The sequence below is a fragment of the Barbatula barbatula genome (genome assembly GCF_947034865.1).
Source record: "Barbatula barbatula genome assembly, chromosome: 14".
Classification (NCBI taxonomy): domain Eukaryota; kingdom Metazoa; phylum Chordata; class Actinopteri; order Cypriniformes; family Nemacheilidae; genus Barbatula; species Barbatula barbatula.
In genome coordinates this window covers 16,807,241-17,383,956 of record NC_136777.1, presented here as the reverse complement: position 1 = coordinate 17,383,956, position 576,716 = coordinate 16,807,241, and the positions used below count along the sequence as shown (strand labels likewise).

The 576,716-nt window shown below is 38.7% G+C and overlaps 7 protein-coding genes across 14 annotated transcripts; 4 read left to right on the top strand and 3 right to left on the bottom strand.

The window, feature by feature from the left end:
* Positions 1-9,486: 9,486 nt before the first annotated feature.
* Positions 9,487-11,002, top strand: LOC306903988 (glutathione S-transferase 3-like). Its single transcript, XM_079473573.1, has 6 exons — positions 9,487-9,681; positions 9,817-9,868; positions 10,074-10,206; positions 10,330-10,471; positions 10,535-10,660; positions 10,750-11,002. The coding sequence occupies exons 1-6, from the start codon at positions 9,595-9,597 to the stop codon at positions 10,879-10,881; spliced, it is 672 nt and encodes a 223-aa protein (XP_079329699.1). The 5' UTR covers positions 9,487-9,594; the 3' UTR covers positions 10,882-11,002.
* A 2-nt stretch (positions 11,003-11,004) lies between these two features.
* Positions 11,005-25,399, bottom strand: LOC306903987 (1-acyl-sn-glycerol-3-phosphate acyltransferase epsilon-like). 3 transcript variants are annotated; one of them, XM_079473572.1, is made up of 11 exons: positions 24,604-25,399; positions 21,859-21,931; positions 21,633-21,748; positions 21,281-21,370; positions 20,390-20,480; positions 18,973-19,134; positions 17,027-17,150; positions 12,407-12,498; positions 11,936-12,037; positions 11,761-11,848; positions 11,005-11,291 (listed from the first exon to the last, which is right to left on the bottom strand). In XM_079473572.1, exons 1-11 carry the CDS (start codon positions 24,820-24,822, stop codon positions 11,258-11,260), a joined length of 1,191 nt encoding a protein of 396 aa, XP_079329698.1. In that variant the 5' UTR covers positions 24,823-25,399; the 3' UTR covers positions 11,005-11,257. The 3 variants fall into 3 exon arrangements, with proteins under 3 accessions (XP_079329698.1, XP_079329697.1, XP_079329696.1); XM_079473570.1 differs by lacking the exons at positions 11,005-11,291; positions 11,761-11,848; positions 11,936-12,037; positions 12,407-12,498 and adding an exon at positions 13,329-16,633; XM_079473571.1 differs by lacking the exons at positions 17,027-17,150; positions 18,973-19,134; positions 20,390-20,480; ... (2 more) ...; positions 21,859-21,931; positions 24,604-25,399 and adding an exon at positions 12,605-12,715.
* A 2,062-nt stretch (positions 25,400-27,461) lies between these two features.
* mcph1 (microcephalin 1) lies at positions 27,462-65,495 on the bottom strand. Of its 4 annotated transcripts, none has more exons than XM_079473377.1 (15): positions 65,316-65,495; positions 64,794-64,855; positions 64,197-64,288; positions 63,982-64,100; positions 61,864-61,951; positions 61,639-61,750; positions 61,412-61,543; positions 57,819-57,911; positions 56,559-57,710; positions 54,956-55,056; positions 50,430-50,467; positions 49,561-49,723; positions 49,410-49,487; positions 29,266-29,503; positions 27,462-27,817 (listed from the first exon to the last, which is right to left on the bottom strand). In XM_079473377.1, the coding sequence occupies exons 2-15, from the start codon at positions 64,828-64,830 to the stop codon at positions 27,765-27,767; spliced, it is 2,496 nt and encodes an 831-aa protein (XP_079329503.1). In that variant the 5' UTR covers positions 64,831-64,855; positions 65,316-65,495; the 3' UTR covers positions 27,462-27,764. The 4 variants fall into 4 exon arrangements, with proteins under 4 accessions (XP_079329503.1, XP_079329504.1, XP_079329505.1 ...); XM_079473378.1 differs by having other exon boundaries at positions 64,794-64,849; positions 65,316-65,459; XM_079473379.1 differs by having other exon boundaries at positions 27,463-27,817; positions 56,586-57,710; positions 65,316-65,482.
* angpt2a (angiopoietin 2a) lies at positions 35,347-48,748 on the top strand. Its single transcript, XM_079473382.1, has 9 exons — positions 35,347-35,721; positions 39,916-40,071; positions 41,972-42,093; positions 42,296-42,522; positions 44,622-44,761; positions 45,280-45,381; positions 45,465-45,631; positions 46,371-46,501; positions 47,761-48,748. Exons 1-9 carry the CDS (start codon positions 35,437-35,439, stop codon positions 47,919-47,921), a joined length of 1,491 nt encoding a protein of 496 aa, XP_079329508.1. The 5' UTR covers positions 35,347-35,436; the 3' UTR covers positions 47,922-48,748.
* Positions 65,496-93,963: 28,468 nt separating the features above from the next.
* LOC306903531 (CUB and sushi domain-containing protein 1) lies at positions 93,964-456,408 on the top strand (the record flags this gene model as incomplete). Its single annotated transcript, XM_079472788.1, has 71 exons — positions 93,964-94,024; positions 206,887-207,103; positions 252,377-252,489; positions 316,006-316,200; positions 318,121-318,328; positions 328,262-328,374; positions 329,751-329,828; positions 335,838-335,919; positions 336,302-336,426; positions 340,989-341,110; positions 345,892-345,995; positions 346,207-346,319; positions 350,888-351,070; positions 352,458-352,784; positions 355,624-355,818; positions 355,899-356,037; positions 356,228-356,415; positions 358,185-358,373; positions 362,087-362,203; positions 362,499-362,714; positions 362,841-363,029; positions 366,684-366,853; positions 368,893-369,049; positions 370,392-370,583; positions 373,093-373,219; positions 374,836-375,038; positions 375,893-376,084; positions 378,123-378,261; positions 378,659-378,846; positions 383,526-383,720; positions 394,994-395,110; positions 396,704-396,817; positions 398,911-399,006; positions 401,381-401,584; positions 403,081-403,205; positions 403,484-403,580; positions 408,105-408,209; positions 411,543-411,661; positions 411,749-411,818; positions 411,916-412,032; positions 412,956-413,165; positions 413,681-413,869; positions 415,543-415,720; positions 416,992-417,137; positions 417,601-417,681; positions 417,776-417,889; positions 420,401-420,589; positions 420,758-420,904; positions 424,207-424,395; positions 429,129-429,314; positions 431,570-431,764; positions 432,763-432,936; positions 433,840-434,013; positions 434,952-435,125; positions 437,047-437,235; positions 437,613-437,786; positions 438,520-438,702; positions 441,536-441,712; positions 443,429-443,608; positions 446,017-446,190; positions 447,868-448,041; positions 448,177-448,250; positions 448,338-448,449; positions 450,493-450,672; positions 451,392-451,454; positions 452,384-452,545; positions 453,276-453,388; positions 453,564-453,651; positions 454,078-454,210; positions 454,460-454,516; positions 456,249-456,408. 71 exons carry the CDS (start codon positions 93,964-93,966, stop codon positions 456,406-456,408), a joined length of 10,740 nt encoding a protein of 3,579 aa, XP_079328914.1.
* Positions 456,409-534,606: 78,198 nt separating this feature from the next.
* Positions 534,607-568,057, bottom strand: myom2b (myomesin 2b). The gene is made up of 36 exons (XM_079473881.1): positions 567,966-568,057; positions 566,928-567,033; positions 565,670-565,721; positions 565,224-565,378; positions 564,930-565,016; positions 563,252-563,340; positions 562,534-562,584; positions 562,276-562,440; positions 561,202-561,363; positions 560,866-561,007; positions 560,100-560,299; positions 559,962-560,015; positions 557,750-557,877; positions 554,410-554,593; positions 553,980-554,154; positions 553,555-553,676; positions 552,203-552,390; positions 551,957-552,083; positions 551,063-551,241; positions 550,829-550,943; positions 547,698-547,860; positions 547,419-547,525; positions 546,380-546,424; positions 545,118-545,254; positions 544,767-544,911; positions 544,591-544,653; positions 543,757-543,824; positions 543,564-543,677; positions 541,606-541,693; positions 541,479-541,517; positions 540,488-540,593; positions 539,468-539,631; positions 537,903-537,939; positions 537,792-537,814; positions 537,642-537,697; positions 534,607-535,554 (listed from the first exon to the last, which is right to left on the bottom strand). The coding sequence occupies exons 2-36, from the start codon at positions 567,011-567,013 to the stop codon at positions 535,129-535,131; spliced, it is 4,242 nt and encodes a 1,413-aa protein (XP_079330007.1). The 5' UTR covers positions 567,014-567,033; positions 567,966-568,057; the 3' UTR covers positions 534,607-535,128.
* A 1,714-nt stretch (positions 568,058-569,771) lies between these two features.
* On the top strand, positions 569,772-576,076 carry rnaset2 (ribonuclease T2). Of its 3 annotated transcripts, none has more exons than XR_013787559.1 (11): positions 569,809-569,999; positions 570,114-570,192; positions 570,699-570,753; positions 570,844-570,893; positions 571,919-571,976; positions 572,098-572,162; positions 572,250-572,363; positions 573,201-573,246; positions 573,612-573,686; positions 574,049-574,870; positions 575,018-575,733. XR_013787559.1 is itself a non-coding variant. In XM_079472809.1 (10 exons), exons 2-10 carry the CDS (start codon positions 570,122-570,124, stop codon positions 574,250-574,252), a joined length of 738 nt encoding a protein of 245 aa, XP_079328935.1. In that variant the 5' UTR covers positions 569,772-569,999; positions 570,114-570,121; the 3' UTR covers positions 574,253-576,076. The 3 variants fall into 3 exon arrangements, 1 of the variants encoding a protein (XP_079328935.1); XR_013787560.1 differs by having other exon boundaries at positions 574,049-574,767; positions 575,003-575,385; XM_079472809.1 differs by having other exon boundaries at positions 569,772-569,999; positions 574,049-576,076.
* Positions 576,077-576,716: the final 640 nt, after the last annotated feature.

Here is a 576,716-nt window from a genome sequence, read left to right as displayed (position 1 = left end):
ACCCTATACCACAGTGCCGGACAAAACCCCCCGGTGTGTGAGGCCGTCGCCGGTGTGGCCGAAGACACATTGCAGCAATCTACAAACACCTGGCTGGATAAATTCTGCGAAGAGCTGGGTTATCACAACCTTACATTCATCACTACAAGGGGTCAAGCCCTCACGGATGCCTTCGTATGCGCTGGCGTTGATGGTGTGGACGGTTGTATCGGAGAGGTCGGATTTAAAATAATTAAAGCCATCGTAGCCGTTCTGATGTCGCACATCGTTAACCTGAAACTCAAGGAACTATGTCAGGGTTGTGAGGTCGACCATCCGAGCCAGATGCGACATTCGTGTCTATTTGAACCATCACCCTATTTCTTCGAAGGCTACTTTAAAGAATTATCAAACAAATTGTTCAACCCACAGTTTAAACACAGTATCGTACAGGCTTTGACCACCTACGGGCTGAGACTTCACCCCCAGAGAATTCAGGGGGCCGTGGAAGCCATTCTATGTGAACTTCGGAGTGAACCATTTATCGTGGGTAAACTTAATGAAATTGCAGAGACTCTTGTGGATAAACATTGTGAGAAGGTAGTCAACGACGCGGTTGCTTGTTGGAAAGGGGTTACCGATAATCTCATTGTCTAGCTGATGCGGAGTGATGGGGAACACATGCATTGTGGGTTTTTTCAAAAATGTTTTTAAGATGTATTACAAACGTGAATTAACTAATCTTTTGTATTGTGTGATATATAACAATGTTGATATGTGTGATGTATTACGTGTAGATAACTTAAAGAATGATATGATTGTTGTGCGAAATTGTTCGGACTCTTGGGTTAACATGACACAGGCTTGTGTCAATGGTGATGATTCAGCAGCAGCTTTCATCAGAAAAGTATTAAAATCATTATGTGAAAACACTATTATATTTGATATTGAACATATCATAACGATGTTTACATACACAGTTGATGTTTGTATAAATCTGATATCCATAAAAAAAGATAGTAATGATGTTTCTGAAATTGTTGAAATTGTGAGCGACTACATGCTTGATAAAGATATTTTCACATGTGTTCGTTTCCTTGGCTATCTAGACAGCCTATGAAATGTGTTGTTTTTACTTTTTATAGTTGTTGTAATTTCTTAAATAAAAACCATTGTTTTAAAAAAGGTATACTTTATACGTCTGTGTCTGTTGAAACGACAACATGTCAGATCTCATGAAAAAGGTTTATTACACACCGTCTAACCCGGGGTCTTTAGGTGGTAAAAGCCGTTTAAAACGGGGTGTTTTAAATGACTCAGGCGTTCGACTAACTGACAAACAAATTTCAGAGTGGCTCGCTGCAGAGGATGCCTATACATTACATAAAACGGCACCCCTAAAATACAAGAGAAACAGGGTATTTGTTTATGGTATGAATAAACAGTTTCAGGCAGATTTGGTTGATATGTCAGGATACACCGCCAACGATGCATTGCATGGTAATACGACATAAAAGCCGTCGCTACCCATGGCTGTTTTCTAAATGAATGTCGTAGACTACTATGCATTCTCCTTTTTAAATCGAATGTACGTCGACCACTTCTTTTTCGGGGACCCAGCTATTAAATTTAGACGGCCATCCATACCATTTTACCAAGACAATGGTCTTCTTACCCTGATTTTTCTTGTCCAAGATTTTTTCTACTTTAAACGTATTGTTTTTGCTCACCGATATTTTTTGTAACTCTGGCTCGTAAAAACTACCATCAATAATATCTCCGTCATAATCACAAAGTTTGTAAACTGGTGGGTCTCTTTGTACACACTTGTTCACCGTGAAATATTCTTCTGTATAATTTTTCTCGTAACCCTTGGCAAATGGACCCCTCACTTTGGATATTCTTACAATATCTCCGATTTTGTATTTAAACAGTGGTTTAACACATCGAGCATTCCTAGGTCCGTAAAGATTTTGAAACACTGTGTCTTCGTTGTTTTCGTTAACATCGACGGGTCTCATTTGAATACTTCGATGAAAACTGGTGTTATAACCCAGCGTGATATCTTGTAACACATCTACGTATCGACGTGTGTTAGCGGCTGTTAAGTACCGCCACATTCTGCTTTTCAGAGTTCTATTAAAACGTTCAACAACGCTAGCTTTTAAATCCGATGCTGTAGCAAAATGTTGAATATTATACTTTTTAGAAACAGATTGAAACTGTTTGTTAAAGAACTCACCCCCGGCATCTGTCTGTAATTTTTGGGGGATGCGTTTATCAGCAAGTATAGAAACAAAAGCTTTTGAGACTTCAGATCCGGACTTATTCTTCAAGACCCGAGTCCATGCGTATTTACTAAATACATCTATACACGTTAAGAGAAATTTGATACCGTCGTTTTCCTCGGAGTATGCTGACATATCAACCAAATCTGCCTGAAACTGTTTATTCATACCATAAACAAATACCCTGTTTCTCTTGTATTTTAGGGGTGCCGTTTTATGTAATGTATAGGCATCCTCTGCAGCGAGCCACTCTGAAATTTGTTTGTCAGTTAGTCGAACGCCTGAGTCATTTAAAACACCCCGTTTTAAACGGCTTTTACCACCTAAAGACCCCGGGTTAGACGGTGTGTAATAAACCTTTTTCATGAGATCTGACATGTTGTCGTTTCAACAGACACAGACGTATAAAGTATACCTTTTTTAAAACAATGGTTTTTATTTAAGAAATTACAACAACTATAAAAAGTAAAAACAACACATTTCATAGGCTGTCTAGATAGCCAAGGAAACGAACACATGTGAAAATATCTTTATCAAGCATGTAGTCGCTCACAATTTCAACAATTTCAGAAACATCATTACTATCTTTTTTTATGGATATCAGATTTATACAAACATCAACTGTGTATGTAAACATCGTTATGATATGTTCAATATCAAATATAATAGTGTTTTCACATAATGATTTTAATACTTTTCTGATGAAAGCTGCTGCTGAATCATCACCATTGACACAAGCCTGTGTCATGTTAACCCAAGAGTCCGAACAATTTCGCACAACAATCATATCATTCTTTAAGTTATCTACACGTAATACATCACACATATCAACATTGTTATATATCACACAATACAAAAGATTAGTTAATTCACGTTTGTAATACATCTTAAAAACATTTTTGAAAAAACCCACAATGCATGTGTTCCCCATCACTCCGCATCAGCTAGACAATGAGATTATCGGTAACCCCTTTCCAACAAGCAACCGCGTCGTTGACTACCTTCTCACAATGTTTATCCACAAGAGTCTCTGCAATTTCATTAAGTTTACCCACGATAAATGGTTCACTCCGAAGTTCACATAGAATGGCTTCCACGGCCCCCTGAATTCTCTGGGGGTGAAGTCTCAGCCCGTAGGTGGTCAAAGCCTGTACGATACTGTGTTTAAACTGTGGGTTGAACAATTTGTTTGATAATTCTTTAAAGTAGCCTTCGAAGAAATAGGGTGATGGTTCAAATAGACACGAATGTCGCATCTGGCTCGGATGGTCGACCTCACAACCCTGACATAGTTCCTTGAGTTTCAGGTTAACGATGTGCGACATCAGAACGGCTACGATGGCTTTAATTATTTTAAATCCGACCTCTCCGATACAACCGTCCACACCATCAACGCCAGCGCATACGAAGGCATCCGTGAGGGCTTGACCCCTTGTAGTGATGAATGTAAGGTTGTGATAACCCAGCTCTTCGCAGAATTTATCCAGCCAGGTGTTTGTAGATTGCTGCAATGTGTCTTCGGCCACACCGGCGACGGCCTCACACACCGGGGGGTTTTGTCCGGCACTGTGGTATAGGGTTGCTTCCTCCTGGGACATAGTTGAATGTTGGATGTTGTGGTGAGGGTTTTGTCTGAACGGTGTGTTTTTAAAGGTTATAGTAGGGGGGCGGTGTCATTTGGAACATCCGTTTCCGAACCAAACAAGTTCGCTCTCACAGAGTTGTAACGGTCCCGCAACTTGCACCATTTAAACATGTTGTTAATATCCGCGAAAATGTCATCAAGCACACACACATCTCTCCATTGAAACATAAACCGCAGATCGTAATGCACCCCTTTACTTGGAGAAGCATTTCTTCGGCCCGTCGTCTCAGAATCAAAGCCACTTGATATATACAGGGCATCTTCAGGGTTCTCGCCACAGCCGTCGGCGAACATCCGACAACATATACCGGGTATTACACTCCACCATTGACCGACGAACCTAGGATCCTGACGATAATTGTTTAGATCGGTCCAAACGTAGTTGTAAAACAATGCCCAGTCTTGCGCTGGCAGAAACAGACAGGGGTCAAGTATGGACCTCTCCACCCCCAAATCGGTGCTGTACAATGATACACAGCGTCTCGTCTTGTCGAACTCGTAACACCCAACGCGATTACCAGCGAGTGAAAAATCGCGTATTACAAGCTCTTCATCGTCATGTATAAAACGGGTTATGTGCATACGTTCTAAACGCCGCGGAGCCCTTGTCAAATCTTCCGATTCCATCCAGGCATCAGTAGGCGATCCGGTCGCAACATTTTTAGGCGTTTCGGTACTTTTTAGAGCCATTGTATCGCTTGTAAGACAACGTAAGTATCTGCTTTAAATTTACGAAAACACTCCATTATTTAAACCCTTTATTACGACACACCCTTCAGGTTTTTCACAAGGTAGTGTGAAAAACACCGTTATTGATGGTAAGTGGTTTTTAGGTAGACGAGGCGGCTATAAAGCTGTCGTTTTTAGATTGACAGGCAATAAAATCATCCTATTTTAGATTGACAGGCAATAAACTAGCCTGTTTTAGATTGACAGGCCGTAAAACTAGTTTGGATGACTTGTGGGGGGCCACGTCTTATCTCATGTTACAAAGTTAAACCTAAGACAAGCGAACATGTTACAAGGGTTTAGCTTATCAATTGCTTCTATCCAGGCCTCTATGTATGCCTCTATCTCTCTAAATTTACTCAAAACTATTTTCAATGACATATAGGGATATGTCTTATCTCATGTTACAAATTTAAACTATTACAAGGTTTAGCCTATGTATGCTACTATTTGAAATGACACGGGGACATGTCTTATCTCATTACAAAATTTAAACTATTACAAATGTTAGTCTATCAATGCCACTATTTAAAATGACACGGGGGCCGTGTCTTATCTCATGTTACAAAAATTTAAACTATTACAAATGTTAGTCTATGTATGCCTCTATGTTTGCCACTATGTATGCCTCTAACTCTCTCTAAATTTACTAATACACATTTCACAGCAGGTGTCCTGATAGAAAAAACAGCCAGGTTTGAAAAGGTGAGGGGGGTTTTGCGGGCTAACCCTGTAGGAAAAGGGGGGGGCCATAGGAACCCCTACACCATCATAAAACATCAGATGTCAGTAAGATTGACAGGCCGTAAAAGAAACATTTGAGTGACAGCTGTCAGTATGACAGGCCTTTGACAGGAGGGTCATAAATCAATCAAAACATTTTTGACACATAGTATATGATTATACTACTTGTAGAGTTTTGTGTGGTTGTAACTGGTTGAATTTAGTCTGAATAGGCTGTGTGAGTTCGAAAAGAAGCTAAATATCAATGGCATGTGTAGAATTAGTAATTCCAGTTGAAGTTTTTTAATTCTTACAAAACTAAAATATTTGGTAGTACTAGAAAATATAATGCAATATACAAAATAATGCAAAATCTCACAGTGTATTTCACTGTATATAATAGGTGCCTTTGTGTTTTTATTTCAAATTGTCATGTTCACTAGAAATGTTTTAATTCATTCACTTAATAAGTGAAGCTTCAAAAATGTATTTGTTTAATGTATTAGATTTTTTGCCATAAATTGCTTGCTAACAATGACATATAGGCTAATTGTTGTTTTCTTTCCGTGAGTGCATGGGGTGGCTTTTTGTATGCCTCAGCGGCTGCATGCATTCATGCGATCGACGGAGAAACGTGGTTATTGCTGGGGGGGTGGGCGTGCCCCTTGTCCCAGTGCATGCCGTGGACAAAACATTTCTCTTGTTTTGGGCATTTATTTTCAAGCTAGGCTGGGTGCTGTCGTTTTCTCTTTTTGTAACGTTCATCGACTGCGATTACTCTCAGATATGGATTCATGCATGTTCAAATAAAGATTGACATGTTCTCTGGTGTTTTTTGGTGTTGACTCTTGTCTTGTCACTGTTATTGTTCAAGAATAACAAATCAAAAGAACAATGAGCAGGCGATATGTGTTTATGGGTGTTTTCCGTGTGATCTAAAAGACCATTTACGAGAGAACAAGGACAAAATGACAACGTCATTTTAAACGTATTGCTCATAAAAGGCTTTTTCCATTTTATTCATAAGCACATGCAACAATCCCTTACATGTTGTAGGCGTTACCAAAATGCATGTTCTCTCTGGATGCACAATCACATGAAATTAGAAAGTTGAATAAAGAATCAAAATTAAAGCAATTTTTTTAAGCACAGCAGCCAATCGCAAAGAAAGGGGCCACACACCGCGCGCGCGCGCACGCAAATACCATATAATAGGAAAAAAACGACACATTTGTTTGATCAATATTAATCGCATAATATTGATGCTTTTATTTCCATAGATGACCTGTCAGACTTACCTGTGGGGACAAATATCCTTCCACACAAGATTCAAAGGACTCTTGGGTCTGTTAATCGACAATTGCTCTTTGAATGTTCTTTGAGTGTTGCTTTAAAACATGGTTTCATATCATTGTCTTGTTTAAATTCAGTGCGACTGCTGTAATGGGCGATTTCACTGAGAATGTGTGAACAGACCCAATGTAAAGTATGTTTGTGTTTGTCCTGGATGCCAAGGTCCTTGGAATAGGATTTCTAGGTACCATTTGACCAGTAATTAATCATCTACGTCCAGGGCTGGACTGGGATAAAAAAAGGGCCCTGGCATTTTTGCTCAGACCGGCCCACCACAATCGGTCGGACACAACCAACCGGTACACCATCCTTGCGGTCCCTGTAGATATGCATATCTACTTTTCCATTCCCCAAAACCCCTACAAAGCTGAGAACTAAGTGCCATGGACCAGTGTACTCACTCTCTCTTGACTGACTCCGTGGTGACCAAAGGTGGCAGTGGAGTAGGGCCTACACAAAGTTAGGGCAGCCTGAGAGAGAGAGAGAGAGAGAGAGAGAGAGAGACGAGAATGATAACTGAATGAGAAAAATGATCCCCAAACAAGTATCTTTAATATATAACAATGTAGAGAGATGGTTGCACATATTTTATACTTACTTAGTGGAAATGGCTCCATGGTGCTCTGAACATCAAAGACAATGAACTACAAACGCGAGGGCATCCTGAGATAGAGAGAGAGAGAGAGAGAGAGAGAGAGAGAGAGAGAGAGGGGGAATAACAAGTCACATTTCAGTCTACAATATTATGAATATTTTTATAATAATATCAATAATCTTAACTCGCCTTACAATAACAGCAGTTTCCTCAGTAGCTTGCACTTCTCTGCAACTCTGTCAATTACAATGTGCTCCATGTTAACATTAGAATAATCAGCCGAAGTTGCAATTGAATAAGTTAACTCTGCTAACCTAGCTACAAAAACAATGCAAAATAGCTTATGCTGTGTTATTTGACTTTAGCTGACTGAGTGGCTAGTGCAGTAGGTGACAATCTGACAGACATTATAATAGCGACAACGATTATGTTGTCTTACTATAATATTCATTAATTTAGGTAAATCATCATCTTCGTCGTGGCCCAACCAGGCCCACACACTGTGATGTCACCGTCGGGAGCAGAAGGTGGCAGTAATGCACCAAAAAGCTGTTTACCGTAAAACACGAAGAAGTCACCGGCCGGTCCCTGTATGGTGGTGGGGTCACTTACTGGACCAGGATCGGTGATCCTTAGCTGTTGTGTTTCCGATATGAGCTTGTTCTTCAGAAATGTTTGGTAATATGTAACGTTAGCTTGTGTGGACGCTACCGCACTACTTGATCAACAAAAGAGCTTCGCTACGGAAAAGCTATTTGATTCAGAAAACAGCGACGTTACCACCACGCTACTGAAAAATGTAGTTAAGCTAGTAGCGTCACTGCTTGTAGCGTCACTGCTTGTAGCGACGCTACTGCCCAACACTGCTTACCGTTTCAAGTACACCCTCCTACTCACTCTGTCTCTCCTTGACTTCACTATCAGACACCTACTCCTCTGCCTGGGTGCCGCCATGGCTAGTCACCTCTCCTCCATGTGCTATGTTCACCTGTTTTTGCAAAATTTCATCAGGTAAGCTACTATAGGCTTGGAAACTGAAGCTACAGCACTTAACATGTCGGTTATTTTTGCACATGTTGAGGCATCAACCTCTAAAATTTGTATTTGTTTGGCCCGCAACTTCTCCGCACCCCCCTTGCCCTTGCGCTTTTGTTTCTCCATCCTAAATCCACAGATTTCTGGCTCTGACCCACTGACTGCATTTGACACAGGAAACCGAGGGGGAGGGGTGGAGCCCTAACCCTAAGAGATGATTGGGCCAGCCCAGTGTCAGTATGGATAATGAACCAATGGGCCGCTGTCCCTGCTTTATGGGGCGGTCGTTGGCAAATAAAAAAAAAAAATTATATTAACCGGCCCCCAAGTGCGTCGGCCCACCGGGCATTTGCCCGGTATGCCAGATTACCAGTCCAGCCCTGCCTACGTCCAAATGAAGTACATCTCTTTAGCCAGAATTTACAGAATGTTTCCTGTGTCTTTAATCGTAAAAGATTCAATTCAGATAACAGTAATAATTACGTGCTGTTAGAAATGCATAAACTGCAGTTCACATCTCTCTGTCTGCCCTTGCTCCGTACCTCAGGATGTTCATATAATCTCCAGTTCCAGTCTCAGAGAATCAGTGGAGAGATTATGCCAATCCCTGTGACTGACAGATGCACTCGTTCTTGCTGTGCTGTGAATGTACTTCATATCTAAATTATTTCCTCGATTTTTGTCATGCAAAGCTGCTTTAAAACTTTAAAATAAAATAAAATGGATCTTTGTGAGATGGGATAAGTTGACTGTGTGTGTGTGTGTGTGTAAGTACCAGAAGTAAAGTCTTTTCAGGGCAATAGTTTAAAATGTCCATTTTGTCGTTTGTTCTCTCCTAAATTGTATTTTAGCTCAAATGGAAAACACCTACAAACACCCATCGCCTGCTCATTGTTCTTTTTTTAATGGTTGTAGTCTCTAGCCTAAAAAACTTACAAGAGAACATTTAAACAAATCTTAATTTGAACATGCATGGGACCACGTATGAGAGTAATTGCAGTCAATGAAAGATATGAAAAGAAAAAACCACGAGAAAGCTTTTTTACAAATCTACATGCAAAACTAGGGAAGAGCGCACAACACACTCCATTCAAGTCGCTTGTGCGCAATTCAAAAGGCCACGCCCACCGCGTAACCCTATGAATATTCACATTCACCCCGCCCACCGCGGAAACTGTACATTACGCGACACCGACCCACTTACGTGATATCTGTTTAGTCACTCAAAGTTTCTTTTCTGTGTGAAAATGTCTGGAAAGATCGTGTTGCATTACTTCGATGGAAGAGGGAAGATGGAGTCAGTCCGGTGGCTTTTGGCTGCAGCTGGAGTTGAGGTTTGTTGCGTGAACGTTATGCACATGTTTGCAATTACATCACACACCACAGATGTGCGTGCATGTAAGCAAATGTTTCTGGATATTCTTACCTCTTGACTTATTGAACATGACAAGATTTGTGTTTGTTTACAGTTTGAGGAAGTGTTTTTAACCAAAAGGGAGCAGTTTGAAAAGTTGATCAATGGTACGTCTGCGTTACTTCTTTCATTCCGTCTAGTAAACACAATTCAGCCATTCACCGTGTGTTGTCATGAGAAATGTTGTGGGCAATTCTTAGGTCTAGAACAGCACGTGCACATATATGCTGCAAACACACTTGTACAATATGCATTTGAGTCATTTGGGTGCCAAGAGAATCATACATGGATTTCTTTGTTTTGTTGATCTAGATGGAGCCCTGATGTTTAACCAGGTGCCTTTGGTTGAGATAGACGGAATGCAGCTTGTGCAGACAAAGGCCATCTTGAACTACATTGCTGGAAAATACAACCTCTACGGAAAGGATCTCAAAGAGCGGGCTCTGTAAATATCAATGATTCGTGAGACACTTGTTCAGCAGATTCTACTGTTGCCAGCAAGCTTCTTTGCTTCTGGCCACACCTGAGCACGCAGTATATCATTGAACACATGTGGGTTGTCTTGCAGGATTGACATGTATGTGGAAGGAATCGGTGACTTAATGGATCTGATTATAGTTTTGGCGTTCTTACCACCTGACAACAAGCAGAAACAGCTGACAAACATAGAGAGCAAGGCGAAAGAACGCTTGCTTCCGGTGTTTGAGAAGGTACTGAAAGTGCAATTTTACACTCAGTTTAATATTTTTGCAATAACGTAGCTGTTTTGGTAGGCTCTTGAACACGATCAGTTCCTTGTGGGAAACCAGTTGAGCCGTGCTGACGTTCTTCTCCTTGAGATCACACTGATGTTGCAAGAATTATTCCCTGCAATACTTTCAACGTTTCCCAAACTCCAGGTGCTGAGACACATTACACCAGATTTATTCTCCATGCTCCAAAATAATGTGTCTTTGGTCAAATTTAAATGACAAATCTTTAACTTCAGGAATTCCAGGGCAGAATAAAGGCCATACCAGCCATCAGCAAGTTCCTCCAGCCCGGCAGTGCAAGAAAATCCCCACCTGGTGAGGCTTATGTGACAACTGTCAAGGAAGTGTTGAGCCATTTATTTAAATAGGAATCCCATTTAAAAATGACAAATTATGGATCAAACAGAAATTGAATCGTGGATTCTGTTAATCATGAATACATTTCTTAAATAGGTTTCATTTTACAATAAATATGTACAATAACTCTTATACATGGTTGTCTTTTGGAGTTTTTATTTGATAAAATGACATTGAGTTACTTAAACATTTATAAGCGTTTAGTCAAATGTTAACACGTTAATGTTAACTAAAGCACTAACAATGACATGCATTTGGAATGAACAAGTTACAAGATTATGTACACAGAGAAGTTAATGTGGAATGCACACACCGCATAAACATTGCAAACTGTTTAGTTGGTTTACATTGTCAAAATAGTCCCAATGTGGTCCGTCCATGTAACTCCTAGTAGATCAAAAGTCGCAAAACCATCAGGAGGCTGAAATAAGAACACAATCACACATTGACTTTACACACACACACATATATATATATATATATATATATAAAAGCATCAGCAAGTCAAACATCAGCATAAATTCAGTGTTTTTATTTTTCCTATTCAAAATGTTCAACTCAATTTTATTTATACTTTATAAGTGATTAAAAGAACTTTAAAGTCAATACGATACTTAATGGGTAGCCAGTGAAGGGTTGATAACATTGAGGTGATGTGATCGTATTTTCTGGTCCTGGTTAGAACTCTGGCAGCTGCGTTCTGAACTAACTGTAGTTTGTTTATTGATGATGCAGGACAAACACCAAGTAGTGCATTACAAAATATTGCCCTGCAATGCCTTTTCTTGTCACCTGCTACTTTAATCTTTGAATAGTTTGCGTCATGCTTCAGCAACATCTGATATTACCATGACGGAGCCTTAAAAACTTACGGATATAAACAGATTTACCTTAACCCTGCCATAATGCCCGCAGGCATCAATTTTCCAGAATTCCTGAATCTCATTCCCATCACAACAGCCAGTGAACCAGAAGCAACTACAGTTAAAACGTATACAGTAGTTAAACAAATTGAAAATGAATGAGAAAATAAAAAGTAGATCATCTTGGTGATTGTGTACTCACATAAAGAAGGCCAGTAATCATGGGGGTCAAAAGATATTCTATATGCGCCATATGCAGACACGCTTCCAAAGAACAGTCCAGCAATTAATGACATTACACTTCCTGTAAAAATGAGTGGAATGGAAAACAGAAGAAGAAATATGAAACAGCTCCTCGAGACAGTACAGTGTTGTTGGTAGTGCCGCACACTGGCGCCATCTGCTGTCTAGGTCACGGAAGTTCTGTTTGACACTGTGGCATTCGCATGACATCTCAAAGAAAATCTAAGTTTGACCAAACATGTGTACCTCTTTGATGAAAACAAACCATGCTTTTGCTTCATTAACCATAGTTGAACTCAACATCTAAAACTAGTTTTAATATAATAGTGTTTAACGTTCAGGGAAAACTAGTTGCATAAATGTTAATAGTCGATTAAAGCACCATCGTCAACATTATCTCCAAAATGGCACAAAACAACAACGCGTATACCTTTTCTTTTATATCCCATAAATCCTCCCAGCGCAATAGCCGCAGCGTAAGCGAAGCCCAGCCAATCTACTGCCATCGTGAGCTGGAATAGACTGAACATTGACGTGCGCACAGTGTTATATTTGACAGAATAACACACAGATACATTTTACATTCAACATAAACAACTCTGTAACACACAGTCAATAACAACATTACCACAAGCGCGGGTGAACTGAGGGTATTTCAACAAACGCTGGAATTCAGCAGCGACTTGAATATGAAATGTCGGTTTATCTGTATTGACCAGCAAATATCTAACTGAAGTTCATAACTAGGAACTTACGTCACGATGACGCCAAATCCGGAAGAGAGTTGATTATTATTACGTTTTGGAGCACATTTGCACAATAAAAGTCGTGGAAAAAAATCGTTTTTAAAGGAAGTTCAGTCTGGTGTGTTTCGGCGTATATGGGTGTGTATGCAGTACGTAAAATAACTAGCATATTTTATATTCATATTAGATATGTATTTCTTTAACATAAAATAATCGTTGCCGGTATTTTGTTTGTACAGCTCAATTGGATTAATAATGAAAAAGATAACACGGATAAACACAATAAAATACATTAATTATATAAAAAAATATCAATTTAAGGATTAATCCATAGGTCATATAGCCTAGCACGTTTAAAACACTCCTGTTCATTAAATGCTAATAGAATAAAATGTAAAAAAACATTTGACATGCACAAAACAGTGAGACTCCACATCCGAGTAAACAAAAAAGAATTGAACCTCTTTTTCATAAAGACACCAAAATGAACAATGTAGGCTGATAGTCAAAGGCAGACATTAGATTTTCAATCTTCATGTGCAAACAATCTTGACCTATTGACCCACAATCCATTACATTCATAGGTAAAATGACATTAGTCAGAATGAAAAAAACAACAACTTTATTTTGAACGTCTCCAAGTACAGACAATGGGATGTAGTGTTTCTAGATAAATCTGTGATGAGAGGTATTGCTGGGCTGACATTAATATGGCGATTTAAACAATACTGCATTACAAGTCTTTAAAGGATAGGCATCAATGCAGCACCAGTAGGGTTGTTGCAGCATCACGAGGATTGTGTTTGAATAACAAAGTAAAAAAATACACAAGATCAAAGCCTACAAGGATAAGTTGAGCCTCGTGAATCGGGAAACACAGAGGCGTAGATTTGAGTTTTGTGACACTCATATTACAAAATATCAAAAGTCTTTGTTTCAAACACTAGTCTGGTATGGTAGATAACTGGCAACAATAATAACATTCTTCGAATATTAACATTACATCGATCCACACTGGAGTAAAAGACCGTCTCCATTCGGCCCAAAAGATGCTTTGGTGAGAAATGAATGTGCTGCAGCAATTTTATCAAATATAAATGATGTGAAACAAAAGCCACATTGTCATTCTTAAATGAAGGATAAACAACAATTAGAACTGAAAATGAAGATTTGTTTTAATTGTGTGAACCGTGGAAACACTAAAACATACTTCCATCATTGCCCATGACTTTTGAAAAGACGACAAAAAATCTCCAACGTTTCTAAGCTGTCTGAAACACAATACACATGACAATACATATACAAACGGAGCTGATATTAACCCACAAGAGAAAAAAAATCATTTACAACAGGACACACTGCTTATGGTAAATGTAGATTAAGTTTAGGAGGTAGAATTAATTATGTAAAAACACCACATTGGTTACATTTAGATTATGGAAAGAGCATAAAACAAATAGTGGCGGTGTTCCCGGACAGGGTTTAAGGCTAGTCCCAGACTAACTTAAATGTTTGAGGTGTCTTCATTGAAAACAACTTGCACGAACACATCTTGTAATATATCAGTGCGGTTGTTTTGTCTTAAGATGCCCACCAGTCATATGTGTTTTGTAAATAGCATAATTTCACAAAGGCCTAGTCCTGGTTTAAAATAATCCCCGTCCGGAAAACGGCCCCACAGAGTTATTATGAAACAAATAGCCCTCTGCTGAAAACATAAGTGAATCAATTGAATCAAAACTTACAGCCTATTGACATGCAGGCAGGTGTAATCTATATTGTGCAATCTGTATTTAAACTCGATGGAAGTATAAGAAGTGCCTTCTACGTTGCTAACATTTGGGGCTGGGGGTAAAATGTGTGTTTAGTTTCCTACATCCCCGAAAGTTGTATTTGTTAGATAAAGAAGGACTTGATTCCATTAAAGGTTTTAAGTTTGAATGACTTTGGGGTTAAAAACTCGGACATTATTTCATCTCAATCCCATTAACTCATTTTAATTTTCGAGTGTTCCATTCTTGTTCCTAACCCTAACCCTCCCATCAGAATATATTTCAAACCACACAGTATAATCCATGGGCAAGCACAATCTTTTGTAAGCCAACAAATCATTTTAATGTGGGAACTCGTATTTTCAGAAGAGATAAATTACCCACAGATGCAATTACATAGATGGAGTGAAGCTCCAAGTGCCTTCCATTAAACGCTTCAGCAGAACTTTATGATATTTACTTGTCTATTATCATCAAAGCGTAAGATTTCATTCATTTGTACAACATAAAAGGCATAAACAAGGTGGTGTCTATACTTGTGGGATTTGTTTTTGGATATTAAAGTCTACACCAAAATAGCACGATATGACAGATTTCCCAGACTTTTCTTCCTGTTATTACGTGGGCTTTTAATAAAGATATTCCAATAGAATGCAAATATTCAAAATCTATTTATTGTATTTAAATGATTACATTTGTATATTAAAATGAATTTAACTGATCTATTTGATAGTGGGTGTTGCAATTTTCTTTGGAACCCAAAATAAAATGTACCCTACTTTTCTCCATAAAACAAAAATATATAATGACCATTAGATTTCAAGGTCAATAAAAAGACTACAATACATTATAGTAATTCTCTTCTATCCGAGACATTTTAAATTATTTCATTGCGGCTAAATCTTATCGTCCTTCCAACTACAGCAGTGGTCAAACCATTTCAGAATTTGAATGCAAAGTAATATGTGACAGAGAGAAAGATCATCCGTAGACAAACTTGGGCCTGTTTCTTACATCCTATTACTTTAGAAGACTGTGAATATGTATTATTTATGTTCCATTTTGGAGCTTGACAGTCATGGACACCTTAGTTAAATGAAAAAAAACTAAAAGATTCTCCACAATCTCTGTTTTGGTGTCATACGAACGAAAAATAATACAGGTTTATGGCGACAGGAGGCAGAGAAATTTGTGAAAGATTTTTTCCTCTACCTGAAGTTTGGCAACAATCTGAAATATTGAGCAATAGTGCAAACACTGACAATATAAAGCCCATATCTGATGGACCTTTCAGGTCTTGGCATCAAATCAAATCAAAATTATAATCGACGTGAAACTCCATTTGTAACCAACAGAAATCACCACCATTACACATAAAAATAAAACATGCTCTCAAGCACATGAACTAACAGAGATCCGAGCCTGTATACACATTGATAAAAATCACCAGTCATCAAAAATCTTAATTGAAAGTTGAACATTTAAAAAAAAAACTTTTCAAACAGAAATGACCAAAAAATTTGAAATCAAAAGCTAAATCTTCATATAATGATATCTCTGCGCTCTGTTTTTGTAACCGGTGCATTCCTGATAGACAAACATCACACAGTGTTTACACCACAAACAAGCACTGCAATGACCAACAAATCCATCCTCCCTGCGAGCATATGAGGTCACTGATAAAAGCATGCGTTTGTTTCAGCTTATTCTTAGCTTGCAGCGTAGACACTGTGTTTTAAAGTTTACCATCAGTCAACTGGGAGAGTATTACAAGACGGACAATAAATGAGCCTCTTGTTACGCTATGAGCCAAAAGCTCAAAACTATGAAACCTAAATCTTATCCAAAGAAGCAACCTCACATCTCTGAATGCTGGTTTAGCCGTGAGGATGTTTTTTCTTATGGCTTGCTGGTTATGGCCTTACGCTGACCCAAGCCCATCCCAGCAGAGTCCCATAGATCCAGGTGTTGAGATAGAGTTTTCTCCCTGACTCAGTTAAAAGCATGGGTAAAGTCAGACCACCCAAAATCAGGAGTGAAGGCAACGTCTTACAGAGACTGAGTGGTGACCTCCGACCTTCTCCAGGGAACCTGGACCTTATTTCTGGGTCTTCGGAATCGTAGAAAGTGGTCAGAAGCCTAAAGAGGAAGAGTAGGGCAAAGTGACCAGTGACAAAATTGAAAGCAACCTACATCCATTTTTGGCTTTCAAAATAAACTATTTTTGCTATAGCGTGACATTACTAGTCTTTACATCACAGTTCATTGTATGTGCAGCTCGGAGAACTGAGATTCTAAACAGTTTTTTTACCCAAGAGCACGAAATGTGAAACGATTAATAACTGAATAAAGCAATTCCATGACTTTGCACCATATCATCTCCAACGTTACATTTTACATGTATTTTTGGGCTTGTCGTGCCTTTATTTCATTGGACAATAACATATGGATTGGTGAGGACAAAGAGAGGCTATCAGCTGCACTTTTTAAACAAATGAACGTTGAAGCGTGTAGCAGGTGATGGATACTCACTGATCCTTGATTTCAAATCTTTCGTGCAGCCACCTGCGGAAGAACAAGGGTTCAGGAGGAATTTCCCTCATGTCCAAACGCTTGAAGTAGATGTGCACCCTGCGGCATTCCTTACACAGGAACTCTACCAAAACACACACAACTTCAGAAGAGGCAGTGCACACAATCAACAAAAACAAACAACCGGCACAGTAAATAATGAGATCCAAAATACGTCATCATGAGATCCTGAACCATTCCATTTGGTTGTTTTTCACCGTTTTAGTCTAGACGTTCTCGGTATCTCGGTAAGAAAATATCTGTCTGAACAAAGTATTATTTAAAGCAATATTTATTGACAGTGTGGGATATAGCGGTCAAAATATCGGCGAAAAAAAGGCAATGACTAATCCGCGGCACTGACCGCCTTTCAGACTCCAGATGATGGAAAATAAAACCTGTCATGGAAACATGACATTCTTAAAAGGATAACTTGCTCATATAATTTCATACCTGTATAAATAACTTTTTTTTCGGATAAACACAGAGAAAGATATTTGTTAAAATGTTAGTAATTTTCCCTTCTGGGACATCAGTGACGACCATAGTAGGAAAAATTGTATGGTAGTCAAAGGTGCCCCAGAATAAGGGTGCGTGGCAGATCCGGCAAGTCAGTGGGGCGGGGAGAAGTTACGACGTCTCATAGTGCAGTTACGTACATTTTTGAAGGAATTCATTCGGCAACATCGTTTCCATCTTCCATTATTTGCATTAACCCTTTTAAACCTCAAGCGAGCGTTAGCGTTTCCATCACTCGTTTCTGATGCGAAACTTAAAAATGCGAGTGATGGAAACCTGGCTAGTTGTCGTAATGATGATGTTGTGAATATTTGTGCACGTAAAGAAATAAAACGCAGCCTTCAACATCTGTGTAGAATTCAGAAGCTCAACGATAAATTTAACACAGGCAAATTATGCATTTATTCATCCGTCACCGTATTTTAGTAGTTCGTCTATTCGCAACATTTACTCAACAACACAAATATCTCTCTCTGAAGTGTCCATCACAACAAGTTACCTTCAATATATAATGCAAAACATGCGACCCGAATAAATATACGCAGAATATTTGACTATTAAGAGATTAACAGATGAAAGGAAAAAACGGTGACAATATGCTGTTTGGTTTTTGGTTCAGTTTCCACAGTTCTCCACAAATAAGTTAAAGGAAAGGAGATGACTGTGCGCATCCTGTAAGTTTTCTTTATTTTGTAAAAGCACAATGTTCAGTTTTTAGTGCAAGTGTAAAAGTAGCACTAAAAGTAGCTCTTTCGGTTGTATTTTTATTGCATGACATCTAGGATCAAATGTTAATAGCTCTCTTATTTGTAAGTCGCTTTGGAGAAGCATCTGCTAAATAATTGTGAATGCAATTTTTGTTCTTAATAAGCTGATTTCCCTGAATAAGTCTTTGAGAAAGCTCTGTTTTCGTGTTAGTATTTAAAGGATTATGTTTAAGAGCATATTCATGTTCACTGTGGTATTAAAACTGGAATCAAACGCTGGTGTTTACCGGTTAAATTTGCTGCAACTGTTATGGGTTACTGAAATACTGGTCTCGTGACAGACCCACTGCTGTGCTGTCTCTGAAGACATGCAAGTTTTTGATTTTCAAGGATGTAGACATAATATCATAACAGTTACCTAAATGTCGCTACTGTTTATTCCTGTGAAAAACAGGATGTTTTCTGCATGACAACACTTGCGGATTTAATGTTTTTGGGAACAATAACCAATGGAAAATATCGTGTCGCACGAGTGGCTTGTTTACAGGAAGTGTCAGGAAATTCACATATCTGTATTATAGCAGGCCTCAATCAGCGTGTGCCCGCATTCTTTCCTGTGCCATATTCAGTTGACCACACATAGATCTGTGGCTGCAAATCAAACGTGTGACACGAGTGCACCTGGCATCGAAGGAGCTGGACGCCTCTGGCCATCTGCTGTGAGAGTTCCCTCATACGCAACAGTGATGTCATACACGGCATCCAGATGATCCCTCATAGCATCTATGGCAACGTGTGATGCTTTCATTCTTGGAGTCAAAACGTGCTTTAGCACAGCCAGTCCTGTAAAGAAAATGACAAAACACTATAAATGACTGGCTTCTTAACAACGTTTCAGACATTGTGCACACTTACTGTTGCGTTTTTAAATGAATGTCATAAAAATACCAGTATATGTTTAGCTTATTTCATTAACAAGTCATGCTCAATTTACGACCCATGTGACCTTGTGCCAAATGTGTTGCCAAAGGCGCCATTTTCTCATCTGCACACCGACATGAATGAGATTTAAATGCCTTGCTTGGCTTTAAAAGACTTGACATACAGTACAAAATTGTATGATGTTCACTTGAGAGAAACTAAAATCTAAACAAATCCGAACATCAATAGATGTCATCATGTGTTAACAACTTCAAATATCATTGGCTCTCGTGCATTTAAGGACTACTTGTCATATATTAATATCGCTCGAGGAGGAGTGTGTTAGTGCTCTTTATCAGCATGGGTGTGATATGGCCATAGGCACGAGGCAGAGAATGCGTTATTTCCATTGCACTGCAGCAGTTTCCATTGTTTTTTAATGTAAACATGCGCTTGTTTACAGTAGCAAGTTCTTACTCTCTCTGTTTATATGGTGGGTCTTGTCTTGAATGTGGTGCTTGGATCTGTGCATTTACACTTTAATTTTGATTACTAAACTATAAAATATGAATCGTTTTGATCTCACAAATGTTTCATTTCTGCGTTTTTAACCCTCTGGAGTCATTTGGATTATTTTAATGATGGATGTATATGTGCTTTAGAATGCACCATTTTAAGCAGCACATACGAAACGTGACGGCATTTAATAAAAAAAAAGTATTTGTTTGTATTCAAGGAGATTGTTTATATATCTGGGTTGGCATGATGTTTCGTGTTTGGATGAACAATGGATGGTTTCAGTGGCAACAACGTAAACAAACGTCACTTGGCAAAAGCTTAACTTCCGGTAGACCTCTGCAAAGAATCAATAACTGTTAAAAAGTTTTAAATGAATACAATTTAGATACAATAAAATATGAAAATCAATTCATACGAATATAAATCAAACACAAAAATTATAACCCAACGCAGGGCGGAAGTGCGCCCAATGAAACAACTGCAAATTGTCATCACATTGAAATAATATAATTCTTCAAAAACCTTCCGTTGTTTCCAATAGAAATGATCAATTAAAGAATAACTAAAAGCAAATAATTTGAGACTAACTGAAGACAGACAGGATTGTTATAATGGAGTTACTACTCCTTTAATGTGACCGCAGGAAGACCAGAAATACCTTCTTTAGCTGCAAAAGTTTGACTGTCATCGATTACTTTCTTGAACTCGGGGTTGTAGCGGGTTCCCTCTGGGAAGATGACAAGATACATCTGTGAAGAAAACAAATAGGGTAACAGAGTCGTAAAAGTGAAGCACTTACTGAAGTTAGTGAATTATGGGGGAATCACAGTCGTGGGACAGGGCAAATGTAGGTGGGCATTCTTCAGCTCTGCCGGTTTGTGAAAATTCAAAACTTGGGAATGTCACACGGGGCCCCTGTTGCTTATGATGAAAGAGGAAGTGCTTGGCTCGAACCCACAGTATGACAGCAACATTGTATAAAACAGCTGCATAGCTCAAAGAGTGTCATGGGAAAAAGTATTTTAGTCTTGAAAAGAAAAACATACAGACAGGAAGCATAAGCAGAGGAACTCCCGTACTTAATACTACTACATTTACAAAATATGAAACGAATACACCAAAACGTGGGCCAATCGAAAATCAAAATGAATCCTGTTTACGTTCTCAATGCATGCTACTGATTTTACTGTGCACAATCCACTTCTGCGTGTTATTCCTAAAAGTTTCTCTGTATAATCAAAATGTAATATTTGAACTTGTATGCGTTTGACAGACATTTTAAAAGCATCACATCATGTTTCTCATTCATTCGGACATGGAAATATGAAAAGCAACCCTGCAGCTTCTTCTACAGGTCCGCCGGCACTAAACCCCGCATTTCCGAATCCACTAAATCTCATCAAATACCCTGTTGCACATGGAATACGGAAGCAAAACAGATTGTGAATATAATTTTACATTCACTTTACACCTGAAATGTCTACCTTCACGAGCCAGGACAAAGACAGAGCCCTCATTCAGCGAGTGCTATGGGTGACTGTATACTCACAGGTGTGCCCACTTTAGCCTGAGAGGATAATTTCTTCTTCATGGCATTCTCGTCAAATCTGGCACTCCTCTTGACATACACTCCTCCATGCTGTGAAAGACATGCAATAAAGTCCTGTAACGGCTCAATTCAACCACAGACAAAACACAAAAGGCACTATGACGAGACAAATGTGTCGAAGAACAACATGGTGCCAGTGATACCAATGGAGTCGAATCACAGAGAATGCAGACGGACGAAATGCATTCCTACATTCAATGTGTCGGTTTGAAAAGTGCCCGTCAGAAATGATCACACATCACAAATATTCTGATACCACTGTATCGTGTGTTGACATGAACATGTACATTACCTGTGAGAAATACCACCCGTACAGCGGAAGCCACTTTAGACCATGTTTCAGGACGTATCTTACATGTCCGAGTGCATTTTGACGAATGGCTAACACATCAGCTATGATCCAGTCAGCTGCAATAGAGAACACAGCAATGGCGTCAGGTGTGTTGCCACATTCATGTACTACTCATTCTACTATTTCTGCGGTACTTTGAAGAATACAATGGTGCTGCACTACTTACATGTGGACTGATGGTTGGACAGGTAAACAACATTCTCCTTTTTCTTTGGTATGTCGTCGCCATAAACTATAATCTGGACAGAGATTTACGTACATCTTTGAAATCATCGAAGAACATCAGCGTAGTCTGAATCAGTTTAATGAAGTAGCTCGGGTTCAATCAAATTCTGAGTTTGTGGCCTGAACATATGTCTGGAGTTCACTGGCGCACTGGGGGTTTCTGGGAAGCATTAAAATGGCAGATAGGGCTTACCAAGACCATATGCCCGCAACATTAATAGCGAGGCATAGCAACGACACCGGAGGGGCTATCATCTCTCTAACCGTAAAAGCTGTTTAAAAGCATTAAGTCGTGACTCTAAACGCTTCATGACATAAAATCGTGTCTGAGCTACAGTGTGATGAATGCTTCCCACTATCGCTATGGGTTACAATATCAACATGCTCATATCACACTGAACCCCTGGAATTAAAAGAAAAAATAGGACGTTATTTTGCACACATTTGCAGGACAGTAACTTTTGGGCTCAGTGACGTCTGACAATTTGACAATTGAGTCGTTCATTCTCACAGCCTTCAAAAAACTATTTAAAACCAACCTCTTCTGTGAATACGTGACAGACAAATGAAAAAAATAAAATGTACACTAACCCTCTCTCTTCTCTCAACAGGTAGTGGTCTGGCTTTTGTTTATACTAGTAACTTTGTATTAACACCTATTGTACTGTTGCTCTTTTATGACATGTCGCTTATTGCTCCCCGAACTCTTTGTAAGTCGCTTTGGATAAAATCCTCTGCTAAATGACTAAATGTCATTCATTTATTGTTTCGCGAAAGAATGACAAAGGAACAAAAGTGTCTGTGTTGCGTCTGACAGAGATGTCTGTACTACGTTTATGAATCGAGCAACTGTTAAGGTTTCTTGGATGTGGCTGATTTCACAATCTACAAACTCAACTCTATTTCTTATTCGCGACCAGGATGTAAGCCTTATCAGTTCCATTTATGAATAATGCATTGATTTTGATAACGGCATATCTCTGTAAAATTGTATCACTAGACTGAGATACGGTTGGTGACGTTCTCAAACTCACCTTGCTTGTTGACTTTTACAACTGACTCTGATGAACTTGATTTACAGGCTGGTCTAGATCTTTTACAGCAGATGAACATAAAAGCATTTTATATTTTCCCCCACAGAGGACATTTAACATTTCATCTTAAATGAAGGCCCTGAACTCTGTTTTTAGGACAATAATAAAGGAATTGACTCCAAATGTGGAACATAGTTTTAGCTTTGACTGATGGTTCAATAACAGGTAAATGATCAGGGCTTTTCTCCAGACTAGATATCAGCTGAGGCATGAGAAAACCAAAGTAACATCAGCAGTAAAACAACAGCATCTGCAGTAACAGGCTCTCTGAGATCAATAAGAAACAGTTACCAATTTGTTATTACTTTAAGTTAATATGCTGTTTCTTGCATTCTGACTTCTTTACAATGCTACACGTGCTGGCTTCTCATGCTTAACATGGTCAACTTGTTAGATAACTAGTTGGACGTATGACATTGTATTTCTGTGCTTGATACACTCCCCCAGCACTCCAACTTGTTTCGGAAAGTCTGTTACGAAACTGGGATCCTATTCCTTTTTTGGGCACGTCTCCTGGAAAAGGACGCCCACGCAGTGCGAAAGAAAGAGCCAGCCCACGTGTCAACCAATGAGCGATAGGAAGTCCCGCTTTTCAAGATTGGCTGCGCTGTGGGTCTGCAGCTCTCTACTCTTGCGATAGTGAGAGAAGTTGAGGTGTGTTTTTTTCTTCACAGCATTTCAGTGATGGATGTTATATCAACGCTGGATTTGGAGACGGTTTGAAAATAACAGATGGAGCGGCCCCATCGCTAAAAGATGAGCCGGACATTTAGTGAAACTAAGTCAGAAGTCTGTCCTTTGTTGGCAAACGGCGTGTACGTGCATTAATGCCACGAAGTGTTGTGTGCTCGTGCTGTAGCCCGCCTCCAGCAGCTCGTCTTTTTCTAGAAATATTTGTATAGCTGTATCTCTCTTTTATGTGATCAAACTAAACACTCTTCGAAGATACGACGTATGCAATACAACTGTATGAGAACTCGAGATCAATATGAGATTGTCAGAAACAGCGTGTTACCCGATCTTTACCCGAGTGCTGTTGCATCTAATCGGCGGATCACAACCTTTTCGACTTCAAAGCCTCCCATTGCCCACAACAATATTTAAAACCTTTTAAACACAGACTTCTTTAAACGTGGATTTACTGCATTCACGCTCAGGAGTTCAAATATTATTGTAACCAAGTTCCTGTTCTAAAAAACGCATGTCCTGCCTCAATATGGTTTAATATCATCAGATATAAAATTGCGCATGTCATAACATCAGCATGTCTTGTTATAGATTGTTAGTTGAAGGGGGAGTTGTTTCTTTAATAGGACAATTCTCTAAGCATTTTACCCAACTGACTTCCGTTGCATTGACACAAAAAGCATTTCATAAACAAGTTTTGAATGACATGAGGATGAATAACCGATCACCTCTATTTTGTGTGAACTATCGCTTTAATGTAAATATTTTAGAAAAGCATCAAGTTATTATTATAAGAACAGACTCGGGGTAGTGAATGACAATGAATGTGTTGCATCATTTTGACACAATACATGATTAAATAAGTAATGAAAGTATTAAAGTGATGACAAGCAGTACACACTAACCTCCACGCCCGTGTAATTCTCAAAGAAGAACAGGACCATGCTCTGATAGAACGAATAGGCCCGATCATCCACAGTGTGATAGAGTCTGGAGGGCAGGAGGACAGACAGCAGCCTCCAGGCGCTCCAGGGCAGCAGGTAAGCCGGAGCGGTGCCCAGCATCACGGCCGCCGGGAGCCAGTAACGCAACGAGTACGTGTGCACGACCAGAGACAGCAGCATTTTCACCACAAACACGAGGAATCCCTGCAAACCTGAAACTCGAACAGCGTATCTAACATGCACCGATGCCCAGTTTAATCCGATCTCAGCAGCGGTGTCGATCGGGAAGGCAATAGTCGATGCAAAATGTCACGCAGAACTTCCGGAAATTTCGCGCGGGTATGACCATGACACCCCTGTCAATGAACTCTCTTAAGTGTCATCAGCATCATCATCATCAATCAGGTCTTTCACGCGAATATATGTGTAAACATAAAAAGGCGCATTTACAGAGACAAATAATTTGCACACTTCACATTCGGTTGCGGTATAATGAGAAGACACCCGGAGAAGTCACGTTACAGTGCATGTCAGTGAATGTTTCGCTTGCAGGGTCTTCTGAGGAACAGTCCCGCTGTACCAAACTCAAGCGGATCTAAACACACAGCTCTGTTTACCGCTGCCGTAACGCCCGATCAACATATGAACGATCGCGTTATCTCACGCACGGGCTCGGCGGCCACACTTCTTACTCCCAAAGTCACACACGCCTTTCAGAGCCTCCATGTTGCAGCGGCGTCATCAGCCACGTGTGATTGTTCTGCACAGAGATTGGCTAAGGCGTAAGTTCCGGGTATGTGACGGTTGCTACGGCGACGCCTTCCTGCAGCTGTAGCACGTGCGAGCTGGTACCTTCGATCAGTGCACGGTCCGTATTCACGAATCCTTCTACGACTGCGTAGCTAGTTGCGCATGACTTAAATGAGTCAAAACGGCGAAAGAAAGAAAACAGAGAGCTAACATCGATTTGTTTCCTTCATAGAACGTCCGGTCATGTAACCTAACGCTGTTAGCAAAGACTTCTGTGGTATCCTGATATTTAAGTTATACTTTTGCCTTCCACTCCACACCACAAGAGGTGCAGTTGTTCTGCAGGTGTGTGTGCACCGGTGACAAAGAAGTGTTACGTTGCTGCTGTATGTTCTGTAAAGTAAAGAGAATAAAAACACAGTACCCTTATAGTGTGTGATTCAGTCCTTATATAGCTGAAGTTACTACAACTTCTTTTTTAGTTTTTTGGCCATTGCTTTTGGTCTATGAAATATATAACTCCTCAAAATTAAGCATCTTTCCTCATAAATGTATATGGTTCATTTTAGATTTCTTTATGTGTCTTGAATATTATCGCATTTTTATGAATATTATCGCATTATATGAACATTTTTCGTAAAGCATGGCCTAAATGGGATATGTAATAATCGCACAAAAATGCAAAAAATACTTTTTGGGGGATTTATCCACTAAAGGCATAGTTCACCCAAAAATGAAGATTTTGTTAATATTACAAAATAAAAACTAGTAAATGTGACCCTGGACAACAAAACCAGTCTTATGGGTCAATTTTTCTAAATTGAGATTTTTACATCAACTGAAAGCTGAATAGTTAAGCTTTTTATTGATATATGGGTTGTTAAGATGGGACAATATCTGGTGGAGATACAAGAGAGTAAAACTCCGGAAGTAAAGGGTGCAAAGAAATCTCAATATTGAGAAAATCGCCTATGAAGTTGTTAATCCGAGGCCCTGTAGCTGGCCGTCCACTCACAAAAATAAAGTTTTTATATATTTTGGGTTGAAAATTTACAAAATATCTTTATGGAACATGATCTTTACTTAATATCTTAATGATTTTTGGCATAAAAGAAAAATCTATAATTTTGCCCCACACAATGTATTTTTGGCTTTTACTAAAAATGTTCCTGTGCTACTTAAGACAGGTTTTGTGATCCAGGGTCACATATATGGTAGTAAATGGGGGATGAGATCTGTTTGGTTAGTGACATTCTTCCAAATATCTTGTGATAAGCAGAACAAAGACATTTATGCAGGTCTGGAACAATCTAAGAATGAGTCAATTATTTTATGGTTTCATGATAGTGATAGTTTCATGAACCCATAGAGCGTAACAAATAAAAATTTTTAGTTTCACGTTTTCTTTTTCAAGTAAGTTTAATAAAACAATGTATATTTTAAAGTTAATATTTATGCATTTTTATATATTGGACTATTTCCCTGTGACATAAATGTTACGGATTCGTTGAAATGACCTACAAATTTGGTTCAGGGTTAGCCTAGAAAGTCCACAGGATTTTCAGTACGGAGTACTGAAGATTGAGCTACTGTATATGGTCTGTTTATGTCATCCACCTCCGCTTTACAGTGCATTTCCGTGCATAAAATTCAGCGCTATAGGAATTATAATAAACAGCAGTTTTTGACTATGCACATAAATAATAACCGAGAAATGAATATTCTTATAACAGTCCTGGCAACGTACAGCCATAAAGCACTACTGCTCCTGTATTGCTATTATTAAATATATAAATTTGTATGCATATTATAATGCACATTCATGGTGAGGAAAAGCATTCAAATATTTGTTATATTTGTTATAATGCATCAATGTTTAATGTCATAAAAAGTAATATGTGGAAGTCTTTTATAAATCACTACAACTACTTTTAAGTTCGGTATGTTCACAAATCAGACATCGCTGAAGTGAAATGAAATGTTGCTCATGGGAAGCCTGTTGTGCATCAACAGACAGATAGCTTCAGTTAGGTTCCCTATTTTTATCGTCAATGATGTTTACATAGTTTTGTAATCATAATAAATCTTTATTCAGATCATCCCTCTCTTTGCAATGTATAATCCATTAACTTTGCATTATAACATTTATTTGAAGCATGTTTCACAGTTAATAGACAGTTTTATTTAACTACATGTTACACAAAATAAGTACTTAAAATAAATCTTTTAAAAATAAGACGAAAATGACATACAAAACCTGCACTTTAAAGTGTCACACACATAAACATTACAAAAATAGTAGCTACTCGTGAAAAAAACCCATCTACAGTTCTAAACTACAAGGATTTCACATTGAACATCATCATCGATCTTCATTCCAACACATAGTTTTTATATGGGAGTAGTGTGAGATGGGTGACACAGTCTGAAAAAGGAAAAAGGCTTATTTAAAACCGAGCAAATTAAAATGACTTAAATTAGAATATAATTTTCTGTTTAGTTATATATTTTTTCGTTTGTGAATGTGAAATGTATGTATGTGCACAATGATGTGCTGTATATACAGAACCTATACAGAACAGTAAACAATACACTAGTGTTCTGTATCAATATAAGGCCTGCTGCATTTGTGCATTTGTGGCAGTGACGGCTGGTCAATAGGGGCACTTGGTAACAATGAAAATTATAAAAAGTGCATTATAAATAATGCTGACTTGACTTGATGTGGCTTTATTAAGTGCAAACATTATCCAGAAACAGTTTTACATGTCCATTTACAACCCTAGGACTTGTCCCTAGAATGAAAAGGTCAGTTATTACCTAAGGTTTGAAAAACTGTCACTTTTCCCCCATCACGTTACTCTCGCTGCGGGCTGCAAATCGCATTGTAAACAAATATTAACAAGGGTAGAGGGGCATATAAACTTGCACTATACAGATTAGACGTGCCTGACTTTATAACTGTCCAGCTCGTGTTGTTAAACGATGATGCTAAGCTTGCGCAGACAGGCCTGACTTTATAACTGTATAAAGATGCGTGTCTGTGCAGCTTGCGTTGTATAAAGAAGTGCGCATGAGATTATAACTGAGAAGCTCGCACTGTAAAGACGACACACACCTGACTTCATCACTTTTAAGAGCACGGCCCCTTGAAGATCTGCCACTAAGCAGGTCTAACACGCTTCCTATTTTCACTAGCCTTTGCATTCATTTAAAGTTCATTCAGACTTTATTTAACTCATTAACTCGCTTTCTTGCATAATCTTGTATGTTTTTGTTCATTCAAGCATGAGAGACAACTTAATACTGGTGCACTGTCTGACAGATTCTGATGCAGCCTTTAGCCCATGTGTACAGCACACGGACCGCTGTCGTGTTGAGCCGTGTTCCACAGACAGAAGCTGTCAATCTATACTGGACGTGTCAATACAATTTGAAATCGCGCCAAAATAGTTCAAAGTATATAAAAGTATGGACTGGCATCTTATTACTGTTAATAAACACCATTACATGCTTTGAGAGTAAAGCCTTTTTTTAGCCAAGCAGTCAAGTCAACTTTATTTATATACGCTTTTTAAAATTTTCATTGTTAGAAAGGAGCTGTACATAAAACATATCGACTGTAAGCAAAACATTTAAAGTAAAAACAAAAAAGGTGAAAACACATAGGAAAGACACACCCACATACAAAACATGGACTCACAACTCCACACACACGGACGGGCACACGGTCAGAGACACAGACACAGATGCGTGATCATACGTTTACATCCCCAGCCACATGGTTTGTTGCGCCCCCTCCAAAAAATTGTGCAGCAGCCGCCACTGGTTTGTGGTACATTGTGAATAATCCTCATCAGTATGTCATCTTACCTAAAACCCACTGTTCAGATAGACTTCGGTTCCCTTCTGGTTTCTTGCCCTTGTACTCTCCAATGCAGATTCCTGCCTGTCGCACGCTCCGGCACACATCTCCTCCACACAGCTGAATGAGCTCTGTTAGACTGCTGCAGGGAGGCTGCGAGTGCGGCGAAACAAACATGGAAGGCTGATCCTGGAACAGATCCTGCTGATGCTCCCCAGCTGACAGATGCTGCTGTAGCCGGCATATCTGCCATAGAAGAGAGAAATGTTTAGTACACCCGATGGTCTGTTTTTCAAGAGCGAGTAAAGAGAATAACTAGACGAAGTGGGTTTGAAAGAGAATACAGTGTAATGACAAGTCGAAATATCAAACATTTAGTAAAAGTAAGCTAAAAATACTGCTTTTTGAGAACACTTCCCCAGCAGGCCTGACCAGGGGTCTTATTTATTAAACCCTTAAAGTGTTCATTTCACTTAAAGTGTTCCCTTGATAAATCCCAATCAGGGGAAGACCGTGCGTACATGTTTTTGCCGCAATCTCCTCCCCGATATAACCGTATATGGAGCTTATGCCTAGTTAGGTCATCTGCATATCATTTTCGTATGCATATTTCCATTCATGTGGCGGTACGAGACACATGAGCCAATGGACCGCTCCACCACCAGACTGCGCAGTGTTCACAATGATATCAAAGTGTGCAACGTTGATCATTGTTTTCGCTATTCATATGCATATATGAATATGTTTTAAAACACAAGTTCTGCAATTTCATTTAAGAGGACCTCGCACTCCTTTCTGTCATTGTGTAATTTGTGTAAATGATGACAATGTTCAATGTAAAAAAGACATTTGATATGACTACAAAAGCATTTTTGTCACATGCAGTTGTACATCTCTATTAAAAAGCGTCAGGAATGAGTTAAGCGCCCAAATGTTTTGCAGCGATCAGGAGGAGGCGGTACACCCTCCGCACATGAGTGATGGGAATGTCATTGTGTTGGGCATATGTGCATGACAAAGGTCTTGTGACGTTCACAGTTTGCAGTTGATCGGGGTAATACATCAAAGATTAGACATAATGGCATCTTCTGCGCCTCGTTTGAGCTCCCAGGGCTCCAATCTGAGCGGCCTATTCTCTCCGTCCAAGTGCTCTCAATGGTGCACACTAACAGATAGACTGCTGGCATGGCACACATTCACATCACTGGGGACTCTGGAGCGTGCTCCATGACTGCCATGGGTCAGCGACGAAGCTGAATGGGACAATCTGCTCTGTTTTACAAATATGCCTGAGTGTGTTAAGCAGCTGAATAAAATAGGAATACGCTGAAACAATGTCAGGGAATAGTTTTAAAGTGCTGGACCGTTTCAGACTTACGTTTTTACGCTTCATTAACAGAGGTGAAGGTAAAAAGTTCACAACTCAAGGAACAACATGACTGATCTGCTTCTTACAGAACTTATGCAGCCAATTCTTTATATACAGTTTGTTCAGCTACAAAAAGACGCCATCCATTTTTTACCATTTAAACGTATGACCCATATATCTATATCAAAAAGTGATGTCACAGTAGTGGTGCAACGGATCACAAAACTCACGGTTATTGTTGTATTGTGGATTTTGGGTCACGGATCGGATCAGCTAATGTAAATGCTCATCATAGTTTTATTATTATAATATGAGCAGTTTAGATAGTTTATAAAAAAGTTGTGAAAATACCCTCATTATTTAACAGATTATTAAACCGTTATTATTTATCTTCAAGGCTATGTTATACAGTATGCATGCATTATGCTAGATTCACATGGTACGTGGTAGAATTGCCGCCCGGCAGCCGCCTTTATGCCGGAAGTTCCAGGATTCTGGATGCACCAGCACCTCTTGCGCACCGCCTCCACTCCTACAACGAAGCGGCCCGTGTTTTGATGCTTACCGCATGTTTCCCTTTAAAAATGAACTGGACAGAAGGGACCGGCGCGTGCCGTGTGAATCCACCATTAGGCCTATTTTAAAATGTCAATATTTATAAAAAATAAATATGATATAAACGTGCAATACGGCTGACAGCTGAATCCCCAGAGATCAGATTATAAAGTGTTATGATGGCGATCATGGAGTAAGCATTGCCTTATTTTCTCTCATCTTCTCGAATGTGTTACTCAGTTATGAATCAAAATTGCTGAAGTGGTGCACGTTTAAGTTTTTTGTGGATCGCTTATGGCGCATTGGATTGCGTCCATGACTTTCACTTTACAGCTAGACTTTACGCAGCGGGTTAAGATGCGATGATGCGCTTTCATATTGTACTCCAGATACTGGCGAGAAAGAGAGTTTATTCATCTATGATGAATAAACTTTCAGTTAATCCGCTGGTCACATGCATTCCGAACCGTACACGGATCACGGATAAACCGCGATCCGTTTCATCATTATTCCAGAGGTACTGCTGTAAGTGAATACACTTAATAACGGGGTCAAATATAAATTGTGCCTGTATTAAACACCATTTATTTATCATTTTTAATGGCTAAATTGGGGACATAAAATGTTTAATGGCAATATATAACAATTATTATTTAATGTTAGAATAATCTACCGTTATGTCTGCAGACATAAAACTTAATTAATATTCTCGTCCCAGTAACACTGAGTTACACACACTTTCCATAGTACGGTTTTAACAAAAAATGTTTTACACAAAGCAAGTAGGTCTCTAGCTTAATGAAAATCCTCTCACTAGAATAAAAGAGACGGAGCATTAGCACGCTGTAAACTCTGTTCAAGAAAAAGAAGGACATTGTGTAATTTCCTTCCTCCAGCAACTTCCTTCTGACATTAAATGATCAACACAAACAGAAGTCCTCCCACGCATGCAATGAGGAAAGGTGATTCAGCCCCTGCACCTGAGTGACGGCGGGACTTTTCTCTGCATCCTCTGTACTGACTGCGGCCGTGAAATAGATTTTTACATGACACGGTGTGTCGAATGGAGCAGAGGGCACTATATTGCGATTGGAGGCAGAAAACAATGAAATTTAATTAAATAATTTAGTGATAACACAAGGGCCGGGACAAACGTGGAAATGTTTCTGGGGACAGATAAAAGCCTCTAACTTGTGCTTTTCCTTTCCTTTATTACATCAGTGATGAACAGAGTAGATTTAAATATCTTATCTATGCATCATATCAAATATACAAGCCTTTCGACACTTTGATGTTGAATCTTGAATAGTTTAAATTTCCTTTTTTTAACTGGCATGGCACGGCACCAGCAGCACCCAACGTCATAAGTTCAATTCAAAGGCAAAAATGCTGTATTCATTATTATATTTATATATCAAAATAAGGTCTATCGTCCTGTAATAAACACAAACAAGGTATGATATACTGCCATAAATGTTATATGTTATGCTTTGCTTGCCAACTATTTGTCAAAACACAAAAATGTCATGTTTGTTCCGGTGCATTTCCACTGAAAACTGTGACGCACTCTAGAGCGAATGCAAGCTTTGATGGTCATCATAAAGCAATGTTCTCTCAGGTGTCAATGGAAGTGACGACAAGGACGCATGATATCCAAGCAGACGAGACACCCGAGGGGTTAACAGACAAAACATCCTCTGAGCGGATTTATTTCCTCACACAACACCTGCCTTCCTCTTCCTTCATGTCAGCTTTTCAGCCCGATATACTGCTTTATCATCTAAAGTGAGAAATTGCTGTAATTCATTTTCAAATTTATAAAATAGTGTTTTCTTGTAAGCTGCTTGTATTTACGTGACTATCCTCTATTTTGTAAACTTTAAACTAAATTGTTGTGATGTGAAATACGATCGATCTATTATTCTTTAAGACCTGTTTTTCATTCTAAATTGTAACAGAAATGTAATAATTTGACTTTTAACGCATTTAAACGTATTCCTGTAGCTCGACTGATAAAGCATTGCATTAACAGCGCAAAGGTCACGGGTTTGAACCACAGTTCCCAGAGAACTCACAAACTGATAAACTGTAAAGCTTGAGTAGCTTTGAATGCTGAAAGTCACTTTGGATGAAAGCATCTGGGCAATTCCAGCATTAGGGATGTGACATTTAAACGCCCAGAGAATGTATTTGTTGCCAATATACTGAACCATTTGTTGAAGTTTGACTAAACCCTTGTCGATGAGTTTAAACATCAGAAAAACATCCGTCTATGCACAAGTTTTCCATTCAAAAAAGGGAAATAAACACGCGTTATGGATGTGAGAAAAAAAGGAGACGAAAAACTTAAAATGCCCAAACCTGAAGGGACGCCTCTTCACAGAACATAAAATAGCTATGAATTTAATACCCTTTTATGAAGAATATGTACAGTTATGGATGTGACAATCCTGAAAAAGGCATTTAACTCCCAATGAAAAATCATACACTAAACATTTTACAAGCGCTTTGAATACTTGTAAATGGGTATTTTTACCACCAAATGTTGATATCTGTGCTGTCAGTATACTTTTTGGTTCATGGTGAGGTTTACATTTTCACAGAGTTGCCCATCTGGGAAATGGAAGAATGTAAACATATAAACATGAACATCTACACAACTAAAGGTGTGATAATTCAATAATGATAATAATAATAATAATAATAATAATAGAAAAACATGTCAAACGCTTTAATGCAACTGCAAACATCTGATACTATGTGAAAACGCAATCAACTGCGGCTCCGTTCCAAGAAACGGCGATGTGCCGGCAAGAAACGCATGACCATATCAGCCGATGAAGGAGGAATTTATCAGACGATATGAGAACTGAGAATGAATATTTTTAGCTGTTCCATTAACAGGGATCAGGAATCATTCTGAAATGACTATTACAAATGTCCTCTGACCAAGAGCCAGATACTTTTATAAACAAGCTGCCTTTTAGATTTTCTTCCCAAACATATTCCAGGAATGAGGTTAATATGACATTTTTCATGAGAAAATGATTTACAACGTCAGTACATCAATTGTTATTCAAAGGATTTGACTTAAAACATCTACGAATTTAGAATTTCTTAATATTTCTGGACCTGGAGAACAAAACCAGTCTTATTGTCAATCTTACAGCTGAATAAACACGATTTCCATCGATATATGGTTTGTTAGGATAGGACAACGTTTGACAGAGATGCAACTATTTCAAACTCAGGAATCTTAGGGTGCAAAAAAAATACGGAGAAAATTACATTTGAAGTTGTCCTTTGCATAGCATATTACTCACAAAAATAAAGTTTATATATTTATGGTAGGAATTAAAAAAAATATCTTCATGGAACATCAAAGAAAAACGATAATTTTGACCCATACAACACAACGTTGGCTTTTGCCACAAGTATTCCCGTGATACTTAACAAATATGACCCTGGATCACAAAACCAGTCTTATGTAAACTTGAGCTGGTATGAACTCCGTCAAACTGAAGACGGATGTTTAATGTTGATCGCTTTATAAAGAATCCAAGATGGCAAATATGTTACAATTGCATTTGTTCTAGAATCTAAAAGGCGTTTCTTTTTCTTATATAACCCCAAACACTTGCTTGCGTTCAGTTTAAAGATAAAAGTGGGGAATGAATGGTCCCCGACAAACAGTCAGGGATATCTGTGCTTTGAAGAAAAGACTATGCAAGGGGAAAACATCTGGAGTTGTAGTCATATGGTGTGACATGGACATTGCTGAAGCTGCGTTACTTGAAGTATACAGCTGCATCCTGAACTGCCCATCAGAGCCTTTAAGAAAAACACAAACACAGCCATTGTCGGCCGTCCTCTCCCGCCGACCTGACCCACTGTCATGTCTTTCTTTAGATCACATGCAGTCCAGAGGGGAAGTGTTAAATGAGAGCTCCCGAGCTGCCGTCTGGCTCGAGAGCTCTTCGCGCTGCTGGATTGAGAAGCCAGGGGTCATAGGAGGAGCCTGAATATCGGTCCCGCACGGAGGAGCCCATTAGACGGACGAGGGGCGAGTACGAGCGAGTGTCACTCTACCAGCGCCTCAGTGACACAGTCTCCTCCTACTCCTCTTCATGGCATATAAATGAAGCTCACACATAATGCCAGAGCACAATCCTGGACCAGGAGAATAGAGTCATCTCTCTTCATCTACAGCTCCAAGAAGGGGAAACTTTACTTCCACTGCTTGAACGGACACTTGATGAAAATGACCGGGATACTATTTAAGTTTTTTGCGTTAGGTTATTGCCTTCGTTTTGGAGAAGGATTAACGGCTAATTCAGAATCGACGGGGAAGAAACAGCACCAGATCCAGAATGGTCCTTGTATATACACCTTTCTGCTGCCGGAGCTGCAGAACTGTGGAGGACCTTCAAGCTCGCTCAACCAAGTTCAGCGTGATGACCTGGTGGACTACGACAGCTCGGTCCAAAGACTGGAACAACTGGAGAACATCATGGAGAACAACACGCAATGGCTCCAGAAGGTACTTTCTTCTTGTACATCAATGCTAAGAAACACGAGTAGATTTTGCTTTCAAATGCAGATCAGATGTGAAATGTAAAGATTGTGTTTAGCTGCAGACTCGGGTTCAATTTTTAGAGTTGTTCATTGGGTTGTGTCGGAAACATTTTTTACAACCTAAGGGATAGTCAACCCCCCAATAAACGTATGTTCTCATTTTCTCACCTTCGAGTCCAAATCTGTACAAATGTCTTTGTTCTGATGAACGCAGAGAAAGATATTTGGAAGATCTTTACCCGACCTGAGATGACCCGAATCACTTTTTACCCGAACCAGACCCGATAACGATTTTATTTTAAAGCCCCGACCCGAGACCGACCCGATAACGTTAGACCCGAGTCCGACCCATCGTATATATTTTTTAAACCCGACTAGACCTGGATGTAAACCGACGTTTATTAATGAAATTGATATGGCAATGAACACGTTGATCTTCTTGTTTTGCTCTGGCAAATTGCGCAAACTGAGGCTAAATGGGTTGTGAATCAAATCTAAATAAGTGACGACATGGCAACCACTCGCGCGAACATTCTGTCTCAACAATGTGTTCCAAACCGCGTAGCACTGAAATGTGCGCGTCTTTTAATATCTACTTCTGGTCGCCTGGTGGAAGTATGTTTTTCCTGAATACGATGGTAACTACATCGAGTGCAAACCCCTGCAGCGTTGGAAACTTCGGGATTTCAATTCTAAGGTGATTTCAAATCACCGCGACTTTCGGAAGATTTGCGTGGCTTTCAACCGATCGGCTGAGGGTTGGAGGAGAGTTGGTAACTACACACGCACACACACAAGCAACGCGCTGTTATTGTATAGGATGGTTCGGGTCTTCCTCGAGTCAATTAAGCAAAACAATTTTTTACTTTATATTACCCGAGACCCAAAGACACTAATAATATACCCGACCCGTGTCCGAAGCTCCCGTGAATCTTTTAGACCCGAACCCGCTCGGGTCTCGGGCCGGACCTCGGGTTTTCGGATCTAAGTGGACCCGTGAAGACCTCTACTATAAACTACTATGGGAGTCAATGGGTGGCGAGATCTGTTTGGTTATATGTATTCTTCCAAATATCTTTCTCTGTGTTCATCAGAACAAATAAATTTATACAGATTTGGAACAACTCGAAGGTGAGTAACTGATGAGTTTTTTTAACAACCCGTCCTAACTCATGACAGCCGTTCTATTGACAAAATACATTAGCTTCTCTGTATTTGTTTATAGTAGAATGGATTTTTCATTACTGCGTGTCCCCCAATTCTTCTCTGTATTTTTACTTCCCTAGCTGACTTTTACATAACAAACCAGTGTGAATGTTTTGTTCGTTGGTAAAACACACTACTACAACAACATGCTGTTCATGTTACAGTAGCAAACAGCCGCCGCGAATACCGTACACATGTTGATGATGGAAACGTAATGAGGTTCAAAGCCAAACATTACTAAAACAGCACGTTGCTTTTGCATTGTTAAGGCAGAGAGCGCCATGACTTCAGCATGAGTTTCTCACAATGAAACAATGTCACAAGTTCACTCGAGCAGCTTAAAATCAGGAAACATCACGGAGCGCCTTGGTTTGAAGGAATAAACGTCATTCCTTTCAATGGCATCAGCGGAGCAGAGAAGACGAAGGGGCAGTCAAACATATCTCATTATATAAACGGACCAAGAGCTGGATTACATTAACCAGAAAGAAACCGCACTTAAACCCAACCAGACTGACCAGACTGGGATGAAAGTTGGGTGTCTAAGGTTCACGTCAAGTTCAGACTAAAACTGACATGAAACATTTACTGTACTCAAGCAACTAGAGATGGAGGATATAATGCTAAATAAACAGTAATGACTCTTGAATATGTTGATTCTACTGATACTAATGTGGAGTTTTACACATTTTGTGTAAATGAGTGAATCACAAGTGTCACAGAGTAAAGTTAACAGATGGGCAGGAATGGTGTTGCCAGTGTTGTCTGAATTGGGCTTCTTCTGAGGGTTAAAGGTAGAATTTTGTTAATGAACTGTCAGTCTTATGCTAATATATTTATGAAAATAATGTTTTGATATTTTGGGTAGGGTCAGTGGGCTAATTTCTGGCTAGTCTTGATTGCCAATGGGCTGGTTTAATTGCGAATATCTGGCAACCTTGAGCAGAATGAACTGTTTAGTTCCACATACTGTAATGGTATCTGTCCTCATAATTCACTGTTCTAATGGCACTGATGAAAGATCGATATTCTCAAGCACTGCCGTATTTCATTCAGATTAGTTACAAAAACATTGACTTTTATATCTTCATGGGTGCAAAATTATCAATATTTTGACAACTGGAATTGGGGTCTTCCCCAACAGCTGTGAACCCGAAGACCTTAAAGTGACAGTTCACTCAAAAATTAACACTATGTTACACTATAGGCATATTTGATTCATAAGTGGCCTTAACACTTAACACAATTTATTTTGTGCTGGTTAAACAATCTGTCAGAGTATGTGTCAGCGGTTTCGTGTAGATCCACACAAACAAGTTGGATTTTTTGGTTCAGGAGTAAGCAACTGATTAGATCACGAAGCATCAATGGAACGTCCTGCTCGCAGTTCCTTCGACAAATCATGACACCCTTCACGTGAACCCGTGCTCCACAAAACACTCACGATGAGAGGAAGACAAACAAAATCGACCTGATTACACAAACTAAAAATATTTGTACAACAGTGTCGTGACTGTAAATTGCTCTTCCGGACAAACAGCGAAAGACTCTCTTACTCTTGCCATTTTTTTCCTTTCAGCATTCTAGAAATATTTTCATCGAGGATGCAACTTGTCACTCATCATTTCCATCCTGTTTGTTTGAGTGTTCGCTCAGGAACTCAATAGAGGAAACCAACGTACGGATTGGAGGCTCAGACAGTGCTATATGCAGCAATTGGCCTATTCTTATAAATGTATTAAAATATAAATTGTTTAAAATGTTGAGATCCAAAGGATTAGCCATTATAAGAACAAGTTAGCTAAAAATCACGTAACGTCTTGACAGTGCCAGACGTTTATCATTTCAAGCAGCATATTTCAAGGGAAATGACCACCTGCATGTACACTGAAGTTTATGTTAAGAAGCTTAACAAACAAACTGTCTGCTCGACATCTGCTAAAAGAGGAAGAACTGCCTGCCAAGCACACATATTTCTTCAAAGTGGGGATTATTATTATGACAACTGACAGATAAGATATGATTTGCCTTTTGACCCACTCGAAAAGGGGGCATGATAACTGACTATTGAGATGCCAGAAACAATTACTCCATTATAAAGAGATCTGAACTCAGTGCTGGTAAATTAAAGCACAGTGGACCGGAACAAATCTGTCAGGATACTCAATACAAAACTCTCAAATTGAAATTCTAACCACTCACCCATTTAAAGGGTCAGTTCGTAAAAAAAGATCCATTAATTGTGTCATCATTTATTCATTCAAGTGTTGTTCCAAAACTATGGGTTACTTTTGGGGAATGTATGACACGGGCCATAATATAAGATCTTACTTCCTGATAATCTTCTTCACCACCACAGCTTTAAAATCTCAAAGGTAGTATTCACATGCGACATATTTTCAAACACGCAAGATGTCAAGATTGATGCAAGCGAAGCTTAAGAGTTGCATATGCACCGTAGCAAAGAGTAGGGATGCACCGATAACATTTTTAAATATTTTTTTTTTCTGGTATTGCCGATACCTGCAAACCTGATTAACTTTCAATGCAAATTTCACCAAAAATTTCAGTCCGTTGTGTCACACGAGATATCGGTCTTTGGTATCGGTGCATTTTTAAGAATACAAGTAATGTCACAGTGGGTTGGGATGATCTGTTGCCACTAGAGTTTAAAGTTAAAACATGAAAGAGGAAAGGTTGCTTCCAAACAAAAAGACTGTTCATGTCAATAACATGACAAACTGAAAGACGCTTCTCATTTCAAAGGTGCAGGCTGCGTTTCTATATTCTTACCTAACAATAGTATTAGACAGGAACAAACTCCATCTGCAAAACGTACATTCAGCAGCTAAATACAATACCAGAACACATCTACAGTATATTCATATAAAAAACACAGACAGATGTGGTATCATCAGCATCTACTTAATCACATGTCTGATGTCTTTCACAGCTGGAGAACTACATCCAGGACAACCTTAAGCAAGACATGGCCCAACTCCAACACGACGCCGTACAAAACCACACAGTGACCATGATCAGGATCGGGACGAGTCTACTGAGTCAGACTGCTGAGCAGACGCGAAAAATCACTACTGTTGAAGCACAGGTGAGCACTTTAGTTAAGTGTGTACTTCAGAGAACACTAACTCTGTGATTAAGCAAGTAAGATGTCTTGCAGTCTACTTAGGCAACTGCATCTTAATGGTATCTCAAAAGTGACAGATTTAGACTGCTCACTGCAATACACAAATGCATTATGAGATTTCATTCTCTGTGAAGGTCCAACCTGACCAAATTTACGAGAAAGCAATTTCGTATGAATTCGTAGGACGTGAATTGAACAAACACATTTGAAAATAAGACAAAAAGAAGCTCCACCCCAACATCATTGGAACAAACGCAGAACGTATGAATGACATTATATAAACTCATACAAAGGCTACATTTGTCCCATAATTTGGCGTTAGGAGGCATAATTCTGCTTTCCAATGTTCGTAACAGTTTTCGTGTCCGGAGCATGCCGATAGTACTTGAAACTGTTGCCCACTGAGATTTGGAACAGATGGATTTACCCTCCTTGGTTTATCCTTTGTTCTCAAGCCATGTCTGTCCAATGCTATCAAGTTCAAATGACCCACAACAAAGCCATTTTGCCTGAGTTCAGTTTCTTAAACCGTTTCTCCAGAGGTGACATCCTAACCCAAAATACAATAAGCATGTGTATGTCAATACCCTACTCAACATGCTTTGCCCTGAGTTGAATATGATTGTTCCGTTTCTTTCCGGGGGCAAAAGCAAACTTTTCCCCACTTCAACTCACATTTGCAGTCAACAATGAAATGAACAGTCTAAGCTTTCAATAAAGAAGTCTTTAAACACAGTAATCAAAATCCATTCAAAGATGTGAAACTGCAGTGAGTGACCCTTTAAAGTCCCAGTGAAATTAAAAACGACAATTCCCCAATGTCATGAAATATTGCAGCATTTACTCTAAATAGATTATCAATGTGGGTCATTCTCTTTTTAAAATTTGTGTGCCCTCATACATTTTAGTTAAAATCTGAAAATGCACTGTTAGACGGCTTGGGCGGAGCATCCGTTAACTCCTCCCCTTCAACTGTCAGTGTGCTTGAAAATATGAAAGTTACGACACTCACATAGACTTCCATAGGAAGAATGGCATGCGGCAGTAACTTTGAATAATTCAAAGACTGATCTCATATTTATTTCTCACAAGATAAAATGCTGCTATAAATGTAGTCATCGAAGTAATCAGTGTACACGATGTGCTAATACTTAGCTAAATGTATGCAATTACAGTTGCTGTTGTCTGTCCCGCTAGAATCCTTTTACATATGTTGACAGCATGGCTTTGATTGGAACTACCGATGGCTCCATGAACCATGTGACCACACTGTGGCGAGATCGAGTGTCGTAACTCTCATATTCAACGGCTCTGGCCAGTTCCATTTCAAAATCGCCACGCCCACTGTTTCCTTCATTTAAAGTTCCATTTCACTCAGAAAAGCGTCAAAATATGGAAGTGAAAACAATAGGAACTTCTGGTTCACAGGGACTTTAACATCCAAATCACAAAAATCGCAAAAATCTTTACTCTATAATAAAAAATAAATGGTTCATATAGCATTGGACTAGAAGGTTCTTTCAGGCATTAAAAATGGGTCTCTCTCATCTCGTTTGTTCTTGCATGTACCATGGCTAAACACCACGAAACACTCTGGGGACTTTTGTGTGAACATTCTTTTAAAGAATGCCTCACGTACTGAAACGCATACAATTGGAAGATGAGAGAACCTTCATTCAGCAAAAGTGAAACAGAAAAACACAAATTAAGATTTCATAGATGTTATTATATGAGCAGTCATCAGTTTCAACCTTGCCAAATAGTTCACGTAATGACACATCTTTTCAAGGCTGTTGCAATTAAAGCCGAGTCTTATCTGAAAGCTTTCTGTGGGAAACACAAAGTCTTTTTTCATCTTCAGGTTATTAATCAAACAACTCGACTTGAACGTCAGCTACTTGAGAACTCCATTTCAACCAGCAAACTGGAAAAAGAAATTCTGCTGCAGATAAATGAAATCAACAAACTGCATGATAAGAACAGGTAATAAATACAACAGTTCATAGTTAACCCGGCAAAAGTCAATAAACACCACTCCATTCGTTAGCTTTGCACTTCACACAATACAGTAGATGTGTGAGTATTGCATCTAAACATAAGCTTGTATTAACCAACAATCTTTACCATGTAGGGGTGTAATCCCCCTTCAATGTTTTAAATGCTACTTCTCTGGGTTTTCCCTCAGCTTCCTGGAGAAGCGAGTGGAGGAAATGGAAGGGAAGAGAAACACAGAGCAGGACAACTTAAAGGAGGAGAAAGAGCAGCTGAAAAAGCTGGTGGAGAAGCAGACCACCATTATAAAAGAGATGGAGCAGCAGCTGCTCCGCGCCTCCTCTGATAACTCTGCCATGAAACAGCAGCAGCAGGAGTTGACCAATACCGTCAACAATCTAATCCACACCATCTCTCCGGGTAAGCCGCCGACCGCCAGTGTCAGTATTCCACTTATCACATGTGAGATCGGGACAAAACAGACTTCCAAAACAATATCATGCCAGCTCACCGCCAGCTGTTCAAATGTTTGTGAAGAGGTTTGACAAAAATCAGTCTGCTGCATAGATAGAGACCGAGAGAAAGATAATTATCATTAAAGTACAGAAAACACTACATGTTGTTTTTGTCATTGATCCACATGAACGACAGAGCCCGGGGACTATTAAAAACAAAATGGTTGTTATCTGGGAATAACGAACCTGCAGATGTCCCGACTGGCTAATCAGAATCAAGCATTCGACAGAGTCGTGTTATGCACCTTTTTCTTGACGTCTCCATAGAGGGCACCATTACCGCGAGTAACTTCCCGTTTGATACTCCGCACTTCCGTTTTGTATTTGTTACCATGTTAGAGGACATTTCTGTTAATGGTTAGAAATTAAGTTTCTCAATGAATTTTTGCGGTAGAAGGCCGTCACAACAGCCACAGAAACCTTATGAACGAGTGTTACCACGTGACACAACAAGAGCGTAAAGTAAATGACATTTAAAGACGGCTCGGTCTTCGCTCTGACTACTGCATTCTGCACTCTCAAAAACATCACAACGTATTGTTTACTTCGTTATTTACATTATTGTTATTGCATAGTATATCGCTACACATGAAGCATACATCCAGGGCTACGTGACATAGTAATATTAAACTAAATAATGTATAAATTGTTATAGTTACGCAGTGTTCAAACAAAAATTCACATTGGATGACACACAAAATACTTAAGTAGCGTTTATTTCCTATGTAATGCATGTTTTTAAGTGTATGTTTGGCCAAGTCAGCATTGTAGCTATATAAATAAAGGCACGTTCAACAACACACCAGCTCTATCGCTACATGATACACCAGAACCAGTCTCACTGAAGCATCCAGATGTCTCAAATACTAGGTTATTTTATAAAAGATCCAACGCGATGTCATCAGGTTTATTTATATATGGTGTGGGTATCAAAACCTTCCCGTTAGATTGGACGAATTCTTGCCATAACCATCAACAGTTCACATTTCTAAAGTCCAGTGTTCTTAACAGGGGAGTCACAATGTTAATGCTGCGTAAAGTGTTGTTATTATCGTAAAGTTCTTGGCCGTCTACATACATAAGACGATATATAAAATGTGCCTGCTGGCAGGAGTTTAATGTCATCATCCCAGTAGATGTCGCTGTCAAACTTCTCGTGGTGAGAAACAAAGTTGCTTTTTACTTTCTAGGTTAAAAACTCATGCCGTGCAGCCCCTGTGAAATAATTTAGAAACTGCTCTTTGACATTATGCTGTTTAAAATGACATTTTTATGTCCGTTTAAAAGTTTTGAAGCTAACTTTGTAATTTACATTTAGTCATTTAGCAGATGCTTTTATCCAAAGCGACTTACAAAGAGTTCGGGGAGCAAGAAGCAAACTGTTTTTTTTCATTTCGCTTAGTAATGCCTTACTGATGGGATCAAGCGGCAAAACGGAAGTCTTAAGCATTAGCCCTAAGCGCATACGCAAAGGCATAATGGGTAATTTCTCGCATTGGGAAAATGGTGGATAAATAAGCAATAAGCTACAAGAGGCGATCTTGTGAATACAGTCATCGTTAAAGGACAACGCAAAGTGTCAGCACCCTCTTTAGCTGTGACTATATTCACAATATAACACAGCTGCTCGTAGCTTACTGCTTTCATGAATGTGAAAACAAAATGTGACATTTTTAAGATCTTTAAAATTACATGAGGGTGAGCAAATAAGGACACAATTTTCATTTTGAAGGTGAACCATTCCTTTCATTTTGGTAAGGGACCGATGCTACAAAAATAACCATCAGCCACATTGTGACTCTAACAGTATTTCAATAAAGCCATCAGTTTATTTTGGTGCTTGATTCTGATTGGTTGTGCCGTGTTAAGCCCTTGCAAAATCCCGAAAGCATACAGCTGGCCGCATTACAAGCATCACTGCGCCACTGTATATTTCTGCCCCTGTGTTGCTTGGCAACACCTTTGCAATAATATTTGCATTAATATCATTACGTTTTCTTAAAGACAAATTTCTAGGTGGCAGTTCAGCGATGATGCAGGATAACCCAGATCAGTACAATGACTGTGCTGCAGTTTTCAAGTCCGGGAACAAAGACAGTGGGGTCTACTCGCTGACCATACCTGATACAAAACAACAATTTAAGGTAAGAACTCCATTCAAGATCATCAACCAGTTTCTATTGAATCACCGGATATGCTATTCTTTCATTCGTTAAATCTGAAACCGATGAATTTTTCATTATATCATTATTTTATGTGTGTTTGACACCTCATTCCAATACCTTCATCCAAACCTAAGTAGCTAAAGACCGAGTGCTACCACAATAACAAGTCAAAAACATTTACTTTTTTCTAGCATAACAGTCCCGTAGGTTTTAAAGCTGTCCTTGCAAACCAACCAGCAAGCAAACTCTCTTTTGCTGTATTCGTGAACATGCCGGCCGACCGACAGCAATCTCCTAAGATACCTTTCACTAGCAGTAACTGAAGTCTGGCAATTCACCATCCTTTCACACTTCGCAGCGTTTTGAGAAAGTGGCCAAAAAGCTTATTTGTTTATGTTAAACCTCGAAAGAAAGGCATGACATGAGATTCAGTTTATACAGAAGAGTCTTGAACGACCAAAACAGAAGTTGCCAGTAATTTACCGTCTGTGTTTCAGGCCTACTGTGACATGGAAACAGATGGAGGTGGATGGACCGTCATACAGAAGCGCTTCAATGGCCTGGTCGATTTTCATCAAACGTGGCAGAACTACACGGCGGTAAGGATTCAGCAACACTCGCATCCTAATTTTATCCCAAGATCAGGATGAAATTTGACGCATGGATCATGTGTCCACCTCAGGGCTTTGGTGACGTCTCCGGTGAACATTGGCTGGGAAATCAATTCATCTCCAAGCTGACACAAGCAAAGCAGCATGTGCTGAGGATAGAGCTGATGGATTGGGAGGGAAACGCAGCTTTTTCCAAATACGAGCAGTTTTCACTTGATGGAGAGAAGCAGAACTACAGGTGAAGAACGATAGTGTACTTCAAACACACCATCATGGAACGTTTCATGTACTTTTGTAATTATCCACAAATACTAATGATCACACATCCCAGCAATATACTGTAGAGCAATGCTGCGATACGAAATGCCCCCACACCTAAACACAATGGGTTTCATATTGTACACACAGACTCTCAGCATGATCTCTTGTTTGAAATGAAACCGCAGGAAGCTGTGTATACTGTTGATGTGGTGAACACCCATATCAACACTGCCGCTGGTTTGACTCATGTTGTCATGAAATCCCCGGAGACCTGGCACACAATTGTCAAAGCTCCAAATGAAATATTTGGTCATCTGGAAATAGTTACTGCCTGAGTAACGCAAAAACATGATACAGCGCAGTCCGGCGTCCCTGGGACAACTTTTGCCATTTGATCGCTAAACAAGCACAACACAGCTAACTGCCGTTTTTATAGTAAAATCAAGATGGCTTTGTTCCAAAGCCAAGTAGCTGTGGACGTCCTACATGGGCATCTAGGGGGCGATTCAATTGTTTTCGATCTGCTACTACATTAATTGATGCTGTGATCAACTGTCTCCATTGTCACTGAGCTTGTCTATATTCCTAGGTTGGTTGGTTCTTGTCACATGACCTGCGCGTGCGGGATTCCGAAGTGTAAATAATTGGAAAATTGATGGCCTCTTTTATACCTCATAAAATTCAGTTGCCTTGCTCATAACTCTGCAATTTCACAGGATACACATCAACGGTTACAGCGGAACAGCCGGGAGAACCAGTAGCATGGGCCAGCCAGGCAGTGACTTCAGCACAAAGGATGTAGATAATGACAAGTGTGTTTGCAAATGCTCACAGATGCTCTCAGGAGGTAAGAGCAGGTTGCTTTTTTATTCCTCTGGCTTCATAAATCATAAATCTCATTGTAGTGATTTCTCAGAGTTTCCTCAATTGAACTTTGGTACTTGGCACTTGCCCCAGAAATCTGTATAGGAGGCGCCTTGCATTTTTGTAGTTGGGTCATGGCTTACAAGCAGAATTAGTCAGGAGTTAATCAGTGATCAGCTCATTTGGGAATTTGGCCTTGACATTAATGGCCTGGGAACTGAAGACTCGCTCTCGCTTACACTGCAGTTTCTTTCCGTGGCGGGGTTGACCATGGTTTAAATACTAAATACTCAATTCTTAGCAGATTTATACAGTCCGAAACAAAACTACAACTGAATTCACGAGGCGTTTTACAGGCTTACTCTATTTACAAAATGTTACAGGTGAAGCACCGATAATCTCACAACATTAAATATATATAATCTTTTATTTATATACGTTTATAACATTATATACAACAGACACACACATATATATGTTAGTGCTGTCAATCGATTAAAAAATTATCTGATTAATCACGATAAATCACACATAACATTTTTAAATATACATTCTCATGATTTCACATTTAATTTCCAAATTAATGTACAAACAACAGATTACTTTAACAGCATTATTTTATGAATGAGAGCCAACATTCCGATATTAGTACTATAATTTATGTCTCCATTAAATTGATGATTTTCTCTTTATTTGAACATTAATTATAGCCATTCAACAGTAAAATCGAGAGCTCTCATGTCTAACATGTAGGAAATATACACGAAATGTTATGAAGTTCTCAAACACGTTACAGTTTTTAATGCTAAATTCTAAATTAAATACAGAATCAAAGCTACAAAACACATTGAATTCTTCTTTACTTTTGTTCTTTGATTAACATTGATGACAAGAGTCACAGCAGCAGATTTAAGTATACGGTCCCTTTAAGAGCTGCCGCTCAACACAGATCTGGCCAGATCTGCAGCTTAATGCCGCGTACAAGTGGTATATCTATACTGAACGTGTTAAATTGCATTTAAATAGTTTAAAGTCCTTCACGCTTTAAGAGCGTTATTATGTAATGTTACGCTAGACAAAAGATAACAAAATTATCACATGTGTTAACACTGGCAACCCTTATATATCATTATATTTATATATAGATGTATTTTTTATATTTATATATTATAACTACAATTTCTAATGTACGCAGGTGCTTCAAACATAATAAGTTCATTTATGTAAATGTTTATATTTTAGGTTGGTGGTTTGACGCATGTGGACCTTCCAATCTCAATGGCGTTTACTACCAGCAGGGGCAGAACACAAATCGTTTCAATGGCATCAAATGGTACTACTGGAAAGGTTCTGCATATTCACTAAAGGCCACGACTATGAAGATAAGACCAGCAGACTTCTAAACCGCACGATCCCGTGCACGATCTTTACCGAGGTCACAGTTTTCCTATCCAATAGGAACATGTACTTCTTATAGACTTCTGTTTAGAAGACAAAGCACTTATGAAAGCAGCTTTGTTTAGGTGTTACGCCGTTAATGTATTCAATACAACAACATAACGTGACCTTGGATGGAGCATCACCAAAGTAAAAGGAAACATGAACTCTTCTTGTGAGCCACAGGTGTTGTAATTGGGACACACACCTGCAGATTGACCTACCTTGATGCTTCACAAGATTTCTGACATCTTGTAGATGTCGAGACAACCAGAATTAGTATTTTCTATTTTTAGGGTGTTTATTTTTATGTAATGAATATATTGTAAATACTAGATGATTTGCAAATTTAGGTTTTATATAAATGTCAATGTGACTATGGTACAAGTGTAAATTAAACAAATAATGCCTGATCGATTGTTAAAGCTGTCGTTTAAGCATGGTTTAATGCTTTGGGCCTTTTAAACCACACAGATCTTTTAAAGTGGGCTACATGTTGATGCACAATTACAGTCATTTAATGAAAGATACGAGCACGGTTTTTCAAATTCAACCAAAATACTGTCCATGTCGGTATTTCTATGATATAGTGTGTCCTAAAGTACACTTGAAATGAGAAGTAAATATATTGCAAGTTTAGACTTCATGTGTCCTGATACTATCTGTACATTCTGTTTTCAACCTGTTCGAAAATATATCTGTACAGCGACTGGTAGAAACTACCATTACTAAACTATTTTGACATAGAGAATAACTTATTTGCTATAGATACAATAAAACGTATGTTTATGTCAAGAAATCGTGTCAATTTATTTCGTCCTTTTCATAGTTGTGCGTTGTATACGAGGAGTTTGCTAGCCATGATGTACTTTTTGGTTTTATTGTTTTCATCATATCTGACATAAAACAGGTCTTCAAAGTGCTTTTTTTTTTTGCAGTGTTTTAAGCTTCTTCTGCGTGAGAACAGACTCATTTACTGTTTCCCACAGTTTGACTGTCTGTCGGTGTTTGTGATCAAGTGTGCACTAATCTCACTAAGTTTGGGGATAAAAGAGGAATGAAAATATGTTTTCATATCAACAAAAACTCTTTTCATTGTCCGTGTTAATAAAAAAAAATGTTTGTGATGGAAAAGGCCACTTATTTAGGACATCATGGATATATTTTCATGACAGTTAAGCATTTAGCTGAATTAGTAATAGTATTTGGTCTGTATATTAAACCTGGAACTGTTTATTTGCCATTAGTGTCCTTTCTCAAATTTTCATTCAAACCAGAATTAAATAAAACGGTTTTATACTAAATAAAAACAGCTAGCACAGCCTAAAGTTTCTCAATTAACACATTAATAGCGTTGTGGCAATAAGAATTCATTCAAATTCTTTGTAGTTTCTTTACCAAAACAAAAATACATCGGACAGGTTCAGTGAGATGACAGACATGGATGTACTCACAGGTGCAGCGGGGAAATGATCAGAAAGTTCATACGGTTCCTCAGGAACCCACTGCCTGTGCTCCAAACACCAGAGGACCTGCTCAAACCAGGAAAATAAATATAAAACAACTGAAAAACTAATACGCATAAATCCAGTATGTCATACACACCCATTCAAAGGAGAGGATCCAGCATCCTCTTGCGATGCCCAATAAGATGTTAAGGGTTCGACGGGGACTGCCGGCCACGACGTGAGTGGTGCTTTCACACACATCATCCACCACTGTAAAACCACCCAGACTTCTGATCAACTGGAAGACAACCTCCTGCTTTCTAGAAAATGCGCAATAACAACAGGCTTTACTCGTTATTTTGCTTTCATGTTACATTTGGTGGCTGTCTTTCCAAAACCTTGGATGTCCAAAGGCACAGTTTTTCAGGAAACTGAAACATGAAGGGTGTCTAATAAAACGATTATGGGGAAAAATTAAAATCATATGGAGATACAAGGTTTCAGAAAGCCAGCAGTGATTTATAACGTACTGGTGAAATATGACATGCATAACTTAAACCCAATGCTTTCATAAAAGAGATGAAAATGTTTCACAATATACAGTACTACAGGGGCATTATGACCGTAAATAATGTATGGAATTGAGAACTGGTAGAAATCAGGGCGACACTTCAGTATGGGGGGCAATTCTCACTATTAACAAGCCTATTTTGGGCATATTGGTTGTTTATTAGTATTTATAAAGCACATATTCTGCATGACCATAATCTACATCCCTAATCCGACCCAATACCTAAACCTAACAACTCCCTTAATAACTATTAATAAGCAACAAATTTAGAGTTTATTGGGGGAAAGTCGTAGTTAATGGTTTGTTAATAGCAAGAATTGCCCCCTATACTGAAGTGTGACCCAAATCGGTGGTCTCTCTTTTAGAGAGTGTGTAATTAGAATGACATTCTTTAGTTTGTAGATGACTATTGTATTTTTTTATGCATTTTTGAGAAGACAACTACATATACTTACTCAGTGGGCATGCTTGTCATTACCAAGGATCTATTTTTCTAAAAGACAAGAAAAAAAAAACATAGAAAAGTTAAATACTTTCTTCACTTCTCTATCACGCCGTTTGATTTCATTCACCTAAACATCTACCGTCTCAGTCACATGCACTTCTGCGCTCTTGTTTTGATGAACGGCAGTAAACACATGCCGGATATCTGCATATTTAGCGAACGGAGAGGAAACCAAAGCCCAAGGTCGTGAGGGCGGGAAGCGCTTGAGAGTCATTTAAGCAGAGAACAGTGTGGCACTACTTCATCCGTTCTCTGTACCCTGGCCCCGGCACAACAGCTCCGTACAAACACATGAACGACCTTCCTCTCTGTTCCCCTGCAGGAAACTGAGGTTTACATCCATCAGTGAACAGGGCAACCAAAACAGCTTCATCCATAACATGTTTACAAAGATGCTTTCTGACACCATGACACATACGCACGGCCAGGTGCATACATATGACTTCCGACTTGCCCTAAGAGAAGAAAAGTGGAAAAAACATGAAATTCTGTAACAGCATAAACAATATGCGCCATTTGCCTTTGAAGTTGAAATAAAAACATCTGTCAAATTTTACACGCTTCTGATTTAGCTGAATTGTTTTTGAGGCGTGTGCACAATACATCTAAGCTGTGCAAACAGTGGCACATTGAATGTTAAAACACGACCACGGTTCACATTTTAAAGGGTCAATGGTGTTGGATGTAAAAGCATTCAATGAGTATAAGGTTAAAGCCCCCTTCACTCATCAAAGGGGTCTGTGCGTTGCTGAAATGTTGGTATATTGTTCGCATTCAACATTACATGTGACCACACCTAACTTACGGTCCATTATGTTCAACATCTTTCATCATTAGCAACATAGGCCTCATGGTTTCCCCTTGACTGAATCCGAAAGAAATCTTTTAAGCAGAAGAAGCAAGAAGAAGAGGCTGGGAAAAGATGTGACGCTAAAAGACAAACTGAGATCTGATTCGATAAGCTTGGGTTACTTTGGTTAATGCCTGCTGAAGTTCGACCCGCGTGCACGACGCAGGCCGTGTAAAGGTGCGTGAACCCAACACAAAGAACTGGTGTGAACTTCAATGAGCGCTTGTTTCCAATAAGGCCGGCACAAATGAAGGAAATTCTTCAGGGTATGACACACCAAACTTGGTGGCCGGTTCGTGCACTCTGATATGAGGCCTCTATTCACAGAGAGGAGGGTCAACCTCTGTTTCGGCCTTTCCCAAAAGAACTATTAAAAGCTTTATAGATTTGATAGATTGCAGGCTTGTGTCGCGGGCCACATGACATCATCAAACCAAATAGGTTAACAAGCTTTTGTTTTGCCACGGCGTTGGAGGCATATATGGGTTTTGCAGCTTTAGTTAATGCCTGTTAATTTGAGGCCTGTGTGCTTATTGTCTATCCTAAAACTATTTGTATAAGCTTACAGTTGTGAGCGGACTTCATTAAATTTGTATATATATATATATATATATATATATATATATATATATAAAACAAAAAAAGTTGCAGACTGCAGCTTTAAATTTGGCCTCTTAAAAAAAGAAAGAAAAAAAACCTGTAGTGGCTCATATCACATTTGCATGCACGTCCAATACATTGATCTCTATACTGAGAATTGTTACATGGCAAGGTTAAATATAATGTCGATCCCCAACACCACCTGCAACTGACTAGCAATGTCATGTAGAAAGAAAGGGAATCCTTTGCTTAAGCTTTAATGTAAACCAAAGACTATTGGCAAAGGAAAAGGGGACCCTTTGATACGTGCCACTCTAACTTCCTGTTTCAAAAGGAAATACATCAACACAGGAAAGAAAACAGCACTGGTCAAGCATGGGCTCTGTAAGGCAAACATTCAAGAAATAAAGCGGAAGACAATAACAGCGTCATAGAGCCTCTAGATCAGTTACATTATTTCAATATTTAAAGGAAATGTGATGTATTCTTCATGCAACCGCGTTCGCTCCATATTTGCATAATCTCATAAATGCACATCTTATCAAAAACTGTGTTGCAGACTATACCGGTCTTAACAATAACCATGATATTAATAAGTATCATTATTGATATCATGTAAATACTACACATACGATAATATCGTATATAATGCTGTGTATTGTTCAACACAGGTTTTGCACCTGTTTAACATTTTTCCTTCACATCCACAATGGTTAAAAACTCTCTGTCTCAGCTTACTCGTATTGAGAGTGAGTAAAAAAAATGAACGATAAAAAAGCCTGAGACCTGAGAATTCAAATAAATTGAACAAGGCACAAAAAAAAGCATGGACTTGTTGAGGTGCAGGACCCCAATTTTGCATAAAGGTGGAGCAAATGTGCAAAAACCGTTACTCTTATAAAAAATCCAGCCATTTTCATGCCTGTGATAGGCCCGATTCACATTCGCGTCTTTACCGTGCGCGTATTCGTTATTTTAATAATTATTCTTATGTAGACGTGTGCGCAAATAGGGGGCGACGCGGTCATGATGTGCATGCAGTGAGCACATTCGTCTAGTCGCGTTGGCGCTGCATTGAGATTGAAATAGATAACTTTTCAGAGTGCCGAAAACGAAATGTGATTCTGGCCTTAGACCTCTCCTTAACTTCAAACCTGACATTAAGATCGCTTGTGAGGTCATCCACCCGCTTCTATCATCTAGAATATACCTATAGATACAGTCAACTTGAGTCCTGAAGCAAGGGCTCATGGATGATGACAAACATCCATCTTTGAATTCTTCACCACAATGGATTAAACCCTGCTAAACTTGCGATGAACTGACACGGCTGACATCACACGGATATGATATCAAACCAAGATAACGTCTGGAGATGAAAGCCGCTTGCTCCTCTCTGCGGCAACACAGAGTTTAGTTCAGGCTGAGGGAACGTGAAAGAGCTCTCGGCCAGGTGTGTGTCACAGTCACACCGAGAACACACAGGAAGCCAGAAGAGAAACAAAAAGTCGAACTTATAACAGCAGCTTCAGAGCCAATTACTATGCTCCATTACTGGGCCATGCCATGCTGCTCCATGGAGACAGATAACTGAAAGCTCAAGTGCTGGAAAAAGACTTTCATTCTCACTCTGTATGAAAGACCGGTTGTTGAAGCAATAGTTCACCAAAAATTGAAATGATCTCACTTTACTCACCACCATGTGTATACAACTTCCTTCTTCAGATAAACAAAGATGATACCCATCACTTGTATAGAACCCAACATTTTAAAGCTCCAAGAAGCACATCCAACCATTATAAATGCGTTCAAATGACTGAAGTTGTTTTTGTTCTTAAAGGGGTAGTTCACCCAAAAATAAAAATTACGTCATGAATTACTCACTCTCTAGTTGTTCCAAACATAATATCTTCAGTTGTGTTCAACCAAACAAAAAATATATATAAAGTAATTTTTCCTACTATGGTAGTCAATGGGGTCCAAGCACTGTTTGGTTATAAGCCTTCTTCAAATATCTTTCTCGGTTTTCACCGGAACAAAGACAATTGTAAAGATTTGGAACAACTCGAAGGTGAGTAAATGATGAATGAAGAATTTGTATTTTTGGGTGAACTATCCCTTTAATTCATGCTAATTTGAAACCTATAATTCGGTTGTTAAGTGGCGTGGTGACGTCAGGCTTAACAAGCGGATAGCACTAAATTCACAAACGATGTTGACACATTGATCACTTTATATGTCATTATTTCTCGCGTGTCATAACTTGTTATTCAATTTGCTTCATACGTAATTATTAGGGATGCACAGATACAGTTTTTTAAAGACAGAGTACCGATATTTTTTGGCCCATTATGAAAAAATAACAAACTTTCGAAGAAAACGTCACAACAAATTTCAGTAAGTTCTGTCACATGAGGTATCGGTGCATTTTTACGACTACGAGTACATGAGCTTAGTTTTTGGCCCGATGCCGATATAGTTTCGGTGCTTCCATTATAATCATATATTTTGTCAAAAGACACGTGAGAAAACATTATATTCAATGTTATCAACGAGCCGCCATTATTGGATTTAATATATTCTATATTGCTAAGGTAAAAAAATGGAATGGTTTTCTTTTTACCTAAAGAAAGTTTGTCATCCACATCTGGGATGTAAATGATGAGAGAATTTTAAATTTACATATAAAAACCAAATCATAAATGTTTGATTGTATTGAATTTTTGGTGGTGTAGTGATCAGCTGGTAGGTAGCGACCCTACAATGTGTTGCAGGTCTTATTTCATAGAAAATAAAACCTACTAAATGCAAAATCCCAATGTAAGGAGCCATACAAACAAATCGCCCAACCGGGGAATTTTGTAGTATTTTGACCGCTAAATGCTAACCTATCAAGTAAAACTACAAATTTCTTTAAAAAGTTCCTCATTGTTAAAGCTCTTCACTAAACTTTTTCTTCAAGAGTAAAGAAAATAGGCCTTTAGTACTTCAAAAGCAAAAACAACAACAATCTGTAACCACTTTACCTTAACATATCTGTCCTTTTTCATAGTTGCACGTTTGCTGCACATCTCAGAAGTTTTCGCGTTGAGTCCATCGGTTGTGCTCTTGTTTTCTTTGCCTACGACTGAAAGCATGCAAAACAACAAAAGATAGTTGAGAGCAGAGCAGCAGGTGTGCTGTGACATAGATAAGAAGGAGGGTTTCTTTAATTCACAGAATATTTACTTCTTTTAAGTTAAAATAAACTGCAGTATGAACATTTCATCTTATCACAGCTCAACAGAGATGCAGGTTTCACATTATCTCTAAAAAGCAGCAAACTCTTTTCAAGTTTTAAGAATATGTCGCCAAGCTATTCAATGTAATAATAATGTCTGGAATGTTAACATTTCATCTGATGTCACGCTTTCACATTTGATCTATTCTGTGCAAATGTGAGCCTTTAGAAAAACAGCTAGCTACATTGCCTCACCAAATTTGGACAAAAATGGTCCATTTATCTACTCGTGTCATAGAAAACCTGTATGTGACCCTGTGGACCACAAAGGAAGATATTTTGAGAAATGTGTTTTGTGTTCATACAATGAGAGTCAATGAAGGTCAATGTTGTTATCAACCTTCGTTAAAACATCTCTTTTGTGTTCTGCAGAAAGAAAATCATACAGGTTTGGAAAAACACGAGGCTGAAATGATGATACAATTAAAAATTTTAGCTGAACTTTCCCTTTAAGACAATTTTTTTTGTCAAAGGCCAAAAAAAGTCAAAGCAAGTTGCATTGGGAAACTTAACCTCCAGATTGAATTGCGTTTCTGAGCTATTTTGCAATGACTTAAGCAACTAGTGATTTTTAGTGGATATATGAAGTCAGTTCCCCTCAACATCACACAGCCGCACTAGTTATAATATTATCTAGAGACATATTTTACAAACACCAGACTATTGATAGACAACCACAAACTAAAATGTACACTGCCCATCTGAAAAAAGTCACACACTAATATTTCATTGGACCGCCTTTAGCTTTGATTATTTTCAATAAGCTTCTGTAATGTCACAACATTTATTCCTGTCCATTTTTCTGCAAGATCTTTTCCAGCACATCCCAAAGATTCTCAATGGGGTTAAAGGAATTGTTCACTTTTTCCATCCTACATTTTCATGATAATTGAATATGTTGAAAGTGAACAATTCCTTTAAGGTCTGGACTCTGTGGTGTCTCATGCTCCCTGAACCACTCTTTCACAATTTGTGCCCGATGAATCCTGGCATTGTCATCTTGGAATATGCCCGTGCCATCTGGTCATTCGGTATATTCAGGTTGTCAGCTGACCTCATTCTGTGGCCACAAAACGTTGCCGAACCTTCAACTCCAATCCAATGGGAGGCTCTTGCCTATTTGCTTTGTTAAATCCAGGTGGTGACTTTTTTTGGACGGCAGTGCATTTCTTTTGTGAAATGTATTGCTTGTGCTATCGATTTAATATTTAATGATATTATCTAATGCAACTCCATTCATGACATACTAGCCCACTACATATCTTGCACACCGTTTAGTTATTTAAAGGGAAGATAAAGTGTTGACATTTTAAAATACTTTATTCAATCATATAATAAAATTGACATACTTTTCAAAGTCATTCTCTTTTCAATACCATGATTGGGAGGAGGTTCAGGACTCTTCTGAAGCTTCACATTAACCGCTGTGGATGATGTCAGAGATGTAGCCGTCCATCCCTTTCTTTCATTGACAGGACAAGGTTTATCCGAACACTCATCATTCTTCTCTTCAGAGGAAATTACACAGCTCCTCAGTTTCTTTGCAGATGGCTGGAGTTTGATTTCTTCAGATCTGGGCCTTTCCCGCACCTCAGACCTCACGGACAAACGCTCAGGCCTCGATACGGGATTCTCAGGGAGTGTTTCCTCACTCTTCTTCACAGTGTCTGAAGAGTTCAACAGGATTTCTCTCACATCGATATTTCCATGTTTACGCTTTGTACCAGCTGATTTTGCAGAGGATTTTCTGCCTTTCTTCTTGTTGGGATCCTCCAGGTCAAAAGTGGGCAGGTGAACATTTTCTGAGGTCGAACCAAATAAAGAGACCCTCCGTTTGAGGCTGTTGTTGGCTGGAGAGAAGAAATCTTCAAACGCCTCCTCGTCATTAACATCCGGACTACTACAAAGATTACTAACAGAGTCAGCAGAACGCGAAGCAGCGGAGGTTCGTCGCCGACTTGATATTTTAGGAACAGGCTTGGGAGTACTGGGCTGACTTTTCTGAAAGATGTCCTCATTTTCTGTAAGACTCTGGGCTGCTGAGGAGGACTTTCTGGTGCGGTTTTGTTTTGAGCTGGTCTGTACATCATTGGAATCCTGTACAGTTTTCCTATTTCTTTTTTTCTGAAACCGTTCTAAAAAGGAAGGTGTAGGTCTTTCAGGACTGCTGTATAACTTGGTTTCAGGTTGATGTTTAATGTGTGACAAGTTTTCAGAACTGGCTTTCTGAATGAAGCTCTCTAAAGTAGACTGCTTCTGTTTTTCAATATTGTTCACCAAAGACTTTCTTGATCTTGAAGATACTGCAGAGACTCCAGGATTTCTGTCCATGTTGGACATATCACAAACAGCTGCCTTGTTGGGCTCAGGAGGTGTCTGGTTAATTTGTGTGCTAGTTAGTTTTGTCGTTGACTTCTTATTGTCTTTCTGGTTAGTTCTGTCATCTTTAACCTTTGAGGAGCGCTGGCGAGACGTTGAAAAACAATCCAAAGGCTCTTCCTCTGCAAAACAATGTGTGGGGCTTCAATATTTTCAGTTTGAAGCAACATAAATGTTTAGTTTGATTTAATTTATCAAAAAGTAAACCAAGATTTCTGTTATTTCCTGACCTAGCTGTTGCAAGAAAGAGAGTGATGGTGAGGAACCGAGAGAAGGTCTTAAAGACGCATCAGATCCTGACCCGCTGTCCTGCATCTGTGAGGCTGAAGCACAACAACAACAAACTTTTTCGTACAGCAACAAAGCCCAAAGGAAAGCCCATTTACATGTAGGTTAACATAAAATAGTTGGCCGCACCAACTAAAACAAATATGTTTCGCTGACAGTTAGCAGTGTCTGTGCTTAGCAACAATACAGCTCACCCACGGTTCAATATGTACCTCAGTTTTTTAGCGCGTTTTTTGAATTGTTTTTTCTCCCGCGCTCAGCCGTGATGTTCAACCGGGCGCCCAGAGTTGAAACAAGCTTAACTTGGGGCAAAACGCTACTCCTGCAGTGGCCGTTTTCAGCTACGTAAGTGTGCATCGGCGGACAGAGCCCCTTAAGTGTTTTTTTCATTATTCTATGATTATGTGACAGGAACAATAAGAAGTTCAGAAGAATTGACTTATTCTATTATCTTTTAGCAAATTTCAACTTGAACAAATTCATGGTATTGAAAAAATGTAAAGATTTACACTGGCAGCTCACAGCAGTTCTTGGATTACTGTTCATCATGCCAGTAAAATAAGCTTCTTGAAGAGGTTTTGCGAATAACCTATTTAAAATAACATTAAAAATAACAATGCAAACTTGCGATTGCTGTAATGGATGTAAACAGACAAACGTGCGTGAATTTAACACTGCAAACATTAGAGGTCAACGGCCAAGGTCAAAGATATATTAACAAGGTGGGCCACTGTTTGACAATGAATCAAATGTAACACTAAATAGCTGCCCGGAGGCGTCTGAAAAGCTGACGGATGGCATGACATTCATTAAACAGACTTTGGCATGGTGCTGTAGATGCTCTCCCTACATGTGCTGGGTGAGAGCAACGCGAAAATAAAAATACATTATTGATGTGCCAAACTGTGAAAATATTACTTTGGTACAACAGGCATTTGTTAAAACTGTACTTTTTTCTTATGCCGTCTTATATACTGTTTTTGTAATGGAAAATTATTTACATTTCATTGTACAGCAAAACAATATGCATGCACTGGGACATACGAACAGTTTTTGTGGCCATTAGCTGTGACACACATCAAATACAGCTCTTCTTTCCATTTGTTCATTATTTCGTAAGTGATGTTTATTGTATACCTACATTTGTTAATTTAGTGACGCATCAGTTATTTAATTTTATAAATGCAGTGTCACTTAACTCCGCATAATCGCAGTGAGTTGTGGGTAATATTAACCATTAAGAGTGTGCATCGTTCTTCACTTAGAATTTATACCGGTAGTAGACCGGGAATCATTGGAATAATATTTTGAACATACTACGACTTGGGACATACTAATTCTACTTTTGAATAGTGTGAATTGCAATATATATCGCATAGCCCTAGGTCATACCGAACGTTCAATATTATATTAAGAATTGTGGCATCCTTTAACAGTTGAAAATTGCGACTGCATATGCCTGATAGTTATAAGAACACACTATTATAATAAAAAACGTCTTTTCTGCCTTATAAAAGCAAACTGTTGAACCGTTCCATAACCACAGGTTTAGTACGTACTTATTCGCGGGAAAGTTCCCTATGCACGTTTAAAGCCTTTAATGGAATATCCGTGTTCAAAGTGTACAAATGTTTTAGATTTTAAGCTCATTTACAAAGATTACCATGAGCGATTATTTTACGCTACTTGTGCGTCAAACCATTTACAGATCACATTGATCACGTAGCAGTGGGCAGTTTGCACCAACTACTTCAACATGCCAATGAAGACCATAGCGGAGCGTAGTCTTCTAAGCCGGTGTGGACCTATTGTCGATTCGAGGCTCGCCCGGAGCAGGTGTAAATCCTGTGACTAACCACTAGACCAGAAATGAATGATACAAAGTGACAATAGAAGGCCTACAGACGGTCTCTCAGCCAATGTGACATAATATCACTATTTGTATAATTATAAATGAACGCGGACCAGAGAAAGTAAACTGTACTATGCGAAAATGTAACAAATTATTATTGAGGAGCCCTTGTGAAGACGTGAAGGAAAAAAGATGCAGTTTATAGACAATTTCATCATGATTAAATGTGATACAGAACACTGTATTGACCTGCATTTAAATGATTATCTCTTTTAAAGCGCAGGCTTCAGATAACTGGAAAGTCTACCCTGACAACATTCATTTCTAAAATCGCAGAAAAAAAACATATTTCCGATCATTTAATAAACCTAATATAATTAAAATAATTATAGCATACACATAGTTTCCTAAGCTTAAACTGCGCTATAACTCTCCTTTTTAATGCTGCTTCATGTGAATTGCGAGAGCGCGGCCTCAATTGAGCCTTGCAAGTCATTCAAGAACTGAATTATTTTGGCAAGTAGCAGTTTTAAAATGTATTCCAATAAGATGTTTAACTTGTAGAATTTCAGCTACAAAACAAATAGACCGTTGTTGATATTTTGGCTGATGATGCGAAAAATATTCACAAAGAAACCAGCTTTTCGGAGTTTCTGAACGGATGTTAAGCATGAGGCGTCAAAATGAAGAAAGAAACAATGTTTCTTTGATGTTTATGTAACCCGCGGTTCCGGTGTCTATACAAAGATCTCATCACGTCCTGTTTAATGCATATATTTCCCAACATGCTTTCATTTGGTAAACTTTCATTTTCAATGTTTTGATGTGTTTTGACAGACCATGCTTTCAGGACAATACAATTCGGGAACGGGGCTTGTCTCCGAACATGCTGCGGCTGCCACATTTAAAATAACTTTAAAAAGCCGGACATTATGAAAAAGCCTAATGCAGAGATATTTCTTGTGCACGTGGTGCAACATAACTCCAATGCACGTGAACGTAGCTAGCAATAGGAATGTGTGAATTTTGACCAATATGAATACGTTTTAAACTTAATCCTGGCTTAACATCAGAGAAACGCAGCTGCAGTGGTAGTTATTCCACATGGGGATACATGCTGATAATCCGGTTTTAAAGCAAATAAAGCTAAATCATGATAGAGTTGGGTTTTGCCCGTTTCTATGAATGACGCGCAGTACACACGAGCACGAGTTTTGCACAGGCACTCTGCTCTCGCTCGCTGTATTTCTCAATTTGCACAAAACACACGGTGAACACAAACATTAAAGCCATGCATGCAACCCAGCAATGAAAACATGCATTCAAAACCATGATTGAATGAATAGAGCAAACTTTTAATGTAAACCCTTGTTAAATGAAATGATGTATTTATGACTAGTATTAAACACAATTATTAGTGCCTGTGGATTTAAGTTCTTGTAACTGTGATACAGTGGACAGCATTTGTCCTTTACACCTAAATGTCTTAACTCTTGCCCGTGTGCTGACTGAGGCAATGAGTGAAGATCTTTGAATAGACTGCCACGCAGCGGTAAACAAGAGTAAACACACATTAAAAGAAGTAGCGCCGCGGAGACGATGACGGCAGACGGCTCATTCTGGTTGAGTACCTACTGTTCGTCTTTACTCTGCAAAAACAAGTGGAACATTATGAGAAAATACCTGTGGGTGAGAGACGTTCCCGTTGAGCTTTCATTTCTCTCAGACGTTGTGCCATGCTGTCAGATCGCTTTAAAGAGGGACTGTATACTATTCCACTCTCCTCATCAATAATGAATGGCGATGTATCAGAAACTGTATTCAGAATAAACAACAACAATCCCAAATGGATTAAATAATCTCAGAAACTGCTGAACGAAGCAGTTGAAACAAACGTGTGCTGCGCTCACCCACAGGGGATGAGGAGATCAGGCCCTCCATCATCTTATCCAGCTTCTTTTTCATCCGCCGATCATTCTCCGGGGTCCTTACTGGAATATCTCTGGGCTGCATGCAACGGTGCTGCAACAAACAAAACAACAAGGTTTCTTGTAAAATTGAAGCTGTTATTTGGTCACCAGCTAAATTAAAGCATTCACCTATTTATGCATTCGAAAGTGTTATACAACTCTTACTGTTCTTTTGTTCAAGAGATGATGTTTGGACTCTTCATTCACAGCAGGGAAAAGATCTTCATCGACATGTTCACCACTCTCTTTGCAACTGCAAATACATCGAGAGAAGAATAAATCATGTGCTTGTGCAGAGCCAGAAACATCTAAAGGCCATCCGAAGAAATGCAACAATGAAACAAACATCAAAGACAGGATCGGTGAACTCAAAAACCCACCAAAACTTTATTTTTATTAATGTCGGTTTTAAGGCTTTGACAATATAACTATTAATGACAAATAATTTAATAAATGAAGAAAATACTTAAGACATGTTGTAAATAACCAATATTATTTACTGTAGAGTGAAATTAACAGAGAAGCCTTGAGCGCTAAAACTAGACATGATGTTCTTGCTTTGTAGAGTCTGGAAACAAAACAAATCAACAAAAGAATACAAAGCAAATACAACTCGAATGATGGAGAAATGTCATTTGATTGTAACAATGAGTGCAGATCAAGGACAGTGGTTGTAAAATGCAGCAGATACGGCAGATCACCGTTGGTTTCTAAGGATTCACAATTGCGGCGATCTGAAAAAACTGCGATGACATTCCAATTATTGTGATGAGACGATTCTTTAATAATTGTGACAGCCCTATTTCTAGAATGATCGAATCGCTATGAGTCCTAATATTTTCTATAAAACGAATAATCTATTATAATAATTTCATTTCTTTTTTGTGTAGTTGGTGGATTTGTGTCTCCAAAAACCTACAAGGCATTTAAACTATTCATGGCCAGATCAAGTGTAAATATCCCCTAAAATGTATAAGGTTTTGTTTAAAACAAAACTGTTATTGCAAATATCCTGCGATTGGTCTGAAAAAATGTATATTTGAATCAAACACACAAAAAATCCATATCAGCCGAGCTCTTCTTTGCTCAGTTTGTAGCGCATTTCATTAACATTGCAAACGTAAAAATGACTTCTGGCTAATATACACTACAAGACTTTCAGATTTTCAGTCTGTGCCAGTCTGCAGATTTGATCTGTTAGTGTGTTTCTAGGGCCATATGAAATCCGTTTTATTTTTTCCAATTTTCCGTTTGAATTTCTCCTACACAGGACTGTATATTCACAAGTTGCTGTTTATATGGGTCTATACTACATCTAATGGTTATACCTAGTATTACATTTTCTATTTATTTCACGCAGCAGCAACAATCTGCCAAAAATGTATGGAATTTTAAATACCAGAAGGGAAAATATAAAAAATATTGTATATAGTTTTAGATGATTACTTTTGTTATTATACTTATTATGATCCCCAATTATTACTGACTTGCCTATAACAATGTTTAAATGCTGCGATCTCAAATGTCAGTCGTTTCATCAACCACAACACACATTTTCTTCCCACTGATCTTGTTCAGTACGGCTTCCATGTTTGTGTTGCTCAAAGACGCGAGGTAAGTGGGTTTGACTAAGGATGCTTTCATTTTGAGGCAACGATCCGCCTTGCATGTAGTACTTTATGAGAAAACCTTTTTCAGTTTTTTGGAAGACTTCACAGTCTCAGATGGTCTCTTCGACATGATCATCTCAACTTTGAAGAAATGTTTATAAATATGGCGTAATTCTGTGCCTTACTAACGTAACGTCATCACACAAACACGGCGCCTCATACAAACAGGGAATATGCATCTGTCATTTTATTTGTCAGTTAATGAAACCATGGCAAAGAACAGGTATTTGTAAATGGTTATAATGGGTTTTGAAAATGATTCAATCCAAAATTTTGACAATTTCCGAGACAATCCGTGTTATACATTTAATTCTGTTTTTATGTCTGGATTCCGCTATTGCATCCGTGTTTTCTGCATCGCGGAAATCATAGGGCCCTATGTTTCTATCTGAAACGTCTGCAAGTGTATGATGTCTACAGTAGTTGAAAAATCTGTTCATATTTTACAAGTCTTGTTGTGTATTCCAGCCATTATTTTCAACATTTCACAAATGGAAAAAATTCTACAAATCAATCTATAATTCGATATAACATTTCCTGGTTTACCTCAACGATGACCTTTATGGATATTAATAAAATACGTTAGTCACGACTCGCGTGACACTCATTTTACCTTGCCACCCAATGAACGGACACAATCCTCACTCCCATTTTCTGAGCTTTCTTCCACGTGGATGGGCGGCCTTGTTTAAAGACGACATGGGTCACTTGTTTTTTGAGCGTCTTGGATACCTGTAATTTCCAAATATATTGTCTTGTCCTTTGTTTCTCTTACATATTCAAATATTACAAAATGGACACGATAGTCCAAATGAAAAACATACTGACCTCAGCACCCATGTCCAGGAGTTGCTGAATGAACGGATCAGAATAATCCTCTGTCCTGCTCGCAGACCACACGTCAACAAATGCCACCACATCTTCAAACAAACACACACACACATGATCCGTAACAATATCCCAAAATATGAAACTTTTTACAACTTAAAATATTACAAATTTAGAAGAAAGTGTTAAAACACTTCACATGTCCAGTAATGAAGAACTGGATTGTGGCATATTAAACAGATTTCTTGAAGTGGTTATGAACTGTAAATCATTTCATTGAATTATAAATAGACAATTATGTGTAATAGTGAAAAAGAAGCTGATTATTCAGCCTTTTAAACCCTCAGATACTACTTTTTTTTTGTAACTGACATGCAATAAAGCTATATATATATATATACATATATATTATTTATTGTAAACATATTTATATTTATGACATTACTGATCTTCAGTTGCCCTCAGATACTACTTTTTTTATAAATGACATGCAATAAAGCTATATATATATATATATATATATATATATATATATATATATATATATATATATATACTCTACTGTCAGAGATGTCACTTCTCATACACCCATCATACCTTTGAGGACTGCAGAAGATATCGTTCTTCCGGTCATGATGGCCTTTAAAGGTCTTCTATCCCTTCACAAAAGAAACAGAGTTTCAACACAATCTACCTAAAACTAGCAAGGGTTACAGACAGCACACAAAGTAGTAACAATGCACATTTGACTTAAGAACAAACAATTACTCCAGTCATTATTATTATTATTATATGATATGTCCTCTGCGCAGGTCTGGGCGATCAACACACGTAACGTCATAACTGTAACACAACCCATCTCGTTCATAAGTTTCATTCAAAACTGCTGATCTGAACAGCAATGGTCGTGCTGCAAACCATGACAAAACCACGATGCCATTTATAACAATAAAAGCACGAACACAGCGATCCGAATATTGAAGTGCATCGGTTCATATAACGTCTTTTCAAATCACCATGCGATTCTGAGGTTATGCTATATATAATGATGTCATGTGAACGCAACTGATCCTATAGAAAGCACATCTCATTTAAAGTGACACGCTGTCAACTGCTCACCTTGATCTATGAAAAGCACATCGCAGTCTGATCGACGACACATCTGATAACTGATTTAAAGTGTTTTTATTTCATTATTCACTTCACAAACGGGGATTTCGCGCTAATAGTTCCTTTCGCAATGCATGGTGGGAATTCTGTGACGTTGCACCCGCCGATTGGTGTGTTCCTTTTGGCCACACCTCTAGTGCTTTATTTTGGCATATTTTAATCTTTTTAACGATTTAATCTGCTTGAATCTGTTGAAGACAGTATTCTTAATGTTCATAAGTGTTTTGATTTTGTTTAAATCTCAATTCTTGTGCACGCTATATTGTTTTATTTATTTTATTAAATACGACGACCATCGCAAACTTACTCAAATGAAAGGAATAGTTGGCTAATGATGATAATAAAATCATAAAAATAAAATACAAAAACATACAAACATTCTACGTGTTCTTACGTGAATTGTCAAATGTAACTATAGGTTAACAAACATGTGTTACGCTTGCATATCATGAATGTGATGTGATGTGTACAAAATACACGTCCAAGTAAATGACTTTTAAAATAAATCTGAGTCGTAAGCAAACAATTAACAAGCAATAATACTTGCTACGTCAAAGGAGTTTTGCTTTATTTTGGCATCACAAAGAACCTATATTAACCTACACGACGTGGCGCATATCGACCAGTAGAGGTCACTGTAATCCCATTAAAGTACAAAGGCTTTTACGCAGAAAACATATATGCATAGCCTACCCTAGAGTATAGATAATAGATAGAGAAGAAGCATGATAACATTAATGTCAGTTGTCTATTGATGATAAAAGCCTGGCAACTTAATGAAACAAATGCATGGCAACTGCATCAAACTATAAGGTATGTAAACATTATTAAGTTAATAAAAAAGTGCCAACCAATTTCAATCCTATTATCTTGTGCATTGAAACGCTTTAATGGGCAGGGGGAGAATGAAAGTGTCAGGTCCAGTAGAAAGCTCTTTGATTTGCCAGGCCTTTGATACTAGTGTGATACTGGAGCTCTCACAGCTGCCAGCTGCTTTCCCGTCCGTGTTGGCATGCATTGGCATCTACCTGTAATCCAATTAATTCTGCCGAGAGGTGGGGTTTAGCTACCGGAGAGCGCAGTAGTACACAGCTGCTCAGAGGCAGAGGAAAGCGACGGTACTTAGGTGAATGGCAAAGGGTCTTGCAGAAGCTGAGAAGTGGGAGCACCGCTACAGTTGGCACCGAGTGGTTAGGAACAGAAGAAGAAGAAAGGCTGCATGCGTGATTGAACGGTGAACAAAGCAAGTCGTGAAAGCTCTCGCCATCTGCCCAAAGCTCTTCTGCACAGCTGTGTTCTTCTTTATCTGTAGCATATCCAGTTTGCCTCTGCTTACAGAGTGTAATAACAGACTAGCATCTCAAAATGTCCTGGCACGTTCTTTTCAACGATTAAGTCCACTCTCAACAGATGATGCGTTGCAGTTCGATGCAATATAAGGAAGATTTGAATGCATAGACCCCTTAACAAATCAATATACAATTGGATTAAAGACTCTCATTCACAGTGTTTACAGTGTTTCCTAAAACAATCTAAAAGTGTACCATTTTTTATTTATGCTTTCCCTGCAAATCAAACCAAGTGCCACGATCTAAAAGACAGAGCTACTGTTTTACAAACTCGTTATGGCTAAAACATGGCATTAACATTTATTCAGGACATTTAAAAACACTACACAGCAACCATGATAAAAATGGATAGAATCCAGTTTTTTACCTTCACTCTGTGTTTTTGCATGTTTTGGTCCAATTCGTGTCCAGCTACTGTCGAATTTAAATTGGAACAAAGCTAGACATAAAGTCATCCAACAGCAATGCGAAAGACCGAGAGAATTCAAAGACACATGAAAACTGTGTAAACTAGTAACTATAGTTTTTTGATTGCATACTTTTTAACTTTTATTTAAAATATTGACTTGTACTTTTGCTTGAGTAACAATCTCTTTAGTGACTTGCACTTTTGCTTGAGTAACAATCTCTTTAGTGACTTGTACTTTTGCTTGAGTAACAATCTCTTTAGTGACTTGTACTTTTGCTTGAGTAACAATCTCTTAAGTGACTTGTACTTTTGCTTGAGTAACAATCTCTTTAGTGACTTGCACTTTTGCTTGAGTAACAATCTCTTTAGTGACTTGTACTTTTGCTTGAGTAAAAATCTCTTTAATGACTTGTACTTTTGCTTGAGTAACAATCTCTTTAGTGACTTGTACTTTTGCTTGAGTAACAATCTCTTTAGTGACTTGTACTTTTGCTTGAGTAACAATCTCTTTAGTGACTTGTACTTTTACTTGAGTAACAATCTCTTTAGTGACTTGTACTTTTGCTTGAGTAACAATCTCTTTAGTGACTTGCACTTTTGCTTGAGTAACAATCTCTTTAGTGACTTGCACTTTTGCTTGAGTAACAATCTCTTTAGTGACTTGTACTTTTGCTTGAGTAACAATCTCTTTAGTGACTTGCACTTTTGCTTGAGTAACAATCTCTTTAGTGACTTGCACTTTTGCTTGAGTAACAATCTCTTTAGTGACTTGTACTTTTGCTTGAGTAAAAATCTCTTTAATGACTTGTACATTTGCTTGAGTAACAATCTCTTTAGTGACTTGTACTTTTGCTTGAGTAACAATCTCTTTAGTGACTTGTACTTTTGCTTGAGTAACAATCTCTTTAGTGACTTGTACTTTTGCTTGAGTAACAATCTCTTTAGTGACTTGCACTTTTACTTGAGTAACAATCTCTTTAGTGACTTGCACTTTTACTTGAGTAACAATCTCTTTAGTGACTTGCACTTTTACTTGAGTAACAATCTCTTTAGTGACTTGCACTTTTACTTGAGTAACAATCTCTTTAGTTACTTGTACTTTTACTTGAGTAAAGATTTGAATACTCTACCACCTTACTTTATTAAGATATACACAAAGTTTCACCTGGTGGATAAAGGGGGGAAAAGAAAAACTTGGGGTTGCACTCTTTTGCTTTGTGCAGTCAGTTTTCTTGCGATCAAGCGGCGCATTTCTGTCAGAACTTGTTTTTGTTAAAAAGTTTAGAAAAGGATAATACATAGCTAACATGTTAAACCGTGTACTCATGGGACACAGGCAGAGTGCAGAAGAGATTTAAACCCCAAGCAATTCACGGATGATCTCTTTTTCACACTCTGTCCGAAGGCTCGGTGCAGATGTCCAGAATGCTTTACTGAATATGCATGCCGATTAATTATTGATATGCTGGACCACTGACTGTCCAAGCCATCTGAATTAATGAGAGAGGAAGAAAAGGACACGTTCCTCCACACACTGCATTCTACATCCTTATATGTCAAGGTACATCTGCTCACCAAACCCAGCGGAGGCTGCTGCTATGATCACAGTATATTTTGTTTAATTTTTCTGATCCATCTAATCATTAAACAAATCTCCATTAACATTTTCCCCCAAAATCATTATATTGAGAGTCAGCACAAAGTATCTCCTGTCCTGTGTACTGTACATGTTTTTAGGTACAGTCGAAGTATATACCAAGATATGTGAAAATTGTATTCATTCAGTGCTACCATGGCATATGTCTAAGTACTGGAGAAAGGGAATAGTGCCATTTTTTAACATACTTTTTTGTCTGAAATATAGAATCAGTATGAAAATAATGGAATTTCTTTTGCAATAAATCAAGTTAAAATGGGATCAAATCTTTGCTGATCAATTTGGCTAAATAAATGTCGAATAGACAGTGAACATTTATTCTGCAAGATTTCTTATACCAAATGATTTGAGCTGTACCGTCCACATTCACATTGTAGATTTATGTAAATTTTTCTATAAAGAATTTGAGAAGGCCAATGGTTGATACGCAAATCCAACCTAACTGAGAACTTTAAGGGATAGTTCACCCAAAAATGAAAATCTGTCATCATTTACTCGCTCTCGGGTTGTTCCAAACCTGTACAAATGTCTTTGTTCTGCAAAACACAAAGGAAGATATTTGAAAGAATGTCAGTTACCGAGCAGATCTCATCATCTCATTTTCCCTACTATGGCAGTAAATGCGGGACGGGGTGAGATCTGTTTGACATTCTGCCAAATATCTTCCATTGTGTTTAGCAGAACAAAGACATTTATACAGGTTTGGAACAACCTGAGAGTGAGTAAATGATGACAGAATTTTCTTTTGTCACATGTCTTAGGGAGCAAATGTCTTGGCCTCAATTTAAAGTATTATGTCATGTTAAAAAGAAAAATCTTACTAAAATTAATGAACTATTGAAGTTCATCGGTATTCACCTCCTAATTTGACACACATTTCCTCGGAGGTAACCCACTTCATGTAATTACTGGAAAAGTGTCCATTAAGGCCTAATTGAGACTGTGAATGCCTGTGTGTCTGGTAACATCAATGCTTCGTGCATAAATAATGAAACACAAAATCATTAACACCAGGGAACAGTCCAAACAGATGTTAGAAGGTCTTGAAAAACACCAGGCAGGTCAAGGATGTGAGAACAACAAGAAACACATTAAATATTTTACAAATTGTAGCTTTATAGTGATGAATAACAATTTTGTCATTCAAAATGTGGGACGATTTAAAACAATGCCACAAATGGTCATGTGACTTTTTCGTATGCCACATGACTAACGGTGTTAAATCCGAAGTGATCATCCCTATGCCCTACTCCCTTCGAAGAGGAGTAAAGCTCTTGACGTGTAAAAACTCTTTTAAAGTGTCAGTTTAAAGTTCACTTGGCAAAAGGAGCAACAAAAACAAAATAGTTTTCTCGTTATTAGCAGTGATGTTTTATATGGCGATATAGCAGTTTACCAAAACATACCTTTATCATAAAGCCTGATAAAAACACCTCATGCGACACATATGGGAGTTTTAGCGATTTTCTGTTATTTCACGAGATGGGAGATTCACATTTTGATGGGTAATGGAAATGCAGTTACCTTAGTTTGACCCACGCAGTAACAAGCAGAAGTCTAAAAATCCACTTCGAAGTCCATTCCTGTGGTGGTCCTTATAAGCAGAATAGGCATCCACGTGGATTAAACTTTATGTCATTAAATCAAATGTCTGGCTATGTGATGAGACCCAAAACTGACCATTTGGATCTCATTGCTTGTGCACAAATACAGCATTTGGCAGACAAATGCTGACAGCACTATCCTTGAAGTGAACCTTGGTGGGTGTAGCATTGTGCTTTGGGGATGTTAATCTGTGGCAGGAATTTGAAAAAGTTCAAATGGATGCTATAAACAGAGAAAATACGGGAGGAAAGAGTTGGGCAGAAGAAAATTGCTCTGCTTATTGAACACCATTGAACGCACTTGTCAAAGCTCATTTTTAAGTATACTGCTTTCTCTTAAAGTGACAGTTCACCTAAAAATAAAAATGATGTCATTTACTCACCTTCTTGGCATTTCAAACCTGTATGACTTTATTTCTTCTGCACAACACAAAAGAATATATTTTGAAGAATGTTGGACACAAAACCAATGCAAGTGAACGGCTGCCATTGCTGTTCGGTCAACAACATCTTTGAAAATATCTTCTTTTGTGTTCTGCAGAAGAAAGAAACTCATACAGGTTTGACATCACCGGTGTTGGGTGTAACTAGTTATTAAGTTATTAGTTACTGTAATTGAATTACTTTCCCTTTGAAAAAGTAAAGTAAGGGATTACTCTAGTAATAGTTTCCTGTCATTTAATTACTGTTACTTCTGATGTAATTAAACTAAATACAGCGTGTGCAATAGTGAAATTGACATCACAATTCAAAGTCTAACTTTAAAATCCACGCTTTAATATATGATTCTCAAATTTGTAATACTTTGGTCAGTTGTTAATAATACTACTTGTGTAGTTTATTATTTATTTGAATTAATTAAAAGAGCCGTTTCTTGTCCATCCTTGAATCACAACTAATAAAGGTTGACATAGGATATAGAAAGTAGTAAGCGACTAGTAATTCATTTATATTGAATATGTCGCCCAACACTGGACATGACAAAAGGGAGAGTAAATGATGACAGAATTTTGGGGTGAACTATCCCTTTAAGACTTCTTTACCATTGTGACAAAGTAAACCAGTACATTCAGAGCAGGTACCAATGTAGCTAACATGGCAAAAATATTCAAGGCATTGAGCTTAACATCAGAATGAAACTCGAGCAGACACTCAACGGTAGATGAGCTCGGAAATCATGACCCCGTTTCATCGCAGCTCCTCTGTTATACCAACAATTAGGCCATTGAATGGGATCGATACAATTACAAATAAGTTTACTTGAAAACATGCGAATATAGTTTAAAAATGACTTATCAAGTAGTTGACCAAGAGTATACTTCAAAATGTACTTTCATCCAACATGTTTTGAGTATTGAATCCAACTTGTTCTGGTTGCAGCACAAACAATAACGCAGCTGTAAACTTTTATAAACTAAATGTGGGCCAATTTAGTCTCGAGTAGTAATATAGTAAGATAATATCACTACTAATATACTAAAAATGATGTATTATAATGTATTATTTTCATCCGCACATTGTGTAATATCCAGTTACTTTGGCACCGTGTCTGTGACCTTCAGAAAAGTGCAGAGTTAATGAGCAAAAGTATGTGTGCCGGTCATGTACCCATGGACTGCCATCCACTCATTAAATCATTTTCCATTACCAGTCCCAAATGTAACTAAAGCTGGCTTGTAAACAACACTGCAAGCCATCATCCACAGGGACTCCTAACGCCACAACATAAGTGGTATAAACGCCTCCTTTTTTTTACTGGAAATAAATTCTCACAATCTGTAATTCTCTTTATGAATGGTTTAATGTGATTGTTTGGTGTTCTGTGGTCATACAAATGATTGATAGACCTGTTATACATTATCCGGTTAGTCTCTGCCTTCCCGCAGGGGTGAGAAATTTCAAACTATAAAACAACTAGTCTAGACTGTTCAATTCATAAAAATGTGACTTAAGATAAAGTCCGCTCGAGAAGACTTTCAAAGTCAATTTCTGTCAACAAGCAGCTGTAGATTTCCTAATGAATATAGTTCTCAGTCTGTCAAGCATATCTGTTCGTGTTTGTCCTGAAGCGGTCAGTTTTTCGTCAGTGGACGTGATGTTTTTTTTATTGAATGCCGAGGACACGACCCATCCCGCCTGCTCTATCAGAGATCCATTAGAAACCTTCTCTCCCCACAGACAAATCACATCGTGAGAACTTATTAGTTAATAGCCTTAAGTACGAGGCCCTCCCTCTTTTCAAGGTTACTGGTGAATAAAAGCAAGGCAATTAAGTATAACCCAATTTCCTCCCCTCTCTTCTCAGTTTGAGAGCAGTATAATCACTTTCGGCCCAGCACATTTTAGATAACATAATGCAATTACTTCTCCTGCTTATTTTAAAACATTCCTCGGGGCTTCCGGCGTCTTCGCCGTCCACTGCGGAAACCACGGCGCTGAGGCGGGAGCTCCAAGATTCAGCCCCCCTGACGAATCTCACCCCCTTTATAGCCAAAGAGGCGGCTGATCCGAATGCCCGAATGGAAACGGTTGTCTTTCTACAAGGGAAATGAAATATTTATATATGATTATTTTAGCATAATCATTTATGTGAAATAAGTTAACCGAGCACACAAAGACAATGAAATATTGTAGGATTATCCGTGACGACGCACTAAAGCAAATCAATCTCATCCATATAAACTGCTTTGTGGAACAACACCAGATCTGATAAAGCCATTTAGAGTTTGGTGAGGTGATCACGTCTTTTTGTTGTTGTTTGTTTTGTCCATTCATCTCTTTTGTGGGCATCTTTTTTAAACAGACAGCATATTCCACCGACGTCTTGACATGTCATACTGCGGTGTGGTGCATTGGCTTACCAACCTTTTATTTCCCGCGAGGCCACGTCGGATGCATCTGCACTGACCCGCTGGGGGTGAATGTGCCCAGATCAATACAGAAACACCATTATTACCAGTTTCAATGCAGGGAAATGCTTCTGAATGCGTCTCACTCTGCCTGCGGTCATTCTGCGAACTCAGATAAAGGTGGAGCAGGAGTCTATTGATTGTCTCCTTTCTACAATAACAATGTTTTTATTTTTTATTTGTTTATTTGTAACGGTGAGACACTTTATTTGCGCATGCACTCTAGCAAAGCAACTACCTGAAAAACTGCTCCAAGTTTACAATTGTGATCTGTTCACTCCCAATCTATGTGGCCAATAGGGAAACAGATTGCTTTAAATGTGAGCCAATCTTTTGTCTAATATCCTCTATTTAAGCATCTGGACTTGATCCTTGATGCTGTTGTGGAATATACATTGCGTGAAGAAAATAAATATTAGTTTATACAAAAGTGTAACCAATAAGAATGTCAGTTTAAGATTTTTGGAAATGGTAGGAATGATTATTATTATTGATTCATTTTTTCTTTTATTTTTTGCATCTTTTCATTCACAGTTCTACATAATTTCATTGTATGTTTTGAAAGTTGCATAATTATTTGTTTTGTCATTTTTTATCATTTCTACCAATTGCTGTATTTTCTTAAACTTTAAGAATAAAAATGAAATAAGAATTCAATTTCATGTCCATCTTGGCCAAGGGTCAAGGTGTGATATGTTTGGCAAAGGAACCCTGGTCATACCATAACTACACAATTTTGTGGCCAAACAAAGCTTTCACACAAATTTCAAATGATTGTATTTATTTGTTTATAATGTGAAGTGCATTATTAGGATGAGAGACCAATTGTGGAGTGAGTTTGTGCACTTCACTGCATGACTATAGGAGAGGATTCTTTTATTTACGCACAATTTGAAAAGCCTGTTAAAAACAAAACGCTGTTTCTGTTAATGACACTCACCCTATATCTGGCAGATGGGTAACGGCAGAACAAATAAAAACACATAAAAACCTTGTTAGCTTAAGAACAACCCAAGGGATACAATTAGGAGACAGGAAGATGTGTCTTTAAACAACAACATAAATGGGAAAGTTGTAGAAAGGTTGCATGGCGGGTAAACTTTCCAGCATTAAGAAAACATTGAATCAAACAACATTCCCATAAGTCTCTGGGGGTTGTTGAGAGAGTTGGATATTGACTTTGATGAAACTGCTGAAAATTAAAGTGGCTGTTTGTCCAGATCAAAATAATGATGAGGCTCGATTATGAACATGAATATGAAATGTATGATTATGTCTTCACCAGGGGCGTACAAACGCCTCTCAACCCAATTCATGCTTAGACGTCCAACCATTTCACTTCAGCATGAACAAAAAGTTCATAGTATAAAAGCTTAAATAATAACACACCCTGATGAAGGTGTCATGATTCTGCCTAATCTTGTCTTGGTTTTCTGGTCTAGGGGCAGAATCATGACAGAAGGCTTATGAGCTGCAACATGTTGCTGTGCAGTTATTTGTTGTTTTTAAATGCATTGTGATAAAATAAAAGCTTTATATATTTTTTTCTATAAACTGAACTATACCATATGTTGTTTTATGGTTAAATAATATGTTTGATAATTTGTTCTGTGCATTTTACGGTGATTTTAAATGAAAAAAATGTACACTTAAAAAACGCAGTACATTTTAAAGCTGTGAAATACATGAAATGTAACGTTTAAATTGTGTAAGTGAAGAAAAAGTTTATTATTATTATTATTATTATTAAAAAAAGATATTATGTGTAGATTCAAACTATAATAAGTTAACTAAATACTTATTTTTCCATTAAATAAACGTCATAAGTAAATTTTAGAAAAATGAGTTGTTGGATTTTTAGTCCTACTCAAAAAAAACTGTTTAAGATTTTGTATTTTTTGTCTATTATTAGTACTGATATAATCGTTTTTTGTGATAATTACTAAGCCACGTGAATTATTTTTAAGAGTGTAATATGTTGGTATTCTTGTCTTTTATGATACCTAACTCCCAGTCAGCTATATGATTTTAAGCATTATCAAGATAAAGCGACTGTGTCAGTCCTTACTCTCTTCAGTGTGCTTGAAGACACTTAACTGGCAAATGTGTAATGTGTAACAAAATAAACAAAAACACATCAAAACTTGAATATGACCCAAGAGACCAAATTGAGGAGAGATGTTTTTTTTACTTAAACTGGAATGTTTTAAGGGTGCATGGCTTGTAGTGGGTTTACGTTATCATGCTCATAGTTTCACATTGACGTGTTTTATTTTGGGATGTTTGGAGATCAGTTTGGGCCATTACAGATCAAGAGTCTGATGATAATGGCAATCAGTCAATGTTAATAAAATAGCATGTTTGTTTGTCCAGACGAAATCAGTTTAACCTGGTTTGATAATAAACTAAGATAGCCAAGGTCTTATGAAAGCTAAGATTTGTTTTCCAGAGGATAAGATACGAAAGCCCTACAGGCTGATTGAGTTATTTTGACTAAACAGCAGTGAATAATAATACACCTGACATTGAGATTCAAAGCCTTTATAGCATATTGATAAAGCTGTAAATACATCCAATGAATGCATTTGTGTGAACATTTATACATTAAGGAATTCAGTGGGAGGACATGTTTTCACATGAAAGAAAACCTCTTGTACCAAACATCGTGTCTTTGGTTGAAAAGCCTGTTAAAAAAAATGCTGTTTCTGTTAATGACACTCATCCTATATCTGGCAGATGGGTAACGGCAGAACAAATTTGCGTGAACTTTTGAGGAATTCAGTGGGAGCACATCTGAAAACCTCTTGTACCAAACATTGTGTCTTGTTGTAAGACACATTATCCCGTCCTGAATTTGTGGTGAATATTATTTTTCATATCTGAATGAAAGTCATAAGCTCGTCATTCAGGGTTCCACAAAAAATATGTTTTGTGTTCCCTTGCAAATGTGTTACACTCTCTCACAATGCAAAACTAAAAAACGAAACATCTGAACATATAAGGGTAGTACACCACTCACATTATTTGCTGAACACATCTTCCTGCCCGTTGCCTCGCTAACAACAGTGCCAATAAGTCAAAAATAGGAGTGCAACACAAAGGGTGACTGACCTTTCCGCACGACTTGTATCAAACTGAAACGGATTTTGTGTCATGAAAATAGCACAGTTGGCTTTAAGTTGACAGGAATGGTTTACAGGTTGGAAAATTCATACGTGAGACAGAAGGTGTAAATTCAACTCATTGGTGTTGAACGTCTTGCTTTAGAAGTACCAAATAATTGTTTTTCCGCTGAATATCTTTGACATTTCACTGTAAAATAAAACAGCAGTACAAGTAATATAAACAGTGAAAAAATAAGTGACATAAACAAGTCTTTGGTAAAGGTAAAATAACCAATAGGTAAATAGCAAACGAAGAAATCGTCCATACTGCACTGCATTGAATGACTTTGTGAGCCATTTAAAGATAAAGTTGAATTAGATCAGATAAAAGAGATTTGAATACAATTTGAAGCTTGCACAATTGATTTTCTAGTTTCATTTCGAACCTGACTATCGTGCTGTATTAAACAAACCTGTCATACAAAAAGAGTTACAGTGTGTCGGTCTTGACATCTCCTGAATGATAATTTACTATAATATCGCTCCGTTAACTTAATTTTGAACGATGAACAAACACGAAGCAAAACAAAAGCTGAAGAACCTGAAAAAGCACAGTGCATATATGAAATATAATAAGGTTAGATTCCTCACGCACACAGGCAAAGTCATTCATATTGATTGTGAAACGAGGCTCGGGAGAGATTAAAAAAATATTTTATTATGAGTCTCCCCCAAAGCTGTGAGCTAAATTAAAAACTGTTTGCAGAGGCTTCAGGCCCAATCCTCCAAAAATTAGGGATTGTGTAACCAAGATTGCATTATTTCTGAAGACACTCACAGCCGAGATTGAAGTGTTATGGGGTGTAAGATTGAATAGGCAGCTCATTTTCATTTCTGCAGATTTATTAGATAGGAATACTGAACATCTTTTTTACCTCCTTACTCTCTTCATATGCTGTGATGTCTTATTAGACTGGCGTTTGATCAAAGCAGCATTACCTTTTACCCAGATGTGTTGAAGTTAACCCAAGTCAAATGCTGTTTCTGTGAGACTTCTGCGGCAACATTACAATATTTTGTAAGTTAGTTATTTTTCTACCAACTAACCTTGCAACCCATTTTAAAAAAATAGATGCGGATTGGCTGAAGATGCCACAAGAACACGCCCACTAGTGGCCATCCTGAACCGTGACGTCAAAGACACCAGACGTAAAATACTGTAAAACAGGACTTGCCCATCACTTTGTAAAGTCAAATGTTCGCTGTGCTTGTATCGTTTAGTCGGAAAGCTCTCTCGGTACTGCTCGCACATTGATTTTCAAACAGCTTTCATGTGCAAGTCATTATTATATTCAAGTGGCATAGGCAGAAGTTTCCTCTGGGAGAGACTGGCCAATTAGTTGTGTCAGTATAAATAAATCGTGTCGCACAATGAATATTGCATTTAAAATGCAAATGAACATGCGTCTGATGCATATTAAGCAAACATTATAATAATAGACTGTGCGTACTGCGAATCAGAACACTTGAAGGTTAGCGTTATAAAAGCACAGCCCCAAGAGTTCAATCGATACCTTTTTGTACTTTAACGAACAGAATTGGTTTAGAAACAGTCATTTGTAAAGTGGCGTGCTTTTATTCCAACGTAAGATACCTCAGCTGCGCTTGTTTTTCTTTGCCATCTAAAGAATGTGGGAAACATGACATTGTGCATGTTGCGTGAAATCACGCTGCGTAGCAGAAGTTGGAGTGATTGGATCGTGTTAGATCACGCTCTCTGTTTGCTATTCTCATTTCACCCGTCTCTCCTTTTGTAATTGCATGGATGTTTTCTAGCAGCGGTTTTGTCAAAGATGCTGATGAAAATCTAAATCTATAAATAGTTAAGCACCTGAGAGGGATTGAGAGCGGGCTGGATCTTCTCCTAGCAGTGTGGGCCACATTTAAGTACAATATATTCAACGATAATGACTTGAGGAAAGCTGTCAGTCCCTCTATATTGATGAAGCCTTGGCTCAGAGCAGAAGTGCTTTCCAGACGCCTCGTTTTATTTTTTAATAGTCTGACGGAAAAGTGGAATGTGTTTTTTACATGAGGAGACGGATTTAGGAGATATTTATTTCAATAGCTTTCTCAGTTGTTAAATACCGCATTGACGTTGTGTTGTATTGTTCACATTAACTGTGTTTAATGGAACATCTCTATCAACCAATCATGAATCACACTTACTTCAAAGGTCAACCAAACAATTGGTTGAAAAGAAGTGTGGAACAACAAATAACGTCAAAATTATACTCAAAGTTTGCTTTATTTTGGCAGTGCTAATGGGATTAGAATGTTGTTGCAAACCAACATGGACGCAAATATGTCATACCTGGCAACGTCATGTATTTGTATCCTCTCTGCTGTAGATTACAGTAAAAAATTTAAAATCATCAGTTGCCGTACTGTGAAAGTCTTGCATCAGGTAACTGCCACCTGCCAGCGACAGACAGAGATGAATGTGCAGTTTGTTAAACTGCACCTGGACTCAGTTTCAGGGGTCAGTTCATTGGAAAATATATTTTTCATTTGGCCAATATTTGATTTCAAGTTTCTTTCTCACTTCAGTATTTCATCAGTTCATTTTATTTCATTCACTGAAGCTCTGTTAAATTGACCAGCTCTTCAGTAATTGATAAATATTAACGAGCTGAATTTGATGTAGTTTCAATGACACCTAAACCTTCAAAGTTAGTACTAAATGTAAAAAAACCAAAAAGGTTACATCATTAGCTTATTTAGCATGTGTTCAAAGTCATGTGTTTTACCACATAATTTTAGTTTTTAAAATATATTAAATTGATGGCTAATTTTATCTTTTAAACGATTGTAAAGCTCTTCGATATTTGTAATAGATGTTGCTAAAACTCAAAGTTCTTTTTTAACTCTACACTGTAAACGTTTTTGCTGAAGTTAGTTGCCAGTAACTTACTGTAGATTTATATTTATCTCTTTTAATGGCAACAGTTCATTCAAAGGTAAAGTAAGACAAAACTTTAACATGTCTTAATCTTTACAGATAGAAAAGGATACAATAACAGCCTCATGCAAAGCATTCTGGGAACCAGAAATCCACATAAACCTTTTCTGTTTTGTTCTCATTTTGGTTCCCAGAATGCTTTGCATGAGGCTTTTGTTATAGTTTTTTCTGTAAGGAAATCACAGTTCCCTTAGAACTCTAGTTTTCTTCAAATAATCAGACCAAATTCATAAATGGGTTGGATGTTGTGAGAGAATGCACTCCGCAGAGCTCTGGGAGTAAGAGACACCAACACAGAGGTGTTTATGCGTCAAGCTCACTCAAAGCCTCTGACTATTGCCTTTAAAAATAAAAGGCCAATGAGAGTTGGCAAGTGGAACTTGCATGCCAATCCCCACCCCAGGTATCCAGGTATAATCGGGTTCACAAATTCAGATTTGTGCTGAATAGCTGAGATAAAGACTTAATGGTTCATTTCAGCGCTGTGACTGGCAGGGCATAACTGCAAGATCAGTCTTAGCGCCCTAAACCTTCATCATTTTATGAATCTTTTCTGCCCCCCACAGCTGTAGTTAAGGCAGTCTATAATAATCTCATATTTACATTGTATGGATCTCACAGATCACAGTAAGTATTTATCCTCTCTCACATCGCAGCCGTGTTATATTATCATGCCAGAGAAGAACTGGCCCTCCCTTGTGAGTCTGGTCTCTCCCAAATATTTCTCCACATTTACACACAGGTGAAGTTTGGTCCTTTGGCACTGATGCCTCACAATTATTTTGCCTCACAATTGTTTTTGTGATGACTAATTTGGGGCAACAATGGTGCCCCCTCCCTGCAGTGCCCCTATGCACTGCATATACTGCATCCCCCTAAAATACTTTTTTACATAAGGGTTAAGATTCGATTTACATTATTTCGCTCACAGCTGATCCAATTTGGCTTATAGCCTAGAACAAAAGCTGTTTTATTTATTTATTACCATCCTTGAACATATACACCGTCACTTATGTGTGATATTATTGCATTCAACATAGTGTGAATATTATATAAATTTCCTATTTCCACAAGAACATGCAAGATGAGAGCATACACAGTTAGAATAACTCCCAAGTGCATGTAAAATGCGGATAGTAAGTGTACACAATTTTATTTCACCATTTGCTTTCACAGCTGGCGACCTTTATGGGAAAAGCAGAGGCTTTATAAGAATCTTTGTCATTTCATTTTGATTTTTTAAAGGTGAAGCGTGTAATTTCGGTACCTGCAGAAGTAGCAGTAGCAGTTTTATGTGCATCACGCGTCAGACGGTCAAGGCAATAAACTCTGGTTGTGTCTGTGCCATGATGAGCTTTTCCTGTGTTCGGGTTCATATCTCATAATATGCTGCGTATTTATCTGGAGGGATTTGTAATTACTTTATTTATAAAGCAACCATCACACACTAATAGCTGAGGTACCAGGTTTGAGTGAATGAGCCAATTAGAAATAAAGGCATGAATCCGATCGATCTCCTAATAAGATCGAAAAAAAGCCAATGCTTTAGCTGTTTTTTTCCTGACGAAACACATACACCCCACATACACTCTTAAAACAGGATTTTATTGTGTTACTGACACTACAGAATCTTCACATATTTTGAAATATAGTTTTACTTGACAAAAATGAATTTTCAAGTCCCAGTGAAATAAAAAATGACAATGCCTATATTTTTAAGAAATATTGCAGTGTTTATTGTAAATAATTTATTAATGTGGCTCATTCTCTTTTTAGAATTTGTGTGCCCTCATCATTCTTAGTTAAAATCTGAAAATGCACTTCCGTCCTGTTCTGACTATTCATCTGAAATGACGTATGTTAGACGATTTGGTATTTTTTTACAGTGTCTCTTCCAAAGAACCTCATTCAGTTTAGTTATACAAACTACATGAATTTTATTGCTCCATACTCAAAATGTATGTAAAATAAGTAAATCGCACAAAAGTATCATTATTAGAGGAACGCAAGTCATTAATGCAAAAAATGACCTATTGTTAGTGCATTACATTGTGAATTGAGATTGAGTTGTAACTCTTGAAAGAGCATGTTTCTCTGCATCATCATCGGCTTTGTCTATTGTCAAAGGTACAGTTTCCACTATTAATTAACTTAACGCTTTGCTTTAATAATGAATAATAATGAGTTTGTGAATTCTCTCTTCAGGGGAGAGAAGTCCCCTGTTCCCCTGTAACTTATTCATCAGTTTGTAATTGATTAATACTTAATTGAAATAAATCTTTAGACTCTCGAAGCATCCGAGGAATTCTGATCAACCACATTTTAATGCAGAGGATGGACGCGTGACATCTGTTTGAAGCTCCTCGTTCGGTCTATCTGACTGCAGCTGCGCTCCGATCGATAGGTGTGAGAGATTCCAAACCAATAACGCAATCATTAACCTCTGGCGGATGACAAAACAGATCAGGCTCCCCGCTTGGCCTGGCTAAAACCAGCTCAATGTGACTGACAGACTGTGTAAAATACTCACTCAATGGTTGTGTGGAATGAGAAAAGGGCCTCTGTCAGTGCAGTCAAAACGGGATCAGAAGGGGGAATCGATAATGAGAAACCAGAGAATCTCAAAGGAACAAACTATTAGCTGAGGGGATGAAGGGGCCTCAGTTGAGTTGCTTGAATTGAAATTGATTCGCCGACAGCAACAGATTCCACAGGTTGCTGTAATTAGAGCTCGCTTGCTCCAAGGTAAATTGATGTGCAGATTGTGGCCCATCTTCACATGCGCTTTGTTTCGAATAGACCACTATCTGCCTGCGGCGAGCAGAGAACCAAAAATATGTTTTAATTTGAGTTTTAATGACAAGTGTCTAAGGTGATCTGCAAGACTTTTCTATATAAGACTTTCAAGTCAAGTATGAAGGGAAATATTTTTTGGAGGCAACGTTGAAGACAAAGATTAATGTAGACGTAGATGTGATGTCCCTGTTGGAAATGATAGCGTGTCACGTTCTATCTGAAAACATCACAAAGCCGTCTGATGGAAGAAGTAAGCTGTTGTGTTTGTATTGGTTAGAATGCAGAACGATCAACAAAAGGCTAAATGCGAGGTTCACGCCATACATTCTTTTATTGCTTCTAACTTTTAACATATTCGTGAATGTACACCGGTCTGTTACTCAGCGGACATTTCCACGCATCTAAACATGATGCGGAAAAAAGCGAAACGTGATTGGTTGCTTAACCTGTCTCGACCTCTTGGGCGGGTGTTGCTCAATGAAAGCTGCTAAAGTTCCCAGACTTTCAGCGAGACAAACATATATGTGGAGCTCCTCCTGAGGCCCATGTGACTGTGGTTGAACCTGGATGGGTTTACTGTAAAACATTTGTTGATATTGTTGATATTGATATAAGTTATTTAAAAACATTTGTTGATATTGTTGATATTGATATAAGTTATTTAAAAAATAACTCACCTGGTTGCCTTGTTAAATCAACTTATTATACGAGAAATTCTTTGAGTTAACTAATATTTTTCTCAAAATTTGAAGGCAGCCAATAACAAACAATACTTTTTTACAGCATGTTCTCGGATGGATATCACGAGGATGAAGCGACAGTTGGGTGTCTGCTTTGCTAAAGAGATGACACAGTCCTTTAGCTTGTGATCATATGATTCATTTTTTTCTAGCCAATTGGCCTTCTGGTATACACAGTACTAGATAATCATCAAATAACAAAACAATAAAAGATTGATCAACCAAAAATGTTGATACTGTTCTAGTGCACCTTGGTAGACATTACCGTTTAAGCATTTCATGAAATGGTTTAATTCGTGGTAGTTTTTATACATTTTGTGGTGTATTGAAAAAAGAAACAATTGCACTATTAAAGACCGTTTCAGTAATATACATCTAATATAAAAAAATCACACACACACACAATGGTTTTCACAGTTCATAACACCAATGTAAATCATGTTTATATATAAAGTATATATACTGTATATATGTAATGTATTTTTGAATCTGTCTTATGTTTCTGCTGCCTGTATTAAAACGTATGTACTGTTAAGCTGTTTCACAGCAATACAAAATAGTGAAAAATGCTACAAAAATACATTTGAATTCTTCACTCAGAAACTTTAAAACTGTTTTAAACTTTTAGACAAAATTGTCAAGCCAACATCAGAGTTTCCCTTTTGAATTGAAGTGTGTTTTTTCTTTCAGATTACCCCGCAGCTCCATCATAAACAAGTGTGAGCTGAGACTAAAAAGGCCACAGTGAGATTTTAATGTGAAATGTTTCTTCCTGCAAGGTGGCCTTCTATTCACTGTCACACATTCATTTACTTTCCCAAGTTATATACATCCCCGTTCAATGTAAAAAACCTAAGCCATTATTTGCTATTACACCACCTTGTGCTTTATGAACACCGTAAAGTTTACCAACCGGAGAAATGTGACACTGAAACATTTATAACAGCCCAACCTGAAGTTTATTATAAAACACAATTTCTATAATGGCTGGTTTTGGCCTAAGGGCTTAATAACCTTAACAACATTTCTCTCCATGTCCACTACACTCCAAGAATACCAGTTGAAATGCATTAGTTACACTGTGAATACTGAATTTAAGAAGAATTCGTAGAAACTTCGGTATGTTTCTACGGTAATATTTCCGCTCTAGCTTCAGTTTACTCTCAAAATTCAATATTGCAGCACTGCAAAAGTCTTTGGCTCATTTATGATAAATAGCTTGTGCTGTTCTTCATTTGTAAGTCGCATTGGATAAACGCATCTGTTAAATGATTAAATGTAAATGTAGTGACTCCCATATGCCCTTCAACTGCAGAGAAAACTCTTTGCATTCCAGCAGTGCTGATTCAGAAGTCACAGACTGCATCTTTTCTTTTTGATTCATCTGCTGAGGAGTTTTGTCTGTTTCTGTTTACTCTTGTATCCAAATGTAAGTTCTGGAGTTTACTCATCTTTTCTGTCAGTCGTGTTGTAGCAGATGTCTACGTACTTCATCGTGATGCAGAATTATGTGAACCAGTGAATCCAGGACTACAGTTTGCAATGTCTCCATTGTTGTTTAAAGATTTGTCATGTGTACCTTGTATGATGACCGGTCACCCAACTTGCATTACTCCCAGATAATAACCAAGAAGGGTTCATTTGGTTTCTTACTTTTGACAAAGAGTACATGGTTGTTCTTTACATTGTACAGACTCTAACACTATAGGTAGGGATGTAACAATTCACTGTGAGCCGGCTGATATCAATTATAATATGTGACGATTCAAGCCGGTTGAGAAGTTATTTGAATAGCAATACAAGTTTTGAACAGCAGGGGCCTTGGGACTTTGAACTTGGGAAACCTTGATATGATGATATTTTCTTAAATGTAAAAAAATCCAAGAAAAGACTTTTGAATTATTCTTTTTTTATTTTATTTGGAATTGCAGTGTAGTTTTTTTATTTGACATACAAGTAATTTGATTTTGCAAAGAAATGTGCAGCGTTAGTGTGTTGGGCTTGTGATCAGAAGGTTGCCGGTTCTAATCTCAGTGCCAGCAGGTCATGACTGAAGGGCCCTTGAGCAAGGCACCTTACCCCTGATCGCTCTGCAGTAATGTGCCACTGTAAAAACTACTTGTAAGTCGCTTTGGATAAAAGCGTCTGCCAAATGAATAAATGTAAATGTTATTTGCTAGAGCACCTACCTGACTATTAGTTATTTCATGACATTTTGGGTTAACCAACACTGTAGCATTCGCTTGTTCAGACCACAAACACTGGTTTTGGGTTCCATCTTTTGAATGGTCAAGACTGTGAGAAAAACAATATTTTGCACAATACGTAATGCAGAGATTTTATTTTGATGATATTACCATATGAGAACAACTAAAACGAGAAACATTTTCTTACCTAGAAAATAAATGACAAATGTTATACCCAGAGGATTTCTCTTATTTATGTAAATGATAAGTGAACAAACTTCAACTGGGACAGTCTTAACTAATAGTCTTGCAACCTCGAGCAATATTCCACTTCTACTTCTATCTATAGTGTGCACAGAGCCGTCGTAAGGGCTGTGTGCCAGACCAGAACAAATAATTTGAGTGGTTTGTTTTTGCTTCTCACAAAGCAAAATAAAATTTCTGATGTGTCTTTCTCTATCTATTATTTCATAACACATTAAAAAAATGATAACATTGTATTAATCAATTTCGATATGTCCTTATGTACGTGCTGCGTGCTCGCTCCATGGCGTGCTCGTTCTATGTACGTGGCTGCTCACGCTGAGGAAAAGTTTAAAACGTTGAGCTCAGCACGAGAGCGTCATCGATCGTGTCGAGTTGGGAAGAAAAATGGGGAAAGAAAGAAGAATTTCAGAGAAAACGCAGAGGATAATTCGATAAATTCGTGAAAGCTGGCGTTAGTCACCACGAAGATGCTACGATCAACACTTCAACCGCTGCAACCGTCGAGTCGCGAGTGAGTAAAAGTGTTCGCTGAAAACATTAGCAGCGCCACCTCTCCCACCACGCGAATCACGCACTGTGCGTAGGGCACCAAGTGCTGAGGGGGCACCAAAAATAGCCTGATGAAAAAAAAAATTTAATCTAATATTATTTCATTAGGCTATAGAAAAATAATTAGGCAGGCATTTTTTAGCCATGTATATGTAAAAAAAAACGGCCGAACAATCCCATATCAACCCATCCACACCACCACCCGCCCATGTATGGTCCGCACGGCAGTGCCGGTTGATCGCGCGTGCGCCTGACGCAGTTTGACAGACGGTAGCCTAGGCAACTTATTTGGAAATGGACAGCCGGACAGCCGGAGTCAGGATCAGAGAAAAAAGAAGAAACTGCGAGATGATGCCTGTGCATCACTTGCAGGTAAGTCCATGTTTAATCAGATTCAATTCGGGAAATGCGCATGATGTGCTGCTACTGATCGTAATGCGATTTCTTTCTTTAAACTTCCACGTTACAATGTTTGTTTTCTAAAAAGTTTAGAAAAGTAAAATAAAAGTCAACAAATGTCATTTTTTAAATATCAAATGTGTATCTGAATAATATGAACAAAGCCTAAATATCGAATTGTTCAGTGAGTTGTAAGGAACTGAATCCCACTTCCACATTTCAAAAGCTGATGTGAGCCACGGTTACCGTGTAAATCCGTGATGTGTCCATTTCAGTGTACAGTTCATTTGAATGATTGAATGATTAAGTTTCCATTTTTAATAATGCTGTTAAACTGTCTGAACAAGAGACATGATGGCATTACTGATCAATATCTGCGCGTGCTTATCTCGCCCCATCTGTGTACATCAAATGGATGTGTACAGTAAAGGTTTACCCTCTTTAATCTAATTCTGTTAATTTGTTGCAAACCTTTTACTGAAACATCCACAGCATTAACAACACAGTTCATGGATGATCTGTCCATCAGATGCATGTGCAAATTGCGATTTTTGGAATAGCGACAATCTCACAATCTTTCTTTTTGAAAATCTATACAAAAGTCTTTTATTTCCTATATGCATATGTTAGAATATTTTATCATATTTCTATTGTCATTGTGTTGAATGTCTGTAGATTCAGACAAAAGGAAATTCCTTGTGTGTGCAAGCAATAATGCTCTTATGATTCTTCTGAATAATGCACTATGAGAAACTGACTAATTTGATATCACCCCTAATGTTTTTTTAACACTGTTGCTTGTTATGAATGCACAAGATCATCTGTAGCAGCACCTCTCATTGAACCTGCGCTGAACTCATCTATCATTCATCACATGTAATCTGCTGTAATGATGACCACATGATACTATACTGTCACACCAACACGTTTACTGTCATCCATTTTAAACATGTTGTTGCTCTGTAAGAAGTGTTTTGTTTGTGCCAGTTTTCTGCAATCTTGACTCCTGCCTTCTTTATCCATGACTCACTTGCTCTCTACTGGGGATTTACTTTGAATATGGTTTATTTGCCCATGAACGGCAGCATCTTTAAGACTTGGCACTGTGGCGGGAGATCTCTCTACATGTGAGACTAGATTTAACTTTGGAAACTCAACTTTTGTTCAGGCGATGCATGTTGAACACATATAATTATGTAAATGCTTAGCCGACTTTTTTAATGGATGGCATGACCAAGATAAGGAGAAATGTTGTGTACATCTGAAATCATTTACATCAGAATACGTTTATCTAAAGTAATTTAAGGAAAACAGGAACGTGATTGGGTGGCATGAGGGTGAGCAAATGAGAACATTTTGGGGTGAACTATCCCTTTAAGAATAAACTTTCTCTTAGTTTGTGGAAATGACTGAGGAAAAAGAGACATCCGAGAGTTTTTCTCATTAACTTCACATTTACCTGTTTAATCCAGATTTTCGCAAATCAAATTTTCAAAGTTCAATCCAGTTTGTCTTGATTTTGCCTCTTGGACACACCAGATGTCAATCTGAAACCTATAACCCTGAAATATGTTATCCATAATTGTTTAAAAATGAAGCATTGGCTAACTTCATAGCTGTTAGAAGTTTAGTCGTTTATAGGCTGTTGACTGATGAGTTCATGTTTGAGTTTGTCCGTCTTCAGCAATGGTTATAATGCAAATGTTTCACTTCAGGTCAAAAACTGTCATGGTGACTGATGTGTGTCTTCACAATGATGAATGACTATAGCTCCGGCCGTTTACATTTTACCTCAAAATGGAGAAATTGATTTCATTCGCTATTTTCATGCGAAGTCAAAATGTGTAAGAATTTGGAACGCAAACTGATTGGAATGTTAATTGGTCTGGAGGAGGATTTTTTGTTTTTTAACCAATATATTTACAATATTTTCTGTATTTATTGCTTGTGAAATGTAATGCATTATTTATTATAAACGTAACTTGCTGATTGCCACCAATTCGTGCAAGAATGAGTAAAAGTCTAATAAAACGTTGGGGGTTAAAACTTGGGGTCATTAAAAAAAGAATAGAACGTTGAAAGCTTAAATGAATGACAGGATTATGGAAATCTGACTGTTCTAACCTTTACACAGCTGACTTCATGTTCCTAAAGGAAGTTTTTCAGGTATATACAATTTTGTTCTTCCCGTAGTTAAATCTATTTCTGCTCGTGGCTTATTTTAATTGAATGTGCCTCCAAGTGAGGTCTCACGAAAGGTTTAGTACAAACAACCTGTCATCCAGACAAAGAAGGGGCAGAAAAATTGAAAGAATGAGCAAGAGGGAAAGACAAAAAAAGTGAAAGTGTCAGTCTGTGTGTGCTTGTGTGGGAGAATAATAATGTTTGGCAGCTCCTGGAAACAAACGACAGTTTCTGAAAAGTGTAAAGCACAAAAGTGTGACTGAATGTTAAGTGGTGTAACCATTAATTAAACAGTAAACGGTCCACATTTACATTGTGGATCCGTGGTTGTTTTTTCGTAGAAAAAGCTGTTTTAACAACATCTGCATGCTAGTTATAAAAGCCTGGCTGACATATTAAAAACGTTAGATTCTTTTCAGAAAACTTAAATATGACAAAGATTAAACTGTATGTGAAATTGTATAAATCATTTAAAAAATACAATTATTGTAGTTTTAGAAGATACTTTGTGGCCTGATAAGGTTTTAATTAGAAATTTTCGTCAAACTTATGTTTTTCACGTATTCTTATTCTGAAAAAATAAGTTTTTCCCTTATGTTATGTTGTGGGACTTTTTGTGAAAACAAAAAGGTTTTATCCACACAGTGAAATGGGACTGCAAAAACTTTGAAGCTCCGTATGTCAAAACTGCTCAGAATGCAGATAGAATCTTATAATTCCGAGCCGATGATTTGTGGCCTCAAGAGTATCACAATTATCACAAATATACATTTTGACTCAGAAATTGAATTCACTTTTGTTTATCGTAGAATTCAAGCTAGAGATTCAAGTAACTGTTTGTGTTATTTGCTTATTTTTTATATTCACAAATGTGTGTCACATCATAGAATCATTTACAAGTCTTACTAATATTCATGGATAAATGTTAAAATCCAAATATTGTAGGTTGTGAAAAGTCTCAGTGGTTTGGTTCTTTTCTGTTCTGCAAAAGAAAGTCATACAGGTTTGGAACGACACGAGAGAGAAAAAATTATGAAAGGATTTTTGGCTGAACTATCTCTTAATAGTATTTTGATTTTGAAAGTTATCTTTGAATATAAAATTGAGTCAAATTTAAATAGTAGTTTAAAATCTTGTTTTACCATCACAGAGTAAGTCTCCATACCATAAAATGATGAAAAGTCCCTTTGAAAATGCAAAAAGCAGCGTGCAAAAATATACTTCACCACGCATTAGAAAACAAATCACAATAGTCTTTGACTGTGCACAAGGAGCAGAAATGTCAATGGTGACATCTCACTCTTGAAAGCAATCGAAATTCCAGCTAGCGTAGGCAACTGAATTTCAATAGGATATTTTATATGGTAACGGCTGAATGAATATTCTGCTGTACTATTTTACTTGTCCCAGCATCTGCTGAGCAGAGGTTTCTTCACTTGAGTGCATTTCATCTTCTTTTCTATGAGATTATTTTTTGAATAGGCAAAAGACACTGTGTTGAGTGCCGCAGCCACAAACACTTTTTTTTCTTATCAGTTCATTAGCATTTAAGGCCCAAAGTCAAATGCTGGTAAGCTGCAGAGCAACAGCACACAGACATTACCCCATGACGCCGTTTTGCAGATAGGGAAATATTTCCGCTGCAACACAGATGTATGCAAAAGCTAGATCATGTAGTTATGACGGACAACTTGAATTATTAAAAGCTAGGCAATTAAACAAATACAATCCCTTCTATGTTTTCTTTCTTATATATAATAAGAAAACAACATTTAACCCTTGACATGGTTGCTGGGCATCGAGTGACATCATTCAATCCATTACAGATGGTATATTTAACGTCATGAGCACAGTACTAATGTCTGCTTACTCTGCAAGATGGCATACATTCAGTATTTCTACGATACATTTGGGATAATCCTGGGAACCTAATTAGGCCAAATTAAATCAAAACTGCCATAAGCAATAATTACATTCAAGCTGTTTGCTGATGCTGCTTATCAATGTGCAAAGCATCAGCATCAGCGATTAGCCAGTCTTATATCATAATGAAAATTATAATATACATTTGGTGTTATTTTACAATTTCTACATCAGTGGATCTCAACTGGTTTCACTTTAGGGCCCAGATTTTACACTGGACATCGCAAGGGAGCTCAATACTTAAAGGAACCATGAAATCTAAAATGACAGTTCTTATTGTTTTTAATGAAATATTGCAGTGTTTATTACAATTATTTTATACATTTACCCTCATTATAATCTTTCATTAAAAACATTAACTTCTCCTCCAAACAACATCTATTCTTTTCATGCCGTTTGTCTTGCCCTTTGTCTGGGACTATACCAAAGCTAATAGATATTAAAAAGATGCACGTGACGATTCTCTGGGGCGGGGTTTTTGCAATCCGCTTTCCAGACTGTGCGCATGTGCAGTATCTGAAGCGACCATGAAAATTTTGATTTTTAGCACAATTTAAGTTTAGCCAACCAAAGTTATGGTATAGTCCATATCAGGTTTAATCTTTGAACGGAAATATATATTTAATCTTGATTTTTGCCAGTGATTTGAGAAATATCTGAATTCCACCATTCAAGTAGATAGGAGTGTTGACTTGCTATGATGTAAATAGTTGGCAAGAGCCGTTGCAAATATGGCCGCCGAGCTATACTGACAGTCCAATGCCCAGGCTTCCAATAACTAAGTAGATTTCTGAAGAATGAAATGAAACCCTGCTCCCAAATTGTTCCTTAATCTAGAAGCCATTTTACCCAATAGTCAGTCAATAAATACTGATGAGTATCTGGGGCGGGGCTCTATCTGTGCTCATGAGCAGCTCCTGATGCACCATTGGAAAACTTGTTTTTCAGCACAATTTAAGCTTAGGAAACAAAAGTTATGGTACGGTTAATGTCAGGTTTAATTAGTAAGTCGGAAATATGTTTTTAGATGTTTGTAGTACTAGTCTGGCAACAATATGTAGAACAATTAACATGGTGTGTGCTAAAATGAAAATGTATTAAATTAATAGATTATGATGACTCTATATGATCTAAATTGCGTTTGCCATTGTTTGTGTCCTGCTCACCTTAACCCATATCTGCAGCCCATCAGTTGAAAACCACCTAATTATTCCTACTAACACTCGTATATATTGAACATTGACAGCAAAAACCAACATTGAAACTAAACAACAGGCCAACAAACAAACACTTACAAATCAACTCGAAACACCACAAAGCGTCTCACAAACTCTACAAAATGCTGGGTTGTTTTCAACCCTGTGTTTGGCCAAATTGGGATAAATTACTGTTGGGTTAAATTAACCTAACATGTTTATATTTTACCCATCAGTGGGTTAAACAACCCGCAAAACGGAATTCATCCCTTTTTCTAAATATAATTTGAAATAAGTAATAGGGATTATTAAGCATTACTGCTCCTGAACAAACCATCAGCAGAGGTGTTTTATCCACTCAGAATCCTTAGCCTCTGGAAAGAAAAAAAGGAAAGATCTGGAACAGGTGGCGCTTAATGTGTCCTTCACAGAAGGCACAGGGGAGTGAACATTATTATTTTCCATTGCTAGAGTCAAGGGCAGCTCTGTTTCAGCACCACATCCTGGACAGCGCCGCTGATCTCAGAGCAGTGCAGACTGACATTCAACTGTAGCACCCAAACCCGACAAATGCTTTCATTTACTCCTACAATGATGAAGCAACCATCAAAAACAACAGTTTGAATGTTGACGTTGTTACAAGCCTAGAAGCAGTCCGATGACGATGGAAATAATGATTTCGGGTTTGACTCATTTAAAACAAAGCTATGAGTTATCACAGTGATCAAATGTGTGGCATAAACATCGCTTTGTATAAAGCTCAGATTTCCTTTTTTCTTTAAAACTCACACCAGATGCTATTCGTAAAGTTCTCAAATCAGGCTAGATGGATTGTAAAGTAAATGTCTGTATGGGGCATACATAAAAGAACTAAGTGTAATTCCGATTAAACTTTTTACAAACATTTTAAGCCAGCTATACATCCTTATACATTTATGCATTTAATTACAACCCTGCAACATAGACTTTTTTCCCTAGATGTCTCCCAATTGAAGCATTGTTGCATTACCACAGTGTTGAGGCTCAGTAGATGGCAGCATAGGCACATTTTATATCGGCCCAGTGTGCGCTTCGATCTCGTGCAAGTGGTGGAAAAGCCATCAGACCGACGCGTTTGGCAGCTATTAATAGTTGCGTCCGCGATTGTGAGAGATTTTGTCCATTTTTGAGGTGGCCCGCACTCCTGCCTCTTGTTCTCTGTGTGTAAGTGGTGCGTAATGATGCCTTGGATGCGTGGGGTGCAAGAACACCGACGAGCTGCTGCGTTTTATATTTAGCTAAATATTCACGTCGTGAGGTTGCGTAAACAGTTGTCATCAAAGCAGATTCGTAAACATGCGCTGGAGCACCTCGCAAACTGGCACGTTCAATCTTACTTTTAAACTGTTGCTCCTTATTGCATTGTTCACCATGATGATGTTACAGATGGCAATTCAGTGGTGTATGTAGCCTTTTAGCTAAATGAGTGAAAGTTTCCTTTATTTGAGTCACCAAAGAATATTAAAGGAAGAGGTACAGGACCAAACCAATGAAGGATTTTATTACAGGACTCCAGCAAAGCAAAATAAACTTTAGGCTACATTACAGTATAGTGCTTACCAATATTACAATTAAAGCAAAGGACATAAAGGGTTTTAATGTTTGGATATTTTAAAACTCAGGGATTTGTTTAACTATCCAAGAAGGTCGCACAAAGTTTTAAAATGATTCCCTAAAATACTGCCGTACACCCCTATTATCCAATTTAGAAGCATAATTACTGTATATGCCAAATATGTGATACATTGAAATCCTAAGAGGAGAATTCCCTGTTCCTTCAGGACTGGCTCGGTATCATGACCGAAATTCCGATGGGAATCCTGTACACCTTGCAATGTTTCTTCACCTCCTATTTAATCTCACGTCCAACTCGAAAGCGACTGTATGACTTTTGCTCGTGGTCAATTGACGATCTGCAAGTGGAGCCATACGCGTCAGCAGACGACTGCTGCAGACTATAGATCTCCATCCATAGTCCCCTGTATCATACATGATGGTTGAGTCCAGCGCCTTCCTCTAGATGCGTACTGCCTCCTCGCTCCACTCTGTCTCCAACCGTTTGGACCGAGGGAATCACTTTGGGTCCCAGCACCACCGTCTCTAGTCTCTGCAGTGGCCCTTCTCGGTGATATGAGAGCTTATATAGACGAATCCGTGTGCCATAGGCGTCAGATCTTCTTGCCAAAACTGGATCTCTATGCATTACTGTGATCGTTGAGAATAAAACGCAAGAAAGCGCGGCGCTGCGCGGAATTACAGCGGACATGATGGGGAGATTCAAGCACATCTTGCTGCTTTTCGCAGCTTTACTTGCCGCAGCTCACGGTAAGTTGCAAGTCTGTTTTATAAGCTGGATGGCTTGGCTCGTATTAGTACCCTTTCGGAATATGACTTTTTGGCTGCGCACGCAGAAGTCATTCAGATGTTGAATGTGGGTCGCCTGTGCGTTTTCACACGATGAAGTCGTCTCCGAAACTTGCTTATGGCACCTGAAAGTGACTGCAGAAGTCCGCCGTACCTGATCTAGTCGAAAATATTTGTTTGGCTTTTTATTGCATTTACGGAAAAGCTTAATGCACGTCGTGAAATGTAGACCCCGTTTAGAAACCTCCATAACTTCAATCTGAGTATTTGACCGATGAGACGCATTCCTGTCAATACGACAAGATTATTCCTGGAGTGTGTTGCATTTTAATCGTTTGAAATGGCGTAATTTGGTTTTGCTTTTTGTAGCTATTCGTCACAGTGTCGTTAAGGTTTCTGTCGGGCGAGGGAGAGCACGCATTTCATTATTTGTCCAAGGAATAAATACATATAATATTTACACCTAAGCAAAAACACCGATTTTATATCGCATAGACGACTGGCATAAACTTTTATGGATCACACGTTGGTCTTGTGTAAGGAAATGCCATGTAGCTTTTCATGGTTACTTCAGACCCGTCCAAGGGCTTTGTTGATTATAATCTTACCTGAGTGTAAGTTAACTCACAAACGATGACTGTCAGTTTGCTTGGTCTGTTTTTAGAAACTCCACATTATTCTGTATTGTTGGCACCAGTCACAGGTTTGTATGTATCTACACCATTCTGTTACAGTACTTGTATATCTTGACAATGATGCAGGAGCTCTCAAAGTATTTGACCTTTGACACAATTCAAAATGTGTGAAATTTTATTCAATGGCAGACATTAATTCCTCGACTTTATAACGGTCATAGACTGATATTTATGATACGCATGGGTTTATATGTGTACAATTCGTTTAATGGATCTGCATATTTAAAGTCACTGAAATGAAGAAAACCTTTAGGACTATTTACGATAGTTTATTGTAGTAATATACCTAGATAATGTGTCGTCCTTATGAAGCGTACACATTTTCTCACATCAATTTCTTTATTTGGGGTTGCCTGATATTTGTGAGGCTACATAATGTTGTTTTTGGAAATGTCTGTGGTTAAACTAAACCCTGAAGTTTGTGTATGGGGCAAATACAATTTGTAATTGGATAAATAATGAAAGCAGGCAACAGGCCTACTCAAATTTCAGCACCGATCTTAGCGGAAAGGGTACTGTTGCTATGGTTACCCCTCAAGCTTAAGCATGAGGTTGGCCGGTCCTTTTATGAAAAGTCGAAAACACTTTGACAAACTTACAATTTAACTTTCCGTGTTTTGCTGAACGTAGAAAGTAAATAACACGGTGTTTGTACACATCTCTCTCCACACATACTTAAAAGGATACAGATCCTCGCGGAGACTACGCAGGCAACTAAATGTTATACGGTCTTACGGTTTCCTCACCATTACCTCACCATTACCTCAGCGCTAATGTACTCGTTGTGAATGAACACCTTTTCGCCGACCGTCTGCTCTCCCAGTCTGTCTGTGAACTTCATTTCAAAGGCTACTTTCTGTATTCCCATTATGCTCGTCGCTTTAGAGGACACGCTTTTCAAAAGAATTAGTGATGCTGCAGGCACTCACACGGCTTCCCAAGCCTGTGAAAGAATCATTAGTTTTGTCACAGCTGTGCCATCAGAGTTAATGACAATGACTGCTGCTATTCCTTGTTCAAAGGCATGTGGGGAGTTTCAGGGACAGGCATTAATTCATCTAGTTTTATCAGCCACCGTGCACAAAATAGAAGTAAGCAAACAAAGTTCATTTGCTGCTCAAAAATACAGCGGTTGAGGCAAGGATGGAGTTGGGCCACGTTGCGCTGGTAGGGATGTTGTGTGAGAAAACCTAAAATTAAATGGTGTGAATTTACGTGAATTTTTTACAATTCTTGATTGTTTGATTCCTCGATATTTGCAAATGGAAGACAATATATAAGATGATCGCTTGTTAGATAACAAATGTATCAGGTTAACTAGTCCTGGACTAAAATACATTTTAGAACTGTCTAAACAAAAACAACTTGCACTGACAAATCTTAAAAAAGACATCCGTGCTGTTGTTTTTTTTAGTGATGTTTTTTGTAAGGTATGTTTGTAAAAAGGCCTAGTTATCTGGTTTATTCCAATCCCTGTCTGGGAAACCACCCCACGGTAGTTGGAGATGGTGATCTATAAAGTTATTAAGAAAGTCAATTTAGAGTTGAAGCAACATTTGGTTTAAAATGAAGTTTGTTTTAATGATTTGAAATTAAGTAGTCATGCACAATAAAACCGGGAACATGGTCATTTTCAGGTTGATGTAGTTGTAACTTATTTGATATAGTGAACAAGTTTGCAGAAAATATTTAAATTCCTATCGACCGTTTGAACATCAAAACAGTCTGAATGAATAATCAATGGCTACCATAATGATCAGGAATAGCTGCCATATAACTAAACGAAGTGCAAAACAGCGAGATTCATCATTTCAGATGAATCTCGTAAACTTGACTTCAGTATTGATGAGAGTGGAGTGCAGCTGGGCAGGAAATGTGAATTTGCTGTCATTTGAGAACATACTCATTCTTAAATGACAGAGATATGAATGTAATTACACATTCTACAGCTTTGAGATGTCTATTTGACCATCCAGGACAGATACAGTGACAACCAGATGACATGTGATGACTTGTCAGACTGAGGACAAGCTGAAACTAGCTCACATGCAAATGTGACATTATTCCAGGTCTTGAGACAACGGCAATTGAAATGCGGCCACGAAGCTGTAATAAAACAGACCCTTGAGTTGATAAATATGTATTGGAATGGTCTTTTACATGGGCGTTTGTGCATCTGTTTCGTTTCTCATTAGGTATTTGTAAATGCAAAATGGCATTGTTTTGCTCAGAGGTTTCATAGCTCTCGGCTCAGTTGTGTTTCATTTAACTATCAACTTGGTCTTGCTTAAAAGAATGAAAAACAAATGAGACGATTGTTCAAATGAATAGATTGTAGAGGTAATATAGTCTTTGATTGCAAACTTCACCAATCTGAGCTCAGTTTGAGACATTGTTGACATCTCTTCTGAAACTCTAATGAGACATTTGTTTTTCTCAGGAGAAACATAGGAGACGTAGGAGACAAACGTTTCCATTTGCTCTCCAATGGATCTCACTGGAGAAAGACTCAAATCGCGAAATATTAAAGAGATCCGTGATTTCCCTTTTCATAATTATTTTAAAACCTTTGCTCATCATTAGTCATCAGAATTGTAAATTGAAGGGGCATTAAGAACGGAGTCAGCTCATAGCAAAGAAGGGCTTCAAAGCCAGAGGGATTTTTAATGCCATCTGAAAAAGAATATAGTTTCAGATGCAGAGAAAGCCATTGTAATGAAAAGATTACAATACAAGACGACAAACATTTACATTATAATGCAAGCAAGGTGCATTAAGAAGAAGCTTTGATAATGATGCACAGGCAGAACGCGGTAGCATCGCTGATAAATGAAACCTGTCTAAAAACAAATGGCGTCTAGAGTAACACATCAGGTTCGGGTAGGTAAAAAGGGGGTCTGTCAAATCATTAAAATGCAACTAATGTCTACACGCGGCACATCTTTTAAATGGTGTTGATTAGGCAGACAGATGCAAAGTCTGGAGCCAAGAAACATCCATAATTCAGCGGACAGCTGGCTGCATGTGACAGCACAACATTTTATTTTAAGTTTCTGACAGCTCTTCCTCAACTTCACAATCCTAGCGTGCACATTTGACTTCGTCCCCAAATGCAGTGCGCTGTAACCCGTTGAAGCTGTTTTGGTTCCAGACGTGATGACCCATTTCGATACGCAAGTGCAGATCTTTCTCATACATGTATAACCGATTAAAGCATTTGCATTTCAAAGGAGGCAGAGTCAGCAGAAGGGAGATACTTTTCTATTACTTTGATTTTAAGGTCTTGGAGCTCAACAACAGGAAGGAGATTGAACAAATGCCTTGCGATTCAGAAAATACTCCTTTTAATTAGACCACAGGTTGGCAGTTTTTCAAGATTTAAAATGGCCATTTTTAACCAACAGTTGTGGTTTTGGCACTGTTGGTGGCATTTAGCTGATATTATTTTCGAGGCTATAGGCAAAGAAGACCATTTGCTGCACTTTAAGGAATACAAATGACAAACAATGTGAACCTCGCTACTTCAGTGGGGATTCTAGATTGAGATTTTTCTAAATTCCTGTCAAATCGATTTCTAAATCTTATATCACATAAGTACTTGAAGTCGCATTGTTGTGGTAAAGCAATGCACGTTATATAATCTGAAGGAATAAGTAAAGTAATGCATTTCTTATAAATGAGTTAATTTACAGTTGTGATTTGTGTTCATGTTTGAATTCAAATGAATGCAGAGACTGTAGCTAAACAGACTTTAGAGACGGCAAGACAGAGCTTCAGATTTCTACGAAGGAAATGTAAGCATAATAAAAGTAGTATGACACATTATTTTCCTTAAAGCAATGCAACTAGTTACTTCGAATATTAATGACATTTAAAATTAAAGCTGCAAGCAGCATTTAGCGGGTTCGAGCACTTTTAAGGCATCTAAAGCACCTTTGCCTTCATCAAGTAGGCCGAGGACTCTCATCCTAAAACACCCAAGTGGACGATACTCCCAACGCCTGAAAAATTATAGATACGGTCAGCAACGGTTCATAGACACTACGCATGATTACACACATATGCACATATAGTACACTTGAGGGGAATCATCTTTTCAGGTTCAGTTGGTCACATCCATTTAAGAAATGACCCTGAAGTTGCTGCCATGTGACTGCTGAGTAGCTATTTTGGTTTACATGCAATTAAACTGGTGTACATAATAAAGGTGTGTGTTATGTTTAGCAAAACAGCATCTTACAACCAGCCAGACATGTTCTATATTTCTAGACGTGTAAATATGGAGCAACGTTTAATGTATAGTGCTTTATACAGTCAGGTCCATAAATATTGGGACATCGACACAATTCTAATCTTTTTGACTCTATACAGCACCACAATGGATTTGAAATGAAACGACCAAGATGTGCTTTAACTGCAGACTTCTAGCTTTAATTTGAGGGTATTTACATCCAATTTAGGTGAACGGTGTAGGAATTACAACAGTTTGTATATGTGCCTCCCACTTTTTAAGGGACCAAAAGTAATGGGACAGATTAACAATCATAAATCAAACTTTCACTTTTTAATACTTGGTTGCAAATCCTTTGCAGTCAATTACAGCCTGAAGTCTGGAACGCATAGACATCACCAGACACTGGGTTTCATCCCTGGTGATGCTCTGCCAGGCCTCTACTGCAACTGTCTTCAGTTCCTGCTTGTTCTTGGGGCATTTTCCCTTCAGTCTTGTCTGAAGTGAAATGCATGCTCAATCGGATTCAGGTCAGGTGATTGACTTGGCCATTGCAAAACATTCCACTTATTTCCCTTAAAACCTCTTTGGTTGCTTTCGCAGGATGCTTCGGGTCATTGTCCATCTGCACTGTGAAGCGCCGTCCAATGAGTTCTGAAGCATTTGGGTGAATATGAGCAGATGATATTGCCCAAAAAACTTCTGAATTCATCCTGCTGCTTTTGTCAGCAGTCACATCATCAATAAATACCAGAGAACCAGTTCCATTGGCAGCCATACATGCCCACGCCATGACACTACCACCACAATGCTTCACTGATGAGTCGGTATGCTTTGGATCATGAGCAGTTCCTTTCCTTCTCCCTACTCTTCTCTTCCCATCACTCTGGCACAAGTTGATCTTGGTCTCATCGGTCCATAGGATGTTGTTCCAGACCTGTGAAGGCTTTTTTAGATGTTGTTTGGCAAACTCTAATCTGGCCTTCCTGTTTTTGAGGCTCATCAATGGTTTACATCTTGTGGTGAAGCCTTCTCTTGATTGTTGACTTTGACACACATACACCAACCTCCTGGAGAGTGTTCTTGATCTGGCCAACTGTTATGAAGGGTGTTTTCTTCACCAGGGAAATAATTATTCGGTCATCCACCACAGTTGTTTTCTATGGTCTTCCGGGTCTTTTGATGTTGCTGAGCTCACCGGTGAGTTCTTTCTTTTTAAGGATGTTCCAAACCGTTGATTTGGCCACACCTAAAGTTTTTGCTATCTCTCTGATGGTTTGTTTTGTTTTTTCAGCCTAATGATAGCTTGCTTCACTGATAGTGACAGCTCTTTGGATGTCATATTGAGAGTTGACAGCAACAGTTTCCAAATGCAAATAGCACACTTGAAATGAACTCTGAATCTTTTATCTGCTCCTTGTAAATGGGAGAATGAGGGAATAACACACACCTGGCCATGGAACAGCTGAGCAGCCAATTGTCCCATTACTTTTGGTCCCTTAAAAGGTGGGAGGCACATATACAAACTGTTGTAATTCCTACACCGTTCACCTGATTTGGATGTAAATACCCTCAAATTAAAGCTAAAAGTCTGCAGTTAAAGCACATCTTGGTCGTTTAATTTCAAATCCATTGTGGTGGTGTATAGAGTCAAAAAGATTGGAATTGTGTCGATGTCCCAATATTTATGGACCTGACTGTATGTCTAACACCTTGTTCCTGTGAGACAGGAAATGTATCCCTTGTCCGATCACCATCATATTTAGCACGCTTGTTTAGTGTAATAAGATGTATGATTGTACTCAATGGCAAGTCAATTGGATTATTTAAGGAGTAGCGAGATTTCAGGTACACCGTTCACTTGAATATAATAAAGGACCCTGTAATGGTCACGCAAATGAAAAAGTTAAACATGTTTTATATAGTTATTGATCTAGAGAGTCCAGAGAATTGTACTGTGGTGGAAATTTTGAAGTCGCTTGAAAAACCTTGGACAAGTTCGCAAAAGCAGCTTCTTAACATCATCACAGATAACTCACTAACTGTTTGATCAACATCAATGGTTCAAGAGCCAAATTTGTTTGGAATTATGAGATCTTTCATATGATATCGATAGTTTGTGTAAATGTCAAATGTCACGTGATACACAATTGTTAAGGCAACCAAAGATGTGTCAATTTTGCCATTATACTGTTATAGCGCCACCTACTGTCCAAACGCAGCGGTATTTTGTAAGTCATCCTGGAGTGATGGTCTACACATTTGTTCCAAGCCCCATGATGATATCTCTAATAGTGCTCGAGTTGTGGGCATTTTAATGTAATAGGCTCCGCCTATTTAAAATGTTTACGCCCCTAAGCAACCGTGAAAGGAAATTTCAATTTTTTTTTGATAATTATTTACATTCACACTCCAGAGATGTTATCTGCATTGGTTTGGATCCGATCGGTCGAAAAACCTAGGACTAGTTCGCGAAAGTAGGTTTTTGACATCGTCAACGATAACTCACAAACCGTTCAATCGACAGAAGCGTGTCCAGAGGCAAAGTTGTTCAGAATGAGAAGAGCTATCATATGATACCAATAGTTTGAGTATATGTCAACTGTCACGTGATATACAATAGTTTATGCATTTCAAAAACGTTACTTCGCCCCCCGGTGGCCGAATGAGTTCATATATCTTACAGACCTTCAGGACCACGAGTCGAACAAGCCCAGCGAGTGTCGTTTCGATCGAGTTCCGTTAACCCGGTCTAATGAGTGCTCAAACTTCATTGGCCGATGACCGCCATGTTTTTTTAGATACGGCACTGTCCTTTTATACAGTCATGGTTCATGACACAACGACACACCATACCAAATAATAAGTCGATCGGGCAAACGGTTGCGTAGTTATAGCCCTTTTCGAGTTCATGTATATTATAGCGCCACCTAGTGGCCAAACGCCAACTCCTTTTTACTGTGACCCCGGACTGAGAGTCTACACATAGGGTACAAGCCACGTGAAGATTGCTCAAACGGTTCACGAGTTATGGCCATTCTAGTAAAATATGCCACTTCCGGTTCAGACGTTTTGGCTCCCCCTAGCAACGGTGAATCGAAATTTCAATTAATTATTCACATTCACTCTCCACAGAATTCGCCAGCGTTGGTTTGGTTCCGATCGGGCAAAAATCCAGGGACTAGTTCATTTTTTTTTGGGCATAAAATGCAAATTAGCGGAATCATTTGCATACCGGAAATGAAATCGGAGATATACGTTTCTTAAGTTTTGAGTCAATGATTACAGGGATATAAAACACTTGGGTGTGCGACAAGCGATTTAGGAATTTTGAGCGTAAACGCGTTTAACATCACTGTAGCGCCCCCTATGGACCGACATGGCTGGCTCCGTGTATCTGAGTAGCGAGCAAGACTACTACCATCTGACCGAGTCTTTGTCGGACTTACGGTTTGGGCTGCACGATCAGTTTTACGGCGGATACGGCGGAAAAATAATAATAAAACCTACAAATACAATAGGTTTCTAGCCCTACGGGCTCGAACCCTAATAAACATTCTGTGATAATGCTAACTGAAGGTTTTGTGTGTTTGAAAAATCCACAACCGTCTACATTACATTAACGTATTTGGCAGACGCTTTTATTCACACTGAGCTACAGGAAAGGCTAAAATCACAATCTTTTTAAAAAAAATTTCTCTAAAGTAAACACAACAAACACATATTCAGACAAGGGTCAACCTCACGCGTAGCAGACCTTTATCTGTGGCTAAAGGTCTGGTGCTGTGTGCAATGTAAACCGGCCAAGATCCGCCGTCTTAAACATGAAGACCTGTCTGACTGACATGTTAACACATCAGTCATTCCTTGAGTTTTTTGTGCATTCAAAAAACCTGCTATGTACTGTAGTCGACCCCTTTCTGCCATCTCGCAGTGCTCCATGCTACTCTAATTTCTATCATCCCTTGTTTTTTGCCTGGTCCCAGAGGAGGTGGCGTTTTAACCCCAGCCTTGTTATGGTATCAGAGTCACATATCTTTTGAAAGAATGCAGGATTCTGCTCTGAAGACAGTTGACATAATGACTCCAAGATCAATGTCACTGTATTCAATGTGGGAGAGAAAGGCTGGTGCTATTTCATGTTGATTTAGAGCTTTCCTGAGACTGTCTGTTTGTTGTCAGTGAAGAGAGGGCGGCAGAAATATTGCACGCCGTAGCAACTTGCAAGTAGGATTTGGTAGGTGGAAACAACTCCTTCTTGCAGCGTGTATCCAGTGAATCAGCAGAGCCGGTTTAGACATGTTGCTATGGTTATTCTCGTGATGGATGAGAAGCACTAACTTACAGCGGGAGAAAGGCCATTAAGTTAGAGCTGAAGCAGGCAGACCGGCTTTCATTTCACTCTCTAGAATAATGGGTGCAAATATCACCATATGCTCCACAACCAGACAGACTGGGGTGGATTCGGTGAACAGTTGCAGGTTTTAAACCCAAAACCCATGGCTTATTCGCAAACAACCCAAGACACAACTTAAGCAGTCGCAAGACCTTGCACTAGTATAGCACCGAGTAAGTGATTTTCATTCAAACACGCTTTCTACAGGATTCAGATAAGGCTTATTGCAAAATGACAAATGGCTCTGCCTTGTGCAAGAATAGCAGCATTTTTCTTCACATTTAGCAGTGATCAAGGCAGCAGTAATCTATTGTGTGTGTATTGCGTTTATGGAAGTGAGATCCTGTAAACATTCTCTAAATCAGGGGTTCCCAAAGTAGGGAGCCCCCAGGGATCGCAAGGCCACGAGGGTGGGGTCGCAAGATGATTTCCAGAAATATATTTTTATTAGGAATAGCGTATTTAATCAATAAGTATAACAAAATATAAAAATATTAGTGTAGTTAAAAATAAACACATGCAATAAAAAGCCACCAGCCTTTGGAATGTCCTCGCCCTCAATTGTGACCCCTGAGGTGATTACATCACATTAGCAAGCGCATTAGGTTAGATGCAGAAAGTCAATGTTTGTATGAGTCCCTGGCACTATTATTTTGGGGTCGCGGGCTGAAAAGTTTGGGAACCCCAAATGACAACAAAATAGATTAGTGCATAGATGAGAAACAATGTAAAATCTTATTGGTTCATGCATGTCTCGTGACCAGAATTTTTCAAAAAAGCTCAAAATATTCATCATTTTCTCTCACAAATAAATCGTTTTTCTAAAGAAGATACGACCAACAGTTGTCATGTGAATTATTTTAAAGGCAGGGTGTCCGATTTCTCTTAGCCATTGCTGATGTTCAAATCAACAAAACAAACACGCCCCTACCGCCATCTTCCACTTTCATCAGCGCTCTGCTCGAATAATGTCCATCCTGTGCACCTCACTGCAGATTGGTTAAAATGTTGTTTTGGTACTTTGTTTTCGTAATTCGGAAATCGGCCATCCTGCCTGTAATGATGAAGTTTCGTGTTTTTTTTATAATTAATATTATTTATTTATAAACTTTTCTCAACATTGTATACATTAGATATATTAAGTTAAAGCTTTTCCCACATGATAACTCCCTACCGCCGAAAAAATTTAACACACAGAAGCAAGTGAAATTACAAAGTAACACTACCAATAACAAGTGCAGACAATTATGAAAAAAGAAAATGAATATGCTTTTTTGGACTCCGATTTCAGTGTTGTACATGGTGAAACCAGAGATTCTCCTTTGTTTGACATAGAGCCATTGAGAGAGAGACTTCTGCCAACGGCAGTCCAAAACGCTGGAGCGTCATGTGAATCATGGAGCCTTCAGATAGTCCCAGGAAGTTATGTCTTCTCTTTAAATGCTTTATTTCTTTCATTTTTTTATTCATTAAATGTCTTTAAATGGGTTAGAAGTTTACCTCAGTTGGTCTGTAAAGTCGCAGCTCCATGCGTTACTAGTAACTTCGGGGATCTATTAAGAGCCTCCATGAACCGTCATTGCTGTGAAAAAACTGTTCCCTTGGAGATATCTCAATGGCTCTGGTTTGACGTCAGATTCCAGTCTTCTGATTGGCTGACACAGCTTTATTGTTAGGGTTATATCGCCACCTATTGGTTTGGCATGCTCATGATAGCGCTTCATAGCATGTCTTTGTGTGGACATGATTTATTTTTAAACGAAGAGGGAAAAACGATCTATTCAAAAATATCTTTGTGTACGTGTGGACTAAACCTGAGAATCGTTTACAGTTTCTTGTTTTCATGCATGACTGTATATACAATACAGTGCTTTCGTATTCATACTGTACATTACTGCTAAAATCCACTGCCATTAATGGTCTTTTTACATATTAAGTGGTAATGGGGATGATTCCCAAAATAATTGACTGAGTTGAAATAACACAGACAGAACAGGGACAATATTTTGTGTTATATAAATAAATATTGTGTTACATAACTCAAAATAGAGAATACGGATTCACTGATCCTTTCCCGGGAGATAATTCATTTCACTAATAGGCAGTGTGCACAGTTACATATTTGGCAAAATAGCAAGTCTGAGTCCATGAACAAAATAAAGTCTCTTTAGAAACGTCTTCGAATCAAACCACACTCTGCATTTCAATAGACTAGAGCTCTGCTAACTGTCGATTAGGACAGAAAATAGTGTTTACCTGTCCCTCAGCAATGATAAACGTAATGCACTTACAAAAGAAGCAAGGCAGGCAAGCAGAATCAATGTTTTGCAAAAAGCACATTTCAGTTTTACACTCCACCCATTATAAATGATATTTATAAGAAATTTATCCAGAAGTCACAGTGACGATTTTGACAATCGGCAGTAGGCCACAGATTCTTCCCAGCATGAATCAGGCAGAACCCAATGAGACATCATCGAAATCTTACCTCAGTTCATATGAATTACACCTTTGGTCTGACACAAGCTCATGTGAAGGTTTTGACATTTTATGAATGGGATTTTCAGTGAAAAAGAATTCTGAGCTGTAACTTAAAATCAATGGCTATAAATGTTGACGTTAGCTCTTCTGATTTGCATTTGTGCATAGTATCATTTATAGAAAATGTTAAAAGTGACCTCATAACAAATATACAATGCAATAGATTCTACTCCTAAAATGTCATGCGCAAATATATTTTTTATGTCTGACCTGACCCCGTGCTCTGTCCATGTATTTCAAACAGATCTGTTGTTATGCTATTTATAGCTGCCATTTAAAGGAAACATTTTCAAGGAGCAGTTCACCCTGAAATGTCAATTCTGCCATCATCTGTTATTCACTCGTGTTATTCCAGACATGTCCTATTTTCTTCCTTCTGTGCAACAGGAATGGCAGAATGTTTGCGCTGCTCTTTTCCATAGGATATGGAAATGAATCCAAAAAGGACAAAAAGCATACACAGTATCAAGATGTATTATTAAATATCAAAGCATGTTAAAATCCTCTAAAGCCTGAAAAGTAACCAACAAAAAATAACCACATCTAAAAACATTTTATTTTGGCGTGTACAATTTCTTTAAAGTTACAATGTGGTTTTTTTGCGGCCACTAGTGGTGAGTTTGAGAATTTCAACCAATCTCTCAGTCCCCAGCTCAACCCTTCCTTTCGAAGCATGACGGTGGCCAGTGTTGTATAAAGAGGACACGTAAAAGAAGGACACATATTTGTGGTTTTATTGCTGTGTTTTTATGGTTGTTATTGTCTCTATCTGTTTTATATACTGTACAGCACTTTGGTCAATGTTGTATTAAAGTGCTATATAAATCAAATAAACAATTTTTTTTGTTAAAAATAAACTAAATCGATTATTAAGCAAGTACATAAAAACACAGATAACCAACGGTATAAGCTTATAATATAGAGTGGTGGGATTTTCCAGGGGAAAATGTCAGTTTAATGTACTTCTACTCGTATAGTTATGTAAAGTAACCTGCAATTGTATGTTTTAAACATAGAGGGCGATATAAAAGCAAAGTTAGAGACTGCAGCTTTAAACATATAAACTGTGTGAGGACCTCAAAGCATTAAATTCTCAACACAGACAGCATAGTAATGCAGACCTGGGCTTATGTTATAGAGAGATGTTGATGAATTATACGTAAACAGCGCAGGACTGAAAGGGGAGGGAAATAAAACAAAGGCTTGTCAAACGGTTTGGATGTGTTGAAAGGGGGATATGAAGGTGTAATTATCTCATAAGGCATCACAGAGGCATTTTAATTTGGTGTGTGTTGCATTTATCCCTCACGATGAGAGCGACGACTGCTATTTTGACTTCCCTTTATCTCTCAGGCTGTCTGTGGTGTTTCTCTCTCTCTTTCCCACAAAGTTTTAACATAGAACCATTCAAAGTCTATTTAACAAGAAAAATCTGTCATGAATTCCTGACTCTATAGTTATTTTTAAATCTGTATACATTTATTTGTTTGGTTGAACACGGAGAAATATATTTGGACGAATGCTTGTATCCGAACAGTTCTTGTACCCATTCACTTCCATAAGGAAAAATAACAACGGTCGTCAAAAGTGTCCCAGAACTGTTTGCTGTCCTACATTCTTCAAAATATCTTTCTCTGTATTAATCGGAACATCGAAATCTATACAGATTTGGAAGGTGTGTAAATGATGACAGAATGTTTAGTTCGGGGTGAACTATCCCTTTAAGTCAGCTTGACTTCACACTGCACTGCGCAGACAAATCTGCTTTCTGAATTGTCCTCGCTGTGTTCAATGTCATACACCGATCGGTCTGTGTAGAGCCGCAGAAAGTAAAATGCACCTATTTTATACCTAGCCAATGGAGCTGAACAGTCCCTGCCCACTTTTTACCGCTCTTATTTTCAGAAGTATCTTGCCTTTTTAAGCTTTTACAGTAGTTGGGCAATTATTTCTTAAATTTGACATGTCTTTACATAAATTAACAATGAATTGCTGTCTTGTTGAAGCTATCTGCTGGACTAGTGGGTAAACTATATTTTCTGAGTCTATATATAAACAACGCTTGTCTTTATTTAGGTTCAAATGAAGCATTGCACATGATGGCCGCAAAATATTCAGATATAAAAGATGTTTTTTAATGTGTAGAGACTAATGTTTTACATTTCCACGTTTCCAGTGCTTCGTGGCTGTGTGTAGGTTCATCTACGTGTAAGTTTTTAGATGTTAAATGTGCACATTGAGTTCTATTTGTATGTTTATCAAAATAATTCTCTTCAGGATTATGGATAGTTTAGTTTCTGTCCTCAAATTGTTAAAAATCTGTTTCTTAGTCAGTGAAAATGAAAAGGAATGCGATTTTAACTTCCGAGAGTCTGAGTGTTGTCAGGTGGTCAATCTCCTCCTCCTCCTTATAATGTCTCTGTTAGATCTTTGTGTACTGAGAAGCTTCGCTTTCAATAGAGCAGCTTGAGGAAATTTGACTTATTTATACTGCGGAAACATTTTTTTTGTACAGCGTAGAACAGTTTTAACCATCTAGTCAAAGTGAAACAGATGCATTGCACAACCTGTACTGATGCATTGACAGTAATTGGCGATGTACATCTGCAGGCAGAGAAACTGAAAACTAGGATATTCTTACGTAACACTGGAAATAAATGCCAGCAAACTGATCAAAAGGCCAAAGGACGGCCTTAAAAGGAGCTCGCAGCGGCAAGGAAATCTGACATTTACCATTTCAAGGTGGATTGAGTAGACAATTGCTTAGCTCGAACGCAACGCATCATACGTGCACACCAAATAGGCTCTGAAGTGCGGCACAGCGGTGACTGCGCATGTTGAGCTTAAGTCCTTACAGCCCACAGTAATGCCAAGCATCATTTCATTTTATTGCGATTTATGTCACGTGGAACTACAAATAAAAGCATCACATCGTGCCTTTTTTTTAAAGAGTTGGTCTTTACATTACATATTTGGGCCATTTAAATGTTGATAAAGCTGTTCAGTGTTAAAGCCACTGAACGGGACAAAGACAAATACCGGCCTGATGTACCTGCTTTGGTTTTTAGTATGATGGAAGACGTGCAAGTTCATTTTCAGTATTAGTGGATTGAAGTCATGTGCTATAACATTTATAAGCAACTTTACTATTTAAGACTCTGGACTTGATAGAGAAGGAGACACCCGAGCCACATATAAGGGTGGGCAACCACTCTGAGCACCTTAGCAACCGCATAGCAACAACTTCAGTTTCTCTCAGCCATTATCTGTTATATCAGGTGAGTGATCAAACTCTATTGTTGGATCTCCCAAGAGTGTTGGAAAATATTCGGCACGCTTTGCACCGTGTGAAACTTGTGATTCTCAGAAGACGTTATTTAATGCTTAAGAGAGCTGACAGGGTGTCTTGTAAGCACTTATATCATTTTTCTTTGCCTTGATTCACTAGAGTAACAATTGTTATTTGTTTTAGTAAAGATGTAATGGAGCGGAATCAGTACATGTCAGACATTGGCAGATTTTGAAGACCACCTGATGTGATGAATCTACGTCTGGGATCTATGAAACGCAGTTTAGCACGTCTCTCAAGAGTATTCCCGTCAATGCTTTATAGATATATTATCTCTGACTCTAAACCTTTTTATTCATTTATATATATATATATATATATATATATATATATATATACACACAGTATGTATTCACTTCTATTTTATTGTACATATACAGTACAAAAGGGCTTTGACGATTTTTAGGCTTGCCGATTGGCCAATAAACCAATGATGATTTAAATAATTTTTTTAGAAAACCGTTTGAGGGCATTAGGCCAGATATTATTCTAAATTCTGTGGCAACAGAAGTTGTAAGTGGAAGTATATAATGCTGTTAGTTTGATAAAATGCTGTTAGTTTGATAAATCAATTGAAATGGCCAGTTTCTCTGAATCCCTTTTCATGTATGAAAATATTTGAATAAAATCAAATTAGGTTTCCATAGTAATAATATAATTAAAATCAGTTTAAACTTCTTTATCAAACATTAAATAGGAAATCTCCTTTGCAAATATGACTATTGGGCATTTCCAGTGTCATGGATGTGACATTTTGTCAAAAAAAATGCATTTATTACTAACATATTGAACCATATGTTACATACATAGTCCAGAGTTTTCTATTTAAAAAGAGATAAAAAATTATATTATATATATATATATATATATATATATATATAAAGTGATATAAAAGGACACACATTTTGGAGAGATAACCTATTTTGTAGGATTTAAGTGAATTAAAATGGGCAAACCAGAAGCTATAATACCCAGAAAAATGGCGAAGGCTTTTCAAAGACCTAAATGACGAAGGCTCTTCAAAAACCTAAATAGTTTGATCTTCATGTGCCCATTAATGAGGAATATGGATCGTTATAAACGATGTCACCATTATGATGACAATTCACTTCGCTAACTATGAAAAAATGTGCTTTATAAACACATCAATGCTTTAAATACTATATGAGAGACTTAACATGGATATTTAAACCACCAAATATTGACCTCTCAATATGGTTAAAACTTGATTTTGTATCTTGAGGTTGACATTTGGATGAAATTGCCCTATTCAACACAATCCCATGGCAGTCCATAACTATTTTATGAGGTAGCTAATTTAAATGAATTAAGTGTGATCTGCCTTCGCCCCCGTGATGGTTAGGCTAAGGTATGGGGCTTCTGTATTGCTTTTCTAATAATCATATGTCTTTTGTACAATCACTTTGTACCGATTCATATGAATTACCCACCTCATAAAATAGTTGCGAATTCCCTTGAGATCAGACTGGGCTGAAATGATGATTCCTCTATAGTCAGGAAAGGGGAGGGAGAAACTGTTTCACGGCATTTCAGAGCAATATGCATACACATTGAGTTATATTGTGAATATTATTGTAAAACTGAGATATCTTCACCATATCCGCCAGCTGTATCAGGTGCTCGTGTAACGGACCACTTTAGCGCTCACACCAGTGCTGTAGTTTCACGTGAATTAGTAGTCAACACAGCTGATATGTGCCTTTCAACGTGCCACACAGCAGCCGATGCCTGGAGTCAGAGAGCAGCGATGAGAGGACACTAAATGGATTGTGGGTAAGGGAAGACTGAACTTCAGAAGCATTGATTGAGTGTTTTTAAAGAGCAGAGAGCGAGCAGAGTCACTTCCTCACTCACTCATGTCAGGTGTTGTTGGTTGCTGGAAACGTGCAGTGTTACGGCACATCCCGCATACATCCGCTGTTCACTCCAAGATTCCGCTATTTTTGGAGATGATCGAGCTTTTCCAGTTTTTTTCTCTGCAAATTGTCGATTTGCTCGCTGCCATTGCCTTAAACCGAATTCATTAACCTCATTGCAAAGTAATTTTGGATACCTGGGGATTGTTTGCTTAGTGATTGTCTAAATCCAGAGCAAGTAATTATGTTCGGGTCAGCACTATACATTTTCTGAGAAAATATCCTTCAACATGGCTGGGAAAATCACCAGAAGTTAAAAATAATCTTCTGCTTTTTACGTTTCACTGCAGGTTTGTTATTTAAAATGGAGTGTAACGTAATTGATATGTTCCATGTAATTGTGTTTTTTGTTAAATTTCTCCCCACACAGTGCTATGATAAACCAGAATTTTGGGTTGTCGCAACATAATTGAGGGGTGTCACAACCGGTATTGAAAATAAATGTGATATTAATACAGTGGTTATTGGCTTTGTATTAACGCTTCACAAATGATAATCGGATAAACAACTCAGCACCAGTTGACTGGTCGACAGTCGTAAAATGTTTTGGTCGCTTTGCACCTGCATTTTGCCTTAAGATTTCTCAAAGTGTATTTTATTTGATCATTTTTATGCCCGGTTTCACAGGCTAGGCTGTGTCTTCCCCCACAAATGAAATCTCTCGGTCATCTTCCTGTGTGTTCAGCAAAACAAAGAAATGTATACGGGTTTGTCTGAGGGTGAGAAAATGGTGACAGCATTTTCATTTTAGGGTGAAGCATCACTTCGTTTAGGCTAGTCCCAGACCAAAATATTTTCTTAACTGAAAATAACTTGACCTAAGATATCTATTTCAGAATCATTGTTGTTTCGCAAGACATTTTTATAAGAGGGACTTTAATGTCATAATTTAACTAAAGTATAGTACTAGCTTTAGCTAAGGCTTGTCTCTGAAATTGAGCATTAGATATTTAAATAGTCACGATAATACAATTTCATTTAATCTTGTGATACTGTGACCTTATATTTTGATTGGCTGTGCCCAGTGGCGTAGCCAGGGGAGGGGCCATGGGGGCACTGGCCCCTCTTGAAAACTGATTGGCCCCCGATTGTGCCCCCACCCTTCTACTTGTCTGTCACTCACAAATTCAAATTATAATCGTTCAGTTTGTAGTAATTAATGATTGCGTCGCGATGCTTCTCAACTAGGACCAAGAATAGGAAGCTGCTGTTTTCCAACATCAACAACAAAAAAACACACGGTAAGTTGATCTATTTTATATTGCTTATGTTTTTTCGATTAGCGAGTTGTTGCAGTGCAAGAAGGGTTTGGTACTATTAACGTTGGCAGCTACCATCTTTCGGTGTTAGGACAGACCAGGTTCGATGACGATGTTATCTCCTAGAGCAGACTAAGATAATGCTAATCGTTATATTTACTATGCACCTGACCTGATGCTGAATGTAAAATGGGAGTTACTTATTTTTTGGCCACAACGCAAGTTATATTTTGCAAGCGAGGTGACGAAATAAATCGTGTGATCTATGATGTTTATCTAACGCTACACACTTTAAGGTGAGACACGGCAGGCAAAAACATAGTTTTCTATTATTTTTTACTTGTCAATTGTGAGATTTGGGGCTAACGTTATTTGTCTTCAATATGTCGTCTTTCAGACTTGTGGTGAGACAAAAGTTGGCGTTCTAAATCCTCTCTCTCTCTCTCTCTCTCTCTCTCTCTCTCTACAAATATGGTAATTTCCTTTTCATCAGCAACCAATCGTGTAAGTAAAATTGGGCATTTAACTCTAAAAGCGAATCTCATAGCTGATGCCAATTTCCGACAACGTGATTCGTTCAAACGCATCACGTGACATGCTCTGACATTTCCACAGTGTTTTTGACTGTTTTTCTGTTCAGTTTAAGGCCATAAATGCCGAGTTATACGTTTTAAAGTGTTTTAGTTGGTTTGTATTGTTGTTGTTGTTGTGGTATGGTATAATCAGGGCTGCACATTTGCTTAAATCACATAAGTCCCTATATTTATTTATTGGTACTTTGGTATATTGGTCATTTCAGGATCATACAGAAAAAGTGCACTCCTGAGTGTTATTTTATTAATGCATAAAGTTATGTGGTTAGAATCCTTGTATTTTACTAATATATCTTTGTGTTATAGCTGTCTCTAGGGATGAAACAGATGAGAGTGAAAGTGATGTGGAAGAGCTGGATACTTCCCCACCTTCAGAAGCTGAATTGTACTTTTTTTTAAATTAACCAGATACATAAACCTATTATAAGCCACATTTTACTACTTATGAACTAAGTTGTTGTTTATTTGTTTGGTCAGTATTAACAGTTGTTTGGCTAAAATTAATTGTATCTAATTTCTATAACTTGATGTTTACTTTTCTTGCCATACAATATATTGTAGTTTTCTTGAATTTTGTGTCAAAGTAAATAAAATTAGTCTCAAATTTAGTGTGTACTGTGTTTTCACAGAAGTTTATTTATTACTGTTTTTCTTTCACTTTTGTAATGTGAAAAGTTAACACAAATTGTTTTGTTTTGATTTAGAGCCGTGAATAAATGCTATTAAAATATAATAGGGTATCACTGTTTATTACTGAATTTAAAGGTTCCTAAACTCTTAAAATGATTTTGATATACAGTTCACACAACACAAGATTGGCCCCTCTGTATTAATTGTGGCCCCTCTTGTGCCCCCCTGTTGAAAAAATCCTAGAATCGCCCCTGGCTGTGCCATTGTACAACTTTTTTTACTTTCAGTGCAGACAGACACATTACTAAAATTGACTGAATTACTACCTACTGAAACTAGGGAAAATCCATCGGTACATCCCTAACTGAAACTATTCAGTTTATTAAGACACGGTGTAGCACATTGTCATGATATGACATGTAATTTTGTCTGATGTAAATAAGCCCAAACTAATACTCAATCCTCTTTACACAGTTCACCAGCTAAAGAAACATTGACATTTTACCTTTAAGTATAACAAAGGTTTCAGCCTTCCAAGGCCAAACCCTTCAATGAAATGTAAAGTCTGATAGTCTTCCAAGGATCTTAATGTTTTTTTTTGTTTGATCTTGACTTATATTGTTATCAGTCGACCCATGTGCCGTGTGCGTTTTGAGTTATATAGTTACCATGGCAACGGAAGCAGAGCCTGTGTCAGCATTGAGCATCAGAATGGATGAACATTTAAGGAGTTTTCAATTTTTTTGCTTTTGCTAAACTAGTCTGTTGGATAATTTAAGGCAAGAAATGGCCAACCTGATGGAAATTACGAGTCCTGTTAAATCCCTGTGTATTATGAGTTCTTGCAATACCAGACAAAGAAAACACTAGGGTTTTAAGACATTGGGATCAGGATCAGGACAATACCTTTGATTCCTTTCTGAAATGAAAGACTTAAGTCAGGTTATCTGTGTGTGAATGGACTGGGATGTATGGATCACATAGAAATTAACTTGTAGGTCCGTTCTATACAACATAGTTTCCCATTCAAAGCTGGTCTGATCTCTGATGGCAAGTGTGCCGCTTTGGTAAAGAGCGAGCAAATAACATGCAAATGACATAAAGAAAATGTTAGCCTGCAGTCTAATGTCTACCTTATAATTCATCTGGCATTGTGAAACATGACGTGCGGCTCCTTGAGGAGATCAAACCAGCATTATATATAGGCACTATAGAGTTTTCAACGGCCAGTACTCACATCGTCAGGGTTTCTCATGGTAGGGGAGTGTATGCGGCTCTGTTTGTGCTGGGTCACGCTGATCGCAATGTCAAATGAACAGCGAGCAGTCTTTAAAGCGTTAGCCTTTAGTTTTTGTATTAGGCGGTGCAGCACTTTGTTGGCGTGTCAGGAGCCCGGGCCATGTGCTCACCACATTCTAATGAGCTGTCAGGGAGAAATTGATGGTTTTAACACCGGCAATTTCTAAATTAAATTCACTGCAGCATGTAAATCGTCACAGCACATAACATAAAGCCTTTGCAGCTTGATAACAAATGGCCACACTGAGATTCGGCCCAAAAGGTCGATTCAGTCGCTATTTACAACACTGCTGTAACAATAGATTCCTATTGGATGTGAGAAGCTTTGTTTGCTGTTTTAACTTTTGACAACTGTATTTCTCAAACATGTAATCAATGACCAAGATGCACAGAAAATAGACCATAGGCACAGATGCAGATATTGCAAATAGACTTGCTTAGCTTCTGAAAGTCTTGCGTGTACGATCACAACTTGGCAGATGCCTTTCCTATGTAATTCGACTTGCGTCGCAATAGCTTTAACAAAGAAAACCGTCTTCAATCCAGAAGACGCTCTGAAGTGAATAATAGGCACTCTAGTGTCTGTGCTAGTCTAGCAGCTATAGTTTTTAAAGATGTGCCAATAGCTGAATGAGATCAGAATGAAATTGGGAAAGCCGGGTATGATTCATTTGCGGTAGAGCGGCGGGTCGGCATGTGTTGCGATGGATGCACCGTAGTGTAATGTTCTGTTAATCTTCTTGAAATAACTAATCCCATTACTGCTCTTCCGTCTCATATCTCGGGGTTGTGAAGTGGTAGTGGGGGGTCAACAACCGTCGCACATGTGCACAAGTGGATGACTTCCAACTGCACGGATGAGGGCCGAGTCACACTTCATTGCCCAGAGCGGATCTCAGCCATTTTAATACAGCTGACCCCCGAATGAGGTGCAGCGTGGGGAATTGAAAGGCATGAATGACACGCAGCTGACACGCCGGCGAAATCCTCCTGGCTGCACCATCTCACGGACCATCAAAATGAGGCAATATTCCCGAACGAAAGCTGATTAAAGGCTACATTATCAAAATTGAGGGTATAAGTCTAGGAGGAAGGACACGTTTTTGAACAAAAGTGGCGGAGGGGCGGACGGATTCCAGCAAAGCCCCCTGGGAAGCGAGAGCGACAGTCGTGAATGATGCGGGAAGTAAGCGATGGCCATCGCTCTCCTGGTGGCGACATCGTGTTGCTTTGCATCGTCCCTTAGGGGCGTCACCGCCTAATAAGTATCTAACTGAGGATATTTATCATTCCAAATAGCGGCATTTAGGACGAGGCAGAAATGCATGCTTCAATTAACTTGCTTCCATAGGGATAAAAAATGGTGCCCAAAACAATCAAAAGCCTGTTCAAGTAAGCATGAAGAGGAGGAGAATGCATCACCCCATTTTCAAATTGTGTTATCGTCAACAGCCTGGGAAATGGGCGGCATTTATTAATACAGTGACAAATAGAATCAAACTGGTAAAAGCCAAGGAGCTTTATCTAACTCTCTGAGACATTTTAACTGCTGTAGGATCAGAGATGAGCGTGCATTCAGCTGGCTTTCTGTTTCTCTCATGTTGCAGATGAACAATCAAATAGCAAGCCGCCTTTTCCAGCAACACATTTCAGAGATTCAGTAGCATATATCACATAGATTCACCAGATGACATTTATACCAACTGTATGGTCAGTGGATAATAGCCATCGTCTCTGTCAGTTTATATGTGTTGCAGAGATGCGGTAGTGTTTAATATGTTTAGATTTAGCTGTTTGGAGATTTATGAAAATAAGTAAAAAGCATACAAATGTCAAAGAATTATAAACATTTTCAGATAATTTTAGAGATGTGCACTGTAAAAAACTTATTATACAGAATTTTACGGTTTTGTTTTACAGAATGTTCACATATTTTTATATTATATATGTATATTCGATTTGGTGATAGTTCGTAATTTTAGCTATTTTATCAACCATCGGCCACATTAGCTTCCTAAATTCCAGCATTTGTATCATTTACATTTACATTTAGTCATTTAGCAGACGCTTTTATCCAAAGCGACTTACAGATGAGGAAACATTGGAAGCAATTATACCAACATAGGCCACACAATACATAAGTGCATCAAACTAGTCCATTAAAGCCTAGCACAGTATACAAAGCTAAGAATAGTGAGGTTAGTACGTGTTTTTAATTTTTTTAAATTTTTTTATAAAGAAGGAAAGGGAAGAGAATTAGGAAAAATCAATCAGCGACGCGTTGACGGATATCAGCCAATGACAGACTCGTATCGATCGACCAATCATGGCAAAGGTTTTTTCCTTGTCTTTTATCTTGTTAAATGTGTAATCTTTTGTAATGTGTACATATGCAGAGCCTCTTTAAATGACATAAAAAGGTTTATCTTTGTTGTTTTACTCCGTAGGGTCATAAATCATAAACGATCACCAGCATATTGTGGTGCTCTCTATTCAAAACACAGTCTTCTTTGTAAAGTGTTATTTTGTGACAAAATGAAAACTGCGACTGAGATAAATGAACGTGACCTAGAATGCCGACTCAATTAAACCCTTCAGTAAAAAGACTTCATCTGGTTTGCCAGCTGATTAAAGTGTTAGTGAATCTTGTGTAATCCATGCATATTTTCTACATGTCTGCAATGTGAATATTGAGATAGGGTGGCATTGCAGCAAAATGCATGAAAGTAAACCCGACGCAGTGCATGTTTATATATTTATGGTACAGTTGGCTTTGATGAAGTAGTGTGGATTTAGGCTGCTACAGTGATGAGAAACACAGTTCAGAGAGTAAAAAGGCCACGGGTAACCTTGCATAAAATGAACAACGCAACACAAAAATGGATTTCGTGCCCGTTTTTGTGAGAGATTAAATTGGCAAAGAAAAGCAACATAAAGCAAACACTGGTGAGTCTTACGAAAACATGTCCACCATGACATTATTAATAGTTGTCTATTATTTAATAATAATAATAATAAAATGAAGGCATTTTTAAAGAAATATCTTAGTACTATACTATTTTACCACAAAGGGTTTTTATCGATACTCACATTTGGATCTGTTTGTATACTACATGTATGATGTGGATGTTCTATATCCTGTATGGCATGTTCACAAATAAAACACTGTGCAGATGTCATCAATACCACTAAATACACTGCATCATGTGACAGGCCACAGATTCATTACTCAAAGCTTTTATTTAGACATGTCGCGACTGACAACAAAGCTGCTCATGAAATTCTATTTATTTTTAGTACATACGTCTCGCATTCTTTTTTCTGCATTGTTTGGTTTCATTGAGACATTTTTGCTGTAACTTTAAGACTTTATAGGATTTGATAGGGAAAAGCTCCCTCACTATGATAGATGAGGCCCTTTTAGGCTTTTAGAAAAAATGTCTCTCACCTCTTCTGGCCTTTCTACCACATTTTTTCTTATTCCACCTGCGGCTGCTGCCCGGGTTTTATTGCGACTTCATAATTGCTTGGCTTGGTCTCGGATAGTGAAGAATCTTCTCAGCATTGATTTCACCTTTTATATCAGAATGAGAACTGTCACAAGATTCGCACCAGCCGCTATAAATGTAACCTGTGAAAAGTGGCTCTCGCATCTCCCGTCGCATTGGAGAGATTTGCAGACGTGATACTAAAATAGGCTTATCTCTTTTTAAGTTGACGCCGTTGAAATATAGAATGTGAAAATTGGCTGTAGTTTAAAATCTGTAGTTTGTGTTTTTTATTGACATGGTTGTTGGCTGAGGAGATGTAGATCTTTTGTAGGATATACAGTGTATTTTAATTGAATAAAAAATAAAAGATAATTCAAATGCTGAAGAGGACACAAGAGCTTTACATTGAAATTGCAACACAAAGACAAAAAACACAAAAGAAAGGGTGGCTAAATCACTAGATAGAAAACATACAACCTATAGCCAAAAAGTATACCAGCTAATGCTACACCCGGACTTTAGCGGAATGCAAGAAAGTAGTCCACCAGATGCTAGTTTTTTATGCATGTCAATGGGTTTTGTTAGCTGTTATAGGTTCTCCAGTTGTATGTATTACAGACCCTTTCATCTCCCCATAATAAGCGTATATATGCACATATGTGACCCTGGACAACAAAACCAGTGTTATGGTCAATTTTTCGAAATTGAGATTTTTACATCAACTGAAAGCTGAATAGTTAAGCTTTTTATTGATATATGGGTTGTTAAGATGGGACAATATCTGGTGGAGATACAAGAGAGTAAAACTCCGGAAGTAAAGGGTGCAAAGAAATCTCAATATTGAGAAAATCGCCTTTGAAATTGTTAATCCGAGGCCCTGTAGCTGGCCATCCACTCACAAAAATAAAGTTTTTATATATTTTGGGTTGAAAATTTACAAAATATCTTTATGGAACATGATCTTTACTTAAAATCCTAATGATCTTTGGCATAAAAGAAAAATCTATAATTTTGACCCACACAATGTATTTTTGGCTTTAACTAAAATTCTTCCTTTGCTACTTAAGACTGGTTTTGTGATCCAGGGTCACATATAGAGAACAACATAACCACATACTGTATAAGCTAAAAGTCAATATTTCAAATTAAGAGTCCTTGCAATTGCATACATTTCTGGATGTGACATGGCACATGATGAAGCGTTTAATTAATAAATTTTTACCATGACCAGAGATACTCTAACCACAAAACCTCTACGATATTTCTCAAAATATCTTATTTTGTGTTCCTCAGAAGCATATCAAAATTTATGACGGAGTTTGTATTTTTTAACATCTACAATTTGTTTTCGAAAACGCTTCATCCTCGACAGTCAAGGCATCTGTGCCTGGTTGGATCCAATTTTGTAGAAATTCCTGTGCTGCCCGGTTTCTGGTTGATTATATAGCAGTCAGGCCATATCTCAACATTGACCGTCCTGCCTCAACATCCACAGCTGAAAACAGTGCCGGGCTTATCCTGGCACAGCTCCACGCACCGACACCTCACGCCGTAAGTCTCCATTAATTGGTCGGTCCAATGCCTTTCCTCTCCGCTTCGTCCTTGTTTGTGCAGTCTGTTTTTGGGTGGGAGTCCAGTGTTACTCTCCTGGTGTAAAAGAAAGCCTCCACCGAGCTTCTTCTGACAGATGTTTTCCAATAACGCTTGAAGGGATCGCTTGCCACAGGAAGAAAGCGTATGCGCTCTGGGCAACCCTGTCGAACAGCGTAATCTTACTTTGGAGTGCTCGGCATCTTTTTCCCCTGAGTCTCTAATCTGGGCTTTTTAGTGGCTTAGCACAGAAGGGCCTTTAATCAAAACCAGATGCTGCTACATATTTATGCTACGAAACAACAGAAAGTTTCGCACCAAACTGTCTTTTGACAGTGGTGTGGCATTGAGGTACCACAGGAGTCGTTATTGTGGCATTATCAAGCCACCTGTCATGAGATAGCGTACAGGTTTCCTGTCATTTTGACACTTAACATTGATCCAGAAGTCCTCCGTTTTTTCTCACCAAACATGTCGAGAATGTGTTTTACCAATAATTTACATACGGAAAATATGACACTGTTTTTTATAGTGTATATAATATATATATATATATATATATATATATATGTATTTGTTGTAGCAACATCATGGCGTAATCCTAAGAAGATACATACTGTATGTGTACACTTTGCATATAAAAAATAGGAATTAGTTTCTATTTGAAATGTATGGCCAAAAGAAATAAATCTAATAATCATAGTATTTACAGTTACTTAATTTTCAAGTCACCAGCAACTCTTGGTAAATACATATAAATATTTAATGTATCCCAATTTTGTGTCACTTATAGATCAAAGCAGCTGGTCTGGTCCGGGTTAAAACATTAAGAGAGGTGTCTACAAGAGACCGTTTTCAACTGAAACTGCAAAAACATTTATGCATTTTGGTTGTCCATTTTCACGGAAACGGGATTTTAGGGGACTGAAAACGCAAACTTATGGGTTTCAAAGGGGCGTTAACACCCAATTCCGATTGTTTGCTCTTAAGTAACACAGATCGGATGTGTTCTATGACAGTGTAAACAGAAAAAAAACTAGTACATTTGGATATTTCGAGATCGGTTTCAGGCCTCATTCATATGTAAATTGTAATTACTCAAAATCTAAATCCTCAGCTTTTAAAACTGAGAAATCTAAAACACTAAAACACTAATGACGCTTAAAAATTTGCTTTTATTTATTTTCATTTCACATATTATTATTTATTTTTTTATTGAGCATAAACGGGCTGAAAGTAGCTAATCCCTCTGTCATTAAAGGCGAAAATAAGCCTACCTTTTGTTCTTATTGTTGGTGGTGGTTCTGCATTTACCAATAAATAACTAAAAAATATTCAACTAAACATTTAATAAACAACACATTCTACACAATAATAACCCAACAACAGAGACATATTTGGCTCTTAATATAGAAGAAAAGTATATTATAATAATATAAAACCAAACCACAAAATTGAGCCACCTAAAATCACCGCAATGAAATTCCTTCTTGTTCACGAAATATGTACATAACATTTAATAATATAGTATATTTAACAATTAAAGTACCCTAACGTCACATGACAAACCTCGGCACACATTTTCCAAGATTTCTATATGAAAAGGGCCAGTGCTTGAAATGGAAAAAAAGATTCTGGTACGCTCTTCTTCACATTGACTAATGCAACTATTACCAAATTATGTTTGGACATACAACATATTTAGTTACTACAGGGAAACATTTGCCAAACAACTGATTTAATAATGTTAAATACAAAATTGAACCCCCAAAAATTATTTCAGTCATTTAATTTCTGGTGATAATAGTTCTGCAATCTATTTAAAAAATGAGTGACGTGGCAAATGACGTTTCTTCTGTTTACCGGTCAGTTCTACTATCTCCGGTTGTTCCGCTGTGTACAGTGTAAATGCAGATATCGGATACAGGTCACTTGTAAAATAAGGTGTAAACGGGTCGTCAAAAAAAGCTGATATAGTCACAAAAACAGAATTGGGCCTCAAGAACTGCAGTGTGAACGGGGCCAAAGTGGAGATGCAGAATAAGGTGATAGAGCATAGTAAAAACCGGTGACACCCGAAGAACGGCGCTGCATTGAGTTTCATACAAGTGACATTAAAAGAAAGAGAATTTGATAAGAGCTTCAAGCCAGCACGAAGGGTTAAGAGAGGGGGACGAATGTCAGGCACGAATCATGATGTTTCTGAAATTGTTTTATCTTATAACTGAAGTCTGTTTTCACTGTGAGTCAAGATCAAGGGTCAATATTGACAAACATGTTCAGAGTTAAACTGGTCTTTGAAGAAAAGAAGCTTCTGGCTCCTATGTAGTGTAAAAAAGTACATTCTTCATCTAGTGCTGATCTTAAAAAAATGTGAATTTGCATTGCATTGTTTCATCGATTTAAATTCATGTGTTATTTGGTCATCAAGTTTCACTATACCGCCTAGTCCTATATACCAACATACATTTTAAAATATAATGATGCAAATAAGGAATAAAACGTGGCAACTGCTTCAGCAGCACATAGTGATTCTACCTTTAATTTTCGTCTCTAAACAGTCATAGCGTGGACAGATCTGTTTGAATGCTGAACGTGGACAGTGTGTGTGCTTCGCCTGTTGGTCCGTGTCTGAATCACTGGTGACTCATTCTAACACCCCACGCAATGCTGGATCACTCCACTCAACATGGCAGGTGGCTCACCCCCAGCGGTGATGTCAGACCTGCATATCAAAGGCTCTGGTAACCGTACCGGTGGAGCACCTGGGAGGGGGGCAAGGTCTGTATCACCTTGAGAATTAGCAAAAGCGTCCCGTCCTCGACAGGTACGGCCCATGCGGCACAGGAAATTCTGCCAAGTTCAACAGGGTCGAGCGGGTTTGCTGGTGAAGTTTATGCTTGAAGCCTTTAACGTATTTTCTTTCTCGAAGCTTAGACAACAGAATAGAGCATAACACCATTTCTCCGTGATGTTTTTCCTTGCTCACAAGCACAAAATCCATAACAATGCCCTGGAGGCAGAAGAAACGCACTTAAACAGCAATAGTAGCCTTGTCATGAAGGCAACATGTTGGAGTGATGCTGCCAAAAAAAGTTAACGCGGCAGAGCGGAGCAGATGGTCGGAACGCGATGAGTCACTATGACAATGGAGGCAATGAACCAATGATGATGCCCTTAGGAGACTAAAAAGACAAGCAGATCTGGAGCTCTGATTTATGTATTCTATTACACTTCAAATTGAGGATTCTAGCGGCGGCAGATATCACGTAGGTGGTAACGCCACGACTTACTTTTCCTCCGGAATATCAGAGTTTATGTAAATGCAGAATACGCAGTGTTCTCTTTGAGGGATATTATGAATTTTGTTTTTACACCTAGAGAGGTGTCGTGAATGCTAATGTACACCCATCTCGAGCGCTAGGCTGTGAGTGTGTTCTGGTCAGACGGCGTGATTCAGTTTGTTTTGCGCGCCCCAATTCTTTGCCCATGAACAATGTTAAAAGTGCAGTGCGTTCTGCATGACTACTGTCAAAATGATGACTGTTTTCAAACACGTTTCAGACACTTCCACTCATCTGCTATTGGTCAGGTTGTTCCTCCCAATCTCCTGCCATTGGTGTAGCCGATATTGACGTGTCTCTGTTATCAAACCGATAGCAATTCATTCTGGTACCAGTGAAATTACTCATTTTAGTAAGTAGTGAAATGTTTTAACTGGTTAGCATGAGCTAACATTCACCATGATCCAGGTATCCTGCTGTGTATTCTGCCAAAATCAATTTGTTATTTAGCATTTTTTGCAGACAACAAATGACATTTTTGTAATGCTCTAACTACTTACATTTTACCAGATGTTTCACCACACCCATGTCACATCACTGTCAAGTTTATTTTTATGACGCTTCTTAAAATTTTGCATTATTTTGGAACAGCTGTGCAAAAACAATGAATAAAGATATAGTGATAATAATATAGAATAATAACACAAATCTAGATATATACAGTAGATCAAGAAAGCCTAGGGTCACTATTAAAGGCCATATTAAAGACAATATAATTGTTTTCTACTTTCTACAGCCTTAACTCCACCATTCACATGTTGTCCTCTAAACTTCCATGTCTTGAACAGTTGCAGGAGAAGCATGTGCCAGCTAATAGCTTTCTCCCGATAGTGTAGACCTCCTCGCATTTCACCTTTTAAAGGCCATGTTGAAAACTCTAATGGTGAGAGAGGCAAAATGTCATTACTCGGAGGCCTCTCTTACAGATCTCAGGAGACTTGGTTATTAGTTCTGGTTCAGTTCACCTTTCAAACTTTGTTTTTAGATATTTGCCCAAAATGCCCCAGGACGGATAAAAAGTAGACTGTAACTGTTGATTCTAATAAGAGCATACTATAACAAAATAATTTTTTAGAGACACCCAGAGTTGTGGACCCGAGTCCCATGACTTGGACTTGACTCCAGTCACACATTTTATGGCTTGTGACTCGACTCGACAAAATCAAAGAAGACTTGCGACTTGGACACCAGTGACTCAACTTAGACTTGAACACTATGACTCGGCAAGTCTTTAAATATTTTTAAACCAAACATTCATACATCGAAGTTGTGATCACGGTCTGCTGTTCTCCGGAGTATTTTATTCATCATTTTTACGCGTTTTTATTCATTTCAAATATGTTTAAATATGAATATCAGAAAATCCACATTTATGCGCATGCGTGGTAGTCCTTCATAAGCATGAGGTGATCAGCTGTTTCATGAATGAAGGAATGTCAGAGAGCCGGAAAGAGCCTTTGTGTTATGTCATGATCACAATAACATGTCTCTCTCTATCCACACAAAACAAGAGGTTCTGTCATGATTCTGCCACTAAATCAAGAAAAGCAAGACATAAACAAGCAAAACATGGAAAACAAAATCAGTAGCATGCAAAAATACATAACATGAGGATTGGGTGACATAGTAAGAAAAATAAACATGGGGGGGTGGGTTAAACACTAGAGTTCATAGGGGGAGGTCCAAACGGGTTAGGGATAGGTGGGGGTGTCACAGTCCGGACTTGACCGGGGCAGGCTTGGCTGCCGGCAGAACTGGATAGGGTGTCGACTGGGTGCCGCAACTGATGTATTTATTGCATCAAAGACAACAACTGATGTATTTATTGCATCAAAGAGTGCAGAACAGTACTCTACTCTCAGCCAGTCTTGTCTCATTGTTCCAAGGTTACCAGGACGTAGTCCATGCCCAGACCTGACAAAAGCTGAGATGATTACAACAATTACATTGTGTCTGAGAAGCAGTAAAACTTTCAACGGAATTCCCAAAAGTTTTCAGGAAATCTTATTGCTCATTGCTAAAGAGTAGAGGAAAGGACAAAGAAAGGGGGCAATAGAGTTCTTCTTCATCATTTTCGACTAAGTAAAAGAATAATGCATTAAAGGTGGCATGAGGCTATTCTTAGCAGCTGTTGGCGCTAACTGTGCAGATATGTAACAGACATCTAACTTCTTTTCTCATCGCAGCATGTGGGTGTACCTACATTACTGCTGCAGAGGATGAGCTCAGAATAAAGAATCTGGAGATTTATGTTTCAGGTTCCGATAAAGGAGTGAATCTCACATCCGTCTCTCTCCTGTTATACGCGCTAGAACCTGCTTGTTATAGTTTTTCCCTACAGCCAACCGAGATCCTGAGGTGTTGATTTACAGGAAGGTAAATCTGATAATTGCTGTCAATTACCTGTCTGCCTCATATTTCACTTCATGATCGAAAGAAACAGGAAATTATATTTGGCGTGAATGTAACAAAGCCTTTTTAGGACCATTATTTCATGGCAAGTACACCCCATCATTACCACATTTTATTGATTTATTCAAGTATTTATACCATGTTGGTGGAATTTGTATCATTGAGTGAACTAACGCGGTTCATATCCCTGACCCTAAATGCGAGCCACATGAATAGAGATGCTCGCATTAGCAAAACAGCACTTATTCATCCTGTTTGTGAATTTTCCACTCATATTTAGCTCTCATATTTGTGGAGCATGAGGTGGCTCATTCTTCTGTAGCTTTGTAACTGCTGACAGCCTCTCTTTCATCTTGCGCTGTGGCTTATTTAGCCATTTACTTTGTCTATTGCTATTTGTCTCTTGTCCTTTGCGACAAAAATACATTTGGTTAATGTGCTATGAAAATGAACTCCAAGAGCAGGAACCTGCAGTTCGATCCATTACAGCTTTATGAAGATGTGCTGTTTCATAAGGCACCACATCACATTACCGGCCATTTAAAGGATGGAACGTGGCGTCGCTTCAAATGATTTTTTTTATTGTATGACTTCACGTAGTGGGATATCATCCCTGCTAAATAATTACTTTGATTTGGTATTCCCGAAAGAGTTTGAATCAGCTCACGGCAGTCCGCTTTTACCTCGCAGGCATCTGTTTCATTTTGAGAGGATATCATCATTGACTCTCCCAAGCCCTGTTGCTTGGACATGTGATGACATGGAATAAATGCGCACGCGGAGGCCTCCGAGACCTTTTCCAACTCCGTGGAGTGCACCAGTCAATTTCAACGCCACGAAGCCTTGATATTAGGGCAACAGGGTTTCTTCTGGTCTTCTGACCTTGACTGTAGGTATAACCGCCTCTTGAAGAATTCAACATGTCTGATATAATTTGTCAGCTGCTCTCTTGTGTTTTGAGCTAGAAAGTGCTGCATGCAAATTCAAAGATGTACGCTTAGTGCTAAAATCTAGGGCTGTCAACTTTAGTCGTTTAGTCGACTAATCGGTCGATGCCGTCTTGGTCGACTGACATTCTCATTGGTCGACCAGTTGCCTATTTTTTTTAGCCTATGTTTCATCCCCAACTTTAAATACTTTAATTTCGGCTATTTAAAAAAAATCACTTAATTTTCAAAGAATTGTATTATTATTATAGTTGTATGTATTATTGATGTCTTTTCGTTGTTGTTTTATAAATGTTCTATGACGATTGTTTAATAAATGTTCAATCAAAATGCAAAACATCGCGTCTTTTTTTTTTTTTTTTTTAGTCGACTGATCGCTGCGCAGGACAGGACTTTGGTCGACTAAGCATTTCTTTGGTTGACTACAGCCCTACTAAAATCAACAAGATCTGGTCCCTGCAACTATTGTATAGGTGGATTCCCTACCACATAGGCCTTCTGTACGGCTCAGAAAGAAATTATGTTTTTACTTGTTTCATGATATTTCTAAAATATCACAATTTGCTCACTCGTTCACTCATTCACTGTTCCCTATATAGCAAATGCAAAATTGTCCACTATATGGGGAAGAAGTGAGTGCGTGAACGATTTCAGACACTGGCGTAATATAACCTGTGTCAGACAATACTGTCGTGGACATCCGTCATAACGCTTATATTACACCTGTGTGGCTTTATGGATAAATTTTTACCTTATTTGTAACGTTTTTTATCAGTTTTTAATAAAGAGAACAAATCAGTTTTTTGTCAAAACTGTTATTTGTAATTAAATTTTATTTAATTACATTTATTACATTTATTTAAAATAAAGCACCACCCTAAAGCATTCATTTAATCTGTTTAATCTAAAAAAGTAGAAAATAAGTGTCAACAAGAACAAAGTATAAACGTATTAAACGTGCATTCGTGGCATCAACAGTCACTCTCCACCAGCTGATTCTAATCTGACAGTTGATTTGCGGTGTATCGTGGGAAATAGTGAGTGAACGAGTGGACACCGTATGTACACTCAAAATCAGAATGCATTGTGGGTAAAAAGTAGTGAATGAATGTAGGGAATGAGTTGTTTACTCAGAATTCGGACAACACTACAAAATGGCGGACACCCGAAATAGTGCACTATATAGGAGATGGGGTGAATAGACTTCTTCTGTGTCCCGTATTAGGAGCTTCTGCGTGAGGGCGCCCTCTGGTTTTCGGATGTTTTGCGGCATTTAACCGTAATTCATTGAGGAAACTGAGCAGAATTGCAAAATATATCGCCCAGCCCTAATGGACATTAAAGCGACAGTAATTCTGACAACATTTACTCATTCTCTTAGCATTTCAAACTTTAAAAGTGAATGGGTACCGCTGCAGTTCGGTTACCAACTTTCTTCAAAATATCTGATAAATAATGACAGAATGATCATTTTTGGAGGAACTATCACTTTTAAGTACATCATTTACGCACTCTCTAGTCATTTCAACCTGAATGGCTTTCTTTCTTCTGCAGAACACAAAATAATATATTTTTAAGAATGTTGGTAACCAAACAGCGCCGGCAACCGTTCACTTCTGTTGTGGACACAAAACCAATGTATGTCAATGGGTGCCAAGTCTTACAGATTGTGTAATGACACACGAGATTAGAAGTTTAATTTTTGGGTGAACTATCCCAAGAGTCAAAGAAATTTGAAGCTATCAATGCGTTGCCATATTGAAATTTTGCATTCTTATGTAAGCATCCCTGTAGAACAGTGGTAAGAGCGTTGCGTTAACAACGCAAGGTCGTGGGTTGGTTCCCAGGGAATTGCAGATACCTATGTAAAATATATAGGATAATGCAATGTAAGTCGCTTTGGATAAAAGCGTCATCCAAATGCCTAAATGTAAATGTTATGAGCTTCAATTTAGCTTAATACAGAACGCTCAATTGTTTTCTTTCTCTTGATTTTTTAGGACCATGTTTTTTTACTTTTCCTTCAAGTAGTGGTGTAGCAAGATTACAGATAACCAGACATACTGTAAACTGAACAATAAACTAAACTGTACTGTACTGTCACAGTGAAAACCAGCTGTGCATCTGAGGAAAACGAATGACGAACAGTGACAGCGAGTGTGCTTTAACTCATGCGATGAAGAGACAGAATTATTTACGCGGGTAAATAATTTACATGGTGACATTTCCACAGCTGTGCTGTGCTTGTCCAATTGTTGTTACCAACCTTGTTAATATGCAAATGCAGAACATTAACCCAGGGTTTACATGTGTACTGTACCACATAAAATCTCAACGTAAAATCATCCGGGCTAAATTACACAGCTCGGCTCAAGTATGAACAGTTTAAAACCTGGAACAAGATAATACAGGATTACAGGTTAAAAATGACCTGTTTTATACAAATATAATATTTGTGAGCCTGTGGTTAGAAACACTGTTCCTCTTGTCTGTCTTTCCCATGATTCTCTGCATGGGCGGCTGCTGTGACTTTCACAAAGGTTGTGTGGCATTCAAATGGGAGTGTAATGGTAAATGATGTCCTAGTCTTTTCGCAGTGTCTCTCTGTCGCCTGCTTGTTCTCTTGCAAGCTTACATCTTGATGAGTGTCGGAGTTGGATGAGTCACTTTTATCTTAAAGCTAACTGACAATAAAATATCAGGCTTGCCCATGGAGAGCGTTTCCCAGGCAGCGGGAGTGCTTAACCCCGTATAACGCCTCTTCAAGCAATCTGTCCCAACACTTTAATCAACCCATGGGGATGAGAAATACTGACATCTGCACATCGCCTGTAGGCTGGCAGGTATCACAAGCTCTGATCATGAAATTGGATTTCATACTGTAGTTCTGTGAACTTCTCGAAGACACAAAACAGCTTAATGCAAAACTAGCTATTTCTATACTCCACCAGACTGTTTCACCAGTAAACAAATTTGTGTCTGATGTTTCTGTATTTAAAAACATGTCTGCAAATTCAATGCCAACAGACAAAATTACTGACAGCAGTCCTGTTCCAAACCCAGGGAGTTACTCCTAAACACCACTTAAAATTAGCTATGGTTTAACTGTAGTAAGTTTTTTGAATTATTTGTCGTAAAACCATAGCAACCATAAATGTAAATTGTTTTATTATAGTAAACCATAGTTTAACTATGATATTTGTAATACAAATTATATTTAATCTGCCCCCTCAAAAAAACATGGTTGCTGTTACCACAATATTTTACGGGTCTTCTGAATATGACCATTGGAACCCATTTACTATCATAGTTGGAAAAGTTGAAATGGTAGTCAAAGGTGTCACAGTACTGTTTGCTTTCCGAAATCCTCTCATTTTGGGTTGAACAGAACAAATAAAATTATACAATAATTTCACTATGCTAGTCAACGATGTTCCAGAAATGACAGTTGCTAACATTTTCATAACACATCTTGCTAAAATATCTTTCTTTGTGATCAACCAAACAAAGAAATGTATACAGGATTGGAACAACTCAAAGGTGAGTAAATGAAGACAGAATCTTTGGCAAAGTCATGCTTAGGAAAGTCGTGCCACTCGGAGGCCATCTTTGCAACATTCCTCCAGGCTGTTAGGGCAGACATGAATGCAGATATAAATCCCAATTAAACGACATATTTAAAAACAACATTTAAAATGAAGTAAACTGGATCATAACGTTTGTTTCCTATGATCAAATTGCACTTAAAAACATGATTTTTGATGTTGCTTTAGTTACCATGCATACGCAATGCTTCACTAGGGGCGGCCATATTGAGCGTTGCGTTCCTCCCCATTCATTTCAATGGCAGTGACGCATCTTGTTAATGTTAATATCTTTGTATTTGGGTGGACTATCCCTTTAAGATTATTAATTATTAGACTATTTTTGAGAGACAGGTGTGATATCTCAGAACGCCTATTTCAGTAATATCTGTCAGGTAATAATCTGAGTGCCATCCCATTAAACATCACTTACAGCACTACCTTTGGGTGAAAAGATCTCTTTTGAGTCCTACCGGCGTTTGGCAGCAGCATTTCAAATTCGAGAGATAAATTGTGTTATTTGACATCTGCTGGGTTCAAATAGTCTTACACAACATGTTACGTTATTGCTTTTGAGTCCCTATTTTTTTCGTAAATGCTGTCAGGCTGAAACTTTTAATGATAGTTTTGTTTAGTAGTGGTGACAGCTCTAAATGCTGCTATGATATTTATGATGGCCAGGAGTGTGTTACTGTGAATGACTTTTTAAATGTCTTGAACATTTTGTTAATCATAGTTTGTACTCTTGTGTGGAGTCCGTCATAGTGGTTATGCGTAGGTAGGCCTCTGAGAAGTTTTTATGAACAACTGAATCAAGATTATATTTCTATTGATCAAAATTTGGGATTTTCTTAATTGATTTAAATTCACTGAATATTGTGCATTAGACTGTAGCGTTACAATATCAAAATGCTGAAGCCGTCTCGGCTGACGTGTCTTCATACCAGACTGTCCCGCTCTCCCGGCCTCAGCTGTCAAGGACAGGGTGAGCACGCGGCACCGAAGGGTTTGTCCCAGATCTGTACAGAGTGTGAACTTGATTGAGCGCCCAGTGTCTCGGCTTGTTTTTCTAAACTTCTATTCATGTGCCATCTGTTATATGAATTAAAGAAACCCTAAAAGCAATGCCACAATGCTTTAAGACTAGCCACAATTAGATCACTGTTTGTTCTGTGAAACATGGCCTATAAAGAAAATAATGAATACTCCATCACATTGATACAGGAGCTCTACACACAATCGGCTGGTCAAGACCAAGAAACATGACATGAGGCATTCAAATAACCGTTTGTAATATAGAATCTATTATAGGTCTGGACGAAAACAATAAATAACATGGAAAGGATCGTTTAGACACATTGATTATTCATTAGAATAGGAATGGAGTAAGGATTGGCCACACCCACAGGATGAGTGACAGGTAAAGAAATGACTGGATTTGAGTTTATGACATAAGTAATTAATTCTGACTTGTTTTGATTGTTTATCACTTTAATCTGTATGATTTTATTTAGCTAAACTGTCAAAACATTTACACAGCCGTTGCTAATTATTTATATAAAACATTTTCATTAAATTAAATTAGCAACACAGTGTCCCCAACATTGTATTTTAATAACTTTATAAAAATAAATAATGTCATTCAACTTTCAAATTTAATATATAATATGTGTCACATAATATGCATTATTGAAAATAAAGTGTTTTTTTTTTCACAATGGTGTAGAATATAAAATGTAAGTGTGCATATACTGTAAATTAATTCGTTAATTATACCTTTGGTCACACTTTAGAATAGGGACCAATTTTCACTATTAACTAACTATTCACTATGACTTTTGCCTCGATAAACCACTGCTTATATTGTAGTTTTTAGGTTTAGGCATTGGGATTAAGGATTAAGGGATGTAGAATAAGGCAATGCAGAATAATGCATTCATTTGTGCTTTATACATACGCATACTAACATACAACCAATATGCATGTTAATAAGCAGGTAGTTAATGATGAATTTGAGTACTTTAAAGGGAACTCAGGGTATAGAGAGATGTAGTATGGCTTAATACGTTGTAATAGCCTTACACTACTAGCTTTTGTGTTGTGTTAAAATTGTGTTAGAAACGCATCAAATATAAAAATGTATTTAAAAACAAACAATACTCAAGTAATACTCAGTTTAACCTAAGGAGGCCGCCATGTTCTTTTTCGATGACGTAAAAGGCAGCCAAACTGAACACAGATACACTAATCGGTTCTAATAATACTAAATATATCACTAATATAAGGCACTGTAGGATAAAAAATATATTTAAATAATGCTGAAATAATAAAGGTAATAAAGACGCTATTTGGTGTATTTTCATACATTGTAATATTGTTGGTCAGAAACAATGCAGTCATACATATTATAACCAAAATCTTTGAGAATATAATATAAATACACAATGTTTTTAGCCATTATCAGATGTATTTTATCCCGATTTTGACTTTTTAATGTTGATTTATGAACATCAGTAGCCTAACATTATTGTCTTCTCTCTCTCGGTTAATATTCACGTGTGCTCTAATACAGAGGTTCCTAAACTTTTCAGCCAGGGACTCGAGACCCCCACTACCCTCGGAGGTGGGTAAAGTATACAAATATTGACTTTCTGCATCTAACCTAATGCGCTTGCTAATGTGATGTAATCACCTCAGGGGTCACAATCGAGGGGGAGGACATTCTAAAGGCTGGTGGCTTTTTATTTACATGTGTTTATTTTTAACTTAACTCATATTTTTATATTTTGTTACACTTATTGATTAAAAAACGCTATTCCTAATTAAGAAAAAGATTACGGGAAATCATCTTGCGACCCCACCCTCGTGGCCTTTGCGATCCCCCCTGGGGGTCCCGCCCCTACTTTGGGAACCCCTGCTCTAATACACAACAAATAATCAAACTGCAAGCATCTTATGATTATGTTTATCAGTATATTCTCATGATGTATAAAGTATATGATTATGGTGGATGATGATGTCTTGAATAGTTTTAACTGTCTTGATTTGAGCTATGATTTAATGCACGCTTACCTTGAACCTGTTCTTCTTCTATGCTAGGCAGGCTGGCTTATGTCAATAGGACATACCGCCACCTGCTGTCTCTGTGTTTATATATTTTATCTTTTGTTTGACGTCTCATATTTTACTGTTTCATATGGAAAACGTGTGCGTTTGCGAAAGAGAACAGATTTAGTTTGCAACCATTTGACATCACAGATTTCGACACAAAAATAGACTGCATCAGAATTTTTTTTAATTCACATTTATGAAGTCAATGCCAATGTCAATATATCAAGCCATACATCGCTCTATACCCAAGGTTCCTTTTAATATGAAGTGTAACCATACATTTCAACAGGTGGTTTAAAATCATAGTGTTTCCTCATAAAGGAGCAGTTAACTGAATCGTTTCATTCTATTTGGATCCTCTTTGTTCAAAGAATGGAATTGCATTTGACAGACTTTTTCACTCACAATCAAACACTCTTCTGGGTTCTCCATGCACCTCAGAAAAGTGCTGTTCAGATTCAAACTGAGCTGAAAATTGACTGAAAATGGATGTGTGTGGTTTAGAAACACCAACTTTTCAAAAGATTGTTTGTAATTTGGGCTCCTGTAGATTAGATTTCTGTTATTATAAAGTAAGTGTATCAGGACAAACCCAGGATTTAATGCAAATGAGGATTCATGAAACCCAGTTATCAACAATAAATCATGTCTGTTGTCTGTGCAGCTGGTGTCGCTAGAATTGCATTTTAACTAAAGCATCAAACCAAACTACACAAAGGTCATAAATTCAACGAAGCACAACCATGACAAATAGTGACTTTTGATTATCTGAAGGATCCCAAGTGCAGATTGGTTCTTTGCAGATGTTAAAGGGACATTGCACCCAAAAATTTCTCATCCTCAGATTGTTCCGAACCTGTATACATTTCTTTGAGAAAGATATGAGGAAGAATGTCAGTAAGCAAATAGATATCACCCCATTGACTGCCATAGTAGGGAAAAAAAATACTATGTGAGCGAACTGTTGGGTAACTGACATTCTTCCAAATATCTTCCTCTGTGTTTAACACAACAAAGACATTTATACAGGTTTGGAACAAACTGAGGGTGAGTAAATGATGAAAGAGTCATTTTAAAGGTGAACTGTCCCTTTAAAATCATAAATTGACAAAATGTCTTATTATTATTTGACCTACACTGCTTGTCTCAAACCAGATATCTTTGTTAAATATAATTTCTTTAACAGTGGAATATCTGATGAAAAATGCTTAATCGCACCTCTGTTGGGTATTTTCACCTGCATACATTATATTTTATGAACTTGTGAATGTTTGAGGTTGCGTATTCAACCGGACACTGGATAAAGTTGAGAGTGATTTTATTACGGTATTCAGTGAAACAATCCAAAAGTCATTGCACACAGTAGAGTCTGATTTCTGAAGAACACAAATGCGGGTTATGTGTTGATCATGATCATGATCATCTGTGCGATAGGTTTGAATAGTCTCTGTGTTTTTACACACCAGCTGTGTTTGAGCTCCTTGTGATGCAAGCTTGATTGTTGCTTGATGATGTGACCAAGCCAACCTTAGTGTCAATAATCAAGAGAGTGCTTTGCATTTCAAGTGCCATGGCGGTTTTGATAAGGCAATGCCACCAAAAGTTTCCAAGTTTGATTACTTGAATATCAGTTGATGAAATATTTCTGTCATATAGCCTTGATTTTCTGGCAATTATGCGGTCGCCAGAACTCGCTGTGCCCCTGAAATGAGAAATACATTCAAATGTAAAGTAGGAGAGGTAATGTTTGTACTTTATGCAAAAGTACAGTACAGTGCAAAAGTACAATCATATTTCCAAATTATTTCAAGTTCTTAGACAAAATAAGATAATCGAAATATAACTTTGTTAACTGAGATAGTATGTCCTCTATTTCTTGACTTTGTCCTCACAAGAAAACCTTGAAAAATGTCACATTTGACACAAAAAGGCATTTTTCATAAGACAAACCTCATTTGCGGTTGTGTTTCATAACACTCAATCACATGACACGTGAGAACCGGCTGCGTTTGCTGCGAATGATGTCAACCCCGGTGCGGCACGTCTGTTTTAATTAAACACGAGCACAAATGAGATGAGAGAGCTGCGTAATTCTCTAATGTTCCGTAAAGCTCTGACATTTAACCTTAAATCTCATTTTGTATTTCACAGATGATCAATCTGGTTAGGAATGACACGCGGGTTAATAATCATGACAACGTTTTCATCTTTGGTTGAACTGGACCTTTGAGGAGACATCATTGTGATGGGCTCTGTTTTGTAAATAATTGATAATTGTTGTTGTCAATATTTGAAAAATCTATTTTGAAAATGATCTTCAGTCAAGAACCCTTTAAATGAATGAATCCGAAACAGAGACTTATATATTTATGCATCATGACTGAACAGGCCTCCCGCTAGACAAATAACAGAACAATTATAATTGAGACTTTTTTATTTACATCCCAGATGATGATGAAATGTAGACTTCAGAGACTATTGCTCTCCTGCTTCCCGCAACGTTCATATCAGAATAAGACCCCAGTCATCCCATGTGTCTCATTTAGCTTCAGTCCAAAACCAACAGTGTGAAAAATAAGTTTTTTGCAATATCAAATTATGTAAACTATCCACGTGGATTGCAATAGCAATCCATTTTTTATTTATCTTAAGATGTCTTTGATACATCTGAGACAAAGATTCGTAAAACACATATGTGGATTTGAATTCACTAACCCGTGCCATCAAAAACATGTTTGAGTGATAAGACCAATGCATCAAGATTAGCGAGCCGACAATTACATAGACCTTATATAGTAAGTACTCAATTGAATGCTCTCATGGTTTTGTTGAAGTCAACAAGAAGGCAAATTGTTTTATAATGGATTATTTTTTGGAGGCCGTACAGCACTGTGGATTAGTGTCCGGTGTATTTTGCTTTTAAAATGAGCCTGTCTGGCCAGCAGGTGATATTGTGGCCAAGTTACTTATCGGAAAATCAAAATGGAAGGATCCGTCCTCTCTACCAGTTTCCTCTGAGGTGAGCCTCCAACAACTAATCGATTAAAACTCGGTACTCGGAAAAAAACGATTTGTTTTGTGTCAAGTAGACTTCCTATATCACTTTAGTAAAGCAAGTCAGTGAGCTATACTACTTCAGTACATCATATTTATAGTTTCTGTTGACTAAATCAAAACGCGGAGGTGCTGGAAGTTGGTGAAATATTTTGTGTTTGTAATTGAAACGTAATACAAGTAATGTTGTTTTTTAAGAGCAGCAACTATAATGGAATTCTAACGTAAGAGTTTCTTATAGTAACTGGCTCCAATTGACAAAACTGGGAAGAACGTAACTGGGGCGAAAGATAGCAAATCGAAATAAAATGTCCAAATGAGGTTGTATAAATTTATATGAATCATGCCACCTTGTAAATTAGTGCATTACGCTTTATCTTGCATGTCTGAGATGAACTTCTTAAACGCTGCCTTAAACACTACTAGACATATGGTCATGGGATATCTGACTAGACATATATGGTATATTTGAAAGTTTAGAACAACAGCTTTCTTACCAGCCTCATCAATTTTGCAATTATGTTACATAAAAGACCACAATAAGGTCTGAATTCATCTGCCCAGATCCCACCCCCATTCAATTTCATATTTATTTTACACAAAACATAGATGAGTCATATGTCAAATGAAATCTCGCAGTCTGAAGAATATCACTGTATATTTCACGAATCTAACACTTTAGAGCAACAATCGAATTATTGTCAAATTGGTTTTCTGTAAAAATCAATCGACTCCAATGTATGTGGGTGGGGAACTCTTTTATATTGAGGTATGCTTCAATCTGTAAAAAACGGCTTAAACACTGAGAAACTGTGATAGAGCCTCCACACCTTTCCTCTAATTTCTCTGGTCTTCTGTGAAAACAGTCACAGAGAATTTTTTTTAAAATCTATAATTCTGTGGTCTTTTATATTGGTCAGACGGTCTCTTTCTGTCTAAGTGGGCGGTTCTTGGCCAGAATAAACTGCAGTATGGACCAGACTTCATGTCTACAGGCTATAGTGTGCGGCTATTTCCAGCCCTGGGGTAACTCGCTTCAAACACAACTCTGTACAGCTTTCATCCGTCTTTGCAACAGAACCAGCTGCTTTCCTTCCCACGCCAAATCCAATCCAAAATAATACATATTTTGGCTTGTTCTTGAGAATTTTCACTGGAGATTGAAGTTAGTGATTATATCGTTTGTCCCATTGGCAGCTGAAGTGCTTGTGTGTTTTGCTAGACATTCTGGCCGCGGTCTTGCCTTGGCTGTACTGACAGGCCTTTACGAAACCTGCAATAAAGAGTTGAGTATCTCTAATGATATTTGATGGTCAGATGCAGGTTCTCTTTCTTTGCCACTATCGATTTGTCATTCTTGTTGTAAAAGCAATAATGTCCTTTGCTAGGAAGGTGTAGGCTGAGCACTTTCATGACATATTTAAAATGGCTGATGTCAAAAATGCATCTTCTCACACATTTATTATTGACTCCAAAACTATTAAAGGTCAGTGGAAGTTCTTGAGCATGTTGAATTGCGTAGCTCGGATTTGATGCATCAATCAAGGTCATAAAGGGATGAAAGTGCTTTTTATATTACGTTGTCCCAAAAGAATATAGATTACTTAAAGCATAACATGTATAATTGTTATGTAGGAGGAGTTTATGTAAACAATTAAAAAGCCATTTGAAATGGACTGCACCAATGTCAATTTAGCAGCAGAATAGCCATGAGTTAAGAATGACATCATGGTGTCATGATTCTGCTGCATCATGTCATGTTTCTCTCAGTATAGTTGCAGGATCATGACAGAACCTCATGTTTAATGTGGAGAGAGGCAATTATTGTTATGTCTTACATACACTCTCTCTGGTCTCGTCTTTGTTCCCATCCTCTCATTACCCTTGTTATTGATTAATGCCCTTCACCTGTTCCCCTCTTGATTTGGTCCCTTATTTAATTCCCTTGTGTCTTCTGTCTTGTGCTGGTTCATTGTGGTTTGTGTGGTGAGTTCACGTGTCTTGTTAGTCTAGTCTAGTCTAGTCTAGTCTAGTCTAGTCTAGTCTAGTCTAGTCTAGTCTAGTCTAGTCTAGTCTAGTCTAGTCTAGTCTAGTCTAGTCTAGTCTAGTCTAGTCTAGTCTAGTCTAGTCTTGATGTTCATCTTTAAAGTTTATTTTAGTCTTGTTTAAGTGTATTTAGTATTAGTCCTGTCATGTTATTGTATCCCTGTTTTGTTCTGTTACCCCCACGTGGGTCTTAGTTTTATTATTGATTAAATATATGTTAACCCCTTACCCGCTGTCTGCACCTGGGTCCTCGAGAATCATGACACATGGTTTCTGTTTATTGTTAAATAATAGTCTTCTGAATACTTACCGCACACTAAACACATGCACAAAGAAAATAGTTCTTCTAAATGATAGTTTGCTTGTATGGAAATTCATTGCTTCTTAATTTATTTCTGTGTTTTCACATCTGATTTTTATCACTGTTACTTGACCTTTCCAGTCATTTTGGATTCACTAAATCTATCTTTATAAATAATTTTGTCTTAGATTTCTTTTTGTATCTGACTGATGTTTGACCAAATTGTTGCAAACCAAATTGTTTCACTAGTAAATTGACTCTCAGTATGGCTTGGTTAAATTGTACAAACAAAAACATTTCAAGCTAATTCTAATTTATGCAGAACCATACATAACAGGAAAATAGATATGTGCAAGATAAATTTACCGTTGAAAATAAGTCAAGTTTTGATGGTTAAAGCTGCTAACGTAATGTTTTGGACTAGGATATCAGTTTTGGACATTATGTACTTGCTCAATAATTTTGTTTGTGTTTAACTATAACAACAACAAATTTGAGATTGCACCTTTTACAAAATAATTTTGTACTCTAAAAGGTCCTTTAGAGCAGCGTCTTTGTTTTTTTGGATTTTAAAGGGGGGATTTGCCGGAAATACATGTTTGTCTTTGGTGTGTTATAAGTTGCCCATGCATGTCTTAGACATGTTAAATTGCAAAAATGTAAGTGTCGGAACAAAATATGTATTTTAGCATTCTCAGCACGATTTGACAGCCTTCTCCACAGAGAGAGATGACTCGCTGGTTCACTTCTCTCAGCCTGACCAGCGTCCCTTGGCCGCTGCCGCTATTGATATGGTCTTGTACCCACCTCTTTCGGTTGTTTTCGGGTACCCACCAAGGCTGTGGAGGAGCTGGGCGTTGAGCGGACTTCTCTGGAAGAACCTGTTTGTGGCCGCCTGGATGAATGGTTCCTGCCGGGGTGTTGTCAGGCCCCCCGTCGGTGGACTTCACCTTTCTTCCCGGAAGTTCATGATGAACTCACCAGGTCATGGCGTGCCCCCTACTCAGCCCTTCTATGAACCTCTTCTTTCTCCGCACTCACCTCAGTTCAGGTAGAACTGGACGAGTCCGGTACCGACCTTGCGCCCTTTAGAGAGCTGCGGAGCGCAATGGATCTTGCACTATGTGCTGCCACGGCAGGCGATAGGCAGATCTATGACCCGTCTCGTGGTGCTCAGCACCATCTGTGGCTGTGGTACAGAGATCAAGGAGGGTGTCAATGTTCGGCAGTGGAGGGGTTCACAGAACACTTTACCGCAGCTCAGAAATCTTTGCAGGCAGAGAAGCATTTGCTGCTCAAGAGACCCGGATCCAGACCTGTGGCAGCTCGCCCTAAGCCAGCTCAGACTCAGCAGCCGGTAAAAGCCCCCGCTGCTTAGAAGGCTACTGGAGCTGAGACACGTCAACGCAGGGAGATGCTTTCCCCAACCTCAACGACAGGGACCCTGGCCTAGGATCACGCTGGACCCTGTGTCTCAGTCTCCTTCCTGAGACCAAGGTGAATAAGAGGAAGGGACCAGGTCTCGCTATGGCTGGCCCACCTTCAAATAAGGCTCTTGTGCGCCCAGTCACCACTTTCAGTTCCGGCTGCCGGCAAAAATGTTTTTGTACCATGTTGGGAATGCTGGGTCTTTTCTAACGCCCACACAACCTACCGCTATTATAGCGAAAAATTCTATAAAACACAAAGATCGCCAGGGAAAGAGCAATCCCCCAAAAGGTGGCATACCTCCTCTTTGACGAAGTGCATGGACGCGGCTCTATCCACTCTCAAGGCAGACAGGAATCTGCCATCGCAATAGGTTCGCTGCCATTGGTTTACTTTTCACAAACCAATGGCACAGCTTCAAAAAACAGCTTTAGTCATCGGAAAAAAAAGGAGTTTTCTCCATAGTGTCCTGATACGCAGTGCTCGTTCCCGTATCTCAGGAAACCGAGGTTACGTTAGTAACCGAGTACATTTGTACTTTTATAGTCAATTACACTTAACACCTGATTTTCTGGATCAGATCCAAGCTCGATTTGATAAGGAAGGATCGATGCCATTTTATCATATCATGTCATGTTCCGAATACGGTAAGCAGCGTTACATTTCTGTGCAGTTTTCGACCAATCACTACGCACTAGTGAACTGGCAAATCATAGCCTTTCAGAGAGATGAGCTTTGTAAAATATTAGCGCGTTTCAGAGAGGCGGAGCAAAGAGGAGTTACAAACATGCTCGGTATGTGGAAAATACAGCGTTTTAAACCTTAAATCGTGTATACACATTGTATTACATCTAAAGCCAACAACAATATTCGTTTTAGCCGTGTCAAATGACTCCTTTAAGAAGTTTCATGACTTTTCCAGGCCTGGAAAAAAACTTTATTTAAAGCAGTGATCTCTCTCTCTTGCTTCAGCTGGTTAACGGGTGCGCCTGCTCCTTCTCACACTCTCCCTGGTTGACTCGTGGGGCGTGCTCTTTTTTTCTCGCTCTGGGGGGGTTGATGCATAGGCGTCTTTTCCGGGAAGATTGTCCAATAAGGAACTAAGAAAAGTTGTTACGTAATGGATTTTCATGTTTGCAAAAACCTATACAAATGCTGGGGGAGCGTATCGAGCACAGAAATACTATGTCATATGTCCAGCTTATCAAGCATGAGAAGACAACATCGTGAAGAAGTCCGAATGATTGAAACACTGTGGCACCTTTAAATTCCCTGATATTTCCATGTTTTCTAACACATTTTTGAGGACAATGCTGGAGTTGAGTGTAGTTACAATCTGCAGTCCCACGCTGAGAACATCTTGGCAAAAGCAGAACCAGCTGAACATAATTCATGGAAAATGTATGTGCACAAAGAAAGTAATAACTGAACAATCATGATGTGAATCTGATGTGTCCTCACAGTGAGAGCTGAGAGGACAAATATGCAATTCCATACAACTGCCAATCTGTAAACAACGATGTTTTTCAATGAAAGTATAATCATATTAGAATATGAGAAAATAATTCAATCTCCACATGAATCCACTTGAGCTTGTATGCTAACATGTGACAGCAAGTTTTGTTAGGTTTTATCCACTTGCTGTTGTTGTCAAATGCATGAAAGGCTTTTCTCTTTGTAAAAGTACAAGATTTTATATTAGAAAAATATAGTCAAGTAAGAGTAAAAGTATCTATTTTTTTAATTTTACTTTAAAAGTTTATATATTTTCCAAAATGTTATTCAAGTAAATGTAACAAAGTAAATGTAGCGCGTTACTACCCAACCCTGTTAGTGGTTCATCTGTAATGGCGTGCATTGGTGAAGCCTGTCGCTCTCTGAAAGCGTGATGTCTTTGGTGGGAGTTGAGTGATGAGGTTGTTATAAATGAGATCAGATACTGAATTGACTACATCAATTAGACAGACAGGCAGGATATGAAAGGTGTGATTAATCTTTACCTTATGCATTCATTTTTAAGTGACATCTCTTCTAAAGAGGAAGATATTGTAGGTCAGTCACCAAATCGATTCCAGGATGATCTTATTTGCATTCATAGGTGTTGGTGAATGTTGTGGTAAGTTTGCATATACACCGAAAAATAAAATTGTAACATATTGACTATAATTCAGACATCTGTGAGACGTATCGAATATGAAGAAAATCGCATTTGCGAGTCAACATAAGGGTCGTTGAGTAGTTTATCATTTCCAAGTTGTTCCAAAGGAGATACTCTCAGCCGTCCATAGCATCGCTGTCGGGGGGGGAAATCTGTCTCCGTAGTTAATGCTTTTTATTTTCTTGCAAATATTAAAGCACTGAAAAGTGTTAAAACAAACTTTTCAACTTTAAAAATGCCATTCATTTCATCATGCCCAAATACAAATAAGATTGCAACAGCAGTTTATGATACATTAGCAGCTTACGAAATGTTCTCGTTCATTATATTTACTTCTGCGCAGTCAATGTGACTATATCAATGTCTGTGCAATTTCACCATTTTCTCATATAACACCTACAATTCCAGCCTGGTATGAATGGAGCTCATTTCATAAACTGCAGGGTATTGATTATTGCTTTCATTCAGGCGCTTGATGAATTTGCAGCCTGGATGGACATTGGCATACACGCATACAGAAACACGAACGCTCCGAGGTCTCGCTTGACTAACCAGTACTTATCCGCATGAATGTGTAGTGTTAGCATGCAGGCGTCTTGTCTCTGATGATGTTTTAGCGCTTGTAATTAACGCATTGGCCTCATGCTGCTAGATGCACGCTGGTTTTGAGGGTATCAGTCACTAAAATAAGAAATAATTTAATTTGCCTGCGTCTCTCGGGTAGATTACAATCCCACTGAGGATGTATTGCTGTAAGAGTAACAACTGTAGAAGAATGTTTTCACCGGCACTTTAATGTCCCAGGGGATGATTCTTATTAAAACTGCTCCATGAAAGTCACATTATTACTGTCTTGAAAACTTACCAAGCTTTTATCGTTTATTCTAGCTGCTTTTTAAATTCCTTTCAGGTATGCTTTTTATTATTATAATTTTTTCATATTATACTTTACGTGTACTTATGAGGGAGATAACATTGTCAGCGAGAAGAATGAAAGCGAGATATATCATATGTAAGGGTTGGATATTTTGTTGTTTGTCATTTCTGAAAAAGCAGTAATTTGTGATTTGAAACGGTTCTACTTAAAAGGACAGCTGTAACAAATAAAGATTCTTGGAGGAATCTATCCTACAAGAGATGTATGAATTTGTACATTTAAGTACAATATGCTTTGCCTCAGTGATGCACTGCAAAAAAATGAAGTTCCTGCGAAGCATTTTAGTTTTTTATTTAAAAATATCTAAAGAAAGAAAGTGACTTGCGTAAAGCATAAAGCGTAGGTAACATGCTATTTCATGCATTCTGACTTCCTTGCGCTGTTAAACGTACTGGCTTCTCAAGCTTAACATGGTCAACTTGTCTAAAAGCGAGCTGAACGGATGACGTTGTATTTCTGTGCTCGATTCACTTCGCCAGGGTTCGTACAGGTTTGGGAAAGTTTTTTTCGAACGTGGATACCCGTTTCGTAACAAGGGTTCTTAGTCCCTTATTGGAGATTTCTCGTGAGAGAGCACGCCCATCAATGCTGCTTTACTCGGCTGGAGGAAGTTTAGGTTTTTGTTTGCCCACTGCATAATAAGCATCTATATGACATTTTGTCCTGTTTTATAAAAGAAAACATAAGAAGTAAGTATGTTTAAAACAAGCAAAACAATCTGCCCATGGGGTAAGAAAAATGATCTTGACTTGGGTACTTTAGAAAAAGGTATAACTTAATTCAAGATAGCCTTGTCAAGTAAATGTATCTTGATTTAAGAATTCTTAATAGACATTTTTACATAAAACAAGACAAAAACGCTAATTCATTTTTCCAACGATGTTAGGTTTAGGGGCGGGGCTTCATTGTTCATATATTTTTGAACGGTACGATTCACACTGTATGATTGAATACAGAAACAAACCACATCATTAAACGGTTGCAAACTGTGGTGAGATCGAGCTGATATTCTGTGCACTTATTTCACTTTATTGCAGACAGACTTTCCATCCGCCAACAATGGTTTGTATTCTAGTTTTTTCTAATAAAGTCTACCGGACTCCTTAGGGAATGCTGCACAAAAACAAGGGAATGTGACACAATGGCAGATCTGCACGTCTCGGTCTTATTAAAGTTATTCCATTAGCTCACGGATTAAGCTGGGAGAGAAATCCTTCAAAAGTATAAGAGGAGGCATGTCCCTGGGAAATATAACGGAAATCCTGGTATTGTGTGGAGTTTGTATATTTCTCGCAGAAATTATTGCTGCAGAAATTGCTGCATGATGATAATGACTCACGCTGGCTGGATGTATCGCTTCACTCACTTTATTGTTCATGGGTTGAGAAATCTCACAGTGCTGAAGTTTCAATCTCGTGTGTCTCCCACTGCCTTTTGAAAAAGAATATGTACTAGACCATTGCAAAGTTGAATTGGCATTAATCGCAAGTGTTCTTACAAAACTGTAAGCATCAACATGTTTAAATCAATATTTGAGGTTACGCTCGGTCAATGTTAATAAAAATGTGTTTTATTTGAGATGTAAATCACCCTGTCGTGGTGGGACTTTTGTTTTGGGCGGATGGACACCTGGTTAGACGTGACCGATATAAGTCATGTGGGTGGAGCTTGTTCCATGTGGACTGTCCTTTTCTGGTATTTCTTCACGTGTCATGGATAAATAATGGAACATAACATCACACATTGAAGTTGAGAGATATTACATCACACACATACGGTTAGTGCTCAACTATTTTTTCAACCAATTACTAGTTCAAGTTCACACAGGTGTACTTTGTTACACTAACCATGGACAAAATCCACTAACGTTTGGCAACCAAAACGCATCGATTTCGGAAGTGTATCTGCTGTTTTATCGCTTCGGACCAAACAAACTAGTTTTAGCTTGGAAGCGTGCTTTATTTCGCCGTATCAAACAATGACATTAAAAGTTTTTAAAAATACCTTTAGTGTTGCAGCATATGCCGTATTGTCTTTGGTGTATTATGTAGTGAGATCAGATTGTGGTTAATTGTTGTAAAGGTCTTGGCAGATACATATGTGTCTGTGTCATGTTCTGAGAAAGCGGAGAGCAGCAGTCAGGCCTCAATATATAAGATGCTGATTATTTTCCAGAGAGCGTGTCCGACCGGTCCGCCTGCTGACATGGACTGTGAAAGCAGCCCGCCAGACACGGGAAGTTTTGTCCTTGAACCGCAATCTCGGCATCTCGTGCAGCTGCCATTGGGCCTGTAATTAATGGATCACAGAATTAGCCGTGTTGAGGTTTTTAACCCATTTTAGAGACAGACAGAGAGAGAGAGAGAGAGAGAGAGAGAGAGAGAGGTTCTCTAAATCACTGACATGCACCACAGGGCCCGGGAGCCTGAGGGCTCTGTAGGATCGAGAGGCAGCCCTTCTAAATATTGCTTTAATAATGCACAGTGTTCAATATCCCACCTACTGTAGGGATTTTTGCTCTAATTTAAACACAGCAGCCCGGCTGTCAAAGTGTGTCCGCCACTCTGCAAGAGATGCTGTGGTGGGAAACCTTTTTCTCAAAAGGTTCGGTTGTGTGAATGGTGAACAGAGGAGCCGTGGTGAGCCGTAGTCTGTCATTCAGAAAACCACGTCATAACACAGACTTTACATTGAAAAAGGCTAGATCCTTGAAAACTGTGACATGAAATGATGACGGTTGTATTTATTTTAACCTCTCGTACGTAATTCAGCATGGCATCGAAATTGACCCTGTTTGCCTTCTTTATATGCATTTTCGGTCCTGTTGGAAACAACTCATTGGTGCGTGTTGTTCTGAAGGAAAAAAACAGGTTTCGTAATATTTCATGAAAATCTAATTACGCCCACCACAACTAATCAATAAAATTGACAAAAAGAAAAAAGATAATGAAATTACTCGACAAAAAACGTAATAAATGGGGTTTTGCTCTGTGCACAAAGAACATTCGTCTTTGTTGGCTGTTGTTTAAATCAAAATACTTTATTAAGCATTGACATGCAAGTCAAGTTAGTTTTTATGGATTATAATTCATTTAAATCCTTTCATTTATGCAAACACTGGCATATTTGTATAAAGTTATGTTTGTTGTGTCTGCTTGTTGTGACCTTATTTAAACTATTTAACTATTTAAACAACGCATGTGTAACACTCCTTTTATAGATTTCAGCTTATGTACGTATACGTATATTATACAATTCAATATAAAGTACTTGCGTATATAAAATCAAATACATTTCATCATTTTTTCACCCTCATGTCAAGTCAAGTTAACGTTTCTTATATAGCGCTTTTTACAATTTACAGAGCAGCTGGACTATAAGCAAACACATGGACTATAAGCAAAACATATAAAGTTATACAGGTGAAAACACAGAAGACAGACACACACACCGATTCACACATGTCATTTCTAATGTCATTCCAAACCTGTAGCTTTACTACAAAACACAATATTTTGAAGAACGTTGGTAACCAAACAACACTGAACCCCATTGACTTCCACTGTATAAACACAAAACCACATCATCTTTTGTGTTTCAAAAGTCATAGACGGGTTTTGCACAACATGAGGGTGAATAGATGATTAACATTTTTGTGTAAATGATCAAATCTTCACGTCTCTAAGTTTTCCTGTTTTTTATTGACGCCGCCACCAACCACTTGGTTCAAAGGCAAAATGATGGATAAAATAAAGTCCTGCGACAGATCACAGAAATAGAACGCGCTACTTTTGTTCGACATGTCATTAAGTTATCTATATTCTTTATGAATCTATATGCCTCAGTTAATGTTATCCACGTTAATGTGAGTGTACACATGACACCCTACAGATGTTTTAATTGTAAGAACATTACCCAGTTAGGCTAAATGCTACATCTTATTCAATCTAACAGCCTCTCTGTATAAGCGTTCCACATGGATAGTCTCTCTTGGCACATTTACTTAAAAAAGATGCCAGATGGCTGGAAGACCATTAGTTTCTGCAAAAATATGTGCGTTCACCTTATAAAACAACTGATAATTGACTGAAAAACAGCTCCTTTGGGAGTAATAGGCACTTGTACTCGGGCTGTGAAACTCTGTTAATTGCGAACCCTTGATTTAAATTCTTTACCTTAAGCGATGCGAGCACACTTTTAATCTCCTGTTGAACATACATAAATCAGTAGTTTTATGTTATGCGTAACACAGTTGGAATTTCGTTCATGTCAACAAAGTTATGGCGGTTTGCGCATGTCTTCATCATGATATCAAAACATTTCCTCATCGTGGTCCAAAAGCGTAATTCAGAATAGTAGTGTGGAAGAAAATGATTGGGTGTCCGAATGCGGGTGCCACATAGAGGTTTAAGCTTAAAGGAAAATGTCGGAGAAGATTTCTCTTTTGGCTTAATGCATGCTCAGTTAATGGAAGCCCATCCTTTGGAGATGAAATTAATACTAATTATGCTAATGAGTCTCTGGTGAAGAAATCATCACAGGAAATAAGGGGGTTGTGACAAATATCTCACTTGCCCAGATCATCCAGTTTCTGCAGTGCGCCAAATCAATCGCACATCCAATAAGCAAACGTTTCATCGGAGTGAATCATCATCATATGATGTGTCCTGTCATCAGGCCATTGAGACGGAGCTTTCAAATTCTCATTCTTGTGCTGAGTGTAAATGCGAAGCCACACACGCTCAAGTGCTCAACATATTGCTTCTTTATTTAACCTTCTTAGTTTAACATTGACTAAATACTGTAGCTAAGCAAACTGCAGTCAAGCTTTTTAACATTTTTCAACCGCAGCAGATTCTTTTTTGCGAAAGGCTGTTTATCATTATTTTGTTACAAAGTTCTACATCATGCGCACGCCAACGTACATTAAAACGTAATATTTCTTCACAATGATGCCATAGAATAGGGCTAGTCAACTGGTGGCCCTCCGATCATCTTTACCTGGCCCGCCTTAACATTTCAAGATTTAAGAACAGTGTGAAGGTCAAGAACGCGGCTACATTCAATAAAAAAGTAATTCCCGTGGCTCATAACGATAAATCGACGTCTTATGAAGCATTTTGATTGGTCTGTCCTAGAAACTCAATGTTATTTACAACGTTCAATGTTATTTGTATTAGTGCATTCATTATGTATGATTTAAACGGCTATATTTATGAAAACAGCTGTTTATCCCCCTCCAGAACTTTCCCTTGAAAGGATCTGCCCTTCTAAGTGCGCGGGGCACATGAATGCGATTGGAATTCAACCGAAGATGCAATAATAGCATTTAGTTTCTTGCACAGACCAATTGAAACAAGAAACAAAATGCAATAAATAACAGAAGAAATGAGGATATGGTCAAAACTATTTATACTTTTGGGATTTGGACTTCAAAGAAAAATAGTTGAAGACCCCTGCCATAGAAGAGCCACTTTTGGTTCCACAAAGAACCGTTCAAAGGTTCTTATTACCTTTTCATAATCTAAAAAAAGGTTCTTCTATGGCATCGTGACAACGGGACAACAGTTTTACAAATAGTACATTTTATTTGGAGATTAATCGGAGGTAATCATTAGATTAGATTTGTTATTAAGCCATATAAATCTCGAGTAGGAATCGAAGCCTGAGCTTGTTCTTGCTCTGCGAAGAAAGCTCAACAATATTACCCCTACAGCCAGTTTTTCTAATAAGATCTCATAAGATCTCGCTATGAGTTCAAAAAGGTCACACATGCTTTGAGAGTTTCATAGTTTGATGTACTTTGTTATTTGATAATATTTTCTGTGCTATAATGGCTCCGAAATGAACAAACCTAAACATCCTGTGGGAACTCAAGACTCGATTATCAATATTAATTCAATATATGCTAGATTTGTACATTTGTGTTGTATCTGGCAATGTCTTGTGCATAATGACTGATAACCAGAAATAAGAAAATGTAAACTAGGTGATACATCAGGTCTGAACATGTTAAAAGATTGATCCAAAACTACTACTAGCTAGATAAGTGTTTATTATCGCACTTCAGTGATCTGTTCGATATCTGACATGACTATTGATGTGATCTTATCAATTGTGCAGTTCAGATTGAAAAAGCATGCCCGCATTAAATATGCTGCTTTATTTCCAGCGTGTGTTTATATCTGGGTTTGTTTAAAATAGCTAAACTGAAGATACTGGAGATTTATTTCATGCTGTTGTCATGGGGACGTGTTTATTTGAACCTTTCAGAAATATATCAGGTTTACTAAATAAGATCCAAACTCAGCTCTTATTCATAGGTGCGTCTTTGACAGTCTTTGGCATGATACCTTTAAACATTTAAATATCATCAATTTTTCACGTTTCGCCTCGATTCCTTATTATGATCTGCATAAACTTTCAAAAGGAAAAATGAAATGCATCAATTATTCACATTTTGAGTGTAGTTTCAATAAAATGAAGGGTCTGACGGTGCATGTTAAAATATCTTGGCTTGTTGAGGTTAAAAGTCGAGATAAAGACATGCGGCAAGCAAGTGCTCATTCACAAACGGCTTCAAGTCAGTTGGCTCAAATTACCTTAATTGATCTAAATCAACATAACAATGTATTGATCTATATTGATCTAAATCAACATATTTTGGCCATATTGCACGTGATAATATACAAGCAACTATGATTCAGCAAAGATAAGCTGTTTAACTGTAGACGGGATATTGTTGAACGTATTGAACATAATTCAGACATAAATCATTTTGCTATGACTATTTACAGCATTCATTAAGCTTTGTTGAAGTTCAGTGATACGCATACAATTGTTTATTTTCATGTTAGTACATTGTGCATTAACTAGTGTTGTTAAAATTTTAGGACGATCAAACGATTAATCGCATCCAGAATAAATGTTTGTGTTTACATAATACATGTCTGTGTACTGTACGCATATTCATTTTGTATTTATGCTTTTAATAAGACTAATTACAAATAGACACACCAGTCCACAAAAATGTATCCTGATGAAATGAGCTGTATTTATAATGCCGATAAACACATTGGTCACATCCGATTCTATATTTATGTGCCAAGTTGTGACATTGCTTGGCAACCACAAACAGCCTGTTAATGTAATAACCTATATACTTGGCACATTAACAGTTTTTTCTGATAATTAAAAAATGTATATGTTTATGGGCATTTTTCCATTTTACTGCTATAACCGTAATAGAAAGAGAGAAAGGGACATCAGGATGGGATAGAATCCCAGGTTGGATTTGGACTAGGGCGGGTTATCGATTCTGATGTTCCATTTGATTCCGATTCGCAGGCTTTCGAGTCGAGTCAACGATTACAGATTGAATACAAATCCTATAGATATTTCTCAAAAAGATCAGTAAACGGATTACAATGGTGAATCAAAAAATGAAATGAAGAACCACAAACCTGTATATTAAACTTTAAGCACACTTGGGTACATTGAAACAGAAAAGTCGAATACCTTCATCAAACAGCATCAGGTTATTTTACATTTAAGATACGGTATAACAACTAAATGTGACGAAATTAGCTGTAAAGAGAGGCTGCTATCATATGAACCACCACGATATGCTCCCTGTTGTAACAGCCACCCGACAAGTGACATCTAGTGGAAAGTAGTAGCTGTTACTAGGCTTTTGAGAATCGACATTGAATCGACCACATTTAAAAAACAAATCGATTTTCCTAATTTAGACACATAACTACATCAAATCAATATATTGAAGTGCCCACACTGACCACAAGGCTATTGCTGCGACATTAATCCAATAGTTATTAATAACACATGAAAATGTTTATTGGACATGGATGTGTTTCATCATAGTGCTGTTGTCATCAAATGAGCCACTCGCGTATACTGTATGTGTGTACAGTGATTTTACCGTGAAAGACAAAACCAGTATTGACTTTTTTCAACTGTGGAACATATTTTGGGAAGTGTCTCTGTAGTTTTGTGCCCATACAATGGAAGTCAATGGGAGCCAATGATGTTTGGTTAACAACACATGTAAAAATAACTTTGTATGTGAATAAATAACTATACGTTTTCAGCACATTCATATCCGTCACACAGTAAAGCAAATATCCCAACAGCTGAGGGTTTCTAGTATTCTGGTAATTTTGGTACTGCTTTCCTCCGTGCTGTCAGTACAGAGGTCCACGTCTGGTTCTCCCCGAAGCATGAGATGCATCCTTCTGCCGATCTCTTCTCTGGACGAGCACTTCGCTCAGCAGCTCTGTCAGCTTGCCGCAATTCACCCACCATCTAAGACAACAGATATTACAGGGTAGCGGAGTGGAGGAGTGAAGACTGGCCACCGTCCACAGCTCCATCTGTCCACTCCTGAACATCTCCGAGCCGAGTGTCTCTTTCACGGACCGAAACGTTTAGCTGGAGTTCATTACCAGCCGACCCTGTCCTGTGCGTCTGAAATGGCTTCGAGCGTAATATTCCAGAAGAAATCACTTCTCGCTATAAACAACTGATGATTGTGTTCTCATTGCTTTACCTTTTTCCAGGAAATGGACTTTCACAGTGCAACTAGAAAATGAAAAAGGTTTCAGGGGTTTTTCCCACCTTCGAAGGACATTTTTTAAATCACCTCCTCTGACCTTGGAGTCTACGGTGCGAGCACATTGTTCATGTTGTTTCGCTCCCCACTGGCGAACTTTGAATCACTTCACATCCCTCCATCGTCTTTAATGTGGAAATCGTTTTAGGGTTTTTTTCTTCAAAAGAAGTGCACTTTATGACACCAGTGTTAACTGCTTGTACTTGTACAGCAGTTTTGCCTTTTCCATTTAAATAAAAACTATGACTAGCTATGAATGTGGTTATAAAGTGGACTCACGTGTCCTTAACGGTGCGGAATCATTAACCTGCAACTCTGAAATGAAGTGTCTTTTAAAAAGCATTATGCATCCAATTTCACACAAACCGTGAAAGGCAGATATGACTCAACGGAAAGGCAGGCCAGTGTACATAAGCTGCTTTTCTGTTATGGTATTAAGGCAGTGCAGGGAAATTTTCGTTCGAATCAACCTGGAAACAATGTCAAACTAGAGGTTGATTTATTGTTGAGGATCAAGTGAATTAAATACTGTTCAAATGTAACAAAATTTTTACATTAATCTCGTCTAATAGCTTCACTGCAAAAACAGCTTACTGTAAAATTATACAAATCTTGCAGATACAGCAAAAGACTATAATAAATTTGACGTAATTTCGAAAGGCAGTATTTCCTTTATAGGAATAAAATATATGAAATCTCATATGGACACCATCAGCGCATCACAGGGCAAACTTTAAGAGTAAATATTTTTAAGTTCCTACTTTTACGTACATGCCAGATGTATAAACACTTTCATTTTCTAATAACAGGCAGTTATTATTACCGTACTGTTTGACTGACTCTCAAATGGTTTGTTTGGAGATTCATCTGTATAATCCACTCCTTTCTGTCATCCTACTCTGATCTGATTGGTCAGATGGTCTAGTCTGCTGTGATTGGTCTACTGTGATTGAGAGTCGACACCGTTTTCCAAAACAATTTGTTATTCGTTCACTTTCGGCTTTACAACTTGGCAGACTGCTTACATTGACACACAGCATGTCAGGAACGCGGAAAGAGAACCCAAGTGCAGGCAGCGAAACAGGGTTTAAACAGGATTTTAATAAATAATAAACAGGAACAAAACAAAAACCCACGAGGAGGTAAACAGGGAACACAATAAACTGAAGACTAACACTTGACAAGAACTACAACTACAAAAACACCTAGACTAACAAAACAAAACACTCACACTGACTTGACTAGACTAGACTATCAATGACAAAGACTCCAAGATATGGCATGGCAAAAAGCATGAAACATGTACAACGAACGAGCACAAGACAATAGACAAGAGGGTATTATATAGGGAGACTAACAAAGGGGATAACGATAGGCAGGTGTGGGTAATGCGACACAGGAGGAGAGCAATACTAGAAACGAGAGGGGCAGGGCCAAATGACGAGACAGGAGAGAACGCATATTATGTCCTGATTGACCATAATATGATCCTCTCCACATAAAACACGTGGGTCTGTCATGATTCTGCCCCTAGACCAGAAAATCAAGACAAGAGCAGGCAGAATCATGACAGGACCCCCCCTTTAATGAACGCCCCCTGGCGTTCACCAAAGGAGCAGACTAACGAGACAAGACTGACTGGGAAACGGACAACATCCAACAAAACATGGTAAAAAATAACAAGGGCAGACAGGCAAGAATAATCAATGGGTTGGGGTGACATAATAAAAATAACAAACAGGGGAGGGGGGGTGGGGGAACACAAGAGTTCATGGGGGGAACACAAGAGTCCGGGGGGGTAAATCCGTAGGGATTGGCACAAGGGGGAACAGTCTTTGTCCCTGGCGCTCGGAAGCGCGGAGTACCAGGGTACACCCTGGGGGGCGGCGCTCGAGAGCGCGGAGGCCAAGAGGTTCTGGGAGGGGCCGGCTGAGGAACAGGACTTGACGCCGGCTGGAAGGCCGGCTGAGGAACAGGACTTGACGCCGGCTGGAAGGCCGGCTGAGGAACAGGACTTGACGCCGGCTGGAAGGCCGGCAGGGCAGGACTTGACGCCGGCTGGAAGGCCGGCAGGGCAGGACTTGACGCCGGCTGGAAGGCCGGCAGGGCAGGACTTGACTCTGGACTGGGTGCAGGTGGGACCACCGGACTTGGGACCACCGGACTTGGGACCACCGGGACCACCGGACTTGACGGGACCACCGGGACCACCGGACTTGACGGGACCACCGGGACCACCGGACTTGACGGGACCACCGGGACCACCGGACTTGACGGGACCACCGGGACCACCGGACTTGACGGGACCACCGGGACCACCGGACTTGACGGGACCACCGGGACCACCGGACTTGACGGGACCACCGGGACCACCGGACTTGACGGGACCACCGGGACCACCGGACTTGACGGGACCACCGGACTTGACGGGACCACCGGGACCACCGGACTCCGAGCCGCCCTCCGTTGCCTCTTCTTCTGCCGAGCCACCCGCCTGGTGGTCGGCTGCAGGAACGAAGTGAATGGGATGGGCGGCTCGGGATTGGAGGCCTCGGACGAGGTCCCCCAGGATTCCCGTCTCCCCCGCTTGCCAGTGAGACTGGGCGGTTGTGGAGAGGCTGCAGAGGCTGGAGAGTGGTGCGTGGCAATGCCCACAACACCCATCTGCAGAGGACCACTCTCGGGTATCGCTACCAGCGGAGATGAGCAAAATGGGTTCGATGAGGTCGCGGACTCCGAACGCTCTGCGGCAGTTACCCACACGGCGTCGAAATCCAACGGCCTCATCGCCCTCATCTCGGAGCGAGAGAGTGGCTCTCTGAGACCGGCGTTGAAAAGCACCGCCAGCTCCCTCTCTCCGAACGCACCTTGTTCCGCGATGTCCAGGAACCTCCCCACATACTCATCCACAGTCTCATTCCCCTGGCGAAGACTGCAGAGGCGACGGGCCAAGCTGGACCGGTCAGTGTCCATGCTGCCGCTGGGTTCTGTAGTGGCTCGTTCGTTCTGTCAGGAACGCGGAAAGAGAACCCAAGTGCAGGCAGCGAAACAGGGTTTAAACAGGATTTTAATAAATAATAAACAGGAACAAAACAAAAACCCACGAGGAGGTAAACAGGGAACACAATAAACTGAAGACTAACACTTGACAAGAACTACAACTACAAAAACACCTAGACTAACAAAACAAAACACTCACACTGACTTGACTAGACTAGACTATCAATGACAAAGACTCCAAGATATGGCATGGCAAAAAGCATGAAACATGTACAACGAACGAGCACAAGACAATAGACAAGAGGGTATTATATAGGGAGACTAACAAAGGGGATAACGATAGGCAGGTGTGGGTAATGCGACACAGGAGGAGAGCAATACTAGAAACGAGAGGGGCAGGGCCAAATGACGAGACAGGAGAGAACGCATATTATGTCCTGATTGACCATAATATGATCCTCTCCACATAAAACACGTGGGTCTGTCATGATTCTGCCCCTAGACCAGAAAATCAAGACAAGAGCAGGCAGAATCATGACACAGCATGAATTTTTTTTTTTTTAAAGGACATTGTTTTAAATGCGTCTGTTATACATTAACCCAAGAGACAGTCTGACATTTCTTATTGGACAAACGCATATGCACTGCTAAATCATTTTAATATGATATTTATATATTTTATTGATAATTAGCTTTAACGTGTTGACAAAAACGAGGTTTCCGTTGCTTAATCGTTTTTTTTAGTTTACTACAATGAATACTATCAAAATGTTTCAGTTGCCTCAGAAATAAACTGCCACTGAAATTATAATAATAGAAAAAATAAAAATAAAAAAATGATTGTATAAAACAACATAAACAAAATCTACATATAAGTAATAATATTTCAAAAGCCAAAAATGTTATTACAAAAAAAAAACGAAAACTCTAAAAATAAAAGCTAATTTTAAATATTAAGTAGACTTAATAAAAACAAAACTATAATAACTCTGTCACATAGACACACATAGTGATAACATAGATTCAATAAGTAAGACCCTTTTGGATTACTCTGTCAGGCTAAAACCTGCATGTTAAACGTGATGTTATACACGTACAGTAGTTAGTGTTTAGCACACTGGAAAACACCACTGTCAGACGTCGATTGTCTTCTCAAATATCATGTGCGAGAAGGATACATCAGCGGGCTGTATTTTCAGGATTATTTCTGGAGGTCTTATCGCCGCTTGACAAATCGATGATACATATAGACGGAGCGGTTGACAGGTGCACTGAATAATACCAGCCAGCCGCAGAAATTGTGATGTAATTGCCTGTCTCGACAGACAAGCCGAAAGCCTGCTATTGAGGACCGCCAATAGACTGGAGACCGCAAGTGAGTCACGCAATGATAGCGCTCCCAAAATTTGCTTGCTGACATCAATAGGGTACATGCACACGGGACGATGACGTACTGAGATTTCAGCAGAAGGTCGCCATCGCTCTGTGTGCATATACCCCATTGGATTTCAAAAGCTCGAGACGTGCATCTCCAGTCGAAATGCCGTAAGAATGAACTTAAAACGTTTGCCACATGACGGGAAGGCAAACAGCGGCCTTCACTTCGATGTGTTTACATGTAGCAACTGAGCATTAAAACCAAACATGCGTTACATAGTGCTGGATGCCAGCATGAAAAGACGTCTTTTACCAAAGATCGTTTTGTCCTTGAGAGATAAAAACAGGCTGTTTTGCACATTCACAGGCGGCTTGTAAATAAGTGTACTAAATAAGTGACAAGGGTACTAAAACGCCTTTTGCCATGTCAGCTGTGTATTGATCCCACATAAAGCCAAGCGTTAGAGCAGCTCTTTGACTTTAGTAAGGGTCTTTTACTCAAGGGCCCGTCCTTACACAGGATTACAAACATGCAGACATGCAAACGTCTGAAGTATTGGCAATACAGAATGTGCTGAGTGGAGCACCTTTCAGATCTGTTGGTTGTGAAAGACCACGTTGAATGGTCTGTTGCTTCCTTTAATGGAACATTTACATTTAATGTATAAAATACAAACACAACACAAAAGGATCTAAACTAAAGGAAAACAGATGTAATAAAGGAATGTACATTGGGGTATTTATGGCGAGGTATTGTCAATACCCCTCCATAAAAGGGATAACTTCAACGGACCCCTAAAGTCCAGTGTTGTTTTGGATTGTGCTCCGTGGTTCACTTAAAGCCAGATATCAGCCCTCAGGTGATGGGTGAAGTCAGGAGATTCTGGGCTTTGGACCTATTTTGATGATAACCCACATTTTAAAGAGTCCAATATACCAAGAAGATAGGATTGTAACTCAACGGGCAAAGGCAGGCATGCCAGGGATGACCTACTTCCAAATTGGACTAACAATACTGGCATCTGTACAGCGGCGATCCGGGATGAATATTTCAGTGCGGATAAATCCATCGAATTATTAGAAATCCAGCATATGCGGCCATTCCAGCATTAAACAGCGATAACTTTTTATCTTTATGGGGAAAATTTACGGAACTTGGCAAGTCTAAACCTAATTGCATTTCTTGTAATTTGGGGATGGATGGGATGTATGGTTGCCTAGCAACGGACAGTAAAATATGCTGCCCGTTAGAGCCACTGTAGAAACATGAAACGCATTTAGCACCCACTTCCGTAATACTATATATTTTAAAGTGAGACCGGATGTTTAACCAAATGAAATGTAGGGCAGAATTTGAGTTAATCAATAAGTGATTGTCTTGACCGTAAAAAGGGTGAGATTCATATCGATTATTCGATTTTTTTGGTCAACCAAGGAAAAAGATTATTACATAAGTAATTACATGTTATTACATGTTGATGACAGATTATGAGGACAAATAATTTTTAATTGGAATAATGTGCACTGTTGAATTGTTCAAAACGAGGCCGAGAACGTCCATTAAGAAAATGAATGTGAATTCAACAAATTTACCTCAAAGACCTTCAATTACTGTACAGCCACAATCTTTTCACTATTTGATATATTGGGCGAACATCAAAAAACATATTTCATCTTTAGAAATGGCTATAATAAGTTAGCAGATGTTCTTTATTTAATATTTCAGGGATGACCTATTGGCTAGAGAGTCAGACTCATGAGCAGATGGGCGCCGGTTCGAATCTTAGTGCCGGCGGGTAATCGACTGAGAACCTTGCGCTCGGGCACCTTAGTGCTGCCCACTGCTTTAAGTGCAGTGCGTGTGTTGACTACTCACTGGATGGTTTAAACGGAGAGCAGTGGTGTAGTCATATGCAGGAATGCGCGGTATGCCCACTTGAAAAGATCATGGATTTCCGTATACCCACTTAAAAATGACCAATTGGTCCAACCGGGAGCTGTGAAACAAAAGGAGATCTTGAAAGGCAAGCATTTAAACTACACTATTTCCGTGATTTCGTAAGCCTGCCCCTGAAGCTACTGCCGCTTCGGGGTGGTACAGAAAAATGAGTCCGACGAGGCTCATGCTACGCTGTACGCGGGGTTCCCCACCGTCACGATAGCATTTCTCTGCTCGCTCGAGTATTATACTTTCTGCTCACTTTTAAAACCACTGGGTATTCTTTTATAAAATGAGCATATCTGTTATCATTAACATAACTGTAAAGGGGATTGTTGGCATATTTAATTGTTTCTAACCAGCCAACTACACAAACGTTAGTTATCAATAAATGAAGGAGAAAGGGAGAGATAACTTTAACTACAATGTTGTTTTAGATGATAAGAGATGAGAACTCCTGCACAACTTTTCATCGTTGATTATTATAGTTTACATTCAATATCAATAATAGGCGCAATTTGCACTCATAAGTGTTAGCCAGCGTGTGAAAACAAGGCTAATCTGGTTACTAGTTGAGCATCAGCGTTTGACGTTAACCATTTATAACAACATGAGTTTTTAAAGTGGCCTTAGTCAGTCAAAATCAAACTAAATTAAAATCTAAAGACTATACTTTCACAGGGTATTCTTTACACTATCTTGGTTGCCCTGCTGAAAAAATAATAGAAGGCTAAGGCTAAATTAAACTCTTGACTGGCGTTGACTATTGAAATCTTGCTTGCAATAAATCTTTTTGTTTACATAGAGAGACATACTCTGAGTGTGGTGGTGCTCATGGGTCGTCGATCTGAGACAGGCGAGTAGGCTGAGGGGGATCAGAGTATACTCACTACCAAAAACTAGACTACACCACTGATGCAGAGGGCATATTTTGGGTATGGGTCACCATATCTGACAAATAGGTCACTTTCACTTCACCTTCTGATGTAGATGTAATGATAAAAGAAAGCCGTCTGTCACTTTGGTAAAACTTGGCTTGAGTTATGGTTCAGTTGAAGGCATAAAATTTACACACAATGAAAGTTTAGCAGGGCTTGACTTCCATAGACACAATAAAGATTTGTCATAGCAGTGGTAAAGTGTTGCAATTTATCAAGTTTTTACAGATAGATATAAATATAGCAATCCCTCTGAGAACAATGGTTCAGCCGTGAACTGACAGATGTCAGCAGGATCTAAAATTGACTTATGCCACATCTGCCACAGGCAGAATTAAGATAACTTAGAATATTTATAGGCGATAAATATTTCTTGCAGCTGTTTTTGTCATTTGTTAACATTTTTATAATTCAGTATAATAATACAACTTTTCTTCTCATATATTAGTGAGAACATGTTGTCATTCAAAGTGTAACACAGAATCAAGATATCTCGCTAATAACGGCAAGTGTTACAAAACTGTAAAAATTTTGTTTCGGTGTCTTTTTGCAATGCACTACGAGTTCCAGAAAAAAAGCATCCCTAGCAAAAATAGATAATCCGGTTTTTCATTGATGATAATTTGGATGGACAATAAAAAACATGATCTTGGAACATTAAATTAGTGATAGTCTATCGATTTTACAGTTTGATTTAAGATATGATGCTCCTCTCCTTTGGCCGAAGCCAAATTTGACTTACATCCGGCACTTGTTGAGTTGAAATATGACATAAAAAAGTCAAGCTCTGATGTAAAAGGTCTACTGATAAATTCTTCTACTGTATAGTGAGATAACAAAGCAAACCTGGATTGATTTTTCAATTAAAAACACAGAAGTCACCATTACATTTTATCCAGTTCTGTACAGTAGCCATTAATTCCTGCCTGTGGCTTTATTTCTAATCTAAACCCTGACCCCCTCTCTCTTAGTGTCCCACTTTAAAAAAAAAAGTGAAGAAATGATATGAATCAAGTGTGGAGGTCCCGAGCGAAACGCTAGTCATACCTCCAGATGTAAAAGGCAAATGTTATAACCCCGCACTCCAATTTGGCAGACATTACATCAAAATTAATGGAGCTGTCAAGGCTATGTATAGCGCCGGAGCCATGATTTGGATTTAATCCGGGGGCCTGGTCTCATTAGCCTCTCTCTCTTCTTTGTTCTAGCAAAATACAGGGGGACCGGCTACTGCGGGTCACTTTTAATAGTTTTAGGGAAGTGACACGGCCATCCTCAGACGTCTTCCTCAACCTTCATGCCTGGATTGATAATCAAAGACGTGTGTTCCTTCTCACCTCACCTTTGTCTGGAGGATTAGAGCCAATAGGGGAGCCGCCAATAATTGCTACGTGTGATAATGGGGCGAGTGTACGCCGCTGTGGCGTAGTCATTTCCGTCACAGCAAACAATCATGCTCTCTGACAGCTTACAGGCCACGGTATCATTATTAGGGGCTCAAGGTTTTATTTATATTCCTTGCTTGCTGTTCCTGGCCATTTTAAAAGATGCAATCATGGTGTCTGTTTTGGCTGATGGACCGTAATTACTTGTCAAATTTCTAAAGCCTCGGAAACACAATGGCATTTATAACCGCTCATTTCCCCAATGCTGCAATTTTTTTGGGCAACATACCATGGATCAGATAGTGGGTGTGTGTCAGTTTGGCCTCATGTCGACACGAAATCCAAATCAACCCCATTATCTTCCAAATGCTCTGGTCTTGTATGCTTTGTCTTTGTCTCATCAATGTCTCAAACTGATCTCTCAAGATTTCTCCGGTCTGGAATCCGAAGTCAATATTATTGAAGATCTCAATACGAAGTCAAACATTTCTAATCCCCAAATGATGAGTAAAATGCCACCCTATATTGGTTCTTGTTGACCAAGTCGAGTGGGCGTTTACCCCTAATACTTGTAACGCCGTATAGTCAGTATATTTAAATGTACTTTGAGTTTGGTCCCATGGTAAATGCACATGAGACTCAATTCTGTTTCCATTTAGAGTGTTGACGTATTGCTTTTGATTTCATCATGAAGGCCTCCAGTATTGATTGTCCTCCATATGTTTTTCCACCTGGTTGGTAACTGTGCCAAGCTCAACACCAGAACGGAAGTTTTTCAGAAGTCTGTTTTCGGTTTCATTAATATAACAGTTACTCACTCCATCAGGTTAGACAGCTAACCTCTATATCGAACCTTCAAACTTGAATTTTAGAGGAAGTAGAAATGCCCAGCATGTTCTGTGGAGGAAAAGACGTGTGTTTGATTGCGGACTGTAGGGCATCGTGAAAAGCCTTTCTTGAGAGTACTGTTAATGCAGATTGTAAGTACTTATTATTGAAAAGTGTATGGGAGCATATACAGCATTTACCATGCCTTTCAAAATAACAATGTGTTGCAGATGTAACCTGGTGGGCAGCACACGAGCCCTGACAAGTGCGCGGGCGACCTGAGAACGAATCCTGTGTCACTTATTTATTTCATTGTTAGTTATCCATTGTCTGCTCAATCAGATACAAAACCTGAAATAAAGATTATTATTATCTCTCAATATGTTACAGTACTATAGTTGCTTAAGTAAACGATTTGCTTCCTCAATGTTATAAACCGCAGAGTTATCATAGTCTAGATTTATTCATATTTTAAATTAGCATCTATGTTTACATTTTTAGTAAAATTTTAAATGTTTTGTTATATGCTTGAAAAACATTATTTTCTTTTTTTTGCTATATAAGATTCTTTTATTTGAGCTTTATTAAATTTATTTGTTTTGTATTATAATTTTAGTGGCTAAAACTTTTTTTTGTTAATTTTCAATCCGATTTTTCAAAGATTTTATTGGATATCAGGAAACATCAGTTTTAATCTTAGTAAACCAAAATAGAGCTTGTAAAATGTAGGGACTTCACATTTTTCTTTACAACAAGTGGACATTCTCAGATTTATTACATATGACATGAATCTGCATGATATTTCTGGTGAAAGCACTGACTAGGTAAAAAGGTCTATGTCATAGTTACATCTGCTTAGGATTAAAATATTAATTCATTCATATAACATTCATTTAACAAACAACTTTCTCCCCGTGTCCCTGCCACCAACTGTAGGTTGAAAGTGTTTCCTATTTGCATAGTAAGTGAGTTTGCGAGTGTATTAGCGCTGAACACGCAGTCTGTGTGAAGTGGAATCAGTGGAACGGTCTTGTGGACGCTCCCTTACGTCCACGCGGCTGTGGGGGGATATTACAGGCGTGAGCTGAACATAGGACATTACTGGAGACTGCTTCAGTGTGGGCAGCTTGCTCGTGTCTGTATTACTCCGGTCCCCTGGAAGAAATGAAATTAGTTTCCATGGTGACAATCTTCTTGGCAATAGAATTGCGTTGCGTAGAGGACCCTGCTGCTATGTGCACTTCTGCGTGGCATCTCACCGGAGCTGGCCGGTATTACTGATACTAATAAATCAACTTCCTGTCGGGATGACCCGGTGACCTCAAAAACGTGCCCAAATAATGAGGTCACAAAGGCGTCAGAAGGGAAAGAGTTTGAAATGCAGTGCTGCATCATGCTCTGCCTTGATAATGCGTCATCTGGAGTCGTTTTTTGGCTGTCTGAGCTGGGTTTGGTACTCTTGCTGAAAGATGTTATTTTTGACTGGATATTTTTGTATGCGCTCTAAAAAGATGTGTGGCTAAACAACTAGATTCTAAATGTTTAATGCGAATATATTACCGTAACATTGTTTTCACAAAATGCAAGGAAGCATTGATAAAATACTCAACCATATTTTTCATGGACTCTGGGGTATTTGGACTACGACTCAAACATGTGGATTTCTTAATAATCTAATGTAGTCTGAGCCACACACATCCCATACTAACCAATAGATGTCCGCTAGACATAACTTATGCTAAAACAATTTTTACCAATTAGAAATGCAATAATAAACATTGGCAAAAGCACATGACAAACAATCAAAACGCAATGTGTGTTGTATAATCCAGTCGAATGAAAGCCCGGTGTGAGAGAAAATTACATGGATGACAAAAATGGCACTTTAAGGGAAAACGTCATTGGTTCTTGTGTATCAAGTGTCATTGACATCAAATGGTTATTTTTTATTTTAAGTTGGCATTATTTTTATAGCTACATAAATAAGCACAAGCAACTTATTTACATTTCAAATTTGATGTATTTTGGACTTGACTCTCAAGTCTGGTCTCAAGTACAACATGCAAAGAAGAATGACCTTTTCTTTTTTATGCACCAGTATACCAAGATTGTAACAAAAGGCAACTTCGATTATTTTATTATTATTTATATATATATATATATATATATAATTAAATTATAACAACAAAACTGTCAAACATTTTTCTAATCGATCAAACTTATGGCGGAATGGTCTTGAAACTCTTCTAATGACAAGGCCTTTGGGAAACTAGAAGGCCACACAAAATGTACGTCACATCACAATATTGACATTATTGTTTAATTGACAAAACTGCCTAATCACCAGCAACTGCATTATGAATATAGGGTCATCTGAATATTTGACTTATTTTTATTACTACACGGCTCGTTGGAATGCTTGATTCTGATTGGCCATTCGCGACATTTGCAGTTTCTTTATTCTCAGATAACAACCTCTCAAAACTAATAACACACGGTAACCCGGATGCAGCCAATCATTTTGACAGGTTTTATTTGACAAATTAAATATGTCTGATTATAACATATATGACATTATATTTACAAATGACTAAACCAAATTGCCTGTTCGTGACATTTGAACGTCGTTTCCTAAGCGAAAGCAAAGGCTTTTCCTCACGGAAGGTCTGCATTCGGGAAAAATTAGTTAATAAAATATTTCAAATTCACTTTTCGTGTCTTGTTATTTCTCCCATGTGGCAAGTAGCCGTGTAATAAGCGGGATAATGTACAAGCAGCCGGCTGTTATCGCAAAATAAGCCCCTTCAGTGTAACACAAGACCCTCTGCTTCACGTCAGGTCCTGATCACACTCTCCGGGCTTATTTCTGCAATAACATCCGGCTGCCTGTACATTATCCCTTACTTGTCATGGACTGAACATTTCATCAGTAAATCTAAACCTGCTTCAATTTTACATGACTGAGTCAACCAGCAGCAACACAAGGCATCTTTAAAGGTCAGCGCAAGTATAAATAGCTTCTTAAAGGTGAAGTGTACAATTTCTGTCCCATTAGTGGCACCAGTCAGAATTGCAAGAATAATGTCTCTCTTCAGACCGATTTTCTAAATCTCAACAATATAAAATGATCACTGTATTGAGATTCTCAAGCTTTTTGATTAAATTCTAAACATATAAATAGTTTTCTTGTGACTGTCTTTGCTTACAGTATTAATATAAAAAAAGCCAACATGAATAATGCTAATATTTGTCATATTTCATAAATTTCCTCTAATTTTTTGTGAGCCCGCGGTCCACTGACTTTATCAAGCACCGTATCATTTCTTTGTTCTTGTTCATATAAGACGGCATCAATAAATGAATTTTGTCTCATTATTAAAGTGTGCATCAGATGTGCTATCATTCCATTTATCAGTTTCTTAACGCTTTCAAAAGATTTTCCCTCATGAAATGACCTGCATCGCTTTTAATACTCTGCGAATAGTAGTTTTTGGTTCCTGTGTTCATCACAGATCTTTACACCGACACCCATGATCTGATCGGTTAAGGCGCATCAGTCAACGGCAGGTAGTGAAACGTGAGGTGCGAGGAGATTGAGCCGGCTGCCGTTTAGGGCTCGGCCTCTCGTTGACACCTCTTCTTTTCTTTGCTGACACCACTTTTCATTTGTCACGGCCGTGCTTCAGCCGCCACCAACCCACCGATGTTTGTGCGTAGATGCTCGCTGAGTGTTATAATGAGAACCGATGGCCACGGTTTTAAAGGATGGGAGGGGACCGTTGCCGGCACCATCCCCGGCGGAGCCCCAGAAGATCGTCACTGTTGAGTTTCCTCCCGAGAGCATGTGCAATGAATGCGAATCTTTCCTTGAATTAACTCCAGGATTATAATTAACACAGCTGAAGAATCACCTGTGGCAGGACACCAGGGCCACGTGGATCTGGATATAAAATTTTGCATCTGTGTGCATGCCATTTGGGGCGATGCGTTTGGCATTATTTACATGTTACTAGCATTATTTTACTTAAATTGTTTTTATGTCCTCTGTAGAGGACATCAGGCCAAGATGTATTTCATTCACAAATCTATTTTTAGGTTGTGAGCTAGTTCTTCTGTAGAGATCATGTTCAGAAATCCTGCATGCTGTTTGCCTGCACATTCTTGTGAGGCATAATAGGCAGCATTATATATACTGTGTGCATCAATAATTCCAGAATGCATTTTTTAAATATGTTATTTGTTTCATACTATTGTCATTAAAGGGTGTCATTAATGTTCTCATTTACAAGATTTTGGTCTTTTTCATATTACTGTTTTCTATCCAATTTCATAAACGGCTAATAGTGACATTAAGGAAAGTATAAGATCCAATAGCTGGAGGGACACGCTGTCACCAAGCGTCCATATTTTCATTTCAAGTACGTAATTGATACTTGATAAACCTGTATGTTCAGCACAAACATCAGTTCACGCACTGCATTTATAACTTAGACAGGACACTAATACCACAGCAACCTGACCATGTTTGATGGTTTATCAGATGCTTGTTCAGGGAAGATTGTAGAGGAATACAGTAAGTCATTGTCACACTGATTTGTGGGCTGTGCGTGTGAGTGATGAGTATCACGATTAGGACAGAAGAGTCTGTGCAATAATCCAACAGAGTACCATTAATAAAATATATCATGAAATTGCATTGCTGCAAATAACCCCGATTATAGTTTTTTGTGCCAAATTGTAAAATGCGAATTGTGCAGTGTAGCTGTAAGATTTCTGTATTACATTTGTATTACATGACCTCTGTCAGGCATTTACCCATAGTTATCCTGGTCGCGCAGCTGTAATAACTGGAATTCTTCACATGTATTCTTTCAGAAGATACTTTGATTCAGAATGCGTTATCTGTATGTGAAGGTCAGATATACCCAGCACATTTTGAAAATCTCGTGCCGTATGTGCTTTTTTTGCAAGTTTTTGCCTTCCCAGCGAAAAGAACCGCCTCTCTGTCTGTTCAGTGTGAGCGCCCATCAGGCAGAAGCAGCACATTCAGTTCAGAGCACACTGACATGTGAATGAGATTTGCAGTTTAAAGTTTTGCATACTTTTTGTTGTCTGCCAACAGAAACACAAAACTAAGTCATTAAGAACCTATTAATTGTGCATTTGTGTGTATTGTTTTAATATAATACTGTGTACGACAGCTCAGAGAGTAGAGATATGAAGCAGACCTGAAGCATTAAGCTTGTCAGATTCTAAAGTAAGTGATGCATCGCTGATTTGCAAATTAGCCACGACGTCATCTGGCGACATTTAGCAACTTTTCTGGCAGGCTATAGCTACTTTCCGTTGAAAATAGTTGGCAATACGCTACAAATTTTCTAATCATTTAGTTATAAAATAAGTAATAAAAACAAATTATGTCCAATAGCACAGATAAATGTAATTAAGCAAACATACAAATTATCAATGCATTTTAGGTGTTTAAGGTTGGTCTAATAATAGTAGTTATCAGGTACAGAAATTCAAAAATGTACATACTTTATAGTCTTCACTGTACTAAATATAATATTGATTTAACCTTACTAAAGTTATAATATAATCACTGAAGAGCAGTTTGTGTTTTTTGGCTCTCGTCTTTGTTGTTGAATAAAAAAATTGAGACGTTTATTATCCTGCTGCCCCTTTAAGAGATGCACGGATTGAATATAAATGTAACACATGTGTTTTGTTTCCGCATAAGTTTTGTTCCCGTTAGACATAATTGATTACTTTTTACAAGGATACTTGGTAATATTGGCGTTTTGTCAAAATAATAAGATGTTGAACAGAACTCAATTCAGTATGATGCGGCAAAACACGAACATATGACTCAGTTTCACCGCGCCATCTAAGGATTTCAAAGGATCTCCAAATCCAGCGCTATATCCACAGTTTATATAACATCCATCACAGAAATGCAGTGAACAAACAAACACACCTCAACTCCTCTAACTATCTCAAGAGTAAAGAGCTGCTGGTGCAGGCCAACATCGCAGCCAATCTTGTTGGTAAACGGGTCTTCCTATGGCTTGTCGGTTGATGCGTGGGCGTGCTTTTCAAGGAGAATTGCCCAATAGGGGACTAAGAGAAGATGTTACGAATCAGATTTTCATGTTTGAAAAATACTTTCTGAAACCTGTACGAATGCTAGGGGAGTGTATCGAGTACAGAAATATGACTGTCATGGTTCTCGAGTGGTGAGACACGGAGAGAGGACCCAGGTGCAGACAGCGGGTAAGGGGTTAATATATTTTAATAATAAAACATAGACCCACGTAGGGATAACAGAACAAAACAGGGATACAATAACATGACAGGACTAAAACTAACTACGCTTAAACAAGACTTAAATAAACTTTTGACATGAACTACAAATAACTAAACTAGAGTACAAGACACGTGAACTCACCACACAAACCACAATGAACCAGCACAAGACAGAAGACGCAAGGGCATTAAATAAGGGAGCAAATCAAGAGGGGAACAGGTGTAGGGCATGAGTCAATAATGAGGGTAATGGTGGGAACAAAGACCAGACCGGAGAGAGAGTATGGAAGGCCATAAGAACAATAATTGCCTCTCTCCACATTAAACATGAGGTTCTGTCATGATCCTGCCACTATACTAAGAGAAACATGACATGATGCAGCAGAATCGTGACAATTACGTTATGAGAAGACAGCACGAGCATCAGATGGTTCTTTAAAGAACCTTTGATTGAATGCTGCTTTGTGGAACCAAAAACAGTTCTTCTATGGCATCAATGTGAAGAACCTTTTCACGCACCTTTATTTGTAAGAGTGTACATGTAATTGTAAAGTGTGTAGGTTTACACACTATCTTCTATGGCATCAATGTGAAGAACCTTTTCACGCACCTTTATTTGTAATAGTGTACATGTAATTGTAAAATGTGTAGGTTTACACACTATTCATTTTAGTTCACAGCATTTATTAAAAGAAAGAAACTATGAAAATTAAAACTGACCGCCAGAATATTTAAACCTGTCAAGAAACGAAACAACCCAATATTTCTGCATTGAACGATAATAATTATAGAAGATGTTAATTGGTTTTCTATCAGAAAATACAGTAATAAAAACCAAAGAAGGAATAAAATTGATCCTCTGTTCCGAACAATGATGTGATATGAGCTCCAGGACAAATAATGCCAGCCGCTATAAAACATTGCTTGAAAAATAAATAATCAGAGAGAACACAGAGAATCAATGAAAGTGAAGTCATTACCAACTTTTCGAAATTCAGTGAAGAGGAAACACGTTGAGTTAAATAATATCTTATACTCATTCCAGTGTTTTCAACATACTTGTCGGTCTAGACTGTGATGATAACCTGTTTCATTGGCAGACAGGATCTGAATAATAGCTGAATGAATTCAGCAATCGTCATGTATTGTCTGCAGCTGGCGTTCAGCCAAGTGTCAATGAGTTCAAAACTCAGATCAATGTGTCTGACTTTCATTAATGAAGTGTCGCTTTAGCCTTAAAGGCGCATGTCGCTCATGGGACTGACGATCAACGCTTGGAAAAGATTTAGTGCTTCATTCATGGTCTTCGGGCAAAATAATATGTATTTTTACCACGAGAAGGTGATGCTGAACGAATACTTGATGTTCTTCCGCTCACAGCATGTATCTAAATATAACAGAGGGTTACTCATCAAATAGGAAAACATTACATATCCAATCTAAGGCATGCACACTGACGCTAGACACCAAAGATATTGCGTGAACGCTCTTGAAAATAATTGAATGGTGTATATGACCTTACTTGTTACCCTGGGAAAATCTCATGAGTATTCTTTCTGCTCACAGTATATTGAATAAGTGCAAACACGACCCATTTGTCTCTGCAAATAGAAAGCCAATAGTAGAATTTCAACATGATACCTTTATTTAAAGTCAACATGAAATGCGGTTTACGACCCAATTCTGTAAAATGGTGTATTTCGGTGTTCTTCTATGGGAGTCAGACATGTTCACAAGTCCCAGAGGATGGAGTCTAAAGCTAATCTGAAGTCTTTAGGGTCAAGTCTAAATCAAAGTATGTAATCCAAAATCTTTTTAGGTGACTTCTCTGGCTGTAAAGTTTCATTTTTTAACCTAGCCTATTTATTCTGTCTAACCTACTAAATCACATTGGGATTTACTTTCATTTTTAAATCTGCTAAATGTATTTATAAATGTAATGGCCTAAACAATAAAGGAGCTATTCACTTTACATGTGCATTTTATCTCAGGTTTGGATATTATGTTATTGTGTCAATTTTTTTGTCTCCAGTGTCCAATAGTGCGCAGAAACCAAACAGTAGTTATATTGAAGCCTATTGACTTATTAATTATTGTTCATGTTAGTCACACAGTTATTCATTTTATTCATTTTAGTTCATTGTCTATAAACTATGATGTTAAAGGCAGAATAGGTGATCATGTACAGAATAATTTTTTGTCATGCTGGTTGGAAATCTCTTTACATCCTGTTAGCAATTAATAAGTAAAGGGGTCCAATTATATTTTCATAATTATATATTGTCTAAGAAAGGTGTAGGACCAAATTAACGTTCGCACAATCATTAAATCCGGGCCGAACGCAATGATAAGTCGTGTTGAAAACACTGCATAGTTGTGATATATGACAGCGCTGAGCTCATCCGTCTCTGGCTAAGCGCAAACCAACGCGCAATAGCACAATTTGAATCTGGCAGTCACTGAACATTCTAAATCTCATATCTGGGACCGTATTCTCAGGGGCACGGAAATAATATCCCATATATGGGACCAAACCGGATACCGCTCAAAAGGTTAAAAATTTCTGTAGCGAGGTAGGTGAGGCGAGAGCCGGGATTCGAGGCCGGTGCGTGAATGATAACGAGCGTCAGCTGTACGCGCACCGTACTATTGGGTTTCGGCACCAGTGTAACAAAGTTCCATGAAGGGAAGGAAGGAGGCGGGAACCGGCGAACATTTAACATCTTTAATCAAATCAAATAAACAAGGACGTAAAAGAACAAAACACAAACACAATTTCCGGGTCCGGTCCTCTGTCACTGACGCGGTCTGGTCGCTCGTCCACTTATGCTTCACAATCTCCTCCGTGATACCAGACAGGTGCGCGTACAGCTGACGCTCGTTATCATTCACGCACCGGCCTCGAATCCCGGCCCTCGCCTCGCCTACCTCACTACAATTTCATTTGTAACCATGAATACAAAATTCCGGAAGATTTTATCTCACGTTTCCATATAAGGCATAAAAAGGAACATTTCCTTCCGTTTGGCGCGCCCCACCTGTCACGTCTCTATTCCCCCACAGTTTGAGAAACGCTGGGTTATTCGATTTTGATGGGTTTTAATTCCTTTGGTTCCTTGTGTAGTTTGTTACCCAGCGTCTAACACTGTTCTGTAAGGTGTTTTCACTGATCAATGAGACATGACTTTATTGTAATTGATCCAAGAGCTTCTGGTTTGTGTGTGACGCGTTCATGTGTTTTGGAGGAGGCGTGGCTTTGGACAGCGATTGGCATGGAGGATGGATTCCTGATTTCAGTACTTGCAGGCCAAAGTTACCATATTACCAAATCCTCCATTCTGGCTTTAACAGGAACACCTTTTGATTTTCAAAGTGTATAGTCTTAGTGCTGAAAATAACACACATTATAATGAATGTGTTTAAGTATGGTGTAAATACAACCTCAGTGTACTGTACATAAAAACATTTTTTCTGACACTCAAGGTTGTTTATACTTTTGGTGATAGAATGGAATTGGTTTAAATTAGTGTACTTTGCCAGACTAGCAGATGAATCTAATACAGATTAAGTTTACGACCAGGACAACATTTATTCAGTGTTTAGTTCCATGATCTTATAGCTTTTCAAGCATAAATGTGTGTTATGGCCCGTTATTTCTCCATCATGAGGATGAGCTCAGATTCGAGCATCTGCAACACGATGTGCGCAATGAACTGGAGCCAGACCAAGAGCTTCCTGACTTTGCTGCAGAGTTTTAAGGGTGGAATTGGCATCACGGTTCATTGTGTACATAATGAGCCTCCTTCGGTGGTGTCAACCGCTGTTAACAGCACATAGATCCTCAGTGCCAGAACGCTGGACGCTGCTGAGGTCCATGCTTGATCGATTTGGGTCTGTATGGATGGGTGTGTGTGGGGGGGTCTGTCTGTATTTGCAAACACCTTCGGAAAAACCCTTTCCATGTTTGATTGTCTCATTTGGAAACAATGCAGGTCAATGTGTGCCATACGTCGTCCAATCAAGTGAGAGAATTGACTGGCAATGCAAGAAAAGATGGTGAGGATTAGCTGATTTTTATTCATTGGTGCGTTTCAAAACTATGTGAAAATCTTTCACACAGTATATATTAATAGATTCCTTTTGCAGACATTGTTAGACATACAGAATGGAGTAGCGGGGTTGAGGAAATACAAATCGTATTTAGCAATAACATTTCAGGACAGATATACAGAGCACAGAGGTTGATAGCAATAGTACAGTATATGTTTCTCTGAAGGCCAACACCATATCATGGAAATCCGTAAGTATTTATGTATTGCATGAATTCATACGAATCTCATTTTCTCGTTTTAGTCGTACACAACAATAATAACATTATGTACAGATTTAAGAGAAAAAGATGCGACGATTCAGTTTTTCAGCCTCAAACATTTACATTTTTGACAAAATATTGAATAGCACCTTCTTCGAGATATAACAGTATAATATATACTGTATAATAAAACTCTGAGGGGATATATCGAATCTGGAAAGTACCTTCAGAACCAAGGTCACTGAAAAAATGGTTGGTCACTTTTGTGCTCTGTCGCGTAGCCTCGTATGAAATATTTGCAGCTGTGGGCCATCCTGCGACGCTATAGCGGTTCTCTGAGAGCAGGTTCTGCTTCCTTAAGTGATGGCCTCTTGTAGCAGTCATACAGATATGGTTTGAGTTCAAGCATCAGAGGCATGACATCAGTCACAGTGTTCCATTTGCTGTATCTGTCAGAGCTTATCTCATCATCTGATGAGCTGCCTCAGGGACATTCTCAAGAAACTCAAGTGATGCTGGAAAAGCAGTCTGTGTCACATATCAGTCTTATGACTGAACACGCAATGCAATATGGATCTGTGTGTAAAGGTCGTCGCACTGCTGTTGGATGGATCGTCTGGATGCTGAATATACATTAGATACTTTGTGATAATGCAGACTTTTAATTGGAATTTAATGTTGGAAACAGACAAACAAGTTGTTGTTTTGCAACTATTAGTACAGAGACATTTGGTTTGTTATACCAGAAGGAAAGAAATAATGACAGAATTTTCATTTTTGGGTCATTTTGATGTTCATTTATTTAAGTGCACAGTAACAATAACAGCTTATTTAATTATAAGAGTCGGGGAGAAGGCAGAAAGCGCATTAAATACATAAATTGCTCTAAAAGAGTTGAACCCTGTAATGATGTAATGTAATATTTCGCATAACAAATGTCATATAAGGCAGTTATAGTAGGCTATGTAGCTATAGTTTTAAATGCTTTGGTAAACATTTGACCACAATCCCATTATGTCCCGCTGGAGTTCTCCATTTGCTTTCCCTTCACCCATCAAAGCCATGGGTCTCTTAAGTGTCCCCAGTCAACATGAGTCAAGCAAATCCCCAGTTCAAAGGGAAAACGACAAGCGCAAATGCACGACTGTTGCCACTCATGCATGACAGCAGGAATTTCTGGGATTTCTGCAGTGAATGGATACACACCATGAGTCTATTCACTATCACAGTAGGGCAGCCAGTCCTGAATCAATCCGGAGATTGTTCAAACTGAAAATATCCTGCCGCATACAGTTCTTTAAAGGTAGAGTCTACACAGAAAATCTAATTCTGTTCGCTTTTTCTCACCCTCCTAATGCTGTGAGGAACAGATTGAAATCTAAACCTTTATCCCTGTTACATCCTCACCTGAAACTCCTGCTTGTAAATCTCATTCTCCATCCCGTATACTAGAACTGGCAGTTTGTGTTATGACCCAAGCGATGATGCAAGTGTGAACCAACCGTGTTTGTGCAAACTTTAGAGTTTAAAGGGATAGTTCACCCAAAAATGAAAACCCTGTCTTGAACTACTCATCCCCAAGTAGTTCCAAAGCTGTAAAATGTCTTAGTTCTGATGAAGACGAAGAAATGTATGAGGCACCATTAACTGCTATATAGAAAATAAATATGGTACTACACAAGAGAAGACATTTAGAAATTTAGGAAAACAAACAGTTCTGGGGCACCTTTGACTACCATTTTTTAAATACCCCAGAAATCTCAGTTGCTAACATTCTTTTAAATATCTTACCTTGTATTCAACAGAACAGGAACTACTTGACCTACTACTTTTTGGGTGAACTATCCCTTCAAATACGAAGAAGATTTTTCTTAAAACCTTAAAAATAAAACAAATATTTTTAAATATTTAATATTAAAATTGAATACAAGATTTGATCAGTTGAAGCAGTCGTATAGGCTATTTCAGTTCGTATTGAATTTTGACAGCTATGGTTGTCCACAGAAATCAAGCGTATAGCGTTAGTTCTGGCAGCTTTGGCAGTCAAGATTGCATCACCTGATCCTCCTCTACCTATAGAAACATGACGTTTCCGTTTTAAAATTAATTCGGCTAATAGCAGCCATGAGGGTTCTTAATATTAAGAATTAATGACATCTGCTTGTTCTGTTCTGTTTAGCCTAAGGTGGTTGACGCTGCGCTCCCTGCTCTTATTCATGATGGCTGCATGGAGTTTTGCCCAGAACAGAACCATACCGCCGATCTCAACTGTATGCTTATTCTCAATCATTTTTGACGGTAGTGAACCTGACAGAAATATAAAATACATTGGCATTTGGGTTTCAAGCAAATTAATAACATCATTTAAATATTCAATGAATGTGTGATGTTTGGCTATGTGCAACCATTTTCAATGTTTATTAAAACTTGTATGTCTATAAAAGATATATTGTTACTGAGTTGCTTGTAATCAGAAGACCGTAAACTTGTATTTTTACATACATTTTATGCATATTTTGATCCAAATAATGCCGTGGGTCCATTAGACCTGCGTATATTGACAGAGTAACACAAACATGAATTCCATACAATAGTTCTTTATTGGTGGATGAACTGTTGTATTTTTAGATGCCATACTGAGATGAAGATTTCTTTGTAGACGGTTCAATTCAATTTCATTTATATAGAGCTTTTCACAATGTGTATTGTTCCAGCTTTACAGGAGAAAATAATAAAAACTGAAAAAGGCAAAACAAAAGGCAAAACACAGCACAGTACATGGTGTTTATAGGACAAGCAAGATCATTCTAGTAAATAATATCTAATAGACGCAGTCTCCCGGTGGTTTATTTAGCATATTTTGTATTAAGTGAATGCTTGTTTGATCTGAATTTCTCTTGTAAAAATGTTTTTTCTTCATGAATGCTGATACGTTTGCCGATGGGTGCAGTGGTCTATAGATCAACAATGTCAAGTAAACTTCACGAATACTAAATGTGCATTGTAGCTAGAATGACAAGCAGGAGTTTAATATGAGGGAGAGTGGTGCACCCCCACAAAGCATCCGGTTTCGGTTGCCAAGCAGGAAGCTCTTAATGCTTGAATGATAGGGTAATAAATTTATGCTTTTGGATGCCTTCCAAAGGTATACTTCCTCTTGTGAAAAGAGACGAAATGAGTCATGCATCAAACTGCTTAAATGTCAGATGTCCAGAGTCAAAGGTAGCTGTACGGAGAGTCCCGGTCTTTCAATTCAGAGAAAGTAAATCACGTCTGAACAAACAAAGCATAAGGAAGGAGTAATTGACAGAGATTGTGTCGTTGCTCGGCAGGGCTAAGCTGACACACTGCTGTAGGCCTGGTATTGCTTTCATGACCCCTTTGAAATCCATAAGGTCAATGAGAAATTAACATTTTGAAGGAAGATACGTTTTATTATGTATTACACGGAGTAATGAATTATGAACAATGATTCCAGGAACACATTATGAATTGCATAATATATGAATTATTCATTACATGTTTACGTTTAAATCTAGCAAGTGAAACTGTCATGATTCTGCCTACTCTTGTCTTGATTTTCTGGTCTAGGGGCAGAGTCATGACAGACCCATGTGTTTTATGTGGAGAGAAACATATTATTGTCAATCTGGACTTAATATGCGTTCTCTCCAGTCTCGTCATTTGGCCCTGCCCCTCTCGTTCCTAGTATAGCTTTCCTAGCTTGTTTGATTTTTGGATGCTACAGTGGAATCCTTGTGAAGGGCACTTGAAAACATTGCTGAAAAGGGCAGAAGAATCATGATCATGAAGTTCATGTGCATCTCGCTGCTTTTTTATTTCACTACCCTCTAACATGACTTAGCATAGCCGGTTTGTCTGGAGCGGGTTTTTCTATATGTTGCAGTAATGGCTCTTTAACGGGTGGAAGATGTGAGGAGATTTCATGCCCTGTCATTATACCTGGGATAAAGAGTGGGATTTCCATCTCGGAATAAGGCACTGATGGACGTGTGGATCACAGCCAAATTAACGGCGTGTGCAGAAGTTGCCAAAGGCTTAGGATGACAAATGCAAAGGTACTGATGAACATTATCCGCCAGTTCATCAAAGCAGTGATAGATCGCCCTGTATGCTCTGCATGTTACGCTGTCAAACACCCACTTCCAGAGCTCATAGTGGAAATGATGAAATACTGGCTTCGAGTGGATAGAAAGAAAGCATTTTAGAGCATCATATGCACACTCTTGACAATGAAGAACATTTTGATGATTATATTGCCTTTCGAATTTCTTATTTGCAAAATTCTGCGGCGACCTTACATCCAGCTAACCATAATATGTGATTGTTACGCAACATCAATGTAAACTGACGACCAAACCGTCTTTAGAATGTAACCATGACATTGTGCCTGTAGGAGGGAGGACATTGTTACAATGTCCCAGATACTTACTGAGAAACATCATGAAGTTCGTTACAATCAGGTTGTCTGAATAACAGAAGTAATAGTAGGATGTAGGGAGGTAGGGCGGGACGAGAGCCGGGTCTCGTATCACGGAGCAGATTGGGGAGCATAAGAGGATGAGCGACCGGACCGTCAGTGAGAGAGGACCGTGCCCGGATATTTGTTATGGTTTGTGTCTGTCAAGTGTGTGTGTTATGGCTTTGTTTATTTACGTTTGATTTTTATTAATTAAAAGTAAATTTATGTCTTCTTCCCTTTTATTGAACCTTGTTACATAGGCATTTATGAAGCAAAATTATGTTTTTTTACTGTGCATTCCAATAAATATCAATCAAACTGCAGTTGGTTGGTTTTGATTTAAGTAATCATAACTTCAAAAATACGTCTAACTGACACAATAAATCATTAAAAACATAACATAATACAAAAACATGATATCATGCACCCAGCTTACTACCGAAGATGTCTGCTAAAGATCTGGAAAACATCTGCTGGGTAAAAACATCTACTGAACATCTTAGAAAGAGCAGTTTTAAATTCATTCTGAATCATAAACATCTTAGACGTCTATATGAAATCTGACAGCAGACGTCTCCTAGGTGTATTGCAGATAAGCAAACTATGTTACGTAGATATCTTGCAGATGTAAATGTAGATGTCAAATAGACGCCAGATTTAGTGTGCTATCAGGGCAACTGGACCGTTCTTGGTGATCCTGCAATGTTAGGACACAGTATAAGTGACTTTATGAATGAATTGGTCATTTAATGGTAACGAAATGACATGCCTGGGATTTGCCAGTTACAGCAACTGGTAAGTCATGAAAATGCCAAGAAAGTGTGTTAGCTGGGATAGCTTTACAGAAGGCAATGGCAGAACCCATTCAGTGAAGCATTGGAGGATGAGGAAAATAGTCAATAGGATTCAATAATAATCACTTTATTACTAAAAAGCATTGCAAATCAATTGTATTGAAAAATATGTTGCCTGGTAGCCCTATTTGTTTTGTGGCTAGAAGATTGTGCAGTTAGCTTAGCCACATGCTAACACGAAACTCCACAGGCAGTCTAAACACAAAGGTGAACAGTTGCTACCGTAGTAAAACACTGTAGTTTGATAATTGTAACTTCCTGTATTATCTTCAGCTACTTTCTCCCATAAATTGAAAATCTTCAATTGTCACTTTAATTTTCTTGTGATGAGAGAAGAAATTAGTTTTACTCTTATCAGTTCCGACAAGAAAGGACACAGCAGTGGCATATTGAAAAGTACAAGTGCATGTGTCAATGCAGCAGAGATTTTGGCTCGGAAATAGAAATCTTAGGTCTTACGTCACGGCACGTGAATAGCAACCAATTTTGAGTAAAATGTTGGATGGCAGCTGTCTGTGTAGGCAATAGGCAGAGGCAGCTCATAAAGCTTTAAAACAGAGCAACAGTAAAGCTGCAGTAAAGGCTCGTTCCTCTGTCAGCCAATTGAATCGCGCTTTTTTACATGACATTTTCCAGCTGACTCACGCTTGGATAGAATCAAAATGGTCCCAGATAAATGCGCTGTGTTTAAGCTGAAGATGAGAGAACTCCTGCCTCCGCCTTTGTTTTCCCAGCGGCTTCGTTTAGTGTCAAATATCTGAGACCTGTACGATGTTAATGGTCTCCTGCTGCGCGGCGTCCTCGATTTGCTGTTCAATGTTCACCCTGTCGGTCGCTCGCTGTGACACACAGCATTTCACCCAAATCATCAAAAAAAGAAGAAACGGAGTCTTCCACCTCAGCCTGCCACAGACAAGTCAATGCAACTGAATCTGACTCACTCTGGTACACTAGAGCGTCTGTGTGCAATCTGCCCAGAGCTCAACAAACAATATTGTTTCATCATCAAAGACCTCTTTGGAATGTCAAAGGGTTTATGCCCATTTTTACCTTGAGAGTCTTAAAATTGCCATTTGATCTTTTTACTTCTCTTCTTCTTGTTTGTGAGTAGTGCCGGTGTAATAAGGCAAGCAGCCATTGTACTTGAAAATAAAGAGCTTTTGGAGTGTACAGAGCTTGTTATTCTGCCTTAGCATTTTGTATGTTGATGCTAAAAATGGAAACAAAGTGGGAATTTAAGAAAGGAATGGGCATCCCCAGGTAGGGGAGGAGGGCATAGAAAGACTAAGGAACACAGCTGCTGATCATTTACTTATTAACAAGAGATAATACTGGTATGCTTCATATGTATGCTTTGCTGAAAAGATGTATTTGTAATCTAGGTATAAACTGGAAGAGTGTGTCTGGCCCTCGAATAGTACCAGGAAGGCTATTCCAGAGTTTAGGTGCTACATATGAGAGAGCTCTACCCCCTTTGGTGGATTTAGTATTTTTTGGTACTATTAGAAGTCCGGAGTTTTGTGATCATAGAGAGCGTGATGGGTTGGAGTGTGTTAGAAGTTCTGTTAGATAAGCGGGAGCTAACCCATTTAATGCTTTATAAGTGATTAGAATGTCTATACGGTACTTAATGGGTAGCCAGTGAAGGGTTGATAACATTGGGGTTATGTGTTCAAATTTTCTAGACCTTGTAAGAACTCTAGCAGCTGCATTCTCAACTTACTGTAATTTGTTTAATGATGATGCAGGACAACCACTAAGTAGCGCATTACAGTAATCAAGTCTTGAAGTCATAATGCATGAACTAGTTTTTCTGCATCACAAATACACAGAATGTTCTGCAGTTTGGCAATGTTTGAGATGTGATTTTGATAGGAAAAGATAGGTGTCCAAGTTAATGCCAAGGTCTTTACGATATTTGCTGAGGTAACAGTGCATCCTTCTATTTGCAAATTGTAATCTTCAATATTCTGCTCTGAAATACAGGTATTTGGTCTGATAAGTAATATATCTGTGTAATCTGAATTTAGCATAAGCAAATGACTAGTCATTCAATCTTTTTTTGTCCTGAACGGACCGGTTTTGTTAATTTCGAGGTTCGTCCAGTTTAGATGATATTCATAACTGAGTATTGAACTAACTACAGTTAGTTCAGAATGCAGCTGCCTGAGTTCTTACCAGGTCCAGAAAATACGATCACATAACCCCAACGTTATCAACCCTTCACTGGCTGCCCATTTAGTATCGTATTGACTTTAAAGTTCTTTTAATCACTTTACGGTTTAACTCCACCTATATAACAGAGCTTCTATCACACTACAACCCATCACGCTCTCTAAGATCTCAAAACTCAGCACTTTTGATAATACCTAGAATAACTTAATCCACCAAAGGGGGTCGAGCTTTCTCATAAGTAGCACCTAAACTCTGGAATTGCCTTCCCGACGCTATTCGAGGATCAGACACACTCGCCCAATTTAAATCTAGATTAAAGACGCATCTTTTCATTCACTTAATGCAAATATGCTAAATAAACGACCGGGAGACTGCTGACATTAGATATTATTGACTAGAATATACCTCTTTTGTGTTTTTCGGATTTTCTTATTTTGCCCTGTAAAGCTGCTTTGGATGCACATTGTGAAAAGTGCTATATAAATAAAATTGAATTGAATTGAGTATCATAATTCCATTAATTCCAGGTTTTCTAATAATATTTCCTAGGTGAAGCATGTATACAGTATAGAGAATAGCAAGGGTCCCAAAACCGATCCTTGAGGTAAACCATAATTTACTCTATATACGGATAGATGACCTAGACATTTTGACTTGTCAATTGTTCGTTGGTTCTCCCGCCTCCTTTTTTATTTTATTTATTGTATTTTTTCCCTTTTCTTTTATTATTGTCATCAATTTAAATATGTAAAAGAGATCAGAAAACTTTCAATTTGTAACATTTGTGCATTTTGTTATCACGGGTCATCTTAAACAAACATAAAACAGTTGTATAATTAAACCCATTGATTCAATTCAGCATCTTAGAGGTTAATCATATCAGTAGTCGTGGGGACACACAGCACATACAGATAGATGTTTCTTTAGAATGACCCATACATCTAAGTTCGCTCAGTGTGCTTACCTAGAAGCTCAAGGAAATTGTAGAACAATTTATCTTTCCTCTTTTATAATCATTCAATATTTTACAATAATTTTCTACATAGTATATAGTATTACAATAATTAATGTATATAGTACTACTACAGTAAGAGTGTTCTAGCAAGACACTAGTCCTGAACCTGACTCTAACCCATATACACTAAAGTACGGTCCATGCTGTTACCTTATTACTTATTGCTATACAAGATTCAGCATATTTCACTCTAAATCATTTTATTTTGACAATTTAAGCAAGAGGAAATGTGAAATATTACTGGAAACTATCACATTCACTGTCTTCTGTTTTTTAGTATGACATTTCTGATGAGGTGACCTGTGCAGTATCTGAGGTCGCAGGATCAGAATAGTGTTTGTAGATTCATTGAATCCTGCTCGGATTGATTTACTTTCCACTGGCTTCTGCAGACAGCGCCAGTAGGCTTATTTAACGCTGTGTCACGTCAGATTTTGATCCAAGTAAGGGAGACACAGGAAATTATGGATCGTTGTGAGTATTTCACGGAAAATAGAAAAATCCTCATGTCAAATCCGCATCAGATTCGTTTTGATTGCATTCGATATTGCAACAGAATGCTGTACGTGTAATATATTTTGCTTTGTGTATACTCGGGCTTGCAAACTCCGTCATGGAAAACATCAGTACGTATATCAGACATCATTATATTCCGCCACATGATGATTAACAGCACTTACATATAAAAGATTGCTTTATTAGTAGACCATCATTAGTGGTTATCTGATGAAGAGACTGTGCTCGAAACATCACGCTTCATGCTAAAGTCTTTTAGATAATACATTTTTTTTAAGCTTTGGCGTGCCAACTTTATATACAATTATTAGTGGACCATCATCATCATCATGAGCTGCTTTGACAGTGAAAATGTATTTAAATATAAAGAGAATGCATTTCATACGTATCAATTCACACACAAGATATTTGTGAATAAAAGCACTTTAAAAAAAATTGTTTCTGATGAAGGTGTCTTCCATCAACCGAAGGCACAGTGGTACACTGTCATTGCAGACAGCTGTGTTGATTATAATTTATGTACCAGCTGCTTTTACAAAACTTACTTTAACTTAGCTGACATCATGATGACTTTGTGGGAGGGGTAATAGCTACTGTAAACATGATTCTATCAGTGGCGGAGCTAGGAGTTTTATATATGGGGTGGATACTTCAGGGGGTCCGTAGACCATGACAGAAAATGTGTGTGTAGCCCTGACCTGGCATCAAACTATAAATAAATAAATTAGAGGTAGATAAGTGATAATTTACTTCCCAGAGTTTTTCACAAATGTATACAAAGCAATTGCACAACGTAATGAGATTAATGACATTGTAATTAATGTAATGTATAAAGATGATAAATGATGAAAATTTTTACATTTGAATTCCATGATGTTGTCATCTTGATTATAACATTAGAGTACATGAAAAGTTTTACACGCTACAAAACAAACTGAGAAACGTTTATGAATTAATTTATTGCTGTTTTGATTCTCCAAGGAACACAAAAATCAGTTATTCAAACGGGAAATAAACAGTACAGAAAACAAACACAACATTCAATCACTAAAACACTCAATGGCTTCAGGTTATTTAGTAAAGAGTCTGACTAATCTACATAATGAATCTCTTTACTTACATTGTATCCGTACGCGGTTGTTAATGATAAACTTTGTGTAAGCATTGTGCACTTCAGCACAGCTTTTCACTCATCACACCTCTGATTGGCCAGTATATTCATACGATGTACTTCATTCATTCATTCATTCATTCATTGTCACCTAATCTTATTTAGATTGCGACTCTATTATTTAGTTTTTTATAATGCAGGATGCGTTTATCCCCTTTTATCTTGAATTTGGAGAGCAGTTTTGTACTCCTGCTTAGAATGATAAAAGTAATAGGCGATCTCTCTCAAGACTGTTTATGTTTCTCTAAGGTTAGAAAGCGCTGAGAAAATTTTACATTTAAGCAAAAGAAACGTGTAACGTTAGAAAGTAGGTAGATAACATTATAATGCTATGGTTCAACAAAAAACGTACCTGGCTGAGTCTGACTTGAAATGGTTAGCAAGCGTGTATGTTTGAATGTTCCATTTGTGTCAGTCTTGAAAAAGACATCTCAGATTTCGCTCTGTACAATCCATCACAAAACAATTTTTTTTCCCTTTCTAAACGGAGTAAAGATAGCGATGAACGATGCTCACTTGATTACAGTGACTCACTTGACTTTCGTGTGCAGTGACGTCACATGCGCCACCGCCGAACGTCAAAATAAAAGCTTTGTTCATCAAGAGGTGAAATCAGATGTCAATCAACATAAGTAGCGAATCAAATTTTGGGGTTGCCTTGGACCCCCCTCTGGCTCCGTCACTGGATTCTACCTTTTTTTGTGTGGCTAGCTGTGACCACTACATCACAAACATAAATATTAGACAAAAAATTCTGTTATTCCTGAGTTAGTTTAGAGATTTTTCTTCTGATTGGATATGTATATCAATAACATCAACCATTTTTTATTTATTTATGTACAAACTTCAAATATCAAAATCCACGCAGTCCGCTAATGATACAAGCCTTCTCGCACCAGAGTTCTGCTTTTCTTTATAATTGGTCTAAGTCGATACGTCTGTCTTATTTAGCATCCCTTCCCATGTGCCACTCTTAATATCATCTTTATATTTGGATATGAGTGTTTAATGATACACGGTCTGATCTTGAAATTGAGTTTCCTTGCTGGCCGGAATCCATCAGCGTTAAGCTGTGTACTACATGCATTGTTTTGAAATATAGGCCAAGCTACATTACACAACAGAATGCTAAAATAGCTGCAGTCTCGCTGCTGCTGTCCTTGGTGGAAAAGATTTTTTCTATTCTTTTTCAGCGGATTTTGTGAGTAACCTTGTGTATTGTTTATCTTTTTGCCCCCGTCTCAGATTTTTCTTTAGACGAATGTCTCGTGTGAGAGATCTCTGAAGAGGTCTCAACAATGTATCATTGTGATCTCAAAGCAAACATTTATTTAGAGACCAGTTTATTTGAGTTGCTATCTGTATTATTTGTATAGCCTGCTTATTTTGTCCTCAGAAGAATATATAATATGTCAGTTTACTTAGACAGAAAGAGCTGTATGACTTTCATGACATTTACATTTATGCATTTTTAATTTTATCCAAAGCGACTTACATTGCATTGTACTATACATTTTGTTTCTGACTATGTGTAATCCCTGGGATCGAACCCATGGCCTTGGCGTTGCTTGCGCCATGCTCTAAGTGTACAGAACATGGCGAACTAGTAGAAAGTACAGAGAATCCAGTGTAAAGGTGCGGATTTGGTCAGTGGGCGTCATATTAGGCTTACAACTTGCCATCCCCTTTCATTACACATGAAACGCTGTACATATTGAATATGGCCAATATAAAATAACCCTTGGCCAATTTTTGACTCCTAAGTATATAATATAAGCAGTTTAAGGGCAGAAGGTGAACAGTGCATGTGTCCCATGAGTGCTCACTTATCCCATTCAAATCAAAGAGTACATCTGAACTGTGCTGCCTAATGCTTGGATAACTGACACACAACTGCAATTTAAGTGCATTAATTCATGCAGCTCTGAAGCATTCTTGACATCTATTGCTTTTTTAGAGGAATTGATATAGTATTTCAACTCGAAAATATCTGTTCGACCTCCAACTGATAGATTGCATTCTTCAGTCATCATGAGGACATTATCTGCTGTTATTATCAATGAGACAATGTTAGGTTTTCGTAAATATAAAACTATAACATGTACGATATTCTTTAAATAAATGATAACAACTGGGGCTGGCAGTTATGTGGAGCGATAAAACTTGTATCTAATTTGAATATGAAAGCATGTGTACTCTTTTGATGTGTCTGTGAGTGACGGCAGTCACGATCGGGAAACTCCCACATATTCATAGTCATATGAGATATTTACTGCTTTCTATGGTCCATTAGTTAGTATAGCTGCCGGCACATGATATTATTCCTCCTAGTCATTTTCGTGATTGAGAAAATATAGCACATAACATTACACATGTGTATTTTACGAATCTGGATAATGCGTTCTCCAACCCCCGATAAATGCGGGACGACTGAGCCATTCGTTGACACACAGTAACAGTGACACCCACAAAAATAATAATTGGAGAAATCACTCAATATAGATATATATACAATATATGCTGGAGAACAGCGAGTCGCACCTTAAAAAGATGAACATTTTGTGTGAGCATTAGTCGAATCAACAACTCAAAGAAGCTCAATTTAAGACATTGGTGCGGTTAGTTCATTATTTAATTCAAATGTTTTGATACTCGCAGATTTAGGAAGTTGCTTTTCTTATTCAAGTTATCGGTATACTTTTATATCTATTTGATACTAAAAATAAAATAGAAAATTGTCGACAAGATGGCTGCCAAGTGAACAACATGGCTTAAAGAGATGAAAAGAAAATGCATGTACCCACCAGTTGTTTTGTACATTTCTTCGTTTTTTTACGCATCAAAAATGGGAATGTGAAAATCTTGAGGCATCGCTGACTGCCATAATGATAGTTTTATTTACTATGATTGTCAATGGTGCCCCAGAACAGTTGGGTTGCAGACATGTTTCCAAATATCATTCTGTGTGTTTAGCGAAACAATTACATCTTTACAAGTTTGGAACGAGTAAATGATGACAGAATTTTATAATGCCAGAAGTGAGGCGTCTTCTGTTTTGACATGTGACCAAGCCCCACAAAATGCACACTTTGGAATAAAAGTTATAAAAAAATTCACACCTGTATTACGGTTGGCAGTTACAAAGTGAGGCGCGTCATTATAGAATATGGGCTGCGCAAACATGCGTCAGTATACGGAGTTAAACCAATATACCACAAATGACATCTGTACTCTCAATTTTATAGCGTTATTAATGGTTTTGGATGTTATTATGTAAAAAAAAGAATCAATTCTGTTAACAAAAGCTGACAGCACAATATTTGAATCATTATAATGATGCATGTTGTAAACATCATGTACATTTGTGCCAGAACATAAGAGTTGTGATAAGACAGCGTGGGTGGTGGTTGGGGTCGTGGCATTTGCAGGTTTTGTTTGGTGCTTCCATTACACACCTCACTTTGTAACTTTTCTCATCACTATACATTGTGCAATGAAATATACTCCAGAGGTGTCTGATGAAAGTTACGATTACGAAATGCGTCTCCGTCTTCCGGGAGACGAACCCAGGGGCCCTTGAGTTTCAGTAGAGGGTTGACTATAGTAAGTGCGCCTGTGATAAATTCCGGCTTTTTCATTTTGAGCCTTTTCAAACTTTTCCAAGTGTCAAGGCAACATTATTTTCCTGAGACATGAGCCGTACTGTGTTTGTATGGATGGCAGACAGTGGTACGGCATTAAAAAAGGGGTAGACGTCTTGAGAGATTATACCCCAAGAACACAACAGAGAAGTGTAAATCTGGGGCACGACATCTCATCTGGGCTATGCTCAAGGACGCTATTCGTCATTACGATTCTTACGGAAGCCTGAGGATAGAAAAATGGTTATAAACATGACATTAAACTGAAATAAAGACTGAAGGCCCTTAAATGATGCTTTAGACTGGGCTATACACATAAATATCAGTCTTGCTTCATTTCATCATAGCCGGTCTAATGACACAGGCTGGGGAACACATCAAACAACAACGGAAAAATGACTCTGGAGTTCAGATAGAACTTTAGAAGGAGAGCGGCTTAATCTGCACACACGCCGAGAGAACACGGAGCAAAATAATGGCTTTGTGCACTTAGCGTGTACTTGATTAGGGAATATTAGGCAAAGGGCTGAGACAGCGGGACGACAGTCAGGTCTTATATTTGTTTTGTGAATTTTCTGCTTGTGAGTTTTGCTAAAGGGAGGTTTGAAAGCTGATGTGACACTTGACACTCCTGTAGTGTTGTCCAGAGTCAGGCTGCCTCAGGCACTCGGGTACCATAGGATGGCTCAGCTAGTACGAGGAGAAGCACATGAAAAGGTTTTTCTTTAGAGATTTGTGTAATATCGCTGATATGTTTTTTGCAGTGGCTGCACGTGGATTTTTAAAACCCAAAATATGACACGCTCTTACCTCAAATACATATTTTTATAGTCAATGTTATTACATTAAACAATCTTTCTGAAAAGCACACCATAGGAAGGTTGAGAAGGACCGGAAAGGGTGCTGAGCTTTAGTCCGGGCAAAGCTACTTAAAAAGAGCTGAATAGAGAATATAGTTTTTTAGGTCACAACATAATTCCCAAACTTCAGTTTGTGTTATTTCATAGTATGATGACTTTACTTATACTCTCAATAAATGACAAAGAATGAGTAAATGTGTCATATCAGAATTTCAGCAAGTCACTGTTTCTCCTCATTTTAAAACCAAATGAAATATAATCCTACAAACCGAGTTTCCTTTTTGTGCGAAGACTTTACAGATGGTCTTATGAAGACTGTTAAGTCCTCATGTCCTCTTGCTGTGTTTAAAGCTCTTTTATGTGTGTGATGAATGAAGCTCATCTGTATTGTCCTGACTCATTATGTCTTTTATTCCTATGTGAATTGGAAGTATCGAGCGACGCTGTCTTAAATGTCAGGTCCATAACGAAAATCAAAAAATACAAGCACAAATTTCTTATAGATTTAGATCAATGGCCAAGATCAAATCATATATGATCTAATTTGACGCCGAACGCTGAATATCAATGATACATATTTATGTTTCAAAAGTCAAGCTTTGTACAGAAATGTTTGCCAGATACATCCATCCATACATCAATATAAGGTCCCCGTGTCATTGAACATTCATCAATCAGTCAATAAGAAGCTGATCGATTCAGGACCTGACACAGTCTTCTATACACTAGCGTTGGGAGCACTCGAGGTGTGCATGCGGACCGATCCCACATCCTAAACGTGGAAATCTCTGGAGTTTAGCTTTGGCATAGGGTATTTCATAAGGCTTATATTATGCAGATGAAGGCACTTCACAGGCACTTAGTAGATACTCTTTACAAAAACATAACTTTTTTTGTACTAGGCAGAATTCTGTCTTTGCTGCCAATATTCCATTTTTATTGACATGGTGTGTTCCAAGTGGCTTATCTACAAGACATGATCGGATATCACGCCATCTGTTATTCCATTAGCCAAGCATGTTTAAACCACATACGGATTTCATTATTGTCGAACGTACACATTCAAAGGGTTGGTCATTGAAAGCCAGGTCCATTTTTAAAAGCGTAGCGAAAACGACTGGTCTTGATGACATTTGCTCATTTGAAGTGGTTCATGGATGTAGTGTTTTTGCCCTCGAAAGTGGTCTTGTTTCTCAATTCATATGTCAATGTATATTAAAACTCTTCGTTCTTTTGAAATACATGTGGTAAACACACAGCAAAACCAGTGTAGCCCACTCCTTAATACAAAAACAAACGTTGGTCAATTCAAACCAATAGCTTTGTCTTTTCATGTACCTTAGACTAATCAGACAGACTATTTACTACCAAGTAGTTAAAAATACACGCTCTAAAGCACATTTTTGTTCTACTAAATGAATTGTATTCAATGAGGTCAATGATATCATTTAGCATGACTGAATCCACCTGAATACATGATGTTAAATCAATGAAAGTCATTTTGAAGAGTAAACAACAGCCACTTTTGACCGTCTACAGAATGTGTTATTCATTTATTTAGGCTGATTTCCAACAATCATGAAGTATTCTTGAGAAGGGTTAGTCACTCCTGGATACGTCTCTGTTAATTGTTCTCGGAAATGTGCTTATTTATATGACGCCACGGGTCTATCACTCCCACAGAGATAGATCCAGATTACACACCGGTGATTTATCTTGGGAAGAGTGAAGTGGATATATAAAGCAGGTGTTTGGAGGAACTATTCCACACATGCAGCTCAGGGCACATCACAGTAAACCCGGTGCTATGAATCACCAGCACAGAATAATCACACGCACATCTTTTACTTTTGAATGTAAAAGTAGAATAAAAGCTACGCATGATAACAACAGGATTAGCCGATTTGCTCAAAAATCTATAATATCACTGTTATTTCATAACGCTTCCTTGAAAGACTTTTTCAAACAAAATCAGTTTTCCGGTTTAGTTATGTGACGTTTGACATATACCCTATAATGCAAGTCTTGCGGTGAAATGTACATAACATTTGGTAAAGGTGCTATTAGGAATCTTCACTCTTAACAATAAAGATGCAATAGAAGAACCCTTTTTGTCAAAATGGTTACATAAAGAATATCAGGTTCAAAAGAAGTTTCGTTTCTGAAGGTTCTTCAGGATATAAAAAGAAAGAGATGGTTCTTCAAAGAACCTTTGGCTGAATGGTTCTTTGTTGAACTGAAAATGGTTCTTCTATGCCATCGCCGTGAACAACCTTTTAACCACCTTTATTTTTAAGAGTGTTGACAGTTTATATATTACTTTTATCCATTTATTTTACAAAATGTTGTATTTTGATTTGATTCAGTTGTTAGAATGTGTACCCTGCCCCTTAAAATGGAGGGGGAAAACATTCTGGTGTTATGCTGTTTATAAGCAGTAGTTAACAGTGTACAATAACAGTATTATTAAACCACAGATTTTCACTTAAGTAATTTGAATGAACGATGAAATTTTATGAATAAATGAAAAGAAGAAATATTATTTAAGATGTTACAGTGCGATGTACGATATTGAAACTATAGGACATGTAGGACAAACATTTCACATGAAATAAAAAGGTTTTGCTTGATGTAGGAATAACTAAAAACTAGTTTCCTCAAACAATTCACATTTAGAAGATATAAACGCTTCTCATTAGATTTCATGCTGTGAGGTCAAATAAATGCTATTGGCTGTTTTAAAAATGGGTGGAGCCACTTATGTCTTTAAAAGAAAGGTGCTTAAAAGGTTGATCACCGTGATGCCATCAAAGAACCATTCAGCCAAAGGAAGAACCATCTCATTCTTACTTTTTATAATCTGAAGAACCTTTTTCACATTTTGTAAAACAGAAGGCTTCTTTATGGAACCAAAAAACTTAGAACACAGAATTCTGTTTTATTTCTAAATGCTTTTAATAACACAAGCAAAAATTTGCACGTTCTCGCCGCATATATTTTGACAGATGGATCTGTGTTTATCATGTTACATTTTCAGTACAGGGTGTTGTTTTGAATAGGCTCTTGAATATGGAAGAAAGGCAACAACTATTCCAGTTTCTTTTGGCCTGCCTGTGAAATGACTACAGTGTTTGATATTGATCGAGTCAGATGTGCGGTTTCCCCCGTATATTTTCTGCGCGCACATACACTGTTGTGAACGCTGAGTGTTATTCAAATGAGATGGATACAATCAGAAAAGCTGAAGGCGTATTGAAATGATTTCTCTTGTATGTGTCTTAGTGTATTTTTCAGCTGTGGAACATTCCCCACAGAAATCATTCTTACCTTTCACACGGTTTCTGGACTTAATATCATGCAATATGAATTGTATGAGTTATTCTGTTTTGAGTCCGGTATAGTTTATTCTATTCTTGTCTTGATGATCTATTTAGCCCTCGTTCTGTTACGAGCGATGCGGCATCACAAGACACATAATATTGTAGATCTACAACCGTCATATTGCGAGACATGTGTTTGCTTGGCCATTTTGGGGCAGATCGATGGATAAATATTGTCACTGTCCTTCCAAAACCTTGAATGTCCAAAGGTTTTTCAGGAAATAAAAAGAACATTTGTTTACATAATGTAAAAATGTTTTTGTACTGATGCCAGATGTATCTTTCATTTATTATAAGTAATTTCTTGTGGTTTCATAAATAAAAACATAGAGACCTATTTAATTTGTGCTTAAGTGTTCAAATGACATCTCAATTGCTATGTGACAAGCTAATAAATATACAGCGAAACAAAATCATATGATGTGGTGATAAAGAAAGAACATTCAGTCATGCACGTATTCACGCATACTTCACAAATGCTAAGGCCATTGTGCCACACCCAGCAGTGACATTAACACTTGACATTAAAACACTTGACAGGGCCCTTTTGTTCGAGCCCTACTCCCTCTGGCCCTCACTGAATCATTCCATCCATCCCCCTGTGAGCCCAGTTTCAATCTCTCATTCACTTGGAATTTATTTCAGACCAAAAGTCCAATCAGACTCAGTTGGCCTCTTGTTCTGGCTGTGGTTCTGACCAGCACTGCAACTCTCTCTTATCTCGCCATGTGTTTGCCTCATAACACCTGCTACAGCAGAAGTAACCGACATCGGTACACCTGCTGCTGCTCTTCCTTCATTGATCAGCACACGGCCTGCCAGTCATCCGCTTCATAGCTGGATTGCAACCTTGGACGAACATGATGGAAATGACTTTCTCTTACAAATTGTGATCATTTCTTCATCCCTTTTTTATCTGTGTTTGAGGCAGGATTCCCACAGTCATGGAATTCCTGGAAATGTCAAGTAATTGGAAAAGTGGTGCTTTATGTGCCTGCGAAAGTCTCGGAATTTAAAGCAACACTTTGTAGTTTTTTCAACATTAAAATAATGTCTCCAAACTGATTTCAGAGGTAGAACAACTCCTAACTGGACGAACTCTGCTCACGCTGCTACCTGAGCAGCCTCACATCGGCTACAAGCGCAGTTTGTAAGTTCTGTGTTCGGGTCGGTACACACAGCCCCGCCCATGCCCTGCCTGCAGAAGAGCGCCACATGGTTTCCAAACAACGTTTCTGCATTCGTCGGCTTAATCAGTTTAGTCAGCAAATTCATGTGTATTGCGCTACCCACGGAGAACCTTATACAGCAACATTATTAAAGACACAGATAAAAGATGATTGCGCTAATCTACCACATGGTGGAGCCTTGAGCAAAAGTTCAATAGTGTGCCCTTAAAGATGTTAAAAATTGCTTTTTTGGAATACTCGACACAGATGTCTCTGAAATAGGTGTGGCGAGAAATCACACATGCCTCTGTGACAGCACTACACCCTGTAAACAAATCAGTCGGAATTGAACCGTTTTTGATTCTTACCTAGTAATAACAAATGTAAGTCATAAAAATATAGTATTTTTTGGTCACAGTTTGCACAAATGTGTTTCTAGCCGACAGGCATTTGAATGATGTGCGATTACTTAACCTAATCCAACTGCTGAATTCAAGATGTTGGAAATCCCATCTATCAAGTCAGCTGGTAGCCCAACATGCGTTTTGTCAAGTGTTGATATTCCCATTATAAAACCTTCTCGGTCCCCAGGAGACAACACAATCGGTTACGTTTCGACGCCACAAAGCTTGTGTTTACATGCTAATAGCAGGTGGGAGCAGTGAATTATGTGCGCTGAAATTCGCCAACCCTGCGCCTGCTCGCTGGCTGTCGTCCATAAATCCTAAAAACACAAAGGCATACTGTCATTTTCTGCGAGATGGAATTGGAGCCGTGAGAGGAAATTACGGGGAAATAATGCCATCCATCTCTCTGTTGGCCGAGGAGCCCTCAGCTCTTTTGTTTACGTCATTCATGCATTATTTAGTAATGCCTTAAACATTAGCACTGCGCTGTCATGAGAACTACAGCCGAAGGAAACGTGCCTGCAAACCTCCGCTTCAGTTTTGATCATTAATTAATCTGATCAATGTTAGGGTGCCGATCATGGACTAAGACTCGCACGTTTCTTTCCTTTTGAACTTGGCAGAGATGTTGTGTAAACAGTTTCTGCAAGGATGAATGCACTGTTGTAGTACGAGACAGAGCTTTGTCAATAAAAAAACTGATGCGTCTTGAAAGGGAGACGTGTGAATGTTGACGCGCCATCTGTAATTCTGGTTCGTGCGCAGTGACGTTTTTGTTCCTTGTATATTGGCCGGAAACATCAAGCGCTGCATTATTTCAGGGCAGAATTATAGCCAACTGCTTCGGCTGATGTAACCATGGTAACGGAGGATTAAAGCGGTTCGCGCCTCAACTTTCTTCATGTGTGGCTGCAGCTATGTTTTAATGCAGCGCCGCAATCTGTCACTGTCAAATCCTCTCCTACGACTCCTCTGTCATTCAGCTTTGCTAAAATATTTCAGAAGTATATACTGTGTGGGGGTCTTGTGAAGTGAGTTAGATTATGAGTGGCAAAGCAGAGTGCTGGTTTATCCAGATGTATCCAGAGTTTTTGATACACTGTGAGGTTGATGTCCTTGTTTATCAGTCCAAAGATTCATAGATGACAGCTTTTCTTTCAATTTTAAACATGCATCCCGTTAAAGTTGCATTTGATATTTGCAAAAACCAATACTTAAACTTTAGAAGCACAGCATTTGTCCAGAAGTATGATTGCCATCGAAGACAAACAGTATTAAAAAGAAAAAAAACTCCAATACCTGCTCCAATACGTTGTGGGTTTTATCCAAACGTATCTATTCGTAACTATTTGATTTGAGTTTTCGTTAAATGCACAAATTTACATTTTGTAAAGGTATTGGCCTATTGAAAAAATGGTGAGTAAGGGACAATGGTTTGCACCTTTAAACCAAACACACATTTTATTTGCAGCGACGTCCTTTCATGACATGCATCATGGCACTCTTTTTAAATCCAGCTACAGGTCGCTTAACTTTCTGACTGCACAAGCGAACTATGGGGTTGTGTTCTGGAGAAGGACAGACTCTTCAAGAGATTTGATCAAGCCTCCCTTATCTTAACCTCTTAAGTGGTGCAGCCCTTTTTGAGCCTACACATTAAGAGCGCACTGTTGGCACTAAAATGGCTGTAACTCATGAATACGGATGGTCTCGATGGATAGAAGAGAATTAGCAGATTATTGCTGGATTTTATAAAAAATACGAATCTGACCCACAATGTCATAAGTCCCAAGGGTCACCAAGTGTGGTATCGAGTTTGGTCTTGATACACCAAATTTTGATGTGTCTGTTAGTTTTTTAGCTGATCTACCACGAAAATCCACTAGGGGGACCTCATAGGCTTCCATTGGTTTAAACACAAAATCTGAAATTTGATCACATGCTTTTTCACATTCTTTTCCAATTAACAGACACAATAAAAAAACAAGCTCAGGAACACGGAAACAAAACACGACATTTGTATGAAACTATATTTTTGATGCACACGTTACGAATTGATTTATGAATCACTGAAATGTGTTTCCTAGAGTCGTAGACCTTTCTAATGATATAATGATAAATAAAGATAAGAATTCACATGCTAAGAATTGAAGTAAAAAAAAAGCGTTCCGTAGGCAGTACTTACTTTTGAAACGCAGTCTTTTCAGTTACACTTCCTACATACGGTATTTGAAAATAAAGATAAATTGAAGATAAACGCTGATGAAATATGTATTCTAGAGTCTCAGAAATCTCCAATGATATATAGGTTGTCATGATTAGATCAGCATTCTCACAAAAATATGGAAACAAATGTGGGTGTCCCGTATACGGGACTGTGACCTTCGAATGGGCATAAAAAGATGTAAGCATGCGCTCCAAAAAAAGATACTTTTACTCTTCATACATAAATGATTCTATTAAACACTGAATTGGGTTTTCCGGAGTCTTGAGGCCATTGCACATTGAGTCCGAAATTAGCGTCTGAAATTTTGGACGTTAAAAAATAAATACGACCTCACGTTTTGTCAATCACATTTACACACTGTCTCCGATATTTAAGTCCGTCATAAAAATTCGGAATGGGTTTGACTGTGCGTTTTTCGCAACCGTAAGCATTTTGAGAGGCATTTTGACAATTCAGAGACACCGTACAAACGAGCGTCAAATAAAAAAAAACGCATACGAAAATTTCGGACTGTATGTGCAAAGACCTTTTGACCTTTGCAACAATATAAGGATTGTCACAATAAGATTAGAATTCACATGCCAAATCCCGTATACGGGATGGCGACAGTTAATAGAAGCTTTGACTGTTTTTCTGTGAATAACCTTTTTATCACCATTATTTTTTTAAATGTATGTTGAATTGTCTCAATTAGCCAATTTGATTGTACTAAAAGACTTAACGCAGCTAAAATGTTTCACAGTGTAGAAATAGCAACAACACCATGGTGTTTTTCTGAGAATGTACAAGAGAGGCAGGAAGCATATGAGACGAGGTGAGAGAGAGGTAGCGTGACAATTACCTGTGACACGTTTGCTGAGGTTAGCCCAAGATAGTAATATTAACAAGTTGCGTCACTGCCATTGAAATGAACGCGGTTGAAACAGTATTCCCTTTCACTACTTGTTTGAATTACGTAATAACTGCCCGGAGGCGCATTGCAAAGATGGCCGCCGAGTGGCACATCTTCCCTAAACAGAGTTTGGATTAACCCCGTTTTTTTATTTGAGGACATCAACAAACTGTTGTCTTGCAGTTATAATGCAGTTCTCATAAAACGTTGTCTCTAAATAAATGAGCAGCTTGTATTTTCTCACATTTCTTGATGTCTGTGTGTGAAGTTTTGGTTGTAAATCCAAAGGGACAAATAGACAAACAGAGCCGATCCTCCCTATAAACAGACTACTTGCGCAGGTTGCGTAGGGCCTCTGGACCACCAGGGGGCCCCCTTGTGTACCGAATAGAAAAACACTATAATGTAAACAAGACGCTATTTTTATAACTTGGCAACTTGCGGATTAATACTTGATATTAATACTTCATTTATTTAATTACTTTGACAAAATAGGTCTCGGACATTGTGTAGTGCGCGGCAGGTGATGACATGCGCCGCGCGTGATGTAATGATGCATGTTTACATATGGCCATGGCTATAAAAGAGCTATTCTTCGGTAGCGGGAAAAAACAGCAACAACGCGAAGCAAAAGAACAAGAAGTCATGTGTTTTTGTACTTTTCAAAGTCTTATTTAGTTTTTTTTGTAATTATGAAAGGACAGATTTATCCACTGGCATAAAGTTAGTTTGACGTTGGCATTCGATAGTCTGAATTTAGGGGCCATCTCCAAAGTTACATAGGTTTAATATATAGGATTAATATACACGATTCTAACTTCTGTAGCGGGAATGACTTAGTCACAAAACGAGCTGTACAGTGTTCATGTGGGTGTCAGCTATAATGCAATCCACTGTAGGTTTGCACATGATAATATGTCATTTTTGTGTCATCACATTTAGAGAATTATTGATGTGTCTTTGTGTGCTTAGCTTTCTTGACTAAACTATAATTATCATGTTTTGTTTATGTCGATCCCTCATTTGGTTAGTAAAAAACACATCGCATTTGCATGTTAACTGTTAACAGATAGATGGTTCGGAACCACGTGTTACTTTAGGTAAAGAATTATTTACATATTCGATTACATTTGTTATGTTTATCTAATTTTAACTAAGACAAGGGCCCCCACAAAGGTATGCATAGGGCCCCAGACATCTATGATTGCCTCTGATAACACATTAGAAACACACGTTTAGTCATCCGGAGTTGCAGTCTGGCTTCGGCAGTAAACAGCTGCGGCGAAGGCTTGATTCAAACTCGAGTTCAGAAGTGCGGAAACAACGTCTCTTATGTGTGAATGAAGAACATGTGATTATGCCGTAGCTAGCAGTAAATGTAATATTTTTTTACTGTACTCTCTGGAGTGCTAAATCAATGACAGGGAGCCTTGCAAGGTTAGAAGAAAGATGTTTTGTAATAAGATTGTGGTCAAAGTATTTGCATGTTTATGAGGAAAAGTAATTAACATCTGTCAAAAGCACACACCAGTCCGTCTAAAAGCAAGCGGCGGCGTGTAACTCCTGCATATCATTCAGAACGGAAACATCGATTCATTCGATTTCTGCGGGTCACAAAAAGCTTTAATCAAGGTCACGATTTTAAAAGCACCCGAAGGCAAAGACTAAAACTATACAGATTCTGAACCCCCCACTTATTAATAAGGTACATCTGTTTTTCACATGCACTAAAGAAAGATGGGCCTGATGTCAAGGGAATTCAGAAGTATCGTACGGGCTGGCTAATATATATGAATCCATTTTAAATTAATTGAGCAAATAGCGTACGATTGTTATAAAAACCGTGTACATTGCCAGACTATGTCATACTATTTAGCAATGCTGATGTGTTAGTTTAGCAGCTAACTCAGTTTCTGGATTCAGAAAATTTTATCATGAACGTGTGGATTATCTTTATTTTGAACCGTATCGGTCTGTTAAGCGGACGGTAATTTTAAATGAAACCTATTTCATATATAGAGAAGGTCATCAATGACCATCTATCTGGGAAATCTGGTAATAAGAAGTAGTTACGGTTTGCAAACACTCAAAACTATTACAAAGTCATTGTTTTGCCGCTATATTTGGATTATTTTGCCATTCCTACATGTGAAGTACAATCGTAGGGCAAAGTGCATGTCCGCCACCTTCTATTAAATCGTGGTTGATGCAATCCTGTGAATTTCGAGGACATTAAATCATGCCGGCCCTTCCACCTTCTTCATTCTACTGGGCTCTGACACAATGAGCAATAATAGACGAGTGAATTTAACAACAACATGCCGTTGACCAACACAATATGGGGCGTGTAGGGAATATATTCAATGATGTAAGATTCAACACACGGAATTGTGCCAGAGGACTGGAGACAAAGGTGAAAAACAATGGGATTTACAGCACGTCATAGATGTACTAGTTATACTCTACATTCTGGTAAGACTGACATTGTTGCCAGGTATGGATGTTATGCATAAACAGCCTTAATATGTAACTATATTTCGTGGTAAAATTGTTTATGTTGTTGTTTAATGATGGTTAGGGGCTTTTATGAGGCTGTGACATCATCATCTGTGACTAGACTCACTACTAGACTAAAGTGTGCGTGTTGATAAACAAGATTTCCATTGGTGTGTGGTTTGTTAGGATAGGACAATATTTGGCCAAGACAATTATTTTAAACTCTGCAATCTGAGGGTGCAAAAAAATCCATGTGATTGAGAAAACTCCTTTAAAGTTGTTCATCAGAGGCGATGTAGCAAAGCTGCTGAGTATTAAGTCAAGTTTATCCTTAGATACATGAGTGGTCCCCAGTTTATATATTGGCCTGTATACATTCGCCCAATTGAGCCATATGTCAAGCTTAATTTTTTTTTGATTTTATAAATCTCAGACTTGATCAATTCAAGTTAGCCAAGTTAGTGTGCTATGTAAACATATGGTACAGTAAGAGAGCATGTAAAAACCCCCTTAAAGGCCTATTTTATAACTCATGTTGGTGACACACATCAGCCATATTGAAATACACTATAACCATGGCCAGCTGGAAGCCAATAATCCTTCAATAGTTTCTAGGTTCCCATCTAAAGGAACCACTTCAGTAAATGAACTCAGCAGGTATGGCTCTGTTTACTATAGATTTCGGTTATATGAGCACTGAAGCAAGGAGCCCTTCAGCACTGCACTTCTATAACGTATTAAAAGACAAACAATATTTATTCATGGCCGTTTTTCACATTACGCCCTGCACCACGGGAACCTCAGATGCAGAAACCTAAATGATACGGATATGATCAATGTGGGCCAAATGCAGAGGGAAAATTTGCTGTGAAAGTGACTAAATGAACACGCGTCCCAGATCTCTTAAAGCTTCTGGGCTCATTCCTGGCGTAACAAAACCTTATTTTTCATAGTTTTATTTCTCGCCGTTGAATGTTTTTATTAGCTAATAGCAATACTCTCTATACCATCATGCTCTTTGCAGATATTTTAAATGAAACTCAAACATTAAGATGTAGATTTCAGGATTGTGTGTTTTCTGGAAAACAAACCATTGACTTTCACGCTCTTTATTCATCTTGGGATGTTCTACAGGTCAGTTAACAACATGAAGAAAAGCAAGTCTGTTGTCATGGTTATGAGTGGTTTTGCAAAGTAATTTTGTCGTTTAAAAAGTTTATGAAAGTTGCCTCTGTGAAGTGCATTAAAATCTTTTATCCACAAGTGGATTATCCCGCTTATACCATGTGGTCATTTGCCAAGTTAAAGCTTTTATTGATGTTTACAGTGTCATTTTTGATCAGACATGTTAAAATGAAAAAGTTATTTCTGTCAGTTAATTTCCAATGTTGATCAAACTGACTGGAACAACCCGTGGCTTAAAGGGTTTTAATGCACACCTTTCAGCCAATCAGAACAGACCTTGGTGTAAATATTTTGATTCGACAAAGTATTTGAAAGAAATTCAGCTTAGTTTTGTTTGTTTTTTTCCACTTGTGGGAATTATAAACGCTTGACTTCCTTATCGATTTGATGTCAGCATTGGCACATGTTTTACCATTGACAATTTATTGATATAAAGATTAAAACCTTTACTTAATCAAAACATCTCAAATACATTCTCTACTGTAGAATGCTTTAACAAGGCTTTGACACGAGGTGGAATGACCATTTGCGTTAATTGGCCAACCAGTCACAGTTTGCCTCCGATGCTAAAAAAATGTTGGCATAATGGTCTGTTACTGGTCCTTTATTAGTCAGTTCAGCGTGAAATTGTACGATATATTTTAATAGTCTATAACCATTAGCCGCCGCCTCTGTGCTTTGAATGTTTAACGCTGGAGATATTTGACGGTACCAGACGGTTTGTAATGGGTCCAATGATGACACCATTCCTATTAAAATGTTTTTAATGTCACCTAGTTTTTCACGTATTTTTAAATTGGATCTTTGAAGACAAAGAAGACTGCACCGGCATTAATTGTCTGTCACTGAAGAATAACATAAAACTTTTTAATCGCTTCTGTGAATGAGAATAATATCTCTCCACAGGGCTGTGAGCCCCCTTACAGACACACATTAGCTTAAAAGGCTTTTGAGGCTGTCAATGGGAGTTCTCTGTAATTGAAACAGGGAATTTTTGATGCCACGGATATGTTGATTAACTACTGAGTCATTCCAACAGTCACCAAATCCCCATGTGGAACAATTCACGCAATTACGATATAAACAACAAGCCACATTTCCATAACATATTTGTGGGTTTGGTTGAATGAATGGGCACGCAAGAAGATGCGAACGGCGCGTGTCATTTAGTCCTGTTTAGTGTCTGCGAAGCTTACGGGAGATAACAATCAAGACGTTTAATGCTTAAATTGAATATTAAATTGAATAAATACGATTAGAATTGTACCTCGTGGGGAAAGCAGGGATGCATTCTGCCCCAGTGGTTGTAATTTTAGCATGAATGAAGCCATGCATGTCCTTCTGATCACAAATACGGTGATGCTAGTAATTAGTCCATATTACCATATTCACCATAATTGTTATTTACTGCCCCACGCCTCAGACATCTAAACAACCGCCTTTTCTTAATAATAGGGATTTCATGTTTAAAGAGGTGCTCCGTGACGTTTTTGGGGGCTTTTCAGTGTTGCCAAGCAACTTTACAGAAGATGCAATATACATAAACACAAATACAAATCAGTTCAGAAATTCAGAACTGTCCTTGCGTGGGCTTTCGTCATCTTTCCATGGTTGTTTTCCAGGCAGTTGGTTTCTATCTGATATCTATGAGAAGCTGGATGGACTGGGGTTGACATATTGACTTGTTAACAGATGAGAGAAAAAAAAGGAGTCACAAATATTTTTGTAATTGAGAAAGTACATAAAACATCTGTGTTAAAAAGTCCTCATGTTGCCTTTCCCCAATTAACAATAGCAAGCTTATAATGGTCATGATTTATGAGTTTAACTCTCGAGTTCCGGGTACATTTTCAATGGAAATGTCAGTTTGATGTCATTTGACTTCCATGTATACAGTTGAAAATTACTTGGTGAGTTTCAAACAGAAAGCCAGAAAATATACATCAAATCAAAACATTTAAATGTCACATTTTAATAGCAAAATAATATTTGTATCAAATAGGGTCACCTGTCTCTGTATGATGTCAACTACGTGAGGTTTACTTAAGTTAAAAACTAAACACTGTCAGATTAAAGATATATATAACTTCACTGATATGGTTGCTTTGAGAGCACATTAAACTGAAAGTCATTTGTAATTTCACAAAAAAGTCGTTGAAGATCACAGGCTAATATATATTGCCATCATGACTCCTTTAGCGAGCCTGAAATGATGCGATTATGTATTCAGGAGCATACGTTTCAATACGTGAGCCCTGCGCGGCGGATACAGAAGAAGAGTGTGGGAATTTATTGACTGCTGACCTCAACTTGTCCACTATGGTGATAACGCCTACAAATCAATAGCGAGTACTATCGGTAAGACAATTAAGTCTGCTTTTCTAGTTGTGCATTACAAGGTGGTCCAGGGCAAGGGCAGAGCTTTGCTTTGTCATAGCTGGCCTTTTTATGAAACTGTCTAATGCCTTAAAGACAAGAAAACAATAATGCAGTGCAGTGATGAAGAATCACTACATCATTTCTCTACAGGGCACCCGCGGTCAGCTTTATTTCGGATTTATTTGGAACTGACATTTTGTGGAGTTGTTTAAAACAAGGATAATAACGTTCTGCACAGTTGGCTTTAGCCCCGTCAGCAGCAAAACACGTGTCAATCACAGCCAAATAAAAACTTGACTGAGTTTGTCGTGAAGATTGAATTGACAGCTGGCCCAAAGTCAAGCCATGCGTAACGAAACTTAATCATTACTTGATCTCTTATAGTTTAGAGAAAGCTGAGGGTTCTAGGAACGAAGCCTATAAGATCTAGTAGTAGTAGTTTAGTTAGTAATGTGCCAAATTAAAATACAGAAAGGAGTTTATTATGCATCTCCCAGGTGGAATAGGTATGAATGAACGCACTCTGAAAAGTGAACAGACGTAAAGGCGATTCACATTTAGTCTTAAACCGCAATGTTTTCTCTTGTCACATGACACGGGGGGCGAACGCGGCACTCCGTAAAGTTCAAATATTTCCATCTTGATACGGCGCCAGCGTGCCTAGACAAATGTGCTCGCCGCATCGTATGCGCGTCGCGACCACTCTCTATTTGCGTGCGACTGCCGCGTGTTTACAATTACAATAAATGAACTTGCGCGCGCAAAAGACAGGAATGTGAATCGCCCCATCGTCAGTAGTGTTTTATTATGAAATAATTTGATTAAATGTTTTAAATAAATGTGATGGTAAATAAATGTGACAAACAGTTGTTTTCTTTTCTTTATAATAAACTATTCCAATAAATGTGACAAACAAGTTGAAACTGTCCGCGACAGTGCTGTCAGACGCAGGATATATTACTTCAGTGTCCGAATTGGTTCACTCATTTTCATTCACTTCTTCTCCACATAGTGGACTATTTAGCATTCGCTAATACTGAAAGAGTAAACGAATGAATTGAGATGTTGATGGCCAAAATCATCAATGCTTGCAGGGGATTGTAAAACAGGCAGAACTAAATAACTAAACAAACTTTGGTCTTTATGAATCTGGTGGCTTTTGTTTCATTTACAGAATCACAAACATGATCTCGATGCAAATCGTGACATTATTCTGTGATCTATTATCAAGGTTGTCAAATGATACAAACGTGATATGAATAACATGAGCTAGGAAATCTTTTTTAGTCAAAGCTTTCTGTTTACGCTTTTTTATTTGGTTGGGTTGATAACTGTTCATTTAACCTTAAGAACAGACTCTACTCGGAGCAGCTAATGTCCTGTATCTAAGGTTAAAACGAAGTGCTTTTTCCTACCGCCGGCACATGCATACTAATGAACAGTTAGAGGAAGGATTTCATCCGACCCTGGGAGCATGACAAGTTTGGAAATTGAATTTAAATATATTCCAAGCCTCACCTAAACCCGGACCCGAGAGGAAAAACACTTTTCGGCTTCAATAGCACGCACAAATGCTTGCCCCGCTACAAAACCGGCCAGATATAGACGCTGAGGCTTTCTCTTTATTGTAATTCACACACGCTGTCTGAACAAGAGTGAAAATGACATAACTTACAGATGGCTGGGATAGATCATACTCATCTTTAGCCATATTTTGTATGTTCAATGAATGTCAACAATTCAAAGTGATGCCACATCCCATCTGTGTACTGTCAACTTTTTCCACACTGAAATCTGCTGGTATAGAAACACCTGTTTTATTCCATGCTGCTGTTTGCGAAGCCTCATTCCGAGACCCGGTTCGGCTGCTCCGCCGCTTTTCGTGCTGTTTAATCGTAGCTAATGTTGTCATCCACGCGACATCTGGTGATTTTGCTGATGTGTCGTCTTTGATGGAGTCTGATGTGCGCACACAGCCTCTCCCGAACGCTATTATTACTTGCCCCATCAACTTTTCGCAGCCATCGCTGACTGCTAATGAGTGACTTTTGTTTTAAAGAAACCGTTCACCAAAACATAAAAAAGGTTCACAATGAATTCTCTGCCTCACGTCGTTCCATATGCTGTTGTTTTTCTAGGAAACACAAAAAATTTAACTTTTAAGAAACTTCACACAGTTCTTTTCCATTGCCAACAGTTTTCTGTAGAACTTCTGCATTATTTTTCAAACTCTTCTGAAGATGTCCAGTAGCTTTGTGCGAGGAACAGGTCAAACTTTACCTTCTATAAATTCACAAAAATGCTTCCGTCTATCAAACATCAACTGCGTTTGGATCGGTGTGTCGGAATCCTGTGCCAAGTTTGACGCAAAAGAATATTAGAATAAACAATAAAAGATTGTTTGAAATTGTTGAAATTTGAATAAAGTGCAGTCTAAAGCTTTAGAAGATTAGAGCGGTGATTCTCAACAGGAGGGTCGTGGCACACAAGGGGCCCCAGCTGACTTCCAAGGGGGGCTCAAGATGACTATTAATAAAAAATAAGCATTGAAATACATAAAAAAAGAACAAAAAACAACATGTTCCCCATTATTTGTAATGAATAGAATTTTTCGCAATTCATGTCAATGTCTAAAATGATATACCGGTTTCATTGTACATCTGTGGGAGGGGTGCGTTAAGCATTATTGAATACAATTTCCAGCCTTGGAGTCAAAAGCTTGAGAACCCTTGATTAAGGGAATAGTCTTTCAAAAAAGCAGTTTGAATTTTCCGAATTATTCTTCTTCTGTATCCCACATAAAAACAACAGCACACATGTGTTAAAGACATTTAAGACCTTTGGATTTTCTTAAAATCGTCTTCATCAAATCATCTTTTTCCAATTATAACTGCATGCAGGGCCATGGATGATGAATGGGTCTGTAATACAAAGACAGATGAAAAAGCAAGGATATATTGAGCCTTGAACGGAAGACCATGTAGATATCAGTTTCTGACTTTGCGTTTGTAGATTTATCGAGAGCTCGCCGGCCGAATGGGGTGCTAATAAATTAGCCAGCCTGATTTCTTTTCTAATGCCACTTCCCTTAGAAACCAGCTTATTTGTTCTCAGCCCGTCAACGCCATTTGCTCTCTCCGAGGTCTACGGAAGCGTGCGTTTTACCATCCGTAATCGGCTATGCATGACTTGAGACTGACACAAAGCACTGCTGAGGAATCAAAACAAGAGTAAATTGAAATCAATGGCAACATCTATATGCAGATGCACTCGTAGGCCTTATTTAACGTTTGCTAATGGTGCCTGGCTGAGGGTGGAACGATTTCGCCTTATTTCGCTTTCAGTAGAAAAACAAGCGAGGTTGAAAGGACAATCATATAATCTCTCCCCATTGAGGTTTATACACCTCTTTAATGAAGCCAGCAGATGCAGGTTCGACGTGGCGCGTTTTGATAAACCTTGCCGTGCTTTTTTCAGATTGTAAGGATGTGTGTTGAATCGGGATTTAAAAAATATATCAGTCTTTACGAAAGCATGACAAGCATGTAGGTTTGATCGTCACTATACGAGTGACGTTGCACAGAAGACCTTCATGTCGATTTATGCTTTACATCTGTCAGATCACTAAGGTGATTTTATCCATATTTGCAGGTTTTTATATGTAAAATCCACGTACTGCTTTTGTACACTTGAATGCTACATACAGTATGAACATCTGTCCAAATGTGCTCGTATGTGGTGAAACACTAAGCATGCGATTAAATATCCTACACAAAAAAGGGTGCATGATATGACAGATTAATGGTATTTTGAAAACAAAACTGATTTATTTCCAAAACATATACAATTTGAATTTTTTAAAGACAGAGCGAGTGTGAGTCCCGATAGAATGTTTCTGGTGCTCGCTGATACCGATGTCTGTACCTTTTCACGACAACATTTATTACAAACAACTCCAACTTAAACACACTATGAAAAATAAACAATTTCATGTGCTTTTCACAAACTTTGACAACAAATTTCTGTCAGTTTTGTTGGTTATGTCACATAAGGTATCGGTCTTTGGCATGGGTGCAAGTGTGAGTACGAGTATATGAGCTTCGTATCGGGCCTGATACACATACTTGTATCGGTGCATCCCTAATATTTGATGTACATGCTGCATCATCGCATTTGCAAAATTCAAGGTTTAATAAAGCCTTCTGTATGTAAATGAATACAAAAATAATTTTAACATATAGCACTGCAAAAATTGTCTGTGGTACCGTTTCTAAGGTATGAGCTGTGTTTACAGAAATAATGAATTACTAAATAATTAAATCATGTAATTCAATGTGTGATGTCTAATATTGTAATGTCTATAATATTGTAATTTCAAGGCTTTATTTTTACCCGATACACACATTCTATATGTTGGTTCAAAATGAAATGTATTGTGTCCAGTTGCAAAGAAGATTTTTGTATACGCAGACATTTTTAAATTACACATTGTAATACAAAACCGTAACACCGTGAAACCGTGCCATTTATTTATTAAGGTTATTATACCGCCAAAATCTCATACCGGCCCATGCCAATGACCAATGCATTCAGTATTTGAATTCCACACATTTCACAAGGGTGGAAAGAAACATTTGTACTTCAGCTTGAAACTTCAAAACACATCCTTGTATGAAAAAGTAATGTAACGTATAATGATAAAGCTTTGAATCTGTTGTCCCCACACACAGGCTGTTAAATGATGAATTACCTCATTAAAAAGAGAATGGATTTGGGCTGTTTTATTCCAGGCTACATCAGGAATGACAGCATAACGCTCACTAGCTATAACAGCTTTGCATCATGTATTCTATACTCCGTCCCGTCCTATAATCTTGTCGCGTATAATATTGACGGCCCTGGGGTCGACGGCGAAGCCCCGTTCCCTACACGTTTCACTTCTGTAATGACAGATTTCTCGGTGGAACAAGACATTCACTGAACACAACTGTTGGATGGGAATTGTTTTTATCCATCTAACGTCGACCGGATGGTGTGCGGTGGGAGTTACGTATCAGATGGAAGCAGGAGGTTGGAGGGGAAGAGTTGAAAATAAGGAGTGATTCATGACATGGGCTGAAAAAGAAAGTCGTTTCGGCGAAGCAGCGAGTAATTACATTTCGATGAAAGATTACAAAGAGAAACCTTTTCTTTTTCTTTGGAATAATGTGCACGGATGAATCGTGCGGTGTGAGGCCGGGAACATGTATTAAGAACGTCAAGAAGGTCGATATAGAAATCCTGTCCACTTTGAACAAGGTGTACGACTCTGTTGTTCCGCAGTGTAGTTTCATAAAGAACAAAGCAGGCTTATTTGTGACACAATGTAATGATCAGAAGTACGTTTCTTCCAATGGCATGACAAAGCACGCTTTCAGCAGCCATGGCATCTGTTGAAAAAAAAAACAGTATGGCGATTTTATTGTTTCTGAGAATGCATTGCGCATCTGTGATTGAGTCGAGGACTCCGAAAGGCCGCTTGAGTGTATTGATCTACAACATTACATTTCAATGCAACTTCCACTTTCAAGTTTGCAATTATTCAGGTTCACATCCATCAGCCTATTGTAAAGTTGATTACACAAGCATATGGCATCATTGTGCCGTCAAAAGCTTTCTTGAAACGTCTCAAGCAGTTCCAATATGATATCAGAAAACTCTTTGCTTATTTGGCAAACGCTTTTCAACAAAGCGCCTTCAATTGCATTCAGGGTATTTTATCAGTTCACACTGTCCCCAGGAATCGAACCCACGGTGTTACCATGACTGGCACCATGCCCTACTGCATAAATCCTATAGTTGGCACATTGGACAAATTGTAAATGTGTTATATATCCACATATGGTTTGTGTCATATATTAATAACTTGTCATTTTTGTGTCTCCAGGTCAAACTTGTGGCGGCCTGGTGCAGGGCATCAATGGTACTTTAGAGAGTCCTGGCTTTCCACACGGCTACCCAAACTACGCCAACTGTACCTGGATCATAGTGACAGGAGAGCGGAACAGAATACAGTTGTCGTTTCACACCTTCGCTCTGGAGGAGGACTTTGACATTGTCTCCATCTATGATGGACAACCGCAGCCGGGTAACCTGAAGATGAGGTGAGCTCTGTGTTACAGCGCTATTCAGTGTCCTTGCTTTGGTCCCACACACACGGTTGTGTACGTTTTTTAATGCTTTTCCTTGTAAAGGATGGTTATTGGATGGATGGATGGTTATTGTAAAAAGGTTGCGTTCCGTTTCTTCCCAGTGGAAGCCTCGTCTCGGAAGCAACATGAATATCCCTATACGGGAAAGTGTTATTATCATTTCCTCTCAATGCACTTTATTGAAATATAAATTAGCCCACGCCGTCTTATACAAAAAGGTTGGGAGCTAGCGCCTGCCAACAAAGTTTGCACAAGAATAGACCGCCGTTAAAGTCCTGAAATGTGACGGTGTAACGCGAGCAGGGATGCGATCCTTGCTGTGGCCAAAGGTTTATTTATGGTGCTTAAAGAAAGGATGTATTGTGCAGCATTTTGGAGCTGGAAGTGTCTAATGGGTTAACAGATGGTTAAGAGAGACAAAACTCAAAGACCTGGTGAAAATAAACTATCTGAAGTCGCAGAGGTACAATGCTTTTAAGTGTCAGATGAATAATGCAAAGATTCGCTTAAATACACGACTGAGACCACTTTCAGTGCAATGACTTAGCAGATGGGCTCCGGGATAAGAAAAAGTTACCCGTCCCGACCAAATTAGGGACGAAATGATGCTCTGCGTTTGAGGAAGATGTTCGATTTGCAGATGGACTCATTAACATATGCCACCTATGTAGACACATATTTATCAAAGCAACCTTTGGGAACATACGGTATGTGCACATTCTCAAAGGTTGCTTTATGTTTAGTAAAAACTGCTTTGTGCAGGTAGCAAAAAAGATTTTTCCTTTCTGGTCTTAAAGGGATTGCTTTGGGCTTCTTGTTTTCCCTGTAAAAGTAAACGTGTATTTGTCTTTTTCTGGTTGATCTGGTCATTTATGGTGAATTGACTTGTTGCAATGGAAGATTTTGTATATCTTGTGGCTTAGAAGGCATCTAATTCAGTTGATGCTGGAAGACGTTTTTACGTTTTTCATTCTTCGCTGTTCATTGTTTTTTCATCGGTGCCTAAAAGCAACAGTGAAGACATTTCATGTTTTTTTGTAAAATGATAAAACAATTATTAAATATGACAGATTATAGTATACTGGGCTGATCGTGGTAGATGTATGTATTTTTCTGAAATATAATTTTTGTGAAAACAAGGGGTTTGCTATCATCATATCACATTGACTGTACGACAAATATGCCATTTAATATTACATGATGCGACTACAATTTGGTTATCTTTATCCCGTGTTTGAACACATTGTGTGACCTGTCATTTCCAATGTTGTTCTAGTCTTGGCACTATTCAAATATCATTTCCTGTCACAGTAGGAGCAGGAGATGTATTAAGATGGCTCGGAGTTGCTATGCAATAACTGTATTTACAATAAAAACAAAGAGATTTTATTTCCACAGCACGCGTGACACTCCTCCGAGGCGTTGTGTAGTAATACATCAACATCCTAAGGGAGAATACGTACACGTATACTGGTGTCAGTGTTACCCAAAGACAAATAGTTGAGAATTTTCTCTGCGTTTCAGTGGGAGGAATCAATTGAGTTCAGTGCCAACTGTTCGTAGTTCCACTTTAATGCGTTTGCTTACAAATGTTATATAAGATGGATATTAGTAATAAATATCATGTCCTTTCTAACATGATTCACATTTACGTGCATTTTCCGTCTTTATTTTTATCAGGCGATGCTGGAGTGCTTTGTGCAGGACTTTATAAGGCTGGAGGCAGCGCAACTTTGGAAATTCAATGAAAAACGTAGTAGGAAATAAATCTTTTACACAAAAAACAACACTCACTGGTCTTTATTTACTATTTTAGCTTCTTTAATCTTTTATTTAGGTTTTTAATTGTCTGTAATCAGGTTGGCTCGGCTCACAGTGTGGAGCAGAATATTGATCGAAAATACTGTTTTGGAAATGTTAAGTTCAGAGAACAGCCACCAAGCTGTTTCTCAACAAAATAAGAGACTGTCTACCCGATTTATATGCCTTCCATCTCATTAATTTATCTATTCACAAAAGTTTAATGAAATTTCTCTTGCCAAGTCGTGAGAAAGCTACCGTAGGGTATCGCTCCTCGATTCCCTCACAAGGATGCTTCAGCAGGACCATTACTGCCATGATGTAAGGCTTTATAAGGCAAATATCATCAAATTTCATCAAGCAATTAAGTCATCCGCTCGTTGTCTTTATCATCTTTCTTAAGAACGTTATTACATAATCCCCCTCCTTCCTGCCATTTTGGAATTCTATAAAAAGGGGATATATCAAGTTCATATGATCTGTAATCTGTGATGGGTGTCCTCATAAATTAATTACTTGTGAATTTAAATTCTCAGAGGGCTCTTTTAATGAGATAGATATGGTGATCGGTACAACTACTTTGCACAAAAGACAAAAAGTGTAAGAAAGTATAACACAGTTAAAAATAGATCTTTTTGGGAAATTCAGACTACCATTATAAAAAAGAGAGTACGGTAATGAACTATAATGTAAAACATTTCAGTACGCTGTCCTCTCACATACAGTAGCACGTGTGATCATATGTCCACATGTCCATTTTTGTTATTGTTCAAATTTGATGTACAGTAGTCGTCATCGTTCTATTCAAAAACCCATTACAATCTTACAGACCATTGTCTTTACAGTTAGTATACTGCTAATACATATAATCTATATATAACTCTTCGCAAACCTACAGACAATTATGTTCACAGTTATATTATCACCAAGGTACATCTTAAAAGTACGATACTATTCCGTTTGTTTATATATTATCCCCTTTTGTTTCCTACTGTCTTTACTATTATGTATTTTCTATAAACTGTTTAACATGTACACAATGTTACATTTTTAATAGTGCCACAAAAATCCATTTGAACTGAATCAATGTTTATATTTTTACATAACATGGACCAAAAGTATTGGGACATCTTCTTCCGACGAACCGTTTTGACTACTGTGAGCCCAAATCTTAATGCTACACCATATTCTAGAGAACTATGTGTAACAGTTTGGGGAAGATCCTTTTCTATTCACTTGACTGGTCTTCACAAAACACTCATCACCCAAACCCATCATTGACTCGGGTCATCAGTGAAATGACAGGGTTCAGTCATTTCTGAACAAAAAAGACCCTCCAAAACGATTTGAACAGAGATGGAAACAAGATGCTTTCATACTGTATGGTGTCTGTTTAGCATTAATATTTGTTTTGATGGGAATTTCTGGAATAGATAAACAGGTTTATTAAAAGGGGCCAATACACTTGTCATTGGGGATGGGCTCAAGTGTCACGCCAATGTCTGAATGACTTTATGTCTTTGGCTTTAACAGGTTTCCTGAGATTGACCCAGTAACACCAGCTTGCATGAAATAGTTTAAAACAGAAGCTTAAATGTTTCACTGTGACAAGCAATAAGGTTCAACTGATTTTGAGCTAACACAAAATTGTTTGGCAGGTATAATACGATCGGAATATGAAGATAAACACATTTTGTTTGATGGCGTATTGTTGATGGCGTGCATGGCGTGATGGATTGAACAGCAAATGTTCAGTTTGATGGCTGTATAATGATGTATTACGCTGAAGGTGATACTTTAATGGCGTATTCAGAGACGAATCAAGAACAGAGGCACGTCTCACTAAATTCATTTACCTTTAATGAAGACAGTCGAAGAGTACTTCCTCCGGCTGTGTAACATTACGTATCCGATCTGATGCAGCCGATGCTCGCTGCTAACGCTAATTAAGCGAGAGACATTACCCGCAGGCACGTGTGCCGCTCGGAAGAGTCAAACCCTGGCTCTCCGCTGCGCATCTCATGGGCCATGATGGAGCGGTGTCTTATGGGCTTTAGAGGCTGACACAAAGCATGCAGCGACCGCCGTGTCAAACTCGGACCGAGACACGTAAGTGCCGTCTGTTAGCTCCACAGTCGACCGCTCTCCGCCCGTGGATTCCAAACGGATGTGGGGAATGTCAATCAGCGAGCAGGCTGGTTGTGTCTCCCCGCCACAAGGTGTCAGTGACACCTCAATCCAGCTCTTTTCATCCAAATGACATGCGAGCGTCTGACATGCATAAGAAGGTACCCTACATTCAGAGCAGGGGGGGAAATAGGGCATGCAGAGATAAGCAGTCACTCGAACAAATCCAGCACACCGGATAGAGATTCAAGCTAGCTGAACTAAGAAAGCATTTAGTAAAACCGAGAAGTGGGGAGGTTCCTCTGCGCTGCCAGTCTCATTGTTATACTTTGATAATTCCATAAGCTTCTTTATGCATGCGCAGAACAGATATCAAAAGTTTGTGGCTTTTCGTGTCACCACTTTCGCACGTCTCAAAGTTACTTGAGGTAAACAAAAGACGGGAGAGAAAAGTGTGTGAGTGAGAGGGAAGAACAAAGAGTCATCAAGCGCAAAAGGAGGCCAATGAGCGAAGTTGACATCGGGTTAGTAATCGAGAAGCCTTTTGCTTTTTTCAGACAGTTCTGGAACAACATGATGTTGGTGACGTTGGCTTCCGTTAAAGCTGCAATCCGTAACTTCTGCCTCTGTAGCCTACATATCTCTGTTTGAAACAAAGTTGCAGTTTCTTCACGGGGATTGAAGTCAAATGACGTCAAACTGACATTTCACGCAAAATCTCTGTTGTAAGTTAAGCCCCAGCCTTTTTGACTCCGAGGCCCCCAATGTATTTAAGAATATTCAAAGGGACCCCTCCGACTAAACAAAACCCATTATATCTACCCATTAAGTATTTTAGAGCTTAACATTTACTGGAAAAATATTTATTCATTATAAAATGGCCAATTAATAAGAAGTATCGTTCAATCATAATTTAAAATGATTAGTTATTCCGAGACCCCCCTGGAAGTCAGCCAGGTCCCCCCTGTTGAGAACCACCGAGCTTACCGATGTGAATTACGCTATGCTTAGTAACTCATTTTTGACACTGATCCCATATCAAATCTAAAAAAGTTGAAAAAAGCTTGAATCAGGTTGCTGCCGGACCCCCCATAAACATGCAATCTGTTTACTGATATCTTAAATCATCACAAAACTTTCTGAGTCAATCAGTGGTGCCATCTGGAAAATCTTTGGTCAATGACAAGAATCTCAAAACTCTTTACCAATGATCATCTCGAGTGACAGCAGACAGAGGAAAAAGTCACTTTAAAGAGCCGTCCCTGAAGAACAGTCCCAGAACTGTCAAAGCAGCCAAGCAATTGGACCTTGGATGCCCAATCATTAAATTAGATTCTTTTCCCTCATTGACATCCAATGAACCGTCAGTCCCGTGCTCAAATAGTTAATCCGCAGACGCGCTGCATGAATACTGCATCAGGATCACACACGTTGGGCTGGCCGGGAGCGGTCCAGAGAGAGCGCTGCGCCCACAGCAGAAGAATGCATCACCTCTCTCTGACTGATAGCACACATCACCGGCACTGCTTTATGCACATCAAACACCTGCCACGGTGCATATGCTCTCCTCTGAGGAAACAGTCGCTCGCAGGCTTTGCAAAATACATACACAAGCACCGGCAGTAGAGATGAGTGATTAGACAGGTAAAAAGAGGAGTTACAACTCTGAAAGGAAGTTTGAAATATGCCTGGATCCGCGTGTGATGCATGGTGTTGCGAGAGCAGCGTATGCGCCTTTGAATTTGACTAACAATGCTTGCTTTGACAGACTGAGGCCGAGCCAAAATAAGTCATGGAAAATGTGATGCGAGTTATTTTTCGGATGTACAGATACTTCCTTCTTTCCTAATTTATTGTATTACTACAACAAAAAAACCAAGACACTCATGTCCCCTGTTTCAAGAAGATGACATGGTCAAGGTGAGAGCGCTATTTGTTTGATGCACAGAATAGAATAGAATTATTAATTCTTATTATAATTCTTCATTTTAAATTCGTAATATAAATCATTCTTATTATACATTTAATGGCGCATTAAATATTGGTCCCTTACTGTAGCCAAAGACTTTTCTTTAGTTGTATAATTCTGCAGTCATTTAATAAACTCATTAATTTTCATTTAATGTCTTTGACAACGGCACACAAGAGTGCAATGAGTTGCAAAATGTGGGTAATGAAACTCTGTATATAGATTTTTGTACATTTCTTTGAATGTTCATAACAAATAATCTGTCCCCATTAGTCACATTTGGGTTTCTATAAACGATGTTGTCTTCGTAGCCGTAGTGGCCCCGGGTTATTGCGATCAAGTTCTTCTTTTACATAAGATTACGTCTGAATTCTGATGTTTACCTGTGTTACCAAGATATTTTGGTAACCGATGTACACAAAACCAATGCAAGTGTATGAGGGCCGGTTAACAACATTCTTCAAAATATCTTGTTTTGTGCTCCGCAGAAGACAGAAAGTCATACGGAGAAAATGATGTCAGAATTTTTGTTTTTGGGTGACCTATCAATTGGAATATAATGTTTATGTGCAAAGGTTTTATTTAAGCAATGTGATTTGGAAGCCAGTGTTAGATGCCACAGAAATAACACTTGAGTTGATTTAACCGCAGACGTGTTTTAATAGCGTAGACTTTTCTAAATTCAGCTCTTTTTATTTCATGCATTCCGAACAGGATAACCTATAATTAGATGCTTTTCAGTTGTTTGTGCGAAACGCACTTTATAATTTTATTCTGCACAGAGAGGGCTTTCTATAAATGTCGGTGTTTGGTAAAGGGCATAATACTCTGTCTCTGGTTAAAGAACACGTTGTAATTGTTGTAATGCTACTTTTGCAAAAGTGATTTCACATTTTAAGCTGAATGTATCTATAATTCAACTCGTGCTTTACGGTTCCATTTCTTTTTCTCTCGTTGTTTACGCGTATGGTTTTATGAATCTAAAGCTGTTCCGAACCCTAGTGAGAGGACTTGTTTCCTACAGTCTACATAGGAAGCTTTCTGGCAGGAGTGGATCATAATTTGGAACGCTCTGCATTGGCAGGAACTCAGTATTTGTGTCACACAAAGTGCACGGGGATGATTTGGTGAGCATACACAGCACGATATTTAATAGAATTACCGTCCAATCTGTTTCGGATGCCTACTGGACGCCTTCCCCGGAAGGAAGACCTAGGACACGCTGGTGGGACTATGTCTCCCGACTGGCCTGGGAACGCCTCGGTGTCCCCCCGGAAGAGCTAGAGGAAGTGTCTAGGGTGAGGGATGTCTGGGCATCTCTGCTTAGACTGCTGCCCCCGCGACCCGGCCCCGGATAAGCGGAAGAAAAAGGATGGATGGACCGTCCAATTACAAACGTATCCATCGGCAGCCATCTTGGATCATTTTCTTCAGCATACACGTCATTGCGCCTTAAAATTCGGCCAAATGTTGAACCTTCCGGAGAAGCCCTCGTGCCAGGAGCTCTGCTATGCTCAAATGCCGCCTGTAGATGGAGCTCTCTTGTCTTCAGAACAGAGTTTACTGAGTATTAGCATGTTTGACATGGACTCGGTCACACGCCACATTGCGTCAACACATGACAGTGGTTGTTCTGTTGAAGCCAAAGGCAAAGCGAGTAGTCAATTAGCAGAGTAACGGAATCAGAGGTTCATTCATCTACTGAATTTGGAAGACAGATTTCCACGAGAAATTACTAATGGAAGCTGTTCGCTGTTGTGTTTATCGATGGATTCGCGTTCTGCCGCACTGTGAGCGATGTAACTTGAAAAGTATTTCATAGTGATTCAGGTTGATTAATTATGACAGCTGACTGACCTTATCTTTGTGCAGCGCTGCATTGCTCTGACAAGTGTGTAGTGTGCAGGGCAGCAAGCATACGGTGAGTGTGCATTCGTTATTTTTCAAAGAGCGCAGTCACGTCTGTGAATTTCACCAGTAGGACATCGCACATGTGGAACCTTCATCAACAACCTGCTGTCCGTGTGGATTTGGTGTGCAAATATTCAGGACATTCACATCAGGATTTTCACTAAAATGATCTGACACTGAAACGAGTGCATGTATTAAGGCCATACGGTCGCTGCCGAATGTTGATATGACACACATTTAGATTTATTACAGTTGTTTTACGGATGAGCATGGATATGTACTGCAGACGGTACAGTTTCCCTGCATATGTGGGTGAATTTCACAAAAGAACGTGGGTCGTATTTCTGAGGTAAATGAAGCCTGTTTTTAAGACCGTGAGTTGATGTATGGGAAATAAACACATATTTGTTTATTACCATTTATAAAATATTACGTGTTTCAAAGCCCTTGTGTTATTTGATGTTTTATTAGAATTTTATTTAACCGTAAAATGAAAAAATAAAAAGCACATATTTCAAATATTTATATATTTATGTTTATATTTATGTGGTTTACGAGGGCCCATATACTGTATATATGAAGAGTTTGGTTCCATAATGAGATAACTCCTTTTTTCTATTGTGCATATCAATCAAACTGCAGATGGTTTGTTTTGATTTGAGCCATATTATAAAACGTCAGTCCTGGTGCTTGATTCTGATTGGCTGAGTGGATTTCCAAGCCGTTATGAAATACCCCAATTTATAACAGCTGCACCACATAGCCTACATGTCATTTTATATACTTTATTTTATGAAACCTTGCTATTAAAACAATAAGCCCCGCAACGCAGTGGGTTACAGTGCATTTTATAACAGCTACGGGGTTTTAACTTTAGCTGTTATAAAATGCACTGTAACCCACTGCTTCTTGGGGTTTATTGCTTTAATAACTCAAAAAAAATCTCTAAACCCAACCATCACAGAAAACTTTTATTAAATAAAAATATTTACATTTCTAGTGGTTTTGGTATACAATGACACAGTAGGTGTCGCGTCTCCATAAACCATATTTACTTTGTATTCACATCTTTATACACAAACCATTAAGAGACCACTTCATGTTTTCATTTCAAAACAACAGGCTCAGGAATATTATAAAGTCATCCAACAGCAAATGTGAAAGACTGACAACATGACAGGACACATGAAAATCGTCAACACATATATATTTCTTTAACTTTTCCTAAATACACTTTCAAATATTACTGTTGCATTGCTTAAAAGTGAATACGAATGTTTTTCTTCACAGTATTTGAAAAAAAATCTGTTATTTTGATCTGTTTCTTTTTCTGCAAATAATTGAAAACAAAACAATATTCTTATTTAAAAATGGTGAGAGATATTGTTAGTAAGTTGGGTAACTCTGGCGCGGTTCGATTTGAAATAACCAAACAGGAAGTGAAAACAAGACACGTCCAGAAAATCAAGTGATTTGGTAATATCACGTAATGCATGAATGTTTGGCACCGTTGTGACTGCTTTAAACACTTCATGAGGTCTTTGTGAGTTACCGGTTTGCTAAAAACACCCTCATATGGGCAGGCATACACTGAGCATAGTGTAACCCAGCATACAGCATTGTTTTGGTTGTCCTGTAAGTTCGGTTTTAAAATATAAATCATAAAAGCTGTCCAATGACATTGCAAATTAACACGTAAACTGTAAGTTTTGAGATCTTTAGGTTTGTTGGTAAAATGCGAAAACTAGGGAATATGGAGGGAAATGTACTAAATGCAAAAAATCTTAATCGTTCCCCAAATATGCTTCATTGTTTTATGCAAACTGTAGTATATTTTCTGTTTGGAGTTTAATCTGACCCTGACATGTTTTTGTAAGATTCAATCATTTTTACTCGCCTTTCGCTTGGGAAATTGGTGAAAATCAAGGGAAGGAAAATAAAACAATAAGCGACTCTTGTGTGCATTAAGGCTGCGAAAACACACGGCCTCGAGTGGCATATTGCATATAAAAAACACCAGGAGTCTCATTCTGAAAGAATAGTAAACATTTGAAAAAAACGCAACAATTTTATTAATATTAATTCCATGCACCAAGTGATAATGTAGAGTAATCTTTTTTTCTGCTTGCTTACTTGTTTATGATGGCCAAACAATGTAAGCGTTCGCCTCATTTAATATGGAATAAATCAATATTTCACATCTTTGAACACGGCTTATCCAATAAGAATTTAGAATCAAACCTATCCAAGATTTTCAATACCTGTGTGCTATTTCAGTAAATTTACTGTAAATACTAGCAACTCCAGGCCCAGGAATGACTAGTTCAGAGATAGAAATTGAATTTTTGTGGCTGTCCGTTCAAGAAAGTGCAAGTACTATTAAAACATAAAGCTTAATTTCTGCCATCTCTAATGCAGAAAAGGACATTTCAGAGTGTGACATCCTCCAAAGTGATTTATTATTATGGAGACCCTGACCAGACATGCAGTTCCACACACACACCACCAGAGGCACTACGTCTGATCTGTGTTTTCAAAGGAGAGTAAACTGTTTACATAACGTCTCTACTCGGCAAATAATCTCTCTCTAACACACACACACACACACACACACACACACAGCGACATCAATACAAGGATAGCCGAGCAACACTGTGCTGTTGTGATTTAATGAGGGTTATGTTTGTGCAGTCTTTGGGAACAGAATACGCCCCAGTGTGTACATTAGATTTCAGGTGGTTGTTTCCAGAGATAGTTGACCCAATAATTTGTCACCACCATGGTGATGTCACCACGCAGTCTTTCTTCTCAGCTCCCTTCAAAAGCTTGACGGTGGTGAATTCAGCTCCGGGCTGGAGGCGAGCCAAATTGCTCGAGTCTCCCAACGCTGACTTTGCGGGTGCATGAATAAATGATTTTTCCAACACCGGGTAAAACCCTTGTAAGCTGTTGCCACTGTTTTAATTGCCTCTGCCACGCTATGCATACAGACAGTTGGAGTCAGGAAAAAACTGCACATGAGAAAATAAACTTGTTACCTAGTGGAGCGTTTTCCTGTGGCACCAACCATTTCGCTCGGCAGCTCCAGCCATGTGTTTTGGACAGATTTGTAGAAAATCTTAATTATTGCAGGTCATGTTGCTTTCTTCTTGTTTTTCATCACAGGGTGACGTGTTTCATGGAGCCTGTTTGATTTTATACATGCAGTGCCCAAAGAATACGTCACCTTAAAGGAACAGTTCACCCAAAAAAAATAAACTCATCCCAAATGTATACAACCTCCTTTCTTTAGCTGTACACAAAGTTTTGAAATGAAACCCAAAATGAAACCAAAACTTCATTCAAATATGATGACACATCAATAACTAGACTATAAATCTCATTGGTATTTGCTTGTCTTTTGACTTGTTTTCATATGATATCATAAGGGTCATAAGATTTCTCATAAGCTTTGAAGTTATCAACGTGATGCCAAATTTAAAAGGGTGCTTGGATGTACATGTTTTGATTTCAGATGTGCAATTCTGCTCTTACATTAATATCATTTTAATCTAGAAGACTTTTAGTAAGTCATTTTAAGTGAGGATTTGTTAGAATATTTTGGTTCATATATACAGTATGTATATGAAGTAATGGATAGTTTTATTTGAAGAAAACACACATTTTAATGTACTGTAAATAGCAATATCGATCTATTACGTTTGAAATGTTCAAAAAAATAATCAATACAAATATAAATAATTAAATCAATTCCACAACCCTACATAGTGTCACGGTTTCCCTCTGTCTCTCCCTGTGTTTCCTCATGGACTTCATTACCCACGCCCTCCATGCTCCCGCACCTGTTTCGTGTCTGTAATCCCCACACAAGCCCGTCATCACCTCATCACCCATGGACTATACTCCATCTTTTCCCTTGTTCATTGTTTGGTATTGTTTGTGTTAACGTGGATCTGATAAAAGATAGCCTTTGGATTATATTCCGTTGGCGTGTGCTTCTCTACACACGCTACACGTGATACACAGATACCATCCTTATAAAAATATAATAACATGGTAATTTTAAAAGTGAATGTTCATATACAGCCGCGGGAAAAAATGTAAAGACAATTTCCTTTTTTTTAAATGTACTATTAAAGGTATGTGTTCAGGTAAAATGATAGTTTTTGTTCCATTCTGTGAACTACTAACAATATTTCTCCTAATTAAAATAAAATATTGTTTCTATTTGCGTTTATTTGCAGAAAATGAAAACTGGAGAAACAGGTGAAAATAACAGAAAAGCTGCTCTTTATTTTTTCAGTTCATTTTCACTTCCCTCCCGCGGCTGTATTTAAATAAGAAAAAATATTTTAAATTTGATATTAAAAGTGGTAATTTGCAAAAACAGATCTTACCAAATGTATTGTGTTTGTTAGCGGTATATATTTGTGTTATTATCGAAACAGCTCAACTAGAATTTGAATGATATTACTTGGAATGCACAATAAAATACATGGTTTTTTAAAAAAATGTTCAGTTTTTTACTAATTATTTATTATTATTCAGGCTATTTATATTTGCTAAATTAGTAACAATAAAAATCTGTACATATGTTATGACTGAAACATTTAATTCACATAAAATGGCATTTTTTCAGAATTTTGTGAACTTCAAGCAATGACCCAAGCTGTGTTTAAAATCATGAGATTGCCAATGAAATCTTTGCAAGTGTACGGTGCAGTATATAGAATATCTGATATCATCTCCCGGCCCTTTAAACAATCTCAAGGTGACACCGGCGAGAAAGCATAGCCTCCTACATCATCGCTTCTCTGCTCGGCATTGTGGATAATAATTACTGAGAACTCAGATAAGCATTATAGTTATCTTAAAGAAGATAGCTCCCCAAAATCTCTAGTAATATCTCTAAAAGCCTTATCTCTTAAAGAGATAGTAAGTTTTAGTCCATACATCACAACACTCACTGAACTGCAAGACAGCTGTGGTCGCTCACTTCCATTCTCTGTTTTATGTAAATAAAACGTCTGATCACTCGGCTGTTTTAATAGAGGCGTATAGCGGGAACACTATTTCTCTGGTTCTCCCGCTGTTTCCGAGCTGGATGGACTTGATTTCCAACCAGTTCTTATCACTGTATCTCACATTAAACGTACACGGGCCATTCATTGATCTAACTTTTCTCTGATCTTTTCAAGCAACCGAATAAAGATGTTTACCGCCTTCTCTTTTTTGGCTTTGCTTCAAAGAAGCATTGCAAGCTCCCCGGAGGCTCAGAGACCAGTGGATGAGTTTGTTCGTGGGATCAGATATTTTTTGGTGGCTGTACAGGTGACTCGAGTAAACGGGAGATAGCTGATATTTTCACACCTCTCTGAGGGCTTTACAACCGCTACTGCAAAAGGTCAATTTGCTTATGTTTTTGAAGCTGTCGCACATATGTTCTCGAAACGTTATGTCATTGTGATGGTTTTTAAAGCCATGAATCACTTCTCCAAAGTTCCCCGTCCAGTCAGCCCCCTAAGATTGTGTGTAATCATAGTTATTACCAAGCAAAGAGGATTTTCAGGATAGACAGCAAACAGAAGGTGGTAACACTTTACAATATGGTTGTATTGGGTATGAACTAACAATGAACAATTTAGTTTTTAAGCATGTATTGATATTTGTCAATACAATCATTTGTGTTACTACACGGCTCGTGGAAAGCTTGATTCTGATTGGCCAGTCGCAACATTTGCAGGTTCGTTATTCTCATATAACCTCTCAAAACTAATAACATTTTTATTAGTTAACGCTAAAATTAACATGAACTAATATTAAGAAACGCTGTTGAATTGTTCAAGTTAGCTAATGTATTAAATAAATCATTGCTTTGGAATGAGAATGTCAAAATTCAGTTATTCACATCTACTTCTTCTTGAGACATTTTTTGGTAACACTTCAGTATGAGGGCCATTCTCACTATAAACTAGTTGTTATTAGCATGACTATTTTTGGCATATCGGCCCTAATCCCACCCAATACCTAAACCTAAAAACCACCTAACTAACTATTAATAAGCAACAAATTATTTGTGACCATATTTGCACAATTGGAAGTCCACAAACTTTTAACCAACACAACCTTGTTGTAAAGTGTTAACAAAAAGCAGTTTGTTCCTTTTATCCAATGGGCCACTTATTAGTCTGAATCTTCGGCAGTTCAGGGGAGGGAGGTGTGACCTAATCTCACATCACTCGGTTAGAAATTGAATCACAGAATCACAAAAAACTGTATGGGAATTCCCAGTACAAATGGCTTATGTACAGTAAACTTCTATAAATTTCTATAAAAGGTTCTTTGTGGTGAAAAAAAAAGTAAGTGAGATGGTTCTTTAAAGAACCTTTTACTGAATGGTTCTTCGTGGAACCAAAAAACGGTTCTTCTATGGCAACCTTTTAGAAATCCATAGTGTATATTATATAACTGTACATGTTATATTATTTGTGCCTGTTTTACAAAGCTATGGTAAATAATCTACTTTAATAAAGCTGCGTAAAGTTTGCGTAACATTTGTATACTGTTTGCCACTCCATATCTGTTTAATATGTGGTCCAGTGGACTTGTGCAGCAGCACTTCCGGCGACCCGAGTTCGAGTCCTGGCTCATGGTCCTTTCCCGGCTTCCGATTCCCTCTGTCTCATCCCATAATTTCCTATCTCACTCTCCACTGTCCTATCTATATAAAAGATAAAAGAAAATGAAGGAAAAACTAAGTAGCAGGTTACTTTACATACTCATCAATATGTGGGTTTAACTGATCTGATTTTTTTATTTGTAACCAAAAACTGTAGGAATATACACTCACCTAAAGGATTATTAGGAACACCATACTAATACTGTGTTTGACCCCCTTTCGCCTTCAGAACTTTCCTTAATCCTGCGTGGCATTGATTCAACAAGGTGCTGAAATCATTCTTTAGAAATGTTGGCCCATATTGATAGGACAGCATCTTGCAGTTGATGGAGATTTGTGGGATGCACATCCAGTGCACGAAGCTCCCGTTCCACCACATCCCAAAGATTCTCTATTGGGTTGAAATCTGGGGCCTCGTTTATAAAACTCTGCATAGGATTTATGTCAGAAGTGGCGTATGGATGAAACATAGGACGTGCGTACGCACAGAAATATTCGGATTTATAAAACCGTGCGCACGCGCATCCTACGCAGTTTTCCCTTAATAAATCACTATCAATTCTAAATGTAGCGCATCTCTTGCAGCTTCATGTCACGCCCATAGTTGCCCATAAATAGTCCGTGAAACGCCCACAAGTTAATATTCATCGATTGCGAAATCATGGCAAACACAGAAAGGAAATAAAAAAACGTAACTTCAAAGTCGAGGCAAAAAAAGCGTCTAGCGCTCCATCGCCAGAGTGTGTCTGCCACGGGTGGGGGAAAGGGGACACCGGAGCTGATGAAGAAATTTTTACTTTGAAAACAACTTTCCCCAGTGGACAATTAATACATCTATCCATCCATCCATCCATCCATCTATACTGTATATATATCCCTAATTATCTATCTATCTGTCTATCTAATGGCATCTATACCTGCTCTGCCAGACGGACACATTGACGAGAATATCAGTTTTGTACATTATTTCGTTCTGTTTACCATATTATTTATGTGGATGAATTGCATAACATGCCAAGATTCTTGCAGAACATATTTCACTTTTCTTTTTCCAAATATGTGTTAATTTGCATTTCTGTTGTAATTTTCGTTTGATTTTGTTTGTTTTACACTGCAGATTGATCAAACGGGTGTTCGTGTAGGCTGTTAATTGTAAGACTTGCTTTGTGAAGTCTTCATGTTATTTATGAGAGGCCATATTGCTATTTCTTTTACACAGCGGTCTACAGTTTCACACACTTTCACGTGTTTCTTCCATCTGCCAACGGTGTCGCCATTTCTCATTTCACCCATTTTTGTGCGTACGCCTCGGTCAGAGCTTGCTTGAAGGAATGCACATTTTCCCATCAAGTTTGCTTTTTATAAATAACAATTATTGCGTAGAGAGCGGTGTACGCCTTCTTTTCTGCGTACGCGACGTTTATAAATGAGGCCCCTGGTGACTGTGGGGCCATTTTAGTACAGTGAACTCATTGTCATGTTCAAGAAACCAATTGGAAATGATTTGAGCTTTGTGACATGGTGCATTATCCTGCTGGAAGTAGCCATCAGAGGATGGGTACATGGTGGTCATAAAGGGATGGACATGGTCAGAAACAATGCTCAGGTAGGCCATGGCATTTAAACGATGCCCAATTGGCACTAAGGGGCCTAAAATGTGCCAAGAAAACATCCCCCACACCATTACACCACCACCAGCCTGCACAGTGGTCACAAGGCATGATGGATCCATGTTCTCATTCTGTTTACGCCAAATTCTGACTCTACCATCAGAATGTCTCAACAGAAATCAAGACTCATCAGACCAGGCAACATTTTTCCAGTCTTCAACTGTCTAATTTTACTGAGCTCGTGCAAATCGTTCCCACTTTTTCCTATTTGTAGTGGAGATGAGTGGTACCCGGTGGGGTCTTCTGCTGTTGTAGCCCATCTGCCTCAAGGTTGTCCGTGTTGTGGCTTCACAAATGCTTTTCTGCATACTTCGGTTGTAACCAGTGGATATTTCAGTCAAAGTTGCTCTTCTATCAGCTTGAATTAGTCGGCCCATTCTCCTCTGACCTCTAGCATCAACAAGGCATTTTCGCCCACAGGACTGCCGCATACTGGATGTTTTTCCCTTTTCACACCATTCTTTGTAAACCCTAGAAATGGTTGTGCGTGAAAATCCCAGTAACTGAGCAGATTGTGAAATACTCAGACTGGCCCGTCTGGCACCAACAACCATGCCACGCTCAAAATTGCTTAAATCACCTTTCTTTCCCATTCTGACATTCAGTTTGGAGTTCAGGAGATTGTCTTGACCAGGACCACACCCCTAAATGCATTGAAGCAACTGCCATGTAATTGGTTGATTAGATAATTGCATTAATGAGAAATTGAACAGGTGTTCATAATAATCCTTTAGGTGAGTGTATATACAGCATATATATATATATATATATATATAATGACAACTGATCTAGCAAAAGAAAAATACTGTTTTTAAATAGCTATTATATGCGCACCTGTAACTGCACATACTTTGTGTATATATTTACCAAAATAATTATTTATAATAACAAATTTTGTATTTGCAGATATCTTGCTCTGAACTGGATCAGAAAGGATTCAAAACGTCACAGACAGAGCAATTGTATCCATGGTAGAAAACAAACAGAAATCACCTCTTCAACGCTCATGTCACAAGCTTACCCCAGTCCCACTGTGCCTCGCCATATCTTATTTATAACATTCGAGTCTCCCCTTTTGTTCGCCTCCGAACGCAAGCCACCACCACGGCTGTGATAAAATGCCCCCGCTGTTGTGCAGGTAACAATCCAGGCCCGGCGCTGAGCTCGGCTTTCATTGGCCCAATATCTACACCAGCGTTTGTGGGAGTGCAGCCATCAGCTGCCATTGACTGGCATGCAGGGTTTCTGTTGCGTTTTGCTCGTTTCTAGAATTATTATAATGCACGGATAGGAATGCCTGCATCCCGGGAGAGAATAATTGCTCTGGGGGCTGCGATAAAGCGCAGAGAGTGGATGAACCCGTTTCTGTATGTGATAAAGAATGTCATAGAAGAGGCCTTGAGGATTGTTATGAAGGCAGAATGATTGCATTATGAATGTGAATGTTTAAAAAAAGGCGGTGATGCTTATGTTTGAATGTACAGGGGAGAGAGTGAGATGGATTGTGCCATTTCTTGACAGAAGATTTGCATTAAAAAGCGCTTACTACTCTTAAAAATGATTCTTGAGACCGGGCTTATGAAATTCAATACAAAATAAGCGAAAAATTGCTTTCCTCAAACGTGCCAACGATAATTCATTTAAGTATCTGTTATCATATTTGTACTAATCGTACTGTGATGACACTTACTGTGTATGTTGGTTACTAACAACAATTCACCATAGATTAAATATTTTATATATTTTTTTGTGATAAGGTGTTCATGTTTCGATTAAAAAAAAGAGGCTGTTGAGTTTGAGTTCCTGGGTCTATGAAGTCCCTCCGTTGATTGGTCAATCTGACCCAGTCTGTCTTTTGTGATTGGTCACCCACTTAGATCATGTGATGTAGATGTCCCCCCATATTATCATATCCGTGTTTGAGGGGGAAGGGTTAATTTTGGGTTTTGTGATGTCACTAACCCGGGAAGACGTTTGTTGTAGTCCCAATGAGACGTTTGTTGTAGTCCATAAAAAGCTATTTCTGTTAAAAAGAATATATGGTTTTGCTGTAAACTTAGAGCGTTTTGACAGCTCAGGCAGCAGCATTACACACTAAAGTTTAAAAAAAGTCCCACCATAACACTTCTTTAAAGTCCCCTTGAAATCCAAAGGTTTTAACTTTTTAACCTTACAAAGTTGTGAATTACAGCTTTACAGAAAGTAAATTCATCTTGATTTATGAAGTTACATAATGAGATTATTTTAATTTAGCCTGTCTGACTTTATGATGAGTCACCAAGTGAATTATAAAATGCCTTTGTATTATATCTGTACTAATCTTGCTGTGATAATGCTCATTTTAACAACACAAGTTTAATAACCTATTCGAAATTGTTGATAATAAAAAAAGAACATTATGATTGAGATTGAGGCAAGCAGAACAAGCTGGCACTCAAACACGTGTCCATATGCGCAATATGTCGAGATCCCAAGGTTACGACAGTCTATGGCCTGCACCTACTAACCCACCTTTATGTGATGCCCCCCCTCCCAGCGTGTTGTCAGCGGTAACTAGGCTGTTGCCAGGCAGTTACTAAGGTTTCATATAGTTGCTAGGCAACTGGCAAAAAAAGTTAAACATAGCAATATTTGGTTGATATAACATTAAAACCTGTAAAATGAAAAGTCCATGTAAAGCCTTGGAGAACATCATCCAAGAGGATCTGATTGTCTTATGCCGTTTGAAGAAACACAATGCTCAGCTCATCAGCATTTTCCTCATGCGACGAAGAATAGATTCCAGAGGGGATGATTTTAAAGATAACTGGGAAACCTGGAGAATAAGATGAGAGAGATAAAGGAGCAGGCGGGCATCGATGGGGCTGGCTGCAGTCAGACTTGCTTTAAGAGAGAAATGAAACCAACGTTCAGTGTTGTGTAAAAACCCCTGAGCCAGGTGGAGTAAAAATAATTAGACCAGCAGGTGTGGGCACAATGAAGATGAGGCAGAAAGTGTTGACAAACCAATGACGCTGATCCGCATCACACTGATCCTTGCATGTCCACCAAGAGCACACACGGATACGTTCTTCAAACTAGACAAGTCTGAAAAACTTTAAAGCCTTGTCTTAAAGATAATAACATGCTGGAGCTAAGTCTGAAGATTGCTTGTGTGTTGATATGAGGTTGGTAAGGCATAGATATAAGTAACTAGATGCCTCAGTCGAGTGCTCCAGATACGTAGACGTGACCGACATCTTGGAACAATCCACTGATGTCACTCACAGTTTGCTAGAGTGCCCGAACACTGTGCAGCCATTGCTGTAAAAAACACAGGGATTCAAATTCCCGAAAACGGTAGACCCTTTCGTTGTTGTCATCTGTTTGTGTAGCAAATAGAACAACAGTAATTACGATATCATACAAATACACGCGTATAACTAAAGTTCAAATGCTTGGTCTTTGGTGTTACTGGACTGGCTTGGCAGGGTTGCCAGATCTGTGAAACAAAATCATTCACCAGAAGCCTAACTTCCCTAATCCAAATAAAAAAAGTAACATTTAAAATAAAGCATTTTTAAGATTGACAGCTAAATAACAAATTCCTTCCACTCCGAACTTGTGAAAAAAAACAACTCTCAACAACAGTTCCACGGGAAAACCGCAGACTTGGCAACACAGACTGACTCGCACCGTTCCAATATGGCGAACGACCCATGTACTGTATAATGGGCCATAGAAACAGCTGCTAATGCGGCATCTAGTTATATATATATCTATGGTAAGGTGTTCTAAGATGTTGCTAGGCAAATAGCAGACAAATAGCCAGAATGGCCATTCATATTACTAATGTTATCGTTTGGAATTTGTTTAGTTTAGTTTGCATTTGCTTCTTTCTCCCCACCAGCTGAAATATAAAACAATATTAAAAACATAAATTCAAGTAATTTGCACACCATACAGCTTTCCATTTGTACTTCCGTGCATGACAAAGCAGCGCCCGGAAATGTTAAATGTTTTTCCAGCATTTACATTTATATTAATTGTTGTCTGAGCTGTTGTTTTATTTGGAATCTGTGCCTGCAGAACTCGGAAAAAGAGCTTCGCAGAATTGAAATGCACATCATTTACATAGCTGTACACATCATCTTCCCCTTGTGAGTTTGTTTATTGAATATTTTGACTAATTTGATAATGCTTCCAAAGGCCAATAAGAGCGTTGCGCTGTAATCTCCTCCAATGAAAACACAAAAAGTGAAAAACATCCACAGGTTCTGTCTGGACCTGGCAACATTTCATGTGCAATGACGTTCCTCTGGGTGCGCGTTCCTGATTTTGTCCTCTCAAGTTAAGTGAAGCAGATGGATGGAGTAGTGCACAAGATATCTTTAGTTTGATGTGTACTGCATAAGTAGACTATTCATTAAAGTGTCATTGAATTACCCGCTTTACGTAGAAAGATGTTGTCCATTTACCTCATTGCAGTCGCATTCTTATTTTCTTGCATTGCGCCTGTTTTCTGACAGCTACCATTCAGAATTGTTCACCGTAGCTGTATCTCCAGTGACTCAGATTAGAATTGATCGGGGAAAAGCAAGCAGGACAGGGAATGAATCAAGTATGAAAAATGACCTCCTTGCCAGAGAAGTGCAGAATTTATGGATTCATACGCTGGTCTCTTGGGATATGTGTTCATTCAATTTGTATTTATTGCACCGACGGTAACAAATCTTTAGACATAAGCTTTTCGACCCAAAATGCACATGTTAAAGACTGTAGCAACAATCCTATGAGAATTAAACCTTAAACTGCAAAAGAGGGATTCAGAAAACAAATTCACAGCTTTTCTTTCTTTCAGGTTGAATTTTGAATGTAAACGTGTTCAGTGGTCTTAAAATTTTCGAGTTGCCATGACATTAAAAGTCTGAGAAGATATTTCAAGTTGTGTGAACTTGATGAAGTTATGTAAAATGTCACTTTCCTTTATATAAATGCTTTTAAATAGTATCAGTACAATACGTTCTTTATCTCATGTTTAGTTTTTTAACATTGAGAGCAAAGTACTTACTGTCTTTGAAACTCGTATGAAAATGAATCCCTTGAGCACTCAGGAAATATCTTAAGATGTCACATTCGGCTCTGTTTTTTAGTTCGTATTTTGCAAGTGATAAACTGCATAAAGGTGCGATATTTGCCTTCTTGTAAGTTTGTGTAAGTCTATTAACTTTGTCTTTTTTAAGATGTAGTTAAGGATTTCAGATTCTCCCAATTTTTCTTATGCTGTATTTCCTTCAGTAAAATCTCAAAGTTTGGGTCAGAAAATCCGGATAAAATTATTTTAGGCAATTTCAAACACCCTAAAATGAGATAAGACTGCATAGCAGATTCTTGTTATATAATGAATACAAGATAAAAGAGAAGTATTGAAATCCTAGTTGCATCATAGATGTTTCCACGTCTAGAGCTAGCAGAAAGGAAACGTATTCTCTGAAGAACTCGAATCTGCGTTCAACAAGTCACATTATAAATGTTTATTTCCCTCGTGGAAATGTGATCAGTGGCCATTAAACTAGAGCTGCGATGTAAGAATGTGTCTCTCTGCCTGAAGAAATCTGGCTAATCGCTTTCCTCTAATGTTGTTCAGTCTTAGATTTGTGAGTTTAAGACTGTGCCAAAACCTTAAGTGATATCACATGCTAAACAAGGCAAAATAGTAATTAAGCATTCAACTGGAGGAAACACTCGGGTCTAGTTATCCAGGCTTACTCTTACCCTAAAGAAGCTGTTTTAGAAGCAGAGAAATTTAATCCAGCACTTGACTTCATCCGCGTCTGCGAGACCCTCCATACATTCATCAAATATTCCACTCGTGGGGCGGGCGGCATGACCAAAATACTGTATCAGTACAGAATGAGTATTTTATGCATAAGCCGATAATGTGTCATGTAAACACTGTAGGTTATAATCGTCTTAAAGCCGGCATTAAATAAAGAGGACGATTCTAAGTGTTTTACACAGTGTTGCAGTATTTATTATAAACGATTAATCCGTGCAAATGATAACTGATTGCGAACTGGCATTCAAATCTGCCTCCATTTTGTTGGCAACGCCCATCTTCCAATGGTCCAATCAGTTCTCAATGGACGGAATCAAGTAAATAATACGGCCTTTACTTCCGTTTCATACCGACTCAGCACAGGTCGGTTGTTGCTCATTACATAGAAATGCCTCAAGCGGTTTTATCTCAGTGTTTGTGCAGGCATGCGTGACACCTAATAGTTGACGTCTCAAACTGAAGTAAAAGTTAAATAGCTCCTAATGTTCACCATCGAATCATGCGGTTGATGTAGAAATGGCAACATGTACAGAACCCACGCGGTATTAAATAGACAGCTCGCACCATGGGTTCAAGGAAAGTCGTTTACAAATGTGTCCGCTGCAGCTCGGTATACGCAACAATTGAAGATATTAGAAGAAGTGTATTTTGCATTGTATAAGCATTGTATAAGTAACAGACCTAGGCTTTTTATTAAGAGATATATATGATTTTTACTGGTTATGTACCATGTACTGGTATGTTCTCCAGCTCCAGTTCTCTGTTAGCAGTTTGTTAACTCATAGGACTAAACCATGCTGAGGATGCGATTACGCTTTACATAAGGGATTTGGACCGGACTTATGTATGTGGCCCGTCATGTGTCATTCATTTCTCCATTCAGGTGGCACTCAAATTACCGTTATCCAGCGCGGCATCACAATCGCATCGGCCTGAAATCATCCAAGCGAGAGCCTGTCAAAATGATGATATTCTTCCAACACCTGCTCTGTCAGAATTTACATTTCTCGAGTATCCATCTTGAAATTACATGCCAGTCAAAGCTAAGGTATTTCGTGGAAATTGAAGTTACCTCGAGTGTTTTGTCGGTGAGAGGGAAACATGATTAATACGTCAAATCGGGTTTTTATCACATCTAAAACTCTCCATGTCCACGGACTAATGTATACCGGACACTAATGTTGCATTTATCGCTCAACTACAGTAAGATTAAACAGTTTTGAAAGGCGGCTTTATTGCACGCATGTGTATGTTTGGCTCACGCTCTGAGAAGACAGCGCCTTCAAGATCTCTGACAAAATCAAATTGATTTGATGGAGTTTGAATTGCTCAATCTGAAATCGTGCCAATGTTGGTATAACATGGCATTTCAATGCAGCCCAGACTATCGGATAGCGTGTTCCTCTGCGGACAGAAAGTAGGACGGCTCTATTGATACCCTGTGAATTGTTTCAGATCAGCCTGAAAAAAGGTGCCATAGAAACGTGGCGCACAATGAAGCCATCACAGTCAATCTCAGATTGATTTTAGCATTGCAACTGTCAAGATATTTCTAATGAATGACACTCATAAAAACATTCAGAAACGTCTTAAAAGCATAATTAGGCTTTACAATAAATATATTTATTTCCTAGCTAAATACGAACTGGAGTGGATCGTTTGAAATAGAAATATAATAAGAATAGAGCTTATACGTGAAGACAGCAATGTTCCCACATCACAACGCAACATCATGTGCTGCAGATTTCTTAAGACCCAGCTCAGTGGATGTTCAGTCTATTCACATGTGTATTGATCTTTCTTCAGCATTGAACTGAAGCTGTGAGAAATTTGGTGTGGAAACACACAGCACTGATGAATTCAGTAGATAATGACCTCATCCTAGAACAAACAGTGCGGAGATTACAAGTTCATACAGCAGCCCACAGAGGCCCTGCGTTATTACCTTCTCTCCTGTTTTGTGATCTTTACAAAAATGATCTTGCACGTTAACAATAATGGCACACAGATAACGGAATACATTACGGCTCACTGGAATACTTGATTCTGATTGGTTAGTTGCAACATACTAAGGTTTATATCCCCCGATAACAAATGTTAACACACCGCTTATCCAGCCAATAGCCCTGCAAACGTGTAATAAAAAATTAATAAACTAGACATTGTGGGGAAATAACTAAAGAATGAATAAATAAGCAACTGAATGGAGGCATGAGTGAGTGAATGACTGAATAATAACAGTGATATTTCAATCGAATGTCGTCCTCGCCATGTTCACATTTCACTTGTTTTATGTAGCTGCCAGCATCTGTTTTACATTACAATCCTATGGAGTAAACCGAGCGCTTTTTTAAACACGTTCATCGGCAGCTTTTTCTGCAGCTCAGGGCGTCTTTTGAAGTTCAAAAGCTCGTAAAGAGACCTGTCGTCTCCATAACAACATGTGAGGAAGGTGATTGGATGTCTAGCCTGAAATGCGTATTGTAGTTTTTAAATATGTGATTGGTTATTGCAAAGACACTCTCCGTTTATCATTCATTTTTTCATGTCAAATAAGAAGTCAAATGTGCACATAGTCTTACTGATGTTAACCTACACCACAGGCGTTGCTGGTATTGTTGACAAAAATATTTGTTTTTTTGGACCTGTACATTTCAGTAAACGTTATTTTATATCCATTATTTATATTCATTTATAGAATTATTTTGCACAAAAATGCCTTTGCTAATAAAACCGGTGGAGACATACTTGTTCGATTTCACACTATAATGGAACCAAACTGGGATGAACAATGTCCTAAAGTGCACCGGTGGGAAAAAAGTGCACCAGTGACCGTGCACTGGGACCAGAAATTGACATTAAATATACTAAACTCGCATTTATTACCGTGGATTCAAGCTGAAAGTCGCTTGTAGCACAGTTGTTGCTTTAGGAGGATCCTTTGACTTTGTTGCTGTGGAAGTCGCTTGATGACAACCCCTGGGATTCCTTCACAGGAAGCGTCTGACCTTTAAGATACCGCTAGTGTTAATAATAGCCATTCTAATTTAAACAAAATGGTGAACAACACAGTCGATGGGGCAACATAAAGGGCGGCGTGAAACCAATGGGTTATACTTGCAGGAGCTAAAGACTTCAGGACTTCAGCTCGGAGGGTAGCTACCCTCCCGCTGCTTAAATTGTGTGCCTTGTGTGTACGTTTCTTTTTTGTGCGAGATCAGTAAACTTCAGAAGGGCAACATCATTTTCAATGTGCGGTCTCTCAAATGTATTACCTGAGACTTAGATTTCCTGTCATGTAGAACATTAATGCGTCTTTGTAGAACAGAGAACAGTAAGCCGTCATTATAATTATCTAATTATATTATTATAAGTGATTTTGGGTCATGGGTCTACTTTTGTCTTTTGAAACACTCCATTAAGGGGAAATTTTGTGGGAAAAAAGTTTTTTGGGCATTTCTTTTTTCTAGAAAATGGTCCAAAAATTTTGGTGCACCGGTGATCGACGTTTTCGTCTGATAAAATGAGACAGAGAAATGAAAACACAAACAATTGAGAGAATTGTTAAAATACAGTAACATGGAGCTGTTAATTCTGTCAGTTGTATGGATTATTTGAACATTTCATTTATTTGGATTTGGGTAAATTTGGTTATTGCAAACCCAACACAAAATGGCAAACATACCTAAACAATGTGGCTGATTTTAGCTCATGCGGATTAATTAGGGATGCCCGATAAATTATCGGCCATATCGGTATCGGCCGATAATAAAATTGATGCCGATATATTATAACTGCTGTCTGAATGCTGTCTTGTCTTGAGACCTGTTAGACATGTGACTATAAAGATTTTTTTTTCCTTATAGTCACATGCGGTCAATGATTTCAAATAAAAGCAGTTGTCCACTTTTTGCCTTAGGTATCAGTCTTACTGTGTGTTCACACCAAGCGCGACTTACGCGAATAAAACGTGCTATTTTCGCGAGTAGTTGGACGCTTGAACATTTGGATTTTACTCGCTTCATTCGCGCGTGAAATTCGCGTCATGGGAGGGGCTTCTGCCAGGCGGCTCCCGTCTAATTGCGAAATGGCAGACATGGATTTTGTTGAGAGGGTAGCTGCGCATTATGTGCTATGGAAGGCTGAAGATAGACATATAGACTCGTATGGCACCGTGTCTGGGTCCTTCGGAGGCGCAGTCCTTCATTGTTGTTTCAGATTTCAGCCTCCGCTCGCTATGTCATAAGCACGTCATTACTAGAGCAGGCTCCTGCTCTAGTAATGACGTGCTTATGACATAGGTTAACTTGAATTTTCGCCAAAGCTTAGATTTATTTTAACGCGCAATTCGCGTCATTCGCGCCGCCTCATTGGCGTAAATCACGCCGCAAGCGCGTCTAACGCGTCTTTGCATTGACTTAACATGTAAGTCACTCGCGCTTAACGCTTCATTCGCGCTTGGTGTGAACACACAGTTAGGGAATTTTATATTCATATTTAGATACTGTATATCGGCCACATATCGGTTATCGGCTTCCAAATGAAAAATGATTATTGGTTATTGTTATCAGCCATAAATGTACATATTGGTGCATCCCTAGTATTAATTCATACGATATCAACCGTACATTTTAGTACGACTTGCTTTCAGTGATGTTTGGTTTGGGGCGGAGTTAGGGGTGGGGCTTCAGTAATGCTTTTTTCTAGTATTCATTGATGAAGTGAGCAAGTTTCCTGGCTGTTTTTTCAGGAGAAATATCTGAGGAGACTTAAGCACAAGTTTCCTTCTGTTGTACATTTAATCTCACTGATGTCTCTAATTGAGATTGAAAACTTGCAACAGCACATACCCAACTCTGGATTTACGGCTAAAAGTCCACTGGCTGTTTCATTTTCTTTGATATTCCTTGTCCTAACTTTTAAGCAGAAATACTGTATGACTGAAAATTGCAACTTGTCAGGCCTTATGATGCAGTGTTTAATGATTGAATGATTCTAAGTGCAAATGAGCCCAAAACTCTCAACTTACGCAACATGTCATCAAACGTACAGATGCCGTAATGGTTCTCAAACTCGCTTAAGCTAACATTGTAACTTCCCGTCCATTAAACATGGAGGCAATGATCACTTACATAACCCTCATGTCTTCAAATTACTTATATCTGCTAAGATTTTAATTTCCTGAAAATTGGGATAGAGGTGGATGATATTAGGACGGATAATCATCCTACTAAAATCGTACGCCCTTGATAGCACTTATCTCCTCTAATGACAGGAAATAGCAATATGGAAGAGTAAAACTCATCTCAGGCAATAATCTTGCTTATCGTAGTGAAATTTAGTGAAAAATGGTTTCATCGCACAAACACAGCCTGCACGGAAAAAGGTCAGCGGATGTTGAAATACAAGTCTTTCTCTCTTTTTGCGTTTGCTTTTTTCGCCAAGTGTTATTTTCAACTCAGGGATGCAAGAAAGCATGGCATAATTGTTTTGGGCAATAAAGCTCCCTCACTGAAGGTGTGATTTCATGGTAAAAGAGCTGCGAGTGTTAGCATAGGAAAGTGAGATATTACCTTGCTGTCAGCCATGCTACTGCATTCACAGCCCAAATTACAGTGTCTGGTCTCACTGTTGACATGTCGCAAACGCTGAAAGCTTTCGCTGTGACACCCTGAAGTAGTTTGCTTTTAGACAAGGTAATTCTCAAGAGAACCGCCAAAGGCTTATTGGCTGCAAAAATATGCGCAATTTGTTTCGCGAACAGCTAACCTGCTGCAGCCTATTGGTTAAAGATCTGGGTGATAACCGTAACGGTGCAGGTTTAAAGAGCTCGGCACCTTTTAAGACACTTATGCCAAATATTTACTTTCATTCTTTAAATTAACATACATTTACTAGAACTACTGTAAACACAAATGTTAAAAGTAATTAAATAGATAAAGTAGTGTAAAAAAATTGCTAACTTGAATATTTTGAGTTGATTTTGAATTATTTCTTACTTTTGAGTTCATTTAACTTAATTTAAACAATAAATCCAACACGACGCGAATGGTTTTCAGTTCCCAGAATGCTTTGCGTAAGACTGCATTAGGAAATTAAGTTTTATTTATCGCATTTTTAGAAAGGATGCTGCCTTGTTAATGATGAATGTTCATTTATCTTGGATATTTAGAGGAGTTTGTTGGGTTTTGACTTTTGGGGTCACCATCGTTCAGTAGAGTGGTGCTTATGCTTAGGTTGTGGAGGTGCTGTAGTAGTCGAGTTTGTTGCATCACTCTCTGGACAAGATCAAGCTCAAAGCAGGCCCAGACCGAGACCGGCACTCCTTAAATGAATCAGAATCAGCAAGAGATTAATTGCCAAGTGTGCTTGTACACTTGTCTTAATGACAGAAGCTTCCACTGCACATACAGGTGAAAAGACACAGGTAACAGTTCATGAGGTAGATGTCCGGCTGTTTTGGTGCTCCGTGCCGACCAGACGGCAGCAGTTCAAAGAGAGAGGGTGCGGGCCGTGAGGGGTCCAGAGTGGACTCACATTGGGGAGGGTTGTGCCAGTGATTCGCTCAGCAGTACGGACTATCCGTTGTAGTCTTTGGAGATCAGTTTTTGCAGCCGAGCCGAACCAGACAGTTATGCAAGTGCAGAGGACGGATTCAATAGACAGCTGAGTAGAGCTGTAAGAGCAGCTCCCGGGGCAAGTTGAACATCCTCAGCTGGCGAAGGAAGCCTTTTTGACAATAGAGTCAATGTTCCACTTCAGGTCCTGTGAGATGGTGGTGCCCAGGAACCTGATGGTGAGTGGTGGGAGTCCACTATCATCTCCACTGTTTTTAAGCCCAAAATAGAACACAAACTCTTTTCTTGATTGTAGAATTGAAGTCTCTTATTATCTCATGGTTTATTGAAAGATCGTACAAAATCAATATCACATTCTGATCAGATCACGTCAGAGGTTATAAATAAAGTAAATTTTTTGGATATTGTGGGCCTTCGTGTTAATGTTGGACGGATTTGTAAACGGATTGCATGTAGGACAATCCCCTATTCATCCCTTACCGGCACAAGCATAACAAAAGAAATCAATTAGAAATAAGTCAGTGATTGCTTTTAAGGCCAGAAGTTTTACATCCGATCACATTAATGATGTTAACACACAAATCAGACAACGCTCCAGCAATTTACTGTAATTTCAACCACAGACTGGCTAAACAATCTGTACATTCAGGTCATTTTACAGTTCACAGCTTTCCACAGCTAACACGTAGGTAAACGCACTCCAAAACGTCCAACAAGCTATTGTTTGTTGTTGGTATTTGATCGTGTTAGTCTATTAACCAGTTAGCACTTTGTAATGATTCAATATTATGACAACTATCGGCCGCATTACAAAGCATCTATTCAGCCAAAGTGGCATTGCACTTGTTAACCACAGATTGAAGCCCATCAGGGTGTACCACTTTAATACACTGAATCAATAATATTCTGGATCACATGCTATTCCCTGTTTGATAAGGGGTTTGCTGTTATTTCATATCGATTGAATGAAACGCAGTCATGGGTTCTTTTACTTAGTTCTGTTTTTGTTAGAACGTGAATCTGCAGCGCTGCTGCGTATATACAATCCCTGTGACCATCCAAGCATCGTACAGCTACAATTGCCTGGAGTCTTTTCATCTAATTCCTTAATTCATCAACTTGTCACTTTCATTATTTTCAGATTTTGTTGAAGTTGCCATAATCAATTTTGAAAAATAAGGTGCATGGTGCAGGAACGAATAAGGCGAGTTCGGTGCTTAGGTCCGACTGCTAATCTTTACAGCTTCATCTTCATTTTACCCTCCATCTCTTCTGTACAAACACGTGTCAGTTCATCTGCATTATACGGTGTGTTCCTGTGGAAATCTGCACGGCTTTGTTGTGTTTATTTCGTTTCCTAGACATTTAGTATGAAACCAGTGCACACTGAGCTGGGTAGTACTTTATATCCCACAATGCAATGCGCATATGCTAATTAACACTTCTTTTTCTGTTCCTGTTGTGCTACTGCGTAAAAATAATCCAGCATTTTCCTGAAAACGATTTTGAAATCATGCGAGCTGATGTCCTAGACAAGAAAAATGATTCATTCAAAAAAAGGGTTATTTGAAGCCATCATTGAATCAAAAATGACCCAACGGTTGGGTTAAATGAATCCAATATGATTATATGTGACACGGCAATGGGTCGAAACAACCCAGCATTTTTTAGAGTGTAGAATTGACTGATTGCTTACTAACTTAATTCTTTCTTTATTCATGTTTTCGACATCATTTCATTTATTATTTCAGTGTAGCATCACTAAACAAAAGTCCACTTACGGTGCATTGTGGGTAATATCAGCCATTTGAGTGGTCACGTATATCTGCACTAGGAATTTTCACCTGAAACAACTGACCATCTGTGTATTTAAGGATACTCATTTGGAAATAATACAAGTTGGGACATACTAATTATAATTTGCTATGGTATGTAGACAGATAACACACAGTCTGAGGCGCAGGGACTGTCTGTATGTAAATCAGAACGCATAATTCAATTTCAAACAGTATTACATTTGTCTCATGACCTCACGTTGCACGCTTATTCATTCCAATGAAAATATGTTTTACCTTTTGATTAAAAAAATAATTATTATTATTGATATACCGAATCCAGGTAAAACTTGCTGAAATTCTGATTTATTTCCCTATTTAAATTATAATATACAATTAATAATAGTACATTTTAATAGTGTTCGAATTATTATTGGAAGACCATTATAAAAATGTTGTTCATGTCACAGCAAGTGTTCTTGGTGTCAATCAAAATACGGAAAATGTGCATAATATGCACAATATATAGTTCAACAAATAAATGAAGAAATAAGTAATTAAAATAATAGTATTTATAGTAGGCTATGTAGTAACTAGCATTCTTTTTATGCATGGCTAGCCTCTGAACTCCTAACAATGACCAAATCAGCTATTTTAATTGGAAAATGACGATCATCTGCCAAAGTTTACGGGATCGTTGGATGGCTCTGACGTCACAAATTGTGAACAAAAACATTAAGCTTGTGAAATGTCAACTATGGTTGAATATTCAGCTTGCATTTCTAGTTTGGTCAAAGATTTTCTTCGTGTGTTTAAAAAAATCTAAGTATAAAATCGTTGCTCTCATTTTTATCCACTACCGGTGAATATAGAGGAAGAAAAATGAAAATGAAAGAAAATTGCACATGAAATATACATGTGATCTCTGAAGGGAACAATGAATAGATCGGAAAATACACCAATAATATGTCATGAAATCACAAAAGACCATACAGTAGAAATGCAACTACTGCTTATAGCTTTCTATTATATAAGTGGCTGTCATAGAGCCCTATAGGGGATGGTGGAAAGGTATTACATTGTGGTCTTAGAAGAGTCATTGAGCTTAAAAATCCCCTGGACATCATGCTATTTTTGGGCTATTCTGTCTCCAAAATAAATTGTGTTTGGACAGATAACAATATCTGAGAGGAGGAAAACATGTCATCCTTCAACAGCAAATACAGCTTTGGATAAAAGCGTCTGCCAAATGAATAAATGTAAATCAAAATCCCAAACAGCGTATTAACCTTGAATTAGTTGTCAAGTCTGACATATGAAGGAAACCTGTGATTTGTGTACAGGAAAGTCTTCAGAATGAATGCATGTATATATTATTTAATTTATTTTTAAGCTTATGTGAATATGTTCATAAAAAAGATTGAGCTTTCTTAAGCAGTCTGGTACTAATAACATAAAAACACATCAGGCTTCATCACATAGACAGTAGAAATAAAACTTAAGATGGCAAATATTTTCGAAGTTTTACTTTTTTTTTATCTGACTTGAATTAATAATAGCTTTGTCATTGCTTGAAACATATAGTGATACCAAAACTCAATAAGAGTCCCAGTACTTAACAAAAACAATTGTAGAACTATCCCTCTTTAGTTAACAAAGAAATATACAAGAGACATTCAAAAACGATGTAATTCTTCACAAACGGGATGTTGGGTAAAGCCCAAGCAGACTGTGTGACATCAACAGACGTTTCTATTGTGACAGAACACACATCCAAGAATGATTGACAGAGTGGACAAGAAATCATTGGCTTGTTTTTCAAAGCAATCATGAGTCGAATTTTGTTAATCCAATAATAAATCATAGAATAAATGATATATTATAGAGAAGATATATTTCATCATGAAACCTTTATTTGGAATATCAGATAACCCGTGGGTGTATTGTGATGCATTCATAACTGCATCTGAAAAATGCAACACAAAGGTCTAACATCATTCAAGTCCTGAAGAAACTCATAAATGCCATAATGAGCGAATCACTGAAGGGAATCCGGCCCTTCTGACATCCTCCTTTTGAAATTGAAATGATCCCACAGGCCTTTGTGCTAATGTTGTGCCAATCTCTCTTGCTTTTCAGGGCTATTTTCAAATGCTAAAATATTTCTGTTGGTCCAATCGCAGCGTTAACCCTAAATACAAAATATTTATACACAAGCTACAAGCACACGCTTGTATGACATCATCCATGCTACTGCCGGACCAGTCATGACACTGCCAGATATCAGTCCGCTATTCATCCCGAAGACAACAAATCGCCCATCTCTCAGCATGACACGTGATCTAAAAATCCCTTTAAAATCCCTGACTTTTGCAAAATCCTCTTTCAGTTGTACAGCGTTCACCGGCCATACCTGCTTTGCTCTCAGTACCGTCAATACAAAGCTGTCTTTCTTCAGATCTTCCGGAATCCAAACTGCTGCAAAAACGTGTGTGTGTTCCGTATGCGGTGGGTCTGTTTTGTGCGCTTAACGCCTCCCCAGATTTTGCCTTCAGGATGTTGCTTCACTCCCCCACATAATCCGTTTGGTTTGATGCAGCCGAGGTCTCAGGTTAGACTCGAGGGGGTGGAAGAATACACATACCCTCATTTCTGTTGTCCACACGCGTATGTCGGAAAAAAATCTCACAGGCTAGATTGTCACTTGTGCCTTTGTGTGCTTGATGGACACAAAGATGTGAAGCCCTGTATGACCAGTCCATGTTTGTAACATCTCAACTCCGAGGTCACGCACAGACTTCAGGATCCCATCTACAGTGGTGTTGAATTAAATGATATTGTAGATTAGCGTGACACAAAAGCAAACCTCACTGTTGTTAGTCACTTCACAAATCAGACTAAGTGGGCGACTTTGGCCGGAATAAGCTTCAAAGTAAACCAGACTTGGATACTTGAGAGTAAATGCTGGCTTTGTAAAAGCGTTTATTGGATTTGTTTGTATACACGGTTGCTTTAGTTTTGGCTTGTCAACATTGTTGTTCATCTAAACACTGGGAGGGAAGGTGACTTGCGTCGGCGTTATGATGCTATCGTACTGTGAAGTATTTCGTGGCATGTTTTCCGATAGAAAGTAAATACGTTAGAATGGCGAAAAAAGATGTAATTGAAACATCCAGCCTTTTCTGTTTGAAGACCCGAAGACTCCCAGAGGTGCTATAAAGAGTGCATTGCTGAAAGGAATGCTGGGTAAATTCCCACAGCTAGTATGATGAACAATGTGTGTTGATCTTGCGTTCGCTTGTTTGCTGACCCCACTCACTAGAGGCACCTTCAGTCTTGTTGTTTTGAAGTTGTATACCTAACAGTGTTCAGCTTGCGAATATTTGATAAAAGTCTCTGGAGCGCCTGTGATGGATGCATTCCACAGTCAAACAGTAGCACGCTTTGTAAGTTAGCGTCGACCTGGTGTTCTTGCGGTTTTTCACCTCTTGCTTTGGAGACCTTTCGCGTGTGCCGGATGAGAGAATGGTGTCCTCTGTAATGACCACCCTGTTCTCTTCTCACTATTGAAGGTCAGATTTCTTTCAGCGGGGCAGTGACTCCAAACATGCATCCAATAAACAGAGAACAAGACCGAGCAAATGATGCACGGTTCTTCACCTGCTTGTGCTATAGGTGAACCTCAACCGAATCTGGTCATAACCTATCAAACCTATTGAAGCATCAGTGAAAACCTGCAGCGGAAACGAAAAGATGTGATGAATGTAACTTAACTTTGGGTAACGTTTATTAGTTGCTGAATATGAAGAATGCTCGAATTTGCTAAGCAGTTTTATGTAAGTACTGATTTGTGTTTATTTATTTTAATAAGCCAAATGAGATTTTTATCAGGTAGATTGATAAAATAAGATTAAAGTGATGAATATCTGGTAAACTCATTTTGTGCTTTTCAAGAGTTTCGAGGGGAGCTTGACCCTTCACTTTGAGCACATCATCAAAAGGAAAAAAACGACAACACATTCAAAGAGCTTTTAAAACGACTTATGTAATTTAAGTTTCTCTTGAAAATAAATATTATGATTGATTAAACCTGAACGAATGTATTAAATCAATGAATTCTGAAAGGCAGAAGACTGCAGCAGGCAGTCACAAAATGCACGCTCGCTAGTACACTTCGTTTGCATTTTATTTTATCGCTATTTCAAAATTCACAACCTTATAAATGACATATTTAAATATCCAGGCTTCTGTGTGGAATTTACGTGGTTGAAAAGTTTACTGGAAGTGTTTAATAATTATGAAAAATACATTTATGTGTACAGCATGGTTTATGTGTCTCGTAATTAAACATAATTGAATGATTACTTATACCTGTTTTCACAACTTGCTTTATGGGGGTAAATGTTCGTCCAATGGACTGCCTGCACACATTGCATCGAATATACAGTACTTATTCTCATGTCACTGTCTGTATAAAACCTCCTTGAAAGTACTCAAGGGGGCGAGACAGTTACCTTCAAATGTGTAGGTAAAATGAACTAAAAAGCTTTACACAAAAAGCTTTCTACAAACGTTTATCTAGATGCACAAAGTGTTTAGTTCAGAAAAATATGGTGTAACATTCCTCACATTAAAACATCAAAAGAGTAAACTAGGAATAAAGACTTGACAGGTGTAGTTTTATCAAGAGACTGAGATATGGATCCGTGCTGTTTCACAAATATGTCCAAGAAAAGATTTTAGAGAGAGATTTTAAATCATTCTATCATCATAAAAGCAAAACATACAATCCTAGAACGCTGGGTCGCTTAAACTCTTGTTTGGGTCAAATGTGGACACTTGATCCCAAGGGTTGGGTTTGTCCATATTTGACCCAACCATGGTTTGGCGAGAATAATAATAATATCGAAATTGTGGAATTCTCAATTCATGTGACATGGATTGAGTGATGAATGTTTATTTAAGGCCTTCCTCAAGTTAAAGGAAAGCAGAATGCAGTTTCTTCATGGGCCGGGCATCAGGTGGATAGAACAAAAGTGCTCGGAAGAAAAGATCTCCGTCAAGAACTCATTTCTACAGCGAGAAGCCCAGAGACTTGCAGCTCCATGATTGATTCACTTGCCCCACGAGTCAAGGAGGGCAGGGCTAGCCGAGCCATGTGATGGATATACCAATATATTGTGACTACACCAGTGGTGGTCACCAGTAGTGTGCTCACCCTTTTACGGGATGACGAATGTTACACCTGCCGGCCAATTCATGATTCACTCTGTATGGACTATTTTGGGAGGGTTCAAAGCTAGGGAATGAGTCTCAATCCTGGAAAAAAATGGCCGTTGCTTCGAAAATGGGTGAAAAGGACCCTAAAGCGTATGACACATCTAATTTGGAGGTTAAGCAAAAAAGGAAAAATTCGGGTATACATGTAAATAGGACACGACAACATGACTATGGGAATGCACGTGGACTCGTTTCTTTGTTTGTTAACTGTGTGTACACTAGCTTAAAGTTGACATGCTGTGATTAACTGTAAGTAGAAATATGGATTTTACATTTCCCTTTCATCTGTAAAAGACAGACTTCAATGTCAGAACTGCAGTTCTAGCTGTCATGTGCTTACTGTTGTAATGTAACAAAAGTTATTTTTGACTATAGACTGTCAAATAGTGAAGGACCATTTTTTCTTTAAAAAGGATCAAAACCAGATACCAAAAGCATAGAATTAAAACGTAATGACTTTAAAAAAAGCTCTTGGAGGATTCTTGAGTCGACCCGCCGCTGTAAAAAGCGTTGCTTCTTTGTCAGTCTTTTCTTATCGCTGCTATTGAGAAAGAGAGCTGGCAAACTGAATGTATTTTAGAGTTTGGAATGACGATGAAAGTGGCTCTCATGGCATGTCGCCTCATAAAACAGTGTATGGAAACCATGCTGCGACTTCCAAAAGATTGGGGTTTACGCTCATCATTTTTATTTTAGAGAAATGGACCAGAGAAAATCCTGAACGGCGCTCGCAGAATTTCAGAAGCAAATCCTCACTCGTCCAAAGCAAGCAGTCAAATTTCAGTGACCTCGCCAGCTACATTTCTGATTGACTGCCTGTTCAAAGGCAAAGCTTTGTCCTTCACAATCCTGGCGCTACGATTGTATCCCTGTGAAATCTTCCCCATCACTCTCGACGTTCATAATAACACTCTCTTTGAAGATTAGAGCCGATAATCTTTCAAATGGTGTTCAGAGCAATTATACTCGCTTTTCCTATTTCAAAAGAGCAGAACAAAATAACACAGAGGGTCATTTCAAGGTGACATAATTATTGTACCACTTTCGTATGTAGATCATATCATTTTAGAAAAAAGTTTCTTACAATAATTTGGGTTGAACTTGGGCGTTTTGAAATGTTCACAGGGAAGTCACAGTCAGTGCGGCCCAAGTCTTATGTGAATTACTGAAAAGATTAACTGTAAAGTTTAAACATTTACTGTAAAAAAACCAAGTTAACAAAACAAGTTGTGTACTTTGACCTAAACTTTTTTTTACTTATTTTGCTGCCTTCAATTATTCAGATTTTTTAAAAATATTTAAAACAGAAAGTCATTTCAACTTTCCGTTTTAAACCGTGAATAGTTATGATTTGCTGTAATAAATACTTATACGTACTTATTCTGATGAGTTAAAATAATGTACAATAATTTTCTGATGTGACTTTTGACAATTGATCGCATCATTACTGTATTATTTAATACATAAGCTTACATATTTCATATTTAAAATCAAAAGTCGTCATAGTCAGAATGGTGAAAAACAATATTGTTTATTTTTAGATTGCGATGACTTTACTGATGTTAAAGGGATAGTTCCTCCAAAAATGAAAATTCTGTCGTCATTTACTCACCATCATCATTTATAGACATTTATAACAACCTGAGGGTGAGTAAATGATGACAGAACTTTCATTTTTGGGTGAACTATCCCTTAAACAAATAGATCCTTTCTAAAATACTCAACATTTTAAAAGCAATGTATGATAATATTAATACGAACATGTTTGTTTACACTCTTAAAAATGCCAATGAAGAACCTTTTGGTTTCATAAAGAACCTTTAAGTTCCGATCCGTTTCACAAAGAAACTTTTTAAGCACCTTTATTTTTAAGAGTGTCATTTTTGTCACAACTTCATTTTGCACATTGCAGTTATTTAACACCGTTACAGCGCTCGATCTCCTCTTGACGTTTAAGTGCCTCTTGAAGTGATATATTCTCATTTACACTATAAAAAAAGTCCTGGCGAGTTGGTTCGAGGCTTCGAGTTTGAACTAAATTGTACTTCTCTTTGCTCTTCGTGCACAAGGTTTTTTCGAATCCCAGTCTGTTGTGGTTGTGAGGGTGCTGTAGTGAGTTTTCAAGGCTTTTCAAATGTTACCATGAGCACCGCTCAAAATCAAAGAGAACCTTTGCTTGGTTTTGTTTGTTTTTGTTGAGGAAGGCCTGTAGCAAGCATCTCCAGTGTTTCGATCAATGGCCTATTGAAAGCCAGCTGCTTAATAGCCATCATAAAAATACAAAACAAACTAAAAATACCTCAGACAGGAGGTCGCTCGCACACGGTCGATCCTTAAGTCATGTTTGAAATGAAGCCAACTTACTTGTTCTTCCTGAGCTAATGCACTCCGGTGTGACACTTCCAGGACCATATCTGCTCAGAGCGTGATTGATGGACCGTGATCGCTTCTGATATGTGCTCTAATAAAAACCCAGTCACGCGCTCCTCTTCAGCTTACAACACCACCGTGACCTTCTCGTGTTTGAAAAATCTGGATGAAATGCTGCATTTCCCCAGCAGACGTCTTTCCGCGGTGATAATATCATCTCTTTGGATGGACCTTCTTGACCTGTGAAATATTCTTTGTTAAGTCATGCCTGGGTAATCGTATTGCACTGGCAGAGACGTGGCAAGGCCATTAGCTGCCCGTTGTACATGCCAACACGCTCTCTGTGAGCTAGAGGCTTTAGAAGCCAAATCTTTGTTTTTGTCCGGGATTAATGTCGATACGTGAGAAAAATAAACAAACACACTGTTCAATATCTGACGTTCGAATATTTACCTTTATTTAGTTTGTGAGCTAATACAACCATCATATATTTCATACACCTGTCTTTGTTCATGTTTGAAAAGTGACGCATTATTATCCGCTTAAATGTACAGTGAGGAATACTTTGTCACACGATGCCATGCAACTAAACCATCAGCATCTTTTTATTCAGAAGCAGCCGGATGGAATAAATGTTTTTTGCGAGCAGTGTATCATCTTAAGTACTGGTATGTGACTAATGAATCCACCGACATGTCAGACAGCAGGAAACGAAAAGAGCAAAGCTTTAAAAGCTTCAGTTTTTTACACTTTCGAAAAGTCAACCTAACTTAAATAGTAGTTGAGTGTGCACAGTAAAATGGTTATTGAAAAGAGAAAGTTTAGTTTAAATAAAACATCTTCTTCAGGTCGTGAAAGTTTCTCTTAGAAAAGCTTGTTTTTTGGAAGGTGTAGTTTTTAGGCTTGTATTGTGCTACAGTACAAGAAAAGTTGATCTTGTTTTAAACAAAGAAAAAAGGAAGATGCTTGTCATCTTTTCTAAGCAGCCATCACCGTTTTATCTTTCCTGGCATACGCTTCAAACCCAAAATAGCTTTGCTGGGCGGAGAAAGATGGAGTAAGAAACCAAAACGAACTTGTTACAAAAGTCTCCCAGAAGTTTGCAGCTTTGACAATTGAATGTGAAACATATTGACCTTGCATCTTTTGAAAAACAGACTAGTCCCTACATCTCTCTTCACAGTCCTGTTTCTCACAGATGTTTATTTGCTTTCCCAGTCACCTCGGAATCGATCTGACGAGGTTTTCACGTTTTATGGATTGAACATCTCTACCAGCGTTACTGGGCTTAGTTTGGGTAAAATAAATGGAAGGATTTATGCAACGGGGCAATTCCAGTGTTATGGATGTGACATAAAAATGCTTGAGAATCTATTTGTAACAAATATAGTCTGTGTTTGTATATATAACTGTTAATGTTTTACTAAAGCCTTGTTGATAGATGTAATGAATCGGACGCTGAGGCAGACTCCATGTGCAGAGGTTTATTGTAATCCCACGAGAACAAACTAGAATCAACAGGCAGCTGCACAATCTTGAAACAGGCAGTGGTAAAAACTCCAATGTGATCATGACAAAGACAGAGTAAGGTTCAGTAGCATAGCTCAACAAACAATACGTCGCAAAATCCTGCTAGCCTGGCCATGCTTAAATGTTTAACAAACAGGAAGTAATCAATGAAGCAGATGGCGTGGCACAAAGTCAGAACTCGGGAGAGGGCTCCTTCTGCTGGCGTGACGTTACAATAGAGTCTAAACATCAGGGACATGTCAGCCTATGAACACGTTTTCTGTTTTAAAAAAGGGAAATGAACATGCGCTATGGATGTGAAAACAAACATTTTTTTGTGAGACATCAAGCTTAGTAGGATTTCTATGATCATGTCAATTGCTTAAACATTTAGTCCCTACTTTCACTAACACTTTCACACACTTTTTTCATCCTCTAGTAAAACAGTTATTGAACAAAAATCAGTTATTGAAGACGCACATAAAAACACAAGTGTTCTTTCCGCTATTCATAATTTTAAGCTGTCAACATACCATACGGTTTATTGAAATGCCTCAAAACAACAGGACCCATTCAACAAATTGTGTATTTAATAAAATTATGATACAATACAATAATAATAGAAATTGATATTAAAATAGATGCAATCAAATATAAGTAGTTATATTATTAGACACTAGCCAAATAGACCGGAAGTTACTGCAGTCCTGGTGTCTGCGCCCGATGAAACCGTCTATACACTGAACTGTCTGATAAGATTTTACCGGAAATGTCACAGAGGTGACTAGACTTTCTTATTGTCTGTCATTTTGACGGACAGGCTTGTAAAAAATCTGTCATAATCTATTATTACCCGTCGTGGTAGTTAGCATGTTCATGACCTCATCACGCTGTACTTGCGTTTACTCTCGGAACTGAATACATCTGAATGCCCAATAAAGTCGTTGTTGTTATATTCATTTATATATTTAACGTTTCCGTTCTCAGACGTAAAACGATTACGGACAAATGTTTATGTTCATATGTCCAGCCAGTAAAATGACAGGTGCTTGTAAATGCTATTTCATATGAATGTGCTGCTTCTGCCGCTCGCTGAACAGAGAAGATGCTGAGACCGACATTTTTCATATCCCTAAAAGATCAAGTTTATCCAAAAAGTTTTTCTGAAGGAAAAAACACCACACAGTGACGCGGTGACAGATGCATCTGATGGAGTCCGAGTGTGCGGATGCTTTAAGGTGGAACAGAAAAAATAGGTCCAGTGGAGTTTGTGGAGCCAGTCGACTCTTTCGGGTGATAATGTCAGCAGCAATATTTTTACAAAACGGTATTAATATACGATAAATAATATGACATTAAAGGTTATATGTACACATTTGTTTATATTGAACACACATATATAATGAACAAAGCTTACAGCGCAATCATAAGTAACTCATTCTGAAGTCTCGAGAGAATTTGTGAGATTTCCTGTGTTCACAGTCAGGACTCTGCTGTCTTCGTCACATCACGCGCACCACACATTATAGGAGCAAATGAATAAATCTAGGATTTTTGTCCTCATGTTTTAAAAAATGTTTTGCTGAGGCCCCGGCATAAGGAAGCTAATAATGTGAAACACACGTCCCTTGGCGGTCGTGTTCGGGGCAGGGGTAGACGCCTAGGATTAAGCTCTAATGAAGGGAAATGACAAAACGGGGAGCTGCAAATTGCCCTTTTTGTAATCCATCATAATGACGGACGGCCTTCAGATTTTTCCATCACTGGTAAAAACAACCGTCAATGATGGAGAATTTTCGGTTAACATGACCCTCTGAATGTCAGGTTGACATAATTTGACTTTAACCCATTTAAACGTAAGAAGACGCTAAGTAACCTGCAGCTTTGTTTCAAAAAGGCAATAGAGAGGCAGAAGTTATACATGGTTGCTTTTAAAACCAACGTTGGACATTGCAGCTTATTAGTACAGCATGCATTATTATACAGTAATATACTGAAAATGTTATGCATACAGTATACATGCATATAAATACATAGCTTTTAAATATAACATAGCTAAATAAAATTTAATAGAAAAATATATATAGATAAATTAAAACTATATTCAATTTTATTCTATATTGAGTGAAGTGTGAAAAACATGCCTTGATACAAGTATTTATTTTACTTCTTTGACTGAAATGATGATTCCTGTGTAAAAACGTAAATCTTTGAGAAAACACAGTAATATAAGGCTATGCGAACATAAAACGAAGACATACAGTAATAGCTCATCCTCGAGCCAACTGAGCATCATCCTGTTTAGTTATGAGAGTAAATAAATAACAGCGGCTCACAGATAAGTACCACGGCCAGTAAACATGCCTATGACAGTCATATGATTTTGTTAGCGTGCAACTCAATTTATCTTCTCTGGCAACGACTGCTGCAGAATAAAGGATTTAGTGTAAGAATGAAAGATTCATACGCCACCACACGTCCCAGTGAGAACATTCGCAGAATGACGTGTAGAACAAACAGAAATGTGGGCATCAATAGTCATAAGAGTGGTTAGAAATAAACGATTGTTCAAATGCAGGACATAGAGTAACATAAAGCTGTGACTTTAGAATGTGTGCTAAACCGATGGTTCACTCGAAAATGAAAAGTCATCATTTATTCACCCGCGTGTCATTCAAAACCTGTATATGACAAAAGAAGCCATTTTAAGAAATGTCTCGGTGGTTTTGTTCATTTTTATTATGTTTATTACCAGGAATGTTTGTGTTCGTAATCTGGATATCTGGATAAAGTAAAACATTCCCATATGAAGGAAACGTTGAGGATTGGTCATACCTACAGTTCAAAATTTGAATCCTTATGAATTTAGTCTTGTTGCCATGTCTTGTTGGTCAGAGGTGTTCTGTTACTTGTCCGGCCAAACAGACTTACAGTCCGTGCTTGAAGGATGATAAAACAGATTTTACAAATCTTAGATTTAAATGAAAGGAGAAACATGAAGTTTAGAAAGCAAAGCATCACAGAGACTTGGGGATGGGTTCTTTTGACTTGCTATGCTGTTGCTGACTGAACCAGCCTGCCGGCACCCTCAAAGAGTTCGGCTATAGAAACTATAGAGATGTTTTTCAGTTTTCAGTTTCTTTAACTTCAATGACATTTTTTGGAACGTAACACGTAAACAAATCTTGTTAAATCAAATCTTTTATTTTTTACTTTCAACACTAGTTTTTTCACAAATTGTGACTCACCGTATGAGAGGGGTTCATCCATAGTTCAACCAAAGATGAAAATTCTGTCGTCATTTACTCACCATCAGGTTGTTTCAAACCTGTATACATGTCTTTGTTCCAATGAGCACGCAGAGAAAGAGATTTGGAAGAACGTTTGCAATTTTCAGTTCTGGGACATCATCCACTACCATAGTAGGAAATAAATATTGTATTTTTTTGGTTCTGTTGAACACATAATGAGATATTTTGAAAAATGTAGGAAAACAAAGAGTTCTCATCATTTCATTCTTCCTACTGTGGAAGTCAATGATGTCCCGGAGCTGAAAATGACCAACATTCTTCCAAATATCTTGATTTATAAAGGTATGAAATAACATGAGCATGAGTAAAGGATGACATCATTTTCAAGTGATTATTCAATCAAATGTTTACTTCATAAATAATAAGATAAGTATTCAAATAAATAAATGTAATTTATAAGCTATAGTGGTGTTGAAATTAAGTTACGTTGACATATCGCTGTATTCATAATTATCAGACAGCACAATAATGGGACATGTTCCTAAAGGACCATTCATAACAATCTAAACTTTTCTTAAACTTCATTTAGACTGACAGGGACCCAGACATGAAACAACAGCGCTACCCATTGACCATTGACATTGGTTTTGTGTTTCCGTTACGGTTGTGTGTGGTTGCGTCCCCGTTTGTTTACCAGTTTTCTTCAAAATATCTTCTTTTGTGCTCTGCAGAAGAAAGACAGAAAGTCATGCAGGTTTGAGACGACAAGAAGGCTTGTCCCTTCAAAGTTTTTAAGCAGACACATGTGGACCTTAACACACACTATACACCAAGATAATGGCAGTGACCAAAAAACAAAACATTTATTATAACTTTATACCATGAAAATAAACAGTATGTTAAACAATAGAAGTTTAACGCTGTATTTCACATCATTTATTCTTGTTGTGATGCATGCTGACAACTCTTTTTTCATAAGTCATCACAAGTTTCACGAAACCCAGCTAGAGGGGCTCAATGCAGGGCAGATATTTGAGCACAAATCTTAGTTGTCTTGTTTGTGAAATAACATTTCCTTTTGGGCAATGCAAGTCTTGATAATGTTGGAAAGAATTACTTCATTTCATTCTTGCTTTGGGTTGAGGACTGAGGTAAAAGGAATCGTCTTTAGTGAACTTCTTGCAGGTGTCCTGAGGTCAGACAGCCACTGCTACTTAGCTGAAATATCTGAGGACCAGGACCAATGGATTTCTCTGGGCTTTTTTCAAAGAGCATGTCCTGTTCTTCACTTGAAAGCCACAGAGGTTGGACTTTGTAATAGGGACCTCTGTTTCATCCGCAGCTTGTTGGACTTTCATTCACGAGGCTGATGTCAAAAGGTTGAGGCTGTACTGTGAGCCATTGGCTGAATGCACTTTCTGAGAATGGCTGAGGCTAGTTGGCCCTGTTCATTAAAGAAACACACGGAATACTTGGAAAGTAGAGATACAATGATAGATACATTTCTTCGATCTCGATCTGTCCGTCGAGGGGAGATTGATCATTAGGTTGGTGTTGCTGGCCTAAATGTAACAAGAAAAATGGAATGATGAGAAGACCTTCTGTGTGACAAAAGAATGTTTTTTCTATGAAGAGAACAGCTCTCGGTATTATGTGAAATAAAGGACATGAAATAATAATGTACATTGATTATAATCTTCTGGATGAAATATTCAGCTGCTTTTTGTATGTCTAGTGGAAGGAGAGATAAATGAGATCTCACTAACATCTTATTTGTGTCTTCGCAATCAAAATAAGTTTACTGATAAAGGTTAGTTTGAGAAACGTCTGAAACAAAATCGACAACCAAACTAAAAGATAAGACCACAGCGATGTCTGCTAAGTTATAAAAGCACAAACTCTGTGATGGGATCTACGTTTTGTTTTTCATGAGTAATATGTTGTTTCAGGTTGATCACGTGGACATTTGTAACGGTTTTACAAGATGGCTAATTTGTATGAAGTGGGTCGTATACAAATGTATGATTATTATAAAGTAATAATTAAGCCCCTCCCCTACTGTAACTGCACACCCCAAAACTGACACTCGTCACAAATGTTACGGTTATTTTACATGAAACTATTTACACAAAAACATGGAGTACATTTTAAAGCCATGAAAATGAGTAACTCGATAATACATCAAAAATATGAAGTATATATAAAAAATATAGTTTGTTAAATAAATACGATTTAATAAACTTAGATAATATATGTGTTGGATTTTTTATATCCCATTGGAAAACTGAAAAGATTATCTTCACTTAATATACCTGTTTATTTTTGTAATATTTATTATGAAGTCGCGTTTATAATATTTTCGCGCGAAAAAGTTTTGTTCTTAAAAGTATACGAGGTTGTATGAATTCATAGAAATTAGCCAAATTGTTAGAAAATCGTTGCATTGGTTTTGTAAACTACTGTCTGATGACACTGTATTTCATTTCAGGTTGTCTGGCTTCATGTTGCCATCACCCATCGTAAGTTCTGGGTCCATATTGGCACTGTGGTTTACTACAGACTTCGCTGTTAGTGCCCAAGGATTTAAAGCAATCTATGAAGGTAAGAAACATTGTTTTTTTTCATATATGAGCTTGTAATGATTATCTGGGTAAACGTGGCTACAGGGAGTAATGTGACCTTTTATTTTGTCACAAACAAACTACCAAACCACAGCACGTTCCTAAACGCATTTGGTCACTGTGCACTGTTTTAGCTCATATACACCATATATGGTTAATATCATATCTTTGAGATACAAGGCTTTAAATCTGCTAAGAAAAATTTAATACACTCTTGTGATACAGTAAGTGTTTACATACTGTACATTATTAGTATATTATACAGTATTTCTATTATTAATGCATTATATGGGGGCTTCTAGCATGACATTTATTCATAACATACATGAATTTGACTGCCTCATTAATATTCAATAAACTAAATATGTTGAATTAGAAAAGAATACTCCTTAAGAGGCGCTTGTAGCCCTGTTGTACCCCCATTGTACTTGTTAAAGATTAAAGCCGAACCATAGAACCCGCTTGTCTTTTCAAGTATCAGTGGATTTGCACATTATGCCTGTCGGTGGACTGGCTTGTTACCACCCTTGGAATTTCTGCCCCAGGTGTATTTGCTTAGTTCCGGTTTAGACATCTGCATGAGTGGCGACAGGACGGCACATGAATCACGATGATTTGTTCTGGCAGGTTGGACTGAAGTCTAAATCTAGTGTTGCATTTAAATGCTCTAATAGGCAAAGTTCTCTCTCTCTCTGTCTCTGGTTTGGTAAAATACTGTCTCATTTCCTACAGTGTTTGGTCTTGTTTGCCAGTCTTCTGTAGATTGAGTGTAAGGCTCAGGGAAACTGGATTTACACACCCTGCAAAGTCATCAATGAGTTTTTTAGATTAGCTTTGGGATTAAAATAGGCACGCAATAGGACTCAAATAGATTTCATTATATTCTGTCTTTGTTACCTTGAGCCGTTTGTTTTGTTTTAACAGGAATGCGAGGGTGTTTTACAGTTTTTTCATGTTACCTGCTGGAAGTAAATTATCGAATCATTTCTTGTTTTTTAGCAGAAGTTCACACATTTCTCTAAAAGCTGGTGTTTTTAGCTCCAAAATATAGATCATTTTCCAATCCGGAGCGTTCTTCAGAAATAGTAACTTTACCCTTTTTTAATATACGGCCTTAACAAGTGCACACAGGATGGTGTCTGGAAAAAAGCTCTGAAATCGTGTTCAGGTTCAGTATGACATCATTAATAGCAAATACGATTGGATCTCGCATATCTTATAAGCAATCATGATGCGCACATTTAGGCTCTTTTCCCCAAATAATACTACCCTATGGCTTCGGAGGAATTGTAACCTAGTGCACATGTGGACTTTAATTTTGTAATACTTTTTGGATATTGTAAGCCCTCAGGTGAAAACGTGCACTACAATATACCCAAATGTACTTAAAGTGCTCTGTTATTTTTCACCCAAAAATAAAAACTCTGTCATCATTTACTCGCCCTGTTGTCATTTCCAACCTGTATGACTTTCTTTTGTTCCGCAGAACACAAAAGATATTTTGAAGATTGTTGTTAACTGGTCCCATGTGAGGTTTGAAATGACAAGAAGGTGATACAATGATGACAGAATTTCCATTTTTGGGCAAACTATCACTGTATCATACAAAAAAAGTTCAACTTGAGAAAATCTATGTGTACTGTTTTGAGACACCAAGAAAAACTATATTCTTTTCATTTTAAATACAAAATTCATGTATGGCAATGGAGCACTTTAAGTACATTATGGAAGTGTATCTGGGCCATCATCTTATGGATAAATACTTTTATTCTTCAAAAATGCTCATTTTCTGTGGCTGACTTAAAAGTTTTGTGTAAACTATTCCAGTAACATCTAAATCGTGACCTTCGAAGCAAAGTTGAAAGACAGTACTGCCCTAATGGATAAAGTTCTTCAATAATGGATAAAAATAACTGTTCAATATCTCATGGTGACCAGTGTAAGGTCGTTCATGGCGAGCAACCCCAAAACCGCAGTGCTTTCAGACAGTGACAAACCCAAATGGATTTTTCATGAACTTTAAATATCACTGGAGTTTCGATCCCCACCCCTTCGTTGGACTATCGTATATCTCTCACAATTTACCAAAACTTATGACTTGTGAGACCTGAAGCCCATGAATTATGCTCAGGGTTGTCACTATTCTTGTCGACGTATGGGTACGGGGGCGTATTTTCATTCTTTATTTCTCTTTTTACCTCTTCCTCAACGTGAACTACGGCAGTCATAACTCAAGCGGCGGTCTCCTGAAGTCTTGTTAGGCAGGCGATAACTACGGGCGGCTCTGGAAGGCTGCGTGAACAGCGTCTTTTGTAATGCCATAATCCATTTGTTGATGTCATCGCTGGGCCTGAAACACAGTCTATTTTTATGACCATATGGCCGTCACAGAGACACTGCTGTGGAATGCAGATGTGTTGACAATGTGCGATTTGTATCTGCTGCACGACAGATACGTTTGTCCCGGTGTGAAAGCATTATTTCCCGCTCGGCTCTTTGTTTCGGACGCAGATACGTGCCACGAAGTCCTGCCGTTCCTTTTAGCCTACTGATGTGCTACTGGTTACGTGAAACCCGTTGCTGTTGATTCAGACTGTTCACAGAGATCTTTGCTCTGTGGTTTTGCTTTAGTTTCCACCAGTGTCATTCATAATTGCAATGTATGAAAGTAGGGGATAGACTTTCGTTCGCTTGGCTTGGTTTTATGTGTATTAGCTGAAGTTCAGTGAAGTCATCACTGTGTATAATTTTCAGTGAATGTGTGACCTTTTTCAGTTATGCATTGCCACTGCGCCTCTCACCCCATTACAGCCCAATCCATCAGGTTAATGGTATTTTGTATAGGCGTTTCCTCTGGTGGCCAAATGGGCACGATTTAATCTAACGGAATCAAGCTTTTTTCCCTCTTTTATTTGGTTCTGTAGCCACTATGCTTGGAAGTTTAAACTTCAGATGTCGGCTGTGAATTAGTAGTGTAAAACGTGCCAAGAATGCACATAGAGTTCTTTAAACAAATACACAAACACACAAAGCTTAATATCATTTCATCATATCATTAGATATCTATCATATAATATATTATTAGACACTAGCCAAACCCAGACCAGAAGTTAACTGCAGTCCCAACGCATACATCCTATGAATCCTACTTTCAGATTGATTGTTTTTTTTACACGTCTACTGTTTAGACTGTTTTAGACTGTGCATTTACAGGTCTATAGCAATTTTTGAAATAAAAATATGTAAATAAATTACGAAACAAAATGTAATGGAAAAATGTAAATGTAAATTGTAAATGTGCATGACATAAACTGGATTTACACTGTATTTAGTTTTCTGGTTCAAACACTTTGAATCTATTTGGCTGGTTGATTAATGTTAAGCAAATGTGGTAATGTTTAATCGTATTATTATTTATTGATTTATTTTTTTATTGCACGTCCAAGGGTTGTCTCATTGTTTTTTCCTCAGCTCTGCAACAGTTGGTTCACTCCACGAGCCAATGAATTACAAATTCTCCGGAATGAATGGTGGCTTGCGGGTCCTGGACTTCTTGTGTGCATTTAAATGTTCAAGTTTGCAGCAGTATTTCATCTCTGTCTGTGTGCAGATCGTGACATCCGTATATATTCCGCAGTTTTCCCAGCAGCCTTTAGAGTGCGGCTTATGGGCCATTACACCCAACTAATTGTAATCTATTTGCCTGCAGTGTTGAGCGCCACAGCAGTTTGCTGAATGAATGTACAACCTCTCAGCAATTTTCACTTTTATTGCTGCCAGAAGTACTGGATGGCGATATTTGCTCATTTGATCAACAGTGCCACGCCGCAGTTAGCGTTAGCGCAAAAGCTGTTCGGTCACTGTTGCGATTTTATGTGGCACCATTAAATGTGGCACAAAAACCTGGATAACTGCACATGAGTCATATCATATTTTGGGATTTTATACATTTCTTAGCTTCTTACGTTTGCTATACGTTGTTAGTGTAAGATAAGCTCAGAGAAACGGGTTATTGGTTGGAGATTTGAGGGACTTGAGTTTCATTTATCCACTTAGTCTCAGATGATAAATAATTTAGATCGTCAATAATATTGATGGAAGACTTGACAAACCTGAGCTCAGTTTGCGACATTGAGATCTCTTCCAAAACTCTAATGGAGCCATGTGTGATTTTGACTCATTTTCTCAGATGAGATATTACAGAGATCTCATCTGTGATTCTTCTGTCTTATTGGAGGTCTCTAAAACATTGTCATTACTACACAATTTCAGTATATTTTAGGACAATTTTGTACCTTGTGGCGTGTCATTCACACAAATGATAATATTAAGAGTTTTGCCAGAGATATTGAATAGTACAGTCCTTCCAAACCTGTTGCTACCCCGTCCAATCCATCATCTTCAAAGACGTTCATTTGACTTGCATCAAATGATGTAAAAATCACAGCAAAGTGTTCATTTTGAAATCACAAAGCTGCACTAGAGCTTCTTTGCCGAGTCTTCATTAATCTGTGTTAACATTTCTTTACATTACATTAGGTTCCTGGGGGATCCGCTTTATCTGCTCAGAGACAGCTCTGTAACATCTTAATCACCGGAAAATAAAGCCGACATTGTTTGCTTTGGATGCTACGGCGGTCGAGTAATCTTGTCTTATATTTAGTCCTCTAAAATGAAGTATCTCATCAGACTTTTATTGAAAAGATTCAAATAAATGACACCTCCTACCTCTGATAAATGGGGCCGATACGGGAAGGCTCCGGTACGGGACCGCTATGGAAGATATGAATCAATTAATTTCCCTACTTGCAGCTGAATCCAGAGATAGTAGCCGGTCTGTCAGACGTGATGAGCCGTCTGACCAACATTTAATCCAGCCTGCAGAAGTAGAGTTTAATTTAAAGACAGGACAAGTGGATGGATTGGATTACAGTGAGGGTCTACCCTCGCTTATCAGAGCAGTGGTCTGTACTGTCTGGACACGGAATCGCTCGTCTCGAGCATCCGCCGTGATCAGGAAGCCAACCGTGAAGAGATGATGCTAAAACAGGTTTATAGCGACTTATTCGTTTGATGCTCATTTCATTTGCCTCGTACAAGTCCAGTTCCCAGGATTTACTTGCTACTACATGCTGCAGTGCTTCTTGACATGCTTATTTATAAAATGACGGTGGAGTAGAGATTTAAAAAGTAGCTTTGTACCAAGTCGATGCTTAAATAAAAAAATATCTTAATAAGAACAGATCTTTTTTACAGTGTTATAGTTTGAAGTACAAAGTCAAAGGATTGATGATACCTGAGTGCTGGCTGCCTTTGAACACTCACATGATCTTTGAAGAGCTCCTGCACGTTGCTCAATAAAAGCAGTTGTTCATGGCTTTAGTAAATATAAACAGACAGAAAGACATTTATTGTCGAAATATTTTGATCTGTTCATTATTGCCATTGTATATACTGTGTCATTAATATTAATATAAGTAATGTGTTTTTTTTTACGAAAAGTTTTGAAGAAAAGCCTGGAAACTACTTGGAAAAACTTGAATAGGCTAATCAAGGGATTGTATTTAGATTTTTAAATGTTATTTTAATAATGTGATGTATATCCAAATGAATCAAAAAATGACATGATAAAATAGAGGGTGTGGCTTTATTTCCACTGCAAACAAAGAACGCTTTTCCACCATCGCATTCCACAGAGCACGTCTTTTTAAATGAAATGAAAAATAAATATATAATTCAAAAATAAATAAAACAAAGGGAACAAAACTCAAAGCTAAACTCAACAAATATCAACTACAATATTAATAGATAATAAAAATGTAATATACTAAAGTAAAGTAAAGTAAACTAAACCAAACTAAATAACATGACACATAAAAAATGAAATGAAATACAGCATTAAAATAAAACAAAACATAAAATATGGAAATTTTAATCAAATAGAAAATGTGATGAATTATTTATTATAAACGCTGCAGTATTTCATAAAATATAAGAATTGTCAGTTTAGATGTTACGGCCCATTTAAATCCAGCTTCAATTATACGTGTAGTTTTTCACAGATCGGTCTGGGTTACACTTATTGGATAAAATTTGGTTAGTAAAAAAAGGTTGAATTTCAGTGATGCGAATATACTGTACGCTTTTCTGTCATAAATGTTTTTCAATATTAGAAGCGTCACGAACTGCGTACGAGACAATATTTGTTTTGCAGTAAATCCAGCAGAAGTGAAATGCTCAGCAGTCTTTGCTTTCGCTGGACCTGTTGCCTTTGTTTCACCCCTGACATTTCCACCGGGGATTAAGCGACGCAGCAGATTTTGATATGAAGGAATTCCTCTGGTATTCAGATAGAATGTGTTCACCACATGGCAGCACAAGAAAGATGTGTTTGCCTTTACGCATGGGATGTCTAGAGGCACTTTTCAGAATTGTGCTTGATTTGCTTCATTTATAATTGCACTGAGTTTGAACTGCAAGTGTGCATGTTGGAAGGACATTTTCAGACATCTGTGCCCCATTTTTCAAACGTTTTTTTTTTCATTTCCCATGAGAGGAGATTTGAATTCATTTATAATTGTAGCATGGAGTGTCATCACTGTTAAATAATATCCACAAACATAACTATTATTTTGCCAGTGAAAAATGACACATTGCAGGCGTGTTTCGTTTTCAATCACAAAAAGCTGTTGTATTCCCATAATGCACTCTGCATTAGGAAGTCACCAAAACTATTAAAATGAATGGGAACAGTGATGGACCCCACACCGCTGTCACCATTAATACATCACTTTCATGTATGAAATATTGATTCGCTCTTTTTTTGGCCAGAAACATCTCAGATGACTTGTCATCTTAGACAAGTTCCAATCCAGCTGAATTTATGACAGTGTAGTTAATATTCAAAAATATGGATTGTCTTAGGTCAATATGACCAAGGTCAAGAACGTCTGTCTTTTCTACAATCCATTCAAATCTAATCTCCTTCACTGAAATGCACTTTTCCTCCAAGTCTGTGCACTAAAATGTCCACCTTTCCCCAGGGCACTCAGCTATGTTCCTCAAACAGGTTTCCAATGTTTGAAATATTGCACTTAGTGACAAAAAATATCGCCTTCATCCAAGCAAAAATCCCAGAGGCATGAGTGGAATTTCACCTCAGTTTCTCCTGTTCATTGTATTCGTGATGCTTGGAGCTGCATTTCTAGATTCAGTGAGTTTTGTGCACTTTTGTGTTTTATTTACAATGTTTTTATTCGACGTAATTTTTCCCATTTCTAAGTGACCAGGATGAACTATCGGCACACAGACATCTGTGCAACATTCAAACAACCAGATACTCTTAGACGCATTGATACTCATACCGATCACAACAATAATGGGCTGAAGTAGTTTTAACTATTGTTAATTAAACTTTATTGATAGCGATGGAATATTAGTATATATTAAAATCAACATTTGCGTTGTCCATCATTTTGGAGAGTTTTATACATTGAGCTTGTACAATCTGACCTCACAGAAAAAACGCTTTATGAAGTGAAGACTTTGAATGAACTCATCCAATGTCAAGGTTATCATGTCGGCAGAATTTGTAACGGATCTTTACAGAAAGTGCTAGTGTTATTTGAAAATGTATCAACAGCTTCTATAGACATCTGTCATATATTGACACCTATTCACTTATGATGGCAGTTTGTGGTGCAAGCACAAAATAAAAGTCCCATAGACTTCCATCACATTTCACAGATTTCCGGCTAATTTGTATTGACTCTCTAGTCTACAATTTGTATTCGCTGTTTAACCCAAATAATTCAATTAACACAATATGGGAATAATATTTTGCATTAGTGTGTCTCTGCTTACGAATATGTCAGGCAGGATGACTTTGCTTGACCTCTCTTTCAAACTATATTTCCATATGCAAATTTCCATTCATATGCTTTGAAAAATTAAATCCGCGCACATGCATTTCGCAACGGATTTTAAATGCGCGCATTTTGAAAGTCCAGTTCGCATGTGAAATCCGTTGCGTGATGCTTATGATAGAAAGATATTCGGAGAGATAGATTTTTATTGATCATTCGGGGTAAGTTCAGTGATATTGCTAGCATTACATTTTGGGGTTGGAAAAGAAGATTCTTCACAGCACAGAGAAGTGAAGCATCTTCTGATGTTATTCTGAATCATGTTATAGAGGTATGAAATCTGATGGCTCGGAGCGCTTGATAGAGTAGCCAACAAAAAAAAAATCAGAGAGTAACGTGTTCCTTCTCACGATGCGGTAATGGCATCGTGAGATATTGTCTCTTGCCGCGTAAAGTAGTTTGTTTTTTTCTCTTCTTTGCTTTAGGCGGCTTTCAGGTTGTTGATCTCTGTAATTCGTTTTGAAAATCACCAGGTCTATGAGACTTCAGCTTCACAGATGGTTGGATTAGCTATTTCATTCGGATCTCCAACAGGCATAACTGCTTTTGTTAACGCAGAGAGAGGGCGGGGGAAAAAAGGCCTTTAGCTAGATATTATTTTTAGGAAGATTATTTCGCAGACGGTCACACAGCATATCATCGCTGTTACTTATCCTGAATGCATCCCTAGGTTTTGATATGACTTTAAAGATGACCCGCTCTCGGCAATTTACACACGCCTAAAATAAATCAGGCACTGTCTAGTGGCGCGCAGGTCTGTTGTGGTATTCGGTGCTTAGTACTCACCCCGCCCCTGCTGTTTCTCAGTCCTACTTGTAATACAGGTGGACAAACAGCAGAATGTTTTGTCATCATCAATGTACAGTTACGCAGCTTTAACAGCCTTGAAAAAAATAACACCTCCACATCAACTGGGCATCTGCGTGATGCTGACATTATTATGAGGGTCATTCTGAGGTCTGAAAATGCATATGAGAAAAGTTTAATAGCAGGTCAGGTGGTCTTAGGATGGATGAAAATCTTCATGTAAATCTGAGTGTTAGTGAGACAGCTTTGGATATGGTTGAACAGTTAAAATGAACATGAACTTTTGCAAGGTTATGTTGACAATTTTATACTTAAAATGTCAGTGTACTATGGGTATTTTTAGAATTGGTTTTCCTTTGTAGGTTGCTGAGAGCAGTTTGGTTTTAAAGAGGTTAAAAGTCGTCTAAACTGTGAGCATCTTTGAGTCCTGTTTGCTTTAACTCTGTGGTGTGCTTCCCTTGTAGTGTACAATGGGATTGCATTTTTATTTGTACCATATAGGTAACTTAAGGCAACGTCCACACGAATGCGTTTTCATTTGAAAAGTGAGTTTTCGTTTGAAAAGTGAGTTTTCGTTTGAAAAGTGAGTTTTCGTTTGAAAAGTGAGTTTTCGTTTGAAAAGTGAGTTTTCGTTTTCAAAACGCTCTTTTTCCAGACTAGCGTGAAAACGCTGACGTCACTGTATAGCGCAAACTTCGGCACTCAGTCGCATGACATCATTCGCATTTGTTTTTTCTCACCCACACTACAACACGAAAATGCCGTGGAAAAATTTGCGTTTTTAAACTAAAACGTGTTGAAATAGCCTTAGGTTTTGTTATTTACTGGATAATTTGCACTTACAATGATTCCCAACACGTTCCCATCCAAAGTTAGGAATTGAACTTGGAACATTGAATAAAATATTTGTCTGCAAATATCAGTAAGGACAATAAAAGTTTCCGTCATAGAAGATTTGTAGGTTGCCTTAATAATACAGTATATATAACAAATTACCGACAAGTGCACAGACAAAACACAATAAGCAATGCTTTCGGAGGCGGATACCTGCGTTTTCGGAACACAGTTATGGCATGTAATAGCGAACCACTTTCATGTCAGACTTTGGCTAAAGCATTTCAGAACAACATTCCAGACGCGCATCAAGGAATCTCTTCTGTTAATGTTTCCATCGTAGTTTTGGCACATTCTTCCTATCAGTTTAAACGTTTATCGCGCACAAATTATGCATATTTTTCACATGTTCATTTAATAATCTAATTTGCATAAAAATGGGTGGATGGAAAAATAGCAAAAGAAAGGGTCTACAGAGGGTCAGTTTTTCCACGTGTTCTTGTCTTAAAATACTATTTTCACCTTCTTAAGATACAAGCAAACTGAATGTTTTCTTTGAAAATGATAAAGATTCACTTCATTGCCCATAATAAATTCACAATAAAGCAGTTCAAACTGAAAATTGTGTAATATCATAGAAATAAATCCACAAACATTATTGTATATATTATGATTTTATATATTATAATGTATTAATACTTGTACGGTAACAGCAAGTAATAATACACGTGCATGTGCTAAGAAAGTAAATGGGCACAAATGTTCCAACATTTTCTTTAAATCATTTAACCAACCTTTTATCATTTTCTCTATTGATTTGAAAATCTGCAAAACTGGGAGATTTTTCTACTGTTACAAATTTGCCAAAGGATGGTTGCTCATATTATTAGTCGTATGAATATCAGTTGTTCAATAGTGAGGGTAGACAGTGTGTGTGATCTCCCCGCAGCCTCTCGGAGAGGATATGCATTAATAAGCTCACTCTGTAGTCTGCTGAATTAGTATGCAGCACTGCTGTCTGTCCTGAGTCTAGTGCCAAAGCCCTCGAACTCACCAGCCACACGATAGCATGTGTGAAATGCATTAACTTCACTTTAATTGCTCAACCTTCCCACCTCACAGCTAATGTATGCTCAACAAGTCTAGTGCTATCCTAGCCAGAATTGCTCTGTCTAAAACTCCATTTCTATGTCACAGTAGCGCACACCGCACAGTGACGTTTGAGCCTCAGCCCTAGTCTGCACACGCACACGCACATCACCACCCCAAACCAGCACACCTATCACAGAACAGTATTTTACCTTACGGACGACTTTTATTGAAAATAATATTTACGTAAATATATATGTTTTTTTATAGTTTAGGCATCACACGAGGGCCCTGAGGGCAGCATCACCAAGCTTAATTCACATGTTTCAGTTCACTCAGTACGGCATCTTTATTAAATATCATCTGAGGTTTTTTATATTGTATAGCTACACTGACAAAAAGGATTTTCGCTGCTTTTCCAATTTGATTAATATATATATAAGTTAAATCTACATAATTTTTGTACAATTTTATCACAACATGTTATGTTACTTAATCCATTCATGTTGGCACTACATAAATGATTTGTGTTGTGTTTACATATAATTCTTACAACCAGACAGAGGATTTATATTTCCCAGCATGCTTTGCGTAAAATAGCATTTTGAGAGTTGTTTTCCTAATTAAATGTTGTTTTATGTGTTTTTCAGTAAAGAGAAACAGTTGTTAGGGCTTAATGTTCATTTATCTTTGAGATTTAGAGGAGTTTGTTATTTTTTTTAATATTTTAAAGTTTTGTTTAGAAAAACGGAAACATACTTAATTGGTCTGAACTTCATATCTTGTTACAGATAAACGAAAATATTATGTCACATTTACAAAAACACTTATGTTGAGAACGTCACATGAAAAAAAGAAATGTTAACATATAAAAATCATGTTTTGTAACTTGAACATATTGAAATAATGCGGAGGAAACATAACTTTATTATTTCATGTCAATCCAACAGATTTCATTTCACTGTACAGATGTGGATTGAGAAATATCTTTGTTCAGGAAGCTACACTGTATAACTTTGCTGTAGTTTTACAGCAGGTTTTTTCCAGTAACTTACTGTAGATTTTTTTACTTTCCTACTAGTCATTTTTTCTAATCAAAAATTAGAAAAAAACTTCTTGAGCAGTTTTGTCTTGTACGTTAGTACAAATATTTGAAACTTCTTACATTACAAAACAAGTACATAAAAAGAAAAGTGACCTAAGCTATTTATTCTTGTTTCATGAAAGAAAATATTAGAAATCGGTAAGTTTATTGTAACAAAGTTCCATAAAAGGGAAGGAAGGATGCGGGAACCGGCGAACATTTAACATACTTTAATCAAATAAAACAAACAATAACGTGGAAGTAATGGACCAGCAGCCACCTCACGGTAGACTGCCGGCCCCAAGAACATAAGCTTAACAAATGTGCTCTTAAGCTCCCGATCTTCTCCGTGAGATATGCGGAACCGGTATATTACCAATATTAGAAGCGTCACGAACTGCGTACGAGACAATATTTGTTTTGCAGTAAATTCAGCAGAAGTGAAATGCTCAGCAGTCTTTGCTTTCGCTGGACCTGTTGCCTTTGTTTCACCCCTGACATTTCCACCGGGGATTAAGCGACGCAGCAGATTTTGATATGAAGGAATTCCTCTGGTATTCAGATTGAATGTGTTCACCACATGGCAGCACAAGAAAGATGTGTTTGCCTTTACGTATGGGATGTCTAGAGGTACTTTTCAGAATTGTGCATGATTTGCTTCATTTATAATTGCACTGAGTTTGAACTGCAAGTCTGCATGTTGGAAGGACGTTTTCAGACATCTGTGCCCCATTTTTCAAACGTTTTTTTTTTCATTTCCCATGAGAGGAGATTTTAATTCATTTATAATTGTAGCATGGAGTGTCATCACTGTTAAATAATATCCACAAACATAACTATTATTTTGCCAGTGAAGAATGACACATTGCAGGCGTGTTTCGTTTTCAATCACAAAAAGCTGTTGTATTCCCATAATGCACTCTGCATTAGGAAGTCACCAAAACTATTAAAATGAATGGGAACAGTGATGGACCCCACACCGCTGTCACCATTAATACATCACTTTCATGTATGAAATATTGATTCCCTCTTTTTTTGGCCAGAAACATCTCAGATGACTTGTCATCTAAGACAAGTTCCAATCCAGCTGAATTTATGACAGTGTAGTTAATATTCAAATATATGGATTGTCTTAGGTCAATATGACCAAGGTCAAGAACGTCTGTCTTTTCTACAATCCATTCAAATCTAATCTCCTTCACTGAAATGCACTTTTCCTCCAAGTCTGTGCACTAAAATGTCCACCTTTCCCCAGGGCACTCAGCTATGTTCCTCAAACAGGTTTCCAATGTTTGAAATATTGCACTTAGTGACAAAAAATATCGCCTTCATCCAAGCAAAAATCCCAGAGGCATGAGTGGAATTTCACCTCAGTTTCTCCTGTTCATTGTATTCGTGATGCTTGGAGCTGCATTTCTAGATTCAGTGAGTTTTGTGCACTTTTGTGTTTTATTTACAATGTTTTTATTCGACGTAATTTTTCCCATTTCCAAGTGACCAGGATGAACTATCGGCACACAGACATCTGTGCAACATTCAAACAACCAGATACTCTTAGACGCATTGATACTCATACCGATCACAACAATAATGGGCTGAAGTAGTTTTAACTATTGTTAATTAAACTTTATTGATAGCGATGGAATATTAGTATATATTAAAATCAACATTTGCGTTGTCCATCATTTTGGAGAGTTTTATACATTGAGCTTGTACAATCTGACCTCACAGAAAAAACGCTTTATGAAGTGAAGACTTTGAATGAACTCATCCAATGTCAAGGTTATCATGTCGGCAGAATTTGTAACGGATCTTTACAGAAAGTGCTAATGTTATTTGAAAATTTATCAACAGCTTCTATAGACATCTGTCATATATTGACACCTATTCACTTATGATGGCAGTTTGTGGTGCAAGCACAAAATAAAAGTCCCATAGACTTCCATCACATTTCACAGATTTCCGGCTAATTTGTATTGACTCTCTAGTCTACAATTTGTATTCGCTGTTTAACCCAAATAATTCAATTAACACAATATGGGAATAATATTTTGCATTAGTGTGTCTCTGCTTACGAATATGTCAGGCAGGATGACTTTGCTTGACCTCTCTTTCAAACTATATTTCCATATGCAAATTTCCATTCATATGCTTTGAAAAATTAAATCCGCGCACATGCATTTCGCAACGGATTTTAAATGCGCGCATTTTGAAAGTCCAGTTCGCATGTGAAATCCGTTGCGTGATGCTTATGATAGAAAGATATTCGGAGAGATAGATTTTTATTGATCATTCGGGGTAAGTTCAGTGATATTGCTAGCATTACATTTTGGGGTTGGAAAAGAAGATTCTTCACAGCACAGAGAAGTGAAGCATCTTCTGATGTTATTCTGAATCATGTTATAGAGGTATGAAATCTGATGGCTCGGAGCGCTTGATAGAGTAGCCAACAAAAAAAAAATCAGAGAGTAACGTGTTCCTTCTCACGATGCGGTAATGGCATCGTGAGATATTGTCTCTTGCCGCGTAAAGTAGTTTGTTTTTTTCTCTTCTTTGCTTTAGGCGGCTTTCAGGTTGTTGATCTCTGTAATTCGTTTTGAAAATCACCAGGTCTATGAGACTTCAGCTTCACAGATGGTTGGATTAGCTATTTCATTCGGATCTCCAACAGGCATAACTGCTTTTGTTAACGCAGAGAGAGGGCGGGGGAAAAAAGGCCTTTAGCTAGATATTATTTTTAGGAAGATTATTTCGCAGACGGTCACACAGCATATCATCGCTGTTACTTATCCTGAATGCATCCCTAGGTTTTGATATGACTTTAAAGATGACCCGCTCTCGGCAATTTACACACGCCTAAAATAAATCAGGCACTGTCTAGTGGCGCGCAGGTCTGTTGTGGTATTCGGTGCTTAGTACTCACCCCGCCCCTGCTGTTTCTCAGTCCTACTTGTAATACAGGTGGACAAACAGCAGAATGTTTTGTCATCATCAATGTACAGTTACGCAGCTTTAACAGCCTTGAAAAAAATAACACCTCCACATCAACTGGGCATCTGCGTGATGCTGACATTATTATGAGGGTCATTCTGAGGTCTGAAAATGCATATGAGAAAAGTTTAATAGCAGGTCAGGTGGTCTTAGGATGGATGAAAATCTTCATGTAAATCTGAGTGTTAGTGAGACAGCTTTGGATATGGTTGAACAGTTAAAATGAACATGAACTTTTGCAAGGTTATGTTGACAATTTTATACTTAAAATGTCAGTGTACTATGGGTATTTTTAGAATTGGTTTTCCTTTGTAGGTTGCTGAGAGCAGTTTGGTTTTAAAGAGGTTAAAAGTCGTCTAAACTGTGAGCATCTTTGAGTCCTGTTTGCTTTAACTCTGTGGTGTGCTTCCCTTGTAGTGTACAATGGGATTGCATTTTTATTTGTACCATATAGGTAACTTAAGGCAACGTCCACACGAATGCGTTTTCATTTGAAAAGTGAGTTTTCGTTTGAAAAGTGAGTTTTCGTTTGAAAAGTGAGTTTTCGTTTGAAAAGTGAGTTTTCGTTTGAAAAGTGAGTTTTCGTTTGAAAAGTGAGTTTTCGTTTTCAAAACGCTCTTTTTCCAGACTAGCGTGAAAACGCTGACGTCACTGTATAGCGCAAACTTCGGCACTCAGTCGCATGACATCATTCGCATTTGTTTTTTCTCACCCACACTACAACACGAAAATGCCGTGGAAAAATTTGCGTTTTTAAACTAAAACGTGTTGAAATAGCCTTAGGTTTTGTTATTTACTGGATAATTTGCACTTACAATGATTCCCAACACGTTCCCATCCAAAGTTAGGAATTGAACTTGGAACATTGAATAAAATATTTGTCTGCAAATATCAGTAAGGACAATAAAAGTTTCCGTCATAGAAGATTTGTAGGTTGCCTTAATAATACAGTATATATAACAAATTACCGACAAGTGCACAGACAAAACACAATAAGCAATGCTTTCGGAGGCGGATACCTGCGTTTTCGGAACACAGTTATGGCATGTAATAGCGAACCACTTTCATGTCAGACTTTGGCTAAAGCATTTCAGAACAACATTCCAGACGCGCATCAAGGAATCTCTTCTGTTAATGTTTCCATCGTAGTTTTGGCACATTCTTCCTATCAGTTTAAACGTTTATCGCGCACAAATTATGCATATTTTTCACATGTTCATTTAATAATCTAATTTGCATAAAAATGGGTGGATGGAAAAATAGCAAAAGAAAGGGTCTACAGAGGGTCAGTTTTTCCACGTGTTCTTGTCTTAAAATACTATTTTCACCTTCTTAAGATACAAGCAAACTGAATGTTTTCTTTGAAAATGATAAAGATTCACTTCATTGCCCATAATAAATTCACAATAAAGCAGTTCAAACTGAAAATTGTGTAATATCATAGAAATAAATCCACAAACATTATTGTATATATTATGATTTTATATATTATAATGTATTAATACTTGTACGGTAACAGCAAGTAATAATACACGTGCATGTGCTAAGAAAGTAAATGGGCACAAATGTTCCAACATTTTCTTTAAATCATTTAACCAACCTTTTATCATTTTCTCTATTGATTTGAAAATCTGCAAAACTGGGAGATTTTTCTACTGTTACAAATTTGCCAAAGGATGGTTGCTCATATTATTAGTCGTATGAATATCAGTTGTTCAATAGTGAGGGTAGACAGTGTGTGTGATCTCCCCGCAGCCTCTCGGAGAGGATATGCATTAATAAGCTCACTCTGTAGTCTGCTGAATTAGTATGCAGCACTGCTGTCTGTCCTGAGTCTAGTGCCAAAGCCCTCGAACTCACCAGCCACACGATAGCATGTGTGAAATGCATTAACTTCACTTTAATTGCTCAACCTTCCCACCTCACAGCTAATGTATGCTCAACAAGTCTAGTGCTATCCTAGCCAGAATTGCTCTGTCTAAAACTCCATTTCTATGTCACAGTAGCGCACACCGCACAGTGACGTTTGAGCCTCAGCCCTAGTCTGCACACGCACACGCACATCACCACCCCAAACCAGCACACCTATCACAGAACAGTATTTTACCTTACGGACGACTTTTATTGAAAATAATATTTACGTAAATATATATGTTTTTTTATAGTTTAGGCATCACACGAGGGCCCTGAGGGCAGCATCACCAAGCTTAATTCACATGTTTCAGTTCACTCAGTACGGCATCTTTATTAAATATCATCTGAGGTTTTTTATATTGTATAGCTACACTGACAAAAAGGATTTTCGCTGCTTTTCCAATTTGATTAATATATATATAAGTTAAATCTACATAATTTTTGTACAATTTTATCACAACATGTTATGTTACTTAATCCATTCATGTTGGCACTACATAAATGATTTGTGTTGTGTTTACATATAATTCTTACAACCAGACAGAGGATTTATATTTCCCAGCATGCTTTGCGTAAAATAGCATTTTGAGAGTTGTTTTCCTAATTAAATGTTGTTTTATGTGTTTTTCAGTAAAGAGAAACAGTTGTTAGGGCTTAATGTTCATTTATCTTTGAGATTTAGAGGAGTTTGTTATTTTTTTTAATATTTTAAAGTTTTGTTTAGAAAAACGGAAACATACTTAATTGGTCTGAACTTCATATCTTGTTACAGATAAACGAAAATATTATGTCACATTTACAAAAACACTTATGTTGAGAACGTCACATGAAAAAAAGAAATGTTAACATATAAAAATCATGTTTTGTAACTTGAACATATTGAAATAATGCGGAGGAAACATAACTTTATTATTTCATGTCAATCCAACAGATTTCATTTCACTGTACAGATGTGGATTGAGAAATATCTTTGTTCAGGAAGCTACACTGTATAACTTTGCTGTAGTTTTACAGCAGGTTTTTTCCAGTAACTTACTGTAGATTTTTTTACTTTCCTACTAGTCATTTTTTCTAATCAAAAATTAGAAAAAAACTTCTTGAGCAGTTTTGTCTTGTACGTTAGTACAAATATTTGAAACTTCTTACATTACAAAACAAGTACATAAAAAGAAAAGTGACCTAAGCTATTTATTCTTGTTTCATGAAAGAAAATATTAGAAATCGGTAAGTTTATTGTAACAAAGTTCCATAAAAGGGAAGGAAGGATGCGGGAACCGGCGAACATTTAACATACTTTAATCAAATAAAACAAACAATAACGTGGAAGTAATGGACCAGCAGCCACCTCACGGTAGACTGCCGGCCCCAAGAACATAAGCTTAACAAATGTGCTCTTAAGCTCCCGATCTTCTCCGTGAGATATGCGGAACCGGTGCGTGCACAGCTGGTTCCAACTATCACTCACGCCACCGACCCCACCTCATGGCTCTCGTCCCGCCTTCCTCACCACATTTATGTTTAAAGCTAAATTGTAAATGAAATCAACATTAAGTTGCTAGCATACCTGCTGCAAAACTACAGCAAAGTTTTAAAGTGTAGCTACTTGCGTGGACAAATTCTCTTCAAACTTTTGATCCACCCTGACAGTACATACAACATACAAGCAAGTACAAGCAGACACATTGTGCTAATATCTGTTATTGTGCTCTAACACATTGAACTGGCATATTTGAAAGCATTTGCTCTGGTGTTTGTATTTCTGGTCAAACTTTGATTCAGCTGGAAAACTACCCTGTATCTTTTTACAAATAAAAATGTCCTCTTTGAGAGAGTAAAAGTGTGTGAAGGTTAAAATGCAGAGCTGTTGATGTGAAGAGCGTTACAGTTACCAGACACCAGCTCTATTGACTTTGCATGAGGCGAGGAGAGATACACTTATTCTACACTTGCATTTCCCATTACTTGACTGATGGAGCTATCGGCCCCCATTGTGTGAGAAAAGCCAGAGATCATTATTGTAACAATTGTCTCAAATATGAAAATGTCTTCATCATTAACTGTATCTTAGGTAACTGTAATAAAGTGTCCACATTTGAAACAGTAGGCTATAGATTTATAAGTAAGAGATGCATGTAATGCCAGCCCTATAGGATGTTATTCACTTTTAAAACATTTAAGTTTTCTGGAAGCCGGGGTGCCAGAAATAAACCGTAAAATATTTTTTCCCAGTTTTCTTTTAATTTAATTTAATTTGAATCTTTTTCTGAAATTGTGTGTTTGTTGACCGCATTTTCAAAAATAAACTGTAACAAAAATTCTGTAAAAAATGAAATTTTCTGGCAGCTGGGGCAGCAGAAATAAACCGTAAAATGACACGTTTTTCCAATTTGTCTTTTAGATTTACTGTCTTTTTCTGTAATGTTATGTTTTTACATAGTACATAGTTTACAAACGTATTAATAAATAACATAAAAATGATGTCAAACTAAGTTTTTCTTCAACAATTTCTCTCCGTTTCGAAGGAAACTTACTGAATATATTTTAAACGGAGACAACAGACTGCGTGAGAATGATAATGCGTTATATAACCATTTATTTTTGGATTCCATAAACTAATTAATGGCACAGAGGCTTGTTTTTAGACAGGAAGAGCACATGCTCGTAAACAACAGATAATGAAGTGTTTGCATGTGGATTAGACTTTGAGCAAAATATATTCTGACTCCATTCATGAAAACGGCTCAGATGTTGGTGGTAAATCACATGCAGAGGAGGCTGACCTCGCAACCCGGCCAACTGAACTTCATGCGGAGTTAAGTATTCTTGTTCCATATTCATAGATGTCACTGCCATACATAAATTCATCTCATTTCCCAGAATAAAAAATGAGAACGCTTTCTTTGCAGCATTGGGACATGCATAAAAAATCGAGCCCAACACCTTCTGCATATCTCAGGGGAAGCATTTGTAGTAAACCGTTAGCGTGGCATTCAAAGCCAAAACGGGAAACATTGTCTTGCTGCGATTCCTGAACATCTACGAAGGATTGTAGAATCACTGTCACTATATTCAAACAATTAGCAGATCATGACCTTTTGTGGTTTTGTAATATTGTGTGTGCGGTTAAATATATCCTTTAATAGGTTTGCTTTCAATATCATTCTCTGCAAAAGGGTCCACTGTATGTGGTGACACACGTATGCAGTCTTTGTTGTCTCTGTGTTTTAAGATGTGTTCCAGAAACCAAGGCGAATCGGGAAACAGCAGCTCTTCCTCCCCGAGGACCGGTTAATAGAGTTTTTAGCTTTGTTTTCCCTCAGTCGATGGCCCATCTCTATGGCGAACTGAATAGGTTACATTAATAAACCCAGAGATTGGCATCTGCAGAGTGAAAACAGCCTCCTGCATCGAGATGCGAGTTGATTTTACTTAGCCGGGTTGTTAGAGAGATGAAGTGTTGAGTCATTACACTGTAGTTCTGCCTCATCTCAGCTATAATTCGGAAAAACACAGCACAACAGAAGAGAGAGAGAGATGCTTTTCTGTAAGGTTTCTCTTAGCTCTCCCCCTGCTGCTGACTTCATATTGATGGGTTTAGAGCTGTGAGAAGATGCTTCTCTGAAGATAAACAGACAGATAACTGGAGCTGCATGGAGGCTGCAGACAGTCAGCTCGTCTCTACTGAAGTTTTAAATGGTTTTGGCACACTCTGAGTTTAGCTAGTTCAAGCTATTAAAGTCCCGAGCAAGAAAGGTCAACCCATGGTGCTTAGAAGAATGTTATGAAGAGTTGGGACAATATTTGTACCCTGGAAAAGATGCCTAAATAAACAGCCTGTATAAACACAGCATATCGAATATTTCAATCAATTTTCAATCAGTCAGTGAACATGACTATTAATTATAAAACCTAACAACATCATTTTATGGCAGTTTGCTTGATTTGTATGAATTCGTCTTATGTGACTTATACAAAAACAAATGATTATTTTGAGAGAAAAGCGATAATGAAACCGTAAACATAACCGTCACTGCTGCGACAGCAGATCACACTAAAACATAAGAATGAGATTTTATGAATGATATAATTCAACCATCTCATAAAAAATGTTTGAATCGTCATGAGATTATGTGAAATACAAAGTAAGTCTAAATCATGCACAAGCTCTCGCGCAGTTATTATCGTTCACTGAAATTAAAACTTTGAAAACGTTTTTGTTCATTGAAATCAAATAAAAAATATTGGCCTGAAAATGATCTGAAAAACTTTTCAGGTGAGGAGATGAGGATCCAAATGCAGCAAAACATTTTATTGTCAAGTCAAAACAAAGATACCTAAATTTGATTGAGGCCATTTCCAAGAAAACAGATGCTAGCAAAAGACAATGACCAACAAAAGACAATTGGAACACATGGGTATAAATACAAGTGCAAATCAACAACAGGTGTGAAATAATCAGGGTAACCATGGAAACTAATAAGAAAACCACGGCAAACAGGAACTAAACGCAGGGAGGGAACAGAAAGCACAACAGTTAAAAAACATAGAACCAATATCGTGACATATAGAGCTTGTCAATCGATTTCACGGCGCGTTGCATGCTGGGTCGGCGCCGCCATCTTTGGAGGTTGTTTAGTAGCGATTGATACATGATTCATGATCCTCGATGTGATTTCCTTTGCGTTGTTTACAAGTCAGAAAACCAAATAATCGTATTCTAGTTTCTGTCCTTTATGATTGTGTGACTTCCTGTTGTATGTTTACGTCTTCTTAGTCAAACAGAACAACATTGAACGGAACTCACTAGCAGAAAAGAGCCGCTACCACCTCCAAATACGTCCGTGACACCCAGCACGCAACACGGTGTCACGTCAGCGCCACATTCTCTATAACAGCATAAAAATGACTAAATAATAAAATAACAAAAGCATAAAGTAAAAAAGCAACTTAACTAAAAATAAAAGCTTTAAAATATGAATAAAACTTAAATAACTAAAGTTCTGAGAACACAATGATTCTTCATTGATTTCAAAAATATATATATATTTTTTAAATTGGTAATATTTTTCGTGATTTACAGTCGTGTTTTCTAACTAAAATCATTCTACTTGCAACATTTTAAGTTTAAAATGAACCATAAATAAAATCATTCATTTCAATATACCAAATAATTATTTTAATTATTATTATTATAAATCTTTTTTAACTGTCATTTTTTTTGTCATTTACAGTGATAAACACACAGGATCAATAATATAAAAAAAAAGAAAAATAAATCAAATGTTTTTTAATCGGTCATAACTTTGTGATTGACTGTTTTCTGAATAACGTTATTCTAATAATATAATAATAAGTGTAAATACGATTTCATGAATGAACTGAAATCATTAATTTCAGTGTTTAAAATAATTCATTTAAGTGTTATAGATCAAAATTGTAAACTGTATTTCATAACATCTGTCATTTACAGCAATAAACACACATTACCTCTGCTGCGATGCTTCTAATCTCATTTCGCAGCAGATATTTAAAGTATCCTATTTAAAGTTTTGAGTATAAGGCTCACAGAGGCAATAATAAAAGAGAAGAAATAATAACATAAGTGTCCAGATGCTATGTTGGGCACATCTAAATTGTCATCACCATAGAGTTTGTTCCTGTAGCTCTGACATTGTAATTCAACTTGAACATTTCACATACACGTTTTTCAGTCTTTCAGTACATTTCAGTAGGCTATTTAAATGAAAAAGATCGATCACACCTAATAAAACTAGAATAACAACATATCACCTTTTTTTAGCAACATTGACTTATTGGAGAGTAAATACAGCTATCTGACCGCTACAGGTCACTGATGTCTGCAGACACACTAGTCCCACGGGCACATACACCACACCTAGAGCAGACTACTGAAATATGTCAAATACTAGATAACGGACAACCGGAGGAAGTCAAATCTGGGGCTTTTTTGCTCCTTGCACTTGATTTGAGAGCATGTGAATCTGTGGCACAAATGCGATTGTGTTTTATGAGTTGTGTACTCACAGATCTTGTCAAGTCTTGAGATGTCATTTAATGGGCTAGCTTTACCTTCGATGCTTACCTCCAAGCAGTCATCGTGGACTGATGAACACAATTAAAGTGCTATTCAGCCAATTTGTTTTCGAACATTTGCTCAGCCAACATTATGAGGCCGCCGCTGGAAAATTGTTGCCATCGCAATTCCTATCCCGTCATGTGGAGCGCTCCAAATTTTGGTCGGGTGCCACGGTTAATTCCTGCCGCCAAACTGGACTGGGGTCGATAAACGAAATGAATGCAAAGTTGATTTGTTGCTTGACTGAGCGTTCGATTGAAATTCAAATAAAACCCTTAAATGTCATGCATCAATCGCGTCCAGCGTTTGGCACCCACCCTGTAGGAGCTTGCGCTAAAAAATACTTTTAGTTTGTATCTATGAAAAATAGATGCTTTGAGAGAACGCCATTTACATGTTGGCAGTGGTTTAAAGGTCTTTGGTAGTAATCTCCATTGCAATTCCAACATCTTCTTTTGCTATTTGCATTTAAAACATGGATAGGAAACACCTCCAACATAGAAGCAACAGAAAAGTTTACTCTGCTGGAGATGCGATAACTGTGTATTTGGTGGTTTTTCACTTTGGAAATGAAAGAAATCATTTTAAAGAGATACGACTGTAGTTCAACTCTGAGATTAGATCAAAGCGTGTGCTTTCTTCATTTGTATATCATCTGTGACATGCTGGCATAAGAGAAAACAGTCGGACATGGTCTTCTGTGGTTTAGCTGGCATCACTTAACTCTTGTTGAGGAGACGTGAAACGGAAGCCGATGGAAATGAGATTTTCTGGGTTTTAGTCATACTTAAGGTGATTCGTTTTTATCTTTCTGACCTTGAGGCCCATGACAATAAATCTTGTACGTGATGATGCTGCGGTGATGTCTCAGATTTCTGACCAAAACAGTTGTTGGATGATCCTATAGGAAAGACACAGATGAGATTTGCTCATCATGTACAAGATTTAAAAAAACTGTGTTTTTATCTCAATTGTATGTCATCGGTTGTCTTATTTACTTTTCGTTTTTTTTCTCTAAAGGAATTTAAGGAGACACCGGAGACAAAGTTAACGCTTTAATGAAATCTAACGGGGAAGTACATTAGGTCTCTCGAGAAATGAAATAGCAATACAAATTTCCTCTGGGATTGCCTGGGGCTCAGAAGATGACAGCTCGACCGCTATCATTGAGGACGTTCTATTGTCGTCTATAGTCTTGGAGGAATCATGGAAACAGAGAACGCAATGCAATGCCGCTGTAGTATTACTGACCCATACTATATTTATAGTTTGCTCAACATGTTTTATTATCGCGTAATGTAAGATTTGTCTCATTTTCTCTCTTTATGAGGTAAAGAAAAAATGTTAACGCTGCAATTTTGATTTAAAACCAAACATTAAACTTTAACATTGGTCTTTAAGCAAGTAAAATTCAAAACTGTCATCATACTGACATTTCCCACAGTATCCGACTCGGATTATTATTTACCACAATACTTTTTTTTAACAGATTTTAGTTATCCATGACTTATCCAATATAGTGTTTTACAAGAAATGCGGATAAAATAGCGAAAAGTACTATTATATTTTATTCACATGCACAGTTACAGGTATTTACCTTTCTGCCTCACAAAAGGCGTCAACAGACTGTGGTTACGGAGGTCCCAGCAACCCCAGTTGCGGTGGTCCTACCACCGATCCCTAGTTTTTTATTGTGTCATTAAACAGTACACTAAATCTCGCAACCCCCCCATACCTTGATCCGGAGAGATGGATCTTCTTTTGACAGGAGGCTGGCCTGAAGACACCTGAGGGAAAAGGTTTATTTTTAGTTGCCTTCGCCGAGAGCGTCTCGGGAGCAGAGGGCACTGAGCTGTGGATGATTCTTCCAGTCAGCTGAAGTGCAGTTAGCTTGGTATTCTAAAGACCATCTACCTCCTCTGTCCTCAAGGTTCAGACAGCACCTATGGAGTTTGCTTTGGAGACAGCGAGCGCTCACTAAATTTTCAAGCCAGACAGAAGGAGGCCATCTCCTACACTGGGCTGAGTGGTCACCGGTGGTCTATTGACAGTTCTCAACTGCATACGTCGACTCGTGACCATTCTTCTTCTCTCAGACTAAAACATTCATATCGTTTGACGGAGAAGTTTGCTTCAGCTAAAGTCACCTCGCGTTTTTGCTTCTTAGGCTTACACGTGTTGTCTTATTGTACAATATAAATGCTTTTTCCTCGCTTTTGTGAAGTCAATGCAGTCATTTATAACAGAATGTATTTATTCAGTTATTTGGTTGTCTAGCTTAGCTGGAGTCTGGTTTTTGCATTCAGCTGCAAATTCAAAGTGCAAATGCAATACTTTTTCAGCAAAAATACCAATCGCGATATACTGAAAATGGACTATAATTTGTGATCTTAAATGTAAAGTGCAAATGTAAATGCTGCGATGTTGTTGTGCGTTATAAGGTTGTGAAATCATGATAAATGACGTTTGAGTAGTAAACTATACTGAAATGTATCCCCTTGGTCTAATTTGACTTCAAAATCTTAATGGAAACAAACCCTCTTAGGATATTGGGACGAGCAATGGCATATCCTTCTAAAACAGACGTGGGTCGGAAGTCAATAACCAATTACCGCAGTAAGCAGTGTTATTGAGGGGTATTTCCCTCTCTGGGTCCGAACTTCTCGTGTCCTTCGGCCTCTTGTGTTGACAGAGCGTTTCATTGTTATTTAGCATGCTAATGCTTCGCAGGATCTCTGAAGAGCATGTCTGCTAATCTCAGGCACTCGCTCTACTCCCCAAACCTCCTGAGCAATCAGAGAGGCTACTGGAACATGACAGTTCTCCAGCAGGGCCGAGGGGGACACGGCGGCGCGGGCCGGGCGGATCGTCTCACACTAATATCCCATGTCAACACAGTAAGTTAAAGCTTTCGCTTAATTAAGAAGGACAAACGGCAGCAGTCGTTTCCGGAGAGCCGTAACCTCAAGTGAGGTCTCAAACGCGGAAGAAAATGCGACCGTGCCACAGGGCCTGCTGTCACAGAGGACACATTCTAAAACATTATAAAAGAGATTTACCACAACTATTTGATGTTTTTTTATTATCCGTTATTATTATTATTATACAATATTATAACTATAATGTTAAATTATAATACTAGTAATAACAACATTAATAAGAAACCATTTGCTAAAACAGGGTAATATAGTAATAATAAAAACAATATTGATAATAATAATAATAATAATCATAATACAAATAATACATTTTCAAATTGAATGCCCAAAAATAGAATGTTACTCTTTATTTAGTCTCCATCATGTTGTTCAAAGCTCAAACCCTCACTGGCCCTTTATTAATATCATCAATTTCCATATACAATAATACAAGCTGTAGCATATTCAAATTTGATATAAATGTACAGTTTACTCCTTAAAGATACATTTCATTCGAATAATATTCGCCCAATGTGTCGTGAAGCACGCTGTTCGAAAGTGACCTACAGGGTCTGAATGATCTTAGTGGGCGACAGAAAATGAAAATGTACAGTGACATCAAACCACTTCACTTGCATCCACACCACTCGTGCTACATTACATGGAAACCAATTGGGTTCTTAGCTCATCATTGAGAGCACAGTTTCATTTGGTTGTTTCTAACCTCAGACGGTTGATTGTACTCCACAGACAGCAGCAGTGAGCGTGTGATTGTTATGGCAACCAGATACAGACAGATTAGCTGAAAAGATTTTCTGCAATAAAGGAGTTTGCAAATCAACCCGCAAATGATGCCAGACACAATCGCAAGAAGGAATATTTGAAGGAAGGCTATACCGTGACGTCATTTATGAATATAAAGAATTATCAGGACACTGGGGCACATATGCGGTATTGTAACCAAATGTTATGAAAATAACAATATTGAATGTCATATCAATACATATTGTTGAAAATATACCTTTCACTCATTTAATATTGAACATATTTTGAAGAATAATATTTACCCAATTGTTTTCTCTGTGTTATTCAAATCAAGCGAGTCAAGTTTCCCATATACTTCAAGAATATTGATAGATCGTAGGATTTTAATTTCTTCTATTATTATCTGAGAGACTGAAATTCTAACTTGAGTGCCGACAAACATTGGTGTTGTATTTCATTACTTATTGTTTTCATTTTTATTATTATTTACTCATTTGAAGATATTTAAAATAGGATTATTCCAGGCAAATCTGATAAGAAACAACGAATTCAGAGCCTTATCAACACAAACCCGATGAACGAGAACGGACAGAAGAAATAAATGAGTCCTACTGTAAGGACACACGGATGTGACACTGTTTCAGAAGTCGTTTTGTGACTCTATAGGTTTTCTAAAAAAATATTTTCAAGGTTTCGAGCAAATCTGAGATGCAGATCTTACAACACAAAATGACGGCTCTGGCTTTCATGGTGAGCAAGGTGAGGTGACATGTTCGGTTGGTTGTAGTTTTTCCACCCGTGTCGAAACTAAAAGAGCATTTGCGCTGCGATGGGAAATTGTTTTGAAGGAGATGTTGACGAAAATCGTGTTCTAAGCTGCCTTTCTTGAATCACTGAACTGTACAATGAATCTCAACATCGCATAATCCAGAGAAGCCCGCTCGCTGTTCCACAAGACCAGTTTACAAACTAGCATTTTCCAGAATATTCTGAGATTTTCTTTTATTCATATACAATGGCTTTATATCACAAAAGAAATCACACGTTGCACAAAGGGAAATTATATATTGTCCTTCAAAGCTTAGTGTCAAAATGTCTTATTTGAGAAAATCACAAATTTTTACACTGTCAATAAATATTGTGTTCATAGTATGGCCATCAAAAAATGTCAGACATGAGCGCACCAGTATTAAGTTATCTTGCGTGCTTGAATTAATAGAAACGCACAAGATTATGCGTGCTTAAAAACAATTCTAAATGATGCAAAGTCTTGTGAAAATGGTAAAGGGCGTCAGATCTGCGTAGAGCGGCAGCTCTTAAACCTGCTGCTGTGACTCGTGTCATCAAAAAGGGGTCAGCTGTGGCCTAATGGTTAGAGAGTTGGGCCGGTTCTAATCTCAGTGCCAGCAGGTCATGACTGAAGGGCCCTTGAGCAAGGCACCTTACTCTGCAGTAATGTGCCACGGTAAAAAACTTCTGTAAGTCGCTTTGGATAAAAGCGTCTGCCAAATGAATAAAAATGTAAATGTAAAATTTAAAAATGCAAACAAGTCCACAGGGCAAAGGCAAACACAACACACCAGAAATCCAGACAGCACGGGCAAGGGTTTATGGGTAATGTAGTCCAGTTGAATGGCATTGATTGTTTGGAGTGCCCTCTAGTGGACCTGGGAGGGCATTCCAGCTGATGATTGTGACAGTTATCATTAGCACAAGTAAATGTGTCAGTCAGTATTGTGCAAGAATGCGTCCTAATATCCCACAAGCGAAAATCTTCCACCAAACTGTTTCGACTAAGAATAACATAATAACATTAAAGCATATAGTAAGACTGTAAGTCACACAGTATAATTTGTCAGTCCCAGCACGGTTTGCAGGCAATTGAAAATAATAATTACATAGAAAGCAATGTTTGCATTACTGTAATGGGTTTTTCATGCAGTTATCCACACAATTAGAATATGTAAACTAGGAATTTAATACAGTGTACATTAAATGTGCATCCCATGTGTTTTGTGCATTATAAATTATTTCCCATTGGAAAATGATCTTAACAGTATGTATAATGTGGAGTGCAGGCACATACAGCCATTATAATTACATCTGCTTAATTAAGAATCTTTAAAGCTTGAGATTAGACTGTAAATATGTCAAATTACAAAAGGAAGAAAGAGAGAGAGAGAGAGAGAGAGAGAGGGAGAGAGAGAGAGGGGGAGAGGGAGAGAGAGGGGGAGAGGGAGAGAGACAGAGAGAGAGAGAGAGAGAGAGAGAGGGGGAGAGTGAGACGAGGAGAGAGAGCACGAAACACCCAAATATCAGTATAAGTAGACCATAATGTTGAAAAGCTGATCTTTTGTGTAGTTGTGTGGATTGTTTTTGCCTCATTCATTTTCATTTATGCATTAAGCAGATGTTTTTATCCAAACTGACTTACGGGGGACTCAAGCCATACATTTAATTAATATGTGCATTCTCTGGGATTTCGACCCATGACCTTGTCCTTGTTAGCGCTGTGCTCCACCAGTCAAGCCACTAACCATTATAACATGAACAATGCACCGTAATAATGAAACACAACCAGATTTAATGCCGCAATACATCAATATTTTAATTAAAAATAAAGTACAATTAGTTACCGTGCAAAAGTATAAAGCTGTCTTCTTATATACCTTACATACAGAACGAAAAGTCGGATACGACTTTGCAGGAAGTGTCAGTTGGACATCATTTGACTTAAAAGGTTGGTTACTTTACACACTTACCTGTTTCAAACAGAGATGGTGATATAGAGGCAGAAGTTAGTAAGTTAGTGTAAGTGATTTCGTTTAAAATAAAAGAATGATGTAATCTATATGTAGCGATTTGGAAATGTTAAATGTGAGCTTGCTCACCCTTTAAACGTGTAACTTTAAATCTCCGCCAGGTCCAATATGCACTGGAATAATTGAAACGTGTTATCTAAAACATCAGTTTCAGTCGGGGAATCATTGGTTTAGCTCAAAGAAAAAATATTTATGATAATTGTTATTGAATATACGCATTTTTTAGTAATATCTGATAATAACATTATCGACTCGTATGTATTCGTCAAGGAAATACATCTGTCAATTGTCTCTAGGCCATAAAATTAAAGGTCTCTACTTCACAGAACAAAACACAATTTAAGGGACCTCAGTTTTGTAAGCAAGCAAAGAAACCGTTATAAGTCAATACATGGGTATTTATTGAAATAACGCTACGTGAATAAACAATTAGGCCTAGACACAAAACACATAATACACAAACAGAGAGAGATAGACAGTTATTACAGCTTAGGTTTGTGAACATCAGTAAATCAGTGAATGAAACCCCTTCAGTGTGATACAGAAGACCCTCTGCTTCCTGTCCTGATGATACTGTCAGGGCTTATTCTCCAGCTAAATCACATTCCCACATATAGACTAAAAAACTGCTGCTGTTTTTACCGTTAACATTAATGAAACAACAAAATACTAAATCATGAACTGAGCTCTTGGCTAAAGAAGTTTCGGTGTGTTTATTTAATTCACACAGTGAAGAAGCAAGTGTTTCATTTCTACGTTTTTTCTGTTTCTTTGTTAAAATGCTACGGGACTGTTAAATAACCCACTGTACCTGATAATAAGATTTCGTCAACCCCTAATTTGGCCTAAATCGCCTGCCATTCTTTCTTTCCTACAGTATCCCTAAACACTTGTCATCCAACCAAGACAGGCAGCAAAAACTAAAGTTATAGCACATTGGTCCAGTCTCTGAATGTAGGCTATAAAGAAAAGAAACACTGCGGCTGACTGATTTTAAGTCATTTATTTATGATGGTGCTTTTCCCATTTTAAATACATACTCATCTCAAAAGTGGAAAAGTAATGGCTGTGTAAGAGTAAAATTGTTGCAAAAAAGCTAGAAAAATGAATCCCGGCTGCCCTACAATGTTATTTTGAAACCATTTCAGATTGAAACAGACTTTTTAATAATATCATTAACTTGTTAAAATTGTTATAAATACTCTGTTATAAAAGGTGGAGGGGATGGGGGTGCTGTGAGGGCCCTCCGAACATTTTTGTATCTAATTTTAATAATTTTCCTTTTCCCGTATTTTACAGCATATTGTAGAGTGTAGAAACACAGCAAACAAAACAAAGCTGATAATAATTCATCATATCATAGCTTCTCCCCATGCAATTTGCTCAACTTCTACTCAAAAGTCACTTTCTGCATCTGTCACGAGTCAGAGGAGAAGTGGCCCTCCCGGCTGAGGCTGGCTGTTGGCTTGCTCACCATGAGACAGCTAATATTTATTAGTTCTGCAAATCCCACTAACATTGCTTGTATGTTATAAGGAAGGCTCTCTGTTTGTACTCATTACACAAAATTTTCCTTTTTTATGTTAAGCTGCTTTGAAAAATGCAACATTGTTAATTGTCAAGTTAAACTTGAATTGAATTGAACTTGAATTATAATCATGTTTTCAGGTAAGTGATTTGTGAATAATCGTAAAAATGACCAGCAATGTGAAAAAGTGTGGGAAAGGACTTCTGCACGGATCACAATTTTATATGATTGAATTTAAAAGGATGTGATTGGCGTATTTCAACATCATCTTAGTGTTGTAACTAAATCTTTGTCCTCAGATACGTCATGAGTTTTCCTTACAGCAGCTCTATATCTCGAGTTATCTTTCTGAACATGGCTAAAGGATATTAGCTCAACCAATATAATGATGAGTCCATTGCTTTACACAATACATGCGTTTCTGTTAGATGGGAATGTCTTACCCGATCAAATATCACGGTGGAGACATTGCAGATGGCGCTGGCACTGACTAAATCTAAAGACAACAAACACGTCAGATGAAATGTGAATTCAGTTCATCAACCAGATGGTCAAGAGAGATGAGCCCCAGGTCATCGACTTACATCAGCAGAAGTCGGCAAGACTGAAAACTGGAGATGGAGAAATGGAGATCGGGTGTGAAATAATCACTACAGATATAATGTAATTGTACTTAGAAATGTGATATAGATAATACTAATGACCTCCGGGGAACATCGCACATCGTAAAAAAATGGCAGCGTGCTGTAACGTGACATTATTAGGCTCATCTCCGGAGAGCAGTAATTACAGGCAGATATAAAGCTGACATTAGTGATGGCATCTGCTTTTTCACTTTAAGAGCGCTTTCCTTACAGGGCTTTTAAACCGAGTTAAGAGTATACTTAATCTTTAAACATTAAATCCTAGACTTGAAATCGTATTAGGCTCGCTTGCTTGAGAGCAGAAATATTTTTAAGGTTGTGTACATTAAATGCATTTCATACTTTTATGGTATAGACTGCACGGACTATTCACAAACTTATTTGTTTAGAATAACACACTCTTGAGGAGAAATACTCCAGCTACTAAAAGTCAATGATCGGCGAATGCTGAGTCATCCGCAAGGTCATAAAAAGACTGATGGTGCTCTCCTGGAGAAAAGCAGTAAATGTGTTCTTCCTGTGGCTAATGTATGTAACACTGTAATGTTGAATGTTAATAAACCTGCCGGGGTTGAAGAACATTTCATCAGAGCTGTATTTTGTGTAGCTGCTATATCTATGGTGTTGCTGCGGTCTATTCTTATCTATCTGGTCTTATTTCTTCCCTCACTAAATGAATTGATGTATGCAGTTCTGCTTGAAGATATCTTGCACTATTACTTTTACTATCACCATTTTTTAAGCGCCCCAAACAAAGCATAAAAATGCATTGTATTGCAACGTAAATGCACTGCATCCATATTTTCCATCCATTATGGTACTTGGCATGCTGACCGAGCCAGTATTATGTGTCATAGAGAAAGCGAGAAAAGCCTTCATGCCATAGACATGTAACCGATTTGAGAAGTAATGTGTTGGGTTCATTAAAATAGTAATTTGAAAATGTTTCTGTTTATTTAAATCAAATCAAATATTGGCCTAAAACATTATTGGAAAAAAACGGAATAATTGAAATGTTGCCTCAGAAATGAATAGAAATAAGTTTAAGGCACTAAAATGATCATAATAAACTAAAATAAACATAGATATGCACATTCATTATAAAATTACATAATCATATAACAAAATTGCTATAAATCTTTCTTAAATTAAAGTGACAGTTCACCCAAATATGTCGTCATTTGTTCCAAACCTGTATAAATGTCTGTGTTCTGCTAAACACAAAGGAAGATATTTGGAAGAATGTAAGTTAGCAAACAGATCTCATCCCCCATTTCCTACCACAGTCAGGAGGATAAATACTATGGGAGTCAATGATAGATGAGATTCTTCCAAATATCTTCCTTTGTGTTAAGCAGAACACAGACATTTATACAGATTTGGAACAACTTTGGGGTGAGTAAATGATGACAGAACTTTCACCTTTATGTGAACTACGCTTCAACTAACCTTCAAAAAACTACTTAAAACCAATCTCTTCTGTGAATACTTGACAGACAAATACAAAATAAAACAGGTTGACAGATCCAGAAAGTGCTTTTCAGTTTTGTTTCCACCATGTATCAGATGAATGTCTCTAGACTAGTCTTATTTTAGTCTGATCTTTATTCTTAATAACAACCATTAAGATATTCATGAACTTGGCTCAGTTTCCTCCAAGTCAAACACATCCAGCGAGTCAGCTTTTCTTGCATTTTTCTAAAACTGAAATAAAACTGCTGCGTTGTGAATGTAGCGCATTGATTAATTAAAAAGATGTTGGAAATGTAGGAAGCACAGAGTTGTTCGATTTTTTTGTTGTTTTTGTCTAATGAAAACTCTGTGGGTATCTCAAATCCTAAATTATGCATGGAAGCTGACAAAAGCAGTTTAATAAAGTAATTACAAATAGTTTTTTATCTTATCCACAAGAGTCGCTTTACTCTTTAATATCAGAGCTACACATCAAAATAGAGAAGAACCATAAAGTCCACATTTACATATTGTGGCTTTAAGTCTTAAAAATATGAACTGAACACTCAAACTCATAAGTGATCATTTTCAATCAGAAGCTTTTATAGTCTTGAGTTTTTTAGACATCACAACAAACATTTGGTTTCAGCACTTCAGCAATTCCTCATAAGAACTGATGGTTGATTTCCAGTCCTAATGAAAATGTGCCTCTGCTGAAAAGCGCCGTGTGAACCCTGTGACGCTGTGCTGCGTGCATGCTGAGTGATAGTTCAATATTTCAAAAGGCTGTTTCAATATTAATGCCATAAGCTTGCCATAATGCCATGGAGAGTCCGGTTTATAAGCAGATGCTGTATTTGCATCTCGGAGCTGAATGGCGCGAGTCATTTGGCTGCAGGTCGCTTGGTGATTGAAGCATCAGAGACAGATGTTTTCCACTTAACACGCCAAACTTTGTGCCTCTCTGTTGCTTATTGGATGGGGAACACCGGCCAGCGATGGCATTGCAACAATCTGTCCATTATTCTACTACTTATCTCACAGCATGTGCTTGTATAACGTGTTAAGAGGGATGCGTGGCATTTTCACCCTCATGTCATTACAATCTGTAGGACTTTCTTTCTTCTGCAGAACAAGAAGATATTTTGAAGAATGTTGATAATCAAACAACAATGACCCCCATTGACTGCTATTGTATGAACACAAAACCACAGAGATATTTCTCAAAACATCTTAATTTGGGTTTCACTGAAGAATGAGTCGTATACAGGTTTCGAACAACATGAGGGTCAATAAATGATAACCGAATCTTTACTTATTCCTTTAGGCCGGGGGTCCCGGGCCCACTAGGGGGCCTCAGTACACTCTCAAGGGGGAAAGATTTTATAATCTAATCAATACCATTAACCATGATAAAATATGTTTAATATAACCTTTGACGGTTCAAGTATATTTCAAGACAAATGTTGGAAACAGAACCTTCTAATTTGTTCAGAAATATCATAACCTGCGTAGGGGGCTTTTAAATATTGACTTTGACAACAGGGGACCTTCAAGTTACAAAGGTTGACAAGAAGTGCTGAAGAGTGTCAGTGTGCCCCCTGCAGGGCTCTCTCTCTTTCTCTCTAGGGGCTGTCTTCAGGCTGACTGTGGGCTTGTTTGCTTGCTCCTCCCTCTCCAGACATGGCTGTTTAAAGGAGGCAGATAGTGGATTTACTGGAGCAGGTGCTTTGACCTGGCACTTTGCTGATAGCGCTCCGTTTGGTTTATACATGGCCCAGAACATATTAAAGACGTGCGCTGTATCGACGAAAGGATATAAACAGCTCGGGGCTTGCAGAGAGAATGCTTTGTGAGGGAATATTGTGCGTTATCTGGCAAAAGTGACAGCTTTAGCTTGTGCTGATGATGAGCTTCAGAGCTTACAGGAGGTTAGTCGCTAATCAGCCAGATCTATATAGAGGTTGTGGAAAAATCATTTTCATATTTCATAGAAAATATGTGTGCAGGCATAAATAAGCATGCACATAAAAACTATGTAATCTATGAAGGCAGGCCATGAGTTAAGCTCTACCACTGGGTTCACACCAAACGTGAATTAAGCATTTTGCGCGAGTAAAATACATACAAAGTCAATGCAAAGACGCGTATAGACGCAAACCCGCGGCAGGTGGTGGGAAAGACGTGAATCAGGCAGCGCGAGTGCCTCAGACGCGCGTCAAACTCGTTTTCCACGAAGGTTGAAATTATTTGTAACACGAAAACAACAAACTATTCCCTCGAGTAATAAAGAGTGTGGAACGCGAGTGTTCCCGTTTGGTGTGAACCTAGCATAAGGGGTGGTTTTCCGGACAGGGATTAGTTTAAGCCAGGACTAGGCCCTAGTTAAACTGACCTAGAAAATGTCAGTATTTCTCATGGACATTGAAACTAGACAGGCTGGACTGGGGGGGAATAAGAAAGCATTTTTCTAGAATTATAATCATAGTTCATTGTATCCAGAATTTTCAAATTTTTTCTGTGATTAAACTGACAGACCATTATTTAATAGATAATAAAAATGTAAAAAAGTAAAAATGCCCAAAGAAGGCCAGGGCTTTATGTATTATGTTTGTGTGGCCGGCAGTCGACCGGGAGGGAGCTTGTTTTGTTTATTTTATTAAAAGTCTGTTTTATGTTCGCCGGTTCCCGCCTTCCTTTATTGAACTTTGCTACACTGACATTCTGTGATTTGAAAATCAGTGGCATTGCTGTCTGTGAAATGTTCCATTTAGTGTGGCTCAAGTGTCCACTGAAGTATAAAGCTGCTCTGGGTTTGTGTAAGTGTCTGTTAACAGAGTGCATATGGAGGTGACTCTTATAATTTATTTCATGCAAATCATGATGAAATCAAGAATTTTCATGTCTCACCTTGCAGGAGACTCTTACATAATTTATTTAACTGAGCAGAGACCCCTGCACGGTTCTTCTAAGTGAATGAACGGGGAGGTCTTTAAATGTCCACTGTTTTCTTATTTTGGCATGCCATCTGTCTCTTAACAACATCATCAAAAAAAGACATTTTCAGTGTGATAGCCAAAGAGGAAATTTCATTTTCAAGAAAAAATGGCTGAGAAATGTCCATAGGAGAGCGGAGATTAATGAAGAATCTAATGCTTGTCACTCAGTAATGTGGTCGTGTGGCCGTGCTAATGGAGTTCTTAAATGGATAGGTTATAATGCTGTATAGTTAACCTTTAAAAAGAGTTTTAAGAAGAATATTGGCAGACATTTTCAAGGTACCAGAATAGACTGTGTCATTACCGCGCACATGCAAACTTCAGATAAAGTATTGAGGGCATAGACCACCACTGCAGCTCACATCTGAAACTTGGAATTAGTGTCTTGGTTCAGCTCAAGGGCAACTTTAAGTATTTTTATTTAAAAGTGATACATTGAGATGCTCAAACATTAGTCAGTCGGGTACAAAGAGAACGATTTACATTTAAAATGACGGAGATCTCACGGTCACGGAGAAGTTGTACGTTTTCGGGCTTTGAAAAGACATCGAAAGTTTTAAAGGTTTTGAAAACCTGATATTTATATTACTGATAGATGTTTTACATGATTCTGTACTTACCAAATATCTTTGACCAGTACTGAATTATTGAAATGTTTCTTTGCATTCATACAAATTCCCTAAAACCTCAAAGTCGGACATTTTCAGAAATAAATGGTTAATGCAGGAACAGTGATGCTAGACATCAGTATCTTATTCTTGTAAAGAAAAATTTGACTATTTCAGACCACACAGAGAGACATAATAGGCTTTTATCAGCAATAGCTTTGCACTCTGTAATAAATAAAGTTACCTAATTGCAGCGGGCAGGAGCGGGCACTGCCCCTTGTGCCTGCGTTCTCATGAATGGCCGCTTTCACGCATATCAAGCTTCTTCATTCGCATGCAAATGCTTCGTCTCAAGCAAAAAGTTGGAAGGACTTCCTGTGAGGATCAATGAGCCCCAAAGAAGCGTCCGGGCGTTTAAGTCAGACGGGCGTGTGATGAGATGACAATCGCACCATTTCTGGGCCACGGGCGGAGGGGAGGATTGCGTGGTGGAAAAAGCAAAGGAAAACGTCAAAAGGGATTTGTGCCGATCCCGAAAAGCGCAAGATGCATGAAAATAATCAGATCTTTGCTTGTCGTAGGATAACGCAGATTTCCATACAAATGCATTTTGCTTTATTTTTTCATACTAGCGCTTCAGCGGCCGGCTGTAGTTACCCTGCGTTTTTGCCAGCTCATCTGTTGGCTAGATCCTTTGATAATGTAATGCCCGAGAGAACTTTGCAGTTTTAGCAGATTTTTGTTTTGATGAAAACGTGTGAAATATTCCCAAGTTTTCTTTTTTGTGCAATTTTTGCAATGTCTTTTTAACAGCTTAACCCACCTCTGAGCAGAGATGTGGTGAGTGAGAGTGTTTCTCAAAACACAGGCATCAATCCGATGTGTGAAGCTTGGAGTCCCCTACAGGACATCCCAAAGAAATACAAAGTTAAAGCTGAAAAGTGCTTTCTTAGCATGACGCTGCTTAGCTGAATCTGAGCACGAGGCACAATTCAATGGTGTACTGCTATAACTGATCTCACAGTGATGTACTGACCTGAACTTCACCAACTCGCAGTTATCCGATAGACGGCGATGAAATATTTGTAGCCCATCTTGTTATTTAATGGTTTTCTTATTAGCACATTACATTTTGCAGCATTTAATCAAATCAAATAAGTTTGTGGTTTAAAAGGGATAGTTTTCCCCAAAATAAAATGATTTCAGTATTTAAACCTGTATTTCTATTTTGAAGAAGGTTAGTAACCAGACTAGCATTAGTGACTCCAGTTGACTTCCATTGTATGAACACAAAACCAAAATATCTATTTTTTATTCCACTGAAGAATTCAAAACTACTTGAATATAGTAATAATAATAATGATAATTGCAATAATATGAGAGGTATTTCCTTTCATTAGTGTCAGTGTTGGCTGTTTACGGTTGCCAAGTAATGTAACGCTTTGGCACATTTATACAGAAATTTTCCAACAGCTTTGCATGCAGCTCATCCAACCAGAAGAATCAGAACAATCGGTTTGACAACAGAGATCATACGATAGAGTGATAATAATGAGTTTTCCCCATGTGTTCATGCCAAAGCATGATATGTATATGAAGGCAATGTATTTTTTGGTCTCTTGGAAACTATCAAAGACTGTTGATTTCCTCTGTACGATTGATGTCGTGTCTTTTCATGTGCTGGTCCATTTCTCCCAGTCAGAATAAACAATAGACATCCCAGAGGCCATTCTCTATCTCTTCCTCAAAGGCTTTGTTCAAGTAAAGGAAATGTGGCTGCCGAGCTCGCCAGCATTAAGGAGCTGCTTTGTACAAAAAATGTGATCAGTAAATAAGATCAATTATGCTTTTTCCTTTCTTTTAACATTAAATGTACAATTTCCACAACCCCCGCTCCCCCCCCCCCCCCTTGCTCAGATCTCAGCTTTGATTTAGTCCTTTTGTGCTTTACATACTTATGTGTTCTTCACGTGTAATTCTGCATTGAAGAGAACTAGATGAGCTCAGGAGAGAAACTTGGTCACACTTGCAGGAAAAAAAGATATTTGGATTTTAAGTAAATTATTATTACATTTATGCTTATACTGTTCCTTTATTGTATTCCATCAAATATTATATACCACAGGAAACCACAGACTTGCTTAATATTTCTTGTATAAATTTTTCCTCACCCGCTGACAAATGTATATTTTAAGAATAAATCGGACATAAATTGCCAATCGTATAAGAAAATCTTAATTTAGCATAAATTCTCGAAAGATCCTGCCGATTAAGTTTTTCAAGTTGTGTGTCATATTGAGATCCCGTGAAACGGTTATTAAGAAAACGATTTTTTTATTATTATTAATGCAGCTTGTTTGTCGACCAAAAGTTAGAGACCTCATGACAAGACATGATTCCTATTTGCTCATGTGAGACAAAACATTACGTAATATTGCAGTAAATCACAATATTCGCCCAAACACGCATTCTTATCTCTTAGACTACATTACTGGATCTGTCCTCCTCCAAAAAACTCCCTCTTAGGTTTTTGATCTATACAGCATAGTTCCATTTCAAAGATAAGCGCCCCCTAACAACATATGCCATATCATTAAATGATGTTTGACCATAACTAGGCCTACCAATCCAAATATGTGTTGGTCTCATTTTTACCAATACAATGTTCTTTGGGGGAGCTTCAGTGTGGCTTTTTTTCGAATTCACATCATATCTCTGTTGAAAAAAACCCGCATATGCTGGGTAGTTATGTTTTGAAGCATGCTAGCTGGTTTGAGCTGGTCATGCGCTGGTCCTGAGCTAGGAGCTAGCTGCTTGGGACCCGCTTAGGGCCACCACATGACCAGCTTAAACCAGCTGAAAGCAGCTACCTTATTTCAAAACACACCAGCAAATGCTGTTCTTTTCAACAGGGATGAATTCGTACGAATTATCCACCTCGTCAAATCGTGGCAGCACCAATTTTGTAAACGTTTCAATTGGTCATTTTTGATAAACGGAACAAATAACCTATACGGTCGCGTGGTTTGTAAAACAACGTGTGCGTTTTTGAATAGGGAAGACAAACACATTTGCTTAAAATGCCACGCGGACGATCCTTTCAAATCCATATTCTACGGCTGCGCGCGCCAGGAGAATCAGACGGTGTGGAGATAGTGGTCTGATGCAGATGTCAGCGCTTAAAGCACCTTGACAACACGCTCACGAGTGCAGCACAATGCCGCTCTGTGTTTAGCTGGCAGGGAGCACGCTCATATCAGCGAGACGCTGGCTAATGGTGAACATGCAAATAAGCGGCCATCATCCAAAGACCTGACTCTGAGCTTGTCGACACTGACTCCTGCAGGACGGAATATTTCGCTTGCTCATCCATGAGGAGCTGTTAATGATAGCTGTTTTAAACAGCGTGTGCTGCTGTTGACACAACTGGAAGAGATTTTTCCCTTTTCTGTCTCCTAACTCTCTTGTGCAGAACATCTGTCTTTGTTAGAGCCACGAGGCTTGCACAGCGGATAACTATATATACTATACTATATATACCATATATATATATCCTTCGCAAGGCAAGCTGTGTTCTGTAGAAATGCAGTTGTTGGGAATGTAATTGTTGTCTGCTGGTGGTCGGTCTTTCTGGTTAAAGAGTGGCATCACCAAGCTTTAGCATCACGATGCTATCGTAGCTTATTTAACCCGTATAGGAGTGCAGATAACTTGCAGTTCATATTGAAATACCTTTTCAAATGGACAGCTGAATTCTGGGTAAAACCGAGCGCATGCCAACAGACTTCATTTGACCCCTCTGACCAGGGCTGTTGAGAGGTTGGTAGGTGAAGGGCATCATAGCACACAATGCTGTTTTCTTTGCTCTGTGGTCAGTTCATTTAGCAAATCCATTTATGGAAATATTCTTTCACTGTCATTTCCAAAAGCCTAATTGACTGTCTAATTACAATCTAATTGAACTTTGCTGGAGCTGTTTTACAGACCATGAATATCTTATCTGTCTGAAAGCCGCACACACACACACAGTCGGGCACAAAAGAGCACGCCTCACCTCTACTGTTTTTTCGAGCGAGTCTCGGCAGGCTGATTATACTGCATTTTTTCATACAGAGGAAATGACAAAGACGCTGTCTGTGTACCGCTGACCTGAGCGTTCAGGGTTCACTCCCCAACTGGAGCAGCCTTTCTATATCCGTTAGCAGTAATACTTAAACTAATGAACTCTTGCATAAATTAAGTCTTGGCTTTATTGGATTGACACTATTCAATGAAATATGAAAGACTCCTGGCAGACGTTGGGGCTTGAGGGGTCAACATTAGGTGTCAAATCAACACAAGCTCTTTTTGGCTAATTTGTATGAATTCATACAGTGTAGTTTTGCCCCAGTGATGTTTGATTTAGGGGCGGGGCTTCATTCTTGCTTTTTTCCAATAATTGTACGAATATATATCATTTACATTTGAATAAGAATTTACATTTGTACAAATTCATAGACAATTACCACCTGGAAAAAATATGACGGTTTCCCACGAGATCAGTAGAAAACAAACGACATCCAGTGCTTGTGTAACATCCTCTCTGCCAAGATGCATTCAATTGATTTGTTTTTGAAGGCGGCAATATATACATTTATATTTCTCTGGTAATGGTATCCCACAATCCTGTGTGTGCAGTTTGACAGTCGGTGGATGGCAAAGAATAAAAATGGTGAGTAATGGAGTAGGCACCATAAACAACAGCAAAGGTGTTAAGTGTAATAAGCACAGAAAATATAACTTTCACAATTCATATTTACTTGGTAACATTTGATTGTGAAGCCTGTGACAAAATAAGCAGTGAAGCAGTATTGTTTAAAATATGATTATTTACTGTCATGAACGTGGTGGAAGAACCCAAGTGCAAGGCAGCGGGGATGAAGGGGTTAACAAATAGACTTTAATAAAGAACAGAAACACCCACGATGGGGAAACACTAACTATACTAAATACAAAAACAGAAAACAACAACTTCCCACATGGGGGGCAAAAATAACAAAACACAAAACACTGAACAAATACATACAGCGGAGGTAGACAAGAGGGCAATATATAGGGAGACTAACAAAGGAGATAACGATGGGCAGGTGTGGGTAATGAGACACAGGAGTAAAGCTATACTAGGAACGAGAGGGGCGGGGCCAAATGACGAGACTGGAGAGAACGCATATTATGTCCTGATTGACAATAATATGTTTCTCGCCACATAAAACACGTGAGTCTGTCATGATTCTGCCCCTAGACCAGAAAATCAAGACAAGAGAAGGCAGAATCATGACAATTTACTGTATTAAAAAATACATCATCAAAGTCAGTGTGGCGATACTTTTTGACGATTTGAAAATAAAGATTAAGTTCACTCGTGTGTATTCGATGTGAATGAAAGTAGTGCAGTACTTTTAACTTGATGGGCACGACAGTCTGTTAATCGAAATGTGTGTAGAACATTGTACCAACGTTTCTCAAAAATACCTTTTCAAAATTGAATTGACTATTTATAGGTAAATGTATCATTTTTTGGAATACCAATAACATTTCTTTAAATAAAACTATTGTTTCTATTTGCATTTATTTGCAGTAGATGAAAACTGGTGAAAGTAACAGAAAGGATGCTGTGTATTTCTTTAACCTCAAATACTGCAAAGAAGCAAGTTCATATTCACTTTTAAGCAATACATTGTTCATGAATTTAGGAGTTTAAAAAGTGTCATTTTAAATGCGATAACCTGGATTTCTATCATGTATTTTACATTGCTGTTGGATGATTTTGTCACCCCATGATGATTGATTGTGTTAAAATTCAACAGACACTGGAATAAAATTACCACAATACATCAAAAATATTTATCAAATGAACATTTGGAATGGTCTCTTAATTTTATTTATTTGAGATATTTCTACATATGCACATAGACTTTACACAAACAGAAAAGATGACATTTTGTTAGACGTTCAGTTGCGTTGTTACACAAGATACCATGAGATATGTGTGATAGAGATATGGAGAGTAGATGATTATGGGTTGTTGGGGAGACTGAGTTTGCCTGCAAGGATAAAGCAATGGACTCTGATACTCTGTTTGCTTAATCATTTGTTTGGTCCATTTTTCACTCCACGAGGTGGCAGTTAAATTCGTGCGAGATATTTTTGGCTTGTCAGGTAGTCACAGTACAGCCAGTGCTCAATCAAGAAAAACAAAACCTCAGAGAACGCAAAACAGGTTCTATCCCCAACATCCCCATCTGCAACAGATGCCAAACTGCAGCGGCATTCTAGCATGACATGTCCCTCACTGCAGTACCTGACAACTGTACATCACTCTTATTCTTCTGCTGGTCAGAACTATTCTTTATGTCCAAATCATGTACATGCAGTGTTATTGGTAACGATTTGAAATAACGTTGTATTTTTTAACATTAGTTAATGTTAGTGCTGTCGATAGATTTAAGAAAATTGCTAAAAAATTCTGTGATTTATTACAATTAATGGCACATAACATTAATGTTTTAAAATATACCAAATCTGTAATATCTAATAATTTCACATTTAATCTTCAAATTAATGTAGAAGCAACAGATTTCTTTAACATTATTTAATGACTGAAAGCCAACATTCTGATATTAGTACTGTAACTGATGTCTCCATTAAACTGATGATTTTCTCTTTATTTTAACATTCATTTTAGCCATTCAACAGTATAACCGAGAGCTCTCGTGTCTAACAGGCAGACAAGTCCAAGTCTTTGAGGTCGAGTCTAAGTCAAGTCTAAAGTCTTAAAAGTGGAGTCCAAGTCTAGTCTTAAGTCTCTGAGGTGGAGTCCACGTCACATCTCAAGTCTCTGTTTTATTTTTAGCAATCGTTTTCTCAGATAGTTATTGTGATTCACAGTGTATGAGGCTAAATCAGTTTTGAAACATTACAACTAATTAACTCTACAGAATATCTTTGGTATTTTAAACCGTTTCGAACCAGTTCTGATGCTGGGGTGATAGCATGTGTTTTCTTCTGCATCGAAGACGAACTGTTTGTTGATACATGAAATGATTGAGGGAACGTCAAATGGCGTCGCTTAGGGACGTAATGACGTATACCATTAATCAAACTATGTAGTTTAACCTGTAAAACGGGAACAGGAAAGTTGTGTAAACACCTTAATCGTAAAATAAGCTTACTCAGAATAAGGCAAATCATTTGGTTACTCATGTAAATGTGGTCGTTGTGAGTTTTATGTATAGAAAAAACCCAAACCACTTTATTCATAAAAAAAGAAATGTTCAATAATTGAGTACATTTGACTGAATGGTAATTAGTAGCTATTTTGTCATAAAAGTGCAACCCTAATGACTTTAAACCTTTGTGCCGCCTCTTGGTGTGTTAGTCGCTGGGGAACATGCATTGAGCAAAGAGGTAAAGCGGGTCAACGAAGAGATACAGAATGCTTTGCATAAATCTCAGCCCGCCCTGTCGTTTGTAGCACCTGGGCCACATTACTAAACAGTGACATTAGCCAGAATGAAACACGGCTTCTGCTGCGCTGCCAATTGTTGTGGGATTGTCCACGCCGGAGATTTACACTCCAGTTCGCTTCCCACTCAGTCCCGATCCCCCCAAAAGAGTTGCTATTCATGGAGCATTGGCACAATCGTAAATATCTCTTTGAGCTTCTTGATGTCTGTTGTGAATTTGCCTCTGTTTCTTTGTGGCCTAGCAAGCAACATTGATAAGAGATGGAGTCTCTTTCAGGGCTCGAAAATAAACGGCCATTGTGGCGCGTTCCCGACGTTATGCATGAATTGCCTTGTCGATAAACCCGGCGCAGGTCGAGGAAAACAGCATCTTGCGACAGTTCAGTGCACACTAAACAATGTTTATACCCCAGAGCTTGCCGGCTACCCGTGGGCGGCTGGAAGAACTGCAGTAAAACGCTTCTTCAATCAATAGCGTTCCCATTGGAGGACATTACTGTATATGTGAACCCTGTCACCATTTTATTGGCTCCACCTTTCGAATATGGCATTGGATGACTGTTTGTGCCTAGAAGCCGTAGTTCTTCCTGACATTCTTCTTTGTGTCATTCAACAGGACGCTGGAAACATTCCTTAGAGACATGACACAGTCTCACAGTTACGTCAGATTTGTCGGTTGCAAGACTCCCGAATGTGTGGTATTGGATTATGATCCAGTTCCAACCTGGTCAACTGTCTTCTAAGGCAGCATTCTACCCGTAATTTAACCGTATAAATACAGTTATTTTTTTCAATCTAACCCAACAGATCAATTCTAAGTCATTATTATAAGATTACCTTTGATGAGGAGACTGTTTTAAGCATTTCTTATGTACTTGCTCAATACCTCTTTTTCCACATTTGTGTGCGTTTAGCTGCATATTACCCACGACTCTGATATTCACCATCATTCCCTGAAACCTAAAAGCTGAAAAACACTTTTCTCGGCACGTAGCGTGCCACATGCCACATATTCCATCAAAAGTTTCTCCATTACGCCTCTGCACATATTGCCACTTCCTTCACTAATGTTTTTGACGGCACACATGAAATGGCACTGGCGTTCAGCTTGTGCACATGGTCTTTTGTTTGATAACATCGAGTAATGTACCGCTGGCCTTTGATTGGATTGAGTCCCTCCAGGATGACGTGATCATTGACTGCCCACCGAGCTTGCCCACGGTAATGGACTTCTGACTGTGGCGAGGAACCGGCTTGGCCAACTCTACCCACACAACCGGAGAAGGCACTCTTTACCTGTTGTGCCTCCGAGGCAATTTACTCAAGTGTGACAGTTGCCTTGACAGTAACTGATGACACCCCTGCAACTCTTTAACCACCGGTTTGAGTCATTCGATGAAATGCAATGTATTGCAGGATGTCATCGAGATGAAAGTAATCCCTCGAGACGTGCGACTTTAGTCCCATAATGCCGCCGAGGCATCGCGGAAATGCGCAGAGCCTGTTTTTCTCTGTGTGATGCATTATGCAGCAGTGAAATGGATTTGTTGCATTGTAAAATTGCAAAGAGCCTGTGTGCATGTTTACGTTTATGAGAAAGTCAAAGCGCATGCTTTAGAATCTTGAATAATGCATGGATACGTTTGTATTAAGCGAAGATGTTTTAAGTGTGGATTTGCAGAGCATTATTGTACGAGGACATGTTCTTGGTGTTTGTCTACATGGTACATACAAAGTAGCAATAATAATTAACAAGAACACAAAAAGGCAATATAGACTAATATACCGGCTTTTACATTTATATTTAAGCATTTGGCAGCCACCTTTTTTCAAAGATACATTAAGCACATGAAATATACCTCAAATATTGCTAGATGAGAGGAGGTGTGCTATTACTTTTCTAAGGTATTGGACTTGATCAAATCTATAGAAGGGACTGCAGGAAAGGGAAAGAGAGAGACGAGCAATATCTTTCTAACACCCACCCTTGCACCTTTTATGACCTTATTGTGAGTCAGTGAATTCCTGGAAAATTTTATTTTTATAAAATCACAAGAGCAATTAAAGTAATATACTTTTAATTTAAAAGATTGTGACAGACATAAATAGTTGTCCTTGTATCATCATATACAATTTGTGCATTATTCGACAAAAAATGAGCACTAGGTATTGACAGATTTGGATTTGAATAGGATAGATATCCCAGCAACATGCCAGCTGGAACAATGATAACATGTACATGACAAATCAATGATGATCTCATTACAGTACTACCTTGTATACAGGGGCGGACTGAGAAGTAGGACATTCCGTCAAAGTCCCGAATGGCTGTGACCAGGGGTGTACCGGCGGACGTATTATAAACGTGAATTAGCAAATCGGACACGTATTGCACACGTTACATACATCACCCCTCCCCGTCCACAGAATTGGTGCGGGGCCGATGTTGGTCGAATGAATCCAGGGCAGAATTTGCTTGTCAGTGCGCCCCTGCTTGTATAGGTAAAGTAATAGTTTTAAGTAATAGTAGTTTTCGTAGGTGTTACTGGAGAGTTAAAATGGTAGTGGCTTTGTTCAGCGCATATCAGATAAACAGAAAGAATGCTGAAGCCAAGATCAGGCCAAGAATCAAATCTGTAGTGACTTTTAATTTGCACAGGCAGTGACATTTGGCCACTTCAAAATAAATAAATGAAAATATGTACATCCCAACTTTAATAAATGATTACCAGTCCGCTTATACAGCATACAGTGACTGTCAGTGTGTAAAAAGCTATTTAAAATCCTGCCGTGGGTCATCAGTCCAGAAGCATGATGGGATTTTTTCTTGTAGTTTATAAGAATGATTTGTGCTTGAATGTGAGACTGAAATACTAGGTCAGTTATCAAATATGGACAAAGTTTAATAATAAAATTGGAATGATTTTCACAATCCTGTCAAACACTACTTCATATTTTCAAGGACCAAACAGAAATACATTATATTAACTTTATTCAAGGACATCAGTGATATGTATATTTAATACAGCAATATTTATTTTACGCATTATTTTGTTCTCTTTTAGATTACCACATCGTTATTTAAGCATCATCTTAATGTAATTCGGGGTCTCACAAAATGCAACCTAAGCAACTTGCGCGAGTTAATGACATACGAAGTCAATGCAAAGACATGAATAGACCCCCACTCACTCCGGGCGACATAGATGATGCAAATAGGGCGTTTTGCTTTAATCGCGCACTCCACATAAATTGAAATAATTAAATAAGACCGAGAAATCTGCGTGAAGAGCACATTGACACCTACTGTTTGACACGTCCGGACTCATGAAGACACTCCACATGTTCATGTGACACACACGTTATTTTGGATGTTGATTTGGAGTTAAGCTTTATACAAATAAGGTGTCCAGTTTGTGGTCAAATGTTAGCTTATAGCCTGATGCCCTAATCTAATTTTTCTGCGGACTCCTCTCCATCTTCAAAGACAAGCTTCAAAGAGAAATCTGATGCTTCAAAGAATCGATAAGAAGAAAAGGTAAAAAATATCGGGATGAGTGACTGTGACCCGTATATATGAACGTGAGATATTTGTACATGCACCTCTTGAGCGAGCCTTTTAATCCTGTCATGCAGTGTGAGGTTATTAACGCCGTAGGTAACATCACACACAGATCAGTACGTAACTGAGGGATTTGGGACACCTTGCTGTCTGTTTCAATTCATTGATTGGTGTGGAGAACTGTGTGTTAAGACACCGGCACCGGCGAGGAGTTTCCGGGCCCTCCGGCGAGACTTTTATTAGCTGTATGTAAATAAATGTGCCGAGTGGCATAAAGTGACTGATAATGTAGACGGATGCAAACAGCAGACCCCATCACACTTCAGGCTAAAGAAATTGCGATGAATGGTGATTAAAACTTGACTATAATACCCTGCCGACAAAAATGATATGGCAGTTAGAAAGCAGAAGTCTGACGGCTAGTATACATTTTCAGCTACTTGGCTTCAAATGGCGTCGTGTTGTTTCACTCTCGTAGTGTTTTAGGAAATGGAGATGAGCCAACGATGTAAGATGTCCACAAATGTACGGCTGTAACCACATCTAGCCAAAACGAACCATGTTTTAACCACAGTGAAAGTGTAGATTGATCACCATTTGTGTTAGCATAGTTGTTCCATTATTAAGTGATATTGCAAATTTGGGCTTATTTTGCCTTTATAATCAAACAAAATATTTGGTTACTGAAGTTTAACTTTGTCCCTTTTTAAAAGCGGCGATAGTAACGGACTATTAACATTTGCAAAGTAAGGATTGTGAAACTATGTAATGGGCATCATTCATGAAACTTCAGCAGAACACATTTTGTGTGAATTGTTTGTGAAGTCATGATGTAAATTTCAGTGTTAAAGTGATTGTTCATCCCCAAATGATTCAATCGAAACCTGACTATGATACTTTCGTATGTGAAGGTATTTGGAGAAACGTCTCAGTTGGGGTGGAAATAAATGTCGTTTGGTTACATAAAAATCCTCTTCTTTTGTGTTCTGCAGAAGGAAGTCAGTCATACAGGTTTGGATCGACATGAAGGTTAATGAATGATTAAAGGATCTTCGTTTTTTTGGGTGAAATATCCCTTTAACTTAGCTCGCAGTGATTTATCTGAATTGACACTGGCTCGGTGTACAGTATGTATTAATACAACGATATCAACTGTCAGAAAGAAAGGATAGATGCATGAAAACGGAAATATCACAGATTGAGTTTTAAAGTGTGCAAAATACAGTTAGCTCACTTCAAAGATAGAAACATGACGTGTGACACTGAGACGTGATGCTCTGAAGTTGTCCACTGAGCTTTATTTATTATAATAGCAGCAGTCTAGTTCAGTCACATCAACTAAACACATTCAACTATTGTTTCATTACTTTTGCAATCCACTTTTTGTTAGATTACAGCTGACCAAACAGCCATTGTGTCGTAAGAATAGAAGCGACTATACAAGCAAAAACACAATCAGCATGTGGAAAATGTGAGAAATGCTTTAAATATGAGATAATGCTTGAGTGATACCGGGACATGGCTCTGTGCTGTAAAACTTGTTTAGCTGTTGCGCCTCATAAACCTTATCATTTGTCATTGAAAGCCCCTTGACATCCACAGCAGGATTTCAAGTGTTTTTCAGTCCTAATCTTACTTTACCCTTTATTGGATTTCCAGGATTTGGGCCCGAGGCCACCCATTCACAAGAGTCCTTCAAAACCTGAATACACGGATGAAGTTACATTTACATTTAGCATGCGCTTTATCCTAAGCGACGTACCAATAAGGTAAACAAATGGAAGCAATTGGAACTACATAAGGACAACAAAAAAGTGCAATAAAAGCGGTCTCATATAGCCTACCACAGTGTACAAAGCTACGTTTATTTCTTTAATTGAAAGAGTAGAGGAGAAATAGAAGTCCAAACTGATCGGTCAGGTGTTGATGGAAGAGATGTGTTTTTAGCCGATTCTTAAAGATGGCTTTCAGAATCTGCCGATCTTGTACCCGCGGGCAAATCATTCCACAAATGTGGAACCGATCCAGAGGAGGTACATGAGAGAGATTTTTGACCTTTTTGGGATGGCACCACAAGAGTGGGGATCTGGCGGGTACACAATTCTGTTGAAGTGAATGAAGATGAGCGGGTGCCCGAACAGTGGTGGTCTTGTAGGCCAAGGACCAGGGCCGGATTAACGAGGACAGCTCCGCTAGCCAAAACATTTCTTCACAATGTTCACAGCCCCGAGAGCAAGGAGCCCCCAGCAGCATCTTCAACCTACGACCCGGATTCTGCTGCGAGTGCGACAATTGAGGGAAGCGGTGATGGGTCTCGAGTCTAACCGCCATCTGAACCGCTCGTCGAGTCTGTGAGCAGCCCCTGTTTCACAATCCAGGTCCAGAAAAATGCTAGTGTAAGATGTGTTTGCCAAATGAAATCAAGCATTTCAAATTTAAACATGCTCTTTCCCATTATTTAGGATTCAAATAGTGTATTTTGCCAGATTATTTAGCATTTACTTTTGTCTTGCCTAATTGAGATAAATTGAAAGGTTGTTTTCTGTTTTAAAACGGTTTAGGAGCAGATGATACTGCATTTGATACATTTTTTCCTTGTGGTGACTCCATGTAAATGCTGTAAATTTTGATTGTTTATTGTTGTTGCGAGAAAACAGCATATTTCAAAATGTTTATATTGCGCTATAATTTGATTATCCTATTGAATTCTGAGGTGACGGTGATTTCTGTTTAAAATGAGCCGAGGACCAAAATGCTACTTGATTCTAGGAGATGGATTCTATGGATTTTTGTTTGTGTCTTGTCTGTGAACTTCCTCTGTGATGGCTCTATCAATTCTATGCATTTGTGTTTGGAGTAGGTGTTGTTAAATAAATATTGGATGCTTTGAAAGTCGTTGCTTATTTATTTTTTGTGAATATGTAGTGGGTCAATTTTGCCAAATGACACTGATGCCGATGTGTTTTGTTTTCATAACATAATGACTGAGTGGTCTTAAAAAGAGAACATAGTGGTGCATTTGTAGTTCTATGAGCATTTGCACATCTGTACATCAAAATGCACTTGATGGCAGTTAGTTATTGAAATATTGAGTATCTTGACAGTATTACTGTAATTTATTCTGTATTTTGCCAGATTATGGTGATCCTGGGGTTGTGATGATGGGGCCCTTGAAAAGTGTTGCCCGGGGTACAGTGAAGTGTTAATCTGGCCCTGCCAAGGACAGAGTCTTGAATTGGATGCGAGCGACTTTAGGGAGCCAATGTAACTTAATGAAGAGAGGAGTGACGTGTGCTCTCTTCGGTTCATTGACGGCCACTCTTGCCGCTGTTCCTAAGCAAAGACAAATTAGTTGTTATTGTCTTTGTCTATGGAATTGGCCCAATATTATTTATGAGTATTGAAGACTTAAATAGATTAGTATGTACTACAGGAGACTATTAGATGACACTTGAAGTCAACTCTATTTATTTTTGTGATGCACATTCCCAAACAAATAAATGATCAAATAAAATATTTTTAGTATTCTTTGATCAAATTGTAGTAACTTGCTCCAGTTTTGAAATTAATTACATTTTTGGTCGACATTCCAGTATTATTAACACATATACGCAAATGTAATTTACATGTATTTGACATTGGACACAAAACTGACTTAAATTACAAAATGACACGCGTTATTTTCTAGATGATAGCTGGACATCACTTGAAAATGGAAAGCAGCGTATTGACAATCATCCTAATCATAATGCTATGTTTTACATTTATTGAAAGGAGACATGACGTCAAAATTGTCATCGATGCAGCCGTCACGCTTCCGAACTAACGACACAATATCTCATGAGCTTTTATTTGCCTGCAGGAAGTATATGATGTGGACTTAAATACCTCAGTCTGTAGTTTGTCAAACAAAAAAAAGAAAACACTGAAGTTGAAGAGTGAGTCATTTAATTGTAAGGGGACAGTTCCCCTGTTCAGCAGTAAGTCCGAGTTAATTCTCTTCATCTCCACTGGTGCATGGAAATGCATGAGTCATCTCATCCGCGTACCTGTGGAAACCGCTCTTTATTTCTTTGTTAAGCAGCGTGCAAAGGATGGTTTCGACCAAGCGTATCTTATAGGCATTGTAGAAACCAGTGATATTGAAATAAGGCTTGTGCTTTCAAAGATGCAGGATTTATGATAAGTGAGGGTTGAGAATGTAGTTTTTTGTTGTGATATAATTCTTAAAACTAACATCATTATACAATAGGTTAACAACAGTACAGTTGATGCCAGTTTAAGCATAATATATTAAAAGATCAACGTTTTAGCAAATATTCATACATTTCTAGAATCTCATTTGTACATTTTCGCACAGTCTGCCATGTTGTTTTGAGTCCTTGGTATTGCTGATAACTGCTTTGAATATGATTCATTCAATCGAAATTTGATTCTGATGCTTTTTTATAAAACCAAAAGCATTTAACACAGCAGTCGCAGCCTGTTGCAGTAATGCATATGTTGCATTCATTGTGTTGTGAAATATGTTTTTTTGCCTAATGTTGGCATTATTGTAGCTTGTAGATTATTGCATTGTAGATTCATCTCCATGCCATTTAGAAAAGTGTTTTTTTAGTGGGCTGGTTGACTTGACATCTTCCTAAAAATATTGTGCCCAAGACTACGGACAAGCTTATTTCTTGTTAAACAGCCTACATCTGTGATTACTGTCATTTCTGAGTTTGCAAATGAAGGACCAGAGCAAAACCAGCACTAGCCGTAACATTATGACGGCATAATCACAGTGCATCTTAATGATCGGGTGTAAAATGCTTTATATTGTGGATGAAGACGTTGATATATAGTGCTTTCTGCTCTTTCACCAAAACACTGCTATTATGAGTAATGCCACAAAAAACACACTTTAGTGATGAGTAGATGTTGATTTTAAAAAAAAATGTCCTCCGCTCTCAACTTTGCTCACAATGGTTGACGTGTACTACAATAAAAATGAAAGGTTATACATTTGTAATGAAATGATCTGAGCTCCACCAATAGTTACTATACATGTCACCAATTTGGGAATTGAAGAGAAATGCCTGAGACATAACTAACAACTCAATAAGACTCCAGCGCTACCTTTGACGAATAAAAGTCGCCTCTGGCCTATAAATGTAGATAAGGTTAGTAGTGTCACTTTTGGTTGCTTACGCCTCAACAGGGTCTGTTGTGGAAATCTCAATTATTCACCAACCTCAACAATGCCATGTGATGATTTTAGACCTGAAGAAAGAAGAGAAGAGTATGTAAATGTATTTCATACAGTAACCAGGTTGAAAAGCCCTGCACAAGGCCACTGACATACGTTTGTTCTGCTGAAGACATGCATTGGAAGCATGACCAGTAAGCATGCTTTATGAATAAATATGACACTTTTCAGCTTCTTTGCATCGCTAGGACGATTGCAAAGCTCCTTGAGTTTTGTGTTACTCGAGATGTGTTTAGTTTACATCCGGAGAGTTTACTTTTATTCATCTTTAGAATACTTTTTTCAGGCTTGCGATGACGTTGCGTCGCTTGTGGCTGTTGAGGTGCTGCTACACCATTTATATGGATGTGGCAGCTTTTTGCAACACCAAGCAGTACATTTCATTGCATTCTGCAAAATCTGGCACAGATGATGCTGAATTTATCAGATTATATGTAAAAATTGAATTTTGGATCTTGGTCTTTAAAGTTTTAAACACAGAGGGAAAATTCCTTCAATTTATAAAGAATTACATTTACTGGATTATCAAATCCATTGTCTCTTATATGATGTGGTATGCGAGATATAAAATGTTATCAGCTTGAATAACTAAATCATGACATTGACCCAGATTGTGATTGTGATGTATAATCTACTCACATCTGTTATTGTATCCCATGATAGAAATCTCCAATAGACAACTGTGCTTATCTTGATCAATAATCTGATTTCATGACCTCATACACACATCATGTATGACTGATATGGGAGTGTGGATTCTGTCGACGGTTTGCTGCGGAAACACCCACATCTAACGGCCGTTTCAATCACATCGGGCCCGATATTGCTTCTTGTTCCAGGCAGATGATGCATCGGTTTTAGCACCCACTGAGGTTACCAAAGATAATGTGCAGCCTCTCGTGTCGCCATTCATGTGGGAAATTGACTTGTCGCCCAATCAAGTGCCATGCATCTTCATCGAATGGCTCCACTCACCTTTAAATCTGTCATAGAAGATGCGACAGGAATGCACGGCTCGAATCAGCATGCAGAGGCAAGGGGAGCCTGTGTAGCAGTGTGTCAACACCAGCTAGCATACATCAGAACAGTGGCTGCGGTAATGAACAGAAAATTGGCCTCCCTGTCCGGCTTTAATGGAGACTCAATAAAGCAAAACACTAATCAGGTTATTTGTTTAAGCCGCGTTACAAAAGGACTCATTTTCTCAAACCACAGCCTATGGAAATCACTAAATGCTCGCAAAATTGTGGTTCCCACGTTTTTCAAATCGAGCCATTTTAGATACCTTTGCCTCTCTGGTTGAATGACCAATGCCTCCATCTCCCCATTGGTTGAGGCAATGTTGATGTGTCCAGAGCCATTGAGAGAGAGAGTCGCGACGACAGAAGTTCAACATCTTCGCGTGTCATGTGATTGATGGAAGTCTTTTCCTTTTCTTGATTTTTTTTTAAACGACTTCTGTCTGGAATACACTACAAGTGCTTGAAGACTTTTTGAAAGTTTCGGATATATACACACTAACTGATCAAATCTGCAGAGCGGCACAGACTTTCTGCAACAAGTCCAGACTGAAAAGCCGTGCAAAACTCTTGTAGTGTATTTTAGCCATTACTTCCTTAAATGGGTTAAAAAATCGCCCCAATCGTTCTGTTGTGCTGCTCCATGCGTCGCTAGTAACTTCCGGGAACTATCGGGAAGCTCCATGAAACGCCATCGCTGTGAGAAAAAACAAAGTTCCATTGGTGACACGGTAGGAAACCCACATTTTCAAATCTTAGAGAGCAGGTTGCCAAGGCAACAGGTAGAGGGTTTTGGGGTTCATGGTGTGTATTAAACATCTGCTTTAAACTGACAACAACTCAGTGGAGTCCGACATCAAAGCGCGGACATTAGAAATGCAGCATGAATGATGTTAGGAGCTCACATTAAATTAGGTTAAGTGTTCATTGTCGATTGCTTTCATGGATGCTTTAATTTTGTGGATTAGTTCAACATTATTCACTCTTTAATGGCCCATTTTCACATACAGCAATATAATCACTGGATGTTGTTAAGTGCCTGCACTGGTGGTTGCATTTGAGACGTTTCTGCTGATGGATAACCACATAATCTGCTATCTACTTATTATAATTGAATTTAAGTTTTAAAATTTTGTGCAGACGATCTACTGTAATGTCATTCTGTTGACTATTGACAAGTGTTCAACATTGTTTCTAAATTTTTTAGGAATTCCATATGAAATTATAACCTGTATCTAATAGGATATGTTGGTGAGCAAAAACGGCCTGTTGGCACGTTTGTGGTAGTGTGTTAAAGTTTGCAGTGGCCGTGTTACCGTGGAGTGTGCTTAGCACTGCTCTTTATACAATAGACGGGTGCAATAAATGGTCCCGAGGTATGACAGAGTTTAGAGACACTGGCCATTTATTCAGAGAGAATAGCCTATATTGATTTTTGCATTAAGGTTGCCTCGGTGAAATATCATTCTCAATAGAGGTGACATGGTATGGCCTGGCAAGTAAACGATTGCTCGGTCAAGTCCCCATACAATAGTAAAAATGTGGCACGGCCATTAATCTGGACAAAAACATTTTTATTTTGTGTCCATCGTGTGATACCGGATCTGTGATTACGATTGAGAATCATTATGTCTCCACCAAACATTACGTAGCGTCACGACAGTCTGTTAGCATGCGTCACGGCGGGTCACAGTGCACCTTGTTGGTGGCCTTGGCCACTTCATTTCAGCTTTTTCCTTTAATTTATCATGAATTTATTTGTTGCTATGATTTATTTATAATTAAAATGACAATAATGTAACACAAGTTCATTCAAGGTCAGTTAACTATTTAGTCTGTATAATTATTAGACAAATAAAACAAATATGATGAATAAAATGATACAAATGTAAAAGTAAACATTTGAGGGATTTTTAAGCATAACTGTGTGTCTGTACCCTGACTAGCCATGTGCTAACATTTATCAGTTTATTTTGATAAATTTTCAGTTTCACGTGCACGAATTCTATATGTACATTCGCAAAAAACAATTCATGTGCGTAAAATTAAATTATATTTTCATAAAATACGAAGACAATACACAGACAAAGAACTGTACACTTAAATTACGAAAGTTTACAATGGAATATAACTGTGCAAGTCGTCACACACGTGCAAACAATTTTCATTCTTACCAAGCAGCTGTCCCTCCCACTTGAGATTGTTTAGCCAATCAGATTCAACCTTACCATTCAACCAAACTTTCAAAGTATTTGTGCACAGTTGTACGTCTGTGAATTGTATTTAGCGTTTGTGAAATGTATTTTATGAGAATTTTATTTCATTTTACGCACGTGAATTGTTTTTTGTGAATGTATATATTTATATATATATATATGTATATATATATCATTTGTGCATGTGAATTAGGTTTCACGCATGTGAAACTGGCTACGCAAGTGCACGTCGTGTTTTATGCGTGAATAATGAATGAGACCAAAATGGCTCCATACTGTAAGGGTCACATGTTAGGGATCATGAGCACGACCTGCATCGTAATCACTTCATTTTCAAGGTCCAAACATCTGCTGTGTCCCGGGAAGGTTTGCCTTTCTCTCATCCTCTGTGATGGGCACCGTCTGATCCCGGGGTGGAAATGGGAAACGGCTCAGACGCCTGTTTTAGACCCAGAGCGTCAGTCTTTAACTGCTCTATTGATCTCTCTCAATGTCACAGGAAGTGAGCGAGCCTCAATCAGGTGTTGATCTTATGAGACTGTAATCAGTGCTGGAGGTGCCATTCATAAAGGCTCCAAACACACTGCTCCATCACACTGACACATTCATTGGAAGAGAAATCATACCGCTTCAGATCTGTTTCCTTTATATTAGAGATCGAGAATATAATACAATACTGTATATAGGGTGGAAAAGAAAATATACATTTACAAAAGCATTCGAATATTCGATGGATTAAGGTTTCCAGGCGTTCTTGAAAGCATCTTAGGTCCATCAGTATTCATCTCTGCAGCTTTGGTTGTTATATGATTCCTTTAAACTAATGATACATTCTAATCACCCTTTGACTCTTTAAAAGCAAAGTATCTATCACATGACTTTAAATATATTAATATACGTTATAATCACAATTACAGTTTTGCCAATAGTAATCAATGCACCAGAAAAGCAATCAAACCATTGTCATCCCTTTTCATATGGGATTGTAAATGATGTGTTTATTTACATGTAAGCAACGGTACTTTGACTCATAGGTTTCTAATGGGAAGGCTTTCTTTTGGTTTGGCGAGCAACAAAATGAATAAACTCGTACTGGTACGTAGAAGTATGGTTGCAAATCAATAAATACATTAAAACAATCAGTCTAATTTATAACAGCTAGATGACGCGGCACATCTACGGAAAACCAACAACAATGCTCATTTCCTATTCCTTCATTCACATTTCATCACACTGGCCTTCAGCTATCATTAATCGGACAATAAATCAAATATTTACTTAACTTCCCCAGAATCCCTCACAGCGGACCAAACTGTCAATTTGAAAATACGATTAATGAACAGAGCTAGACTGAGATCTCAGGACAGGCATTTCCACAATGAATTATTCCAGATTAAATCAATTGCAAGTCCTAAAAGCTTAAAATAGATCCAGAAAACTTGTCATAGGCCCCATCCGGTGTCTTCGGCGCATTTTGAGTGCAATACCATGAATATGAATGTACAGTTATGCCCAGAAACAGCTATTCCAAAAGCGCTGTTGTTATGCATCTTGCTCCAACTAAGCCGTGTCACTTTAGGACACAATTTTGAGGTGATTTGAATACGTACCAGCAAGTATATTTTACCCTGTTTCACTGTGAATATAAATATCTGTTTACTTGCGATAATAGCATTGTTTAAACACGCCAGTAGATGGGTCCAAATCAGACCCTATACATTACATACAGGACTGACAAAATGTGAAAAAAACTCACATCCTTCCGGTTTCTTAATGTAGTTTCTCCATTTTACTTTGAAATGTCTATCATTTCTGTACTCTAAACTTGTTTGTGAAAGCTAGCTGGACATTCCCTAGATGGGGTTTATCACTTTGTTGCTAAAAAAAGACATGCTTGAAATTGTTTAATGTGTGGCTCTGTTTCAAAACCTAGTTAGAGCCGTCTTGCTGTCTATACCTCCTACACAGGCAGCATCCTAACTCAAATGGAACCTCATAAAGTGACAAATTTGAAACACTAGACTTAACTATTTTCAGCACCACAACGCTTTTCACACAGTAAACCGGCATAGTGAAGACTCGTCTCTCAAAAGTTTGGTGTGAGCATGTGACTAAGCCAATAAAATGACACACTAAAGCGCATTCAAATAGTTGTTTTGGATTCTTTTCATTCTCCCTAGTTACAAAACTATTCCACCAAGATAAAATCCAACAGGCCAATAGGTTTATGACTGAACATTACCCAATCAAATGTCTCCAAGTTGCCAACAGGGTTATGTAACATCTACGCCCATTCCTCCAGGCACCTCTCCTGTCTGGAGGATCATATTGTATGTATAGTCTATAAAAGTAGTCTTTTGACAGGTGAGATGAATCTGTCAAGAATCGTTCAGTGACTTGCAAAGCTTTTGAATCAAAGTCACCAGGCTGTAATATGAACATGCTCATGAAAGTACGGTATTATGTATTTCAAGCTTTTCAAGTCGGCAAATGTCAGGTTTTTTTCAACATGTTAAATGTTCCGAATGCAAGTTTGAGAAAACTCATTACTGTGTGATTTATCTGTCAATTTGTAGGGTGCTTGTATTATGCAGATTGCCGTTTCTCTAGCGACTAACATCTTTTTATGACATTTATGAATATATGTAAAGTATAGCTAGCATATAAAGTACTTCATATAAAGTAGCGGCTAGCATGACGTCATGCATGTCTTTGTGCAATGTATTGCAAATACGGTACATTGTACATGTGATGTGAGTCAGTAGTGATGACTGCTGGCGGGCACATCATAGACACCTAGAATTCGAATTTAAAACGCAAACCCAAGGATGGTATGACCTCCAGAGCACTTTGCCTTGAACTCAGTTTTTTTTTGACATGCAGAACTCAAAAAAGAATCGTGTTGACTTGTCGTCATAAACTTCACATTTTTAAATTGTAACATCAAAATATATGTTTAAGCCCTATCCAATCAGATGAAACCATGAAAATATATTCGTGTTTAAGCTCCATACATTCAGACCCAACTATAACAGAATGTGTGTGTTTAAGTCCCATCTAATCACGATTTGTACTGTATAAATAGCATTGGCATGACAAAAAGAGACACATACGAGATAGTAGCTTTAAATACTTTGCGTTCATTGTAATAAAAACACATTGTACAGAAGTTTTCTGTTATTTTTATACAGATACAGAAAAACCTACTTTTACAGTTGTTTTCCAAATCTTCTATGTATTTTTACGTGAAATAACGTAACGGGGGAAAGTGTAACTTTAAAGGGAAAACCGGTTATTTTTGCCGTTTATTTATGGCAGAAAATGTCTCTCTTAACAGGATTTCTTTTTTTTACAGTTTATTTTTGAAATACGGTCACACACTATACAATTACAGAACAAGAGAACACATTTAGTGGAAAACGGGGGGGAAAGTATGTAATATACATCCTTGTATCCTATACTTTTACAGGAAAAAACCTATTATTTTACGGTAGATTTCTGTTTTTCCAGTTCTTTTTTTCCAGAGTTTGCTAGCAATAAACTGCAGTTCTGAACAATTAGCTTTGATCTTTAAAGTCAACTGAGTGTTGTTATCTCTGGACCAAAGCTAGGCATTTTACTCTTTTGAAGAGCTCTTCTATAAGGCTTTTTGTAAGTTGTAAAAAAAGTTGTAAAAAAGGCTTTCTCCAAGACCAGTCAGAAGCCTTTGTCAACATCTGTGCAGTTGGCCGGATCGAATGTCTGTTATGAAATGTGACAGAAAAGAACCCAATTGCAGGCAGACACGGGGATGCAGGGGTTAACAGATAATTTATTATACAACAAGAAAGAAAACAAAAACCCGCGAGGGGGTAAAACAAGACAGGATAAATAATAGGGACAACCAGGACACAGACTAACTACACTGGGAAAACTATACTAAGAACAAGACTAAACTAACTAACCAAAACACAAGGACTAGAGACACGCCGCAAGACTTATCCAGAGCATACAGCAAACACGGTACAGAATACAATGAACGAGCACAGGACAATGAACACGAGGATGTTTTATAGGGGAAACAAACAGAGGATAATTGACAAGGGTCAGGTGCGGGTAATGACACACTCAGGGAAGGTTAACGAGGAAACGAGATGGCGGGAACAAAGACACGGACCAGAGAGAGAGCATAGAAAGCCGATAGCCAACCTCTCTCTCTCACATAAAACACAAGGCTTTGTCATGAATCTGCCTCAAGACCAAGAATAGACATGACATGAAGGCAGATTCATGACAGAAGCCCCCCCTTTAATGAACACCTCCAGGTGTTCATCAAGGGGTAGACTAACAAGACAAGGCAGACTGGGAACACAAGACAAGGCAAAACATACTAAACAAGATCAAAGGCAGACACGAATACATTACAAAAGGGTTGGGATGAAATAATAAAAATAACAAACAAGGGAGGGGGGGAGGGGGAACAACAAAGTTCCTGGGGGGAAGTCCAGTGGGACAAGGGGGAACAGTCCTAGTTCCCGGGGGCGCTCGCGAGCGTGGAGTCCCCGGGGACTTGATGGAAGAAGTCCTCGGGAGAACTGTTCTTGTTCCCGGCATAAGTGCCGGACTGGGTACCGGCTGGAAGGCCGGCTGAGCCACCTGCTGGAAGGCCGGCTGGAAGGCCGGATGAGCCACCGGCTGGAAGGCCGGCTGGAAGGCCGGCTGAGCCACCGGCTGGAAGGCCGGCAGGGCAGGACTTGGTGCAGGACTTGGCGCCGGCTGGAAGGCCGGCAGGGCAGGACTTGGTGCAGGACTTGGCGCCGGCTGGAAGGCCGGCAGGGCAGGACTTGGTGCAGGACTTGACGCCGGCTGGAAGGCCGGCAGGACTTGACGCCGGCTGGAAGGCCGGCAGGGCAGGACTTGAAACTGGGGTGGGTGGACTTGGGACCACCGGACTTGGGACCACCGGACTTGGGACCACCGGACTTGGGACCACCGGACTTGGGACCACCGGACTTGGGACCACCGGACTTGGGACCACCGGACTTGGGACCACCGGACTTGGGACCACCGGACTTGGGACCACCGGACTTGGGACCACCGGACTCGGGACCACTGGACTCGGGACCACCGGACTCGGGACCACCGGACTCGGGACCACCGGACTCGGGACCACCGGACTCGGGACCACCGGACTCAACAGAACGAACCAGCCATTACTGAACCCAGCAGGCAGCAATGACCACACGGTCCCGGAAGCCTCGTCTTCTCTGCGGCGTCCAACAAGGGAATACTGACTTGGAAAGTTATTTGGGCAGGTTCCTGGATGTCGCAGAGGAGATGGTCCGTGGTGAAGAGGAGCTGGCGGTGCTTTTTAACGCCGGTCTGAGGGACCCTCTTTCGCCAGCGGAGATGAGATCGCTGAAGCCGTTGGAGTTTGAGGATGTGTGGAGGTGCGCCGTCGCACGCTCTGAGCTCAGGATCTCAGGCCAACTTGACTATTCATCTCCGCTGGCCGCAGTTCCAGAGGGTCGTGCCCTGCAGATCGGGGTTATGGGCATCACCACACCATCTGCTCCACCACCTACAGCCTCCTCACCCGCAGTCAGCTTTGGTGGCAAGCGTGGGAGACGGGAATCCTGGGGGTCCTCGTCCGAGGCCTCCAATCCCGAGCCGCCCGTGCCCTTCTCGTCATTCCTTCAGCCGCCCACCAGGCGGGTGGCTCGGCTGAGGAAGAAGAGGCAACGGAGGGCGGTCTCGAGTCCGGTGGTCCCGTCGAGTCCGGTGGTCCCGTCGAGTCCGGTGGTCCCGTCGAGTCCGGTGGTCCCGTCGAGTCCGGTGGTCCCGTCGAGTCCGGTGGTCCCGAGTCCGGTGGTCCCGAGTCCGGTGGTCCCGAGTCCGGTGGTCCCGAGTCCGGTGGTCCCGAGTCCGGTGGTCCCGAGTCCGGTGGTCCCGAGTCCGGTGGCCTCAAGTCCTGTTCCTCAGCCGGCCTTCCAGCCGGCCTCAAGTCCTGTTCCTCAGCCGGCCTTCCAGCCGGCCTCAAGTCCTGTTCCTCAGCCGGCCTTCCAGCCGGCCTCAAGTCCTGTTCCTCAGCCGGCCTCCCAGCCGGCCTCAAGTCCTGTTCCTCAGCCGGCCTTCCAGCCGGCCTCAAGTCCTGTTCCTCAGCCGGGGACTCCTAGAGCCCCTGGGACTTCGCGCTCTCGAGTGCCAGGGACAAGAACTGTTCCCCCTTGTCCCAACACCTTTGGACTTCCACCCATGGACTCATTTGTTTCCCCCATGAACTCTCTTGTTCCCCCTCCCCCCCTCCCTTGTTTGTTATTTTTATTATGTCACCCCAACCCATTAATTATTCTTGCCTGTCTGCCCTTGTTATTTTTTACTATGTTTTATTGGATGTTGTCTGTTTCCCAGTCGGTCTTGTCTCGTTAGTCTGCTCCCTTGGTGAACGCCAGGGGGCGTTCATTAAGGGGGGGGGTTCTGTCATGATTCTGCCTGCTCTTGTCTTGATTTTCTGGTCTAGGGGCAGAATCATGACAGACCCACGTGTTTTATGTGGAGAGAAACATATTATTGTCAATCAGGACATAATATGCGTTCTCTCATGTCTCGTCATTTGGCCCCGCCCCTCTCGTTCCTAGTATAGCTTTCCTCCTGTGTCGCATTACCCACTCCTCCCCATCGTTATCTCCTTTGTTAGTCTCCCTATATAATACCCTCTTGTCCATTGTCTTGTGCTGGTTCGTTATACTTGTACCTGAATACTTGTACCCTGTTCATGTATCTTGTTCATGTATCCTGCTCATGTATCCTGCCCTGTTCCCAGTCTAGTGTATGTTTGGTTTCTAAGTTCCTTGTTTAGTCCTAGTTGTTTATGTTTGCCCCCCTTGTGGGATGAGTTTGTTTTCAGTTTTTCATATCCAGTTTAGTTAGTGTTTTCCCATCGTGGATGTTTGGTTTGTTCCTGTTATTTATATTAAAGTATCTGTTAACCCCTTCATCATCCGTGTCTACCTGCACTTGGGTTCTTCCACCACGTCGTTCCTCACCCAGAATCACGACAATGTCTGCCTTTCACCAATTGAGTCACAAAACACAGTTAATGTTTACGAATCAAGCGGATACGCTTTATAGAGAGCCATTAATGTGGCTGTTTTTAAGACCGCTCTTCACGCCACCAAACTCCCAAAGTCTTGAATGTTTGGCATGGATTTTCTTTGAAGTGTCGACGCAGATGAACACAGCGCAGTACGGATTCATACACTCGTGTTGTCAACATGAAATGCTTACCTTCAAACAGCATCATGATCATAACACACGTGCGGAGCTCGAGACCAGCTTCAGATGTTCACGCCCCGTAAAGACTCACCGAGATCTCCAGAGTTTGGCTTTCAGTCTCTGTTTGAGGATGAAACGAGCCAACAAAGAGTGAAAGGCACAGCGTGATGGAGAAACTTATTTCACGGCTGTGTTTGTGCTTTCTGTTGCAGTGCTACCAAGTCACACCTGTGGAAACCCAGGGCAGATACCGAGAGGAATCATCCACGGGTCCAGGTACAACGTTGGCGACAAGATCCGCTACAGTTGCGTGATGGGATATGTTTTGGAGGGGCACGCGGTTCTCACATGCATAGTGAGCCCGGGAAGTGGTGCATCGTGGGATTTCCCAGCACCATTTTGTAGAGGTAAGCTGTAATTACATGACCCATGAGCTTACATTCAGGATTTTCATGAGGACAGTAAACTTGGAAATGTTTGTAGTGTTGGATCATTAATAAAGGATAATGTACAGCCAGTCGACTTAAGTTGTTTTTAAAGAAGAAACTGAAATGCGTTGATCAGGTCCCCGATGTTTATAATATGGCTACTAGCAACATGAGTAAATTATGAGACACAAAATAATTATTTGAAATATACTCATTTGTAAACCTTCCTTGAGGTAAAAACGTTTCCTACAGGCTTTGAGGCAAGTTCAAACAAGACAAACATCCAAATTGGATTAATCATCAGAAAATATAATCTCATGAATGTTATTAAGCATATTTTTGTATTTATAAATATGAAGCTAAACCGCTGATGAGATGACTAGATGAACAGCATGATATTGGTTGCCCTCTTGTGGGACAGGGCCGTGCAGAGACCTGTAAAGGGGGAAGTGCTCAAAGTATAAAAAGTAGTAAACGTAGATCTTGTACTACCTATAATAATAATAATAATAATAAGTAAACAAGAACACTGCTTCGCTGAAAACAGCACTTTCCCGCAGCAGCGTACGGTATGTAGCCTGGTGAATGTAAACTACTGAAGGCATCTGAACGTGAGGGGTCGTCCCAGATCATCACGTGGGTCATTTCATTTAGGGCTAAATTATTATTCACTCATTTTAATAATCGAGCAGGCCTTCACAAAAGGGCCTTAAGTTACATTTTTTGCCTTGACAAAAGGGCACTTTCGGCATTAAGGGCCAAAGAAGCAGGTGCCTGAGCACCTTCCACCCCACTCTTTGTACGTGCCTGCGGTGGTAATTACATACTTTTGATGTCATGACCGACCACCAATCAGAATGATTTCAGAGAACCATGCGATAATGGAAGTTGTTAAAAGTTTAAAGAAGTCATTCACAATGTTCACCTCAAGCTGTGATTTTGAAACACTTTTATCTCGTCCCATTTGTGCTGTTTCGTGTGATTCAGGATGGCTTATTGTGTTCTATGGTCATTGGGTTCATGACGTATTCATCTTAATTAGTCGCTTGTCTGTCACCATGGCAACCAATTGTGATCGCCTGTGTCTAGTTTAGTTTCCTAGTTTACCCCTGCGCTCTTAAACTCGCTGTTCAGGTCAGTTATTGGTTTTTCTTTTTGTCAAGTGTGTTTTGCAGTTATCTTTCTAATTCCCGTGGTTCCTGGACGATTTATAAAAATATGTTTAAGAGTTTTTCCTGTTTGTGCCCATTGGATCACACCCAACCAATAAAGGGTCAACAAGCTTTGTTTCACCCTATTGCTCTTTGTGAGTTCACTCTCTGTGGATTTAATTGTATACTGCACCATTTTGGAAAAGTTAGTTAAAAAAATACTTTTATTGACCCTTCTGTCATCACAGATTTACTAATTTTGTTCAGCTGAGCACATGTGGAAATGTTGTAAAATACCTGTCATTTGTGTAAGACAACAAGTGGACTTATTTAGCACAAGAAAACATGAATATCAAATATGGTGACAGGTCAACAACTTGTATCCTAACTCGTGCCATGTGTTGTCATTTCATATTTTTTTCGCTAGAATGAATGAGGCATCATGCATTCTTTGGGGGCTTTAACAATGTAGGGCCTTAACACTTTTCAAAGAATATTCAGCTGAAGAATGAAAAATACACTTATGTGATTGTTTTAAAGTATGAAATTTTGGGGTGGAATAATCCCTTAATGTTTAAATTATATTAGGGGGGCCCAGAAATTACAATTTTTTTCCACTAACTATAAAAGGTTGTAAAAGTCTGTGCTAATGAATTTGTGAAAACGGGTGGTACCCCAAAAACTGGATTTGGATTTCCATCAACTGTTAACATTTTTGTTGGTTTAACATTTGTTTGTTTTCGACCAGCTGAAGGAGCATGTGGTGGGACATTAAGAGGAACGACGGGGACGATATCAAGTCCTCACTTTCCATCGGAGTATGAGAACAATGCTGACTGCACGTGGAGTATTCTTGCTGAGCCAGGAGACACCATCGCTCTGGTCTTCACAGACTTCCAGCTGGAGGACAGATATGACTTTCTAGAGATCAGTGGCACAGAAGCCCCTTCGATATGGTACGTGAATTGACCTCTGATGCCGTATAATGTCACAATCTGTACCGATCCTACATTCGTGTTCGGAAAACTATCCCAGAATACCTTTTTATGGAAGCACTGAGCATTTTTTGATTTGATAGGATTAGTTTGCTATGACGTTTGTGTTGACATCCGGATGTTTACGTTTTTAATGAGATGGTAGTGTCTATCGTCCAGCTGTGAGCATTAAGAAGGTCATGTGCCTCACACCTAAATGAAGAAGAATGGCTTCCTACAAGACCATATGATTTTTGATCATTTAAAAAAATATGGAAATAATCTAAAAGGATTTCTGAAACATTTTCAACAAAGAACGTCAGAAAATAAAGAAATAAACATGAATGCACCATTAAATCTATGTATGTGTGCCTAAACTGAACGGTGAAAGATATCCTTGATATGCTTCTTATCTATTCTTTACATTTCTGTAGCTGTGAAAATATTCTTTAAAAACTTCACATTGGAATATCATCAATACATAATGTTACTATAAATTTTCAACTTTTCCTTTACAATCATTAACTGTGTAACATTTCCAGCCCCACCTCCTCAGAAAAAACTAGTCCCGTCCTCACAGGGCTTTTGTTTGTCTTGCAGGTAATATTCTAGGGTAGACTGTGATGGAAATGAAGAAAAATAACAAATGATCTCTCAGATTATTCACGTTGCTCTGCCACGGTTTGATTTGATTTCTGGAGTTGTCAGTCTGGTGACCGGCACTCTCCGCTTTAATGCTTTCTCTTGTTTCCTCTTTTCACCTGTTTCTCTCTACCTTCTTTCATCAACTTGATGCTTCGCGATTCTTTTCTGTCTCCTGAAATGTTTGCATTCGTGGCCAAACGGTAAGTCTTAGCTTAGCGGCAGAGTATCATGCGGGAAGAGTCTGTCTGAACTCTATTAACTTCAAGTCGGGTGAATAAACATGTCCTTACTCTTGACGCGCTGTGCACGGAGGCAGAGCCGTGTCGCTTTGGCACCCTCGCAAATAAATTTGCTTTCCGCTTTACCAAAACACAGGCTTGAAATTACACCAAGTTGCTGAAAGACTGCAATAACGTTCTTCACAGGGCTGCTGATGAAATAACGGCACAATCTGTTTACGCCGAATGACAACAGTAATACCAGGATGTTCATTCTTATCGTAAACAGCAGCAGAATACTATTTACAATTTTAGACTCCGGAGGATGATACCATCTTAAAAACTCGACTGACCATGAATCTTCACAGAAATAATTGCAGGTAACAACGTCACTTCAGTCCTTCCGTTCTAAATGATAAATATTTCCGGGTGTAATGACACACTCAACTCACGACTAAATACAATACTTGCTTCATGATAAAGATATTTTGAAAAAGAAGACCATGAAACTGAAATTCAAATACAATATTTATTCCCAAAACATTGGTAAATTCATTCAAATCATTGTCTGTCTTTATCATCTGTATTTGATTTAGTTTTATTTGTCGCATTGGTTGAGTTTAATGGACAACTATCCAGATGACGGTTATCTGTATTTTTCTCATCAAAAATTCATGATCAAATTTATTACACTCAGCATCACACAATAAATAAATGCAATGAAATGATCATAGAACTTATAGAAGTTACGACTGAAACATGCAGACTGCCACCCATCGCATTCACCATGACCAGACCCATCATCGATCAAGGCGTAAGTACTTGCTGCCCTTTTGGAGTCTTTTAGATTGATCGGGCGTCTCAAATAATATTCGGGTGAGATTTCAGCAGTCAAAATACACTGCTCATCCCATTAGAAATCTGGCCAGGGTTTCCTTTTAATGCCACCCAAATGGAATCAATACTGGAAATGCTGCTGAATGTCATGGAAGAGACTCGGCTGCCGACCGATCCGGTGTTGTGATAATCCATATGAAACTATAGTGCACCTGTTTGTTAAATGCCATCTGTGTAAGGCCAGAACCCCTCGCATGCAGTGTCTGCACCTGTGTCACGTGACCTCAGATGCTGTGGCTCTCTGACATCCTTTTCCACTAGATGTGCCATCCATCGCCATTGATTTCTCAGTACTGAAGCAACACATTTCCTATTTGTCTGAGCCATGTCTTCATGTTTGAGTATTAACATGGAATTAATGGATATTTCTTGGCAGAAAATAGGCTATATAAATTCTTTTTTTTTTACAGTTTACAGTAAGAGAACATGAAGTGATCAGATAAGCATGATACTTTTCGAACTTGCTGAAAGGGTTTTGGCAAGAGCAGCCCAGGGCAGAATGCAGGTTTATGATCCTTTATATGAGATACTGGGGAGGTTTTGGCTCTAGCTGAAGTTTATGTAGGATGTTCGTGTACTTTTCATACTCCAAAGGATTTCATTTCTCTCTGGGTAACAGTAATAATACGCTAATCTCATAAACATAATCTTGTTAACTAGACCGGTTGCGGTTTCTACACAATGGCATGATTATTTGAGATAACCTTGATCATTGTGCAGATGAGAGAACTTGAAAATGAATGAATCACAGTAGGAAAGAATGGTTACTGCTTTAGATAGTCTATATTATTGGTCATTTTAGATTAGTAATATTATGATACAGTAAAATGATAAGTCGGGACGGGTTCCAAAAACATTCAGAGCAGCTGAGCAACCACAATAAACTGGCAAGATTTTGTCACTGAAATCACAATAAGTGCAATCTACAAAGCGATGTAGCACTACAGTTATATATGGTCCTATTTTCATATATGTAATATTACATATACATTAACACGCACACATGTCTGGTTTATTATCTCCGGGGGGACAGTCTAAGGCATTATGATTTGTGTACTGTATAAACTCTATATTTGATCCCCTAAGCCTAAATATCGTAGAAAACGTTCCGTACAATTTACAAGCATTTTATTATAAAACACACACACATTTAAATATTTACATATTAGAGATGCACCGATATATCGGCCAAAAATCTGTATCGGTTGATAAAAACAAGTTTTCACACTCAATTCAATGAAGTTGTGCTCTGTGTAAAGAAATGTTAAGAAGCATCACCAGTTTGACGTTCAAGAGTTATTATATAATGAATAACATTCTGAAATTTTTGAGATATTCATTTAATCTTCAGAATTGGTATCGGCAGACATCACTGAATAATCAGCTATTTGTATCGGTGGAGAACTCTGATATCGGTGCATATAGACCCACTTTTTGTGAGGGGTTTTCGTGGGCGGAGCATAGGTGGAGGCAGAAAGATTCCCAATGGCCGCTTTGCTAGCACTAGCGACACGCTTTTTTTTTACAGTGACCAGAAAGAATCAGATTGAATTTGAATACGTAAGGTCAATCACAAGGAATTGTGACTGTTGTTGAAAAGGTCAACTTTAATGGAAGGAACCAGATTGGCGGACACAGCTTCAATACACACCTGACACATAACATGAGCCTCCTCACTACTCTCTCTGCGACGACAAACAGTTTGCTTTGTTTAATCTCCGGTGGTTGTCTAACTGCTAAATAAAAAAGTTAGCTTGTTATTGCGGTTTTAGCTGCATGTTAAGATAGTGATGAGCTTAGCTCACCAAGTAAAATTCTTCACCAGATCTGAGTTATAAACATCAATTAAAGTCAAGGAATTAGTTTAGCTCAAAGTAAAATACATATAATAATCGTTATTAAATATAAATTTTTTACAGTCTCTGATTAGTAATGTACAGTATAACAATATTGGTATTCATTCGTCCAGCGAATGCATCAATGATTAATACACTTTACGTTATCTCATGGCCATTAGTTACGTTACTTCACTAAACAGAGACTGGAGCAAAGGTAGCATAAACCCATCACACATGATAATATGGTTGTTTATTAAACTATTCTAAATGGTACACATAACGATCGCAAATACAAAACAATACACAACATGAAACACAAAACATTGAGAGAGAAAACGTATAGAGAGAGAGAAATGTGAGAAATATATTGGGAGAGCAGCATGGCCGCAACGTCTGAACACCAATAAATCGTCTTTAACAAAGAGGCACAAACTTAAAGCAGCTATTCTATGAATAGGACGGAATACTTGCGAGCTCTGTGCTGTATTTGTATCCGTAGCGTTTGGATAGATGGAAAGGTTGCAATTGGTTTCAAAGTGCCGTCTCGCTGGAAAAGTTCTGGCCTCATGGCCCTGAGGTAGGCCGCAGTCCATTGTTCCTTCTTCCCCCCGATGGGGGTGAAGATGGTCTCCGAAGAGACGCCCAGAACTGGTTTCTGGTCAAGGCAGGTCCAAAGTGAAAGAAGCAAAACAAGGAAGAGAGAAGAGAAACAAGTGATCTCTTGTTTAAGTTGTGAGGATGTCACACCCTATAGCTGTGACTCACCCAATCAGACGATGGCACCTTTCGAGGGAAAGTAAATTGTCTTTGTCTTCCAGCTCTTGCTTTGCATGTGGAAGGTGATTGGTGTCCTCTCATAAAACGTATTAAGATCAAAGAACAGTCGTGTCAGATAAGTTCCAAAGGCGAAACCACAGATGCAAACGAAGTCTTCAAAGCAACTAAAAGAAGATATGAGGAAGATATGATCAAGAAACCAGACCAAATGGGAGAGGGGGGGGGGGGGTTACATGGCTTTTCTATCAATGATCCAATGCTCTACATTGTATATGCGCTAAAAAAACATAACTTGAAAAATAACTTAACTTGTTCCCCGGGTCCTGATTTGGTGAGGATACATGCATAGTTTCCATACCAGAGAAAGAAAAAAGTTTATTAAGTGATATGTGTGAGCTGTAAATGCTGGCATCTTTGATGATCGTTTCAGTGAAGTCAGCTAGTTTTATTGTGTTTAACTACAACTGTCGTCGATTTTTCTGGCAATGGTATGTGTTAAAATGTCAGATTAGAGCCTTCTCTGGCACTCAAAAACACAGCAAGGTGATATTTTAAACTCCGTATGTAGCCGACTCTGTGCTAATTTGTATTGGCCGCCTCCAGTCTTTCCCCTTGTTTTGCCTCCAGCTAAGGCCGTGACGTCATCATGATGTCGGCTCAAAACAGGTCTATATATATTGTATATATACAGTATATAGCTAGTAGGTACATACTACATAATTGGACTTTGAAAATGTTTGTTTTTGCTGTATCAGTGCTCTGTGAAGTAAGTTGGCTCTGTCCCGCTCACATTCTATAGTCGTAAATGCATTCATCTCACACCCAGAGATTTATTTTGTTTTTGTAGCACTCATGGCATATATTCACAGTTTATAATCATACGTTTTTTTGGTTTTGTTAAGAAGCTCAACAGCCCCATGATTAGCGTACCCACTAGAGAACAGTGTTACTCAGTAGAATGAAAATGTGCTATTTATATGTGTACAATGTGAGCTATTTCAGCGTCAATGCCCCGAGTGAGTGTCTGTGACAGATATTCAAGTAGACGTGAGGGAATGAGATTTGGTTGAGAGAGGGACAGCTGACAGGTGGTCAGATTTGAGAAGCTAATGTTTGGAGTAGATCCTTCTGTGAGGAAACCTTCTGATTACTTTGACTTCTGCAAAGTAATTTCCTCACGGACGGACGCTGGATGACCTGTCACGTCATGTTTGGTCAGAAGAGAAAAATGTCTCTTTAGTCGATGTCAAAGGTAAATTAAAGTGAGGCTGTAAATTACAGTGACTTAACCACAGTTAAAAGGTGTCGTGGAGAGAAACGGATGTGTGGGTGCATACCATTTGGGAAGACGTAAAACACACCAGAAGCACTTTCTGTTTCAGTTTTTAAACTAAAAAAAACCTACATCCGACAAACCAGATGTAAAGCTGACATCAAGCAGTTAATACATGTGAAATAAAAAATGAAACAAATGTTTACGTCTTGCAAAATGGTGCGTATCTGCTGCATAACAATGGCTTTGAACATTTGATTTACATCAAATTGATTATGTTCACAGTTTCAGTTGCAAAGTCTAAAGAAATATGGAATGTATTTTGTTTGCTTATATTTATCTACCCATACAGTTTGATGTTCATCGTCATCTAACATGTGCGCTATGTATAGCTAAAGAATTAGGAATAGCTTCCTGAAAGTTCTTTTTTGGACTCTCTGATTCACAAAACCTTCCTGTTTAACAAAAGGTTGTTTACATTTATTTTTTTAAATAACTGTATTGTTTTCTATTTGTTTTTATGTTGTGTAAAGCTGTAAAATGCGCTATACAAATAAATGTGAATTTAATTTTTTATAGTGGAGGGAAAAACTTTACTTTTAAGAGTGTATACTGTACTGGTGTTTGGAACAATAAACAGAAAGGCAATACCCGAAATTGTTTGGGGGCGTGCGTCCTCATGAGTATAAACACACAAAAAAATTGAAATAGTTTTTAACGTATAAAGCAATAGAAGTCTATGAAATGTCCTCATTCAGATAGATCATTTAAGTAAATATATGTATGTGTGTTTGCTTAATCTAGAATAAAGAAATTGATTTCTAATGAAATATTTATTAAGTAAACTATCAACAAATCCAACCAACTAAATTCATGAATCTCCATTACTGCCAATAGCAGCAATGGGCGTGGGTTTTAACGGCAATGCTTTTCAATCACAAGAATTGTTCGTGAAGAAATTATAAGCATTAAAAACAAAGTGACAAACTCCGAATGTGCAATGGAAAGGTCTTCTTGTTGAAATTCCCCTCGGCTCCGCTCATGATGTCGTCGCCGGTCTTGATTTCCAGCAGTTATTGGCAGCACTCATCAAAGTGGGCCTGTTCTCCTGACCTCTCTGACACCGTTGCCAGAGCTTGAATACATTTGGCTACAACTTGTGAATAAAATAAAGGCCATTCTCTTTGAAGACCTCATATCTCCTCATATAAGCTGCTCAACACAATCTTTATTTATGACCAGCCTAAACCCAGCATCATGATTCATAAGACTGTCATTCAGCTGTATAATAATAATACTAATAATAGTCTTATATATTACACCAGATGTAAATAATGATAATTAAAATAGACTTGAATGGCGTGTTATTTTTATACAATGCTTGGACTATTAGCGTGACTATTAAGATGCCTTTTAAAATGCGTATTTCCGTGTGATGGAAAGAAATTTGAATGGTTCAGTTTGACAGGATCACATTTTCATTTAAATCCCTTCAGCTCGAAATGACCATGACCGCGATGTTTGATGTCTGATAGTGTCCTGAAGTGTTTAAAATCGGCATCTTAATGCTTATGGTGGCTTACAATTCTCATATTATAAAATAACATGCTTCTACAAGCATTTTTGTCTCTTCATGTCTGAAAAATCCTCTTTGTTGAGAATTCATCAGCATTTTCACATTTTATGTTCCACAGATAGCTGTTGTGCCAATGTTCCTTCTCTCGTGTTATCTGCACTGCACTCTTCAAACACACTGAGCTTTTGTCAGGTTTACTCTGTGTTGTCTGGCTCTTGTAAAGCACGTTCATGTCTCTTTCTCACTGCTTTGCCTCCTCAGCTCAACCTGGTTTTCATGCTCTGGTGAACTCCACTTTCTTGAAAAGAAGCAGAGAGGCTTCACACAACACCCCCGTCAGCTTAATGTGCGAGACGCAGACCCAATGAAAACGTCTTGCGTCTAGTTTTGTTTTATCCATTTAAAAAAACATTTATTGTGCTTTTACAGACAACAAATGTCTCGCCAAGATCATTAGGACTAAATGTTTTTCACACAAGAGTATAGAACCAAGTATAGAGGCCTCCTTCTTAAAGTCCCAGTGAAACGCAGCATTATTTGATGTGTTGACGTAATTTGTTGATTGATGTGTTGTTACTAATTAAAGGGAACATTTCTATTTTTTGTTTAGTTTATCTTTTTCAAATGATGCTTAGTTTTTTAGTTTAATTTGGTCCAGTTTTAGTTGTAACCTAAAATGTTTTAGCTTTAGTTTTTCTTTAATGTTCCTTTTAGTGTTTAGCTTTAGGGATGGTGGAAAATTATGTTGATTTTAATAAGCCTAAAGCTTAATATCATTCCTTGGATCTCGGGGTGAAATACGACCGAGACGTGTTGCTGACGGTCTACATGATATTCACCCACATTCACACTACACCCAGAATAAATTCTCAGATCTCAGTGCCAAAAACAAAATTGTTCCTCATCAAGTAGACGGAGCTCTGATTCGGGATGAAATATTAAATGATGCACTAATGACTGTGCCAGAGCTGCCTTCATTAATGCTGGTTAAGAATATGAATGATCATTGTCAAAACCCTTGTAGTTCTTGGATTGGATTTAGTTTCGTCTTTGATATGCGACCATTTTTCCTTCCTTTCAAATGCCGGGTTTGATAGTTGCAGATGTAAAATGTCTCTTCAGTTGTTCAGTGTGAAAATTGGATGTACAAGAAACCAAACGAATATAAACCCAGGTAAAAAGATGAAGAAATGTTTCTCAAAGACTATCTGGACACCGTTCCCATCATGAGTTCCCACGAAGGACCCTCACAGAGACCCCTGTGGGAACTCCAGATCGTTCTTTGAACCGTTCACACACACAACAGGACACACAAAGTTTGCAAACCTTTTGTTTTGCAAAGACAAGGTGAGGCAAAGTTTTAATAGGCACCCTGGATCATATTTTTAAAAGAGGAAGAAAATAACAGCACAAACATGGAATGAATAGGATGGAAATAGCAGCACGGAAGTCAGTCTGATGGCATCAAAGCTTGTGCGGAGAAAGCAAGAGGTTATTTGTCCCAGTGCTAATAGATGTTTCTTTTGTTTTACCAAAGCCTTTTCCAGGTGTGTTAAATTGGGGTGTTGATCATCCATATGCTTTAAAAGCGAGTGAAAAGCCCATGGGTGTCCACATCTCACAAAACAAGTTAGCAGGACGCCGCTGTGAATTGAAATACGAGTTGAAATCTAGTCGACAAGAAGCATAATTAGGAGGCGGAACAGACGTATATTTACTCAAGTCTGTGTGTGACTTTTGATTTACTGTTGGCACGCTCATCTGTGGCATCATTATCTGCTATGATAGAGTTGGGAATATGGGGGGCATGCTGATGGGAATTTGAGGGATGAGGCAGTTTGCAAACACAAGAGCCTGTGTATTATACTGATTGAAAAATCTAACTCTCATATATTTTCATTTCAGTAAATGGTTTGGATTGACTAAAATAACAATACCCGGTGAATTTAAAAGCCCGAGCAACGCTCATTCACTTTTGGTTTATTGCATTAAGATTGTATGGGTATATACTGTATCTCTTTTGTAAAATCTTTATCACATTTGTATTGCATATTTTGAAACGCATTATATTTTAAATAATGTTTTTTTCACATTTCCGTCATTCACTCTTCTGTATTACTGACCTAAACTGATCATAATACTATCAAAAATTATTGTATTCATGTCATTATTGTTAATATTATTATTTTATGTATTTTGTTTGTTTGTTTTTATAGAAACCGATTATTGTTAAGCATGTTGTCTACGTTATTCTGTATGTGTAAACATCAATACATTTTGTTTTGTTTTAGATAAAATATATATTTTATTTTAATTACAAGGAAAACATATTTGAAATAAGTCATCCTTTATTCGCCAAATGATTTCATGAAAACCTGTAAATGACTGTATATGGGACACAAAATAATATATTTGGAGAAATGTCTCTGTGGTTTGGTGTCCATACAACTGGGGCTCCGGTTTCATTTGGTTATGAACATTCTTCAAAACGTCGTCTTTTTTTGTTCTGCAGAAGAAATAAATTCATACAGGTTTTAAATGACATGAGGATGAATACACGATGAAAGAATTGGCAAAAAAATGGATTTCGGGGTTCCTTGTGGTTTTGTTATGACAGACACGCAGCTGTTTGTACAAGTTGGTTTGAATAACGCTTTGCTCTTTTAAAACCATAATCTTGTTTGTTTCCAGGCTAACAGGAATGAATTTGCCGTCTCCCGTCATCAGCAGCAAGAACTGGCTGCGGCTTCACTTTACATCAGACAGCAACCATCGGAGGAAAGGATTTAGTGCCCAGTATCAAGGTAAGAGGTCAGCGCGTGTAGGACTTGTCATTGGCAGATGTGGGACACTTGGCAGTGAAGAACAGCGCGTCCTCTGGCATTTTCTACCATAGCTAAATATGACATCTTGGCTTGCGTCTGTGACTCCATGAGCAGATACATGCTGGAATGATGCTTACCGCATCCCCTCTTAAGTGAGAAATCAATCACGACAGCGGTGAGGGAATTCATGTTCTTAACACGAATAACGCAAGATGAGCCGCGTTTAAATCATGTTCATGATATGCGTTTATGATCGGGTTTTCAATTTGCATAATGAGCAGAAGATGCTGTGAATCCCGGGCAAAGCTTGAGGGATTTGCTGTATTTGCTTAGTTTTAGAGCACTGGATAAACGTAAAGGCTTTTTATTATTTGACATATATTTGATGTTCAGGGGGGATTTTTATTAAACCTGATATTTCAACTTTTTTCTTTTGTTAAATGAAGGCCACAAATAGATTAAAATATTTTTTTAGCGTGCATTCTGAATGCATTTTGAACAAGAAATAAATACAAATGCATTTTTATACTTGTATAATGTATTTTTGTGTTTCGTTTTATTGTAATTTATTTGACCAAACTAGTGACAGTGTTTTAAAAGAGTTCCAAAAGTGCTCATTGTGGAAGAAAATCCCATTTGGAGTGTTGCAATATTGCAATTGGTCTTGGCTGAATTGTGTGCATGTTTACAACAGATTGAGGCAATAAAAAATGGCTGTGATGTTTGTATAAGGATATTTCACGGTGCGTTGTGGACGAATCTTCGGGGAAACGTGAATTCCGAAATGTTATCGCCTCAAATCCATCGCTCTCTTACCCCACTGATTTCTCATCATTGAATCATATTTATGAAAGAAAAAACTTTTCAATTTAATATAAGCTCACTGACGGGGGCAATGTCATACAGAGAGGAAATTATGCAAAGTGAATTTACATCATGATCCCTGGGTCATAATTGGCGTCCTACATGACATAATTACAGGACTGGATTCAGAATTGCTTGGAAATCCAAATTGGCTCCAGATGATACAAATTTTGGTAGCGTGTCCTCTAATCGATGTGCCAGAACGACAGTTGCGTGTCGGATAACAAAGTGCGCACATCATTTAAGATCTGTCAAAGCCCCGGCTCGGTGCGATCGTGTCCACGGCTAATTATGAAAATATCTCCAGCCGTACACATGAGCGGAGTCAGGCTCATTTCATTGGCCACACTAGAGCGCTTTTCAGAGGTTTGCTCGTATTAAATGAGCTGTTGGCACATAACTGCGCTTCGGTACTTGACAGGTTTTGCCGACTGTATAAATGGATTACGTTTTATACTTGCACATACTTGATCTCTGACCTCTCCCTACAGTGAAGAAAGCCATCGAGCTGAAATCCAGAGGGGTGAAAATGTTGCCGAATAAGGATACGAGTCACAAAAACGCAGTCCGTAAGTACACTTCTCACACGTTCCCCACTTCAACTCATGATGTAAAATTACAGCTGACATAAAGTAAGAGAAGTCAGGTTAAATTGTAGATAAGCACATTTCACGAACTTGTCATGAGGTCCTGCTAGCCGGCGTCAAACGTGAAACCTTCCTGCCTACCAAGGGTGCGTTTCCCAAAAGTATGGTCAGCCAACTACGGTCCTTCCAGAATAGTTTAACGAGTGAAGCCATCGGTCCAACGATCAATCGCAAGCAACATCGTGAAGTTGTGTGGCTGGAGCTACAGGTCTAGAGGTGTGGTTGGAAGCACGCGTGCAAACTAATGAATAAACTATATCGTGAAATCAAACAACGGAGAGCAAAATCGTCATAAACTACGTATATTTTTGGACCGTTGCGTGTCATAATTGGACAAAAACAAGGGTGATCGATATCGTACTAAAACATACAAATGAGATTACAAACGCTACATGTCCAAATGACCTTCATCACACACTTTGAGTCTTTTCATGGTTATTCTAAGAAGGTCAAAAAGTGCTTTATATGAAAGTAGCGTACTAAACTCAATGCTTTGCTCTGGAATATGCGATTCTGACGAGAGACTGCCGTCATTTGCATGTCCAAACAAAAGTAATTATGAAAACGAGACTCAGGAAATGTCAAGAGTAATTTTTGAAGCGTGGATACAAATTCCAATGACCGGATGATTATAATGAACAGATAATAAGGACTGGCTGACTGTACATTTTTCTTGGCTTATTACCTCACCTGCGGTTAAATGTCGCGCTCAAGGACGTACCGTAATATTCATCAATCCGTCCACCATTTTAGATGTCATTGTTGTGGCTGACCACAATGCTTATATAAATAAAACACATCCGTGCTCCTGATGAATAGATATTCCATTTTTGTGGGATCGTGATCAAACCGGGATTGTTTTTATTCCTCTCAATCATGATAGTTTGCTACTGTTTACCGGCCTTGCTTGTTTTCATTGTGTTTAATAAAGATGCCCCGGATGACATTCTTAATGCAAAGGAGGAAGCAGCCGCCCGTCGTGCTGTATGGATGATTTCACCCGTTCTGCGCTCCGTCAAGCGCGTTCTCTGCCAATTAGCATTACAAAACCTGCCGAGTCTGTTAAGTATACGACTTCAGCCCCGGCTACTGTAAAATTGAAGGTGTTTGCGGGATGACAGTAGCTTGTTTGTAGCAACTCAGCCAATCGTTACATCCGAACATGAGAGTGGTCGCTGTGGGTTTGTTGACAAACGGCCCAATTCACTTAGAGCAGATAAAGCCGCTTACAAGACGACTGAGGGCAGCACTTTGCTTAAGCAATCCACACGGCCCCGTAGGCCAATTCATTGACTTAAAGCTGGACTTTTGAAATGAATCATATGACACTGTATGCATTAAAAGACTTGAATATGAAGTTTAACACAATAAAAAAATATACCGTATATATAAAAAGGATCATAAACGTAACCTTTTAATACTGTCAATCCCATAGCATGTTTTGATACAAAAGAAGCGAAGCCAAGTTTTTATTAGTCATACATAAATAAGACTTTAATGGAATATATTTGAATATAAAATGATACATGTAAAAATGTGTAAATGCTTAGAACCTAACAAGTATATTACATTGTTTTTATTTGAATTTTTAGCTTTTAACTAGAAAATCTAAAGAGATCTGGTGGCAATTTGAAAGGCAGATGTGTTTCTTTACATAATAACTGGAACTTTATGTAAATATCTTTGCGTGTGAGTAAAAAGTCCTTTATAAATGGTATGGAGGATGAGAATATAAGTATGGACACTTCTTTTTTCCTCTATTTCTTCTTCATTATTATTATTATACATGGAGTTTTGCGTTTTTTGTATCCTCTAGCGGACTTTCCTAATGTTTTTATCTAAATGTTTAAATAATACAAATTATATATGATTATATATTATTATAATGAGAAAATGCAATAAATAGAGAAGGTAGAGAACACAATTATCTTTATTATTATGAGAATGTTTTCAGAATGATGTTTTCCACAATTAAATTCACATACAATACAAATCAGTTCATTAAAATTCTTTTTACAAATCGCAATTTAAAAAACACTCGAAGGGGACCAAAGTGCTTCACAAAAAGACGATGACCACATTTTAAAACACACGACAGAATGTTTCAGTGGTTTCTTGAGAATGGCCCATCTATATACGGTAAGATACTAATAGAAAGAGAAAAAAAAGCTGTGCCTTCTGTCAAAGACTGTACTTTTAATAGACATGGGGATCAGAATGGGACCTGTCTATCCTAAAGTAGTAAGAACCGATTTCTCTACTGATCTAACTCGGAAAGTAAAGCTGAATGTTTTATTCAACAATATAGCGTGGGGATATCTGGCCTACTTGTCACCTAGCAACCCAAAGTTAACCAAAAAGAAACGTTCGTTTCAATTCAATTGATTTATTAGTTTTCCTGTATTCTTTGAAACCTGTACCTCGTACAGATAAATAAACACCAGATATTGCATAACACCAGCCAGTCAGATTATTGCTGGCAATTCCAACTAGTGCTCGCCGTTCCTGTGTGCAATATGCATCAGACCGTCAGTGAATGGCCTGTGGGCGGCCTATGGGCATTACGCCGGAGGCAGAGACTGACACACGTTGCTTATATATGCTGCTTGTTTATTTATTTATTGGATGAAATGGCATGCAGAAATTGTCTACAGGATGTCCTGGTAGATACTTCAGAACAAGCGGTCCTGACATCTCTCAATAACTGTAAAAGTAAATCTTTGTTTGGGTTGAACTAAAGAAAGTCATGTCTATGTGTCAAGGGCGAGTCGATAATGAAAGAATCATTTTTGGGTGAACTGTTCCTTTGAAAGAGCTCTTGATTTGTCTGCTGGAAAAGGTTTTTATAATATTGCTCGAATCAATTCCTCTCTCTCTTCGGTGTTGTGTTATCATAGCTAACTTCAGCTTAGTCTATCAGAAGTTAGCGAGATGGCTAACATCTCTCTTAGCACCTTTAAGAGAAACTCTCAGATTGGGAAGGAAGTGTGCTTGGCGCTTATGTATTAAACGTTCACGCGTGTATTATGAGGAACGCTTTGGCATATTGAGGTGATCACAGGGCAGCATAGGAGAGCAAAATAAATGGCCAAGAAAAAGATCAGAAAACCGGACACCCGCTTTGATCAGACAGAATAACTATGCAGACTGATCTCCACAATCACGAGAGATGACATGTGAAGAGCACATCAAAAAGAGCGACATGACAGCTAGACACACAAACACACGCTAGAAAATTCCCTTGACCTTGCCTCATGATCCCTGGTGTTTTTCTTCCTTTTCCCGAGTTTCATGATAATTCATTGTGTGGCATTTAAAACATTACCCAAACTATGGTCCAGTTCTAAATATGGACCTCACACTACACAAAAAGATTGGTTTGGTTTGTTTTTAAAATGTACGTATCTATCTAAATCTATCTATGAATGTGTACTGTATAGGTTTATTTGTTCAAATGTATTTAACAGACATAACTTGAAAAACAAATACTGCTAGTAGCATCAAGATATCCAGATATCTTTCAAAGATTTTATTCCACTAAACTAGCGAATGTTGTCCCTGAAAAGCCCCCAAAATGTAATAGTTTCCTGAAGTTAAGCAGTTCTTTGAATTAATAAATGTTTTATGTACAGTATACGGTTTCTAAGAGTTATTAAATACTGGATCATTTAGGAATGAATAATAAACAAATAGCTCGAAGACTGCCATCTTTATTAGCCCAAAGAACTAATTTAAGGTGCTCATGCTATCCTGGAAAATGGTTTGCTCACTTTGATTAAAACTATTTTGATCCATCATAATTAAATTCATCAAGATTTATTAAATGATGGATTACTTAAAATGATTTATGAAAAGATGCAACAGTATTTCATTTCTCAATGTTGCATCAGGAATTAAAGTTGAAGGGGTAGTTCACATGAAAAAGAACATTCTGTCATCATTTACAAATTCTCAGATTGTCCCAAACCTGTATAAATGCCTTTTTTTGCTAATCGCAAAGGAAGATATTTGGAAGAATGTCAGCTAGCAAACAGATCTCATACCCCATTTACTACCATAGTATTTATTTTCTTTACTATGGCTGTAGATGGGGATGAGATTTGTTTGGTTACTGACATTCTTCCAAATGTCTTCTGTTGTGAAGAACAAAGACTTTTATACCAGGGGGGTTAATAACTGTACGTGTTCTGGCATGTCAATGGTCAGATTTAGATGATATTTTCAGATTTTTATCAGAATTTGGCCCTGTTCTTATGATGTATGTGCCTTGAAATGGTTTTAACTTGAGTCTCATAATCCGGTTAAGCCAATATTCTCATTTTTAGAAATCTATATTCTACAGATTCTGTATCATGGAGTCACATTATTCTTGAGACCTGCTCTTATATCTATGCATGCTTGAAGTAATTTTGTGTAATTGTAATTGTCGGGAGAAACACATTTTCAGTGCGAAGAAGACAGATTACATTGTGAACATTAAGAGAAGTGAACATAAATCAATATACTGATAGGTAAGTCTCATGACCTACATTTACAATTCATTCATCACTGTTGAATGAGATTTAATTTAAGTTACAATTTTATCCGATGAATTACTGTGAAAAATTCCTAGAGACGAATAAATGACAAAGGCGAGCACCTCTATTATTTCCACAAGAGAATAATGATTATGTATACACTCATATTCCAATAGTTGTAAATCATTTTTTTGGTTTGAAATCAACATGGAACGTCAGTCGCAGCTAATTTATCTTTTTTAATCGTCTTATCAAACAGGTTATTTGACAAAACACAACACATGATGGGACTTTTATTCCTCATGGAATTGATTGGACCGTGGAGAAAGTGGGCATTACTGATGATCCATGCGCTGTTAGACCTGGAATGTCTATTCAAAGTTTCATTTCATATTGGTTTTATACTGAATATGGAGAAACGTGGTCATTGCTACACCTGATGTGGAATAATCCGTGAAGTGACCTAATGTGATTTCGGCCAGTAAATGACCTCAGAGGGATGTCAGAAAGCGAGACTGTGAAAACATAAACTCAGTCTGGCTCAGGAGGAACACGGGAGCAGGGAAACATGGGACATGCTTTGACCTTTCTTTGCTTTTTATGGGTAATAGCCTTGAGCTTACCGCCACTAAATCCCCTGTCAGCTGTACAGAAATAGATATTTCACCTGTGAATGCAATCTACACTGGCATTCTGATGAATATTGTACACTGGGCTGTGCTGAACTGGCACACGCCGTGCTTGCTTTTATTGTGTGCTAGGATTTGTGGTCGGCGGTTCATGCATTGACAATATACAGTCACACACGTGATTGGAAGAGTATTTGAACGTTCACGTCAAACTGTAAAACGCTTGAATGTCTATATTAGATACGATTTTTTACAATTTGACAGGTGTAGCTGAACCTTATAAGGTTGAAATTGCTTTTAATTGTCTGACTTATTGTATTGATTTTTAAACACAACAAAACTTTAAAATTAAGACAACGCTTTAATAAATAACGACAGTTAAGAACAACAATTATACTTAAACAATAATAATAATAATAGAGTATAGTATAGTATAATAATAAATAATAGTAATAATAATAATAACATAAATAATAAAATTAATAGCAATATTAATAATAATAATAATAATACATATGAAGCCTTCTGTGAAATCGACCCATATCATTTTTTGGTGCCACTGTATAAGTATGAGTGTTCACAAACCATTCAGGACTCACAAATAAGTGCTTTTTCAGCGAGACGCTGTAAGCATGATAAATGCGAGTCGGTAATGAGGCAGTACAGCCGGAGAGGTCATTATGATACACGTTCTTTAATTTGGACATCCCACACAACGGTCCACTATCACATGTATGCCATTTATTTGCTCATCTTTCTTCTCCTCCTGTTTCTCCTCTCCGCAGTAAGCCAAGGGGGAATGGCGGCGGATATCTGCCCCGATCCAGGGATTCCTGAAAATGGGAAAAGAATTGGCTCCAGCTTCCAGTAGGTTCTCTATTTATTCTCTTATCTGTAGCGCTTGTCCTTTTTAACCGCATGACACGGTTTTAATCAGGTCTGGACCCGCTGTCCGTCTGAACTCCCGCACCGATAGGCCATTACCACTAGGACCTCTGGTCACCGCTTCTAAGTGGGTTTTTAATGTCTCTCACACAAAAAAAGAGCAGATATGTGTGACACGTTCTGCATTTAATAGAAAACCATCTGGGCGTTTCGGAAAAAATGAAAGCAACTGCAGAGACAAGCGGCTTACGGTGACAGAAAACGCTTTCATTTCATCTGACAAAAGAAGGCCTAGTTGGTCTGATGGCCCGACTTGTGTCGCCGGACGAACGCTGACGGTCATTTGTTTCTCCAAATTCCGCAGGGTCGCCGCCAGCATCCAGTTTTCATGCGACGACAGCTACGTGCTGCAGGGATCAAAGAGCATCACTTGCCAGAGAGTGACGGAGACTCTAGCGGCCTGGAGTGACCACAGGCCTATCTGTCGGAGTAAGTGTAAATATGGGTCTGTTTCCACCCCCTCGATGAGACCTTTTTTGTGGGGATGTTGTCAGATCTGGTTAAGTGAGATGAGCACCACGTGTCTGTGTTTCAACAATTTGCGAGATGGGGATGTGGGGAGCATTTTAAGACATTGTAGACTGTTATTCACAGATTCAGAGAAAGATAGACACCTCAAATGACTATATAGGGCAATACCAATGTATTCTTTCTGGAGGCAATCCCATAATGCACAGCAATTTCTCAGTGAAATTCAGGACAGAAAAATCAAGAGCAACGCATCTCACTAGGTTACACATGTCTACATCTACTGTAGAAATGTGTTTTGTTTGCGAGTAAGAACTCAAATATTAGGTGTTGGAACACAAACTTCTGCGTTTTCTGGAAGCTTGCGTTAATGTTTCTTGTGCCAATAATGTCACCTTTGTGCACATTCGGTACACTTTTGTCCACGTCCTTTTGTTTGATACATCCATCAAGCAAATGAATGAGAAGCGATGTTTGCTTTAATAAGGAGCTGCAGTTTTCAGTGCCATTCACCAGATCTTATATCCACATTTCAAAAAACCTCCAGACTAGAAAAGAGAGCTTATTTAAATGCGTAATTTCAGCTTTTATTAAAGTTTTGCTAGCTTTAGCAAACTCTACCTCCCATTATATTGGCATTTATCGATTAGCCACGACATAACAAGATCGAAAAGTCTTCATGCTATCAGACAGCAACAATTCAGCCTCGTTTTGTAGAGGTGTAAATATTTACTATGACTGTTTTCACTTGGAATCATCACATGATGTGATGCAGAGTCTATGTGTGAAACTGCAAAGTAAGCAAATGTTTATAGTAACTGTTGTCCATAATTGAACATGGACATTTGAAAATGATGTGAATGCCCTGCGAAGGCCTTTTAACACAAAGAACAATAAAATAAACATCATACTAAATTTAAGAGGATACCCTGATAGCACACATACTGTACTTGCTATATGATCAATGCATTAACATCTGCAAGACGTTGTTTTATTGTCTGCTCGTCTGAAACACAACTTTAAGACATTTCCGTCTAGAGGATGTCTGTAAGATGTTTATAATTTGCAATATATCTCAAATCTTTTCCCAAGACGTTAATCGGATGTTTTAAAGCAGCACACGTTTTTCAGATCTTTAGCAGACATCTTACTGACATGCCTGTGCTTCCAGACCACAACAATAACAATAACTAAGCAGAGTATTGATATTGTTGGGATAACATTTTTGTCCATCTTATAAACAACAAATCATTGACAGCCAATCAAAATGATAAATAAAATAATTTTATTTAATAATTTGACACCGAAGAAAATAAAAACAAAAGTTCCTTCGTCATGGCAACTGATTCCTTCGCTCAGCGCTAACTAGATAAACAAAAACCTGAACTATAAAAAATCCAGCCATAGAAAAACAAAACAAAATAATCCATGGAGGCGCCAGCGAGAACAATGGGAATGGAGAAAAATAGAGAGTGACGTTGCTGCTTCAAAGACTATTTATCCGGAATCCCTGATGACGTCACGTGGCTCTCGCGAAGTAAGAATTCCCCACAGCTCCACCTATGGACTCAAAATACAAATGTACATTCACGTCTGATTGATTATTACTTGTGGTGTTGAGGACGGCAGTTCCCATTATTCCACGCTCCTTGCTGATTCATCAAGCTACGCCATTGTTGTTTTGAACAGCAGCCGATTTTACAAACTGCCCCTTTAATAAACAATCTTTGCATTGGCTGTGATCGTCACACTACAGTTCACAGCTTTTTTCATTCTGTGTGCACAAAAAAAACGCCTTTTCACCAAAAAACGTTTCGTTTAGCACCCGGGTAAGATGCAGATGTGAGCAATGCAACAAGATTTAGGCAATTCGTGCATTTGCTTCATAACAAGAGCAAAAATGGAGATTTATTTCGGCATTCCAGAAGCCTCTTAACAGCGGCCACGCGGCTAGATACGCTTAAGACGAGACCTGGAGTGTGTCAGTTCTGAAAGCCACAGAGGACACAGGCCTCCAAATGACATTAATCAAAATGAAATGAGGCAGTGTGTCAGAGGAGCGGACGGAGGAGTAACCATGTTTGACAATTTCTTTGCACAATTCTTGCCCGTCACTGATTGATCCAGACACTTTTTGTTTCTTCAGTGCCAAATAACCTTTTTTAAAGACCAGCCTTAAATGCCTTCTTTTCCCTCTTTCGAAGATATTTCGGGGCGGGGTGAGTACAAAGCGGGAAGGTAAAGCTTTCTGATTTATTCATCCCAAAAGAGTATATTTTGGACCTGTAAATGAAATGAGCTCCATTTGACTGCTGCTTTTAGCACTTACTGCCGCTTTGGTAATTAATGGCGTGTTCATACTTGTAGTTCGGTTCGTTTGGTACTTTTGGTCCGGACCAAAAAGAAAAGAAAAAAATTCACTCTGTTTCATGCGCAAACACTTATAATCTAATAATCACTCCTTTAATACTACAAAATCACTTGATTTTTGGATCGTATATTGTTATCACTTCCTGTTTTTGGTTAGGCATGTTGTGTTCACATTTCAATCGAACAGCAACAGAGTTCTTTTGAAAGCTTGTTTGGTGCCCACCAGGGTTTGGGTGGCAGTGTTCACACTTGCACAAATAAAACGCACTAACAGAGCAAACCCCCCCTGAGAACTTGTTTTAATTGAACCAAACATGTCATATATGAACACACCCTAAGTGATGCTTATAACATCTATTTGCATGTATGGAGACCGTAAAGGAGGTCATTGTATATGCCAGATGCGGCGTGATAGATCATGTTTTTAAACTTGAGCTTTACAAAGAGTGGTTATCTTATAGATTGCCGCCCAGTGTCTCCCTTAACATCTGCTCTGTTTTCACCTGCTATTAATATGCATCTCAAATGCATTTTCTGTGACCACTGTGGTTATTGACTCGCTTTCATCTGCCGGTTATGTTGTTAGACATAAATAGAAGTAAAAACAAAGTTAGCACACTCGCTGTTCTAAATTTCTAGAGGTCTCCATCAACGGTAGGTTATCCTGAACATATGACTCTTACTTGTAGCCATTTCTTCAAGCATGTTTAGAACCCAGTGTAGGTGTGTGAAATGAAGAATCCAGTGCCATCCTGGTTTGAGAATATTTACCGTGTTATCTCTTCACATCTCCTCCTGTCCAAATCTCCCTGAATGGGCGTGCTCTTTGCAACTGTCAAAGAAAATCCCTGACTAAACCTGAGGGAGAAGCAGTTCATACCCCGGCACTGTAAAACGCTGGAGGAAAGTTATTCTGAGGCATGACCTTAAATAGATTCCCAGCTAACACAGTTACGTTTTGACGAAGTACCTGGTCCGGACCATATTCGTTGCCACGATGTACCAAATAACGTTCCAGCGACGTAACTTTGTGATTCCCATATTGGTCTTGACAACGTCATATTGGAGATTGCTGGGACGTGGTGATTACCTCCTGAAGACGTACATGGATCTGGACCATATTCCTTGCAGGAACGTACCAAATAACTTCTGGGACGTGACGAGTACCCCCCAATGACCAAATAGTTCAAATCGATTTTAGAGTTTTATTTGAACACATTGTCCCTCACACGGAGGATTCAATTCATTTGCGATTAGAATTAATTTCATGCATAATTTGAATAATTGTCTAGTTAAATGGGTATTGTACAAAGTAAAAAGATTAATACAACGTAACACAGCACTGTACATCAGCGTCAGACATTTTATTTAGATACTGAAGTCAAAAACATAAATAGTATAGTCCATGACCCGAGGGCTGAAAGTGTTCAAAAAGTTGTTTTAGTTTTTTAGTGGGACGATAAAATATAAGCACTGATAAGGTTGCACATCTCAGTTTCTCAACAAGAATGCTGTAAAATGTCAATTGTGTGTAACGTGTGTGGTAACGTTTATGTTAGCATTGTTAGCTTAGCATTGCTAACATTTAAACATTTAGCATACACTTCAAAGATTTCATGTGAATTATGTCTTTGAACGCAGCTGGCTATGTATTCATTAGACGGCAAGAATTATACACCCAAGAAATTCGGGAAAAAAAAATACTTCATATATTAAAGCTTTTTTTCAGTGCGAATCATTGTGTATAATAATTTATTTTGCAGATAATCGCACCGCTATAACCAACTATAACCAATATAGTAAATAACTTGGAATTACATCCTGTTAGAATTCCCACATCTTGTTTTGTATTTGTGCAATGCAATCTGTGATTGCCTTCTCTAGCAAGAAGTGTGAGAAGCCAGTACAATGTGGAGATAACTATATTATCATCCACACCAATGATTATTTTAAACTTGTGGGCTGCAGTTTTTAATGCGCAAGCCCTTCAAACCCGAATGGATTTGTTTTAAATGCGAATGGGTCTAATGTAACTAACTTTTCGAACAAATACAGTGATATTGTACTGTATATAATCTTCAGACAGCAATAACTAAAACCATGGGCTTCATAAAATTTACATTCATTTTGTTTGTTTTTTACTCCCTTAACAGCAAGAACATGTGGCTCTAATTTGCGAGGTCCTAAAGGCGTGATAACGTCTCCAAATTACCCTGTCCAGTACGAGAATAACGCACACTGCGTGTGGGTCATAACAGCGGTGGATCCTGAGAAGGTACGTCTGTAAATTACATCTAAATTGCAATCTGAGTCTGACTCACAGTAGTCATATGAGAATAATACTCTGCAAAACACTCTTAAGACGCTTAATTTTTAGTCTGACAAACACGATGGGCTTTTGAATAGGCTCCGAGATGGATAATTGACCGGAACCTTGCATAAATGTCAAAAATAATCTTAAAGATAATTTGGGAGGACATTTGCATCGCAGTCCGCGGTGTTTGCATAATTGTCAACCTTTTGGCCCGAGCGTCTATCGTCTCTGGAATTGATTAGGTTCAGCCACACGTCTTCAGCTCTGTGGTAAGAGTGACGGTGGCACAATCCGGTATGACCTCACATGCACCGCGGGAGCCACTCACGCTGTGTTTGCTTAATTGAGACGAAAGGAAAACAGTCAAAATAACAAATTACTGGTGTGTAAACACGATCATGTTAACATGCTTTGCATTTGTACATGGCAGATCTTTTATGCGGGGTGTGGGATGTACTGTATGTGTGTGGGTGACCTTGTTGAGTTACTGTAAAACATAACGTTATAATACAGCGAAATCGTAGTTTCCTTGTGAATAGGGCTGGGTGATACTTTGAATACTCACTATACATTCAAACTGGTTTACTTGGAATTAGAAATAAAGTGACGTACTGTACATTAGCCTACTGTATTTTGAATGCCCTCTGGGTATTGGGTTTACCAAAGAGAGTTTTGGAATCTTTCCTCGTCTCATTAACTCCACAAAAAATAGAGTAAAAACATAAAATATTCACTCATTAAACACTTCTAAACAAATCTGCTTGGTCACAATGGCGGTTTGGTCAAAAGGACAATTCTTCCGTAAAGAAAACAAGCAACCCTTTCCGAGCAGACACATACATATTGAATGTCCTTTTGTTCGATCTGATTTATTTGAAATGTGGTTCCGTTAAAATCCCCCCAAATGTTTCGTTTTTTCCTTGAGCTGCCACGTTTGTTGAACATTCAGGTCATAGGCGCAGATTTATGTTTCTGCCGGTGGGTGTTCATCGAGCCCTCGAGCATCCACGGGAGCGGTGTCTGTGTTTCAGCTCCTACAGCACTGTAGCTGAGGAAAACATTACGTTCCTAAAACCCATCCCTCAGGAACTGGATGTGTACAATTAGTCATACAGATGATAGACTACTGTAAAATCTTTGTGACATGCCAGTAAATCGAAAGTACGTGTTGGCCACCATCGTAAACAGGTTTCACTATCAGACGCATCAAATCCCAGCCATGTCACAAGCGGTTTGTCTTTTAACTCGTGTTTCAAGCTTTGATCTTATGATGAAATTTGACTTTAATTTATTTCACAGTATGTTATTTTTTACCAAAGGCTCTCTGGAAGTCCTGGTGAGCTGCCTAACTAGACAGCATTCTGTTTAAGGCATCCTTTCTAGAATGTATTATACATAGCAAGGCAGGTTTTTTTTTCGCTTTTTGAGGAGATAGGAAGGGTTGTAATGAGAAATGGTTGCTTTGAGTTCTAGTTATACTTTTGTTTACTCTGCAGTGTTCAGGAAAGTTCAAGGTAAATGCTAAATGCATATTTCACCGTAGTGCTGAGTTTTGTGGAGAATTGTCGAGAACTAAAATAGTATATCGGAAGTCCTCTCAGAGTAGAATGTTAGGACCTGAGGATATCATAAATATGCAGTCTTGATCTGCGTGTCTCAGACCAGAAGGTCATGGTTCAGAACATGACAGGACTGCAAATACATTTAGAACTTATTATAAGGCTACAGTCATAGACAACAGTCCGATACAAACCACATCATATTTTAAGTTCACCTGGCCTTCATTTAATGAAAATAAGTCAATATTTGCAAACACAAAGATTCACCGTCATCATTTAGATATACGTTTCACACACGCTGTAAGTTGTCTCTGAGGTTACTCCATCAAATGAAGCTCATCAAATTCTTTGTACTTTTGCTTGAATTGCTTCAGGTCAAATATTTCGCCGTTGATATTAGCTTTATTAAAGTCTGCCCTGAAACTATATGCTGCTGTCTACATTACATCATTCTTCATGAGCATGAAGAATTCAGAGCGACTGAGGATTATGGGCCGTAACATCATTCGATTGGCCTGCATGTCACAATGATAAGAAACTGCACTTCCTGTCTCAGATGTATGGCTTCTTATGGATGGACAGCACAGTTGATTATATTTAGTATTTGAACAAAGTTGCGCTTACTGAAGGCCTGAATGTCACTGTATTAGATTTATATTAACATTTTAGGCATTTGGCACATTTACAGTATTAACAAATGTTAACAAAACAAAGAAATCACTTTGTTTTGATAATATTAACCCTCTGGTGTGTCCATGCGACCTTTAATGGATATATGTCCACACCGGTGCCTTAACAAGCAGAAGTATTAACTTTTCTATGAAAATATTTATTTACATTCGATTCATGAATACGTATCAAATGATTCGTGTTTGCTGGATCTCCAGTGCCGCTCTGATCATCCAGACAGAGGTGAGATCTGAGAATCTGAAAGAGAGAGAATAAAGAAAGCAGTCTTTTTGTGTATACTTTCCAGTTGCTTTTGATTAAATGTCCAGGGAAGGGCTAGGCACTGTGTATGGTGTCAACACCATGATTCAGTCGGCTGGGGAATATCTCATTATCGCACACACACCAGAGATTTGATGTTTTTTCTTTTTTGCATTCACTTGCATTTGCTCATGATGGCACACCATTGCTGAAGGCTGAGATGTTTAAGTTCACGGTTAATATATAGGAAGCCTTCAAAACTTGCGTTGTATTTGCATTCATGGACCTTTTAAGTGCAGAGCTGTATAGAACAAATGAATCTAATTTCTGAAATCAAATCAATTGCTTTTTGTGTTTCTGAACTGGTGGTTTGCTAAAGCAGACATGAAAGCTTTGGAAAGGAGACCTCTCTAGAACGACCTCTATTACATCAGAAATAAATAAATTATAAAAGTAATTTAATGGATAACATTTTCTTTATCGCAGCTAAACTGCATATAGAAAATATATACGAAGTACATTTTCAACTATACAGAATACTGTGTTTTTGACTGCCTTTGTGTCACAAAACACTTTTATAAAAAGGATTATGCTTGAATATACACAAATTTGTTTTGACAACAAGAATTGAAATGATTCAATTTGTTATAGTGTTATAGCAGTCATCAAGTGCGCTTTTACACAATTTTAGTTTGATTGTGAACGTGGGGTGGAGTTGGGGATGGAGGGGGGTCATTTGCTCATGAACAGCGCGTATAATATTTCTATAGGGAGATGAGGATCAGCTGATGCGAACTTGACCACGTGACCTTCCTATACATTTGATTTGTGTTCTTTCAAAGTTTCGATGATTGTTCGAAGTATACGTTGATTTTTGTGAAAGTAGCAGAGATAATGAATGAGCAGTCTGTACCAGTGTGATGTTATTTATGATATAATTGTTTAATATTTGTAGTTTAATAGTACATGACCTCTGTGAGCTGACAATAGACAATATGTCTGGAGCTGCTTTAAGCATCGCTGTAACTCTTTTCTTTTTTAATATATCACATTATTTATACTTTTCCCTCCCATATGTCGATACAGATTTTTGCACGTGTTTTTGCTCCGCACGGAACGTGCGACCTTGCACAGTTTCGAGGGAACATTGCTTGTAACACCAAACCTAACTTGTAAACGCTCTCACATTTTTTTCCTGGATGAATAATAAGTATGAAACTACACCATTAGCGTTTTCTGAAGAGCATCAGAGAAAGTTGGCAGCAAAGCGGAGTCATTGAGGCAACTGTCAGGCTGTTTTAGTTTTTGTGTAAAATAAAGAAATCAATAGCTCTTTAAAGCCGGTGCAGGGAACAATGGCTAAGATGCCCTGTTACTCTCTCAATGTGTTTATGTAGACCATGAGTGCTGTTTTTATCCACTTGCTAAGCCTTCTGTAAAACATAATCTATGCTTTTTGACAGGACAATCTAAAAGCCTGTATTTTAGGCTTCTCGATTAGGGAACGACTCCATATCAGCGCTGACATTTTATACAGATTGCTTGTCAGGAGCTTCTGGGTTGTGTCGCCCGATCATGCTTTTCTTTTAAAACCATCATGTTTTAGCTGATAAAAACCTCAAGCCAGCCTGCTTGAATTTCCTGCTCCTCGCATACGAACTAGTGACCGTTTAAAATACTTGTATAACGTCTGCACTATAAGTACTGTTTGGCTGTGTACCACATTATTGTCTAAAATGCCCCCTGGTGTTATAGTTACAGTTTTCCATTGTGTGTCGCCAGTTGTGTCCTTCACACCTGCTGTGTTCACGGATTAGACCGATTTTAAAGACGGGATAAAATATAGATGAGAATAATGGTTCTTTAATGGCCCGTTAAAAACATGTGAGGATGTTGATAATAAACTTGTCCCAATTAAGCTTTTTTTTTTAAATTCTCCTTTAAGCGCCACGAATCCAGTTTGTGTTCTGCCACCTTTTCTTTCCTTCCATCCATTGAGCACGGAATCCATTTCCTCTGGCCTCACGCCGTATGTGGCTGAACATCTTAGTCTCACATTTCTTGAATTATAATGACTCCGTTGCACCTCCATAGGTTCTTTCACATTCAGTCTTGAACGTGTGAGTATTCAAAGCCGTGACTGACCTTACATGATGTTCCTTTTTGGTTTTTCTGTGACTTCTCTTTGAATCGGCTTGTGCAAGTGATGCCTGATGGTCTATGGTTTCTTATCATACTTCTTTCTCCGTGTAGGTCATCAAGCTGGCTTTTGAAGAGTTTGACCTCGAGCGGGCGTATGACACATTAACGGTAGGCGACGGTGGAAAGATAGGGGATGCTCGAAGAGTCCTTTATGTGTAAGTATACAAAAATGCGCGCTCTTATGTTAAACCTTGAACACGCATCTCCCTCCATTCACCAACGCCTCCTCGTCTAACTCTCTTTATGCTCCATAGAATAACAGTGGCTTATTTTCTTTCAAGCGAAGGAGGCCGATATAGTATAAACCCAGCTCTATGTGTATTCCCAAATCAAAGAGCGATAGTGGTTTTTGTGTCTTTTTCGCAGTCTTACTGGCTCCAGCGTGCCAGATTTGATTGTCAGTATGAGCAACCAGATGTGGCTTCATCTGCAGTCCGACGACACCATCGGATCGCAGGGTTTTAAAGCCGTGTATGAAGGTATGTCGCAGCAATGCACACCTTTCTCTTTCTTGGGGTCATTTTAATTCCAATGTCAAGTCCTGTGAAGCAAAACGGTAACTTTCTTTCCCAGAAAATGTATGACTCTCTAAACTGGAGGAGCTGTGCAGACACGTCCCATAGGTTTGCTTGAAATACTCTGTTTGCCGGAAAATGATGAAAGGATACTTTAGGCTCATTTGACAATACACATCTATATTACATATAACATTTGCCAGTCCAGTCAAAGCCATATTTTCTCCCTTCGAGTGCAGCGAGTTTGAATTATCAGCTGAAGGACTGAAGTTGCATACAGTGTGTTACAAAAGTCAAAATATTACGGGTGTCACAGTATATCGTATAGTCAATATCTGTGATCATCAACATTGTGTTAATATTACGCATACAGTATTGTAATAATATTATCTCCCTACACTTGCATCTTGAGTTGTTTCATTGGCTAAATCAAGAGGAACCACAAAATAACATTTATTTTATTTAAATAGATGTTGCAATAATAATGTTGTAATGAATTATTCTAGCCACGACTATTGAGTAGTGATGAGACCATGGTAGCAGTTTACAGTAAAGCTCTATAAACATTAGGAATTACAAACTAACCATTTATTTATGGTTTTTGGTTATTGTTCATTTATACTGTTGTTCATTATTAATTGTTCAATATTACAAATGGTTCATAATTAACGATAATTTAAAATGATACGTTGAAATAAACATGAATAGTGATCTTAAAAAGTACAAATAAGAGTTCATGTTGTTTACAGTTAAGTTCTATAAGTTACCAATAATGCATCAGGTGTCACAAACTAACCACAATGTTTTATTAATTTATGGATTTTGGTTATTGTTCATTTATATAATTTTTCATTATTCATTGTTCAATATTATAAATTGTTCATGATTAATGATACTTTAAAAGTATACGTTGAAACAAACATTAACAACTATATGAAAAAGTACAAATAAAAGTGAAAACGTATATAGCTTCATCGCAAATGGATTGGGTAGAATAAATGAAAGCAAGGAATTCAAGAATTCACACAAATGAGTTAACATCACACATTTTATTCATTTGCTTATATTTGTTTAGTGAGAAACAAATTCAGGTTGTACGGTGACACATTTTTTTCAATATGATCTTTAAGGATTTTCAATGTGATCTCTTTTTAGATCTCTCATCCACATTTATTCAACTGGAGTCATTTAAAGTCATATGATTAAATGCATGAACGATGTCTGTAAATACAGCTTAAATAAAATGCCCACTGAAGAACATCCAATTGAATTGACACGACTGTATAAGATTAACGTCTTGTTTGTATTCTCATCATCTTCTTTTCTTCCTTTTTTTACCCTTCATCTTGTTTTTCTAAAGTGTGTCGTTTAATATCGCAGAATGGAGCTTTCCCCCAGACGCTCTTCACTTTGAACTGTAACCTCACAATTGAGCAATTCTCACTGTCTGGACAGCCCTGCACAATGACACAAACCCAATTAACTTTGTGTAAACCCAATTTCACACTTGTGCTTCTAGTCACGTTGTCATGTTTGACAACACATCCACCGGGACTCACTGGTGGGACATTTTGTTTGATGCCTTGTACATGTCAAACTCAAATTCATCATTTCCCACATTCATTTAAAAGTTTTGGGTTTGGCAGAGCAGCTGCAGCTGCACCGAAACAATATGTGGTCATCAACCGTGATCTTATCGGACACACCCAGTGTTTATTAGAGAGTGAGCGGATGTGTGAAGTGTTGAGACCGGTTGGTGTTTGGGGCGGTGTGAACCAGCGCTAACTCTTGCATTACTCTAAAGAGTTAATGCCTGTTTACACGCCCCCAAAACACCAGCACATGCCAACATTTCACACATTCAGAAGTGGATGCTATGGGATTAAAAAATGTTGGAAAACTGACAAACTGTCATTTTTTTCTTTCTCTGGCCCTTGTTGGTATTTTAAAACACCAACAAGGTTAGTAGATCAATCCAAAAACCTAAGAAACATCGGCGTTTGTTGATGTTTGTTAGAATTTTTGGTGACAGTGTGAAGGAGCCTTTGTGGGAATAGATAACTAAAAAATGAAAATGTTTTCAGTGTTCACACATTCTCATGTCATTACAAAGCTTTATGCTTTTTTTGTGTCACTCAAAATGGGAATTTATTAGTTTTATGCTCTTTTTCATGTAACAACAGCAAAAACTTTCCTCTGGAAAGAATTGATTAGTAATCAATTACTAAAAATAAATAACTAAATAATAATAATCATGATAATTATGAACCTTTATTTGTGTAGTTCAGTTGCCTATGTCATGTCAAACCTGACCAACTTGTGTGTGAAGCATTAAACATTCGGTGATTAATCTCATCCAGAATAAAAGTTTTTGTTTACATAATATATGTCTGTGCGCTGTGCATATTCATTTTGTATTGATAAACACAACAACATACACATACATGCATATATATTTAGGAAATGCTAAGATGTATTTTTTTATATTAACCAATAATTGAAACTTTTGTAGCCTTTTTTTGTTTTGTTTATTTTTCTAAAATATAGGCATGTATGTGTGTTTATAAATACAAAATTAATATGCACGGTACTCAGAAATATATTATTTAAACAGACAACTTTTATTATGGATGCTATTAACCACGGTTAATCGTTGTCAGCCCTTCACTGTAGAAAACATCCATAAAAAAACAGGAGAAATCTTGTAAAAAAACATTCATTAAATAAACTGCAAAATAACGGCTATTCCCTGTAAAATTACACTTCCCCCCTGTTTTCCTTGTAAATTTGCGATCTTTTTTTGTAATTTGACGGTTTTGACCCTATTTAAAAAAATACATAAAAATTCTTTAAGAAAAAAAACTATTCTGTAAAATTAGTTTTTTTGCAGTGTATAATACACATTTTAAAGAGGAATATTGAGATGTGACATCCTTATGAAAGAAACGTTTAGCCAAAAGATGCATCAAATTACTTTCTATTCCACAGATTTTAAGTAGAAGTACAAAGCAAATACCAAAGACACAATCAAAAGTCAACTTTGAATGCAAATTTTGCATTGAATCGCATGGGACATTTCAGAGACTGAAAATTACAGCACTCCCATTTATAGCTGTTAAATTTCATTCATTAGCACAATGGCTTGCTCTGGCAAATTCAAGTTTTTTGACATAAAAGATTTGTTTGCTCTAGAGCTAAATGTATTGAAGTCGGCTTGGCTTGATGTGCTTAAAATCATATTAACCGTTTTTGAAAACCCTACATCCAAAATAAACGTCTGACAAAGCATATCTGTAGCCATTCGTTCTTGCCGTGCATTATTTAATGCTGTCGCGGGTGAGAAGCGTCGGCTTCTTTTGTCATGATGAGTTGGCAGTCCTGACACGATGGCCCGCTATTCTTGTGGGTTCTCGAACTAATCGCGTGTGGCAGCTCCAGAGGTATTTAACTACTCTTAACACCTTGTAGAGTTCCTGGAATCTGCCACGAGAGGGAAACTCATCCCCTGTAGATTATCGGCCAGCTGGGTCAATGAAGCGCTCGCTGCTGAACTGACACCACAGTTGTTAACATAAAAAACAACTCTTCCAGAATGTCATTCGTTTATCACTGTCGCTTTATCCTGCCTTCCAAACACCTCTGCTCTTCTGCACTTTATCTTGCCATCATTTTCACATTTAACCGATGGTTTTTAGACGTTGGGTCGTGACCGGCACGGAAAAGCAATGCTAATTTCAAATAATACATTTCTACACTGTTGAAATGATTTCCTGTTTTTTGTTGTTTCAACTTAAAGTTACCTGGGTGCCTTAAAATTTTGATTGAATTTAAGTTAAAGTTTAAGTCATGTTTTTTTATCGTGCATTCCAATTAATATCAATCAAACTGCATTTGGTTTGTTTTGATTTAAGCCATAATGACAAAAAAAGACATCTAACTAACACAATAAAAACATGATAACATAATACAAAACTGGATTATCTCATATTGGAACTCTTCAAATATTAGTCAGCACAACGAGTTTGCATCAAATGTATTAAGCTAACTAATATTTTTAAGTTGATTAAGAGTAACTCAATTTTAAGGCAACCAGGTAACTTATTTTTTTGTTGAAACCACACAAAAAATCGTGTATGGTTAGGATAGCTAGAATAGTGGGTTGATCAAACACTTGCCACATCTTTTGTTGTTGCCGTGAAAGGCCAGGCGTCCAGTGGAACTCTGCGGTGTTTCGGTGTGAATTCATCTGTCGCTCTGTAAATGCTAGCCAAACTGGGCATGAGCCAAAATGGACAGGTTGCATGACACCTATATTAAAATAAAATGACCCCGACTGCATCAAATAAGGGTTGAAACGAGCTAGGATGAGTTTTCATGTGAAAAGTTCTAAAGAAAAAGATGTTGCGTCACACCACTGACCGGACCAGAATGCAGTCGGACGGTGTATCAAAACATTTCATCCATAAAAATCACCAGGCTGAGGCCAGTTCACATTAAATAAAACATGCACTCTTGTTTTCTTTCCTACACAGAGATCGACAAAGGTGGATGTGGAGATCCAGGCATCCCTGCGTACGGAAAGCGAACCGGAGAGCGTTTTTTACACGGCGATGTGCTGACCTTTGAGTGTCAGGCTGCTTTTGAATTGGTGGGGGAGAGGACGATATCGTGTCAGCAAAATAACCAGTGGTCTGGAAACAAACCCGGCTGCGTCTGTAAGACTTCTTTGTTTTTTAAAGAATGCTTATAATTAATATTAAGGATGATTAATGCATCGCTTCTGTGAAAAACGTGACACGGAGATGGGGTGGATATGAAGCCGGATGCCACTCCGGTGATTCCCAAGTTGCAGGAAGGTCAATTGTTATTATGTTACGGCGAGGAAGAATTGCTTCTGACTATACTCATCGCTGTTGTCTTGGCACAGACATTGGTGGGAGTGCACAGTATCCTCTCAATAAAATGCTGAATGTGCACATCTTTATATACGTTGACATATACAGTATCCATCATGTTATCGTCACTTGTGCTGTGGTTAGTAAATGTGTTTAAAATAATATCCCTATTAAAAAAAACAATAGAAACCCGATAGAAACCATCAGAAAATTCAAATGGTTTCCATGAAAATACCATTATTAGCTTTTTCCATTAAAAGCATTACTGGTTTTTCTCTTTTGTAGTGTGTTTTAGGCATTATTCCAATAGGATTAATCCTCCAGATAATATTCCACCAGCAGGATCGATCACAAACCACACCATTTTAGTTTCCTTTAAAACCAATACAATTCCTATTATAACCATTAAATCCATGAGATTTTCTATTGGGTTTTTGGCAGGGTTCCATTGTTTTCATTTAGCTGGGTTTTTTCAACGTATCTACCATTTTACAAAATAATGTGTTTTCTATATACTGACATGGGCAGTCGTGGCCTAATGGTTAGAGAGTTGGACTCGTGAGTTGGCCAGTTGGATCCTCAGGGCCGGAAGGTAACGACTGAGGTGCCCTTGAGCAAGGCACCTTACCCCTACCTGCTCCCCGGGCGCTGCATTGATAGCTGCCCACTGCTCAGGGTGTACGTGTGTTCACCACTTGCTGTGCATGTGTTCACTACTCACTGGATGGGTTAAATGCAGAGTTATGATGGTTCACCATAACTGACAAATAGGTCACTTTCACATTATCGCTGTAAAAGTGCGGTCGCATTTTGTGCGGTTAGTAAATAAAAAAGTGCTTAAATAATGTGCGCAAAAGTGATTTTTCTCTTAATCTGAGTCGATGCTGTTGAGTATTTAAGGTCATTTTCTTGGTTTAGAGGAGGCGGTACTTCATCAAGACGTTTGTTGTTCAAATGAAAACCTCTCAAACAAATGACATTTAGTATTTCTCGACAACACTATCAGCCAGGTGCTTGACGCATTATCGGTTCTGCACCGCGCTCCTCATTGTCACAGCCCGCTTGAACCCCCTCTCGCGAATTTTCGAGGCAAAAATACCAGCACGACGGGCCCTTAATGGATGTGTGATAACAAAGACGTTGTAAATGAAAATAAATATGGTCACCTTTGTAATGGTATTATAAATATTTGTCTCCATCTCCGCAGTCTCCTGCTTCTTCAATTTCACCACCCCGTCAGGCACCATCCTCTCGCCCAACTACCCGGAGGAATACGGAAACAACATGAACTGCGTGTGGCTCATTATAGCCGAACTGGGCAGTCGGATCCATCTCATTTTCAGCGACTTTGAGCTGGAGCCTCAGTTCGACTATCTCATTGTCAAAGACGATGGGATGCCGGAACCCACCACGTTTGGGACGTTCTCCGGCAAGGATGTGCCGTCGCAGATCGCTAGTAATGGACATATCATGCGCCTGGAGTTCCAATCTGACCACTCCAACACCGGGAAAGGATTTAATATCACCTACACAAGTAAATGCACTTTTTCTATTTTTTTCTATTTTTTTATAGTAAGGTGCTCAAAGAGGACGTCCTGCCCCAATCTCACTCCATTGCTTGAGCTGATGTTGCCATGTCGGGGTGCTCACACAATGTTTTGATGTCACCGCGGTGTTTACACTTTTTGGAAATGTACCTAAAAATGACTTAAAGATGTCTCCGCGTATTAATCAAAGATAAGAGAGAGCAGTTTACCGTCAAAAAAAATGACACACTTCACCTTTTATCCTAGTGACGCATTTCACAGTTTAAGAGGATTTTGTAATTATATTTAGAAATGATATCTTTCAGTGTGAGAAACACGCAGTCATTTGAGTAAATCACTTTCTCTCAGGTGCAGTTAAATTCATGAATAGCTCCCCATAACTCCGTAAAAGTAGGGCTGATATTTATGTTACTCCAGGATGTGGCCTTTTGAGGAATTTAAATCAGAGTGATATCTTTGTAGCCGAATGGGTTCATTTTTTAATATTGACCGTGCAAAGTAGAGAATATTGCGGTGAATTCACAGCACCTTTTATTAGGCCTATCTCCATTCTGAAAAATGTCATTTTTCCATATTTTCAGCACATAAAAGGGCATTTTGACCTTCACTGCAACTTTCATAGGAGTCTGCGACAGGCTTTGGATTTCTTTTGTCCTGCAATTTAAAGGCAGTCCATTGTCACGCGAGACATCTGCATTTTCCGATTTTCACTATCAATTAGGTATGCATGGATATGTACATTTTTGGGACGATAACGATAACCGATAATTCTTTATCATTGGAAGCCGATAACCGATATATTGGCCGGTTTACAGTATCTAAACATTAATATTAAATTCCCTAAAAAGCGGACATAATATATCGGCCTAAATTTTATTATCGCCCGATACCGATAACATTAAAAATGACCATTTATCGCCCGATACCGATATGGCCGATCATTTATTGTGCATCCCTACTTTCAATTCATTTTTAGGTTTAATAACGACGATAACATTTAAATTTCCATTGAGATCAGATTGTCTTTGACACAGAAACATGACATTTAGTATTCGTATTGCATTATGCTGAATTTTACAATACCAGTCTGCCATAGCTGTGTCTAAAACCTGTGCTCAACACAAAACACCTTTTGAGATGTCATCTTTCAGAGGAATCCAAAGCCAGAATTGCATGCCGTCTTTGTATAATGTTTGGTGATGAATGAATAAGATGAACTGGTGTTGTTTTAATTCGGTTCAGTTCAATTCAAACTTATTTCTACTGTTCTTTTTACAATTTATTTATGGAAACGGAAAATCTATATTTATATAAACTTATATACATTTTTCAATACATGATGTAATGCAATGATGTTATTCTTTACCAAACCTGTATAAATGTCTTGGTTCTGATATTTGTAGGAATGTCAGTAACCAAACATATCTCATTCTGCATTTACTGCCATAGTAGGGGAAATAAATAGTTTGGGAGTAAACGGGATCTGGAACAACCTGACGGCAGGTACATTTTGACTTTTGGGTGAACTATCCCTTTAATTTTAATTGACGCTCCTTAGTTTTACAAGAAATTGAGATATTTCATCTTTTTATTCTTATTTTTGGTATAATATGTACCAGACCCTGTCTGTTTGGATGCAAGCTGACATGTTGTGTGGGTTTATAAAAACAAAATGGACGGGCGGGAGAGGCGATAGTTTCTGGCGATGTCAGTGAATGGCGGGGTTTGATATCTCAACAGTGCTGCCTCTAATGGTGTGTCACCGTCTCAGAAAGCAGAGGACATGTTTCCCAAAGTGGCGCTAGAGAAACTGTCAGGCAGGGCTGTGAGAACAATGAGCCTGTCATTGGGGAACGGGCCAGAGTCCCGTACATGCCCTAAGCCCTGGCCGCGAGGTCTCCATGCATTAGCCATCACACTTCCACAGGGGCCTCGACGACAGACGCGTCCACCAATCCAAAGCACTAAAATAGCTTTGGCAGGATCCTGTGCTTGCGCGAGTGCCTGCATTGAATAATTGAAGGTTCCGTGCTGACAGCTGTGATGCATGTGCGCCACACGTGTGCGAGCTGTCTTACAGAGCCGCGTTAAGGGAAAGCAGATTTGACAAAAAGTTTTGTGCCGTCTTGAGCGTGTCGGCGTGGCAGGACAGAAGAAGGGGGTGTACTGTAAAGACAAGGGATGTACTGTAAATCTAAGCCAATCTCACGAGGAAATGTCATTCTGCCGTTTGTCTGTGCAGAGGCAAAACATCGCTTTGGATGATCTTCGTGATTTGGGATTTCTTTGTCAGCTGTGGCTTCTTTTGGATGCATTCAAATATTAAAGGGATGGTTCACACAAAAAATGAAATTTGTTCACTCTCAGCGTAAAGTTCTTACAAAGGTGCATTGTGGTTAAGAAATTTAAAATTTAAAAATAATAACAAAGCGGGTTGTGAATCTATGAAGTTAGTTTTCTATCACATGTTGTGTTGGTGCTCAACAATCAAGGATATTTGTGCAATTCAAACTATAACATACTATATTAAAAAAAAACTAAACAGGATTAAAATGTTTCCAGAGTGACGTTTTGGTCGTGTTCGTGTAGATATCACCACAGCATCGTTTAAATTGTGTCTGGGCTTGAACATCTAAAGATTTGCAGTGCATTCTGGGTACAATGAGTTTGAGATTGTTATTAATTGAACAGAATATAATTACAGTATAGGCCTGTTAAATAAGGCTTAATTGCAGGTTAAGTTCACGTATCTTCTCACGGAAAAAGAACAGACTTATATATGCAGACACTATATGCTTCAGCACTGATGGAACTTTACGTCTGCAGCGTTCGGTCAGAACGAGTGTCACGACCCCGGCATTCCCATCAACGGCCAGCGCTTCGGGGAGCACTTCTTATTGGGCAGCTCGGTGCTGTTCACGTGTGATGAGGGCTTCATCAAAACCCATGGATCCGAATCCATCACCTGCGTCATCCAGGACGGGAACGTGGTGTGGAACGCGGCCGTCCCTCGTTGTGAAGGTGAGGACTCTCCCATCTCCACATTTGTTGAGGGTCCGGCTGGAATTGTTATGTAATGTTTAGTGTTCTTCCTTCACCAGCTCCGTGTGGCGGACGTCTTACGGCCTCGGTGGGGGTTTTGCTATCCCCTGGCTGGCCTGGATACTACAAAGACTCCCTAAACTGCGAATGGGTGATTGAGGCAAGAAAAGATCATGCCATCAAGATCTCGTTTGACAGGTATTGATTCTATTTTTGGGGGATTTACAGCATGTTACAGTCTTCAGACAACCACAACGGTCCTGGAAAGTTTAGCCACAGTCTGTGCTGTGCCACAGTTAACCTCTCCATTTAATCTCTCTCATTAGAGTAATTCTGCTAAAGACCTCGGTCACAAGCAGATGTTCTACTCTCTCTGATTTCCGCGCAGGTTTCAGACGGAGGTTAATTACGACACGCTGGAGATTCGGGACGGGGCCTCCAGCTCGTCTCCTCTCATCGGCGAGTACCACGGCACCCAGGCGCCACACTTTCTCATCAGCACCGGCAATTACATGTACCTGCTCTTCACCGCAGACAACAGCCGCTCTAGCGAAGGCTTTCAGATCCGCTACGAAAGTAAGTCGCATTCACATGGAGGTTTGGTGGGTTTTCGCCGATCACAGCGGGTGGTTTTGTAATACTGTGCAAATTTCATATGATTCATTTAGTCAGTTACAGTCACATGATTTCCTAGTTCAAGTCAAATTATTGTAAGATGCAGCGGTGATATCATTACACGATCGATAACAATATCAAGAAGAAGTTGAAGAGAGGATGTGAGGAACCCCTTGTGAATCATTGCATCTGACTTGAAATAAAGTTGGTTTTATTTTTGAATATGGTCGACGGTGGAAAGATTAGCTCAACTGTTTTATAAACTGCACTTCAGAGTGAAATGAAACTTTAATGTCCCACTCACATGAGAAGTGTTTAGGCTATACAGGGAGAAGACTCATTATTGTTAAAACTATGTTTTATTGCAAACACTTGTAGTTATCGCCAGCTTGTTAGCACGACCTCGTTTGCGCAGGAAATGCTGATTCAGATCTTCTCCAGCATTTTATTAAGGGTTATCAATTGAAATACTGTGAAAATACAGTTTATCACATGGTGTTGCTCAATCTTAAGGCTCCACATAGGGGAGGGGCTCTGACCTGTAAAAATACATTTTTTTCAAGAACCCAAAGTAATTTCGGTGAAACTCTCATTACCAAGATAGCAATTTGCGCTGTTCTGCCATTGAAAAAAACATAATGGCTAACTTGGATCATGTAAGGCATTTCGGGTGAACAACCTTTTAGTTCAGTACTCTAAGTGCCTGATTAAAAAACACGAAAACACTGCCATATGTGGCCCTTACATGTTACCTATGATATGAAACTGAATAGATTTAATTTCTTGTTCTTTGTTGCTTACAGTATTATTGGCCATCTGCTCTACATGCTAGATTTATTATTGCCATAACTATAATTCATTTTTTTAGGATCACGTATGCCTCGCAAAGCATACATAGTTCGTACACATACACAAGTATTCGACATGTGCATTGTGACAAAAAAAAGAGCTCTCCTGGCGTACAGCGCTTCGTAAGGAGCAGTTAAGCAAGTCGTACAGCGCCACGAATGAAATAAACCCATGTGCCAACTTGTGGATAAACTATTTACTGTTGAAAAAATGTATGCTCAGGTGCGGACTGGTTACAGAAATCCAGCAGTGTGGACAGTACGCACATACTATTCTAATGACAAAATTTGCAACACATGTACTGAACACTGCGACTCACGTACATGTGAAAGTGACACATACAATAATGTAGGCTTTTGCCTGCATGCTTAACATACTTTAATAAGTTCTTAATGCAGGCGCAGGTCTTTATTCTAGGCCCTTTTGTTTTAATAAACGTAACTTAGAAATATAACGCTAGATGTTTCTGTGCTAATATTTCTGATTCTCAATAAATTACCTCTGACATCACGGCCATAAACCTGACATTTCAGTGGAAACTCATTCGTGTAAAAGTGTTACTGTTTTCATCACTATTAGATGGCTGTCGCAGGCCTGTAAGTGGCCACATAATAGAGAATGCTTGTGAACGTGACAGCTTGAAATATTCCTTGCATGTCAGACTCAAAGGGGATTGACTGTAGTAAAAAGCGCTGACGATGTTTCCGAACTGTATTGAAACTATAGAGCAGGTAAGTGGAAACATAAATGAATCTGTAAAAGACTACCTCGGGGGAACAGCCCTCTGCTGATTCATACTGTATAAACTGCTTCCCACGCATCCTCCTTTCAATTTAAACCCAGGGGGTGAAATCTGTTTTTTCTGTCGTTCATTCTTACAGGCGTTATGATGGCAACAGATTCCTGTTTAGATCCAGGGATCCCGGTGAATGGGAAGAGGCACGGTAATAATTTCGCCATCGGCTCCAGGGTGACGTTCAGCTGCGATCAGGGTTACACTCTGAGCGATGAGGAGCCCATTGTGTGTGAGAGGAGCCATCAGTGGAACCACGCACTGCCCAGCTGTGATGGTAAACCTGCTTCTTTAATTCCACTTTCAGTCCGTACAAACAAACAGCCTAGCAGTGTTGAGAAGTAATGCTGCTACCTCAACACAGTATTTTCAATAGTTGGACAATAGTAATCTGTTTTCCAGAAACAAGCGTAATTTGGTAGCGTGTACTGTACGTCCGAACTACCCGGATGTGGCCATTGACGTATTGCGCCAATAATGTTGTTTTGAGCCAGATGAGGAGCCAAATGATTCAATCCAAAATATTTTTTACATGCAATTGGATTTTTTGTTTGCATTGATTCGTGTTCGTTTACATGGAGAGTGGGGTTTATTACCCATACTTCAGCCAGCCACCAGGGGCGATCATGTTGCTTTGGTTTCGCTTTTCAGGAGAAGTACTGCACGCCTGGTATAGCACAACAAAAAGTTAAAGGCAGTTATTCTAATTCGAGTCCCAGTTTTTGTTCCTGTAAAAGCACAATGAAGTTCGTTACTTTGTTATTAGCTTACTTTTTCAAAGGTACTTTGACTGTGTCGGGAGTACTTTCAACACCCCATATAATCCCTTGATGAGCACAGTTTCCTTTTGTGATGACCTATTTCTCTTGAAACAGACTTTTTTAAGTAGTCTTTAGTTATGTCACACAAACCATTAAGTATCTACATTGTACTGTACACTCGTAAAAAAAATCAAAGCACTATAAAGCGTTCTTTACAATGTTGCTATTGAAGAATCATAGGTTCTTAAAAAAAATCCTTTTTAGTTGTATTTTCGTTCTGGAAGGCAAGCAAAACTTTGGTGAACTTCATCTGGTCTTGAAATTATGGTTAGCTTACAGTTTGGCAAAATAAGTTAAAAAGTAGCTAGCCTAACACCGCCACATCTGCATCTATTTTTTTATCAGGGTAAAGGGAAAGCCTTCTTAACACTGACATCAAACTTCATACATTTTAGATTGGAGGAGATAACCTTATCACAGATAACCTTATAAGGAAAAAGGACAGGGAAGCTGGAACAAATAATAATGGCAGGCGGCCACAAAGAGTCTTTAGCCAGATAGAGAAAAGAACCTACAGGAGAATGAGCCATAAAGCTGTTTATCTTAGTTGTTTCCCGATTACAAGGATTAAAGTAAACAAAATGTTTTCCAGTCAGAGCTTTGGTGTGCGCTGCAGTATTCCCAATGTCCTCTTCTGCGTGTTATCAGCTGTGTGCGTTTCCTCTGGTAGACTTCGATTCTGTCTGACGGACTCATCTGAGCTTGACCTTCATTAGAAATATGACACATGCTCCCTGCTTGTTTGCTTAAAATGTAAATGCATGTTCACTGGAAGATCACATATTCCATGCTGTCAGACTCGTGTTTTAGTTTAAACGGAAAAGCTGCAATCGAAGTCCCTGTATGTGTGTTGGATGCTGGCAACCATTTGAATGAATAGTTTATTCCGGTTAGCTTTCATTCCCCAAAATGAAAATTCTGTCGTTACTTGACATTTAAAACCTGTATGACTTTCTGGTAACACTTTACTGAAAGCATATATGTATAATTCAAAGCTTCGATAGAAGGAGCCTGATTCAACTACCAATCTCACAGTCGAATCTTCACAGAGGTGTTGTGCAATGGGGATTTTGCCATTTGGGTTATATGGGCACTGTGTCGCTAAAAATATGATTTATGATGTAAAGAAATAGGACATTTTTAGGGTTTGGTACACAAACCCCCTGGCACCTATGAGTGCGAGGTTAAGTTCAGTACTTCTTTCTTGAGCAAATCGCAAAAGAAGACATTTTGAAGAATGTTGGTAAACAAAAAATGTTTGGTCCCCATTGACTTGCATTGGGTTTGAAGTGAATAGGGACCAACGGAATAATCTTCAAAATATCATCTTTTGTGTTTTGCTCAAGAAAGAAAGTCACGCTTTACTTAAAGCCTTAATTCTTATTTATATGCCCAGACATCAGTAAGTCATAAAGTCATACAGGTTTAATATGTCAAGAGGGTGAATAAATGATTAAAGATTTTTAGTTTTTTTGATATTTAGTTTTCTTTAATATGTAAAGCTATAATGTAAATCGGTCAATAACTTAATGTATACCTTGACTGAGGAAGTCTGATATTTAATTTTGTGCTAGTCACTGGCTTGCTGTAATCTGTATGAATGAAAACTCGATTGGTTTTACACAAAAGAGAGTTAACTCTTATTATTACACGGCTCATTGGAATGCTTCATTCTGATTGGCCACTCGTGATATTTGCAGATCCGTTATTCCCAGATATCAACCTCTTAAGAATAATAACACATGGTTAACCGGATGCAGCCAATCCTTTTGACAGGTTTTGTTTACAAATTAGATATAAATACATGTATGTCTTTTAATAACATACATGACATTTTATTTACAAATTATTAAACCAAATTACCTTTTCCAGGCAATCCAGTTTTTTTCTCATATGGCAAGTAGCCGTGTTATAAGCCGGATAATGTACAAGCAGCCAACTGTTATCACGAAAAAAGCCATTTCAGTTTGATACGAGACCTGATCGCATTGTCCGGGCTTATTTCTGCGATAACAACCGGCAGCCTGTACATTATCCCTCACATATATTAAAAAGATAATGTTAGCCATTGCTCTAGGAGGCATTGGTGCTTTCCATACAGATTCTTGTTATTTGAACAGCCAATTTTAAAACAAATTAATTTTTTTAAAAGAAGAGAAGAATTCATAAAATCTATATCTGATGTGTTATCGCTTGTATTGGTGTTTACTGTACCTCTGTAAATGATGTCACTTCCTGGAGGATGATGTCACTAAGAACCTGTGTTTTGTAAATGAATCAATTCGTCTCTAATATGGAAAGAAACTTAATGGCATAAATTGCAAAATCTAAATTAACACCAAACCAAAGTAATTCAAACGTTCAACGTTTACCCCTAGTTGTGATATCGGGATAAATAAAAATGTAAAATCAGTTTGCTATCCAACATCTCCAATACACTCATAAAACAAACGGTGAAATCACGGTAACTTAGCCTTTCATAGTTTTCATGAGCATTACAAATGCAGAAAGTTCCCCAGCAGTTTGCTGCATGGATCATTTGGTTTAGCTTATAAAATACGGTGCTATTTTGGTGGAAATGTCTCCTAAATTCAATAAGCCAGACTTTTTCTTCTGATGTAGACATTTAATGGGCCGTTTAAGGACAAAATGCTGAGGCTCAAAACATTATGATGACCGTGTCCTGTTACAGCCCGTCCCAGTATGATTTATTCTGTATATAAACAGAAAAGTGATGATGGCTCAAGGACACAGTCACATTTTCTTTTGTTATTTCCGTCGTAGGGCTCTGGTGCTACGAGCAAAACCAGCAGTCGGAATATTGACCCACTTGTTACAGTTTCTTTTGATTATCTTACAAATATCATCTCTGCATTAACCTCTTATTAGTTAGTAGAGTGTTCAAAGCTTTTTATTTAGGAACATTTGTATTTCCATTTTATATATTTGTAGAACTACATACAAAAGAGGTGCGAGCATGGGCTGTTTTGACCCCCTAGCAACCGTACATGAATGCACTAAAACTACCCAAAACACCCGAAACAACATTGAAATGTCCTTAGCTTTAATTATCTTTTAAAAATGAAGTTAAACCAACCTCAGAGCTTCAGTTTTTCAAGGGGAATATCTCTTCATCAAACATGAAGGCTTCTTGTTATTGCGTTTCCAGCTTTGTGTGGGGGCTATATCTACGGAAAAACCGGCACGGTTCTCTCCCCTGGTTTCCCGGATTTCTACCCAAACTCCTTAAACTGCACGTGGACGATAGAAGTGTCTCATGGGAAAGGTAAGACAAAGAGCACGGTTTACTGTTGCAAGAAGTTGAGAAACTGATAACAATTTTACATGCATTGATTTTACCCAAGAGGCTCTTTTCTTGGCTCTTTGGAATTCCTCTGGATAATGAATTTAAGATACGTTTCACATTTCTCTACATTTTATTGCTCGGCAGCATGTCGGGCGAACGCGATTCTGTTTCAATCAGTGTTATGTTCTCTCCCAATCTTCTTGGTGGGTTGTGGGGTTGAAAGGCAGATTTTGCCGTGTGACTGACGGGCCTAATCTCATCTGAAACTCCCCAGGGGTGCAGCTCCTCTTCCACACGTTCCACCTGGAGGACTCCCACGATTACTTGCTCATTACCGAGGACAGCAGCTTCACCGAGCCGGTGGCCAGGCTCACAGGCTCCGTGCTGCCTCCCGCCATCAAAGCTGGCCTATTCGGCAACTTCAGTGTCCAGCTCCGCTTCGTCTCCGACTTCTCCATGTCGTACGAGGGCTTTAATATCACCTTCTCCGGTGGGGGCATGGCTCATTCTGTTCATTATGAGTTGCTGGAAGGCACGCTTGTCATGGCTGCTTACTCTAACCTTGCTTTGCTAAGCAGTCCGGAGGTTCAGGAGTTATTATGGCTTTGTGTTGCAGAGTACAGCCTGGAGCCGTGCGAGGACCCGGGAGTTCCGGCGTACAGCAGGAGAGTGGGCTTTCAGTTCGGAGTGGGCGACTTGCTGGTCTTTTCCTGCTTTTCCGGCTACCGTCTGGAGGGCGAGAGTAAGATCAGCTGCTTGGGCGGAGGGCGGAGGGTGTGGAGTGCGGCCCTGCCCAGGTGCGTGGGTAGGTGGAGGCGTGATTTGATTGAATTTATTGATGCTGGGTTCCCTTTAAGCCAAGTTCAGACTACAAAACTAAAGCTTGTAGCCAGTTTAAAGTCTCCTGTCAAAAGACAAAAATCACTAGATCTTCACGCATGTTTTCTGAACAGCGACAGTGCAGATATTAAAGTAGTAGTTCACTTCAAAATAAGCCCCCATTTGACAATAGTAATTCCTTAGTCATTTTTATTCCTACTACAGGAAGTCATGGGGGCTTATTTTAAAGTGAACTACTCCTTTAGCAGAACCAAAATTCCTCATGATTCCCATTTTTTATATCATGTCATTATTTATTTTATTGAAGTATTTCATTGTATATCAGACATGACATGACTTAAAATGTGCTTTATACTGTACATAACGAAACTAAACATGTAAATCCCTAAATATGCATGCAAATGCAGATCAAGCCGTCAACTATAATGACATGAAATCGTTGATTTTTATGAGCCTTTAAAATGTTTAATAACGGTCAAGTTAATTTTGTCCCAAAACGTCTCATAAAAAAGAAAACAGAGGGAGAAACCAGAGCGGAATGTATATTATTAGAAATCTGTTCCTTTGCCTCCAAATTGATTCAGTTTCATAATGCGTCATATTCATTATTTAAATGCTCTGACTATTTCCCCTGTCTTATTAATGTTTTATTTATAATGGAACTTGACACTGTAAATTTCAGCATTGTGGGGTGATATATTTCAGAGGCACACTGCCATGAAAGATGAATTGAAAATAAACAGATTGCTCATTCTTTCGCGGTTTGAAGCGGTTAAGTGGTTAAGGTCACGGATATTTGTGGACAGTATTAAAAATGCTGACAAAATAATTGGCTGTAATTGCAGAGTCCTCCGGTCGGAGCAGGTTTTAATTGTGGTTAATCGCTGCCATGTAATAAGAGTCCGTCTTTAATTGGTCTGGTAAGCACAACAAACATTAGCCACAAGAGCTTTAGATTATATTAGCTGCATAAAATTTATAAAGGCTCGATGCAGAAGGTCTTGAAAGAAGGTGTGTCTACGCTACGGTTTGAAAAACCCAACGGCAGTATTTCTCCACTCAAAACCTCAGAGGGTTGCCAGGTTACAAAACCAAATCACTGAGGGTGCTTCTGAAATGAGTAAGGGTGCTCACTAGTATATAATGTTCTCTCTGCTAATATTTTCTTCTGAGGGTACTTATATTAGCAGCCCCGTCTTGCTGGGGGGACATGATTTTAAGAACGGTTAAATGATTCTCAATTCATTCACAGTAATATCATACTGTATTTAGTTGAAATAGCGAGCGAGCCAACTGGTCAACTACTTCGTATTTCAGATGTTTTTCTTTAGTTGTTTGTATGTTCCCCTTTGCTGTAATGACAACATACATTTCAGCTGACATGAACTCGATAAGTTTGTGCACAATTGATGATTCTTGTTAGAAATAAAATATGATCCACGATAATCTAGAGAACGTTCCATAGAGCATCTTGAATGTTTTAATGAAGGCAAGGTAATCCAACCCTTTGATAACCGTCACACATTTGCATACATGTCAGACAATATCCATTCTAAAAGTGTAACTCGAATACATTTTGATACACAACTAAAATAAAATGTGCTTCTGTCCAAATATTTATGGATCTAACTGTATGCACCGGATATAATGTATCATATGTGTTTGATTGTATTACTACTTTTCATATTGTTGCGACAAGTGGATTCAGATTTCAAGTAATTTCAAGGTGACTAAAGTGCGCACTCTCAGCTTTATTCAGAGTGTATTCACATCCAGATTAGCTGAAGGCTTTAGGAAATACAGCTGTTAAATATGAAGCTCCCCCCTTTTTCAAGGGACCAAATGTAATTGGACTGTTGAATCAAAAAGGGTTTTATTCACAGGTACAGGCTTTTCCTTTAAATAATTTCTTCATAAATGAGGCATGTTGAAGGTCTGGAGTTGATTCTACGTGTTTGCATTTGGAAGCTGTTGCTGTGAACCCGCATCATGGGGTTCAGGGGGATCTCCATGCAAGTGAAACAGACCGTAGTTAGAATTGGAAAACACAACAAACCCATCAGAAAGATGCCAGGGACATTAAGTACAATCTGAGAAAAAACAACACACCGCCGAGCTCAGCAACAAAAAAAATCCATATGAGATAAAAGACATTATCCTCTTCATGATAGAGAAAAACATCTTCACAACGTCCATTCAAGTGAAGAATTAATCCGGATGCTTCTGTCTTCTTTTACATCACCAAAAAACACCAGTGACCCAGTGCCTGAAGCCAGTCATGCACGGAAATGGAATCACATTGCCTAAACACTATTTTACTGAAGACGTTGTCTGCTTGTATCATGAGATATTCCAAGCAGTCTCCATATCTTTTATTCTTTTTAGTTAATGCATCATGAAATTAATTTGATCTTCAAAAAATGCTTTTTAGAGCTTGTTCGGCTGTTTTAGAAGTCTAATCTACCCATCCTGTTCTTGAGGCTTTTGCACCTGGTTGTTGAACCCTCTGTATTCCTTGTATTCTCTTTATTGTTTTGATTGACAAACATTGACATATTTACTTCTTGGGGAGTGTTCTTTACTTGTCTGGATGTTGCAAAGGTGTATTTATCATGGAGAGGATAATGTCATCATCCACCACTTTTATCTCAAATGGATGTTTGGTTGCTGAGCTCAGCGGTGTGTTGTTTTCTCAGAATGTACCAAGTTGTTGATTTGGCTGCTCTTAATGTCGCTGGCATCTTTCTGATGGGTTTTTGAAATCTAACTATGGTCTGTTTCACTTGCATGGAGATCTCCCTGAACCCCATGATGTGGGTTCACAGAAACAGCTTCCAAATGCAAACATTCCACTCCATTCACACTATGAATACACTCTAAATAAAGCTGAGAGTGTGCACTTTAAGACAATATACATTATAAAACTGTAACTGGAATACACTTTGATACCCACTACAATAACAAATAATGTGCTTCTGTTCAAATATGAATGGACCTAATTGTATATACTGTGTGGTCAACTTGCTCTAGATAGGCTCATACGTTTAATGCTGTGTAGTTTGCTTGAGCTAAATTATTTGCTGGACCAATGGCATGAGCTTTGGGGCGGGACTTCCTGTTTGCTCTGTTGAAACCGAAAGGGATTACTGTTTGATGCGTAAACAAACATCACCTTCACATAAAATAACCTTAGAAACCTTTCTCCAAGTCTAGACATCAGGAGGCCAATGCTCGAGACTCAAGGTCTTGAAGTAACATCTGCTTATAGACTTACAGCATTACAGACACAGAATATTAAATGCAAAGGCATCTGATCCAGACACAGTAGTAAGCGTTTGTGACCAACACCCACCAACTAATGCATAAAGATCTCCATTCATTAATATTCCTCAGAAGCTGCTGTTGGGGCGATTCATCAAAATGACAAAGGCTCATATTCCAACTGGTACAAAACCTGACTGGCCTACCAGCAGGACATAGAGCAGCAACTGTCAGGGGCGCTGCAGGCTTTAATGGAGCCCAACTTATTTGTGCTCTGCCATTGAAAAGTTAGATGAGGTATTTGCATTATCTCTACTCACCGTTTTCCTGCCGTTCTTTCCCACGTCTGTTTGCCTAGCCGAGTGTGGCGCCACCTCAGTGGGCCGTCAGGGAGTCCTACTGTCACCAAATTATCCCGGCAATTACGACAATAACCACGAGTGCATCTACCGCGTTGAGACCGAAAGAGGCAAGGGGATCCGGATTACAGCCACCACCTTCCAGCTCCACGAGGGAGATTTTCTCAAGGTAGGAACAAGAACTGAATTATAACAAGTACGAATAAATCGTATACTACTGCAGCTGATACAAATGTCTGGGGTGGAGTGTATAACCAAAAGACTTATCTATATCACATTTCGAAGTATACATTCATTCCGTTATTGCAAACAACTGCAGTATGCATATCACGATATGTCAGTTTGCGATGTTTCTACTATTCGCTCAATATATCTTGCAGCCTGTTAGCCACTGACCAGCACTGCATTATGCCGCTGTCAGACATGACCTTGGAGCGATTCCTCCATTTTTTACACTTCTATACCGAGAGGTCACCACATGACGTTTTGATCATCTATTGGTCTCACGCACTCACAAACTTGAACTTTACTACGCAGCGGAATGCGAAATATCACAATTGCATGTAAATATGTCTTAAATATACATATACTGTACATGTGGGTCTAATTATATATACATAATTATTATAGGCCCACACATGTATATTATGCTGCCCTTCCACTGACCAGATATCAGTTTAGGTTAGGTTCAACAAGTTCCTCTTGACTTATTTGAGACAAAAGCTGTTTATAAAATACTTATAGACCACTTATCAAGATGCGAACACTCGTCCAGCACCACTTCTGTCCAGCACCACATTTTTAAATTTTATAATTTTTCAAAATCGTATGAATATATAAATACATATTTAAATCTTACACTGTGTCTACACCGGACGCGGCGCGATGCGACAAAAGACAATAAAACGCATTAGAACCCATTATATAATTAATTATAATTAATAATCATTTACCATTATGATTTGATTATTAATGTTCTGTTGGTTGTAATTTGTTATAAAAAACTGAAACGGCAATTTTTCTGGACCAGTGTTGGACTGGAGTTGTTTCTTCCAAAGCGGTCTATACTTGCAGTATGTTATAAACCGTTTGGTGAACTCTTTACCATTTGACCCGTCGTGAATGTCGCACGAATATTCTGATATTAGCTCTTCAAAGACTCTTCAATGCAGCCAAATAAGAAGTTTGATGAAGTTTGGAGATTACATCAACTCTGCAACATGTAACAGTTTGTAATCCCTGAGAGACCAGCAAGTGAGACTTAGAGACGCCATTAACTACTCATAGATGAATGTACGTAGCCGTGCTCAAGGCACATGTACCATCACACAAGAAAGATGGTCCCTTAAGACCAATAAGGCCACTAATTAAGAAGTCGCAAATGAAGGATACAAACGAGATGCTTTTGCAATTTGGAAACGCATAAATTTTGTCACAGTCACAGCGATACTGCTGCAGTGTTTAATGAATCATCTGAATAGTATGTCGGGCGACATTTCGGAACGTTTGAATTGAATTTGTTGACAAATTATTTCTAGGACTCGAGACTTGCGAGAAAAGAGTTTTGCTTTCATTAATGGTGTTATTGATTAGTTGGGCTGATGTTAGCGGCTGTTTTATTGGTTTGCCACATCGCAGACAATAAGAACGCAATAAGTCTGTCCTTATAAAGGCAGACATTCTCCGCATGCAATCTGGAATCGCACGATATTTTCCATTAAAGCCTGAAACCGTGTCCTCTGCAACAGAAAAGTGAAAAACTACAGCTTGACATTGATTTATGACCTTTAATATTTTCTACTATGCCGCAGCGTTTCCCGCCCTCTCTTTGCAGAGGCTATTGTCTCAAAATGTATGTAATTTCGAAAAAGCAATTACATAATTCAATGCAGACACCAAATGCGACATTTTGAGAAAACACTCATATTGTGTTTTGTGACAGAGGGTATATCATCACGACACGCATTTGTGAGACAGGTCAGAGACATATTTTGGTGGGCAGCGCTCCGGCGTATGCCCCTCTAGTGTCACGGCCGGCCCAAGTTTGAATCCCAGCTTGAGGTCCGATCTTGGTATTTCCTGTCTCTATTATTGATTGCCCAATCGAGAATGGAGACAAAAATGACAACAGTATCACAAAAAAAAGGCTGTTGGTTAACACGGCGAACTCCGATTGATAAACAATTTAGCATGTTTTGGTGTTCACAGGTTTATGACGGTCAGGATAGTTCATCAAGACTGCTGGGCAATTTCACAAAAAACGACATGTCTGACATCATCCTGAACAGTACGTCCAACCATCTGTGGATGGAGTTCAACAGCAATGGCACTGGTACCAGCAAAGGATTCAAGCTGTCATACAGCAGTAAGTTAAACCGCGAGAAGACACACACTGATTCTTCACACATGAGACCTAAGAGGCTATAGGAGTGTATAAAGTTTATATAGAGAAATTATTCAACCGTGAAGATGATCATAAATATGCAACGTCTGTGTGTTTCAAGAGTCCGTTTGCTTAAGGAAGAATAAAGTCTGGCAGTATATGCAAAGAAAATCAAATACTTTGCTCGTATTGCAGTAAAGAAGAGAAAGAAATAAAGAGAATAAAGCACAGCGTGTGGATTGATATTAGATTTTAACTGCTGGTCAGAGACAGTCTGATAATATGCTTGTTATCCACTCCTCATTATTTCCTTATTAAGACTTTCACCATCTTCCCGGCTAAAGAGGAAATGGATTAAATATCAACACACTGGCTCTGTTGTTCTAGCTTTTAAAAAGGCTTTAGTGTTCATTGCTTCTACATTGGAAATGAGATACTTTCCACAAACGGTATATTTAAATTTCAGTCATGTGTAGATGGGTTGAAGGGTTAAATGTGCTTCTAGGTGCTTTTACCCCGTTATGAAAATGAACCGTGCTACATTCACAAGGAAAAAAGATCTAATGGAAATATTTATTGGTAAAGGCAAACACTTAAAGGGATAGTTCATCCAAAAATTACAATTCTTTCACCATTTACTCACCCTCAAGTGATTCCAAACCTGTATGAATCATGGACCCTGTTGACCCCCATAGTAGGAAAAAAGTGCCTCAGAACTGTTTCCTTTCCTACATATTTTAAAATGTAATTCTTCTTTTGTGAAATTTATAAAGCAATTGTCCTACTATGGTAGTCAACGTTGGCCAAGAACTGTTTGGTTACAAGCATTCTTCCAGGTAGAAACTAGATTGTAAATATCTACAAACTAATTCTCGCCCCTACTAAATGACAGCTTCCTTGAGATTGTATTGCTTTAAAATAAAAGAGTTGCAGACCTTATCTAAAATGTACAGAAAAGGTAACAGCTCATATAATATTTAGTTTGACCTCCTGAAGTTGTGGGTCATTATCATAAAGCTACATTTCTTAAAAAAAGAACAACACATTTCAGTCCCCGTGTTTGTGGAAAACGGGGTGAAGCTCGCGGCAGCATGTTTAGACGGATGCTCTTTGTGTCGAGCATATGCCGGGCTGGTATTAATTTGAGATAGACTCCTCGGGGCTGCATAGGTAATTGTGGTGAGCAGGTGCAGCTTTTATTGCACCACCTTTATGTCATTATTGAGCAAGAGTCAAATCCAGCCTTCCAGGGGGTTGATTCCAAGCGGCCAGATGTCTTTTTTTACCGTTCAAATTGGCGTACTGTGATCTTGCTCCTCTACAGGTTTTGACCTTGTCAGATGTGAGGAGCCGGGCACTCCTAATTATGGCTACAAAATCCAAGACGACGGCCATTTTGCAGACACCTATGTGTTGTACAGTTGCAATCCCGGATACACGTTGCACGGGAGCAGCACATTGACGTGTCTCAGCGGAGACCGCAGGGTGTGGGACAGACCGCTTCCAACTTGTGTTGGTGAGTTTACAACAAGTTAGTTGCATAACACAATTCTTGCAGGTAATTCTCTGTTATTTACTCTGTACTTATGTTAATAAAATCATTGCATTAAATGCATTAAGATGAATAAAATGATACGTGCCACTTTAATTGAATATTCTACTAAGAACTCATTTTTTATCTTATTACTCTTTCAAAAATTCTCATTGTTTTTCAAGAATATGCCAACTAACCCTCATTGGAACATTTGTAGGATGTATTTTTGATATAATCTAGTTAGAAGAATGCTCAAAATAGAGAATTAGCCTATTATATCATAGGTGAATTTGTTAGGATCATGTGCACATTAATGCTCTTTACGGTATTTTAATTCTTTCTAACTTTTGCATTTAGTTCCGTGTTTTAACACACGTGACGTAATTCATTTTCAGAAATCAGCATTAGCATGTTGTTGCACTCATAAACACAAATACAAAGCAAACACACATACTGTGTAAAGTAGTTTAACCGGATGTTGATTACCTTCTATCGTGAATGAATATAGGAATAATCGCATTTATTTCGCTCTGTACGCTGGTTTGTTTTCGCCTTTTTTCTAAATAGATTATGGGATAGTTTTCTTTGTAAACGATACAGTAGTACTGCAAGGTTTGAATCAACGATTCATTCAGTGGCAACAAAAGTCTGCTCTGTCACAAAGACTATAAAAGTGTTTGTGTGTTAAAGTTTTGTCTGCTTGATTGACTCTTTTCAGGTTTGATCTTTTCCACGAGTGAATGTTTTCTCTGCACTGTTAAATGTTTGTCAGGCTGATGTTTGAGGTCTGGCTCGCTTTGAGCCCCTCTCTAACAGACGCCTAATTGCTTGTCAACAATTGTCATCAACTGTAAATCCACAGCGGAAAGCAGTCGATAAAAGCATAAAAAATGGCTAATTCAACATTTGACAGTTTTTCAAAACTTCATTTATTTATTTGTGATTCAGCAAGTTCGATGATGAAGTTTAGTTGGCATCCGTCTGCAGCAGTGCTTTTGTGTCGCAGTTTATAATCCATTTGAGATTTGCAGATGGCATTAACTATTCATATATTACGCTCAAGGCACGGCAAAGTTGAAGTTTGATCGTGTTACCCAAAGCTGAAATTGTAATCTATTAAGAGTTTAAAGTTCAGGTAAAAGTTAAGAGATGTGTAGGTTTGCTAACTCTCGGTGGGCTTTCTTCAGCAAGGGTCTGTTAGTTTTAATATAGCTTGGCATTACAATTGGGCTTGCTTTGAGGTTTTGTCTACTAACCATTATACGTATTACCGCACTGGTTTGGAGCATCATGGTAACTGCTATGGTAGTCATTCAGGATCTTTCAAAATACAATGGAATAAACATCACATTAATAGTCACCCGGTTAAGCGTAATGACAGAATAGTTGCTGTAGTTATTCATTGCACCACACCAAATGGTACAGTGCTTTCGTACCGTCCCAGACTACCGAAAGACGTCTTGAGATAGTTAGCAAGATGAAGTAGCGAGTTGGTTTTTATAATTCCTCATCGTTCTTGAGAGACTTAACTTCAGTAATGACATGTAAGAATCTGGGGCAAATGAAATGCTGGAGGCGAATGGAGAGAGACTCCCTCCACGTGTTTAGGATGAGCTAAATGCCTCATGATTGTAGTTTGAGCCCAACACCGTATTCTTACACTCTGGACACATTACAGTCTTTAGCCTGCTATAGCCGTTCTCTAATTAAAACTATTTGTGTGAGATATAGTGACGAGGAATGCTGTGGAAATGGAGCATATTGCCTCAAGCACACGATGTATCCATTTCTTCAAACTAGTCAACATAATAGGCCCATTTGCCATTTCCCTACTGGCTACGTAGTACGCATAACGGACACATAGAATGCTGAAGAATATTCATAGTTTGCTCATTTAATTTCAAAGGAGCTTCATTACGGTGTTTACTTGCCAGTCACGCATTGGTATTCCTGAAACAGTGTGGTTAGGGATTGTTTTGGACCCTTGACACCAAGTATTAAACCTTTACTGAATTATTACGATCATTTTTAATTCATTCAGTCTGAACTGCTTACCATACGGGGTTCATTTTAAGCTTCGCTTTGTAGATGATATCAGTTGTGTTATCTATTCAGTCATGTACATCTGCTGGTAGAAAACAAGCCACGTGCCAAGAGTCACGACAATGGCAACATTGAATTTACCACAATTCTGAAACCTAAACTTTCCTTCAACTTAAAGCTGCATTCTGTAACTTTGGCCTCTCTGTCACCATCTTTGTTTGAGACATTAAATGGCATTTTTACGTACTTATGTTTGCAAGTCAGTGATTTCAACCTGACATTTCCTGCAAATCACACATAAACGCTTAAATGATTCAAGATTACTTGTGAATCAGACTAAGGTAAGATTTTCTCGTTACGGATTGTAGCTCTAACGCTGTTATCTCTAATCATTGGTATTTCCTTTCAGGAATTGCAAATGTAGTAAAAGGCTTTTATTTCTGTGTAGCCGAGTGCGGAGGACACATTAGCGGTGCCACATCTGGACGGATCCTGTCTCCCGGTTACCCGGCCCCCTACGACAACAATCTTCACTGCACGTGGTCCATCGAGGCAGACACGGGCAAAACCATCAGGTATCAAAGCGGTGCTTGCAAACGACATTAGGTTTTTACCGCACCGCCGTTAATTTCCACATAATTCCCACATAACCTATGAAAGAGCGCGGTGATTGCATTCCACCCCACTGTGAGGCCTACCACTGGCTGGCATCTGTTCCTACAAGTGCATTATGGTTACACGGAGGGAGGGGGTTAGTGGAAGGGCAAGAAGAAAAGACACACAAAAGAGATAACGCAGTTAAGCCTGAAATAATGAAGTAAAGCTCAGGTAAGCCAATTCTGTTGATCCTTTTAAGAATGAGACGATTTATGAAGAGGACAGAGATATGGGTAGGAATTGATAGAGTGCAATGGGATCCATACTATCGAAATTGGGACATGTGATTTTCTTGTGCATTACGGATGTTCAAGCTGTTTCTTGGCATACAGTGCAAAATGAAAATTGGCTTCGGAGAACGAATAAAACGGATCATTTTATACAGTGGTGTATAATAATAATAATGCATTTATAGCCGAGAATAGATTCCACCTCGCTTACGTGCCCAACTAGTGAATGAGAAGTCATTTTTGTGAGCAGTGGAAATATTTGAATGGATATGTCTGTGTTTGTGGAGAGGGTTTGTCGTCCACCCACACACATCCCAGAGAGACAGTTATTGTTGTGACTTGACTTGATGGTGTTTACATGCCGACTGCAGTGCTGCGCTTGACTCAAGGAGGTCAGACTGCAGCCTTGTCGAGTGTAAATAATATAAATCCCATGGCACCGTACACAAGTGAATATATTCTGAGAGCTGTTCACAAAAAGTTCACAAGTGAAGAAAAAGTCATATTATTGCTGAAGAACTAGAACTTACCCATTTGGAGATTTCCGAAAGGTCATATCATGACGTTTTTATAAAAGAGTTTATTGTGTAAAAAAATAGTAACTTTCAGAAATGCAAAATGTATTAAAACAGAGTTTCCTTGCTGTGTGTAGCAACTGTTGTTGTTCTTGTCCCTCTGAAGAATCCCAATCTCTGAAAGAGCAGCTGTACTTTTTCTTTTTTTGCAGGATCTCTGATCGTTTCAGACTGATCTTAGCAGCTTGTTTGAGCACAGATTGTTTTGTGAACCTGACAGAATGTAACGCAAACTGTTTTTAAAGAACCAGGCATGTGGTGTCGGCAAAGTTTCAGCCATTTTTTTCCAGATTTAAATAAAATATTTGAAAAGTTAATTTGCAAATACAAACTTCTTATTTTTTATTAGCCGTATACGTAAAGATCCACACAGATCCGTTGTTTTGGCGGATTCCAGAGTGGATGAATCTGAAAAGGCCACCCTTGCATTTTCTTGTGTACTGCCGAGCCGTATATTTTTTTAAACGATGATGTCATGACCCCACCGCGCACAGTTTATGTGCATGCTCCAAGTATTCTCCTTTTTTAGTGCATCTCTGTGCCAGAATTACAGCGCCACATACTGCTTTGGCTTGTAGGTTTAGCGGTTTTGTGTGTACGCAGATATTTCTTGAGACAACTCCGTGAGAAGGAAAAAAGATCGGAAAGGACATCGCTGGCCTCGTGTGGATGTGGCCTAAGAAAGGAAAAGAAAGAAATGACCGGTGTCTTTAAATTTGCTCTCCACAGCCTCCACTTCATAGTGTTTGACACAGAAGTGGATCATGACATCCTGAAGGTCTGGGATGGACCAACGGAGAGCGGCATTCTGCTGAAAGAGTGGAGCGGTTCTCTGTTACCCGAGGACACTCACAGTACATTCAACATCCTCACACTGCAGTTTGACAGCGATTACTTTATCAGCAAGTCTGGTTTCTCCATCCAGTTCTCTAGTACGTATCAACTTTCCTTGGCTGTGTTTATTGGGTAGTATATGGTATGCATTATATAACTGAATGTCGTACTGTATTACATGAAAACAGAATGCAGAAGGGCCTTCCTATTCAAATCCGTAGTAAATCCAACCAATAGTTTTAACATCTTGACTCATTACTCATCACTAAAATCTTTCTACGAGGTGTTTCTAATGAAATAACTGTAAGGTATTCGCATGCAACATGATCAAATATCTCATGTGAGGGCTGTCAAAAGTTTTATCGCGTTTAATGGCATCCAGAGTTAAGTTTGTGTTCACATAATCTTTGTCTGTGTACTTTGCATGTATGTTTTTTCAAATACGCATTTATTTAAGAAATATAGAACGCATACAATTAATGCAATATTATACCTACAATATTATCTCAATTATTGGTTCATATAAATAAAACATCTACATATTTCCAAACTATAATATGTTTATAAATACACAATTACTATGCACAGTACACAGACATATCATGTGAACAAAATCTTTTATTCCGGATGCGATGAATTGTTTGACAGCCCTTGTCTCACACCGTCTATATAATTTCCCAGGATTCTTTTCTTAGAATAGATTACATATACTATATATGTTTAAATAATGAAAGAGTCGAAACCTCAGCATACTTTGACATTCTGACAGTAATGTGATGTGTGGGATATCACTAAATTTTTTAAACCTCGGTAAGACACGTGTGCGCTGCGGTGCATGTTGGCGCATTTAGTGGTATGCAGAGTTTGGTTTTCTTATGAATAAGTGAATTCTTGCTCTCTCTGACGTCTTTCCCATCCCCGGCTAATTCAAAATTGATCTTTTTTACTTCAGCTACAGTGGCCACAACCTGCAACGACCCGGGGACCCCTCAGAACGGCACACGCTACGGTGACAGCAGGGAGCCGGGTGACACCATTTCCTTTCAGTGTGACCCCGGGTACCAGATCCAGGGCGTGTCTGAAATCACATGCGTTCAGCTGGACAACCGCTTTTACTGGCAGCCAGACCCCCCCACCTGCATTGGTAAGATCCGACTTCACCATCTGCACACTTTTCTACTTACTTTATTAGAAAGGATTTTAGTCGGTTTTTGGTCTGCTGTGATCCAGCACCAAACCAGTATAAATCCATATGCACGCAGTCTAGACCGATCTTTACAACAGAGTTTGTATACAAAGAAAAAGATGTGCGTCCTCGCCAAGATGTGTGAAGAACGATTAGAAAACTTTGGATGACAACCCTGGAATACAGCTGTATATGTTTGTATCACAAACAGACGAAAATAAACCAGATCTTGATGTTTACACGTAGCACACGCACACGCACATCCAAAACCATGACTGAAATAATAATGAGACAATCGTGGCAAACTTTTGTTTCCCGAATACTTCAGTAACATTAGCGGAGAACATAAAGGGTTTATAAATCTTTATCCAGCTGTTTACTCTAGCCCAGACGGCACACGACCAACCTTAAGCCATAAATATCACATGTCAACAGATGAAACATTAGAATGAAATTTGGTACTTACAAGTTTTCTGTCGGGTGCCGAATAGTTTTTAACTGCCTCCTCTTTCAAAGCAGTTCCTTTGCCAAACCTTCAGTGTCTGCTTCACTGGTTCACAAACAACCACACTGTGCCAACCAAACATATGATGCCACCCTGACACGACAAGGCATTTTGTTAACTTCAGCCTGTCTTCGCTAATGGCGAGATGCCTATTATGGTGTAGATGCTTATTTGCACAAATGTACAATAATAATAATAATATTACTTGTTGTACTAGTATAATATATAATAATTATTGTTATTATTATTATTTGTGGTAAGGAGAAGCGATCCGTTTAAATTCACCAAACCTAAATATGTACACGTTTATCTTAAATGTGCTACACAAACCTTGATGTATAATTGGTTTCTGGAATACTAAAAATGACCATTTATGCTGATCATTTTAGCAAGGTTGGGACTTAGCTTGACATAAAAAAGTATAATAAAAATGATATATATGATAAAAAGTATTCTGTATCTTTCAAATGATGTGCATTATATAGAAAAATGTAATGTACATTATGTTTAGTTCGGTTTTGGATGACCGAAACATACCAATTATTTCAATACGTGTCTGTTTTCCTCACTCCACCAGGGTCAAGCATCACGCTGTGCTCTATGCACACACATAAATGACTTCCTTCTCCAGTGGCCGGTTGACTTATTTGATGTCTCCCATGTTTTTTCTCCAGGGTGCTATAGAGTACAAACATTCAGGTTCGGCAAGCAAAAATCCCATTCATTTTCTACATGGAGACATTGATTTTAACAATAACATATAAACCTTTCAGGATGGACCCGCCGTGAGCTTGAAAGGTCATTAAGTGATGATATATGCTTCCTTGGAAGCCATAAGTCAACGCGATTTCCAAATGTTGTTTAATTTGCCGAATTTGTGAAGTTCTACAAGAACCACAATGCTGAAGTTTAATCCGCCAATCAGAGAAGGACATAATCATGGAACTTAAGCAGGCAACCCGACTGTCCAAGACTGTCCACTTAATCCAGTCAGTCAGCATGTGCACGGTATATATTTATGTACACATTTATATTGTGTTATTTATGATTTGATTTAGTGTGATTCATTCTTGAACTGGTTGCTTTGATTGACAGTGTTTTGAGATAATGAATTGTGAAAATACTCACAGAACCAAAGCGCTGACTGCCCTCGGTTCACTGCCAGCCACCAGGAGATGTGTTTATTTATTTTGCATTTGTCATGTTGCTCAGTCATTGTAGCTGATATGAATAATCGCTTCTGCGATCAAGAAGTAACATTCCCATGCGCTCTTAGGTTTACGTCCAGGCAGATCTCCTGTAAAATTCATCTCCGTTTCAATTATTGATTGTTATCATTTAATATTGTGGGATGTTGTTGTCCTTGTGTATTAACTGATAATGAGGCCAAAGTAATCATGTTGTATTCATGCTGGCCTTTATTGCGCGTGCGTGCGTGCGTGTTGTGAAGACTCGCATTAAACATGCCTCTCGCTCTCCTTGTTACGATAGCTACCTGCGGGGGCAATGTGACAGGACCTGCTGGGGTAATTCTATCACCCAACTATCCTCAACCTTACCCACCAGGAAGAGAGTGTGACTGGCGGATAAAAGTCAACCCTGACTTTGTCATAGCTTTAATCTTCAAAAGGTAATGTGCTCACTCAACGCTGGGCGCCTCTGAATCTCATGCCACCAGAAGGGATGTGACAGACTGTGTTTTTCAGCACCATTCAGAGTTAAACCGAGAGCGCTTTTGATATCTTCATATCTACCGAATACAAATTCTGAAAATAAATGTATTTAATTCAAAGTAAAGAAATGTGCGTTTCTTTTAAACAAAACATTACTAATTATAACATTAATATGCAAAAACAGCATGCATTGGCATCTTTGCTCAAAATGCTTAAAAATGAAACGCATGTTGATCAAACCGTCAGCGGACAATTTACCAACTCTATCCCATGTTCAACCTTTTAAGTTCTTGTACATTGATGGGACTTTATGAAATCTCATAATGGTCAACCCCTTCTTCATTTGTTGTGCAGTTTTAATATGGAGCCCAGTTATGACTTCCTGCACGTCTACGAGGGCGAGGACTCCAACGGGCCACTGATCATCAGTCTGCAGGGGAACCAGGTCCCAGATCGCATCGAGAGCAGTGGAAACAGCCTGTTCCTGGCCTTCCGCAGCGACGCCTCACTGGGGATGTCTGGGTTCGCCATCGAATTTAAAGGCAAGTCTCACCTGGCACATGCACGACTCGCACCTTTCAGGGTTGGCCTTGGTAAGCAAGTCAATGACAGCCACACGGTCAGTGGTCAGTCGCACCTTGCTTTCAAGTAGTATTTCTTATTATAGTTGGATTTCTTGATACTGAAAATAGCGTCACACATCTTCTGTTAGCTGTAAATGCTCGATATGCTATGCTAAATATCAGATAAAGGTTTGCTTTCCATCTAAATGAGTAAGAGGATATTTCAGTGTGGACTGTAAGGGCTGATGGAGTGTCTGTATTATCTCAGAACTGCGTCAGGCTGATGCGTTATCTTTATCAGGCCAATGCTTAATGTTGAGCGGCTCTTTTTTAACTTTGGTAAGAACTTGTCAATTGTATAATACCCATAAACCTCTCACCCTGATGACCTGATACGGTTTTCACCCGAGTCTTGCAAGAGTTTCTGTCGTCCTGTCTCACACAGCCGGGTGATCTACACAGAGTACAAACCACATTATCTTTTACACATTTAAGACGATGTTCATTGTCAACACTGACAGATAGTTAATTGATTTATATTTTTCTTACGTGTGTGAATTTAAGCTTAGTGGAAATCTATGAACCCGGACGAAAACTACATGATTCCATTCAGAATCTGCTGGAGTGTGTTTCATAAGTGACTTATTACTGAATACAAAGGGCTGTGTGATCATTTCTTCGTCTTCATGAATTCAAGTCTATAGTCTAAAGCCCTTGTCCAAACTGAAATGTATTAAAATACATTCATCCCTTTATTGTGCTTGCATTCTGTCGATAACGTGAGGTGTGCGGGCCTCCAAAATTTCAGTCAGGTGTATTTACAATTTGTGATATTTTGGGTTTTTTATCAGTCATATTAATGTATTTCACAATGATATAGAATTTGAAAACAGTTACATCAACATTGAGTCAACGTGGGGCTGCCATCTTGATTGTTTTTTATTGAATGGATCAATGTTGTAGAAAATATGTGCAATGCCAAATTGGCTTTTTTTAAATGTATTCACTTGTGAGAGCATTTTAAACAAACTGGAAATGAAAAAAGAAAACAATGCTGAAATGGTTCCTCACGATGATGCCATAGAAGAATCATATTTGGTCTTTTAGTCAAAGGTTCTTTAAAGAACCGTCTCTTTCTAACTTTTTTAAAATCAGAAGAGCGTTTAATCGCCACAAAGAACCCTTTGTAAAACAGGAACATTCTTCGGATGTTAAAGGTTCTTGATGGAACCACTTAGACAAAAAACGTTATTTTAAGGCATCGTGAAAAAAGGTGCTTCAAAAGGTTTGTCGATGTCATAGAAGAACCAGCCCTCGCATTCACTAATAAGAATCCTTAAAATCATATGTGATGTCCACATGTAGGATGTTATTGGGTTTAAACACATTTGCAATTTTATCAAATCGAGCAAAAAGTCTGCAAAGTTTGTTTTGTCCTGGATGTCTGTGAATAAAACAGATTTAGTTTACACTGAAAATGTGTCCATAAAGCTCCTAAATGGTATGGATTCAGATATTGTGCATCTCCTCAGTAATACTATTAACCTTTCTCGGTGAATACCTGCTAATGTTCCCCACAGGGGTGGCATGTTTCGCCAGTCTGCATTGTGCTAATGCTCTTTTAAAAAGGATGAGAGTTTGTACTTCAGAAATGTCAAAGCATGCGACAATGACAATGCGTCGTCCCTAACGTACAATGCCCCTCCCTCAAATCATTCGTGCATGCTGCAGCTCTTTATGTGATGATAATGGTACAAAATGCACTTCACAAATCGTTGAATATTTTAATTGTAATTATTTTAATGGCAAGTCGGATTTCAACCTTTTGTCTTATGCTTTTTGCAACACATAAATACCACATTAGATTAACAGTTGGCTCGCCGTTGCATTATATTGCTTAGCTAATCAGATATTTTCAACATCTAACCTCTCACAAGGCTAATGTTGAAATATTCTGTACATAGCTATTGTATTATGACTGTGACTTAAAGGACTTAAGTTAACTGGGACTTCAGTTCGCTGTGACTTTATTTAAGCCAGTTTTTTTCTGACCATCCTTTCTGTGAAAGTTGGGAAATGTAATTGAGGTTGTGTGCTTATTTGGTTGATTTCCATATGACATCTTTGATCAGGTCTTTGTGATAATCATGATCATTTGGCACAGCGACATACTGTACAAAACAAAAACACAAGATTTATAAGTGAGACAAAATATGGTATCATTTCAATTAGCTGTTTTGATTCAAGCGAAAAGCATGTATTATGACTGAAGTAACCCATTGTAGTCAGATACTTCAATGAAAGTAAAATACAGATAGCCCCGTTGAAAGCTAAGAAATTGTTTGATATATTTTCCATTATTCAAGTTAAGCTGCACAAACGGTTCCTTTAAAAATCCTTGACCACCTTCATTTACACAACAAAGTTTTGTATATTCATGCGCTCGCTGTGTTCCTTTATATTAAAACCTTCAATCTGCTATTGTTCATCACACAACAGTAAACACAATTATTAACACACTTACTAGGTGAACAAAACAAACAGAAGAATATTACAGTCCAAAGGACTCGCATAGCTTGAGGAAAAACACTGTCTACTATGAAATTATTTGTAGACCTGGAGCTAAAGCTACTTAAAAATATTTAACTGTCACTAAATACATACAGATGTTGGCCTCAATGATGCTAACTTTGAACTTAGCATGCTGTTTTAGCATGTTTGAGCACAATGCTAACATGTTGTGGCATGTTACAAGCATGGTTTTAATGATTTAGCTTGATGATAAAATGTTTAAAATGATTTATGCATTAGGCTAGCATGGTTTTTCATAATGCTAGCAGGATTTTAGGGCGAGTTGGGTGTTTCTAATGGTTGTTAGGTGTCCCACATAAAAACAGATTGATGGGGCTGCTGGTTTAAGAAGGGTTTTTGTCACTTTTTTAGTCAAGGTCAAGATGGTTTTAGATGGTCAGGCTAAAGCCAACCAGCTAAAACCAGCTGAACACCAGCCTGGCCAGTTGCCTGGTCCTCGCTGGTTTAAGATGACAGCTGGACAAGCCGATCTTCCAAAAAACCTCTAAATCTAACCTGCTTCACCAGATTAACCAGCTAAGGCTGGTTTTCTTTAGTAGGGGTGTCTAATGTAATTTTATTTACACATTTGTTAAGTTTGACTCGAGTGTCAAAATATTTTTGGTGCCACTGTATGCTATGAAAATGCATGTGAAGATAAGGGACTGTATCTCGAGGCTGAGCGGCAAACCCCTGCTGCACTCCTAATCCCTCTGTTGTTGCTGAAATACAAGGGAGATTGTGTTGCACACTTGCAATTTCGCAGATAGAATCTTCCAACCTCCTTCCCACTTTCCCGGGTCCCTAAAGCGCAGGCAAAGAGCTGTTAACTGTCAAGTTGCTTGGCAGCATCTCCAAGCACCACCTCCGGATCTCTCCCCAACTGTCCTTATCCCGGTGTTGGATGCCAGAAGGACAGAGTCGGTCTCTCGCCACCCCGCCGCGCTCACCTGCCTTTCCCCCAGTGCTCGCTAACTCTAATGTATAATGCCCCCAACCCACGCTCTGCTCTCTCTTCACACTTACTGTCTCTCTCTTGTTTTTCCACTCTCACGCTGACTCTCATTCTAATGTTGTACCAATGACGGGCAGTGAATGCATGATAAAGCTGGGTATGATTGTGCATCTTATTAGTTACGTTAGGGGTCAGAGCTGGTTTAATTTAATTACAGGTGTGGCGGCTTATTACTTGAAGAGTTTGGTTCCAAAATGAGAGAACTCATTTTTTTTTGTTTTTCAAAAATCATTTAATTTTTTATTCTGCATTCCAATTAAAATTCCAATCAATCAAACTGCAGTTAGTTTGCTTTTATTTAAGCCATAATAACTTAAAAAATACAAAATAAATCACAATAAAAACATGAAAACATAATTAATAACATGATTTTTGACTAAAAAAAAAACCGGAGTTTACTCCTTTTGGAAACCGAACTCTTCATTTCTTTGCTTGTTTATTTGTTTATTTATAATGTGTGGGCCATCTGCTGCGATTGCTAACATTTCTGTCAGAATTCCAAGTGAAAATGAGCTGTGGCACAGCAGTAGCCCATGTGCTCTTGACACATATGAAGCGCCACGCAGGTTACATGCTTCAATTGACAGCTTTAGGAAAAGAAGTCCCGCCTTTTGGTTTGAAGAGCCAATCATCTGCTTTTACTCCAGGACACATGGAGACTATAAGGTGGACCAGTCTGAAAATATACTTTCTTTGATCATAGTTTAAATTAAAGACAGTGTTTATGATGTCATCTTCATCGTCATTTGTTGGATGGTTGTGTCTCAATTCAAGCTTAGTCTCAATTCAATTATTTTGAGATGAAAGAAATCTAATTTTGAAGTTAGTGCTGAAGAAATGCTGAAGCTTTTAACCTGCCAATATGGCGGCTCTTTGGACTAATTTACATAAATCATGTCCTTTCAGATTTTTTTTGAAAAATGGATAGTTAAACAAATGCGTATTGGTCAGTAAGCTTGCTTTATTAGTAATAAATCACAGCAGGCCCCCTCACTGAGACACTAGCCAATTGCTGTTTTTGAGAAGAATACATTGAATACATTGTCCAACTGCATGATGTATTATTTTACAGAAAAGCCACGAGAAGCCTGCTTTGACCCTGGAAACATCATGAACGGGACTAGGTTGGGAATGGACTACAAGCTGGGATCGACCGTGACCTATCAGTGCGAGTCGGGTTACACCATTGCTGGGCCTCCCACTCTCAGCTGCATTATTGGGAGTGATGGGAAACCCATATGGGACAAACCTCTGCCTACATGTAAAGGTAACACCTCAACGGTAGTCTTATATAGTTCCTTATTTTTTATATGTTGCTGGCACTTCTTTAGACTTCATAACCCTGATTGAGCTTTAATAGTGCTGGAGTTTTAAATACAGACTATTGATGCATGGTGATTTGATTAAGAGATTCTTCGTCCAAAGACATTAGTAGCAGTCTCTTCAGAGACACTATTGCTTTTGTTGTTTGCAGTCTGGAGATTTCATTGATTTAGGTCTTTGTTGCGTGCAAAGTTTAGCTCTGTCGCACTGCCAATACACTTCGTTTTTCATCCTGCATCAGAAAAATGGCTGGCGCCCTCATTGGCTTACTGAGAGAGAGACGGACGCTGACAGAAGCCCTGAAAAAGCAGCACATAGGTCTTTGTCCCTCAGTGACAGATGAGAAAACGTGGGTGGTGACAAGTGCCACTCATCCACACATTTCCTGTCAACCTCAGACCTTCCTCATTCTAGCTTCACCCTATGCACACGCTGGTTTCTTTTTTTAAACCTTCTGTGCTTTGGTTCATCTATGTGGAAATGTAAGGACACATCAGAAATTGATTCACAATATAATAGCAATGCATACATTAGCAGTTGTTTGAGAAACAGAATGAAGTGACAGCTCTCTTTTGGTTATAATATCGAAAGTTATATGGACTACTGTTCGGAAAAGAGTGGCCAGGATGTTCTTTAAAGATTAAACATCAACAGTTTCACAGTCAAGGTTTGGAACTACAGTACATAGGGATGAATGGTTGCACTTTATTTAATAGTATGTGTATGTAAGTTGGCTACATTAACGTGATATGCATTTAACCTCGTTAATTATAATTAACACGTTATGAAATATTAACACGATTAAAAAATGATACGCACTTGCCTGCCCAAGACATAAGTAGATTAAAAGCTTAAAAAAATATACAACCAACATACACATTTCATATTCTTTCTAATTACTGATAATCTTCCACACATCAAGAACAGCCACTCTGGTGACTGCATCAACTTGATTTTTTTTTAACTTATTTAGTTATTACAAACCATTACTAGCGAATTGTTGCTAATTTCAATAGATTGTGCAGGCCTACAGTACATTTATTCTATATCTGATGTACTGCTTGCCGTACGCAAGTATGTAATATAATTATCTAGGCTTTATCATTTGAATCAAGAAAGACATTGTTTGAGTGAGCCTACGTGTCTCGCAGCTTCTGACCAATGATGAGTTGGGGGTGTGCAAGAGTACATATTTCTTTGAAAAATTGCTGAGGGGGGAAGTTGTGAAAGGTACACTAGTCTAGTTGTTATTTTTTCATTTAGTGCCGATAGCGGGACAGAAATTTCACCTTTAAGAAATATCAATAATTCATCATCCGGCGTCAATCTGGTTGATGAATTCATCAATCTGCACTGACTTATAAAGGTGAAGTGTGTAATTGCACAAGAGTAGTTGCACCAAACTGAATCACACAGAAAACAAGTTTAAAATGCATCTTACATGTTTGGGACAAATGGATAGTCCAGTACCTTCTTTGTTTGAATTGTTCTTTGATGATGTTATGAGCCGGCCGGTCTGGCCACACACAAAGATTGCGTTTCCATTTAACGCTGCTAGCAGTGCAGAAATGACACACTTGACTTAAGCAGTTCCTAGTGTTTCTGTGGTAATGTGATACCACATGATGGAAAACACTTGATCCGGCCAGCTGTGCACCCTTCGAACCCAGCATGTTGAAAAACAACACCATGTTAGAGATAAGAGCATGCAGCGTTTAGCATTTGAACATCATTGACCCCATTCTGAAGGTCAAGCGATGGCTTCTCACACCTCAGTAGAGGCCTTTGATTATTTAACCTCCTTCGATAGAGATTGAAAGCTTTAATGCCCTTTGCCAGACAGCCTCGTTTCTGCACTCCAGGAACATTTTGTTTGTCCTCATTGATGGAATTTCCGGCACGTTCTTCGCCTATCTTTATGCATGAGCTGTTACCGTGGGGTAGAGACGTATACAGGTCAATGTTGAGCTAACATAATCATCTGATTGTGTCATGAGAGATGCTTTATTTGATGGTAATCAGACGTATGGAGTGTACGTAGACCCACTTTCACACAATCCATTAGCTTTCCGCCCCCCCCCCCCGGCTCCGTTATTAGTCAAGTGAGTATGTCTAGCACAGACAACTGAAGCCTAGAGAGGTGGTGCCCGGTCGATACAAGCCGCTGTAAATAATGGGAGTGGGGTTAAATATATCATTTTTTTAAAGCTGTGTTGAATTTTAAGAACTATCATTGGCCGACGACCTTGCAACATCCTAGAAACCACCTTGAAACAACTGCACTCCAACCTCCTGAACGTGACCGTTTGGTAACACCCTAGCTATACCTTAGCAACACCCTGGCAACCTTCAAGAAAACTGCATCAAACCATCTAGCTCAACCTAGCAACCACATATCTGCCTAGCAACCACTCAAGACAGTTTCATCAACCACCGAGCATGGCACACATTCCTTCAAACTTGAAATCCTTCTTCAAACTGCCAAAGTATTGAAACCACACAAGGCTTACATAACCTTCAAACCATTTCAAACTTTCAGACAAGGCTTTGTCTCCGTAATAACTTTTTAACTTTTTCTAGACTTGTTTGGTTCTCGTCTTGTTGTTGGTGTCCGACTAGTTCACTTGCTCGAGCAGATTGAACATTCACGACAGTCTGAGCGTTTTATCTTTGTTTATGTGTATCTCCGTATTGGCTTGGTCACACGTCAGCTGTACAAAGATCTTTCGCAGCATTCCTAGAGTATCGATTTGAAGATGGCAGCATGTGGAGGTTAATCCTTTTAGCCGTCCTCAGTCAGAGCTCTTTATTAAAGAGGTGTGAGGTTGGACAAGCCAGAAGAGAGGCTGTTAGCCATCCGCCGTGCTTTTATACACTGCCGTTACAGCTTCCGTTTATCAATACCCCTGTTTAAAGGACATGAGCTAATGAGGTAAATGGCTTGCTGGTACTTATGACCTTTAAGCAGAGGTGTCCGCTCTCAAACGTCCCGCCAAAGTTTGTCCGAGGGTGGCAGCAGAGCGAGTCCAGGTTTTGTTTTACGGGGCGGCGTCTGACACGAATAGCGTGCAGTAGGCAAAGCAAAGGAGATGTGAAGCAAACGTTGCTGTTTCACGGCCCATTTCATCATATTGTCTGTCACTTCAGTTTATTTCTAGTCTCGGGAATCTGTTATTTATGTCACCTTCAGCAAGGAGAGGCAGAGCGGCAGCGCATTTATCCGTCGTGTCGACCTCCAGCTCTTCACAATGCACGTAATGTGCAAACTCCAACTGATATACAGGAGCCTCAGGCCAGGATAATTACTTTAACAAGATCATTTGAGAGTAAATGGGGTGTGAAGTCGTATGAACAGACGCACGCGTGTGATGCACATGTGCCGTGGCGCAGACACATGACAGTCATAAGCGGGCCCACGCAGAGAATATGAAGAGAAGATTGAGAAAAGATTGTAATGCTCGAAATGGCGACGGTAGGAAAATCCTTTCACAGAGGAACATTTCGTTCCTCAGAAGCTGCTCTTATATAGTTAGTCTCACGAGAAACACAAATAGAAACAAATGATGCAATTCTTAAAATAGATGAAGAGTACAAGGGTGTAATATGAAGGTAGATTGTGTGAAGGTAAAATAATAAATGATACTACTAAATTTAAAAATGGCATCTATTTTGTGAACAGAAGAAAAGTAAATAAATAGCTTGCAGTGCCAACTTTTTCTGACACTGTTAGGACTTCACAGCTTCATAACTGTAACAAATGATATCCTTGAATGTGGGTACACACAAATCTTACACGGCAAGCTTCACAATAATGTGAAATTCCTTATCTCGCCAAAAAAAATCTACAGTATCTCATAGGAGAGCATGGCAGCTCCATTGTCTTCGCAAAACGCCTAAAGTGAAATGGTCAACATCAGAACTTTCAATCTCTCACTGAAAATGAATGACTTCTAGTCACCTTGCTGCAAATCTCTGAATATGTGAATGCATTTAAATCCATCCATCCATTCTGTATGAGAACGCAGATTTTAAATCCATTCAACAGATGTTCATGCAGAAAGTTAAGATCTGTAGAATCACCTTGGACACGAAGATCGTGACGTTCTGAATCTGAATATACAGTATATATGTTTATGTGTCTGTGTCTCAGTCGTTTGGTGTCTCAGAGTGAAGGTGGACCGACGGCTTTATAGCGGATATGCAGATCAGGATGAGCAGGACTAAGAAGACTCTGTTTGAATGTTAAAGTCCTCTCTCCCAGCAGCAGCATGCATGGAAACAGCATCTATATGCATACGCTACACACATCAGCTTTCAGGTTGCTGTGTTTATGCATTAGTCTCTCAGGGTTAATGGCGTCTTCATGGTAACGTTTCTTAAACCACGCTTACGGTCCATTAACGCTCCTTTACTGACAGCTTTAATAGGTTACGGTTTATAGATTAGCCAGGTCTAAACAAAAGCATTGACTTTGTTGTCAACAATGACTTTGTGAGAAAACAGCACAGCCATCTCTTTGAAAAGTCGGTGACGGGTTTGACCAGTTGATGCTTTTTTTAAGCACTTTTAATTTTCCCACCGCTATTTCGAATACCGACGCTCCCCCTGAGGCACGTCTCCAAGCTAATGGATAAAACTTATGAGAAAGAGGTGATATCCCTTTGAATAATAAAGGATTTTCCGCTCTGTCTTTCTTTAGTTCTCTCACCCAAACAGATCTTTTATTCGTTTCCATAGTAACTAAAATACCGTTGAATGAGGAGTCTTCCACTGCTGGGTGCGGGGGAATGACAGCGTGGTGGGATGGCGCCTCTCCGAGGCCGTTGGAGACACAGCTGCTTCTGTTCAAGAGAAGCCCAAATCCCACCATGTGTCTCCTCACGGATGCGTGTTTAATGCACGGCTGTGCACGAGTGCGGTCGGGGTTGGTCAGGTGGCAGGCACAGCTGTCGTCTCTGTGCATATGTGAGGCAGGAACACATGGGCTGCTGCGGTTAGTCACGCATTCAGTCTGAGAACAACAGAAAACTGCTAACAGCGGATAATGAGCTGCCGTCCTAGACACGATACAGTTATTCCGCACTGACCTGTTCTTCTGTGGGTTAACGTGTGTTTTGATGTCTTATGATCTTTTTACATAGTCACTTTTGCTCTCAAAGAGAAGGGTTTGATGAATACAAATGGCAGACCTAAAGCGACGGCTCTCGTCCCGCCTTCCTCACCACAGTCATGTTGATATAATTCCACCAAAATGTAAAATCCATTTACACTTAAAATCCATATTTTGAAATGATGCTAGTCTTTTCTAGTATCCAAGAAAATCATTCATCAAAAAAGAAAAAGAAAGTAAATGTGTGCTGTTATCTTGTTTAATAGAACACAAAAATAGTTGAAGGGCTTTTTGGCAGTGACAGTATGAAGCTTGTCTGTATGTCATTTAATGTATTGTAATGTAATCAAATAAATAATATAAATTGAACATTATAAAAACTAAAAATATAACTTGTTCAATTATATTTGTATATATTTAATTTTAGTAAAATAAAGGTTAGTAAAAAATATCATTTTTTCATGATGCATAACACACTGTAACACATTTTTTAAATATTGTTTCACTTTCATTTTCACTGTTTCTTTATTAATTCAAAAATCACACACAAAACAACCATTTAACATAATAGTTACTAAAATAAGTGTACATTTCATCGCTTTTGTCTTTTATGACTAGTACTCTCCTCACGAAGCAAGTTCCACACGTAGTCAACCATCATCGCTTCATCCCACATTCTGTCACGGAACAGGTAGTGAAGAACCCAAGCGCAGGCAGCAATACGGGGTAACAGATTTTAATAAATAATAAAGTAAACAAAAACCCACGAGGGGGTAAAATACAGGGGACAACAAAGACAGTGACAACTGGACGAGAAACTCACGGCGGGTAACCAACAGGACGCTAACGCTGGGACACAGCGTAGGGACAAATCCACAGAGCATACAGTTACCACAAAGTATGACAATGATCGCTGGCAGGTGCGGGAAACGGCGTGATACAAATGACAGACAGGTGCGGGATAGCAAATTGAGTCCATGGGGAAAAACAGTCAGGGAAACGGACGGGAGTGTTACAGTACACCCCCCTCCCCAAAGGCGCGTCCTCGCGCCAACGAAACACCAGGGAGGGGGGGTGGGCAGCTGAGAGACTCGTGCGGGACATACAGACTAAGACGGGACAGGGAGTCTCTCAGCTGGCTTCCCCCTGGCTTGGGGTCAGGCGGCTTGGGCTCGGGCTGTGGGTCCGGAGGCTTGGGCTCGGGCTGAGGGTCCGGAGGCTTGGGTTCGGGCTGAGGGTCCGGAGGCTTGGGCTCGGGCTGAGGGTCCGGAGGCTTGGGTTCGGGCTGAGGGTCCGGAGGCTTGGGTTCGGGCTGAGGGTCCGGAGGCTTGGGCTCGGGCTGAGGGTCCGGAGGCTTGGGCTCGGGCTGAGGGTCCGGAGGCTTGGGTTCGGGCTGAGGGTCCGGAGGCTTGGGTTCGGGCTGAGGGTCCGGAGGCTTGGGCTCGGGCTGAGGGTCCGGAGGCTTGGGTTCGGGCTGAGGGTCCGGAGGCTTGGGCTCGGGCTGAGGGTCCGGAGGCTTGGGTTTGGGCTGAGGGTCCGGAGGCTCGGGCTGAGGGTCCGGCGGCTTGGACTCGGGCTGAGGGTCCGGCGGCTTGGACTCGGGCTGAGGGTCCGGCGGCTTGGACTCGGGGCTATCCGGGGCCATGGAACGACTGGTGGGTGCCGGGCTCCCCGGATAGGCAATGTGCACCCCCCCAAAAAACATTTGGGTTGGCCCCTGGGGTTCCTTGGGCTCTGGAGAGGGCTCGGGCACGGGTTCGGAGGCCTGGTGAGGCTCGGGCACGGGTTCGGAGGCCTGGTGAGGCTCGGGCACGGGTACGGAGGCCTGGTGAGGCTCGGGCACGGGTACGGAGGCCTGGTGAGGCTCGGGCACGGGTACGGAGGCCTGGTGAGGCTCGGGCACGGGTGTGCATCGGGGCGCTGGCACGGGTGTGCATCGGGGCGCTGGCACGGGAGTGCATCGGGGCGCTGGCACGGGAGTGCATCGGGGCGCCGGCACGGGAGTGCTTCGGGGCGCCGGCACGGGAGTGCTTCGGGGCGCTGGCACGGGAGTGCTTCGGGGCGCTGGCACGGGAGTGCTTCGGGGCGCTGGCACGGGAGTGCTTCGGGGCGCTGGCACGGGAGTGCTTCGGGGCGCTGGCACGGGGGTGCATCGGGGCGCTGGCACGGGGGTGCATCGGGGCGCTGGCACGGGGGTGCATCGGGGCGCTGGCTCGGAACACCAGAGGGAATCCAACTCCCGGAGTGCCTCTGGTGCGATCAGGACCGGTAGCTGTGCCTGGGAAGGCCGGGGATTTTGACCCTCACGGCCTTCCATATTCCGCTGCTGCGGAATCTCAGGAGCGCACTCGCGCTGCTTGCGCTGTAGTGCCCGCCGACGTGGATGGCGCCGACGGGACTTCGTGGAGGAGTGGAGCGCGCTTCCGGAGTGAGTCAGAACGACCCCCGCGCGGATGACCGGTACCGGACGCGAACCGCTCAAGCCACCGTCCAGCTCCCCAACGCGGTTCACGGATTCCTCCCCCGGGAGAACCTGACTGATCATCTCCTCCAGGGGAAGGTCGTCCGCGTACGAGAGCAGAACGGCGGCGAGCATGTCGTCGTCCAGACCGGTCAAAAACACACGGTTAAGTGTGGGATCGTCCCAACCCACCCGGTAACACACCTCAAAAAACTCCTCCACGTACCTCTCCAGTGGCCGTCCTTCTTGCCGAAGACCCACCAGCTCGTCCACTGGAGAGATGTAGATGTGATCCATTGGGTGGTCGGTTATTCGGTCACGGTGTCGCGCCGGACGAGACAGACGAGAATGCAGGTTTTACAAAAAGACAGGTAACTTTAATGAACAGACTGGTACACGAAACGCAAGACTTTACACGACAATCAATAACCGACCGGGGAACAAAGGAAACACAGGGTATAAATAGTCTTAAATGATGACATCTGTCACGGAACAGGTAGTGAAGAACCCAAGCGCAGGCAGCAATACGGGGTAACAGATTTTAATAAATAATAAAGTAAACAAAAACCCACGAGGGGGTAAAATACAGGGGACAACAAAGACAGTGACAACTGGACGAGAAACTCACGGCGGGTAACCAACAGGACGCTAACGCTGGGACACAGCGTAGGGACAAATCCACAGAGCATACAGTTACCACAAAGTATGACAATGATCGCTGGCAGGTGCGGGAAACGGCGTGATACAAATGACAGACAGGTGCGGGATAGCAAATTGAGTCCATGGGGAAAAACAGTCAGGGAAACGGACGGGAGTGTTACAGTACAGAACCGCGTTGGGGAGGGGGGTGTACTGTAACACTCCCGTCCGTTTCCCTGACTGTTTTTCCCCATGGACTCAATTTGCTATCCCGCACCTGTCTGTCATTTGTATCACGCCGTTTCCCGCACCTGCCAGCGATCATTGTCATACTTTGTGGTAACTGTGTGCTCTGTGGATTTGTCCCTACGCTGTGTCCCAGCGTTAGCGTCCTGTTGGTTACCCGCCGTGAGTTTCTCGTCCAGTTGTCACTGTCTTTGTTGTCCCCTGTATTTTACCCCCTCGTGGGTTTTTGTTTACTTTATTATTTATTAAAATCTGTTACCCCGTATTGCTGCCTGCGCTTGGGTTCTTCACTACCTGTTCCGTGACAGAACACATTCCCTGTGCTACAGAAATGTCTATAATTTTCTTATGTTGACTATTGGAAAATTTGTTTATTTGCAAAATACCGATATATCAAAATTAATGATAGAAGTTCAAAATGTACCTGAGCTAAATAGACCAAAACATTGATGCTACATGAAAATAAATATTACCCCAATACCACAGAATTGTACAACAACTATGAAAAGGTCGGGCAAAGCAACAATTTATTACACTGTGTAATTACACACATTTCATTAAAATGCTTGGTATTAAATGTAGAATATATCATATTTTTTGCTATATCTTTTTTGGAACGCACCGAATGCTGTCATATCTGATATCGCATCAAGAAATTGTGATTTAAAGGTTAAATCAAGACCACAGAGTTACCTTGCAAATGTACAGAAAAAATTAAATACTCTCCGTCTCTGTGTGAAATAGTGGATGCAGATCTCCCCACAAAAAGAACAGTGTGCGAGTGTGTGTATGCCCACTTGCATACAAACATGCACAACTGTGCGTACGTGTGTGCGTGTATAGCTTTAGACAGACTCCTCATAGTGAGCGTGAGTCGAAGTTGATGTGATCAAAGCTACAGGAACGAGTTTGATATGCAGAAAACCGAGAGGCTCAGCTGCATTCTGACACCAGCTTCTCATGAACTCACAGAGGCATTGTGAGGCAGATGAAGCAACAGACCTGTGGGTGCCAGAGCCCAGAGGCTTTAGCACGGGACTGATGTGCGAGGAATCTCAATTGAAGATCATTGTTGCCGAGACCTGAGGGATGAAAGCAACACAGCCTGAGCCCGGAGATCACAGGTGTTGTGGACTGGGATTTTGGAAGGCCAGGTTACTCGTTGGCATGGGAATAAAGGCGACTACGAGGAGGGTTAGATCAGGGTTTAGGTACAAGCAGTACTTGATGATTTTTAACCTTGCGCTGTTTAAAGTTCAGTCGGTCAGCACAGTGTAATGCATAATGCAGTGACTCTGGGTTTCTTTCAAATATGTATTTACGCATTATTTTATATCAAAATTACCATTAAAACAATATCATATTCATGCAAGTTTAGGCATGTTTACGTCAACATTGTAACAAGTCGAAATGGCCCGTAATCACTGGTGGTCCTTTTGTTTGCAAGGTCATAAACTCTAGTCCAGTGGTTACATAAGCCTTGACATTGATAAATATCTCAGCAAATACTCTTTGTTGACCTTCTTAACCTCATATTTTTACACTTATAATGTAATAATCCTCTCGGTGACCTTCACGCAACATTTTCAGCTGTTTTTTCTTTCATGCACAGTCGAACAGCTAAGCGTTTAGCTTCCACCCATTACGATCATGATAAAGAGATAACACACGCCAATGCACCAACACACGGATGATTTATAGTCCTCACTCCTCAATACTCCCTCCTCGCGTTCACAGCCGCATTACAGATCAGTTTTACCTAGACAACCGTCAGAGGCTAGATCAATTCCAATTGCCACTCCTTACAGATTTCATGATGTATTAATTGCCGGACAGCGCTACCATAAAGGTGGCCAATGCAATCAATGTCTATCCCAACCAAATTAACCCAGGCTTGAATTAAGGTATGTACATTTTTCAATATACATTAGCGACGTTGCTGGTCTAATAATTGTTTAGGAGTTAAGTGAAATGCTTGGTGCAGGACGTTGTTTTCTGGTGTCATTAGCAGATACAGATCAAAACTATTTCCACAAACCCGCTGGGCCTGAATTGTGATTACTCTCTTATAGTAAGGTAGTTCGCCGGCACTTTAAATGGTCAGATCCAGCCCAATTTATACACTATTTGATAAGGTGGCTAATTTATATGAATTTGTTAGTTGAATGGTACAGACTATTAAAAAGCAATAATGAAGTTCCAGCCTCCACTTTCCACAAAAACTTTCACTTTCATTGCCTGGACACTCTTCAACGCAAAAAAAACCTTCAAACCCCAAAACATAAGTTGTGAATCACATCATATTTTAATCAGAGAACCTTCATAGCATAAAATAAATAAGTATCTGGAGCCGCTACACATTGGGACACTGATGACTTCCAGCGACTTCACCACATAGTCGCATCGTAAATGTCATTGATATTTATCAACCAGAGTAGACTGCTGTGCATCTACTATGATTTGTTTAGGTTTATCACTGGTTGAAGTACAATTCTGTTACATACTGCTTTGTGACAGATTGACTCCAGGAAGCAAAAAGGCAGTACATTTATCAAATCCGACCAATCCCGATGGAAAAATAACATTAGTTGTACTTTTCCATTCCGTTGTGTTTTCTTTGGAAATTTGGAGAGCTACCCAGTCTCTCTAGTCATCTCAGATGTAATACCCTCCTGAAAATGACCTCATTACCTAATGTCATATGGTCTGAAGAAGAGTAAATATGAGCCTGTAGGGTTGATGCATGTTTGTGTCCTTTCAGCACCATGTGGTGGGCAGTACAGTGGATCAGAGGGGGTGGTTCTGTCACCAAATTACCCCCTCAACTACACTACAGGCCAGATGTGCGCCTACTACATTACAGTTTCTGCAGAGTTTGGTAAGTAAAGGAAGTATTCCATATTTTAAAGGTTTAAAGTAATTTCCATTCATACAGTGTAGTTACTAAGTAATAACACGGTAGTTACGCTGTAATGAACGTATAGTAGCAGATAAGATATGTATACTTTCTTTTAGAAATCACCTATATTCTAGAAATCAACCAATTCTTGTTGAAGGTTATGATTTGTAAGTATTTGAAGAAAATTTGAACTAGTGGTTCAATTTAAGAAAATATAATTAACAAATGTATGTTGTGATCAAAATGGTTGTATTTGTTGTGCTTCCTCTCAATACAGGTTGTTTTTAATTCAAAGAAAAATTGACATTGCAAATTACATATTTTAGTATATTAAAACATACTTAAATATTAAAATATTACAAATATAAACTGACTTGAATAATTTCTTATTATTATCATATAAGTGGCTGGTCATGTTTTTCATAGGTTGGGGGAGATTCACTTTATTATGCCAGACGAGTAGTTCAAACACTTTTAGTAGTGCCTCAGACTTTACTAAATCCATTACAAATCCTTATAGTTCTTGCATAACAAGCAGGCTTTCCAAACCACATGTCTGAAATCCACGTATTTTCCCCAGATCAAGACATTGCTCTGCAAGTATCGCTTTAACAAAAACTTTGCAGAATGAATGTTGACAGAAAGGTTTACAGAGCTACAAACATGAGTCTTGAGCTCTTCTGTAGTGTTTGAGTATAAAGCGAGGACTATCATCCCATTACAGAGGAGATAATAGAGTCATCTCAGTGCCCTGTGTGACCTCACTGCTTAGTTGGCTCTCGTGTTGGCACCTGACACGCACAGCATGGCTTTGTAATTTCACCAGACTCTCGTTCCCTACCGCGTGAACCATGTGTCCTTTTCTGGCGGGCCACAAGTTTAATCACAGCTTCATCACTGGTCTGAGGTCAGAGGGAAGAGACCAGACGTGACCAAACATGCATGTGATGCATGCATTACAGGCAGAACATGAAAACAGTGATGGGATCAGATAGTAACACTGGACTTAGATATACAGTAGCTTTGACAATTCTGGACACACATTTCTCTTCAAAAGTTATTTTTAAAACCACAATAAAAGTCAAAACTATAAAATTGGGGGTATGGGAATAAATTTATTGACCAGAAACATCATTTCCCAACACTATGAAACAGGCCAACCCCCCTTTATTGAGTAAATGCTTGTAACATACACATAACTGTGTATTACAAATATTACAGCATTTTTAGGATAACACTGTTGCAATCTATAAACACAGTTCTGCTGTATGGCTTTTACCACTACGGCCGTTGTTGATTCAAAATTTTACGGCATGCTTTTTGTAATCAAAACCCTCTACTATGGTAAATGTGATTCTGTACACCACTTTATCTGGAGGGGGCCGACGTGGCAAAATAAAACATGTTTCTGTGCAAACAGCATGTTATGAACACTTATAAAACCGTCATTCTGAGTCGAGCGTGTCAATGGGAATTTTATGTGACGTTTAGTCTTTAAACTCACCGGACTTCATCACCCCCTAGCAGTGGCTGCTAGTAACACGCTCGACGCTTTTCATTTTGTCTCCTCAGTGGTGTTTGGGCAATTTGCCTATTTCCAGACAGCCATGAACGACTCCGTTGAGCTGTTTGATGGGCCCAATCACAACTCCAGGCTGCTAAGCTCACTGGCTGGCTCTCATTCTGGTAAGTAATAGCTTTACATTTCCCCCAGTTTGGTTGCTTTGAGTTTGCTTTGAAATTCACAACCCTTTAAAGAACTAAAGCAAGCGGCCCTGTTTGGATTTAAAAAAAAGTTAAAAGACGATGAAGTGCAGACAATTGAGAAGAGAACGAGGTCTCAAGTGAGGTTTATTGGTTTCAGTCTGAGGGGGAGAATCGGTTTTGGGAAATGTTCGCTAATAGTTTTGTGTTTGCTTTTTATCTTTTCTACTGTATCTAGAGACAGTCAGTAAACCCATGGGCAAATTTTAGTCTTTTTTATTTTTAGTTAATTTAATTTCCACTAAATTATTACAAATTATGCAGGGGAGCCAAAAACAGTGGTAGACAACCAAGTCATACTGTGAGAAAAGGATTTTCAGGGTTTTTGTGTTTGTTTGCTTTTTGTTTGTTTGTTTGAGATCATCTATATCTACACAATTCATAACTATTTCATTGGGTGGCTATTTCATATACATTTGTAGGATCTCATTTGTACGTTTTAATACGATCTGCTTTCACCACACTGATGGTTATGTTTAACAGCTGGGGCCGGGCAATTCTAATGTTATGGATGTGATATTTTCAGTCAAAACTTCAAATATAAATGATCACAGAATGTGTTTATTATGAACCATATGTTTATGGAGGTGACAATTCACTTACCTGACAATGAAAAGCTATGCTTTAAAAAGCTTTAACAGAGACTTTGATTGGGTATTTGAATACAGATATCTTACAGTGAAAATCTTTGATAACATTTTTATTTTTCTTCATCTTAAGGTGAACATTTAAAATGAATTTCCCTGCATCATTTTTTTTATACTTTTCACAATTTTTCAATTCACATTGTATACATTCTAACAAATTAGCCGCCTTGTAAAACATTTAAGAATTCCCATGAGATCAGGATGCCTACAGTCTTATTTTTTTGCATTAAACCCCAGTTTTTGTCTTCTGGGTAATGACCAAAATCTGCATATAGATCTAAATATTTACATTTCTATTCAATCAAATGTTTTGTGGAATAAAAATGTAGTAGCAATTTACATTTGTCTAAAGGCAAGCCTTTTAATATGACCCCTAGTGTCCTCGGCATGCACCAAAGAAAATGCACTCCAGCCATTTGAATGCTGTTGTTTTTCTTTTGGTAGAAAGTGAATGAGATTTTACTCTATTTCATGACAAGGAAGCCTAGCAACATTTTCATTAAACTGAAACCTGTGTTTTTGCTGTTTCCTTCTGGTTTGATATCCTGCTATTAACAGTAACTCAAAGGCAATCATACCATTTTTAGGTGGCTGAAGTGTCCAAATACAAGATTACATTGTGAATCTGAAATCTGTGGCCCTGGCTTGTTGTTTTGCTCTTTCAGACTCTGGTAATTCTTTCTGAAAAGACAATGTTATCCAAGCAGATTCCTGTTGAATTATTGCGGGTATTATCGAGTGAAGGGTAATAAAGTGGCCAGCAAAAGAAAATCACGGCTAATTCCACAGTATTTTCAGGATTGATGACAGCCATTGGACACAAACTGTTTGTATGGCATTTTTATGCTGTATATCTTCATGGTCTGCTGCGCAACACTGTATTCCTTCGGGAAGTGCTGTAAATTCATATCATTTCTATCACAGCTTTTTGAGCAGTGGGCCAGAAACCCCGACAGGCCACTCAATTCACACTTAAAGTATTTAACACTACAGCCTCACAGTTAACATTTCTGTTGCCATCTGTATTAGTTTCCTACTGTAGATATAACTTTGTAAGAGTTTGTTGATTTTACATCAAAACCTTCATAGTTTTGCTCTTGGATAAGTCAGCTGTTTGTTTGGAAGTTTCTCTTTTATTTACCCACAAGCATGGCAAAGACAGCTAGAGGTTTTCATTCAGTATCCATCAGTTTTAGGCCCATTGTTGCTGACCTCCTCTCTTCTCGCCCCGGAGGCCGATCGCAGTTATTAAGCTATTCGTCATGTACACTACCTTCAGACTACAGTTGGTTAAAGCGCATTTGCTTTCACAAGCAACTCCGAGAGTCTTTGCGAGACTTTAACGTCAGCTGTGTTGTCTTGTTGCAGGGGAAACGTTGCCCTTGGCCACCTCTAACCAAATCATGCTGAGGTTCAGCGCAAAAAACGGCCCGTCCGCCAAAGGTTTCCATTTTGTTTACCAAGGTAAGCGCATAATCAACTTTCAATCAATATGGGGTCACCGTATGGAGTTGAGGTGGTGTTTTTAATCTTGAAATCCCAAACATTAAGCGCTTTTTCAGCTAGCCTTTACTTCGCCTTTGTCTTACATGTCAGAACTGCCAGTTTCCTTTACTCGCTATATTCCAATCAAATTTTAATGATATTTCTCAGTTTTTCTTTGTATTTTGCACACATCACACTTTTGTGTACTTAATTTATTTTCACACAATAAACAATGAAATAGAGATTATGATTATTCATAGTTTTCATAAAGTAACACTTTACAATACGGTTGTGTTTGTTAACATCAGTCTTAGTCTTTGTCACCTTTATTGTCTACCTTAGTGGTAATTTGTTCTGCAGCATGGAGTCAACACACACCAAATACAAGGACAAATACACAGTAAATTCACAAAGGACTTCTGCATAAAAAACTACTTTTTTCTATTTGCGTTGATCAAGCTTATGGCACAAGGTACAAATGAGAATTTGAATCTGTTGGTCTTGGCTACGTGAACTCTATACAAAGATCCAGAAGGAAGGGTTTGAAATGCATTATGGAGATATGAAGGTCTATCCGATATAATGTTATTCGCTTTCTTAAGCTCTTGCCTATTGTACAAGTCAGACAGCCCCGTCATTTTCATACCCACAGCTTTACTACAGTTTATTACTCTACTACTATTTAGGTATTAGCATTACCTAACATTAATAAACATGGATACGTGTAAAAGAAATAATGTTTAAAACTACAGATGCACCAAAATATCGGCCAATAACCGGTAACGGTCGATAAAAGCAATTTCTATCGCTATCGAATCTTTTAAAATAGTTAAGAAACATCACCAGTTTCATGTTCAATATTAATAGTCCCTGTATGAATTGATAACATTTAGAAAGTGAAGAAATATTAATTTATTCTTCAGAATAAATTTAGTATCAGTGGATCTCTAAAAAACGATTCTATTTATATTATGTTATTTTGTTATGCATTGTTATTCATGTCACCTAATCCATTTACTGATGTCAACAAATGAAACCTTATTGTAAAGTGTTACTAAAGTAATCGATATTATAATAGTTTTAATAGATGTTCTAAGATGCTAAACCTACTGTAATCCAAAGGCATTTCAACATTTACCAAAATACAGTCATAAAGGCATTTAATATGTTATTATAATCAGTCACATAATTTGAATGACATCATCATAAAAACACCAAGAAATCCATTTCAGGCAAGGACCCTTCGGAGGTTTGCAGTGAATTGATGATTTTAAAGTGTAGAGTCCCTCCTGCTTATCAGTATGCCTGAGCCCACGCTCTGTGGGAAATAGCCTTTATATTTCACACAGAGAAGTTAACAGCCGCAATCACAATGTCATAACCAATACACAATAGAGTCAAATGAGGAAGAGGCTCAAATTTGATATAATTTGTAATGCATTTAGATCCAAGTAAAGGCGAACGAAAAAATGATTTCTGAGCCGTTCTCATGGGTATTTTGAGGGTTGCCTCCTCGATTTTTCTATTTCCTTCTTTCTCGCCTTGCGAAAGCGCATAAGGACACGTTACACCATTTGACTCCCATTGCATTTAACAGATTTGTCCCTGTTTCACCATATAGCAGCATGCTGCAGGTCGTGCCACACATTTCCCATCGGTTTAAAAGATCTAATAAATGAAGTGTATGGGATTACGCTTCTTAAAGTCCCTTTATCAGCTGCCTTATGAAAAGATATAATAGAAATCTTTCATTGAGCAGCGCTGACCTCGGCAAACCTGCAACGTCTCCATCTATTTCTCGTAAAGGTTTCATAGCGCACAGCGATGGGCGCGGAGAGAGACTCGTTTGTATGAGAAGTGTTCTCTGACAGTTAGGACAGTTAATTTGGCTCATGGAGGCATCCATGTGATGGTAGATGGTCCCACCAGCCTCTTCCTATACATCCACATCCGTCAGATGAAAGTTAAAGCACAAACAAAGGCAGAACCATGTTGCCCGAATGTTCACAAGCAAACAGCAAAGCCAAGTCTTATCAAACACATGAGCATCATGAAGATGCGCATGCAAACAGGTGAGATGCACATATTTGTGTGTGTACTGTAAAGAGAGTCCTAAATTACGTTTCAACCAGGTAAAAAAGAAAAAGGCTCACATTCTACACTTCACACACATCCATCGATGACAAGGAAATCTCATAATGCATTGCTACAAGCTCCATGAAAGAAATGTGTCTGTGATGGTGGACAGCAGGGCAGCTCACTAGGTTTTGGAGCAGAGCCATGTTCGTGTTCTCCAGGCACCATATGGCACATCTGTCCAGTTTTGATTAGAGATCTGTTTCCTTATCACCAGCCGTCCCACGTACCAGCGATACCCAGTGCACCTCCATTCCAGAGCCCAGATATGGCAGGAGGATCGGCTCGGAGTTCTCCGCTGGCTCCATTGTTCGCTTCGAGTGCAACCCGGGTTACCTTCTCCAGGGATCCAAAGCCATCAAGTGCCACGCCGTCCCTAATGCACTTGCACAATGGAACGACACCATCCCGAATTGTATAGGTGAGTGCTGGGTTTTTGGCCAAGGAAGGTGCAGCATGTTTTATTCAGAGCTAAACAATTCAGCAATACGGACAGTACGAATTCCATTTCACTTCTTAACAAGTACCGTCATTCAAATGTTGATTTATGGGGATGTCCTTTCTCAAGACAGCCTGCTGGGGATGTAAATGTAAGGGTTTCAGTGGCTTTACTAACCTTGAGGTAACTAATGAGGGTTAAAGCTCTTGCTGGAGGATGAAATGGCAGTATCCTCCGTGAGGAATTAAAATGTCAGGCCTCTGGTTAATACTTCCTTCTCTAACCACGTCCACGAGAGACCGAATGTTGATTCCAAGGGCCTCTGGGCCAAACCCTTTAGTTCAGAGCCCTAACCTTCAGACTTTAATACTGAGCATTGTCATAGTCTGTAATGCTGTCACGACTGTGTCTCTCCGAAGATACATCTTCTGTTTTCTTTTCGTCACCTTTCAAAGATTCCCTTTAGAAATTACAAATCAAAAGGTAGATATCTATTAAATATGAACAGAAATCAAATATATTTATCCTGTTACATGCAGCATATAATTTAGTTTCATCAATGAACGAAAGTCCACATGATATTGTTTTTAAGCCATTTAACTTTAAGTAACAAGCTGCATATCCAGTGGGGAAAAGGAAAGGACCTGTTTTTATTTATGATAACAATAATAATAACAATAATAATAATAATGTAGCTATTTATATTATTCATTATTAGCAATTAAAAGCAACAACAATAATAACAATAATAGATGCATTATATTATTATTTATGTTTACCATTAGCTATTGCAAACTGTATTTACAACAACAATGACAATATGAATAATACTATTAATAACAATAATAAAAATGTAGCTATTAATAGTATTATTATTATTCATGATTAGCTATAAAAAACAACAATAATAACAATAGCTGCATTATTATTAATGTTTACTATTAGCTATTACAAACAATAATAATATTACTAATAACAAAACGACAACAATACTGCTACTTCTAATAATAATGTAGCTATTAATATTATTATAATTATTCGTGATTAGCTACAATAGCTGCATTAATATTATAATTATTATTATTTTTAAAAAAACCTTTTTAATAATAATCGTCAATAAACATTGAGATTGTCATAATAATGAATATCGCACGTCCTGAATAAGCAAATGGACCATTATGGGTGACAACCCAGCAGTCGTATCAGCTTTTAATAATAATATGGTGAGCTTCCACGGCTAAAGAATAGGCGTTACCGAAACTGAGGTGAAATGATTTCTTAGTGCGGCATCAAAAAACAAAATGTTCCCTGTAAGATTATTTCCATACAGACAATGATGGATTCGGTTCACGATACCTCAGGCGTAATCACATCCCGTGTCAGAAGAGTCAGCTGTCTGTCTTACAAGACTCAGTGCCGGCTCTTGTGTTCCTCCGTGCTCAGCATGAGCTCAATTTTATCTCTGTTTTGCTCCACAGTTCCATGCAGCGGGAATCTGACAGAAAGGAGAGGCACCATCCTCTCCCCCGGCTTCCCAGAGCCTTATGGGAACAGCCTGAACTGTGTGTGGAAGATCGCTGTGACCGAAGGTGCCGGCATCCAGGCAAGTACAAAAGAGCCACATCTGAACTCATGAAACGCAGTAAAGCTGCGCTGCTGGAATAGAGCTCATCGCATGCGGTGAGGGGGAAACATTAGTGAAGTTAATTTAAGCATTATTAAACTCACTTTATGGCGAGTGTTGGATGTAATCGGTTTAAGTCGTTTCAGGAACGTCTGCACTGTTTTCTTCACAGCTCTCAGGATTCTTATAGCATCCACTCTATTGTGTGGAGGTTGGTCATTTCAAATGATTCACGTATCTTCATGTTTCCCTGTCAGATTCAAGTCATGAGCTTTGCCACCGAACATAACTGGGACTCATTGGAAATCTACGACGGCGGGGATATGACTGCTCCAAAGCTTGGGAGCTTTTCAGGTTGGTATTGTCTTTATTAATGCCCTTTTAATTGTGTATTTCACTAATAGTCTGTTAGGGTATAGCATCTGATTTATAGAAGTTATTCTCCAGCTCATTTACATATCATGTAGTTCTTATACTGTAGCTCATTAAGTTTTCATATTGCAATAAAAGCCAGCGCCAATCCCATTCCCCACCACTGTTTTTTTGCTTCCGGATTCTTGGAAATACTGAAACAAGTCTTGTTCCTGGTAGGCTGTCCCAGAGCCATTCTTTACATAACAGATGAATGCCCTCACTTGAGATTTGGATGATTAACAGGATCGCTTCTTACACCCTTCTGAGTTCCAGTTGGCAACCCACAGCCCACATTACACCACCACAATTCAGAATAGGATTGGGATTCCCTCTGTTGTAAAAGCGACGTGTTTTAAATGGAAAGATTGAATGTTATGGCTACTGGTGTTTTTCCATGGTTTTTGTTTTATCTACATTTATTCAAATGTTTATTGTGTTTTTGTGTATATATATATGTATACACAGGCGTGCAAAAAAAGTATGAGACCATTCCAAATTGTCATCTAATCAGAATATTTAGATGTATTGTGGTCATTTCTGTCCAGTGACTTTGGAATTTCGAGTGACAAAAATTCATGCAACAGCAATGTGAACGACTAACAAGGTTTTTTTTATCTTACTATTTTTTTAAATGGTTCTGTTCATCGAAATAAAATGAAATATTGACCTAAAATGATTGGAAAACCTTCAACTAAATGAAGAATTGAAATGTTGCCTCAAAAATAAACTGAAAGCACTTAAATTATAATAATAAACAAAAAAAATTTAATCTTATATAGCTAAATAAAAAAATGAATTCTAAAATGACGAAAGCTTTTTACCATAAAAAATTAAATATAAATCAAACTCAAATATAAACTAGAATAACTATGGACAAGAAAACTGTGATATAAATCCAGGTTATCACTTTTCCTAAAAACAAAATCAAGAAACAATATTTTATTTAAAATTTGGTAGAAATATTGGTAGTAGTTCTTATAAATAGTAAATGAACAAAAACAAATGGTATCTTATTATTTTCTGTGGCTGCATATATCGATAAACAAATAATGCACAAACAGCAGGATGAGGTCAAGAAGGCAATATCTGTCTTTGAGATAGGAGACTTGACCTTACTCTGTGCTCTCCCAGAGGACAATATTGTGTTCAGGCCTCCAGCAAGACTTTCAACAAGAATGTAATGAACTCGGCCTCAGTGGCACACTAGCATGCTGGTGAAAGGTCACCCGATCGGGGAGGTTCATTCGCTGCAAGCCATGTGTTCACTGGAACTTCACACCGTCTGCCACTTCTCACCTTCACCAGGCCTGATTCTCCGGGTCCCTAAATACTAAAGCCTGTCTCCCGAGAAGCCTGCTGGCAGTCTATGATTGAATTTAATGGCAAAACGCTAATTGCCCCTCATTTGGAACTCAATGGTTCAGATTGTGCAAGCTCACAGTCGTTTGCCAGTATTGGTACGGCATGACAGGGAATCGGGATCCAGCATCATTAGGCATTGTGTTTGGTGGTCCATTAAAACGCTCTTTCTGCACTTCTGTCGCCCGTTTTTATTACCCCCGCACACTCGCACATCACAATCGGTCGTTTTATTCTTTCATGAGTCACAAATCCATTAGGATATAATAACCTTAATTTAACTGTCAGATATGTTTGGTGTTTCTCTATCTGCACACTTTGCATCATGCGGGTTTAATTGCATCTCGATAAATACAGAATTAATTACATCTATGTCTTGGATAGGATTTTCGTTTTTTACCTGTGTGACTGCTCCATATGATTCTGAAGAAGCAACATTGTTGATCAAGGTATTATCGCCGGCATTTCCCTAAAGGAAAACGCTGCGTTTTCGAACAAATATTGTTCCCCGCAGTTTTCCACGTGCGGGCTGGTATTCCTTGAGAATGATACTCTCTTTGTCCTTGTTGGCATCCAATTTAATGCTGTAGGGTACAATGGGCCTGAGGCCCACTTTGTGTAAAGGACCAGCTTGGATTTATTTTCTCTCAAATCACTATATGTAATTTCAGAGAACACACACACTAACAAAATGTATTGCTTAAATGCGATGCAAGTTGTGCCAAATGTTTAATGTACATGTATATCTATAGATTGAGAACATAAGTCACGTCCGCTGTAAATGTACCATGTTCTGTCTAGCAAAGTCAATTTTAGCTCATCTGAATCTCATCCGATGGTCTTAAGATTAATTTTAGATCGCCTTGTCTTTAATAGAGCTGATAGACTGCTGAATGGCCGGACACATAAGCTGTAGAGAGCTGTCAAACTTCATCCAAAAATTATTAGTCAAGTCATTCATGCGCAAAGGAGCATTTTTCAGGCGGCGGTCATCAGTCTAATGTACTTGGACTCATACAAGCATCGGATTGACCGAGATATTAGCAGTCAGGCCACTCCATAATGCTTTCATGCAAAACATGGCAAGGAACAAATTCCCGGCAACCACATGATGACATTTATGGGATGTACATCAAACCAAGAATAAATGCAACGCATGAGATTTTACACAAGACGACATAATGGCTGGATGGGTGTTTTCAAGCATCTCTGAGGCGCTGAATAGTATGTGTGATATTTGTTGAGTCCTTTTCCAATCTTGTTTACTCTCGTTTACCTTATTGTAGCTTCGTTCCCAAAGGGAGATAAAACGAATAGGGGTAAAGCAGAAAAGCTGGAGGGAGAAAGAAAGAAATGAGGAGGTACAAAACTTTCTGTATATAGTGCCGGTGTGCACAATTCTGTGCAATTTATTAACATAGAGAAGCGACTCATAGAATGTGCATTCATAAAACTGTCACACATTTCTTTGCAAACCCCGATTCCTCTTTGGGGTTTTACATACGTTGATATCCATGTGTTGCAATCTTTTCAATTCTTTCAAATATTCTTTGATGACAAATGTATTCACGTGTAGAGCATAAGTCACACTAACTCGGCTTGAAGTCATTTCAATATAGAGTTACATCTAATGTCAAATTTCCTCCTCAGTCCACTCAGATCATTTCATTCAATGCAAACTAAAATGAGCTGTTTAAATCTCTTCACATCATTGATGTCACAAAGCCACAAAGTTGTCTAAATTGTCCTTTTAGCAGTGGGATTAACTTCTAGGCGGATATACAGTACTACTGATATACTGGTTACTGACACGGTCATGACAACATGTGAACATTACTTTGAATGAACACAACGTTTCAATAATTTTTTCACAGGGACTAGGTTTGGTAACGCTTACGTGTTAAGTAGGTATTGATATAAAAAAGTAAGTGCATTGCAGTAAACACAGTTCTGTGGTTTGTACGAACTAAGAAATGTGTCAAACTCTTGAAGGGATAGTTCACATTTATTAAGTCTCATGTTGTTCAATACCTGTACTGTATATGATTCGTTCTTCTGTGGAACACATCATTTTAAGAAATTGAAGACTGATATTGTGTTTATTACGCGTATATTACGCGTTATTATATTGTTAGTGTCCAAGAAGCACTAACTGTGATGTACTACTACAATTCAACACAGTTTCTGACATTCACACTATTCAATGAGTAGTGTTTATGCATAATGCATTTAAAGCTGCTTTACAACCATAAAAATTGTGAAAAGTGCTATTTAAATCAAATTGAATTGAAATGAGGGCCAATCTTGTACATTTACCAACGTTCCTCAAAATATCGTCTTTTGTGTTGTGCAGAAGAAGTCAAACTGCTTAAAAATGCCATGAGAGCGAATAAATGATGATAGATTTTTCGTTTTAAGGTCAATTGGCCTTTTTAATTCACATTCAAACGCTGCTTTTTCAGTATATCCGCAAGATATTAACTTAAGTTACCACAGGGTAACACCAACTGTAGAATCAGTAAAGAATATTTCTATAGCTCAGTTGGTAGAGCTGAATTGCGTTAGGTGCGCAAGCGTTGTTTGTGATTCCTAGAGAATATATATTCTATTAGTATACCTTAAATGCACTGTATCCAAGTCTCTTTGGATAAAGCGTTCCTCCGGAAAGAGTTAACCAAATCCTTAAATGATATTCTATTCTAGCTTTGTCCATTTAAGTAATCGGAGTGACGGAAGCTGTTTGGCTTTTTAGTCAGATGATAAGTGACTCTTCCCTCAGAGCCGTGATGAAAGTTCCCCCATGAGAGCTCAGAAGGATAGTGACACACTTCAATGACTAGCGCCTGTCAAACATTTCCCTTTCCTCCTTTCCGTCCTCTTTTACTCGACTCGGTTTCATTTGGCTGACCTCCAAAGAGAGCGCGAGCGATTCGCCGGCCGTGATTAACAGCTGCTCGCCTCCCCCTGCCCTTTTGTTCCTTTGTGTGCACGCTCATCATTTAGCGGACGCGTGTCGTACGGCACCAGAATGGAGAACGGGCTCTCCGCGTGTGATAACTCCAGCCCTTTTCCTGCTTCAGGCTCCTTTCTGCTGTTATCTTCCAGGTACAACGGCTCCAGCCTTGTTGAACAGCACCTCCAACCAGCTTTACCTGCACTTCCATACAGATATCAGTGTCGTCGCCGCTGGATTTCACCTTGAGTACAAAAGTGAGTAGAGAATGTGTCGCACCACGCCGCTTTCATTATCCTGAACCCTCTGCCCTTGGTAACAGTCCAGAGCAGAGCTCACGCCACGTTTGGTGGCCAAACACACACAACAGTGACACCAGCGCACATATTTCTGTCTCCTCTGGCTGCTGTGCCGCTGGGTGAAGGTAAAAGACAACGCACAGCCCGCTCTCATTGTTTGCTCGGCTGCGGCATCTGTGTTGGCCCAAAACAGCCAGGTGAAAATTGGAAAACAATGGGGATCCGGTTCAACCTTGCACGCTTGAAACACTTGTTTCAGTATACAATGGCCCCAAAATGTCACATCATGTCAAAAGAGAAACGAATGAGACTGATTTGTTGTCTCAACTAATTTTTATAAAACATATACACATTTATAACATTTTTAGCCTAACCTAAAACTGTTCATGCGACACAAAAACATAAATTACAAGAAGAGCTCAAGAGTATGCGTAGTAAATGGAAAAATTTGAGTTAATTGAATTACGTCCATAACAAACATTTCCAGTGCAATACCCATAAGACCTTGCGCCTGAAGTTAGATTTTTCATGCTTTTTTATAATAAGCACTTTTGGGGCATTCATATAGCTGTTAATAAGATGTGTAACAATATTTAAGTTGTATGTAGGATCATCGATGTTGTTTTGTTTGCGAATAATCGTTGTTTGTGAGGTTACCATTCAGGTGATTCGTGCTTGCTTAGACCCTTTTTAAGCCATCGTATTTATACCTCAATAATGAAGACACACATCAGAAATCCAGTATGCTGTGCGCTTCTGTGGAGAATACTATGCAATACCATTTGTTATAACAATATACTTCACTGTGCTATATGAACATTAAGGTCAATGAATAAACATTTTAAGTACAGCCTACATGAGCATTGTAAGTTAATTGCGCTACATCATTATTTATGTAAAGAAGGTCAAGTGAACCCATATTTGTGTAAACGCAAAAAAGATTTGTAATTTTGACTTGGAATTAAATTGAGTTGAAATACTTACAGACCATGATGCAAAAATGATGCACATGCTTTTTTTGTTCATATTGTATACGTTATTTTAAGAATATTTGTATTTTCTATGGCAACGATATGACATCTTTAAGTGTGGTATAAGTGTACAGATGTACATACTGTATATCAGTTACCATTTGACTGAGCTTTGAGAAGTAAAAAAATAAAAGATTGTCGATGGTTATTGAAATACTGTTCGTCAATGAGATTTCCTATCGTATTGAGAAATGGCTTCTCATTTGAGTTCCAGTTGCACTGCCATCATGTTTTGCCGTGTGTGTATTTTCAAGCCGTTTAGACTGTGGCCTTTAGTGTGCTCAGCACAAGCCTGATATACACCACAATACCTAATTCACTTCTTGCATGTCCCATTTGTTCATTTCTGACAGTGGCCTTCTGGATTGGACAGACTCATTTGTCCATGTTCATGTCCCTCTTCTGTTTGGATGGCTGGTTAGTGAGTGGTGTAACATAACATGTTACTAAAATTGTTATTTGTCGAGACAAACTATGACAAAAATGTATAAAATGCTTTGAAAGATTAAAGTTTGAAGGGAATGCACAGAGATGGATGGCTGGTCCCGACCTTTGCTGCGGTGTTCTAAATGGTTTCTAGGGCATTGTTAAGATGGTCTGGATGGTTGCTAGGGCATTGCTAGGTTGTTTGTATAGACCGGACGTCCCCCGCACTGCCTGACAATTGAATACAGAGTGATTTAATCGCCCCCCTGGTGGCTGGCTGCAATATAGCACGTAAACCCCTCCCCTCCATGTGAACGAATAGGAATTATGCCGAATAAAAAAATTACACTTCAAATAGATGGTAGCTGTCTTTTAAGTTTGTTCTCAGCGCACAGATATATGTTGAATTGTTTGTTTTTCTGATAACTTTTTAAGAACTCATTTTGAATTATCACCTTTATCCATCAAACCATATTAGCCATCAGCTGATTACACTAAATTAAAAAAATCCAGATACACTCCCTATTTTAGAAGCCCACCCAACTGACTTATATGTGATACAGTGAGTTGGATGCTGATGCTGTGAGACTATGAGTAAAGGGGATGATGTTGAGAAAGAGAGAGACGCTTGGCAAAACGCTTCATTCTGCTGCATTGCCATCAGCATCAAGCTGTCATCTTTGGCTCAGTTTGTAGGAAATAAGCCCTCTCATTGCCCAGTACTATAGTACATCATCTGAGGGAGTGAGACGGGAGTCAAATGGACATTAGAAATGTTCAGTTTCGGTCATCTTGCGTTTGCATTACAAAACATAAATCGTGTTTGTTAAAACAAACTTTTCCCTCCCTCACTCTTTAGATCGAGCTTTTTCTCACTCAACTTTCAAGACACTTACGTTGAGTTAACTCCGTATTCAACATCAAAGATCATAAAAGCAATATTCTCCTTTCATCCTCCTCATTTTGTTTTCCGACATTTTACCGTGGTGCACTTTGACTGGCTGAGGATCAGAAAAGCAAGACTTAGTGAATGATGTTTTGAGAAATCACAAAACGCTTTGAAAGCGCGGCACTGTCACAAAGCAGCAATACCACCTGCTGTGTGGCATATCTAAACAAGCATAATGCAGAAAGCATGCTCTCATGCGCCACACCACAGCCGTCGCCATGGCAACATCCTCCTGCCGTCTATTACGCCAGCAAATTTACTAGGTGCACAGTAAAAATGGGCAAATTTCGACCTTTAGCTTGGCCCTCAACCCTCAAAGAGCCCATCCACTGTTCCAAAAATGTGTTTAATACCTTATTTACCTCTCAGGGGTACACTTTAGCACACCTAAGGGTGTTACAGGGTCCAGCTGAAAAGGACAGATTTCCCTTTGTAATTCTGATTATTCACAAGTTTTATAAGATCTCCTGTCATGGCATATTTATATGAACCTTTGGAAAAAGCCTTTACGGTAAACCGTAAGGTTACAGTAAGCAGCCATGTGTCCTTTTTGCCACATTTGTTAATCGGTACATTGTTTAAATGTGTCTGTTGTGTGACTGATATAAAAAATAGTTGCCCATTTTGCATTTCTGCAACAAAAGCGTTTCCATGTTGCGTTCACTAGAAATTACATTAACATTCATCCAAAACAGTCAGTAATGGTGCACAATGAATGTTTGACTTGGGCATGCTGAGACGGTCAAAATGTAAATTCTTTCCTGCCAATCTTCTTACAATACATTTGAGAGCACGAATTGCTGTTAAATGTTGTTTTAACCCTTTTCTTATGAAAATTGCTGTGGATCACTGATGCACGTCTTAACGTCTCTATGATTCATTCAGCTGTGGGTCTGACCACCTGCCCAGAACCCGTAGTCCCTGCCAACGGCATCAAGCATGGTGAGAGGTATATGGTGAATGAAGTTGTGTCGTTCAGCTGTGAGCCGGGATATGTGCTTCAGGTGAGTTTCACCAACCTGCTTGCCACCTCGGGAAATGTATGTACGCTTCACCTGCTATTCCAATGTTGTATATCTGTTGTTTTTCAGGGGCATTCTCACATAACATGTATGCCCGGAACCGTGCGGCGATGGAACTACCCCCCTCCGCTTTGTATCGGTACACATCTTTCAATACTAACTAGGCACCTCTGGTCCCCAAGCGTATGAAATTGCACTGTATGCTTGACCGTCGGTTTTGTGTCTCCGTTCTGCAGCAAAGTGTGGAGGAACCCTGCAAGAGATGACTAATGTGATCCTAAGCCCGGGTTTCCCCGGGAACTACCCCGGAAACTTGGACTGCACCTGGAGGATAGTGCTACCCATCGGATACGGTGAGCGCACAGAAAGCCGCTACTGAATCAGCAGTCTGGAGATTAAGACTTCAAACGCCATCTCTAAAGCCCTCCGATCCCTCCAGTGTCGCACACTTGTGTATTAATTTATTATGACCAAAATAGCAACTTCAAGTCAACATGGAAATAAAATAGTGTACTTTCTTAAAACAAGAATGTGGTTTAAAAAACCCATTCAAACTTTTACTCGAACGCAACTATTTCTCCCCCACTCCCCTTGAACTTGGAAGAAAACAATGTAACATTGAGATATCCTGAAGCAATTTTCTGCCTTATCGAGCAGCCAACGCGCATGCATGTCAGTGCCGCGCAGCAAAAATACATTAGCTTTCACTGTTAACAGGGTACAATCATTTGAATAAGGCACACAGATGGCTTTGTGGATGCTGATTATAGCTTTTAGGACAGTCTGAATTGGTAGAGTTAAGTGCAGTTAGAGGATAGTGCCGCGTCAGAGTGACAATAAAACTAATCTTTCAGACAACAGCCTAGGACATCTCTCAATGCCAACTTCCAGCCAACAGCATCAAACAGTAAATCATTTGTTGTCGGATCATCTGGCGGTCCTTTTTCGGTGTATCAAGATTATCTGCAAATGTTTCGGTTGGAGACAAAGAGGGGATAATTGTTAAAGACGAGGTGGAGTTAATGGCGTGTAATTGTAATTTTTCACAGTGGCATCTTTCCTGGCAGCTTGGAGCTCCGCGCGATGCGTTTCAGTGTTTTCTTTTGATTAAAAGCACGATCCGCATTGCCAGAACTAAGCAGATCTGGAGTAGTTACTAAGAAACGGTGTCCTCTCGCAATGATAACGTTCTTGTTAATTCTTGAATTAAACTTGACTCGAATGATTTAGCTAACTATGTCGGAGAAAGTTTAACATCTCATGGTTCACTCCACAGGGGCGCATATCCAGTTCCTCAACTTTACCTCTGAGGACAACCACGATTTTTTAGAGGTTCGCAACGGGCCGCACCACAGCAGCTCTCTGATTGGTCAGTTCAGCGGCAGCCAACTCCCGCCCCCTCTGTTGAGCAGCACGCACGAAAACGTCATCCACTTCTACAGCGACCACTCTGAAAACAGACAGGGCTTCAAACTTGCATACCAAGGTGGGTCAATGGACATGCGTCATTTGCATAAAGCCCTGTCTTTCCTTTCAAACATCTGCCTTGCTTGATTTGGTATCGGTTCTTCGGGGGAGAGAGTGAAGGCCTTTGACCAGGGTCATTGGAAATCTAAAGATTCACATCCTTTTAGATCACGGTGAGGACACTCCATTATGACAGCTGGGGTCTTGAAAGCATTTTGAAATCAATAGGACGGTGCTTTTGGACGTGCACTCCGATTCCACTTGACATAAATAACTCGCCATTGTCTGGTGGCCTCACTTGTAGGTCAGACCGTTCGAATCTCCCTTTTTCTCATCCATCCGCTCCGGGTTAAAAAGGGCCTTGATGTGCGCTGCTAGACAGGCCCGTGCGGGCCCGAATACTGATGTCTTGTTTTCACACACATGTTGGAAGATGAATAAATATATTTACAAAATCTGTCGATAGTAAGCAGTATGGGAGATTGGCTCTGTACTGAATTCACTTTATTTCTATTTGTGTTTTCCTTCCTTCAGCGTATGAATTACACAATTGTCAAGACCCATATCCTTTTCACAACGGCTACATCACAAACAACGATTTCAACGCGGGCCAGTCCATAACGTTCGAGTGCTTCCCCGGATACGTTTTGGTCGGCCATCCTGTGCTATCGTGCCAGCATGGATTCAACCGGAAGTGGAACCACCCGTTCCCTCGCTGCAAAGGTAAAGAGTTTAGTTCGTTTACCTTTTTCTTTCTCTCTTAGGTTGGTACACGGTGTGCTCTGATCGGCGTACTGCTACTTCCAGCCTACTTTAACTTTTAAAACAGGAGGCATCAATAATTCTCTGACTTTTCCAGACTCTCAAAGGTGTCATCGTGCGCTCCCGGAAGCCTTTTCAACTATGCTCTTTAACCGAAGTGTTACTTTGTATCGCTAATACAATAAGAACCATTGAGTTTTAAAAGCATCTTTAAAACGTGCTTTGAAGAGCCGGGCAGTGGAGACGTATGCTTCTGGGAGCCGTTCTCAATTGTAGTCTTGATGATTAGCGTGGGTTGTGTAGTGTGAAAGCCGACCTGTCTTATATCGATCAGTCGCTCCACTTTTCCAATTGCAGAATCTGAGCCTCTGCTAAGACTGTTTTTTTAAGTGATTTATTGTGTTTGGAGCTTTTTGCCAGTATCTTCTCAACCAGCCTTCGAAATGTTGTCTTCTCATTTTTACTTTTTAGTCATAAGCTCTTATCAAGGCTATAATTAGACATGAAAAATTAACATTGGTTTATAATTATGTGACAGCTTTTATAAAACAGCTTATGGTGACTCAACCTCCGTAAAAATAAACTTACATTTATGCATTTGGCAGACGTTAATAGGGAGCTACCCTTTCAAAAAGTACTCTTTTGAAACTAAAGGTACATATTGTTAACAAATGTTTACATGTCTTTGCATAAAATGTACATGTTGGTGCCGTCCCAATGATAGCATTTGTACTTTTTTGTGAGAGTGTAATACAAAAACACACAGTCATACGTCTAATTTCAACACATGTGAGATTCATGTTTACATTTACATTTAATAGTTGAATTTTATGATTTTGTGACATGAAAATTAATGCGCATTCAACGTTTTGTTTTAAAAGTATACTTCAACCCAAAACTAAAATTCTGTCATCATTTACTCACCCTCAGATTGTTCCAAACCTGTTTAAATGTATTTGTTCTGTTGAACACAGAGAAAGATATTTGGAAAAATGTCACATAGTATTTGACCACAATGGCGGTAAATAGGGGATGACATCTGTTTGGTTACTGACATTCTTGTATGTATACAGGTTTGAAACAATCTGAAGGTAAGTAAATGATGACAGAAATTGAGTTTTAACACAAAGCAACGTTTGCACGCAGGAAAAGTGTTTAAGCTAGACATGTAAATGCTTTTTTATATATCAGTGTTAAACAACCTAAGCGTAGTTGTGATTTAGTGAAAGTCTTCTGATTCTCAAAAATTGCATAATTGCACACATACCCCTCAAAATGGTCAAAGGTTTGACAGCCTTGATTTCCCTCATGTGTCTGAATATGTATGATGAAGAATTACATTTGAAGGCGGCACTGAAGAATTCCTCACAGAAAGCCTTCAAAGGTTCTGAAGTCTGGGAAAGCAGCGTAGAGTATGTGTCATTTCGCCCAATTTTAATATTACATTAATGCTTTTTTGCGGTCCTCTCTGGAGCTTGACAGCAGTGGTCACCATGAGCTGTCATGAAGACGATTGAAGATTAGTTGAAAATTCATTGGGAGTTTGTAACTCTTTCTCGTGTTTAGTTTCCAAGCAATATTCAGCAAGATTAGTAATGCAGTCAAGGTCGAGTAATGCTTGCATCTCCACGCAGCTCCCTGTGGCTACAATGTGACGGCTCCGAACGGCACCATCTTCTCCCCCGACTACCCAAACGAGTACCCAGACTCCCAGGACTGCACTTGGCTCATCACCGTACCCCACGGTCATGGCGTTTACATCAACTTCACCCTGCTCCAGACAGAGCCTGTTACCGACTACATTGCCGTCTGGTGAGCGAAACTCAGTTCAGACCAAAACAATTATTTAAGCTGAGAGAAACTAGACTAATGTTCCTATTGCTGTCGTGCTTTAAATGGATCATTACCCAGATCGAGCGTCACTTTGTTTGTTAATATTTGTTCTTGGTGGTCGCTGTGCGTAGCGCGATTTCAGAATTATAGTCATTCTAAAGCTTTGCAGTGACATTTTTCTCATGTCTAAAAAAACCAAGGCGTATCATGTAAAATTGTAACATTGTTTTCTGAAGAACAAATATGTAGTTGCTTTGAGGGTGTTCTCAGTTGTCTTTCATTTAAAGCGATAGTTCACCCAAAAATGAAAACGCTGTTATTTACTCACCTCCATGTTGTCGTCAAAACAATTCTCTTCGTAAAAAAGTATGTTTGTAACCAACAAATGTTTTAAAGTATCAAAAAGTTGTCCCTTTTAGTATCAACTTGGTCTCAGATGCTTCTCCTAAAATTGCTTGGGAGGAATAAATATAGAAACGAATGAGAGAATTGTTAAACTACAAGACTAGTCTCATTCTTTTTATTACGACACATCCAAATGTTCTGCTGTTCTGGAGTTACTAGTTATGTGATTCACATTAGATTGGGATTACATATTAATTAGCATAAATTAAAGGCAGAACAACAATCACTGCAAGGATGTATAAATACTGTACAAGTGGAATAATATACCGTTCATTTTTCACATTGCAGTAATGAGAATTTGAGACTGCCTGTGCTTGTCATAAAAATAATCTCTTAATCATTTTAAAATTGCCTCTAAAAAGTATAGATAATAAATAACGTTTTTTTTTTCATAAACACTGTTATATATTGAAGGTTTGTAATTATAAGTCACACAAACATGGGAAATCTTGTTTGGTTCAATTATAAGCATAAGATTCTAATCACAGCGAGAACACAGAGAACATTTCCCCGGAATAATCTGAACCGCTGCCATCTTGATTAATACCAAGTGCAGCAAATGGTGAAATTATACATTTCCAGCCTCTTTCCAGGTAATATCGGCCATTAATCTTGAAAAGCCATTAAACAAGTCAACCAGTCTGTTAAGTCATCATTTATGCTATTTTTGTTCGAGCTACTTCGGTAATGTAACGCTTACATTCAACAGTCAGCACAATCTCTCCATAATTTCAAGAGTAAATCAATTTTCTCAATCCGCTCATGAATGGCGAGGCATTATTTTGTCAGTTAACGCCCAGATCACAGTTGTTAATGGAATTTCAATACACGTTTCCTTCTTCCAGGGACGGCCCAGATCAGAGTTACACGCAACTGGGCATTTTCAGCGGCAACACGGCCCTGGAGTCGGCCTACAGCACTTTCAACCAGGTTCTTATCAGGTTCCACAGCGACTTCTCCACCAGTGGATTCTTTGTCCTCAATTTCCACGGTTAGTTTCTCCTCCGAATGAAAACTGTCGCAGGCGAGGCGCAATGCACGCCGTAAAGCGCCTCGATATATATTTTGAAATATGAGATTCATCTTGTTTTTTTACGCTAAGGAGGCATGACTGCTGCGGTTCCGATGACACGACATTATTTCTGGATCTTAGATGAGTCAAAAATAGAATCTTCTTTTGGCCTCTTTGATAACGGGGGCGGCGTGCAGGCGTGTGTCGAACGGCACGGCAAAACCTAAGTGTGAAATCAATTCTTTCATCAAAAACGTCCTTTTCTCAACAAGTCTGGCTCATTTGTGAGGCGCTTTAAATACTGCTTTTATTCTCGAGAGAAAAGTCTGCGTTGATGCATAGAAATAGATGTCGCCGACATTTGAGTTTTTATTCTGTGAGTTGTTGAATTCACCGTGTATGAAAAGGAGAATCGCTTCAAAACCTCTTTTTATTTCCTCAGCTTATCGGTTGAAGAAATGTCCACCTCCCCCTTCTGTTGAACAAGCGGAGATATTATTTGAAGACCACGACTATGAAATTGGTATAAACTATTGACCATTTGTCCAATAATAGCGAAGGTGTGATAAAGGCCGTGTTTGAGAGCAAAGCAATTCGGCTGTTTTTTCTCCGTACAGGTGACATCGTGAGGTACAGATGCTTTCCTGGATTCACACTGGTTGGTAGCGATGAGGTCACCTGTAAACTGAACTCTCATCTGCAGTTTGAGGGTCCGTCCCCAACTTGTGAAGGTAAGTGTCTCGAGTTTAATTGTTGAATCTCACAAATCCATTTCATCAAAACAAGAAAATCCTGCCTCATTTACTCACCTTCAGATTGTTCCAAACCCGTATACATTTCTTTGTTCTGCTGGACACAAGAGAAGATATTAGGAAGAATGTCAGTAACCAAATGGATCTCATCCCCCGTAGTTTTTTTTTTCCTACTATGGCAGTAAATGGGAGATGAGATCAGTTTGGTTACTGACATTCTTCCTAATATCTTCCTTCCCGTTTCGCAGAACAAAGAGATGTATACAGGTTTGGCACAACCTGAGGATGAGTAAATTATAACAGTGGGTGAACTATCCCTTTACACCTGTTGTTACTCTGTCGGGACATTATTTTATATATTGAAATATATATTATTAAAATTACTAAAATGTTTATTTTGGGGATTACACAGCCTTTAAAATAATCACTGACTTTATGCATATTTATTACGAATTAAACTAATGATAATTCGAAATGAGCAAACATTTTTTAGGTAAAATGTGTTTATTTCAAAGAGACTCGGATGCTGACTTAGTTTACATGATGTACTGTAAGATGTGTATGTGTATTATTGATATATGGATTGAATAATTGGTTGACTTTGGTTAAATGTGACCTAGACAAGGTTTTGTGATATAAGTGCAGCCAAGAAGTGAAATGACAGGTTATTACAATAGAGAGAGAGCTGGCAAGATGACGATGATGATTCTGCTGAAGAGAATAAGACAAAGGTCAGAAACGATGGCTGGAGATCAGAACAGGGCTCATCGTGTCCTTGCGCTCACAGACAGAGGGAGACGTGCACAGAGTACTGCTGGACATTTTAATGCTATCTGATGACACTGATCTGGTACACACCGTTACAGTCCCACACCACTTTTGTTTTTAAGAGATAATCACTATAGTTTAGAGTTGAAAGTAAGGAAAAGCATCTGTCAAATAATTTGTCTATTGGTAATGAGCTGACCAGCTGTCAGCCCTCACCTGCAAATCAGTTTGGGTGGATATATACAATCATTAATACTCATAACACAGGCGGCATTTGCTGCAGTGTGCTGCTGATACACAGTAACTACCTGAAGAGAGAAGTTAACAACAGAAGAACTCAAATTGTCGAGTGTTTTCAGTTGCTGGCCCAATTATGAAACTTTCCTGGCAAAATGATAGAACGATTGATGTCTCTGAAAAGTTTTGCTTTAAACTATCTATATGACTTTATTTGAGCCGTTTTAAACTAATCAAATATACAGTTCAGATCGTGTGCCCCCCAGACAAAGTTTATATATTAGTTCTTCCCAAAACTGAGCTTCATGTTACACTCCACACATAGAACATGTTCGATACCCATTTAATGATATTTGAAGCAAAAATGTTGCACATTACTTTTAGTCAGCTTGTACATTAAAGAAATTAGTATTATATCATTTGCAATTATAGCCCGAGGACTTATTATGTAAGTCTGTAACGGCTCTAAACTTCACAAATGATGGCATATGGCACGAAACATTACTGGTTTGTTCACAATCCATCCAAATCTAAATGGCTACCATTAGTCATCTCGCAATTTCAACAAAACTTCAATCACACCAGCCAGCTACATACAGTAAGTTGGCCTTTGTGACCACATAAACCAGCAGTGTTCCCAATGGAACAGCAGTACAGAAACAACGTTCAAGGATTGAAGACCTACAAGCTCATTTCCATAAGCAACAATTGTAAGCAGTTCTATCAATTCTATCATCTGCCTCTCACATTGGCACACTTGTCCCGGGCCATCTGGCCATCTTTATTGTTAAGCATAATTCGTAATGTGTTCCACCCACTTTTGTGTTCATTTGTATTTATGATCAGGGCACATGTCGTTAGGGAAAAGTACTTTTTAGATTTTGATATTTTGGATGATAATAACAAACTATGCCCATATTTCATGTTTTACTTTTTTGAAGTGTACGACCACATATTATCCTCTTCAAGCATCTGAAGTAATGATGCTGGATCATTATTGTGACGCCTACAGCCTGTAAAAATGTAATAAATGAAAAGATGGCTGAACATGCCCAAGGGGAAGCGCTGCATTGTTGTACTTCAACAAACAGACACTAGCCGACAGCTGTCTTGGAAGCAAGTGGGGGAAAAAACGTTCCACTTCTTCTCAGTAGGGCTTTCAGTTGTAAATCTGAGCAGTTTGCCTTGTCTGTACTTTCTGTACAATGCCATGAAGAAGCGATAGTTTTCCTAGTTTGTTTCCTCCTCCTTCTCGCCCACAAGGCGGATTAACAAAAAGCTCCGGCTTACTTTGTAGCTTCCTTAAACCTCGGCTCGCGGCCCCTTAGGTGAAACCAGGAGAAGCTTCTGTGTATGTTAAAAAAAAGTTTTTAAACTTTCCTCTCTGTACTGAGATACTCAGTACAGCTTGTGTTTTGTCAGTTACCGCATCATTGTTTGATACTGATAGCTGTAATTGGTGCGTTTGCTCTGTATATGCTACAGCTCAGTGTCCTGCCAATGAAGAGCAATCCGCTTCCTCTGGGGTGATCCTGAGTCCCGGCTTTCCAAAAAACTACCCCAACTCTCAGACCTGCTCTTGGATCATCAGAGTTCTGCCCACATTCACCATCGCCATCTATGTGGAAATGTTCCAGAGTGAAAAACAGTTTGATGAACTGGAGATATTTGATGGTAAACTTTTTCTGTTCTGAAATGTAAATCTTTACACAGCATATAAAAACATTGACATCTACTGAAACTAACGGGCGCATGTATCATTTCTTATTAGCTTTTCCTTATAAAATAAGCATGTGACATATTCAGGTTTATTTGTTGTGTTTGTGATGTTTTATTTACCAGGGCCATCTGGACAGAGCCCGCTGTTGGTGGCTTTGAGTGGGAACCATTCCACGCAATTGAATTTCACTAGCAAAACAAATCAGCTTTACCTCAGATGGTCAACCGATCATGCGACCAGCAAGAAAGGCTTTAAAATACGCTACACAGGTTTGTTAACCATCTCTCTGATTTCATCTTTGACACATTTATAGAGTTGTTAAAGAATATGGACAGAAATGTAATGAATATGCTTTGACAAAAGTCTCTCCCTCAGTTTTTGGGATACTTACAGACATAGATATAAATAACTAGATGCTGCATTAGCATTTGTTGTTATGGGCCGCTACACGTAGGTCGTCCGCTTAACACTCAAAATCAAGCTGACTGTGTATGTTTATGAAAACACATTATATCTTAAATTTGATTTAAGATTATTATTAATAATCTAATCACGGCTGAAATTTTGTAGAGTCGCCGCGAAAAGACAGTAAGGCCCGGTTTCATGGACAGGGTTTAGCTTAAGCCTGTGTCGCTTTTATAAAAATACCTTAGAAGAGTACATTACTGGTGTACATATCGAGACAAAACAATGGCACTTATATAGTTTAAGATGTTTCTGGGCAAGTTATATTCAGTTTAGTTTACACATTCATTTTAGTCTAAGATTAGCCTTAAACCGTCTGTGAAACCGGGCCAAATGTTATAAACATTGTGTATCCTTTTTCGATACTGGGTGACTTTTTTAATATAGACATTGCTTTCGCTTAGCCTTTATTTTACTATCATCAAGATGCAAGTATGTGTTAAATGACGAAAAATCTTTCATTGTTTACTCGCCCTCATGACTTACTTTCTAAGTAAAGACTTACTTTCTATTGCATTAACACAAAGGAAGATATTTTGAAGAATGTTGCTAACCAAACAACAATGGACAATATGACTTCTATGACAACCTGAGACCACTGAGACATTACAGTGGTCTCGTTTTTGAGCAAACTATCCCTTTCTTTTTTGAGATATTACAGCTCTTTACTTTTATTTTGGCAACGAAGCATCTGTCTTTGCCTAGAGTCAGAGTGGATTAATAGCCAACTTTCCGCCCTCCCAGTTTGTTGTTTTAGATCCAGATGCGTCAATAATTGAGAGCATGTCAAGCTGTTATATGTTAGCCCTCATTAGGCTACACCAGATATTACCATCCTATGGGGAACCATTGGCAAGTCTGATATAATGGAGGTAATGAATTTTGCTGAATAACTACCATGCCCCGTGCTTCAACCAGACTTTTCTATCAACAGGCAAGCAAGATATACTGTATGTTCCATTGGCTCAGTGGCCACAATTACTCTTCATCTCTTCACCTCTTCCTCTCTGTCAGTGTTTCACACTCACTTCATTTGAGTTGATCTTTCCGACACGCCATGCCCTACCCAGACCCATTATTCCAGAATGTGTCGCCCCATGTTTCCCGTTTATTGAATTTTGTCACGAGTTGACAGAGAAAGCATTTCATCGCTCACAGAGATGCTTTTTCCAAACCCTTGGAGTTCTTTACACAGCTGAAATAACACGAAACTTTTATCTCTACAAAACATGTTCGTTAAGCAACTTTTAGCCCCTCCTTGTTTTTACTGCTGCTCTTAGTCCGTCTGGCTTTCGTGAAAGAACATTAGAATTCAATACCACGTGCGTTTTTTACGCTAGGTCTAGTTAATCACTCGCAGCCGAGACCGAACCTCTCGGCAGACTCGTAGTGTGATGATGCATTTGATTTGATCTGTCTGAAGTTAGATTAAGCTTTGACATCCCCAGAGCCTCCGCTTTCCTCCTTACGATGGGCAAACTTGTTTTGGTGTCACATGTAAAACAGGATCTAATGATCTGTTCATATCCATAAAGCTGTTTTTCTGTTCGTTTTATCTCAAACTTAAACACTGTGTTAATGGTCCCATGTAAACAGGACCGTAGATGTGGCTTTTAGTACAGTGGAGTTTTGGCTTTTAAGTTTGCTTTGAATTATTTTAAGCTTGAGTCTAGTTGTGTCAATATGGGATATCTAGAGAGCAGGTAGTTGATGAGCAACTGTGATTAATACTGACAAAGTAATGACACTTACACTACTGTTCAAAAGTTTTAAAACACCTGACTTTAATCTTTTCTCCTGATCTTTTTTGAATAAAAAATGCCCTGATGAACACAGAGAACGATATTTGGAAGACAGATCTTGGACCCCATTGCTACCGTACTAGAAAAAATACAATGGTAGTCAAAAGTGCCCCAGAACTGTTTGCAGTCCTACATTCTTCAAAATGTCTTCATTTGTGTTCAACAGAACAAAGTAATTTTTCCTACTATTGGAGTCAATGGGGGCAAGATCTGTTTGGTTATAAGCATTTCAATATATTTCTTTATGGGCTGTTGGCAGGGTGACCACCCATCCCACTTTGCGTTGTACTGCACAGCGTTTTCACCCATTGTTCCGCACGTCGCATATTGAGAAAATATACTGCATTTTCATCAGTCTGTTTGTTTTCAGATGTCACATTAAGAACCCGAAACGCACATAAGACGCTTGTTTGCCCCCTTATTTATTTAAGTATTATAACAGCCCTGTAACCAGTGTCCAGCGAGCTCAACGCAACTATATTTTTAAAGCCTGACTTTTATCCAACGGATGAGAAGACGGCAGTGATTTCAGTCATCAAGAGGCTGTGACATCTGTCAGTAGATCGGGGGGCGATCCTCTCATGTCAACTTGCCAAATAAAGTGTGTGACTTTGAAACTGTGTCAAGCCTATAGGTTGCGGTTAGCGTATTAAAATACAAATCATTTGCAAATAACGAAATGCAATATTTAACAGTAATTAAACTTTTTTTATTGCTTTAGTTTTCAATTTTTGAGAAGATCTTCAAAGTATACAACATTTTGACTCCGCATCTGATCTGCGCACAATATTTAAAGAGACAGTGAACCTTAAATTGAAATCGTCACCAAAATGTTAAGATTGCTTTAAAATATATATATTTTTAATCTATGTTGTGCATACTGTGTATTGGAAAACATATATACAAATTTTCATTACGTTGTTATATACCAGTTTTACGCTATTCAGTGATTTCCCACATTGTCCCAACCCCGTTTCCTGTAGCACATTTGGTTTTTTTGGGTGGTGGTGGTCACCCTAGCTGTCGGGGTGCAATTTCACTTTAATCCACTTATAGATAAGTAACGTAAATTAACCTGCAATTATATGTTTCAAACAGAGGTGGCGATACAGAGACACAATTAACAGTTTGCATCTTTAAAATAAACCTTTATTGAAATTGTCCTTGGTACATTTTTAGTAGTAGATGTTTACGAAATGATTTGAGAACAGCACACCACAAAATGTTCAACCTGCTAAACCATCAGTTTCTTTTGAATCTGTCCTCTTTTGAATCTGTAATAAATGATGTGTTCATGCCCACAGCTGCCTACTGCAGTGTGAATGATCTACCTAAGAACGGAGGGGTGAACAACAAGGCGAGGGACCGGCCGGGGAGCAGGATCCAGTATTACTGCAACTCCGGCTACAGGCTCGTGGGTCACAGAAACGCCACATGCAGACTGCATCCCAATGGCCTTTACCAATGGGACAATCCTGCTCCACTTTGTCAAGGTAACTCAGACTCCTCAATGCCATTCATCGAGTCAGTTCTCTCATTCAGATGTCTGAAAATGGCCTTGAAAAGGCAACCCGCCTTTGGAGGATGACAGAACGAAAGCACACCGCACGCCTCGACACGAAGCTGCTTTTATTCCATTCAACACTTCCGTCGAGGAGAGCACAATGAGATCGCCCGTGTCCTTTTGTCCCAATGTCATAATGGGCGACTCTTCAGTCACGGCAAGACAGAAGTGTAATCGAATGTGTTTGATGTGTCACGGGTTCTCTTAATTTCATTGTTCATGCTTCCCTCTCTCTGTTATCGAGGAGCTAATTTTATCCTTCAGCCTACGTGGAGCCCCGTCCTCCCTTTCTCTTCTACTCCTCTCGCACTCCGAGACCTCGTGTCTTCCGTATCGGAGTGATTTCAGAGAAAAACGGTCTCTCACAGAGGGTTCATTAGTAAGACAAGACGTATGCGGATCAGGCGTGTCCTGGCATAAGAATTGTGTGCGAGAACGCAGGGCTTTTGGTCCACCTGTTATGTTTAAGGGAGGTTATGTGTGATTATGAGATGGGAGAAATGAGAGGAGTTCGCACACAAATTCGTATAACTTGTGTTTGACGAGACAGAAAGCCAATTAAAACAAAGTTGCTCTATTCTTTACAGTAAACTAATAAGAGCATATTTGCATGACAATCAATAGCATTTCCCTCCGCCAGATCTTTAATGAGGCCGGATGTTTTTCTCACTGAACGTTCTCATTTCTGACACGTAGTTCTTTTAAGGACCGGTCAGTGAAATCTAGCGGCGAGGTTGTGAATTGTAACCGACGGCTCACTCCACATCCACCAGTTTTAGGCTATTCAGTGGTTTCCCACATTGTCCCATCCCATAATGCTTTGTAACAATGAAAATTGTAAAAAGCGCTATATAAATAAAGCTGACTTGACTTGACATAATTCGGGCAGCAGTATTACTGCAACTCCGGCTACAGGCTCGTGGGTCACACTTCTACTGGGCAGGAGTGTTTGAAATTATTCACACATAAGAAAACAAATGATTGAAAAGAGAAAACGTCATATGATATCAAAATAGTTTGTGTGTCAGCGCCAATAGCCTCGTGGTCGATGCGCCGACATATAACACGATTACTGTCTGGAACGTCCTTTGGTGATCCTGCTCCCCTATAGCCCGTCCGCTCTCTATTATTCTGTCCAATTAAAGCCCCTAAAAATAAACTTGGGTTTACTAGTGAGTTTTAATGTAACATACTTTCGCAGTTTTGTTAAATCTTAATGTAAACAGACATCCAAGTTAGACATGTTATATTGTGTAAATGCATTCTAATAGACCTGCAGCTATCTATGATAATATTGATAAATCCCTCGTGAGACTGAATAACTTTAATAGTCTGGATTTATGTTTAATTCGTACTGCGAAGACTATGCAGTGACTATTTCTGAATGTTTACTTGAAATATGTCCAATGCTTTTTTTCCCCATTTGTGTCTCGGTTCTGTTGTATTTATTCTTGTTGTATGCCATTTGTTTCTTAGATCTTATTTTTTACCAAATTCACTGGAAATGACTGCTTTAATAATACATTGAAAACAAGTCAGTATTCGTTTTCTCTGTGGTAAAAGAATTGGTATTGAGAATTGTCAAACGTCACTACTATTGGCCATAACAATGTTGGTAATATCGACAACCTTATTTCCAGCTATATTGTGATAAAAACCATTATTGCGATATACAATTACCCATATTCGAAGCCAGGGCTTTTATGAGACACTGTTTCAACTTTTATGTGCTTACTGCCAAAAAGTTGCACAACACCACACCTAAATATTCCCCTCCAAAGGACGTTCCCACACATTTAGAATCACACAAAGATTTTACTCGATGAGTCTCATTACTCCTAATCACACAAAGGCAAATGACACCATTCCAAGGACTGGAGGTTATAGCACTAATATCCTTTTACCATTGCTGAACAGAGGCCGCCTGAGCCCCATTTGCAGTGAAGGGCATCTAGAATGGGCGCTAATAAAGGCCAATCATTTCTTTAAGTGATGGGAGCAATCCATGCAGTGGACCAGCGGGTCAAAGAGACTTACGGCCTGATTCTCATTCAGAAGTTTAACGAGAAACACCTTTAATTGGTCCCGTCGCATTTCTGGAAAAGGAACACACATCTGCTTGCTTGCTTGTGTGTGTGCGTTTGGTTTTAGCATATTTTGGCCATTTTCTTGTTGAAAAGAGCCAATTTTATATATGAAAGGTTGCATGGAATAGAGGTCTGTAAGCTGACCCGAAACCAGACAGTTTTTATCCCAAGTTGGTTTTCTTAGAACTTTGGGTGTTTGTCGGTTGTGCTTTTTGTGGTTAATAAACAAAGATTACTATTAATATTTTATGTCTTAGGGTTCAGGTCGGGGTTGTTGTTGGAATTTTCATGTGCCTAGATTTTAGAGGGGTGTGAATTATTCGCCGTCCTCTTCTTTTCATAGTAAAATAGTTCTTAAGAAGCTTTATGAATAATAGTGCCTGGCAACTCCAGACGAGCGAGCCAGATAGAAAACTCCCTTGGAGGAAAGATGCAAATGCAGATATTTTCTGTCAATATCAATCAAATCAATTCAATTCTATTTATATAGCGCTTTTCACAATGTGCATTGTTCCAAAGCAACTTTACAGAAGAAAATAAGAAAAGCGAAAAACTAAAGAAATAGGTAAAACACTGTACATGGTGTTTATAGAACAAGTTAAATTATTCTGGTAAATAATATCTAATGTCAGCAGTCTCCCGGTGGTTTTTTTAGCATATTTTGCATTAAGTGAATGCTTGGCTGAAGAGATGTGTCTTTAATCTAGATTTAATTTGGGTGAGTGTGTCTGATCCTCGAATAGCGTCGGGAAGGCTACTCCAGAGTTTAGGTGCTACGTATGAGAAAGCTCGACCCCCTTTGATGGATTTATTTGATGGACTTTATTTGATGGATTGAATTTAAATGATTCTGTTACTACTGTTTGTGCTAAATTCAACCCAAAAAGGGTCACGAGACCATAAACATATCTTACGGTTCTATACCAGCAGAACTATCAGGATATGGTTGTTATTAATCAATTAAGTTTACCAAATAAAGTACAAAAACACTTCCTAAACACAGATCTAGATAAAAAAATCCCAATTTATACTTTTTTATTAAATTAAATATGTTTACTACAGTTAACTATAGGAAATACTAACAAGTACTACACAATATTTCACATGGGAACTAAATCAATGTGCGAAGCACACGCCTGACCCAAAGTTAACTTCCGGTATGTGTTTGGTTATAATACAACAATTTATTTTAATATTATTCTATAGCAACATTCTATTGTATATTAATTGTATTAAATTTAATAAAATTTAATTAAAACTACTCAACAGTTATTGATTCTTTGCGGAAGTAAAGTTTGGGTCACAAAGCATTTGGTTATGTTGTCGCCACTGAAACCGTTTATACAGCAATGTTTGAAAAAACGAAGTGTTTTTCTTTACTTTTGTACTTTTAAGAGTGTGACCAGTTTTTCATGGAATCATTTAACCAATTCGTTTAAATGGTGGATTTATTTAGGAACGAAATATTTGAACTGTCGACTCGTTTCAATCATTCAATTCACAGGATAATTTAGGAACGAATCACTTTATTCAGAGAAACGCAACTGTTCTGCTCTGTTTGGAACTATTTAAATTGGCCAAAAAAGCGCACAAAATTTGTTTCACATTTTTTATCGAAATGAAAATGCAGTGATATTAGGAAAACTCTTGCTCGTGTCATTCTTCACAGCATTTTTGGTTTCCCTCGTATCATTCTTTTGCAGACGTGTTAACTAGGGTTGGCCCAGGTCTGTTTTAAAAAAAAAAAAAACTGAACCGTGAGCAATTGGTTTTTAAAACCAAGTTTTGGTTCCAAAAACAGTTCTGGTGTGACGCGTGGCCAAGCACTGTAAGTAGTCACGCCTCGTCTTGCCGAACACAATGTTTTCCTATAATGCGCACTCGCATCCTTGATAACTGTGCACATTGTTTTGTTGGATAGTACATACACCGGCGCCGTATTTAGTTTTATATTTCATTCATGTAATTGATGGATTAGCATTACTCAACATGTCTTACTATCCTACAGTCAGTAACACTACATTCAATTAAGGTAAAATAGTAAAAAATTTAAATATTTAATTTAAATGGAACCCAAATCGAAACCGAAAATTTCTGACGATACCCAACCCTAGTGTTTACTGAAAGTTAATGGCATGAGCAACATTACTTGCGGTACTCCGTTATAAAAAACGAGTGGCATCGCCAGTATTTTGACACTTTAGTACTACAATGCTTTCGTAGCACAGGTGCACTCCCACCCAAATCCAAAATGTTTTCCAACACCTGCTTTGCAAAAGCAATGAAAGATTTTCAAAAAGCTATGTGGAAAACAAATAAAGGAATAGTTCACTCAAGTATTATTACATCGTTTACTCAACCTCATGCCATCCTAGGTGTACATCTTCCATGAATAGTAGTAGTAACTTTCTTCTAGCACTTTGTGACTGACCAGGATGTTTAGGTCACCTGTTATGAGTTCACCCTCAAAGTGAATTACTCAATGCAGATTGAATATGCAATACACTTGTTTATCTATGAGATATAGACGTATTTCATTTATCTGCATCTGCTGTTATTTGTGTCCGATCGGCAGCTGTGTCTTGCGGCGTGCCAGAGTCTCCCGCCAACGGCTCATTCCACGGCTTCCAATACACGGTGGGCAGCACGGTGCAGTATGTGTGCGAGGACGGCTACAAACCGGACGTGGGCAGCCTCCTCACCGCCGTCTGCATGGAGGATGGCACCTGGAGCAACGCGGCTCATCCTCCCCGCTGTTTACGTGAGCAAATCGAGTCCTCTGTTTCCATGCCAACAGCATGTTAAGATCTCCTGCCTCATTGAACCGCAGCAATCAGTTCCTTTACCGCTCGCCGCCCCCCTCTGAGAGTAATGTAGGGCAGGTAATTGGCAAAATTAACAATAATGACTTGATTTTTTGCAGTTTGGCAACTCAAACAAGACAAATGGTATGATGTGGCATGTCCCCCTTCTGACCTGAATCACCATTAGCGCACAGAGTGTCCGCAGCCAAATGACCGTGTATTATGCATTCAGAGGTCAGAAGAGGAGAGATGCTCATTAAAGCCGATGCTGCTATAGATAAGGTCAAAATTTCGTATTGTGATATTCCAAACCATTAACAGAAGAATAAAAAGATGACGGCACTGCCCCACTACTATATGTCCACGTAATCCGTCTGTCGTTCTGTCTAATTTGATTTCTATATTAGGAATGCCGTACTAAAATCAACTTGATCGTCACAAATTATTGTGTACGTGAATGTAATACCACTGGAGCAAATCTCAAAGAATGCTTCTTAAACATCTTTAAACTTTCAGTTGAGGATTTTTTCCAGGCCAGCATCAAAGTTTGCCTGACAAACTTTTCTTTTCTGAATGTTGTGATACTCCTGATCTGCAAAAAAAAAAAAAAGATGGGAGAGAAGAGAAGGCATGTCCTGCTTCACAGCTCTATGTCAAGGTGTCCTTTCATTCTGGAGCTTTGAGATGACAGTGTGGCATTCACAGCGTCTCAGATGAGCTGTATCCGGCAGCGCTCCAGCTGCATCTTCTGCTTAAAATGAGCTCAACAAGCACAGGCCGAGAGGTTTCAATCTTTTGTCATGTAGAACATGGAGAAGAGAACACTATGTGCCATAATAAAGGCACGGGCGATGATGCTTAAGATCCTGTTCAATATACCTGACCCGGCTTTCTGCCTCAAAGTTTGATGTCCCCACAGCGGCTGCGCAACTATGTTGTTCGATCAAAAGACCATCTGTTATATGCAGGCTACAATATTACTATTCCAGAAACCTTATGTTTCCACTCCAGTCTGCACACTTTTATTATACAAAACCATATCAATAACACTTCAGATCTTGATCTTTTATGAATTAAAGAAACGTTTAAAATCGTTTTTTATAAACCGACGTACTAAATAATTTAGCAAAACACCAAAGAGAAATACATTATTTGAATGTCTAAAAGCAGAGTTTGTGTTAAAAGGTCCTGTTATTTACAAAATACTGAAAACATCATTTCAAATGCTCAACGATTATAAAGGCACACAAGTTTTAAAAAAGTCAATTATAAAAACACTTCAATATTCAAAAAATGTCAATTTTGATTTCATGCCGTCTATACAGAACAAATGAGACGGATCTAGCCATTTTTATTATTATTGATTTATGCGTTTAAAAACTATTATGATGACTAAATCATTTATTTTTATTTATTTGTGTTTAAATGCGAATATTAAAAATAAATTTGGTAACACAATTGATTTATGCATAAGCAAATGTGAACTAACAATGAACAACACGTCCACGGCATTTATGAATCATAATTTCAGCATTGACTGTATGCTAGACACTTGTTGGCTGCTTTTCTTTTAAAGCTACAATCCAAAACTTCTTTACTTCAGCCCACGTAAGGATAAATGTAGGAAGTTCAAATCAAAGATGGACGATAGAGAGACAAAGGTTATGGATTGGAAAACGCATCTAATAATGAAATAAAAGTGATAGTTTACCCAAAAATGTAAATTGTGTCGTCATTTACTCGTCCTCTTGTCATTTCAAACCTTTACGACTTTCGTTCTTCTGCAGAACACAGAAAAAAAATCGGTCTAGTGACCATATAATAGTAACGAATGGGTGCCGGCTCTGTTCAGTTACCAACTTATTTTAAATTATACTTTTTGTGTGTTCTGCAGAAGAACGAAAGTCATAAGGGTTTGATATGACAAGAGGGTGAGTAAATGATGACACAATTTTTATTTTTGGGTGAACTATCACTTTATAGAGATTTATTCGAACGCACAATTTAACTGTAAAGGCAATATTAAGCACTAAAGCAGAGGCCTTTGAATCAGAAGCATTTAAAATGATGTGACAAATATATTCCGTACATACAGTATATTCCTGGTACTGTACATATATCCCATGATTCCTGTAAGCTTCAGCTTTTTCAGTTCTACGAGCCTCAGGATCACAGTCGTCCATTAATGTCTTCTTTGCTTTTTCTCCTGCAGCGGTGCAGTGCCCGGACATTGAGAGCATGCTTTCTGAACACATGGTGTGGCGTCTCATCTCAGGCCAGCTGAATGAGTTCGGTGCGCGAATAATGCTGAGTTGCTCCCCTGGCTACTATCTAGGGGGCAGTAGAACCATCAAGTGCTTAGCCAATGCAACCTGGGAAGGGCTGGAGGAGAAGTCCACATGCAAGAGTAAGAACCTTATTACACTCAAAGCGACACTCCAATTATATAGTGTAGTGTTCTTGAAACATTGGCCTTAGCCAACTGTTCCTTGAAGGAGACCCCACAGATATGCACAAAATGAAGGGAAACGTGAATTACGCTATTGGGATTTCCCAAAAAGATCAGCGTGTTAATGACTAAACTGCGTTAATGAAACAAATTCATTAGGGCAACTAATATGTTGGAAATCCTTACTTTTCTAAAGCACATCCATTTCTTTCTCTTCTGATCCGAGTGTAATCCTCTGGATTTAGCGTGTACTCCAGCCACCGTTCAGTCACTTCTGATCACGGCCGGGTTTTCACCGCAGGGACGGCCTGTGTAAACATTATTATGGTGATTAAGTCTTTGGTGAAAAATGCTTCGGCTGATTCTAGGTCAGCAAGCGAATGTAAATATTGTAATCATTGACGGCTTCATTTTGACTGATGGAAACACGCCTTCATTTGGTAATGAAGGCGACGGATGCAAACAGCCACGACATCATGAAAACAAATGTGTGTGTGCAACAGTCTCGGAAATTAACGCTTGCATTTACAGCCGATGTTTGCCTTTGGGATTTGATATGCAGGACATTATTAATCTGTATGTGTTTGAATCATACATAAATATTCAAAGGCATTAATCCTTCATTATAAATTGAAGTAATCCATTCGTTGCAATATTTTCTCGTTCTTCAAATCGACAAAATCTTTTTAATGCCGGAAATAAACCCAATTATGAATTCCTTTCCTAAACTAAATCTATATTTCTAGTATTTGTACGTGTTTCCAGACTTGACATGGTAATGTGTTTACTACTATCATTATATGAACACTGTGTCTGTGTTGCTTTTCTCCTGGTATCCGAAAGCGACAGCGAATAAGACTGGGATGCGGTGTCAGCTGTCATCAAAATGACCTTTTATTTTTAATACAGCCTGACCCTGTGCATTAAAGATATTGGATTGACTGTGTTTCCTCCAGTCATTTCCTGTGGGGAGCTTCCATCCCCTCCTAATGGCAAAAAGATGGGCACCCTGACTACCTACGGCGCCACAGCAATCTTCCTCTGTAACACGGGCTACACATTAGTGGGCTCGCACGTCAGGGAGTGTCAGGCCAACGGTCTCTGGAGTGGAGTCGAGACCAGATGTCTGGGTAAGAAGCGTCTTTCAATAAGGTTTTTGCGAACGACACGAAAGCTACCAATTTTAGTTTGCATAAGAGGTCTGAATGGAAACTAGCATCAGTATTGTATTATTGATCAACTGTACTTATTATTGAGTAGTATGCACAAGCAGGGGAACATCCACAAAAAACATCACTTGCGGTAGCTGGAATAAGGCTGTGTGTTCAACAAAGCATTAAACGCAATGCCATTAGGTAGAAACATGGATTCTTGGAAAGCAACATTAACATCTGCATTGTTGTTCAGTAGGGTTTGAAGGTCCGTTGATGGTACAGTATTTGTCATTGAATGGCAGGCAAGTAAATAGACATTGATCTGTTATCTGTTCCAAATAAATAAAGACAAATTTGAGAAAAATACACTATGGTGACGCAGCCTAACATTGCTATCCACCAATTTATAACCCATTACACTTGAATCAACCAATGATCACATCATCCGAAAAAAGAGAGGAAAACAGCGCAAGTACCTACAATACAGTACGAAGCATTATCAAACAAAAACAAACAAAAAGATAACCCTTTTCATTTCTTTCAGATTAATTTGTAATCATGCAATTAATTACATTTCATATGAATCAATTGACAGCCTTAAATATAAAAAAATATAATGTAGGTATAAATGACGGCTCCTGTATGGTAGTATAGGAGGGGAAAAAAACCTGAATATGCCACCCTGTGTGGATCTTCACTGACCCTTGGACACATCACCCGCTGCTTGACCAAAAAGCACGGAGGGCATTTCATGGAAATGTCAAGCAGTGACTGCCAGAGCCAGCGCTCCAGATTCTGTGTGTCTTAGATTTAGTAATGGAGGTTGCACTGAAATTCTGTTTATTACAATAGATCTGAAAACGTGTTTCACTTCTTCAGCTGGTCATTGTGATTCTCCTGATCACATTGTTAACGGCCACATCAGCGGCGATGGGTCCAGTTACAGAGACACGGTTGTTTATCAATGCAACCTGGGTTTTCGACTCATAGGGACGTCGGTTCGAATCTGCCAACAGGACCACAGGTGGTCAGGGCAAGCCCCAGTGTGTGTTCGTGAGTGTCCTTTTACCTTCTTATTATACATCTTCAATCGCAATTGTTTAAAGGGTCAGTTGTGTCATCGTTTATTCAGCCTCATGTCATTCAAAACCTGTATATGACTCTGTGAAACACAAAAGAAGATCTTATGAGAAATGTCTTTGTGGTTTTGTGTTTATACAATGAAGTTCAACAGGGTTCAATGTTGTTTGGTTATCAACATGTCTTTTGTGTTCTGATGAAGAAACAAACTCATACAGGTTTAAAATGACATGAGGGTTTAAAGTCCCTCATGGTTTAAATGGTTTATCAATGACGGTCCTTCTCTTTTTAAAAATCATGTGCCCTCGTAATCTTCAATTCAAATCTGAAAATGCACTTCCGTCCTGAAATAACTATAAGTCTTAAATGACGTATATAGATGGCTTGGGCGATGCATCCGTTAACTCCTCCCAGTTCATTTTAAAATGCAACGGGTGTTTTTGTACATCCAATCAAATCGCAGAGAAAGACGGACCCATTATTTTTCTAATTCAAAATTCCATTTCACTTGGAAATGCGGAAGTAAAAACGATCACAACTTCCGGTTCATGGGGACTTTAAAAATTATGAAATAGTTTTCATTTTTGGGTGAACTATCACTAACTTGGATGTCAGTGAATGTTTCATCAAAACAGCCAAACAAGCCTTTGATTTCAAAGCTTAAACAAAATTACGTTTTTTTTACAACTGGGTGAGGTTGATTTGAGGTTCATGTAAAAGTCTTGAGATGTAGATTATTATCTTTGTTGTAAACTTCCACTTTTTTATTTTATTTATCTCAATAAGAGTCACGATATTTGAGATTTGTTATATGATGAAAAGCCATTATTTAACATATACTGTATTAATGGAAGAACATCTTCCATCATCATCAAACAGGAAGCGATTGACTCTCTTCTGTTTATCAACAGCTATAACCTGTGGCCACCCTGGAAACCCTGCAAATGGCCGAACTAATGGGAGTGAGTTTAATCTGAACGACGTCGTCAACTTCACCTGCAACACGGGCTATTTGTTGCACGGTGCACCCCGAGCTCAGTGTCGCATGAACGGACAGTGGAGCAACCCCCTGCCCGTGTGCAAAGGTAAGAAAATCTTCCCGACACACTCTATGCGCAGTGCTTTCAGGCAGCCTTGCCCAGATTGTCATTTCGAATCTCAACTGAGACTCAGTCTCGGACGCTGTCTTGTTATGCGAGAAGCTACTTAGTAAAGCTGTTTAACACCCACAAGCTCATGGGCTTAGCATTAACAGAGCGAAACCAACATCTGTGCTCGGCAGTCTGACTCAGCCTTTGAATGACAACAAGCAATGTGCAAATAATTCTCTTTATGTCACTTTCTGTTTTGACGTGCGGATTTGAAAGTCAAATGGGTCTGCAGCCACCCGCTTGACATGGCGAGATGCTTTCTGACATTAAGCGGGAGTAACTATGCGCGTCTTGTCACTTTAATGATTAATTAATGTGCCAGGGAAGTTGTTGATGGTGGCCTACTGAAATTGAATCGTGACTGCAAATGGATCCAGGTCAACAGATCTAAGATGGACAATTCTCTAAAGGCCGAGCTTTGTCTTGTCCCGCTAGGCATCCATATTTGCAGCTATTTCAGTCACAGGATACCAAATTTACTTGAATGGGGGAGATCATTTTTGTAAATAGGGGCTGTTCGTTTACACGACAATGGCATTTTGTGGGACTGCAAACCTTTAAAAATGTGCCTCATTTGGTTTCCATGTAAATGTGAAAACGCAAACACTGAAGTCATACGCCAAATATGTTCAGTGTGTAGGTACAGGACTGTGTGCTTGTGTTACGTTATACATACTTCTTAATGTTTTCCAGCAAAAAAGTACATTTATTGCATCACCACGACCAGCGGAAACATATTATGTACATTTGCTCAATTTTGTTTCCACATATGATGGGTAGTTGACGAATAACTCAAACATGTGTCCTATGGTTTGACACATTTTTTATATTATTACTATTAATATTTATCATATAAAATAGCAAAAGTATGATTTGTCTTTGTTTTTTTTCTAAATTTCTGCAGTCACACCATGAAACAAATTTGATTGACAGTGGGTATTAAAAAACACATTTAGGTTCAACCTGAATATGCTCATGTGCGTAGACGCGTAGTGTTTCTTTGTAAATTGACATTGCCAATACTGGACTGGCATTCAGAATGCATTTTCTGCATCCCGATTTTCATAATATCCGTTCTTATTAGTTTCGAAAATAGAATTAGTATGTACCAAATCATAGTATGCTGAAATGAGTATTCTCAAAGTACCCTGATGGTCTACTGTTTTCGGTGAAAATTTGAAGTGTGAATCCATGGACACTTATTATACTTTTATACTTATTTTTATTAACTTGTTTTTCCTTAGCCTTATTCTTACACTGAACTGGCCCTCAGATCAAATAAAAGTGTCTCACAATAAAAAACAGCAAAGCAATAACAGGTGCCAATTATCAGGTTTTCACCTGTTTTTCCACCGTCTTCTTTCCCATGGGACTTAATTGAATGCCGAGACATTGACAGCTGCCACCCAGGCAAAGCTGGCAGGTTTGTTTCCTCTGGTCTCAACTTCAATCTTTTTTTAACCGAAGGGCAGTAACTGAATTTGTATCTGCACTGCGTGCCAGAAACAGCATGTGCCGGTTTCCAGTAGAGAAAAATCTTAACATGGCCACATGATCTTTGGAATTCTGTCAGGATAGCGTAGAAAGTATCAGCTCATCATGTACAGAATCCCACATGCTCTCCACATGCACTTGTGTCAACTTTGCAACGGAAATGCACTTGAGATGAGTTCCAGATATACAGGACAAAAAGAAACTTCACACTTAATACAGTGCACACATAATCTTAAGACCCGAGTGTTGTGAGTTGATTGAAATTTCTCTTGAAACTGCACCAGCGATTCCTCTGTTCAACCCCTCCATTGATTGTTGTTCTTTCTCTCTTCACTTTTGCTCGGTCTGTTTTATCTCGCAGTGGTAAACTGTTCTGATCCGGGCTTCGTGGAGAACGCCATTCGTCACTCTCAACAGCGCTACCCAGAGAGCTTCAACTGCAGAAACACAGTGATGTATCATTGCAAGAAGGGCTTCTACCTCCTCGGCTCATCCGTTCTCACCTGCCGGTCAAATGGTTTCTGGGACAGATCGCTTCCTAAGTGCCTTTGTGAGTGAAGCTTTGCTGTTTCCAAATATATGCACGCATTCACAAACTGAGACCCTAACGCCCACAACATTGCATTTTTAGTGTTTTGTAGCGGTGGGTGAAATAGTTACCCAAACCTGACACGTCACATTAAGGAGCCTTCAGTGACCTACACACTGGTCGATTTTTACTTTCCTTGCACATGCCTGGATACACGTGTCACAGTTATTATCATGTGATTGTGAGTAGGCTCTAGTAGAAGCCGTGGTGTTTCCATGGCAATCGTAAGAACAGAAATACTGCATTAATGTGACAGGCTTTGTTTAATGATATGCCAAACAATAACTTCTCAGAAGTACCTTACATGCAAGATGTTCCCTTCTCCCTCACCCCCACAGCTATATCCTGCGGTGACCCCGGCACGCCTCCGTCCGCTCTCATGTCGGGCCAGAAGTTCACCTACAGAGCCGTGGTGCATTACTCGTGCGGTCAGGGCCGATCTCTGGTGGGGAACGCCACGCGCCAGTGTCTGGAGGATGGCCGATGGAGCGGCACACCGCCCTACTGCTCAGGTACATCCATCAGCAGGTGGCAGAGCGTCGGGGCTGGACACCGGAGCCTTGACAGACAGCTGATCTTTAAGCTGCTGTCTGAGTGCCTCAGCTTACTTTAAGATCTCTTGTGCTAAGACAGACGTACAAGTCTAAAGTTTGAACAGTAACTGCTGTTGACATTCGTGTAGACTAAGTACTTTTTTTCTGAAGCTCAGATTGAAATGAACATCTTGTACATTTTGTGTTTATGTAATCCTGTTATGCATTTAGAAATTGAACGTTATGTACTGTTTTAGAAAGTTAGAAAGTAAACCAGGCTGTATTGCCGAGGAGCACAACAGTATGATTACTGAAATGAAATCTTATTCCTGTTGTTTGTAGACAAGGTTAAGTGGTGATATAGGTCTCCAATAAAAATCAAGTAGGAGTTAAATTTTATGTAACAAAGAACAAAGACTTTGATAACCATTTACAATCTTTAAGAACAATCCACCCATCAGATGAAACGAGACGCTGTTAAAATAGAAACCTGTCCTTTGTTTATCATTGACTATGTTAATCATTTTAAGTTGTAACATTGTTTTTTTCTATTTTCAAATGCATCCTTGTTTCAAATCAAAGTCTGTAATGTTGTGATTCATCCAGAAGCTGCTCATAAGCTTTAAAATAATAAAGCAAAATAGCTGACGCAGCTGAAAAAGTGGGTGATCTCTGTATATAAAAATCCCCTTGTCTTTTGTCCAACATCCAGGTGATAATCCTGGATTCTGTGGAGATCCAGGAATTCCTCCTCGCGGATCTCGTCTCGGAGAGGAGTTTAAACATAAAAGCCTTTTAAGGTTTACATGCGAGGCTGGATACACGCTGATCGGCTCATCTGAGCGCACCTGCCTGCAGAACGGCTCCTGGAGCGGAACTCAACCCGTCTGCGAAGGTGATTCATCCGGCACCAGCACTCACACGCTTCTTTCTTCCAGTGCAGAAGTTTTTCTATTGAGAAACCCGCTTGCTTGAGAAGACCGCCAGGGGTCTTTTAGTTTATGCTTTTAAAGAGGTTCTAATGCAATCTAAGAACGAAATCAGACTTGAGTTACAGCATGGTCTCTTTGTTTTTCTGAGCCTGCTCGCCTAGCTCTTTTCCTCAGTTGTACATTATAATTAATGTAAAATTGATCTTTTGATGCTAACAGGCCTTAAACCTGTAATTGCCAGTTAACTCAATGACTCTGCGTAGAGGAGCTGTACAATAGGACCTGTCATTAACATGGTGTGTAATGATACGCTGCTCTAATAAGGATTTGTGAATAGCCCGCTGTTGCTATGCAAATAATGGAGGTTTTGACACGATTTAAACTTTCTTTAAAGTTTGTTTCACATTAAATGAAAGTTTAAAGCGTTTCCTTAATTACAAACAAATGACGGGTTTAAAGGGATAAATCCACCCTTTATCCACCCTCATTCACTTCCTAAATTCTTCGAAAATATAAAATTTTGTTTTCAACAAAACAAATAAATGACACAATAATTTGTCCTTCCATGGTAGTCAATAGGTGTCCCAGAAATGTCAGTTGCTAACATTCTTCCAAATATCTTTCTATGTGTTCAGCAAATCATAGGAATGTAACAAGTTGAGGATGAGTAATTCATGACAGAATGTTCCATTTTTGTGTGAAGTATCCCTTTAAAATCAATGAAGCAGCTGCATAGATTCTCTAAAATAGAGAGTTTATTAGGTGTGAATAGTATAGTTAGTGATCTAGTTTTTAGTTTAGTGTGTCTTTAGTTCACACAGTGGTCCTCAAATTATTATTTACGAATGATATGTATTAATATGTATTATTAAAATGTATGCATGAATGTTATTCATATTCCCTGCAGTTTTTCTCCAAGCTATTCTTACACAAACGCAGGACTCTTTTTTACATACATAGCTTATGTATAACGTTAGACATGATGTAATAAAGCACTTGTGGAGGAATATTGTCATGGCTGAAGGGCATTGTTAGTTTTTACCCTGCCATAAACACAAACCTCACAAATATATTAGGGGCACACATGTCTATTAAAAAGTATTTGTATATGTAAATACGGTCATTCAAAGGCATCTTCCCATTAATAGATAGGGCTGAGGAACCATTGATCATGATCAATGTCATTCAGAATAAAAGTTTGTGTATAATGCGTGTGTACTGTGCATATAAATTTTGTATTTATAAACACATACACGTATACATATATATTTAAGAAAATTATAAAAATATATGTTTATAATTGAACTTGTATATATTTAAATATACATTTATACATGCAAATATATACATATACAGATACAAAATTAATGTACAAACTTTTATTCTGAATGCGATTAATCAGCCCGCGCCTGACAAAAAATGGTAACAGAAAGTCGCTGTGTAACAAAAATAGCTATGACACTGACAGTCTTTCAGAAAGCCAAAGAGGTCTGAGCTGTATCCAGAACGCAAACTCTCTCTTTTATAAGCAGTTAATGAACTTTTTGTTTTACTTGCACCAACTTGTATTGTATCTCCAAGTCTGTTATTTTGTATGATTGTTCAGCCCTTACTTATTACAAAATGATATTGTGTTATTCTCCAATGAAAACCAATAATAACCAATAATGAACCTGCAGCATTCAGGAAACAGGAAATATTTGTATCTTATTTTGAAAAGAAAACAACCATCTGCCCAGGAGCGACTCCACGTGTTGTATCATTAATTTATTTGTTTGTTTTCACAGCTACAGACGATCGGCGCATGTATTGTGTGAAAGAAATCAATACGATGCATTATTCAGAGAACATTCATAATTGAATAAGGCCTTTAACAGATAGCCGAGACTGATCACCACGGGAGGGGAACTCAACAGCAGACCTCAGTGCAATCATGGGAGTACAAACTGTACTTCCTAGAGAGACGACAAGAAACGCAACCTGTTGCCGTTTAGAACTAATGGCTTAAAGTTTGGAAATATATCTGTTTACAGCAGACCTCCGCTGGGAACTCATTAACTCTTAATTGTTCCACTTTTTCCTCTATTTTCCTGACTCTTTGTTCATTCCGAGAAGATACGGAGGCCATATTAAAGCTACAAAGTTTCATACAAAAAAATTAAGAGGGTACAATACGTGTGAAGCGACTCCTAGTGATTGAAATAACACTTTATGGATGATTATCAGGATCATAATGATCTTCGCAACTTAACCAACAACCGCTGGCCTGTTTATTTATTCAGTAGATGCCGTTGAAAAAAATGTAGCCCTTGAAGCATGAAAGCGCTCTTAATTTCACGTTCCTCATTGCAGCAGAAATGTAAATGAATAATTAAAATATTATTTGCGTTGCGTGTGAATCGTTGTCATTTAGAAGAGCGTTTGTGAAACCTTTGTCGAATATGGATACTCCACCAATTAAAGGCCGTTTTTTCGCACATCTCTGTGGTGTTATAATTAAGCACATTAGAGTGAAGCATTTCTGCTGCCCTTATTTGATAACGCCACTTCAAAGTATGAAAAAAGCTCCAACTAATTGGAATTGGAAGCAAGTTGGTCTACATTGCCAACAACACTCCGTGGGCTTTAAAACACGCCGCTTCTGCTGTAATTTGATGTGTTTTGCTTGCGGTGCGAGCCCTGGGATATGTTTCAAACAAAGCCGCTCTCTCACAATCGTTGCGTTCCATCCCCGTTTGGCTGCGGTCTTTTACTCTTCTCACATTTAGGTTTTAAACTCTTTGATTGTCTTCCCAGCTGTGTCCTGTGGAAACCCAGGAACGCCAGCCTACGCCAAGATCGTCTTCAGCGACGGCATGCTGTTTTCCAGCTTCGTGACGTACGCCTGCTGGGAGGGCTACAAGACCTCCGGCCTCACCACACGTCACTGCACGACCAACGGCACGTGGACCGGCTCGGCACCCGACTGCATCGGTCAGAACGGCAAAACCTCTCTGCAGCATTTCATCTGTGCTGCTGTGATTCCACTGGTTTAGAAAATCACTGCAGACTATATCAGCGAAACACAGATCTATTTATTTCATTTGGGAATGTGCGTCGCAAGAGCATAGAGGGAAAATGCAAAGATTGTGTGTTTGATGTCTGAAGTAGGCATCCATTGACCAATATGAAATTTGGTTGCAACTTCTATTGACTTTTTCTGTCTTAATAACTGTGATATAACCTATTTTTATAACTTTGAGTCTGTTTGTATCCTTTAAAAAGGAACAAAACAGATGAGATCTCGATAATGTGTCAGTTATCTCATACACTAGGCTTCATTTAGATTAAATGGAGTGCAAATGGAAATGTCTCATCTCACATATGTCTCCATTAGAATTTCAGAAGAGATCTCAACAATGACAAAAACTGAGCTCCGATTTGTATAGTCTACAATCAAAAGTCAATATTATTGAAGATCTCAATATAAACCTTAAATATGAAATCTAGTTACACTTCCTTCATTTTAGGCCTCCAAACCTTTTGTATTACAACAAATGTTACGTTTGTTTCTATTTGAATGCATCTTATACAATTTTTCAATTCAGCCGTAAATGAGCTGTTGTTTAGCTTCCATCACTTTACTGAAAATGCATGTTATAGCAAACTTGTTACCAACTACATCCAACTATAGCTTAGCTACAAAGAATGGAACAGTTTAAAACAGCTTCCACAATACTGGTTGGAAGTATTTAGAAACCAGTCAAAACTACACTGTGAATCAGATGTCAGGCAAAAGCTGACAGAAAGGATAAGCGAGTGAGACATGACCGCTTTCACAGCCTTTACGACAACACAAGCATCATGAATCCGGTAATGGAGACATGCACGATTTCATTTCTCTCCACGCTCTCCATCATCACAGCGTTTGACCTGCCAGAGACAGCAAAGCCCACTAAAGCACAACATATGTCAAGTCATTTACATTGCACAGTGTCTCTCTCAAACCACAAGAACTTTGCACTTTTCCATAATCGCTAGCTGCGCTGCTGCCAAATGTTGCCACTTAATAATGTTGAATGAAGAAAAAGAATATGGAAATTACATTCATTTATCTTAGCAGATGCTTTTGCAATTTAACAAAGTGGGAAACAATATTAGCAGCAAAGTTTTGCCGAGCCCACTAAACTACTGTGCAAGACATTACTGTGAAAAACTATAACAGTAATATTAAATATAGCTGCAAGCAGCGGCACAGGTCCACGTCACGCAAGTCACCACACCGGAACGACGCCTAACCACACCGGCCACTCAGTTGATGTGCTTGACCCAGGATCCCGAGGAGAGCTGTCAGAGCTTTAAACATTAACAAGGGCCAATCTCCGAACGGGTTAGAACGAGAGCAGAAATAAAATGTATTTGAGAAACAGATTGCATAGGGGGGAATGGACCCAAGAAGATAGTTTTCCATAATAATGCACAAAATGTTACATGGAGTCAGAATAGTTTTATTCGAGAAAGATACAATGTTACAGGCACGGTCAACTTTGTAGAGATATTTCCTGAAAAATCTACCTACACAAAAAATTGTAATTCGGCCATTTCTGTCCAAAGATCACACGAGCGGAGCTTGGCAATAAATGGAACACATTTGTCCAATGAGCAGCGAAAAAAATATATACACTACTAACAGTTGTCATGTCTTTTCAGTTATCAGCTGTGGGGATTCCGGTTCGATCGCCAACGGAATCTACATGGGAACCGATTTCACATTTAACAAAACCGTCCACTATCGCTGTAACCCCGGGTACGTCATGGAGCCTCCCGGTTCATCCGCTCTCCGCTGCGGTAAAGATGGAACATGGAACCAGACCAAGCCAAGCTGCGGAGGTAAAGTCAACTCTCTACTCCATTCGAAGCAATTCACAGTTTCCTCTTCAGTTTGATGTGGAAGTGCAGGCAGAGAGGACATAACTTGTTGTCGCTTTGCAAACGGTGCCATGAGAGCTCTTTAAAGATCTACTAACATTGTGGAGTTCTTGGCATCCTAACATCAAAAGCCTTTCAGATGTTTTTTGATCTTGTTTTTTGACTTGTCTGGCAAGTGAGATTATTCACTTACGAACTCCGAGGGGATGTTGCCATGAAATGTGTAGGATCTATGTTATCAGTTGTCAGAATGAAATTACATCAAGCGGCGAGTGGTGCAATGCAGACAAGCTCAGCCTCCTCAGGATGGGTTTCTTTTTAGAAAACATCAGATGTATGTTGTTGGACGCAGGACGAAATGAGCTGCACGCTTGCTATTCAGAGTGATTTCAGCATGTGATTCCATTTAATCATCGTTGTTGATCCCATTTAAGTCAAAAGTATTCACTTCCTCCCATTGGCAAACTGAACATAATGATCGAGGAAGGCAAATAAATAGCTTGAAGCCTGTTATGTTCGTGCAGTATTGTTTAAGATTTACCCTCCCCTGCTCTGAATTAGAAAAAGATTGGATTGGAAGTGTTGGATTTGCGCACGTTATTGGTGTGTAGTTTAAGCATAAGCTTTTTTAGGTTTGTGCAATTTTGTCCTTATTCTGTTTGGTCAGTATGGATCTAACATCCATAGCCGTGTTTCCATCGACCTTGTTTATGCGCATTTTTTATTGAAAATTTCCTGGAAACCAAATTTCAAAAGAAAAAATTTTAATTCGCTAAAACGTTTTTACGACCGCTTGAGGTGTTTTTTCTTTTGTGCGAATAATAGGAGACGGAAATGCATTTGTTGAATAAATTCCTCCAAAAAGTAATGTATCTGCACTTATGATATGGCGTAACCTGACTAACCAGAGTACGAATCCTGCTACACAGCTTCTGAAATGTTGTTATGGTCATTCTTAAAAGTACTTTTGTAATTGCCTCTTCCCAAACAGCAGGCATCCACAAACGCACAGCATTTATTGTGTTTCGTCTGCTTCTGCAAGTCATTATTATATATGAGAATTATTATATTCAGTGACTTCTCTTACTTTTCTTACCGCTATTAAGTGCCAGTTTATTAGTAAGTGATATTCCAATTTTTATATTTATTGCGAAGTGCTGTCATTTTTGGCATAAGCTAAATTTGCAGTTTAGGATGGAAACTAGGTTAATGTTGCCTGTTGTGCTGTGCTGTCTCCAGACTATAGAAGTATAGCAATACCATCGTCATTGTCTTTCCAGAGAAAAAGTGAGTAATTACAGCTTTGGTTTGTTGTGGTTTGGGACAGTATCCCAGTCCACTGTCATGCAGCAGGATGTGAGCAGGATGTGAGCAGCAGGATGTTAGCCCAGTCCCACATTTTGAGATGGTGTTCTGTCAACCATAGTATTAATTTCTGAACCAAGTTATGCAGCTCTCCAGTCAGAGATGGCAATCCCTATAACCGATCAAATTCTATGGCCACACAGAAATGAGGCTTGATGAATATGTAAATCGACAGAAACTTCAAGAAAACAACTCAATATAGCCTTTTTATACTTTTCAAAAATAGTATGTGTGAAACTAGTAGAGGACACTTCAGTAGAGTTTGTGGTGATCTGTGCATTGACCTGTTAGCGGACAGGAATGTTGGTATTCTGAACTGAACAGTTTTGCCCGATGAAGAAATTCTGCACTGTAAATTGAATCTAAAAGAAGAACAGAAATTTCAACATCCATATCTCTTATTAACCGAGTTAGTAAAGGTGTTATGTTAACGTCCTGAAGTATTACAACATTTGTGTAAACATGAGCAAAAATGTGTGATTTCTACAGTGTTTTTGATGGATAAATGTTTTATATTACCCACTTGGTTTAAAGTGATATTCATGCAAAAATGAAAATTCTGTCGTCATTTTCTCTCCCTCAGGTAGTTCCAAACCTGTATGACTTACTGTATTTGTTCTGCTAAACACACAGGAAGATATTTGGAAGAATGTCAGTAAATAAACAGATCTCATCCCCCATTTACTGCCATGGTAGGGAAATATTATATTATGGGCGTCTCAGAGTTGTTCCGAACAAAGAAATGTATAGAGATTTGCAACAATCTGAGGGTGAGCAAATGAAGATTGAATTGTAATTTTTGGGTGAACTATCCCTTTAAGGTCAATTTGTAATGTACATTTTGCATTGTATTTTTTTAGCAACTTCTGAAAATGTTACCCTAAAAACAATTCTGTTATAACGAGATTATGACATTTTATATCGGTGTCAAATAAGAAGACAATGTTGGGTGCAAGGAGTATAGTAAATGAGGATGATACTGATGATATCTATTTTAATTTCAGTAATCATGTGTGGCCAGCCACCATCTATCCGCTACGGGCGAGTGGAGGGCTCTGATCTTCAGTGGGGGTCCAGCGTGACCTACAGCTGTTTTGAAGGCTACCAGCTTTCTTCGCCCGGAATTGCCACATGTGAGGGGAACGGCACGTGGCGGGGCGACATCCCTCAGTGTCTGCGTGAGTACCGTTCGTCTCTTATGCATCAACACTACCCCCAACATTTCGCCATTCATGACACAGTGTCTCCGTTTCCCGGTGGTTCATTGTGAAAAAGATCAAAAAATGCTGGTGGGGAAAAAGTGCAGAAATCAACCCTATTAGCTTCTCAATTACAGTAAAATGATAACAGTCAGGAGTTCCTTTAGTCTAGCTGAGATTTTTTGAAACGATTTGATTCATATTGGCGATCTCTTTTCCAATGTACCAATCCAGGTACGAAACATATTGAGCGGGCTTTGTTCTGATCATACTGGCCTCATTGTCATTCACACACATTAAAGATGGCGACTTCTCTTCCAAGACCTTAAAATTGACCTCTTACAAAGCAGTATGTACAGATTTGAAATGTGTTCATTTGTTGAAATGTAAAACCTGCTCATCCATAAATTTTGAATCCGCTTTGTGTTAAACTAAGTGAAATGTTAGTGACAGGTGAGGTCAACTTCACAAATCTGTAGGGATGGGCAGTATCCTGAACATGAATGAAATGAATTTGAGGTACCTCACTCTGGCTTTTTTCTCTTTTATTTGGAACTTGGATGATAGAATCTATAATGAACGGAAAACAACTGAGATGCTTTTAAAGCCATGTTGGTGTTGCTCGGTCACCTGTTAGGCCTTCTACATGATGTGCCCAACAGCACCCCTTAGGATGTTTATTCCCTGGCCTCCTCTGGGACACGTCTGTTGTGGAATATATTTCCACTTCGCTCAATGTCTTTGTGTCTTTCATACAAAAAGATTCCTGCCCACAGATGGATTCGCAGATATATCTACTATGGTATAAAACACATATTAAAATCATTACGACTTAGATTACTATTGTCATATACAGATTTAGAGCCGGCTGTTGTTGTTTTCTTCACCGTGCCGGTGTATTGTTAAGAGCTATTGTGTGGCTGTAATGGAAGTTTCATGGCTTGACTGAAATTTTGTGAAACGCGGGCCGCAACACATCATAAAACTGTTTTGACGTTTTCGATACAAGTGTCAACACATCACAAATGAATGTGGACTATCCGCGGCTTTAATGCCTGTAGCGCTCGATGTGCAGCTTCTTAATCTCACTGCCTTTTATTGTAAGCTTTTTTTTTTATCAAAATGTCAGCCGTTAAAGCAGAAGTCCTTGTCAAAAGTGCCAGAAAAGAAGCAGTAATGGAGAGATGGATTGTCGTATAGACGTTTGTTTATGTTGTTAAGATGAACCCGTTACTGCGCATACGCACTTGTGACCCCAACTGAACTTCCAGTACACATTTACAAACAATAGAGCGCCTGTAGATTATTTCTGATAACAAACAAAAGAAACGAGAAGAACCGTAACTTGGCTAAACTTGTCTCTCCAATATTTAGATTTTAGACTGTGATACCAAGCTCAACCGCTAGATGTCAATATGGTTTGTTTAAATATCTCAAAACTACAGGACCCATTCAACGAATTGTGTATTTAATAAACGATTTGTTGAATTTTGTTATACAGTAAAATAATAATACAAATGACATTTAAATAAAATATAGTTATATTATTAGACACTAGCTAAACACAAGCATCCGATGAAACACTCTATTACAGAAAGTATGACGAAACCTAAATATTAGATTCTTTAAAGCCATTTTGATGCGTGTGTTTTATAGCCGTGCTGTGTGGTGATCCAGGCACCCCCGCTGAGGGTTACATGGAGGGTCGACAGTTCACCTACAAATCTGAGGTGTCATTCTACTGCAGACCCCAGTTTCTGCTGGTGGGCTCCTCCAGAAGAGTGTGTCATGCGGACGGCTTGTGGAGTGGAATCCAACCTTCCTGCATCGGTGAGTCACTGCATACTGATCATGCGGTGCACCGCAATACTCCAACACTTTTGAGTGTCAGTTGATCAATTGACAGCAATTTTGCAAATACAATATTTTTGTTGACGCCAAATTGAGTTTGATTTCCATTTCTAGATCCAGCCAACAACGCATGTAAAGATCCGGGAACCCCAGCGTATGGAATTCCGGTTCAGGCTCAGGGATTTGAGGTCAGCGAGGTTTAACAAATGATATATTTAGCGTTCGGCTTTGTTTCAATTTCCTTGATTTCGTTTTTTCACCTCGAATTCTTTCAGATCGGAAGTAAAGTTTTCTTCAGATGTCGGAAAAATTATCACATACTCGGCTCAACAACGCGAACATGTTTAGAAAATTTAACATGGAGTGGGATGCAGCCGGAGTGTGTTGGTGAGTATTTACATATCAAGGAGTGCTGCAGGGATGACATATTTTTATTAAGTGAGCGTCGCCTTTGTTACCTCAACAAAAAAAACTATGGAATATTTCAATAGACTTTGGATTATCACAAAAAAGAAGAGAAAAGTTTCTGATAGTCACATGTTTTTTGTCCAACGTGACAACTTTTACCAATTAACACATTATTTATGATTTTTGTAAAGCCTACTTGTAAATAGAATCTCACCTTTGGCTTTAAACAGAATATACCAGGGTAGCACAAGATCAATATCACCACCAAGATTGGTGCCAACGAACCAATGTTTTTTACTTTGTACCCACACACAAGTAGAACACAAGTCCTTTCTTGGAATTGAGAAACAACCCTTGTTTCATTGACATACAAAGCAATCCCATAATGCTTTGTCAGCATGTTATTCAGTATCCCCGTCAAAACCAAGTATTTTGTAGTCAGTTTGAAGACTAGAAGACTATGGTCTTTAGTGTAGTGTTCAAAATAGCCGGGAGGCGTCTCGTCTCACTGAGGTTTGGACCATAGCCATGTGTGAAACCAGGGGCCTTATTTATAAATCGTGCATTCAAATTTATAACAACGGTCTTTGGCGTAGAAAAGTGCTTAGCGCCACATCAGGGTCAAACCAGATGTATGCACAATTGCTTGTCCGAGTGCTGCAGGTTTTGGGAAATATAAGTCATTCTTGCCATTTGTAAAGGATTTGGACGTTGACAGGTGTTCAATGACATTAATTAGACATTGTTAAAAGGGAGAAATCTGAAAATGTTAGCAGCACGAGATCTTAACGCAGGAGAGCATTGTTTGAAGACACACAGATTACAAATCAGTTGGGCTGAGGGGGATGTCAAAGACGGCTTTGCTGGAAAGAAGTTTGAATTGATCAGAGATGTTCTCCGAGCGTTCGGCGCCGTGCACTTGATCCTTGGCACTTTTACCATCGCAGCGATTATCTTTTAAGCTTCGTGACACTTTTGAACGGGAGCGATCAGGAATTGAACCGAAGCGAGATCGCCGGCCTTAGCAGAAAAAATTAAACCTAGCTGGCTTGTACATAAATTTGAGATTTGTGGGCTGGCTTGACAGCGTGCCCCACTGAATCCCCCGGGCCTCTCGTCCGTGTAAAGCGGTCAAACTGTCAGGAGCTGAGAGGCAGGAGGAATTGAGTCGAGGCAAATTGAGGTACGAGGGCTTGGCTCATATATTATGGACGCTGGCGGCACTCGTGGCGTGGCTTTATCTTGACTCTCATAATATGCTGCGGAGAGTCGGCTGTAAATCATTTCCATATTACTTTCATTGGGATTCTCTTCATTTTCTTCGGGTTTAGAGCCAGCGCTCATATCTTATCAGAATGTGCAGATCTGGATTACGCATTATTCAAAAGCTCTGTCATTGTCAGTTATATGAAAGCTGTCAATGTTAATGAATTCTCCATTTAAAGTAATATCACAGCTTTACTTGATAAATAGATGTATTAAGCATACCCCACAATATTTATTTTAAAATGAAATGCTTCGAAACAGGTTTCTGAAACACTCCCCTTGCCTGCTATTGTTAATAAAGAAAGAAACAAACAAACAGACTTAATGGTTGCTAACAGGCAGGGTGGTTTGCTCAGACGGTACAATGTATTAATAGCCACGATTTTACTTTGAGGGAAATCAATGAAAGGCTTACTTAAACTTCTCTGTGTTAAGCTGGGAAAGGACAAAGTGTTTAAAGATCAAAAAGAATGGCAGACTTTAACAACTTCGACAAAATAAAGAGATAAAATTAGTAAAGCATTCAACAGCTCCACCATAATCTGCCACCCAAACATTTGTACAAGCTTTAAAAAAATGAAGTGGCTGTTTTCCCAGCTGGTATTCAGGAACATGTCACAAATGGAAATTGTCGTATTGTTTTTTAAGAATTTGTAAAGCTGTCACACTGGTGATATCATGAAAGCGACGCTTTAAAAAGACTTCAGGGTTTATGTGAACTCACGTCATAGGAAGTGTTTTCTCATTCTCTTTCAGCTCATGCCTGTAGGCAGTCTGAGACGCCGTCTCATGTAGATGTGAAGGCTATAGATCTGCCCACTATAGGCTACACCCTCATGTATACTTGTCAGGATGGCTTCTACTTGTCTGGAGGGTCCGAACACAGAACCTGCAAGGCAGACGGGAAGTGGTCTGGCAAACCACCAGTCTGCAAAGGTAAAAACACAAGAATATATTAATTTTTTCCATATTCACACATTTTTTTTATGCTAGAACGGTTTATAGTGAACTGGGTGATATTGAAATCCTGTGATCGACTGAATTGAAAAAGTAAATAAAATAAATGAACACATAGCCAATGAAGTCTGTTTTAGCTATAGTCGATTATGGGATTTTTAACATTGCTTTCCAAACAAACCATTAAGAAAAATCACCATCCGCGTGTTTACATTATTTCTTGTAATTGTAATTATTTCTTATAATTGTACTGTTTTAAGACCAAACCAAGTTGATCGAAGTTGAAGTGTCATTGTAATATAGTGCATGCTGTTGCTTAATGGGTCATTCTTACTATTCAGGACCATTTCAGAGAATTAACTTTCCATAAAAATGCAACACTTTTCTCAGTTAAGCATGCATCAGGAATTATTAAAATTGTATTCCTAGTACATATCATAGTGTTCCATGGTGGAGATTGTCTTAATTAATAAGACAAGCCTTTAATAAGACAAAACAATATTCCATATAATGCCTTGGGGACTCAAATGGCAACAAACAGTAGGAATGACCTGAATATATTTTATCACTGAGTGTTAAAACCGACACAGAAGCGAGTCATTCTCAAAGAAACAAAAGCAAGACTGTGATTTTGTGACGTTACTGTGGTGCAGTCTGGATCTGCAAATGTCAAATGATCAATTATTTGCTCTTCCTAGTTGGACCGAAAATAAACAGCAAATCAAACGAGGACTCCGACCTGCAAAAAAACAAGATTCGCGGTATGAAACCTTTTCGGACTTTCATTTAGTTGTCATCGGAATAAAAACCTTGACCTACGGTGAGGTGAATCATGGTAATTTGAAGAATGGCCTATTTGGAAATGCAATAGTCAAGTTAAAGGTGAAGTGTGTCATTTCTTCAGCATTAAAATACTATGTGCAGACTCGCATAGAGGTGACGTCCCTGAAGAGAGTAATGTCTTTTTAAAGATTGCCCCATTTGTTTGCGTGGTCTGACACGGTGTTCTGGTGTGAATTTGGCTTGGAACGCACTCTTCAGCGAGATATTGACTAGTTTCTGAATGATGGCGGCCGGAGACGATGAGTGTTTGGGGAACCTGTAGGAAAACAGTCATTATTTCTGTAGTTCCCTTGATACTGTTAGAAGCACAGAAGTGACACACTTTACCTTTAAACCACACGCAAGTAAAACAAACGCATAGACGTCATTGCATTGGATGCAAAACTTGTTTTATGGTAGAGACTTTTGGTAACACTTTCTAGAAAGGCTGTTTGTATAATGCATTGTTACAAAATGCAATTATATCAAAAAGTTGTTAAACAATGCAACTGCATTGATTCAATTGAGGCCACTCCTAAAATGTTATTTTTGTGATGGGCTGTATAGTGCCATTATCAACCTGTAACTTCCAATGCAGTTTTCTGTTTCGCAAAAGCTTCTTTGAAAGCCAAAATGTCAAAAACAACAGTAGGATTTATTTAATTTTCCCATTTTTAAGTAAAACGCTTGATCTAATAACAAAAAATAAGTAAATCCTACTAGTTGTTTTTTTTACAGTAAGCCAAAAGCGGTTCTTCTATGGCATTGCCTGATAATGGGTGGGTGGGTGTCCAGATTCTTTGGGGACCACTCTTCATTATGCTTATATTGTAGGTACATATTTGAATGGGTGTATCGTTGTGTTCAGTCCCAGCAGATGTGTTCTCATTGAACTCCGCTTGGGCTGGATTTTATGAGTACCTGGGCAAGAGACAAGCTGCCACAATAACAGTCAATGCATTCAACGGCACCACCAGCAGAGTGAACATCACGCTTCTCGAACAGAGCGGCGTACAGATCAAACTCTCCGGTGAGCTTCAACTTTCTGCCACGTTTTGATGATGTCATACTTCTTATAGAGAATCGTGTCGTGTTGTTTTAATCTATATGGTGACCAATCTGAAACCGGATTATACAGAAATAAGCACGGACACATACTGTACTGTAATCCATCAACCATTTTTTGTACACGTCAAGCTAAAACCGCATTGTGAGTTGAGTAAATAAATGTGACCAAGAACTGTTGAAGCAGCAAAATCACTACTGTAAAGTTCTTTAGATCCAAGTTGTCAACTTGTGGTGTTTAATACTCTTCTAATGAACTATATCCTGACCGAGAACGATTTTCTCCCTTTAATTAAATTAGCATTGCATTTTATTTCTCCATTCACTCCCAATCTCCCATCAGTGTCAACACGTTTCCAATTCAACTTCATTATTCAGAAGAATTCAGCAGGTTTTGATGGCTCTTAATGTTTTTGCATTTACCTTCTTCACCCACTTCAGGCACTGTAAGCTGTTTTTAATGAAGAAGCACACATGAATTGCCGGCACTAGCTGACAGATATCACTGATATAGGTGTCCTGAGAAATCACAGTGCCACTGCCCCAGGCTTTGTGAACATCAAGAATGAAAGCAATAGTCAGGGGAGGGTGACTTTAGGGAAGTTGAGATTACAAATGCGAGTTTGCAAAAGGTGCAATTTCAGATCACGGTTAATTTGACGTCTGTTCATCTTTTTCTTCTTTTTGTTATGCAGGGACTTACAAGAAAGAAGAAAACCATCTGCTATTGAAAGTTTACCAGATGAAAGGGCCAACAGAACAATATTTTAGTAAATTCAAAAACGATAACTGGGCAATGGATGGATATGTAAGTAGCACAAGACCATCCTTCAGAAAGTTACAGTAATGTTTTTTTTTACAGCGGCTGTGATTTGCACTCATTTTTGATCTTATAAAATATTTGATACTTTGTTTTGGCACAGTGACATCATCGTGCCGTCACTCCGTTGACTAACAAGATGTGTCCCTGTTTTTCTGTGTAGGTGACGGCTGAGTCGGAGAAGAAAATGTTTGTATACCAAGGCCACATTCACAGCAAGGATTTTGGGAAGTTTCAGTTAACAAGACAAGGTAGAAATGCTCACCGATTGTAAAGAATTCTTTCTTTTTTGTAGTTTTTTGGAGGATCGAATGACAGAAGTGCAATATAATAAACATAACTATATCTTTGGAGGTGTAAAAAGACCACACATGATGAAACGTTACGTTTGTATTATCTTAGAAAGAGCTATGTCTATCTATATACTCCGCGGTCCCCCTTACATGAAATTCGGCATGTTGTTTCTAGAGTTGCCCAAAACTGACAAACTGCTCTACAGAGCGGTTGTGAAGACATCTGTGTTAGTTCTTGTCTTCGAAAGGGAGCTGGAGCCATTGGTTGCAATTCACAACCTCACCACTAAATGAAGCGAAAATCTCCACATTGCTCCTTTGAGGAACAACGCTAAATTCTAAACACATATGCTGCAAATTCAATCATTGTTTCCTATTTCTCAGGTCTTATTACGACAGATATGGATTCATCTAACCCTTACTATGGCACAAACAGCAGCTCGGTGGCGGCTGCCATTCTAGTGCCCTTCTTTGCCCTCATATTGTCAGGCTTTGCCTTCTACCTCTACAAACACAGGTAAGAGAAACAGTTTACCGCAGTGGTGATGTGGGAAACTCCTGTGCCGTGTCTGTAATTGTGTCTGATATCAGCGCTGCCTGCAGTCAGTAATTAAAAACTCTGCAAGCAATAAACGCCATTGAGCTCCAACAAAAGCAATGTCGAAATAAAAGCATGGGAGTTTTCCTACATAAACAAAACAATGTGACAAAATTGTCATGAAGCATGACAGTTCCACGTTATTAAAATAAATAAAAAAATTGGCAGGGCACTATCACAAGGCACAGATGACAATGAGAGATCCAAAGACCTGGCCAGCTCCAGGTAAGACACCGGAAGCCATCACAACAGGCGACGCAACCCTTTTACCTCCATCTTCATTGTCTGCATTTGATTTCCTCATGTCGTCTGAGATAGGGCCGGGCGCAGGGATTGTGGGAAATGAAACTCATGGTTTTGCTTTATGTGGTTGAGTTGCTTTTAGCCAGAGGAACTTAACATCAAATCGAGGCTATTTATTTAGATGTAAAACATTATGAATCATGTTATCAATAGGCAGATGAGCTAAAGTTGTATGGGTTTAGAGCATCGATAAGTAAGTAGTTCTGTAGTTTAATTATATAGGAGGACAGAATCGGATAGAGAAAGGAATCTTTAATGTTTGTTAATATGTCAATGTGGTCATACAATTTTAAAACGTAGTACAATATATTGTTGCTGTCATGTGGAAATATTGTATCCTCATATTTTATTATCACGTTGGCCACCCTTTACAGATATTTATGCCATGAAAAGAATTAGGAACAGTTCACCCAAAAATTTTAATTCTCATTTACTCACCCTCGATTTCCAAATCTGTATAGATGTCTTTGTTCCGTTGAACACAAAATAAGACATTTTAAAAGAAAGTTGGAAAGCAACTTTTGACTACCATTGTCATTTTCCCTATATGGTGGTCAATGGAGGACTGTTTGGTAACAAGCAGTTGTCCAAATATCTTTCTCTGCCTTCAACCAAACAAAGAAATGTATGAAAGTTTTAATTTTTGGGTGAACTATCCCTTTAAGCCAAACTTGTGATTAAACTCAGTTTGAACCTCAAAGCCACAATCTCAACTCTGACTACATGAAGCTATATGAAGTTTAATCTTTATCCTGAATATAAGTGGTTTTTAACACACAAGGTTTCCTCCCGTAGGCAACAATATTTTCAGCAACAGGCATCATTTCTTAACACTCATGATCATTGATGTCTTAACATCATATGCATCTTTAATCACCGTGTTTTATTATCGGTGATTTGATATCAGTGTTTGTTATGTTTACCTTGAAGATGTGGAAGAGTCTCCAAACGCGCTCAAAAAGCTTTGTTGAAAAGTTTTTCATAGTATAAAACACAACTTGCCATTCTATTGAGTCAAAAAAGGAGAATAGCCAACCATTGTTTTTTCTATGAATCTGTGCTTGGTTTTAACCCATTGTTGGGTCATATTTAAACCGTTTTCTGGATTCATTTATTCCAACGTCTGTCCATTTTTGACCCGTGGGCATTAGTTAAAACGTAAAAGCATATCAGGAGGAAAGCTTAGTTCATTTGACTCATGTGCTTCATTCAGGTGCTCAGTCATGTGTCATTTGGCATCATGTTGTTACATGTTTGTGGTGTCATTTTTTTGATTTGAACTTGACCGTGAGTGAGATCTGAGAGCCACAGTGACAGATTTTCAGTGTGGAACTATAATTCCAGCCTTTTCTTTTGAATTTATTTTTGGAAAAATCATTCGTGCAGAGCTATTCTTTTAACTGATTTTGTTGACGTAGGAAGCTGTGGATTTAACTATGATCCTTGAATCTAACACGCTAACACATTTGTCACACGCCATTGTTGGATGAAACATCATGCTAATTTTGTTTAAAGCTTTATGTAACATTTCTAATGTTTATGTTGTTCTTCCATATATATTAAGTAAACAATACACCCAAATATGTGCTAACAGTACATTTCTGAACGTCCTGTTGTACTGAATCCTGACCATGTGGCATTTTTCCAATTTCAGAACAAGACCAAAAGTTCAGTACAATGGATACGCCGGTCACGAGAACACAAACGGTCAAGCTTCATTTGAAAATCCCATGTATGATACAAACATGAAGCCGACCGAGGCGAAGGCTGTGAGATTTGACACGACGCTCAATACAGTCTGCACAGTAGTATAACCTTCATTATTAGCTGTGGGCCGGCACCCCGCTGTGCCTCATGGGTAAACGGCAGACGGATGAGTGGATCCGTGTGTGTAAGACACTGACACTCCTCTACCACTGACTGCACTTGCTGCAGATGCCGACTTTTATCACAAGCTTACAATGGACGTATAAACTCACTTGAAAACGATGACTATTTTTTACAGAAAAATTTGAAAAAATTGAAATAAACACACATCAAAGAAAGAAGACTTTGACATTTTCGTCCAGAACTGAGGCCAACCTTCTTTCTGGAATCCGTGGCACTTAAAGGATGAAGGCTTTTATCTCCAGTTTTTTTTATGTATTTCCCCCATCAAAGAAACTTCCTAGGAAAGATACTGAAGTGTCTTTGAACGCCACAAAGTTGTTGACAATGTATTTTCTTCAGTGAAGACAAACCACAAATCGAGAAAGCAACTTGACTATTGTGGCGCAGCACACTAAAAGACCTCTCCACTGAGGTGGGGACAAAACGCTACAAGAAGCTATAAATGAGACTTCAACCGGCGTGTTGAAAAAATACAAAAACTTTATCGCACAAATTTTGCACTAGTATGAAATGGATATGAAATCAGCGTGTCGGAGGAAACAAACAAATCGAAAAAATATATACAGGGTTTTACTAACCATATGTATTTAAACATAAACCCATATCCATAGAGAGCATGATGTCATGCTACGGCTATCGAGGGAAAAACTGAATTTATTTTTTGAAATGAAGTTCTGTTTATGTTTACAGCGTGGTAAGGACACAGTTGAACACATTTCGTTTTGTTACATGTCACATCGCGCGCGTGTGCATGCGTTACTTCTGGCATGTCTGCTCTAGCAAACGTGACTGCTCGGACAAATTGAATCTTTAAATTGGGAATCATAATAGCTTTTGCTCACCGATTTGCTTTCATTACTTATAATATATACCTCGTGCAGAAGGACATGACGTCGATGGCGCAAATTTTGTGTGGATGCCAATACAAGATTGATCGGAGCCCACGAGTTGAACCCTTATCTCCCTCGTGTACGAGTCTGAACCGCACCGTCTCTCCACGCCCACCATTTCCATCCGAGATCAAACTTATTCCCGAAGAAACACTGCCTTATTAGATTCACAAGCATGACTCGGCCATACCGGTTCCCAGTGACCCATATCATGAGAACATTAACCTGCGTAGGGCTGCGGGGTGCATATTCACTGTGATTTAAATGTCATGAGCGTGCATGTGCTAAAACGGCAAGTGCTCCCATTTTCCCATAACGTCAACTACTGTTGCCTGTTTCTCCGACGCTGTTACCATATGCACTTGACCTCTACAGTACACATCGATGGCTTATAGCATAAAACGTGCACAATGACATCATGGTAGATTCGCTATGGGATATCATTTTCACTTTGATTGTATTTTCAATCAAAAGAACTATTGCGTTTGGTTGCGTCATGCTCTCAGATCGAATAGTTTTGTGTGCGTGTCGGATTATAGCAGATAATCCACATCTTGCCTTTTCTCAGGCTTGCTGCAATAACGTTTCTTAGTTTGGTTCGGTTATGTATGGTTTCGTTTTCTCACAACTGTAAAATAGTTTTGCGACTGTCGAACTGTACAGCCGCCTTCAACGTGTCCATCACGCTACTCGCCATCCGATCATGTGCTGCTGACTTGAAGTAGGTGCAAAAGATGTTTTTGTACAGAAATATATTTTTTATGCAGAATTTGTAAAATTATTAAATATGCTGTACTTTTTTGAGGTAAAATTGTAGGTAAAATTGTTAAAATAAATGTTTTTACTGTACAAAAATGTAAATTAATTGTTTATCTACCCATAAGTATATATCTATGGTTTCAAATTTTCCAACAAATGTCAATATGTACGAGCTTTTATTAAATATTCGGCTCGTACGTGTTCTTTGACGTGAGAAAAATGATGACCCTAGACAACTGTACTGCAGATTGTTAAATGACAAATATTTTGAAAAGTATTATTTGAGATTAATATTAAACGTTTTCTAAAAGTACACTGTGTGTTTTAAGTTATTTGATTTATTTTTATTTGTGTGTATTTTTATTAGCATAAAATCACAGCTTATCATCGCTTTCTAACCATACAACTAGTGATTTTCTTTTAATATATATGTAGTTACAGTGTAACTACACAAATTTCAGTTGCTTGTAATTATGGACAATTTACCGTTATTGTTAAAGTCCCTGTCGTTTTTACTTCCGTATCTTACCGCATTTCCAAGTGAAATGTTTTTTTATGAGAAAAACAGTGGGCGTGGCGTTTATGTTTTTCTGGGATTTGATTGGATGCATAAAGGTTTTGAAGATTATGAGGGCACGTGCATTTTTATAAGAGAATGACCCACATATTTAAACTATTTACAAGAAACGCTGCAATATTTAAAATAGGCATAGTCATTTCTTTATCACTGACACTTTAAAGTAAATACACTGTAGCAACAGTGACCATTTATTTTTAAGTTTTAGCAAATTTGAGAAAGTTTATCATTTTTTTATTTTTAAAATGGTGACAGTTTACTATAACTCTAATTGTTGTTCTTTTTACTTCCCTTGCCTGTAGTTTAGTGGCAATTACTTTAACAAAAAAGGTTTGTTAGAGAGGTATGTTAACATTAGACCTTGTTACAAATTCCTTTTGTATTCACTTGAACTCATTTTGGAGCTTGAGAGATACATCTTTAAATCAGTGGCCCATAATTCAGTTTATCTTGAATAGTCCATGTTTGCCTTTCACGGCACCCATCCAATTTCTTGTGTTTGAAGTGTTGTGGAAAGCCGACAACTCTGACCTCATTAACTCCAAACAGAAATGTAAACATAATGAGTACACACGCACACAACCTGTGAGTTTGTTTACACCTGCCATCCTTCATGTGTCTGAGGGAATCAACCACAAGCAAAACGAATGAATCTCACACGAGTCTGGAAAGCCTTAAAGGGATACTTCACCCAAAAATGTTTAATTCCACTCACCTTTCGAGTTGTTCCAAATCTGTATAGATGTCTTGTTCTGATGAACAGAGAGAAAACTATTCGGAAGAATGCTTATAACTAGGGATGCACCGATATGTAGATTTTTGTCCGATAACCGATATATTGGCCGATATACAGCATCAAAATATTAATAAAATATTCCCTAAAACAAACAAAAAGTGAACAACTGCTTTTATTTGAAAACATTGACTGCAGGAAACAAGGTAACCATTAGTTCTCTTTTTTCCCCTGAAAATCATGTGCCAAACCTAATTTACACTAGTTTACGTTTCTTTAACCTTCAAACCTTTCTGGTATATTTTTTATTAAATAAACAATTATAGATGTTCTTCTAGAGCAACCCAGAAAACAGGTTTGTATAGTCACATGTCTAACAGGTCTCAAACAGACAGCATTCAGACAGCAGTTGGATTCAAACAACTTGCTTTTGTTCCTATAAGTGACACATTCATAAATACTTTATCTACATACTGTATCTACATCAACACTGTTTTTCTAATAGCAGTAAGTGAATAATCACGACAGAAAGATACTGGACTGAATTTTAACTGTGAGCTGCGTGAACCTGAAGAAGTTTAACCAGAGGAAATTATTTTCGATTTATCGGCTATAATATATCGGCCTAAATTGTATTATCGCCCGATACCGATATGGCTGTGTAGGGCAATTCACAGAATACAGGTTTTGGACCGAATATAGGTTTCAAAATAGAAAATACTCAATGCCAACAAACCTGCCCAAGGCAAAGCTTCTGCAAGATGTGTTGTTTGCGTGGTTATGGTCACAGTTACATGTGCTGTCATATTTTGGCACACTGGCAATTTCATACAGTCTGACACTCTGCTTCGCCTCTCTGCCATTCACACCCTACGGCATGCAAAATTGTGCCGAAGCATTTATAATTAAAAATCTTTCCTAACCGTTCAGTCAGTTACATTGAATTTATGGTCCTTGTTTTCTAAATGTACACCAGGGAGCGATTTGCTCGGATGTGAAGGTGTTTGCCTCGATGAGCAATCTTTGCATAGGTCTGTTTATATAGTGATGTGGACAGTAGATATACGTAGGCTGCATGAAAGCAGATGCTTTTTTTACTTCGATTTGTAGTAAAACATTGATAATACCGGTACGTTTACTCAATGAAAAACTGAAAACATTATCCATTGCGTTTTGGAAAAGTCTCACGTGCACATGACAATATTTAAAGATAAATTATAGGAAGTTTTTAATATTTATCTTTAGTGTAATTCTCAAATATTTTCTTATAAACACAAGACTTTGTCAATGATTGTGTACTATAATGATTGTTCAACTTTACTTGTGTAACAAGCACATCACGACTCACGTTCTTATGCAAGCGTGTAATGTGTTAAACTGCATTGATTAATATGATGGTTATACTTCTTTAGCCTATATGTTATTTTGCAATGTATGTAAAAGCACTCGATTTTCTATTAACGAAGGCTAAAATCCCAAAAGCATTTAATATTTTTAAACCACAGATGCAGAAGATTTCACTATATTTTGGAAATTTACATATAGTTTGGAAGCTATTACGTGTATAAGATGGAAATCTCAACATTTTCAACTGGAACTTCAGTCCTTGTAGAGTCATCATTTTTAATCAGGATGAATGATAATGACAGCACACGTCTACTTAATATTTAATTTCTTCAGCATACAGATGATTTCATACATTGTTTGTTCGGCAAACGTTCTGTGATTTGTGAGAATATTTCTATTCTAGTATGTGACTAGAACGCAGATCTCTTATAGAATAATTTATTATTTTAGAATATTCCGAGAGGGACGTGCAGAGATTTCATATGTAATGTCTGCCTGCTGGAAACACATCTCAAGTTCACACAAGGTTTGCGTTCTGGCAAAGCTGCAGGCATCTATGTGCATCGTATCCTCAAAATAGTGTGTGAGGAAAACAACAAAAGAGTCTTGGCATCAGGTGTAGAACGACTCTGCCAAACAAATCATCATTTCACTTGTCACTTCTGATAAATGAGAAGATATCTCCTAAAATAAGAGCAATCCTGGAGCTTTTTCTCTCAGTTAGTGAGAGGATACGATGTACTCAACTCTCTCACGTCATGTTACTTCAGCTACATCAATCTGACTTCGAGCTGAGCAGGATGGATGTGTATTTCCACGCTCTTGGTTCTCGAGTCCACCTGCGAGCCTCTGTCTGGGTTAAGTGCCTTTCAGTAACTGAATTGAAAGAAACGCTTTCAACACACCAGCTAACGTCCAATAGAAAAGCTTTATAACGCTCTTAGATGCGCATGAGGCATTCAAAGACTGTTAGTATCTGAGGGGTTGGATGAAATAATGGCGGCGATGCGACACTGAACTGTTCCTTGAACATAGTGTAAGAAATACTTAATGTGACCCCGGACAACAAAACCTTAGAACAGGTCTTATGGGTCAATTTTTCGAAAATTGATATTTTTACATCATCTAAAAGAAGAACGATTAAGCTTTCTATTGATGTATGGCTTGTTATGATATGAGAATATCTAGCAGAGATAGTCTGGAATCTGAGGGTGCCGAAAAATCAAAATATTGAGAAAATGTCCTTTGAAGTTACGAATCAGATGCGCTGTAGCAGGGCCATCCACTCACAAAATAAAGTTTTAATACATTTTGGGTATTAAATTTACCAAAAATCTTCATGGAAGATTATCTTTACTTACTATTATGATTTTTGGAATAAAATAATAATTTTGACCCATACCTTGGGTCTCATTCATGAAACACAAGCAGAACCAATTTGTGTATAAATCGTTCGTAAAGTCATTCGAACGTAAATTTTCGGAATCATGAAATTGTTCGTATTTTCTAAATGTTAGTTGGTACGAAAGAAATGTACACCTGCTCCATGCATAGTGCGTAAAACCGCACTATGCATAATGTTATTTCACAAGTTCTTTTGCCCTGTCTTTAATATTTTTTTACTTTTTAAATTTAACGTTAAAAGGACAGCGACTATCTCTGCGTTTTACCCACAGCCGTCCAATCACAGTGAAGAAGAGGTGGGACAAGCACTACATTGACTAACCATCACACACAACAATGGTAAAGTTATTATTGCTGGTTACTGCATTTTCATTTCAAGTAATATTCTTCTAGGATATAAGATACTAGTAATAATTAGGCTAATTGTTGCGGATATTCTAAATCACAGCACCCAACGCATCTCCGGAATAAGGTGCAGTCCCCACAAAGAGTTCTGAGGCGCCACCAGCTGGTCGTTTTCAGAAGAGCACCATGTATTCTTATTTTAGAAGGCTAAAAATGGATGGATAGAGTTTAAGGAATAAGATACTAATTGGCTATATGCTTACCAATTTATTATATTATACTATATATATGCAATATAATCTAGCCAAACCAGAGGTTGTTGGTTGTTCAGGGCAAATAGGACATATCTAACATTACATAATTTTGATGTCATCTTCTTAAATATAAATATAAGAGACTTTAGTTTAATGAAGCACCACAGGGCCATGAATCCTTAATTGGTAAATTTGCAAGGTATCATCTTAATTTAGCATTCAAATTTTGCCAAAGATCTCAACGTCAGACATGATATAACTTGCATCTAAAAGCGGTCTGAAAAAGCACGAGCAGTTTGTCCCTTCACATGACCCATAGTTCGGTTGTTTTAACTTTGTTTATAGAGCTTGTCAATCGACGTCACGCCACGTTGAATGGTCCGCCATGTTGGTAGGTAGGCTGGCATTGCGTTCAATTGAGTGTTTGGTGTTTAGTTTTTTCTTGTTTGATTAAGTAATATAACTATGGTAGGTCGGTCTTGCTGTATTAAAAACTAAAATACCATTACGCTGAGTCGTTCTTGAAAAGGCGCTGGTAGTTTCACTTTCGATTTCTCAATAAATCACAAAACAAGTAACGGTACATATCAAAACAATAATAACAGCAGGAGCCTCCGAAGATGGCGGAGCAGTCAATGGAACTGCAACATAAAACACAGGGCGTGACGTCAGCTTCACTTTCTCAGTTAGATAGTAGAGTGTTTTAATGTTTTTATTTATTGACATGGATGGATTTAACAGTGATTGCATTTTTTTTTCAAGAACCGCTTATGGTCACAGACAAGAAATAAACGCTATATTACCTGTTTTTATTCAGAGTTGTCTGCAGAACACAACACTTTTTATAATACATTTTTTAGTAAAAGCAAAGAAAGTGTAACAACAACGAAAGCTAGTAGACTGCATCTACCTGTAGTCTTCAGTGAGCTGACACAGACAGTGAGGAACAAGCGTTAAATGGAGAATGCGAAGTGGAAAATGGGGAACCTTTGGCTGTGTAATAAGCAGTGGCGGTTCTATACTACTGTAACTGGGGGGCCAGGCAGGGGCCACTAATGCATTTTGGGGGTCAGGTTTATTTTTCATTGTGAAACATGTTTCCACATGTGAACAAAACACCACATTTAATATGCAATTCCATATCAGTTTACATGGGTATTTACATGTTCGCATTAGTTTTTCAAAAACACAAGTGGTTAAGGGTTGTAGCTGCACAGGGTTCCTCTTGCTCACACTCACACACACCGTCAGCATCCTCATTTCTATTCTCATCTGGCTCTAAATGTTCCGTGTTCTCAATCTCCAGATTCCTGTCTGTCTGCTCTCTTTCTCCTGGTCTGCCGAGTCTAAACTAAATCATCTTGATGATTGGGTTCTCTGTTCTTCTGGACTTTCTTCATTCTCTAAGCTTATGTCCATTTCTGACTCTTTTTCAGAAGCATCTTCTTTCTCCAGCCTTTACTGACTAATATCTTTCATTTTTTTTATTAAAAAAAAAAATTTCCTTAGGATAAGCCACCCTGAATTAAGTGTATGGCAACTGACACAGGCCTTTGTGGAAAATGTAAGCTAAAATATTTGCCTTACTCTCCCCAAATCAGGAAATGTATCATTACCTATCACCACGTAGGCAGGTTTATACTGATGACTAGCTTTGCTGCTATGTATTGCTCATAACAATCAATAGTAATTGACCTATTGCTAAGCCCCGCCCCTTAGATGCTGTCGCTAACTCAGACAAACACATGGAGTTCGCTAATTTCACGCTCGTTGGGGAGCATTCTTGTGTTATAAATATGGTAATTAACAAGCTTAATTTAACAGCGAGGGTTTACAGATCACAATGCAAGCGGGAAAGGCAAGTCGTCTCGATTCGAGCTGCGGTACTCGACTCGATGTACCGCAGAGTAGCTAGTTTAATAGTAGACCTTCGTTTACGTGTTTTTGAACCGCAATGAACATGACGTGAGAACAGTTAGCTATTTAGGTTTGTATGTTATCATGGACTCGCAAACTTGACCATTTTCAGCCAGTGATACCTTTGCTGAAGGACATGATGACACTGACAATTTCCATGTGCTCAAGCAGGACGTTAGTTAATGAGAGTATGACAACAGTTTTCTTTGGGATTGGGGTTGAACCAGGTTACTGCGTCCACATTTTGTAAAACGTCTTGAACGTGGATGGATTGAAATAATTTCCATTCCCAATCCCAATTCCCAATTGGTAGTATATTTTATAAATTGTTATTCTTGGATTATATTGTAGTCAGACTTAGTTGTAAAGCAAAATATGCAGTGAGGTGTTATGAAGGAGTTTGTGTAGTTGGGATTTCATTGAATTGGCAATTAATTTATTATCTCCCAGTACTCATCTTGACACTGTGTCCAAATGTATGTCGCCAGGAACAGTGAGAATTGAGCAAGCTAACCTTCATGAAATCCCAGGATCCCTGACTTTCAAAATCATTACGTATATGTGTAAAGCATCTTAAATGTTCACCTCCTTCTGCAAAGAGCAGCCGTACTCAAATCAAATTAAACTCAATAAGGATCCCGCATGTTTCATCAATGGGCTGCTTTGAAAACTGCAGAATGCTTTGTTGATAATTCAATGTTGTTGGCGATTAACTCCACGTCTGTTAGATGATCGAAATTGATTGGCTGGCAGATCAGTTACAGCAATGTTAAAAGAATTTACAAATATAGAACAGTTCAACCTAATTGAAAATGGACTTGAGTAATTCTAAACTTTTATGACTTCTTCCTCACTGGAATACAAAATCTTCACAATAATCTTTCCTGCTTTTTCATAGCAACATCTGTCAAAATATGCAAGGAACATAACGCATCATTCTTCTGGAGATCTTCTGAAGTGATACCCAAGAGACTAATAATGTTACATTATAGTCTACCACGCACAATGTTAAACAAAAAGTGCTTAAAATTTTCTTTGCAGCGATGCCATAGAAGAAACATTTTTGGTTCCACACGCAGCATTCAGTCGAGGGTTCTCTAAAGAACCTTCTCTTTCTTACCTATTTATCATCGAAGGAACCTTTTTCACCATAAACAACCTTTTGGTAAAGGTTGTTGAAGGATCTCAATGAAACCATTCAGACCAAAAAAGCATTGTGAAGCCCCTTATTTTGAAGATTGTAACAATCTTCCTTTTTAAAATAAACTGTTGAATCTCATGTGTTCAGATTATAAAACAGTCTCAGCGCATTCTGTCAGACTGAATGTTATCAATAGCAAACACCATTGCTTCTTGCGTGTGTCAGATAAAATCAAGAAATTGAACAATGACCAATGCGTTCTCAGATGTCTCATATAGACCATACGGCCTCAGAAGACTAATTTATATTATCAATGGATAGTTTTTAAATGTCGCTTTTTGGCTGTCAATTGCCATGGCTGTCAATTAAAAAAATTTATAATGTATGAATGAAAAATCAGTGTAAGACTACATTGAGATTTAAAACTGCCAGAACGTCCCACATTTAGCAGCTGTTACAAGCAAACAATGTGGAGATGTCAGCGTTCCTCTCTGGAATTCATGGATTCTGAAGCAGATGGGAATAGTTTGGTGTTCCTTAAGGAACAAATAAGCCATACTTAATATAATCTCTGCATCACATGCCTTAGAGATCAGTCCAGCGCTAGGGTCTATTCAATAAACGTGTCTCGCTAAATTTCTTCATTTGCAGGAATATCCCACAGAGACGTCGTGTGACCAGATGGCAGAGGAGGTCCATATCCATGTTATATTTTACTGCCGTAAATGGTCATCTCAGCTTGAGACGGGACTCCCACAGACCGTTTACTGACAGTCTGATGTATTTTACACACAGAACTGACAAGCACTGTTGTCATGACTAAACAACAAAAATACAAACCAACGCATATATGTTTTTAGAATAAGCACTGATTTGAGTCAAAAAGTGCGGCTACACAAGACAGTTTTTAAGCAGTGGCTGCTGGTCAATAAAGGGCCCCACCAAATTATCCAGAGAAGAAGACTGTTGAAAATAAGTTCAACATAAAGATTCGCTTAATAGGACTAGCTGTTATAATCGCACAGTTTCAGCACAGTTTAATCGCCCAATAGAACATTTCCCACGCTTATGCATGATAGAGGGAGCAGTCAAGAATATGAATGGAGGAAAGGAGGTCTGAGGTTTCACTGGGTCCAAAGGGTAGGCATCCTCTGTGTTTGGGGGATATATGATTATAGAAATACATTGCATGTTTATACTTACCTTTCCTTGCTATTATCTTGCATCTCATGAGTTCTGTGTCCGATCACATTTACATCACATACATTATTTTGGGTGAAAGAAGCCTGTGTCCATCCGCCTTAACCACAGCCAAACCTGCTGGCTAAGGGTGTTCTAGTGCTCACTGGCACCGTTAATGCATGCTTAGTGCCACAGGTCCCATATAGCATAACAGTACAACACCTTACCACAACCTCAACGCAAACATACACACCACCCCACTTCGGCTGTTCAAGCCCCACTGGCACCTGAAATGCATGATCAGTGCCCCCGGTTCCGTAAGGCGTAACAATACAACACAAAACACCATTTTATTATGCCGTCATTTGGTAGGCCATATTTTGTCCTTCTGTTTCAACCACAGCCACTTCCTTAAGCAGCCTTGTAGTGGAATTGGAAAAAAAACCTGCAGCCCACTTCCACCGGGAACACTTTCACAATCCATCCTCGATCTTCAGCCTCCTCTGCCAACGTTGGCATGGTGGAGATTCTTTCTCTCAAAAGCGACGTTAATGGCCTCTCCCCAAGTTGCATTAACCTCAACTATGATGACTGTCCTATTGGAGCCTATTGGCACGTGTTTTCTTACCCTCCCGAATTAATGGTTGCCTTTTTAGCATGTTAGCCTGGTCATTTTGGGGGATGGCATTTGCTGCCATTATCTTCCTCTCTACTGCTGCAGACAAGCACTTTAGTACTTGATTGTGGTGCCATGTGTATCTCCCGTGTCAAGCTCTTCTTACAATTCACAAGAATATGTTCAAGGTTTGCTGGACCTGCACATAGTTGACAGGCTGGATCCTGTCCACACCAAACATGCTGATTCGTTGGAGGGCAGCACATCATATGTAGATCTTATGACAAATCTTAGCCTGTTTGTTTCCATTTCCTCCCTGTCGCTACTGTTGGAACAGCACCTCTTACAAAGGGATGATTTGAGCGTCATCTCCAACCTTGTTTTGGTGACTTTGTATTCCTCCACAATGCTTGAAATGAGAAGAGAGAGAGCTGTATTCCCATACAGCCCTGTGTTGCTAAGGCATCTTGGTAGCCCAAGCCATTTTCTTACTTGTGTACTTACCAATCTCTCCAGGATCTTGTCGTGAGACACCGTAAACTCATACATTGAAATTGGCCACATCAGGCGTGGCAACAAGCCAAATTGGAAGCACCAGAGTTTCAGCTTCCCATGAAGAATCCACTGGCTGTCTCTTGCCTGAGTTGTTCCACCTGTTCAGCGTCTTTAAGGTCTGCAGTGTACCACTGTCCAAAGCTTTTGATGGGCTTTTCCGTGACCGATGGTATGGGCTCACCCTTCATGCAGAACCTGTTGTTTGTAAGCCAGCCTTTGACAATGGAAATGCTGCCGGATTTGCTGGGTTTGACCCCCATTTGTGCCAAACTAATATTCTCATGGAGCTTACATAGCAGCAGCTTTGTACATGCTTTGGTTGTTGTGATTGTTGTCATGTCATCCATGTGTTCCCTTATTGGAGGTAGGCAAAACCCATTTTTCAAATGCTCTCTTCCAACCACCCAACGGAATACCCGGATATACCGGCACCCGCAGAGAAAACCAAGACAGACAATGGACCTTATTACATTTAGTCTTTTTTTTTAGGAGACGCTTTTTTTATCCAAAGCGTTTACCATTTTGTTTTTGGCTATTGGGGACAGGTGGGGCTCGCACCCCTTCCTTACCTCCAAAGTGGGGAATGGCAGGAAAAGTTTGAGAAACACTGCATTATGCCAACCTCCAGCTGTTGCCACGTAGTGGTACTATCCTGTGTGGTAATATAGAATTGGAGGTCCTGAAAAAAAGCCTTAATCAACTTTGTTGCCTGCTCTGGAACGTGGAAGAAGTCAAAGGCTGTCCACAGCAGCTTATGTGGCACTGATCCAAAGGCATTGGCAAGATCTAGAAAAAACCAATGCAGGTCTTTCATCTCCTTTTTTGCCATTTGCAACTGATGCAAGATGACGTCAGCATGTTGCAAACATTCAGGGGAACCCCCTATGCCTTCCTTTTGCTCTGAATTGTCAATTAACAAAAACTTTTGGGAGGTGACCTGAGGCTGCTCTGTAATTGGATCGCGTTAGAATGTTATCGGGGTGCAGCTCTGTGCGCACTAGACCCTCTTACTTTTGCTGATAGTGTATCAGTATTGAGTTTTAAATACAAATTTAGAAGTATAGACTGCATGAACGTGATTGTAGATTCACAGCAACAGTGATAAAGGATGAGTATTACTCGCCCTTAGTATAAACTGTTTAAAATGCATGCAAGCAACACGACAAAATCAAAGAACGGCTAGACATTAGAGTTTTTTCACTTAAAAGCACGGAGCAAGTTGATCGCTGTTTGATCCGTGGCCCATTCGAGTCATTCAGGCTTTGTTTTGCTAATCGAGAAGGCGTGTTAAGCCCTTTTGGTTCGCGCTCATATGAACACATACTTAAGCAGTGCCTCTGTGCTGGCGCGGTAACTGTCAGCGGTAGCGGTAGCCCTCGTGTGCAGCCCTCCTTGTGTGAAGACCAACGAGAGTAAAGACCTTCGACTCTACCTGCGCGACTCCACCGAGCAAAGGCACCGGCAATGCACAATAGTATATTGAACATACCTTTTGATTTTTATTTATTTTATTGTATACTAGTATCATGTGTTTCAAGTTTATTCCCGTACTCCATCACAGACAGTGCTCTCGCCCAAGATGCAAGGCATGTAACGGTCACTCTCACGCCCGTCCCATTCATGCCTCCACTTCGACACCTCTGACTCACTCTGAGGGTCTCTGGAACTGCCAGACAGTGGTGAACAAGACCGACTTCATCCCTGCTTTTGCTTGCCAGTCTGCCAACTACTCCTCTTCCAATTTGGCGGGGGGAGTGAGAGGAGGAGTAGTTGGTAGAGAGAGTAGCAGGTGTGACTGAGTCCTCAGGATGAAACCATGTCTCAGTAAGACCTAGAATGTGAATGTCAGACTGGCAAGCAAAAGCAGGGATGAAGTCGGTCTTGTTCACCACTGTCTGGCAGTTCCAGAGACCCTCAGAGTGAGTGAGTCAGGCAATTCCACTATCACTCCCTCCAAATCAGCCAAAAACCTCGGAGTCATATTTGATGAACAGCTGTCCTTCAATGATCACATTGCAAAGACAACGCGATCATGCCGATATGCCTTATTTAACATTCACATGGTTAGACCCTACCTCACTGAGCATGCGCCACAACTCCTTTTCCAGGCCCTGGTCATCTCAAGGTTGGACTACTGCAATGCTCTCCTTGCTGGTCTTCCTGCAAAGGCTTTCAAACCACTTCAGCTGGTTCAAAACGCAGCAGCATTCCTCATCTTCCAACAGCCCAAAAGGGTTCATGTGACTCCCCTTTTCATCTCTCTCCACTGGCTACCGGTTGAATCCCGGATCAGATTCAAGTCACTGATGTTTGCATACAGGACTATCACTGGATCTGCACCGGCATACTTTCACACCCTACTACACTCCTACACCCCATCAAGAACCCTGCGTGCAGCAAACGAGCGCCGCCTTGTAATGTCTAGTCACAAGGGCACTAAATCCCTTTTCCGCTCATTCTCCTTCACAACTCCTTCCTGGTGGAACATTCTTCCCAATACGGACTGGTCAACCACATCTCTCACAACCTTCAAAAAACCTCTTAAAACACACTTGAAAAGCGTGTTTGACAAATGAAAAAATGTATATAACGTATACTAACCCTCTTCTCTTAACAGGTAGTGGTTTAGCTTTTGTTGAAACAAGTAACTTTGTATTAGCACCTATTGTACTATTGCTCTTTTTATGACATATCGCTTATTGCTCCCCGAGATTTTTTGTAAGTCGCTTTGCTGTACCACTGTAGCTCAGTGGTAAGAGCATTGCATTAACAACACAATGTTGTGGGTTTGATCCCAGGGGATTGCAGATACCTATGTAAAATGTATATCATAATGCTATGTAAGTCCTTTTGGATAAAAGCGTCTGCCAAATGCCTAAATGTAAATGTCGTTTTTTTCATTTGGACTGGTACCTTATTACTGTTAATAAATACCATTACATGCTTTGATGGTTAACCCTTTTTTTGCTAAGCAGTGATGATACACTTGCACCACTGGTTTCAAGACCATTATTTATTGCTACACCTATTCTCAACCACTTCCTTCCTATTGTAGCCACTTACATAATTTAATATTTCCTTCAATTTGCTAATCTCTTCCACTCATGCTCATAATGGTGAACTAAAATCCTGTTGTAAACAGAATTTATGGAAGGGAATTAAACATCCTGTCCTGTGTCATGTAGGTTTAGGGGAATGTGTGTTAAGCCATGGAGCATGGAGTGTTGACTGGAGTTTACACGCTATAGCTTAATGACTTAAATAATCTCTGCAATTTAAGATGAAGTGTAGATGTAAAATATGATATGCAGTGTGTTTATGTTCATCATTCTAAGTGTCCTCAATTTAAGAATTCAACATTTAACCATTTAACATTCACAGCAGACCTCATGGTTAACGAACTACACTAGAATATCTCTGTGAAAACTGCACTTTCCTTTGATCAACATTCTGAATCTAAGATTTATTCTTCAACCCTGAGAATACCTTTTATTATTATATCCTTATTGCATTGACGCACAAACACACTAACAGCATTTTGATAACCACAGTGGCCCAGAAAGAGAAACTGTATTTTTATTGCATCAACTTCCTGTACAACCTTTAGTCAACCAACCAACACATTCTCACTCCTAAAGGCTGAAGTATACTGTAGTTCCTTGTAACGCATACGCTAGGGACAGCGTACATTGTGCGTACTTTTCTGATGAAGAAATTTGTGTCACACGCACTGTACGTCGTCCCTAACGCACAAATTAAAATATACTATTATCACCGGTATTTTGTGACCTCGCGCACGCGCATTTCATTTGTCCTGGGAGCATTGATTCAAGGTAGAAGAAACCCTGACCCCTGTAGGCCCATAGAGTAATTGATTTATGTTGTAATGCGCATCTGTCAAAACCTGTGTGTACACAAGGATGTATACTTTGCAAGGCTGTGCGTTCGGTTGTATGCGTATGCTCGCATATATCCAAAAAAAGTAACCCTTTGCCGCCATTTTCTGTCGTGTAGGGTAATCTGTTTTCATGAGAAATTATTTGCATCAAGCAGATGCGACGAGCACACAAATTTTACCGTCATTACGAAATGATATATTGGGGTATAATTTTGCCATAAGTCCATGCATTTATATACAATTACAGCATTACAAATGAGTCACAATTAATAACATATTTTATACCGGAGAACTGTTAGCCTCTAGTTAAAATCAAGCAGATTTTGTTTATCACATGAATTACCACAGCCAATTCCTCAATTCAAGGTTTTTATTGTCAGCAGAGCTGACACAGCTTCTTTTCTCGGGGAGAAGCGGGGATGACCACGCTGACTGCAGTCACCCGTGGGGAGACGCTTCAGACATACATACAGGGTCTGGAGACCACTGGCCTCACGATTATCACAGCCCTGCGCACCGGTGATCACAAAGATGTCCCACCTCAGGTAGCAATTGTGCCGGCCACAGTAACGCTAGACATACAAACAGTGGCTTAACCATAGCAGTGGCATGACCATGAAACATCTCAAAGAGGATTTATAACCCGTCAAGCGAAGCGTGTAGTGGACCAGATGGAACCATACATACAAATCTAAATCCAACCGGAATTTTTCTAATAGATGTCTAATAGACGTTGCTATGGTAACTAGGATGAATGTGTGAATTCAATGAAGTCAAATCTGTAGGTAAGTAGGCACGTCATACCACATATTGGTGAAGATGGTAGTAAAGTGGTAGCGCTTTCAGATCTTTGCACTGTTGCAAAGCAGCTTTATGGAAAAGCCATTTTAGCAGTATTGTATTTATTATTTTCCCGTTATCTTTAATCTTAATCCAATAGTGTTGTTTTATCTTGTGCTCTACACTACTGTAAAATGGTCTATAGGAAAATGTTATATTCACAATATTACTTATGTGTGTCTTAATATATGGTCACAGTGGATGCAAAAAAGGGGCATAACCATTCATGACAAGTGCAAAAAATGGCAAATCCCGGGTGCCTATTGAAATAAAATTATGATCTTTAACTAAATAACTAAATTAAATTTAGACCATGTCAGGAAATGGAAACAAATTTTAAATGCCTTTGTGTTCTTTGATTTAGGCTATGAAAACACTCCTGAATGCACTTTTATTTTTTTAGTACTGTACAAATAATTCACAAAGATGTTTTCTTAGCCCTTATATACATTTAGAAAAAAATAGGACTATATCTAGAGATTAATATGTTATAATATAGATGAATATGAATACATTTAAAATATATTTGTGTATTTGGTGTCTACTAGGTGATTTTATTATCAATGTTGTAGGATATATCACCGAATTTGGTTTTAAATGGCCGCTGGTCTAATTGTTTGTTTTCTTGGCTATATGTGGGCACTTCCTGCCAATACTGATCATATACGGCGATCGTATTTGGTGAAGTTAATGCTCATTGGTATTCACGAGACCTGCTGCTGTAATCCTCTAAATAAACAAACATTCCCCATGAAGTCATGTCAGATGCTGGTCAGCCACATGATGAGGAGAGTTCCTTCCAAAAATCTAATCAGACGAAAGTGTGCGAGAAATCGAAAGTTTAAGAGAAAAAAGGAAAATTCCCGGAGTACCCGGCCTGCTGAATAAGTGATATTTCGCTTCAGTGGAGCAAAAGGGGCACAGTTTCATTGCTTTTCTTTTTGTTGCGCACAAAGTGAACATAGAGGGCAGTGTCTGAAATGACGGGGTAAACGCAATCAGTCCCTAGTTAACGTCACAAGCGTTTCTCTGGCGTGCACACCTTTGTCTGGAGACTGTAATGATGAGGGCATGCGGCTGACAGACTCTCAGTAGAGGTCACGGATGCCCTCTGCTGCATTATTCTGTCTGGTTCTCACGGCTGCTTCATCGCTGAGCTCTGTGATGGAGCAGAACCCAAACCGGTTCTGACAGTAAATGCGAGTTTAAAAGTACCAAGGGCAGAGGCGACTTGAATACCAATGTGAAGTTGGCACTGGTGTTCATCACGGAGCACAAACCTAACATTAACAGCCTAACACGTGTAATTAAGACAAGAATAGTCTAATAAAATGTTTCCAGAATCGTGGAGTTCAAACGTCAACAATGGTGTTTAAGTAAATGTGCTTAATCTAAAGTGGCACTTATTCTATCCACCTCGAGCAGTCTGGGAAAACATCATGCCTCAGACACCCCACAATCTGTTTTCTCGCCACTCGATACATTTTGCATGAATGTTTGTTTTTTACAAATGTACTGGTTAGATACAATACTCGATAAACAGAGTTCAGTTTAAGCACAAAGTAATAATTGCTAGGTTCATGTAAAATGCCAAGTATCCACAAGACTGCATAGTCTGTATTTAAATGTATATTTTGAATATAAATGTGTATTTTGTTCTATGCTTTCTGAACTATGTCAGAACGTGTTACCATCTGTCCACCCACAAGTCTGTAGAAAGTGGGTTGCAAAGTGTTTTACAGCTTGTGAACTGTAACTGGTAGCTTATGTGGATAGCTTTTGGTCAGAAAATCCTCACTTTATATTTAGTCTGGCTTCACTCGTGACTCATTTCTTCTGAGGATCAAACCAACAGCATTCCAATTTCTGGCCCCAAGTTACATTCATCACACAAAACAGCTCTTTTTGCAATGTGATGAAAATCTTTTTACGGTTGCAGTTTATCACATTAATAGCAGGCAGGTAACTGACAAATAACATATAGAAAAACAAATTTGGGCCATATAATTTTTAGGCTTTTCTTTCTTTCTACAGCCGTAATATATTTGTTATCATAAAATACTGCAGTAAACCATCACTTGTAGTAAGGTTGGAAAAACACTGTAGTGTTTAGTGCAGTTTATCAATTTACTGCAAGGATGCTATCATTTTATATAGCAACACTAGAGTATTGACAGTAGAGTATTTTTTCGGCGTAGTGTTCAGGTTAGACTTTCATTTTGGCGGGTCAGTGCAAAGACGCTTAAGTGTGTTTTCCAAAAACGTCACAAAAATAGTAAAATGACTGTGAAATAAACTCTCAGAGCCATTCTGGAGGAGAAGTTCTTTACATTAAACTGTGCAACTCATTTACTCCGAACAGGCAGATGACATTTTTAAATAGTAGGATTCTGCATCCACAATGACACATCTTAATATATGGACCCGATGCAGCCGTAAAACAAGTTTCAATTGCAAAATACACTACAACTTAATAAAATCATTGATTAGGATCACACACAAACAAGCACAACGACAAACACACGTCTCACAAACAAGCAGCTCTGTCTAATGCACCTGCCAGACTGAATGGCACGTTCTTCACACGGACCGATTTTTTAACAGCACGTGCAGCAAACATGCATTAAAGCTTTAAAATGATCAGCAATGTAAATGTAAAATGCACGGAAATGCCAGATCTGAAAGAAAACTAGTCACGCTTGCTGTTCTTTAAAGGAGATTTATGGTTGCAGTTCATTTCAATCAGTTCATACACAATAAAACACATTTCATACAGACTCGCAGTTTGCAGAGCTCTCTCTTTAGCTGGCTGTTGTTCAGAGAAACCACGCAGCTCGAGTTAAAGTCTAATGCAGATTTTCTCACTCTTTCAATGCAACTGATGAAATAATTTGAAAATTAAATATCAATTTAGCGTTTGATTTATTGATTTATAGGTTTTAGAGAATCATTTGTTCTTGAAAACATTCGCACTAATTTGTGCATACGCATGCTTAGCGAATGAGACCCATTGCCTCCTTAGTGAGATTGTTTTAAAGGTCTAGTGAGGTTTTGAACTGCATCCTTTTGGAATAATATGACTAGTTTTTGGTGATGTGCACAGCGGTAATATTCACGCATCAACCATTTTAATCAAGTCCAATGAGGAATTAACATTTGAGTAGGCACTCACTTTACTGCAGTTATTCACTGTTATGTCAGCATTTTCCCAGAATGACTTCAAGAGAAAATGAAAGAAAAATCTACCCTTACTTATCAAGACCATGTCCATTAGCTTAATGTGAAACGCTTCATGCACCACTGTCTTCTGAAGGGGTCATATGGAGCGAATACGCGTTTTCTGTGTCGTTGGTGTGTTATAAGTTGCCCATGCATGTATTAGACATGTAATATTGCTAAAACTTTAATGTCTGAAAGATGCATTCTATATAAAAGCGAATGCTCACCCAGACCTGCCTGAAACGCCTTCTGTAACCACACCCCCACGTGTAACCACACCTCCATAAATCTAGGTTAATTTGTGGTATGAAAATACAGCGTTTCCGAACGTTAAATTATGTACACACATTGCATTACATCTAAACAAACGATAATATTCGCTTTAGCCGTGTCATATTATTCCTTTATCAGCATCTATGGCATCCCCCGTGTCATTTAGAACCACATATGACTGTCATGTTTAGCAAAAAAACATCACATCTCCCTGACTTTTCACTTGGACTGTGCACAGCTGAATACTAATGAGGTGTCGTCTTGTGCTGTCAGACTCTGTGCATGATGTAAATATGAAGTGACACGCATGGTCTGAGATGGGGGGATAGATATAGGGTGGTCTTGGGCTCTGACAGATAGATAGTCTGTGAAGCCATAAGGAAAAGCGCTGCTGGGCACAAGGAACGTGACCGCTCACAGTTCTCAGAAGTAAAATCCGCTGGAGCCCTTAGACAAAATGCATGATTCAGCACATCAAAGGAGCCCAAAACTCCCAAATGCTTTTAATATTTATATAGCAAATCTAAACGTATAGACAGCAAAAGTCTTTGTTGAAATTTGAAGGCCATAAAATGTGCAGTTATTTATCATTAAAGAGAATATAAAGTATGGGGTTGGGACGGCAGATACGTATTGTCTAAATCAGTTCATAGGGGAGTCTGGGGTTTGTTGACACGCTTTATTCCAGGGAATATTACTAAGGAAGTTTATTTTTTAAATGTACACTTACAGACTCGTGGCTAAAATCTTGACCACGAGGAGTTATTTACTTTCTGCTATTATCCAGGAAATATACATTTACAGAACACATTTGACACCATAGGGGTACGTTGTCACATTGGAAACATGTGACCTGACGTTCATGAAACATACTCGTTTTGAGAATCAAGTCAATTACAATCTACTTTTCGTTTCAAAGAATACACTATATGTTTATTACTAGAATAATGTTGAAACGTATAAATGTAGAATAGAGAAAATCACAGGTTTGAATACAAAACACATGCTGGACTTGTGATTTGCAGAAAAAGTTACTGTGATAGCTTTTTTGCATTACAACTGGCATCTGCATCTTCAATACAATATTATGTTGGCATTGATATATACAGTCCTCACTGTTCCTCCTGAATGTGACAGTAATATTTATGAATGCCCACATCAGATGTTATGACATTTTTATGGCAAAGTATTTCTTCATTTTTGTTCATTGTTCATTGGCCCTTCTAGACCATTGTGGAAATATTGCCTGAGGTAGTGAGACACTAGAGCCCCCAGCTGGAGAATAAACTTATTTTACCAACCTCCAGCATCAACCACGCACAACTAGAGTTCACGAACCCACGGGTAGATCTTCAAAACATTTGGTCATTTGGCAAGGTGTACTGAAAGCAGATAAGTGCTTTGGATTCAAGAGGACTGTAAGTGGATAGTACTTCAATTCTGAGCAATGAGCTCATATCAGGGTGGAAGCAACAAACAGCCCTTAACATTACAAACTACAGCATCATCTCCAGAGCTAGAGAAAGACCTCAAACAGAGAGTAGGAACTGTGGAAACTGGATATGAACTGTGGACACTTCGCACACTCAACGGTCAAAGTTTTGCTTATGTAGCGGAAGGGAGGCGTGGTCAAGCAAAACTCTCCTACAGAGTGATAACGCTTCAATCTGATCACGACCAGAGTAACGCTTTGCAAAACAGATGGAAACTACATTAAGGGGTGGTTTCCCAGACAGTGCCTAAGCTTAAATTCAGTTTATGCTTGTGTGTCGGGCCTACGCAGAGTTGTGCACCCTATGCCGTAACCTGACGCGCACCTCTCCAAAAATGCAACAAGGCGTCAACCCAAAGTGATGTGATTGGTCTGTTTGAACCCCTCCCTCAGGTAAAATAAACTGCGATAGCATCATGTTTACTGAAACGCATTTTCGAATGAATTATCCACTAAATGATTTGCTCTTCTATATTTAACATCTCAAGCTGCAACAAAAATGACCGTTTACTTGACCGTTTATACTGCTACTGCTTCTCAAAGGAGATGATTCTTCTTTGGCTCTTGTTACACAAGCAACACCCGCGTGGGCACTAGCGCCTAGTGTTCATTGTCTGTCGACGCGGACAACGACGCAGAAGTGTAAATTAAAACCGACACGTAACCTAGGGTGTAGAGGCTACGGCGTAGGTCAGATGCACAATTAAAAATCGTGCTTGACTTAATTGATAGAGATGCCTTGATCGAAAACAAGTTAAAAAACAAGTTGCACTGACATATCTTAAAATATATCACTGCGATTGTTTTGTCTCAAGATGCACATAGTAATGTTTTTTGTAAAGTACGTTTTTTTGATTATCCTAATTTAACTCAGGCCTAGCCCTGGTTAAAACTAATCCTTGTCCGGGAAACTTGTGCAATGCACAAATAGATTTTTATTCATATGCATTGTGCCATGCGATTGATGTCATTTGTGCTCGTTTGTGAAAGCGACATGCTTCCGGTTAGTATAAAACCATTTTTTATCTGTAACGGTTTGTCCAGGGAACACTCGAGAGGCGCAGGTAATCCAAAGATGCTTTAATAATTACCAAGATGAAGACGAAACAGAGAAAAGCACAACACCATATACATAAACAATACCTGACAAAGAAGTAAAATAAGGAGAGAACCTAAATAGGACAGAAAACGAGGAGTAGACAGGTGATGGGGATTAACTAATAATGTTAAGATGATGGGGATCATGCCTCCCGAAAAGGCGCAACCTTGCGCCGTAACTGATCCAACAGAGGAGGGTGGGGGTTCAGGAGTGGGACGGATTTGAGGTGATGACAGGTGGTGAAGGCAGAAAGATGACCAGATGAACCAAGGTGGTGATGCCAGATGGAGGAGGCAGCTTGGAGACAGAAGGGAGCAAGAGCAGGAGGCGGCAGTTGGGACCGAGGCCACAGCAAGGATGGCGACCCACGGAGGAACCGATGGAGGGCGGAGCCATGGAGGAGGAGAAGCTGACGAATTCAGGGGGGGCCGACGTAGATGGAGACGGAGCTTGAGGCAGAGACGGAGAGCTGATGAGCCAGGGTGGAACCGACGGCTCAGGTGACCGAGGCGGAGACAGAGATCCAGGAGTCTGCGGTTGAGCCGGAGCGACTGAGAACCTGTAGCTGGAGGAAGGAGCCCAACAGTGCCAGTGGGACAGAGCGACGAGGAACATCCAGAGGAGTGGCAGTCCGGCGACCGACCAAGGCGGAGCGGTATTTTCATACATTTGAATATTGTTTGTCAAAGACAATACAAGCATGCATATTAATAACCAAAATCGTTTCAAATTTATTATATACACTATGTTTTAGCAGTTATACAATGCATTTGATCCAGATTTGGACTTTTTGATGTTGATTTATTGATTTAACGTTATTGTCTTGTCTCCCACGGTCATTAGCTGATGGGGGCTAATATTCACGTGTGCTCTAATACAGAATAAATAACCAAACTGCAAGCATCTTATTATTATGTTTATCAGTTTATTGTCATAATTTATAAACCATATGATTATGGTGGATGCTGATGTCTTAAATAGTCTTAAGTCTTAAAGGCAGTAGTTTAAAGCTATGATTTAATGCACGCTTACCTTGAACAGACGCTTACTGATACTGAACGCGTTCTTCTTTTATGCCAGGCAGGCTGGCTTCTGTAAAGGGAACATACCCCCACCTACTGTCCCCGTGTTTATATATCTGATGTTTTGTTTTACATGAATACTGCGACAGTCACACTGTTTTTTTATTTCACAATTATAAAAGTCAATGCCATTGTTCATATACGGTATTAAGTCATCGCTCTATAGGCTACCCAAGGATCCTTTTAAAGTGTGGACTTGAACATAGAATTTTGGTTTAAAGAGTCAAATTATTGTTTTGCATAAACTAAGCAAAATTGGTCAAAACATGTTTCTAACGGAGACTGGATTCTCCATTTTTGGCCAAAATACGTCAAAAAGTTTGCCCAACTTGCAAAACAGTGTATTCTGAACAAACAATATTGCAAGAGTTTCCCAAAATGCATTGCAGTTTGTTCAATTTGGTTTCGCTTATTTGTTTTACTATGAAATATTAGTGTTTTAGTTCTTGCTGGCTTCATATATGCTTTAATATTGTTGTAACGGTTAGTTATATGTTGTGTTTAGAGTTTTTAATGAATGATGTTTTTTTATTGTTATCGTGGTTGATGTTCATGTGTTCAATGTTGAGGTGTAAGTGCATGACACAATGGCACAATCTCAACACAAATCGTTACGGAGTTATTTGATCAAAGTTTCTGTCAGAGGCAGAAAACATGTACAATTTTAGTTAAAGACATATACATTTGTTTATTTTTATATAATCAAACTATCTATAACAAGCCTTTCATTTACATGGCAGAAGATCTAAAAGTCGAGTAACATTCTCACCTGGGGAAACAAACGCAAGTTGTCATGGTGTGGGACTTAATCATCCTCTAAATTACCAAAGAAGTATTTGAGTTTGCACGGAAGGATATTATCTTTGGATCTTTACAAAGTGGGCTTGACTTGAACACGCAGGGAAAACAAATCAACCCATCTCAAATAAATCCAATCACTCATGCACTCCATATCTAAATAACACAGCTAAAGACAATCATTACTGTCGAATTTCCTAATCCCAGGTTTCCTCTAACAATAGAACAACACACAGAATACAAACATTTTGTTCATTGCATTGAGAGAACGTAGAGTGAATCTTGATTTTTGTTTTTAGCACTTCATGTGTGTCATATAAAGGCATCTCTTGCTTTGTCCAAATGAAATTTAGAGGCTTTGTGTGTTTATTTTCTAACAATTAACTTCTCTTCCTTAAGCAGCAGTATGCTTTAAACATGAATTTTAAATAAAAATACGTGACAAATAATACTATAGATCTGTTTCGATACATTTAAAGGACTGAGGTTTGTTTTGTATAGTGGCACATTTAGTTGGCCAAACATTTGCATCTGTGCTGGGCTCAAATTGAAGCTGCAGCTTTGAGTGACTTAATGCTTCGAACGGCAGCTTTATATGACATTATGTGGACATTTCATTTCATGGCTCCATTTTCCACACAATGGGTTTGAGTACTGGAGACTCCGGTCATTAGAGATAGCTGGAGGGAATGATGACTGATGGCAGATATTAATAGATCTATATCCCTCACATTTCTGATGTGATTTCTCCAAAGCAGCCCTCAATTACTACACAATCATGGCCTGCACTCAATATTTAGAGTGTCATGTAACATTATAGCCCTGTCCATCCTCATGTGTAGACCCGCTCTGGATTTTGTTATTTCGTGGATTCTACACAACCGTCTCATATTTTATCTGTGAGTTTTTCTACACTTCTCCAAAACGCACGGTTAACTCTTTCCCTGGAAGCTCAGGGGTGTCAAATTCTCATTTGAGGGTTACGTTTTATTTGTTTTCCATAAACTTGAATCTTTCAAGATAGAAAGTGATGACTGAGTGGGTACTATTAATATACTTCCCTGACTAGTACTTTGAATAGAACAGAAATGCTAGTGCTAGAATATACATTTAGGAAACTTTGTTAAACTTCATCAATGTACATTGTATCGAGAAAAACATACAATAATACCATGAATTATTACATCATGTATTGCCTGTCTTCCTTTTCCATAGTGATATCTTTACTACTGGAAAATTACAGTGATCTTACGTGAAAACTTGCTCAAACACAAAAGAAATTTAAAAGATGTTACATTTTAAAGCTGCAAAATCAATGAAATAGACGGGTTACATTTTGTAAATGTAAATGTAAATCTGAGTAACTCAAAAATTTCTATTAGAATTCCCCAACAATATTGTGAATAAAAAATATCATTTGTTAATTAAATACTGTTTCTTTTCAATAAATAAACTTAAATAATATCTGTACATTTTAGATCAATTAACTGTTGGATTTATTATAATTTTTGTTCAATGTGTTCCAATGAAAAAAACATTTTATTAAGTTAATATTTACTTCGCCACATTCATTATTAAGCTTTGTAACAAGGCAATGTGCCATACAAATACAATTAAAAGGTAATACACAATTTATAAAAATACTTGGAATTTAAATGAATTCAAGTGAAGTAAGCACAGAAGAATCTAATCACACAAATCAGACCTACAACAACATCAACAACTCATACAGTTATTTTTCTGCATTGTTTCGAAAGTTTTCTACTGACCAAAATTGAAAGCAGCTGATGATTTGTCTTCCCGTGTGTGTACTATCAGATCTGTAATACAGATTATGTTTCCTTAGTCAGACGGGGATGAGACATTCATCAATGTCGTTCTTTATCACGCTCGGTCTCAGTGATGTTGTTTTGGGAACATTCTAAGGGGATGAACTACAATCACTCGACATCTTTATTGATTCTGTCCATCTGTCCACCTACTTGAGAACAACATGCTCGTGAATCAACAAACTACATCTTCACTTTATCTTATTCTCATTGTTTGTTTCCTTCTCTGTATTTGTCTTAAATGAAAATTATTTTGTTATTTACCGACTCATTTAAAGCCTTTATGACTTTTTAAAAGAACACATACTTTTGATTTTTGGATACGTGTCATTCTAAAGTCGCTTTAGATTAAAGCATCAACAAAATGTGTACATGTAAACATAATTCATATTTAGAATATGTTTAGGAACAGAATCCGATTGGCTTCGTTAGACTGATCCAGTAGCAGCTTTATAGATTGGTGTTTATATTGTGTTTGTTTGGAGTTGGATGCGAGTTGGAGATTGTGGAGACGTTTCAGAACTTGTGTTTGGTGCTTTTGCCTGTGTATTGACTTTGATTTGGAATACCCTCACAACTTGTTCGCTTTGTAAATAATTGAATATACAGTGCGTAAACTATTGAATTTTCAGGAAAATACGAGACTTTTTCGCTTGTTCGCTGAAAAGGGAAGTAGAAACGGGAATTGTATTATTTTATTTGAGTAGATTTAGAAAGGATTTCAAACCAGTAAATGTTTTATTTTTGCCCGGTCAGCTCTTAACATTCAATAAAAGCAGTACATTTTCAAACCCTGCATTTAAACAAGCACGTTGTCTTGTGGTTTTCCCCCTAGACAAGTACTTAAATACTAATACAGTATATGACCAAACTATTCTTCAAACGTACTTTTTCGCATTGCATGAAAAGTCATACAGGTTAGAAATGACATTGCAGTAAATTATGACAGAATTTCTTGCATTAACTAGGTGTTGAAATGTAGGCCTAGTCTTTTAAACCTTGGTGACTTTTTAAATTGTTGAAAGTTTTGACCTTGTGAAGTAACATTACTCTTAGTAGCTGCTCTACTGATACATTTTTTTTGACCAACTTGCAGCTGGGAACCATTTCTTTTCAGGGACAGTCCTCCATCTGTGTGTAAATATGTTAATTTTTCACTGTTATGACCTCCGAAAACACCAGTCGACTTGTTTCTAAAACAAAGGGAAGGCATCATGTCTCTCACAGATGCTCTGGACCCACCCCGTTCAATTAGTTGTGTTGGTGAATGAGCTAAAGAGAGCGCATGTGTTTATTGCAGGAATAATAACTACATGCTTCAGCCCAATATAAAAACTGATAGGTATGGGGAGATAAGATTTGTGTCTAATCTTCATAAATCCTCCTTTACTTACCAGGGCTGTGGGTTAACAGGGGTATAACGTTTTGTAGCACAGTTTAAAACGTCTGTTATATTAGAAAGAAATATACTTTTTTAAAGTTCTGTGTTTTCCATTCCTATGCCCTACTCCCTGCGAAGGGCAGAGCCCTTGGAGTTCAGACTTGGAAGTGAACAGGGTATATACGGGCCATTAAGTCGACGTTTGGAATGCACTTATTTTCTTCAGCTGGTATGTTCCTGTGACAACGAAGCATTGTGTCCGTCAGCAGATGTCGCCGTTTTAATGGCATAACTTAACTGTTTGCAAATAAACATACATTTCATATTTTTAAACGTTTTTAAAATATGCTATATAATATGTAAACACTAATATTTATAAAACTTTACAAAATATTTAATGTATTGTTTATTTGCAAACAGTTAGCCCTTCAAAGGAATAGGAATGATGACTATATTTGGAATGTTGTCATTGACGGTTCGGTACGAATACACCGCTTATATATTAATATATACAGTATATATACACACACACACACACACACACACACACACACACAGTATATCAATGCAGCATTTGGTTCCAAAATGAGAAAAACTTTTCAAAAATTATGTCTTTTATTGTGCATTCCAATTAATAATCAAAATACAGTTGATTTGTTTTGATTTGATGTAAGCCATAAAACTTGTCTGCAGCCGGCTCAAAGTAGCGTGTAGGTGGTGATCCGAGTGGATGCGAGGCGTCACCTAGAGCATCCCAAAGAACCGTACCCGAACAGCCCTAAGGTCGCCAGACTGGTGCAGTCTCAGATGCGGGGAAAAGTCTCCTGGAGACTACCTGGTTGATCCTGCCAGTAACATATGCTTGTCTCAAAGATTAAGCCATTCAGGTCTATGTGCACAGGGCTGGTACAGTGAAACTGTTAATGGCTCATTAAATAAATTATGGTTCCTTTGGAATTACACAGAGGTGAAGATCCCAATGTTGCCAGATGTGCCTAAAAAATCTGCCAAATGGCTATTTAAAACTAGCTGGAAAACCACGCCATAGTTCCGTAATTGATGCCGACCCGCGATCCGGAGGTTTCATTCCCATGAATTTGACTCAACACGAGGAACCTCAGCCGGACACAGAAAGGATTGACAATTGATAGCTTTTTCTCTATACCATGGGTGGTGGTGCATGGCCGTTCTTAGATGGAGGAGGCATTTGTACGGTTGATTCTGTTAACAAACGAAATTGCCTCCTGCAAATAGTTGCATGGTCGCAATCTGTGATGCCCTTAGATGTCCTTAGCTGCACACGTGCCACGATGGGCAGATCAGCGTGTGCCTAACCGTTCACAGAGAGGCGCGAGTAACCCACTGAACCCCGCTCGTGATCGGGGATTGCAACTGTTTCCAACAAACAAGAAATTCCTAGTAGGCGCGGGTCACAAGCCTGCATCGATTAAGTCCCTGCCCTTTGTACACACCGCCCGACGCTACTACTGATCGAATGGTTTATCAAGATCCTCCAATCGGCCTCTTCGAGGCTCCTCGCTGGCTCTGGCTGAGTGCCGAGAAGACGATCAAGTTGACTATTGAGAGGAAGTAAAAGTCGTTACAAGGTTTCACTAGGTGAACCTGAAGAAATAATCATAGACGTTGGCTGTGGGGAGACTCCCTTCGGGACATGTTCCTCGGCACGGGGCTCCCCCCATTCCCATCGCCTCCAGCGAGTCCCCATCAGGTGCGTCCCATTGCTCGACTGTGGGGACGGACCATGGGTTCAAAGTCTGAGTATTGGGGTGGAATGGCCTTGATTGAGGTAATTCTTGTCAGGGCTGGTTGCCTAACAGAGGAGAAACAGAGACCCAACATCCCCGGGCCTCTTTTCGTGAACTAGGGTTCCGTCTCCTAGCCGGTTTCCTGGTGAACAACCATGAAGTAGTGTATTGTATAATCCCATCGTGCTGCTCAACACGGATTATATCGATTGGGTCATTCACCTTAATGTCCCCGTGGTTGGATTTCGCAGACGGCCTGCAGTTCAGACCGCCGACAGGTAATGTTTTTGGATTGGATTCAAAATCCAAAAAAAAAATTGTTTGGTACAAGGCCCGTGCAAAGCTCTCTCTTAATGTTGTTTGTCTGTGTTTCATCCATAGGCGGCAACAGCAGGGGTGGGAGCCAAGCAAAAGACTCCGGACACATGGTGAGTCTTGTGATGATTGTACAATCGCTGCTTCCAAAAGGTTGAGATGATGAAACAAGGATGCAAATGTGCCCTTGCCGGTAAGAACATTCATGCGTAAACTATATGGTGATTTGCAACTGCAATCGCGGCTTACTCTTTAGTATTGTCTGGTAGCATAGGAGACTGCCTCCTACTAAACACCCCTCTTTTCAGTCAAGGAAAGGGACTGAGCTGATGCGGTGGTTCCTCCCTTAAAGAAGCCAAATGCCTCGTAATCGAATTAGTGACGCGCATGAATAGATGAACGAGATTCCCACTGTCCCTACCTGCTATCTAGCTAAACTACGCCCACGGCAACAGAAAGAAGACCCTGTTGAGCTTGACTCTAGTCTGGCACCGTAAAGAAACTTGAGGGGTGTAGAATAAGTAGTAGGCCCCTCTTCGCGTGGGCGCCGCCCGTGAAATACCACTATACTCTTATCGTTTCCTCACCCAGTGAGGCGAGCCAGGTGGGCATTTGACTGGGGTGGTACACCTGTGAAACCGTGACACAGGTGTCCTAAGGCGAGGAAACTCCCAGGAGGTTTTAAGCAGGAGGAATCAGAAAAGTTACCACAGAGATCACAGGCTTGTGGTGACCAATCTTTCACAGAGACGTTGCTTTTTGATCCTTCGATGTCGGCTCTTCCTATCATTGCAGTTCGCCAAGGGTTGTATTGTTCATGCAGTAACAGGGAACGCGAGCTGGGTTTAGACCGTCTTGAGACAAGTTAGTTTTACAGTAATCCTGTTTTTGCGACAGTAATCCTGCTCAGTATAAGAGGAACTGAAGGTTCAGACATTTGGTTTGTGTGCTTGGCTGAGGAGCCACTTGCATGAGGCTGCGGGATTACGACTGAATGCCTCTTAAATCGAAATCCCTCCTAGAAGTAGCGATACCGCAGCACTGCGGGAAACTCAATAGGCCTGGGATAGCCAGGATTCGCTCACCCGGCAGAGAGCCTGACTGACACGTCAGGACTCGGGAGAGGCTCGACATGCACCACAAGTTTGTGAGAGACACAGTACCAAATGACCCGTAAATGATCTGATTCTGGGCTTACTAACACAATAAGAACATGTATATATATACATATATATATATATATATATGTATATATATACACACTCACCTAAAGGATTATTATGAACACCTGTTCAATTTCTTATTAATACAATTATCTAACCAACCAATCACATGGCAGTTTCTTCAATGCATTTAGGGGTGTGGTCCTGGTCAAGACAATCTCCTGAACTCCAAACTGAATGTCAGAATGGGAAAGAAAGGTGATTTAAGCAATTTTGAGCGTGGCATGGTTGTTGGTGCCAGACGGGCCGGTCTGAGTATTTCACAATCTGCTCAGTTACTGGGATTTTCACGCACAACCATTTCTAGGGTTTACAAAGAATGGTGTGAAAAGGGAAAAACATCCAGTATGCGGCGGTCTTGTGGGCGAAAATGCCTTGTTGATGCTAGAGGTCAGAGGAGAATGGGCCGACTAATTCAAGCTGATAGAAGAGCAACTTTGACTGAAATATCCACTGGTTACAACCGAAGTATGCAGAAAAGTATTTGTGAAGCCGCAACACGCACAACCTTGAGGCGGATGGGCTACAACAGCAGAAGACCCCACCGGGTACCACTCATCTCCACTACAAATAGGAAAAAGAGGCTACAATTTGCCTGAGCTCATTAAAATTGGACAGTTGAAGACTGGAAAAATGTTGCCTGGTCTGATGAGTCTCGATTTCTGTTGAGACATTCAGATGGTAGAGTCAGAATTTGGCGTAAAAATAATAAGAACATGGATCCATCATGCCTTGTTACCACTGTGCAGGCTGGTGGTGGTGTAATGGTTTGAGGGATGTTTTTTTGGCACATTTTAGGCCCCTTAGTGCCTTTTGGGCATCGTTTAAATGCCATGGCCTACCTGAGCATTGTTTCAGACCATGTCCATCCCTTTATGACCACCATGTACCCATCCTCTGATGGCTACTTCCAGCAGGATAATGCACCATGTCACAAAGCTCGAATCATTTCAAATTGGTTTCTTGAACATGACAATGAGTTCACTGTAGTAAAATGGCCCCCACAGTCACCAGATCTCAACCCAATAGAGCATCTTTGGGATGTGGTGGAAAGGGAGCTTCATGCCCTGGATGTGCATCCCACAAATCTCCATCAACTGCAAGATGCTGTCCTGTCAATATGGGCCAACATTTCTAAAGAATGATTTCAGCACCTTGGTGAATCAATGCCACGTAGAATGAAGGCAGTCATGAAGGCGAAAGGGGGTCAAAAACGGTATTAGTACGGTGTTCCTAATAATCCTTTAGGTGAGTGAATATACACACAGTATATACAGTTTATATATAAAATTTGAAAATATAAGTACACTTTTGTGTTTATGGTTTATCACTTTACTGCTAGAATACTAGAATTTACTATACTAAATAGTATAATATAATACAGTGTTTTTAACCTGGATGTTTTTGCTAGACTTTTATTTTAACGGGCTGTCGCAAAAAGTGTGTGGTTGACTATCTTTTTTCTAGTATGCTCTCTCAGATTAGCTCTGGAGACGGAGTTCATGTGTTCATGTCCTCATACAGAGACGCAGACAAATGCACAAGGGTCAAATGTAATAATACCTCAAACTGTGCAGCTCATTCAAATTGATGCAAAACAAGCAGGCGCCTCCGCTATTTCTTTCCTGTTTTTTTACATCACGTAAATCACTAGGCTCTAAATGTGTACTCCGTGCAGCAGGAAAACAAGTTTTAAAGGCAGATTAGGCAATCCTGTCCAGAAACGTTTTTGGTGGTGTTCTCTGGAAGCGAGTTTATTTTATTAGTAGCTTTAAAAAACAGCAGGGACAAACAGGGCAAATAAAGGGAGATTTCGTACTGGGCAGATGGAAAATGTGGCAATGAAACTGGTAAGTGTCCAATTCCCACTAAACCAAACCCCCATATGAAACAGATTTTATGTGTAAAATTAACCAAAAATACAATATTTTTTCCATTACCTGTAAACCTTTTTCAATATAACAAAAGTACCCACGTAGCCTGTTTGTTTCCTCAGTGTTTCACTGCTAGGCTTTAGAACAATACAGGTTATAAACTCTTGGCACATGCATGTTGAATTCACTATGTGGATATCTTTACGGTTATAATCTCTTGCTGCAGGCACCAATGCAGTCAGAATAAATCTACCTGTCTCACTTATTCATCCTACCAAAAAATTGAAAATTGCAGTCACCTCATTTAAGTCACAAAATAGATGGACAGATATAAGATTGGCTCTCCCCACAGGCTAAAGTATGTCTCTGGAGAGCGAGACTGAAATCTTAAAATCATGTTTGACTCAAGGCATCAATTTTTCAGCGTAGGACTGCAAATCAATGGTGAGTTATGTTGACTTGTTGACAAATACAATGTGCATTATTTGTATAAAAAAAACATTCTGTTCCCCGTTTGTTACTTTGGTTTACCTGTTTCATCGTTGTTTTGTTTTACTTTAATAAAATGACATTTTGACTGCATGTGGATCTCTGTCCGTCTGCCCTTTTTGGTTACCAACATTCTTTAAAATAATATATTGTGTTCTGCAGAAGAAAACTTGGTTTGTTCATTTGAGTAAATTGACAACGTTTAAATTTTTAGGTGAACGATACATTTAACAGCATTCCAATGTTTCCTTTTTAATTTACCAATACCAAACTACGATATTCTTTTTTAATTTTTTTTAATGTTTTATATGGAAGAAAAAAATGTATGTTTAATTGTTTTAGGAAAAAACTATACATATGATAAAAGCTCAACCTTTTATTGTCTATGGATATTCTATCAAATGGATATTTTATTGTAAAGCACTTTGAATTACCATTGTGTATGAAATATGCTATATAAATAAACTTGCCTTGCCTTGTCCTGTTTACCCGCGTATTGTCTTATATACAGTAATGTAAACTATATAAACCATAAGTGATGCCGGGGACTTTTCTGTTCCCTGTGTCTTTCTGTTTTTCCAGGCACAATGGAATGGGTTTTGGGAAGCAGGGCGTAGACAATCTTTGCTAAACGGACGTTGATGATAATACATGCATGGCTGCAGCATATGTGGGCAATCCCCTATTGCTCCCTTAACACATGAGAGTAAAAAGCTGTTTGTGGCACTTGAACAATGCCAAAAACCCAGAACTGAATTGTTATCACCTAGCGACTAAAAGACAGCTGTGACTGCAAGCGATTCACAATCCAATGTTAGGGAAAACTACTGAAACGCCATGTGTTTATCTGTAGCAGACATTTTATTACATCCTTAATCTCATTTGATGATGGCAGAGAACTATTAAGGCCCAGAGATGCTGAAGTTTTAAGCACATCTGCCACAATTGTAGGGGTTGTTACATCCTTGTAGAGGAAGAAGGAAAAATGTGTCTTTGTTTGGGAAATTCTATCACACGAAGGTAATCACAGATGGATGGATGAATGGCAAATCAAAGAGTATAAATTAAAAGTTACTATACACAATATTTAGGACATAACACAAGAACATGTGTGCAGTACTCACTACCTGCACATATGTGATTTGGATGAAGGCAGCCACAAGTATTCTACAGTAAGCATGCAGACCAATCCTATACATCCAACACATACAGACATACAATGTAAAAGACATTTTCTGGCATTTTTTTCTTGTAAATGTTTCCTTTTCTGGCATTTTACAGTTTTTGACCGTATTTTCAAAAATAAAATGTACAAAAATGAATGTTTGACAGGAGCTGGGGTGCCAAAAATAAACTCTAAAATAACAGTTTCCCTGTAAAATTACAGGTACATTTGCAGTCATATTTTGACCATATTTAAAAAAAATGAATGAATCATCTGTAAAAACAATAAAATTTCGTAAAATAGCTTTACATTATACGTGGAAAATCTGTATAAACAATATGGATAATTTATTTAAATTTCAGTTTAACAGCGTACAAATAATGCAGTTTTATAAAATAGGCAGTAAACCTTGTTTGGCATTACATGGATTCTACAATAGACCAATAAGCTTTTTCGGCATGATGTAAAATAAACTGCTCAGTTGTAATTGTCAAATTTAAAATGTTTGTATGATCCTTATGCCTATTTCACACATACTCCATTTGCAGTGCATATACGGTGCTTATTTACTTCCCGGTCCATGTCAACACATAAACGTGGCGCATTAGTCTGTTGCAATCGTTTACGCATTGAGTGTATTCTTGCTGAACTGCACACACTAAATTAATATGATAGCACATGGATCATGCTCAGAATCACATGGATTGAGATGAAAATGTAGTAATATGACCATAAATGCATGGAAATACACAACACGTTTTCACAGTCATCTATTCACTTTTTCCAGAATAAAGCAAGAAAAGGTAAATGCTGAAGTTATCAGCTCTATTGGGAAAAAACCTTTAGGACCAGCCTAAACTGTTTGGCTGGCTTGAAGGTCCAGCTTGACCATCAAAGAGGTGCAAAAATAACTAATTCTGTTGAAATTGTAAATTGTTTAATGCGAAATACACAACACAAACTCTGTGTACACTTGACAAGAGATAATAGAATGCATAAGAACCCATTATGATTTCATAATTTGCCCACACTGGGTGCGGCTCGACGCTACACATTGCTTGTTCTAAATGACACATTTCTTTTTCTGTAGTGTTTTATACAATGGTTCTTTTATTTAGACCCAAATAGTGAATTAAACGAAAAACTTAAGGCCGAATTAAGATCCCGCACACGTACCGCTGTCTGTCTGACTGTCTTATCACTTGTTGTACGCCGGACATTTCTCAAGGGAGTCATTGCACCGAGACACATGGCTAAAGTCCATCCGTACTGGTCGCTCAATTTGTCTGTCTGGTAGATAGCAAGCACGAACAATGATTCCAAGTGTATGTGCTGGAGAAATAATAGAAGGTCCATCTCTCGGTCTCCGGAGGAGCAGCTGCTGGTGTAAAACTCTGGGAGAAAGCAATAAAAGATCTCTCAGATTAGCTGTGAGCTGGTGTAGAAATTGAAATTGATCAACTATAGCGGCTATGAATCTAAAATCAGGGGGGATAGAAAATGACACCCCAGTACAGTGCACAGTTTCCTTTGCTCTGGCTATTTTTATTCACCAGAATATTGCTAAGAATGGTCAAATGCTCGGGTATAAACAGTATAGTCAACGTCACTGATTATGACACTTTACGCAGATCGGCTGATAATATATTTAACGTTTGACTTGTATAAAATAGTACAAGCGAATGTGATTTCCCTCTTAAAGGGGCTTGCGTTGCCCATGGGTAAAATGTTTAAGCATTTCAGAAGAAATACTCTGCTCCCATTTGACAAAGTCTGCAAAAGAAACATCAAAAATGTAATGTTTGCTCGCTTCAATACTGCTCACCTCCGCAAGCGAGGTAACATTGGTTAGGCTAGTAATGCATTGTTCGATTTTTAACCTTTCTCTTGAAAGTACCTCCCTTGAGAGGGGAGGTTAGGCAGAGCACAGCATCACAGTTAAATTAAAGCCGCTTTGCTCATGAACTTCTACATTAACCTACAGGATGCCCTGTAAGAAAGACAAATCACATGAGATCTCAGCAGAATATCTCAATTATTTTCCTACACAGCAATAAGATTAAAAGAAAGCAAAACAAGTCTCCTAGGTCTCAATCCTGTTCTCCGGAGAAAAAGACCACGAAAGACAGCTCAGCTACGTCACAAACTGAGCTCAGAATCGGTATGCCAGCATTTAAGTAAATTTTATTTAAGATTTTGCATGTGATCAAACTAAACAAACAGATTATTTAAGATACATAATTCATCTTAATGTGTTCGAGCCTAAACGGAGAAGGACAATTCCAGTCAAAACCTAAAGTATAAATGCTCAGAGAATGTATTTACTTCCATAAATCATGTTTATATTTTACTAAACCCGTGATGATAGAGTCCAGGAATCAGAAAAGTATCGGTCCGTGCACACGAGTTAAAGCGTACAAAAGTACAAAAAACAGCAATGCACAACAAATGGAGAAGGAATGGCACTTTATAACACCACAGTGTTACTACTGTGTCTGTTCATGAGGAATATAAACTGTTATGTATGTGACAATTCGTTTACCTGACTATGAAAAACGACAGTGTGCTTTAAAAACTAAGAGACTCCAAATAGCAAAACCTTTTGATTTGCCCAGACACATTTCATTTGACTCCATTTATATTCATCTTTAATATTTTTACACTCGAGAGTTGATTCTGAACATAATCAAGGTTGATCTATTGTTAATAAATGCAGAAAAATATGCTATTACTCTGTGATTGTTTTTACGCTTTTATGTTTGTTTTGCATTATCAAAAGTTTTGGTTGGTGCTTGTTTTTACACGTGTATTATCTCTAATAATAGGGGTTAAGTTATATGATTCTACACCTGGAACGTAACAATGTTATTTGGTTACTAATTATTTATATGTGTGCACTCACCCGAGTTGTTGAAAGTGTTTACGGATGGTTGTTAACCCTTGTGTATGTTTTATTAAGTAAACGAAAGTAGTAAAGCGATTATATATCAGATTAGAAATGTGTAAAATGTGGTGTTTATATTTCAGACAAAAAAAAGACAAGCACAGCCGAGACGAGCCACGCAAAGAGCAAACAGGAGATGCAGATCGAATCGAAGACGTCTTAAAAAGCCTTGGCAAAGGATGAGGACATCAGAGGAGAAACTAACTGCAACCATAGACCGCTTGGCTATAAAAGAGGGATGCTTAGCTTTTATCCTCCTAGTAGCTGGCCTTGTAAACTAACGGTACTGTTTAAGCATGTTGACAAAATGGTTTTATGATGTCTTATTTGTAAGTCGCTTTGGATAAAAGTGTCTGCCAAATGAATAAATGTAAATGTTTTATATACAGTTTGACCAGTGTCTCTCGATGCGTGAAACCCAGCTGTTCGAAACATAATTATAATGCTTGATAAGAATTGTGTGTCTACCACTTGTGTGTTTGATAAAAACCACAGAGGTTATTTTGTCCGAATTGAAAGTATTATTGAAATGCTTATGATTTAGGTCAGATTCGACTTAACCTGAGAATAATAAATAAAAAGGTTAAAGGTGTAGAGGATATAATGAACACTTTAAAACACAAAAAATCATCACATTATCATACAGTACAGACTACTTTTCTGGTGGTTTTTCTTGTTATTTGCCATCCCAGGTAAGAATAAACAATGGCAGAGATGTAATTTTGAGTCTAGTATTTCTTTAATGTACAAGAAATTGCCACTAACCCAGATTTTCACCTCTTTCTCCCCGGAAATATTCATGAATCTAAACACGTTTTCAATTGAGCTTGTGCCTTTGGACCCAGACGCTCTCACAAATTCTACAGTTCTTAGAAGGATTTCCAACTTTGCTAAGCTTAATACATCTTTGACCTCTGTTCCCCGAAGGATTCCCTCAGACTCTGGGACAGTAAATGGATTGCACCCTTCATGGCTTTTTGTCTGTTTAAGGCCAAATCACATTTCCATCCGATGCAGAACATGAGCAATCATCCTCATTTACACCTCAGTGTTTTCCACCCGCAAGAAGCCAAGGCCAATTTCACAGCGCCGAGCACCGGCATTATTAGCTTCCCGGCTAAATATGACCCTGTTTGTTTTAGTGTCCGTGCAAAATCAATTTCAGATCCCTCTGTCAGTCCGTCCCGCAAAACTTGTCAGGGATGATGTGTGACATCATTCCAGGGACAATAAAAGGCCATGATGCCCCCTCATTGCTCATCCTTCTTTTATTGAGATTCCTTGTCTTCAAGACATTGCTTATTGGGACAAAAAGACAGGGGCGGTTTTCCCGATTAAGCCATTTATAAGTATAAAAACCCCTCAATATATAAAAACGACTGCTGCAATTTTAAGGTGAGCGTCAGGAGAATTCTTTGCAAGCTCTTAAGACATCTATTCTTATCCCCTCTGATGAGCCATACAGGCTGTATTGCCCCCACAATGGTAAACAAACGAAAAAAATCATTGCTTTTTTCTTTAAGGTTAACAGATTAAGCATCCTGGCAGTGTGGCCCAAAGGCAAGGTGAAATACCCCTCGCAAATGTTAAAGATTTATGTTGTTTACGTTTGCCGTGGTGTCATTTACACGCTCCGGAGGTTTTCGTTACATCCAGCTCCTGCGATTGGATGCAATTCAGAAATCCCCCACATCTCAGAGATCTTAAATCAGCTGTAAATGTGTGTTATGAGCTTTGTCTTTAACATGACTTGCATACGGTGATATATAGACTTGATAAACACCGGCTGTCCCTCTGAGCACTGTTTTCTCCGAATGTTTGTTTTTCTGTTGTCGTTCTTTCAAGAGACTTGATGTCATACTGGTTGAGTTATGTCCTTTCATTTCTGCTATGAGGAATTATTGGGACCCTAACTGTATCCCAGCTAACAAAATATATTCTAATGCGAGTTCACACCAAACGTGAACAATCGCGTTCCTCGCAAAAAAACTTTGTTATTTTCACATGAGTGATGAGAAAAACATCATACGACTTGGAGTGTCTTCACGCGTTCAGAGTAGACCCGTCAAACAGTAAAGTGTTTGTGCAAATTTCTCGCTCGCGATAACAATTTTCAACCTGCGTGGAAGTTGCGGTTTTCGCTACCCGATTCTTTTGCATCGCCTGCCGCGGGTTTGCGTCTATTCGTATCTTTGCATTGACTTTGAACAAATCGTCTTATTCATGTTTGGTGTGAACACAGCATACGTTCCACTTCCAATGTAGAAATCATGTTTTTACCAATGTTTTGAAGGATTTTAGAATGATTAGCAATGTTTGTAATATTCACTTTTTAAAGTTGTTAAGAACCCTTTAGAGCTAAAGGTAAAAATACGTTATAAAAACTATTTACTAATATTCCACTAACAATGTTGAAATATGTTTTAATGTTGTTTGTTTTGAATGATTTTAGAACTTTTAGTATTGGCATATAACTTTTAACGTGTCCTTCTTCTGAAAAGTGAGGTTTGGCGGAGTTTAGGGCAGGATTATCTGTCCAGTGGGAGACTGTCAGGATGCTCAAGATGCTTGTCTGCAATTATAAAAAAAATCTGCCGAATTTCAGTGGTGCACACACACATTAAAATACATTAAATTAATTTTATTGGATCCTCAATCAATCCAGCTGGAATTTGGTTGTTTGCCCCTTGAACGCTTCCCATCTTATTAGCGACAGCATTATGAAACCACTGTTGACTAATGTAGTTTTGCTCATGTGTGCAGGTCACACTGTAGGGAAAAAGATTGCGCTCGATTGGATGACAAATAGACAATTCTTTGTTTACATCCATTAAGTCTTTCCACAATATTTCCAGCATCCGCATATTGTTATGGCTTTATGATTTGATTAACTCCACTGTTAATTATCATTCTCATGCACATGGATTATTTGCGAGATTGTGATAGTGGGGGATTGGGGGGATATTTTTCGGAGAAGCGTTGGCTTGAGACTGACAAATACCAGTGTTAGCTAGATGACATCCAGATAGTAATGTTTGCAATGGAAGATCACTACTAATCTTGGCAATAGGGAGGAAAGATTGTCTTCCTGAAAACTAATCAGTCAGAGCAGATTCTCATTTTGCATATGGATTCGCGAAAACCTGCGTGCGGATCACAGGGGATGTTTGCTTGGCTAAGTCATTAAGACAGCAGCCGTTCAAAGCACAGGCCTGTTAATCTGATGTTGAAAGAGGGAATGGAATGCAATTGGTTTTGGGCAATAAAAAAATTGATGAAACCCTCAGAAGAAAAAAAGCCGTTCACTTCTTTTGGAAAGGCTTTAAATACGTAGCTTCTGAAAATGTATGAAACAGTATTTTGACTAAGCTGAGCTAAAGGAATAGCTTTAACAAAAACAGAGTGACAATCTTGTCTTTTCTTTAGTGTTACGTGAGATTTTAAGAAATTCAATTTAATCTGCTTTTTTTTATATTACAGGAAGAAAGACAAAACTAAACAAAAACGTATATTTGAAAGAAAGCAATCATTCACTGTTTTGCAAATAGCTTATAGATTTCCCCGCCTGAACTCACAGGATCTCACAGAAATACTAGGGGAGTATTTTTCAAGGTGGCTCATTCGTATGACGTATGAATCAAAACATGACTATCAGAAAAAAGATGGTATGATTTGACCAAGACCGCCCAAATGTATACGCACGTAATGTGGGCTTACCTCTCACTACAATTGCATTGGAATCTGATGTTCCAAATATGGTAAGAGGGTTACATTTCCGTCACACGCTTGCAGAATTTGACCAATCCCTGCGCACTGGTTAACTGGCCAATCACAGCACACCTCGCTTTTCAGAGCGATGAGCTTTGTAAAAAAATCTGTGCGTTTCAGAGAGGCGGAGCAAAGAGGAAATAGAAGCATACACGGTATGTGGAAAATACTGCAATACTTTTAAAACTGTATTTGCTCTTGTTATATGGAAAAACCAAAGATCAGACATCATGCCTTCAATGAATAAAGATAAACTGTGTCTTGAGTTAAAACACCATATGGGCTCAGTAAAAGATGACAGTTATTTCCTATATTGGTGAACTATTGCTTAAGGAGACCAAATGAAGACACTTTAATTAATTGTGGTTCCCCCACAGAGACAACCCTAAAGATGATGTATAAAGCTTGGCCAGAGATGGACCACATAACTTCAGAGGGATTATCAATGTGAAAGACATAATAACAGCCAACCTGCTTGTTCAGCCAAAGTATAAAGCTCCAAAAGTTCAAACGTCACGGTTCAGTCTGCATTCCCCTGTTAGTTTGGACATTTAGTTTGTATTGTATTCCCTATTTAGGTTTTATATTGCAGTCTTTTGTAGTTCTTTTGTTCATTGGTCCTCGCTGATTTTTTTCTCCCAGGTGTTTTTTGTTATCTTCTTAGTTCTCAGTGTATTAAACCCCAGTGTTTGCTTTCTCTGTTGTGAGTTGTTGAACTTGTTGTTTTGCTGTGTTTGCTTTGGATTATTTTAGTTCCTTGTTTCTTTGTTGGTTTATTACTTGGTACTTTGTTTTTTGACTAATAAAATCTTTACCGCACATAGATCTGTGCTTCGCCTGCCTTTTTGTTACACAAATCATTACACGCTCACAAAGAATCCGCTAAAAACGCTCAATTCATTACCTTACGCCGTCTGAAATGATTGTCCCGCACTAAAGGTTCACAATCTCTCATTTGGCCGAGAAATGGACCCTTTAAGACAAAGAATGCCTGTTATTAATGCAGCCCATGTCTGGTGTCTCACGATATCACGGAGACCCCCGTTTCCTTGACTCCATCATCGCCAATGCAAGAATCTGCTGCATCTTCTACGTCAGGAGCCCAAGCAGTGGATTATTTCTATTGTCTGGCCTTCAGAGTCTTTGTGAATTCTGCTTAATGGAATTCTGGGATGGAAATGGACTCTGACAGCAGGATGGGTCGGGTGAAATATTAATAATCACTTTTACTTTTTTTCTATCACCGAATAGCATGACACACGGCAATTCACATTTTCTATTACCGCCCTCCACCTGGCTCCATTATCAGCAGACAGCAGGTGATTGGATATGTTTCTGAGGTTGAGTAACAACTCTATTTCTCGGTCTCATTCAGCCAGATGGAGGGGTTCGAGAAGGCCAGCTTAACGCCGAAGGTCTGGAAACATCTCTCTTACAGAGATGAGGGTAAATAGCATATGCTTGTTTTGGTGGTCTTGTAAAGCATTGGCTGATGGCGAAAAAAATGATGGGTTGCACAATTCTGTGGTGCCTGTTGTTTATGTCCACTATGGGTAGTTTTAGAGTGATAATATATTTACAGCCATAATATTGTGATGAACTATTGTAATACAATAAAGCGTTACATTTCCAAGGCGAAATTTAAACATCACTAGAGCTAAAGCAAAAATGATACCACCCAGGGTGCCGCGTTTAAGGGAGTGGGCATTCGCAGCGTTGCCTACTACAGAGGTCTGTCCATCTGTAATAATTTTCTGGGTTTAATCATGGCGCAGACAGCAGAGACCCCCCAGCAGGGCCCCCAAAAGTGCATAGCCCCTTAGAATTATCCTAACCCACCCCCCAAAACACCCCTGGATACCATTAACATTAGGGTCTGAAACATTGGCTGTGTTCCAGACAACTCATAATTCAGATTTTTCCCATTTTCTACTTGGAAATAACATCTGGTATGCTGCTTAAAATGGTTTTCATGTTATATTAAACCCAAAGAGTATGCTTGTACATTTCTTTAATTGACAATATTGTATTTCAGAAATGTGAAAATTCAGTTAAAAAACTGGTAAAATTCGTAAAAGAAATTAAAATATATATTTTTTTAATATTTATTGCCCAATTCAAACCATAAATAGTGTTTGAAAAGTGACGTGTGATTCAGAAACATTGAGATTTGAAGGACAGACATGTCACTCCTGATATCACGTGTACATTTATCTTCACCATAACATAAGAAATACAGAAAATACATCGTAATTGTCACAATCCCCTGTCTTCCCTCGTTTTACACTGGACTATTTTCCCCATAATCCTTTGCACCCATCTCACCTGATCCCCATCAATTGGACATTATTAGTAATCCCCGTCATCTGTTTATGTAGCTTATATATGTTCTCTTCTTTGTTTGATTGATTGTCCGGTATTGTAAATGTAAATACATGTTTTACGTATGTGGTGATGTGCTTCTGCCTGGTTTCCCTTGGATTATATTAAAACCGCTTTGGATTATCTGCGTTCCTCAAGTCTTCCGTGCACATCCCCGTTACAGTAATAAGTGTTTCACGAAGTGCTCAGAATTGTCTCTCAAAAACGGTTTAAGCATATTTATCTTTCTGTGGAGACATATCGAAAACAATGGGATGAGATGTATCAAACTGGTATGCCAGGACAATCTGTAACTAATAAAACTAATTTTTAAGACATGGACTAAAGACAACAACAAAGTTCCATTTTAATTAAATACTTCAATGTTAATCTCATATCTCATTTTATCAGCTTCACCTTTATCTTCCAGAAACCCACTCCTTCCGCTCCCCCAGCATCCACTCTCTGTTTCTTGCATACTGAACACATGAAAGGTCGAATGAAATCACCACCACATGCATTTAACTAATGTAGGTACATATTTTACGTAAACCAGACAGCGGACACATACTAGTGATTTTCTACATTGCCTGAGGCACTGACCTGAAAAATACTCCAGCACCATTCATTTCATTTAAAGCACATGCGCTGCCTGGAACATGTCTAATGAAAATCAATGAAAGCTCAATGCAAACATTCACTTGAATAGATCACGTCTGGTATTTTTTACTCGGCTGCAGCAGTTGGCTCGTCTGATGAAGCATCATTGCAGGTATCAGTGTACATTAGCCAGTGTTACCGTACATGCGCTCCACTAAAATGCACTCAATATCCTTCTTATTACTGTTATGAGGCCCTGTGAGCTTAACAATGGAGAATATACTAGAATAGAGAGCATTTTCCCAGCAGTGTCAGCTGGATGGGGAATTTTCCGTGCATTTTACAATGAACAACAAAGAACATGTAATTTAGTGTCTTCTCAAAAGAAGATGGTGTGATTAATGTTGCTTCTAGTACATAAATGTGCGCATAATATATTATTTCTAACGTCTATTCGATCGCCTTTTCTTTGTATATTAAGAATATAAAAAAAGCCAGATGACAACCAAATGTACAATTTGTTTACCTATAGGAGACAATATAAGTTCAACATCTATTTCACTAGAAAAACGTGCAAATAGTGCAAATTATTATTTATATTCTTACTAATAAAGAGAGAGGTCATTCAGTCAAAGCATCTCTTTCTTGCCTTTTCATAATCTGAAGAACATTTTCTCACCACAAAGAACCTTGTGTAAAGCAGAAAGGTTTTTGGGATTTAAAGGTTCACTGTTAAAAATAAAGATGCTTAAAAGGTTCTTAACCGCGATGCCATTGTACAGTGGTTCCCAAACTGTGGTACACGTACCAATAATGCTACTTGAAAAGACCCCGGCGACTAAATCAATAAAGCGTGCATTGCGATGTATTTTTGACTCGCTGCTTTGACAAAACCTGCTGTAGTAAAATGTTAGTCTCTGTTTTTTATATACATCTGTTCTCTTGACATTTAAGTATATATATGTTTATTTCTATTCTGTGTTAAATATTTTTTAAACCCTATCGTTTGTCTTTAATGTAAGTTTGTAGTCTTTCTGCAAGTCCCCACTATTATACAGAATAGTGTTTTGTGTCCACTGTTACTGCTGACTCACTTGAAAAACATGTTCTTTAGTCTGAAAAAAGTATTTGTATTATTAATATCAATTGAAGGATGAGATGTGAAGATAAAGATTCACAGCATTACTATTCCTTTAATTGTTTATTCATATAATTTTATGGCTGTCAATAGGTTGTACACATTTTTGAGAACCACTGCCATAGACGAACCATTTTTGGTTCCACAAAGAACCATTCAGTCAAAGGTTCTTTAAAGAACAATCTCTTTCTTACTTTTTTATAATCTGAAGAACCTTTGGTAAAAAGTCAAATAGGTAAAAAGTCTAATTCAAACTAAAGCTACACTACTCGAGCTATGCAGTTGGATATTATGATCTAAGAATCATGTAGCCAAGAGTTATATTAATGCAGATCTCTAGGTGGTGCCAGTGATGGGTGTGTAATTTGACGTTTTAGCAAATTTGATTACACAGGGAAAAGATCCCCCCAATCCCAGACACTGGGGAGACGAGGATGAAACACTGCAGATGTACAAGTCGACGTCCTGTAAGAAATAGCAATGCCATGTTCCGTCTTCGCACAGCTAGCCATTGTCTTCCACTTGGCCTGCTTAGAGCTGGCAAATATGCAATTAAGCCCGTCTGCACACTCCCATGAATCTCAAGCTCTTTCTATCCCCTCCATCAATGCAGCTGCATTTCCACATGACTTATCTCCTTGATTGGGAGTCGATGAAAAGAGATGAACTCTGGGAATTTCCCGCCCCGCCCTCTCTACAAACAGCCCTGTCGTTTACATTTTCGCATAATTTCCAAATGTGAACGCTTGCAGTATCTAGCTGGTCCCACTTTTAAAAGGATTTTGATAGTTGACAGTGCAGACTCTTGTTTCTAGTTTAAATGCCCAAAGCGAAACAAAGTTAAAACTCTGTTTGTCCAGCTAGGAACACCGCCTTGAGCTGCAGGCTGTATAAAACAGATTTTAAAGGAATGTTCCGGGTTCAATATGAGTTAAGCTGTATTGGCGGCATTGGTGGCATAAGGTCGATGACCACAGAAAACGGTTTACACTTAACCCTCAACCCTTAAAAAGTGTATTTACAGTAAGGTATAATGGAGTACACCAGGTCAGATAATAGACATTTAAATAAATACCGTTTTAATATTCTGTCATCATTTTCTCACCTTTTAGTTTTTCCAAATCTGTATACATTTCTTTGTTCTCATGAACACAGAGATTGTTGGACAAATGCTTGAAACCGAACAGTTAACATAATAGGAAAAATTGTTTGTATTTTTTGACAAAAGAAGATGATTTCAAGAATGTAGGAAGCAAACAGTTCTGGGGCACTTACGACTACCATTGTATTGTCCTACTATGGTAGTCACTTTGATAATGAAATAATAAACTCAATTGCAAGAATGTGACATGATTTCCAAATTTTTTCTTAATTATTTTCTATATTCCTTTCGATACTTCACTCGTACTGCTTATCTATTCTACATGGGTATCGACACCCGCACACAGTTAAAAGGAACCAGACTGTCAACGTGTGTATATGTGTGATTAAATAGTGATTTTTTTTTTTAAAGTAACAAACTGCCAAAAGTTTCTATTTTGAATAGATGTAACTACATACAGTGACGTTAAATACTGCGGACTTGTGCGTGATGTTCAGAGTAGAAAATAATTCATTATTCCACACGTGATGTTACAGCATACGGCTATAGCGATTCTCGGGTGTGATCGACTTGCATTAAAGAGCTTTATTTTCGCAGTTATTTCTAAAGAATCTTTTTTTCCCCAGCAAAATCGGCGATTTCCATTAGGTTCAAAAGCAGTGTTTACGTTCAACATGGCCGACTTCCGGATTGATGACGCATGAGAGTTGGCAGCCCTGCAAATATACTTATAAAATAAGAAATAATTTAAGTACAAACACTAACAAAATAGAAAACCGCATGCAGATCGCCCTCTAATGCACTGTCTTCAGTATCGACTTCCAGGTCAGGGTGCTGACAATACAAATCTTACTAGCCAATGAGAGTAAAGTGGCCATAAGTCCTGCCCACACGTGAGATTTGTGCCAGTAAGACAAACGCAAACTTGAGAAATGAAAACTCGGAACGCACCAAATGAAAAATCTAGCAGCAAATTCATTAACTATGATTTTTTGCAAAAACGAAACAGAAAAGAGTTAAGAAAAATGCATGTCTTTCAATTGATTTTATCGGTTTTCTTCTTTCTCATTGTATATTTCGTTAAATTTTTGTCGTATTGAACCCACAACATCACCTTACAAAGGCTAAATGCACAATGCCAACTGCGGTTGAAACTTCGAGAGAGAGATTGTAAGAAAAATCTGGAAGACAAGCACCGGATCATTACCATTAATAAGCAAAGCAGCTCGCATGCCTCAGTTTAAGTGCAGTGCTTGACAAAGATGGGCTCGATTTTGGGGCAGGTACCTTGTCACTTGCCTTACGGCTGTGCTGTGTGTGCATTCAGGCAAATTTGGCATGTGTCAGGACTCATTGTGTGCAGAGCCGCAACATCTCTCCCTCTCTCAGCACACTCCGTGAATCTCCAGGTCCCATAACCCCCCACCTCTCTACACCGGGTCTTGCAGGTTTTGTGAAATGAGAACATTTGAAAAAGATTGGGTTGTGTGCCACTTTGAGCACTGTTAACAAGACGGAGCGCAAGAGGCCGGTGCCTGGCAGCCTCTCAGTCCGGTGTGAGGGAGCAGATGTGTAGTTAACATTAGTTCTGTCAAACGCTAACCAGGGAATTTATTAGAGCAAGCAGCAATTTCTTCATTTTTTAACAAGTACAAATGTATCTTCAGAGGGGGTCATGACTGACTGCTCAAGGTGTTTATAGGGGTCTAATGTGCTATTGTTTCCCCTCACATGTGACTTCTGTAATACATTCAGAAATTATATTAGCATACTTATGGCTTCTTTGATTAAGAAAGCACTTTGACGCTATAAAAATCACAACGGCTTTTGAAAAATGTCTCCGAAGAATGAAAGTACCAGATAACATCCCCATGTGGCAAACCTCTTGTGAGAAATACTTGCTGATTTTTCATTTCACTCATGATTTTGAGCTGCATGAAGCTACCTGGCTCATCAGAGTTTGTAAGCTGACATGATTGTTTGTGGATTTTAACATGAGTGTACGCAGACAATTGCTATGAAAACAGGTATTGTTTAATAGGATTTTGCCGTAAACGCTTGAAACGTACAGTATTTTCATACTTGAATTACAATAGGGAAAAGCACTGCACCATTCAGAGGAATATTAACCAAAACACAAACATTTCATAGACAGTGACGCAGAGTTTACATGTGACCCTGGACCACCAAACCAAGTGTACATTTTTTTTTAAATAGAGATTGCTTTCCTTTGATGTATTGTTTCTTAGGATAGGACAGTATTTGGGTACAACTGTTTACAAATCTGGGGGTGTAAAAAATCACCTATATAGTTGTCCATCAGAGGCGCTGTAGCAGGCCTTTGCAAAAAAGAAACAGGTTTGTTCCCCTGTGGTGGAATGAATTTACAGCCTCCACCCGAACTGCAGCATCCTACACAATTTTCAAAAAACAGCTCAAAACATACATGTACCTGTGCCGCATTTATTAATAGCATGGCCTTGTAAACTATACAACAAACGGTACAGTTTAGCATGTTGACAAAATGTTTATATGCTCTCCTACTTGTAAGTAATGTAATGTTTTGACGCTCTCTGTGGACCTTTATCATTTTGAAGCAGCGTATCGATTTGTCCGGTAATGTTTATTACAATAGGCTGCAAACACCTATTTGACCAAATGCTTCTCATAATGTGTGTTCGCAAAATGATCTCAAACTCCAGATGTTTTCAGAGACAGGAGATCAGGGGCCTGCAAAGCCATGTAAGATTAGGATTAGTTGGTGCCAACACTGGGTTTTAGGTACCATGAAAGTAACTCAACGTTAATTGGTATTCATCGCTATGGAAATTTACGCCACACGGCTAACCTGCTCCGGAGCACGTTTGATCTAGATTAGCGATCTCACACAGGATCTTTACTTAATATTCTAATAACTTTAGGCATAAAAGGAAAATTGATCATTTTGACCCATACAGTGTATTGGTGGCTATTGCTACAAATATACCCGTGCTACTTATGACATATTTGTTTATGTCTGTACTTTATAAATACCTTAAAACATAAAAAACGAAGAAAAACGTTGAGACTCCACTTTCAGGACCAAAGACATTGTCAATGCAAAGAGAACTTGGTACATTTTCACTCAATTCTTTGAGGACTCAAGTGCACAATTAGGATTTGCACATTATTCATTTTCGAAAGCACTAAACATGCTGAGCGAAAGAAAAATCTGCTGGTGTGGTCTTTCTTCATTGCCAGCCTGAATGAATGCATGCGTTTAAAGACACAAAACTCTACTAAAATCCATTTCAAATTCAGTACAAGATGCAATCCAACTCCTTTTTAAGGCTCAAGAGAGATGAAAAACATGGCTAAAATGACCTGGATGGAACCTTTGAAACAGTCCTTTGAAAATGTATGAGCATGGTTTTTATCAGCTGAACTTCAGCTCCCGCGTCGTCCATTTCATCCCTCTGAATGACTGTAACTGCCACATTGGAGAGAGAGCAAAGAGTCCAACTCGAAGAAAAGATCACGGCAGGTTCTCTTCCTCCTCATTTGTCAAGCAAAATTCATACAAGGCAGAACAAAAAAGCCTCTAATTGTCATGATGAATTTATTCCGCCACGCTTGAGCTCTTGACCAAGCGAGAAGAGCAAGAAGGGGCAGCTCGCTCGCCCTCTTTCAAATTAATAAATGTAGCCACGGTGGCGTGTCTCAGAGTTAGATCTGCTTTTAGAGGATAGCACGCGGTGAAATCGCTTTGCCAAATGTCATCTGACCTTTCATTACGATACCGCTCCTAATTGCATTTAGAATAATTACAGCACATAATCACTTTCATTGAAATGGTGAAAGCTATAATTAGAGTCTGTAATTGACATGCTGAATAAAACAATAGGATCTGTAGGAAACTAGTGGCCATTGGGGTGTGCGTGTGCTTATCGATGGCCTTTAAAATTTCCTGAGTAAGGAAATCTCAGTTCAACTCTGTCTTGATAGTAAAATTATATTTGGGGTTCGTTTGAAAGGACTTGTGCTTTTCTTTCCAATAGGATTCGATATATTTAAAGTCTTTGTCATAAATGATGTCATGTTATTGTGATGTGATGTAATGTAGGCTGTATGAACTGTTGTATGTGGTGTCTTGATGTGTCCTCCGATCTACAAACTAAATTTCCTCTCGAGGACAAATAAAGTAAAGTTCGTTCGGCGATCAGGGACAAAGTCAAACCAGATTTCCTTGAACTGTCCCAGACACAAAATGGGCACATTATCACACACCACCTCTGCTATTCGAGGCAGGAATATATACTGGGTGATCTTGCTTATGGTCATGTTAAACAAAAGCAATAAGTTCATATTGAGCAACTAACATTTTAGATGCAATTCTGGCTAGCACGTTCCGTTCATATTTTAGATTAATTCTAGTTGATATCTTTTCTTTCCTACTCAAATAGTTCAGGCATCAGGCTTTGCACGTTGCCAGGCAATACAAGAATTGTCAGGTTTATTGACAAAGACATGCAAAATTATACAAATAATACGACAAAGCTTGCAACCACACCTGTGAGCACTGTCAATAACTGTTACAGAACAATACAGTAATGCTGCAAGCAGTATATGATATGGGGTATGTGGTCAATTTTTAGTAAAAGCTTTTTTTATGTTGACGTGATCTTTAAGCAAGCAGAGTTGGCCACTGCTAGAGAATTACAATGAATGTGTGCCATTACTATTTAGGTCTTGGAGAGTGTAAAGTATCATCAAATATAATTGTAAAGTACCATGATCAACATTCAGATGTACCTTTTTAAAAATATGTCTTTTCAGAGTCTGTAATTTAATAATGCGACACCAGGCCAAGGGTTAATGTTTTAAAAGCTTCTCCCAAATAACATTTGATAATTAGATGTCTTTCAAACTGCCATTTCAACAAACACCAATTATCCAAATAATTGAGTCGATGTAAAAATCAGCCAAGCGTGAAAAAATGGGCAAGATTCCAACACATACACTAAACCATTACACTTAAGTTTGACAAGCATATGAATCTAATCATTTCTTATTTCTTTATATTTCCTCAGTAGTTGTGTTTGCCAATGCAAGCGTCACTATTGTTTATACCGAGGGTAGTAAAGAAACAAAATCTGCTGCGTTTATGCTCTAAACAACAGTACATTCAATCGTGAAGGCTTGCTTGAGAAGAGCTTTTCAAAAGATGAAATAGTAGATTCCGAGATAGGACACACATGCTACTATTCTAGGAATCAGAATAGTGTAAAGACTTTGAGGTAGATTGTTTTTATTGAGAGCAAAATAACCACCTAGCAACAACCCAAAACACCCTAGCAACCATCTTTCAAAGCCCTACAAACCACCCAGAAACCCTTCAGAGCTACAAAAAGCACTGTAAATCATCCATAACATCTTAGCAATGTGCCACCGCCTTTGAAATCACAAGCACCACTCATATTTTTTTACATGACACGTCAATATTACAAAACTAGTAGTAATGTATAAAAATCAAGGAACTACCAAATGAAGTACAAAACTGTGGTAAAGAGACAGCTGTATAAGCAGTATAAACCGCTGATGTGTTGCTCTGTTCATTGTTAGTGTCATATATTAAGTCTCTCTTGCGGTTTATGGTCAGACATAACCACCAGCGCTTCATTAATATTTCACCATAGACTCGTGTGATATCCGATAGGAGCTTAGCTGTGAGACCCAGTGCAGCCGGGCATTACTCACAAGCTTTAGAGCCATTTTCCTCCCTTATGAAATCACACACATGACTTAAGGTTAAATTCAGATAACCAGAAGATTTTAACAATCTAAAAACAGTAATTATCTTGTTCAAAGTAATGTCACGCAGCCCATCAAACATCTCATGTCAACCAACATGTTTGCATATAAGGTTATTGCTTATATTATTTTATTACGTACTGTGATTTTCTGCATTTTTCTTTCTTGGAACATCTTAGGAAATTGCCCTTATTCTGATGTCATTACAAGCGTCAGAAAACTCACAGTGAACCTTGAAGGCACGTCCTTGATCTACTCCCTCAACATCAGTTTAAAGAAGTGTTTGTTTGATACAGCTTTTACTTGCCGGCTCCAGGCGCTGAGTTTGTGGTGAAGGCGGTGAGGATGAGAGAAGACCCCAGGGTCCAGGAAGTTCTGCTATTGTTCTGAGTTTCTCGAACACCTTCAGGCACACAGTCCGCACTCGGTGTCCTTACTGGGCCTTATCTGTTTAAAATAATGTATGCACATTACAAACGCCCAGATATCTTTGTATGTTCAAAATGGAGCCTTCAAGGCTTTACATAAACAAAGAGAGTTACTGTTACTTTGGTCAGTCAAGCTTACCAGCAAAACACTTGTTTTGCGGTGTTTTCAAATGTCTGCCTTTGTCAAAGCATGTTTTTATTCTTCTAGTTTTCAGTGTTGGATAAAAGTACTTTGAATTGCAGGTAGGCATATAAAAGAATAAAAGCATCCATTCAACTGGTTTCCACGAAGACGCTAGCAGCATTTTAAGCTGATAACTGTAATGTTTTGGTGTGTAATTTCACAAACACAATGACTAAAATACGCTTTAGCCACACACCCTGAAGACTTGAAAAACAACAATAACACACTCTTACTGAGACAACAACTGATGAGCAAAACTCAACTAAAAACATGAAAAACATATGAATACACAGGAACTTAACAGACAACAGGTGGAGCCAATGATCACCCAGAAGAACTCAATCAGAAACCATAGACAGACAATGGACTAATTCGAGTCAAGGAGTGAAATTAACTAATTTAACAAGAAACACAGAAACATAACCAAAAGTATAACTTAAAAACCATGAACTTTAAGTGTCAGATAGGAGAGACATGCACTGCTGTGGGTCTACAAAACCAGACTTCATTTATTTTATTAGATTATATCAATCAGTAAAAAGCTATCCAGATAACCTACCACTTTGGCTAACATACAGTATACAGCCAATCATATACGTAGTTTCCTAGTATGATAAATTGGCACCTACTTGGATTCAATATTTGATTATACTTACAAATCTAAAACACTGTGTCCAAAATCAGTCCTTGACTCCTATCTAGTGTACTATATTGGACAATGGTCTTTTTGGCTTTGTTCAGACTGTCACTCCAAATCAGATTTTTGTGCATATTCGATCGGAATCTAATTCATATGATTGATTGTCCACACTGTAGAAAGGAACTTTTCAGATCTGATTTGAGTGTCCCGTTGTGGTCTCTTGTTTTTTTATTGCAGTATTTGATTTGGTTTCTATGGCAATGACGTTGCATTGACAGGGCGTGTTAAACTTCATGTGTCGCTGTACAGACCGACCGGTGTATGACATCGCAGTACTGCGAGAATGATTTCACAGCACACTGCTCTGTGTCGCTCTCACAGTATGGTGATGTCATATGCTGTTCAGTTAGAGCAGCGCTGTGTAGACTGGAACACTTACTTTTTCTTACAATATGACAGCGTATAGCTGCTGTGCTGAACCTGCTGCTGAAGCGTATGAGGCTGGTATGTGCGGCTTTATCAAGTGCTCCCATCTCCTCCAGCAGTCAGACAATAGAGATTGTGAAGCTGATGTCACGCCCTGTGTTGCAGTGGCGCCGCCATCTTGGGAGGATCATAGTCCACTGCTAGTATTGTTTGGATACTGTTGCTTGTTTTGTTTGATATATGGAGAAATCGAAATTGAAAGAACCATGGGCTTTTCGTGAACGACTCTGCACAATGCTATTGCAGTTTTTAATACAGTAACACCGACCTACCATAGTTATATTTCCTAATCAAAAAAGAAAAAATTGAACACTGCATTGAACACACTAGCAGCAATCATCTTAAAAATGAGTGTTTTGAATAGTCCCGGATGGTCTACTGTTTTCAGTGAAAATTCGAAAATTGGCTTCTAGGCAACAGCAGCCATTTCCCGTTAGTAGCTATGTCCCAGTGCATGCATGTACTGTTTTGCGGCACACTAAAATGTATATACTTATCCATTATTAAAACAGTACATACTTTAAGGGCACAGTTTAAGTAGGTGAATTGGGACTCAGCGCGTGTCTGAACTTGGCTCGCATTTTGCATACTCTTTGCCAGGGAGGAAATGGTTCCCCTGGTTGGGGCTGGGTTCTCCCGAGTTGTTTTTTCTCCATTGGAGTTTTGGGTTCCTCACCACCATTTGCATACTGTTTGTCTGACCATGGGGGCTGCCGGGTATTTATTAATATAACTTTAAAATGCACATTTCTGTGCATGTGGGAGTGTAAGAACCTGTGTGTGTGTCTGTATTCTGTGTGTGTTCACGCAATTTTTTTACCTGTATAACTTTCATGTTTTGCTTATAGTGAATATGTTTCATGTACAGCTGCTTTGTAACAAAAAAGCGTAATGCTAACGCAGAAGCTTCAAAAAGCGTATTGGCTAATGCTAACGCAGCGCTTCAGGGGTTCCTTGGAAAGTAGACCAGAGGCGGTTTTTAAACAGATATCAATGGAAGAGAAGCTTCACTACACTTAATGAACAGAACATGTACATCTTAGTATATCATAAAATCTGGGAACGCCGGCCACTGACGTCACTGCCATTATATGATATGACTGAGATGCATCATGCAATCCATCAAAGCCGTTATGCTTTCTCCATTTGTGAGTACAGACTCTATGCATGATCGCATCCGCGTTTTGTTCTCAGCCCACTCAGTTGCACCCGGTGAACATATAGCATCCATAGGGAACAATGGCGTTTTCACTCAAGATGCACCTCGTATTACGGTCAACAGCATGAGTCAAATTCTCCAAACACCACATCATTTTAACAACGCGCCGTTTTCACAGTAATAAAGCTGGGGGTTCAAATAAACCCGGAGTCCCTCAGGTGCCAAAAGCTTGTTACAATAGTCTGTACTACATATAGGCATAAAGGACAGATTGAAATGCCAATGCACTGTCCAGAGAACATTTCCTTGGATTTTAAAAACAGACCATTGAAGTGTGAAACAGGGGGTAATGAGTGTGCCGAGTGTGTCGGTGAAGAACCCGGTGTGCTAAAAAAAGAGGGTTTGATGCAGATATTAACCTGTCGACATCGACAAATATTAACATCACTTAAGGTGGATATTAGAAATACATTTCCATAACTTCAGTTTGCCGTGAACATTGAGGGAAGCGAAGTGTATCTCCCGGGGGGGCGGAATAACAAAGTACATGTTACCCATCCGGGGGACGGTGTTCTGCGCCTCACAGCTCAACCTCGCCGTGGGTCAAAATCATTTCAGGTGTCTTGTTTCCCAAACCTCAGCATTCCTGAGGTTAATGCATTTTCTACACCTATGTTGTTTTTGTTTTCACCCTCTTGTCACAGTACGGGGAGGGTTATATATAAAATGATGTGTGCATGAAGAATAACACAGCAAATAAAGATGTACGTATTGGGTTCACTGCGTGTTAACTCAAATAGCCAAACAACAAACTGTGCGATTGCATCTCCATATTCAAAGCATCTAGTCATGCACAAGAGGTCAGGCTTTTGTTCAACCAAACATAATGGAGGATATGTGATCCAAGTAACTTGTTATGATTGTTGATGTCAGATGATTTTAACGCACCACGGTCCTAAGCATGAGCAGAAGAGATTATAAAAAGATAAAGTGGAGTGGTAAGAGTCAGAGGAGAGTGGCGAAGAACCTGAGAATAAAGCAAATGTATCAACACTTTAATAAGAAAACACAACTGTCCTGCTTTCATTCTAGTGGTTTTGTCAGCATGTTATTTCAATGTTGTCACTATTTTCTTAATCTTACACAGTTCGTAAGTCTCGGCTCCATTCATGTCTTCTTTTTTTATTCTGTTTAGTTTATCGGCCAAGGGTGCGTTTCCCAAAAGCATAGTTAGCCAACAATGGTCGCAAGTTCAGTCGTTTCAGCATAGTTCAATGATTCTGGTGTTTCCCGAACTACAGGTCTAGAGCTGTGGTTGGAAGCATAGTTCCTTATTATTATAACATGTAGACTTACATACATCATGCTTTAGAGTAAGATAAACAAGCATCATGCAGCGCATTCTATATCCATCATTCTAAATTCTTTTATTTTTCTCATTTAGTTTGTCATGAAAAAAATTAAGCATTGAAGAGAGGCCTTGACCCACCGGGGAGAACTTGACCCATAGGAGGAGAGCTTGACCCACAAGGAGAGAACAATATGGGACAATCGTGGACTCGTGCTGAGAGGTGAAGACCCACTGGGGGAGAGGTGCCTGGGTCAACGAGCACTACTGGGCACAGTAGAGAGTTCACAGAGACAGGCAAAGCACTGGCGAGAGCAAGAGAATAAGCCAAAAACTTGGACTAGGGGATGCTGTGACTAGGAACACTAGACTATGGCAGTCAGCACTGGCCATAACAAGGCACGGTCTGACACAAGACGAGAGAACGGGGGAATCCTAAGATACGGGAAGCGTATTTCTCAAAGGATGCATCGTACTATGGTGGTTAACCAGCAAGTTATGTCGTTGTTCGGAAAACGCAATCCTGGATTTAAATGGATGTAGTGAAGTAAATTAAGTAGAAGAGATGAAAGCATACATACTGTATGTTTATCTTGTCTAAGGTTTGTGTAAAAAGCATTTCTAGTTCAAAATATTTTTCTTGGTACAAATAATTTTACCCGTCTTTCGTAGAACACAAAAGAAGATATTTTGAAGAATGTAGGTGACCAAACAACGGCGGTACCCATTCACTTATATTATAGAGACACAAAACCAGTCAATGGGTACCACTGTCAGCCACCATGGTCAGTAAATTATTCTTTAACTAGTCTTTCCTTAGTTTGTTCCTCAGTCTACAATACTTACTATATTTTAGCGTGCTTTATTCTACAGGGATTACTTTCCTGTAGCTCAGTGGTAAGAGCAGAGCGTTAACAACGCAAGGTTTTGGGTTCGATCCCAGGGGATTGCAGATACCTAAGTATAGATAAAAGCGTCTGCTAAATGTAAATTACTGAAATAACAAACCCGCTCTGATTTAAAATAATTGAGAAATGATGGCTAAATACAGGGCATTGCTGTGTAATTTTGTTGAAATATGAAAATATAAAAAGCGACATTTTCACTCACAAGACTGTCTTGACGTAAAATGCTGTGATGTATCATCGTTCACTTGTTTTTCCTGACCAAGCATATTCTCCACATACGCCACAGCCTACCTGTTTATAAAAAGAGCAGCTGTATCTGCTATCAAAGCATTCGTTCTCTCAAACTGATTCTACTTTTAAGTTTCATTCACTTTAGGCTTCAAGCGAAGCAAACGCACCTCGCAGCATGAACTTGCCAAAATAGCTGCAACTATGGAGGTTAAATCGCGCTGTGAAGTCAGCATGGACTGAAATCTCAAAGCAATGTTTCCAGCACCTGACTGAATCCATTACAGTCTCAGTGACAGCTGTGAGTTATCCAAAATTAAATATGGTCCACTTACTCGACGTAGAAAATAGCATCAGCGTACTGAAGGTGTCAGCATGTATCGCAGATGTCACACTGAAGAGAAAGTAGTAAAAAGCATTCTGTTGACAGTCACTTTTTCCCCTCAGCTGAAATGTTGTGTGATTATCGACAGCGGACGTATCGTCTCTGAGTTGTGAGTATTGAAACTCTTGAAATGAAGTTTGCATTGATTGAGAGTGACAGCAAAGCCACCTCAGGCAAAGCCACCAGAAACAGTTTGACCTGGAAAACACAGCACAGCTGAGGACCGTCGCCGCTTTCATCTTGATCACAGTGAACTGGACAACTCTTAGACCTTTGAACAAAATGTATCAATAGGTGAAATCATCTTATAAATCTCCCTGAGAAATGTGACTTAACGTCATGAATAGAAACACTGTGGGATACACTGTAAGATTCAAATCTAAAAGAAACGATGGGTTAGGTTTCCCAAGAATGACTTAATGTAGAAAACAGAGTTTTGAATAATGGCCTCGTGGACAGGACCATGGTTAACGTCACAGTGATGACTAGAGCAAAGGATTAAGGTGAGAAGGAACTGCTCAAGATCTATAGCATCTCGACTGTGAAGCATGATGGTCAAGATGTTATGACCAAGTCATGTATCACTGCTGACTCACTCGTCTTCATTGATGATGTAATTTCTGACGGTCGTCTCAAGTCTTCATGCTGAAGCAAATACATTGGCCTCCAGTTCATCCTACAGCAAGATAATGTTAATGTCAATGAGTTTCAAAACATTACAAAGTGTTAAACATGACTACTTTGATTTATACATTATTACTGGTTACAACCATTATGGGCTCTTTAATTTTACATGTTGAAAGCAAACACTGGAGAATGTAATGTTTAACCAGTGAACTGTTTGATTACAAATATAAAACCGTAGAGTACGGAGGAAAATTAAACATTTTCCTTTTTTCACTATTTTCTTTACATAAAGTAAATTTACAGAAATTAATAACAAAGAGAACCGTTAAGCACATACAGATGGGTAAAAATTACGATTCCATTTCTACATTTATTTCAGTTTTTCTGAATTGACTATTTAAATGCACATTTTTGTTTAATTCAGTGAACTGTTAAGGTTATTTCTCCCATATTTCATATTTGAAACTATTTGAAATAAAAAATGGGAATGGTCTCTTAATGGTTTCCTCAGCCGTATACGCGAACAAACCAAATGGCTTCATGTTAAAACCCTACTTCAACCGTTAGTTTTCAGTTTAAGGAAAGTGGCTGATAACACATTTTGTTAGGGGTCAGGGCCTTATGTATGGTCACGCATTATATGATCAGCTGTGAAAAGTATCATTTGCAATTGGTTAGATTCCTCTATAAGAGATGGGAGGTTGACCTGACAGGAGAGCTGCATGTCCCAGGGGCTCTGTGTGCTTGTGATAAAGCCATTGTCTGTGTTTATCTTTTGGAATTTGTTCCAGTATGATCCTGGCTGAGCTCAGGTGACCATTACATATTCACAAAACAAACTTCACAGTGAGCTTTCACTCAGAAAGTCCTACAGCTGCCGCAACACTAACGTTTCAGAAAATGGTGTGCGCCAGGCTGCAAATGCTTCTTGATCAAAAGGGAATGAAGAGAAAAGTCAAAAGTTAGCCTATAAGACAAAAGTAACAGTTACAATTGCGTTGTCCAGAAGTATTTCCCTTCTGTATTGTTACATGTATTATATTGTATGTATCACACTGACTACACATGCTGTATGTACTGTGAATAAGACTTCATAAGGAATGAGATGATGAAGATTTCTCCGTCGTAGGCTAACTGATCACATCACGTATACAAGACATGCATATCAAATTCCTGCTGTGGTCAAACCCGATGTGCGCTTCTTCATTATTAAGAACAATGACCAGTTATCGTCTGAACTTGACACTCACAAAGCCATTGACACCCTGAAACCGCCACCGACGAGTTAGTTCTGTCCGCATCTTCTCTAATATGCGTAACGTGTGTTTCTGAGCAGAGAAACAACGTGCACAGTGATCAATGTTATATAACCCAAGCTTTGTGTTGCGTTGTAGCGGGTGCTTTGTTTTGGATATCTAACTGGAAAAAAGCTGCAGGTTCTCGGTGTACTTCTGAAGCCGAGCGCACGGAGACGACCCACATTCCTAATCCTCTGTATTGTTCCACTGTGCATTATAGCAGGCACCAGGCTGAAACAAAGGAGAATCAAATTTCTCATATCCACGGGCCCAAACAACTCACCGATGACGTTAATCCTGCCCCAGATGACACGACATCGCTCACAGGAGAACTAATTGTGCACTTTTCTTCAACTTTGAACAGCTCAAACGCATTCCCTGTCACTATCTGCAGTGCTGAAACGTAGCCTGGTGTACGTGGTTTCCCATTTAGTTCGATCGCACCAAAAGTGCGAATGTGAAACCGCACTCAGTTTTAATCCAATTGAACTGTTTAAGCTGCCTTTTATTAATATTCTCTGCGCTTTTACGTTCCTGAGCTGTTGATCCCGGCGATAATGCTGTTAAACGTGCCATCATCGTGGGATGTTTTCACTCTTCAAAGCGTTCCTTTACACAACGCAGGGGAAATGAGCTTAATGAAAGTAATAAAGCTCAGAGTAATAATGCATTGATTGTCTCAGGCAGAAAAAGGCGCATGTGTAGTTCAGGGCATCAATATATCGAGCCGGAGCTGTTAATTCATCTGGTCATGGATGTGCATCATAATGTGCCTGCTAATTGATTTCGAAGCTCCAGGATGCATTACAAACGCTATAGACATGCTTACATACAAGTAAAAATCATAAAATAAATGTGGAGATTATATAAATTAAGGTTACGTAAGGGGAGATGTTGAAGCAAATAATGAATGTAATCCACAATTAAAAAGGCGAAAAGCTAATTAATTGCTTTTAGTCGATTGTGTTGTTTTCATTCTGCTCAAGGATTGATAAGAAATCACATTTGAATAATAACACAGATAAGGTTTGAAATTCTGTTTCTCTTTAATGGAGTGGCACAGAGACCAAAAAACCTATACTTTTTCCCATAGACTTTTGGAAGATCGCAAAAACAAATATCTGTGATTAACAAACGTTCATGATGTTTGATATTTTTTAAGCTTAAATACAATCGGCAGAAGTACTATAGTCGCCCGATATCACCAATCATCCACCAATGATTTTAGACATTTAGCCCATTTTGCATGATTTGTGAGAATTATACACGAGATGACGTCTAACATCCCCGCCAAAGGAAGTATTAGCTTTTAGCAACTTCTTAGCAACCAGCGTTTTAAAGACATGTGACGAGCAGGCCAGTGGCCAATCAGCGTCGTCAAGGCAACGGCGAAATCAAGCCGCCACACCTGCAGATCATCACCACATGGTCCCTATCAAGCTCACCCTTTATAAACAGAGGAAGAAGAGGAAAGGGTGAGCTGGTTCTCAACTGAGATCCGAATGTCTAACATGTGGTTTGTTTCCTTTAACAGAGATCAGCGAGTGACGATCCCCAGGCACCGCTCACCAGCGCACAGACACTTCACCACTTTCAACACAGAGGCACGAGCACCACCTCTGATCCCGGGAACACACAAGGAGCTAACTTCCCCACAGCTGCACTTACCTGTAACCCTTTTGTTGTGTCTCCCATTAAATCACCCTCCGGGGCTAAAAAGTTCGAAGTACTGTGTCTGTCTCGTCCATGCTTGCCACAGTGGTGGAGAATATTGACGGGGTTAGTTTCTAACAGAATCTGCCTAGTTGTTTTCTTTTCGTCTGTAGGAAATTGCTCTCTCTCTCTCTCCGCTCTTCCCTGAGTTCGGACGAAGATGGAAGGAATTATTCAGCGCCTCACGGACATCTCTGCCCAGCAACATGTGTTCAGCAAAACAATCTGAGCCACCGCAGCGCGGGTCCCCCTCCCAGATGGCCGTGCCACCGCCCACCACCATCTCACCAAGCTCACCAAGCTAGATGATATCGACGCATACCTCCACACCTTTGAGGTAATCGCTACGAGAGAGGCTTGGGACAAAGACGATTGGGCGCGACTGCTGGCACCCTTCTTGACTGGCAAGGCACAGATGGCATACTTCGCTCTCCCCGCCCAACATCAAGAGGATTACGAGAGGCTGAAAGCCCGAAATCCTCGCCCAGGTGGGGTTATCACCAGTAGCCGCAGCACAACAGTTCCAGCAGTGGGTGTACAATGAACAACTTCCAATTCGGGCTCAGGCCGCACAGCTGTCGAGGCTCGCCCAGTTGTGGCTCTTAACCGAGGAACTCTCGGCCAAACAAGTTGCAGAGAAAGTCGTCCTTGGTCGCCTACTCCTGGCCCTGCCTCGCCGTGTCAGAAATCTGGTGAGCATGAGAAACCCCACCTCCCTCTGAGAGCTTGTGGAGTCTGTCGAGCTGGCGGACGCAGCACTCGCGCGGGAAGGAGAAGAGAGCGATTCCTCCGCCCCGGAGGATTAACTCCCCTTGGCGACCGCAGGAGGGTATCTCTCGGCCAGTCAGCAGACCCCCGGTGGCCTCACCGCAGGACGAGCCGATGCCCATGGAGCCGGCATCTCCCACGCCGCGGGCATGGCTGGCAGGTTGCATCGTCCATAGGAAACTGCGCCCCAGAGAGGGTCGTGCGAGTCGACGGCAAGGCCCTGGTGGCCACCCTCGACTCCGGCAGTTCCATTACCCAGGTTCGAGACGGCGTACTCTCCCCACTCGTCCGATGTGGAACACCCGACTTCCTATAAAATGTGTCCATGGAGACACCTGCGAGGTCCCGAGCCGCCGAGTTGAGGTCGCGGCAAGCCCTGGATCCTGGACATTGGAAGTAGGCATCGTAAATGACCTCCCTGTACCTCTTCTCCTCGGACGTGACTGGCCGGGGTTCCACCAACTGATAAGGGATCGTTTCCACTGCCCAGGACTCGAAGCGGAGGTAAAGAGGTTCTGCCAAGGATGTCCCACCTGCCAGCTGACGTCCCCCCAATGACCTCCCCCTAGCCCCTTGATCCCTCTCCCCGTGATAGAGATACCCTTGCGCATTGGCCTGGACCTGGTGGGGCCCCTTCCGAAGTCTGCCTGTGGTCATGAATACATTCTCGTAATCGTCAACTACGCCACCCGATATCCGGAAGCCCTCCCTCTTCGAAAAGCCATCACCAAGGCGATTGCCAAAGAGGTCTTCATGCTATTCAGCAGGGTGGGAATCCCCTCCGAGATCCTGACGGACCAAGGGACCCCCTTCATGTCTCGGCTGATGGCTGATCTCTGCCACCTCAAGGTGAAACAGCTCCGCACTTCGGTATACCACCCTCAGACGGACGGGTTAGTAGAGAGGTTTAACCAAACCCTGAAGAGGATGTTGCGGCGAGTGGTGGCAGAGGATGGGCGTGACTGGGACCTCATGCTTCCCTACGTGCTCTTCGGCGTGAGAGGTACACCAGGCGTCTACCGGGTTTATCCCATTTGAACTTCTGGGACCAGGATGGGAAGGAACACCCACACTTCCCCACAGCTGCACTTACCTGTAACTCTGTGTCTCCCATTAAATCACCCTCCGGGGCTAAAAAGTTCGAAGTACTGTGTCTGTCTCGTCCATGCTTGCCACAGACACAATAAAGGTTTAAAAATCACAAGCGTGTTGTAACTTGTGTTTTATGTCATAAAACATGAAAATATTTAGTGGTTCTGTTAGCTACAGACCTGATTTCAAGTGATTTACCAAAAACCCATAGATTTTGGGGCGATGGAACCGGAAGTCTTAAAATGCTAACTCGCTACCGGGGTTTGCATACAAAAATATGTCAACTCTGAGCCAATCCATTGTTTTATAAATTGCATTTTTTGTAAACTATTCATTGTGAGGGTCAGATCATTTGATATGCTTAAAGTCCCTGTTAATCGAATGACCAAAATTGATAAACTATTTACCATAAACGCCACAATTTTTCAGTAAAAAATAAGCATTGTCATTTTTTATTTCACTGGGACTTTAAGATTTTATTCTAAGAAATACTGTAAACGTCAGCTGTTAAGGACACATATGCAGGGATGGGCAGTATTTCAAATACATGTATTTAAGTAAATGAAATACAAAATAGTATTTTATATTTCAAAGCCTTTGGAAATTTTTTTTTATGTAATTTCAATTTAAACACATTTCAGATGAGTATTTTGGTATTTTGAAAATACTCAAATACTTTGAGCCAGTCAACCTTTGTTTAGGGTGTTTTCGTGCATCAACTAGCCTAGTTCAGGCCAGACACGCCCTTCCCCCAACCCCAACATTCATGCACGTGAGCTTCAGCTGTAGCTACAACCCAGCATTGGATCTGCGACTTTTCTGGAATAAAGTGATCAATTTTATTTGTGTTTAAAATATTAACATTACTACATGTTAGGTATGGGTGATGATGTCATGACAACATCAACATGTCGTAGATTCGTAGCGATTATATAAATTGTGAATTGATTTAACTTTTTCTAAATAGTTTATAGAGCTATTGGGGAAAGTAAATATATATGTGCACCTTTTAGTGGGCATGAATAATTGAAACATTAGAGTGGAAAAAGAAACAAGTGTGAATGAGTGATTGTGATTTGTGTTATTATAACGAAAGGAAATTCTAATTCTCACTTTGCACGTTGGCAGTCAGTTTTTTTGTACACGCTCTCCGAGACGGAGTGTCACGTGTGACGCGGCAAGTGTTGGAATAAGCGCACAGTTGCCGCTTTCTCTTGTAGCTTTGTGCAGTTGAAGCCTTGTTTATACTTTCGCAATTCGCATGGATACGCCGCGAACCTGTTTACTGCGTGCACTCCTTATTAAACCGAAGAGGCTTTTATGCTTGACATGCTCTCCGTTGTATCAAACAGGCCCAGGTGACGCCCCACTCAAGAAACCCACATTGGACCCTACTATTACCGACAGTTACAGACCTGTCTCTCTCCTCCCTTTTATTGCGAAAACTCTTGAAAAGGCAGTTTTCAACCAAGTCTCCTCATACTTTTCCCAGAACAATCTACTGGATGACAAGCAGTCTGGCTTCAAAACAAACCACTCCACTGAGACTGCCTACCCTACCTCACTGAGCATGCGGCACAACTCCTTGTCCAGGCCCTGGTCATCTCAAGGTTGGACTACTGCAATTCTCTCCTTGCTGGTCTTCCTGCAAAGGCTTTCAAACCACTTCAGCTGGTTCAAAACGCAGCAGAACGCCTCATCTTCCAACAGCCCAAAAGGGCTCATGTGACTCCCCTTTTTTCATCTCTCTCCACTGGCTACCGGTTGAAGCCGGGATCAGATTTAAGTCACTGATGTTTGCATACAGGACTATCACTGGATCTGCGCCGGCATACTTTCACACCCTACTATACTCCTACACCCCATCAAGAACCCTGTGTTCAGCAAACGAGCGGCGCCTTGTAATGCCTTCTCATAATGGCACTAAATCCCTTTTCCACTCATTCTCCTTCACAACTCCTTCCTGGTGGAACATTATTCCCGATGCGGTCTGGTCAACCACATCTCTCACAACCTTCAAAAAACTTCAATGAATACTTGAAAGTCAAATGAAAAAAAAACGTACACTAACCCTCTTCTCTCAACAGGGAGTGGTTTAGCTTTTGTTTATACTAGTAACTTTGTATTAGCAGCTAGTATTGTACTATTGCTCTTGTATGACATATCGCTTATTGCTCCCCGAACTCTTTGTAAGTCGGTTTGGATAAAAGCGTCTATTAAATGACGAAATGTAAAGGTAAAATGTAAATGTATAAATCTGTACACCACCTGGAGGAGTAAACCATCAGTTATTTAAAATATCTTTGACTGTGTTATTGAGTTTTTGTTACTGAGTTCGAAGTAATGATGGTGATAAAACATAATAAAATAAATTAGGGTTTATTTTGTAGTTGTGTTTTTTCAACTGGGCTAGGGGAAGGGTAAAGGTAAATAAAAAATAAATAAAAAAGCAGCTAAACACATCATGCTTTTTGGCATTCAGAATTGGCCCAGATTTCAGCCTAATAGGGGTACCTGCACTGAATCACCAATTTCACATGTATTTTGTGTCTTTTCAAAATAAAAAATACTGTATTTGTATTTTAAATACATTTCCTTGATTTATGCCCATCCCTGCACATACGTTATGCATAAGACATCTGAATGTCATTGAATCTATAGTACATTTTTAAGAAATAAAGCACACACATTTTCTAAAAAATTAATCGCCTGACGTGCTGTACACAATGAAGAGTAGAACGTTTTTCAACTGTGGTTGTCAAACGTTAGCAGAACATGTCCATAATAAATGTGATGGAGGACACCTGTGGTTACTGTGCTAGGACCCCTGTGTGAAGTGACTTCAAACATGTACTAAAATTCACCTTGACACCAGTGGGCTTAAAGTCAAAGAAAAAAGAAATAAATGGAAATTCCAGCATCAAACGGAAAACAGAAAAGATTAGCATAATTTGTGTGTGGTTGCGATTATTTAATATTTTGTTTAATGCAATGAAACACACATATGTTACAGTGTCCAGATATTTTAGACTAGAAAGGTTTTGATATTGTATATTCAGCTTTACCATAAACATAGCCTGCGTATAGTCATAAATGACCAACAATGCAAGTATAACATTCTAATGTGCACTTCATCAGATTTCTTTAAACCTGTATCACTCACAGAATATGTGTTTTAGGTCAGCATAGCTACAAAATACATCAAATAGCACAAAAATATGCACGGTTCAGGTTCTTGGCGTTAATACAAACGGCCATGTAATGCCAGTCAAAAGAGTCTTGTCAATTCATTTCACATCTGCCAGTTAGAAAGATGTTTTTATGTTTTGACTGGCACACGCTTATATTAGCATACAAACAGTTGGATCATTAGCATATGGAAAGTTGGAAAGTTAATGAAAAACAGCAAACCCTACTGGACCCGAAACACATCCAACACAACCCAGTGGCCTCAAACAGACAGATGGAGTGAGAAGTGGAGTTTGAGAGATCAGGGGATTTAAATAGAACAAACTTAATTTTATAGCAGCAGGGTCCAAAATAAAGTTTATATCAAAGAGGCAATGTTGAAAGTAAAAAAATATATAAATGTATATGAAAAGTTTAAGATATTCGGTGGCACCCTTTGTTGTCCATACTCCATAGATAGACATAAACTGTATACAGTAAACTTTGTGTTTGTGTGGTTCTGGTAAGTAGTTTGACCTTATGGGGGCATTATTTTTCGTTCTCGTGAGGAAAACAGCTTAATCTTGACTTATGTTTACGCATTGCCACGTATCCTACGCTGTTGGTACAACACAGAACCGGATCCATCTATAGAGTTCCAACTAAGTGATGTTTATTTGAAAATATTAAAATGCAGAAAGGTTTGTGTTAGAGTTTCGGGGATGTAACACATAGGTTGCATATCTGTACGGAAAGTCCCCATTAAACATGAATCCCAACATGGACAGTATGTGCAGTACAGATTTGTTGTTTATGATGAATATTTAAACAACAAACATGGGTAGTTTATGTGCGTACAACAAAAACATATTTGACTTTTTAGTTACTTACTGTACTGTGTCCCCATAAAACAAATGGATTAAAACATACTAAATGTTTTTTGTGTGTTTTAGAGATCGAGGGATTATTAATTAATACGTTTTATTAATTATTTGTCTTTTTTTTAAAACCAACAAAAAAAAGAGAAAATAATGGGGTTATGAATCCTAGTGCATCCTTAAAGAAGTGCTTTGAATGACCGCGTACAAGTTTTCAAACTCTCTAGAAGATGTGATGTAGCTTGAATCATTGCAGGGCTTTTGGCACTGTCTGAAAGCTCAAAACCAGCTTGGAATGAGTGAAAAATCGTGTCAGTACGTCACTAAAGCCTCGCCTGACAGACAAAAATCAATGATCAATTTCACAAAAGTACCACAAGTGCTAAACCGTCACATTCACAAGACGCGCAAAACTGCTTTGCTAGCTGATCGAAGTCTGATTAACAGTCTGACTGACACAATCATCTGAGGCTGTCATTTGTACGGTAAACTGACAGAAGCTTAGCCTGGGTGTAAAAACATGCAGGTCTATGAACATACTGTATGTCTCCAAATCAATACTTTCATTTATCAAGTGTCTTTGTTGTTTATCATCTGTGAAGTACAAAGAGTCATACAACATACACCAACTGAAGTGTGTCATGTCAACATTTAAATTCTTATATTGCAGTGTTATTATAAATAATGTATTCGTGCATGTCATTATTTTTTGCTTTCTCATAATCTCCAATTCTCAGACGACGTCAATTTGCTTGAGCAGAACAACTCGTCCCCTTTCAAATCAATTCACAGCAGAAAACAAGCCATGCGCACTATTTGTCTTATTCAATATTAGACATCCGTCATAATAGTGAGGTAAAAAACTTTAATATGCAGAGATTACGGCATCTTGAGTTATAGACGGTTTCATCTTAACATAAACAAACGTTACAGCGCATGTGCACTTTTGTAACCCAACTGTACATCCGGTACACATTCACAAACAATAGAGCGCAGAGAAGAACCGTAACTTGGCTAAACTTGTCTCTGCAATATTTAGAATTTAGACTGTGATTCCAAGCTCAACCGCTAGATGTCAATGTACCATACGGGTAATGCCTCAAAACAACAGCACCCATTCAACAAAGTTTTTTGATGAGATGAACATACAACTTAATTATTTTTATTCAATTATTCCACAGTAAAATAATAATACAAATTAATATTAACATACAGTAAATTTAATAAAATATAAATAGTTATATTAGTAAACACTAGCCAAACACACGTCCGATGAAACAGTCTACACACACACAATTAAAGATATAAAGTAAGTGTAGACCACATCACAATACGGTATATCTTAAAACTAGTGTTGTTGTACTCGAGACCGGTCTCAAGAACATTGTCTCGGTCTTGTCTTGTGAACTCTGGATTTTACTTGACTTGTCTTGGGATTTTATTTCATGACTGGTCAACCACAAATGTGGGAATACATTGCAGGTGCATTGTCTGATTTATGTGATTGGATGTAAAACTTTAAAAGCTTTAAAAGCATTCACCACTTGTTCCTTATTTGATTCTTCTGTTGCTTTTGTTACTCTTACTGCTGGTAAGAGAAGAATGAGGGATTGTCTTAATACACACAATATCCGAGATGTGATTGCAGAAAATGTACTTGTATGCGATCGAATTTTCAGTAAACATTGAGTTAATACAGTAAGTGACTTAAGTTTTAAACACCATTAAACATACGTTTTTGGCTATAGTACCAAACAAATCTAGAACAAATCTGAACTTTTGTGCATTTCCTGAGCAACACAATAAGTCACCCAAGTTACTTCAATTACGATTTTATTATGACTTTTTAGTTTGTTGTGGATCTTTTCAATACATTTTGGGAGTGCTGGTCTCGGCCTGCCTTGTTCTTTGCCCCTCAAAGACTTGGTCTCGACACCCTCTGGTCTCGATTTAGTTGGTCTCAACTTCAACACTACTTCAAAACACCTCAGACGGTGCCCTCAAACACGTGTAAGACAGGACTGCAGGATTTCTCCGTCACCTCTGACTCATGTTTCGTGCGCAGACCGAATCCAGAATGATGATGTGAAGTAAAAGCTGGTCATCAGGTGCAGGTCTGCAGATGGTGAGCTCTGAGTACCTGCTGCTAGAGGCCTTTGTTCCTGGAGCGGGAGTGCTGTCAGATTTGGAGGGGCCGTATCCATGGGAGATTGGTCGTAATGGGCGGCAAGCCAGGGCAGACATGAGGACGACTCTTCCACTGGCAGGCGCTGTTAGAGTTCACTCGAGGTGGCCTCTCTGAGTGCGGCTGGACTGATTGCACAACCCTGAAGCAATGCTCTTATTTCGCTCCAGCGGGTGTGGCTGCCTCATGAAGCAAAGTGTTCTGCTTAAAACCAGTAGCATCCGAAATATGGATCATATCAGTCTGACTCTATAGCTGCGTTTCGACTTGGAGGGCTTCAATTTGTCGCGCGGTGAACTTCCAAGTCCACTTCTCTGCAGTGATATATGGATGGACGCAAGCTCCTTAAGCTGTTTGCGGTTTCTTTAGGATTTAGAAACTCGCTTAAGATGACCGAGTACCCTGTGAAATCCACACAATATTAGGTGACTGGAACGTAGTTTGTATTAGTACACTAGACCAATTCGTACTGTGTATGTAGAACTGCTGTTCCAATGCAAAAAGGTAAAGCAGGTGGTCAATGCAGGAGTCGGTGTGTTTTAACAAGCTTTGCTTAAGACAAGTACCGTGCTGCAAGACTACATTGTGTTAACACCTAAAATAGAGCCAGACGTTACATAAGACCTGTATTTGAATACAGACGCAGAAACGAGAAAAACAAATAAAAGGTTTTTCGTACCAGGGGAAATCATACCTGCATTATATTTGGCAACCATATGGTCACTCAATTACCAAATGCAAATGATCTGTGCACGATGAAACAAGCATATTTTCACTTGACTCTTACACGCTTCGTATAACAAAACACTGTGATTTTTTAATCAATAAAAAACACTTAAGGCACTGAAAACATATGTACATGCTGTATATAAATGCTCACGTAGTTCATTTTTGCCCATTTAAAATCGCTTGTTTGCCCTAATAAGTTATTCACCTCAAAATGCTTTTCTTACTACCTGAATAATAATTCGATGTTGAAATAATAAGGTTACTCCTGGGCAGTTTTTCATTTCAGTCAATTATCTGTTAATTTAATAATCAGGTCATGTGTAGTTTAGATTATTTTAGATTATCTGTAGTTATCATTAGTAATATCTGGGTTGCAGAAAGAGCTTTTTTAACCCCCGTGTTGCTCATTTCATTGAGGGACCTAAAGATTATTGCCATGCTAATATCATGTCATGTTAAGATCGCACGGGTGCATCTCATGAAGCCTGTCAAGAAAATGTCCTGCTCATATTTCACTTTAAACTCAAAATAAATACAATTAGATGCTGCATAAGCAGCCTATCATAGGCTTATTATATTTTTTCTGCCATTACTTTCATGGCAATTAAGCACATTTTCACCCAAATGTTTGTTTCTGTAATACATCAAATTCCATTTTCATTACTGTAAAGCATTCAGTCATTTTGACTATTTTCCCATAATGTTAATCTGTAAAACACTTATTTGACTAAATTCCAGTAAACATAACATTTACTACATATTTTTTACAGCAAAAATACTATGATTTATTCAATTTTATATATATTTTTTTGTTATGCATTTTGGTAGCAGGCTATTCGTGAACTGGTTACTTTTTACACCTTGATGTGAATTCTAAGCTGTGATGCTGATCTGCTGTCTAAACATTCCTATAAAAGCATCCAAGTCAGGTTGTCTGTTTATTTGTTGTCTTATTAACCTGTCATTTAAGGCTTGTTTCCCTCTGTCCCGAGTGATTGTGTTTTATTTTCCGAGTGTAAATTGTGTCGTGGCATTCGTTCTAGGTTAAAAACTGAATACATAGCAGATAAGCGTTCACAGCGTAGGCTTCTGTGTTACAAATGGAAAGGTTCAATGAACCTGAAACGGTATTTGCATATTACCATGGGTCTAAATGGAAATCATTATTTTAAATACTAAACGCCTATTCACAGCCCGGATTCCCTTCGGGTTTTTCTAATCAAGCCTTCACAGACAGGAACTTACTTTTTTGGTTCTTTTTGTTGAATAAATAATGAATCAATCCATTGCAATATTGCAGTGTGTTTTCTGTTCATAACCACTGAGCTCAACGTTGTAAATATGTTTACTTTGATAAAAAGACCACAAACAGTTCACATGATTCAGAAATTAATTTTAAATCATTTATATTTCTTCTTGGATATTCAGTTAGTAAAAAAAAGGCGAGAGATCTTTACATCTCTATGTTTTTTGACTGCTTTTAGCCCTTTACCATGTTTTTACTGTATTGAAAGGCTACTTTGCTGCACGGAGCAATGGGTTTGGCTTTGGTGGGAGCGGTCATTCTCTTGGGATATTTCCAATAGCATTCTGAGATCAAATCCTCTGGAACACATGAGAACTGTGCATCACTGAATTTGTGGACTGAACTGTGGAATGGATGGAAGTGCATGATTTCGTACGAATTAAAAATGTCGTCATCTGGTCGACACATGCCAAGAAGAGCGTTCGTTTATTAAGTGTAGTGGTTGTGTGTCTTAAAGGAACAATGAACACCGTTTCTCGGACGCGCGCACACACCTGACCGCCAGTTAACTTCCGGTTTGTGCTTGGCTAGTGTCTAATAATAACTGTTTAGATGTATATTATTATTAGAAATTAATTTATATTATTGTTTTACTGTATAAATAAACAATCTGTGTCTAAATTTTAAATATTGGAGAGACAAGTTTAGCCAAGTGTCTCGGTTTCTTTTGATAGAAATAATCTTCAGTCGCTCTATTGTTTGTCAATGTGTACCGGAAGTTAATTTGGGGTCACAAAAGTGCGCATGCGCAGTTACGTTATTTTATGTTGTTAAGATGAAATTACATTTCAGAGAAGAAAGAATCAAGAATGGGGTGAATAAATAATCACATAATGTTCATTTCTGGGTCAATTGTTTTGACAAGAATTAAAGTGAATATTTGACTCCATCAAAGTTTTCCATCTCATTTTTTGTTCACATGGGTAAAATACCCAAGCTATACTACTTTCATTATCCATTCATAATTCCAGTCATTATCTTCACATTTTCAAAGTTTGCTTGATGACAGCCATTGCTTGGGGCAAGACTGGACCTTTTGAAATCACTTCTCTTTATGCAGTTAAGAAGGGAAAGTCTATTATTTGGGGATTTAATGTGATTAAGGAAATTAAAATTGAATGGTCTGTCAAGAAGATAGTAGTTGAAATGATCGTCATTCATACCTGAAGTTCAGAGGAGGTCAGCAACAATTTTATAGGACCGCCTCAGTGGTTAACAGACTTGAAGTTGTCATTAAGGGAACCTAAAAATACCATTGCCATTATAGATGTAATGATACATTATAGAAGTGTTAACATGAATACAATACACGCTGTATAAGTCAGTATTTTATCACGCCATGTCCTCATTATGTGTTTATGGAGTATACATTATGGAGACTGGGCTGTTAAGCTCCAAAATAAAAACACATTTGAGGAAGAACATGTCATCGGCATTGCGTTCTAGTATTCCAACCTTTCTTCTGAACCTTTACAATAATTTTGTGTGTGCAACAGACTGCATTAGAGAAGTACTGTAGCAATATCCACTTCATGAATAAAGTATTCATTTATTTATAAATCAGCAGATTCGTTTATGAGGTCAACACACCAGATGAGAAGATTACAAACTGTAATGATACTTAGCATGCCATCACATAAAGCTATCATATGTGTTTTAAAACGTATATCTTAAGAAGGCTTGAAAGTTGTCACAAAAGTCTTATGGTGCTTTTATGATGCTTTTATGGGTGAGTAAATAAAAAAATGAAGTTTGGATTCCCTGTGATCTGCAAAGGATGAAGGTGAAATCAGAGTTGATGGCATTGTTTGATTTATTGAGCTTTTGGAAAGTGAGTTCCACTTCTGAAACTAACTTAATGGGCAAGTGTTGAAGTTTTTTCTTTCACATCCTCCTTTTTTGCCAGCGATGTACTGTGTCTTATCAGTAAGAAAAAAATCAAGTCTGTTTTGGCTTAAACAGCTCTTCCTGCATTGCCTACATACAGCTATTTCACAACCAGCATTAATGACAAAAACAGCCTGCTTTTCGTATGTTTGTTCAAAAGACACCTCCAGTCAAGCTAACGCTTGAAAGTTCTTGCTTTTATGTCATTTTTATAACCTAGTGTTAATGTAATAACCGCTTACACACTTTGTAACGCAAACATCATCAATCTACCATGACTCTTATAGCTTCAGCACACCAAAGGAAACAGAAAGTGTCCAACTTGACAGCTGTCTTTTGAATTCACCTGTCTGCAAGCTACAAATAGCAGCCGGCCATGTTCAAAGATAGCACTTGTGCATGAAGGCATCTTAGAGACAGGCTTCTGTTGTGTATATAGGCTTAAAACATCCACTAATCCGACTGGTCCAGCGTCACAACAATGATGAAAGCAGCGACTACACTCTCTGCTCTAACATCACGTGTCAATTTCACCAACAGAGTAACAGATCTGGACAGAAGAAATGGCTAAAGGCTGCCTGGAAAACTGTTGTCAACAAGATGTAAGTTCTCTCAGATGTCTACGTTGAGTGCTCATCAATAAGACCCTTCTGTGTGATAGCATAAGGGGTACGCAGCAATGATAGTTGTGTGAATTCAGGGCGTGGAAGATAAGAGAAAAGTCTGAAGGGAACTTTTAATTTTTGTTAATGAAATGTGGGGTCGTGAGAGAGGCTGAAAGCTGTTGCTGTGCTCGTGTTTATAGGAATTTTCTATTGCTCATCGTAGTGAAAGCTCGCACATTTTCAAAGCTTCCTCACCCACACTGAGATTATCTGGGTGTGAAAACGCCTTTAGTGAAAATGTACTCAGCAATGATAACAATAGCCAAGTTTTTTTACTTCAAAGTATTTTCAGATTTTATTATGTATGTGTAATGTTTCTTTTGTGGGCTTCCTCGGTACAGTTATATATATATATATATATATATATATATATATATATTTGTTCTTATTTAAGCCATAAAAAAAAAATTCCATCTAACTATACACAATAAAACGCGATAACACATGATAACATTAAATATATCATCATTTTATACAGTTTATATAATTGTTTTGCAATGTGTTGTTGAGTCTTTTAATTTGTTGAAACAAAACTGCACCATTTAGATTTAAAAACCTGTTTGATGTACATCATCATATATCAGGCTGCATGATGCATTACATATTCAGGATGTTTTCAGCGATATAAATATAAGCAACGTCGTAAACGCTGCAATGATTTTAATGTGTTTTTTTAATTTGTCCATTCATTTTTGTAAAGACATAGTTCATTACACTAATTTCACTCTCATTCCTTTTCAAAGGAGCCTCAAGCCAGGATGTTTAAATAGGTCTGAAACTAATAAATGCTTTCTTTACAGGCATTCCAGTTGGAAAACACTGCACATCTGAAATCAGTTTTTACGCATCATCTGATCTACCAGGAGGCCTTTTTGTACTGTATTTGAGGAAAGATGCGTCCTAAGCTGGCTAGGATATCCCACATTCCTGTGCTTGCAGTTTGGAGGTAAAATTCATACATGAACTGTGTAAAGGCAACGTTTGTCATGATTCCGCCATCATGTCATGTTTATTCTTGGTCTTGCAGCGGAGTCATGGCATAGCCTTAGGTTTAGTGTGAGAAGGCCATGTGCTTTCTCGTGTCTCGTCAGTGTTTCCCGCCCTTTTATCTCGTTAGCCTTCCCATTAGTGTTTCATTACCTTCACCTGCCCCTTAGTAATTATCCTGTGTTTGTTACCCTATTTAATCCCCTCTTGTATATCGTCTTGTGCTGGTTCCTTGCTCTTGTATGCTGTACATGTATCCTGCCTTGTTTCCGCGTTTCATGCCATGTATGTAGTGTTCCTAGTTCAGGTATGGTTTCAGAGTTCCTTGTTTGTTAGTCGTAGTTGTTTCTTTTTGCCCCCCTTGTGGGAAGTCTTTGTTTTCAGTTTTGTATCTTAGTTTTGGTTAGCGTTTCCCCCCATCGAGGGTGTTTTTGTTCTTGTTTGTATTTATTAAAGTCTTGTTAACCCCTTCATCGTCCGTGTCTGCCTGCACTTGGGTTCTTCCTCCACGTTCTCTGCCCACGTACATGACAACGTTTAAGACATGACGTTATGATGCCTGATGCTTTGAAAGGCTGTATGAACCCTTAGGAGTCCCATAAGTGTTACCGTTATACTACTGTAAATTGCTGACTGCTTTAATCGATGTGGATTGATTCAAAGCTTTGATTCAGGGATTCATCGCTGAAAAAATGTCACTTGAAGCCTTGCCTTGTGTAAGATACCCTGTTTTACTGTTATTGAGAACTTAAACTCGATGTTACAGTGAAAAAAGTATTTTTACAGTACAGCCTATTTCTGGTGCCCCAGCTTCCAGATTATTGCATTTTTTATTTGATTTCATTTTTACAGTTTTTTTTAAACAAGGTCAAAAACCAACAAATTACACGCTGTTTAAATAATTTGTTGTTTTAACTTAAAAATATTAGTTTGCATATTCTAGTTTACATATTCTTTCCATCTGGTGTGTTGACCTCATAAAGAAGTTTACAGCAAATCCACTTAATAACTAATATTTTTACGTTGAATTAACTAAACATTTTAAGGCAGCCGGTTAACTTAATATTTGAGCTTAAACCACCAAACTACAAGAAAAACACACTTACCATGTAATTTTACAGGATTTTATTTTTATTTTACAGAATATTTCTGACACCCCGTTATTTTTTTATAGTGTTTATTTTGTTGTTTTAAGTAATTCTTTTACATTTGTAAATATACAAAAATAAATTAGTATTTGTAATCATTTTAATATTGGGAAATAAATAAAAAACATCATCAAATATCTGGAAATAGATATTTTAGCTAGGTCGCCCATCCCAGATGCTTTGTATCAAAGTCGAATTATCCACAGAATTGGGTGAATTCCTTTTGTCGTGTCATGTTTGTCATGTTGCATAGTGATTTGCCTTCCTCTTTGCGAATAGCAGAATACAACCGAGTGCTGTTGGCTGGCATTGTGTGTTGGGTGACAGTAGTTTCAGAGGTTTGGCAACATGACACCAGTGCCACCATGTGACCCATTAAAAAAAAACATTGGTGCTTTGCCTTTAGGATTCATGCGGTTCAAGCCAAGAAGAGCAACTACACAACATACATTAGAATTCACAGACCAAAATCTGTCATGCAGGAATGACATTTCCAGCTCAATTATGAAGTCAACACTTTTGTGTTTGATCAAATCATTCATCACATGCTGATGTGTCTTTTGTCTTGGAAAGAATATGGAGTTATATGAGTAGCTATGGAAATGTGTGAGTTCAAAGCGAATCCTTCAAATAATTAAAATTTCATGTTTTAATTAAAGTCACATTTGAAATCAAAACATGTTCATGTTCAATTAACTTTTAATTATTCCCATCAAATTGCTACTGAAGTGAATTGAAAACCGGCGTTACTGTGTTTCATCACAGTTTCGTATTATTAATAATCTGAACTCATTTGTGTATGTTTTTGTATGTTATTAAAAGCAAACATCAAGACACGGAGAGTGTGGGCCAAAAATCTGGGGGCTGATGCCACACTTGCATTAGTATGAAAGCCATCGCATTAGTTAAGAAAATAGAAAACCAAATGACATTTAAGAAAGCACAACCTATGAAACGAAACATTTTTTTTGTTTTCTGAAAATTGATAGTGATGCTGTTAATCCAGCGACACTGCAAAGGATGATCTAGTTCAACATGGATGAATAAAAATGTGAAAAACGATAAAAACTCCTGGTTGTAACAAAGCAAAGTTGCATTGTCCTTGAAAGTGATTTGTGGGTCACCACATTGAGTATTTGTTGTCATAAATAATGAAGTGGAACATAAAGAACTATTACAAACTTGATCAACATTGAAATCATGTTTGTGTGTGCTGTGTAAGTAGTATGTGGTAATGCATTATATATTCAGTGTATCTGAATCTCCCCACTTGGGAAACAAAGTAAAGGTAATTGCAAAACTATCTCAGAAAAGTTCCAGCATCTTTGCAGATGAAACCAACTCTGATATTTTGTTTTCCTATGCAGAAAACTTTATCCAAGACTGCTCATGTGTCCTAATACTTCCTGGGGTGGCTGTAAATCAAACGTATTTATTTCGAAAGAGAGCAAAAAGCGGTTGTGTATGGAGAATTGCCAGGCCATTCAAACAGCAAGCCATGCATTGTGGTGTATTAGAAAGTGCCGGTCCATACTTGGCAGCAAAGAAGCTCGAGCTAGGTGTTCCATATACATGAAATGATTTGTGAAGTACAGAGTGCAACTGGCCCGAAAGCCGAAGAAAAGTGCTGATGCGTTTCAAATGAGCTGGCAGCTTCTCTAATCGCATTCATATTTTACTTTCGTCGCGTGTACGCGTTTGCGCTTGTTTGCGATGGAAACGCAGAGACGACACCGGGTGGTGGTTTCAACCTCTTTTATTAACACAAAAGCAGGAGGGAAAGACGAGGACAAGGGGGGAGGTTGAGAGGAGATTAATCTAGAGCGCTGATGGGCTCGCGGCCGCCGCCAGAGGTCTTGCGCTCTCAGGCCATCCATCCACCTAGAATGCAAAGCCTCCGGATTCCAGTGTCTAATTGAAAGAACAGCTTTTAAAAACAGAGATTTAATAAACTAACATCAAAGCGTTTTCCCCAAGCACCTCCGGGGAGAGGGAGCCAAATTCATCTGAGGCCCACTCATCTTATAGGCAACCCAGATGACAAACTGTTTCACACATTTTCTGGTGGCGCTAATTCTAACTTGCTCCACCCTCACGCACACTTCCCACATGATGTTTTGATATTAGATGGTTGTTCATTTTATGACATGACGGTGCTTCTTGGGTGAGAAAAGATTTATCTACTTCCATTATTCCATTGCGATCACGATACAGGTTACAATCATATTTGGGCGTGCGGGGCGATATGGAGAGATGGGGAGTTACTTCTTCCTGGTGGGAGTGGGAGACTTCATGCCACGGGGTGGGACGGGAGATTTGGTGCTTTGGGGTGGGGACTTGGAGGCAGGGGGGGTGGGGCTAGTTTCCTTCAGGCCGGGAATTACAATGGGACCAGTTGGAGGCAAGATCCGTATGGGTGCCGGATTTGGTTTGACCTCTGGGATCTTGTCGCCGTGCTTGTACACGCTGACGATGATGTCCACCGACTCACCGCCGAACTTGTTTTGCACCGTCATGGTGTACTTGCCGGAGTCCTCGAGGGAAACGCCTTTGATGGTCAGGCTGGCGAACTTGCCAGAGTCCATGGAGACGACATAGTGATCGCTGAGCTCAACCTCCTGATCACTGTTAAACCATGTGACCAGAGGTTTGGGGTCACCACACACAGTGCAGGTCAAACTAAGAGTCTGAGGAAAGAAAGAAAAGAAGACTGGCATGTTGAACTGAAAATGAAAGCTTTGTTTAGAGAAACTAATCATGGTTAAATGTAATTACCACGGTAGGGTGTAAATATGTAGTCATGAGAAACAGCTCATGGTATAGAAAGTGGATTATTTCTAACAAGCAAAACATTTTATTTTCCTCTTAATAACACTACCGTTCCAAGGTTTAGGGTCATTCACTAACTTATTAATACTGTTTTTGTACATGACTAAATAAATTCCACATAAAAATGATGTTACATTTGATCATTTTCACTGTAGTAACCAGCAGAAATGTCTTCGCGTCACGTATACATGCTTTTAAACCGTCTCTGTGAGACTCTTACTAGACGCAGTTTCATCATTATTTAATCAAAGTTACAGTACGCATTTCAAAAATATTTATTAAATAAATGTTCGTTTTCAAATGAAAGAAGGTATTACGTTTACATAATTATCTTTGGCCACAAAATGAAATGACATTTGAGCATACACTTAAGCTTAAGATAACAAGGTCAGAAGACACAACAAGGTCACTCAGGTGACCCTTAACTTCTGAACGTCAGCATGCATTTCAATATATTCAATATTAATAGGATACTATCTTCGACTTTTGAGAGATTTAGTTTACTAAACATATAGGGATGGATTTTAAACAATTACGATATTTGGCTTGTACTATGCTCAGCTCCAGAGATAAAAAGTTCAAACTTTTCTCCAAGTTGTTTTCATACAAAACCTGCTCCCACAACGTTATTTAAAATGTTCCATCCTCTCCTAAAAAATGAAAAATGCATATTTTGTGTGATGAAAACCGTATTTCCTTCATTAAAAAGTACACAAGCATATTTATTTTCCATTTTTCCTTTAAGGTTACATTGTACAAAAAGACTGCAAAACAGAAATAAGTCTTTAGTTGATTGAAACACTATGTCTATACAGTACATCTATACCTTTCATTTCTATTTTTCTTTACCCTTTCTGAAAAAAACAGCATCCCTGTGGCAACAACATCAATCCACCTTTATTGTCAGTTTTACTTGACTCTTTTTGCTGTTTTACATGCCAGCAGCAGCAAGGGATAAACTCTGAGGATCATTTGGGCTTTTAAGTCAGGGGAACTATAAAACCTAAAATATACAGTACTATGTGCCACCTGCGGAGAGCTCTCAGTGGAAAAGTGTCTTTGAGGTCTGTAGATCATGTGAAAGGACTTCTCTCCTACACAAATTCACCTTAATATTGGCTTTAATGGATCCAAAGGCCACTGACCTGCTGTGTTTATTTGATCTGCAAGAGAAAAGAATGCCAGGCATTTCCAGCATCGACTATTCAGCTGGATCGTAATCCCACCAATATTTTACACAGGCAGAATTCAGTTTATTCCCCAGCGGGCTACACGCTGCTTCTCAGCAAAGGATTATGAGACGGAAGACAATGGGCATCGCATCTAAGGAAGCCAGGGAGTGTGACGGCCTCCAGCGCACACTCCCAAAGCTGAAGAGAAGAGCCTGCGGCATTACAGATTACTGACACGCCGGCATCGTTTTCATTACCAAAATAGTAATTACAGTGCTACGCACACAATGAAAGTCTATAGGGGAAGCGTCCGGGCGGGCGGCGGGAGTATTTACTTTGTGCTAAAGTTATCAGGTTTAGTGAATGAGTTACAGACTCCTGATGTGGTCATGACATTGTTCAAATCCCCATTAACAATGTTACATTGGGTCTTTTACATTCAATCCTGAATATTCTTTTTAAACATCATACTAGTTTTGATTTGCTGATACTGTATATGGGTAGTTCACAGATATATCGTACCTGTCCTATGGTGTGACATAGCACTTAGGAAATCGTTTTATTTTATTCACATTTACACTTCTCATATAAAACAGCATATGAGATTTATCTTCATCTTTCACACCATATGACAAATTTGCATGTCAACTACCCACATATAGCCTATATACTGTACATACATTTTTAGTGTTGATTTTGAAAAACGTCTGTATCTTTATGCATCAACAATCTTTTTATTATAGTGGGGTTCGCACATGCAATGTTAAACAAACCTTCTTTTCCATAATAGTCACAACATCAGGAAGACCACCAACCACTTTGCCGCGATCTGACAATGAAAACATCATGAAGTTAAATCTAGGAATGTAATTACATATCAGTGAAGGACCCACGGTGGGCCGGGAATGACTGAGCACACTCACTCTTTTCGGCATATGCTTCCGCTCTAAAGAGAAAGAAAAGAAAGTCAAAGAGAGTCTGCATCTCTAAACATTTGGGCGTGCAAAGTCCTTTTGGTATTACGGTTATCTTACTTGAGTCTCTGGAATTCAGCGTAGGCGTTCTCGTAGACTGCAGGTTGGGGCGGGTGATGAGGGGAGAGAAAGACATGGATAAAAGTTACAAGCAGATAAAACACCAATACAGTTTTTAAAAAGGAAAACTGCTCTCTGCGTCTTGTCCCTGAGGCACGGTATAAAAAGAAAATCAGCTCTCATTATTTTAATAGCATTGTTTTTCCAGCGTGGCCTGAAATAGTTCTCCTGCCTGCGCTCATTACTGTCACCATTCGGCAAATCACACGACCCGACACCAGCCCTAGATTATGTTTGACATCAACCAGGCTGTTTACTATCTGAAACCTCTGCCTGTATCTGCACCTTTGATACCATGATGTTATATTATCCCTGGATTTCCCTAAATCCATTTCCCGTGTGTACAGCTGCAACTCTGGCCTTTACTTCCAATCATGAACACGTCCGTGCCGGATCAGTGCCAGACGGCCTGTTTGGGGCGACCGTGTGGGTTAGAACAAATCCGATGTGTTATATCTAAACAAGAAATAAACATATAATCTCTTAGACAGGTTAGATTTACCCAACTGATGCCGTGTTGTTGTGACAGTAATCCTGCTCAGTACGAGAGGAACCGCAGGTTCAGACGGAAGGCAGCGATACCGCAGCACCGTGGGAATCTCGCCCCCCGGCGGAGAGCCTGACGCGACGGGAACGGGGAGAGGCCGGCACGCGCCCTCCCTCTTCCGACACGCACCGCAAGTTTGTGAGAGTCACGGTGCCAAATGATTCGCAGATGACCTGATTCTCTGTACAAGATCATCTTTGCAAATGAAAACACAGAACCGCTTTGAAAACATGACGTTCTTTTTCGTCTTCCTTGCTTTGATGTGGTTCTCATTAATGTTGATATCGGAGGTGATTCGGGGCTGTTTGATATGTTGTTTAACATATTTCACTTGATTCTCTAATTGGTTAAGGTTTAATTGGAATCTTCCTCATAATGCTGCTCTTTAAAGGGGTCACATCATACATTTTATATTTATTTTTATTTCCCAGAGGTCCACTTATAATCTTAGTCAAGACTTTCTGCGCCAAAACAGCTGTAAATTCGGTTTTCATGACCCTTACCACCCTCTCTCTGATCCTTCCACTTTTTTTTGCTGCTCATCTTTCTTCGATATAAATGTCCTTTTCTAATGTAAAGTGAGCACTCCCCATAACATCCATAACAGCATCTTTTTTCAATTTGCATCTTAAAATTATGAAAACAATTGGGTGAACTATCCCTTTAGTGTTGTCACTTTCATGTCATTCTAAACCTGTTTGACTTACTTTCTTCTGCAGAACACGAAAGAAGAAATTTTGAAGAATGTCGGGAACCGAACAACATTGAACCCCATTGACTTTCATTGACATTTCTCAAAATATCTTATTTTGTGTTCCAGAAGAAAAGAAAGTCATACAGGTTTTAATTTGTCACGGTATAACCCATTTAAAGCTAAGCTATATTTAGAAATCATCAAGAATCATCATTTCAAGAGAAAGTTTAACAGGGAATGACACATTCAATAAGATAAACCCACGTTGTCCAGAGAGATCCAGGGTTCGGGTGTGCGTCTTCTCAGAGTCCACGATCTCAATGGTGTACTGTCCTCTATCCTTATCAGCAGGTTCGACTATCTGCAGATTGGCCGATGCTGAGTTGCCACCAATTCGCATCCTTTCTGATGCGCTGATTTTGCTTTCCCTTGAAATACAAAGAGCAAACTAATGCACGAGCTCAAAACACGTTAGAACACATCAATATCAGCAACATCTTGTTTAACTGAAAGTTATGTGGGGTTTCATATTGGGCATTTCAAGATGGGCGTAGCGAGTGTGCTGCTGTAACTGAAACCAAGTGTTTGACAACATGCCCCATTAGGGTCGGTAAGAAAACCTGGTATAAAGCGGACACAAGCTTTTATCGCTTGTTGCTTTATTGTGTCGCATCTGGTCGCGACACAATGTAAGACACGTTAAATTCCAGCCTCTTTTAAAGTCAATTGTTTGTTCAATTGTTTCCCGCAGAGAGTAAATGCTCTCCAAACGTCGAGAGCATCAAATTAGCATGTCCCCGGTGTAAAATTAGACACGGCGGGTGTTTTTTTGTGTTGCGACTGAATGCGAAATTCCCCCTGCATTAATACCTGCTCTGCATGAGATTCAAAGCGTGCACCGGGGGGAGGAAAGACCCAGAATAGCCACTTCAAAATGTTAATACAGGGATTTAAGAACCCAAGCGTGCAGAAAGAGGCTTTTCTCACTACGTTCACTGAAATCACCTCCAGGGCAGAGCATTAGGTAACAGCAAATCACAATGATTTGTTTTGCGTCGACATCGGAGCGGGGACAAAATGACTCGCTACACCCGTCATTTCCCATTGTTTAATAATCATTTCATTCGTATACATCGCACTGAAGCAACACAATTACGGGAGAAACATCTGAAAATCTTGTTTATAAGCAGCGCCGCTGTAAGGCCGTGGACACGTAGAGCCGTGTACATTTCATTTTCACAGCCTTTTTTTATCTTTTCAAGAGAAAGTGGAACATGTGCATACTTGTGTTTCCATTGGATGTTCATCTCCTGCGTGTAATATTTCATATGACACTGAAGCATGATGCCCTCCGAAGTGCACTGGATGGACAGCTCGGCCGCGCTGGATCCTGTTCACGTCCAAAAAACAGAAAAGATTCACAAGCATGGATGGGCAGCTTTTAATACATTGCACCGTGTGTTTAAGCACAACTTTCTTTGTTTTTTAATGAAAGGTGTTCAAGAATGCGGTGGAGTACAATAAAACGACTCTTTTTCTCATAATAACAGCAACAGAAGCGCTGTGAATAAATTATCTTTGAGTCTTTTTGTTCTTGTGTTTTTTGGAACATCAAATTCTCCGCGAATGAGAGAACCCCCAGCGTGCTAATTCGTAATCTAGACGAAGGGTGAAGATGCTTTTATTGTGTACTACATTTTTTATTGGCTCTCGTGACAAATCCCTTGTGATGTTTTTTTGTTGCTTTGGATAAAAGCATTGAGTTAAATGAATACAATGTAAATGTGGCTGCAATATACAAGTTTTTGGTCACTGCATAATGCCCATACGGAAGATAGTAATAATAAAGTATGTTTTGTTGATGGGTGTGAATTAATGTAAAAATTCAGAATAAGAGTCCTGTAAGCTTCTTGATATAAACATGTTTTTTTTTCACTACGTCTTTTTGATTTGGGGTGAAATGTGGCCTGGACCTGTTTTTTTGCAGATTCCCAATATACACACTAGAGTCACTCTTATTTTTGACAGTCATCTAAATCTATCCTCCTATGGGCTCGCAGTCCATCACCGGGACCCTGACTGCTGTGAAGCAGCACTAAAAATGAACTATGGGAAAACATAAAAGCTTAATAATTGAAGTTCTGCCCTATTTTAAGTCAGATGCCCAGTTCCAGACACCATGGACAGGGGAGATGGGAGTGATTGATTTAGATCGATTGGCGCTAACAATGAAAGACAGGCTGGCTGTGGAGAGCTGAGCGAACGCCATACGTACCGGAGATACGGGTGAGCTCATTGATGATGTCATCAAAGGCTGTGGAGGAAAAAGAGGTTAATGCATGTTTCTGAGAACAATCTGGAGTATTTAAATCTTTCTGTATTTGACGAGACAGAGATGTTACCTTTTCCAGAAACATCAATCTGTGACACATCCTGGCCTCTGTCATCGGTGATGGTTGCTTTATATAGTCCCACATCCTTCTTGGAGAACTGAAATATCGAGGGGGTTAAAACAGAAGGAGAAATATTGAGTTTTACAAAAACGGGCCATTTGAGTGAAGCATTTAGACGAATGCCGGGAGAAGAGTTTCTGCGCTTCTTTGTGTTCTGCGCTTCATAATAGCTATTTCATATTGTTTTCAAAATAGGTTACATGTTGTTATTTTCAATGACGCTATATGACGTCAAGAGACGTTCAACAAACATAAAGCCATATAGCTGTTAATAACTAATAATATGTCAAGCCTCTGTTTTCTTGTTGTTGTTTGTTTTGTTTTTAAGGTTGCACGAGCTGTTTAACTCTGTAAATTAGATGAATACCGACTGGAAAAACAGACTAATTACCCCCAGCGTCCGACGGGGATTGTGTGTTTTTCTATTGAAATAACCTTAGTGATGGTACTTAGCTCTTTGGTGTGCTTCAGTACACTACTGATAAACAAAAAACTTTGATTACAGAAAACACTGAAACGTGGTATCGGTTAAACCAGACAAAAAATGTGTAAGAGGTCAGCTGTGACGGGATGACAAATTAAGGCTGAATAATTCACAATCGTTTTATATTGTAAAAAGTGATGAACGCTCATCTTTTGTTGTCAACATCAAAGGCTGTGTATCCAATCAAATTCAGTGTCTTTCAATTGATATGATGAATATTCAACCTAGCCTTTATTCCATGTGTTCAGGCCCATTCGCACCAAATACTTTTCTTAGCAGAGATATTATAGTTCTAATTTTAGTTTTATTCGGTTTGATTTTAATTTGAAATTATGATGTTTTGTTTATATTGCTAATACAGTAACAAATACAGTAAGAGATCTAGGCGTAATATTAGACAGCAACCTTTCATTTGGAAAACACATATCAAGTATCACAAAAACAGCCTTTTCCCACTTAAGAAATGTTACCAAATTAGGAAATATGCTATGTGTTGCTGACGCAGAGAAGCTTATTCATGCATTTATGACCTCAAGACTTGACTACTGTAATGCGCTACTTAGTGGTTGTCATCAATAAACAAACTACAGTTCTAACCAGGTCCAGAAAATACGATCACATAACCCCAATGTTATCAACCCTTCACTGGCTACCCATTAAGTATCGTATTGACTTTAAAGTTCTTTTAATCACTTATAAAGCCTTAAAGGGTTTAGCCCCTACCTACATAACAGAGCTTCTATCACATTACAACCATCACGCTCTCTAAGATCTCAAAACGCAGCACTTTTGATAACACCTAGAATAACTAAATCCACCAAAGGGGGTCGAGCCTTCTCATACGTAGCACCTAAACTCTGGAATAGCCTTCCTTATACTATTCGAGGATCAGACACACTCGCCCAATTTTAATCTAGATTATAGACACATCTTTACAGCAAAGCATTCACTTAATGCAAAATATGCTAAATAAACCACCTGGAGACTGCTGACATTAGATATTATTTACTAGAATAATTTAACTTGTTATATAAACACCATGCACTGTGTTTTACCTTTTTCGTGTCAAATTAAATAACCCTGTTTAGAAGAATAGCGGAGTAAACTCCACAGGTATGACAATAAAGATATTGAGATATGATATCATTGGGATCACTTTCAGAGAGATTTCATCCAGCTAAAAATATAAAAACAAACCAAAACGCATTTAAATTTAAAGGGCTAGCGCAATTAAAATATGAAACTGCGGTGCACTATAGAATAAATAATGTTATTGACTTTGGTGTGGACGCAAACATATTTATCCTTTTTTATTTTATGTCATTCCCACATTGTACGGGGCCGCCACCTGTCTGGTGTAATAACCGCTGGACTAACCCACTGGCCTAAACTAAGAGAAAGAAGTTTGAGGTGAAGTTCTCACATCATTTAGGAGGAACCTGCAGACTCCTGAGCTCAGGTCGGCAGGCACCTCAGAAATCACCTCCACATCATCTTTATACCACTGAAACACAGACTCCTTCTTCAAATTAGCCACCTGAAGAGAAACACCAACACTTCAGCACATCAGCAGCCAGTCCGGGATGCTAGACTAAACCAATTCCCACTTCACTTGCCTTGCAAACAAGAGTGACGGAGGCGTTTTCCGCAACGTGGACAGACAGGAATTCCATGAAGTGAGGGCCTGAGGAATGAAATATGAACAGTGTGTAGGTTTGTCATGGGAATGCTCAACTCAATAAAAACCAGCCAGCGGGTCTGCAGTCAAAAACAACAACAGAAACGGCACAAAGGAGGTTCGGTGGTCTCGGCCAAAACCCGACAAAACTTCTGTGATCGATCACATGTCATTGTAAATTAATGTTAATATCATTGTAAGATTCATGTCGAATAAGTACAACTTTCTCTTGAGGAACAAGGAAGATGTTTTAAGAGTATCTTTTTCTCGTAATGACCGTGAATGGGGGGCTGGGGCTGTCAAGCCATACTGTAACATCAAGTTAAATGAAAGTGGTCCGCATGACTCGTGTTATATTCCAAATCTTCTGAAATCTATGCCTTGTTCAAGAAAATTGTAGTTTGCTGTCAACAGAAAATCTTCAGAAGATATAACATACTGTATAGCACACAACTTTAATAATCGTATTTATTTTTGCCTCAGCCTCCATTCATTGCGTTCTACAAACGTCAGGTTTGAAACAACCCGAGGATGCGTAAATAATGACAAAATGTTCATTTTGGGGTGAACTATTCCTGTAAGCTGGTCTCCCAGCCCACCGCAGCCGTATTCAAGCTGCTTTTCCGTCCACAGATGCTCTGCGGATGATGCAACGCTTGTTTGTAAACCTCAAAAATAAATCATAATACAAGGAATGCATTTTCCAAACCGCAGGGTCTAATACACCTGGTTTATTCCGACAGCTACATCAACGCAGTGTAGAGTGCAGTACCCTCTTTCACACGAATGTACTCCCTCCTTTGGTACTCCGCCTCAGCCAGCGCTGCCTTGAAGGCTGAAAGAGGCAAATGAAGCAGGAAGTATAAGAGGTCAGTGAGTAAAGTTCAACAGAAAAGCACAATATCCCTCGTGATAGGAGAAAAAGCCCGGAGCCAGATGGGCTCTCACCGTCTCCGATCAGCACCAAAGTGGACTGGGCCTTGGCTTTGCCATCTTGGATCTGCACGGTGAAAGTGCCCTCGCTGTCCTCGGTGAAATGATCCATCACCATCTCGATAATGCCCGTAGCCACGTCGTGACTCATTTTAGTTTGCTGCGGAAAGGGCAGGAGAGATAAACATTTCTCGCACAGAGACACGGCAGATGGTAGTGTTGCTATTTGGCTCGGTTACGTTTCCTCGCACGCCACCGGTTGCAGCTAAACTTAATATCAAACTTTTATGATGCTTCCCCGATTTATATTTATGAAACTGTGAAGGCTGCGGCTTGTCTGTATCATTTTGTTTGACAGTTACTTACCTCGCAGTTGACAAGCTCCTTGTTATTGGCAAAGAATTTGTACTTCACGGCAGAGGAGATGGCCTCCGCTTGCAGCCAGAAGCGCATACGGCCTCTCTCTAGAATCTTATAGGCCAGCTCGGTCTTCAGAGGGATAACTGCAGAGAGAGGTGATACATGACAAGCTGACATCTAGCCGTGTGTGCTGTCACAATTCACACACATGTGGCTCGCCACTTCATGTCAATTCTAGTTAAAATCTCACAAGTCTGAAGCAAACAGAGATATTTTTCTTCATTGTATTCGTCATTTCAACTTCATTCAAAGCAATATAATATAAAAAGCACAATGCAATGCTAATGTAAACTCTCTAACTATGACAAAAATCACTGTCATGCACAACCGGCAGTTGCTTATTGTGTGTATAATGGCAGCAAATTAAAGTACGGTCGTTTTTATTATTAATAATAATAAACATTATTCTCAAAAATGAATTAAATGACGTTCTCGCTATTTTCAAATAACTAAAAACAACATGTAACCTGGAGGCTGCAAATCATTTTGAGAGGGGCAGTTTAATATTACACAAAAATATATTATAAATATGCATTTTAATACATTACATATGATTAAACCAAATATGAGCTTTATGCATACACATAATATTCAACCAATATGCATGTTAATAAGCAGGTAGTAAATAATGAATTTGTGTAGGGCTACCTTAATATAAAGTGTAACCAATAACAATTAATAATTTAATAAATCTTACTTATTGTTTATAGTAATTGTTTGTCTTAGTTTAATTTAATATATACTAATTATTTGTAAACCGTTTACTAACTGTTTACAACTTTACTACATTACATTTTTATATATATATATATATATATATATATATGAATAATTATAGTTGTTATGGTTATATATTGTTACTTATTAGTACATTTTAGCCAATGCGTTAACTCAATATTATCAAATAAAACATTATTGTTAAGTGTTAAATCACCCAGAAATGACTATTACAGGCGTGCAAGTCACAGGGAATCACTGCAAATAAATTTGACACTGTATTTATTTTCCGTAACTATGGAATCCCTTAATTTAGAAGGAAATTGCTGTGTGGTGACAGGTGTGCATTTGTATCATCCAATCAGAACACACCATTTTAGAAAAATGAATGAGTACTAAATGGAACTAAATATACATGTATATATATATATATATATATATATATATATATATATAGGATAAAATAATCACGTTTGTTAAGAGCCACTTACTTGGGTTGCGTATTTCATGGCTGAGGGCCAACATTTTCTCCAACTCTAAAATTGAGAATGGAAATGAATGGAGGTTAACTATCATTAACAGTCAGATGAACATTACAGCAGAGATTTTCAATAGAATCATTCCAAACCATTGAAACCGACCTAAAGGCACTATATAATATCTTAAAACATCATAATAGCAATGTCACATTAATGACATCATTTAATCATCACTATATATGGTGATGCAGTTAAAGGAACAGGACACCCCAAAAAGGAAACTATTAACAAAACATTGCAGTTTTGAAATTGTTTGTTGTAATGTTTCTTTTTCACATAGCTTTAAGATTGATCGTGTTTCTAGTGACCAAGCTTTGTATGAAGAATCCATTGAAATGTAAGATTGCATTAACTGAAAATCTTTCTCTATGGTGTCTCAAATGGCTCTCACTTTAACAGATTTTAACTATGGCATTACATTAACTGTAGTTTTCTAGCAAAGAACCGAGGTTGTCTTGGCATCATGACATCACCCCGCCAAAGATGTTGATATGAAATGTTTGGAAATGTATGGAACAAGCGACATAATGATTCTTCAAAAAGTAAACATCAGCATATGGGATTGGAATGTCACAATGGCGAGTAAAAAATTATTTTTTAACTATTCCTTTAACCTGTCGAATGATGTAACCTTAACAAAACTAGAATTTGGTAGAATTTGATAGTCTTATTTAATTAACACTGCATATAGGAATTTATTGTGTGTCTGATATTTGACCTGTGTTTTGAATTCCATAACCTTTTATGTTTTACTTATAGTCATTTTTTCTTGTACAGCTGCTTTGTAACAATGAAAATTGTAAAAAGCGCTATATAAATAAAGCTGCCTTGACTTGACTTGACTTGACAAAACAGACCCACATTCACCCATCTGAATCAAGTATACATTGAATCTGTTTGGGATGTTTTGGTTGTGTCTTATACTCTGTATAATTTTGAGGAAGAACATTAATAATGAAGGTGATGGTCATGATATATTAAAAGGCCTCACCTTCTGTTGAGATCTTGTAGCTGGCAGAGACGCCGTCAGAATTTGTAACCGAGACGGAGAATGTGCCCACATCTTCTTTGGTAGGGTTCTTAAAAAGCAAAGTGGAGCTAAAGACGCAAATATGCAAATATTATGGTCTGTCCAGTGGGAAAACAATAGGAATAAAAACAGAATTAAAGATTCACAGACTGGTGCGCTTCTCTCAATACGCTTTAGGCTAGTATGTATTGGAACGGTCTATTTAGGACCCTGCATGCATTGAAAGCGTGTTTTGCTCACTGGCTTCCTGATGTTTTAACAGTGATTCCAGAGGAAAAATCAGTTATTTCTTGGTAGGACTTCTTCCAGGTGAACTGTGAATGCTCCGTTATTTGGCAGCTCTCGAAGGAGAGATAAACGTCACCTGATTCTTCATCGACCCCACACTTGATTTCTTGGGTGCCTTTAAAATAACAACAAAAACATTTGCACATAAGCTGATAAGCTTATAGGTAGAGAAGGATATGCTGGATTTATGGTTGGGATCTTTTATGAACAAATGTGTAGAAACGGTTTAACAAGTGGGTGGAACATAATATAAACTTATCAGCATCAATATTAAATGAAATGATGTTTTCCCAGTCGAATGTAATTTACTGTGAAGCAGATTGAGAAGCACACTTTAAATCAAACAAAACATATTTATTTTATGATGGACTGCATAGTGCCAACAAGACAAAAAATGATTAAGATATCTTAGCCTGAATACGGATATTGACAATTTTGTTAAAGGGATAGTTCCACCAAAAAGATATCTGTCATCATTTTAGCATGACACTGCAAATAATGTTGTAATCTTGTTCCTTGCTGACATTCTTTCCTTTTTATTATTCTGTTTTTCTGACATTATATTGAATCCACCCAACCAGATATTAATTCAATGACCTCCTCTTGAAAGTAAGTCTACATGTTTTAAGTGACCATTTGAGGGTAAGTCAATTATAATAGTTTTAGGTGAACTCCATCATTAAACAAATACAACTAGTTTGGAAAGTTGCGTATCCATGGCAACATATACACCAGCACAGTCTTGTGACTATAGTCATAATAAATAACTTGACGCCGGATTGGACGCTTTGCTCCGCTGCTGTGTTACGCCAATGGTGCCGCCATATTAGTGAGGGCAACAGTGAACTAAAAGCCCACTAAACCCAATGCGAGACTATTAAAAGCAAAAACACCTTTACATTTCTCAACATATTTCAATGGTTAACAATATATGTAGAGTACAACTTTATCATCTATCTAGTTGCTTCATATCTCGATAGTTATGGCCTACTTTAAAATGAATGGTTGTCATAAGGAATGTGAAATCCATTATTTGTGCCTGTTCTTCGTGAGAATCCACTAGATGGCACCATGTTTAGTGATATGCAACAGAATAAATAACCACGTTGCAGTAGTCGAGAATAAAACATTTATAGATTCATTCTGAGATTTATTTGAATCACCGACCAAACATTGAAGGTAATATAGTTTAATTTACCTATGATACAAAAACTGATGTTTTTCACCGTGGACATGGCTTTTCTAAAGTAGTTAATTTTAATTGATTAATCTGATGAACCCGTTACAGCATGATGTATGAGATATAGTAAAACAAATAACACTGCCGTGCATAAGTATGAAATAGCAGTATATATACATATAAAGTAGCATTGTTTTGATTTTCCCAAAGTGAACAGCTGTGTTGTGATCATGTGCATTTAATCTACCGTAAATTATTTCATTTCACGCATTAGCGATGTGTTACAATTCTTAAGCCTAAACGATTGCTTGACAAGCCTGAGTTTTAACAGTTCCGTATGACTATAAATACATTTTCCAGTCTAACCATCTTTAACTGGAGCCAGAACGTATCTGTAGTCCCCGTAAAAAGAAAGTATAGAAATTAGTTTAGAAATAAAAACGATGTTGTTTTTTCATTCAGAAAACTGCAGCTCCACCATTCACTCGTATGTCTTTGTAATGCCTTCACCAATATGGCAGTAGCGTATGATCCAGTGCACACAACAGTGTCTAGTTAATATATATATATATATATATATATATATATATATATCTGTGTTTGTGACTAGCTGTTTGTGACAAAACCAAAGAGATGTTTTTTGACGTGTTGGAATATTTGAATTTAGCTTAAAATATGAACATTTCTCTTGCAAACATTGTGTTTAGCTTTAGAAGACATATAATAACCAACTAAATTACAATCATGATAGATGTACAGTATTTGCTGCTTGGAGCTTCCAGAGGGATAAGGACCTACCAACCTACTCATCTCATGGGAATTCGTATCTTACGAGGTGGCTAATTCATTCAAAATTTTGTCCCCCCAGTTATTCCCCGATTTATGCATTAACATAATTAGACAACATGGAAATTTAAATATAAAATTATTAATTTGTGCTAAACTGAAGAAAACAATTCATTCGGGATGGAGTTTATTATGAGAGACGTTTCATATTTCTTTAATATAAAACGTAAAGCGGTATTAGTGTAGACCATATTAGCACGATATTAGTAAAATATTTGCTCTATTTATATGTACATACTGTATGATAGAGCTCAATCTGTAACAACCTTTGACATTTACAATGAAACATAAACGCATCCTTCTTTTTTAATGTACTGTATTCTACGAACTTCCCTGCCACTTAATTTTGCATATAAAGTGTTTTTTTCCCCTTCAGTCCTATCAGAACAGACCTGTTACCCATTTTTAAACCGTGACTCATGAATCGCCAGCACTGGTGTGTAATTTTGTGAAGGATGGGCAATGAGAGGTCTGCAGAGTTCAGCAGATGCAGAGTCCATGCGGACCTGCTCGTATCCCATCAACCTATAAAGGGCTTTTTCTTCTCCAGCTCGCTCTGCTGTATGGAGAATATCTCACTGAATCCACTAAACACACACGCAGACGCATGAATCCACAGTGCACTCTGCTGGCTGCTGCCGAGTTTTATTAGCCCTCAACCTTCTCCAGATGCCTCTGCTCAGCCCGTCCCATGGCTGCTTTCCTCTTATCAGCAGCAGTGCAGACAGCTGCTCCCCGAGACACTCGGGAAACGCCTCCCGTGGAGTGTCCCACACAACCCTGCGCAGCTGTCACTATCTTTCACCGCAAGCCCCTCTCACTTCTTAAAAAGACCCCTCAACCCTTAAGATCTTCTCAGCCCATCCCTCAACCCTGTAGATCCAGAATGTTCTGATATTCAAGCCTGTTAACCGCTGTCAAACCGAGGCAGGGTTGTGCACTGTTACTGTTAGTTATCCAAAGCGACTTACATTGCATTATACTATACATTTGATTCAAAGTATGTGCGATCCCCTGGGATCTTCTTGTTTTTTACTAGCTAGTGTGTGAGTTTTACCTGGCAGTGACTTGACACACACAGAATCAGACCGGGTTGAAGCCATCCCGATTCCGCTGGCGTTCTCTGCCCTCACACGGAACACATAAGATTCCCCTGTCTCCAGACCCTTGACCTGGAGACCGAAACCACACAGCCGATAAAGCTACTAAACACGACACCAACAATCAGTTGCTGAATACAATATTAATGTAGTTTTTCGTCATAAGTTGGTAAGTATACACAGATCAATACCTTCAGATAGCAGTGGTTGACTGAAGCTTCACTAGCTTTGCTCCAGCTATCAGAACCTTTCTTGGACACCTCGATGTAGTATCCAGTGACAGGACCGGCCCCAGTGTAGACGGGAGCATTCCACTCCACCACTAAAGAATCGTCTCTCACCTCAGTAAAGGTCAGGTCATAGGCTGGACCTAAAAGCCCCAGGTTCAAGGTCATTGTGATGATTAAAATGCTTTTGTTTTAAGATGCTTGGGTGACTCTCCAAACACCTTGCTTTGGTCACGTTTCGCCCCAAAAGAATAAACAAATTAAATTTAGTTTGACCAAAATGAACACCATTGAGATTTTGACATTGAAATATTGGTTTAGTCTTTTCTTCCTATTACGGCAATAATGTTTGTAGCTTTAAGTTTTTATGTAATAATATGCATGATTTTCATTACTGTCATACAGATCAGAAACAAGGAAATACAAAAAATAAAACCCAAATAAAGCAATTACACCCAAATCAAACGAGTTCTCATACCAGAAAACTGTGACCTAAGATCATAGTACATGGAAACATGGTGTCCAAACAAGTAAATAAAGAGGATCTGCCTCGGCAGAATTTGCACTGTCAAACCACAAGCACCCGAGTAGCATTTGCCAATACTTGTGGTCTTTATCCATCATGCATGAGTGTTTTGCACACATAGGGCTTTTACTTCCTCTAAAGTGTTCTTGGAACAGCACACAAACAAATGGCTCAATAGAGATTTAAGCTCTGTGTCATTCCAACATTCTTAAAGCATATAAATGCAAAATAAGCGTATAATAAACGTTTTATAAACACTTAACATCCGTTTAATAAAATCTGTCTATATTTTTTCATATATTTCAGGGTTAATAAAGTAAAAGTTTAATTACCTGGCTCAGGCATAGTCCAAGCTTCACATTTGAATTGAGCACTAGGGGTAGAGGCCTCACCCAGGCCAACCAAACTGGCCCCATAGACCTTAAACTGATACACTGCCCCCGAAGTCAGACCCCCAACCTTCAGAAAGAACATCAATTCATCTTCTTACTAATTATGACACTGTTATAAAATATTTCACAACATTATACAGTAAACCCTATCAATCCCACATACACAATGATGCAGGGGAACGATACCTTGTGCAATCTTTCCTTTAGGGGAGGAACGTTGATCTCCCTCCACGTCTTCTTGGCCACGTTGCATTTGTCAATGTAATAATCGGTGACCTCTGCTCCTCCAGAATGGATGGGCTGCTTCCAGGAGATCACCATGGATTCCCCATCACAATACAGCAGAGAGATGCCATAAGGAGCAGAGGGCAACTCTGCGGAGAAGACAGATTACTTTAGCGGGCCGTCCCCATTACTCAATGTCTGGAACATCGGAAGCCATAGCTCTGCTTGTAATATGCACATTTTGGAGGGCACTGTTGTGTCTGGAGGTGTAATATACAGTAGGAGAGCGAAATGCATCTTAATTAGTTTCTGTACATATCGTCAAGACCTTGGCCAGAAATGGTGGGAATGCTTGTCAAGCAAAAAGTCAAAGTTTAAACTATAGGGCCGCACAGGAGTTCGCACGGATTGCGATGAAATTATACGTAGCTACGTAGGAGGATTTGCTCATCCTAATTATATATGTATCATGTAAATGCAGTAATGTTGGTGGGAATACAGTAATACTATTTTAAATGCGTCAATATCATTGGCATCCGTTTTCTGTCATTTCTGTCTTTTGGTCTGGTGCTGTGAGTTGCTTTTAACCTCAAGCACCTCAAACAACAAATATGATTTTAATCATTTGTAAATACAAGGTCACATGCTGTATATTCCTGTATAAAGCAGACGTTTCAATGGTAACACTTTATTCATTAATCCACAAAATAAGAACTCTCAGGATGAAGAGTTTTTATTTATCTTATGAAATCTCAAGTCCAAACAGAGGATTGCTGCTATAGCTAAAAGTAGTAACTGTACAAAGAAAACATCCAGTTGTGTGAAAATTGTATGGTCTGCTGGCGGAAATCATTTGTCTCTATGAGACACTAAGTAAACCTGTTCAAAGAAAGGACAAAAAAGCTTAAAGGCCCATTGTGTCATTTTTTGCGGCATCTAGCTGCAAGGTTTGCGATTTTTAACCAATGGCTCACTCCACGCCTCCCTTTCAAAGCACTATGGAGGCTGATAGAGGATTAAGACGTTTTCGGTTATTTGCCAAAGGAGAAAACGTATTTATGAAACGCGCTCTGTTGAGCAGTTTGTCCGTTTAGGGCTACGGTAGAAACAACATGGCGAATTCCATGTAAGGGGACCCCCGGTGTACGTAGATAGAATTAGCTCACTCTAAGGAAAATAAAACACAACGCTTCATTAAGTAAGGTCTTTAGTGTTTGGCAAGAAGTAAAAGAACAAAATAAAACATAGTTGGTTTCTTGGTGGAATATTGAAGGATGTCAGTGTCGTGAAAGCCCATGGACGGGCATACTTACTCAGAGCGGCTCTCACAGAAAGAGGTGCAGATTCCTGAGATTCATCGCTTAGGCCCAGTTCATTGATGGCTTGTACACGAAACACATAAGTCTCGCCAGTGGTCAGGCCATGTACAACAAACCTGCAGAAAGGCAGCGGCTCGATTCAGGGCGGTAGTGAAAGAGGAAGTTTCTATTTTATTATTAATCCCATGCAAGGAATAACCCGCTCAAAAAAAAACATGTCAGCAAGGGAAACTCACTTACATAAGCTGTGTGCTTTTCCAGTTTTACTTGATGCAGTCATATGTGATCATGTTTTCATTTAAGTTCCTGTTATCATGTGATTTATGGCGGTTTCCATGAACATGGTACATTTTGTTGTCCTATTTTTAAGTACATGCGGATATGCTAGTGTATTAGATATAGTGTTACATATCACATACTTGGTCTTCTTATGGGGCTTGTGATTGGCTGAGGTCCAGTCCTTTGAGCCTTTTACACAAGAATCAATGTAATATCCAATCAGGTTATTGGGGTCTTTCGGTGGAGCCCACTGGATCAGAACCGAGGTGTCCGTCTCTCTCGTAGCAACAACTTGTCCGGGAGCTGAGGGCACACCTGAATAAACACAAAACTTCAGTTCAGCCTCAAGTCTTCTCAGTCCCTTGATGAACTATCGTGTATGAATTTGTTCTACCTCAGTAGCGACAGATAAAAATTCATTATTGCCCTAATAACAACATCAAAGTCACAGCCAGAGCAAACTTCAAAGATCTACATCCTGTTTCATATGCAACAGTTCATTTCAATCTCTTAACTGAATACATCAGAGGCAGAGTGGTTTTAGTGGCAAGCTCATTTCAGGCCATTTACCCTTCAGCTCTAGAGTCTTTACAGGTTTGGAGGGCTCAGATGGATCACTGATGCCGTACATGTTAGCCGAGAGGACGCGGAACTGATAGTCCTTCCCTTCGGACAGGTCAAAGACGGCATATCGAGGAGATCTGATGGGCACTTTAGTGTTCACTCTCTGCCAGGATCCACTTCCTACCTGAAGCTGCATTGGATCAAAGCCATTCAAAATCAATATTTAAGGTTCGATTTGACATTTGGGTTAAAATGGAATTATTCACATATTCTTATTCTGTGAGATCTTATTTACATCATTCCATGTTTGTATTTATAAATGTGTAAAGGGAATCATTTTGGCACAAAATCGAGTTATAATTTGGTTCTATAAGGTTCTATCTGCGAGCCAATCAGCACTTTGAAAGCACATAAGAGGACCAATCAGGATCAGCTTTCTCTATCATGTGCCAGGACTCTTGGATGACAGTTGGAAGGATCTCAATGTTTGAAAGAAACATTGAGGTTTACTGTTTTATTGATTATCTTGTCAAAAGTACAGTTTTATTTTTTTAGGTTGTAGGCTTTGTTGAGGAGATTTTTGTATATAATGTATTCATATAGACACAACACCAGCTAGCACTTAAAGTGGTTCTTGGCTCGAAATCAGCAGATCTTTGGGATGACTAAGGTGCTTTACAGAACCGCTGAAGAACCATACAGGGGCTTAATAGGTTATTTTTACAGAAACGGCGCTATATAGCACCTTAGTCCAAAGAACTTCTGAAGAACCAGTGAAGCCCCTGATATGGTGCTAGTACTTAAAGTCATCCCCCTATGATTACAAGCAAAGAACCACTTTTAGCGCTATATAGCACCATTTGTTTTGAGTGTAGGAAGCTGCTGCTGCTGGCTGTGTTTACATGCACCCTCATTATGCAATTAATGCCTTAAATATTGCAATATAATATTATATTGCCCTAGGGCCTAACTTAAAGATCTAAGCGCAGAGCGCAAGTGTGCATTTCCGAATCCACTTTTGCCAGTTTGAGCGTGCCATGCCCATAGTCTAAAAGGTTGTCCCTATGTATCCCTTAATGAATCATGGGTGTGTTTTGGGCAAAACGTGCAGTAAACCAATCAGATTCTGAATCCCAAATGGTGTACTCAATGAGCAGGTACTTCATTTCAGGAAGAACGAGGGCTAAATGGGTATTTTGGCTGTTTTGCCTGAATGGGTGTAGTATAAATGCGATCGGCCGTTTTCCACCATATTGATGTGATCATGTGACGTAATTTTTTTCTTTTTTTCCTTTATAACGGTGGGTGGCCACATACGTTTGAGGTGCATATCCGCCACCTTCTGAACTGGAGTGTGGGCCAGAGATTAGCCATTTCTTGTAATGACAAGCGCAGCAACTTAAGTTATGAGAGAAAGGTTGCATTAATAACCTTACATACTATGGGTTTTGTACAAGTAAACAACACATGAAATAAAGCTTAAAATTTTCTTCAAGTACATCACATTAGAGTTTTATTTCCATGTATTTTCATTTTTATCTTGTAGGGCTATATGCTTTTGATAAAAATTAAAAATTAAGATGAACACAGCAGCTTTGTGATTTTGCGATGTGTTTTCTCAATTTCGGCAATAACAGGCCCATTCACACTTCCCATGTGGCAATGATTATGCCAATGGAATGTTCTTTTTGTAACAGAAAAATGCTTATTGATGTAAACTGTATAACCGTGACTGTTTTGCCGTGCGTGGTAATCTGTCCCGTGGGCTCATGGGATATAAGGGCATCTCAAGATCCATTGCTGAGTGCTTCAGAATTTAGGCGTAACCATTACACTATCCGAGAATTTCATGAATACTGAGGATTCGGACATACCGTAGTGTTTACTCTAACTACATAGTATGTAAGTATGTGTATTCGGATGCAACATTAGTATACGCTCGTCCAAATCTCACGAGAAATATTGGACCAGCCGGGGATTTCTCACCTAATGTTTTATGAAGAACGAGGTTTCGGACATACTATTCGTTCGCCTTACGCTTTTTGCTTTTTTCTATTATATAGCATGAAAGTATGCAATTTCGGATTCAGCAAGATTCTCATCTCCCCTTACCTTTAATTTTTAGATTTTCTATTTACTCGGTGGAATTTGCAAGAGCATTCTATATTTTCATTCTATATTTTCCTACTATGGCAGTCAATGGGGGGCAAAATCTAATGTTATAAGACATTTATACAGATTTGGAAGAACTCAGATGTGAGTAAATGATGACAGATTTTTCATTTTTGGATAAAGTATCTCTTTAACCCGAACAAGAAAAAAAGCATCCTAAAATATGAAATAAGTGTCAAAAAACATGTAAATGTAACATTTTTATTTACAAATTATTATACACTTATTTCATGTTTTAACAAACAAAATTAAATTGTTTGTGTTGCTTGAAAATGTATTGCCTTAATGAATGTTTTGCAGATAGAACCTTATAATTCTAAACAGAAAGTGAGAATCTTAGAATCAGAAGGTTCTTTCTGCGTTTGACCTGTTCCAAAAATCCGCATTTACAAATTTCAGAAAATGTTGATATTGTACATTAAGGGATTCTGTCTTTTTCATGTATGAAAGATATTTGTTCACAATATCATTTTTGCTATATGAAAGCAAACATTTTGAAGGTCAATGTGTCAAAACTGCTCAGAACGCAGATAGAACCTTATAATTCCAAGGTGACGAAATGTCTCCATTATATGTACACAACAATGTCACAATAATGTCTCAAACTGAGCTCAGATTTGTAGGCAAGTTTAGGAAAAACAAATGGATACACAATGGAGAACTTCATCAAATTCTAATGAATCTTTTGAGATATAAAAGAGCAACCACTGAGCCATAAAATGATCTCTCGGCTGTTTTTCCACAGAAAAAATACTTCTAGAGATTCAGTAGAAATCTCAACAATACCTTATACTTTTACCATACCAAAACATAAACATAAACTGTCAATTTATTTTATACTTCTATTCTCTAACTATGTCAATTGACCAATTTGCTTCAATTTTTATTTCTTACAGAACATTTTGAGAATGCCCCTGTAAATATTTATACATACAGTAACAGAGAATTCAACTGAATCTCCAAAAGAGAAAACTTTAAGCAACAAACCTTTCCTTGCGGCCGGCTACATAATCTCATTCAAAGCAATGGATGGAACACTTTAAATGGTGTTAATGTTCCTGATCAAATGTTTCTTAATGGATTGCTACGGTGCCGCAAGGACAAAACTAAATCAATGAAATGTGGTTTGCGGATGTTGGGCTGGCCTAACGCCTACCAGTGAGCTGAAACCAACCTTCTCAATGTAATACCACATGGGGGCTTTTCCATGGTAGACTGGAGCCACCCAACTGAGCACGACATATGTTCGGTCCGTCTCTGAGACACAGACTTTAGTGGGAGGTCCTGGAGCTATTCCCTCGGCTGCAGGCAAAGCACATCAAACAGAATTACTTGTTTTCCCTTGACACACTGTACACACACACACACACACACACACACACACACACAAATAACTGCAGAAAACGTCTCAACAAGATTATAGATTGAAATGTGGATATCATCACTTTCCTGCCTGTGTGGTTAGATATAAGCAGATTGCGTGATGTGTTCATCTCACTGCAGATGTTTGTACGATCCAGTCCTGGTGGAATTCTCATCAAAAACTAATCAGTACCTCTCAGAAGAGAAACAATTACGGTCTGGATAATTATTGCTCAATTGAAAAACCACAACCATGACAAAAATAGGAAAGAAGCACAAGGAGATGATAAAAATTTGGGTTCAAAGGTTCTTCACAGCGATGCCATAGAAGAACCAGTCTTCTTTAAAGAACCTTCTCTTTCCTGAATAATTCAGATGTTAAAGGTTCATTATGGAACCAAAATGCTATTCTATGCCATCGAAGAACCTTCTAAAGCACCTTTTACCTTCTGGGACTCTTCGGTCATCTTTGATCGAAAAATTTACATTTTGAAATGTAAAAAACACGTAGCTTCATCGGAATGAGATGACATTTGAATACTTTTGTCATTTTAGCTCTGTGAACACACCAAAAATGATGGATATGATCATGGCTCACAAAAAAACATTTGTCTCACTTGGCTCCTTTGCGTTCAAAAATGGCCGACATAGGAAATGAATAGGAAATATGAAAACTCAGATAAACTTTTGGTGGTGAAAACTACAAATCAGCCATTGTGCAGAAAAAAAGTCCACAGGAATCGAAAGTGCAAAATAGTCACACACACTTACTCCATGTGTTCCCTTTATAACACAATTTTAATGTTTGACTGTAATCATAATGCAAAATTTGGTCTTTATCGAACCAAAAATATCTAAAAGTTGACAAAAAAATGGACAAAAAGTTGAAAAACAAACCTTTGAGATTGTCTAATTGTACGTTTAAAACCCACAAAATCATATCTAAACAGCTAGAGAATTCACCAGCTACTCTATAGAGGACTATCCTGGAACCTAGTGGTTACACATGCCACTACACGTTTTAGCTTTTTCTACAATTAGAAGGCTTTTACCAAATTTCCCTGCTCTCCGTTTTAACCTTAAAGAACATGGCGAATTATGCAAGGGGACCCGCGGTGTATGAAGATAAACAATAGATCATTCTCAGGTAATAAAAACATAACGCTTCATTATGTAAGGTCTTTATACACATCTGAAGACATACAGTAGTTATGTATATTATATTGCATTTCTATCAATAGATCATCCCAAAAATGACGCACTGGAACTTTAATTGAAAATCCTTTGAAATATTATAAAAAAAAGTTAATCGTTTTCAGTGGGTAAAAATGGGTCATAATTGTTGCATAAATATGAATTAGTACTATCAAATTGTCTAAAAATGCGAAAGAAAAAACATTATTAAATAAAAATGTATTACATAGATTTAGTTAGTTAGTAGAAAATGTTCAACTTATTATTATTATCTGCAGTGAGAAAGTATTGAAAAATCTGCAAAAAAATTGCATGTTTTTACGAAGGAATAAATAAATAAAACATTGTGAAAGGCATAATTGAATCAGGCATCCCATAGTCTGAATCAAAGGAGAATGAATGGGAGTTTAAATTTCTGCAATAACAGATTTAATGAGTGGATCTCTCTACTGGATTATATGTAATGTTAACTGGGAATTTGGCAATTAAATTAATTAGAAAAAATAATTTTTGGAGGACCTTTACAGTACCCCAAGAACTATCTGTGATAAAATATTCCTTACATATTTACACATTTTGTGTTTGTTTGTTTTTACTATCACTAGGGAGAGATGAAATAAAATGTAATTAAAGACTGTATGAGACAGAGCTGGCCTGCAAACTTCAAGTAAGTGAATAAGGCACTGCAATGCTCACTTTTAACAGATTTTTAGCCGATCATGTGATCTGTGTACAGCTTTGACCAGGCCACTTAAATTATTTTAAACATGTCTTACTAAATATATTTTGTTACTTTACCAGAATTAAACGCATAAGAAAATTGACATTACCTTCAAGGTCATCGTAGTAAGTCACAATGTTGAGTTTCCCACCAAGTTTTGTCGCTGTCAAAAGACATGTCATAAATAGGAGGGTTTAATGATCCCACACCAAACACTGATCGGAAAATTTATCTTCAGGGGTCTCACCCTGGAGTCTCTCAAACTCTGTTGGGTCCAAAGCGGCAACAGGTTCAGACACTCTGGAGGATCTTCCGATGCCGCGGGCGTTGACGGCGCGCACACGGAAGTAATAAGAGTGTCCTTCGAACAGGCCCTGCACGGGATATTTGCAGATCTTCACTGGGGAGTCGTTACATTGAACCCAGTTCTCTGTTCCGACCTCACATCTGCCCAAGAGGAGTGAAAGAAAACACGTGAACGAAACAACATTATCCTATCATTACCTCTGCGCACAAAGAGAGGAAATTACAGCCCACATTTACGTTCCGAGGAGATAATATGAGCTAAGAAGCATTTATGCGTAATTGCAGAGCCATGCATCACTTAACAGCCTGATTGCCGTCCGATGAGAGTAAATTTCAGGGTGATAGTATTGCAGCTCAAAGTGACAGAGAACAAACTAATCACAGCCCCCATTAGCATGTGCAAAAAAAACTTGTTCCAGGAAACTTCTTAAGTTGTCTCAAGATAATGTTTTAAAACTGATGTCGTCACGTTTTCGCTTCTTTCCTGAAGGAGATAACGTATTTACGAAAAGCATTCTGTAGAGCAGTTTGTCCGTTCAGGGCTACTGTAGAAACAACATGACAACAACATTCCATGCAAGCAGACAACACTAAACACATTGTCATGTATGTTATATTCCATTTCTGTGGCACATCGCACCTTTAAGTGTCCAAATCGTTTTTTGGGCTGTATGGAAAAAAAGCAATTGTCTTCCATATATAGTCACCTGTCAACAAAATATCCAACGATGGGACCTTCTGTGGTGGTGTTAGGAGGTTTCCAGGACAAGATGACATAATCTCTATTAGCGTCATGAATCTTGAGATCCATGGGGGCTCCGGGAGCTTGAGGAACTGGAGGTGGACCATCTGCCAGAACAACGCATGATGACTTCACACATCACATGACTGACGGACAGATGTGCTGATAAGACTTTATTACACCAAATTGCCTTAAATGTTATTGTCGTTTCTATACATTACAATAATCTATAGGTCATAAAAAAGGACAAAAGTGAAAGAGGAATTTTCCTCAAGCCACAGAGAAGTGCACAGCTCTGTACCATCAACGAAGACGAAAGCCCTGTGGACCGCATCCCCTCCCTTGGTCACCATGCGGAGGGTGTAAAGACCCTCATCATCCTTAGCCAGTTGAGTCAGTGTGAGCTTAGCAACACCACCTCCCGACTCCATTTTCACCCACTTTGATTCTTTCAGAAGATGCTCTGGAGGAACCACAGAAAAAAGTCTCTCACAGGAAAGAAAATGAAAATATTACATGTGTAGCATATAGTGCAGATCCGGTGTGGAGGTGTGATTTCATCATGAGGAAATGAGATCGGAGTGAAATAATGAGTCATAAAAGACAATTTACTCCAGTGAGCAGGAGGTGATGTCTTTGCGAAAAGTATGTAGGAGTCGTGTTTTGCCCCGGTACACAACTCAGTATAGGAATATACTGTATATATATATATATATCATTTTAATGTTCTGAGCTTGTGACAGTCATATTTCACGAACAAAAAAGAAATGAAATTATGTGTTGCATAAAGAAAATATTTCCTATTTTAAGATTTTGTTGTACTACGATTGTAAATAGACGAGACGTGTCATCTTTAACTTTTTTTTAAATGGTATTCATGGATAATAATCACAATATTTTCAAAGTTTTGTTTGTTTGGTCATAAAAAACTGAAAAATGACAAGTTTCAGTCCAAGCAAAAGCTTTTGCCAACTGGTTGCATCAGCAATCGACTGAACATACCTGCATTTCAGTGCATCAGTTACGACTACTGGGCAAATGTTACATCACCTCATTAATATTTATGAGAAAGCTGGTACAGTTATGTACCTCAACTTTCAAATCATACATAGGCTTCTGCTTTTCATCACAATAAAGCACACATCCCCATTCTCCTCACTGTTATAAAACTTATTCTGTAAACTGTAATCAGAACATTATTAGTATAATTGTACTATATATGCTAAAATTGTGATATATAAAGTACACTATGTCTAAAGAAACCCACCAAAGTGTACATAAATTAAAAAATCCTAAATATCATATGGGATCTTTGAATAATATGCATATACTGTACTGTAAGTGTTTGCATTGGCATTTGTGGTCATTTTCTTACCGTCTCTATACCAGAGTGCTTCAGGCTGCAGGTTGGCCAGGTTGGGGTTAATGGTCATCTTGCAGGACAACGTGACCTTATCACCTTCTGTCCCAAAGGTCACGCCAAACGTCTCAGTGAAGGTGATGTTAATTTTTGTATACTTGATTTCAGGTAAAATGGCACCTGGGAAAGCAAAAACAGGAAAACTATTTCCCCCTTCCATTATTTGTACAGATTTGTATACTCTTCGAAATAAAAGGTGGATTTCACACTTACACTCGTAAGGTAACCAGGAATAAGGAGTGGATTTTTCTTCCTCCTTGACCCCTGTAAAGCAGACATTTAGCATTATAGTTGGCAAGCACGTTTTTACTAAAGGAATAGTTCACCTTCAAAATGAAAATTCTGTTATCATTTACACACGTTCTTGTCATTTCGAACCTGTATGGTTTTCTTTCCTCTGCAGAACACAAAATAAATGTTGGTGACAGAAAACCTTTTTTTAAATATCTTCTTTTGTGTTATACAGAAGAAAAAAACTATGACAGAATTTTTACTATTACTTTAACGAGAATAATTGACCGCAAAATCAAAAATGCATAATATACTAGGACTGTTATTCCAAATACATTTGATAAAAGTATATGTTTTATCAGTGTTAAACATAAAATGTATCCCAAACTAAGTGTAAGGGCGAAAACTGGCAGAACGTTACTCTGTTTGTTCGAGCGCCCCAACCATCCTGACACGTCGACTCAGATTCAACAAGGGTGGGTGGAACTATCTGTCTGCTTGACCAATAGATGAGGGTTTTAATCATTCCAGTGATGCAGAAACTACACAGCTCTTTAATATCATTTTCAGTGATGTCTCTTGGGAAATGTTAACTCATGTCGATGATATTTTATAACAAATTAAAACATAGGTAGTCGTTATGATAACATAAGTGTTTGCCGTCAGAAAGGTGGGCAGTGTGTGCCAGTAAAGGCCTTACTCTTCACAACGATTGAAGCCTGGGAAGAAGCCTGTCCGTGCGAGTTGGAGGCAACGGCCGTGTACATTGCCGTGTCATCGGTTGCGCACCTTGAAAACACATCCACAGGTGTTAAATCAATACACGTCTGGATGGCAAGCTCATCTTCACCCATTTGGCTAATGAATCAGTCAATAAATAATCAGCATGATTGCTATTTGATTGGATATATGCCACAGTCATTTCCTAATTGACATTTGGAAAGCACACAAAGTGCTTCCCCATCATGATGGATAAATTGGCAGTTAACTAATGCTCTAATGTCAAGAGGATAATTGCTCCAAACTAAATGGTAATGTACTAAGCGTCCGCTTTCACGTCGTGTTCAACACAGGAGGCTCTGAAGCTTGAATGGCAAACCGGAGACGCAGGGAAGGGGGAAGAAAATGAGAAGTCTGTAATCTGACCTTCAGCCTGACCGTGCTATATTAGAGTTTGCTCCCTAGATGCCACAATCTTGAGAAGCACGGCTGTTTGTCAAAGGGTGAGGGTTTCGCTCTTTTCGGATGAAATTCAGAATGCCACGTTTCAGCTGTGAGCTTTGGGTTGGGAATACGAGAAGCGGACGGAAAGTGACATAAGGGACACGGTGATTGTTTGTGGGACTGACGGCAGTGAAAGTTGGCTCTCTCTTTAAGACGCCCAAGTGTCAGATGACACCGAACTCAGCACTTCGGCACGAACAGCTGACGGGAGCTCAAGACGTGGGTGGCACGCCGACCGGCCCTGGACTAAATTGGAAACGTTCACACGCAATTCCATTGACACAACTTCCTTTTGAGGACATTCGCTTGTTATTAAACTTTAATTGTGCGCAGGGTTGTTGTGGATGTTAAGCGGGCGAATTGCATGCCGCACATCAAGATGTGTCCTCTGGGGTGGTATTTTACCCTGAAATTATACTTTGCTTAAAGAAGACAACTTTCGCGAACATTAGTAACTTTTCTTTTTAAATTCGCAGGACAACTTATGAGATTTTCACTGTAAACTTGTAGGTAAAAGTTCATTGAAAAATAGATAATTCATGAAGTTTACTATATTTTCAAGTTCATTTTAAAAGATTTTAAGTCTTAAGGCAACCAGGTAAGAACCAACAAAAAGCAAATAATTTTTTACTATTTCAAAATGAATAGTTATAATATTTGATTCCTATAGCTGTAATGCTAAACAAAAGCAAATATTGATACACTGACAATACAAATGTCTAGATGCTTTACATAAATGGGAATTTTGAGGCAACATTTGCTTAATTGTGATGAAAAGTGGGTGATGATAATAATCCTGATCTAGATCGCTACCCTTTTAGAAAGTGGTGATTTCTTGCAGGTTCAGAAAAATCTTTAGAAAGATTTGAGAAAAAAGCAGGAATGGAACCCCACCCCTTAACCTAACATCACTCGAGGCAATTAGTCGTTTACCCAAAGTCTCTGTAGTACAGAGAAGACTATGTACACATTTTTTATAAAATATATCATACACTTATTAGCAAAGACATGTGCATACTAGAAAGACAGCCTGAGTCTTGTTGTTGTTCATCTCGAGAAATTTGCCGTTCATTCTGTTCAATTTGGATCATGAGCAAAACATCCCATTCAGGCATTGCATCAATGTCAGAAAAGTTCACCAAAGTTTCTATTACTTGAGGACGGTGAGGGCATGAAATCCAGCGCTGCTCTCCACAAAGTACTTTCCAGAAGAAATGTCCAGGATAACACCATCCCTGAACCTGTCGAATATTGTGCAACATGTATATACATAATAAAAACATTATGAAATGTTTATACAACTATGAAGATATCTTTTTATGTGCAAGCTTATCATAAATGTATGTCTATACTGCTATATAACTCGATATATTATGCCTGGACAAGCTTCTAGTTTTTGGAGAAGAGACAAAATTGCCTAAACCTTTGTAGGTGGGATAAAGCCTTACCATTTGACTTGTGGGGTGGGATAACCCTCCACAGTGCAGAAAAGTTTAATGTGTGTGTTCTCAAACACTGTGTGGGACCTCAGCCTCGCCTGGAACTTGGGGCCCCTGATCATGGACTCCTCGCGGATGTATTTCTCAGGCATCTTCCTCTCCACCTGATGGAAAGAGATCAATAATTCCCTGTGCTACGGCTGTTTAAAATATGCAACAACACGCATATGCTCATCCTACACCAAACAGCAAGCAAAGAACCCATTTGTTTAAAGATGAGATTATTTATAATAACCACTTAGGATTTTCCTGTTTGATTTCATGGTGACATTAAGCAAAATATAAACTCTATTAATGTTTATGTATATAATGAAGAAATATATATGTAACAACGCTGACATTAAACAAGCTTTTGAATACAAATCTGATCTAGCTGCGATGTAAAGAGGCTTTACCACTTTCAGGATTCTCCTGTGTGATTGATATTTCACCTCTTCAACAGCAGAGCTAAAAAGACACAGAACAAAAAAACCTACTTTACTATGTATATAAAAACAGCATTTACAGATTTATATGAAAAATGAAAATGCATTGTTTAATCAGGTTTGGTCAAGTCACTTTAATTCATACTATCCATTTGGACAGGCATCCAGATATTTACACATCACATTCATGCATTTCAAGCAACAACAAAGCATTCCAAAAACATCGCAACATATTCCTAAAATATGACTTTAGTTAATTTTAGATGATTGTGTGTATAAATTGGTCGTTTTAATATTGCGTATATATTGTTTCTTCCTCATTTTTATGCATGGTTCAGGTGAAACCGGCCTGGCCCACAAACCCAAAATTACCCTTTGACCTTTCAGACTGCAAACAGTAAAGAGTGAATAACAACTGCCATCATAAACACAATGTGCCTGCTTCTCAATAAAACTCACTAATAAAACAATCGTTATTCAAAGCAGCATCTGCTACTCCTCATATAGTAACATGAAGCATTTTTATCATCTTTTAAGGGCAACAAATTTTAATGAACAAAACATAATATCAAATGAATTGCCAATTTAATTTCTAATCCTGAGACTATTCCATTTTAATGGGTTCCTTAAAGACTTTATGATTTTGAAATCATTACTTCTCGGGGGCTAAAAATAAATGAAAACCTGTTTGGGAATAAGTGCATAAAATCAGTTTAAAAAGACCTCGACAAATAAGCTTATCATAATGATTTTAAGTGGAGTTGCCAGATCAGATTTAGCAATATGTCAGTTTTACTTCGACACAATAATAAATACAAGTAACCTGTAACGTTATGGTTCAAACAGAGATGGCGATAGAGAGGCAAATATTATGGATTGCATAAATTATAATATGCAATATAATATCTCTTTCAATAAATATGAGGTCAAAACACTGCATGCACTAAAGTAAACTACTATATCAAATAGTTCTATAGTGTCACCTGACAGGAAATATTTCAAAATTATTTCAACTTTACCCATCTATCTAAAACAGCCCAAGCGGACAATGAAGTTCCCATGACTTTGGGATAGTGTAAGAGTTTAGTTACTGCTGGTAATTCAGACATTTTAGCTAAGCTGAGACATTTATGTAAATGTAACAGTATTAGTGTTACACCTTGTCATTATAACATGTAGTTTTAGTTTGTATGTAGAGTTGTTTCCGATGCTTCGCTGTGTACCTTACCTGGAGTATTCCTGAGCAACATATTTAGACTCAGTACTGCGGTAGTCATGACTGTAATGCTTGTGTCTGGTAACGACTGCAGCCATATTTGGCAACCTCAAAGGACCTACGAATCAAACCAGGAACAACAACATGCAAAGGCACACAAGTCAAAATGCTTTCATCGACAGGTGTCCAAATGCAAGCTGGAAGAAATACAATGCCTATGGTTACTCGATTTCCGCTCTTCTCAATGTTTTTTTGGGCACAATACTGAAATATATCCACTGTGTGGCTGTGTTGATATGATTTAGGTGGACCTGTTTGTGGAGATGTGGGGGTGGGGGTCTTCTCAAGCTTTGGGCTAAAGGAAAGCCAAGCCTCGCGGTGGTTTAAAATTAGAGATTGGGGGTTGGGATATTGGGCAATCCATGCAGATGAGAACAGTATTTAAGTGTTTGCACTGTAAAGTGTACATTACAGAAATGTTTAATGTTACTTTTGCTTAAACATAATGAAAGAAATGGCAAACAGCTTTTCATATGAAGAGTATGAAACACAATGCAATCTGTCAACGTAAAACAAACAAAAGACACAACCCAACAATCATGCATACTCAAATGCAGATAAAGGTTCAATGTACAATAACATCTATCAAATGGTATGTAAATCGGATGGTATGTCAAATCCAACTTTCCCATTCTTGGCATCATGCATTAGAAGAATTGACACAGAAAAACATAGTCGAAGTTAATGACAAATAGCTTTTTGAACAAAAATAAAGTCAACTAATAGACGCTTCTCCTGATACCAAACGCATTCGTCCGTCATGCTACGAGTGCACTTAAAATAGTTTCATTGCCTATGTTGTAATGCCCTTCAATGTCAAGTGCAGCTCCCACTGAAGCAAACATCATTTAATAGAGAACAACATCCCACCAAGGCAGAGTTCAAACGTTTCCTTCACTCTCAATAGAGACATTGTTGTTTTCTACAAGGGCAACTTTGCGTTATAATTTCAGAGGAAAAGTGTGGAAATAAGGGGGCTGGCATACTTACCCCAGGAGAAAAGAAGAGCGCAGCGCAGAGGTAGATGAGGCTCTACCAGCTGATGAAAAGCACAATATTACCCATGCGGTCTGCTGCAGCTCCCACGTCCCATTTATGGCCAGGACTATATATAGCATTTACACTAACTTCCCACATCATTTCCTACAGGCTTTAGGATATTGCACAGACGTGGATTTGCCTACCTGGTGCAACCTGACACAAATAACAGAGTGTGAGTTTAGTTCAAGGTGAGTGAAAGGAAAATCATACAAAGAAATAGTTTAAAGGGAAGAGGTTAATTTGCAGGTATTTACTTGACTTTTTAGTTCTCAATTTTACATTAGCCTACATTTTAGGCCGGTAAAGATAACCGGTTATTCTTTATCATTGGACGCCGATAACCGATATATTGGCCGATATACAGTATCTAAACATTCATATCAAATTCCCTTAGACTGAAATATAAGGCAAAAAGTGAACAACTCATTTCATTTGAAAACATTGACTGCAGAAAACAAGGTAACCATTAGTTCTCTTTTTTCCACTGAAAATCATGTGCCAGGCCTAGTTTACACTAGTTTACGGTTCTTTAATATTCCAAGTGTGAGTTTAGAAAGGGAAAATATACAAAGAAATAGTTTTCAAGGAAAGAGGTTTATTTGCATATATTTACTTGACTTTTGTTGTCTTTTTATTTCTCAACTTTACATTAGCCTACTGCGTTTTTGAGCAACAGCACAAGGCTTAAACAGTCATCGTCGAAAGACAATTACCAAATTCCCACGATTACCAAAGCAGGTTCTGTAACATTTCACTAAAGGAAGTTTACAAATTGAATTGCATAAGTAAGCGATTTTCTAAATGATTTCTCAAACACTTCCCTGAACTCCAAATAGTTCACCGAACAGGTAGTTCTGCCGTGTATCGGTATACAATGTTGGTACTTAACTGCATTTTCTGGGGCAAAGATTTTTCCTCAAAGCGAGCAAAACCAGTCATAACCTCATCATAGTCATAGTTTTTTTTCAAACAAACCCCCCCAAAAAAGTAAATGAAGGGATAAACAGTGTAATAGCACTGTGTGTAGTGGGGCGGAGGGGGCTCTTTGCAGAGGTATGAAGGGTTTTTGGAGGGGTTTTGTAGTGTATTCCCGCCATCAGTCAAGGCAGAGAATGATTTTGACTCCAACCCACAGTCCTTTGCACAACCCCAGATATCGTTCAGACATTTTCTTCCAGCTACGGTGGTGAGACTGACACAACCCGTATTCAAATAAAGCGGGTAGATTAAGGAGAAAACACTATTTGTCTTTATGTGGTGGCTCGTTTAATCGCATTTCAGTTTTTCATGTCTTTTATAAAAGACCATTGTTAGTTTCAGTGGAAAATTTAGATTTGATGAAAATTTCATCTAGGAAATACTTTTGCTTAAATATTAAACACAGTAGGCTACACACCACACATGATATATTTACATTATATTTACATTCAGTCATTTTATCCAAAGCGACACAGAGAGTTCGGGGAGCAATAAGCGACATGTCATAAAAGAGCAATAGTACAATAGGTGCTAATACAAAGTTACTAGTATAAACAAAAGCCAGACCACTACCTGTTGACAGAAGAGAGAGAGAGAGAGAGAGAGAGAGAGAGAGAGAGAGAGAGAGAGAGAGAGAGAGTTAGTGCACTTCTTATGTTTTATTATTATTCATTCCATAGATATAACGTAAAAATGAAAAATAATACAATATGACAAACAAAGAGGTAAAGACGTTCGGTAACGTTTAATCCTTACGATCCACATTCACGTGACGCACGTTGCCGTATGTCACATGACCTGACCGCGTGCGCATGCGCAGTTCGCGGATCTCGTCAAACTACAATGTAGTGCAGCAGTAGTGTATGTTGTGTGAGGAAGTGGCTTCGTTTAGTCACTAAACTGCGTTTGTGAAAGACAGTCCGCGACCCTGCGACCGCACTGAATGAACACGATCAACAACATTCGACACTTGATGCAAACTAAGTGACTGCAGGATCACATCAGGTAACACACCTGACATTTAAACTTGTTCTGTTTGTTTGACTGACGTCCTTGTTGTCACGTGTGTAAGACAATAACGTAACACAAGATTCTCGTTTTGTGTTTTGTGTTGTAAAGGTTGAAGAATGAGATTCATCGCTGCAGCTGTGTTACTGTGTGCTGGACTCCTGTCGGCAGCCGTCAGCGCTCATCCTCGGTAACCTTATGTCACTTACTGTAAATGATGAACACGCGCTTACTGTGCATAAAATTACTCACTTATGCAGTCAGTTCAAGTATACATCATAAACAAGATACACAATGATATGCATTGTACACCACAGGTTAACACGATGTTGTATTATGTGAATGTATGTAGCCTACTGCAATACATCTTTTATTAGAGCCGGAGTCTTGTTTGAGAATCAAAATGTGTTTATTATGTTCATTATGTTAGTTTTTGTTGCCTTTTATTACTGTATACGAATCGAACAGAAATCACCATTAAAAATGAATTCAAATGACAATATTACATTATTTTAGGGTGAAAGTTACCGCATCCATGAAATGTTCCCGTCAGATTCATCCAGTTATAGCATACAGCCGTGTATAGGGCTTTATTTGACAATGTCAATTCGTTTTTTTCTATCAAGGCTTATTAAGATTATGTGTTACACTGTTTAGAATTGTGTAAATGGAACATGTTCCTTGTGCTTCTTTTAGGGGAGAATGGACCAAACTGATCTTGACTCAACACTGGCCAAAGACATTCTGTGGTGTAATGCAATTCAAATCTATCATTGAATTCCATTCATTAGGAAAAACATTCAGACGGCTAGATTAATTGTTGTTGTTGTTTTATTTGTAGATGCAAAAATGCCAAACAAATCTCAGCTATTGGACTCTGCATGGCTTATGGTGAGTTTGACATGATTCATTTTTCTTTAGGTTTTATATCTGTGACTATTTCGTCCAATGGCAGCTTTTAATGCCAAATTCTAGGTAGGGATACATTTCTGGCCGATAACCGATAATTCTTTATCGTTGGAAGCCGATAACCAGTATATTGGTCGATATACAGTATCTAAACATTAATATTAAAAATACTAAGACTGAAATAAAAGGCAAAAAGTGAAGAACTGCTTTTATTTGAAAACATTGATTAGTTCTCTTTTTTTCCACTGAAAATCACGTGCCAAGCCTAATTTACACTAGTTTATGGTTCTTTAACCTTCAAACTTTTCCGGTAGATGTTCTTCTAGAGCAACCCAGAAACCAGGTCTGTATAGTCAAATGTCTAACAGGTCTCAAACAGACAGCAGTTGGATTCAAACAACTTGCTTTTGTTCCTATAAGTGACACATTCATAAATACTTTATCTACATACTGTATCTACATCAACACTGTTTTTCTAATAGCAGTAAGTGAATAATCACGACAGAAAGATACTGGACTGTATTTTAACTGTGAGCAGTGTGAACCTGAAGAAGTTTAACCAGAGGAAATTATTTTTGATTTATCGGCCTAAATCTTATATTATACATAATATATCGGCCTAAATTTATAATCGGCCAATACGATAACATTAAAATGACCATTTATCGCCCGATACCGATATGGCTGATTATTTTGCATGCTTCCCTAATTCTAGGAACAATCTACAGTTGTCCGTCCTCTATTAATGACATAAAGTTCATATTTTTCATTAAGCACGATTAATTCCTGATTGCAGAGCTTCTTTGTGAATTGCGGAAACGTAAGGCTATAGAGTAATAATAATTGTCATATCCATCATACAGCTTGAAAAAGATCTATTATCTGCATTAAGCAAAGTTTCAATATCAGTGTCTGTCAGTTTGTGTCTTTAAATCAATCCCAAACAAACCCTGAATCTTTTAATCATCACATGACAGTCATTCTGATGATAGTTTTTATTGTTGCAGGCCCAACGCTGGAAGCATGTGCAACTCATCCTGGCATTTTAATGCCAGTTTGATCGAGGTAACTTTGTGAAAAAACATGTGTGTGCATATGTGAGATAAAGATGTCTGACTTCTGCATTGTCAGATGTACAGTAAGATCAGTAAAATGTCCACTTTACAGTTATGATCATGTTTTACAGGACATACTGCCAGAAATGCAGAAATATTGGCCTGATCTCCTGGTTCCTACTTCCCCAGAATTTTGGTATGTGATTATATAAGTTGAATACATTCATGTAACACTAAATGAGGCCAGCAATGATTTGTTTGTTTGTTTGTTTGTTTTGTTTAGGGAGTATGAATGGAAGAAACATGGAACGTGTGCAGCTAAAGCAGAGTCACTGAATAGTCAGCATAAATACTTCAGCAAAGGTCTTGAGCTATACCACAAGTTTAACATCACCAGGTGAGTTTTTGTCACGTAGTTTGACCTCAACCGGTGCGATTTTGTCGTGTAAAACTGATTGTGTTGAATCTGGAAGTAGCAGCGTAATAGTGTGTTCACGCCAAACGCGAATGAAGCGTTAAGCACGCGTGATTTAAATGTTAAGACAATGCAAAGACGTGATGACCTACACGAATGAGGCGGCGTGAATGACGCGAACCAATCAGGAGCTTGCTCTAGTAGGGCCGTGAGCGAGTGGCAGAAGCCCCTCCCATGACGCGAATTCGTGTCTGTAATGATGCGAATTTCACGAGCGAAAATTTTCAAGGGCCTAACTACACACGAAAAGCGTGATTTACCGTGTTTGGTGTAAACACTCTATAACAATGCCAATGCATTAGCTCATGAATGTTATTGAATATACACAACCTTTTATTGTATTTGAACAGTGTACATTGAACCCAAATAAGATTTAAAGGCATTAGATACAAAACACACAAAACAAGACCCATTCTCATACCCAACTCTAAAAGCCAGTTTTCAAGTACTTTTGACCAACTGGTATCAAGATGGTTTTTAAGGAACATAATGTTAGTAGCATGAAAAGTGGATTTATTCACAATAGTTCAATTACCAGAAGTTGGCAATAGGTTGGAATAATATAAAAAAGTATTTTATTATTATATCAATACCATAGTCTGCTCACCAATAGCCATGTAATGTATCACAGAAAAATACTGAGGTATAAAAGGTCAAATCACTTGGTACATTTCATTTGTCGCACCATGTATACTGTAAAATCCCCAGTTCTAGCTGACATAAGTTTCACATTTCCTCATGAATGTCTCGTGTTTTCAGTGTTTTAATGAACAATCAAATCGTGCCATCTGAAGAGTACTACAAAGTAAGTCGAATTTGTATTCTCTGTGTAGTGAGGCTGAACTCTGTCTTTGAAGCTGTATGTGTATTGTTTTTTAAATAATACAGATGTTATGTTTGAAATGTGTTTACTGTAATGGTCCAGCATGACATTTTGCCACCATCCATTTATAGAATAAATTAAAGCGTCAGTTGAAGGACCGCAGACTTCATCATAGTTTACCAGAACCCGCTGAACCTGCCATAGACATAGATATCAGCATTTTAACCAAGAGTCTGCTGTTTAATGTGCTATTGTGTTCATACTTCTCTGTTTTTGGAGAGGAAAGAACAACAGTCATGTGATTGGTTGCATGTGCATAAATGTGCTGTGTATTTTGTTTGTTCCAGCTTGATGATATAGAAACTGCCCTTTCCAACTTCTATGGAGTAAAGCCGAAGATTCAGTGTGTCCACCCAGGAAAGGTATATTGGTAATCCTGTGTGCACGCATGTGTGTGTCTATAAAAATACATTTTATTATGATGAATAGTGATTATAAGTAAATGATAAATCATTTAAAATGATAATTTCCTGAAAATAAATGTAGGGCAAGAATTGAGTTTATCTGTTTTTAAGGTAATCATGAAAAATGAACGTTACATGCCAGATTGACCGTATAGGATGAAATGTGTGCAATGTCATCTTAAAAGTCCTAAGCATTAAATTTTTTATGAAATATGAGGACAGACATGTTTCTGTGTAGAGTTCACAGTCAGATAAGGGTTGTGTATGATGCACATAAATTACAATTCTATGACACTATTCAAAATTTGCTATTTTTCTAGGGAGGCCAGTTTCAGACGTTGGGTCAAATCGAGATCTGTGTAGACAGAGAATTCCAGCTGATGGATTGTGAGAAATCAGGTGAAGAAATACTGAGCAATGAGATCCTTCCACTGGGTGTTGAAAGCCATCCAGACCTCAGTGTGTGCGATCACTCCATGCCAATCTATTATCCTCTTGTAGTGAGCAGATCACAGAGGTGGTAAACTTGAGCCCTCTTGTGTCAACACATTTTGCATTAAATTCTCTTATTTGAATCATTATACCGTATGCTGGGAAAACATACTAAAGTAAATTTACAGACTGTTGGGTTCTTTCATTTAGTTATAGAGTTCTTTAATGTGTTTATACTTGTTTTTTTTTTATCTTAATAAGTCAAAGTGTTATCACTTAATGCAAAGCTATCAAGCTTAAATTTCACCACAAAACCTAAAGGAGAGGAATTATAGAAAATATCAATGCCATGTTCTTTCTTAAATCTTCAAAAAGTATAGTGGTCCTAAAATAGGCCTTTTTATTAAGAAAATCATTTTTGCTTTGGGTTGAAATCGGTTCCAGATATGGTGAGTTTCCACCATTTAATTCTAATCCTTCTTGATCCAAATGTTTGTTGAAATGTGCACCAAGAGTTGGCAGCAATATTTTAACTGAAAAATTGATAATACGCTTTGCTTTACAAGAGATCATTCATCCTAAATTTGCTACGTTACTGTGTATCTTTGTGATTTGATTTTATTGTAGTTTTTATCTTTGTGCCTTCAGTCATTTTAGATAATGCACTTTCAAGTCTCTGTCACTGGAGGGCAGCACTTGCAATCTAAACCATAAAGCTGCAAAGATTTATGGGCCCGGTTTCACAGACAAGGCTTAGGCTAGTCCTAGACTAAAAAGGCATTTTTATAAAAGCGACGTAAATATCTTAATACAATAAAGGCATAGTCCTGGCTTAAGCCAAGCCGTGTCTGTGAAACCGGGCCTTAATGTTTACGTATAAGCTTTATAAATGGGAGACACCAATTACTTTTAATGAAACTGGAAAACATGTGCACAAGATGTTCACTTGAACATGTTCTGTCTTTAACTTTAACTGTCTTTAAAAAAATGTGTTTAAATCCCCTGGGATGGGGTCATGTATATCAGGTGTGGGGATTTGATACACTGCTTTGAAATATTGTTTTTATCAGTTACGTTCTTTGATGTAATGCTACAGTAGTAAGACGTGTATACTGTATATACTGCTGGTTTTACTGTAATCAAAGCCTTATATCATTTTGAAACTTTTCTTCAATTCATGTTGTATTTAATGCACTACCAATTCAATAAACAGAGGGATAATCATAAAATGTTTGAGGATGCTGAACTCTTTGGTAATATATAAACAATAGCATATCGATGAACTAATGGCATATAATAAATACAATGCTTAAACATCTTAAATAACCTTTACAGAATGTTAATGCTGCTCTCCTCTATACGATGAAAGAAAACATTACAAATAACCAAAAGCATTGCAAATAAAACTAAACCGTAAGCTACAGTAAATGAAATCGATTTTTGTTTTTTGCTCTAGCCAATGGGCTGCTTATCTGGGAAAGCTGGAAAAGGTGTTCCTGCAGCTCAATGGTAAAGCATTGTGTTGTCAGAACATACATCATTGATTTGATTCTTAATAAACTGTGTCAATGGTGTCATTTGCTTTTCGTAAAAGTGTCTGCCAAATCGTCACCTTGGAATTATAAGGTTCTGCATTCTGAGTTTTTCCATAATAAGCTTTAAAGTTTTTACATTTCATTTGACTCTGTATAAATCCCAAACATCATATAATAAAGAGTATTTGAATAACTCAATTTGACAAAAATGTCTAATAGAACAATGTCGTTCCAATGTGACGAAATGCCTAAATGTTAATGCAACCGTACTATAGCTGTACATGTGTTTAATCTCTCTGTATGTGTATAAAACTGGTAAGTAACTGTGAAATATGCTAAATAAGTAATACAGAAAGCTGTCCATTATTGTAAAAAACCTTCACGGTGATCTCCATGTCTGAGTTTATTGTGCTATGATGTCTGGCTGACTGTACACATTACTTATACATATTTATAGAAACATTTTATGATAAATGATCAATCTTTCATAATCAATATTTTGAACACTAATTTATTATATATATATATATTTAACCCTCATAAATGGATCACAGTGGAAGAATAATTGATTTCCCAGAATGCTTTAACAACAACATGAAACAGTATGCATGATGGAAACATTACAACCCTACAGTTAAAAAAAATATTTGAAATACACAAACATTTTGAAAATTACGCTTTCATTTTATTTAAAATTTTAATTCAATTTGTCCTTTGTATACATTATGATGAGCTTTCTCTTCTTATATGGCTGCTGTTGCTGTTTGTTTAGTATAAGGTTTAAACCCACTACATTGTTGTACAAGCAGATACCTGTAACGAAACTGAACAACATTTGCACAAGATGTTATTTTAAACATTTCAGGATTAAAAGTAATCTCTTGTAAATATGAGAATCATAAAACACCCATTTTTGTAAAACTAGACCTCTGACTCCAGTCTCAAGTATCCTCAAGTAAGACAATAGAACAAACGCTTGATTTACATTTATGCATTTGACAGACGCTTTTATTCAAAGTGA

Coding starts and splice junctions, on each gene's coding strand:
- LOC306903988 (XM_079473573.1), top strand. CDS start 9,595: ATGTCTGGAAAGATCGTGTTGCATTACTTCGATGGAAGAGGGAAGATG. Junction 9,682..9,816: donor TGGCTGCAGCTGGAGTTGAG/GTTTGTTGCGTG, acceptor GTTTGTTTACAG/TTTGAGGAAGTGTTTTTAAC. Junction 10,207..10,329: donor GATCTCAAAGAGCGGGCTCT/GTAAATATCAAT, acceptor GTTGTCTTGCAG/GATTGACATGTATGTGGAAG.
- LOC306903987 (XM_079473572.1), bottom strand. CDS start 24,822: ATGCTGCTGTCTCTGGTCGTGCACACGTACTCGTTGCGTTACTGGCTC. Junction 21,749..21,858: donor GTCCAACCATCAGTCCACAT/GTAAGTAGTGCA, acceptor TCTCTATTGCAG/CTGACTGGATCATAGCTGAT. Junction 17,151..18,972: donor TCCAGCTCCTTCGATGCCAG/GTGCACTCGTGT, acceptor GTGTTTTGGTAG/AGTTCCTGTGTAAGGAATGC.
- angpt2a (XM_079473382.1), top strand. CDS start 35,437: ATGAAAATGACCGGGATACTATTTAAGTTTTTTGCGTTAGGTTATTGC. Junction 42,094..42,295: donor AAACTGCATGATAAGAACAG/GTAATAAATACA, acceptor GTTTTCCCTCAG/CTTCCTGGAGAAGCGAGTGG. Junction 46,502..47,760: donor CTCACAGATGCTCTCAGGAG/GTAAGAGCAGGT, acceptor TTTATATTTTAG/GTTGGTGGTTTGACGCATGT.
- mcph1 (XM_079473377.1), bottom strand. CDS start 64,830: ATGACCGGAAGAACGATATCTTCTGCAGTCCTCAAAG. Junction 64,289..64,793: donor ATCTTCTGCAGTCCTCAAAG/GTATGATGGGTG, acceptor GTTTGTTTGAAG/ATGTGGTGGCATTTGTTGAC. Junction 27,818..29,265: donor ATCTGAACAGTGGGTTTTAG/GTAAGATGACAT, acceptor TTCCTTTTTCAG/ACTGTGTCACCCATCTCACA.
- myom2b (XM_079473881.1), bottom strand. CDS start 567,013: ATGGCTGCAGTCGTTACCAGACACAAGCATTACAGTCATGACTACCGC. Junction 544,912..545,117: donor AGGAGCTTGTCAACTGCGAG/GTAAGTAACTGT, acceptor CCCTTTCCGCAG/CAAACTAAAATGAGTCACGA. Junction 541,518..541,605: donor GATTGATGTTTCTGGAAAAG/GTAACATCTCTG, acceptor TTTCCTCCACAG/CCTTTGATGACATCATCAAT.
- rnaset2 (XM_079472809.1), top strand. CDS start 570,122: ATGAGATTCATCGCTGCAGCTGTGTTACTGTGTGCTGGACTCCTGTCG. Junction 572,364..573,200: donor CACAAGTTTAACATCACCAG/GTGAGTTTTTGT, acceptor TCGTGTTTTCAG/TGTTTTAATGAACAATCAAA. Junction 573,687..574,048: donor AGTGTGTCCACCCAGGAAAG/GTATATTGGTAA, acceptor CTATTTTTCTAG/GGAGGCCAGTTTCAGACGTT.